Here is a 576,716-nt window from a genome sequence, read left to right on the forward strand (position 1 = left end):
AAGATAAAATTGTACCCGCCTCTACTATCACTTCTGCTGGCATGTTCCAGACACTCACCACCCTCTGTGTGAAAAAATTGCCCCTCTGGACACTTTCGTATCTCTCCCCTCTCACCTTAAACCTATGCCCTCTAGTTTTAGATTCCCCTACCTTTTGGAAAAGATATTGACTATCAAGCTGATCTGTACCCCTCATTATTTTATAGACCTCTATAAGATCACCCCTCAGCCTCCTACACTCCAGAGAAAGAAGTCCCAGTCTATCCAGTCTCTCCTTATAACGCAAACCATCAAGTCCTAGTAGCATCCTAGTAAATCTTTTCTACAGTCTTTTGAGTTTAAAAATATCCTTTCTATAATACGGTGACCAGAACTGTACATAGTTTTTCAAGTTTGGCCTCACCAATGTCTTGTACAACTTCAGCAAGATGTCCCAACTCCTGTATTCAGTGTTCTGACCGATGAAACCAAGCATGCCGAATGCCTTCTTCACCACTCTGTCCAACTGTGTCTCCACTTTCAAGGAGTTATGAACAGGTACCCCCTAGATCTCTTTGTTTTGTAACTCTCCCCACTGCCCTACCATTAACTGAGTAATTCCTGCCCTGGTTCAATCTACCAAAATGCATCACCTTGCATTTGTCTAAATTAAACTCCATCTGCCATTTGTCAGCCCACTGGCCCAATTGATCAAGATCCCATTGCAATTGGAAATGACTTTCTTGACTGTCCACTATGCCACCAATCTTGGTGTCATCTGCAAACTTACTAACCATGCCACCTATATTCTCATCCAAATCATGAATATAAATGACAAATAACAGTGGGCCCAGCACTGATCCCTGAGGCACACCGCTGGTCACAGGCCTCCAGTTTGAAAAACAACTCTCTACAACCACCCTGTAGCTTTTGTCAAGAAACCAATTTTGTATCCCTTTAGCTACCTCACCCTGGATCCCGTGAGATTTAACCTTATGCAAAAACCTACCATGCGGTACCTTGTCAAAGGCCTTGCTGAAGACCATGTAGACAACATCAACTGCACTGCCCTCATCTACCTTCTTGGTTACCCCTTCAAAAAACTCAATCAAATTTGTGAGACATGGTTTTCCATTCACAAAGCCTACTTTGACGTGCTTTAAGACTTCCAGCGCCTCCTTCTCTGTAATATGTACAATCCTCAAGGCACCACTATTTATTTCCTCAAGTTCTCTAACATCCATGCTTTTCTCAACAGTAAATACTGATGAGAAATATTCATTTAGGATCTCACCCATCCAAAGTGCTGGGACCTTTGCTGTTTGTAATACATATAAATGATTTTGAGGAAAATGAACTGGTTTGATTAGTAAGCTTGTGGATGACATAAAGATTGTGGATAGCGATGAGGACCTTCAGAGGATGCAGCAGGTTATAGATCAATTGGAGACTTGGGTGTAGCAATGGCAGATGGAGTTTAATCCGGACAAATGTGAGGTAATGCATTTTGAAAGATCTAATACAGATGGGAAATAGACAGTAAATGTTCTTAAGAGTATTGATAGGCAGAGGGATCTGGGTGTACAGGTACACAGGTCACTGAAAGTGGCAATGCAGGTGGAGAAGGTAGTCAAGAAGGCATACGGCATGCTTGCCTCAGCCGGGGCACTGAGTTTAAAAGTTGGCAAGTCATGTTGCAGCTTTATAGAACCTTAGTTAGGCCGCACTTAGAATGTCGTGTTGAATTCTGGTCATCACACTAGCAGAAAGGTGCAGGGGCTTTGGAAAATGCAGAAAACATTTACCAGTATGCAGCCTGATAGAGGGGGCCGTTAGCTATGAGGGGAGGCTGGAGAAACTTGATTTATTCTCACTGGAACAATGGAGGCTGAGGGGGCGACTTGATACAAATCTATTAAGATTATGAGGGGCATAGACAGAGTGGATAGTCAGAAGCTTTTTCCCAGTGCAGGAGAGTCAATTAATAGGGGCATAGGTTTAAGGTGAGAGTGGGAGAGCTTTACAGGAGATGTACGAGACAAGTTCCACACAGAGGGGGTGGGTGCCTGGAGCTTGCTGTCGGGGGAGGTAGTGGAAGCAAATACGATAGGGACTTCTAAGGGGCACCTTGACAAATACATGAATAGGATGGGAATAGAGGGATATGGTCCCCAGAAGGGGAAGAAGTTTTAGTTCAGTCAGTGGTCAGAAGGCCGAAGGGCCTGTTCCTGTGCTGTAATTTTCTTTATTCTTTGTTCTAGGCAGTCATCTGAGATGCAGCTGAACCTGATCCCCGGCACTGCGAGGTAACAGTGCTAACCCACTGTGCCATTGTGCTGCTGGGAATCGAACCCGGGTCCCTGGCACTGCGAGGTAACAGTGCTAACCCACCGTGCTGCTGGGAATCGAACCCGGGTCCCTGGCACTGTGAGGTAACAGTGCTAACCCACTGTGCCACCGTGCTGCTGGGAATCGAACCCGGGTCCCTGGCGCTGTGAGGTAACAGTGCTAACCCACTGTGCCATTGTGCTGCTGGGAATCGAACCCGGGTCCCTGGCACTGTGAGGTAACAGTGCTAACCCACTGTGCCATTGTGCTGCTGGGAATCGAACCCGGGTCCCTGGCGCTGTGAGGTAACAGTGCTAACCCACTGTGCCACTGTGCTGCTGGGAATCGAACCCGGGTCCCTGGCACTGTGAGGTAACAGTGCTAACCCACTGTGCCACTGTGCTGCTGGGAATCGAACCCGGGTCCCTGGCACTGTGAGGTAACAGTGCTAACCCACTGTGCCATTGTGCTGCTGGGAATCGAACCCGGGTCCCTGGCACTGTGAGGTAACAGTGCTAACCCACTGTGCCATTGTGCTGCTGGGAATCGAACCCGGGTCCCTGGCACTGTGAGGTAACAGTGCTAACCCACTGTGCCACCGTGCTGCTGGGAATCGAACCCGGGTCCCTGGCACTGCGAGGTAACAGTGCTAACCCACTGTGCCATTGTGCTGCTGGGAATCGAACCCGGGTCCCTGGCACTGCGAGGTAACAGTGCTAACCCACTGTGCCATTGTGCTGCTGGGAATCGAACCCGGGTCCCTGGCACTGCGAGGTAACAGTGCTAACCCACTGTGCCATTGTGCTGCTGGGAATCGAACCCGGGTCCCTGGCACTGCGAGGTAACAGTGCTAACCCACCGTGCTGCTGGGAATCGAACCCGGGTCCCTGGCACTGTGAGGTAACAGTGCTAACCCACTGTGCCACCGTGCTGCTGGGAATCGAACCCGGGTCCCTGGCACTGCGAGGTAACAGTGCTAACCCACTGTGCCACCGTGCTGCTGGGAATCGAACCCGGGTCCCTGGCACTGTGAGGTAACAGTGCTAACCCACTGTGCCATTGTGCTGCTGGGAATCGAGCCCGGGTCCCTGGCACTGTGAAGTAACAGTGCTAACCCACCGTGCTGCTGGGAATCGAACCCGGGTCCCTGGCACTGTGAGGTAACAGTGCTAACCCACCGTGCTGCTGGGAATCGAACCCGGGTCCCTGGCACTGTGAGGTAACAGTGCTAACCCACTGTGCCACCGTGCTGCTGGGAATCGAACCCGGGTCCCTGGCACTGTGAGGTAACAGTGCTAACCCACCGTGCTGCTGGGAATCGAACCCGGGTCCCTGGCACTGTGAGGTAACAGTGCTAACCCACCGTGCTGCTGGGAATCGAACCCGGGTCCCTGGCACTGCGAGGTAACAGTGCTAACCCACCGTGCTGCTGGGAATCGAACCCGGGTCCCTGGCACTGTGAGGTAACAGTGCTAACCCACTGTGCCATTGTGCTGCTGGGAATCGAACCCGGGTCCCTGGCACTGCGAGGTAACAGTGCTAACCCACTGTGCCACCGTGCTGCTGGGAATCGAACCCGGGTCCCTGGCACTGTGAGGTAACAGTGCTAACCCACCGTGCTGCTGGGAATCGAACCCGGGTCCCTGGCACTGTGAGGTAACAGTGCTAACCCACTGTGCTGCTGGGAATCGAACCCGGGTCCCTGGCACTGTGAGGTAACAGTGCTAACTCACTGTGCTACCGTGCTGCTGGGAATCGAACCCGGGTCCCTGGCACTGTGAGGTAACAGTGCTAACCCACTGTGCCACCATGCTGCTGGGAATCGAACCCCGGTCCCTGGCACTGTGAGGTAACAGTGCTAACTCACTGTGCTACCGTGCTGCTGGGAATCGAACCCGGGTCCCTGGCACTGTGAGGTAACAGTGCTAACCCACTGTGCCATTGTGCTGCACATGCAGAACAGCTTCAGGTTTGCATAAGAAGGAACAAAAGAATCAGGTCAGTACTTTCTGCAGTTATTGTACACAAGCTCTAATGATAAAATCCTCCAGACATTCAATCCATTTCCAATGTTTTTTAAAAAAGGTTATCATCAAACAAGCAAGATTTATTAAAAGGAAACAAAAGCTGGGTGAATGTATGAATTCATTCATAAATCACCTATAGCAGCTAGCAGTGAGTTGATATAGAATCCCTGCAGTGCAGGAGACCATTCGGCCCATCGAGTCTGCACCAACCACAATCCCACCCAGACTCTAATCCCATAACCCCATATATTTACCCTGCTAATCCCCCTAACACTAGGGTCAATTTAGCACAGCCAATCAATCTAACCTCCACATCTTTGGATTGTGGGAGGAAACCAGAGCACCCGGAGGAAACCCATGCAGACACAGGGAGAATGTGTAAACTCCACACAGACAGTGACCTGAGGCTGGAATTGAACCCGGGTCCCTGGGGCTGTGAGGCAGCAGTGCTAACCACTGTGCCACCGGGCCGCCCCATTGCAACTATGAAATTGTCTGAGATTTATTAATATGTGATTATATCATAGTTGGGGTCTTGGATGATACCCTGTCACTTCTCACAAAGGACAGAAGATTAAATTCTCACAAAGACTGTACAAATGGCATGAGAGGAAATTAAATAGAGCAGTTGTCTGTGGAGAAACTGATCTTCTTTGGAAAATTTTAATTGAAGCCAGTCAACATGTTGCAGTGAAATAAAAGCAGGTGGCATTATCAAAACACATGCTGATTGCCATCTTGAGCTGCTGTTGGCGTGGCAGGGAAACCCTGCACAAGCAGGAAGAGTGCACAGCGGGACGAGCAGAGTGCCACAACTGAAAAGGTAGGATAATTTAAAGTTGCTTGGAGTATGGATAGGGTGAATAGAAAGCAGCTGCACCCTCCCTCCCCAGTTGAGGGGTCACTCATGAGGGAGCACAGTTTTAAGGGAAGGGACAGAAGATTCAGAGGGGATTTGAGGGAAAAAAGTCACTTGGACGGTGATGGGAATTTGGAGTGTGACTTTAGTGGCAGTTATTGTCATGCAGACTCAATGGGCTGAAGGACCACTGTACAACTCTTGTGATTGTATAAACCGCCTGCCCCTCCATTGAACCCCTGTCTCCTCATGACTGACTGTTCATCTAAGGGGAAAAGCTGCTTCTAATCTGCTCTGTACGATCCCTCATAATCTTGTTCACCTCGGTGACAATGACTCTGATCTAAAATACAAGTAGCCCATTTCAAGAAAAAGAAAATAACCAATCCAAATCAGATCCAAGAGGTGGAAAAAAAAACATTCTTCAGAGAAGTTAATGAAACAGAAAATAATTACTGCAGCTTTAAATCAGAAGTTGATGGTCACCCCATAGAATTCAAGCCAGATATAGATGCAGGTGTTTCATTATTATCTAATGAAGTAGCTTAAACATATCACGTTACAGCCATCCTCCATTCAAGTTGCAAAGTCCAGGAAGAATTTCACTTAAAATAATAGGCCAACACTTGGCAAGATTAAAATACAAGGACAAGGACATCTTTGAACCACTATATATTAGCCAGAATCTCCAGGAGTCATCATCATTGCCCAGAAGAGCATGGTTGCGGTTGATGGAAGTGCTGGTGAGCGGTCCTGTGATGTTTTCAGAAAAAAATTCTATCGCTGTTATCGGGCTTAGGAAAGCTGAAGGTAACTCGAAGGCTGGATGTTAGCCTAGTGCACTGTTCACAGTGTGGAAGGTCCTTCACCCAATCTTACATAATATTAAAAGCCACACTGAACACATATTATAACAAGGGGCTGTCTGTCCAGTACCCACACTGACAAGACCATGTTCTAGAATTGTCTCTGTAGCAAAGCTTAATGATTAGAATCTACTCGGATCTGAATGGTCTTGGCTCAATTAAACAATTCAGCAGAGCGTGAGATTTACCCAATGGCATCAGTGATGAAAGTCTTGCCAAATTAGCAAAAGATATCCTCCTCACAAGTTAGATTCTAACAGCAGCTTTAGGCAATTGTTTTTGGACAAACAGCCCAGACCACTAACTACCAACCACTAACTACAGCCCAGACCACTAACTACTTTTAATGCCCCATTTGGCCATTACTGTTTTAATGGATTACCATTCAGAATTGCTTCTGTCCCTGAGATCTATCTCAGACCCTGGAAGGCACAATAGGAGCAATATGCCATCTGAACAGCATTTTCATACATGGTTCATAGCCTTCCTTTAAGTTACACAAGAGACAAAGATGATTGGAGAGTTTCCACAACCTAAAAAGTCAAAGATTCCTTGGGATGTTCAAACGAAGCAGGCAGATGTGAACGAGCCATCACGGCAGCTATGTGATCAACCGTGGTGCCGGAACATGGGCCAGCAAAATCCTCCTAATTTCACCAGAAAACCTAGCACACTACCATCTGGAGATGGCAATGATCCAGAGATGCCAACTATTGTAGCAGGGCCAACTTCCACAAGGACAACAGCAGAATGGCAAATGTGTCCAAATGAGAAAGTATTGCTACACGATGGCCAGAATATACTGCTAACAACTTAGTACTTCACCAATCCTGCTAGCAGAGAAAGCATCTCAAAATCATTGCTGATTTATTAGTTTTAAATGACAGGTTTGTCCACCCCACAAAACTTTGACTCGAAATTCTCCAGAAAATCCATCAAAATCACTTCATGATAGTGAAATGCTGAGCAAGAGCCCAGGCAGCATGATGACCAGAGATTAGTCATGTCATTGAAGTGTTAATCTTCAATTACCTTGTGTGTGCAATGATAGGGCAAACCACGGACAGCCTCCATACCTCCTTTGAGGCTATGGGAGTGCCTGGGATTGGATTTATTTGAGTTTTAAGGCAAAGGCTTCATTATAGTCATCGATTGCCACTCCAGGTAGATGAAGTAAATAGTTTGCAAAGCATCATGACCAATTATTACATCAATAAAAAGAATCTTTGTGATACATGGCATCCTAGATGTTGCACTGTTAGACAACAACCCTCAATTTGCTAATAATCTGTTCCACAATTTGCACAGGAATATGGTTTCCTGTGACTAATTTGCCTCAAACAGGAAAACAGAAGAGTAGTTCAAACAATTAAGGAATTGATGGAAGAATTGAATATTAACTTCACCCTTCTGAATTACAGAACTTATAGAACCACCAAACAAGTTCTCCAAACAATCAGAACTACCAAACAATCAGAGGGTTAGACAGGGTAAGAACATAAGAAATAGGAGCAGGAGTAGGCCATCTAGCCCTTCGAGCCTGCCCCGCCATTCAATAAGATCATGGCTGATCTGTCGCTGCTCAGTTGAGAGCCTTTTTCCTCGGATGGTGATGGCTAACACAAGGGGACATAGCTCTAAATTAAGGGGTGGTAATTATAGGACGGATGTCAGAGGTAGATTCTTTACTCAGAGGGTAGTAAGGGCGTGGAATGCCCTGCCTGCAGCAGTTGTGGACTCGCCAACTTTAAGGGTGTTCCAATGATCAGTGGATAGGCATATGGATAACATTGGAATAGTTTAGGTTAGAGGGTCATTAGATTGGTTCCACTGGTCGGTGCAACATCGAGGGCCGAAGGGCCTGTACTGCACTGTAATGTTCTATGTTCTCATCATCAGAATTACTGATGGGAAGATCTCTCAACTCTCTAACATTACACCAGATAATCATCAGGGAGTTGGACTGCATGAGAACCGTAGGGACTAAGAGCATGAGTAGGCCATTTAACCCATCAATTCTGCTCCACCATTCAAGGCGATTATGATTAGTGTTCCACTTCAATGCCTTTTTTCCCACATTATCCCCATATCCCATTACATGATTGGAATTTAGAAACCTGTCAATTTCTGTTTTAAACATATTGAGTCACTGAGCCTCCTCTGGGGTACAGAATTTCAAAGATTCACAACCCTCTGAGTAAAAACATTTTTCCTCATCGTGATCCAAAATGGCATTCCCCTCATTTCAAAATTGTGTCCCATGGTTCTAAATTCTCCGACTAGGAGAAACATCTGGGCTGCCTCTACACTGTTATGTATTCAATGAGATCACTTTTCATTCTTCAAAACGCTAGAGAATACAGGCCTAGGTTCCCCAATCACTCTTCATAGGACAGTCGGGCCATCCTGGGGGGTAGTTACAGGGATTGTAGTGTAGTGGGGGATATGGGAGGGTGTTCAAGGTAGGTGGGGAGTAGCATAGCTGAGGAGCACAGTTGAGATGGGTGGGGATAGTAGTCACGTCAATAGAGAGGGTAGTTACAAGAGGTGGGGAGAATAATCAGGGGACAGGGAGAGTATAGTGTGGGGTGAAGTAGGGTTATAGAAGTTGGTGGGGAGAGGCTGGTTGGGGTAGATGGGAGGTAGTCAGGAATTAGTAGTGGTTTTAATTCTCTAACATTTTGTGGGTAACTGTTACTGTAAGATAGATAGAACCATCCATAGTTTGGGATTTAAATCAAAATTTGGAATGGTTTCTATTACAGGGCAGTTATCCAGTAGAAGTTTGAATTTTCTGGGGAATTGCCATTTAATCGCTATCCTCACTCTGTAAGATCCCCTTTCACCATCGCCCCTTTCAGCACTCTTGGGATAATCCCACCATGTGCATCTTTTGGGGTACCTGTCCCCCTGCACATTTATGGGGTATTCCCCACCCATTTCCCCGCCCCGAATATTGTCGGGGTAACTGAGCGTCTTGGAAAATTGCTAAAGTAACATCTATATTCAAGAAAATAGGCAACTCTAGGCCAGTGAGTCTAACATCTGCCACAATAGCAAAAAATCTAGAGAATCATAATACAATCAGACAGAAGCAACATATCTTTGTGAAAGAGAAATCATGCTTAACAGATTTAACAGTTATTTGAGGAAGCAACAAGTTAGAGGAACCTGTAAGTGTGATGCAGTTGAATTTCTGAAAAGCATTCAGTAAGGAACAAAGTTTATTGTACCATGATGCAAGGGTTCATATTAGCATGGATGGAGGATTGGTTAGGTAACAGGAGGCAGAAGGTCTGATTTTATTATACTTTCTCCTAGTGTTTTGATGTAACTCAGTGATTTGTGGCAGCAGCATGAAGTCAGTCACATTACAGTGGGTCTTGAATCACATTTAGGGCGGAGCAGATAAAGGCAGCGGATTTCCTTGCCTAAAGGACATTAATGAACTGGATGGTCATTCCCGAGTCACGTTAATATTCCAGATTTATTTAAATAACATAATTGCCATAATGGGATTTGAATTCATGTCTCTGAAACATTAATTCCAGCTTCTGAATGACTCAGTCATTAACAATGCTACTGTAGCTTGGTGTATTATAGAAATATATAAACATATACATTAAATTACATTGAATAATAATTATAGAAGATTTTGACTACTCCAGTGTAAATTGTCAAGATGTCGGGGGGACAGGGGATAAAGTTTTAGTGTGTCAAAGGGTCATTTATAGCCCAGAGTGTAAGAAGATGACAGTAAAGGAACTACTCCAATATCAAAGAGCAGGAAATGAACCCGAGCAGATAAGAAAAGTAAAAGGAGAGGAACATCTAGATAATAACAAGTACAACTGTTAACAGTTTTAAGATAATGATTGAGAAAAGCACAAATAAGATAAAGATCAAATTAGTAGAATCATAAAATCCCTACAGAGTAGAAGGAGGCCATTCGGCCCATTGAGTCTGCATCGACTATAATCCCACCCTGGCCCTATTTTCATAACCCCACATATTTACCCTGCTAATCCCCTGATATTAGGATCAATTTATATGGCCAATCCACCTAACCCGCACATCTTTGGACTGTGGGAGGAAACCAGAGCACCCAGAGGAAACCCATGCAGAAACGGGAGAATGTGTAAACTCCACACAGACAGTCACCCAAGCCAAGAGTCAAATCCGGGTCCCTGGCACTGTGCCAACGGTTGAAAATAAATGATGAGCAGGGGCCATAAATATCATTCAATATAATAATAAATTCAACAATGTTATGTCTATGTTTTTTTCAAAAGGGTTTTGATTTTGTTAGCAAAATTGATGCCCATGGGATCAAATGGGAAGTAACAGCAAGGAAATAAAGTAGCGGTGACTAATTGCTGTTTGTGTGGGTAAGTTGCAAGAACGTATTCTGAGAAACAGGATGTATACGCATTTAGAGAGGCAAGGACTGATTAGGGACAGTCAGCATAGTGTGTGAGTGGAAAATATGTCTCATGATTTTGATTGAGTATTTTGTAGGAATAACAAAGAAGGTGATAAGGACAGTGCAGTATACGTTGTCTGCATGGACTTTAGCAAGGCCTTTGACAAGATACCGCATGGTAGCTTGTTCCATAAGGTTAAATTTCATGGGATCCAGGGTGAGGTAGCTAAATGGATACAAAATTGGCTTGATGGTTACAGTCGGTCGGTTTTCAAACTGGAGGCCTGTAACCAGCAGTGTGCCTCAGGGATGGGTGTTGTTCCATTGTTGTCATTTATATTAATGATTTGGATGAAAATTTAGGAGGCATGGTTAGTATGTTTGCAAGTGACATAGTGGACAGTGAAAATGATTATCTAGGATTTCAATGAGATCTTGATCAATTGGGCCAGTGGGTTAACGAATGGAAGATGGAGTTTAATTTAGATAAATGTAAGCTGATGCATTTGGTCGATCGAACCAGGGCAGGACTTACTCAGTTAATGGTAGGGCGTTGGGAAGAGTTACAAAACAAAGAGATCCAGAAGTACAGATTCATAGCTCCTTGAAATTGGAGTCACAGGTGGACAGAGTGGTGAAGAAGGCATTCGGCATGCTTCGTTTCATCGGTCAGAACATTGAATACAGGAGTTCGGACGTCTTGTTGAAGTTGTACAAGACATTGGTAAGGCCACACTTGGAATGCAGTGTACAATTCTAGTCACCCTATTATTGAAAGGAGATTATTAAACTAGAAAGAGTGCAGAAAAGATTTACTAGGATGCTACCGGGACTTGATGGTTTGAGTTATAAGGAGAGGCTGGAGAGACTGGGATATTTTTTGCTGGAGTGTAGGAGGCTGAGGGATGACCTTATAGAGGTCTGTAAAATAATGAGGGGCACAGATCAGCCAGATAGTCAATATCTTTTCCCAAAGGTAGGAGAGTCTAAAACTAGAGGGCACAGATTTAAAGTGAGAGGGGAGAGATGCAAAAGGGATTAGAGTTGCAGTTTTTTCACACACAAAGGGTGGTGAGTGTCTGGAGCAAGCTGTTCAGAGGTAGTAGCCGAGGCGGATACAATTTTGTCTTTTAAAAAATATTTGGACAGTACATGGCTAAGATTGGAATAGAGGCTTATTGGCCAAACACAGGCAGTAGGGACTAGCTTAGTGTAAAAACTGGGCAGCATGGACAAGTTGGGTTGAAGGGCGTGTTTCCATGCTGTAAACCTCTATGACTGTTTTATGTACTGGAGAGAGATTATACAGTAGACATCTTCAAGGGTGTCACTGGCCTACTGATGTTTCAATATACATTAATGACCTGGATATTGGGGTACAGGGCATAATTTCAAAATTTGCAAATGACAAGACTTGGAATCGTAGTGAGGATAGCAATCAGGAGGCGAAAGGGTGGAATTTTCCTTAAATATGGCAAATGCCAATAGCTGGCATGAAAAGTTCTCTATCATTTAATTCGGGACTTTGAAATAAAATAGCAAGGGTTGAGGGCTTCAGTTTTTCTTAGCAACTTAGTTTTTCGAAGATCAGGAAGACATTATTAAAGGATACCCAGTGCATAAAGGTTCATTTGGAACCTGCCCAATCCTAACGCAGCACCCTTCCCACCACCACACAACCTCATTCCCCACCACCCCCACCAACCTCCCACTGGCACTGCCCCTGGTGGTGACCTGGCACAACCCCCTACTCCTACCGATAACCTTTTACCCCCTTATTAAGAACTTATCTAGCTCTAAAAATATTTTAAAACGCTGCTTCCGTTGCCTTTTGAGGAAGAGAGTTCCAGAGACTCAGCATCCTCAGAGAAAAAAAATTCTCCTCATCTCTATTTTAAATGAGTGACCCCTTATTTTTAAATGTTCCAGATTCTCTCACAAGAGAAATCATCCTCTCCACATCCATCCTGTTAAGACCTTTCAGAATCTTAAAGGTTTTGATCAAGTCGCCTCTTACCCTTCTAAACTCTAGTGGATACAAACCTAACCTCTCCCAACCTTTCCTCACAAGACAACCCACCCATTCCTGCTATTAGTCTAGTAAATCTTTTCTGAACTGCTTCCAATATGGTAATATTTTTCCTTGGATAAGGAGACCAATACTGTACACAATATTCCAGATGTGGTCTCACTAATGTCTTGTGCGACTAAAGTCTAACTTTTGTACTCAATTCCCCCCACAATAAATGACAACTCTCTATTAGTTTTTCTAATTACTTGCTATACCTGCATTCTAGTCTTTTGCAATTCATGCACTGGGACACCCAGATCACCCTGCATATTAGAGTTCTGCAATCTTGCATACTTTGATAATAAGCCTCTTTCCTTTCCTTCCTGCCAAAATGAACTGTAATGACCTGATAGGACAATTTAAGCTCGTTACAGATAAAGAAATAGACAAGCTGCAAAAACAAAGTTTTGGATTGTGGGAGAGTGGATTTTAGTAAAATAAGGGATCTGGCCAAGGTAGTCTGGGAACAGGAATTAACAGGAAAATAGCAGTGAGCAGTGGGGGGGGGGGAGGCATTCAAAAAGGAAATGGGGAGGGTGCAAAGTCAGTATGTTCCCCCTAGGGTGTTGGGTAGGAACAACAAGCCCAGAGAACCAGGTGACCAGAGATATTCAGGATACAATGGGAAGAAAGGCTTTTAAAAGTACAAGGGGAGCAAATCAATGGTGGGGGGGGCGCTCTTTTGGGTCAAACCAAGTAGACAAACTCAAATTACGTTAGGACAAAGTAAAAAGGGCAGATCCCCAAAAGGAAGGGGAACGGCCCGAGGGAGCAAATCAGTGGAGGCATTAATGAGGTATAGAAGGTGCCGGGTGGAGCTTAAGAAAGCAATTAGGAAAGCAAAGAGGGAATATGTGAAAGCTCTGGCTGGTTAAAGTAGGGAAAATCCCAAGATATTTTGTAAGTATATCAATGAGAAGAGGATAACCAGGAAAAGAGTAGGAACCAAGGGGGCTGTGGGTGGAGCCAGGGGACATTGGTAGAGTGTTGAATGAATACTTCACACCCACCTTCACCCAAGGGAATGAGGACGATGGTGTGGAATTCAGGCAGAGAGACTGTGAGGTTGTTAAGCAAATTGACATAAAGGAAGGACAAAGTATTGGAGGTGATGGCAGTCTTAAAATTGAATCTCCAGGTCCGGATATTGTGTCCTAGGCTGCTGTGGGAGGCAAGGGAGAAGATTGCAGGTATCGTAGAGATAAACCATGGAAATACAGACCAATGAGTCTTATGTCACTGGTAGGGAAACTATTAGAGAAACTTCTGAAGGAGAGCATGTATCTTCATTTGGACAGGCAAAGCTTGATCAGGGATATTCAGCATGGCTTTGTCAGAGGGAGGTCATACCTAATAAATTTGATTGAATTTTTTGAGGTGACCAAGTGTGTAGACAAGGGTTGTGCAGTCAGTGTAGTTGATATGGATTTCAGCAAAGCCTTTGACAAGGTCTCACATGGGAGATTTGTAAAGAAGGTAAATTCACATGGGATAAAGGATAAGTTGATAACGTGGATTCAAAATTGGTTCAGTTGTAGGAGAAAGAGGGTGATGACAGAAGGTTGCTTTAGTGACTGGAAGCCCATGTCCAGTGGTGTACCACAGGGATCTGTGTTGGGCTCCCTATTATTCGTCATTTATATAAATGATATTGATGACTATATGGGGGCTGGGATTAGTAAATTTGCGATGACACAAAGATTGGATGGGTAGTTAAAAGTGGGGCGGATCTCTTGTGCTACTAAAAGATATAGATGCAATGGTCATGTCAGTAGAGTAATGAAAAATGGGACACTTGCCTTTTTAGCATCAGCTTCCACCTCACAACTCACCATCCCAGAGACTCTCACACCGGTGGGTCCAGTCAGTGATGAGGCTTCTGGGTCACTCTCTGGTGAGCACCACACATCTGAGAATGTATATCGGGTGGAGGAGGGAATGTCCGAGGCCTCTGGCATGTGGGGACCTGCCGGAGGCGAGGACACAGCTGGCCCCAGGCTCCACGCTGGGCCTCTGAGATCACTTCACCCTCAGCTGCTGGAGATGCAGCAACAGAGCCAGGGGATGCAGGATGGGCTGACGGCCATACTGGACCCACTGTGAGGCTGCTGGGAGGAGTCCCAAAGCTTTCAGGCAGATAAGCTATTGCCTGTCCTGCATGGTTCACAGACCAATGCTGTAAGGATGGCATCTGCAGTGGAAACCCTGGGGCAGGGAACCCTCACCATAGTGGCAGGTTCCAAGCGATGGCTGAGTCACAGCAGTGGGGTCTGACCAGGGTCCTATACAGCTGCAGCGTTATCTCCCGACCCCTAAACTCAATTCCTCGATTGATGAAGGCCAGTACACCATTCGCCTTCTTAACCATATCCTCCACCTGCGAGGCCAATTTGAGCGTCCTATGAACTCGGGTCCCAAGATCCTTCTGATCTTCCACACTGCTAAGAGTTCTACCATTAATATTATATTCTGCCATCCTATTTGACCTGCCAAAATGAACCACTTCACACTTATCTGCATTGAAGTCCATCTGCCACTTCTCCGCCCAGACTTGCATCCTATCTATGTCACACTGCAACTTCTGACATCCCTCCACACTATCCACCTCCAACCTTCGTGTCATCAGCAAACTTACCAACCCATCCCTCCACTTCCTCATTCAGGTCATTTATAAAAATTACAAAGAGTAAGGGTCCCGGAATAGATCCCTGGGGCACTCCACTGGTGACCGACCTCCATGCAGAATATGACCCATCGATAACCACTCTTTGCCTTCTGTGGGCAAGCCAGTTCTAGATCCACAAAGCAATGTCCCCTTGGCTCCCATGCCCCCTCACTTTCTCAATACGCCTTGCATGGAGCACCTTATCAAATGCCTTGCTGAAGTTCACATAAACCACATCCACCACTCTTCCTTCATCAATGTGTTTAGTCACATCTTCAAAAACTTCAATTTGAACTGGTGGGGGGGGTTAACCCTCTTCCCAGTCACCGGAGGGATGCTTCATGTTGATATCAGTTGGGGAGACCCCCTCGATGGTGTGACACTAAGGAAATGAGACCATTGGTTCCCAGAACCTATGAGCAATTCCCACCCGCCCCGGGGCCCTGTACGGGGGTTTCCGATCCCTTACCCACTACATAGACGTGGGCCCAGGTGCCAGCATGATGACACTCAGGTCGGAGTCAGACTAGTTTGTACCAGGGCATCATTTTTATGGTGCTTAGCAAGCTATTATCACCCTCCTGCTTACCATAGAAACTCGCCAACACAGCATACCAGATCCATCATTCTGCTATTAAAATGTTCCAGGAGATAGAAGGACTTTGGGAGGGGGGTGGGAGGAGAATGGAACCCATGTACACAAACACAGGCCCCTAGATGGTGAAGCACCAACTAGCCACCCTCGCGTGCCTCATTCTTGCTGCCAGTGACTGGGTGATGTTTTTTGGCATGGTCCTCCTCCTCTCCCCCCTCCTCCTGCTGGTCAGCGTCCACGTCCTCCTCCTCCTCCTCCTCCAAAAGATCCCCCCTCCTATGCCAGGTTGTGCAGGGCACAGCACACCCCCACAATGCAGGAAGCGATCAGAGCTCCACCCCCCCACCCAGGCACCACAATTGCATTTTCAGGACCCAATGCACCTCTCCACTATCGAGCAGTGGCAACATTATGCCTGGTCTTTGCCTCAGTCACAGGCCTCCCCACGGGTGTCATCAGCCATGTCCGAAGCAGGAACCTCATGTCACCCACGAGTCACCCCTGCAGCCTGGGCTCCTCCTCAAAGACCTCCAGTATGTCTGAGCTCCCCAGAATGAAGCTGTCATGCACACTGCTGGGTGTCTGGCACAGACGTGCATGATGTTCATCTTGTGGTCACAAACCAATTGGACAGTTAGGGAGTGGAACCCGTTAGAGTCATAGAGGTTTACAGCATGGAAACAGGCCATTCGGCCCAACCTGTCCATGCTGCCCCTTTCTTTTTTTAAACCCTGAATCTAATCCCAATTGCCCGCATTTGGCCCATATCCCTCTATACCCATCTTACCCATGTATCTGTCTAAATGCTTTTTAAAAGACAAAATTGTACCCGCCTCTGGCAGCTTGTTCCAGACACTCACTACCCGCTGTGTGAAAAAATTGCCCCTCTGGACACTTTTGTATCTCTCCCTGCTCACCTTAAACCTATGCCCTTTAGACTTCCCTACCTTTGGGAAAAGATATTGACTATCCACCTTGTCTGTGCCCCTCATTATTTTATAGCCCTCTATAAGATCACTCTTCAACTCTTATACTCCCCCACAGTATCCAAAACAGTATACTTATTTTGGAGGGAAACAACACAGGGGATCCCTGGACTGACTGCTTCCTCCATTCCCATCTCCTGACTGTCACCCAGCTAGCTTTGTTACCACTTTTCAATAACTGCTACCTATCACTCCCTCTGCCTCCCGAATAATCTGAAGTTCATCCAGTTTCAGCTCCAATTCCCGAAGGTGGTCTGTGAGGAGCAGGAGCTGGGTGCATCTCCCACAGGTGAAGTCAACAGGGTCACTAATGGTGAACCTTAGCTCCCACATCCTGCAAGAGTAGCACTGAACTGCCCTAAGTGCCATCCTCACCACCCAAACCCCCAACTGTCCCCGCTCTGTGTTCCCGCTCTTTAAACTGTCCCCGCTCTGTGTTCCCGCTATTTAAACTGTCCCCGCTCTGTGTTCCCGCTCTTTAAACTGTCCCCGCTCTGTGTTCCCGCTCTTTAAACTCTCCCCGCTCTGTGTTCCCGCTCTTTAAACTCCCCCCGCTCTGCGTTCCCGCTCTTTAAACTCCCCCCGCTCTGTGTTCCCGCTCTTTAAACTCTCCCCGCTCTGTGTTCCCGCTCTTTAAACTCTCCCCGTTCTGTGTTCCCGCTCTTTAAACTCTCCCCGCTCTGTGTTCCCGCTCTTTAAACTCTCCCCGCTTTGTGTTCCCGCTCTTTAAACTCTCTCCGCTCTGTGTTCCCGCTCTTTAAACTCTCCCCGCTCTGTGTTCCCGCTCTTTAAACTCTCCCCGCTTTGTGTTCCCGCTCTTTAAACTCTCTCCGCTCTGTGTTCCCGCTCTTTAAACTCTCCCCGCTCTGTGTTCCCGCTCTTTAAACTCTCCCCGCTCTGTGTTCCCGCTCTTTAAACTCTCTCCGCTCTGTGTTCCCGCTCTTTAAACTCTCCCTGCTCTGTGTTCCCACTCTTTAAACTCTCCCCGCTCTGTGTTCCCGCTCTTTAAACTCTCCCCGCTCTGTGTTCCCGCTCTTTAAACTCTCCCCGCTCTGTGTTCCCGCTCTTTAAACTCTCCCCGCTCTGTGTTCCCGCTCTTTAAACTCTCCCCGCTCTGTGTTCCCGCTCTTTAAACTCTCCCCGTTCTGTGTTCCCGCTCTTTAAACTCTCCCCGCTCTGTGTTCCCGCTCTTTAAACTCTCCCCGCTCTGTGTTCCCGCTCTTTAAACTCTCCCCGTTCTGTGTTCCCGCTCTTTAAACTCTCCCCGTTCTGTGTTCCCGCTCTTTAAACTCTCCCCGCTTTGTGTTCCCGCTCTTTAAACTCTCCCCGCTCTGTGTTCCCGCTCTTTAAACTCTCCCCGCTTTGTGTTCCCGCTCTTTAAACTCTCCCTGCTCTGTGTTCCCACTCTTTAAACTCTCCCCGCTCTGTGTTCCCGCTCTTTAAACTCTCCCCGCTCTGTGTTCCCGCTCTTTAAACTCTCCCCGCTTTGTGTTCCCGCTCTTTAAACTCTCTCCGCTCTGTGTTCCCGCTCTTTAAACTCTCTCCGCTCTGTGTTCCCGCTCTTTAAACTCTCCCCGCTTTGTGTTCCCGCTCTTTAAACTCTCCCCGCTCTGTGTTCCCGCTCTTTAAACTCTCCCTGCTCTGTGTTCCCACTCTTTAAACTCTCCCCGCTTTGTGTTCCCGCTCTTTAAACTCTCTCCGCTCTGTGTTCCCGCTCTTTAAACTGTCCCCGCTCTGTGTTCCCGCTCTTTAAACTCTCCCCGCTCTGTGTTCCCGCTATTTAAACTCTCCCCACTCCAAAGATGTGTGGGTTAGGTGGATTAGCCATGCTAAATTGACCCTTAGTGTCAGGAGGGTTAGCAGGATAAATATGAGGGGTTATGGAGATAGGGCTTGGGTGGGATTGTTAGTCAGTGCAGACTTGATAAGCTGAATGGATTCCTTCTGCACTGTAATTCTGAGTAGTGAGTGAATCAGAGGAATATCTTTCCCATTCAACATGTGCCTCGGATTTGGATAAGGTGGTGAAAACTTGACAATGTCCTCTAAACAGGAACTGGACAAATACATGAAGGAGAAAACACCCAGTGATATGAAGAATGTGTGGGGATTGGAATTAAATGGACAGATCTTAGAAAGATTTAATGAGTTTAACGACGTTTCCGAAGCTATTCAGGTGATATTTAGGCCAGTGTTGGTTTGTAGAACTCACCACAACAGAGAATAGTCGGGGGGGTCCATGAATCATTGCATTAAAGAGGAAATTAGAGAGAGAGAAAGAAATAGGAGAGAATGGGGGTGGGATGAGCAGCGCAGGACAGTAAATTCTAGGATGAAGCAGATGATTTGGAAAGCTTCTAATTCCCCAGAAATGACAGTGTTGCCGCTATCCTATGGGAGGTCATTTTCAGTACAACAGTACACATGATTTGTGAGGAAACATTGTGAAACATGAACATAATGAGAGTTGTGATAAACATTGTGTTCGAACCATATCCCGCCTGTTTAAGAAACTTATCAGCTATTTATGCTGAGTGCTATGACACGAATCTTTGCTTGGTGACTGGAATCTGCAATGAGAAGTTGGAAAGTATAAATAACCGACAACTAAAAACACAGCAGACCACAGGAAACTGTAGAAATACGAACAGCTTTTCCTGTAAGCTTACAACTTGTTGCTCACATTATCAGCAATAGAAATGAAATTTAAACTGTGAACTCTGGGAGGATTCCTGCAATGTTCACAATTAACATAAATTAGAAAGTTATTTTCAGCCTGTTGACAGGTTTTCTGTTCTAAGGAAAAGGCTGGATATCATTCAGCAATAATAATGCTCACTTATCAAAGTGTTACTTTAGTATTTAGCAAGGGGCTGAAGGTGTGCAGAAGTGGTTACGATATTCAGCACCATTTCTCTGCTGTTTCCCAGATATACTGGCAGCTTCAAACCACATCACCAGTAACAAAACACACAGAGAGGCATTAACAGCACTGGATAGAAACCCCGGGGTAACTGTAAACACTGGATAGAAACCCAGGGGTAACTGTAAACACTGGATAGAAACCCCGGGGTAACTGTAAACACTGGATAGAAACCCCGGGGTAACTGTAAACACTGGATAGAAACCCCGGGGTAACTGTAAACACTGGATAGAAACCCCGGGGTAACTGTAAACACTGGATAGAAACCCCCAGGTTACTGTAAACACTGGATAGAAACCCCGGGGTAACTGTAAACACTGGATAGAAACTCCGGGGTAACTGTAAACACTGGATAGAAACCCCGGGGTAACTGTAAACACTGGATAGAAACCCCGGGGTAACTGTAAACACTGGATAGAATCGGGATAACTGTCAGCACTGGTTACAGCCCTGGGCAGGGCAGGCTGGGGGGTATTATGTGAGAGGGAGGGGAGAAGGTTGGGATGGGCGGGAGGAGGGTGGGGTGTGAGGTGGGGGAGGGTGGGCACTGTAGGGTTTGGGGAAGGGTGGGAGGATGTGGTGGGGGAAGGAGGAAGGGAGGGTGTGGGTGGGCAGGGCCGTCTGAGGGGAGGGTGTGGGGTGTGGGGAGGTGGGAGGAGAATGTGAGGGTGGGTGGGGGAGGTGGTATCGTTGCCACTTAAGATGAATGAGGAGGACAGCAGTGTTGAAATCAACACATTCTGGGCCAATGTTTGTCAGCCATCTGGAACCACTTTCAACTGTTCCAGGTCTTACCTCTCCTGTCTAATTAGTTAACGTATATTAATTATTTATTAATTGCTTCATTGAATCATAGAATGATACAGCACAATTACCCTTCAGCCAATCGGCTCCGCACCGACACATTAGGAACACTTGATCTCCCATCCGTCAGCTCTTGGCCCATAGCCCTGAATGTTATGATGTGCCAAGTGCTCACCCAGATACTTTTTAAAGGATCTGAGGCAACCCGCCTCTACCGTCCTCCCAGGCAGCACATTCCCGACCACCACCACCCTCTGGGTGAAAAGGTTTTTCCTCACATCCCCCCAAATCTCCTGCCCCTCATTTTGAACTTGTGTCCCCTTGTGACTGACTCTTCAACGAAGGAGAACAGCTGCTCCTTATCCAATCTATCCATGTCTCTCATAATCTTGGCTGATTGGTGTTAACAAATTGTCCCTAAATTAGACCTCCCTTAATCTGGCACACATATAATTCTCTAAATTTGCACCCCTTTATTGTGGGGTCCCAGAGGTGTAGACAAAAGTTGTAGGTAGAAGGAGGGTTGGAATGAGGCACCCACTGAGTGTTAAAATGGACGGCGCGGGATTGTTGGGCCGAAGGGCCTGTTTCCTGTGCTGTGTTGTTCTTTGTTCTTGTATTTCTTGATCAGGTTGCCCCTCAGTCTTTTCTGCTTCAATGAAAACAACCCAAGCCTACCCAAGCCATAATTTAAATGTTCTATCCCAGGCAGCATCCTGGTGAATCTCCTCTGCACCCCCTCCAGTGTAATCATATCCTTCCAAAAATGTGGTGATCAGAACTGCACACAGTACACTAGCTGTGGCTTTATCAAAGTTTTATACAACTCCAACATGACTTTCCTGATTTTGTAATCGATGCCTCAATTGAGAAAGACAAGTGTCCCATTTGCCTTTTTCATTTTCACCACCCTACTAACATGCCCTTCAGTTTTCAGAGATCTGTCAACAAACAGGTCCCTTTGTTCCACAGAACTTCCTACCGTTCATTGAATACTTCCTTGTCAAATTACTCCTTCCAAAGTGTATCACTTCACACTTTTCAGGGTTAAATTCCATCTGCCACTTAACTGCTCATTTAACCATTCCATCTATATCCTCCTGTAGCCTCACTGTTAATCGCTCAGCCAATCTTTGTCTCATGCGCAAACTTCCTAATCCTATCCCCCACATTGTCATCTATATCAGTTATGTCTTCACAAATTTAATAAAAACCACCTTCAAAAAGGGATAATCAGGAAATTATAGATTGGTGACTCTTGTATTGGCGGTTGGGACGCCATTGGATTGGGTTTCCATGTATTTGAAAAGGCATGGCCTAATCAGGAAAAGTCAGCATGATTTTGTGCACAACAAGTCTTAGTTGCTTGATTTTTTTCAAGGAGGTGATGAAGGTGGTCAATGAGGGTAGAGCAGTGGATCTTGTCTACGACAAGGTCCCTCATGGTCAGCTCATCCAGAAGATTAAGATACATTGGATCCATAGTGACTTGACGACTTGGATTCAGGATTGGCTTGCCCATAGAAGTCAGAGAGTTGAGGTGGAAGGGTGTTTTCTGGCTGGAGATCCATGACTAGCGGTGTTCTGCAGGGATCTGTATTGCGACATCTGCTGTTTGTGAGATAGATTAATGACTTGGATGAAAATGTAGATGGGGAGGTTAGTAATATTGCAGATGACACAAAGATAGGCAAAGTTGTGGATAGTGGAGACTGTTGTCAAAGGATACAGTGGGATATGTAGACATAGATATGGATAGAGAAAGTGCAGATGGAGTTTAATCTGGGCAACTGTGAGGTACTGCATTTTGGGAGATCAAATGTTAAGGGTAAGTGTACAGTTAATGGCAGGACCCCGAAGAGCATTGATTACAGAGGGACCTTGGGGTTCAAGTCCATAGCTCCCTGAAAATGACCACCCAAGAAGATAGGGTGGCAAAGAAGGCAAATGGCATTCTTGCCTTATTGGTCAGAGCACTGAGTACAAGAATCAGGATGTCATGTTGCAGCTTTATAAAACTTTGGTTAGACTGCACTTAAAGAATATTGCAATCAGTTGCCACATATTTCAAACTGGGATTGGTGCTAGAATGTCTCACTGTCGTAGGCAGTGAAATGTGTACTCCATTTCAACTTTCTCAGCAAGCCAGCCTAAAAGGCAGCTTGTCCTAAAAATGCTAGTAGTTTTGCCAAAGAGTTTTACCAGAAACTCAGAAAAACTAAACATTAAAAACATGGGATTCTGGGTGGCTGGCTAGATGGATTGGTCATAGGAAACACAGGAGTGGTGGAAGGATATTTTTCAGAATGAAGACCCATAGCTCGTGGTGTTCCACAGGGATCAGTGCTGGGACCTCTGTGGTTTGTAGTAAGTATCTGCAGGAAAGTATGGGTGGTCTGATTAATAAGTTTGCGGATGACACAAAGATTGGCAGGGTTGCTGATAGTGCTGGGATTGTCAGAGGGTACAACAGAATAGAGAGAGACTGGAGTCTTGGGCACTGAAATAGCAGATGGAACTTAACCCAGACAAATGCGAGGTGATGCATTTTGGAGGATCAAATTTAGGTATTCGTTATATTGTAGATGGTAGAACCCTTAGGAACATTAACATACAGAGGGGTTTGGACATGCAAGTCCGCAGTTCCCTAAAAGAGGGCATATGGCATGCTTGCCTTCATCAGCTGGGGCACTGAGTACAAAAGTTGGGAAATCATGTTGCAGCTATGTAAAACTCTGTTTCAGTTGCATTTGGAGTATTGAACAAAGAACAAAGAACAACCCGGCACGGGAAACAGGCCCTGCGGCCCAACGAGCCCACGCCGCCATCTTAACAATGTATTTTTCCTACACCTCCCTTGACCCGTGTGTATGCTTATGGTACCCCCATTGGAAACCAGATTCAGGGGAGAATAATTTAGGGACAATTTGTTACACCAATCAGCCTAACAGCACATCTTTGGGGTGTGGGAAGAAACCGGAGCACCCGGAGGAAACCCACGCAACCACAGGGAGAATGCACGAACTCCCACAGACACAGGCCCAAATCCATGTATCTGCACAGCAAACAGTGATAGTCACTGAGCTGTTGTGGTGCCCGTCTGCTGGTCCAGTTTTAAGAACACACAACGACGCAAAGTACTAGGCCACTCTCGAAACATCCAAGAGCAGCCCACGCACAACCCACCGTGTGCACCGTTAGACAACAAGGTGGACCGACGCACCTGCAGAGTAAGAGACAAAACATCAACACATGTAGCATTTTCCAGGAACGTCCCGGGGCTCTGATCCTTATTTAAAACCGTCTCCTATAACCCTCCATCCCTGTTTCATTCATATGCCTATCTAAGTAAACCTTAAACAAGTCCAGCGTGCCTGCCTCCACCACCTTACTTGGTAGCGCATTCCATACCCCCACGACCCTCTGTGTGAAAAACCTCTAGCATCGAAATTATACTTCTCCCCCCTCACCCTAAGCTCGTGGCCCCTTGTGATATTTGTCTCCAATCTAGGAAAAAGCCTGCCACTGTTTACTCTATCTATACGCTTCATTATTTTATACGCCTCTATCAGATACCCCCTTAATCTCTGTCTTTCTAAGGAGAAGAGCCCCGGTTTACCCAATCTTTCCTCATAACCCAGTCCTTCCATACCAGGCAGCATCCTGGTAAACCTCCTCTGCACTCTCTCCAGGGTCTCCACATCCTTCTGGTAGTAAGGTGACCAGAACTGGACGCAGTACTCCAAATGCGGTCTAACCAACGTTCTGTACAACTGTAGCATTAGACGCCAGCTCTTATACTCTATACCCCTTCCTATAAAGGCTAGCATTCCGTAAGCTTTCTTTGCAACCTTCTCCACCTGGGTTGCCACCTTCAGAGACTTGTGCACTTGCACTCCCAGGTCCCTCTGAATTTCTATACTCTTAATTGGTCTACCCTTTATCATGTAACTCCTCCCTGCATTATTCCTTCCAAAATGCATCACCTTGCATTTGTCAGGATTAAATTCCATCTGCCATCTATCTGCCCAATATACCAACCTATCTATATCCTGCTGTGTCACCTGACAATCCTCCTCGCTATCCGCCAATCCTGCCATCTTGGCGTCATCTGGTGCTGATCACACCACGTACGCCCTCTTCCAAGTCATTTATATATATTACGAAGAGAAGAGGTCCCAGTACTGAGCCCTGTGGCACACCACTGGTGACAGACCTCCAGCTAGAAAAGGACCCTTCCACTACTACTCTCTGTCTCCTGTGGCCCAGCCAGTTTTCAATCCATCTAGATACCTGTCCCTGTATCCCATTGTGCCTTAACCTTTTCTACCAGCCTACCGTGAGGGACTTTGTCAAACGCCTTACTGAAATCCATATAGACGACATCATCGGCTTGTCCTTTGTCAACCGTTTTTGTCACCTCCTCAAAAAATTCTACCAGATTCGTAAGGCAAGACCTCCCCTGAACAAAGCCATGCTGTGTATCCCCAATCAGATCGCAATACTCCAAATGCTTATACATCCTATCCCTAAGAATTTTTTCCAACAACTTTCCTACCACCGACGTCAAACTCACTGGCCTATAATTACCAGGGTTATTGCGTGCAGTTCTGGTCACCACACTGCCAGAAGGATGTGGAGGCTTTGGAGAGAGTGCAAAGAAGGTTTGCCTGGTCTCAAGGGTGTTGGCCATGAGGAGAGGTTGAATAAACTAGGATTGTTTTCTCTGGAAAGACAAAAGCTGAGAGGAGACCTGCTAGAGATCTACAAAATTATGAGAGGCATAGACAGGGTGGATTGTCAGGGGCTTTTCCCCAGGGTGGAAGTGTCAATTACAAGGGGACACAGGTTCAAGGTGAGAGGGGGAAAGTTTAAGGGAGATGTGTGGGGGGAAATTTTTTACACAGAGAATGTTGGGTGCCTGGAAGGTGCTGCCGAAGGAGGTGGTGAAAGCAGGCACATAAGCAGCATTCAAGGAGCATCTGAATGAGTACATGAAAAGGGAAGGAGGAGAGGGATAAGGACTGAGTTAGGGCAGAAAGTTTTTTTACTTAGTTCAGTTCAGGCATCATGATTGGCACAGGGCTGAAGAGCCTATTCCTTTGATGTACACTTTGCTGAGAGGCTGGACAATCTAGGATTTCTCTGGAGCAGCAGAGGCTGAGGGGACATATGATCAAAGTCTGTATCATTATGAAGAGTATAGATAGGGTTGACAGTCAGAATCTTTTCCCCAAAGTTGAAGGGGGGCGATTTTCTCATGAGCGATTTGTGCATGTGTTACCGATGCACGCGCCTCTCTAATTGCCGAATATCCAGCGCAGTTGGGACCATGCTGTAAGTCAGCAGGAAGAGCAGGTAAGTCATTTTAATCTATTTTTAATCTTATTTAAATGTGATGATTGGAGCTGGGACTGAAGTCTCCAGGCATCTCCTACCCCGGCAGTGCAGTTTCACTTTGGCAGGGTTCAGGTTAGCCCCCCACTTTCAGGAACTAGCAGCCTAACCTTGCAATCAACGCCCTTCAGGAGGTTGGGTGGCAGGGGGTGTGGTGCACCCCCCAAGCATGGGCACCCTGGCAGTGCCAGCCTTTGCCCACTGGCAATGCCCAAGGGGCAAAGTGTCCAAGCCCAGGGGGCACCTTTGCACTTCCCATCAAACATGGAGCAAGGCCTAGGGGGCAGTGCCAAGGAGCGGGACATATGGGGTGAGGTCAGTGGGGGTGGGGCCTAGGGTGATCAGTGGGGGTGGGATATCCCGCTGTCACTCTGCATTGGGATCCATCAGGACTGGAGGTATTAAATATTATTAACTTGCCCCCTCTCCAGAAATTGACCCCTCGCTGTATATCACACTAATATGGCATCAACATCAACTTGTCATAGGGGTACAAGACTAGGTCCAGCCTCTGATGCAGAGGGACATGTTCTTTCATCACCTCTATCAGTGCCTAAAACACCCCCAATGCTCAGACATGCTACAATTATGTTGTAACATTGTACACTGTGAGGGCACAGAGCCACTCTGCCATCATGTCACACATGGGCAGGAGTCTGATAACATTGCTGGTGAGGAATGGAGAAGACCTGAAATTGCTGCCGGTGAGAACTGTCATTTCCAGACCTTGGCCCCCGCAGCATTCGCACTGCCGGAATTCACTCTGCCGGAATTCACTCTGTCGGAATTCACTCTGCTGGAATTCACTCTGCCGGAATTCACACTGCACGACTTCACTCTGCCGGAATTCGCGCTGCCGGAATTCACTCTGCCGGAATTCACACTGCACGACTTCACTCTGTCGGAATTCGCGCTGCCGGAATTCACACTGCACGACTTCACTCTGTCGGAATTCGCGCTGCCGGAATTCACTCTGCCGGAATTCACACTGCACGACTTCACTCTGTCGGAATTCGCGCTGCCGGAATTCACTCTGCCGGAATTCACACTGCACGACTTCACTCTGTCGGAATTCGCGCTGCCGGAATTCGCGCTGCCGGAATTCACACTGCACGACTTCACTCTGTCGGAATTCACTCTGCCGGAATTCACACTGCACGACTTCACTCTGTCGGAATTCGCGCTGCCGGAATTCACTCTGCCGGAATTCACACTGCACGACTTCACTCTGTCGGAATTCGCGCTGCCGGAATTCACTCTGCCGGAATTCACTCTGCCGGAATTCACTCTGCCGGAATTCACACTGCACGACTTCACTCTGCCGGAATTCACTCTGCCGGAATTCGCGCTGCCGGAATTCACACTGCACGACTTCACTCTGCCGGAATTCACTCTGCCGGAATTCACTCTGCCGGAATTCACACTGCACGACTTCACTCTGCCGGAATTCACTCTGCCGGAATTCGCGCTGCCGGAATTCACTCTGCCGGAATTCACTCTGCCGGACTTCACTCTGCCGGAATTCACTCTGCCGGACTTCACTCTGCCGGAATTCACTCTGCCGGAATTCACTCTGCCGGAATTCACTCTGCCGGACTTCACTCTGCCGGAATTCACTCTGCCGGAATTCGCGCTGCCGGAATTCGCGCTGCCGGAATTCGCGCTGCTGGAATTCACTCTGCCGGAATTCACTCTGCCGGAATTCACTCTGCCGGAATTCACTCTGCCGGAATTCACTCTGCCGGAATTCGCGCTGCCGGAATTCGCGCTGCCGGAATTCACGCTGCTGGAATTCACACTGCACGACTTCACTCTGTCGGAATTCGCACTGCCGGAATTCACTCTGCAGGAATTCACTCTGCCGGAATTCACTCTGCCGGAATTCACTCTGCCGGAATTCACTCTGTCGGAATTCGCGCTGCCGGAATTCACGCTGCTGGAATTCACTCTGCCGGAATTCACTCTGCCGGAATTCACTCTGCCGGAATTCACGCTGCCGGACTTCACTCTGCCGGAATTCACTCTGCCGGAATTCGCGCTGCCGGAATTCGCGCTGCCGGAATTCACACTGCACGACTTCACTCTGTCGGAATTCGCGCTGCCGGAATTCACACTGCACGACTTCACTCTGTCGGAATTCGCGCTGCCGGAATTCACTCTGCCGGAATTCACACTGCACGACTTCACTCTGTCGGAATTCGCGCTGCCGGAATTCACTCTGCCGGAATTCACACTGCTGGACTTCACTCTGTCGGAATTCACGCTGCCGGACTTCACTCTGCCGGAATTCACTCTGCCGGAATTCGCGCTGCCGGAATTCGCGCTGCTGGAATTCACTCTGCCGGAATTCACTCTGCCGGAATTCACTCTGCCGGAATTCACTCTGCCGGAATTCGCGCTGCCGGAATTCGCGCTGCCGGAATTCACGCTGCTGGAATTCACACTGCACGACTTCACTCTGTCGGAATTCGCACTGCCGGAATTCACTCTGCAGGAATTCACTCTGCCGGAATTCACTCTGCCGGAATTCACTCTGCCGGAATTCACTCTGTCGGAATTCGCGCTGCCGGAATTCACGCTGCCGGAATTCACTCTGCCGGAATTCACTCTGCCGGAATTCACTCTGCCGGAATTCACGCTGCCGGACTTCACTCTGCCGGAATTCACTCTGCCGGAATTCGCGCTGCCGGAATTCGCGCTGCCGGAATTCACACTGCACGACTTCACTCTGTCGGAATTCGCGCTGCCGGAATTCACACTGCACGACTTCACTCTGTCGGAATTCACTCTGCCGGAATTCACACTGCACGACTTCACTCTGTCGGAATTCACTCTGCCGGAATTCACACTGCACGACTTCACTCTGTCGGAATTCGCGCTGCCGGAATTCACACTGCACGACTTCACTCTGTCGGAATTCACTCTGCCGGAATTCACACTGCACGACTTCACTCTGTCGGAATTCGCGCTGCCGGAATTCACTCTGCCGGAATTCACACTGCACGACTTCACTCTGTCGGAATTCGCGCTGCCGGAATTCACACTGCACGACTTCACTCTGCCGGAATTCGCGCTGCCGGAATTCACTCTGCCGGAATTCACTCTGCCGGACTTCACTCTGCCGGAATTCACTCTGCCGGAATTCACTCTGCCGGAATTCACACTGCTGGACTTCACTCTGTCGGAATTCACGCTGCCGGACTTCACTCTGCCGGAATTCACTCTGCCGGAATTCGCGCTGCCGGAATTCGCGCTGCCGGAATTCACGCTGCTGGAATTCACTCTGCCGGAATTCACTCTGCCGGAATTCACTCTGCCGGAATTCACTCTGCCGGAATTCGCGCTGCCGGAATTCGCGCTGCCGGAATTCACGCTGCTGGAATTCACACTGCACGACTTCACTCTGTCGGAATTCGCACTGCCGGAATTCACTCTGCAGGAATTCACTCTGCCGGAATTCACTCTGCCGGAATTCACTCTGCCGGAATTCACGCTGCTGGAATTCACACTGCACGACTTCACTCTGTCGGAATTCACTCTGCAGGAATTCACTCTGCCGGAATTCACTCTGCCGGAATTCACTCTGCAGGAATTCACTCTGCCGGAATTCACTCTGCCGGAATTCACTCTGTCGGAATTCGCGCTGCTGGAATTCACTCTGCTGGAATTCACTCTGCCGGAATTCACGCTGCTGGAATTCACTCTGCCGGAATTCACTCTGCCGGAATTCACTCTGCCGGAATTCACGCTGCCGGACTTCACTCTGCCGGAATTCACTCTGCCGGAATTCACGCTGCCGGACTTCACTCTGCCGGAATTCGCTCTGCCAGAATTCACTCTGCCGGAATTCACTCTGCCGGAATTCGCGCTGCCGGAATTCGCGCTGCCGGAATTCACTCTGCCGGAATTCACTCTGCCGGAATTCACGCTGCCGGAATTCGCGCTGCCGGAATTCGCGCTGCCGGAATTCGCGCTGCCGGAATTCACTCTGCCGGAATTCACTCTGCCGGAATTCGCGCTGCCGGAATTCGCGCTGCCGGAATTCACTCTGCCGGAATTCGCGCTGCCGGAATTCGCGCTGCCGGAATTCGCGCTGCCGGAATTCACTCTGCCGGAATTCACTCTGTCGGAATTCGCGCTGCCGGAATTCGCGCTGCAGGAATTCACTCTGCCGGACTTCACTCTGCCGGAATTCGCGCTGCCGGAATTCGCGCTGCCGGACTTCGCGCTGCAGGAATTCACTCTGCCGGAATTCGCGCTGCCGGAATTCACTCTGCCGGAATTCGCTTTGCCATAATTCGCCCTGCCGGAATTCGCCCTGCCGGAATTCACTCTGCAAGAATTCGCGCTGCCGGAATTCGCGCAGCTGGAATTCGCACTGCCGGACTTCACTCTGCCGGAATTCGCGCTGCCAGAATTCGCACGGCCGGAATTCACTCTACTGGAATTCACGCTGCCGGAATTCACTCTGCCGGAATTCGCGCTGCCGGAATTCGCGCTGCCGGAATTTGCGCTGCCGGAATCGGCACTGCCGGAATTCACTCTACTGGAATTCATGTTGCTGGAATTCACTCTGCCGGAATTCGCGCTGCCGGAATTCGCGCTGCCGGAATTCACTCTGCCGGAATTCACTCTGCCGGAATTCACGCAGCCGGAATTCACTCTGCCGGAATTCGCGCTGCCGGAATTCACTCTGCTGGAATTCACGCAGCCGGAATTCACTCTGCCGGAATTCGCGCTGCCAGAATTCGCGCTGCCGGAATTCGCGCTGCCGGAATTCACTTTGCTGGAATTCGCGCTGCCGGAATTCGCGCTGCCGGAATTCACTCTGCCGGAATTCACTCTGCCGGAATTCACGCAGCCGGAATTCACTCTGCCGGAATTCGCGCTGCCAGAATTCGCGCTGCCGGAATTCGCGCTGCCGGAATTCACTCTGCTGGAATTCACTCTGCCGGAATTCACTCTGCTGGAATTCACTCTGCTGGACGTCGCGCTGCCGGAATTCACTCTGCCGGAATTCACTCTGCCGGAATTCGCGCTGCCGGAATTCGCGCTGCCGGAATTCACTCTGCCGGAATTCGCGCTGCCGGAATTCACTCTGCTGGAATTCGCGCTGCCAGAATTCACTCTGCCGGAATTCACTCTGCCGGAATTCACTCTGCCGGAATTCGCGCTGCCGGAATTCGCGCTGCCGGAATTCACTCTGCCGGAATTCGCGCTGCCGGAATTCGCGCTGCCGGAATTCACTCTGCCGGAATTCGCGCTGCCAGAATTCACTCTGCCGGAATTCACTCTGCCGGAATTCGCGCTGCCGGAATTCGCGCTGCCGGAATTCGCGCTGCCGGAATTCACTCTGCTGGACGTCGCGCTGCCGGAATTCACTCTGCCAGAATTCGCGCTGCCGGAATTCACTCTGCTGGACGTCGCGCTGCCGGAATTCGCGCTGCCGGAATTCACTCTGCCAGAATTCGCGCTGCCGGAATTCACTCTGCCAGAATTCGCGCTGCCGGAATTCACTCTGCTGGACGTCGCGCTGCCGGAATTCGCGCTGCCGGAATTTGCGCTGCCGGCATTCCAGGAAGCATGGAAAACATGCAGGCCTGCAGGTGAGAGAGAAACAACGCAGTCCCAAGGCCCCCCACCCCTCAGCTTACTGCTTGCAAATGTCCAATCTCTGGAAAACAAGCTAGGCGTACTTAGAGCCAGACTCACTTTCCAAAGGGAACTGACGGACTGCAACGTGCTCCGTTTCACGGAGATGTGGCTCAATCCTGCTTCACCGGACAGTGCCCTACAACCAAACGGCTTCTCAATCCATCAAATGGACTGTATAGCGACCTCAGGCAAGGCTGGGGAAGGTGGGGTCTGCTTCCTAATCGACACTTCGTGGTGCCTAGACATAACAATACTGGTGAGTTTCTGCTCCCCGGACCTAGAATACCCGATGCTATAGTGCTGCCCCTACTATCTGTTATCCTGATGGCAGTTTACATCCCCCCACCTCCCTACCCCAAGCAAATGTGGAGATTGCACTGGATGAAATATACACCATTACAAATAACCTTGAGACAAAACATCCTGAGGCCTTGTTCATCGTGGCCACGGACTTCAATTAGGCCAAGTTCAAGAGCGTACTACCAAGTTACCACCAATACGTCTCCTGTTCCACCAGAGGCCCAAAAGTCCTGGACAACTGCTGTATAAATATCCAACATGCGGAACCACTCTATAGCCCGCCTACACTTTGGCAAATGAGACCACAAGGCAGTGCTCCTACTCCCAGCTTACAAGCAAAAACTGAAACAGGAGAATCCATCAAAGAAAGTTGTGCAATGTTGTTCTGAGGAATTGGATGATCTCCTACAGGACTGCTTGGAGTCAGTGGACTGGTCAATATTTAAAAACTCTGTGACCAGCCTGAATGAGTACAGTTGCTGACTTCATCAGTAAATGTGTAGAAGACTGTGTACAAACGAAGCAAATCCGTGTGTTCCCCAACAGGAAACCATGGATGAACAGAGATATCCACTGCCTGCTGAGGTCTGAGGTGTTCAAGTCAGGCGACACTGACCTATACAAGAAAGCCAGATGTGACCTAAGGAGATCCATCAAAGATGCCAAAGGACAGTACCAGACCAAGCTGGAGTCCCAGGCTAGCCACACAGACTCCCGCCGACTATGGCAAGGTCTGCAAGACATAACAAGCTACAAGATGAAGTCATGTAAAATCACTGGCTCCAAAGCACCCCTCGCTGATGAGCTCAATGCATTCTATGCCCATTTTGAGCAAGAGGTCAGCGAGAGCACACCCTCCACCCTGGAAGCCCTGGATGAACCTGTATCTGGGGGTCACCATTGCAGATGTCAGAGCTGCTTTCTTGAAGGTCAACCCACGGAAAGCGATTGGCCCGGATGACGTACCTGGACATGCACTCAGATCCTGCGCAGATCAGCTGGCAGGGGTATTTACAGACATCTTCAACCTCTCTTTACAACAATCTGACATCCCCATCTACTTTATGAAGATGACCATCATCCGGTTACCTAAGAAAAGCCAAGCAGTGTGGCCTTAATGACTATCAGCTGGTGGCTCTGACATCCATCATTATGAAGTGCTTCGGAAGGCTAGGCACAGCACGAATCAATTCCAGCCTCCCGGACTACCTGGATCCACGACAGTTTGCCTACTGCCTCAACAGGTCCACAGCAGATACCATCTCCCTGGCCTTACGCTCAATCCTGGAACACCTGGACAACAAAGGCACCTATGTCAGACTCCTATTTGTTGACTATGCTCAGCCTTCTGCACCACTATTCCTACAAAACTCATCTCCAAACTCCGTGGCCTGGGGCTCAGCTCCTTGCTCTGTGACTGGATCCTGAATTTCCTAACTCACAGACTACAATTGTAAGGATAGGCAACACATCTCCTCCACAATCATCTTCAACACCAGTGCCCCAAAAGGCTGTGTTCTCAGCCCCCTACTATACTCCTTATGACTGCGTGGCCAAATTCCCCTCCAACTTGATTTTCAAGTTTGCTGACGACACCACCGTAGTGGGACAGATTTCAAACAATGATGAGACGAAGTATAGGAATGAGATAGAGAATCTGGTGAACTGGTGCGGCAACAATAATCTCTTCCTCAATGTCAACAAAATGAAGGAGATTGTCATCGACTTCAGGAAGCTTGGAGGAAAACATGCCCCTGTCTACGTCAACGGCAATGAAGTAGAAAGGTTCGAGAGCTTCAAGTTTTTAGATGTCCAGATCACCAACAACCTGTCCTGGTCCCCCCACACCGACACTATAGTTAAGAAAGCCCCACCAATGCCTCTACTTTCTCAGAAGACTAAGGAAATTTAGCATGTCAGCTACGACTCTCACCAACTTTTACAGATGCACCAGAGAAAGCATTCTTTCTGGTTGTATCACAGCTTGGTGTGGGCTCCTGCTCTGCCCAAGACTGCAAGGAATTACTAAAGGTCATGAATGTAGCCCAATCCATCACGCAAACCAGCTTCCCATCCACTGACTCTGGCTACACTTCCCGCTGCCTCGGCAAAGTAGCCGGCATAATTAAGGACCCCACACACACTGGACTTTCCCTCTTCCACCTTCTTCCATTGGGAAAAAGATACAAAAGTCTGAGGTCACGTACCAACTGACAGAAAACAGCTGATGAGCATGAGGCCAACTGAGCTGCACTGGGGGTATCTCTGACTGCACATCCCACCCCCATCCTCTACCTGTCTAATTTGGAAACCTCTCTTACCCAACTCCTGCCCCCTCACACCTCATCCCTCAGGCACCCAACCCCCTCACCCCATCCCCTCTCACCTCCTCAACCCACCCCACCCCCTCTCACCCCCCCCAAACCTACCCCCATCGCCTCTCACCCCCCCAACCCACCCCACCGCCTCTCACCCCCCCAACCTACCCCCATCGCCTCTCACCCCCCCAACATACCCCCATCGCCTCTCACCCCCCCAACATACCCCCATCGCCTCTCACCCCCCCAACCCAACCCACCCCCTCTCACCCCCCCAACCCACCCCACCCCCTCTCACCCCCCCCAACACACCCCACCCCCTCTCACCCCCCCCAACACACCCCCATCCCCTCTCACCTCCACCCCTCCACATTCCCTTCACCCCCACCCCCTAGACCTGCGCCCGTCTCACCCCCACCCCTTGTGACCCCCAAACCTCACCCAGCCCATCCCCCTCTCACCCCCACTGCGCTCTCCCCCCATCCCCTCACCTCCACAACCGCTCATTTTCTGCATAATTTAATTTCTAGACTAATGCGATCAAATTATTTTCACTTTCTGCTTCATTCAAGGTTGAGAAATTGATGAGATTGGAATCAGATTTTGAATGTAAACATTACCACCCACAGGACTTTCGAGTTTGTCAATGTTGCTGAATCAATGCTTTTTTATTCTATGTTTTGAATGAAAATGGCAATTTTGCAGAGTTTTATTTGCTACAGTGACGGCTGGGGCGGTTCACTCTCACTCAGACTCTTTCTGACCTTCTATTCTTGGAGTCCGCACTCATTTCCTCCTCCACCCAGCTCACTTTTTTAATCTTTCCTTGCACATTTTTTTTGAAAATGTGTTAAACTAAAAGCTGTTCTGGTCAAAAGAGCAGCTGGTCAAATTCCCAGAAACAGAATTAATATCCGTCATGCTGAGTGAATGCTGTCTGCAAACAGACTCCACTCAGCTCCCCCCACACTCCACTCGGCTCCCCCCACACTCCACTCAACTCCCCCCAAACTCCACTCGGCTCCCCCCACACTCCACTCGGCTCCCCCCTGCTGTTGCTAAGATTGTCCGACTGCTTACCTGACATTCAGGCCTGAACAAGGAGACATTCCCTTCAACTAAACAATGGGAAGACTAAAGCCAATCACTTATTGGAATTGTTGTCCTGTGAAATCGCTGACATTAAAGCACTTGTGTCAGTATGACAGCCCACACACTTTCAATCTGGTGCCCACCTTTTGGATCTGGCTGATTTCACAATTCCAGGCAGATGAACATAGAACATAGAACATAGAACATAGAACATTACAGCGCAGAACAGGCCCTTCGGCCCACGATGTTGCGCCGACCAGTTACAAAAACAATGACCCACTAGCCTATACCAATCCCTTTTCGTCCATAAACCTATCCAGAGATCTCTTAAACGCCCCCAAACTAGACGCATTTACAACTGCAGCAGGCAGGGCATTCCAATCCCTCACCACCCGCTGGGTAAAGAACCTACCCCTGACATCCGTCCTGTAGCTACCCCCCCTTAATTTAAAGCCATGCCCCCTCGTGCTAGCTTTCTCCATCCGAGGAAAAAGGCTATCACTATCCACCCTATCTAAACCTCTAATCATCTTATATGTTTCAATAAAATCCCCTCTTAGCCGCCTTCTTTCCAACGAAAACAACCCTAAATCCCTCAGTCTCTCCTCATAGGACCTCCCCACCATACCAGGCAACATCCTAGTAAACCTCCTCTGCACCCTCTCCAACGCCTCCACATCCTTCTTGTAATGCGGGGACCAGAACTGCACACAGTACTCCAAGTGCGGCCGCACTAGAGTAGTGTACAGTTGCAACATTACACTGCGACTCCTAAATTCAATCCCCCTACCAATAAACGCCAAGACACCGTACGCCTTCTTAACAACCTTATCTACTTGATTCCCAACTTTCAGGGATCTATGTACACACACACCTAGATCCCTCTGTTCATCCACACTATTCAAAGTCCTCCCGTTAGCCCTATACTCGACACATCTGTTGCTCCTACCAAAGTGAATTACCTCACACTTCTCCGCATTAAATTCCATCCGCCACCTCTCGGCCCATGGGAAGATCTGTCTCAATATCTAAGGACCTTTTTTGAGGATAACCTCTTGTTGGGTTCACTCACCACCACCTCTCTCTCCTGATAAGGATAAAGGGATATCCCCCTCACTAGAAGAACACAGTGCTCCTACACTGGCTGCATCTCATTCATCCTGCATTCCCAATCTGTTGCAGCAGAAGGCGCAAAACCTAAGCTCAGGTCACACATCTCTGGCTCCATCCCAGATCCCCCGAGCCAATGTTAGATGAGAATGACACATCTCCACTTCCTCACTTGCCCCCTTCCAGAAGTGCCAGATGGTTTGACCTCCCCCCATCTTATTGAAAACGATAATACCCTTTCGTTATGCAGCCAGCAGATGTGATGCCAATTGTGTAATAAGTGGGACAAGCAGATAAATATTTCCCGAGTGTGTGTCATTTCCTGCTAGATGATTAGCCTGGATTGGGACAGGCTGTTCTCTGGCAAGGATGTGATTGGTAAGTGGGAGGCCTTCAAAGGAGAAACTTTGAGAGTGCAGAGTTTGTGTGTTCCTGTCAGGATTAAAGGCAAAGTGAATAAGAATAAGGAACCTTGTTCTCGAGGGATATTGGAACTCTGATAAAGAAGAAGAGAGAGATGTATGACATGTATCGGCAACAGGGAGCAAATAAGATGCTTGAGGAGTATAAAAAGTGCAAGAAATTACTTAACAAGAAAATCAGGAGGGCTAAAAGAAGACATGAGGTTGCTTTGGCAGTCAAGGTGAAGGATAATCCTAAGAGCTTCTACAGGTATATTACGAGCAAAAGGACAGTAAGAGTGGTCGGCTTTGTATGGAACCAAAAGAAATGGGGGAGATATTAAATGGGTTTTTTCCATCCGTATTTAGAACATAGAACACAGCAAAACTACAGCACAAACAGGCCCTTGAGCCCACAAGTTGCGCCAATCATACCTCTACCTGCTGGGCTTATCTATAACCCTCAATCCTATTAAGTCCCATGTACTCATCCAGAAATCTCTTAAAAGACCTTATTGAATTTGCCTCCACCACCACTGCCAGCAGCCGATTCCACTCACCCACCACCCTCTGAGTGAAAAACTTACCCCTGACATCTCCTCTGTACCTACTCCCCAGCACCTTAAACCTGTGTCCTCTCGTAGCGACCATTTCAACCCTGGGAAAAAGCCTCTGAGAATCCACCCAATCAATACCTCTCAACATCTCAGGTTGCTTCTCATCCTTCGTCTCTCCAAGGAGAAAAGACTGAGCTCTCTTAACCTATCCTCATAAGGCATGCCACCCAATCCAGGCAGTATCCTTGTAAATCTCCTCTGCACCCTCTCAATAGCTTCCACGTCCCTCCTGTAGTGAGGCGACCAGAACTGCGCACAGTACTCCAAGTGGGGTCTGACAAGGGTCTTATAAAGCTACAGCATTACCTCCCGACTCCTAAACTCAATCCCTTGATTGATGAAGGCCAGTACACCATACGCCTTCTTAACCACATCCTCCACCTGCGAGGCTGATTTGAGAGTCCTATGGACCTGGACCACAAGGTCCTTCTGATCCACTACACTGCTAAGAGTCTTATCCTTGATATTGTATAGGAGGTCCTATAAGGAGAGACTGAGGGATTTGGGGTTGTTTTCGCTGGAAAGAAGGAGGCTAAGAGGGGATCTTATTGAAACATATAAGATGATTAGAGGTTTAGATAGGGTGGATAGTGATAGCCTTTTTCCTCGGATGGAGAAAGCTAGCACGAGGGGGCATGGCTTTAAATTAAAGGGGGGTAGTTATAGGACGGATGTCAGGGGTTGGTTCTTTACCCAGAGGGTGGTGAGGGACTGGAATGCCCTGCCTGCTGCAGTTGTAAATGCGCCTAGTTTGGGGGCGTTTAAGAGATCTGTGGATAGGTTTATGGACGAAAAGGGATTGGTTTAGATTAGTGGGTCAGTGTTTTTTTTTAAAAAAACTGGTCGTCGCAACATCGTGGGCCGAAGGGCCTGTTCTGCGCTGTAATGTTCTATGTTCTATGTTAGAACATAAGAACATAAGAAATAGGAGCAGGAGTAGGCCATCTAGCCCTTCGAGCCTGCCCCGCCATTCAATAAGATCATGGCTGATCTGTCGTGGCTCAGTTCCACTTTCCCGCCCTCTCCCCATAACCCTTAATCCCTTCTCTTATCAAAAACCCATCCGGACTTGTCCACAATCAGCCCCTCCAGTCTGTCGAGCACCACCTCTCTAGTAACAGTAATGTCATTAAGACCCTCCATTCCTACCACCTTTCCATCGCTAACACCCGGCAAATTATTCACGTCCTCCTCCGTGAAGACAGAAACAAAAAAGTTATTCAAGACCTTCGCCATATCCCCATCCCCTACCACTAGCTCCCCTTTCTCATCCTCTAAAGGACCAACGTTCACCCTAGCCAGCCTCTTCCTTTTTATATATTTATAAAAACTCTTGCTATCCTTTTTTATATTAAGTGCTAGCCCAGCCTCATAGCTTCTCCTACCCTCCTTTATCAACTTCTTTGTCAATCTTTGTTGACATTTAAACCTTTCCCAATCCTCTTCTCGCCCACTGCTCTTAGCTACTCTAAATTCCTCCGCTTTTAATTTAACACTTTCCTTCACCTCCTTCGTTATCCACGGCTTATTACCTCTCTTCCTACTGTCCTTTTTAACCATCGGAATAAATTTCTGCTGAGCACCAAGAAAGATCTCCTTAAAGATCCTCCACTGCTCCTCAGCAGACCTACCTTCCCACACATTCCCCCAGTCCACATTCGCCAATTCTTCTCTCATCCTACCATACTCCCCTCTGTTCAAACAAAGGACGCGCGTCCGGGAACCCACTTTCTCCTCCTCCATCTGCACCAGAAACTCCACCATACAATGATCACTCTCTCCAAGAGGATCCTTCACCGCAAGGTCCCTAATTCTACCCGCCTCATTACATAGCACCAGATCCAAGATAGCTTGCTCCCTCGTCGGCTCCAACACACACTGTTCAAGGAAATTATCCCGGCAGCATTCCAAGAACTCCTCCTCGAGCCCACCTCGTCCAACATGGGTCGACCAATCAATATGCAGATTGAAATCTCCCATAACTACTGCCGTCCCATTCCTGCACGCCGCACTTATTTGCGTGTTAACAGCCCGCCCCACCTCCAGATCATTATTCGGGGGCCTATAGACTTCATCCCATTGGACCTGCCAAAATGGACCACTACACATTTATCTGCATTGAAGTCCATCTGCCACTTCTCCACCCAGTCTTGCATCCTATCTATGTCACGCTGCAACTTCTGACATCCCTCCAAACTATCCACAACACCACCAACCTTTGTGTCATTGGCAAACTTATTAACCCATCCCTCCACTTCCTCATCCAGGTCATTTATGAAAATTACAAACAGTAAGGGTCCCAGAACAGATCCCTGGGGCACTCCACTGGTGACCGACCTCCATGCAGAATAAGACCCATCCACAACCACTCTCTGCCTTCTGCGGGCAAGCCAGCTCTGGATCCACAAGGCCAAAGCCTCTTGGATCCCATGCCCTCTCACCTTCTTGGAAACTGGCAATGGAGTCTATGGAAATAAGGCAAACAAGTAGGGGGTCATGGAACCTATACAGATTAAAGGGGAGGAGGTGTTGGCTGTCATGAGGCAAATCAGAGTAGATAAATCCCCAGGACCGGACAGGGTATTCTCTCGGACCTTGAAGGAGACGAGTGTTGAAATTGCAGGGGCCCTGGCAGATATATTTAAAATGTCGGTATCCACGGGTGAGGTGCCGGATGATTGGAGGATAGCTCATGTTGTTCCGTTGTTTAAAAAAGGCTCTAAAAGTATTTTGGGAAATTATAGGCCGGTAAGTTTGACGTCAGTAGTAAGTAAATTATTGGAAGGAGTACCAAGAGATAGGATTTACAAATATTTGGATAGACAGGGACTTATTAGGGAGAGTCAACATGGCTTTGTGCATGGTAGGTCATAATTAACCAATCTATTAGAGTTTTTCAAGGCGGTTACCAGGAAAGTGGATGAAGGGAAGGCGGTGGATGTTGTCCACATGGATTTCAGTAAGGCCTTTGACAAGGTCCCTCATGGGAGATTGGTTAGGAAGGTTCAGTTGCTAGGTATACATGGAGAGGTAGTAAATTGGATTAGACATTGGCTCAATGGAAGAAGCCAGTGAGTGGTAGTTGAGGATTGCTTCTCTGAGTGGAGGCCTGTGACTAGTGGTGTGCCACAGGGATCAGTGCTGGGTCCATTGTTGTTTGTCATCTATATCAATGATTTGGATGATAACGTGGTAAATTGGATCAGCAAATTTGGTGTAGTGGACAGTGAAGAAGGTTTTCAAAGCTTGCAGAGGGATTTGGACCAGCTAGAAAAATGGGCTGAAAAATGGCAGATGGAGTTTAACGCAGACAAGTGTGAGGTATTGCACTTTGGAAGGACAAACCAAGGTAGAACATACAAGGTAAATGGTAGGACACTGAAGAGTGCAGTAGAACAGAGGGATCTGGGAATACAGGTACAGAATTCCCTAAAAGTGGCGTCACAGGTAGATAGGGTCATAAAGAGTGCTTTTGGAACATTGGCCTTTATAAATCAAAGTATTGAGTATAAGAGTTGGAATGTTATGTTGAGGTTGTATAAGACATTGGTGAGGCCAAACTTAAGAGTATTGTGTGCAGTTTTGGTCACCTAATTACAGGAAGGATATTAATAAGGTTGAAAGAAGAGTATGTACCGTGTACCTGGTGTTCTCACGTGAGATGATGGCATCCATGTCAATGATCCGGCACGTCTTGTAGAAGTTGCTGTGGCAGGGTGGTGTGGTGTCGTGGTCACTGTTCTCCTGAAGGCTGGGTAGTTTGCTGCAAACAATGGTCTGTTTGAGGTTGTGCAATTGTTTGAAGGCAAGAAGTGGGGGCGTGGGGATGGTCTTGGCGAGATGTTCGTCTTCATCGCTGACATGTTGAAGGCTCCGCAGAAGATGTCGTAGCTTCTCTGCTCCACGAAAGTACTGGATGATGAAGGGTATTCTGTCTGCCGTGTTCTGTTTGTCTTCTGAAGAGGTCGGTGCAGTTTTTTGCTGTAGTGCATCAGAACTGTTGATCAATGAGTCAAGCGCCACATCCTATCCTGTCTGGAGACAGTGCACATCTCTTTGGCCTGTGCTTGGCGCTCTCTCCGCTCACATTGTCTGTATCTTTGGGACTTGATTGCCTGTGGAGACGTGGATTCCAACCATTGTTTTGTGGATTGAGTTTGTGACTTTGTATGTCCTGCTTGTGAGCGGAGCCCCCGCTCGCCTGATGAGGGGGCAGCGGGTGCTCCGGGGGCTGGTGGCTTTTGCTACCACATAGACTGTTGGACTTTAGCCTGGTGTTGTGAGACTTGTTAACGGCTTAGGACGGGGTTCAAGTTTGGAGTAAGCCTTCAGAAACTTTTAAATACATTTGGATTGCAAATCAGGCACAGTGGATCAAATGTCACTCTGCATCAGCAATCCTACTTAAAGAATATTAATCCCATTGCAGTTAGTTGCGGAACCTCATAAAGATACATAGGCTTCCAAAACTGAAACGGAGGAACTGAAGTCTAATTTGACAACCTAACTGGAGAAGCAAACAAAACAAGGCTAAATGTCAATTTTCATGTTTTAGAATTGAGTGCTATAATGAATAATCCAATGGTTGAAAATGTCAGGGGTCGTGGGTGGAGGGGGGAACTGGTGGTGTTGAGATGGCGGCGCGGGCTCGTTGGGCCAAAGGGCCTGTTTCCCAGGCTGATTTTGTTCTTTGAAAGAGTGCAGAGAAGGTTTGCAAGGATGTTGCCAGGACTTGAGAAACTGAGTTACAGAGAAAGGTTGAGTAGGTTAGGACTTTATTCCCTGGAGCGTAGAAGAATGAGGGGAGATTTGAAAGAGGTGTATAAGATTTTGATGGGTATAGATAGAGAGAATGCATGCAGGCTTTTTCCACTGAGGCTAAGAGAGAAAAAATCTTGAGGACATGGGTTAAAGTTGAAAGGAGAAAAGTTTAAACAGAAAATTAGGGGAGGCTTCTTCACACAGAGAGTGGTGGGTGTGTGGAATGAGCTGCCGGATAAAGTGGTAAATGCGGGGTCACTTTTAACATTTAAGAAAAACTTGGACAGGTTCATGGAGAGAGGGGTGTGGAGGGATATGGTCCAAGTGCAGGTCAGTGGGACTAGGCAGAAAAATGGTTTGGCACAGCCAAGGAGGGCCAAAAGGCCTGTTTCTGAGCTGTAGTGTTCTATGTTCTATGGTTCTACTTGTGACACTAATAAATAAACTTTAAAACTTTAAGGAGTTCCATAGCCTTTAGTGCAGGAGGTGGTGCTGCATTGCATGGCACCCCAGGCCAACATTACAAGGGTGGAGTCTGCAGTGGAAAGCCTGGGGTAGGATCTGGTTGTCATGGTTGCCAAGGTCCAAGGCATGGCCGAGTCACAGGGGACCATGACCAAGGGGCTCAAGAGCATTCCTTAAGACACAGCGGGCCAAGGCTGAGGGGCTGCATAGCATGGCCTAGTCTCAGAGGCACTTGCTGTGGGTATTGAGAGCTTGGCCCAGACTCAGAGAGCCATCGCTAAGGTCTTGAACACCGTCAGGTGAACGCTGTTGAGCCTCTAGGACTGGCAGGACCTGGTGGTGCCGGGGCTTCTGGAGCACAGTCCAGCTGCTTCGTTGTCCCATGGAGTGACCCAGGAGTTCATTGACGCCTTGAGGGAGGAGGAAGGGTTGGAACCTGTGCCAGGGCCTTCCACTGAGGAGACTCCCCTGTTTTTGACACTGATGCATCTCAAAGGCAGCTGGATGAACAGGGTGGCACCAATAATGTCCGCAATGCCAGAAAGCCAGCTGGTATCTTCCACGTCCCGATCCTCCAGAGGATGGCCTCCAAGGGCATCACAGGGTTCAGGATGAGGAACGCAACTGACCACCTCCATTCACTGATGTAGATCCTGGGGACACACATAGACGGAACAGTAGACTACAAAAGATTAAGAAGTTGTAGGGTCACCAAGAGGGCACGGGTGAAGGGCTGTGTGAGTTAGTCTGAGAGGAAATGGGCAGTCTTTAGGATCACACTCATGTGTTATATTATACTGTTAAATATCACCACTTCAAGTTATTGTACTGTTAGTTTCACCCACAGCCACAACTCATCTATCATTCAGCCACAGAGATGACCAGACCCAGACCAGACTCAGAGAGGGTTGGAGCTTTGTTCTGCAAGGAGATGCCTTTCGGCCCATTAAGTAACAGATCCCCATATCCCAGAGCTGGTGGCATTCCGAGCCCTCACAACAAACTGTACCAACAATAGCTGCCCTGTACGCTAGGCCCAGTGTGTTACACAATCTGGCATTGCATCCCAGGACCCTCCGGACCCTGGGACTGGGCATCCCTCACTATCCTGTGCCTATCACAGGATGGGTTCCCATTGAGGGCAGTGCTGTAGAGTCCATGTTGGGTAAGGAGCTGTGTTAACATCTGCAGAGCTCCCTTGCCTGGAGCAGCAGCTTGTTTGTGTTAGTGGGGTTCCTCGGATGGAATTCCAGCAAGCAGCCAGAGAGCCTGTGTAGCTGGCACATGGCAGGTTGCCATGGCGATATCACTGGGGGTGGTGCCCGCACTCAAAAGCAACCCTTTGGGGTTCACTCAGCAGCCAGGAGAATGCACATAACACCAAACCAAGCCAGCACCCACACCCGAGCTCTGCATCCCCAGACTGGCACGAGCCCCTGCCTCACCAAAACATGTACACAAGCCCACCCCATCTCACACTCGGTCTGTGTTTCAGACCCTCCCACCTCCTGCACTCTGGAGGCTGGTGGCCAAAGAGATTCATCTCCTCACTCCTGCTGCAGCTGCAGGTGTCTTCCTGGAGGGAACCGAGTGTAGGGTGTCGAAATTTGCTGATGACACCAAGATTGGGGGAAAGGCAAATTGTGCGGAGGGTGTGGAGAGTCTGCAGAAGGATCTAGATAGGCTGGGCGAATGGGCCAGGAAATGGCAAATGGAATTTAATGTTGGCAAGTGTGAGGTGGTCCACTTTGGTAGGAAGAATGGTAGGAAGGACTATTACTTACGTGGCGAAAAACTGCAGCAGGCGACGGTGCAGAGGGACCTCGGGGTCCTTGTGCATGAGTCGCAAAAACCCAGCCTGCAGGTGCAGCAGGTGGTCAGGAAGGCGAATGGGATGCTGGCCTTCATAGCGAGGGGGATTGAATATAAAAGTAGGGAGGTCTTGCTGCAGCTGTATAGGGCATTGGTGAGGCCGCAGCTGGAGTACTGTGTGCAGTTTTGGGTGCCGCACCTGCGCAAGGATATTTTGGCCTTGGAGGGAGTGCAGAGGAGGTTTACTAGGCTGATACCGGAGTTGAGGGGGTTGAGCTATGAGGAGAGGCTGAATAAACTAGGCTTGTACTCGTTAGAGTTTAGAAGAATGAGGGGAGATCTCATTGAGACATATAAGATGATGAATGGGATGGATAGGATAGAGGTGGAAAGACTCTTCCCGCTCAAAAAAGACAGTAGGACTAGGGAGCACAGCCTCAAGATAAAGGGGGGGCAGTTCAGAACGGAGTTGAGGAGGAACTTCTTCACTCAAAGGGTGGTGAATCTCTGGAATTCTCTGCCCGTTGAAGTGGTGGAGGCTGCCTCGCTAAATATTTTTAAGAAGCGGGTTGATGGGTTTTTGATAAGAGAGGGGATTAAGGGTTATGGGGAGAGGGCGGGAAAGTGGAACTGAGCCACGACAGATCAGCCATGATCTTATTGAATGGCGGGGCAGGCTCGAAGGGCCAGATGGCCTACTCCTGCTCCTATTTCTTATGTTCTTATGTTCTTATGTCTCGCCGATGAGCTTGTGTGAGCACTGTGTTAGTTATATTCCTAAGCATGCTTAGCAACCTTTTTTTTAACCTTTTTAGGTGCGGTCCTCGTGCCCAGAAAAAGAGTTGATTGGGATGGGAACCAGTGGGAAAACAAGCATGATTCCTGTTCTTTCCTTCTCAGGCGATTTCACAACCTCCCCACATCGATATACAGATAGAACAATGTCATTAGGTGATGCCAAACGAGCGAGAGTACGGGAGATTTTCACACTTGTTTTTTGGGCGAGTTTGAAATGGAATCTTCTGACACATTTCTGGACAGCAGTTTGGGGAAGGGAAGGGGTGGAACCTAAACTCACCGGGGCAGCCGGCTGCAGACAGCTTGGGACACAGTTGGACACTGGCTCCAATCTGCCAGTGAACTGGAAGATCTCCTGTTCCCCCACCCCCACCCCCCACCCCCCGCAGCTCCCCCGCCACCATGAACATCGCTCTCCCCCCACCATTATCAATGGCAGTTTAAACCCCCATAGCAACAAAGCGTACAGCCATCAGGGCATCGGGACCCTCCCGATGAGCCCCTCATCACGTCACCTTCCACAGCCCACACTGCATGACCCTCCAGTACTGCTCTCCCACCCCCCCGCCACACACTCCCCCTGCCAATCACCCCCCCCGCCAATCACCCCCCCCACACACTCCCCCTGCCAATCACCCCCGCCACACACTCCCCCTGCCAATCACCACCCCCCCGCACACTCCCCCTGCCAATCACCCACCCCCCTGCACACTCCCCCTGCCAATCACCACCCCCCCTGCACACTCCCCCTGCCAATCACCACCCCCCCTGCACACTCCCCCTGCCAATCACCCACCCCACCGCACACTCCCCCTGCCAATCACCCACCCTCGCACACTCCCCCTGCCAATCACCCACCCTCGCACACTCCCCCTGCCAATCACCCACCCCCCCTGCACACTCCCCCTGCCAATCACCCACCCCCTGCACACTCCCCCTGCCAATCACCCACCCCCTGCACACTCCCCCTGCCAATCACCCACCCCCCCCTGCACACTCCCCCTGCCAATCACCCACCCCCCCCTGCACACTCCCCCTGCCAATCACACCCCCCCGCATACTCCCCCTGCCAATCACCCCCTTCTACAGAGCTCTCTCCCATTGCAGAGCTCCCACCCCCACTTAGGCCCACTCCCTTGGCACTGCTCTTAGCACAGTAATGATACATACTGAGCAGTGCCAAGGTGCTAGATGGGCAGTGCCAGGCTGAAACTGTCCAATGGGTACTGCCCAACCTTGCTGCCGATGATCTTCCCCCGGTGGGGTCATCAGGTTTGGTTTCTGCTGGAGGAGACCAGCTGTGATTCTCACCGGTGAGAGGAGTGACCGGTGAGGGAGCGAAGGTCAGTGAGGCTGGACAATGCCATGTGGGATTCATTAATGACCTGTCACTCGCATGTTATTCAAATTTAAATCTGCTTTTCACCCAAAAGGGTGTGAACCAATCCCGCTGGTGAAACAGTGCAGATAAAGCTGCATGTGGGCATGGAAATGAGTTCTCATTTCCACACACAATCTTACCGCTCACCACACCCGACAGCACCAGTAAGATTCCACCCTTAGACATTTTTTGGTAAATGCTGCCCAGATGTGGTAAAATAAAATGGTAAGTGCACACACAAAATGCGGACAAGAGCTTTTGCAATATCCGCCTCTGATACAATAAACAAGGAACAGGGCAAAGACCACAATAAAAACCAGAGAGGTGGTTTTATCAGAATCCTGAATCCAAAGTCCAATGGTGAGTTCCTTCAGAGGGCAGCAGACTGACTGTTCCCCCAAGTGAGGACTTCCCCAGTGGGAGAGGAAATGTGGAGAAGATTTAGAGGGCGATCTTATGGGCTTATCCCATTGGTCAATTGACGAGACGAGCCAATAAGATCGGGCAAGAGGAGGAAGATAGGGCATCGCACCCGGTTTCTCGCCTCTTGTGATGCTCCAGCACTGATTGGCCAAGGAAATCGACTTTGTGCCTGTAAAGGGAATGGCATCAATTTCAATATCCACGGCATGTTTTTACTGAGTCCCGGACTCGATCATCCGGGTTCAATTGAATTTAACCCCTCACCGTTACCCCCCTCACCGTTACCCCCCTCACCGTTACCCCCTAACAGTTACCCCCTTACTGTTACCCCCTCACTGTTACCCCCCTCACCGTTACCCCCTAACCGTTACCCCCTAACCGTTTCCCCCTCACTGTTACCCCCCTCACTGTTACCCCCTCACTGTAGCCCCCTCACCGTTACCCCCAACCGTTACCCCCTCACCATTACCCCCAACCGTTACCCCCTCATTGTTACCTCACTGTAGTCCCCTCACCGTTACCCCTCGCTATTACCTCCTCACCCTTACCCCCTAACCATTATCCCCTCACGGTTACCCCCTCACCGTTACCCCCCCTCACCGTTACCCCCTAACCATTATCCCCTCACTGTTACCCCCTCACCATTACCCCCAACCGTTTCCCCCCTCGCTGTTACCCCCCTCACCGTTACCCCCCTCAATGTTACCCCCTAACCATTATTCCCTCACTGTTACCCCCTCACCATTACCCCCTAACCGTTTCCCCCTCACTGATACCCTCCTCACCGTTACCCCCTCACTGTTACCCCCCTCACCGTTACCCCCTCACCGTTACCCCCTCACTGTTACCCCCTCACTGTAGCCCCCTCACCGTTACCCCTCACTATTACCTTCTCACCCTTACCCCCTCATTGGTCAAGGTCCTCACTGGAGAGGATCCACAAATGGGGACCAGATGTCATGGCCTCATTGGTGAGACTGGAGGTCATTGAAGCCCCTGAGTGATTGAGGGGTGGGTTGGGCATTTCCCCCTGAAAAGTGCCCCTGGCAGAATCCATCAGGCAGTGCTAGGGCAGTACCACGAGAATGGGTTCTGAGGGGTTGGGCTTGAGGGAGGTGGGGAAGCTATGACGGAGGAGGAGGTGGGGGTGTGGAGGTTTACCGTTGAGGGGGGAGGGAAAGGGGAACTCTGTGAAGAGGGGGTGGTGTTTGGAGAGTATGGAGGCAATGCCTTGTGGATTGGTGGGGAGACCATCATAAGGACCCCAACATCCATGGGGGGTGCACAGGAGATTTCCCAGCACTCTGGGAGATCAGGACACCTGTACAATGGTGCCCCTGGAGCTCAGGCTTTGACCCACCCACTGTAGGTGGGAATTGCATCCTGGTACATTTTTTTGACTAAGTACCATGAAGTTGTTTTTTATAGGCTCTGACAAAAGAATCATCCACACGTTGGCTTTATTCTCTCTTCACAGATTCTGTAAGATCTGCTGAGATTTTCCAACATTTTTCTGTTTTATTTTTAGTCTGATGCCTTCCTGTTTTCTCACTCTTTCAGCACTTGGAATTTTTTTCAATAAATTCTGCATATCTTACAGACAGGATTTCAAAGTTCAGTAGTTCAGCGTCTCGATGAGGATCGGGCCTTTTATTGGATATGGTCTCTTTCTGCTATTCCCTATTAGATATAAAATGGTCAGCTGACTGAGGTCACATGGCAATGTCACATGTTCTAACAGTTTGGGGAGGTCATGTGACATACCTCCCACTGCCTCTCTGAGATAAAGGATGTATTTTCCCAGGTCTGGAATCGAGGAGTTTAGAGCAGTCAGGGTCCCTTATGTCCTCTGCAGACATTCTATGGCCAGGGCCTGAGGATCTGCCTTACAAATGTAAGCTGTGTTGGTGTATTTCTCCGATTTAAATTTCTCCAGTCACAGGAGCATTAGTGCTTCTTTAAAGATAACGTGGTCACTGCTGGTTTCTGAAGGTTAGAAATGCCACTGGGTTAAGTCGTGATCAGTCAGGCATATCAGGGTAAACCTCTGTCCATTTTAAAAATATCATGATCTTATTAGATTGATAGAGCAATTTAAAGGGGTGGTTAACTCTGTCCAGCCTCTTACAATGCTGCTTGATGGTTAGTGGGTATGGCACCCAGTCTAGTCGGTTTCCCTCAGCTGGCCTGTTGTGTGATAGGTTTGGTGTCTTTTAGTGCCTGCTGATGGATGATCAGCTCTCCACCAATTTAGGAACTTCTCTGCTGCACATTTGAATTTGTATAGTCAATGACGATTGACTGGAGCCTTTGGAGGAGACATTTTTTTAACAATACCATGTCCTCTGGAGTACCACTGCCCTTTGGTGGAACTGGAGCTCCAGTTATCCTCCTGGGTGGCTTTCCGACTGGGATAGGCATCTCCCTCCCTGTCTGCTTATTGGATTGGGAACTCCCGCTGTTTCTATTCCACTCCAGAAAGGGGGTTTCTTCCAGCCTCACTTCAGTCAAGTTCTTAACTGTTTCCTTTCTGGGATTTTGGAATTTGAGGAGTTAGAGGTTAAAAGTTGAACTTGAGATGAAAAGAAAATAACAAACAAGTTACAAGATTAGCAGCTTCCAGAGAAATTGAGGCACAAGCTGCCATATCAGAAACATTATTCACCAAAGGTAAGTGGAGATAACTCCTACAGGCAAGAAAGAAACTGGAGAGGTAGAGACAGCCTACCTACAGGGTAGGATACCACAGAGACTGAAGCAGGCTTCCCAGCCCACGGCTAGGATCTTTTGAGAAGGGGGCCCAGCAGCTCAGGATTGTAGCTTCAAGTTGGTCAACTTTCAAAAGTGGCTTTCTTCCCCTCTCATGACTGAGTCCTTTCCTCTTAAAGGCCCAGATCATTCCACTTTTTCCAGTAGGTCACAGCCTGGACATCGCTATGCCCACCTTTACCCCTGCTGATATACTCTGCCTTCCCCCCACCCCACCCTGTTCAGCCCCCTGTGCCCTTGGTCTCCCTTACCCTCCCCACCCCATTCGGGCCAGGGATGATGTGCATTCTCATCTCCAAATTTCACTTTAGACGTGAGGTCGCCAGGTTCCTGTTGTAAACTGAAGCAGAGAGATGTGATGACCATGTGGGAGGGAGTTACAATACACACACCCAAATTAGTGTGAATGATGTTGCTGATATTTCTGGGTGGGAACTTTATTCTGTCACTGGCCAAGCAAGTGGGGGAGGGGCAGCTGTCGCTCTGGAAAATCTTGCCAGTGGAAATCCTGTTCTTTTTTTGATTCCGGGGGTACTTTGCGATCTTGACACCATTTCTGCCCCTGACGAAATGCCAGGCACTGCCCAGGTTTTACCAAATGTTTATAAAGCTCTGGTTTGGTCTAAGTTAGAAAGTTGCATTACCACGAGGAAATCCTGGAGAATCCTGGAATGGTTCCAGGGATGAGCGAATTTTAGCTCCAAGGTTAAGGTGGAGAAGCTAAAGTTTCCTCCTTGGAGCAAGAGGGAGATTGTGGGCAGTTTGATAGAGATCGACAAGGTTCAGATAAGAAGAAAAGATTCTTCCCATTGATGGATTGCACAGAGTCAGTGGGACCAGGGGAGTGTGAGGAAAAATCATTTTTAAAAAGTGATGAACTGGGACTCGCTTGCCCACAATACAGGAAAAATAAAAAGAAATTGGGTCGACACTTGAACAATCTGCTGGGTTCTAAGGACATTTGGAGCAGGGGAACTGACTGGTTTGTTTCCCAGGGAACCAGAATGGTGTCACTGGGTTGAATGGTTGCTGCTATGCCTCAAGTGAATCTTTGCCCCGGAGGCTCCACATGTTTTTTCAAATATTATGGAGACCCTGGGTCTGGAAGCTCTTCCTTCATTTCCAACTGATCCTACTTTTGCCAGGAGGGGAGAGGGGGCCAGTTGTGGTTCAAGGTGGGGGGAACCCAAATCCAGCAGTTCTGAGATCAAAGAGATCCCATTTTCACAGAGTCAGGTGTTTTTCTGATCTTTTAGTGTAAATAAAAATGGTTACAAAAGTCAAATAATGTCTGTGGAATGAATGGTTGAGCTATGAAGTTATTTAAATATCTTTCCATTTGAATTTTGAAAAAAGAATACAGCCTATAGTCTCTGAGTTTAAAAAAAATCATGCTTCCACTTTCAATGTTAAGATAATGCTATGGGCGATCATTATGGCATTATTTCTGCTTGAGTTTTTCCATAACCTCTGATTATCACAGTGGGAGGCCTATAAGTTCACAATTTAATTGGCAGCTCAAAGAGTTAATTAAGGGTTTAACTGTCTTTGATGTGAGGCTATGATACAAATATTTGTTTTTATAAGAAATTTGATAACAATAACAATAATAATATGTATTGAATAGGCTATTATCTATCAGGGAGCCCTTGTGTAGCTTTCCTGCCTCTGAGCCAGAAGCTCTGGGTTTGAGTCACAGCACAGGACTTGATGGCCAAGGGAGGTACATTCTTCACAAAGCCAAAACAAGTTGAGTGTCAAACTTCAAACTCCTTCCAACATGCCAATGACAGGCAGTAAGAGCAAGAAAGACCCTGGTCAGCCAGACATGATGTGAAATGGCACCCCTAAAGCTATAAGCCTCCAGCAACAGGTGAGTGACCTGTTTCTGGGAGAACTAACTATGGAAACAGACAAGGGTCTGTCTTGCTGCATTTCTAGGTGTGGGAAGAGAATTGAAATTATCCATGGAAATAGACATTATTCCTACAAAACACATCTCCATTCTCTGTAGCCTGAGGCTCAGTTCCTCCCTCTGCCATTCTAGACTTCCTAACACACAGACCATAATCAGATAGTCATCAACTTTAAGAAGCGTAGTGTAGGACATGCCCCAGTCTACATCAATGGAGATGAAGTGCAAATGACTGAGAGCTTTGCATTTTTAGCTGTCCACCAACATCTCTACTTTCCCAGAAGACTAAGAAAATTTGGCATGTCCACTATGACTCTCACCAATCTTTATAGATGCACCCTAGAAAGCATTCTTTCTGGTTGGATCACAGCTTGGTACGGCTCCTGCTCTGTCTACATTTCCCGCTGTCCCAGAAAAGCAATCAGCATAATGAAGGTCTCCACACACCCTGGACATTCTCTCTTCCACCTTCTTCCATCAGGAAAAAGATACAAAGTCTGAGGCCATGTACCAACCAATTCAACTACAGCCTCTTCCCTGCTGCCATCTCATATTAAGTTGATCTTTCTCTACACCCTAGCTATGACTAGATTCTGCACCCTCTCCTTTTCTTCTCTATAAATGGTATACTTTGTATAGCATGCAAGAAATTATATTTTTCACTGTCTACTAATACATGTGACAATAATAAACAAAATACTTGAAACTTTATTTCATCTCAGCATTTCTCCGCCTATGGTGAATATTGGGTGAGTTGGCACGGAGGATGTAAGAGAAATGAATGGTGTGCATTAGGGGAATACATTAGAATGAGTTGGCACTGAGATGGCATAGGGGCCATAAAGGGCCATAGCCATGAGCCATAGGGGGCATGGGTTGGCATGGAGTGTATGTGGGCAGGGGGGTGATTGGGGTGGATGGATACATGGGTTGGCATGGCTGAGTTTTGAGGAGTAGATGGGGGAGTGAGAGGGTGGGAGAGGTAAGGGAGAGGGCCTAATATTCAACCAAACAACAAATTTCCAGATAATCAGCCTTTGAACCAATATGCCATGCCATTTGGCAGTCTCTGTTTCTGTCTCTGAGCTGTCTACAGTGGCAGGTCTGATTCTCTTATGCACCAATCAATTCACCACTACCCCAAAATGAAGATCACACAATTTGGGCAGCTTTTTCCCCAAGGTGGGTGCAACAATTTGGAAAATTCCCTAACCCTGCATACCTGTGTCAGTGGAGAAAATCCAGGCCAATGATTCTAGGAGGAGGAGGAGGGAGGAGAAAAAGGATGCCATCTCTCCTACCCTCCTCCTTCCCCTTCCTTTCCTCACTGACCCTATCTCCTCCTCTCCCAGCCCTTCCCCTCCCCTGATTGGTTGTTGGGCTGTGATGTCCGTGGTTGGTCATGATGTTGCTAAGGTGCTTTCTGACCTCAGAGTTTGGATTGTGAGGTCAGTTTGTTTCCTTCCTGACAGAGCCACTCCTTCACTATCAGCAGTTGTGTGACGACCTTTGGAAACATAACAAGGAGAATGATTGTCAGAACTGTTTGTGACAGCTTCCGCAGGCTTGTTAATCCCAAGTCTCGGAAAACCATCCAACCAGTTACATTTTCTCTTCCAATCAACTCTATTTTCTTTTATTTAAATTCTCGCTCAGTGCTGTTTGACAGTGATGATGAGGTAATAATGTTAGCTTTCGGAATTGTTTGCTGTGTGAGGTTGTCTGTGTGTTAGTGACCATGATGTTGTTATAGATCATGAGAGGCATGGATAGGGTGAATGCACTCAGTCCTTTTCCCAGGATTGGGGAATCAAGAACTAGAGGGCACAGGTTTAAATTAAAAGGGAAAAGAATTAATGGGAACCTGAGGAGCAACTTTTTTTTTTACATAGAGGGTGATACATACATGGAATGAGCTGCTGGAGGAAGAGGCAGGGACATTGACAACATTTAAAAAGCATTTGGGCAGATATATGGGTAGGAAATGTTTAGAGGGAGATGTGCCAAATTCAGGTTAGCTTAGATGGGCTTTTTGGTTAGCATAGACCAGTTTGGGCTGAAGGGCCTGTCTCTGTGCTGTCCATTCTCTGATAAACACTTTAGTCCTTTTTTGGGAATTGTGTGACCTGATTAACCTGTAGCATCTCATTGTCATACAGTCAACATGGTAAATTGGTGTTACCTGATTGATGGATGATATCTGGATCCTTGTGCTTTATCTGTCCCCGTACATCAATGGAAAGATGTTGGGAGGTTCCCAAATGCCTTGTTTCCACTAATCTCTTTACACTGTATGAAGGATGTGATTGCACTAGAGAGGGTGCAGAGGAAATTCACCAGGATGTGACCTGGGCCAGAATATTTTAGCTATTAAGAGAGGCTGGTTAGAGCAGAAAAAGCTGAGTGAGGATCTGACTGAGGGATACAAAATTATGAAGGACATAGATAGACAGGAAGAAACTTTGCTCCTTAGTAGAGAGAGGGTCAATAACCAGGAGACATTGATTTATGATAAAGGGCAGGAGATTTAACAAAGATATGTAGAGGGACAGGTAGTATTGTGGAAGCAGTGGAGGAGGGGGGGTGCTGCAGAAGGACTTGGACAGGTTAGGAGAGTGGGCAAAGTGGCAGATGGAATACAATGTAGAAAAGTGTGAGATCATACACTTTGGAAGGAGGATTGGAGGCATAGACTATTTTCTAAATGGGGAAATGAGAAGCACAAAGGGACTTGGGAGTCCTTGTTCAAGATTCTCTTAAGGTTAATGTGCAGGTTCAGTCGGCAGTTAGGAAGACAAGTGCAATCTTAGCATTCATATCGAGAGGGCTAGAATATAAGAGCAGGGATGTACTTCTGAGGCTGTATATGGCTCTGGTCAGACCCCATTTGGAATACTGTGAGCAGTTTTGTGCCCCGTATCTAAGGAAGGATGTGCTGGCCTTGGAAAGGGTCCCAAGGAGGTTCACAAGAATGATCTCTGGAATAAAGAGTTTGTTGTATGAGGAATGGTTGAGGATTCTGTGTCTGTACTCGTTGGAATTTAAAAGGATAAGGGGGATCTTATTGAAAGTTACAGGATACTGCGAGGTCTGGATATAGACATGGAGAAGATGTTTCCACTAGTAGGAAAAACTAGAACCAGAGGGCACAACCTCAGGCTAAAGGGACGATCCTTTAAAACAGAGATGAGGAGGAATTTCTTCAGCCAGAGAGTGGGGAATGTGTGGAACCCTTTGCCGCAGAGGAGGCTGTGGACCCCAGGTCTTTAAGGCAGAGATAGATAGGTTTTTAATTAATAAGGGATCAGGGGAAAAGGCAGAGAGTGGAGCTGAGAAAAACATCAGCTATGACTGAATGGTGGAGCAGACTCGATGGACCGAGTGGCCTAATTCTGCTCCTATGTTTTATGGTTATGGTCTTATTTAGAGGAAAATTGAGGAAAAACATCTTCACCCAGAGGGTGGCATGAATCAGGAACTCACTGCCTGACAGGGTGGTAGAGACAGAAACCCTGACAACATTTAAGAAGCATTTAGATAAACACTTCAAATGCCATATGTACAAGGCTACAGGTCAAGTGCTGGAAAATGAGATTAGGGTAGGTGCTTAATGGCCAGCACAGACACAGTGAGCTGAAGGGCCTCTTGCTGTGCTATATGAATTTATGATGCTATAAACACAACTTAAGTCCGTTTTTAATATTTCATGATGGCAGCAGTCTATAATCAGCTTGCATTTTTTATGCATCTGGATCATTCCAGGAATCAGTGGGGAATTTGGATGGAGTGTCTTAATCAGCTGTCCATAGCTGTGTCAATCATGTCATATTCAGACGGGTCCTCCCATTTATCCATTAGGGATTGACCACACAAAATAGATTTCACCTAAGGCTTTGCAGTGATTTCTGGATTCCCCTGAATCCAGGGTGCCATTGACTGCACCCATGTAGCCATCAAGGCTCCAACAGGTCAGCAAGCCCCATTCATCCTGTTGGGAAATTTTGGTCATGATGTGGAGATGCCAGCATTGGACTGGGGTAAACACAGTAAAAAGTCTGACAACACCAGGTTTAAGTCCAACCGATTTATTTGATAGTAAACTCACAAGCTTTCGGGTTTGTCCCTTCGTCAGGTGATAAATCTGTTGGACTTAAACCTGGTGTTGTCAGACTTTTTACTGGGAAATTTTGGGAACAGAGAATAGAGATCAACTCTGGAAGACTGGCCTGGTAGCCAAGTTGAAGGAGTTAGGATCAATGTCTCCCTGGTGTCCCTGCCTCCCTGAAGGTTGCCTCCTGGCTCGCACTCTCTGCCTGTCCTAGCTTCTCATCAGATCCATCTGCAGAGTCTGCTTCTGAGGTTTTGGACATTCAGTAAGGGAAACTTTTGGAAAAGTAACCAGAGAGGATTATATCAGTTTAGGTTAATGACTATGCTCATTGGAATTGGCTCATTTGCAGTTAGACAAAAACAGATCTGCCCCAACTAAATTTGATTTGAAGATTGGTAAATAAAATTGAGATGAAAGAATGGGTTACCTTCCAAAAGGTTTGGGTAGCATAGAGGGAAAGATCTGACAAAGATCAGAGCTCCTTAAATAACAAGAGAGATTAACTAGAAGGAGAAAGAGGGTATCTATCACAGATATCAGACCAATAACACAAGCAAGAACCAGGCTGAATATAAAACATTCTGAGCAAAAGTGAAAAGGAAATCAGAGAGACAAGGAGAGAGATTGAGAAGAGATTAGCAGCTAATTTCAAAGACAATCCAAACATCTTCCATAAGGACATAAATAATAAGTGGGCAGAAAGGTGAGGACTATCACCACTTGGGAGCCCACAAAGGGCAAAATATCAATGGCTGAAGAGCAGTAAGCCGGATTTTGGCCAAATTTCTGGACGAGAGTGGGATGGGCTGTGTGTGGAGAGAATTGGGGGTGTGGGCAGAGATCAGGAAGTATGAGAAACAAATTTGGGTAGAGTATATGTGGGGAGGGAGAGGGGTTTGTAGGGAAAGAGAGTGGGGACTTTGAGGGGGGGAAGGAATTTGAATATTATCAGTTGCACGGCCATGCAGGAGGTTTGTGTTGTCGGCATTGGGATGAGGAAATGGAGACTGCAGGAGCTTCGCTCCCTTCTGAAGACTGAGCAAAGTTGCCCTTTGACCTCAGTTATCCCTGAGCAAAGCACTGAGATATAAAGGGACTGGAAATGGCGACGAACAGGTATCACAAGTTATGATGAGAGGTAGTCATTATGTAAGAGGTTCTTGATGGAACTCCATCCCTTCCAGTTGTTTATCAATGAGATAGTACCCGGAGTTTAAAGGTTAATAGTGGTCTCCATGCTCCTCAATGGAATGCAAATAGAGAAGCGAGTTTGGAGATGACAAGAACCTTTCTCTGTTATGTGTTTGCTTACAGTATCAACCCTTGGACACTGGGCTATTTGGAAGTCTATTTATTGCTAAACCCCCCACTCCTGAGCCATACGGTGCCACCTGGTGGAAGCAGTTGATTGCAGGAGCAATGGCTGGAGCCGTTTCACGCACCTCGACTGCCCCTCTTGACAGACTCAAAATCTACATCCAGGTAAAACATGGAAAGTGGTGGGAACTAAAGGCCTTCCCACTGCCTGAAAAGTCAGTGCCAACAACTCCATTTCGATACTGGCTACCCTGTTGTATTAATGCTCCAAAAAGCTTTCATTGGCTGGACATGGAACTTTTGGCCCTCAGTGAGGTGGGAGTCGCGTTTCAGGGGGTTTGGGTCCCAGCAGCAGATAAAACTGCAATATCGAACAGGGTCTTGTTGCAGACCCCTGGGGTCTCAGTCTCAGAAGTATGGGACCACGTTCATGTGGAACCTGCAGGGCTGGGAGAGGAAGCCTGGGGTGTGGGAAGAGGGCATTTAGTGGACAGGGGGTCGGCGTGTGAGGAGTGGGGAAGGAAGGAGATCTTGTTGGGGCAGCAATGTTGAAAGGAGGCCAGTGATGGAGGTGCCTCCAGCCCCTCTGCTTCCTCCCTGAGGGTTAGGCTGAATCCTCTTTGGGCATTCCCCTTCCCTGAACTCCTCCTTGCTAGCTCATAATTGAGGCTGGGTGGAAAGGGCCTTTTGTTGGTCATTTATTGGTCAACTCAGGACCATAACCGGGGTAATGGTGAGATGACTTGCCTAGGCTCGCCTGCCCCACTGTAAAAATGTATTCAGATATGAGCAGGCGAAAGCTCAGTGGGAAATCCCTCCTTCCTTCCGTTGAACTTTACTCACCTACAAACCCACTGGGGAGAAGGGGGGGGGGGGGTTAAATTCTGCCCACAACTCACAGAAATAAACCTCCAGAGGCCAAGCAGCCTCTCTCAAGCAAGCTTTTGTGTTTCAGTGTAAGTGTCGCCACATTGGTGTCGGGGGAAATCCTGATGTGGGAGTTTATCCCACATAGAGGGAGGACCCACTATGGTATTCCAACTTTTCATGGAGGGAACCTGAGAATGTTATTGGTGGGGACGATCTCAATGGGAAATCCCACCATTTTAAAAGCTTTATTTGGACTCCTGTTGGATTCTCTGTCCCTTCACCGCACCCACCCCCCCAAATCAAGTTGTGTGTCTTGAAGACTGCCTTGGAGAACACTTACCCGAAGATCTGAGGTTGAATGCCCATGACCGCTGAAATGTTCCCCGACTGGAAGAGAACCCTCCTGCCTGGTGATTGTTGAGCAATGTTCATTTATCTGTTGTCGTAGCGTCTGCACGGTCTCCCCAATGTACCATGCCTCGGGACAACCTTTTCTGCAGCGTATGAGGTAGACAACATTGGCCGAGTCACAAGAGTATGTACTGTGTACCTGGTGGATGGTGTTCTCACGTGAGATGATGGCATCCACGTGAGAACATGGTAGCACAGTGGTTAGCACTGCTGCTTCACAGCTCCAGGGGCCCAGGTTCGAATCCCGGCTCGGGTCACTGTCTGTGTGGAGTTTGCACTTTCTTCCCGTGGGTTTCCTCCGGGTGCTCCGGTTTCCTCCCACAGCCCAAAGATAAAGAACAAAGAACAACACAGCACGGGAAACAGGCCCTTCGGCCCAATGAGCCCAAGCCACCATTTTAACAATGAGTGCCCTCCTCTACCCATGATCTTTGTCTACACCTACTGCGGAAGATTGAGGGGAGACTAATTTAGGGACAATTTGTTACACAAATCAGCCTAACTGCATGTTTTTTTGGGATGTGGGAGGAAACCGGAGCACCCGGAGAAAACCCACGCAATCACGGGGAGAATGCGCAAACTCCCGCAGACACCGTCCCAAATCCATGTATCTGCACAGCAAACAGTGATAGTCACTGAGCTGTCATGTTGCCCGTCAGATGGTCCAGTTTAAGCGCACACTAACGACGTGAAGCACTAGGCAACTCTCGAAGCAACATCCAAGAGCAGCCCTCACACAACCCACTGCGCGTATGCCCCTTGTTAGACAACAAGGCGGACCGATCACCTGTGAAGTAAAAGAAAAGACATCAATAAACATACACAACTTAGACAGACATTTACGGAATCCCCAGAGCGCAGAAATAAAGCAAGTGAGCCATGAAATATTTTGGAAGGTCCATAGGAATCAATTGATTCCCAGGGACATCCCAAAGCTCTTGATCTTTATTTAGAAAAGTCTCCTGTATCCCTCCATCTCCAGTCCGCTCATTGCCTGTCTAAGTAAACGTTAAACAACTCCAGCGTGCCTGCCTCCACCGCCCTACTTGGCAGTGCATTCCAGGCCCCCACCACCCTCTGTGTGAGAAACCTCCCTCTAACATTCGAATTATACCTCGCCCTCCTCACCCTAAGCCTGTGGCCCCTCGTAATTATTGTATCCAACCTAGGAAAAAGCTTACCACTGTTCACTTTATCTATACCCTTCATAATCTTATACACCTCTATTAGATCTCCCCTCATCCTCCACCTTTCTAAGGAGAACAGCCCCAATTTGCCCAATCTTTCCTCTTAGATGTGCGGGTTAGGTTGATTGGCCATGCTAAAATTGCCCCTTAATGTCCTGGGATGTGTAGGTTAAAGGGATTAGTGGGTAAAGTATGTAGGGATGGGGGTAGGGCCTGGGTGGGATTGTGGTCAGTGCAGACTCGATGGGCCAAAGGGCCTCTTTCTGCACTGTAGGGTTCTATAAAAATAAATCCATGTCGATGATCCGGCACGTCTTGCAGAGCTTGGTGTGGCAGGGTTGTGTGGTGTCGTGGCCTCCTGAAGGCTGGGTAGTTTGCTGTTTGTTTGTTTAGGGTTGTGCAGTTGTTTGAAGGCAAGAGGTGGGGTGTGGGGATGGCCTTGGCGAGATGTTCGTCTTCATCGATGACATCTTTTATCTGTGCTTGGTCCTCTCTCCACTCACACTGTCTGTACCTTTAAGACTTGACTACCTGTAAAGACTCACATTCCAATCATTATCTTGTAAATTAAGCTTGTGTCTGTATATGCCCTGTTTGTAAACACAACTCCTCACTCATCTGAAGAAGGAGCGAGACTCCAAAAGCTAGTGCTGCCAAATAAACCTGTTGGACTTTAACCTAATATTGTGAGACTTTGCACTGAGGTAGATGCTATTCAGGTTACACTACAATGAGGAAACTCTGGCATCAGAAGGCTCAAGGTTAATAAGGCAACAGGGTGGCATAGTGATTAGCACTGCTGCCTCACAGCGCCGGGGACCTGGGTTTGATTCCTGGCTTGGGTCACAATCTGTATGGGATTTGCACATTCTGTGTCTGTGTGGGTTTCCTCTGGGTGCTTTCCTCCCACAGTCCAAGGAAGCGCACGTTAGATGGATTGGCCATGCTAAATTGCCCCTTAGTGCCAGGGGACTAACTGGGGTAAATGCATGGGGCTTGGATGGGATTGTGGTCGGTGCAGACTAGATGCGCTGAATGGCCTCCTTCTGCACAATGTTGAATGGACGGTCGGTACTGAAATTTGACAAGACATCAGGACCAGATGAGATGCATCCATGGATATCGAAGGAAGAGAGAGTGGAAACACAGGGTCACTGGCCAGAATCTTCCAGTCTTGTCTAGACTCAGGGGAGCTGCCGAAGGCAGCTTGTTCAAACCATAGAATCCTTACAGTACAAACAGAGGCCACCATTGAGTCCACATTCACTCTCCAGAAGAGCATTTTGCCCATGTCCACTCCCCTGCCCGATCCCACAACCCTGTGCATTTACCATGGCTAATCCACCTAATTTACAAATCTTTGGACTGGGTCAATTTCAAAATTTGCACAGGACACAAAACTGGGAAGTATTATAAACTGAGAACAGTGTAGAACTTCAAAAGGACAAGTTGGTGGAATGGGCAGGCAGGTGGCAGATGAAGTTCAATGTGGAGAAGTGTGAGGTGATGAATTTTGGTTGGAAGAACGTGGAGAGACAATACAAAATAAGGGGTAGAATTCTGAAGGGATTCAAGAGCAGAGGGCCCTTGGTGTATATGGCTTAGATCATTGAAGGTGGAAGGACAGGTGGAGAGAACAATTAATAAAGTGTATAGTATCCTGGGTTTATTAATAGGGGCATATAGAGTACAATGGCAAGGCAGTTGTGCTGAATTTATCAGTTAGATCTCAGCTACAATATTTTGTAAGTCCTGGGTGCCACACTCTCGGAAGGATATGTGAACACATTGGAGAGAGAGCGCAGAAGAAGTTTATAAGAATGGTGCCAGGGATGAGAAACATCAGTTATGAGGACAGATTGGAGAGATTGGGACTGTTCTCCTGAGAGAGAGGAAGGCTAAGAAGACATTTGATAGAGATATTCAAAATCATGAGAGAGCTGGACAGGGTAGATAAGGAGAAACTGTTCCCACTCATTAAAGGATCAAGGACGAGAGAGCACAGATTTCAAATGATTCGGGTCTGGAATCACTACGGGGAAGTGTGAGGGAGGCAGGCTCAATCAACGTATTCAAGAGGTCATCTGATGATTATTTGAATAGAAACAATGTGCAAGGGTGCAGGGTGCTGGCACTAAATCATGATACTCATTTGGAGAGTCAGTGTAGACCTAATGGGCTGAATGGCCTCCTTCTGCACCATAACAATTTTACCCTGCATTACAACACCACAGCACATTACAATGCATTACAGCACCACTTCACATTGCCTTATAACATTTAATCCAGCATTACAACACTGTATACACAACACCACTTCAAACAGCTGCCTTCTTATACCAAAAGGTGCAAATTCAATGTCAAAGAGAATTAAATGACATGCAGGAGAGTCTTTGATGTAAAATATTCTGTTATTTTGTGCTTTAGGTGTATGCTGCAAAACAGCACCTGAGTTTGTTGGGCTGCTGGAGAGCAATGGTGGAAGAAGGTGGCTATCTCTCTCTCTGGAGAGGTAATGGAATGAATGTGGCAAAAATAGCACCAGAGACTGGCATCAAGTTTCTGGCTTATGAAAAGGTAATTGACCCTGTGAAATTTCAGCAATATTTCTTCTTGAAACTCTTCCCTGACCTCACTGCCTCCCTATCATAACAATGGATATTTGAATTTAGTGCATCCGTGTTTAAAGTTTATTTTCTTTGTGTTACAAGTAGGCTTTACATTAATACTGCAATGAAGTTATTGTGAAAATCTCCTAGTTGCCACACTCCAGCACCTGTGTGGGTACACTGAGGGAGAATTTAGCATGGCCAATGCATTTAGCATCATTCAGATTGTGGGAGGAAACTGGAGCACCCAGAGGAAACCCACGCAGACACCGGGAGAACGTGCAGACTCCACCCAGACAGTGACCCAAGCCAGAAATCAAGCCCAGGTCCCTGGCGTTGTGAGGTAGTTCCACATAAGCAACATTTCTCTTACAGACATACAATTGTTTGAGCCTCCCAGTTGCAGTTCAGTAAAGGAATCAAGAGTCCACCTTCTTCATAAACTACCTTTATTCCTGTGATCCAACTCCCCATACAATTCTCCTTCAACACCCAGTGCCACCTGAAACCCTTTGTAGTGACTTCTGCTGAATATTTGACATCAAATTAGGATTTAATTGGAAGGTCTGTTAACCCATTCCTAAATCTCCCGTTCCTTAAAGAAAAAAATATTTTGATGAAAACAGAAAACACAAAACATACTCTCCCTTTCTCTTTTTTTCACATTGAAAAAAAAATACATTCACAGATAGATTAAGAAGATCCCTTTCTTAATAATGTCCAAAAGTTTCTTCAAACTAGCCCTCACTGATGGCTACTATCGACCCATTTAATTGTTAATATTTCTTCTTTGTCCAGCATTTGCTTTAAGCTGGCTATGTTGATCCTCCATCTTCTCATTTCCACTTTTTGTGGAGTGTACATTCTCCCAAAGGGATTTATTGTCACTCAATGGGTATTTTACCTGAGTGCCCTAACCCTCAAAATTTCCATTAATAGCTGCGATATGAAGAAGGCCATATCCACTGCCTCTACAAGACTTTGTGTCTTAATGGCCAATATGCTTCTTACCACTCTCCTTATTTTCTTTGTTTCTCACACAAGGGGCAACATTTTCCATTTTCTCCCAAAAGAAATATAAAGCCTCCTGCACTTTGAAACCCCATCACACAAACTGGCATAGGATGCTGAGTTTCAAGTAGCTAAGATTACCCAAAAACGGGAACCTCAAAACATACTCCTGCATTTTTAGTTTGGCCAACGTTTTGGTGGCTCTCATTATGTCTTCCACCGTGGGGTCATTCATTTTTGTACTCAACTCTCAGATACCAAAAACTAATGTCCACTCTGTCTACCTAGCCAATTCGGTTGCCCAACCAAACTTCCGAGTTCCTCTTTTTCTGTCTTTGAAATCATTGCATCCTTTTGTGAAGCCAGACCACGACAAATTGTGATTGGGCTGATACTTTCCAAATAAGATTGCTGATGTAAAGTGAGACCAGACTCAGTCTGTCTGATTCCAGCCCAATCTATCTGAAAGCGCCTGAAGCCTGACTTCTAACCTTGAATTCCTTCCTCAGCCCAGAGATTACTGTAGCTTTGAAATCACAACTACCACCCACAAAAAAATCATCAACATGCATTATAAAGATACCAGAAAGTTTTCCTTCATAGAAGCAGTAAAACATTGCAGGATCTGCTTTCAACTGGTATCAGCCTAGTTTAAACAAAACCGACGTTACCAAAAAATACCAAACTCTTATCATTTAACTCTTATACACATTTATTTAACTTCCACAGTACCCCTTCCGTGTTAGCTGCCTGTTTGGGAGGATGGAGAAAAATGTCTGAAACTGATAATCCTGCAAAAAGGCAGCTTTAATGCCTACAGATTTGCATTCCCGAGCCTTTGTAGCCAACAGAGCCAAGATCTTTAAAATAACCTTTTCCAAGGTCTTTTCTCCTTGGAGAGACGAAGGATGAGAGGTGACCTGATGGAGATAAGATGATGATAGGTATTGATCAAGTGGCTTTTTTCCTAGGGCTGAAATGGTTGCCACAAGAGGACACAGGTTTAGGGTGCTGAGGGGCAGGTACAGAGGAGATGTCAGGGGTAAGTTTTTCACTCAGAGGGTGGTGGGTGCGTGGTGGTGGAGGCAGATTTGATAGGGTCTTTTAAGAGACTTTTGGATAAGTACATGGGACTTAGCAAGATAGACGGTTATAGCTAAGCCTCGTAGGTAGGGACATGTTTGGTGCAACTTATGGGCCGAAGGGCCTGTTTGTGCTGTAGTTTTTCTATCTTTTTATGTTTTTATGTGCTGTAGGTGAATCCACCCTTAAATCCTGGTCTTCTAAGTTTTCTTCAAATCTCCTCGCCACAAGCTTGACCTTTGCCTTATAAGTTCCATCAGGAAGCACCTTCTCCGTGCAAATCAATCTGTGAGATAGAGCTGTTTTGTCCCCTATCTGGTACTTCCATGTATACCCCAAATTCACTCCAGCAATGTAGTTCTTGCTGGTTGGCATCTTTTATAATTTATTCATCGAACTGATGGCCACTGAAGTAGTTCTTAAAGAGTTATTTATGATTGGCTGATCTGATCTGGGAGATAGCTGTTCCCCACCTGAAAAACTCCCAACTATTCATTTCCACTAGACAAAGCTGCTGTTTATACTAAGCACCAGAGTTGGGAAATCATGTTACAGCTATATAAAACCTTGGTTAGGTTGCATTTGGAGTACTGTGTGCAGTTCTGGTTAACACACAACCAGAAGAATGTGAAAGTTTTGGAGACTGTACAAAGAAGGTTCACTGGGATGTTGTCTGGTGTTGGCTCTGAGGAAAGGTTGAATAAACTAGGGTTGTTGTCACCGAAAAGACGGAGGCTGAGGGGAGACCTGATAGAGGTTTACAAAATTGTGAGAAGCATAGACGGTGAATAATCAGAGGCTTTTTCCTGGGATGAAATTGTCAAGTACTAGGGGGCACTAGTTGAAGGTGACAGCTGGAAAATTCAAGGGAGATGTGCGGGGGAAATTTTTCACACAGAATGGTGGGTGCTGGAATGCGCTGCCAGAGGAGGTGGTGGAAGCAGGCACATTAGCAAATTCAGGAGGTATCTAGATGGATACGTGAATAGGGAGGGAGTAGAGGGATATGGACCGAGTAAAGGCAAAAAGTTTATTTTAGTTTAGTTAGGCATCACGATCGTCTCAGGCCTCAAGGGCCGAAGGGCCTGTTCCTGTGCTGTACTTTGTTCTTTCTTTGATCGGAAGCCACCAAAACCTCACAAGCACGTAGGCTTCTACTCCAAGTAGCATTCATAGTCTTACTCATATTCCAAAACCTTGTCAAGCTACAACCCTCTATCCCACCTGATATCTCGTTCTGTAGAGGCAGCAGATGATTAAGAAGGCAAATGGACTTTTGTCTTTCGTTGCTAGAGGGATGGAGTTTATGTTGCAGCTGTATAAGGTGCTGGTGAGGCCACATCTGGAGTACTGTGGACAGTTTTGGTCTCCTTACTTGAGAAAGGATATACTGACACTGGAGGGGGTGCAGAGGAGATTCACTAGGTTGATTCCAGAGTTGAGAGAGCTGGCTTATGAGGAGAGACTGAGTAGACTGGGGCTATACTCATTGGAATTCAGAAGAATGAGGGGAGATCTTATAGAAACCTATAAGATTATGAAGGGAATAGATAAGATAGAAGCAGGGAAGTTGTTTCCACTGGTGGATGAAACTAGAACGAGGGGGCATAGCCTCAAAATAAAGGGAAGTAGATTTAGGACTGAGTTGAGGAGGAACTTCTTCACACAAAGGATTGTGAATCTGTGGAATTCCCTGCCCAGTGAAGCAGTTGAGGCTACCTCATTGAATGTTTTTAAGGCAAGGATAGATACATTTTTTGAACAGTAAAGGAATTAAGGGTTATGGTGAGTGGATGGGTAAGTGGAGCAGTCCACAAAAAGTTCAGCCATGATCTTACTGAATGGCGGAGCAGGCTCGAGGGGCCAGATGGCCTACTCCTGCTATTAGTTCTTATGTTCTTATATTCTTCCGAACAGCACTAGCAAATCTCCTCAGGATAATGGCTCCCCTCTGGTTCAGGTGCAGCCCATCCTTCTTGTATAGGTTCCATCTTCTCCAGAAGACATCCCAATGATCCATATATCTAAAGCTCTCCCTCCTACACCAGCTCTTTAGCCAAGTGTTCATTTGTACAATCTCCCTGTTCAAGCCTCACTAGCACATGGCATAGGGAGTAATCCTAAGATTACCGCCCTAGAGGAGGTCTTTTATCTCCCAACCTAACTCCCTGAATTATCTTCACAGGACCTCTTCCCTTTTCCCTCTTCCTGCCTGTGTCATTTGTGCCAATGTGAACAATGACACCTGAATGTTTACCCTCCTGTCTCAGGATGCCCTGTACCCAATCGGAGACATCCAGGACCCTGGCACCAGCGAGGCAACACGCCATCCTAGACATTTGCAGACATAGAAAAACCTGTCTGTGCCCCTGACTATTGTGTTTCTTGCTACTATTGCTTGCTTGGACTTTGCCCAACCCTGCTGTACAGCAGGGTCAGATGGGGTGCCACATCTGACTGCTGCTGCTGGTATTTTCCACTGAGGGTCTTTCCCACCCAACAGCATCCAAAATGTTATACCTGCCGGAGAGGGGAACAGCCACTCTTGCCTTACCTGCCTGCTTTTCCTGGCGCTCACCCATCTACTTGTTTGGCCCTATGGGGTGATCAGCTCCTTGAAGCTAGTGTCTATCACAGTGTCCGCCCTCTGTATGCCCCACAGTGTGTCCAGCTGCTGCTCCAACTGAACCTGTTGGAGTGTGTGAAGAGCTGCAGCTGGTCACACTTCCCACAGACATAGTCATCAGAGACACTAGAAAGCTCCCTGATCTCCCACATCTGGTAGGAAGAGCATATCGCTGCCATCTCTGCCCTTGCATACTTAAGAATAAGAATATAACTTTGCTTGTCTTTTTTTATCTTGGTTAGAGGAGGAGGGAGAGAGGGAAGCTTCATTGCTCCTTGACACCAGTTCCTCAATCATGGTGACGGAGCTGACTTCTCCCAGGATGCTCCTCTGCTGCCTCTGTCTCTATCGGTGCTCATTAACATTGTATTCTCTATTATTGTTTTTGTTACTGAGTTCACTAACATTGTGCCACCAGGCCAGCACGGTGGTGGGCACTGCTGCCTCACAATGCCAGGGTCCCGGGTTCAATTCTGGCCTTGGGTCACTGTCTGCGTGGAGTTTGCACACTCTCTCCGTGTCTCAATGGGTTTTCTCCGGGTGCTCTGGTTTCCTCCCACGGTCCAAAGATCCGGGTTAGGTGGATTGGCCCTGCTAAGTTGACTCTGGTGTCAGGGGATTAGCAGGGTAAATGCATGGGGTTAAGGGGATAGGGCCTGGGTGGGATTGTGGTTAGTGCAGACTTGATGGGCCGAATGGCCTCCTGCACTGAAGGGAATGTTATTATCCTATGCTTCGAGAACTTTCTCACATTTTCCTTCATGCTAACATTGTGTGTGTGGTTGTTGCTCTCCCCATTGACAGAAGTTGAAAAGCTGAAGTTAACACAGAACATAGAAAAACTACAGCACAAACAGGCCCTTCGGCCTACAAGTTGCGCTGAACATGTCCCTACCTACGAGGCTTACCTATAACCCTCTATCTTACTAAGTCCCATGTACTTATCCAAAAGTCTCTTAAAAGACCCTATCAAATCCGCCTCCACCATCACCGCCGGCAGCCGATTTCCACTCACCCACCACCCTCTGAGTGAAAAACTTACCCCTGACATCTCCTCTGTACCTGCTCCCCAGCACCTTAAACCTGTGTCCTCTTGTGGCAGCCATTTCAGCCCTGGGAAAAAGCCTGTGACTATCCCCTCAATCAATACCTCTCAACATCTTATACACCTCTATCAGGTCACCCCTCATCCTTCGTCTCTCTAAGGAGAAAAGACTGAGCCCTCTTAACCTATCCTCATAAGGCATGCCACCCAATCCAGGCAACATCCTTGTAAATCTCCTCTGCACCCTTTCAATGGCTTCCACATCCTTCCTGTAGTGAGGCGACCAGAACTGAGCACAGTACTCCGAGTGGGGTCTGACTAGGGTCTTATAAAACTGCAGCATTATCTCCCGACTCCTAAACTCAATCCTTCGAATAACAAAGGCTAGTACACCATACGCCTTCTTAACCACATCCTCTACCTGCAAAGCCGATTTGAGAGACCTATGAACCCGGACCCCAAGATCCTTCTGATCTTCCACACTGCTAAGAGTCTTACCCTTAACATTATATTCTGTCATCCTATTTGACCTACCAAAATGAATCACCACACACTTATCTGGGTTGAAGTCCATCTGCCACTTCTCTGCCCAGTCTTGCATCCTATCTGTGTCTTGTTGCAACTTCTGACATCCCTCCAGACTATCCACAACACCTCCAACCTTTGTGTCATTGGCAAACTTACCAACCCATCCCTCCACTTACTTCTCCATCACCCGTCTATCCTCCCTCTCACGCTGTTGACAATCTCTCTCTATTTGCGAGCTAACCTCCTCTCTCCCAGTCATTTCACTTTGATTCCCACCCCCCCCAACATAATTGTTCATTTAAGTAAAACCTGATGCAATGTTTTTGTTTTGCATGTCTTCTCTGCAGTACCGATCATTGGGGTGGCATGCCCCACTGCTGCCTCACAGCGCCAGGGACCCACGTTCAATTCCGGCCTCAGGTCACTGTTTGCATGTTGCCCCCGCACCTCTGGGTTTCCTCCAGGTGCTCCGGTTTCCTCCCACAGTTCAAAGATATGCGGGTTCGGTCGAGTGGCCATGCTGAATTGTCCCTTAGTGTCAGAGGAACTAGCCAGATGAAATGCATAGGGTTAGGCAATAAGGCCTGGGTGGGATTGTTGGCAGTGCAGACTCGATGGGCCAAATGGCCTCCTTCTGCACTGTAAGAATTCTATGATTCATTCCTTTTGTAGAATTTCTGTGATAATCTCTTCTGTGGTGTCTGGAGATGTTCCTTGACAATGAAGTGTCCTGACTGTTTGTTCCACCAGGGTCTGTGCTTTCCCCAGGCTGAGATTTCCCAGGGATACTGAGTACAGTTTTGTGCTCACTGCATTTCCCAGGAACTCAACAAAGACCATTCAACGTTGCTCAGTCTCACCCCATCATAGTTTGCAAATCCCTGGGAATATGTCAACTCTTTCTCTGTCCTCTTTACTGTTTTCGATAATAAGAACATAAGAAATAGGAGCAGGAGTAGGCCATCTAGCCCTTCGAGCCTGCCCCGCCATTCAATAAGATCATGGCTGATCTGAAGTGGCTCAGTTCCACTTTCCCGCTTTCTCCCCATAACCCTTAATTCCCCTGTCTATCAGAAACCTATCCACCCGTGACTTAAATATATTTAGCGAAGTAGCCTCCACCACTTCAACGGGCAGAGAATTCCAGAGATTCATCACCCTTTGCTCCTCAACTCCGATCTAAACTGCGCCGCCTCCCCCCCACCCCCCATCTTGAGGCTGTGCCCTCTAGTCCTGCTGTCCTTTCTGAGCGGGAAGAATCTCTCTACCTCTACCCTATCCATTCCCTTCATTATCTTATACGTCTCTATAAGATCCCCCCTCAGCCTTCTAAACTCCAACGAGTACAGACCCAGTCTATTTAGTTTCTCTTCATAGTCCAACCCCCTCATCTCCGGTATCAGCTAGTGAACCTCCTCTGCACTGCCTCCAAGGCCAAAATATCCTTGCGCAAGTGCGGCGACCAAAACTGCACACAATACTCCAGCTGCGGCCTCACCAGTGCCCTGTACAGTTACAGCAAGACCTCCCTGCTTTTATATTCTATCCCCCTCACTATAAAGGCCAACATTCCATTCGCCTTCTTGATCACCTGCTGCACCTGCAGACTGGGTTTTTGCGACTCATGCACAAGGACCCCCAGGTCCCTCTGCACCGTAGCATGCTGCAGCTTTTTGCCCTTTAAATAGTAATCCCTCCTACTATTATTTCTGCCAAAGTGGATAACCTCACGCTCGCTAACATTATACTCCATCTGCCAGGTCCTCGCCCACTCGCTCAGCCTATCTAGATCCCTCTGCAGACTTTCCATACCCTCCATGCAATTTGCTTTTCCACTCATCTTCGTGTCATCAGCAAATTTCGTCACCCTACACTCAGCCCCCTCCTCCAGATCATCTATATAAATGGTAAATAGCTGAGGCCCCAGCACCGATCCCTGCGGCACTCCACTAGTCACCAACCGCCAACCAGAATAGCACCCATTGATACCAACTCTCTGCCTCCTATTAGACAACCAATCCTCTATCCACACTAACACCTTACTCCCAACTCCATGCCCCCTAACCTTCTGAAGCAACCTTTTATGTGGCACCTTATCAAACGCCTTTTGAAAATCGAGAAACACCACACCCACCAGTTCCCCTCTGTCTACCGCACTAGTCACATCCTCATAGAAATCCAATAAATTTGTCAAACACGACTTCCCCTTAACGAATCCGTGCTGCGTCTGCTCTGTCAAACCATTCTTTTCTAGGTGCCTCACTATTTCTTCTTTGATGACAGATTCAAGCATTTTTCCAACTACAGACGTTAAACTAACCGGCCTATAATTCCCTGCCTTTTGCCTGCTACCTTTTTTAAACAGTGGCGTAACATTAGCCGTTTTCCAATCTTCCGGTACTTCCCCGGAATCCAGCGAATTTTGGTAAATAATTACTAAGGCATCCACTATCACCTCTGCCTTATCCTTCAGAACCCTGGGATGCATTCCATCTGGTCCTGGGGACTTGTCCACCATCAGTCCCATTAGTCTATCAAGCACTACCTCTCTAGTGACAGTAATCGCATTCAGGCCCTCAACTCCTACCATCCTTCTATCTTCAATATGCTAATAATTCGCCTAACTGACTATTATTGCAATTGACCTGAAGTTTATGCTCATCATTTATCCTGCAAAGCAGATGCATCGGTAATCCTCCTCATATTAACAGGAAACTATGATAAGTTACTAAATAAATTGAAATGTGATTGTAATGATTGAATTCTTTTGCTGTATATTTTGGAACAGTATAAGAAGTTTTTTGATGATGGCCACTCCAAGTTCCAACTCCATCAACGTTTTCTGGCAGGGTCTCTTGCTGGAATTACTGGCCAATCTATTGTTTACCCAATGGAGGTAAGATCCTTTGTGATTTGTCCAACTTCAAAAACTAAAACTAGGTATTCCTTAGGGTTTTGATTGGAGGATGTTTATAATCATGCCAGCTGAAGGTCAGAAGCAATCAGGTTCTCAATATTTGTTTACATTATTTTCATATTTTCAGTATCATTGTAGTCTAACAGTTTGAGTTTGTGTGGAGCGGATGGGGTTAGAGGGCTTGATGGATAAACATACGTCACCCTGTGTCAAAATGCTGTCACTAACAGCAGGAAGAATCATAGAAACTCTGTATGCAGAAGCAGGCCAATTGGCCCATCGAGTCCACACCGACTCTCTGAAAGAGCATCTTACCCAGACCCTACCCCCATAACCCCATATATTTACCCCACTAATACCTCCCCCCCCCATCTACATATCTTGGGACAGTAAAGAGCAACTTTAGCATGGCCAATCAAACTAACCTGTGCATCTTTGGAGCATGGGTAGAAACTGGAGCAGCTGGAGGAAACCCACACAGACACTTGGAGAATGTGCAAACTCCACACAGACAGTGACCCAGGGCCAGAATTGAACCCAGGTCACTGGTGCTGCATGCCGGATGTTGGGGATCTATGGAGTATGTTGGTCATTGATCTCTGAGTGTGATGCTGATATTGGAAATGGGTGAGGAAGGAGAGGCTTGTTTTAGTCCCTGTTTGATTATCCACAGATGCCAATGTGAGGGCAAGGTGAGAAAAGCCACAATTCCTGTCACTTTGTGAAATGTTTCCATTAATAGCATGTCCGCTACGACTTCCACCAACTTTTACAGATGCACCATAGAAAGCATTCTTTCTGGTTGTATCACAGCTTGGTATGGGCTCCTGCTCTGCCTAAGACCGCAAGAAACTACAAAAGGTCATGAATGTAGCTAATCCATCACACAAACCAGCCTCCCATCCATTGACTCTGTCTACACTTCCTGCTGCCTTGACAAAGCAACCAGTATAATTAAGGACCCCACGTACCCCGGACATTCTCTCTTCCACCTTCTTCCGTTGGGAAAAAGATACAAAAGTCTGAGGTCACGTACCAACTGACTCAAGAACAGCTTCTTCCCTGCTGCCATCAGACTTTTGAATGGACCTACCTTGCACCAAGTTGATCTTTCTCTGCACCCTAGCTATAACTGTAACGTTACATTCTGCACTCTCTCATTTCCTTCTCTTTGATCGGTATGCTTTGTCAGTATAGTGCGCAAGAAACAATACTTTTCACTGTATACTAATACATGTGATAATAAATCAAATATATCAAATCAAATCAAATTCAGCTTCAGTCCCATCAATTGTTTCCTTCAGTTTAACAACCATACAATACAAGGATCAAGTCTGGGAATATCTTCTCCTGGTCCAATGAAGATGCTTAAACTGCCTTTGTGAAAGTTTCTGCACTGCCTTGGCTCTAGGCCTTAGGTGCGGGCCTAGTCTCCAGGCTGTGAGTTGTGGACTGGTCTCAGGTTATTAGGTGTAAAGTGGCCAGCTTTGGTCAAGCTTGCTACAATTGTACCTTTTTCCTTTCTGATTCTTTATTCTGTATATTTGGCTGTTTGCACCTTTCAAATCCCTTGGCTCTAGAAAATAGCATGTGTATACCTCCACTGAGGTGTATAAGATTATCAGGTATATGGACAGATAGCAGAAAGCAGCTGTTCCCTTGGGTGAGGGGTCAATCACAAGGGGGCATTGTTTTAGGATAAGGAGATTTAAAGGGGTTTTAGAAAAATATTTTTCACTCAGACGGTGGTGGCAGTTTGGACTGACTGCCGGGGGAGGTAGTGGAAGCCTGAAATCTAACAGTCTTTGAAAAATATTTGGATGAGCATGAAACATTATAGCATTCAGTGATATGGGGCAGGAAAATGGGATTAGTGCACTTTTAGTGGTAGTTATTGTTAGTAGCTAGACTTGATGGGCCTAAGGGTCTTTTCTGTGACTCTATGACTGTTATCTCTATTATCTAGGTAAGCTGTTTCCTACTAAAAGTCAATTTAAATCTAGTTCCATCCAGAGGCCTCCAATCTCATTACTGGGAAAATCATATCTTTTGAATGCTTCCTACTGCTGTTACTAGACAGATTTCTACCTGTTGCTGGTCAGATCTCATCCTGTTATGCCTTGTTAAATTCTTCTTACTGCTGTTACTCAGCAAATCCACGTCACCTATTTCTGATTGTAAATGATTGATATTTGTCTTTTTCTCCTCACATATCTATAGAAGCTTTACAGTCAGTCTTATCTTCTCCACAAGTTTACTCACACATTCCGCCCCCTTCCGCGCTGAATTCTAAACTGTCCCCAACCCTCAGGTCTGTTGTTTTTTTTCTGGCCAATTTGTATAATTCTTTCTTGGAACTAATATAATCTCTAATTTCCCTTGCAAACCATGCTCACCATGTCCATTTTATTTTTGGTGTTACAATTCCAGTTGATGTTACCATAGAATCATAGAACCCAACAGTGCAGAAAGGACCCTTCGGCCCATTAAGTTTGCACTGACCACAATCCTACCCAAGCCCTACCCCCATATCCCTACATATTATACCCATTAATCCCTCTAACCTAGGCATCCCTGGACACTAAGGGGCAATTTCTTAGCATGACCAATCAACCTAACCCACACATCTTTGGACTGTGGGAGGAAACCGGAGCACCCGGAGGAAACCCATGCAGACACAAGGAGAACGTGCAAACTCCACACAGACAGTGTCCCGAGCTGGGAATTGAACATAGAACATAGAACACTACAGCACAAACAGGCCCTTCGGCCCACGAGTTGCACCGATCACATCAACACCTACCAATCCGTAGACCTATCTATAACCCCCAATCCCACTAAATCCCATATACTCATCCAGAAGTCTTTTAAAAGACCCCAGCGAGTTCGCCTCCCAGGACCCTGGAGCTGTGTAGCAGTGCTAACCACTGTGCTACCGTGCCATCCAATGTTATAATTGAATGTAAAGATTCCAGAATGGAATACTGGTTCAAACAACTGTAGAGTCACGGAGTTATACAACACAGCAAACCCCTTAGGCCCATCGAGTCTGCATCAACAATAACTACAACTGAATTTGCACTAATTCCATTTTCCAGCACTTGTCCCATATCCTTGAAAGTTGATATTTCAATAGCCATCTTCTTAAAGCTTGTAAGGCTTCTGGCCTCTGTCACCTTCCCAGGCAGTAAATTCCAGATTCTCACCACCCTCTAATTGAAATTTATTTCTCAGATTCCCTCTGGATCTCCTGTCTCTCACTCTAAAATTATGCTCCCCTTATAATTGACCTGCTAACCACGTGGAAGATCTGCTTCCTACTCTGCCTGTCCATATCCCTCATAATCTGATGCACCTCAATCATGTTCCCCCTTAGCTTTTTCTGCTCTAAAGAAAACAATCCAAGCCTATCCAGTCTCTCCTTGAAGATCAAATATTTCATTCTAGGCAACAGCTTGGTGATGGGATTGTATGGTGACATAGTGGTTAGAACCACTGCCTCAGAGCGCCAGGGACCTGGGTTCGATTCCAGCCTTGGGTAACTGTGTGCAACTCTCATGCAATCTTCATGGCTGCACTTCCATGTCCGATTTCCTCCGGGTGCTCCAGTTTCCTCTCACAGTCCAAAGATGTGCAAGTTAGATTGATTGGCCATGCTAAATTGCCTTCCATGTCCAAAGATGTGTAGATTAGAGGGTTTAACAGGGTAAATACATGGTGTTGCAGGATTTTGGGGTTGAGGCCTGGGTGGAATGCTCTGTTGGAGAATCAATATGTACTTCATGAACCAAATAGCCTCTTTCTGCACTGTTTGGATTCTATGAATCTCCTCTGTACCCCGCCCTAGTGCAATCACATCCTCCTGAGAGTGGGGTGACCAGACTGCACACACTACTCCAGCTGCGGACTAACAAACATTCTGTAGAGCTCCAATATAATATCTCTGCTCTAATACACTATGTCACAACTAATAGAGGCAAGTATCCATATGTCTTCATAACTACCTTATTAACCTGCTATGTTGCCTTCAGGGATCTGTCAAAAAGTATCCCAAGATACATTGGTTCTTTTGAGCTTCCTAGTGTGTGCCGTTCATTCAATACTCCCTTGTTCTGATACTACTTCTAAAGTGCACCACCTCACACTGTCCAGGGTTAAATACCACCTGCCACTGCTCTGCCTGTCTGACCAAATACACTCCTTACGACCCTATCCACCTGTGACGTCACTTTTAGGGAGTTCTGTACCTGGATTCCCAGATCCCTCTGTTCATCTGCACTCTTCAGAGTCCTACCATTTACCCTGTACGTTCTACTTTGGTTTGTCCTTCCAAAATGCAATACCTCACATTTGTCTGCGTTAAACTCCATTTGCCATTTTTCAGCCCATTTTTCTAGCTGGTCCAAATCCCTCTGCAACCTTTGAAAAGCTTCCTCACTGTCCACTACACCTCCAATCTTTGTATCATCAGCAAATTTGCTGATCCAATTTACCACATTATCATCCAGATCATTGATACAGATGACAAACAACAATGGACCCAACACCGATCTCTGCGGCACACCACTAGCCACAGGCCTCCACTCAGAGAAGCAATCCTCCACAACCACTCTCTGGCTTCTTCCATTGATGTGGAGATGCCGGTGTTGGACTGGGGTAAACACAGTAAGAAGTCTGACAACACCAGGTTTAAGTCCAACCGATTTATTTGGTAGCACACTCACTAGCTTTCGGGTTAGCCCCTTCGTCAGGTGAATGGGCCGAAGGGGCTAACCCGAAAGCTAGTGAGTTTACTATCAAATAAATCGGTTGGACTTAAACCTGGTGTTGTCAGACTTTTTACTGTGTTCTTCCATTGAGCCAGTGCCTAATCCAATTTACTACCTCCCCATGTATCCCTATCCACTGAACCTTCCTAACTAATCTCCCATGAGGGACCTTATCAAAGGCCTTACTGAAATCCAGGTAGACAACATCCACCGCCTTCCCTTCATCCACTTTCCTGGTAATCTCCTCAAAAAACTCTAATAGATTGGTTAAACATGACCTACCATGCACAAAGCCATGTTGACTCTCCCTAATAAGTCCCTGTCTATCTAAATATTTGTAGATCCTATCCCTTATCACACCTTCCAATAACTTGCCCACCACCGATGTCAAACTTACCGGCCTATAATTTTCCGGATTTCTTTTGGAACCTTTATTAAACAACGGAACAACATGAGCCACCCTCCAATCATCCGGCACCTCCCCCGTGAATACTGACATTTTAAATATGTCTGCCAGGGCCCTGCAAGTTCAAATGTTCCACTTTCCCTGACTGATTCTGAATTGTTCTCATCATTTCTTACTTTTCATTTGCAAACTTATCTTTCATACAAAAAAGTTAATTTTCTGTGCTAATCAGATTTTCCTTCGATTGTTTGTCATCTGCAATAAGAGTTTCATTTTTCTCCATAGTTGTTTCTAAAAGTTTAGGATGTTCTTTTTCAAACCACCTGTTGTAATACAATTGTCATGGCTGTAAATTGGGAGAGGGGAGTGGGCAGAGGGACCTGGGTGTCCTTGTGCACTAGTCACTGAAGGTAAGCACGCAGGTGCAACAGGCGGTAAAGAAGGCAAATGGCACGATGGCCTTCATTGCGAGAGATTTTGAGTACAGGAGCAGGGATGTGTTGTTGCAATTATAGAGGGCCTTGGTGAGGCCACACCTAGAGAATTGTGTGCAGTTTTGGTCTCCTTTTCTGAGGAAGGATGTCCTTGCTCTCGAGGGAGTTCAACAATGGTTTACCAGGCTGATTCTGGGCTTGACGGGACTGGATGTGTGAGGAGAAATTGACAAGATTAGGGTTGTTTTCACTGGAGTTCAGACAAATGAAGGGGGACCTCATAGAGATTTATAAAATTGTAATAAATCTAGATAGGGTAGATTCAGGGAGGATATTCCCAATGGTGGGGGAGTCCAGAACCGGGGAAACAGTCTGAAGATTTAGGGTAGGCCATTTAGGATGGAAGTGAGGAGACATTTCTTCACCTAAAGAGTAGTGAGCCTGTGGAATTCATTACCACAGGAAGTAGTTGATGCCAAAACATCAATGTATTCAAGAGGCGGCTGGATATAGCACTGGGGGTGAATGGGATCAAAGGTTATGGGGAGAAAGCAGGATTAGGCTATTGAGTTGGACAACCAGCCAATGATAGTTATGAATGACAGGGCAGGCTCGAACAGCCAAGTGACCTCCTCTTGTTCCTAGCGTCTATATGTCAAAACATCGCTGCCTTCACAGGCCACATCATTCCCTAGGATGTAACTAATTCCTCCAATAATTTAGGAATAATTCCCACCATAATAATTCAATTTACAAAATTACTTCTTAAATTAACTTTACATGAATTAACAGGTTCATTCTTCCCATTAATTCCTCTTACTAGTCTTTATTAACTCCCTTCATAAGACTTCTTAGAATATAATTTCTATTTCACTATAAATTGTCTCACTAACTTGATCAAGTTTTTTGAGGAAATGACAAAGATGATTGATGAGGGTAGGGCAGTTGATGTTGTCTATATGGACTTCAGTAAGGCCTTTGACAAGGTCCCTCATGGCAGACTGGTACAGAAGGTGAGGTTGCACGGGATCAAAGGTGAACATAGAACAGTACAGCACAGTACAGGCCCTTTGGACCTCAATGTTGTGCCGAACTATGTCCAATCCCAAGATCAAGCTATCCCACTCCCTATCATTTTGATGTGCTCCATGTGCCTATCCAATAACCGCTTGAAAGTTCCTAAAGTGTCCGACTCCACTATCACAGCAGGCAGTGCATTCCACACCCCAACCACTCTCCGAGTGAAGAATCTACCTCGGACATCCCTCCTATATCTCCCACCATGAACCTTATAGTTATGCCCCCTAGTAACAGCTACATCCACCCAAGGAAATAGTCTCTGCACGTCCACTCTATCAATCCCCCTCATCATCTTATAAACCTGTATTAAGTCGCCTCTCATCCTCCTCCACTCCAAAGAGAAAAGCCCCAGCTTCGTCAACCTTTCCTCATAAGACCTACCCTCCAAACCAGGCAGCATCCTGGTAAATCTCCAACTGCACTCTCTCCAACGCTTCCACATCCTTCTTATAGTGAGGTGACCAGAACTGAACACAATATTCCAAATGTGGTCTCACCAACATCTGGTGTAGTTGCAGCAAAACCCCACAGCTCTTAAACTCAAACCCCCTGTTAATAAACGCTAACACATTATAAGCCTTCTTCACGGCTCTATCCACTTGAGTGGCAACCTTCAGAGATCTATGGATTTGAACCCCAAGATCTCTCTGTTCCTCCACATTCCTCAGAACCCTGCCGTTGACTCTGTAATCTGCATTCAAGTTTGTCCTACCAAAATGAATCACCTCGTACTTATCAGGGTTAAACTCCATCTGCCACTTTTCAGCCCAGCTCTGCATCCTATCAATGTCTCTTTGCAGCCTTCAAGAGCCCTCCACCAATCTTGGTGTCATCAGCAAATTTACTGACCCACCCTTCAGCCCCTCTTCCAAATCATTGATAAAAATCACAAATAGCAGAGGACCCAGCACTGACCCTGTGGTACACTGCTGGTAACTGGCCTCCAGTCTGAATATTTTCCCTCCACCACCACCCTCTGTCTTCTCTGAGACAGCCAGTTACTTATCCAATCAGTCAAATTTCCTTCTATCCCACACCTCCTTACTTTCTTCATGAGCCTACCATGGGGAACCTTATCAATCACCTTACTAAAACCCATGTATACGACATCAATTGCTCTACCCTCATCCACACACTCAGTTACCTCCTCAAAGAATTCAATCAAATTTGTGAGTCAGGACTTACCCCTCACGAATCCACGCTGACTATCCCGGATTAAACTGCATCTTTCCAAATAGTCATAAATCCTATCTCTCAGGACCCTTTCCATTAACTTACCGACTACCGAAGTAAGACTAACTGGCCTATTATTACCAGGGTCATTCCTATTTCCTTTCTTGAAGAGAGGAACAACATGTGCCTGTTCTAACCATGTCTCCGTAATGGCCACAACATCATAGTCCCAAAGTTGGCAAGATGGATTCAAAACTGGTTCAGACAAAGAAGACAGAGGGCTGTGTTTCTGAATGGAGGGCTGTGACAAGTGGCATTCCTCAGGGATCAGTGCTGAGACCTTTGCTGTTTGTAATATATAGAAATGATTTGGAGGAAAATGTAATTGGTTTGATTAGTAAGTTTGTGAACGATACAAAGGTTGGTGGACAGTGATGAGGGCCATCAGTGGATACAGCAGGATATAGATCGGTTGGAGACTTGGGCAGAGAGATGGCAGATGGAGTTTAATCTGGACAAGTGTGAGGTAATGTATTTTGGAAGGCCTAATACAGATAGGAAATATACAGTAAATGGCAGAAACTTAAGAGTATTGATAAGCAGAGGGGTCTGGGCGTACAGGTATACAGGTCACTGAAAGTGGCAACATAGATGGAGAAGGTAGTCAGGAAGGCATACGGCATGCTTGCCTTCATTGGCCGGGGCATTGAGTTTAAAACTTGGCAAGCCATGTTGCAGCTTTATTAGGCCGCACTTGGAATATAGCGTTCAATTTTGGTTGCCACACTACCAGAGGGATGTGGAGACTTTGGAAAGAGTACAGAAAATAGGTTGAGAAACTCGGTTTGTTCTCACTGGAACCATAGAGGTTGAGAGGCGATCTGATAGAAATCTACAACATTATGAGGGGCATGGAAAATGTGGAAAGACAGAAGCTTTTTCCCGGGGTCGGGAAAAGTCAATTACTAGGGGACGTAGGTTTAAGGTGCGAGAGGCAAGATTTAAAGGAGATGTATGTGGCAAGAACAGAATATGGTGCTCAACTCATTGATCAACAGTTCCTACGTACCACAGCGAAAAACTGCACAGACAGCACGTTTTTTACACAGAGGATGGTGGGTGCCTGGAGCCCACTGCCAGGAGAGGTAGTGAAAGTGGATAGGATAGTGACTTTTAAGGAGCGTCTTGACAAACACATGAATAGGATGGGAATGGAGAGATATGGTCCCCGGAAGGGTAGGGGATTTTAGTTAAGTTGGGCAGCGTAGTCGGTGCAGGCTCGGAGGGCCAAAGGGTCTGTTCCTGTGCTGTAATTTTCTTTGTTCTTTGTATCGTTAGCTACTTTCAGTGATTGTCTCCTGTATCTCTTAACATTTTAATTTGTTTAATTATTTTGTTAGATGAATAAGGTCATACATCTCCCTTTTAATCAAATCTTCCAGAACCTCCAATAGCCTGATTAGTTGCACTGGTATTCAAATAATGCTTTGAAATATCTTGAGCTCTCGGCCACTTTCTCATTGATTCTGAAGAGGATCTTTCACCTGCACCACTGCTACACTTTCAACAGCTCTTTGTTTTCCAGATGTTTCACCTCCTATTACTGCAATTGACCTTCCATTTAATTTCCAGCAATCTGCCCTATATGTCCCACTTTGTTACAATGGAAACACCTAGGCCTCTGAATGTCACTTCCACGCTCACAACCTTCCTTTTTGATCTGATGTGAAATTTCCTGGCTCTTCCCAGCCATCCTACTACCTCTTTCCTGACTATTTGTTTTTTTTCCCCTTCCCCCACATCCTATGCTTTGCACGTTTAAAATAATTATAAAAAAAAAATTTGGTTCATTGGGCCGATTCATATACATCAGCCATCTCTGCTGCCTATCTAACAGTTTTAACTTTTTCTTCCTCAACATGTGTCCTGATAAGCAAAGGAGTTGAATCATTAAATTTTTCAAAGAGAAAGGCCTCTCTAAGGGCTTCATATGTTTTCTCTAACTTTAACGTCCACATGCAGTAGTCAGAAATACTTCCCTTCACCCTCTCAAATTCAATATGAGTTTGTTCTGGCTGTTTTCTTGCATTTTGAAATTTCTGCCTCAGGAACTAACTCATACACACTAAAGATGGCATTTATTACCACATCATAATCTACAAATACCTCCCCTGACAAGGATGGATAGATTTCACTAGATCTGCCTACCAATCTACTTAGTAGATTGTGGCCATTTCATCTGTTTAGTTAAAGAATGTTTCCACATCCTTTTCCCCAAATTTTGGAAGAGCTTCTACGCATTTAAACATTTTCCACTTTGGTCTTGCTAGAACTGTTCTCTTCCTCAATCAGCTCTGGTCTCTTTGTTCACACTGTCTGTACTTGAAGTTGAAATTCTTTCTCTTTCTCTCCTCTGCCATTGCTAACTTAAGCATTTCTAATTCTGTTTGAAAAGCTCTCTTTGTTCGTCTCTTTCTTTTTCCTGCATTTCAAGTTTTTTCATTTCTATTTCTTTCTCTTTTTCCTTCTCCTGCATTTCTAATTTCATCATCTTTATCTGCAACTGAATTCAATTTCCTTACTTTTTGAAGAATTGGGGCAACAGGCAACCCTTGCAATTTTAAATGTTTTGCTAGACTTTCAATAATCTCAGTTTTACTTACCCCTACATATAATCCTAATTCTAATTTATCTGCCAATTCAGTTAACTGATTCTTGAGGCAGAATCTTACAAGAAAGTGTCAATTCTGGCAAGAAGCTTTTCAGCTCCATTGGCTGGTTTTCTCTCCTGATCTTGCCCCTTTACTTGACTTCAGGAAGCATATTGGAGGACATGCCCCTGTTTACATCAATGATGGTGAAGTGAAAATGATCAAGAGCTTCCAGTTGCTAGGTGTTCAGATCACCTATCCTGGTCCTTCCATGCCAATGCCATGGTTAAGAAAGCACATCAACGCCTTTAGTTTCTCAGGGAGCAAAAGAAATTTGGCGTGACCACTATGATTCACCAAATTTTACAGATGCATCATAGAAAGTATCGTTTCAAGATGTATCACAACTTTGTATGGCTCCTGCTCTGACCAAGTCCACGAGAAACTACAAAGAGTTGTTACCATTGCCCAGTCCATCACGCAATCCATCTATTGATTCTGACTGCATTTCCCGCTGCCTCAGAAAAGCAGTCAGCATTATCATGGACCCCACGCACCCGGACATACTCTCTTGTACCTTCTTACTTTGGTAACAAGGTACAAAAGTCTGAGATCGCGTACCAACTGACTCAAGAACAGAGTTTCTTCCCTGCTACCACCAAACTTTTGAACGGACTTATTATATATTGAACTGATCTTTCTGTTCATCCTATCTGTGACTGTAACAGTACATTCTGCACCCTTTCCTTTCCTTCTACCCTATGTACTCTATGAATGGTGTGCTTTGTCTATATCATGCGCAAGTAATAATACTTTTCACTGCGTCCAATGCATGTGACAATAATAAATCAAATCAAATCAAAAAAAGAGTGGGTGTGGTTTGTGCTGTCACTCTGATAACTTGGGGACAGTTAAAACTGCAAACCAGCTCCACTGTGATCGGGGTGCCTTCACCACAAAGGTATCTGTGCCTTCGCCCTGAGCCCTCTCTGTGCCCCCAATCATCCCTGACTTCCCTCCTTCACCCCCCTCCCCCCATCACCTCCGGTATCCCCATCGCTCTCTATGACTGCTCCACCTCTGTTTGTGAGGCTTCCCCTAGGGGACCACTGCTGTCACTGGCATAGGTTGGAAATGCCAGGTCACCTGCCACGGGATATAAGAACATAACATAAGAAATAGGAGCAGGAGTAGGCCGTCTAGCCCTTCGAGCCTGTCCCGCCATTCAATAAGATCATGGCTGATCTGAAGTGGATCAGTTCTACTTTTCCGCTTTCTCCCCATAACCCTTAATTCCCTTGTCTATCAGAAATCTATCTACCCGTGACTTAAATATATTTAGCGAGGTAGCCTCCACCACTTCAATGGGCAGAGAATTCCAGAGATTCACCACCCTTTGAGTGAAGAAGTTCCTCTTCAACTCCATTCTAAACTGCCCCCTGCCCTTATTTTGAGGCTGTGCCCTCTAGTCCTGTTTTCCAATGATGTGCTAGTAGGCTGATTGGTGTAACAAATTGTCCCTAAATTATTCTCCCCCGAATCTGGTTTCCAATGGGGGTACCATAAGCATAGACACGGGTCAAGGGTGGTGTAGGAAAAATACATTGTTAAGATGGTGGCGCGGGCTCGTTGGGCCGAAGGGCCTGTTTCCCGTGCTGTGTTGTTCTTTGTTCTTTTTGTTCTTTGTTCTTCCTAAGCGGAAAGAATCTCTCCACCTCTACCCTATCTAGCCCCTTCATTATCTTGTAAGTCTCTATAAGATCCCCCCTCAGCCTTCTAAACTCTAACGAGTACAGACCCAATCTACTCAATCTCTAGGATAGTAACAGGGGACATAGTCAGGGCACTGCCTGGATAGGTCCCTCTCCCCCGGGGACTATACAGACTTCTGTGGCCCCAGGGGGCATCATCTCAAGAGGTTTACTTTGGGTTAATGTGTTGTGAGTCATGTTGGTGAGATATGAAAATCTCATGAAGGGGGAATATCTGGAGATGGGGGTGTTTAATTATATTTAAATTTATTAAAATGTATTGAAATCAGGTTTGCTGTCAGTGTGAAATTGATTACATCATCAGTGAAGGACGGAGAAAATCAGATTTGTTATCTCACTGGTAAGTTTCACAACTGAGCCCCCACCAGTGACCTCGCAGTTGGAGAGTGTAGGCTCAAATTTCTATCCTTAATTACTTTTTATAAACATATCAGAGATACATCTTTCACCTTTTGGAATATTTTAGCACTTTCCAACATTGTATTGGATTTTAACCTGTACAACCTGTTACTCCAATTCTTGTGCAATATCTCATTGCCCTACTTACTTTTTAAAGATTCACAGATCCTACCATTTAAAAAACAAATCAGGTTTTGCTATTCAGGAGCTTGTTTTCCATGTTTAAAAAATTCCCAACAAATTATCAGCATCCAATAATCTTTTCTCCGCGTTTTGAAATCCCGCAAGAACCCGCACTATTTTTACAACGGATGTTATAACTGGATGGGAAGAATCGAGAGTGGAGCCTCAGATCTACTTTATTTTAATCAAATTTTAATCATTAATCGCAAGATGCTCATTAGTTTTACCAATAAGGAAAAAAATATAAATTAAATACGAAAAGTTGATTACAAAACAATATTCAATGATCCAGCACAGTGGTTAGTGCTGCTGCCTCACAGCATCAGGGACCAAGACTCAATTCCATCCTCAGGTCACTATCTGTGTGGAGTTTGCACATTCTCCCCGTGTCTCCGTGGGTTTCCTCCAGGTGCTCCAATTTCCTCTCACACTCCAAAGATGTGCGAGTTATGTGGATTGGCCATGCTAAATTGACCCTAGTGTCAGGGAATTAATAGGGTAATGGAGGTTGAGAGAATGGGGCCTGGGTGAATTTGCAGTGGGTGTATTCTCAATGGGCTGAATAGCCTCATTCTGCGCTGTGGGTATTCTATGATTCTATGACTTCTCCTTCACCTTAACAATTGCACACAAGTTTTAAGATGAACACAGATGACAAAGTCCATTTGAAGCTGAATTGGTCTCACAGTACACAAAGTTAATGTTTGAGGATTTCTCCTCAGAATCCCCCCAGATGACTGTCATATGAGAGATTTTAAACTCTGCTTCCAAAATATGCTTTAAAATCTTTGCTCATAGTAAAATATTCATTTAGCAATCCGCATTCTAAAATCCAATTCCCATTTTCCAAACCAACCATGCGACCAGAGCTTTCACTCCAATTTTAGCAGTAACTGTCAGGATTTTCGATGTGGAGATGTTGGTGTTGGTCTGGGCATGGCACAGTAAGAAGTCTCACAACACCAGGTTAAAGTCCAATAGGTTTATCTGGTAGTACGAACTTTCAGAGTGCTGCTCCTTCATCAGGATTTTGGATTAACCTTTTTCAGCTTTTCAATGTTACACCAGTTCTGATATCTAGTCATACTTTTTAATTTGTTTAGAGATGATAGTAAGGCATTTCAATTTTTAGGATTACTTTTAGAAAACCTTTCTCGCTGATTGATTTCTTACCAGCTTTGGCCTGTCCCCCTAAACACAATCCTGTTCTATTTCCCAATTTCCTCTTAGTTATCTTTACCTCCAGACTTTCTGGAAACTTTCCTTCATTTCTCTAGCTTCTTAAATAGTTGCTCTTTAGATCTTTAGCACTAACTGCCTGAACCATTACCCCATTGTAAAGTTTTGCTTACATTGGAACATAGAAACTAGAAGCAGGAGTTTTTGTGCTTGTTCCACCATTCATTATGATCATGGCTGATCATCCAGCTCAATATCCTGATCCCCCCTCTCCCCCATATCCCTTGATTCCTTTAGCCTCAAGAGCTATATCTAATTTCTTCAAATCATATAATGATTTGGCGTCTACTTTCTGTGGTAGTGAATTCCACACATTCACCATCCTTTGGGTAAAGAAATTTCTCATCATCTCAGTTCTAAAAGATTTATCCCTTATCCTCAAACCATGAACTGGATTCCTCCAACATCAGGAGCATTTTTTCTGAATGTTGTTCTGGGCAGCACGGGGGCACAGTGGTTAATGCTGCTGGCTTCACAGCACCAGGGAACCAGGTTCAATTCCTGGCTAGGGTCACTGTGTGGAGTTTGCACATTCTCCCTGTGTCTTCCCACAGTCCAAAGATGTGCAGGTTAGGTTGATTGGCATTGCTAAATTGCCCCCTAGTGTCCCGGGATGCATAGGTTAGAGGGAGTAGCGGGGTAAATATGTGGGGTTATGGGGATAGACCTGTATTGGGCTGTTGTTGGTGAAGACTCGAGGGGCCGAATGGTTTCCTTCTGCACTGCAGGGATTCTAGGTTTCTATGAGAGTACCCCATCTAACCCTGTTAGAATTTTATAAGCTTCTATGAAATCCTCTGTCGCTCCTCTAAACGCCAATGAATACAATCCTATCCAACTCTCTTTCCTCTCTCTAAGGGTCTCCTCAAATGATAGACCTGCGAACCCAGGACTCAACCTGGTAAATCTTCATTGCACTCCTTTTATAGCAAGGACATCCTCCTTCAGATGGGCACCGAAGGTTACCAAAACTGCACACAATACTGCAGGTGGCCTCGCCAAAGCCCTGAACAATTGCAGTAAAACATTCCTATTCCTATACTCAAATCCTCTTTAACAATTTACAGGTTAAGTAGATTGGCCATGCCAAATTGTCTCTTAGTGTCAGGGTGATTAGCTAAGGTTATGGGATAGGGCCTGGGTGGTATTGTGGTCAGTGCAGACTCGAGGGGCTGAATGGCTTCCTTCTGTGTGATTCTATTCTATTCTAACACATAATTTTCTTTCTCTATTACCTGCTGTACCTGCGTGCTTACTTTCAGTAGCTGATGCATGAGAGCATCAAGGTCTCGTTGAGTGTTCACCTCTTCAATTTACACCCATTCAAGTCTTCCTATTATTGCTGCCAAAGTGGATACCTCACATTTATCCACATTACCCTGCATATGCTGTCTGTGTGGAGTTTGCACATTCTCCTCATGTCTGCATGGGTTTCCTCCGGGTACTCCGGTTTCCTCCCACAGTCCAAAGATGTGCGGGTTAGGCTGATTGGCCATGCTAAGAAATTGCCCCTTAGTGTCTTGGGTTGCATAGGTTAAAGGGATTAGTGGGTATAATGTGTAGGGATATGGGGGTAGGGCCTGAGTGGAATTGTGTTCAGTGCAGATTCAATGGGCTGAAGGGCCTCTTTCTGCACTCAAGGGTTCTATGATTCTGCTAGTGGCAGTGTGGCATCATGTCGCCAACATTTACAACTCTACATAACAATGAACCTGGCGCTGTCACTTCTGAGGGGGATATTGGAGGTGATGCTCAGGCAGCCATTACTTTCTGGACAGACCAAGGCTTAAGGAGATCCCACAAGAATACTGGAGACACGCACAAGTGCAGCTCAGGGCCCAGGTTGACAGTCACAGTCACTTTGGACAGAGGGAGAGTGTTGAATGGTGTGTGTGAGTCACTCAGAGGCCTTACTTTCCCTTCATAACAGGTTACCAGTTGCTCTGAGGGGTTCTGCTGGCTGCCAAGCAGGCATCGCTTCCCCGTTGTGGGAATGGGGGCAAGGTTCCCAGTTTAAATACATTTCCACGTTAAGATTGTCAACTTTCTTTTTTTTAATTGCCACAGTTGCTGTTTCTCTGTGCTTCTCCTTCCTGTTGGAGTTTTGATGGGAACCTACAGTTCCTCCTTTCTGGGACCCTTCTAAAACTGTTTAATCTCTGTCCAGCAGGTGGTAATCTTCTTCAACGATTTCTGCAGCTAGAAAACATCAGAAAGCTGCCTATTCTTTTTCTTGATGTACCATTTTTTTCTGTAGCAAATCTCTCCATCTATTTTATAGTAACTCCAGGAGTTGGCTGCAAGGGAACAGTGCTTTATGGCACAAATAAAGTAAAGCAAAACCACAAGCCTGTGGTGAACACAACCAGGTCCCAACAGAGACTACAACAATGGACCCACTTAGGGGTGCACTTTATACAGGGCTTAGTATACGACTTCCATCCAGTAAGGTAATTACCAATCCCAGGGAACTTGTACTCTTCATAGAGTACAAGTTCCTATAGGGAGGTCAATCAATGATTTCCCCATGCAAGTCCTGGGGGTTATCACATATTTCTTCTTTTAAAATCTGGAGCGCATCTATCTCCCTTCCAGTCTGGTATATCTTCTTGTTACTTCAAACACTCCCGTCCTTTTTACTTTAGGTCACGTATTATTTCTCTTGCTCTTGAAGGCTAATTTCTCTTAATTTTAATTTTCAACATCTTTCCCAATCTCTTGACTCATCGGCCACTCTGGGTTCATGACTTTGTCTGTCCCTCAGCATCTGGCACTACCTCAACCTCGGCCGAGAGCCGAAGGGCCTGTACTGCGCTGTAATGTTCAACAACTCTCTCTGAATTTATTTGGCCAAAAGAGGCACTCAGGTCAATATCCCTCCTTTCTAAACTTCAGTTCAACCGGATACTTTCTGGTAGGCTGTGTAGTTAAAGTTAATTCCACCTTCATCACTAATATGTTATATAGTGACTCTTCTGATGTTGTCAATATATTTCAGACTTTGTTCAGAACAAAAGGAGTGACTCACCTGATGAAGGAGCAGCACTGTGAAAGCTCGTGATTATAAATAAACCTGTTGGACTTTAACCTGTTGTTGTGAGACTTCTTACTGTGTCCCCATCCCTGTCCAATACTGGCATCTCCACATCATAGTTTAACCAATCTCCTTGGTCGTGTACTCTGTGCCTGAAATCTATACTGCCCAGGAACCAGAAGCCTGAAGGGGTGGGGCCTGGATGGAGAGAGCCTAAATGGGTGGGACATAAAGGGGTTGGGTTTACAGTGCTGGGGCCTGAAGGGTAGCCCAATTGGGGGAGAGGGGGAGCCAACTGCCACTCTGCAACAGGATTGGATTAGGGAGGAGTGGGGGCCTGACCAGCCTGGACAATGGGAGGAGGAGGTGGTGGCAGGGATTAGATGTCTGTGCATTGTGAGGCTTGCAATTGGCCATGGGCCTCCGCGATTGTGGGTTGGGGAGTTGGTTCAGGCTAGCTTCAGCAGGAGGGACCTGACAGCTTGCTCTCTCTGCAAGACCCCTGCTGCTGAAATTGTGTATATGCAGCATCAGAGGTCTGCACATGCGCAGTAGCTCCCTTTGCAGACTGGCTAATAAATTAAGCCCAGCCCACTGCCTGTAGCAGCTAGAAACAGTCTAGCCCATATTTCCAGTTACTACGTGCATAAGATTGAGTGTGAAAACTCACCCAAAATATGGATCAGGAACTCTCCTATTTTCATAATAGCTGATACTTAGCATCAACCTCCTAAAATTATACCTTTAATTCTGTTTTTCTCACCACAGAAGCTGCCAAATCTGCTGAGTTTTTTCAGCATTTTCTGTTTTTAATGCAGATTGCTATTCGCTCCTATCAACAATTGCCATTCACTCCATTCCCTGGGATATTTTCAATTGTTTCATGTGTTTGTACCAGTTATTTTGATAAAATCTCTGGAATTTAATGTTGTCTGTGAGATTTGGAAAAATTCCTCCAACCCAAAGCCAATGAAATTGAACATTACTACATCACTCACAAACTGATCAGGAATCCTTGCTGCTTTCAGGTACTGAAGACAAGATTGGCTCTGGGGAACACGGGACAGTACAAAGGCGTCAATGACTGTTTGAAGCTTCTCATCAAAAACGAAGGCATCTTTGCCCTCTATGTTGGATACATGCCAAATCTTTTGGGCATCATCCCTTATGCCGGGATTGAGCTTACTGTCTATGAAGTAAGTTTCAAAAATAAATACTGTGGATTTGTGACATTACTTTCCCAGATAAAATTAATCCTTTTAATTCCTGCAATTTGGATTTTTGGCCCAGCACCAGTTGGAACTGTGGACTTCTTGGTCCAGATGTGACTTGAAAATAATCTCACTGCCTCCTGACACTGCTATGTCATGGAATGTTCCTACTCATCTCTGACATGATTCAATCAAATTGCCCCTCACTCTTTTAAACTCCAGTGGAAACAAACCCAGTCTGTCCAATTTTCCCTTATAAGACAACCCTCTCATTCTCGGCATCAATCTTGTAAAACTTCTCTGAGCTGACCCCCAATGGCAAATGGATTGACACTCTTTAGGAAACAGAGTGCAAATAATTGACTCTTGAAAACATTGAAGTCACATTAAGAACGAAAAAAATTGCAGTGCTTTTCACATCCTTAGGACACCAGACGGAACAATTTACAACCAATAAAGTGTCATCAGCGTTGTAATGTAGGAAAGTGCAGCAGCCAATTTACGCCCAACAAATTCCTGCCAACAGCAATATGATAATAACCAGATAGTTTTAGTGATGTTGGTCGAAGGATAAATATTGGGCAGGCTATTGGGGAGAACTTCCTTGTTCTTCATAGTGCAGTGAAAGCTTTGACATCCATGTGAAAGACAACACTTTCACTTGTGCTTGCTTCAGTACTGCATTGTGAACGTCCACTACGTTCTCAAATTAATGCACAGGAATACCTAATTTTCTGACTCAGGTGAAATAATTTATCTTGAATTACAGACGAAACTTAAGACTGAGTAAAACAGTCATTAATAAAAATCTGCCTGAAATGACTTGAATAAAGTATTTATTTGGCCCTTTACACTTGGTTTAGTCAAATGAATCTTCTTAGAATCATAGAATCCCTACAGTGCAGAAGGAGGCCTTTTGATCCATCGAGTCTGCACTGACCACAATCCCACCCAGGCCCTATTCCCATAACCCCATGAATTTTCCCTAGCTAGTCCTCATGACACTAAGGGGCAACTTAGCATGGCCAATCCATCTATGCCACACATCTTTGGACAGTGGGAGGAAACTGGAGCACCCAGAGGAAACCCAGGCAGACACAGGGAGAGTGTGCAAACTCCTCACAGGTAGTGATCCAAGCTGGGAATCAAACCCGGGTCTCTGGCACTGTGAGGCAGCAGTGCTAACCACTGTGCCGCCCAATAAATGCTCTGAACCCTGGCAATTATTGATTTGAGCAGTGATTTAGAAATGATCTATGCCCAGTGTAAGAGTTGGAAATTGACAGCAGTATGATTGAGTCACTTCCGTGTCAATATAATATCAGATGTAAGCTTTCAATGTCTAGCCAGTCATCTGCATCAATGCAAAGGTCAATGACCTGGATGAGGAAGTGGAGGGATGGGTTAGTAAGTTTGCCGACGATACGAAGGTTGGTGGTGTTGTGGATGGTCTGGAGGGATGTCAGAAGTTGCAGCGTGACATAGATAGGATGCAAGACTGTGCGGAGAAGTGGCAGATGGACTTCAACGCAGATAAATGTGTAGTGGTCCATTTTGGCAGGTCCAATGGGATGAAGGAGTACAATATCAAGGGTAGGAGTCTCAGCAGTGTTGAGGAGCAGAAGGACCTTGGGGTCCGAGTCCATAGGACTCTTAAATCGGCCTCGCAGGTGGAGGATGTGGTTAAGAAGGCGTATGGCGTACTGGTCTTCATTAATCGAGGGATTGAGTTTCGGAGTCGGAAGGTAATGCTGCAGCTTTATAAGACTCTTGTCAGACCCCACTTGGAGAACTGTGCGCAGTTCTGGTCGCCTCACAACAGGAAGGATGTGGAAGCTATTGAGAGGGTGCAGAGGAGATTTACAAGGATACTGCCTGGATTGGGAGGCATGCCTTATGAAGATAGGTTGAGGGAGCTAGGGCTCTTCTCCCTGGAGAGACGAAGGTTGAGAGGTGACCTGATAGAGGTTTATAAAATGTTGAGAGGTATAGATAGAGTGGATTCTCAGAGGCTATTTCCCAGGGCTGAAATGGTCACTACGAGAGGACACAGGTTTAAGGTGCTGGGGAGCAGGTACAGAGGAGATGTCGGGGTAAGTTTTTCACTCAGAGGGTGGTGGGTGAGTGGAATCAGCTGCTGTTGGTGGTGGTAGAGGCAAACTCGCTGGGGTCTTTTAAAAGACTTCTGGATAAGTACATGGGATTTAACGGGATTGAGGGTTATAGATAGTTCTATGGCCTGGTAGGTAGGGATATGACCGGCGCAACCTGTGGGCCGAATGGCCTGTTTGTGCTGTAGTTTTCTATGTTCTATGTTTTATAAAGCCTGGGTGTGACAGCAGACTCTGTGTACTCAGAGTCTCTATCTATCATTGCTATCCTGTCAGTGAGTGGAAATGATCAAAATGTTATCCAATATGATACTCTTGTATACATCAACTATACTACAACTAGGTAAGATCCAAAATGAAAGAGCAAAATCTGATCTGTAACAGATGAATATTTTACAAACCCACCCTTCCAATCTTCCCAAACGCTAATGACAGCAAACACGATAGTACACACGCTAACACATCTGTCAATCATGTTAAATTTGAATACCTGCTCCTTCTCAGTTGTAATCAATGATTGTATATTTGTGTGTGTTATTCACATTCAATCAAGAGCGTGAAGAAAGCCTATTGTCAGAAATATGGCCTACACCCAACTGAGCTTGGCGTTTTTGTTTATCTCGGCTGTGGCACCATTTCCAGCACCTGTGGTCAGTTGGGCAGCTACCCCCTGGCACTTGTGAGGACCAAGATGCAAGCACACGGTGAGGGCTCTCACTTCTATTCAACTTTCAAACGCAATTTCCTTAATGAAGCACAGTGACTAATGGATGAATGCAGTGAGTCACTTATTGGGTACTGTGATGATACTGTGCCTTTAAGAAATGCACTTATATCATGTTTCTTGTGAGGGGTATATTTAAAATTCAGCTGTTTTACATGGTGCTGACTCCCCAACAAAGGAGAATGCTGAGAATGCAGGCTAATGATAGACGTTTGCTACTTTTGAGGGACTAAGGAGCAATTCAGCATGGCCAATCTCCCTAACCTACACATCTTTGCACTGTGGGAGGAAACTGGAGCACCCGAAGGAAACTTATGCAGACAGAAGAATGTGCAAACTCCACACAGATAGGCACCCAAGGCCAGAATTGAACTCAGGTCCCTGGAGCTGTGAGACAGCAGTGCTAACCAGTGTGCCATCGTGCTGCCCAATTAATGCCAAAAGAGCAAATAGTTGAGGTCTGGTCTAACTTCATAATATACCTTGGAGTTTCTAATTCCATACCCTAAGAATATTGGGGGCTCATCCAGGTTAAAAGCTATAAGCCAGTGAGTGTTGAGGGCCTGTTGTTCATTTTCAGGTGTTGCCTTCAAATTAGTTTGAATAGAGAGTGCCTTGTGGAAAAATGTCTCTTTCAGCAGCTAAAGTTTTCCAGGGTGTGGCGGTCACTTGGGGTGTTTTACAATGGGCAGCTGAAACAAAACTTGTGGAATTGGGAAATAAGCTGCAATTGACTTTCCCTGAAGGGGAGCTTGCCCCTCACACCTTAAACATATGCCCCCTAGGAATTGACTCTTCCACCTTAGGAAAAAGCTTCTGACTATCCACTCTGTCCATGCTCCTCATAATCTTGTAGATTTCTATCAGGTTGCCCCTCAACCTCCATCATTCCAACGAAAACAAGCTAAGTTTCTCTCATCTCTCCTCGTAGCTAATGCCCTCCATACCAGGGAACATCCTGGTAAATCTTTTCTATACCCTTTCCAAAGCCTCCACATCCTTCTGGTAGTGTGGCAACCAGAATTGAACACTATATTCCAAGTGTGCTCTAAGGTTCTATATAGTTTGCCAATGTTTTAAACTCAATGCCCCAGTCTTTAGGGCAGAAATTAGGAGAAATTTCTTTATGCAGAGTGTGATCAGCTTGTGGAATTCTTTAGCACAGAAAGCAGTCAAGGAAAAAACATTGTATGTTTTCAAGAAGGATTTAGATATTGTTCTTGGGGTTCAAAGGATATTGGGGGAAAGCAGGAACAGGTTACTGAGCCACATGATCAGCCATGATCATACTGAATGGCATAGCATGCTCCAGGGGCCAAATGGCTCCTCCTGCTCCTATTTCCCATGTTTCTTAACAGTTGGATACAAGTGAGTGGCTTGCTAGGCCATTTAAGATTCAATCACATTGCTGTGGGTCTGGAGTCACATATAGGCCAGACAAAGTAAGGACGGCAGATTTCCTTCTCTAAAAAACATTAATGAACAAAATGAGTTTTTACGACAATTGAAAGTGGTCTTTGTTGATGATAACTAAAACTGGCTTGTAATTCCATATTTGTCAACTGAATTGATAAATTTGGGGGCTCCGGTTTCCTCCCACGCCCCAAAAATGTGCTCTTAGGCTGATTGGTGTTAACAAATTGTCCCTAAATTAGGCGTCCCTCAATCTGGTTATAATTAGAACATAGAACATTACAGCGCAGTACAGGCCCTTCGGCCCTCAATGTTGCGCCGACCAGTGGAACCAATCTAAATGACCCTCTAACCTAAACTATTCCAATGTTATCCATATGCCTATCCACTGACCATTTCTTTATTCCTTTATTGTGGAGTCCAATAGGCGTAGACAAAGGTCATAGGTAGAAGAGGGCACAAAGAACAAAATCAGCCTGGGAAACAGGCCCTTCGGCCCAACGAGCCCGCGCCGCCATCTCAACACCACCAGTCCACCTCTCTACCCATGTTAAAATGGCAGTGCGGGCTTGTTGGGCCGAAGGGCATGTTTCCTGTGCTGTGTTGTTCTTTGAATTCAAATTCAACTAACTGTCATGTTGGGACTTGAACTTATGTCCACAAAGCACTAAATTAGGGTTCCCATGTGTATTTGTACCATCAGGTGGGGCTCATCTGTCACACCCTCCATGGTTTAATAATTTGGAGTTACTGTGTGTGATGAGAAGCTTCATCTTTGAAAGCAATACATTTGGGCAAGTGCTGCTTACAAATTCTCACCCATTAAACTGTCACACAAGCCTTGCACTTGTCACCTGGCATTGGCCCTTGTGGGATTGTACCTTAGTAACGTAGATCCAATAACCCTTATCACAGATTCAGGATGGGAAAGGAAAGAGAAAACTGGAGAATAGATCAAGTTTTTCTGTATTGTAATGCTCAGCAGCTTTTCTTTTCACAGCCATTGTCAAAGGCGGGCCCAGTCTGAGCATGCGTAGTCACTTTTACAACATCATCCAAGAAGAAGGTTTAATTGGTCTTTATCGAGGGTTCACACCGAACTGCATGAAAGTAGTCCCTGCTGTGAGCATCAGCTTTGTTGTTTATGAACAAATGAAAAATTTCTTCGGCCTTGCTTCAAATTAAGTTGAAAACGTTCATTTCATTTTTCCCCCTCCTTCTCATCAACCCTCATCCAGAAAAGCAGGACTGGATGAAATGGAGAGATTACAAGCAGATGCAATAAGCATTAAAAACATTGGAAATCTAGTGGCACTATCTCTTGCATCTGCAGCCAACTCACCTTCAGGCACATAGCAGGTCAATTATCAGAACATACCCAAATAATTGCCAGGAGATAAATAATTAGCCCATCCAGAGAGCAGCAATCAAACTACATTCCAGCAAAAGCCAGCTCACCTATTAGCCAATCAACGAGCCATCAATCAGCTCACCCACCGGTTAACTGACCAGAGACAAGTTTGCAAGCAAGGCAAATAATCTGAGGCCAATGATCCAAAGACATACCAACACAGAAAAACTTGCCTGAGAAACCTGGATGCCAGTTCACCAATCCACCAGAGTTAGTACAACCAACTAGCCAATCCAACAAAGACTAGATTGCATATGATCCAATCTAACAGAGGCCACTGAGATAACAGGCAATCCTCCAAAGACCAACCAACTAGCCAAACACAAGAAACAAATCATGTAACCAAAAAAACACCAGCTGAATTGGGGAACAGCTAGTCAAGTTGCACCACTATGACTTGTCAATTCATCAGAGAAGAGCTCACGAACTAGTCTGTCCACCAGAGACCACCAAGCCTATGAAATCCAACAGAGACCACTGAGCCACCAGAAACTACCAATCCCAGTAGCCAATACACCAGAGATCACCAAGCACAAAAGCTTGTCAATGAGCCAATTCAACAGGGACCCCAGAGAAAGCCAGCCAACCCAACCAGCCAAACTACATGATACCACTAAGCCAATTAACTAGAGAAAACTGAGCCAACTAATTAATCTAACAGTGACAATTGAAGCAATTTATAAACCATAGTCCACTGAACAAACATCAAAGACTACAGAGCCAAATAGCCATTTAACCAGAGACCACTGAGCTAGTCAATCCACCAGAGACCAACAAGACAACTGACCAGTCCACCAGAGATATCCAAGTCATCGACAACCAATAGAGATCACCAAAACAACCAGCCAATCCACGAGGAACTACGCAGCTCACTAATCCAAGCACCAAAGACCACCAAACCTAAAAACCAATCTACCAGATACTACCGAACCAATTAGCCAATCCATCAAAAACCGCCAACCAACCAGTCAAACTTCAAGATACTACTGAGCCAAGTAACCAATTCACAACAGATCACTAGGCCAACTGGCCAATACAAAAAGAAACTACTGAGGCAATTTACTACCCAGAGCCTAACAAGCAAACACCAGCGACTACGAAACCAACTGGCCAATCGACCAGAGACCACCGACCTAAATTGACTAGCAAATCCACCAGAGATTATCAAGACAACTAACTAGTCCACCAGAGACCACCAGGCCAATTAGCCAATATAAACAGAGATCACCAAGGCACTAACCTGTGCCCACTGAGCCAAATCCAGAAAACACGGAGTCAAATTGGCCAGTGACCAATGCACCTAATAGTCAACAACCTGAGATGACTGACCAACTAGCCAATCCAATGGAAACCATCCAATGGAAGCTAACCAATACAAACAGAGACAACCAAGACAACTTAGCAACCGGAGCCAACCAACCAAAGACCACCAAGACAATTAGCCAATCCCAAAACCGGCAAGCCAATTAACCAACACAGACCATCAAGCCAACAAAACAGAGACCACCAAACCAATTAGCCAATAGAGCAATTAAGCGAAATATCCAATCGAACGGAGACCACTGAGCCAACCAACTAATCAACCATTCACACTGTGCTGACAAGCTAAGTGACCAGAGATCACCAAACAAGCTAGTCAATACAGCAGAGACCAGCCACCAACAAGCGAATCTAGAGACTACCAAGCCAACAACCCATACAACAAAAACCTCAAGGCCCACTAGCCAATCCAAAAATGTCTAACAAACCAACTAGCTAATCCAACATAGACCGCCGAACCAACTAGCCAAATGAACAGAGGCCATGGAATCAATTCACCAGAGACCACTATGTCAACTAGTCAATTCGCCAGAGATCACTGAGCCTACAGGCCAATCCATCAGAGGCCACCAAACCAAGAAACCAATCGACAAGGGACCACCAAGCCCACTAGTCAATTCAGAGACCGGAGAAAAAAAGTAGTCAATCCACCAGACTGAGAAGAATTAAAAAAAACCAGAAAACACTGAACCACTGACCAATCTATCAGGAACAGCACAGTGGTTAGCACTGCTGCCTCACAGCATAGGATTCTTGGGTTCAATTCCTGGATTAGGTCATGGAGTTTGCACATTTTCCTTATGTCTGCGTGGGTTTCCTCCGAGTGCTCTGGTTTCCCCCCAAGGTCCAAAGGATGTGCGCGTAAGGTGGATTCACCATGTTAAATTGCCCCTTAAGTCAGGGGGACTAGCTTGGGTAAATGCATGGTGTTGTGAAAATAGGGCCTAATGGGATTATTGTCGGTGCAGACTCAATGGACCGAACGACCTCCTTCTGCACTGTAGGATTCTACCAGAGACTAGAGGGCCAAATAGCCAATCCAACAGAGACCAGCAACCAAATAGCTAATGAACCAGAGAGTATTGAGGCAGCTAGCCAATTGAACAGAGACCAGTAAATAACTAGCCGATCCAAAAATGTCCAACAAGCCAATCCAACAGAGACCAGTGAATGAGCTAAGCAATGTAACAGAGACCAATGAGCCAACTAGCCAATCAAACAGAGACCATGGAATCAACTAGCTAATCTAACAGAAACCACCGCCAGCCCAACAGCGATCACAGAACCTAACTGCAAGTCCAACAGAGACCACTGAGCCAATTAATCAATGTACCACTGACCACCAAACCAAGCAGCTAAATACCACATGCCACCAATACAATAAGGTACAGATCGCTGAGCCAACTATCCACAAGAGATCCACCAGAGATCACAGGGCCAAAATGTCAGTTCCAACAGTGACAACCAAACCAACCATTGAGCAAACATCAGAGACTGCAGACTACCAAGACAACTTGCCAGTCCACCAGAGAATTCCAAGCCAAAAATAAAACAGAGACCGCCATACCAACCAGTCAATACACTAGAAACTGCGCAGCTAACTAGCTCAGGCACCAGAGAATACTGAGCCAACTAACCAATCATATGAAGTCCACTGACCTAACTAGCCAAACCAGAGACTGCCAAGCCAAACAGCCATTTATACAGAGACTAGCACCCAGCTAGCTAATGGAGCAGAGAGTACCAAGCCAACTAGCCAATCCATGGACCCCAATCCCCCAGGCCAATCCACCAGAGACCACAGAGCCAACTAGCCAATCCAACAATGATCAATGAGCTAACTAAGCCAATCCAACAGAGACCATCAAGTCAACTACCCAATTGAACAGAGATCACCAATCTAAGAGAGACCACTAATTGCACTCGCCAATCCATCAGAGATCTCACAGCGAACTAGTCAAGTACTGGAGACCACTGAACCAACTGGCAAATTCAACAATATTCACCAAGCCAGTTAGCCAATCCAGGGACCTTAAGGTCCACTAGCCAATACAACAGAGAACACCAAGCCATCCAACCAAACCACTACAACCAAGCCAACCAAATAGAGACCACTGAGCCAACTAATCATACACCAGAGACCACAGGGCTAACTAGCTAGTACAATCAGAGGCAACTTACCAACCAGAGGCAACCGAGCAAACGTAGGGTACTACAGAGCCAATGGCCAACTGCCCAGAGACCTTCAAACGAACTAACAAATCCACCAGACACCACACGAGACAACGAGCCAATCAACCAGAGACCACCAAGCCAACTGACTAATCAGAGATCATGAAGTCAACTAATCAAACCACCACAGACCGGTGGTCAAATTAACCAATCTACAGGACACCAAACGAAACAACTAGCCAATACAACAGAGACCAAGCCAACCAGCCAAAGTACAAGATATGATCGAGCCAACTAACCGGAGACAGCTGAGCCAATTAACCAATCCACAAGGGACACCAAGTCAATTAGCTACTACAAACACAGACTGAGGCAACTTGGTAAACAGAGACCACTGAGGTAACTAAGCAACTGAGCAAACTAGCCAATTGAACAAAGAACAGCCCACCAACTAGTCAGTCTATAGGAGACCTGTTTGCCAACTAGACAATGTAACAATGCCACTGAGCCAACTCACCAATCCATCTCAGAGCAGCTGACCAGATAGTCAGACCACTAGGAACTAGCTGGTGGAGTTCCTAATCATTGAGCTGCTGTTGATTAGTTCGTTGGCTCAGCCATGTCTGGCTTGTTGGCAAGCTGATTTCTGGTCTGTTACCATAACCATCAAAAACCATCTCACTGACTAGCTAACTGTTGTAGGTAAAATAGTACCTCTGAGATTGTTAGAGAGTCAAAATACAATGGCTTTTATTTCAAAGCTCTGGTTTTTATTCCAGAGCTTTGGGAAAACTGGTTCCTCAGAATGGACTGCCAGACTTCCATGGGACACAAATACAAGTGGGTATTTAAACATCATGAGTCTTAGTAACAAACATGACATAAACTTCCAATTCCGGTCAAAATCTTTGATCTTCCTTCTTCGATTACAACACTTGCAACAGCTTCAGCATCTCTATCTTTGAAGTTACTTGTGTGATTAACATAAACAGGCAAGGCTTGCAGTGTCTGCAAAATAACACTCACACCTGACCATCTGTCTTTACATTCACATCTGACTATCTATATTCACATGTGACATTTGTCTTTACATTCTGGCCTGGCACTCTGCCTTTGGTTTTCCATTCTTCCTTCTTGGGTGTGGTTGCTCTCCAACTGCTGGTCATCGCTGGCGATGGTCACCATCGCTGTAACTCGTTCTTTTTTGAGTTTCACACCCTTTTTGGTCATTGCCAATCAATCAATCAGGACTTGATCCTCCGGATCGATAAGAGGCCAGTCAGGTGCTGCCACACTGATCTCTGGGTGTGTCCCCAGTGGCTATGTCTGTAGGTGCCAGAGGCACATAGCTCACACACCTTCCTTCGATCCTGAATGCGAAGTATGACAGACCACAAACTCAGGACCGGTGTCTGTCAGGAATCCCCCAGTCACTCAAGAGTCAAGCGAGGCCCAGACATTAGCATGCACAGTAATAATACATCCCCATAACATATTGATATTCCAGAAGCTGCAAGCAACAACATACTATAAATACAAATAATCACATATTCTAAACACCATTTTATGTTCAGAGTTATGCACAGGACAATAATAAATCATTGATACAAATGCAAAGGAAATAACATTCAAATTGGCATCCAAAAGTACTGAAGAGGTAGGTTTAACTCTCCAAAGTATTTGGCATTTAAAAATGATCCAAATTTGCATAATAAACACACTTTTGTCACAGCTAACATTTTAGATTTAAACTTCCACAGTCACAGCTTAAAATCTATCAACTTCTGGCATACACATGCTATATTCTTTTATGACCCAATTAACACAATGTAACCAAAGTACAAATTAAAAGTAATTCACATGTTTTCCATCAGTTTAACAAATTATAGAGGAAATGGATTGTCCCCCATCATTCTGTCCACTTTACCAATTTATGAATAACGTAACTTGCACAAATGGTTTATTTGTTTCCCTTTAATCATTTTAACTCCTGTAACCTCAAATAACTAAGTACTAGGAAAAATATCATCGTCTGTTGTAAAGTCATTGACACTCTCCAGAACCCTTAGCTTTTCAGAAGAATTAACTCCCAACGTATTAGTATTTACATACATCGAATCGACAAACTTTACATGTGAACAAGATTACCACAAATAACATTTACTCAGTATAGGAAAGTCACGAAATAAACAGATATTACTTTGCAATATTGTCTCACATTCAAATGGTTACACCATAAACGGAGAACATGTTTCAATACATCCCTCTTTGAAACATTAAACCCGTACAGATTTTATTTCCACTATCCTTTATTTGTCAAAATTAAACTTATTTACCTCTTTAGAATTCAGGCAACTTCCCATTTATAAGTTGGTTATTTTGTGCACTGAAATTATTCTATCAATTAAATGTCAGAAACTATAATACTTAAACAAAACCAATCTCTTTAATTTGAAAATTAACAATGAGAAAATCTGAATGAGCCAAACTCTCCAAGTCTCAATTATCACTAGGTTGTGATAAACAATCTTGAAGCTACTTGTTATTCACGAGCCATCTATCAGCGGTCCTGTGATTCTGAACATCCATGTCTTTAAACAAAAAATAAAATTTATGATCTGTTGAGCCAGATTCTTCTGGGACCTGACTATCCAGGAGCAAGATCGGTTGGGATTGTAACACATTATTGAAAAAGGACTAAACCTGGTCACAAGGATAACAAAATATAGAATGAAATATTTTTGCCCCATATGTTTAGATCTATGGCGACTAGCTTATTCAAATTACTGCCAACTGAAAGCTCACACATAGTAGGATATAGCAGTGCCCTCTACAAAATTTCATAATTAAAGAACAAAGAAAATTACAGCAGAACAGGCCCTTCAGCCCTCCAACCTTGCACTGACCATGCTGTCTGACTGAACTAAAACCCATAGCCTTCTGGGGATCATGTCCCCCTTTCCTATCCTATTCATGTATCTGTCAAGATGCTCCTCAAAAGTCACTAGCGTATCTGCTTCCACAACCTCCACCTGACAGCGACTTCCAGACACCTGTGTAAAAAACTTGCAGTAATGATGTGGAGATGCCGGCATTGTACTGGGGTAAACACAGTAAGAAGTCTCACAACACTAGGTTAAAGTTCAACTTGCCACATACATCTCCTTCAAACCTCGCCCCTGCACCTTAACAATATGGCCCCTAGTAATTGACTTTACCCGACCCTGACTATGCATTTTGTCCAAGCCCCTCACAATCTTGTAGATTTCTACCAGGTCACCACTCAACCTCCGTGGTTCCAGTGAGAACCAAGGTTCTCCAACCTCTTTTCTGTGCCCTCTCCAAAGCCTCTACATCCTTTTGGTAGTGTGGCGACTAGAATTGAACACTATATTCCAAGTACGGCCTAACTAAGGTTCTATAAAGCTGCAATTTGACTTGCCAATTTTTAAACTCAATGCCCCGGCCGATGAAGGCAAGCATGCCGTATGCCTTCGTGACTACCTTCTCCACCTGCATTGCCACTTTCAGTGACCTGTATATCTGTACACCTAGATCCCTTTGCCTATCAATACTCCCGAGGGTTCTGCTATTTACTGTGTATTTCCTATCTGTATTAAACATTCCTAAATGAATTACCTCACATTTGTCCGGATTAAATTAAATTAATTTAAATTAAGGGGTGGTAGTTATAGGACGGATGTCAGAGGTAGGTTCTTTACCCAGAGGGTGGTGAGGGATTGGAATGCCCTGCTTGCTGCAGTTGTAAACGCACCTAGTTTGGGGGCGTTTAAGAGATCCGTGGATAGGTTTATGGATGGAAAGGGATTGGTTTAGGTTAGAGGGTCATTGCTTTTTAATTGGTCGGCGCAACATCGTGGGCCGAAGGGCCTGTTCTGCGCTGTAATGTTCTATGTTCTATAAACTCCATCTGCCATCTCTCCGCCCAAGTCTCCAACTGATCTATTTCTTGCTGTATCCTCTGATGGTCCTTATCGCTATCTGCAAATCCACCAACCTTTGTGTCACCTGCAAACTTACTAATCAAACCACATATATTTTCCTCCAAATCATTTATATATATTACAAACAGCAAAGGTCCCAGCACTGATCCCTGAAGAACGCCACTTGTCATAGCTCTCTATTCAAAGAACAAAGAAAACAGAAAACTAGAGCACAGGAACAGGCCCTTTGGCCCTCCAAGCCTGCACCGACCATGCTGCTTGACTTAACTAAAACACCCTACCCTTCCAGGGACCATATCCCTCTATTCCCATCCCATGTATTTGTCAAGATGCCCCTTAAAAGCCACTGGTGTGTGTGCTTCCACTACCTCCCCTGGCAGTGAGTTCCAGGCACTCACCACCTTCTGTATAAAAACCTGCCTTGTAAATCTCCTTTGAATCTTGCCCCTCGCACCTTAAACCTGTGCCTCTAATAATTGACTTTTCCCCCCTGGAGAAAAGCTTCTGACTATCCACTCTGTCTATGCCGCTCATAATCTTGTAGACTTCTATCAGGTCACCCCTCAACCTCTGCCGTTCCAGTGAGAACAAACCAAGTATCTCTAACCTCTCCTCACAGCAAATGCCCTCCATTCCAGACAGCATCCTGGTAAATCTTTTCTGTACCCTCTCCAAAGCCTCCACATCTTTCTGGTAGTGTGATGACCAGAATTGAACACTATATTCCAAGTACAGAAATGCACCCTTCCACTGCTACCCTCTGTCTTCTTTGACTGAGCCAGTTTTGTACTCACCTTGTCAGCTCACCTCTGATCCCATGCGACTTCACCCTCTGCTCCAGTTTGCCATGAGGACTTTGTCAAAGGACTTACTGAAGTCCATGCAGATAACATCTACTGTCTTGCCCTCATCAATTATCTTTGTCACTTCCTCAAAAACTTGATCAAATTAGTGAAAAAGGTATCCGATGAAGGAACAGCTCTCCGAAAGCTAGTGGCTTTTGCTACCAAATAAACATAGAAACATAGAACATTACAGCACAGTACAGGCTCTTCAGCTCTCGATGCTGTGCCGACCTATGTCCAAACCCAAGATCAAGCTATCCCACTCCCTATCATTCTGGAGTGCTCCATGTGCCTATTCAATAACCGCTTGAAAGTTCCTAAAGTCTCCAACTCCACTATCACAGCAGGCAGTGCATTCCACACCCCAACCACTCTCTGAGTAAAGAATCTACCTCGGACATCCCTCCTGTATCTCCCACCGTGAACCTTATAGTTATGCCTCCGAGTAATAGCTACATCCGTCTGAGGAAATAGCCTCTGTACGTCCACTCTATCTATCCCCCTCATCATCTTATAAACCTCTATTAAGTTGCCTCTCATTCTCCTCTGCTCTAAAGAGAAAAGCCCCAGTTTCCTCAATCTTTTCCTTATAAGACCTACCCTCCAAATCAGGCAGCATCCTGCTAAATCTCCTCTGCACTCTCTCCAATTCTTCCATATCCTTCTTATAGTGAGGTGACCAGAACTGCATGCAATATTCCAAATGTTGTCTCACCAAGATCTGGTATAGTTGCAGCATAACCCCATGGCTCTTAAACCCCCTGTTAATAAATGCTAAGACACTATAAGCCTTCTTCACAGCTCTATACACTTGAATGGTAACCTTCAGAGATGTGTGGATATGAACCCCAAGATCTCTCCATTTCTCCACATTCCTCAGAATTCTGCTGTTGACCCTGTAATCTGCATTCAAGTTTGTCATAGAAACATAGAACATTACAGCACAGTACAGGTCCTTTGGCCCTCAATGTTGTGCCGAGCTATGTCCAATCCTAAGATCAAGCTAGTTGTCCTACCAAAATGAATCACCTCGCACTTATCAGGGTTAAACTCCACCTGCCACTTTTCGGCCCAGCTCTGCATCCTATCAATGTAACAAGTCTGACAACACCAGGTTTTAGTTTAGAGATAATCTCTAAACTGTCTGTGCTTTATATGCTCTGTCCGAGGCCAGAACTCTCCATTCACCTGACGAAGAGGGAGTCCCCTCGAAAGCTTGTGAGTTTACTATCAAATAAATCAGTTGGACTAAAACCTGGTGTTGTCAGACTTTTTACTGTGTTTATCCCAGTCCAACGCCGGCACATCCACATCATGACTCCTATCAATGTCTCTTTGCAGCCTGCAAGAGCCCTCCACCTCATCCACTACTGCACCAATCTTGGTATCATCAGCAAATTTACTAACCCACCCTTCAGCCCCCTCTTCCAAGTCATTGATAAAAATCACAAATAGCAGAGGACCCAGCACTGACCCTGTGGTACACTGCTGGTAACTGGCCTCCAGTCTGAAGATTTTCCCTCCACCACCACCCTCTGTCTTCTCTGAGACAGCCAGTTACTTATCCAATCAGTCAAATTTCCTTCTTTCCCACACCTCCTTACTTTCTTCATGAGCCTACCATGGGGAACCTTATCAAACGCCTTACTAAAATCCATGTATACGACACCAACTGCTCTACCTTCATCCACACATTCAGTTACCTCCTCAAAGAATTCAATCAAATTTGTGAGTCAGGACTTACCCCTCACGAATCCATGCTGACTATCGCGGGTTAAACTGCATCTTTCCAAATTGTCATAAATCCTATCTCTCAGGACCCTTTCCATTAACTTACCGACTACCGAAGTACGACTAACTGGCCTATAATTACCAGGGTCATAACTATTTCCTTTCTTGAAGAGAGGAACAACATTTGCACTCTCCAGTCCTCTGGCACTATCCCCATGGACGGTGTATGTGTGGACTGAGGGGGTCGGGTGGTGTGTGGGAGGGGTGGGTAGGGGGTATGTATGAGGGGGGTATGAGGGGGGTATGAGGGGGGGTGTGAGGGGGGGTGGGGGGTGTGAGGGGGGGTGGGGGGTGGGGGGGTGTGAGGGGAGGGGGGGGGGTGGGGAGGTGGGGGGTGGGGGGGTGGGGGAGGTTGGGGGTGGAGGGGGGGGTGAGGTGGGGGGGTGAGGTGGGGGGGTTGGGGGTGAGGTGGGGGGGTGGGGGGTGGAGGGGGGGTGAGGTGGGGGGATGGGGGGTGGAGGGGGGGTGAGGTGGGGGGTGAGGTGGGGGGGGTGGGGGGTGGAGGGGGGGTGAGGTGGGGGGAGGGGGGGTGAGGTGGGGGGTGGGGGGATGGGGGGTGGGGGGATGGGGGGTGGAGGGGGGGGTGGAGGGGGGGTGAGGTGGGGGGATGGGGGGTGGAGGGGGTGTGAGGGTGTGGGGTGTGAGGGTGTGGGGTGTGAGGGGGTGAGGTGGGGTGGGGGAGTGGAGGGGGTGTGAGGGTGTGGGGTGTGAGGGTGTGGGTGGGGGGTGAGTGAGGGTGTGGGTGTGGGTGGTGGGGGTGTGGGGGGATGAGGGGGGCGTGAGGGTGGGGGGATGAGGGGGGTGAGGGTGGGGGGATGAGGGTGGGGGAGGGGGGATGGGGGAGGGGGGATGAGGGTGGGGGGATGAGGGTGGGGGGATGAGGGTGGGGGAGGGGGAGGGGGGATGAGGGTGGGGGGATGAGGGTGGGGGGATGAGGGAGGGGGAGGGGGAGGGGGGATGAGGGAGGGGGAGGGGGGATGAGGGTGGGGGGATGAGGGTGGGGGAGGGGGAGGGGGGTGGGGGTGGGGGAGGGGGGTGGGGGGTGAGGGTGGGGGAGGGGGGGTGAGGGTGTGGGTGGGGGGGGTGGGTGTGGGGGTGAGGGGGTGGGGGGGGTGAGGGTGTGGGTGGGGGGGGTGAGGGTGTGGGTGGGGGGGGTGAGGGTGTGGGGAGGGTGGGTGGGGGGGGGTGAGGGTGTGGGGAGGGTGGGTGGGGGGGGTGAGGGGGTGGGGGGCGTGAGGGTGAAGGTGGGGGGTGAGGGTGAGGGTGTGGGGGGGTGAGGGGGGGGTTGGGGGGGGTGGGGGGGTGAGGGTGAGGGGGTGGGGTGAGGGGGGTGAGGGGGTGGGTGGGGGTGTGAGGGGGTGGGGAGGGGGAGGGGGTGGGTGGGGGGGCGTGTTGAGCTGACTCTCTCTCCCGGAGTGAGGCTCCGCCCTGTCGCCGCGGGAGAGAAAAATGGCGGCAGATTCAGTGCCTGAGAGAGAAAACCGTGAGTGAGAGAACCGGGAATGGCGGGATCGGGAATGGGGGCGGGGGGGATCGGGAATGGGGGCGGGGGGGATCGGGAATGGGGGCGGGGGGGATCGGGAATGGGGGCGGGGGGGATCGGGAATGGGGGCGGGGCGGGATCGGGAATGGGGGGGGGGGGATCGGGAATGGGGGGGGGGGGGGATCGGGAATGGGGGGGGGGGGGGATCGGGAATGGGGGGGCGGCGCAGGGGGCGAGACCGGGAATCGTGTGTGGGGGGGTGTGTGGGTGGAGGGAGGGATTGAGGGGGGGGGTGTGGGTGGGGGGAGGGATTGAGGGGGGGTGTGGGTGGGGGGAGGGATTAAGGGGGGGGTGTGGGTGGGGGGAGGGATTGAGGGGGGTGTGGGTGGGGGGAGGGATTGAGGGGGGGTGTGGGTGGGGGGAGGGATTGAGGGGGGGTGTGGGTGGGGGGAGGGATTGAGGGGGGGTGTGGGTGGGGGGAGGGATTAAGGGGGGGGTGTGGGTGGGGGGAGGGATTGAGGGGGTGTGGGTAGGGGGAGGGATTGAGGGGGGCGGGGGGGGGAACAGGTGAGCACCGGGATCACCCTCCCTGTGTCTGTCAGCTTTGGTCACTGCGGATTTGAAAAGCTGTTGGGGATAAGGAGCAGCTCCGCACTGAGGATCCATTTGTAGGAAAAGGGCTGAATTTCTCCTCGGTAAAAATAATTTCGAGTTATCCAATTCTCAAATCAAATTGATCAAAATTGAGTTGGAAGGAAAGATTAAGGAAATGAGCTCACTGGTTTGCTGCAGATATCTAGCATACAGTGGGCTGAATGGCCAGCTCAGCATTGGGTATTCATTCTGCTCTGGTTCCAGTCACACTCTGTGTCCTAACCGCAACACTTCCCATTCTTGTCACTTATAACGAAACATTTGTCAAGAGTTGGATTTTACAGGAGAAAGGTAGAGATGTAGAGAGTTTTTGGGAGACACAGCTAACAATATGGTGAAATGGGGGACACACACATACCCAAATTGCATTTAACAAGCTATTGCTCAAGTGATTTCTGTTTAAGATCAATGCCTCTTATGCTAATCACATATGTTGAGCTGAATTGGGAAGTAGCTGGAATGTCTTTAGAGACACAAGTAAGACTTACATTTAACACTGCAATGAAGTTACTGTAAAATTCTCCTGGTCGCCACACCCCAGCACCTGTTCAGCATATCAGACTGTGGGAAACCCACACAGGTGCAGGGAGAACGTGCAACTCCACACAAACAGTGATCCAAGCCCGGAACTGAATCTGGGTCCCTGGCACTCTGAGGCAGCAGTGCTAACCAGTGTGCTGCCATGGATTTCAGTTATCAATAGATTTGCATCTGCTTGGAACCACAGTAAGAAGCCTCACAACACCAGGTTAAAGTCCAACCAGTGGAGAGTGAGTGAACTCCCCACTCACCTGACAAAGGGGCAAACCCCAAAAGCTTGTAGGTTTACTATCAAATAAATTGGTTGGACTTTAACCTGGTGTTGTGAGACTTCTTATTGTGTTTACACCAGTCCAACGCCGGCATCTCCACATCATGACTGCTTGGAATCACTAGTGATGGCCTATAGGGACTGGACTCTACTATTTTTATTCATGACCTAAACTGTGCAGAGATTGGGCAAGGTACTGGCAGTAGAATCATTGATGAGCTGGTGTTTACTGAAAATGAGGATGGGAAGTTAAAGCTTACTTAGCAGTGTCACAGGTCAGCTTATATTAAGACCACAATGAAGTCATTGAAAATCCTGTAGTTGCCACACTCTGGCGTCTATTGAGATACACTTGGGGAGTTTGGCATGGCCAATGTACCTAACCAACACATCTTTCAGGTTGTGGGAGGAAACCTGAAGGAAACCCATTCAGACACGGGGAGAACATGCAGATCCCACACAGGCAGTGACCCAAGCTGGGAATCGAACCCAGATCCCTGGCATTGTGAGGCAGCAGTGCTAACCTCTGTGCCACCATGCCACCCATCGCTTAGGAGTGTGTTGGTATAGGTGTATTTTGAAGTGAAAATATATAAATGAGGATTTCAGCAGTTTCAAATGGGTTGAGGCACAGTCAAGAAGTTGTTGCAGATGTGAAAATAGACTCTTCATGATGGAGAGGCTATGTGGTTGAAAGCTCAGCGAGTGACAGATAGGATGTTGGTGTCGTGAGATGAGTGGAGAGTGCAATCAGTTTTGCAGGCAGGGTGTCTATGGCAATGGCCCAACAGAATGGGTAGATAATGGATCACAGAAAATAAAAGTAGAGCTTGGCAGGGTCAGTATGATTTAACACCCAGTCACTGGATTAGTTTGTTAAAGTACTGTGACCATATCTGATTGCAAAGGATAAAACTTGGAGTTGTGGAAAAGGGCACAAATTTAAGAAATGTTATGATTTTTCAAGGAATTTTCAGAGGAGTGGAATGTGGGAAATGGTGAGGTAGTTAGCCGAGTCAGATATGGCTAGGGTGGCTTGCGGAGGGTGCAAAGTACCTGGGCATGAGTGCTCTGGGTGTGTGGAATTCAGATAGCACCATCTTCACAAGTGAAATTAGAGATATGCAATAAAAATACTGGCCTAGCCAGCATCACAAGAATACAGTAAATAGAAGCAGGAGTAGGCCACCATATCCTTCAAGCCTGCCCAGCCATTTAATATAATCATGGCTGATTTATGCCGGCCTCAACTACTTCTCTGAGCCATTTTTTCATAACTTTCCATTCCTTTGTTGTCAAATAGTAATGCATCTCCACTTTAAATACTCTGATGATCCAGCTTCCACAACCCTTTGGGCAGTGTTGTGGGAAATTCTTTTAGGCGGCCTGATTAATTTAAAGACTAAATATTTTCATTAAACATTTCATTTTGCAAAAAAAGTTTATTCAGTTATTAAAACATTGAAATGTTAGATCAAAAACATTACAAATTAACAATATTCAGGCAAACATACAATTAGGACAAGACAAATCTCATTTTGGCCAAAGCGAGAGATGTATAAGACATTGGTGAGGCTGAATTTAGAGTATTGTGTGCAGTTTTGGTCACCTAAGGAAGGATGTAAATAAGGTTGAAAGAGTGCAGAGAAGGTTTACAAGGATGTTGCTGGGACTTGAGAAACTGAGTTACAGAGAAAGGTTGAATAGGTTAGGACTTTATTCCCTGGAGCGTAGAAGAATGAGGGGAGATTTGATAGAGGTGTATAAAATTATGATGGGTATAGGTAGAGTGAATGCAAGCAGGCTTTTTCCACAGAGGCTAGGGGAGAAAAAAACTAGAGGGCATGGGTCAAGGGTGAAGGGGGAAAAGTTTAAAGGGAAAATTAGGGGTGGGCTTCTTCGCACAGAGAGTCGTGGGAGTGTGAAATGAGCTGCCAGATGAAGTGGTAAATGCGGGGTCACTTTTAACATTTAAGAAAAACTTGGACGGGTTCATGGATGAGAGGGGTGTGGAGGAAATGGTCCAGGTGCACGTCAGTGGGACTAGGCAGAAAAATGGTTTGGCACAGACAAGAAGGGCCAAAAGGCCTGTTTCTGTGCTATAATGTCCTATGGTTCTATCAATGGTTCCACCTACACAGTTAATGCACTAGCAGCTTTCACAAAAGATCTCAGATTTCATGCCAAAATAGTAGATTAGTTATACTTCTTTTTAATAAGATTAATTTGCCCAGGACTTAATTAACAGCAATTTTATTCATTCACTGATCTGTCAATCTACTGATGACATGTCTTTCAATCAATACTTGTCTGACAGTTTCAAATATAATTCTGTTATTCGTCAGTCTGTTTTACGAAAGTTCTCTCTGAAAAAAATGGCTTCTTATGATTCAGCATTTTCTCTAACCAATTTAAACTGGTTCTATTGAAGAAACGTTTATCTATTTTCCCCAGCTTAGATATGCATTGGTAATTTACTTTATGTCTGACTTATTCCAATTTCTTTCATGAATACATCTTTCATTTTAATAGCATGTTAAAAACATTTCTTAGAGACATTAAGATGTTACTTACATATCTTGTATTATTCTCAAACCACATATTAAAACATTAGCTGCTAATTATCTTCATTTTGGATATTTAGAATTAATCAGAATTCTCAAATACAGGCAGAGAATTCCCTGAAAAAAATAATGTAGACTTTGTTAGGAGTAAGAGATTTGAGGATTTGTCTGTGTGTCTTGTGAAAGTGGGTGGGAAGTGAATAAGAAGTGGGATCAGACTTAACTAGTGGAATGAAGTTCCGAAGGAGAGTTTTGGCCAGAGTGAGCTGGTACACAAATCATCTAGAATCTCCAGCGCAGGAGCAAGCCAAGCCTTCATTCAGCCTGAAGATTCCAGCAGTTTCAAATGAGTTGAGGCACAGTCTCCTCCCATTACATTTGCCTCATCTCTCTCTAAGTGAAGACATTTCTCCTTATTTTCCTTCTGGATTGATTAACAGCCATCTTGTCTTGATGGCCCTAATTTAGGATTCTTCTGCAAGTAAAAATGTCCCATATTAACTCTGACCAACACCAATAACTTTCAACATGTTGATCAGGCCATCTTGGAATCGATTCTTTATATTCTATTCTCTCCATTCTTTCCTGATAGTGGTAGTATTCTGCTGAGCTGCTGTCAGATTCTGTCTCATGCTAGTATTTTATTGTTTTTTTTCCTGAAGTACTGCAGTCAGAGCAAGATTTTCATGATGCAGCAAAGAGGAATGACCTGACCCAAATGGAGCTGCTTTTGAAGAAGGGAGTGAATATCAATGTCAAAAACAATGTAAGTGGAGTATCTATATTTCCATAGCCAGTGATGTACCTGAATATCCAGGTTGAACAGCATTGAAAGAAGATACAGTGAGCATTTGCAATATTTCACATACGCAATTCTGGAAATTCTGCTGGAAGTACTCAGGACATCTGTGAGGAGAGAAAAACAGTTAATATTTTGGAATTTCATCAGAACTAGAAATAATTAGAGATTTTACAGTTTTTAAACAAGTACAGAATGCATGGTAGCTAAATTTGAAGGTAACACCAAAATAGAAAAATAAGTTGTCAAAGAGGAGATAAAGAGTCTTTCAAAGCAAGAAGAATGGGTTAAGTGGGTGGGAAAACATTGGAAGATTATAATGTGGGTAGTGTGGTGTGAACTTGTTCACTTTAGGCTGGAGGAATAGAAATGCAGTGCAATATTTAACTGGTGAGAAACTACAGAACTCTGATTCCGGGGGATCTCGGTGTCCTGGTTCAGGGATCATAAAAGGTTAGTATGCAGTTACAGTAAGTTCTTAATAAATTGTTGATGTTTATTGCAAGAAGAATAGAATATAAAAGAAGGAAAGCGAAACATCGAAACTAGAAGCAGGAGTAGGCCCTTAGAACCAGCTCTGCTATTCATTTTGATCATGACTGATCATCAAATTCAATATCCTGATGGGCCAAAAAGTGGCAGATAGAGTTTAACCCTGATAAGTGGAAGGTGATTCATTTTGGTAGGACAAACTTGAATGCAGATTACAGAGTCAACAGCAGGGTTCTGAGGAATGTGGAGGAACAGAGAGATCTTGGGGTTCATATTCATAGATCTCTGAAGTAAAGAAAGCTTATAGTGTGTTAACGTTTATTAGCGGGGGGTTTGAGTTTAAGAGCCGTGGGTTATGTTGCAACTATATTGGACCTTGGTGAGACCACATTTGGAATATTGTGTGCAGTTGTGGTCACCTCAGTATAAGAAGGATGTGGAAGCATTGGAGAAAGTGCAGAGGAGATTTACCAGGATACTGCTGGGTTTGGAGGGTAGGTCTTATGAGGAAAGGTTGAGGGAGCTGGGGCTTTTCTCTTTAGAGTGGAGGAGAATGAGAGAAGACTGAATAGAGGTTTATAAGATGCTGAGGGGATAGATAGCATAGACACGCAGAGACTATTTCCTCGGGTGGATGTAACTGTTACTAGGAGGCATAACTATAAGGTTCATGGTGGGAGATATAGGAGAGATGTCCAAGGTAGATTCTTCACTCAGAGAGTGGTTGGGGTGTGGAATGCGCTGCCTGCTGTGATATGGAGTCAGACACTTTAGGAACTTTCAAGTGGCTATTGGATAGGCACATGGAGCACACCAGAATGATAGGGAGTGGGATAGCTTGATCTTGGGCTTGGACATAGCTCAGCACAACATTGAGGGCTGAAGGGCTGTACTGTGCTGTGCTGTTCTATGTCCACAACTGCAGCTGTTGTGGACTCGCCAACTTTTAAGGGCATTCAAATGGTCGGTGGCTAGGCATATGGATAACATTGGAATAGTTTAGGTTAGAGGGTCATTAGATTGGTTCCACTGGTCGGTGCAACATCAAGGGCTGAAGGGCCTGTACTGCGCTGTAATGTTCTATGTTCTGATCCCACCTTCCCACAATAACCCTTGATCCCTTTAGCCCCTAGAGCCATATCAAATTTCTTAAAATCACGCAATGTTTTGGCCTCAATTACTTTTTGTGGTAGTGAATTTCACAGATTGACCACTATCTGGGTGAAGAAATCTTTCCTTACCTCAGTCCTGAAAAGTTCACCAATTATCCTCAAACTGTGACCCCCAGTTCTGGATTCCCCCCACCATCATAAAGATTCTTCCTGAATCAACCTTGTCCAATCCTTTTAGTATTTTATAAGTTTCTATGAGATCCCCTCTCATGCCTCTAAACTCCAAAGAATGTAGTTCTAACCGACTTAGTATCTCCTGATATGACAGATCTGCCATCCTAGGAATCAGCCTGGTAAACCTTTGCTGCACTCCCTCTTTAGCAAAGATGTCCTTCCTCAGATAAGGACACCAGAACTGCACACAATATCCAGCTGTGGCCTCACCAAAGTCTGTGCCTCAGCTAATAAAGGCAAGTATTCCATATGCTTTTTTAACCATATTATCTACCTGTTTGCTGCCTCCAGTGTTTTTTCATACCCCTTCTTTGGTCTCCTAATTTCTTTTTTAAGTAGTTCACTGCACTTTCTACACTCTTCTAGGGCACCCACAATTTTGAGTTCCCTGTAGCTGCCATAAACCTCCCGTTCTATGTTTCTGTGTTCTATGTTCTGTTTTTTCTGAACCAATCCGGTAAATCCCTTGATATCTAAGGTGCTCTGGACTTTTGGACCCACTCTTTACATTTATGAGAAAATGTTGGTCCTGTTTTGAATGACTTCCACTGCTCTGATATGGATTTTCCTACAAATAGCAGTCCACTTTGACCATATCCTGTCTTATCTTATTAAAATTGGCCGTCTCTCAATTCAAAACCTTTATTTCTGGTCCATCTTTGTCATTTTCCATAACTACTTTAAATCTTGCTGAGTTATAAAGAGCAAAGAATAGTGCAGCACATAACATGGCCCCTCGATTCAGTCAGGCGAGATTTTCCAGTTTCGGAGCAAGCATAGCTGGAAAATCTCATCCCTTGTGTCTACATGGTCTGTATCCCTCTATTAATGCATCTGTCAAGATGCTTATAAAGAACAAAGAAAAGTACAGCACAGGAACTGGCCCTTTGGTCCTCCAACCCTGTGCCAATCATGATGCCCTAACTAAATTAAAAAAAAAACTTCCTGCCCTTACTGGATCCTATCCCCCCTCTGTAACTTTCCTATTCATGTACCCGTCTAGATGCCTCTGGGTTCAGGGTAAACACATTCCTTTTAGAGTGAAGCTCTTTTAGCCCATATAACTTCTTATTTAAGGTCTTTCCTGCTTTCTTTACATTCTTCGAGGGATCTGTCTGTTTTCAGTTTCCTAGATCTTACGTTTGCCTCCTTTTTCTTTTTGACTAAGATCACAATTTCATCCTGTCATCCAAGGTTCCCGAATCTTGCCATCCTCATCCTTCATTTTCACAGGAACATGCTGGCCCTTTAAAAAATTCCCACACAACAAATGTGGATTTACCTTCAAACAGCTGACCCCAATCTACATTCCCCAGTTCCTGCCTAATATTGTTGTAGCTGGCTGTCCCCCAATTTATTACTTTCACCTGAGGACTATCCATAGGTAACTTAAAGCTTATGGAATTATAGTCACTGTTCCCGAAATGCACCTCATGGAAACTTAGATTATCTGGCCGGACTCATTCCCCATACCAGGAATAGTGTGGCCCCTTCCCTAGTTGGACTATTTACATATTGCTTCAAGAAAGCCTCCTGATTGCACCTAACAAATTTTTCCCCCATCCAAGCCCTTGGCAGTAAGGGAGTCCCAGTCAATATAGGGAAAGTTAAAATCACCCACTACAACAGCTCTGTTTTGTTTTGCATTTTTCCACAGTCTGTGCACATATCTTTTCGTCTGTCCCCTGCTGGCTGTTGAGAAGCCTGCAGTACAACTCAAATAAGTGATTGCGTCCTTCTTATTCCTGAGCTCTACCCGTGAACTCGCTGGATGAGTCCTCCAAGGTGTCCTCCCTCAGTAAAGCTCTGATATCTCAGCTCTGATAAACATCTAATTCCCGGTACATCAAGCTGCTAGTCTGGTCTTTCCCTCAACCAGTTCTCTGTAATAACTACAACATCATAGTCATATGTACTAATCTAAGCTCTAAGTTCATCTGCCCTAGCTGTCATACCCCTTGCGTCCTTGTGTTAAAACAAATACACTGCAGACTGCCAGTCCCACCATGTTCAGTAACCTCTCCCTGTCTGTTTATAGAATCCTTACAATGCAGAAGGTGGCCATTCAGCCCATTGAGCCTGCACCAACAATAATGCCACCCACAGCATAACCCTGTAGCCCCGTATATTTACCTTGCTAATCCCCCTGACACTAAGGGGTAATTTTCCATGGCCAATCCTGAATGACATTAATAAACCTCCCTGCCAGGATATTGGTGCCCCTCAGTTTAGGTGCATCTTGTCCTCTTGTACAGGTCCCACCTGCCCTGCAAGACGTCCTAATGATCCACATAACTGAAGCTTTTCCTCCTATACCAGCTCTTTAGCTTTGTATTAAACTGTATTATCTTCCTATTCCTAGCCTCACTGGCAGGTGGCACAGGGAGTAATCCCAAGATTACTAGAGATCTAGCTTTTCAGTTTATCAAATTCCTTGAGCTGCTTGTTAGGACCTTGCCACTGATCCTGCACCATATCTTCAGCCACGCATTTAACTGAACTATCCTCCTATTCCTATACTTAAATATAAAGACCAAAACTGAAAACAATGGTGTCCAGAAATCAAAGAAAACACAACAACAAAAAAATCTGAAGTTGTTGAACACAATTTTGAGTCTGGAAAGCTGTAACTCAAACACTGATGTTTAGTTTGAGGCATGTGGGCAGGTGCACCACTGCTCAGTTCTGCCACCCTGTGCAAACAGTAGGATTCTCCATTCTTTTCATTGACAACAGCTGCTTTCATTCATCAGAAACTGTTGGTTGTCTATAATCATCGCCTCACAGTAAGGTGATCAACATTGGGTGCAGTGGAGTTCTTGGTTGCTTGCGATAAAGTTTATCCCACAATCAATATCACTAAATATGGATTATCTGGTCATATTGTTTAATATTGTGTTGCTTCTTGTTGGAGTTTATTCTTTGCGGATTGGCTGTTGTATTTCCTACGTTACCACGGTGACTTAACTGCAATAGTGTTTCATTCATTTTACAGTACTTCTGGGTGCCCTGAATTCATAAAAAGCATGACAGAACTATTTGCAGATCTGAAAATAGTATTGATAAAACTGAATTTTGAGCGGATAGTCCTTGGGTGCAATATGGCAAAAACATCAATTTAATCATTGCTTTCCCATCATTGGTTTTTTTTTGTCCTTCAAGTACTGTTGAATAAAGTAGAATTTCAAAAGGAAAAAATATTGCACTACAAGGAAATTTTGTTTCAGCTGTACTTTTGGGAAAAAATGTTTACTTCATGATGAATGAATTTCTGGGAGCAGAAGAAAATAAATTAGGAATAAGTGGATGGAGACCCATTTACCACTATATTGGCCTAAACAATTGTGTTTGTGAAACCTTTACATTGATCTGGATATTGGCATCTCTACCTGGACCCTTTGTTTGCTTTTGGTCTCCACATTTAAGATATGGAGATGCCGGTGTTGGACTATGTGAGCACAGTAAAAAGTCTCACAACACCATGGCAGATGGAGTTTAATTTAGATACATGTGAGGTGATGCAGTTTGGTAGATTGAACCAGGGCAGATCTTACTCAGTTAATGATAGGGTGTGGAGGAGAGCTACAGAACAAAGAGATCTAGGGGTACATATGTATAGTTCCTTGAAAGTGGAGTCACAGGTGGACAGAGTGATGATCAGCATGTTTGGTTTCATTGGTCAGAACATTGAATACAGGAATTAGGATGTCTTGTTGAAGTTGTACAAGACATTGGTAAGGCCACACTTGGAATAGTGTGTACAGTTCTGGTCACCCTATTACAGACAGGATATTATTAAATGAGAAAGTGTGCAGAAAAGATTTACCAGGATGGTACTGGGACTTGATGGTTTGAGTTATAAGGAGAGACTGGATAGACTGGGACTTTCTTCTCTGTAGCGTAGAAGGCCGAGGGGTGATGTTAAAGAGCTCTGTAAAATAATGAGAGGCACAGATCAGCTAGGTAGTCAATATCTTTTCCCAAAGGTAGGGGAGTCTAAACCTAGAGGGCATAGGTTTAACGTGAGAGGGGAGAGATACAGAAGTGTCCAGAGGGGCAATTTTTTCACACAGCGGGTGGTGTCTAGAACAAGCTGCCAGACGTAGTCGTAGAGACGGGTACAATTTTGTCTTTTGAAAAGCGTTTAGACAGTTACATGGATAACATGGGTATAGAGGGATATGGGCCAAATGTGGGCAGTTGCATTTAACTTAGGGGTTTAAAAAAAGGGCAACATGAGCAAGTTGGGCCTGTTTCCATGCTGTAAACCTCTATGACTCTATGAACCACGTTGAAGTCCCACAGGTTTATTTGGAATCACAAGCTTTTGGAGCACTGCTCCTTCAGAGGTGATCACCTGATGAAGGAGCAGCGCTCCCAAAGCTCATGATTCCAAATAAACCTGTTGGACTTTAACTGGTGTTGTGAGACTCCACATCTAAGAAAGGATATACTTGCACTGGAGGTGGTACAGCAAAGGTTCTCTAGATTGGTCCCTTGGATGAGAAAGTTGTTGTATGATGTTAAGAGGCTGAGTAAATTCTATATTCTCTGGAATTTAGAAAAATGAGAGGCGGTCTCTTTGAAACATACATGGTTCTGAAGGGGTTGAGAGATTGTTTCCCCTTGCTATGGAATCTATTACATGGGGACAGAATTTCAGGATAAGAGACCTATCATTTAGGATTGAGATGAGAAGAATTATGAACCTTTAGCATTCTCTGCCTCAGAGAGTTGTGGTTGTGCAATATATATGTATATATTTTATTTATATATTATGAAATGAGTAGATTTTCAGTCTCTCTGGGATTCAAGGAATATGGTGAACAAGTGGAAAAGTTGTGTTCAAGCCATGATCATACTGAATGGGTTGATGGCTAAATGGGTTGGATGTTCTTATGATCTTTACACCAGACGTTGGGATCTCTGCCTCTTTACACTACCTTGGATATCTGTTTTCCCAGGACAGAGAAGTGTAATTATTGTAAATCAAATGTTTCAATGCTAATGAGGCAGCTTCCTTTCCAGTTCCGCTTTCAGGCCTTTGAGCTGGGAATTAAGGCATGTGAACGAGGAGCAGGAGTTTGGGTTGTGCATTTGGTGTTGTCAGATTGTGAGGTTGGTGTGTGTGCCGAGGAGTGGGCAGACTAACAGGCCAGAACTTTACCGTTCCGCCTGCCACAGGAAACAGAGTGGACGAGGTGCGGAGCATGAAAAGATCCATTTACCTCCGGTGGGATTTTCTGGTTTCCGGATGAGCGGGGCTGTAAAATCCTACTTGTAGTGTGGGCTTGGATATACTGGTGTTTGAAGAATGCTTGCGGGGGTGCGGTGGGAAGATGGTGGAGGAGTGAGGTGTTGGATGTGCCAGTCTCTAATCTGGTTTGTTTGATAAATGAGAGCTGCGTTGTATACAGCCAATCCTCTTGAAATGTTATTTTTCAGATAGATCGAACAGCACTGCACTGGGCAGCTGGGGCTGGACACGAACAAGCTGTGAAATTCCTTCTTGATCACAATGCCTCAGTGGATGATCAAGACAGCGTAAGTTATTTAAAGTTATATACTTTGCATACAACAGTTTTACAATTTCTGGACTGTTTAACTTACAATATTTACTCAGTGAAAATCAGCACAACTGCGCCAGATGTACAGTCACAAACACCGTAACTGGGTTAGGTGCAGCCCCAGTGTGACTGGATCAGATTACAGATGGAGCTTAGTTAACATAGCTGCTAACATAGAAAGTTTATAGCATTGAAAGGGGCCAGTTGGCCTATCATGCTTGAGTCTGACTAAGTCTAGTGGAGTTGGGATGACTGTTGAGACCTCAGCTATTTATATAAATTATTTCATTTTGACAGTAGGAGTACAAAAGCAGAATTTTTAAAAAAAATGCATGTAACTTCTAAATGTTGATATTTTGAAACACTTGGGTGAACTTGTAACAGGAACACAGAAAGCGTGCAGACAAAGCAATCAATTAGGAAGGCGAGTGGCACGTTGTGGGTTGAAAGATGGAGTACAAGAGTAAGGAGTTCTTTGCTACCATTGTACAGGGCTTTGGTGAGCGGAATTTTGAGCCAAAGCTTCTTTGAAGTGGCAATCAGTGTTGTTGGATTGCCACTCTGTCCTCACTGAGCTACATCCCTGCCTGTCAAGGCCAACTTGGGCCAGGCAAGGTCTAGGCATTGCAGCTGTCTCCAGTGTTCCAGTTCAGCAGAGTTGGATTAACGGAGTACACCCTCTTTTTTACAGCACCAATTGCTGTAAACAGGTAGGTTCAAAAGTTCAGTGAAAGAGACAGCCAGGGAGAAGGTAAATGCCAAAGGTAAGGGGATAGCATTTTGAGGGTGAGGGGATAGGAGCTCCAATAGGAGCGGGAACTGTCGGAGGTCGGAGGGGGGTGGTGTGAGCATCTCCTGGGGTGGGGTGGAGTCACATGTTTTGGGTGTTCTTGGGAGGGTCAGTCTGGGACTTTACAAGAATTAAAAATTAAGAGGTTTCAATTTTTCTAACATTTTCTTTGGTAACTATTGGTGTAACCCTGGTAGAACCATCTGAAATTTGCAATTTGTTTTATTCATTCATGGGACATGGGCATCGCTGGCTGGCCAGCATTTATTGTCCATCTCTAATTGCCCTTGAGAAGGTGGTGGTGTGGTGCCTTCTTGAATTGCTGCAGCCCATGGGCTGTGGGTTGACCACAATGTTGTAAGAGAGGGAATTCCAGCCTTTTGACCCAGCAACTGCAAAGGGACATCAATATATTTTCAATTCAGGATGGGAGTGACTTGGAGGGCAACTTGCAAATGGTGGTGTTCCATGTATCTGCTGCCGTTGTCCTTCTAGATGGAAGCGGTTGTAGGTTTGGAAGGTGCTGTCCAAGGATCTTTGGTGAATTGCTGCAGTGCATCTTGTAGATTGTACACACCGCTGCTATGGAGTGTCAGTGGTAGAGGATGTGCCAGTCAAGTGGGCTGCTTTGTACTGGATGGTGTCAAGTTTCTTCATCCATGCAGGCAAGTGGGGAGAATTCCATTATACTCCTGACTTGTTTTTTGTAGATGGTAGACAGGCACTGGGGAGTGAGGAGGGGAGTGAGGAGGTGAGTTACTCGCCACAGTATCCCCAGCCTTTGACCTGCTGTTGTAGCCACTGTGATTATGTGGAGAGTCTAGAATAATAGAGGTTTACAGCATGGAAACAGAGTGTTGGCCCAATTTGTCCATGCTGCCCTTTTTTTTAAACCCCTAAGCTAGTCCCAATTGCCTGCATTTGTCTCATATCCCTTTATACGCACCTTATCCATTATGTGTTGGACTGGGGTAGGCACAGTAAGTAGTCTCGTAATACCTGGTTAAAGTTCAACAGGTTTACTTGGTAGCACGAGCTTTTAGAGCAATTGCCCCTTCAGCAGGTGAGTGACCTGAATGATTTTCTCGTTTAATATTATCCTTTCTATAATAGGGTGACCAGAACTGTATGCAGCATTCTCATTGTGGCCTTACCAATGTCTTGTTCAACTTCAACAAGATGTCCTAACTCCTGTATTCAATGTTCTGACCAATGAAACCAAGCATGCTGAATGCCTTCTTCATCACTTTGTCTACCTGTGACTCCACTTTCAAGGAGCTATGGACATGTACCCCTAGATCTTGTTGTTCTGTAACTCCCCCCAGTGCCCTGCAATTAACTGAGTAAGTCCTGTCCTGGTTCAGTCTACCAGTGTATCGCCTCGCATCTATCTAAATTAAGCTTCATCTGTCACTCATCAGCCCACTGGCTCAATTGATAAGATCCCATCTCAATTGGAGATAACTTTTTTTGCTGTCCACTATGCCACCAATCTTGGTGTCACCTGCAAACTACTAACCATGCCTCCTATATTCTCATCCAAATCATTAATATAAATGACAAATAACAGTGGACCCAGCACCCTCCAACAGGTTTATTTGGCAGCACTAACTTTCAAAGTTTCAGGCTCCTTCATCAGGTGAGTGAAGAGCTGCATTCACAAAAAGTGTGTGACCAACAGTGTGCCTCAGGGATCGGTGCTGGGTCCACTGTTATTTGTTGTTTGTGTTAGTGATTTGGATGAGAATATGGGAGGCATGGTTAGTAGTTTGCAAATGACACCAAGATTAGTGGCATATACAGACACAAACTCAATTTACAAGGTAATGGTTGGAATGCGAGTCTTTACAGGTAACCAAGTCTGAAAGGTAGAAATAATATGAGTGGAGAGAGGGTTAAGCACAGGTTAAAGAGAATTGTATTGTCTCCAGCCAGGACAGTTAGTGAGATTTTGCAAGATATGAACCCAAGATCCCGGTTGAGGCCGTCCTCATATAGAACATAGAACACTACAGCACAAACAGGCCCTTTGGCCCACAAGTTGCGCCAATCACATCCATACCTACCAGGCCATAGAACTATCTGTAACTCCCAATCCCATTAAATCCAATAAAATGTGTGCGGAACTTGGCTATCAGTTTCTGCTCAGCGACTCTGTGTTGTCGTGTGTCGGAAGGCCGCCTTGGAGAACGCTTACCCAAAGATCAGAGGCCGAACGCCCGTGATTGCTGAAGTGTTCCCCGACTGGATGGGAACACTCCTGCCTGGTGATTGTCAAGCGGTGTTCATTCATCCGTTGTCATAGCGTCTGCATGGTCTCCCCAATGTACCATGCCTCGGGACATCCTTTCCTGCAGCGTATCAGGTAAACAACGTTGGCCGAGTCTCAAGAGTATGTACCGTGTACCTGGTGGATGTTGTTCTGATGTGACATGATGGCATCCGTGTCGATGATCTGGCACGTCCTGCAGAGATTGCTGTGGCAGGGTTGTGTGGTATCGTGGTCACTGTTCTGGCTGGAGACAATACTCACCTCTTTAACCTGTGCTTGGCCCTCTCTCCACTCACATTACCTTTAAGACTTGCATTCCAACTGTTATCTTGTCAATTGAGTTTGTGTCTGTATATGCTCTGTTTGTGAACACAGCTCTTCACTCACCTGATGAAGGAGCCTGAGACTCTGAAAGCTAGTGCTGCCAAATAAACTTGTTGGACATTAACCTAGTGTTGTGAGACTTTTACTGTGCTTACCTCAGTCCAACGCTGGCATCTCCACACTCTGTTATCAGGCCAGTTTTGTATCCATTTAGCTACCTCACCCTGGATCCCATGAGGTTTAACCTTATGCAATAACCTACTATGCGGTACCTTGTCAAAGGCCTTGCTAAAGTCCATGTAGACAACAGGAACTGTACTGCCCTCATCTATCTTCTTCGTTACGCCTTCAAAAAACTCAATCAAGTTTGCGAGACATGATTTTCGACTCACAAAGCCATGCTGACTGTCCCCAATCTGTCCTTGCATCTCTAAATGCCTGTAGATCCTGTGTCTCAAAATACCTTCCAACGATTTACCCACCATGGATGTGAGGCTCACAGGCCTGTAATTCCCAAGCTTTTCCCTGCAGCCCTTTTTAAACAAAGGCACAACATTTGCCACTCTCCTATCTTCAGGCATCTCACCTGTGACTATCGATGATTCAGATATTTCTGCTAGTTGAGTCTACTTGAGTTTCTGGCCAATGGTAACCTCAAGGATGTTGACAGCTGGTGATTCAGTGATGGTAACACCACTGACTGTCAAGGAGCAAGGGTTAGAGTGTCTCTTATTGGTGATGGCCATTGCCTGGCATTTGTGTGACATGAATGTTACTTGCCATTTGTCAGACCAAGCCTGGATATTGTCTAGATCTTGTTGCATTTGAACGTTGGCTGCTTCAGAATCTAAGGAGTCATGAATGGTGCTGAACATTGCGCAGTCATCAGCAAACATCCCCACTTCTGACCTTATGACATACCTTATGTCATTGATGAAACTGCTGAGGATGGTTAGGCCTAGGACACTACTCTGAGGGGCTCTTGCAGAAATGTCCTGGAGCTGAAATGACTGACCCTGCACAACCACAGCCATCTTCCTATGTGCCAGGTATGACTCCAACCAGTGGAGAGTTTGCCCTGTGATACCCGTTGATTGCAGTTTTGCTCCTTGATGCCACACTTGGTTGCGTGCGGCCTTGACATCAAGGGTCGTCAGCTTCACCTCACTTCTGGGATTCAGCTCTTTTGTCCGTGTTTGAATCAAGGTTGTAATGAGGTCAGGAGCTAAGTGACCCTAGCAAAACCCAAATTGGGCATCACTGAGGGTTATTGCTGAGCAGGTGCTGCTTGATAGCACTGTTGATCATCCCCTCCATCACTTTACAGATGATCAAGAGTAGACTGGGTGGTAATTGTCTGGGGTGGATTTGTCATGCTTTTTATACAGGACATAGCCAGGCAATTTTTCATATTGTCAAGTAGATGCCAGTGTTGTTACTGTACTAGAAGATATTGGCTAGGGGAGCGGCAAGTTATGGAGCACAAGTCTTCTGTACTATTGCCATTTTTGGGCACTCCCAGTGCAGGGCAATTGTCCGTAGAAAGTTTGCACTTGTGTCATGTGAACTTTTATCTATGAAGTTCCAAGAGGGATCCCTCACACATGTTTGGGGTTAAACCACCACCACCACCACACACACACACACACACACACACACACACACACACCACCACCACCACCACCCCCCCCCCCCCCCCCCAATCCAATGCAGGGAATATTGTGTAAGGGTTTGGTCAGCATTTCAAAGGAGGGAGATTCCTCAAATGCACACAGTGCAGTGAATGTTCACCAGATTTGTTCCCGTATTAGAGGGTTGATCGATGATGGGAGGCTGAATATATTGGGCCTATACATCTGGAATAGAAGAATGAAAGTGATTGCATTGAAACATACAAGATTCTGATAGGAATTTTCAAAGCGGACACTGAGAGGTAGCTTCCCCTGGCTGGGGAAGCTTGAACACGGACTACAGTGTGGAGTAAGGAGTCCATCATTTCGGATTGAGATGAAAAATTTCTTCATTCTGGTATGTGTGTGAATCTTTGATATTCTGTATTCCAGGGAATGTAGGTGGAGCCCAATGTAACTGGGTTAGTTTGCTGATGATCCCATTTGGTTGAGTTCTGTACATTTGCTCCTACAGTTTGGGATGAATGCTCTGCTGCTAACAGCCTGGTTTGGTCATCTCCACATTCTACGGATACTGGTCAACGTTGGAGCCAAGTTATCATGTGAAAACAAAGTAAGTGAATCCCTGGGCTGTAGGTCACTCTGTCTCGGATGGGTACGACCATCTGCTGGTGGTCATTTTGTCTTAGGGTGAAGTGGGAAGGAGGGTGTGAGGTGTAAATATCTCCCAGAACATCGGGATGGTGTGGCTTTGGTTTGGTGTCGCTATTTTTAATTGCCTCTTTATGTACTGCTTTGTAGTGTGCTTGTACATATCTTTCCCCATTTGTAATGAGAATTAGGATGTAACATAAAAAGAAAAAGCAAGATACACAAAGAATCGGGAGGGACAGATGGCACTGGAGTATAAAATACTAAGTTATTAAGTGGAGTTGGGTGAGAGGAAATGCAGTAAGATCTAAATTAGATTTATATAAGAACTCATGAGCCAAGATAAATAGATGGTGAGTTGCAGGTGCAGGAGGTTACTTGGAAATATGGTGTGATGGCAACAGTGGACTCCAAAAAGATTGGACTGGGTATTAAATATTTCTGGATATGAGGTGTCCAGAAGAGATAGGAAAGAAAAGTGGAATTGTGGCGGAACATAAGAAGTAGGAGCATGTGTGGGCCATTTAACCCATTGAGACTATTCAGCCACTCAGAAAATCACTGTTTATCTGACAGTAGCCTTAAATCAACTTTCTTGTCTGCCTCCCAAAACCCTTAGCTCCTTTGTCAATCAAGAATCTGCCTAACTCAGCCCTGAATATTTTCCATGACCCAACATCCACTGGTCACAGGGGAACAGAAATGCAAACACTAATGACCTTCTGGGAGAAGAAATTCCTCTTCATCTGTTTCTTAAATTTTGAAATTGTGTCCCCTAGTTCGAGATTCCTCCATAAGGTGACACATCATCTCAACATCTATTCTGTCAAGCTCCCTTAAAATCTTACTTGATTCATTATAATCACCTCTTGTTCTTGTAAACTCCAGTGAATTTGTACCTACAGAGCCTTCCCTAATAAGACAAATGCCTCATCGCAGGAATCAGCCTAGTGAACTTCCACTGAACTGCTTCCAATGCAAGTCTATCCCTCTTTAAGTAAGGTGCCCAAATCTTCATGTAGTAATTGAGGTGTGGTTTCACCTGTGCACAGTACAGTTACCACAGAAAAATTACAGCACATTAGAGGGCCATTTGGTCCAACTTGTCCATGCCAGGCCAAGGACAACTGACAACCTGCTCCCTTTTTTAATCCAATCTTCCTGCACCTGGCCAATACCCTGTAACTTATAGTATTTAAAGTGCAGATCCAGGTACTGTTTAAGTTTAGTGTCTGTGCCTCCACCATGAACTCGGACAGCAAATTCTAGACATTCAGTACCCTCTGCACAAAAAAAGTTCTTCCTGTATCTGCATACAGGCCCACGGTTACCTGAAAGTGGCAACACAAGTGGAAAAGGTGGTCAAGAAGGTATGTAACATGTTTGCCTTCATCAGTCAGGACATAGAGAATAAAAATTGGCAAGTCATTTTGTAGCTGTATAGAACTTCAGTTCAGCCGCATTTGGAATATTGCTTACAGTTCTGGTCGCCACACTACCAGAAGGATGTGGAGGCTTTGGAGAGGGCACAGAAAAGGTTTACCAAGATGTTGTCTGGTTGGAGGGTATCAGCTATGAGGAGAGATTGAACGAATCTCGTTTGTTTTCACTTGAACGTTGGAGGCCGCGGGACGACCTGATAGAAGTTTAGAAGTATGGATAGAATGGATAATTGGAGTCTTTTTCCCAGGGTAGAAATGTCAATGACTAGGGGTAATAGGTTTAAGATAAAAGGGGGTAAGTTTAAAGGAGATGAGAATCATATTTTTGTACAAAGGGTGGTAAGTGCCTGGAATGCGCTGCCAGAGGAGGTGGTAGAAGCAGATACAATAACACGTTTAAGAGGCATCTTAACATTACATAAATTGGCAGGGAATAGAGGAATATGGACTATGTAGAGACATAGAGTCATAGAGCAATACAGCATGGAAACAGGCCCAACTGGTCCATGCCATCCATAGTGCCTCCCCAGCTAGTTGCAGCTGCCTGTGTTGACCCATATCCCTCTAATCCTTACTCATCTGTGGACTTATCCAAATGCCCTTTAAATGTTGCTATTGTATCTGCCTCAACCACTTCCCCTGACAGCTCATTCCACATATGCACCACCCCCTGTGTGAAGAAGTTGCCTTTCAGATCTTTCCCCTCTAACCTTAAACCTATGCCCTCTAGTTTTCAATTCCCCTTCCCTGGGAAAAAGACTATCTATGCCCACATGATTTTATACACCTCAATAAGGTCACCTCTCATTCTCCTATATTCCAAGGAATAAAGTCCTAGCCTGGCCAACTGCTCCTTATAACTCAGGCCCAGTAGTCCTGGCAATATCCTCGTGAATCTTCTCCACGCTCTTTCCAGTTTATCAATGTCTTTCCTATGACATGGTAACCAGAACTGTGCACAATACTCCAACAGAGGCCTCACCAATGATTTACACAACTGTAACATCATGTCCCAATTCCTACATTCAGTCTCCTGACTGATGAAGGCCAGTGTGCTAAATGCCTTCTTCAACACCCTGTCTACCTGTGACGCCACTTTCAACAAACTATGTACTTGTACTCTTAGATCCCTCTATTCCTCAATACTCACTGTATAAGTCCTATTCTGGTTTGACTTTCCAAAATGCAACACGTCACACTTAGCTGTATTGGAACCATTTGCCAATTCTCAGCCCACTTTCCTAACTGATCAAAATCTCCCTGTAATTTTTGATAACCTTATTCGCTTTTAACGATACCTCCTAATTTAATATAATCCACAAACTTGCTAACCATGCCTTCATAGAATCCCTACAATGCAGAAGGAGGCGATTCAGCTCATTGAGTCTGCCCAACCACAATCCCCTACTTATGTACCCTATTAACCATCTGACACTATGGTCAATTTTGCATGGCCAATCCACCTAACCTGCACATCTTTGGACTGTGGGAGGAAACCAGAGCACCCAGAGGAACCCCACGCAGACACAGGGAGAATGTGCAAACTCCACACAGACAGTGACCTGAGCCAGGAATTGAACCTGGGTCCCTGGCGCTCTGAGTGCTAACCACTGTGCCGCCGTGCCACCCCAAGGATGCACTTGATCAGGTCCAGAGGATTTATCCACCTTAACGCACTTAAGGCTGCACATAACTCCTCCCTAGTAATATGCATGTGGCCCAAAAAATCGCCACTTGTTTCCTTTATTTTTTTAGCACCCATGATTTTCTCCACAGTAAATACCGAGGAAAAATATTCATTAAAAATCTCACTCATCTCCTGTGGCTCCACACACAGATGGCCATGCTGATCTTTAAGGAGACCTATTCTCTCCCTAGCCACCCTTTTACTCTTAATATAGTTTTAGAACTTCTTGGAATTTTTTTTTAACCTTACCTGCTGGATCCATCTCATACCGTCATTTTAAAGAACGAAGTACAACACAGCACGGGAAACAGGCCCTTCGGCCCAATGAGCCCGCGCCACCATTTTAACATTGAGTTCCCTCTTCCACCCATGACCTTTGTCTATGCTTATGGCACTCCACATTGGAAACCAGATTAAGGGGAAACTAATTTAGGAACAATTTGTTACATCAATCAGCCTAAGAGCACATCTTTGGGGTGTGGGAGGAAACCAGAAAACCCATGCAAGCATGGGGAGAATGAGCAAACTCCCACAGACACCGGCCCAAATCCATGTATCTGCGCAGCAGTCACTGAGCTGTCATGTTGCCCATCAGCTGGTCCAGTTTAAGCGTACACTAACAACGTGAAGCACTAGGCTACTCTCAAAATATCCAAGCGCAGCCCTCGCACGACTCACTGCATGTATGCCCCTTGTTGGACAACAAGGTGGACCAAAGCATCTGTGGATTAAAAGAGAAAAACATCAATAACATGCACATATTATGCAAACATGCAAGGGAGTCCCCAGAAGCTCAAAAGTAAAACAGGTGAGCCAGAAAATATGTTGGAAGGTCCATAGGAATCAGTTGATTCCCAGGGACATCCCAAGGCTCTTGATCCTTATTTAAAATAATCTCCTATATCCCTCCATCTCTATTCCGCTCATGTGCTTATCTAAGTATCCCTTAAACAACTCCAGTGTGCCTGCCTCCACCACCTTACTTGGCAGTGCATTCCATATCCCCACAACCCTCTGTGTGAAAAACCTCCGTCTAACATCCGAATTATACCTCGCCCCCCTCACCCTAAGCCCGTGGCCCCTCGTAATATTTGTTTCCAATCCAGGAAAAAGCTTACCACTGTTTACTCAATCTATACCCTTCATAATCTTATACACCTCTATTAGATCTCCCCTCATTCTCCGTCTTTCTAAGGAAAACAGCCCCAATTTGCCCAATCTTTCCTCATAACCCAGTCCATCCATACCAGGCAGCATCCTGGTAATCCTCCTCTGTACTCTCTCCGGGGTCTCCACGTCCTTCCGGTAGTAAGGCGACCAGAACTGGATGCAGTACTCCAAATGCGGTCTAACCAATGTCCTATACAACTGCAACATTAGACTCCAGCTCTTGTACTCTATACCCCTTCCTATAAAGGCTAGCATACCATAAGCTTTCTTCGCAATCTTCTCCACCTGTACTGCCACCTTCAAAGACTTGTGCACTTGCACCCCCAGGTCCCTCTGCATTTCTATACTCTTAATAGGTCTACCCTTTATCATACAACTCCCCCCTACATTATTTCTTCCAAAATGCATCACCTCACACTTACCATGATTAAATTCCATCTGCCATTTATCTGCCTAAGATACCAGCCTATCTATATCCTGTTGTATGGCCTGACACTGCTCCTCACTGTCTGCAAGTCCAGCCATCTTGTGTCATCTGCAAACTTGCTGATCACACCACGTACTCCCTCTTCCAAATCATTGATGTATATTACAAATAGAAGAGGTCCCAGTACTGAGCCCTGTGGTACACCACTAGTGACAGACCTCCAGCTAGAAAAAGACCCTTCTACTACTACTCTCTGTCTCCTATTACCAAGCCGGTTATCAATCCATCTAGATACCTGTCCTTGTATTCCATGAGCCTTTTGTCCTCCTGATTTCCCTCTTAAGTGTACTCATATAGTCATCAAGGGATTCACTTAGTCTGATTACCTGAACCCAATGTATGCTTTGTTCTTTTTCCTGACCAGAGCCTCAATCTCCCTTGTTAGCCAGGGGTTCCTAAACTTGCCAGCCTTTCCCTTCGCCCTAACAGGAACGTACTGCTCCTGTACTGTTGGTATCAGACTTTTAAAAGCCTCTCATTTGCCAGTCGTTCCTTTCCCTTCAAACAGAATCGCCCAGTCAACCTCCGCTAGATACAGCCTAATGCCTCCAAGATTGGTCCAGTTTAGGACCTTAACCTGTGGATCCATCCTATCCTTTTCCATAACTATTTTAAAACTAGTAGTGTTATGGTCACTGAACACAAAGTGTTCTCTGACTGATACTTCAGTTATTTGCTCTACCTCATTTCCTAAGAGGAGGTTGAGTGTTGCACCCTCCTCCCTATATATTGATTCAGGAAGCTTTCTTGGACACATTAAACAAATTCCACTACATCCAGGTCCTTTGCAAAGCACAAGTCTTTACTGCAGGGTAATAATATGTGATAAAAACATTTTGGAGAAAATTCCTTGTGGGTGGTGGAGAGGCTTTGAAGAATCAAGAGGCGAGTTACATGCCGCAGAATTCCTAGCCCCTGACCTGCTCTTGTAGCCACAGTATTTATATGGCTAGTCCAGTTCAGTTTCTGGTCAATGGTAACTCCCAGGATATTGATAATGGGGGATTCAGCGATGTTAATTTCATTCAGTGTCAAAGGGTGATAGTTGGAATCTCTCTTGTTGGAAATGGCCATTGTCAGGCATTTGTGTGGCATGAATGTTACCAAGTCTGGACATTGCCCTGGTCTTGCTGTATATGGGCATGCTTCAGTATCAGAAGAGTCATGAACAATGTTTGCTCAACATTGTGCAATCATCAGCAAACATCCCCACTTATGACCTTATGATAAAAGGAAGGTTATCAATGAAGCAGCTGAAGATGATTGGGCCTACGACACTATCCTGAGGAACTCCTGCAGTGATGTGCTGCTCTGAGATGATTGACTTCTAACCATCACAGCCATTTTCCTTTTAAGCCCATAACAGATAGGAGCAGAAGTAGGCCATTTGAGTCTGCTTTCCTAATCAATGAGACCATGACTGATCTAATGTGATAAACCTCAACCCCACTTTCCCATCTTATCCCCATAAACTTTGGTTACCTTACTGGTTAAAAATCTGTTAGTCTCATTCTTGAACATACTTAGTAACCCAGCCTCTACACCCCCCGGTGGTAAAGAATTCGCTTAATTTAGTACCTTCTGAGAGAAGAAATTTCTCTGTGTCCAGGTGTGATGATACTGTGCATTCAAGAAATTTATTTGTGTCATTTTTTTATGAGGTTATGGTGTTTGCAACCAGCAGCCAGAATGCTTAGCATGCAGAAGAATAATGACTCCTAATTATTGGAATGTTAATCTGAGTTAATGCAGTTTTGTTATATTTTTGGGTTTTCTCTGGGGTTTCAAAGTACGGTTTAATTAGGTTGATTGACAAGAGGGAGTCATGTGAATGTCTAAATTCATGGGCGTTCCATCTATGTTGCTGATGTGTCATAACACACACATGTCCAAAGCCCACATGTCCATCCTTGGCCTGCTGCAATGCTGCACTTTGTTTTAAAGCAAACATTGCTCACCCTCCACCACTGGGCCACCTGTCGCTTGTCCTTTAATTTTGCTTTCATTGAGCCCTGACCGTTGCTCTTTTATTAACACATTCTGCTATCTTTACCTTTATGTCACTATCTACATCTTCTTTAGTCCTTAATGCTACTATGAACACCATTTGTCTTGTGTGTACATCTTTGTCAATCTCTCCTTAGCTCTGACCTATTCTTGACCTTCTATTCTGCTCCACTTCTCTTGCCAACTTTCCAACTATGATCCACATTTCTCCCTGTTTTCAGCTCTGAAGAAGAGACATATAGGCTCAAAATATTAACTTTGTTTTTCAGTCCACAGATGTTTAAAATCTGCTGAGTTTATCTGGCACTTTCTGTCTTCATGTTTTATTGTGTTGTTATTGCCTAATGATAAATCACTGGGAAACTGGTCATTTTTGACTTTGAGGTTTTTTAACAGTCTTTGAACAATCCTGATTTTCTGCTGCAACACAGGATGTTTTTGTTCCACAAAATGTTATGGACTGAGGATTGATCTGGCCCATTTAAGTGAGTTATGTACACATTGCATTTCTGGTGGCCTGAGGTTGGTCTTTGTTCTCATGGTGCACGTGGTCTTGCGTATCTTTTTCAGAGTGGATTCCTTCTTTCATTCTCACACCAGTTTTTCACAACACTGAATTGGATTACTGCAGCAGTTATTTGATGAGCTGACAAATCTTATAACTTGTAGCTTGAAACTTCATTTCTTTTGCCGGAGGACCCATTTCCATTTGCCTTTCACCATGCTCTGTGTGGGCATGTCTTAAAAGGGTCTTTATAGGACCCTTGTCAGACCCCACTTGGAGCACTGTGCGCTGTCTGGTCGCCTCGTTATAGGAAGGATGTGGAGGCTATTGAGAGGGTGCAGAGGAGATTTACAAGTATGTTGCCTGGATTGGGAGGCATGCCTTATGAAGTTAGGTTGAGGGAGCTGGGACTCTTCTCCTTGGAGAGACGAAGGTTGAGAGGCGACCTGATAGAGGTTTATAAAATGTTGAGATGAATAGATAGGGTGGATTCTTGGAGGCTATTTCCCAGGGCTGAAATGGTTGCTATGAGAGGACACAGGTTTAAGGTGCAGGGAAGCAAGTACAGAGGAGATGTTAGGGGTAAGTTTTTCACTCAGAGGGTGGTGAGTGAGTGGAATCGGCTGCCGTCGGTGGTGGTAGAGGCGAACTCGCTGGGGTCTTTTAAAAGACTTCTGGATGAGTATATGGGATCTAATGGCATTGGAAGTTACAGATAGTTCTATGGCTTGGTAGGTATAGATGTGATCGGTGCAACTTGTGGGCCGAAAGGCCTATTTGTGTTGTAGTGTTCTATGTTCTATGTTCTAAACTCATAAGAACATAAGAAATAGGAGCAGGAATAGGGCATCTAGCCCCTCAAGCCTGCCCCGCCATTCAATAAGATCATGGCTGATCTGTCGTGGCTCAGTTCCACATTCCCGCCCTCTCCCCATAACCCTTAATCCCCTTGCCTATCAAAAACCTATCAACCCGCGTCTTAAAAATATTGAGCGAGGCAGCCTCCACCACTTCAATGGGCAGAGAATTCCAGAGATTCACCACCCTTTGAGTGAAGAAGTTCCCGTGTATCTTCTCGGCAACATGTCCTTTAGTGCCTCCTTGATCTCATGGCCTGACTTATCAGGCGATTAAAGTATGCATTTCTGAGGTTCAAAGTACAGGCTGACTCCTGTGTATGGGGGAGGGGGTGAATTCGACATATTTAGAGAGTAATGGCCCAAACATGATTTTTGGCATTGAAAATATGGCACAATTACAGATTCTTAATAGCCTCAACTTGGGTCCAAGGATATATAGCTTGTGTAGATTGCCCATGGTAAATGTGTGAGGTTATGAGGACGGGGTGGAGAGTGGACCTGGGTAAAATTCCCTTTCAGAGAGTTGGTGCAGACTTGATGGGCCACATGGCTTGTTTGTGCACTGTAGGGATTCTGTGTTCTAATTTGGGATTCAATGGTGTACAGTGCACAATTTTAAAATCTGCAAATGAAAATAAACATAGAAGTAATGTGAACTTCATGGACGAAGCTGATGAACTTCCAAGAGGACATAAGACAGGCTGGTAAAATGGACAAATTAAATTTAATGCATAAAACTAAAGTGATTCACTTAGGTAGTTAGAAGGAAGAGAGGCAGTATAAAATACAGGATACAATGTATGTCTAGGTGTATGCGGGCAGTGAAGGTGGCAGGGCAGGTGAATAAATGGTTAAAAATTCAGCTTTGACAAAGGGTCATTCACTCTAGAAACATTGGCTCTATTCTCTCTCGACAAAAGCTGTCGGACCTGCTGAGATTTTTCAGCATTTTCTGTTTTTGTTTCAAATTCCAGCATCTGCAGTATTTTGCCTTTACAGAAATCCTGGACTTGTCAACAGGGGCATAACAAAACAAGGAAGTTATGATAAACTTCTAGAGAACATGAGTTTTGCCTCAGCTGGAGTATTGTGTTCAGTTCTGGGCCCCACGCTTTGGAAAGGGTTTAAAATATCAGAAAGGGGCACAGAAAGATTCACTAGAATCATTCCCTGAATAAAGAACCTCAAATATATGGATAGTTAGAGAAGTTTTGTTCTCTTGAAGAGAAGATTGAGAAGAGATATCATAGATTTTCTCAGAATTATGAGGGGTTTTGGACAGAGTGGATAAAGTGAAAGCATTGTCATTGGCAGAAGAGTTGAGAACCAGAGGGCACTGATTTAAGGTGAAGGAACCAAAGGAGACATGAAGAAATATTTTTACACACAACGAATGATTAGAATCTAGAATGCTGGCCTGATTTTTATTAAAATAATAGCAACAAATTATAAATAAAAGTGCAATAGTGACAGTTCCCGCTTCTCATGTTACTGCTTCCTTTGGGAATGTCACCATCACCTTTTGCATCATCCCAAAGTCATAGATGGTATTCGTTCTTTTCCCAAGAAATCTTGGTCAGTTTCTAAATTATTCTTGTCAGTCCATTTAAGCTCCCTGTATCAGAATGACCTGGTTTCCTTCTTTTCAAAAGAAAGGACAAGCATGTTCACTATAGGATCGTGTTTTGTCAGGATTAATTTTTTCCATAGTCAGCTCCTCTTTGGATGGACAGTACATTACTGTCGGCAGCATCTTCCCTCTGTTTGGACACCAGTGTGGAGGCAGTAGAAATTGGATAGTTATCTGAAGAGACCATTTTCAGGACTATTGGGAAAGGGTGGGCCGATTGGACTAGTTGAGTTGGTCTTGCAAATACTGGCGTGGAATCAACAGGTCGAATGACCTCGTTTTGTGCTGTAACCATTCTATTCCATAATTCTACAACTGACTAATTTGGTTTAATCCCTTGTTCCTAATGGCTGAACTGTGTCCTGCAAAAAATGATCCTTATGTGATTCCAAGTGTGTGTAATAAATATCATTTTGTTAAGGCGTATGTTCTGAATATAGTTTAGTTTGAGTTTATGTTACAGTAGTAAAATTTAATTAGTTTATTCCCTTCTCTTGTATCAGAATGGCCTAAATTTACTGCTTTGTGCTGCTCAAAGAGGCCATACAAAGATTCTGGAGTTTATTCTGGAGGACCTAGAAGATGTATGGCTGGACAAACCTGACAATGTAAGTAATCTGTTCCATTTGAAGATTTGGAGGATATTTGGAATTCAGCATTGAGTAATGAAGAAACATGCACTTGAATTCCCAATACTCATTCATGATTTCTGTAATTTCAGATGTCTGAGTTTTTAACTTTTTAACTGGTCGGCGCAACATCGTGGGCCGAAGGGCCTGTTCTGCGCTGTAATGTTCTATGAGTCCAATTGCTAATACTCTTCTATGAATTCCTGATACCCCTGTAACCTCCTTCAGCTCCACAACATTAAGAACTATGTGTGGTCTCTTGTGCATAACTTCGGCTGTTTTGACCCTTAGCTCTGAAATGACTTCCCCAAAGCTTTTTGAATCTCCACATCTCTAAGAACAAAAGATACCTGGTTTGGAGGAGGGTTGTGGGGCTGGAGGTGTTTAAAGAGATAGCGAAGAATGAAATCATGGAGAAATTTGAACACGTGGATGAAAATTTTAAAATTGATATATTGGAGGACCAGGCGCCAGTGTGGCTTAGTGAGCACAACGGGTTATGATGTTAGGATACAGGGAGCAAAGTTTGGATGAACACTTCTTTAATGATATTGTGCCTTTAAGAAATGTAATTGTGTCATGTATCTTGTGCAGATTTTTAGCAGGCAATTCCAAGTATCAATGCCGTTTTGTCTGTATGCAGCAGTCTTGTTGTTACTGCAGCAGCATAATTGATCTTAATTGCGACAGTGTTTGTTTTAAACTGGACTACAGTGTTGTTATTTTAGTGTTTCAGAGTGGGGCTTAATAAGCTTGACAAGTAAGGTCATTTGACCGGGCAGCGTTAAGCTCTTAGAGAGAAACCCAGTTAAGTTTTTGTTTGGGAGCTGTGAAGAGCAGAAATAGCTCTGTGTCTCTCTCTAGAGATTGGAAACAAGGACCTGCAAAAAATAGGTCTCTCTCTTCTGCTGTTTAAAGTTAGCTTTTTCACTGGAAACTGCTTAGGGGAGTCGGAAGGCAGGTGTCTTTCTGTATTTGTCCAGAACAATTAAGAAGATGGAAAACTAGCATCCACGTGAGAAAATCTGCTTTTGGTGCTAATTTGTTCTGAAGAAAGGTTTGTGTCTATGGGGATATTGCTTAAATTGGAACTATAGAGATGGACAGCTGTTAAGAGTTTGTCATGTTTAATTATTTTAATTGGTAAAAGTTATGTAAATTCTTTTTACATTCTAACCGTGTTCCTGAATAAAGTTTGTTTTAATGAAAACTTCCTAGTAGGTCAGTTGAAATAAAGCACTTAATTCTCACCTGATGCCAAAATTAAAAAAAAATTGAGGAGCTAGGCTAACTTCAAAATATACCTTTGAGTTTCTGCTCTGGCTCCTAACAGGCTAAAGGTAGGAGAGCTGGTCAGAAGGTTGCAAGAATTGTCAAATCTGGAGGGAGCTGAAGGATGGGGGAGCATTCTTTTGTTATAAGAAATCTCCTACAACAGGCGAACATCCATATTTGTTTCATTGTTTAACCTGTAATGCATATTTCACTCAATCTTTGCTATTATATGACGAAAGCTATTTCCTTATAGATGCAACGAACAGCGTTACATCTCGCAGCAAGTTGTGGCAACCTGGAGGTGGTGGAATTCTTAATTGGCTCAGGCTGTGTCCATGGCTTGAAGGACAAGGTCAGAATGACAAAAGTTGAGCTCACTCAGTTCACAGTCAGTGTAAAGCTTTTATACTCCCCATTATCACAGGAATATCTTCAGCATGGAAAAATGTCCTGATACGCTTTACAGCATAATTGCACAAAAATAGAGTGGAGGACAGAGATATCAGGAAGGGTAACCAAAACATTGTTCAAAGACGTCGATTTTAGGAAGGGTCTTTAAATTGGGGAGAGAGGAGGAGAGACAGCAGGATTTGAGGAGAATATTCCAGTAGCTGAACCTTTCTGGGAATAGAGTGGGTCACAACCATGAACAGATTTATGCACAAGATGGTGCTGTCAATTTTGTCTAGAGGGAGAGGAAGGACAGTTCACATTATCACAGAAAATGTCAGCCTTGACTTTAATTTGGTTACGAATTTGCTTAGGTTGCAGGTGAAATGGGAAATGCCTGTCTGCAGGGATTCAAACGGCGAGAGATTTGGCACAAAAGTCTGATAAGACATTCAAAGACTTTGGAGAAGAAAGAGTAGATAGTCATAGCAGTTTACAACATGGAAACAGGCTCTTCGATCCAACTTGTCCATGCCGCCCCTTTCTTTAACCACTAAGCTACTTCCAATTGCCTGTGTTTGGCTCATATCCCTCTATACTCATCTTACCCATCTAACTGTCTAAATGCTTTTTAAAAAACAAAATTGTACCTGCCTCCACTGTTACCTCCTGTAGTTTGTTCCAGACACTCACCACCCTCTGAAAAAATTGCCCCTCTGGATCCTTTTGTATGTCTCCCCTCTCACCATAAACCTATGTCCTCTAGTTTTAGACTCCCCTACCTTTGGGAAAAGATATGTCTATCTAGCTGATCTATGCCCCTCATTATTTCATAGACCTCTATAAGATCACTCCTAATCTCCTATGCTCCAGAGAGAAAGTCCCACTCTATCCAGCCTCTCCTTATAATTTAAGTCCCGGTAGCATCCTAGTAAATCTTTTCTGCACTCTTTCTAGTTTAATATTATCCTTTCGATAATAGGGTGACCAGAACTGAACACAGTATTCTAAGTGTGGTCTTACCAATGTCTTGTACAACTTCAACAAGATGTCCCAACTCCTATATTCAATGTTCTGACCAATGAAACCAAGCATGCTGAATGTCTTCTTCACCAGTCTGTCCAACTGTGACTCCACTTTCAAGGAGCTATGAACCTGTACCCCTAGATCTCTTTGTTCTATAACTCTCCCAACACCCGACCATTAACTGAGTAAGTCCTGCCCTAGTTCAGTCTACCAAAATGCATCACCTCGCATTTATTGAAATTAAGTTACGTTTGCCATTTGTTAGCCCACTGGCCCAATTGATCAAGATCCCTTTGCAACCCTAGATAACCTTCTTCACAGTCCTCTATGCCACCAATCTTGGTGTCATCTGCAGACTTACTAATCATGACTCCTAAATTCTCATCCAAATCATTAATATAAATGACAAATAACAATGGACCCAGCACTGATCCCTGAGGCACACCACTGGTCACAGGCCCCCAGTTTGAAAAACAACTCTCTACAACCATCTTGTCTCTTCTACCATCAAGCCGATTTTGTATCCATTTGACTACTTAACTCTGGATTCCGTGAGAATTAACCTTAGCAACAACCTATCTTTTGGTACCTCATTAAAAGTCTTGCTAAAGTGCATGTAGACAACATCAACTGCATTGCTTCTTGCTTACCCCTTCAAAAAACTTAATCAAATTTGTGAAACATCAAACATCATGTTTCACAAGCCATGCTGACGATCCCTAATCAGATGTCCCAATAATAGAGGGAGTAGGGGGCGTGAGTATGGTTGGTGGTGTTACGGCGAATAGGGTCCAGGTGAAGGCTGGGCTGAAGGCACTTTACCTGAATGCACGAAGCATTCGGAATAAAGTGGATGAGCTGGTGGCGCAGGTCAGCACAAATGGATATGATCTGGTGGCCATTACAGAGACGTGGCTGCAAGGTGACAGGGACTGGGAGCTGAATGTCCAGGGATATCAAGTGTTTAGGAAGGATAGGCGGGAGGGAAAAGGGGGGGGTGTAGCTCTGCTGATTAAGGATAGCATCAGGGTGGTAGCAAGGAATGATATTGGAGCCAAGGAGCAGAAAGCGGAATCGTTGTGGGTAGAGATTAGGAACAGCAAAGGGAGGAAGACGCTGGTGGGTGTCGTCTATAGACCCCCGAATAATGATCTGGAGGTGGGGCGGGCTGTTAACGCGCAAATAAGTGCGGCGTGCAGGAATGGGACGGCCGTAGTTATGGGGGATTTCAATCTACATATAGATTGGTCGACCCATGTTGGACGCGGTGGGCTCAAGGAGGAGTTCTTGGAATGCTGCCGGGATAGTTTCCTGGAACAGTGTGTGTTGGAGCCGACGAGGGAGAGAGCTATCTTGGATCTGGTGCTATGTAATGAGGCGGGTAGAATTAGGGACCTTGCGGTGAAGGATCCTCTTGGGGAGAGTGATCATTGTATGGTGGAGTTTCTGGTGCAGATGGAGGAGGAGAAAGTGGGTCGCCGGACGCGCGTCCTTTGTTTGAACAGAGGGGAGTACGGTAGGATGAGAGAAGAATTGGCGAATGTGGACTGGGGGAGCGCGTTGGAGGGTAGGTCTGCTGAGGAGCAGTGGAGGATCTTTAAGGAGATCTTTCTTGGTGCTCAGCGGAAATTTATTTCGATGGTCAAAAAGGACAGTAGGAGGAGAGGTAATAAGCCGTGGATAACGAAGGAGGTGAAGGAAAGTGTTAAATTAAAAGCAGAGGCGTTTAGAGTAGCAAAAAGTAGTGGGCGAGAAGAGGATTGGGAGAGGTTTAAATGTCAACAAAGATTGACAAAGAAGATGATAAAGAAGGGTAGGAGAAACTATGAAGCTGGGCTTGTGCTTAATATAAAAAAGGATAGCAAGAGTTTTTATAAATATATAAAAAGGAAGAGGCTGGCTAGGGTGAACGTTGGGCCCTTAGAGGATGAGAAGGGGGACTTAGTGGTAGGGGATGGGGATATGGCTGAGGTCCTGAATAACTTTTTTGTTTCTGTCTTCACGGAGGAGGACGTGAATAATTTGCCGGGTGTTAGAGATGGAAAGGTGGTAGGACTGGAGGGTCTTAATGACATGACTGTTACTAGAGAGGCGGTCCTCGACAGACTGGAGGGGCTGATTGTGGACAAGTCGCCAGGACCGGATGGAATGCATCCGAGGGTTCTGAAAGAAATGGCAGAGGTGATAGTGGATGCCTTGGAGGTTATTTTCCAGACGTCGCTGGATTCCGGGGAAGTGCCGGAAGATTGGAAAGCGGCTAATGTTACGCCGTTGTTTAAGAAGGGTGCCAGGCAAAAGGCAGGGAATTATAGGCCGGTTAGTTTAACGTCGGTTGTAGGTAAAATGTTAGAATCCGTCATCAAGGAGGAAGTAGCGAGGCATCTTGAGAAAAGTGCTTGATAGAGCAGACGCAGCATGGTTTCGTTAAAGGGAAGTTGTGTCTGACAAATTTACTGGAGTTCTATGAGGATGTGTCTAGGGCGGTGGATAGAGGAGAGCCGGTGGATGTGGTCTTTCTTGATTTTCAGAAGGCGTTTGACAAGGTACCTCATAAGAGGTTATTGCAGAAGGTCGGGGGACATGGAGTTGGGGGTAGGGTGTTAGCGTGGATAGAGGATTGGTTGTCAAATAGGAGGCAGAGAGTGGGGGTCAATGGGTGCTATTCGGATTGGCGGATGGTGACTAGTGGAGTGCCCCAGGGGTCGGTGCTGGGGCCTCAGCTATTTACCATTTATATAGATGATCTGGAGGAGGGAACCGAGTGTATGGTGTCGAAATTTGCTGATGACGCCAAGATTGGTGGAACAGCAAATTGTGCGGAGGGTGTGGAGAGTCTACAGAAGGATCTAGATAGGCTGGGCGAATGGGCCAGGAAATGGCAAATGGAATTTAATGTTGGCAAGTGCGAGGTGGTCCACTTTGGTAGGAATAATGGTAGGAAGGACTATTACTTACGTGGCGAAAAACTGCAGCAGGCGACGGTGCAGAGGGACCTCGGGGTCCTTGTGCATGAGTTGCAAAAACCCAGCTTGCAGGTGCAGCAGGTGGTCAGGAAGGCGAATGGGATGCTGGCCTTCATAGCGAGGGGGATTGAATATAAAAGTAGGGAGGTCTTGCTGCGGCTGTATAGGGCATTGGTGAGGCCGCAGCTGGAGTACTGTGTGCAGTTTTGGTCGCCGTACTTACGCAAGGATATTTTAGCCTTGGAGGGAGTGCAGAGGAGGTTTACTAGGCTGATGCCGGAGTTGAGGGGGTTAAGCTATGAGGAGAGGCTGAATAAACTAGGCTTGTACTCGTTAGAGTTTAGAAGAATGAGGGGAGATCTCATTGAGACATATAAGATGATGAATGGGATGGATAGGATAGAGGTGGAGAGACTCTTCCCGCTCAGAAAGGACAGTAGGACTAGGGGGCACAGCCTCAAGATAAAGGGGGGGCGGTTTAGAATGGAGTTGAGGAGGAACTTCTTCACTCAAAGGGTGGTGAATTTCTGGAATTCTCTGCCCGTTGAAGTGGTGGAGGCTGCCTCGCTAAATATTTTTAAGACGCGGGTTGATGGGTTTTTGATAAGAGAGGGGATTAAGGGTTATGGGGAGAGGGCAGGAATGTGGAACTGAGCCATGACAGATCAGCCATGATCTTATTGAATGGCGGGGCAGGCTCGAAGGGCTAGATGGCCTACTCCTGCTCCTATTTCTTATGTTCTTATGTTCTTACCTCTCTAAATGCCTGTAGATCAAAATATCTTCTAACAATTTACCCGCTACAGATGTGAGGCTCATGGGCTTGTAGTTCCCAGTCTTTTCTCTACAGCCTTTTTTAAATAAAGGCATAATATTTGCCACCCTGCAGTCACCTCAGCAGAGTGTTCCATCTGCAGGTTACACTGCAGTGACTCACCAACTCCTCAAACCCGCAACTTCTACCCTTTGGGAGGATAAAGGCAGCAGATGTATGAGAACATCATCATCTGCAAGTTGCTTCCAAGCTCCACACTTGGAAGTTGTTACAGGTGTGTTTCTTGTAGTTAAAACTATCATTCCCTCAAGTGGTCAGAAATGATTTATTTAAGATATAGCTATAGGACTCCGACTTAGGTTGTCAAGGTCAGTGGAGTACAGAATTCAGAAATACAATTATAGTTTTAAATTCAATTGCAAATAACTTTCATCACCAGTCAAGGCATAGGAATTATCTTTCCACTCATGGTATTTGATAATGGTTACATTAAGGACAGCATGGTGGCACAGTGGTTAGCATTGCTGCCTCCCAACGCCAGAAACCCAGGTTCAATTCCCAGTTGGGTCATGTTTGTGCGGAGTCTACACATTCTACCTGTGTCAGTATGGGTTTGCTCTGGGTGCTCCGGTTTCCTCCCACAGTCTAAAAGACGTGCTTGTTAGGTGCATTGGCCATGCTAAATACTCAGTGTACCTGAACAGGCACCAGAGTGTAGTGACTAGGGGGTTTACAATATAACTTCGTTGCAGTGTTAATGTAAGCATACCTGTGACACTAATAATACATCATTTTTAAAGTACAGATATTAAAACCAATTACAATCATCTTACGCTAGTTTAATTGTAATATCCAATTGGCATTAGGTTTTTAATTACATCGGTAGGGTGTGCTTTAAACACTATAGCCATGTCTGAATGCTAGAAATCCTACAGTACAGAAAGAGGCCATTTGGCCCATCAAGTCTGCACCACCCACAATCCCACCCAGGCCCTACCCCTATATCTCTACATATTTATCCACTAATCCCTCTAACCTACACATCCCAAGACATTAAGGGCAATTTTTTTAGCATGGCCAATCAACCTAACCTGCACATCTTTGGACTGTGGGAGGAAACTGGAGCACCCGGAGGAAACCCACACAGACACGAGGAGAATGTGTAAACTCCACACAGACAGTGACCCAAGCCAGGAGTTGAACTCAGGTCCCTGGAGCTGTGAAGCAGCAGTGCTAACCACTGTGCTATCATGCTGCTGTTGATTTGTTAGATCTCAAATCGACCTTCCCTTTCCAACTGCCTTGTTAAATGACCTCTTACAACCTAAGACATGAACAATCCCACAGTATAGTATCTTTTAAGTTCAGATGTCAGGAACTAGCTGCTTATTATCCCGATGTGCATGTCTCTGTAGTTAAATTTTGTGCAGGCTTTTGTGATTTGTCACTTTTAACCCTTTCATTGGATGCAGTTATTAATATGGCTACTATTCTTTGTAATTATTAGTGTGGCTATTATTCTCCAACACGGTCGCTGGGTAAAAATCCTAGGACTCCCTTGCACATAGCGCATGGAGTATAGTGGTTCAAGAAGGCAGCTCAAATCAGCTCACCACCACTTTCTCAAGGGCAATTAGTGATGGAGGATAAATGCTGGGCTAGCCAGTGATGCCCACATAGAATCATAGAACCCTACAGAGCAGAAGGATCCCATTCGGCCCATCGAGTCTGCCCTGACCACAATCCCACCCAGACCCTATCTTCATAACCCCTTGCATTTATCTTAGCTAGTCCCCTGATACTAAGGGGCAACTTAGCATGCTTATCCACCTAACCCACATATCTTTGGACAGCGGAAGGAAACCGGAGCACCTAGAGGAAACCAGCGCAGACGCAGAGAGAATGTGCAAACTCCACACAGACCATGACCAAATCCAGGAATCGAACCCTGGCCCCTGGCGCTGTGAGGCAGCAGTGCCACCATGCCGCCCATGAACAAACTTCAAAAAGCCTGCTGATTGGAGGTGGTGCTTAGGTGATCGTTGGTAGTTGTGGCATCAATTTCACAATCTTAAGTTAGTTAAATTGACAGTATCTCATGCTGTTTTAGTTTTGTGTGTACTCTTCACCGTTCCTTCTTTGTTCTTTCTTTCTTTGTTCTTTCCATTGCTTTTTCTGCTTCAGTTTCATTGGTCTGCACATTTGGAAGGTCTGTAATTGGAAAAGTTACTTCATTGGTTGGTAAAACTTTTAAACTGGAAGTGGAGAATATCACTGATATTCTGAGGGAGTACTGAGGGAGGACAGCTTGGAAGACGCATCCAGCAAGGCTGTATAGGTAGAGCTCAGGAATAAGAAGGATGCAATCAGTTACTCAGGTTGTACTTGAGGCCTCTCAACAGCTAGCGGGGGATAGAGGAACGGAGAGGTTTATTGTGAGAAAATGTTAAAACAACAGAGTTGCTGTGGTAGGTGATTTTAACTTTCTCTATATTGACTGCGATTCGCTTACTGCCAGGGACTTGGATGGGAGGGGCATTTGTTAGGTGTGCCCAGGATAAATTCTTGAAGCAATATGTAAATAGTCCAGCTAGACAAGGGGCCATACCATTCCTGGTATTGGGGAATGAGTTCACCAGATGATTGAAGTTTCAGTGACTGTATTTTAAGTTACTTATGGATAAGGCTAAGAGAAGTCCTCAGGTGAAAGCAGTAAATTGGAGCGACAGCTAATCGTGACAATATCAGGCAGGAACTGGGGAATTTAGATTGAGGGCAGCCGTTTGAGGGTAAATCCACATTTGTTATGTGGGAATTTTTTTGAAGGCTACTTGATTAGAGTTCAGGACCAGTGTGTTCCTGTGAAAATGAAGGATGAGGATGGCAAGGTTTGGGAACTTTGGGTGACAGGATGAAATTGTGATTTTAGTCAGAAAGAAAAAGGAAGCAAACATAAGTTTTAGGAAAATGAAGACAGACAGATCCCTCGAAGAATGTAAAGAAAGCAAGAAAAAATTTAAACAAGGGATTAGGAGGGCTAAAGGCAGCCATGAGCTGTCCTTGGAAAATAGGATTAAGTAAGAATCAAAGGCATTCTACTCTTGGGGAGATCTTATAGAAACAGATAAGATTATGAAGGGAATAGATAAAATAGAAGCAGGAGGTTGTTTCCACTGGCGGGTGAAACTAGAACTAGGGGGGCATGGCCTCAAAATAAGGGGGAGCAGATTTAGGACTGAGTTGAGGAGGAACTTCTTCACCCAAAGGGTTGTGAATCTGTGGAATTCCCTGCCTGGTGGAGCAGTTGAGGCTACCTCATTGAATGTTTTTATAACAAAGATAGATACATTTTTGAACTGTAAAGGTATTATGGTGAGCGAGCGGGTAGATGGAGCTGAGTCCACAAAAAGATCAGCCATGATCTTACTGAATGGCAGAGCAGGCTCCAGGGGCCAGATGGCCGACTCCTGTTCCTAGTACTTGCTTTCTTATATAAGGACCAAGAAGGTAGCAAGGGAAAGGCCCATTCGAGGACAATGGAAGGAATTATGCATGGAGCCAGAGAAAATGGATGAAGTCCTGAACAAATCAGTATTCACAAAGGAGAAGGACATGGTGGATGGGACGTCTAGAGAGGGGAATTTTGATATACTTGGACATGCTGCTATAAAAAAGGAGGTGGCGTTGGGTGTTTTGATAAACATTAAGGTAGACAGTCCCCAGGACCTAATGGGATCTATCCCATAATACAGAGAGAGGTGACAGAGGAAATTGCTAGGGCCTTGTACGAAATCTTTGCATCCTGTTTAGACACAGGAGAGGTCCTTTGTTGTTCCTTTGTTTAAGAAAGGCAGCTGGGATAATCTGGGAAATTACAAGCCGGTGAGCCTAAAATCACTGGTAGGGAAATTATTGGAGAAGGTTCTTCAGGATAGATAGGATTTACTCACATTTTGAAAAATATGGATTTATAAACATTAGGCAGCATACCTTTGTGCCGAGGAGATTATGTCCCACAAACTTGATTGAGTTTTTTGAGGAAGTGGTGAAGATGATTGATGAGGCCAGGGCAGTGGATGTTGTCTACATGGACTTTGACAAGGTCCCTCGTGGCGAAATCCCATGGGATCTGTGATGAGCTGGTAAGATGGACACAGAACTGGCTTGGTTATAGAAGACAGAGAGTGACAGTGGGAGGGTGTTTTTATGACTGGAGATTTGTGACTAGTGGTGTTCTACAGGGTTCATTGCTGGAACCCCTGTTATTTGTAATCTATATATAAATGATTTGGAGGATTATGTAGGTGGTCTGATTCATAAGTTGGCAGAAGACATAAAGATTGGGGCAGCTGCTGATACCGAGGAGGATTGCCAGGATAGCCAAGTTCCTCACACATGAGGACGGTCTCAGCAGGGATCTTGGGTTCATGTCGCACTATCTGTAACCCCCGTGACTTGCCTGGGTTTGCAAAACCTCACTTACTGTACTGTCTGGAGACAATACACATCTCTTTAACCTGTGATCAGTGCTCCTTCCACACACATTGTCGGCCACTTTAAGACTTGAACAGCAGGTTAGGTGTAAAGATTTGCATTCTAATCAGTAATCTCTAAACTGTCTGTGCTTTATATGCTGTGTCTGAGGCCAGGACTCTCCATTCATCTGACGAAGGGGCTAACCCGAAAGCTAGTGAATTTACTATCAAATAAATCGGTTGGACTGAAACCTGGTGTTGTCAGACTTTTTACCGAGGAGGATTGTCAGAGAATAAAGTAGGAAATAGATAGGCTGAAGACTTGGACAGAAAAATGGCTGGTGAAATTTAATCTGGACAAATGCAAAATGATGCATTTTGGAAGGTCTAATGGAGGAGGGAAGTACACAGTAAATGGAAGACTTAGAAGTATTAACCTACAGGGGGATTTAGGCATACAGGTCCACACTTCCTGGAAGTGGCAACACAAATGGATAGGCTGGCCAAGAAAGTGTATGGCATGTTTGCCTTTATCACTCAGGGCATAAGAGTATAAAATTGGCTGGTCATGTTTCAGTTGGAGAGAACTTTAATTCAGCCACATTTGGAATATCGTGTACAGTTCCAGTCACCTGACTGATAAATGATGTTGAAATAATGTCCTGATTGCTACTCTTACATAGTTATGAATTCCGTAGGAGCAGAACACAGCCCTGCATTTGAGTGCGAAAAATGGACACGTTCAAGTCTTGCAGAGAATAATAGAAACTGCAGTGGATCTGGATGAAAAAAATCAGGTGAGGTTTTGAAATTTAAGTAAAATATCTCCTAGCAATAGTTGAACAAACACTGGAGTGAATTTCCAGCTGCATATCATGTGTTACAACGTTGGCCTTATATAAAACTACTGTTTGATATAAGCCTACTGTACTCAAGGGAGGTATGTGGCTTTGATGGAGAACTGGTGCTGGGTCCACTATTATTGGTCATTTAATGATTTGGATGAGAATATAGGAGACATGGTTAGTAAGTTTGCAGATGACACCAAGACTGGTGGCATAGTGGACAGTGAAGAAAGTTATCTCCGATTGCAAGGGATCTTGATCAAGTGGGCCAGTGGGCTGACAAATGGCAGATGGAGTTTAATTTAGACAACTGTGTGGTGATGCATTTTGGTGGATTGAACCAGGCCAGGACTTGCTTGGTTAATGGTAAGTCGTTGGGGAGAGTTACAGAACAACGAGATCTAGGGGTACAGATTCATAGCTCTTTAAAAGTGGAGGAACAGGTGGACAGAGTGATGAAGAAGGCATTCAGCATGCTTGGTTTCATTGGTCAGAACATTGAATACAGGAGTTGGGACATCTTGTTGAAGTTGTACAAGACATTGGTAAGACCACACTTGGAATACTGTGTACAGTTCTGGTCACCCTATTATAGAAATGATATTATTAAACTAGAAAGAGTGCAGAAAAGATTTACTAGGATGCTACTGGGACTCAGCAGTTTGAGTTATAAGGAGAGGCTGAATAGACTGGGACTTTTTTCTCTGGAGCATAGAAGGCTGAGGGGTGATCTTATAGAGGTCTATAAAATAATGAGGAGCGTTGATCAGCTAGATAGACATATCTTTTCCCAAAGGTAGGGGTGTCTAAGACTAGAGGGCATAGGTTTAAGGTGAGAGGGAAGAGTCCAGAGGGGCAATTTTATTATACAGAGGGGGTGAGTGTCTGGAACAAGCTGCCAGAAGTAGTAGTAGAGGCGAGTACAATTTTGTCTTTTAAAAAGCTTTAGACAATTACATGGGTAAGATGGGTGTAGAGGGATATAGGCCAAATGCAGGCAACTGGGACTAGCTTCAGCGTTTTAAAAAAAGGGGCAGCATGCACAAGTTGGGACGAAGGTCCTGTTTCCATTCTGTAAACCTCTACGACTCTATGACTCACAAAAATTATAAGGACATTAAACAGCAGCATGAAGGAACATGAACATGACCTTGTGATTAGTCTCCAAAAGGTGCTGGTAACCTACACCTGGAGCACTGGGTACAATCCTGGGAATCCAGGCCTTATCCCCATAACCATATGAATTTTACCCTAGCTAGACCCCTGACACTAAAGGACAACTTATCATGGCCAATCAACCTAACCTCCACATCTTTGGACTGATATTGATAGTCTAAATGAAAGAACATGACTGTCATGTAGAATTAACATTGACACCAATTCTTTGAAGTAAATAAACTCCTCCTGTGCAGTATTTTCAAAAAGATAAAGTTTAACATGGGGATGTGTAAAATCACCCACCTTGGACTGAAGAAAGGTGGCTCAGAGTCATTTCTGAATGGTGAGAAGCTAGGATGGTGGAAAGAAAATCAAAAAATTGTTACTGCCATCAAAACAAACTACAGGTCATTTGTTTTTAACTCAATGCAATTGGCAGGTTTGTATTTGTCACTGTTGAAAATATCATTATCCTGTCTGTTTACAGGAAGGTGAGACTGCATTGCATTTGGCAGCTGAAGGGGGACATTCCGATTGTGTGAAAGTTCTGTTGAATGGTGCCTGTGATGTAAACGCCCAAACAAATGTGAGTGAGATTTTGTGATTTATGGTTGACTCTGTGATTTAGCAGGAACAAAAAGAGATAAAACTGCAGAGAGAGAGAGCAGGAATTCACTCTGCATGTCAGTGAGAGCACAGAAGTATAAGAACGTGAAGGGAGAGAGCAGGAATTTACTGAGTTGATGAAAAGACCTAGTTCTGTGCTGAGGAGGGTTAGAGCTCAGATGAAGCTCTGGGAGCCATCTGGGAGTGATGCCTGCTGTGATTGAAAAGCCAATGGAAAACCAAGCCACTGAGGTATTGCATAGCCTGGGATTTTTCCCAACTATGTGGTAACAAGATCACAAAGTCACAGGTTGAGATAGGGGAAGGAGTAAAGATAAGGAGACTGAGTTTCAGTTATCAGATAGTTGACAAAAAACAAGAACAGTTAGAAGATGTAGTGGATATTTTTAGTTCAGGAAAATTGGCAGAATTACAACAGCTGTATTAGAAAAAATATACAGAAAGAGAATCTGAGTGTATACCAGAGTATTATTACCTTAGAAATAATGTCTTGATGAGGAAGTGGAGACCTTTACATATTCAGGTGGATGAAAAATGGGCAAACATTCATCAGGTTGGATTACCGGTGGGTTCTAGAAAGGAGGCTTTGTAGATAACGCGTGAGGTTCCAGTAGAAGGTCAAGGAGAAAGGAAAACTCCAGCAAAAATACAGAAAAACTGTTATTAGCATGGATTGAATAAGGATGTGGTTAAATTTGCCATACATATCAGGTAGTAGGAAAACCTCAAGCAACAATCAAACTAGCACCCTTAATACCCATTTGCGGAACTTTTTACTTGGGTCCTAATAGGACTTCTATTAGGACTTTTATGGGACTTCTCCATAAAATGAAAAGTGGGAATCAATATTATCAGTATTTGGTGACCATAATGTATATGACTACAATATTTCCGGAAACTGTTCCATTATGTAATGTTACAGTTAAGAGGGTTGTACAGGAGTTAATTAAATAGATACAGACTGTCCACAGAAATCCACTCAGATCAGGGATCCATTTTTATGTCAAGTTATTCAGGGAGGTTTTGGATAGCTTGGACGTAAAGCAATTTAAAGCAACTGCATATCATCTAGAATTGCAGGGAGTGTTGGAATGGTGGCATCATACTTTAAAAACCATGTTGCGGGCCAAGAGTTAGGATTATCCAGAGGATTGGGATAAAGCAATTCCATTTATACTTCTTGCAATGTGGGATGCACCTAATGAGTCAACTCAGTTCAGTCCCTTTGAATTGATTTGTCAAGAGGACCAGTTAAATTGTCCAAGGAGAAATTGGTCAGTCAGTGTTCTGAGACTACTTTGCACTATGTCCAGAATTTTACTGGCATGCCAGCCCCGATTCCGGGGGCGGGCTCGGCTCGGAGAACGGCATTCTCTGTTGGCCTCAGACGGGATGGTGCGAAACTTGGGAAGACGTGCCTGTAAAATTCCCCCCAATGTGTCAAAGTTTAGGGAGAAATTAACTAGGGCTGATGAATTGGCTACACAGCATTTGAGAGTGGAATAGCATGTGATGAAAAAAATAAGCAGATAAGAGATCAAAAATTTGTAGTTTCTCATAGTGGGGAGAAAGTATTAGTATTAATACCAGTGGTAGGTAAACTATTAAAAGCAAGGTTTAGCGGGCCCAAGGAAAGAAAATTGAGTGAAGTGAATTCTTTGATAAGAATGCCAGATTGAAGGAAAACTCAGTTTATCATGTAAAATTGCTAAAACTATGTTTTGATCGGGAAGGAAAGCAGAAATGGATGTGATAGTTGTTACAGTTCAGAGTGAAGAACCAAATCCTGATGATTCTAGAACATAGAACATTACAGCGCAGAACAGGCCCTTCAGCCCACGATGTTGCACCGACCAGTTAAAAAGCAATGACACTCTAACCTAAATCCATCCATAAACCTATCCACGGATCTCTTAAACGCTCCCAAACTAGGCGCATTTACAACTGCAGCAGGCAGGGCATTCCAATCCCTCATTCTGAATTTGACATTCCTCAAATTAGATTGGACAATGAGGAAGTAATCAGAAATTGGGATAAATTAGTGAGTTATCGCAGGGGAATTTCACAATAACTTCATCGCACTGTTAATGTAAAGCTACTTGTGACTAATAAATAAACTTTACTTTTACTTTACCTTCCGGAGGAAAATCAAAATGACCTAAAAATCACATGGAGCTATCTATGGAAGAAAACTAGGAAGTACAAGAGTAATTATGCAAGATGTAGATGTAGGAAATGCTATTCCAATTAAGCAAAATCCATGTAGACTCAATCCACTAAAGTTAGCACAGGTTGAAAAGGAAATTGAAAACATGCTTAAGAATGATATCATTGAAATGAGTTGCAGCCATTGGAGCTCACCAATCGTGATGGTAAAACAAAACCAAATTGCACACATTGGTTTTGTGTGGACTATAGAAAAGTCAATGCCAAAATCAGATTCATAAGTTATTTTTCATTTGGAAGACTGTATTGAAAAGGTGGAACAAGCAAATTTCATTTAATGATACTGGCAAGTACCTTTATCAGAAAGAGCTTTCGTGGCGCCAAAGTTCAGAATGAAGAATGTACCAGTTACATTCCAAAGACTAACCAGCAAGGCCGTTTCTGGACTAATTATTGTGCAGTTACATAGAAGATCTGGTCAGATGTGGAAGGAGCATTTGGAACATTGAAAGGAATTGTTACTTTGATTACAGGGCTTGGTGGTAAACTTGGTTAAAAGTGAATTCACAAATGCCTGAGTCATGTTCTTAGGCCATACAAATTGGACATGGACAGTTGGCCCCATGGAATGTGAAAACAATACAGTCAACGAGAAGAGTGATGCCAAGATTCCTGGGCATGAGTGTTTTCTGCAGGAAATTTGTACCAAAATCATAGCAGTGTGGTTGCTCCACTGAATGAATTGCTGAAAAAGTATACAAGATTTCAGTGGATGTCCAAATGTCAGGAGGCGTTTGACAATCTGAAAACTGTGCACACTGTGCCAGTTTTGGCGATACTGAAAGTGGCCATTGATGCAAGTGATACAAAGAATAAAGAAAAGTACAGCACAGGAACAGGCTCGTTAGCCCTCCAGGCCCATGCTAATCATAATACCCTATCTAAATATTTAAAAACTGCCATTATTCAGTCAGTATCCCTCTATTCCCTCCCTATTCATGTACTCATCAAGATGTTGCTAATGTGCCTGCTTCCACCACCTCCTCTGGCAATGTCTTCTCGGCACCTACCATTCTCTGTGTGAAAAACTTCTCCCACATATCTCCCTTGAATTTTTCTCTTCTCACCTTGAACTGTACCCCCTTGTAATTGACACTTCCAGCCTGGGAAAAAGCCTCTGACAATCTATCCTGTCTTTACCCCTCATAATTTTGTAGACCTCTATCAGATCTCCCCTCAGCCTGTCTTTCCAGTGAAAACAATCCTATTTATTCAACCTCTCCTCATAACCAATGCCCTTGAGACTAGGCAACATCCTGGTAAACCTCCTTTGCATTCAGTCCAAAGTTTCCACGTCCTTCTAGTAGTGAGATAACCAGATGTTGATGTTGGCGCTATACTGTTACAAGGAGACAATGAAAGAATAGAAATAGTGATTGGTTATTGTTCCAAAAAACTACATATTTAACAAAAGAAATATTTGGCCATAAAGAAAGGGACATCATTGAGTTTTAGATTGACATTGGAACATTTTACCATTTATGTTGTCAGCAATTCATCAGAGACAATTATTTATGATGACCATAATCCATTGAAATTTCAAGATAAAAGTGCAAGACTTTTTAGATGGAGCTTATTGTTACAGCCGTTTAATTTGAAGATTACACGTGGCAGGAAGAGAGAGCCTCATTGCAGATGCTTTATCACGACTATGTTACGTAAAAGGCTGGGATGTTCAACAGTGGAAAAGAAAGAATTGGACCATACTACTGTTAGATTTGAAAGCTTAAGTATAATAAGATTTATGCCTTATAATAGTGTAAAAAAACTAGAGGCTTTAGAAAAATGAAGCCATCTTTTAATATTAGTTCATTTTCTTTTAAAGGGGGTGTGATGATAGTGGTGCAATTGATATAGTTTTTATGTTTAAGGGGAATGTTTAGAAGTTAGTTTTATTGTACAGGCAGTCAGTGTGTTTGTTGGGAATGCAGCTCACATGCTGGGAAAGTAGGCTCATTTCTCATTTTAGCCATGTATTGTTTACTTAGAATAGAGCTAATTGTTTTTTGTTTATAGATGCAAATTTCCCCTGGGGATTTTGGTTGGGTTGATTGAAAGGGTCATGAGTTATCAGTCAGGTGCTGATGTGGTAATGGGAAGAGTTGGATCTGCAGCAGAAAGCAGTCTGTTTTAGCTGAGGTCTGGCTCAAGTCAGAGGCATGTGCAGGCTGTTCCTGTGAATTCTGTCCACAAAATCTCTCTGAATGCTTCAAGAGTGTTAACATAATTTATAGCAATTATGCCTGGGTTTGCAAACTGTATTTATTTAAAAGTGGTTTTGATCTATGCATGGATGGAATTGTGACAGTGAAAAGCTAGAAAGCAAAAGTTGTTTTCTTTTTTAAATATTATTTAACTGTTGATGGTTAAACTGATTCACTTGTTAGAGTTATATTTTAAACTGTTATTAAATAAATTTTGAAATCACTCCTTAAGAGAAATATCCTTTCCTCACATTTATACTTAAGAAGGAAACATGGGGTCCAGTCTGGTTTCCTAATGTAACTTGGGGGTTTTGCTCCAGGACCGTAACACTTCCTTGGTACTTGTCACTCCCAATCAAATTGACTCCATACCCTCAGAGCCGAGATTGTCCCTCAGAACTATACTTATTTCCTGTCTTATTAGCTGGGCTTTTCTTTCCCACCTGTACTTCCTAGGCATCAAATAATCCTAAATATTGATATCTCAATTTAGATTTCCTCACAACAATGTCTCAGTAATGGCTATACTACAGCTTTGAGTTTAGAGTTGTGGACTGGAAACAAACCTGGCTGTTCCAGCCTGGTTTGTAAGGTTTTTGGATATCTATGTCTGCAAGATGAGTTTTACGTAAGAACTAGGAGAAGGAGTAGGCAATTCAGTCCTGAGTTTACTTTGCCATGGATCAATACAATCATGGCTGATCTCATCTTGGCCTCACTCTCCCCACTCTTCTGCCTGCTCCCTTTAACCCTATATTTCACTACTAATTAAAAATCTATCTCCTCAAATTTGTTAAGTTCCAGCATTCACTGCACCCCAGGTAGAGAATGGCACAGATTTATGACCCTTGAGTGAATTAATTGCTCCTCATTTTGGTTTTAAATCTGCCACCCCTTAGCCTAAAACTATGACCATTCATTCTGTAATGTTCAACAAGGGAAACGTCTGCTTCACATCGATCCTGTCAATCCCCTTTAGTATCATCCATTCTCCTAAACCGCTCAATCTCTCTTCATAAGACAAGTCAGAAATAATTCCTCAGATGCCGTTGTCCCTTAACCAGATTCCCTTTATTTACAAACTCTATTCTCCTTCTCGAGTGCTTCAGGTACAAAGTCGGTATGAGGAGTGACAGTGGGCTTGACAGTCCAATAATTACATACAGGCGAGGCTCCGTGATTGGATATGCAGTTATGACTTTAATCTGAGCTCATACTCTGAGAGGCCAACCTCATGGGTCTGCCCCTCTTCCCCCGTCCCCCAAAGTCCGAGGAACCTTGATGGTTTGTGCGCATCGTGGGCCTGTTGCGACTTTTCAGCACTCGGTCTGGGTATTCCAACTTGGTGTCCAACGTAGGAGGGGTATCTCTAACAGATGCCCATCTGTTATAATGCAAGTGCAGAAGTTCTGGTTTGCTTCCTTCCTTGGGTAGCAGAGAAGTAGTCGTGGCTTCATCCATGGTGCCCATTTAGGACTCTGAGTTCCTAACTATGGACGATGGCATAGGCAAGGCTGGCCAGTCAGGGAGGACTCTTCTCAGTTCTTGATCCACTGGGCATGGTTGACACCTGGATGAACTGTGATTTTGAGGCCTGCACCTGATCCAGATGTTTTTTCAGAATGACCTTACCCACAGTTATTCTGTAGGATATAGGCCCCATCCTAGAGCCCACTGTTCTGGTAACAATGCGGGACCATTGGTGTAATTCTTTAGCTAAATTTTTTCACTAGCCTTAGATTGTCTCTTCCGGCTGCTATTATCATGGCCTTCGCATTGGGCTTCTTGTTGCTTTTTCACCATTTCCCCCCTCTTCCCCTATTCCACCATCCTTCCCCTCTCCCCTCCCTTTCTCCTCTCCCCCTCTCTCCCTTCCCCCTCTCCCCTTGCTTATAATGTATAAGGTATATATTTTTTGGTTTACACTTTTTAAGGGCTATGTTCTGTAGTAACAAGGACCAGAAAGAAGGACCCTGGGTTAATATGATATTTAATTAATATAAAGAAGTCAGTCGCGGCAGGACGGCTAAAGTCATAATGTGTCCTCCTACTCCATTTGGGAAACCAGGAACATGTCCAATGCCTGGAACCAGCATGTGTGCAGGAAATTCTCCAGCTGCAGCTCCTGGAAAACTGGGTTTCGGAGCTGGCAATATTTATAGGAAAGTCAATTGTAAGGGCAATAAATAGATATTTCTGTGGCTCCAAATTAGATTCCAGGACAGCATGTTATCTCCCTGGTGCTAGATTCAAGGATGTCTCAAAAGTGGCTACAGAACATTCTGGAGGGGGAGGGTGACTAGCTTATGGTCATGGTACATAGTGGTATAAACAAAACAGGATTACAACCAATGCCACGTGCTAGTCAGAGCAGAAATAACAGGGTGTATCAGATAAATATGTGGCTGAAGAGATGGCACGAGGCCAAGGATTTCAGATTCCTGGGACATTGGGACTGGTTCTGGGGATGTTGGGACCAGTACCCACCAGACAGGTTATGCCTGGCCAGGACCAGGACTATTTGGGAATGGGAATAAGAGAAGTGATACGCAAATAAATCAAGGGCCAGAATCAAACAGGGCTACATTGAAGAATAATGGGAATTGGACTTTAAGATATAGGAGCAGGATTAGGCCAGTTGGCCCATCGGGTCAGTTCCGCTATTCAATCATGGCTGATAAATTTCTCAACCCCATTGTCCTGCCTTTTCCCTGTAAACTTTGATTCTCTTACCAATCAAGAACCTATTCATCTCCGGATAAAAGCAAATTACTGTGGATGCTGGAGTCTGAAACTAAAAGAGAAAATGCTGGAAAATCTCAGCAGGTCCGGCAGCATCTGTAAGGAAAGAAAAGAGCTGATGTTTTGAGAAGAAGTGACCCTTTGTCAAAGCTAAAAGGCATAGGAAGTGAGAGATATTTATACTGTAGAGGGAGGGAATGAAAGATGAGTCATAGTCACAAAAACAAGGGGAAAGGCTAAGAGGTGCTAATAGCATTCCACAGAAAGAATAGGTCTGAATGGCTTTCTATCACCGCCCGCCCCCCCCCCCCCCCCCCCCCCGAACAAGGATATTAGTTCCCCTTGTTCTCACATTTCACCCAATCGCCTCCGCGTGTAAAACATAATCCTCTCTCATTTTCGCCAACTCCGGCGTGATGCCACCACTAAATGCATCTTCCCTTCACAGTGTTTCATAGCAACCATTCCCTCTGGGATAACCTAGCCCATTCCTCCATTATCCATGGCACCTTCCCATGCAATCCCATGCGACCCCTTTGTTTTCATTTTATTTAATTTTTAACTGTTCTCTACTTTTTATTTACTTATCGTCTTTCTTTATTTTCTTCCCTCCCCACTCTTCCTCCCTTTTCTCCCCATTTGCTTCCCTTTCCCCCTCTTTTCTCAATTTTGCCTCTCTTCCACCCATCTCCTCCCTCCCCCCACATCATCTGTCACAGTTCACCCTCTGATTTCAGCTTCTCTGCCGTTTGGCCATTCACACCTTCTATTCTGTCTATGGACTGCCAATAGCAGTCTTTCCCCTTGTTTCTGTGGTTATGACTCATCTTTATTCCCTTACCCTACAGTATAAATATCTCCCACTTTCTATGCCTTTCAGCTTTGACAAAGGGTCACCTGGACTTGTAATGCCAGCTCTTTTGCCTTCTGTGGCAATGAATTCCGCAGATTCACCACCTTGTGGCTGAAGAACTTCCTCCTCATCTCATTTCTAAAAGGTCATCCTCTTATGCGGATCCTAGTCTTGCCTACTATTGGAAACATCTTCCCACGTCCACTCTATCCAGGCCTTTCAGTATTCTGTAAGTTTCAATGAGATTCCCCCCCATCTTTCTAAACTTCATTGAGTACAGACCCAGAATACTCAAATGCTCCTCATATGTCAAGCTTTTAATTCTCAAGATCATTCTTGTGACCCTCCTCTGGACCCTCTCCAGGACCAGCACTTGCTTCCTTAGATGTGGGGCCCAAAATTGCTCATGATATTCCAAATGTAGTCTGACCAGAATCTTATAAAGCCTCCACAGTACATCCCTCCATTTGTATTCTAGCCCTCTTGAAATGAATGCAAACATTCCATTTGTCTTCCTAACTTATCTTGCAAGTTAATCTTAAAAGAACTAGTCCCTCTGCACTTCTGATTTCTGAGTTCTCTCCCCAATTAGAAAATAATCTACGACTGTCTTCTTCCTACCAAAGTGCATAACCTCACAGTTTCCCATGATGTATTCTATCCGCCACCTGTTTGCCCACTTTCCTAATTTGTCCAAGTCCTTCTACAACCCCCTCAATACTATGTGTCCCTCCACCTATCTTTGTATCATCTGAAAACTTAGCCACAGTGCCCTCAGTTCCTTCATCTACATTATTAAGCCTAGTTGAGTTCTTCGATAATGTGACTGAACACATTGACGAAGGAAGTGCCGTGGACGTGGTGTACATGGACTTCAGCAAGGCGTTTGATAAGGTCCCCCATGCAAGTGTTCTTGAGAAGGTGAGAGGGCATGGGATCCAAGGGCCTTTGGCCTTGTGGATCCAGAACTGGCTTGCCTGCAGAAGGCAGAGAGTGGTTGTGGATGGGTCTTTTTCTGAATGGAGGTCAGTCACCAGTGGAGTGCCCCAGGGATCTGTTCTAGGACCCTTGCTGTTTGTCATTTTCATAAATGACCTGGATGAGGAAGTGGAGGGATGGGTAAGTAAGTTCGCTGATGACACGAACGTCAGTGGTGTTGTGGATGGTCTGGAAGGATGTCAAAAGTTGCAGCAGGACATAAATAGGATGCAGGACTGGGCGGAGAAGTGGCAGATGGACTTCAACGCGGATAAATGCGTAGTCGTCCATTTTGGCAGAACCAACAGGATGAACGAGTACACTATCAAGGGCAGGAGTCTTAGTAGTGTTGAGGAGCAGAAGGATCTTGGGGTCCGGGTCCACAGGACTCTTAAATTGGCCTCGCAGGTGGAGGAGGTGGTCAAGAAGGCGTATGGTGTACTGGCCTTCATTAATCGAGGGATTGAGTTTAGGAGTCGGGAGGTAATGCTGCAACTTTATAAGACCCTTGTCAGGCCTCATTTGGAGTACTGTGCGCAGTTCTGGTCGCCTCACTATAGGAAAGACGTAGAAGCTATTGAAAGGGTACAGAGGAGATTTACAAGGATGTTGCCTGGACTGGGAGGCATGCCTTATGAAGTTAGGTTGAGGGAGCTGGGTCTCTTTTCCCTGGAGAGACGAAGGTTGAGAGGCGACCTGATAGAAGTTTATAAAATGTTGAGAGGAATAGATAGAGTGGATTCTCAGAGGCTATTTCCCCGGGTTGAAATGGTCGCTACGAGAGGACACAGATTTAAGGTGCGGGGAGGAAAGTACAGAAGTGCTGTTAGGGGTAAGCTTTTCACTCAGAGGGTGGTGAGTGAATGGAATCGGCTGCCATCAGTGGTGGTGGAGGCGAACTCGCTGGGGTCTTTTAAAAGACTTCTGGATGAGTATATGGGGTTTAATGGGATTGGGGGTTATAGATAGGTCTATTGATTGATAGGTGTTGATGTGATCGGCGCAACTTGTGGGCCGAAGGGCCTGTTTGTGCTGTAGTGTTCTATGTTCTATGTTCTGAAGTGAAAAGTTTCGGTCCTAAGGACCCCTGCTGAACTCCACTTATCATCGGCTGCCCTAAAAACAACCTCTTTATCCCCACTCTCTGCTTTCTGCCAATCAGCCAATCTTCTATCCATGCATCTTGCCTCTAACACCATAGGCTCTTACTTTACTCAACAGCCTCCCATGTGGCACCTTGTCAAAGGCTCTCTGAAAATCCAAGTAGATAACATCCTCTGGCTCTCCTTTGTCTAATCCTCAAATAATTTTAACAGATTTGTCAGGAATGACCTCCCCTTGATGAAACTTTTACCATGTGTTAAATCTCGTCCTCAGTACTGGACTCTAAAATCTTACCAACAACTGAGGTCAGGCTAACCAGCCTGTAATTTCCTGTCTTTTGCCTCCCCCCCTTCTTAAACAGGGGTGTTACATTAGCGATTTTCAGTCATCTGGGACTCTCTCTGACTCCAGTAATTCCTGAAAGATTGCCACTAATGCCTCCACTTTCGCCTTCAGAATTCTAGTATGTAGTCCATTTGGCCCAAAGGATATATCAGCTGGGCAGCACGATAGCACAGTGGTTAACACTGCTGCTTCATGGCTCCAGGGACCTGGGTTCGATTCCCAGCTTGGGTCACTGTCTGTGTGGAGACTGCACATTCTCCTCATGTCTGCATGGTCTTCCCCCAGGTGTTTTGGTTTCCTCCCACAGTCCAAAGATGTGCGGGTTAGGTTGATTCGCCATGCTAAAGTTGCCCCTTAGTGTCCTGAGATGTGTCGGTTAGAGGGCTTAGCGGGTTAAATATATCAGGATATGGCAGTAGGGCCTGGGTGGGATTGTGGTCAGTGCAGATTCGATGGGCCAAATGGCCTCTTTCTGCACTGTAGGGTTTCTATGATTCACCTTCAGACCTTTCAGCTTCCCTAGAACTTTCTCTTCAGTAATGGCCACCATACTCACTTCCTCCCTGGACTCTCTTGAATTTTTGGTATGTTACTGGTGTGTTCCATCATGAAGACTGATGCAAAGTCCCTATTCAGTTCCTCCACCATTTGTTTGTTCCCCATTACTACTTCTTCAGCATAATTTTCCAGCGGTCCACTGTCCATTCTTGTCTCTCTCTTACCCTTTATATATCTAAAAAATACTCATGCAATCTTCTTTTGTATGTGGGGTTAGCATACCCCTATATTTCGTCTTCTCCCTTCTTCTTTCTTTTTTATTTATCCTCTGTTGGTCTTTAAAGGCTTCCCAAACCCTTGGCTTCCCACTATTGTTCACCATATTGTATGTTTTTTCTTTTACTTTTATGCTGTCCCTGAGTTCCCTCGGCAGTTATATGGTTGCCTCATCCTCCCCCTTATTATGCTTCTTCTTCCTTGGGATGAAATTTTGCTATGTCTCCCAAATTACACCCAGAAACTCCTGCCATTGCTGTTCCACTATGTTTCCTGCTAGGCTTGTCTCCCAATCAGCTCTGGCCAGCTCCTCCCTCATGCCTCAGTAGTTGCCTTTACTCGACTGTAATACCATTACATCTGATTGCAGCTTCTTCCTCTCAAACTGCAGGGTGAATTCTATCATATTGTAGTTACTGCCTCTGAAGGGTTCCTTCACCTTAAGCTCCCTTATCAAGTCTGCCTCATTATACATCTCCAAATCCAGGATTGCCTATTCCCTACTGGGCTCTACCACAACTGCTCCAAAAAACCATCTTGTAGACATTCCTCAAATTTCTTTTCTTGGGATCCATTTGTTTTTCCCTGTCCATCGGCATATTGAAGTCCACCACCATCACTGTGTCCTTGCCTTTCTTACACACTTTTTTTACTTCCTGGTGTATCTTGCTCCCTACATCCTGACTACTGCTCGGAGGCCTGTGCATAACTCTCATCACTGTCTTTTTACATTTGCATCTCCTTGAGGGACAAGGAATGTTAAAAAGACAAGTCTGAAGTCTTGTCTTTTGTGCGGAGAGTGTGGAAAGTCTGCAGAGGGATCTAGATAGGCTGAGCGAGTGGGCGAGGACCTGGCAGGTGGAGTACAATGTTAGCAAGTGTGAGGTTATCCACTTTGGCAGGAATAATAGTAGGAGGGATTACTTTTTAAAGGGCAAAAAGCTGCAGCATGCAACGGTGCAGAGGGACCTGGGGGTCCTTGCGCACGAGTCGCAAAAACCCAGTCTGCAGGTGCAGCAGGTGATCAAGAAGGCGAATGGGATGCTGGCCTTTATAGCGAGGGGGATTGAATATAAAAGCAGGGAGGTCTTGCTGCAACTGTACAGGGCACTGATGAGGCCGCAGCTGGAGTATTGTGTGCAGTTTTGGTCGCCGCATTTGCGCAAGGATATTTTGGCCTTGGAGGGAGTGCAGAGGAGGTTCACGAGGCTGATACCGGAGATGAGGGGGTTGGACTATGAAGAGAGACTAAATAGACTGGGTCTGTACTCGTTGGAGTTTAGAAGGATGAGGGGGGGATCTTATAGAGATGTATAAGATAGTGAAGGGGATGGATAGGGTAGAGGTAGAGAGATTCTTCCCGCTCAAAGGACAGCAGGACTAGAGGGCACAGCTTCAAGATAAGGGGGGAGCAGTTTAGATCAGAGTTGAGGAGGAACTTCTTCACTCAAAGGGTGGTGAATCTCTGGAATTCTCTGCCCGTTGAAGTGGTGGAGGCTACTTCGCTAAATATATTTAAGTCACGCGTAGATAGGTTTTTGGTAGGCAAGGGAATTAAGGGTTATGGGGAGAAAGCGGGAAAGTGGAACTGATCCACTTCAGATCAGCCATGATCTTATTGAATGGTGGGGCAGGCTCGAAGGGCTAGATGGCCTACTCCTGTTCCTACTTCTTATGTTCTTATGTTTATGTTCTTATGTTCTTAAGACAGAGAGCATTTGCAATAAGGTAGAATAAATAAAATAAAATCACGAAAATAAGAGTAAACCGGTATGATATAGTTGGGATTACAGAGACATGACTGCACGGTGACCAGGGGTGGGAACTGAACATCCAAGGAGCTTTAGTAATTAGGAAGGGCAGCCATAAAGGAAAAGGTGACAGGTTTGCATTGCTGGTTAAAGAGAAAATTAACATAACAGTGAGGAAGTATATTAGCTCCGATGATGTGGAATCTATATAGGTAGAGCTGAGAAACGGGGAAAAAAGTGTTAGTGTGGGTCATATTTAGACCACAGTATGTGGTGATGTTAGGAATAGGATTGAACAGGGAATTAGGGATGCGTGCGATAAAGGAACATTTGTACAAATGGGTAACTTGAATCTGAATATAGATTGGGCAGATCAAATTAGTAACGATACCATAGAGGTGGAATTCCTGGAGTGGGTACAGGATGGTTTTCTGGAGCAATATGTTGAAGAACCAACTGCCAACTGGAGAGCAGGTCATTTTAGATTAGGTGTTGTGTAATGAGGAATGAATAATTGATAATTTATTTGTACAAGGCCACTTGTATAGAGCAACTATAATATGATAAAATTCATCATCAAGATGGGGAATGATGTAGTTGATTCTGAGACTAGGACCCTCCAAATAAAGGTAAATATGATGATATGAGGCACGAGTTGTCTGTGATGGAGAAGATTACTTAAAGGGATAACAGTGGATAGGCAATGGCAAACATTCAGTGTATGAACTGCAACAATTGATCATTCCTGTTTGGCGCAAAAATATAATGGGAAAGTTGCTGAAACCATGGCTTACAAGGGAAATTAGAGATACTATTAGATCCAAGGAAGAAGAATACAAATTGTCCAGTAAAAACAACAGACCTCAGGATTGGAATCTGTTTAGAATTCAGCAAAGGAGCACAAAGGGATTGATTTTGTGAAGAGGATAAATGGTATGTTGGCCTTCATAGTGAGAAAATTTGGGTACAGGAGCAGGGACATTTTGGTGGCGTTAGATAGGACCTTGGTTCGACCACACCTGGAATATTGTGTGCAGTTTAGTCTCCTTATCTGAGGAAGGATGTTCTTGTTATAGTGGGAGTGTAGCAGAGTTTTACCAGACTAATTCCTGGGATGGCAGGACTGATGTATGAGAAGAGATTGAGTTGGTTAGCAATATGTTTGCTGGAGTTTAGAACAATGAGGGGGTTCTGATAGAAACCTATAAAATTCTAACAGAACTATAAAGGATCGATGCAGGAAGGATGTTCTCAATGGTAGAGGAGTCCAGACCCAGGGGCTAGACTCTAAGGATATGACTCAGATGAGCAGGAATTTCTTCACCAGGAAGCAGTGAATCTGGGGAATTCTCTCCCCCAGGAAGCAGTTGAGGTCAAAACATTGTATGTTTTAAAGAAGCAGTTAGCTAGAACTCTTAGGGATAAAAGGATCAAAGGATATGGATGGAAAATGGGAACAGGTTACTGAGTTAATGGCAGAACAGGTTCAAAGGGCCAAATTACCTATTTCTGCTCTGATTTTCTATGTTTTCTATGTTTCATTGCTCCATTGTATGGTTTTTCTTCTAGCTGAGCTGGTGTGTTCATTCTCTAGCTTCTGAGCTACAACTGCTGTGAATTTGGTGAAACACAATCACAAGGGCGTTTTATGTAATGTGGCCCCTAATTGCCAAACAACATATCGTTCTTCCTCAAGCTTGTGTTTACTTTTCACATCTTAAACTTTCTAAGCACAATACTAACACAGTTTAAACTGAAACCAAAAACCTCGATACGTGCAAGCACCATTGTTTAACATGAATCTAACTAGAACTTCCTTACACAGAGACATTAAACTCACTTAAATTTATCCCTTATTTCTAATATCTGTCAATACAAACAGAGATTACTTAAAAATTACCTCTGCTTTCTGACAATCTGTCTGTGCCTACATCCCATAAAGGAGTAAAATAAGTCACAGAAAGTTGTCCCAATTCCATTGGTCACAAGGCCATCCTGCTCTTGTAGATACATCTAATGGTGCAGTCAGTTGGCCCAGCAGACAGCCACTGCAATATGATGAATCATGTGGGGCCTTGAATTATTTACTCTCCTACGTCTTATATCTGAGGGTACCAAAGAGAGTTCCTCTTTGATGACTTCCCCCACTGTTGTTTGTAGCAAACAGCATTTAGAATCATAGAACCCTACAGTGCAGAAAGAGGCCCTTCGGCCCATCGAGTCTGCACCGAACACAATCCCACCCAGGCCCTACTCCCATATCCCTACATATTATATCCACTAATCTCTCTAACCTACACATCCCTGTCTGCAAACAATACTGCACCATATATGAAAACAGTTTGTCAGCTTTTTGTGCTCTCTTTTCCCATTATTGAAGTTTGTCTTGGTTTATACATTCATAATGCATATGAAAATTTAGTTATTTTAAAATTAACAGTTGCTTGGGAAAAGGTGGGTCAAGGGAAGAAAACCAAGACTGATTTATTTAGGGAAAATCATATTTAACTAACTTGCTTGAATTTTTAAGTACAAAGAACAAAGAAAATTACAGCACAGGAACAGGCCTTTCGGCCCTCCAAACCTGCACCGACCATGCTGCCTGACTTAACTAAAACCCCTACTCTTCCAGAGACCATATCCCTCTATTCCCATCCTAATCATGTACTTGTCAAGTCACTGCCATATCTGCTTCCACTACCCACACAGGCAACAAGTTCCAGGCACCCACCACTCTCTGTGTAAAAAATCTGCCTTGTACATCTTTAAACCTTGCCCCTCACATCTTAAACCTATGCCCCCTAATAATTGAGTCTTCCAACTTTGGAAAAAGCTTCTGACTATCCACTTTGTCCATGCCTCTCATAATCTTGTAGACTTCTGTCAGGTCTCCCCTCAACCTCCGTTGCTCCAGTGAGAACAAACCAACTTCCTCCAATCTCTCCTCATAGCTAATACCCTCCATAACCAGGCAACACCCTGGTAAATATACCCTCTCCAAAGCCTCCTGGTAGTGTGATGACCAGAATTGAACACTATATTCCAAATGTGGCCTAACTAAGGTTTTATAAAACTGCAACATGATTTGCCAATTTTTAAACTCAGTACCCAGGCCAATGAAGGCAAGCATGCCGTATGCCTTCTTGACTACCTTCTCTACCTGCATTGCCACTTTCAGTGACCTGTGTACCTGTACACCCAGATCCCTCTGCCTATCAATACTCTCAAGAGTTCTGCCATTTACTGTATATTTCTTATCTGTGTTAGATCTTCCAAAATCCATTACCTCACATTTGTTCGGATTAAACTCCATCTGCCATCTCACTGGCCAAGTCTCCAATCGATCTATATCCTGCTGTATCCTCTGATGGTCCTCATCGCTTTTCGCAAATCCACCAACCTCTGTGTCGTCTGCAAACTTACTCATCAATCCAGTTATATTTTCCTCCAAATCATTTAGAAATATTACAACAGCAAAGGTCTCAGCACTGATCCCTGAGGAACACCGCTTGTCACAGCCCTCCATTCAGAAACGTACACTTCCATTGACCTAACCCTAACCCTCTGTCTTCTTTGACTGAGTTAGTTTTGTATCCACCTTGCCAGCTCACCTCTGATCCTGTGCGATTTCACCTTCTGCTTTGGTCTGCCATGAGGGTTCTTGTCAAAGGCCTTACTGAAGTCCATGTAGACAACATCCACTGCCCTACCTCACCAGTCATCTTCATCACTTCCTCGAAAAACTCAATCAAGTTCATGAGATAAGACCTCTCCTTCACATAACCATATTGCCTCTCACTAATACGTCCACTTATTTCCAAGTGGGAATAAATCCTGTCTTGAAGAATCCTCTCCAATAATTTCTCTACCACTGATGTAAGGCTCACCAACCTGTAATTACCTGGATTATCCTTGGTATCCTTCTTAAACAAAGGAACAACATTGGCTATTCTCCAATCCTCTGGGACCTCCCCTGCAGTCATGATGTGGATATGCCGGCATTGGACTGGGGTAAACACAGTAAAAAGTCTGACAACACCAGGTTTAAGTCCAACCGATTTATTTGATAGTAAACTCACTAGCTTTCGAGGTTTCCTTCTTCTTCAGGTGAATGGAGAGTTCTGGCCTCAGACAGACCATATAAAGCACAGACAGTTTACAGATTACTGATTAGAATGCGAATTAGAATGCGTACACAGCAGGTTAGGTGTAAAGATTCGCATTCTAATCAGTAATCTGTAAACTGTCTGTGCTTTATATGCTCTGTCTGAGGCCAGAACTCTCCATTCACCTGAAGAAGAGGGAAACCTCGAAAGCTAGTGAGTTTACTATCAAATAAATCGGTTGGACTTAAACCTGGTGTTGTCAGACTTTTTACGTGACCTCCCCTGTAGCCAGTGAGGATACAAAGATTTCTCTCAAGGCTCCAGCAATTTCCTCCCTTGCCTCTCTTAGTATTCTGGGGTATATCCCATCAGGCCCTGGGGACTTGTCAACCTAAATGTTTCTCAAGAACCCTAATACCTCCTTTTTGGTCTCAACATGATTCAAACTATCTGCACACCTTTCCTTTAGGTAGCAGAGACAGTAAATGAGGACAAGGCTGTTGATGTAGTGTATAGACTTCCAAAAGTTATTGCCATAAAACTTGTAAATAAATTTAGAGTTCATGGAATAAAAGGAACAGCAGCAACAAGATTTGCTGAGTGACAGGAAATAGAGAATAGTAATTAAGAGTACGGAATATTCTTAATACTCAGTAGTTAGTACTTAGTACTCAGACTACTAATGAGATAGAGAATCTGGCGAACTGGTGCAGTGACAATAATCTCTCCCTCAATGTCCACAAAACAAAGGAAATGGTCATCAACTTCAGGAAGCATAGAGGAGAACGTGCTGCTGTCTATATCAACAGGGAAATAGTGGAAAGGGCCGAGAGCTTCAAATTTTTAGGTGTCCAGATCACCATCAACTTGTTCTGGCCCGCCATGCTGACACTATAGTTCGGAAAACCTACCAACGCCTCTACTTTCTCAGAAGACTAAAGAAATTTGGCATGTCAGCTACGAATCTCACCGATTTTTACAGATGCACCATAAAAAGCATTCTTTCTGATTGTATTACTTCTTGGTGTGGCTCCTGCTCTGCCCAAAGCTACAAGAAATTACAAAAGGTCGTGAGTGTAGCCCAATCCGTCTCACAAACCAGCCTCCCATCCATTGACTTATGGGAGGTCGTGTCTTACGAATCTGGTAGAATTTTTTGAGGAGGTGACAAAAACAGTTGACAAAGGACGAGCCGTGGATGTCGTCTATATGGATTTCAGTAAGGCGTTTGACAAAGTCCCTCATGGTAGGTTGGTGAAAAAGGTTAAGGCTCATGGGATACAAGGACAGGTGGCTAGATGGATTGGGAACTGGCTTGGTAACAGGCGACAGAGGGTAGTAGTGGAAGGCTCTTTTTCTAACTGGAGGTCTGTGACTAGTGTGCCGCAGGGCTCAGTACTGGGACCTTTGCTATTTGTAATATACATAAATGACTTGCAAGAGGGAGTAACTGGTGTGATCAGCAAGTTTGCAAATGACACGAAGATGGCTGGACTTGCTGATAGTGATGAGCAGTGTCAGACAATACGGCAGGATATAGATAGGCTAGTAAATTGGGCAGAGAAATGGCAGGTGGAATTTAATCCAGATAAATGTGAGGTGATGCATTTTGGAAGAAATAAAGTAGGGGGGAGTTATACAATAAATGGTAGGACCATTAAGAATGTAGAAACACAGAGGGACCTAGGTGTGCAAGTACACAAGTCCTTGAAGGTGGCAGTACAGGTGGAGAAGGTGGCGAAGAAGGCTTATGGTATGCTTGCCTTTATAGGAAGGGGTATAGAGTATAAAAGCTGGCGTCTGATGTTGCAGTTGTATAGAACGTTGGTTAGACCGCATTTGGAGTACTGCGTCCAGTTCTGGTCGCCGTACTACCGGAAGGACATGGAGACCCTGGAGAGAGTGCAGAGCAGGTTTACCAGGATGCTGCCTGGTATGGAAGGTCTTAGCTACGAGGAGAGATTGGGCAAATTGGGGCAGGTTGGATACGAAAATCACGAGGGGCCATGGGCTTAGGGTGAGAGGGGTGAGGTATAACTCGGATGTTAGAGGAAGGTTTTTCACACAGAGGGTTGTGGGGGTATGGAATGCACTGCCAAGTAAGGTGGTGGAGGCAGGCACGCTAGAGTTGTTTAAGGCGTACTTAGATGAGCAGATTAGAGATGGGGCGATACAAAAGATTGTTTCAAATAACGATCAAGAGCCTCAGGACATTCCTGGGAATCAATAGATTCCTATGGGCCGTCCAACATATTTTATGGCTCACCTGCCTTACGTCTGAGCTTCTGGGGATTCCGTAAATGCCTAAGTTGTGCATGTTTATTGATGTCTTTTCTTTTACTTCACAGGTGATTCGGTCCGCCTTGTTGTCCAACAAGGGGCATACACGCGGTGGGTTGTGTGAGGGCTGCTCTTGGATGTTGCTTTGAGAGTTGCCGAGTTCTTCACGTCGTTAGTGTACGCTTAAACTGGACCATCTGATGGGCAACATGACAGCTCAGTGACTATCACTGTTTGCTGTGCAGATACATGGATTTGGGCCAGTGTCTGTGGGAGTTTGCACGTGCTTGCGTGGGTTTTCTCCGGGTGCTCCGGTTTCCTCCCACACCCCAAAAACGTGCTCTTAGGCTGATTGGTGTTAACAAATTGTCCCTAAATTAGGTGTTCCTCAATCTGGTTATGGTTCCTTTATTGTGGAGTCCAGTAGGCGTAGACAAAGGTCATAGGTAGAAGAGGGCACTCACAATGTTAAAATGGCGGTGCAGGCTTGTTGGGCCAAAGGGCCTGTTTCCTGTGCTGTGTTGTTCTTTGTTCTTTGCTAATACATGTGACAATAATGAATCAAATCAAATCAAATTGATGTTGTTCGGACTTGATAGTTTATAGCAGGGTCCCACAGAGTCATTGTTAGGTCCTCTGCCCTTCCCAATATTTAAAGTTTAAGTGGCACAATTCCAAAATGTGTTGATCACACCAAACCTTCAGCACATAATATCAGCAAGTTAATCTTTTGATTACCACTGTGATCTGAGTGACTGTTTTCAATAATTTTTTTGTATTCTTGTTGCTGGGAAAAGAGAGCACAAAAAGCTGACAAACTATTTTCATATGTGGTGCAGTATTGTTTGCAGACAAATGCTGTTTGCTACAAACAACAGTGGGATAAGTCGTCAAAGAGGAACTCTCTTTGGTACCCTCAGGTCTTAGATGTAGGAGAGTAAATAATTCAAGGCCCCACATGATTCATCATATTGCAGTGGCTGTCTGCTGGGCCAACTGACTGCATCATTAAATGTACCTACAAGGGTAGGATGACCTTGTGACCTGAGAGGTTGTGTATGTAAATGGTCTGCACTGACATCCTGAAGTTAAGAGCATTTGGAGTTGCATCTTTTCTATATTAGTGTTTAAAAACCATCTCCACAAATTTAATCATCACCTGCTGTTATGATTCCTGTTAGTGTTATAAATAGGTGGGAAGATCCCAGAATAAAACTCTGGATCAAAGGACTTTCACTTTTTTTAATCAAACATAGAGGAACAGAGTTACAGGACCACTAATTAGCTTTAACAACACCAAGAAAAAAAACATTTATACAACAAGAAAGAATGGATTATGATACAATACTCCTTTATTCCCCTTTAGTTTAACAATCACACATGTTTTAAGATTAACACAGATGACACAGTAGAATTGAAGTTACAATGGTTTCATCAGATAGACTATTAATCCAGAAACTCAGCTAAGAACAAAGAAAATGACAGCACAGGAACAGGCCCTTTGGCTCTCCAAACCTGCACCAACCATGCTGCCTGACTGAACTACTCTATTCTCATTCTATTCATGTATTTGTCAAGACGCCCTTTAAAAGTCACTATTGTATCTGCTTCCACTACCTCCACCAGCAGCAAGTTCCAGGCACCCACCACTCTCTGTGTAAAATAAAACTTGCCTCATACATCTCCTTTAAACCTTGCCCCTCGCAGCTTAAACCTATGCCCCCTAGTAATTGACTCTTCCACCCTGGGAAAAAGGGTGCTAATGTTCTGGGTACCCAGGTTTGAATCCTGCCACGGCAGATGGTGGAATTTGAATTCAATAAGAAAATCTGGAATTAAGAATCTACTGATGACCATGAAACAGTTGTCAGTAGTTGGATAAACCCATCTGGTTCACTAATGTTCTTTAGGGAAGGTAATCTGCTGTCCTTACCTAGTCTGGCTTAAATGTGACATAACAAAGAACAAAATCAGCCCGGGAAACAGGCCCTTCGGCCCAACGAGCCCGCGCCGCCATCTCAACACCACCAGTCCCCCCCTCCACCCACGACCCCTGTCTAATGTTTTATGGCCATCCAGATTGAGGGAATCTGATTTAGGGACAATTTATTCCTGCCAATCAGCCTAACAGCACATCTTTGGGGTGTGGGAGGAAACTGGAGCACCTGGAGAAAACCCACGCAAGCACCGGCCCAAATCCATGTGTCTGCACAGCAATCAGCAATAGTCACTGAGCTGTCGTCTTGCCCAGTATCTTGTCCAGTTTAGGCACACACTAACGACATGAAGCACTAGGCCAATCTCGAACAACCAAGAGCAGCCCCAGTACGACCCATTGCGTGTACGCCCCTCGTTGGACACGAGGTGGACCGACTTAAAACCTGTGAATGAAAAGAGAAAAAACATTATTATCATACCATATCCGTAACACCAGGTTAAAGTCCAATGGGTTTATTTGACAGCATAAGCTTTCAGAATCTCGCTTCTTCATCAGGTGAGGGAGGACTTGTGCTCACAAACAGGACATATACAGACACAAACCCAATAGGGTAAATCCCAGATGATTGTCACGTGAGAGCCTCCACTTCCAAAACATGTTTTAAAATCTTCTCAAAATAATGCTTTCACTTAGTGTTGCATTTCGAAATCCAGGCCAGGTTTTTCAATGACACTGCTTCTGCTAGACTTTTAACAGTGAATCCACTCCAAGATTTTACATCATCCTTTAGAATTTCTTGGTCTTGGGTGCTGCCCAAACTGATAACAATTGCATTAGCGCTCGAATCTGAGGCTTTTATTAAAATTACATCAAAATGTTTCATCTACCGCTGAAGGTCTGCTGTCCCACTTTACATCTGATTAGTGCAGTTATCTCTTTAACTCGGAGCACTTTTGTGTACTCTTCCTCAAGTTCTTCTGAACAATTCTTCTGGCAGAATTGAGAACTGCACACATCTTGGTGAGCTGTCTCAAACTGCCCTAATTTCCATTTAGACGAAGAACAAAGGAAACCACCTCCCTCTGGAGGCAAGCTCCTGGAACTAGAAACACAGTTGGAATTTAACCAAGCTCCACACATTTGTCCAGCATGAACCTAATCATAGGTCCCTTCCAGGTACAGAAATGCAAACCTAAATCCACCTAAAACTATACCTTATTTCTAATGTTTGCCACAAATATAAATCCTTTAAAATTACCTTTATTCTTCTGTCACTGCACCTGGTCTGTTGCCCTCTTGAATATTAAACATAAGCACAACCTTTCCCTTTGAAGATTTTAAGTCTGTTTTCTGTTTTTCCAACAGAAGAACATGAACAGTCTCCATTACGCAGCACTTCATGGTTGGGTAACGGTGTCAGAGCTGCTGATTGAAGCTGAAATAAAGTTGGATGCAGTAAACAATGTGAGTCCACAAAGTTGTGTTTGTAAGACATTGAGTTCCTTCAAAGGACAAAGTTCTGACTTAGTCAGTATTACATTATTACTGCAAATTTCAAAGTAGTCCACTAGCATGTTTCACCCCCACACTCTCCCCACCCATACACACATTTTCACCGCCGTATGGGGTCATATTCAGGGCCTTTCTCAGATACACCACTGTATCAATTATGTAATGAGGGTATTAAGGAGCACACAGTCATGGAATATAAATGGAGTTGAAGTATAGATCATTATTGATGTAATTGAATTGAGAAGCAGGCTCAAGGGGCTGAATGGCCTTCTTCTACAATGAGAAACAGGAGGAGACCCTGGAGCTCTGATCCAGGGATTAAACTAAGTTGTTGCAATCATGCACTCCACTGATCGCAGGACGGAACAAGGAGCTGGTAGACAGGTGCTTACCCATGCTGACTTCTAGCCTGTAGAAGGGACGCACCAGAGGCTGCAGGTCTCACTACTTCACCTCTACTAAAAAATTTCAACACTCCTTTTTCCATAATGTTAAATTTCATGCAGGCTGTTGATGTTACATAATGGAAGTGAAAAGAACATGGAACTTTATTTCAGTTCCTTCAGGAGCCAATTGAAAATGCTGTGATGGGGCCATAGGAATGCTTTAGGTCACAACTTCTGTTCTCTTTGTAAAGTTATGCCATCCCTGTGAAACAGAGCAATATGCATTGGTATCACCATTAAATCAGGGATCAATACAGTGTAAAGCTCTTTGGTAGACTACATCATCAAATACACCCAGGACCTTGGGCTCGTGCAAGGATCATCATACGGCACTGGCCAAAACTCCAGGTACTTATTTTGATATATTATTTTTAAGTTTTTTATTTTTTTACATGAAGGGAAGTCATATTGGAGTTGTATAGAACTTTGGTGAGACTACAGCCAGTGTAGAACATAGAACATAGAACACTACAGCACAAACAGGCCCTTCGGCCCACGAGTTGCGCCAATCACATCAACACCTATCTATAACCCCCAATCCCATAAAACCCCATATACTCATCCAGAAGTCTTTTAAAAGACCCCAGCGAGTTTGCCTCCACCACCACTGACGGCAGCCGATTCCATTCACTCACCACCCTCTGAGTGAAAAACTTACCCCTAACATCACTTCTGTACTTTCCTCCCCGCACCTTAAACCTGTGTCCTCTCGTAGCGACCATTTCAACCCGGGGAAATAGCCTCTGAGAATCCACCCTATCTATTCCTCTCAACATTTTATAAACCTCTATCAGGTCGCCTCTCAACCTACGTCTCTCCAGGGAAAAGAGACCCAGTTCCCTCAACCTAACTTCATAAGGCATGCCTCCCAGTCCAGGCAACATCCTTGTAAATCTCCTCTGTACCCTTTCAATAGCTTCTACGTCTTTCCTATAGTGAGGCGACCAGAACTGCGCACAGTACTCCAAATGAGGCCTGACAAGGGTCTTATAAAGTTGCAGCATTACCTCCCGACTCCTAAGCTCAATCCCTCGATTTATGAAGGCCAGTACACCATACGCCTTCTTGACCACCTCTTCCACCTGCGTGTACTGTGAGCAGTTCTGGTCGCCACGTTATAGGAAGGATGTGATTGCACTGGAGGGATTGCAGTGAAGATTCATCAGGGATGGAACGTTTTAAGTTATGAAGAGAGGTTGGATAGACTTGGGTTGTTTCGTTGGAGCAGAGAAGACTGAGAGGCAACCTGATCAAGATGTACAAGGTTATGAGGGGCATAGAAGGGGTGGACAGGAGATTGCTGTTCCTTTTAATTGAAGGGTCTGTCACAAGGGGACACACGTTTAAGGTGAGGGGCAGGAAGTTTAGCTGGGATGTGAGGAAAAACCTTTTTATCCAGAAGGTGCTGATGGTCTGGTGGAGAATGGTAGAGGCAAATTGCCTTACATCCTTTAAAAAGTACCTGGATGAGTACTTGACATATAACCATTCAAGGCTGTGGGCCAAGTGCTAGTAAGTGGCATTTGGTGAGAGGTCACATATTTCTCACGTGTTGGTGCAGACACGATGGGCTGAAGAACCTGTTCTGAACTGTTGGATTCTATGAAACATAATACACACTGTAGTCAGGATTTTCTGGATTTCATACAGAGTGCTGACTGAGATAAGAAATTATGTGGAGATACCTGCATTAGACTGGGGTGAGCACAGTAAGAAGTCTCACAACACCAGGTTAAAGTCCAACAGGTTTATTTGGAATCCGAAGCTTTTGGATCATTGCTCCTTCAAAGGGCCCTCACCTGATGAAGAGCAGCTCTCCGAAAGCTTGTGATTCCAAATAAACCTGTTGGACTTTAACCTGGTGTTGTGAGACTTCTCACTGAGGTAAGAAAAATAATGGGCAGCTCACCGTCTGTACAGTATGCTTTTCTTACCACATTGTGCAGCATGCTGTACAGAAAAAAATTTGCATTCGTGCTCCATGCTGTCACACTTATGGGGAGGGGTTGGCAAAAGCTTGCACCCCGAAAATCCCGGGATCAGGGCATCCTTTATAAAGGGTGCTCTGATCTCCAGTAAGAAACAAAGAATTCCCCATGTCCCTTCCTTCCTGTGTACACAGAGATCCCCTCCACACACACACACACACACACACTCATAAAAGGGGAAAACCCGTGGTGAATCACCTGCCCCTTACCCTAAAACTATGCCCCTTCATGACTGACCCCTCAACCAAGGAGGACAGCTGTTCCCTACCCACCATGTCCATACCCCTCATAATCTAATACACCTCAATCATGTCCCCCCTTAGCCTTCTCTGCTCTAAAGAAAACAATCCAAGCCAATCCAGTCTCTCCTTAATAGCTCAAATGCTCCATCCCAGCCATCATTCTGGTGAACCTCCTCTGTACCCCCTCTAGTGCTATCACACCCTTCCTTATAGTGAGGTGACCTGAATTGCGCACAGTTCCAGCTGTGGTCCAACCAACACTCTGTACATGTCCAACACTACCTCCTTGCTGTTCTACTGTATACCATGACTGATGAAAGCAAGTGTCCCATATGCCTTCTTAACTACGCTATTCACATGTTCTGCTGAATTTAGAGATCTATGAAAAATGACCCCAAAATCCTTCTGTTCCTCTGAGCTTCCCAATGTTCTGCCATTCATTAAATACTCCCTCATCTTGTTTCTTCTTCCAAAGTTCCACTGACCTGCCCATCTGACCAACCCATCTGTATCTTTCTGTAACGTACCACCGTCTTCTTCACTCTTAACCACTGTACTAATCTCGATATCATCTGCAAACTTGTTTTTTGTTCCTCCACATTTTCATCTCTATTGTTTATGTATATAACAAGGAAAGTTTATTTAATAGTCACAAGTAGGCTTACATTAACACTGCAGTGAAGTTACTGTGAAAGTCCCCCAGTCGCCACATTCTGGCACCTGTTCATGTACATTGAGGGAGAAGTTAGCATGGCCAATACGCCTAACCAGCATGACTTTCGGACTGTGGGAGGAAACTGGAGCACCCAGAGGAAACCCATGCAGACACGGGGAGAATGTGCAGACTCCGCACAGACAATATCCCAAGCAGGGAATCGAGTCTGGGTACCTGGCATTGCGAGGCAGCAGTGCTAACCACTGTGCCACCGTGCTGCCCTACAGACAGTAAGGGTTCCAGTACTGAACCTTGTGGTACACCACTGGACGCTGACATCCAATCACTCAACAACTTTCTACCATCACCCTTTGAGTTCTGTTATTAAACCACATCAACTGAACTTTTCTCATCCACAAACCTGGTCACATTTTTGAAAAATTCTAACAAATTTGTTAAGCATGATACCCCTGTGACAAAGCCATGCTGACTATTAGTAATTAACCCAAGCCTTTCCAAGCCGATATTAATCCTCGTCTTCAGAGTTTTCTCCAATAGTTTCCCTACCACTGACATGAGACTGTTCTGCAATTTCCTGGTGCATCACTACCATCTTTCTTGGCCCATCCTGCAGTCCTCTGGCACTTCCACTGTGGACAGAGAGGAATTAAACATTTGTGTCAGAGCCCCAGTAATTTCCTGGCTCTCACCTTCCACAGGATCCTGGGATGCAGTGCATCCAGGCTAGGGGATTTGCCATTTTTAAGTGTGTTGGAGCCTCCAATACCTCTCATTTGTGCACCACAACTGAAGGGCGTCTCCATGCACCTGACACAGGGGCAAACCCTGAAAGGTAGTGGGTTTACTATCAGATAAACTTGTTGGACTTTAACCTGGTGTTGTGAGACTTCTTACTGAGTTTCTGCTCCCCAGACCTAGAGTACCTGACACTGAAATGCCGCCCCATTACCTTTAGTGTGAGTTCACCTCTATTATCCTGAGAAGAGTTTAATCCCACCCCATGTGGACATGAAGACTGTGCTTGATGAAATATATACCACCACAAATAGCCTTGAGACAAAATATCCTGAGACCTTGTTCATCTGGAAAGGGGACTTCAACCAAGTGTCCTACCAAGATACTACCAACGTGTCTCCTGTCCCACCAGAGGCCCAAACATCCTCGACCACTGCTACACAAATATCAAACATGCCTCTCGGTCTATTGCCCTTCCAGACATTGGCAAATCAGACCACAAAGCTGTGCTTTGCTCCTGACTTACAAGCAAAACTGAAGCGGGAGAATCCGATAAGGAAAGTTGTGCAATGCTGGTCTGAAGCAACAGATGATTTATAGGACTGCTTTGAGTCAGTGGATTGGTCAATATTTAAGAACTCAGCGACCAATCTGAATAAGTACTCCACTACAGTAACAAACTTTGTCAATAAGTGCTAGAAGTCTGTGTGCCAAAGAAGCAAATCCATGTGTTTCCCAATCGGAAACCATGGATGAACAGTAATATCCACTGCTTTCTGAAGTCCAGATCCGAAGCATTCCAGTCACACAACCTTAACCTATACAAGAAATCCAGATATGACCTACAGAGAACCATCACAGGTGCCGAGAGAAAATACTGGATCAAGCTGGCAACCCAGGCTAGCCACGTGGACTCTTAGTGATTATGACAAGGTCTGGAAATCATAACAGGCTATAAGATGGACGCATGTAGCATTGCCAGCAACAATACACTGCACCCAAATGGGCTCAACACATTCTATGCCAATTTTGAGCAAGAGGTGATCGAGAGGATGCTTTCTGCCCGGGAAGCCTTTGCTGAATCAGTATCCGAGGTCATCATTGCAAACATCAGATTGGCCTTTCTGAAAGTCAACCCATGGAAAGCGACTGGCCAGGGTGGGGTATGCAGATGAGCACTCAGGTCCTACGCGGACAAGTTGGAGGGGGTATTGGCAGACATCTTTAACCTCTCCTTACACCGATCCGAGATCCCTACCTGCTTCAACAAGATGACCATCATCCCAGTACCAAAGAAAAGACAGGCAGCGTGCCTTATTGACTCCTTTGAAAAGTTAGCACAGATCAACTACGGCCTCCCAGATTGCTTGGATCCACTACAGTTCACCTATCACTGCAACAGGTTCATAGCTGATGCCGTCTCCTTGGCCTTACGCTCAACTTAGAACCCTGGATAACAAAGACACCTATGTCAAACTCCTATTTATTGACTACAGCTCAGCCTTCAACATCATTATTCCTACTAAATTCATCCCCAAACTCCATGGCCTAGGGCTCAGCGCCTCCCTCAATGACTGGATCCTAGACTTCTTAACCCAGACAGTCAGTAAGGACATCTCTTCCACGATTACCCTCAAAACTGGTGCGCCACAAGGCTGTGTTCTCAGCCCCTCCTATACTCCTTATACACTTATGACTGTGTGACCAAATTTTCTTCCAACTCGATTTTCAAGTTTGCTGTTGACACGACCGTAGTGGGTTGGATCTCAAGCGATGATGATACAAAAAAGAGATAGATTATCTGGTGAACTGGTGCTACAATAGTTTTTCCCTCAATGTCAGTAAAATGAAGAAGGTAGTCATCGACTTCAGGAAGCATTATGGAGGACATGCCCCTGTCTACATCAAGGAGGATGAAGTGGAAATGGTCGAGAGCTTCAGGTTCCTAAATGTCCAGATCACCAACAACCTGTCCTGATCCCTCCACACTGACGCTGTAGTTAAGAAAGCACATCAAAGCCTTTACTTTAATTCTCTTTTAAAAAGTCTTTTAAAAGTCAGTTGTTAACAATTCACAACAAGAATGTCCCTGTAAAAATGAAGGATAAAGATGGCAAGATTTGGGATCCCTGGATGACAAAAGAGATTCTGAGCTTAGTGAAAAAGAAGGAGGCATATATAAATTTCAGGACGTTGAAAATGATAAGGCTCTTGAGGAATACAAAGATAGCAGAAAAGAGCTTAAACAGGGACTTAGGACGGCAAAAGGGGCCATGAAATGTCCTTGGCAGGCAGGATTAAGGAGAATCATAAAGCCTTTTATGTATATCTAAGAAGGAAGAGGGTAGCTGAGAAAGGGTAGGTCCACTCAAGGACAGTGGAGGGAACTGGTGTGTGGAGCCAGATGAGGTGGGTGAGATACTTAATGAGTACTTTGCTTCAGTAATCACAAAGGAAAAGGATGTGCTGGATGGTGAGTCTAGAAAGGAAGATGTTGGCATTCTAGGACGTGTTGAGATAAAAAGGGAGGAGGTATTGGAAGTTTTGAAAAATGTTAAGCTGGACAGGTTCCCAGGGCCAGATAGGGTCTATCCCAGAATATTGAGAGAGGCAAGGGAAGAAATTGGTGAGTCTTGGACAATATCTTTGTATCCTCTTTAGCCACGGGTGAGGTACCAGAGGATTGGAGAGTAGCTAACATTGTTCCTATGTTAAAGAAGGACAGAACAGACGATCTGGAAAATGACAGGTCTGTGAACCTTACATCAGTGAAGGGGAAATCATTGGAAAAGATTCTCAGGGACAAGATGTACTTACACTTGGAAGAGAATAGAATTATTAGCGATAGGCAGCACGGTTTTGTGAAGGGGAGGCTCTGTTGCACAAACTTGATTGAGTTCTTTGAGGAAGTGACAAGGAAAATTGACCAGGGCAGAGCAGCTGATGTTGTATACATGGACTTCAGTAAAGCCATCGATAAGGTTCCTCATAGCAGGTTGATACAGAAAATGAAGTCATATGGGATCCAAGGTGAGCTGGTAGGATGGTTACAAAACTGACTTGGGCATAGAAAGCAGAGAGTAACAGTGGAAGGGTACTTTTCTAACTGGAGGTCTGTGACAAGCAGTGTTCCACAAGGATCAGTGCTGGGGCCTCTTCCGTCTATAACATATATAAATGATTTGGAGGAAAATGTAGGTAATCTGATAAGTAAATTTGCAGATGATAAAAATTGGGGGAATAGTGGATAGTGAGGAGGATTGTCAGAGGATACAGCAGGATATAAATCAGCTGGAGACCAGGGCCAAAAGATAGCAGATAGAATTTAACCTAGACAAGTGTGAAATGATGCAATTTGGAAGGTCTATAGCAGAAGGAAAGTATACAGTAAATGGTAGAACCCTTAGAAATATTAGCATACAGAGGGATTTATGCATGAAGATCCACAGTTCCCTGACGATGGCGACTCAGGGACAAGGTGGTCAAGAAGGTACATGGTGTCCTGGCCTTCATCAGTCAGGGCATTGAGTATAGGAATTGGAAAATCATGTTGCAGCTGTATGAGACTTTGGTTAGATCACATTTGGAGTATTGTGTACGAATCTGCTCTCCACATTACCGAAAGGATGTTGATGCATTGGAAAGGGTGCAGAAGAGAATTACCAGGATATTGCCTGGTTTGGAGGATATGGATGACGAAGAAAGGTTGACTAAATTTGAATTGTTTTAATTGGAGCATCGGAGGATGAACCTGATGGAGTTTACAGAATTATGACAGGCTTGGATAGAGTCGTTTTCCCAGGGTCGAAGGGTCAGTTAATGAGGAGCATAGGTTAAAATTGAAAGGGTAAAGTTTGAAAAGATGTAAGGGGCAAGTTTTTCACACAGAGAATGGTGAATGCCTGGAAAGCGCTGCTGGAAGAGGTGGTGGAAGCATATACTATAACAATGTTCAAGAGGCATCTGGATAGATACATGAATAGGCAGGGAATAGAGGTATATGGATCACATAGAGGCAAGAAAATATTAGATTAGTCGGCACAGACTTGGTGGGCTGAAGGGTCTGCTCTTGTGCTGTACTGTTCTTTGGTGTGTTGCCTCCCGGATGCCAGGATCAAGGATGTCCCTGAGCGGTTGCAGAACATTCTGAAGATGGAGAGTGAACAGCCAGAGGTTGTTGTACACATTGGTACAAACAACATAGGTAGAAAAAAGGATGAGGTCCTGCAGAATGAGTATAAGGAGTTACATAAATTAATAAGCAGGGCCTCAAGGGTAGTGATCACTGATAACTCCCAGTGCCACATGCCAATGGGAACAGATATAGATAGATACACTAGATGGATTTGTGGCTGAGGAGCTGGTGTGGGGGGCAGGGATTTAGGTTCTTGGATCTTTGAGATCTCTTTAGCAGTAGAGCTGACCTGGACAGGAGGAACTGGTTGCACTTGAACCGGAGGGGGTCCCATATTTTTGCAGGGAGATTTGCTAGTGCTACCCAGGAAGTTTAAACTATTTTGGCAGGAGGTGGGACTCTGAGCAGGGAGGGACCAATGAGAAGTCAAGACAAAATACAGTAGCCAATGAGAGCAAGTTTAGTCGTCATGATAGCCAGGGGCACAGAAAAGGGAGAGAAAATACTTCTGGTTTCAACTGGATTTATTTCAATGCACGAGGCTTATCAGGTAAGGTGGATGAGCTCAGAGCATGGATTGGCATTGAGGACTGGGATATTATCGCCATGACAGAAACATGACTGAGAGAAGGGCAGGACTGGCAGCTCAATGTTCCAGGATGGTACAGGCTGATGGAGGTACAGGTAAACGAGGAGGGGGAGTTGCATTTTTGATGAGGGAGAGCGTAACAACTGTCCTTAGGGAGGATATTCATGGGGACTCATCAAATGAGGTCGTATCGATAGAACTTAGAAACAAGAAAGGGACGGTCACTCCTTGGGGGAGGCAGTGGCAGAGTGGTATTGTCACTAGACTAATATTTCAGAGACCTAGGGTAATGCTCTGGGGACCCAGGTTTGAATTCCCACCATGGTATTTAGTGAAATTTGAATTGAATAAAAATCTGGAATTTAAAAAAAAGCCTGATGAAGACCATGAAACTATTGTTGATTGTCTTAAAAATCCATCTGGTTCATTAATGCCCTTTAGGGAAGAAAATCCGCTGTCTTTACCTTCCACTCTTAGATGAACACTTTGGCCCTGAACTCTCTCTATTTCACTTTTAAAAGACTCCCACTTTTCAAATGTAGATTTACCTGTAAGTAGGTGTTCCCGTTCTACTTTTCCAAGATCATGTCTAATGATATTGAAATCGGCTTTCACCCAGTTCAGACACTTGGAGGCGGGAGTGGACACCATTCCCCCTCAATCCCGAAATGGCCCCTCAAACTACGTGACCCTTCCCCACCTTCTTATCCCACCCCCTCCCCCCCCACACTCATCCCCAGCCTTTCTCATCCCACCCCCCCCTCGCACTCTCCCAACTTCTCTTATGCCCAGAAACACTAAAAACTTAATGGGCCTGGGCTGGGCAGTGAGTCTTGGCTGAACTCTGGAAGATGATGACCACTCGCTGTTGTGTACACTGGGATCTTACCCCTGGTGCTACTGAAGTCTGACTGCTACCTGTTCTCCAAATGCACACTCCCACCTTCGCCCACAGAGCTGTAAGGGTTGGGAACACAAGTTTGTGGGGCCAGTCGGGGGCATCAACGGGGGGAGAGAGAGGTGGGCAGGGGGTTCAGTTTCACTAAGGGCCTAGTGGATATCAGGGAAAGTAGGGCAGGCACTGTGTAACATGTGGCCGAGTCGCCTCAATAAATGAGAATGGGGAGAAATCAGCTCCGTAGGGGGAGAATTAGACACACATTAGTCACAACTGTGAATTGCGAATAAAAGTTTATTGTGCTCTTAACATTTAGCCCAAAGAAACCTTGATTACTGGTGACCTTCACCCGTGCCCTGTTAGTGAACCTACAATTTTCAGAGAATCTCAGGGCAAGTTTCTTGCCAGACACCTTTGTGGCGTTATTGGCTTTGTGTCCAATTTTGCAGCTTATATACACTCTGACTTGTTACGGGAGTGCAGATGCATTCAGTTTGAGCCAGTTATGGTAAAATTTCTTGTGAGAAATTTGAAGGGGATCAGGTTTCAGTTGAGGGTCAGCCATCTCTCGGGTGCTGATAGGCTCTCACTCAACAAGCTCCTATGTCCGGGGTTGTGCAATGCTCAAGGTTCTCATTCATCAGAAGGCATGCTCACAAGCAGGGGTTGTGTATGGCGGCACTGTGCGATTTCTGTGCAAGTTACCAGTGAGGTCAGTATGTTCACTTGGGGGTGGTGGGAGAGAGATATGGACTGATTGGTTGCGATATCCGGCTCAGTGGGAGGATGGGGACAGGAGCCAGTGATGTCTGTGTTGGGCAGGGAGATGGGAATCAGGTGACAGGCCAGTGATGTCCTTGAGGAGTGTTGAGATGAGAGAGAGGCCAGCGATGTTCTGTGTTTGCGGGAGGAGCATGACGACATTGTGGGAGGCTAGGGAGGAGAATGCAGGTCCCCTAGCTGAGATATTTGAATGATCGATAGTCACAAGTGAGGTGCCTGAAGATTGGAGGGTGGCAAATGTGCCTTTGTTTAAAAAGAGCTGCAAGGAAAACCCTGAGAACTACAGGCCAGTGAGCCTCACATCTGTGGTGGGTAAGTTGTTGGAAGGTATTTTGAGAGACAGGATCTACAGACATTTAGAGGCACAAGGATTGATTAGAGTCAGCATGGCTTTATGGGTGGAAAATCATGTCTCACAAATTTGATTGAGTTTTTTGAAGGGGTAACCAAGAAGGTCGATGAGGGCAGTGCAGTTGATGTTGTCTACATGGACTTTAACAAGGCCTTTAACAGCGTACTGCATAGTAGGTTATTGCATGAAGTTAAATCTCATGGGATCCAGGGTGAGGTAGCTAAATGGATACAAAATTGATCTGATGACAGAAGCCCGAGGGTGGTTGTAGAGGGTTGTTTTTCAATCTGGAGATCTGTGACCAGGGTGTGCCTCAGGGATCAGTGCTGTATTTGTCATTTATGTTAATGATTTCAACGAGAATATAGGAGGCATGATGAGTTTGCAGATGACATCAAGATTGGTGGCATAGTGGACAGTGAAGAAGGTTATCTTGGATTGCAACAGGATCTTGATCAATTGGGCCAGTGGGCTGACAAATGGCAGATAGAGTTTTATTTAGATAAATGTGAGGTGATGCATTTTGGTAGATTGAACCACAGCAGGACTTACTCAGTTAATGGTAGGTCGTTGGGAAGAGTTACATAACAAAGAGATCGAGGAATAAATGTTCATAGCTCTTTGAAAGTGGAGTCACAGGTGGAGGGTGTGGTAAAGAAGGCATTCAGCATGCTTGGTTTCATTGGTCAGAACATTGAATACAGGAGTTGGGATGTCTTGTTGAAGTTGTACAAGACATTGGTAAGGCCACACTTGGAATACTCCACAGTTCTGGTCACCCTATTATAGAAAGTATATGATTAAACTAGAAAGAGTGCAGAAAAGATTTACTCGGATGCTATCGGGACTTGATGGCTTGAGTTATGAGGAGGGGCTGGATAGAGTAATGTAGGAGGCTGAGCAGCCATCTTATAGAGGTTTATAAAATAATGAAGGGCATAGATCAGTTAGATAGTCAGTATCATTTCCCAAAGATGGGGAGTTAAAATTAGACGGCATAGGTTTAAGGCCAAGCTCAAGAGCGTACTACCAAATTACCACCAACACGTCTCCTCTTCCACCAGAAGCCCAAACATCCTAGATACTGCTACACAAATATCAAACATACCTACCGCTCTATAGCCCGCCTACACTTTGGCAAATGAGACCACAAGGCGGTGCTCCTACTCTCAGTTTACAAGCAAAAACTAAAGAGGGAAAATCCATCAAAGAAAGTCGTGCAATGTTGGTCTGAGGAATTGGATGATCTCCTACAGGACTGCTTGGAGTCAGTGGACTGGTCAATATTTAAAAACTCTGCGACCAGCCTGAATAAGTACGGCACTGCAATAACTGACTTCATTAGTAAGTGTGTAGAAGACTGTGTGCCAAAGAAGCAAGACTGTGTGTTATCCAACTGGAAACCATGGATGAACAGGAATATCCACTGCTTGCTCAAATCCAGGTCTGAGGCGTTCAAGTCAGGCCAACACTGACGTATACAAGAAAGCCAGATACCATCTAAGAAGATCCATCAAAGGTGCCAAAAGACAATACCAGACCAAGCTAGAGTCCCAGGCTATCCACACATTACCCCTGCTGACAATGGCAAGGTCCTCAGGACATAACACAAGATGAAGGCATGTAAAATCGCTGGCTCCCACGCTCCCCTCACTGATGAGTTCAATGCATTCTACACCTGTTTTGAGCAAGAGGTCAGTGAGAGCATGCCCCCCACAGTGGAAGCCCTGGATGAACCTGTATCTGGGGTAAATATTGCAGATGTCAGCAGCTTTCTTGAAGGTCAACCCACTGGAAGTGACTGGTCGGATAGGGGTACCCGAATGTGCACTCAGATCCTGTGCAGATCAGCTGACAAGAGTATTCACAGACATCTTCAACCTCTCTTTAGGTCAATCTGAGGTCCCTTTCTGCTTCAAGAAGACGACCATCATCCTGGTTCCGAAGAAAGACCAAGCAGGGTGCCTTAATGACTATTGGCTGGTAGCTCTGAACCCATCATTACGAAATGCTTCAAAAGGTTAGACATGGCATGAATCAGTTCCAGCCTCCTGGATTACCTGGATCCACTACAGTTTGCCTACCTCCACAACAGGTCCACAGCAGACATCATTTTCCTGGCCCTGCTCTCAACCCTGGAACATCTAGATAACAAGGACACTTATGTCAGATTCCTATTTATTGACTACACTCAGCCTTCAACACTAGTATTCCCATGAGATTCATCTCCAAATTCCATGGCCTGGGCTTGGCACCTCCCTTTGGATCATACCACCTGAGGCCGGAATTGAACCCAGGTCCCTGGTGCTGAGAGGCAGTAGTGTCACCATACCTCCTTAGACAGGACTATCTATGTATTGGCACATAAAGATCCCCTGGATGCAACTTAAAAATTCCACTCCATCTAATCCTTTCACACAGTAATAACTCCAGGAGTCAGCTGTGAAGGAGCTGCGCTTTCCCGCCCCCTCCAAGTTGAAGGCCTCTCCCTCGCTCTTTGGGCACCAGGGCTGCTTTGTCTTTTGGCTCTTGGCTTTTTTCCTATTTTGTACTCTGTTTGGTGAAGTGGTGTTTAGCATACTGGGGAGTGCTGCTTTCTTGACAATCAACAAATTATTATTGGAGGGTGGTTCTTCCTCACCAACTGCTTCTGACTGGGCTTCTGCTGTTTCAGTCTCCATTTCAGAGTCTGAGATCTTATAAGGCCTCCTGTTGGTAGAGGTGTTTGCCCCCTTTCCGTGTACTCGGGATCTCCGATGGCATACTCACCGAGTTGGCTGTTTCTGTTGACAGTTTTAGGTGGTCCGCAAGTTTTCCTTGGATTGTGTCTCCAACTTTTACCACATACAACGCTGCCCTACACGATTTCAGAGAGAATTGTTCCTGGTGTCTATGGGCTGCTGCTTCCAAAATTTTATACTAAGACCATGTCTCCCTCTGAAAAGACTCTATTTGCTTTTATTTTGTCTTGGCCCCTTTGTTGGACTTCTTGCTTCTTTTCCACTCTTCTATGTAGGTTTGGAAATATAACAGAGAACAAAGAAAATTACAGCACAGGAACAGGTCCTTCGGCCCTCCAAACCTGCACCAACCATGCTGCCCAACTTAACTAAAAAAACCCCTATCCTTCCGGGGACCATATCCCTCTATTCCATCTCATTCATGTACTTGTCAAGATGCCCCTTAAAAGTCACTACCATATCTGCTTCCAACACCTCCCCTGGCAACATGTTCCAGGTACCCACCACTCTCTGTATAAAAAATCTGCCTCTTACATCTCCTTTAAACCTTGCCCCTCACACCTTAAACCTATGCCCCTAGTATTGACTCTTCCACTCTGGGAAAAAGCTTCTGACTATCCACTCTGTCAATCCCTCTCATCAGGTCTCCCCTCAATCTCTATCGCTCCAGTGAGAACAAACCAAATTTCCCCATCTTCTCCTCATAGCTAATGCCCTCCATACCAGACAACATCCTCGTAAATCTTTTCTGTGCCCTCTCCAAAGTCTCCACATCCTTCTGGTAGTGTGGCGACCAGAATTGGACACTATATTCCAAGTATGGCCTAACTAAGGTTCTATAAAGCTGCAACATGACTTGCCAATTTTTAAACTCAATACCCCGGCCGATGAAGGCAAATATGCCATATGCCTTCTTGACTACCTTCTCCACCTGCATTGCCACTTTCAGTGACCTGTATACCTGTACACCCATCCCTTTGCCTATCAATACTTCTAAGGCTTCTGCCATTTACTGTATATTTCCTATCTGTATTAGACTTCCAAAATGCATTACCTCACTTTGAAGTCTCCAGCTGATCTATATCTTGCTGTATCCTCTGATGGTCCTCATTGCTATCCGCAAATCCACCAACGTTTGTGTCGTCTGCAAACTTACTAATCAATCCAGTTACATTTTCCTCCAAATCATTTATATTATTACAAACAGAAAAGGTCCCAGTACTGATCCCTGAGGAACACCACTTGTCACAGCCTTCCATTCAAAAAAACACTTTCCACTGCTATCCTCTGTCTTGTTTGACCGAGCCAGTTTTGTATCCACCTTGCCAGCTCACCTGATACCATACAACTTGACTTTCTCCACCAGTCTACCATGAGGGACCTTGTCAAAGGCCTTACTGAAGTCCATGTAGACAACATCCACTGCCCTACCCTCATCAATCATCTTCGTCACTTCCTTGAAAAACTCAATGAAGTTTGTGAGACACAATCTCCCCTTCGCAAAACCATATTGCCTGTCACTAATACATCCACTTATTTCCAAGTGGGAAATCCTGTCTCAAAGAATCCTCTCCAATAATTTCCCTACCATTGATATGAGGCTCACCGGCCTGTAATTACCTGAATTATTCTTGCTACCTTTCTTAAACAAAGGAACAACATTGGCTATTCTCCAATTGTCTGGGACCGCCCCTGTAAGCCAGTGAAGATACAAAGATTTCTCTCAAGGTTCCAGCAATTTCCTCCCTTGCCTCTCTCAGTATTCTGGGGTATATCCCATCAGGCCCTGGGGACTTGTCTTCCTTAATGTTTCTCAAGAACCCCAGTACCACCTTTTTAATCACAACATGACTCAAACTATCTCCACCTCTTTTCCCAGACTCATCATCGACCACGTCCTTCTCTTTGGTGAATACTGACGCAAACTACTCATTTATTACCTCTCCCATTTCCTCTGGCTCCATGCATTGATTCCCTCCTTTGTCCTTGAGTGAGCCAACCTTATTCCTGGCGACCCTCTTGCTTTTATATATGTATAAAAACCTTGGAATTTTCCTTAATCCTGCTGGCCAGTGCTTTTTCATTAGCCATTTTAGCCCTTCTTACTCCTTGTTTAAATTTCTTTCTACTTTCCTTGTGCTCCACACTTGCTTCGTGTGTTCCCAGTCTCCTAGCTGTGACAAATGCTTTCTTTTTCTCTTTGACTAGGTTCATATCCAAGGTTCCCAAAACTTGCCATAGTTATCCTTCATCCTTACAGGAACGTGCCGGTCCTGAATCCCTGTCAACTTACACTTGAAAGCCTCCCACGTACCAGATGTTGATTTGCCCTCAAACATCCACCCCCAATCTACATTCTTCAGTTCCTGCCTAATATTGTTGTAATTAGCCTTCCCCAATTTAGCACCTTGACTTGAGGACTACACTTATCTTTATCCATCAGTGCCTTAAAGCTTACTGAATTGTCGTCACTGTTCCCGAACTGTTCCCCTACTGAAACATCGACCACCTGGCCATTCCCCAATACCAGGTTCAGTATGGCCCCTTCCCTATTTACATATTGTTTCAAGAAGTCCTCCTGAATGCCCCTTACAAACTCTTACAAATGAGGCTTAGCCTGGTCCGTAGGTGCCTGCCCATTTAGTAGCACTGCTGGGGCTATATGTAGCGTCATTATATGTAGCGTCATTCTGTAATTGAAGAGAAAACATGCCAGAGTCTACTGAACCCCTGTCTGTTTTTTCATTCCCCTTTTAAAAATTTGGACAGCTGGTCTGTTTGATGATGGCTGGTAAGGGGCTGTGCGGACACATAATATTCCATTTGTTTCTGTCTTAAATCCCCATTTGACGAATGGTGTTCTGCTGTCCAGCACTAAAACTTCAGAGATTCCATGGGTACTTAAGATTTGTCATCGTTTCTCTGTCATGTTTTGCAATGTGGTGGATGTTATTCAGTGCACCTCCATCCATTTAGAATGGGTGTCAATTAACAACAAATACCAATATCACCATCCAGAAAAACAGCGATCACTGTCCTCAATAACAGCACACGTTCAAGCCGTGACCCGCCTGAAGTCAGTGCATGGTTAAAAAGGGATCAGAGCCCTGATAACAACATGTGGAAAATAAAGAGTGGACCCAACCCTAATGTCAACACATATTAAAACAGTTCCACCTGATAATCAACCCATGTTAAAATAGTGACTGGATCTAGTATTAAACCTGAAAAAACAATGACCAGATCTTGTTTCATCAGAATAACATGCTCCTTGCCCAAAGATTTGTTGTTTATTTGCTATTTATTACAGATTGCTACTGAGTATTGGAAGGAATCAAATAACCACTGTCAAAAAGATGTATAATTTTTAAGAGATGGTTGAATTCAGTGAACATTTGTGTTGATGATTAAGTAGCACTTTGTATCAGTAACTTTGCACAATGCTTGTCCTGATTGCTGTCAATTTCCTGCCTGTCTTATCCAGCAAGGGGGCAGTCCATTACATCTAGCAGTGCTGCACAATCATGACTCCATAGTCAAGCTGCTAATTGATGCAGAATGTGAGCTGGATATTGTGGATCAGGTAAGAATTTGTCCTCAGGCTTACTTGCTTGTGCTTGAATGTATTACGGAAATGCTTGGTGTCAAATTTCCTAATTTTAACAAATCTTCACCCAAGCAAATAATTTAATACGAACATGTGTAGCAGCATCAGCGTTATGGTAAGACATTTGGATGGCACTATGCTCTATTGTGAAACTGAATTCAATAATGTTGGTAATAGATGGGCTGGCACCAGGAAACTGACCAGAGAACCTGCTGGATTGATGTTCAAAAATCAACTGGTGTCCCTCATACAGGAATCCGCCACACCAACTTGGTTCCCTTTATAACAGGTGGCTCCAGTCCTACATTTCCTGGAGACTCTTAATGTCCTCAGAGTAACAAGGGGTGGACATTAGATACTGCTTGACCACTATGACCTAAATTCCAGAAACAAATTTGTAAAAACAGTAATGTTTCCTTCCCTTTTTGTCAGTTTTGAAGATCTAATGAGATTAATTTCGTTGGTCGCCTGAACTTCAGAAATATGAATTTAACCTTGTAAAGGTGATCACTATTGGATAATTCATCTCTTCCAAGATTTGGCTCTACGGTTTTTGTCCTACAATTAGATACAAGTTGACTAATTCACCTGAAGGTATCTGGATGGTGTCTTAATATTTGTAAATCAGGGTACAGAAATATTGGGGGCGATTCTCTCAGCTGTGCTAAATTGATGGTAAAGCTGTTCTAGATCATGACTGTTTTCTCAGTGCAGCTTCAGACCTGAATCTCCCCATTCTGTGCACTGCAGAGGTCACAATGGTGAATATCATTGACAGCTGTGGAACTCTGCACACGTGCAGTGGTCAGGATCTGTCAGTCTCCCTGTTTGCAGGCCAGCCCGATCACTAGCCAGCCTGTGACAGCCTGCCCTCCCCCCTCTGAACGCCTTGATACCCAGCCCAGCCCACAATCCCCTAGCAGTGGTGATTCCCTCCCCCCCACTCCGGCAGACCATACACTCTCTCAGCCCCCCCCCATTGCTGGCCTCCCTCCAGTCCATGCAGAGTGGCAGCGGGACCCCCAACCTCTCAGTCGCCCCTAGGCCCTGTCCCCTTGGCACTGCCCGATGCCCTGTGAGCAGTGCCAAGATCCCCTGGGGGGGGGGGGGGGGGCACAGGCTGACACTGCCAGGGTGCCCATACCCAGGGGCACCACCCTGCCACCCGACCCCCAGGGGGGCCCCGATTGCCCCCCTTCACTCCGGTGGGGTCTCCCACTCGTTCCCTGAACATGGGAAGCTACTCTAAACTCTGCCGGAATGAAGTTCCATGCCGGGCCCGATAATTAAAATATATGTCAAACCTATTCAAATGACTTACCTCACTTCACGCTGGACTTCTACATGTTCCGGCAGCGCCATTTTTTTCCCAGTTGGGTGATGTGCGTGGGTCGTAAAAGCTCGCGGGGAACCCGTGAAATGGCTGACACATGCATCTTCCAGCCCAACTCGCCAGAAAAGCTGCAGGTCATAATGGGAGAATCGGGCCCATTGTTTCTCATTATGCTGGTAAAACAACATTGATACATATTGTAAATCAAATAAAATGAAGGTGACGAATAAAATGATTACAGCACAGAAGAAAGCCATTCATGCTGACCAAAGCAATTTTCTTTTGAAAGCAACAACTGAAACTGCTTTCACCACACTCTGTGCAGTCCAGGTCCAAATCATTCACTGTATAAAACGCTTTTTCCTTGTTTCTCATTGCTTTTTTAGATCAGTGCCCTCTGGTTTGTGGTCCTTTCATGAGTTATAGAGTCATACAGCACAGAAAAGACTCTTTGGCCCATTGAGTCTGCACCTAGAATAGCTACCTCTAAAGGTTCACCAATCCCATTTTCCTGCACTTGTCCCATATCCCATATTTCCCATAGTGGTAGTGGAGGATTGCTTCTGAGTGGAGGCCTGTAATTAGTGGTGTGCCACAGAGATCAGTGCTGGGTCCATTGTTGTTTTGTCATCTATATCAATAATCTGGGTGATAATGTGGTAAATTGGATCAAGAAATTTGCTGATGATACAAAGATTGGAGGTGCAGTGGACAGTGAGGAAGGTTTTCAAAGCTTGCAGAGGGGCTGAAAAATGGCAGATGGAGTTTAACGCAGACAAGTGTGAGGTATTGCACTTTGAAAGGACAAACCAAGATAGAACATACAATGTAAATGGTAGGACACTGAAGAGTGCCGTAGAACAGAAGGATCTAGGAATACAGATACATAATTCCCTAAAGGTGGCGTCACAGGTAGATAGGGCCGTAAAGAGTGCTTCTGGTACATTGGCCTTTGTAAATCAAAGTATTGAGTATAAGAGTTGGAATGTTATGGTGAGGTTGTATAAGACATTGGTGAGATCAAATTTAGAGTATTGTGTGCAGTTTTGGTCACCTAATTACAGGAAGGATATTAATAAGGTTGAAAGAGTGCAGAGAAGGTTTACAAGGATGTTGCTGGGACTTGAGAAACTGAGTTACAGAGAAAGGTTGAATAGGTTAGGACTTTATTCCCTGGAGCGTAGAAGAATGAGGGGAGATTTTATAGAGGTGTATAAAATTATGATGGGTATAGATAGAGTGAATGCAAGCAGGCTTTTTCCATTGAGGCTAGGGGAGAAAAAAACTAGAAGACATGGGTTAAGGGTGAAGGGGGAAAAGTTTCAAGGGAAAATTAGGGGGGGTTTCTTCACACAGATAGTGGTGGGAGTGTAGAATGAGCTGCCAGATGAAGTGGTGAAAGCAGGCTCACTTTTAACATTTAAGAAAAACTTGGACAAGTTCATGGATGAGAGGGATGTGGAGGGATATGGTCCAGGTGCAGGTCAGTGGGACTAGGCAGAAAAATGGTTCGGCACAGCCAAGAAGGGCCAAAAGGCCTGTTTCTGTGCTGTTATGTCCTTTGGTTCTATATCCTTGAATGTGGGCGGCACGATGGCACAGTGGTTAACACTGCTGCCTCACGGCTCCAGGGACCCGGGTTTGATTCCCTGGCTTAGGTCACTGTCCATATGGAGTTTGCACATTCTCTTCATGTCTGTGTATGTTTTCTCTGGATGCTCCAGTTTCGTCTCTCAGTCCAAAGATGTGCAGAGTAAGTGGATTGGCCATGCTAAATTCTCCTTCAGTGTACCTGAAAAAGTACCGGAGTGTGGCGACATGGGGATTTCCACAGTAACTTCATTGCAGTGTTAATGTAAGCCTACTTGTGACACTAATAAATAAGCTTTACTTATTTCATCTGCTGTCCAAATAATTTTTAAAGGTTATAAGGTTTCCAGCTTCCACCGCCTTCCCAGGCAGTGTATTCCAGTTCTCACCACCCTCTGAGTGAAAACATATTTTCTCAAATCCCCTCTGAATCTCCTGCACCTCACCCTAAAACTATGCCCCTATGATTGACCCCTCAACCAAGGGGAACAACTGCTCTCTATTAATCCTGTCCATACCCTTCATAACCTTATATACCTCAATCATGTCCCCCCTCAGTCTTCTCTGCTCTAAAGAAAACAATCCAAGCTCATTTAGTCTTTCCTTTTAGCTCAAATGTTCCATCCAGACAACATCCTGATGAATCTCCTCTGTACCCCTTCTAGTACAATCACATCCTTCCGATAGTGAGGTGACCAGACTGCACAGTACTCCAGCTGTGGCCTAACCAAGGCTTTGTACAATTCCAACATTACCTCCTTGCTCTTATACCCTAGACCACAACTGGTCAAAGCAAGTGTCCCATATGGCTTCTTAACTGACCTATACACATGCTCTGCCAACTTCAGGGATTTGTGAATAAGTACTCAAAGATCCATCTGTTCCTCTGAGTTTCCCAGTCTCTTGTCATTCATTAAATACTGCCTTGTCTGTTTCTTCTTCCAAAGTGCATCACCTCGCACTGCCAGGGTTATATCATCTGCCACTGCTCTGCCCATCTGACCAATTCATCTTTTAAAAGTTTTAAGTTTAAAGTTTTAAGTTGAAGGTTTACTTATTAGTGTCACAAGCAGGCTCTGACTAACACTGTAATGAAGTTACTGTGAAAATTCCCTAGTTGCCACATTCAGGCACCTATTCGGGGATATTGAAGGAGAATTCAGCATGGCCAATGCACCTAACCAGCATGTCTTTTAGAGTGGGAGGAAATCCGAGTACTGGGATGAAACCCACACAGACATAGGGAAACTGTGCAGACTGTGCACAGACAGTGAACCAAGCCAGGAATCGAACCTGAGTCCCCAGCGCTGTGAGGCAGCAGTGCTAACCATTCATTGTACCACCCATCTATAACTTCCTGTAACCTATATCCTCCTTCTTCACTATTAACCACCCTACCGATCTTGGTGTTGCCTGCAAACCTGTTTAACGTTCTCCCTACATCAACTGAACTTCCCTCATCCACACATTTGATCACATTTTCAAAATATCCTAATAAATTTGTTAAGCATGATCTACCTTTGACAAAGCCATGCTGACTATTCTTAATTAACCCATGCCTTTTCAAGTGGATAATAATTCTTTCAGTATTTTTTCCAATAGTTCTATTTCTTAGTGTCACAAGTAGACTTACATTAACACTGCAATGAAGTTACTGTGTAAACAGTTTCTCCCTATACATTCCATCCTGTCTCCTCATCTTTATCAAATCTGTTTTTAGCCTTGTTCTCTCCAAATAGGATAGCTCCAGCTTCTCCAATCGATCCTTCATAACTGAACCATATCTAAGGAATCTTGTGAACCTTTTCAGCACCCTCTTTAGTGTCTTTAAATCCTTCCCAAAATGTGGTGCCTTGAACTAGGCACAATATGGCAGCTGAGGCCAAATAGTGTTTTATACTGGTTTAACGTAACTTCCAAAATGTTCATAAGAAGAGTCATATTGGACTCGAAATATTAATCCTGTTTCTCTTTCCAAAGATGCTGCAAGAGCTACTGAGTTTTTGCAGCATTTTCTGTTTTTATTTAACATGTTGCCCTTGATTTTGCAATTTGTACCACTCTGTTACAGCTCAGCAATCCTGTCTGTCTCATTAATTGCTTTCTTATCCTCCACTGCACCTTCAGTGATTTATATGACCCCCAGGTCCCTTTACTCCTGCATCCCATTTAGATTGTTCTCTTTGTCTTATAATGTCTTTCTGCATCGTTCTTATCAAAATAAATCCCTTCCTATTTCTCTGCATTAAATTTCATCTGCAACTTCTCCCTCATTCCATCAGCCTGCCTTGTCTTCTTTTGAAGTTTAACTTAATCTTCCATACAGTTCACAATTCTCCTCAGTGTCCTGTCATCCACCAATTTCAAAATTATATTCCAAACACCGAAATCTAGGTCATTAATATAGATCAAGAGAAACAGGGGCCCTAACACTGACCCTTGGAACCTCTACTACAAATCTTCAACCAACCTTAACGACAGTCTTCCATTATTAATCTGCTTTCCTGTCACTCAGCCAGTTTGTATTCATTCAGCCACCTTTCCTTTTATTCCATGGGCTTCACCTTTGCTGACAAGTCTATTAATAGACCCTTTACAGGATGATCAACTCTCTGTTAGCCTCATCAAAAACTCAATTAAGTTGTGTTTGATTAATTGGTGGGATCGCTGGCTCAGCATTTATTGCCCATTCCTACTTGCTCTTGGGAAAGTGGCTTCTAGGGCCTTTGCAGATCTTGAGGTATAGGTACACCCACGATGCTGTTAGGGAGGGAGCTCACCCCACCAGTGTGATGTTATGGGACACGCCTCCAGGATTTTTTTAAACTGAGTTTCAAAAAGATCTGTTGAGAAAAGCTGTCAGTGTAGTCAGTGGGCTACACACCACTTTTCCCACCTGAGTTGACACTCAGTTTAAAAAATAAGAAAGTTCCTCCTGTCTCTAATTCAGTATTAGTTTTCATGGGGATTTCCAGCGTGCTGACCTCTTCAACTGTAAATACAGGTACAAAACCTGTCCGTTTCCTTCTGCTCATTGACAGTATCACTGATATTGTCTCCAGTGGGCTCACAATTGTTCCTAACATAATTGTAAAAAATTGTTTGATTTTGATATCCATCACAGATTTATTTTATTGCCCTCTGTGACTCCCTACTATTTGTTTTGTCACCTTTTGTGGTCTTTGTATTTTTCCATTTACTAGGATTTTTTTTTACTTTTTGTACACTTTTGAAGTTTCATGTTGTCACTTAATCTTTTTAATCATCCATGGCTGTGCTTTTGCTGAGCAGAGTTCTTGCCTCTTAGGTTTATAAACTGGTTCTGTGTCATATTAAATTATTTTTTGATCTTCCACAGATCATCTGTTATTTTACCCATTGAAAGATGTGGTCTGGTTTACTCCGGCATCTCCACATCTAGTTTACCCTGGACATGGTAGTCTGGGTGACACCTCCTCCAATTTTGGAACAAGATGTTGCAAGGAGGATATTAGAGGGTTGACAGAAATGGATGTGTCTTTGTTGTTTCCGGTGTCTCGGTCAATACTGGATGGTCTATCCAGTTTCAGTCCTTATCAGCTTTTATCTAGCGGTTTGGTATAATGGATTGACTTGCTCGGCCATTTCTTAGAATCATACATTGCGGAAGAGGCTCCTCGGCCCATCAAGTCCACGCCAACACATTAGAAGTACCTGAACTCTCACTTAATCCCATCTGCCAGCACTCGGCTCATAGTCCGGAATGTTCTGGGGTGCCAATTGTTCATCCAGATACTTTTTAAAGGATGTGAGGCATCCTGGTTGGCACAGTGGTTAGCACTGCTGCTCACAGCACCAGGGAGCCGGGTTCAATTTCTGGCGTGGGTCACTGTCAATGTTAGTTTGCACATTCTCCCAGTGTCTGTGTGGGTTTCCTCCGGGTGCTCTGATTTCCTCCCACAGTCCAAAGATGTGTGGGTTAGGTGGATTAGCCATTACAAATTTAGTATAAGGGGGACTAGCTATGTTAAATGCATGGGACTCTGTGGTCGGTGCAGAGCTTAATAGCCTCCTGTACTGTAGGATTCTATGACTCTATGTGAGACAACTTGTCTCTCACCCACCAAGACAGCACATTCCAGGCTGTCACCACCCTCTGAACCCATAAGACCATAAGACACAAGAGCAGAATTAGGCCACTCGGCCCATGGATCATTCAATCATGGCTGATTTTTTCTCATTCCCATTCTCCTATCTTTTCCCCATAACCCCTGATCCCCTTATTAATCAAAAACCTCTCTACCTCTGTCTTAAAGACACTCAAGACCCGGCCTCCACAGCCTTCTGAGTTCCAAAGATCCACCACCCTCTGGCTGAAGAAATTCTTCCTCATCTGTTTTAAACGATCGTCCCTTTAGCCTGAGATTGTGCCCTTTGGTTCTAGTTTCTCTTATTAGTGGAAACATCCTCTCCACGTCCACTTTATCAAGGCCTTGCAGTATCCTGTAAGTTTCAATAAGATCCTCCCTCATCCTTTTAAACTCCAACAAATACAGACCCAGAGTCCTTAACTGTTCCTCATGTGACAAGCTCTTCATTCCAGGGATCATTCTTGTGAACCTCCTCTGGACCCTTTCCAAGGCTGGCACATCATTCCTTAGATATGGGGCCCAAAGCTGCTCACAGCATTCCAAATCGGGTCTGACCAGAGCCTTATATAGTATCAGAAGTACATTCCTGCTCTTGTTTTCTAGCCCTCTCGACATGAATGCTAACATTGTATTTGCCTTCCTAACTGCCGACTGAACCTGCACGTTAACCTTAAGAGAATCTTGAACAATGACTCCCAAATCCCTCTGTGTTTCTGATTTCCTAAGCATTTTCCCATTTAGAAAATAGTCTGTGCCTCCATTCCTTCTTCCAAAGTGCATAACCTCATATTTTTCCACATTTTATTCCATCTGCCACTTCTTTGCCCACTCTCCTAACCTGTCCAAGTACTTCTGCAGTTCCCCTGCATCTATCATCTGCAAACTTAGCAACTGTGCCTTCAAATCCTTCCTCCAAATCATTAATGTCTATTGTGAAAAGTTGTGGTCCCAGCACTGACCCTTGAGGCACACCACTAGTCACTGGCTGCCATCGTGGAAAAGACCCCTTTATCCTTACTCTCTGCCTTCTGCCAGTCAGCCAATCCTTTAGCAATGCCAGGATCTTACCCTTAACACCATGGGCACTTATTTAACAGTCTCCTACGTGACACCTTGTCAAAGGCCTTCTGGAAATCTAAATAAATCATTTACACTGGCTCTCCTTTATCGAAATTCCTTGTTACCTCCTCAAAGAACTCCAACAGATTTGTCAGACATGACCTCTCCTTGACAAAGCCGTGCTGACTCAGTCCTACTTTATCACGCACTTCCAAGTATTCTGCGATCTCATCTTTAATAATGGACTCTAAAATCTTGCCAATAACTGAAGTCAGGGCTAACTGGTTTATAATTTCTCCTCTGCTGCCTCCCTCCCTTCTTAAGGGGTTACATTTGCTACTTTCCAGCCCTCTGGGACCACAGAATCACAGAATACTACAGTGAGAAGAGGCCTTTCGGGCCATCGAGTCTGCGCCAACGCATGAAAGGCCCTGACCTGCCCACCTAATCTTACTTGCCAGCACTTGGCCCATAGCCTTCGATGTTATGGTGTGCCAAGTACTCATCCAGGTACTTTTTAAAATATGCGAGGCAGCCCGTCTCCATCACCCACACCGTCACCACTCTCTGGGTAAAAAAGTTTTTCCTCACATCATCCTTAAATCTCCTGCCCCTCGCATTCAACCTATGACTGACCCTTCGTAAGAACATAAGAAATAGGAGCAGGAGTAGGCCATCTAGCCCCTCAAGCCTGCCCCGCCATTCAATAAGATCATGGCTGATCTGATAGTGACACGCCTGCTCCCCATAACCCTTAATTCCCTTATCGGTCAGAAATCTATCTACCTGTGACTTAAACACATTTAACGAGGTAGCTTCCACTGCTTCAATGGGCAGAGAATTTCAAAGATTCACTACCCTCTGGGAGAAGAAGTTCCTCCTCAACTCTGTTCTAAATTGACTCCCCCTTACTTTGAGGCTGTGCCCTCTAGTTCTTGTTTCCTTTCTAAGTGGAAATAATCTCTCTGCTTCTACCCTGTCTAGCCCCTTCATTATCTTATATGTCTCTATACGATCTCCCCTCAGCCTTCTAAACTCCGACGAGTACAGGCTCAGTCTACTCAATCTCTCCTCATAAGCTAACCCTCTCATCTCAGGAATCAATCTGGTGAACCTTCTCTGCACTCCCTCCAAGGCCAATATATCTTTTCGCAAATAAGGGGACCAAAATTGCACACAGTACTCCAGTTGCAGCCTCATCAGTACCCTGTACAATTGCAGCAAGACCTCCCTGCTTTTATATTCTATCCCCCTCACTATAAAGGCCAACATTCCATTCACCTTCTTGATCACCTGCTGCACCTGCAAACTGAGTTTTTGCAATTCATGCACAAGGACCCCCAGGTCCCTCTGCACTGTAGCATGTTGTAATTTTTCACCATTTAAATAATAGCCCATTTTACTATTATTCCTTCCAAGGTGGATAACCTCACACTTGCCAACATTACATTTCATCTGCCAGATCCTCGCCCACTCACTTAGCCTATCCAAACCTCACTACAGACTTTCTGCGTCCTCCACGCAGTTCACTTTCCCACTCATCTTTCATCTCGTCTTTGTGTCATCTTTCAACTAAGGGGAACAGCTGCTCCTTATCCACTCTGTCCATGTCCCTCATAATCTTGTACATCTCAATCAAGTCACCTCTCAGTCTTCTCTGCTCCAACAAAAACAACCCAAGCCTATCCAGTCTCTTTTCATAACTTGAACGTTCCATCCTGGTCAATCTCCTTCGTAGTCCCTCCAGGGCAATGACATCATTCCTATAATGTGGCAACCAGCACTGCACACAGTACCCCAGCTGTAGCCTTACCAAAGTTCTATACAACTCCAACATGACTTTGCTGCTTTTGTAATCTGTGCCTTGATTGATAAAGGCAAGTGTCCCATATACCTTCTTCACCACCCTATTAATGTGCCCTTCTGCTTTCAGAGATCTATGCCTGGATCCCTTTGTTCCACAGAACTTCTTAGTGTCCTACCATTTATTGAGTACTTCCTTGTCAAATTACTCCTTCCAAAGTGTATCACTTCATACTTTTCATGGTTAAATTCCATCTGCCACTTATCTGCCCATTTAAGCATACTGTTATATCTTCTTGTAGCCCAGTGGGCATTTAAGAGTCAGCCACATTGCTGTGGGACTGGAGTCACATGTAACGAGATTTCATCCCTGAAGAGCATTTGTGAACCAGGTGGGATTTTATGATAAGCGGTTTCATGGAGGCTAGCCTTACATTCCAGATTTCCTTAATTAATTGAATTTAAATTCCAACAGCAGCCTCAGCATGAGCCTGGGCCTCTGGATTACAATTGTGGACATTAAACTATGCCCCTGTCTCCCACTGGTTCAGTGCTGGGTCCTCATTCCAATTTTGATTTTATTTGATTTTTCTTGCTAGGCTCTATCAGAGTCAAACACATTGGTGTGGACTTGGAGCCTAAGCAGGTAAGGACTTGTATTCTCTTCTCCTGGATGTTAGGGAACCTGTTGGTTTTATACAAAATCTGGCAGTTCATGAGGGTAGCAACTTATTCCAGATTTTTCATTCATTAATCCCCCAGCTGTCATGCTGGAATTAAACTCAAGCCTCTGGAGGATAATTCAAGGCTTCTGGATAGTCAGTCCTGTCAGCACTGTGTACTGACCCTGTTTCTGTTTTACCCAAATTCCTGTGTCAAAGATACTGGTTTGTGCCACCTTCAGTCCCAATGGCTTAAGGTGAAATTGTGATTTTGTTCTTTGTAAGGAACACTCTGCATAGGGAAAGTATTGCTGCTGTGTTTTCCATCATTTTAGTGCCTTGATCTGAGACCAGACTAAAGTCAAGTGGGGAGATAGTTTTGCTATAATCTGTATTAACAAGTTGTAAATGATTTCCCCACAGAGGCAACAAACAGCGCTTCACATCGCAGCAGAGAATGGAAGTCAAGTCATTGCTGACATGATCCTCATTGCAGGTGTAAATTTAAAACTAGCTGATAAGGTGACAGCATGTCTTATTTTCCTTAAGTATTTTCATTCTTGTCCACCTCAATATTTTCAATTTTGATTTAACACCTGTAATTTTACAGAAATATATTCATTGTTGATTTTCTGAATGCACTCAGGATTGTGCAAACAGTATGGGAAGGATTTTTCAAAAGGTGGAGTTTTTCACTTGCCACCTGATGAGTTGACCATATATCCTGGCTAATACCAGTTGCTCCATAGCCATTTGATGCTCCATAGAGCCTTAACTGGCTGGAGAATGGATTGATGCTCCATGTTGTGGAGAGTTAGTGAGTTGCTGGTCAACCTAACAAATCTGCTTCACAACTATCTCCCATCAAGTCCTCACAATGGGACTTGTAGACATTCCCATGTATGTCCTGATGATGGACACAAAAGAGGAAATGGGAGCTACTCACTCGATAAGATTACATCAGAGCAACTTTGGCTTGAGCCTACAGACTGCCATTAATGATGTCTCCAGGAATGTATGATTAATTCAGCAGGAGGTACAGCAGAGACCTTAACTCCCTGGAGAAATATCAGTAGTGATGCCTTTGCAAAGCCTTGTTCCAATATCAATGTCAATATCCCCAGTATCGAGGCACTTGGTATGGTTAATCAGCTATGTTGGTGCTGTTCGGGTTAGGGTTATATTAGGTTGGCAGCAGGATGGGAACCTGAGAATGGAGTGAGAAGAGAGAACTGAAAAGATGGACATGGAAGGCAGATAATCAGTAGTGCGTTTGGAAGACAGGAGAAGAAAGGCTAGGAAATATACAACAAGGAAGTTTGAGAGTGCTAACTGCTATATACTACAGTGCAAGAAGTGTAGGTAATGAGACAGATAGACAGAGCACTGATTTACACATAGAATACAATGTAGCTATCATTTTTATTCACTTATAGGATGTCAGCATTGTTGGCTATGTCAGCATTTATTGCCCATCCCTTGTAGCCCTTAAGAAAGTGGTGTTGAGTTGCTTTGAACCACGGCTATCCATGTTTTTTGAATTGATCCGATTTATTATTGTCTCATTATTAGTTTTGAGTGAAAAATATTGTTTCTTGCACACTATACAGGCAAAGCATACTGTACATTGAGAAGGGAAGGAGAGGGTTCAGAATGCGGTGTTGCAGTCATAGGTAGGGTATAGAGGAAGATAAACTTAATGTTTATCTTCAGAATTATCCATTCAGAAGTCTGGTGGCAGCAGGGGAAAAAACAGTTCTTGAATCGTTGATGTGTGACTTCAAACTTTTGTATCTTTTTTCTGATGGAAGAAAATGGAAGAGTGTGTCCAGGGCCCTTGATTATGCTGGCTGCTTTTCCAAGGCAGCGGGAAGTGTACATGGAGTCAATGAATGGAGGCTGGTTTGTGTGAGGACTGATCTATAATCAGAACTCTCCATTCACCTGGAGTTCTGAAAGCTTGTGGCATTTACTATCAAATAAACCTGTTGGACTTTAACCTGGTGTTGTGAGACTTCTTACTATATTCATGTGGCATAGGTACAGCCACATTGCTGTTAGGGAGAAAGTTCCAGGATTTTGACTCAGTGACAGTGAACAAGCAATGATTTATTTCCAAGTCAGGATGGTAAGTGACTTGGACAAGAACTTCCAGGTGGTGATTGATGTCCCCAGGTAACTGTTGCCCTTGTCCTTCTATTTGGTAGCGGTCATGGGTTTGAAAGATGCTGTCTAAGGAATCTTGATGAATTCATGCAGTGCAGCTTGTAGATGGTATACATGCTGCTGCTGTGTGTCAGGAGTGGGTGAGTGAATCTGGAAGCAATCATGGCTGAAAAGGGGGAAGGAATGATAGCTCAGGTTTGCAGAGGTTTCAGACAAGAAAGAGGATTTTAAAAAAACTTGTAATATTGGTTCAAGAAACAATTAAATGTGCTAGAAAGATGATGAAATGGAGCCATATGTGTTAAACTAAAGGAAAAGTGGTCGGCATACTATTGGGAAAGGCCCCAAATCTACCCAAGGGAAATGAGCAAATATCTAGGCAAATCTTTCACAAGTGCAAAAACAGTAGGACAGTGATAGTGCGGGAATTTAACTGCCGTAATTTTAACTGGGATACAGTTAGTGTGAAATTCACAGAGGGAGTAGAATTCTAAATTTGCATTCAGAAAAACATTTTTAGCCAATATGTAGCAAATCCAACAAGAAAGTTCAAGAGTTTTTTCAGGAAATGAAGTTGGACAAGTGGAAGAGGTATCAGTTTTGGAGCATTTTGGTTGAAGTGATAATAGTTCAAATCAACTTAGGGCAATTTTGAAAAAAGACAGACCAGGAATCAAAATTCTGAGCTCATTTTATGAAGCTGAGATGTGATTTAACTAAAGTGGACTGGAAACAGCTACATGCGAGTAAATAAGTGTCAAATCAGTGAAAGTCATTCAGGAAAGAGATCGTGAGCATGTTATGTTCTCTTAAAGAAAAAGGAAATTAATAATTTAATAACTGAAGAAAATTAATAAATTTCTAGCACCCTGGATGTCGAGAAGCTTAAATGAGGAGATCAAGCAAAATTACAAGACATAGAACAAAGATAAAAAGCCCAGTACAGCACAGGAACAGGCCCTTTTGCCCCCCATGCCTGCGCGATCATGATGTCTGCTTAAACTAAAACCATATGCACTTACGGAGTCCATATCCTTCCATTCCCATCTAGTCATGTATTCACTGTCGTACCTGCTCCCACCACCTTCCCGGGCAACGCGTTCCAGACATTCACCACCCTCTGTGTAAAAAAAACTTGCCTCGCTCATCTCCTCTAAACTTTTCTCCACACACCTTAAACTATGTCTCCTAGTACTTGACTTCCCTACCCTATGGAAGAGCATCTGACTATCCACTCTGTCCATTCCACTCATAATCTTGTAAACCTCTATCAGGTCACCCCTCAACCTCCGTCATTCCAGTGAGAACAAACTGACTTTATCCAACCTCTCCTCATAGTTAATACTCTCCAGACGAGGCAACATCCCGGTAAACTTTTTCTGTCCCCTCTCCATCCTTCTGGTAATGTGGTAAGCAGAATTGTTCATAGTATTCTAAATGAGGCCTAACCAAGGTTCTGTAACCTGCAGCATGACCTGTCAATTTTTATACTCAGTGCCCCGACGTATGAAGGCAAGCATGCCATATGCCTTCTTGGCTACCTTATCCACTTGCATTGCCACTTTCAGAGATCAGTGGACATATATGCCCAGATCTCTCTACCTTTCAATACTCCTAAGGGTTCTACTATTTGCTGTATAATTCCTACATGCATTGGACCTTCCTAAATGCATTACCTCGCACTTCTCCAGATTAAATTCCATCTGCCATTTCCCTGCCCACATCTCCAACCGGTCTGTCTTGCTGTATCCTCTGACAATCCCTTTCACTCTCTGCAACTCCACCAACTTTTGTGTCGTCGGCGAACTTACTATTCAGACCAAGTCCATTTTCCTCCAAATCATTTAAATATACTGTAAACAGGTCCCAGAACTGATCCCTGTGGAACACTGCAACTCACAGCCTTCCATTCAGAAAAAAAACCCCTCCACTTCTACCCTCTTGTCTTCTGTGGCCAAGTCAGTTCTTACATCCACCTTGTCAGCTCTCCACTGATCCCTTGCGACTTCACCTTTTGTACTAGTCTACCATGAGGTACCTTGTCAAAGGCTTTACTGAAGTTCATGTATACAACGTCCATTGCCTTTCTCGCATCTATCATCTTCATTCGTTCTGAAAAACTCAATCAAGTCAGTGAGGCACAACATCCCCTTCACAAAACCATGCTGTTTATCTCTAATAAGTCAATTTGTTTCCAAATGTGAGCAAATCCTGTCGCTAAGAATCTTTTCCAATAACTTTCCAACCACTGATGCAAGGTTCATCGGCCTATAATATCCTGGATTATCCCTGCTGCCCTTCTTAAACAATGGAACGACATTGGCAATCCTCCAATCCTCTGGAACGTCACCTGTAGCCAATGAGGATGCAAAGATTTCTGTCAAAGTCCCAGTAATTTCCACCCTTGCCTCCCTCAGCATTCTTGGGTAGATCCCATCAGGCCCTGGGGTCTTATCTACTTTAATGCTTTTTAAGACGCCCAACGCGTTCTCCTTTTTGATTCGACATGACCCAGAATATCTGCACACTATACCCGAGGCTCCATCAAGTCACTCTCTTTGATGAATACTGAGGCAAAGTATCCATTTAGCAATTTGCCCATTTTTTCATAGACGAAATAGATTCCCAATTCCCTTATGCTTCAATTCCTTTTACTATCCTTGAGTGGACTAACCCTTTCCCTGGCTACCCCCTTGCTCTTTCCATACATATAAAATGCCTTAGGATTTTCTTTAATCCTGTTTGCCAAGGACTTTTTATGACTTCCTGTAGCCCTCCTAACTCCTTCCCTAAGTTCCTTCCTACGTTCTTTATATTCTTCAAGGGCTTCATCTGCCCTAAGCCTTTTAGACCTTACGAATGCTTCCTTTCTCTTTTTGACAAGGTTCATAATATCCCTCATTATCCAGGGTTCCCAATACTTGCCACACTTTCCTTCATTCTTGCAGGTACATGCCAGTTCTGAATTCCAATCAATTGACATTTGAAAGATTCCCACATGTCCAATTTTGATTTACCCTCAAACAGCTTCCCCAATCTTCCCTTTCCAGACCCTGTGTAATATTGTTGTTGTTAATCTTCCCCCAATTTACCATCTTCGGCTGAGGCCACTCTTGTCTTTATCCACAAGGACCTTAAAACATACGGAATTATGATAATTATTCCCGAAATGCTCTCCTACTGAAATTTTGATCACCTGGCCGGACTCATTCCCCAATACCAGGTCTAATTTGGCTCTTCCTGAGTTGGGCTATTTACATACTGTTTCATGAAACCCTCCTGGATGCTGCTTACAAATTCCACCCCATCCAAGCAGTAAGTGAGTCCCAGTCAATATATGGAAAGATAAAATCATTCTCCACAACAACCCTGTTGTTTTTGCATCTTTCCAACATCTGTGCTCCTCTATCTCCCACTGGTTGTTGGGAGGCTTGTAATAAAGCCCCCAACATTGCGACTGCTCCCTTCCTGTTCCTGAACTCTACTCTTATTGCCTCGCTGCCTGAACTCTCTGAGGTGTCCTCTCTCAATACGGCTGTAATATTCTCCTTAACCGTAATGTCACTCCTCCACCTCTTTTACATCCCCCTCTATCCTGCCTGAAGCATCTAAATCTTGGAATATTTAGCTGCCAATCCTGTCCCTCTTTCAATGAAGAGACTGTAATAGCAACAATATCATAGTTCCAAATGCTAATCCAAGTTCTGAGTTCATCTATTTTACCTGTTATACTCCTCGCGTTGAAACGAATGCACTTCAGACCACCAGTCCTGCTGTGTTTGAAAACTGCTCCCTGCCTGCTCTTCCTCTTAATTTTTCTGGCCTTAGTCCGTAGCTCTCCCTCGGTTATTGCTTCTGCTGACCTATTGCACTGGTGCCCCACCACCCCACCATACTCGTTTAAACCCGCCTAAGTGACTCTAGCAAATCTACCCGCCAAGATATTGGTGCCCTACCAGTTTAGATGTAAGAAGGGCAGCAGGGATAATCCAGGATATTATAGGCTGATGAACCTTGCATCAGTGGTTGGAAAATTACTGGAAAAGATTCTTAGGGACAGGATTTGCTCACACTTGGAAACAAATTGACTTATTAGAGATAGACAGCATGGTTTTGTGAAGGGGAGGTCATGCCTCACTAGCTTGATTGAGTTTTTCGAAAGTAATGAAGATGATAGATGAGAGAAAGGCAGTGGATGTTGTACACATGGACTTCAGTATAGCCTTTGACAATGTATTTCATGGTAGACTGCTGCAAAAGGTGAAGTCACACGGGATCAGTGGAGAGTTGGCAAGGTGGATACAGAACTGACTTAGCCACCAAAGACAGAGGGTAGTAGTAGAGGGGTTTTTTTTCTGAATGGAAGGCTGTGACTAGCAGTGTTCCACAGGGATCAGTTCTGGGATGATCAAGATATCTGAACCCTCCCTCCTACACCAGCTCTTTAGCCATGTGTTTAGCTGCACTATCTTTTTATTCGTAGCCTCACTGGCACATGGCACAGAAAGTAATCCTGAGATTACAACCCTTGAGGTCCTCTTTTTTAACTTACTACCTCACTCTCTGAATTCCCCTTGCAGAATTTTGTCACTCTTCCTGCTTATGTCGTTAATACCAATGTATTATACCAATGTCACCATCCAGAACAAAGCAGCGCACTTGATCAACACCCCATCCAACACTTTAAACATTCACTTTTTTCACCACCAATGTACAGGAACAGCTGTGTGTAATACACACACTGTGGCAACTCACTAAACCTGCTGAGACACTACCTTCCAAACTTGTGACCTCTACCACCTGGAAGAGACAGGGCAGCGGATGCACTGGAACTCATCACCTGCAATTTCCCCACAAAGTCGTTCTGACTTGACACAATATCACTTTTTTACTGTCACTAAGTCAAAATCCTGGAAATCCCATGTAAGCAGCAATGCGGGTGTATCTACACACCAGGTAAATTGCCCAGATCATTGAAGTGGTTCACCACTACCTTAACAGGGGCTGTTAGGGATGAGCAACAAATGCTGGCCTTGCCTTCAGCACTCCATCTCATGGAAAAACTCCCAAGTGTTAAATTACAAAGAGATGTTGCACAAGCTCAGGTTGTATTCCCTGGAATTTTAAAGGTGTTAAATTTAGTTGGTGATTTAAGATGTTACGGGGAACAGATAGGATAGCTTGAGATAAACTATTTTTGATGGCTGGGTAGTCTTGAACTTAAGATTAGAGCCAGATCTTTCAGGAGCGAAATTAGAAACCGCTTGTATTCACAAAGGGTAGTAAATACTTGAACTCCCTTCCGTAAATGGCAATTGATGCTGGAGCAATTGTTCATTTTAAATCTGGAATTGGTGGAACTTTGATATTCAAACATGTTATGGGATGGGAAAATGCCATGTGGAGTTAGGCTGCTGAACAGCCATGATCTCATTGAATGATCGCACATATTGACACAGGCATCAAGTTTCTACAAAAATGCAAGAAAGCAGACAAGATACCGAAAGGACTACAGATCACAAACCCACTCAGGTCAATCTATAAAACAGACTACGCTGAGAGACTTTGCCATTCCTCTCACACTCCTCAGCCATCTCATACACCAGCTCTACAGCAAACGCCGCACCCTGGAAACCAAGATACAGTCCATATTCTCAACTTGCGCTCAGAACACAGACCAGCTGTGAAATACTGCCAAGCAGACGAGACAATGAAACAATGCCATCTACATGCTCACCAAGAACAGGAAACTTGAGAAACTCGGCATCACCACCAGGAGCAATCAAGCCTTCTCCGGTACTACAGTAGAAAGCAGTACCACTGTAGGGAAGTCCATTGTCAACTTGTTGGACTAAACACTTACCAGATGAAATCGAAATTCTCAGCCGAGGGCTCAATTTCTGCCCCACTATCAAAATGGACCCCATCAGTCTCACAGCGGACACAGAGGAATTGAACAGAATGGATTACTGCAAAGAAGTGCACTGAAAACTGAACAACAAGGAACACTACAGACAGCTACCTGCAGATCCGACCAAAGAATACATCCATCAAGTCAACAGATTGATCAAGGCCTTTGATCTGGACCTTCAGTGCACCCTCGGTAGTCTTATCCCACATACTCCCCGCATTGGAGATCTCTACTGCCTCCCAAAGATACACAAGGCCAACACAGCTGACCATCCCACCGTGTCAGGCAGTGGGACCCTGGGTGAGAAGCTCTCTGGCTACATTGAGGGCATCCTGAAACCCAGCTTCTGTTGTGACACTATGGACTTCCTAGAGAAACACAGCACACATGGAGCAGTTGAACTGAGCCGTCCTTGTCTCAATGGATGTCTTGGCATTCTACAGTAGCATGCCTCACAATGATGGCATTGCTGCAACTGCTTCAGTATTCAATGCTGACAACTGCCAATCTCCAGATGCAATTCTACTCCATCCTGGAACACAACATCCTCACCTTCAACAACCAAAGCAGAAGTTAAAGAGAGAACATTAATTAGTAAAGGCAGTGTCAGTAATCCTAGTACCAGACAGATCAGGCAAAAGCAAGGCAGAGAGCGAGGGAGGTCTGGATTAAACTGCATTTATTTCAATACAAGAGGCCTGACGGGAAAGGCAGATGAACTCAGGACATGGGACTGGGATATTAAAGCAATTACTGAAACATGGCTAAGGCAGGGACAGGACTGGCAGCTGAATGGTCCAGGGTACAGATGCTATCGGAAGGACAGAACAGGAGGTAAGAGAGGAGGGGGAGTTGCACTTTTGATTAGGGAAAGCATCACGGCCGTACTGAGAGGGGATGTATCCGAGGGTTCACCCACTGAGTCTATATGGATAGAACTGAGAAATAAGAAGGGGGAAATCACTTTGATAGGGTTGTACTATAGGCCCCCAAATAGTCAGCGGGAAATTGAAGAGCAAATATGTAAAGTGATTACAGATAGCTCCAAGAAAAAAAAAGGGTGGTAATAGAGATTTTAATTTTCCCAACATTGACTGGGACAGCCATAGTATTAGAGGGTTGGATGGACAGAAATTCGTTGAGTGTATTCAGGAGGAATTTCTCATTCAGTATGTGGATGGCCTGTCTAGAGAGGGGGCAAAACTTGACCTCCTCTTGGGAAATAAGGGCAGATGACAAAAGTGTTAGTGAGGGATCACTTTGGGACAGTGACCATAATTCTGCTAGTTTTAAGATAGCTATGGAGAATGATAGGTCTGGCCCAAAAGTTAAAATTCTAAATTGGGGCAAGGCCAATTTTGATGGTATCAGGCAGGAACTTTCAAAAGTTAATTGGGGGAGTCTGTGAGAAGGCAAAGAGATGTCTGGTAAGTGGGAGGCTTTCAAAAGTGTGTTAACCAGGGTTCAGGGTAAGCACACTCCTCTTAGAATGAAGGGCAAGGCTGGCAGAAGTAGGGAACCCTGGATGACTCGGGATATTGAGACCCTGGTCAAGAAGAAGAAAGAGGCATATGACATGCATAGGCAGCTGGGATCAAGTGAATCTCTGGGGGTGTAGGAGTAGAGTTAAGAGAGAAATCAGGAGGATAGAATGGGGACACAAAATCATTCTGACAGATAAGGCAGAGGAGAATCCAAATAGCTTCTACAAATACATAAAGGGCACAAGAGAGAGAGTAGGGCCTCTTAAGGATCAACAAGGTCATCTATGCACAGATCCACAAGAGGTGGGTGAGATCCTAAATGAATATTTCTCATCAGTATTTACTGTTGAGAAAAGGAATGATGTTAGGGAACTTGAGGAGTGTACATATTACAGAGAAGGAGGTGCTGGAAGTGTTAAAGCGCATCAAGGCAGCTAAATCTCTGGGACCTGATGAAATGTATCCCAGGACGTTGTGGGAGACTAGGTAGGAAATTGCGGGTCCCCTAGCAGAGATATTTGAATAATCGATAGTCACAGGTGAGGTGCCTGAAGATTGTAGAGTAGCAAAAAGACAGGATCTACAGTTATTTTAAGATGCAAGGACTGCTTAGGGACAGTCAGCATAGCTTTGTGAGTGGAAAATCATGTCTCACAAATTTAATTGAGTTTTTTGAAGGGGTAACCAAGAAGGTAGATGAGGGCAGTGCAGTTGATGTTGTCTACATAGACTTTAGCAAGGCCTTTGACAAGGTACCGCATGGTAGGTTGTTCCATAAGGTTAAATCCAGGGTGAGGTAGTTAAATGGATACAAAATTGGCTTCTTGACAGAAGCCAGAGGATGGTTATAGAGAGTTGTTTTTCAAACTGAAAGCCTGTGACCAGTGGTGTCCCTCAGGGATCAGTGCTGGGCCCACTGTTATTTGTCATTTATATAATGATTTGGATGAGAATACAGGAGGCAGTATAGTAAGTTTGCAGATGACAAGATTGGTGGCATAGTGGACAGTGAGGAAAGTTATCTCCAATTGCAACGGGATCTTGATCAATTGGGCCAGTGGGCTGACGAATGGCAGATGGAGTTTAATTTAGACAAATGCGAGGTGATGCATTTTGGTAGATTGAACCAGGGCAGGACTTACTCAGTTAATGGTAGGGATCTAGGGATACATGTGCATAGCTCCTTGAAAGTGGAATCACAGGTGGACAGAGTGGTGAAGAAAGCATTCGGCATGCTTGGTTTCATCGATCAGAACATTGAATATAGGATTTGGGACGTCTTGTTGAAGTTGTACAAGACATTGGTAAGGCCACCGTTGGAATACTGTGTGCAATTCTGGTCACCCTATTATAGAAAGGATATTATTAAACTAGAGAGAGTGCAGAAAGGATTTACTATGATGCTACCGGAACTTGATGGATTGAGTTATAAGGAGAGATTGAATAGACTGGGACTTTTTTCTCTGGAACATAGAAGGCTGAGGGGTGACCTTATAGAGGGCTATAAAATAATGAGGGCCATAGACAAAGTAGATAGTCAATATCTTTTCCCAAATGTAGGGGAGTCTAAAACTAGAGGGCATTGGTTTAACATGAGAGAGGAGAGATTCAAAAGTGTCCAGAGGGGCAGTTTTTTTCACACAGAGGGTAGTGGGTGTTTGAAACAAGCTGCCAGAGGTAGTAGTAGAGGCGGGTGCAATTTTATCTTTTAAAAGGCATTTAGACAGTTACATGGGTAAGATGGGTATAGAGGGATATGGGCCAAATGCGGCCAACTGGGATTAGCTTAGGGGTTTTGAAAAAAACGGGCGGCATGGACAAGTTTGGCTGAAGGGCCTGTTTCCATGCTGTAAACCTCTATGACTTTCTATGACTCTAACCAGTTCTTCTTCCAGACACATGGAAAAGCCATGGGGACCAAATTTGCACCTCAATATGCCAACATCTTCATGCATAGTTTGAACAAGATCTCTTCACCGCACAGGATCTTCAACTGACGCCATACACTGATACATTGATGACATTTTCTTCCTTTGAACTCATGACGAACAATCACTGAAATAACTATATGATGATGCCAACAAGTTCCATCCCACCATCAGACTACATGGACTACTGTTCAGAATTGGTTGCATTCTTGGACACACACATCTCCATCAAGGACAGTCACCTCAGCACTTCACTGTAATGCAAGCCCACAGATAACCTCACGATGCTCCACTCCTCCAGCTTCCACCCTAAACACAGTAAAGAAGCCATCCCCTACGGACAAGCCCTCCATACACACAGGATCTGCTCAAATGAGGAGGATCGCAACAGACACTGAAAGATGCCCTCATAAGAACAGGATATGGCGCTTGACTTATCAATTGACTGTCCCTATGTGCCACAGCGAGAAACCACACCAACCTTCTCAGAAGACAAACACAGGACACAGTGGACAGAGTACCCTTCGTTGTCCAGTACTTCCCCGGAGCGGAGAAGCTATGACATCTTCTCTGGAGTCTTCAGTATGTCATTGACGAAGACGAACATCTCGCTGGAGCCATCCCCACACCCCCACTTCTTGCCTTCAAACAACCGCACAACCTCAAACAGACCATTATCCGCAGCAAACTATCCAGCTTTCAGGAGAACAGTGACCACGACACCACACAACCCTGCCACAGCAACCTCTGCAAGACATGCCGGGATCATCGATGTGAGAATGCTGTCCACCAGGTACACAGCACATTCTCTTGTGATTCAGCCAACATTGTCTACTGAAATGCTGCAGGAAAGGATGTCCTGAGGCACGGTAATTGGCGAGACCATCCAGACGCTATGACAACGGATGAATGGACACTGCTTGACAATTACCAGGCAGGAGTGTTCCCTTCCTGTCAGGAAACACTTCAGCAGTCAAGGACATTCAGGCTCTGATCTTCAGGTAAGCATTCTCCAAGGCGACCTTCACACAACGCAGAATCACCAAGCAGAAACTGATAGCCAAGTTCCGCACACATGAGGACGGCCTCAACCGGGATCTTGGGTTCATGTCACACTATCTGTAACCCTTGTGACTTGCCTGGGCTTGCAAAATCTCACTAACTGCCCTGGCTTGGCCAATTTACGTCTCTTTAACCTGTACTTGACCCTCTCACCATTTGCATTGTCTGTATCTGTAGAAGCTTGATTACATTCCAACCACTATCTTGTGAATTGAGTTTGTGTCTGTATATGCCCTGTTTGTGAACCCAACTCTTAACTCACCTGATGAAGGTATGACTAAGTAAACCTGTTGGACTTTAACCTGGTGTTGTGAGACTTCTTACTGTACCTGCCCCAGTTCAACACCGTAAGAAGTCTGACAAACACCAGGTTTAAGTCCAACCGATTTATTTGATAGTAAACTCACAAGCTTCCGAGGTTCCCCTCTTCGTCAGGTGAATGAACTCTTCATTCATCTGAATCTCGAAAGCTTGTGAGGCAGGCAGACTTGTAACACAAGTCTGATTACTAATATTCAGTTCAGCTTGGATTGATTGAGAATTGTTTTACTGACCTATTGACTTTTTTTGCAACATTCAAACATTTTAAATGAGAAATGAATCTGATTTTTTTTTTACACTTTTGTTTTAGCATGGAAAAACATCTTTAGAGATAGCTGCCCGTGGGAACCATATCAATTTGGTTGATATGATTATCAAAGCAGACAGATTTTACAAATGGGAAAAGGTGAGTCATCTGCCACAAGGATAAAATTCAATGTTAGATATCATTTCCATTTGTATTCAGATTTATGTATTTTAGCTTTGTATCAGGGATTATGAGCTGAACTTTGCAATGGGCTGTTGGAAATAAGACCATGTACGGATCCTGAGATCTCATTTGCAAGACATCTGCTGGCATGACATGAATGGAGTTCCTAATTTTCAGCCCTGCATCTTCAGTGTAATGAAGGAAGGCAAATTAATTTCTGAGGTGGGAAGCCCCATGAGAGGCTTGCAGCACAAGCTGCCCAGCAGCCCCAGTGGAAAAGGTTGGGCACCACTGAGGCAAAAAGGCAAGTGTGAGGACACCTCAAAATGGAAGAATCCTTCAAACCTGCTCAAAATCTAGAATTTAACTCCCAACATGCAGCAATCTGAATTTCCATAAACCCTCATGCACTGCCCCCAAACTTTATCTGCTTCAATAGTAATAACCCCAGTTGGTATTATTACTGAACAGGAAGACCTCTACCCTAGCCACTATGGAGTCCTAATCCCCAATGTAGTGTTAATAGAGTTTTGTGGTCACACAGTGATATTGTGGAGGGATTGATAACCCAAAAACACTGAGTAATGCTCTGGAGAAATGTGTTCAAATCGCACCTCTGTAGATAGTGGATTTGAATTCAGTAAAAATCTTGAATTTAATAGCTTTAATGATGACCATGAAACCATTGTTGATTGTCATTAAAAAAAGCATTGGGTTTATTAATGTCCTTTAGGGAAGGAAATCTGCTGTCTTTACCTGGTTTGGATTACATATGACTCCAGGCCAACAGCACGGTGATTGACTCTTAAGTACCCTCTATTAAGTACCCTACCTAAGGTCCAACGGTCAAGAAGGCGGTCTCTGCAAGCGTCGTGAAACGCGCGAGCAGGACAAGATACAGAAAACATCCTGGTCATCCACTGCGCCAGCCCCATTTCCAACTGTCTTGTCACTGGATGTAGATGGGAATTGGGAAGAGAGAGTAAGGCTGACGCTGCACAACTCTCCTTCACTTTAATCCAAATCAAGCACTAGTCTCAACACCATCATCGTCATCATATCAGTGTCCTGTTCAACTTTTGAAGTCCTGTGGCGACGAAGCAGTAGGTGTGGATACACTGGGAGCTGTAGTCACGGACCTGCACACAGGCAGCTCAGGTCTAATGGTCGTTTTTCGCTGACCGAAGCAGCAACGAAACTCGGCGTCTACCTGGGCGACTGAGCAGTCCTCTTCAGGAATGCACTGCTCACCTCCATAGAATGAGGAAGGGGCTAGAAAAGGTGCCCTAAACATTGCCTGCTTCACCACACCCTGGCCAGTTTACTGCAGCTGGTGGGGATCCCATCTTGCGGTCAAACAAACAAAATAAAACACAAGGTGACACCTCTTACCATTGGCACTTGGAACGTGCGCACACTTTTGGACAACCCTACAGCAGACAGACCAGAGAGAGAAGAACAGCCTTAGTTGCCAGAGAGCTTGCAAGATACAACATTGACATTGCAGCCCTGAGAGAAACTCATCTTGCCAACGTAGGTTATTTGACTGAAACTGGAGGCGGATACACTTTTTTCTGGAGCGGTCGTGGCAGTGATGAGCATCATGATGCTGGAGTTGGATTCGCCATCAGGAGTCACCTTGTTCGGAAACTTGCTAGCCTATCCAAGGGTGTGAACGACCGGCTTATGACATTACAGCTTCTGCTACAGAACAGAAGTCAAGCCACCCTGATCAGCGCCTATGCCCCCACAGTGAACAACCTGGATGAGATGAAAGACGAGTTCTATGAAGAACTAGACCCCCTATTATCAGCAGTGAGCAGGACCGACAAGCTGATCTTGCTTAGCGATTTCAATGCAAGAGTAGGGTGTGACTCTGCAATCTGGCAGGGAGTCATTGGGAGGCATGGAGTGGGCAAGTGTAACAGTAACGGCCTACTCTTACTGAAGACCTGTGCAGCACACGGCCTCCTCGTCACCAACACAATCTTCCATCTGCCTACCTATAACAAGACCTCTTGGATGCACCCCCGCTGTAAGCATTGGCATCTTATCGACTATGTCACTGTCAGGAGAAAAGACAGGCAGGATGTCAGAGTGACCAAGGTCATGTGTGGTGCTGACTGCTGGACGGATCACAGGCTCATTGTCTCCAAAATGAGGCTCCGCATCAGACCCAAGAGGCGACCACAAGGAAGCAAGGTTATGAAAACAATCAATGCGGCCAAGCTAAAGAACCCCAGCATAGCTTCAGCACTGGCTGAAGACTTAGAAATCAAGCTTGCTGACCTACACCTCACAGACAGCACCGAGGACGACTGGGAACACTTCAGGGACGCTGTCCATACATCTGCGCTGAAGATGCTCGGGCCCTCCACCTGCAAACTGGTTCGATGAGAATGATGAGGATATACAGGCTGTACTTGTTGAAAAGCGCCATCTTCATCGGGCCTGTCAGAACGACCTATCTTCAGCTGCTAAGGAAAACGCTTTTACCAGGGCTCACAGGACAGTCTAGAATAACCTGTGTAAAATGCAGGATGCCTGGCTGAGCACCAAGGCAGATGAAATACAGGGCTATGCTGACAGAAATGACTTGAAATGGTTGTACGAAGCCCTCAACACTCTCTGGATCTCAATCTCTCGGGAGATACCCCCTTCCTGAGTACAGATGGTACAACTCTCATTACAGAGAAGGCTCAGATCCTGCAGATGGCTGAACACTTTGAAGCCGTCCTCAACCGACCGTCATCTATTAACGATGAGGCAATAGACAGGATTCCCCAGGTCGATATCAACAGTGCCATGGATGACCCACCGGTAGTAGCTGAAGTCACGAAAGCTGTCAGCCAGCTATCCAGTGGCAAAGCCCCAGGGGCAGATGCCATACCCGCAGAGATCTATAAAGCTGCTCGTCCTGCACTTATCCAGAAGCTCACTGAGTTGTTCCAGTCCTTTTGGAAGCAAGGATCCATTCCTCAGGAACTTAAAGATGCTTCCATCATACACCTCTACAAGAGGAAGGGCAATCGGCAAGTATACGACAATCACCGAGGAATCTCACTGCTCTCCATCACAGGAAAAACTCTCGTGAGAGTCCTGCTAAATCGTCTGGTCACTCATCTGGAGCTGGGCCTGCTTCCAGAGTCACAGTGTGGCTTCCACAAAGGTTGCGGGACTATTGACATGATTTTTGCTGTGCGCCAACTTCAGGAGAAGTGTCAGGAGCAGAATCGTGAGCTCTACACAACCCTTGACCTCACAAAAGCCTTCGACACTGTCAGCTGACAAGGCCTGTGGAGGATTATGTCAAAGTTCGGCTGCCCCCCAAATTCATTCAGATGGTTCGCCAGTTCCATGGTGGCATGATGGCCAGAGTACTGGGTGGTGGAGAATCCCAGTCACCAATGGCATCAAACAGGGCTGTGTGCTCGCACCCACACTGTTCAGCATGATGTTTACTGCCATGCTGAATCATGCCTTCCAGGACAGTGTTGCTGGAATCAGACCCAAGTACAGAGTGGATGGGAAGCTCTTCAACCTGAGGAGTCTTCAAGGTATTACCAAAGTGAAGGAGACTCTTCTGAGAGATTTCCTGTTTGCCGATGACTGCACCCTGTATGCTGGCTCAGAGCCAGAGATGCAAGTCAGTATGGACAAATTTTCCACTGCTTGTATCAACTCTGGACTCACCATCAACATTAAAAAGACCGAAGTCATGCACCAGCCTGCTCCGCATGCACCGTACACAGAACCCACCATCAAAGGGCAGAAACTTCAGGAAGTGGACCAGTTCACTTATCTTGGCAGCACCCTCTCCCAATCAGTGAGTATTGATACAGAAGTTAACTACAGAATAGCAAAGGCAAATTCTGCTTTTGGTAGACTGCGCTGCACTCTATGGGAACGTCGAGGAATCAGCCCAGCAACAAAACTGAAGGTCTACAGCACTGTGGTACTCACTCCCCTCCTGTATGCCTCCTGTACGTGGACTGTGTATCGAAGGCATGCAAGACAGCTCAATCATTTCCATATGGCTTGTCTTTGCAGAATATTATGCATCATATGGCAAGACAAAGTACCAGACACTGAAGTTCTCACTAGCACAAGTCTACCATCAGTCCACAAACTGCTGATGAGAACGCAGACCCGGTGGGCAGGTCATGTCATCTGTATGTCAGGTGTGCGCATACCCAAGCAGCTCCTTTTTGGGGAACTCTCTGCTGGAACACGCTCGCATGGAGGGCAGAAGAAACATTACAGAGACACACTCAAGGCCCCCCTGAAGCCACTTGACATTGACACAGCCACCTGGGAAATGCTGGCACAAAACCGCCCTACCTGGCGCTGCCTCATCCACAAGGGCTATCAAGCTCATGAAGCAAGGTGTATTGCTGACGCACAACTTCAGCACGATCTGTGCAAGTCCAGAGCCACCAGTGCAACAACTACAGTGTCTACACAAGTCTGTCCAATATGTGCCAGGACATTCCGTGCCCGAATTGGCCCTGATCAGTCATCTTCAGACACACCGCAACCAGCCTCAAAATGACTAATGGTTTCGAGGTCCTCATTGATGATGATGGATGAACAACAACAATCCTCCATCATAAGGTCAGAGGGGGGATTTTATCTGATGATTGCACAATGTTAAACACCATTCGCGACTTCTCAGATACTGAAGCGGCCCATGTTCAAACATAGCAATTCCTGGACAATATCCAGTTACTATCATTGAATTCCCTACTGTCAACATTGACCAGAAACTGAACAAGCTTCACCATTTAAGTACTGTGGCTACAAGTGCAGGTCAGAGGCTGGGAATCCTGTGATGAATAATTCACCTACTGACTCCCCAAAGTCTAGACAAAATCTGTAAGACACAAGTCAGGAATGTGATGGAATATTTTCCACATGCCTGGATGAGTGCAGCTCCAACAACATGCAAGAAGTTTGACACAATGTAGGACAAAACAGTGTGCTTGATTAGTACCCTTTCATAAACATTCTCTCCCTCTACCAATGACAGGCAGTGGCAGTGGCGTACACAAGATGCACTGCAGAAACTCAGCAAGACTTCTTAGACAGCACCTTCTAAACCTCTATTGCTACCATCTAGAAGGTGAAGTGCAGTAGAAAAGTGGGAACACCACCACTTGGACATTCACATGCAAGCCACCCACCATCCTGATTTGAAAATCTATCACCATTCCTTCTCTGCTGGGTCAAAGTCCTGGAATTCCCTCTCTAAGAATAAACCAACATCGTAGCAACTGCAGCATTTCAAAAAGACTTCTCGCAGCCACCTTTCCAATGACAGTCATTAACGGGCAATAAATACTGGCCTATCCAGCAATGCCCACCTCCCGTAAATGATTTTTTTAAAAAATTGCCCTGCTGTTACCTGCTCCAAAACACAATGGATTTCAGCTAGGGGCCTTGTTGGCTTGAAGCAAAAACTATAATCACCCTGTCACATGACAAGACTTGAACTGTTTGAACTCAAGGCATTAAGTAGAGCAGATAGACAAAACAGAAACTATTTCCATTGGCTGGGGAACACAATTATCCTCAACACCGATGCCCCTCTAGACTGTGTCCCCAGCCCTAGACTATACTCCTTATACACCTATGACTGTGTGGCCAAATTCCCCTTGATTTTAAAGTTTGCTGATGACACCACTGTAATGGGTTGGATCTCAAATAATGGTGAGTCGGAGTACAGAAATGAGATACAGAATCTGGTGAAGTGGTGCAATGACAATAATTTCTCCCTCAATGTCAGTAAAATGAAGAAAATAGTCATCAACTTCAAGAAGTGTAGAGGAGGACATGCCTCTGTCTGCATCAATGGGGACGAAGTGGAAATGGTGAAGAGCTTCAGGTTTCTAAGTGTCCAGATGACCAAAACTCTGTCCTGGTTCCTCCACAGTAAGAAGCCTCACAACACCAGGTTAAAGTCCAATAGGTTTATTTAGTAGTAAACTGCACTAGCTTCTGGAACGCTGTTCCTTCGTCAGGACCTGATGAAGGAACAGCGTTCCGAAAGCTAGTGGCGTTTACTACCAAATAAATCTGTTGGACTTCAACCTGATGTTGTGAGACTCCTTACTGTGTTTACCCCAGTCCAACGCCGGCATCTCCAGATCATGGTCCCTCCACACCAGTGGTTTAGTTAAGAAAGTCCACCAACACCTCTTTTTTCTCAGGAGATTAAGGAAATTTGGCATGTCGGCTACGACTCTCACCAGCTTTTACAAATGCACCATAGAAAGCATCCTTTCTGAATTTATCACAGCTTGGTATGGCTCCTGCTCTGACCACGACTGCAAGAAACTATAAAGGGTTATGAATGTAGCACAGTCCATCACGCAAACCAACCTCCCATCCATTGATTCCATCTATACTTCCCACTGCCTCAGAAAAGCAGCCAGCATAATCAAGGACCCATACACCATGGACATACTCTTTTCCACCTTCTTCCGTCGGCGAAAAGATACAAAAGTCTGAGGTCACATACCAACTGACTCAAAAAACAGCATCTTCCCTGCTGCCATCAGTCTTTTGAATGGAGCTACAATATATTAAGCTGATCTTTCTCTACACCCTAGCTATGACTGTAACACTACATTCTGCACCCTCTCCTTGCCTTCTCCCTAGTGTAGTCAATGAATGCTATGATTTGTCTGTACAGCGTACAAGAAACAATAATTTTCACTGTATCCCAAATCATGTGACAGTAAACCAAATCAAATTAAAACATTCCAGTGGGCATTATTTAAAAAATTAGAGCCAAAACTTTCAGGAGTAAACTTTGGAAGTGTTTCTTCTCTAAAATGGCTGTAGAAATTTGGACGCTTTCTCAAATGGTAATTGATATTAGAAGTTATTAATTTTAGAACTGATATTGACATGTTGCAAAGTTTTTGCACGGAGATGTGCCAAGACAGGTTTATGGACTTAGGTTATATAAAAGGCAGGATTTCATTAAATAGCAAAGTGGACATGGGTGGCCTATTCCTGTTCCTAAATCCCTATGCTTCTCTCTTTGTGATTTCAAAAATCTCATGACAGAAATAGCTTCACCTGTAGGTGTACAATTCAATAAATGCTTTGAGTCCAGAGATGAAAGTATTTTATTTAAAGATTTGTGGAAGTTAACTTGCAAAAAGGCACTCTAGTCTCTAACTGTTTCCAGCATTAACTTTAGGATCAGGATAAAAAAAAGATTAGAATTTAATTCCTAAATTTGTGCTCAGAATCTCAATCTTTCAGGAGTTGGAGAGAAACACAAAATTAAACAAAATTTTCCTTTTCAGGATCACCCAAACATTGATCTGGAATCCTGTGTTGGAATGCATGTGACCTTCAAACAAGACCACAGAACAGAAACTCAGCACATTCGCTCAGTCATATGGAGACTAGCAACAAAATACCTCAAACCAAATGAGTGGAAGAAACTTGCCTATTTCTGGAAGTTTACAGAAGCACATATAAAAGCCATTGAACAACAGTGGACAGGTAGGGATGATCAACAACTTTCTGTCAATGATGTATATATTTTTCATCTTTCCACTGGAATCTTTTCATGCTGCAGATTTTAACCTTCCCTGCTTATCTATATGTTTAAAAATGTGGGTCTGTCTGACATCATATTACCTGTATTGTAAGGACCCGTTTTCCATTTTTAATAAACGCTCTCCTTCAATCCTGGTTTTTTTTTGCACATCTAACTTCCTTTTATTCACAACGATGACTGTACTGTTAGCTGTCAAGGCCCAAAATCATTTGGAATTCCGTCCCTACTCTTATTGGCACTCCATCCACCACCTTAAGCATTTACTCCCTCCACCACTGACACACAGTAGCATAAGTGTGTACCATCTACAAAATGCATACAACAACTCACCAAGACTCCTTTGATAGCATCTTCCAAATTCAGGAACTCTACCACCTAGCAGAACAAGGGCAGTAGATACATTGGAACACCACCATCCATAAATTCCTCTCCAAACCATACATCATCCTGACTTGGATTTATATTGCCATTCCTTCACTGTTGTTGGGTAAAAATGTGGAACATCTTCCCTAACAGTACTGTGGGTCTACCTATACAGTGGTCCAAGAAGACAGCTCACTATCACCATCTCAGTGATAATTAGGAATGGACAATAAATGGTAGTCTAGCCTGAGACACCCAAATCCACAAAAGAATAAAGTTCTGGGCTGCCTCACCAGCTTTCTTTGCTCCTACCTACCTGTTTGACTGGATTTTGGTTCACTGATCCTCATCTTTCGATGTGACAAGGTATCAGAATATGATAATGGTCCTGGGAAGTATATAAATTAAAGTTGTTGTGGGCAGTCTTACCAAAAGGTTCTTAGTCCCAAATGAACGTGATAATGGGAAAAAATTGTGCATTCTTTTGGGTGGATTTGAAGTCAAATCTTACCTTAGTCAAAAACAATTGTGCCAAACTTGAAATCCGCCAGCAGGGGGAGTGGGCGAGACCTAAATCACCTGATAGCTGGCTGATAGCAGAAGGGGGCAACATTGCACATGTGCAGATTTCTCTGCTCTACTGAAACTCCCTGTTGTGGGAATCCACGGCAGGTCACCACTCCCCCGTCCCTCGCCCAGACTTAACGTAAAACAACGCCCCCCCCGGATTGAGAGAACCTCTATCAGTCTGGCCATGGAGGCCTCAAGTTTCCCCCCAAGCTATATATCACCATAATTTGAACTCTATTTCTATTCCTTTGCTGTCATTGTGTCAAAATCCCCTCCTTCCCAAAAGCAGGTTGAGTATTTCTAGACCATACGGACAGCATGATTCCTGAAGGCAGCTCACCACCACCTCCTCGAAGGCACTTAGGGATAATTCTGTCTCAGGCACACTTGTAATATTTAAATACTATTTTAAATAGCATTTAAATATTACAATCAGCCACACAACCTCTATCAGCATACGGCTGATCTCATTGGATATCCGGTGCCAGTAAGATCGCGATTGGCAAGAAATCGGGCACGCACTTGATTTCTCGGCTCTTTCACAATCTTACCGGCTTGCCCTGCCCATTGGCCAGCAGGGTGAAATGGTAAGTTTCTTCCTCCTTTTCCCCCCCACCCCCCCTCTCTCTCTCTTTGTATTGATGGATAAATACTCAGTGTCTGGTTGTTGCCATTTCAGGATCAGTTTTTTCAGATGAGGATTTTTTATTTAATTTATTCATTTATAGACTGTTAATGTTGCAGCCTAGATGAGCAATTTCCGTAATTGCCTTCGAGGAGGTGGTGGTGAGCTGCCTTCATGAACTACTGCAGTCCATGTGGTCTAGAAATACTCAAACTGCTTTTGGAAAGGGAGTTTCAGGATTTTGACCCAGCGAAGGAACAGAAATAGAGTTCAAAATTAAAATGATGCATGACTGGAAAGTGGTGGTATCCCCATGCATCTGTTGCTGTTGTTCTTTGTAGGTGATGCAGGCACCCCTTCCATAAACATTCACTTCCTCCACCACTAACAAACAGTGGCAGCAAGATGTACCATCTAAAGATGCAAGAACTCAGCAAAGCTCATTCCAAACCTACAACCCCTATCATCTAGAAGGATCTGATGTGGAGATGCTGGTATTGGACTGGGGTAAACACAGTAAGAAGTCTCACAACACCAGGTTAAAGTCCAACAGGTTTATTTGGTAGCCGAAGTGGCTTTTGCCAGCAAATAAACCTGTTGGACTTTAACCTGGTGTCGTGAGAATTCTTACTTAAAATATATCACCATTTCTTCACTATCAATGGATCAAAATCTAGGAACTTACTCCCTTCCAGCACTGTGAGTATATCTACTACACATAGAGTGCAATTGTTCAAGAAGGCAGCTCATTCCCATCTTCTCATGGACAATTAGGAATTGGTAATAAATGCCAGCCTGGTCAGTGAAGCCTACATCCATTGAATTTTTTTAAAACTTTGTTTATTTTCTGTGAACTTTTCCTATTGTTTTTTATTAATTACGGAATTACTGCAATGGAATATTAATGGCTGCTTAAAGACATTGAGATGAATCTCAATAAAGGAATCATGTTTGTCCATCTGTGATGGAAGGTGTATTGGAAAGTTAAGACCACAGGAGAGCAAAAAAGGAGAGATTGCTTTGGCAAATAAGGCAAAGGAGAATCCAAAGAGCTTCTACAAATATATGAAGGCCAAAAGAGTAACTAGTGAGAGAGTAGGGCCTCTTAAGGATCAACAAGATCATCTTTGTGCAGATCCACATGAGATGGGTGAGATCCTAAATGAATATTTCTCTTCAGTATTTACTGTTGAGAAAAACATGAAGGTTAGGGAACTTGGGGAAATAAATAGTGATGTCTTGAGGAGTGTACATGTTACAGAGAAGGAGGTGCTGGAAGTATTAAAGCGCATCAAGGTAGACAAATCCCCGGGACCTGATGAAGTGTATCCCAGGACACTGTGGGAGGCTAGGGAGGAAATTACAGGTCTCCTAGCAGAGATATTTGAATCATCGATAGTCACAGTTGAGGTGCCTGAAGAGTGGAGGGTGGCAAATGTTGTGCCTTTGTTTAAAAAGGGCTGCAGGGAAAAGCCTGGGAACTACAGGCCAGTGAGCTTCACATCTGTGTTGCGTAAGTTGTTGGAAGGTATTTTGAGAGACAGGATCTACAGGCATTTAGAGACACAAGAACTGATTAGGGACAGTCAGCATGGCTTTGTGAATGGAAAAGTCATGTCTCACAAATTTGATTGAGATTTTTGATGGGGTAATCAAGAAGGTAGATGAGGGCAGTGCAGTTGATATTGTCTACATGGACTTTTGCAAGGCCTTTGACACGGTATTGCATGGTAGGTTGTTGCATAAGGTTAAATATCATGGGATCCAGGGGTGAGGTAGCTAAAGGATACAAAATTGGCTTCTTGACAAAAGGTGGTTGCAGAGAGTTGTTTTTCAAACTGGAGAGCTGTGACTAGCGGTGTGCCTCAGGAATCTGTGCAGGGTCCCCTGTTATTTGACAAAGTACCTCACAAGAGGTTATTGCAGAAGGTCGAGGGACATGGAGTTGGGGGTAGGGTGTTAGCGTGGATAGAGGATTGGTTGTCAAATAAGAGGCAGAGAGTGGGGGTCAACGGGTGCTATCCGGATTGGCGGTTGGTGACTAGTGGAGTGCCCCAGGGGTCGGTTCTGGGGCCTCAGCTTTTTACCATTTATATAGATGATCTGGAGGAGGGAACCGAGTGTATGGTGTCGAAATTTGCTGATGACACCAAGATTGGGGGAACGGCAAATTGTGCGGAGGGTGTGGAGAGTCTGCAGAAGGATTTAGATAGGCTGGGCGAATGGGCCAGGAAATGGCAAATGGAATTTAATGTTGGCAAGTGCGAGGTGGTCCACTTTGGTAGGAATAATGGTAGGAAGGACTATTACTTACGGGGCGAAAAACTGCAGCAGGCGGCGGTGCAGAGGGACCTCGGGGTCCTTGTGCATGAGTCGCAAAAACCCAGCTTGCAGGTGCAGCAGGTGGTCAGGAAGGCAAATGGGATGCTGGCCTTCATAGCGAGGGGGATTGAATATAAAAGTAGGGAGGTCTTGCTGCAGCTGTATAGGGCATTGGTGAGGCCGCAGCTGGAGTACTGTGTGCAGTTTTGGGCGCCGCACCTGTGCAAAGATATTTTGGCCTTGGAGGGAGTGCAGAGGAGGTTTACTAGGCTGATGCCGGAGTTGAGGGGGTTGAGCTATGAGGAGAGGCTGAATAAACTAGGCTTGTACTCGTTAGAGTTTAGAAGAATGAGGGGAGATCTCATTGAGACGTATAAGATGATGAATGGGATGGATAGGATAGAGGTGGAAAGACTCTTCCCGCTCAAAAAAGACAGTAGGACTAGGGGGCACAGCCTCAAGATAAAGGGGGGGGGGGCGGTTTAGAACGGAGTTGAGGAGGAACTTCTTCACTCAAAGGGTGGTGAATCTCTGGAATTCTCTGCCCGTTGAAGTGGTGGAGGCTGCCTCGCTAAATATTTTTAAGACGCGGGTTGATGGGTTTTTGATAAGAGAGGGGATTAAGGGTTATGGGGAGAGGGCGGGAAGGTGCAACTGAGCTGCGACAGATCAGCCATGATCTTATTGAATGGCGGGGCAGGCTCGAAGGGCTAGATGGCCTACTCCTGCTCCTATTTCTTATGTTCTTATTTGTCATTCATATTAATGATATGGATGAGAATATAGGAGGCATGGTTTGTAAATTTGCAGATGACACCAAGATTGATGGCACAGTGGACAGTGAAGAAGGTTATCTCGGATTGCAACGGGATCTTTGATCAATTGGACCAGTGAGCTGATGAGTGGCAAATGGAGTTTAATTTAGATAAATGCAAAGTGATGCATTTTGGTAGATGGAACCAGGGCAGGACCTATTCAGTTAATGGTCAAACGTTGGGGAGAGATACAGCAGGTGATTCACCTGATGAAGGAATAGTGTTCCGAAAGCTAGTGGCTAGTGCTACCAAATAAGCCTGTTGGACTTTAACCTGGTGTTTTGAGACTTCTTACTGTGTTTATCCCAGTCCAACACTGGCATCTCCACATCATGCAATATAGGAAGTGCAGGAGGGAGGTTAAGAAAGAAATTAGAAGAGCAAAATTGGGGCATGAAAAAGGACTTGTAACAGAATTAGGAAGAATCATAAGGTATTTTCTAAACACATTAAGATGAAGAGGTTAACCAGGGAAAGAATAGGACCCATTAGAGACCAAGGGGGCAACCTTTGTGGGGAGCCGCAGGATATAGGAAGGGTATTAAATGAATACTTTCTTTCAGTCTTCCTTCAGGAAAAGGAATGCTAAAGCGCTCCCTATACTGCCTCATTGAACACTTGTCCGACTTTGTTTGCAGAATCAGACCCAGCACTCTGCACCCTTTATTGGGCATGCCACATGATGATATAAGAAACTTTCCTGGATATATTTCAGGAAATCCATCATCTCTAAACCTTAGCACTATGACTATAGCAATTTATGTTGGAAAATTGAAATCCTCAGTTATTACTCTTACACACCTCTGTGAACTGTCTACATATTTGCTTCTCTATTCATCACTGGCTTTTTTGGGCCCTATAATACACACCCAGTAATGTGCCCGCCCCCTTAACATTCCTATGTCCTACCCACAAAGCCCTCCAAGAAATCCGCCGGAATTCTACCTCCTCGCTTACCTCAGAATCAGCGCAGGCCAAGGGCAAACAACGGAAATATCTGTTGATCTCAGATGGGAATTTCCAATCTCGCTTGAGCGAAGCCATAAAATCCCACCCATAATCTCTCCTTATTGTAGTAATTGGATCCTTAATTAACACTGCTAAATCACCTCCCTTTTTACCCCCTCCTCTATCTCACTTAAAGATCCTATAGCCTGGAATGATGAGTTGCCAATCCTCCCCTTTCCTCGACTATTGTTTCTGTGATGGCAATAATATCACACTTCCATGTGTCAATCCACACTTTTAATTCATCAGTCTTACCCTATCACACTCCTAATATTAGAGTAAAGACCATCCAGCCTTGCCTTACTTACTCTCTGGACACTCAACATAGCTGAACTCTGACTGACTAACTGGCTTTATAGTTGCATGATGCGTCTCTATTTTACCAATGTTCTGTGGCCCCTCCCCATGTCAGAGTAGTCTAACTTCCTCCCAACAACACTAGCAAACCAACCTGCAAGGATGTTGGCCCTAATGTGGTTTAGGTGCAGACCATTCCATTTGTATATGCCCCACTTTCTCCAGAAACAGTCCCAGTGATCCATGAATCTAAAACCCTCCCTCCTGTGCCAAACCATGAGCCATGCGTTCATCTGGCCTATTTTTCTATTTCTTTACTTACTAGCATGTGGCACTGAGAGTAATCTAGACATTACAACCATTTTTCCTTTTTAATCTGCTGCCTCCCTGAATTCTTGATGCAAGACCTCATTCCTCCTCACTTTCAGATACTGTTGGTATTAATATGTACCACATCCTCTCACTCATCACCCTCCCCTTTCAGGATGCCCTGCAGCCATTCAGTGACCTCTCTGACCCTGGCATCAGGAGGCAACACATCACCCTGGAGTCTCATCTTCAGTTGTAAAAATGCCAGTCTGCTCCCCTGACTAATGAATCCCTTATCACTATTGCTCTTCCTTCCTTCTTCCTCCCACCCTGTATAGTCAAGCTCCTTATAGTGCCAGAAGCTTAGCTCTGACTGCACTCCTGACATACCAGTGCCCTCATTAACTTCCGGAATGCCAGTTAGCAAGTGGGACTTTAGGGTACTTTTACACTACTTGCCCGTTCTTTCTGGACTGTCTGGTGGTCACATATCTCCTCCTTTCCTCTAATCCCTTGAGCTGTGGTGTGAGCACCTCTCTAAACATGCTAGCCTCGTAACTCTCAGCCTCGCTGATGCACCACAGTATCTTCAGCTGCTGCTGAAGCTCCAAAACGCAAAGAAGCACTTCCTGCACACGTGGTCATCTCAGACATTTGTAGCGTCCGGGACTCCCCACCATCTTCAGCTGCTTCATCAATGACCTTCCTCTGTGATAAGGTCAGAAGTGGGAATGTTCGCTGATGTTAATGTTGAGCATCATTCACAACTCCTCAGATACTGAAACAGCCCATGTTCAACTGCAACAAGATTTGGACAATATCCAGGCTTGGGCTGACAATTGACAAGTAACATTCACACCACACAAATGCCAGGCAATGACCAAGAGACTCTGACCGCCTCTTGACTTTCAATGGTATTACCATCATTGAATCCCCCACTGTCAACATCCTTGGGGTTACTTACCATCGACTGGAAACTCAACTGGACTCACACATATACACAGACAAGAGCAGGTCAGAGACTAGGAATACTATGGCAAGTAATTCATTTCCTGACTGTCCAAAGCCTGCCACCATCTTTTTTTTCATTCATTCATGGGACATGGGTGTCACTGGCTGACCAGCATTTATTACCCATCACTAGTTGCCCTTGGAGGGCAGTTGAGAGTCAACCACATAGCTGTGGCTCTGGAGTCACATGACCAGACCAGGCAAGGAGGCAGATTTCCTTCCTTAAGGGACATTAGTGAATGAGATGGGTTTTTCCAACAATTGACAATTGTTTCATGGTCATCAGTAGATTCTTAATTCCAGAATTTTTTTCATTGAACTCAGCTGCCGTGGCGAAATTTGAACCAGGTCCCTTGAACATCGGCTGAGTTTCTGAATTAATAGTCCAGCAATAGTACCATTAAGCCATCTACCTCTCATCTACAGAGCACAAATCAGGAGAGTGATGGGATATTCCTCACTTCCCTGAATGAATGCAGCTGCAACAACGCTCAAAAAGCTTGACACCATCCAGGACAAAGACTTGATTGGCCCCATATCTATAAACATGCACTGCCTCCACCACCGATGCTCAGCTTTGTAAACCTCCTCTGTATTTTCTCTAATGCAATCATTTCTGTAATGGGATGACCAAAACTGCACACAATGCGCATGTTGTGGCCTAACTAATGTTTTAAGTAGTTCCAGCATAACCTCCCTACTCTCATATTCTATACATCAGCCAATAAATGAAAATATTCTGTATGCCTTTTTAACCAATTTACCAATCTGTCCTGCCACCTTCGGGGATCTGTGAACATTCACTCCAAGGCCTCTCACTTCCTCTACACCTCTTAATATCCTTCCATTAATTGTGTAATCCTTTGCCTTGTTTGACCTCCCCAAATGCATCACTTCACACTTCAGTGGGTTGAATTCCATTTGCCACTCTTTTCCCCACGTGACATTGGTACCTCTGTGCAGTCTTCATGCTATCTACCATGTAGACAACTCTTGCCTTGTCAGCAATCTCCTCCACCACCACACACAGGTTACCTTTTTGGTCTTTTCTGGGCCCTATTCTTTCCTTAGTTATCCTCTTATTGTGAATATATTGATAAAACATCTTTGCGTTCTCCTCAATTTTGCTAGCCAATATTCTTTCATGCCCAACAAATTGAAAATGCTGGAAAATCTCAGCAGGTCTGACATCATTTGTGGAGAGAGAATTGAGCCAACGTTTCAATTCAGGGTGAACCTTTGTCAGAGCTCCTTCTGTCTTGAAACATTTGCTTTATCCTCCACAGATGATATCAGACCTGGTGAGATTTTCCAGCATTTTCTGTTTTTGTTTCAGATTCCAATATCCGCAGTAATTTGCTTTAATTCTTTCATGCCCTCCTTTTGCTTTCCTAGTTTCCTTTTCTGGAGTGATCAGGATTATTTTACATTCCTTCCTCCCTTTTCCCCTTGATTTTCTACTATTCTTGGGATACGTTTTTGTCTTCTGCAGTGAAGACAGATACAAAATATTTATTCAAAGTCTCTGCCATTTTCTTGTTTTCCATTAATTCCTCATCATACCTTCTAAGGGACCAATATTCACTCTAGTTACCCTTTCCCTTCTGGTAACCATGCAGAAGTTAATGTATATTTCTTGCAATTTTCTCTTAAATTTGTGATTTCTCCCTCTTTGTTTATTTAAGTCATCCTTATTTCTAAACATTTCCCAATCGTCCGGTCTACTGCTAATTTTTGCTGCATTATACACCTTTTATTTCAATTTGATCCCATTCTTAACTTCCGTAGTGTATCCTTCTCATAGACCCATAGGATCATAGAAATGTTACAGCCTATCTTGTCCAAGATTACCCAGGTGACCTTTCTAATCCCAGCTTCCTGCATCCGACCCAAATCTTACAGCACTAAAGTTCTAGAGTTCTCCAGCAAGGGAAGCAATTTTATTCTGTCCACTCTTCCCCTCATAATTTTGTACACCTCAGTCAAGTCCCTTCTGAGGGGACATAGATTGAAGGTGAGGAGCAGGAGGTTTAGGGAAAAAGTGAAGATCAGACTTTTACTCAAAGGATGGTGATAATCTGGAATGTGCTGCTTGGGAGGATAATAGAGGCGGGTTACATCTCATTCTTTAAAAGACACCTGGTCATACCATTCAAGGATATGGGCAAAGTGCTGATTAATAGGATTAGAACATAGAACATTACAGCGCAGAACAGGCCCTTCGGCCCACGATGTTGCGCCGACCAGTTTTTTTAAAAAAAAACACTGACCCACAAATCTAAACCAATCCCTTTTCGTCCATAAACCTATCCATAGATCTCTTAAACGCCCCCAAACTAGGCGCATTTACAACCGCAGCAGGCAGGGCATTCCAATCCCTCACCACCCTCTGGGTAAAGAACCTACCCCTGACATCCGTCCTATAACTACCACCCCTTAATTTAAAGCCATGCTCCCTCGTGCTAGCATTCTCCCTCTGAGGAAAAAGGCTATCACTATCCACCCTATCTAAACCCCTAATCATCTTATATGTTTCAATAAGATCCCCTCTTAGCCTCCTTCTTTCCAGCGAAAACAACCCCAAATCCCTCAGTCTCTCCTCATATGACCTCCCCTCCATACCAGGCAACATCCTGGTAAACCTCCTCTGCACCCTCTCCAAAGCCTCAACGTCCTTCCTGTAATGTGGGGACCAGAACTGCACACAGTACTCCAAGTGCGGCCGCACCAGAGTTGTGTACAGTTGCAACATGACGCTGCGACTCCTAAATTCAATCCCCCTACCAATAAACGCCAAGACACCGTATGCCTTCTTAACTACCTTATCTACTTGATTCCCAACCTTCAGGGATCTATGTACACATACACCTAGATCCCTCTGCTCCTCCACACTATTCAAAGTCCTCCCGTTAGCCCTATACTGAACACATCTGTTACTCCTACCGAAATGAATTACCTCACACTTCTCCACATTAAACTCCATCCGCCACCTCGCGGCCCAGCTCTGCAACCTATCTAAGTCACCCTGCAAACTATGACACCCTTCCTCACAATCTACCACACCACCGACTTTGGTGTCATCAGCAAACTTACTAATCCACCCAACTATACCCTCATCCAGATCATTAATAAAAATTACAAACAGCAGTGGCCCCAAAAACAGATCCCTGAGGCACACCGCTCGTAACCGAAGTCCATGACGAATATTCACCATCAACCACCACCCTCTGTCTCCTATCTGCCAGCCAATTCCTGATCCAAGTACCTAGATTACCCCCAATCCCATACATGGTGTGGGAGGAATGGGTTCGAATTTATGGGGCATTGGCACCAGTATTGGGGTAGGTGGGACTTGTTCGGGCGGGATGGGGTGGGTCTGAACCGTGCTGGGACCAGAGTGTTGGCGAATCGAGTAAAGAGGACTGTAGACAGGGCTTTAAACTAATTAGGGGGGGGGAGGGTGCGAGGGTAGGTGACGCTACGAGGTCTAAAGTTAAGGATAGGGTACAGGTAAGGGAAGAGGCCGAGGATGTCCCAATTGGTGGCGTTACGGCAAATAGGGTCCAGGTGAAGGCTGGGATGAAAGCGCTTTATCTGAATGCACGAAGCATTCGGAATAAAGTGGATGAGCTGGTGGCGCAGATCGACACAAATGGATACGATCTGGTGGCCATTACAGAGACGTGGCTGCAAGGTGACAGGGACTGGGAGATGAATGTACAGGGCTATCAAGTGTTTAGGAAGGATAGGCAGGAGGAAAGAGGGGGTGGCGTAGCTCTGCTGATTAAGGATAGTATCAAGGTGGTAGCAAGGGATGATATCGGAGCCAAAGAGCAGAAAGTGGAATCGTTGTGGGTGGAGATTAGGAACAGCAAAGGGAGGAAGACGCTGGTGGGTGTCGTCTATAGGCCCCCAAATAATGATCTGGAGGTGGGGCGGGCTGTTAACGCGCAAATAAGTGCGGCGTGCAGGAATGGGACAGCAGTAGTTATGGGAGATTTCAATCTGCATATTGATTGGTCGACCCATGTTGGACGAGGTGGGCTCGAGGAGGAGTTCTTGGAATGCTGCCGGGATAATTTCCTTGAACAGTGTGTGTTGGAGCCGACGAGGGAGCGAGCTATCTTGGATCTGGTGCTATGTAATGAGGCGGGTAGAATTAGGGACCTTGCGGTGAAGGATCCTCTTGGAGAGAGTGATCATTGCATGGTGGAGTTTCTGTTGCAGATGGAGGAGGAGAAAGTGGGTTCCCGGACACGCGTCCTTTGTTTGAATAGAGGGGAGTATGGTAGGATGAGAGAAGAATTGGCGAATGTGGACTGGGGGAGTGCGTTGGAAGGTAGGTCTGCTGAGGAGCAGTGGAGGATCTTTAAGGAGATCTTTCTTGGTGCTCAGCAGAAATTTATTCCGATGGTCAAAAAGGACAGTAGGAGGAGAGGTAATAAGCCGTGGATAACAAAGGAGGTGAAGGAAAGTGTTAAATTAAAAGTGGAGGAATTTAGAGTAGCTAAGAGCAGTGGGCGAGAAGAGGATTGGGAAAGGTTTAAATGTCAACAAAGATTGACAAAGAAGTTGATAAAGGAGGGTAGGAGAAGCTATGAAGCTGGGCTAGCGCTTAATATAAAAAAGGATAGCAAGAGTTTTTATAAATATATAAAAAGGAAGAGGCTGGCTAGGGTGAACGTTGGTCCTTTAGAGGATGAGAAAGGGGAGCTAGTGGTAGGGGATGGGGATATGGCTAAGGTATTGAATAACTTTTTTGTTTCTGTCTTCACGGAGGAGGACGTGAATAATTTGCCGGGTGTTAGCGATGGAAAGGTGGTAGGACTGGAGGGTCTTAATGACATTACTGTTACTAGAGAGGTGGTGCTCGACAGACTGGAGGGGCTGATTGTGGACAAGTCCCCAGGACCGGATGGAATGCATCCGAGGGTTCTGAAAGAAATGGCGGAGGTTATAGTGGATGCCTTGGTGGTTATTTTCCAGACGTCGCTGGATTCCGGGGAAGTGCCGGAAGATTGGAAAACGGCTAATGTTACGCCGTTGTTTAAGAAGGGTGCCAGGCAAAAGGCAGGGAATTATAGGCCGGTTAGTTTAACGTCTGTGGTAGGTAAAATGTTGGAATCCGTCATTAAGGAGGAAATTGCGAGGCATCTTGAAGGGAATTGCTTGATAGGGCAGACGCAACACGGTTTCATTAAAGGGAAGTCGTGTCTGACAAATTTACTGGAGTTCTATGAGGATGTGTCTAGGGCAGTGGATAGAGGAGAGCCGGTGGATGTGGTCTTTCTGGATTTTCAGAAGGCGTTTGACAAGGTACCTCACAAGAGGTTATTGCAGAAGGTCAGGGGACATGGAGTTGGGGGTAGGGTGTTAGCGTGGATAGAGGATTGGTTGTCAAATAGGAGGCAGAGAGTGGGGGTCAATGGGTGCTATTCGGATTGGCGGTTGGTGACTAGTGGGGTGCCCCAGGGGTCGGTGCTGGGGCCTCAGCTATTTACCATTTATATAGATGATCTGGAGGAGGGAACCGAGTGCAGGGTGTCGAAATTTGCTGATGACACCAAGATTGGGGGAAAGGCAAATTGTGCGGAGGGTGTGGAGAGTCTGCAGAAGGATCTAGATAGGCTGGGCGAATGGGCCAGGAAATGGCAAATGGAATTTAATGTTGGCAAGTGTGAGGTGGTCCACTTTGGTAGGAAGAATGGTAGGAAGGACTATTACTTACGTGGCGAAAAACTGCAGCAGGCGACGGTGCAGAGGGACCTCAGGGTCCTTGTGCATGAGTCGCAAAAACCCAGCTTGCAGGTGCAGCAGGTGGTCAGGAAGGCGAATGGGATGCTGGCCTTCATAGCGAGGGGGATTGAATATAAAAGTAGGGAGGTCTTGCTGCAGCTGTATAGGGCATTGGTGAGGCCGCAGCTGGAGTACTGTGTGCAGTTTTGGGCACCGCACCTGCGCAAGGATATTTTGGCCTTGGAGGGAGTGCAGAGGAGGTTTACTAGGCTGATACCGGAGTTGAGGGGATTGAGCTATGAGGAGAGGCTGAATAAACTAGGCTTGTACTCGTTAGAGTTTAGAAGAATGAGGGGAGATCTCATTGAGACGTATAAGATGATGAATGGGATGGATAGGATAGAGGTGGAGAGACTCTTCCCGCTCAAAAAAGACAGTAGGACTAGGGGGCACAGCCTCAAGATAAAGGGGAGGCGGTTTAGAACGGAGTTGAGGAGGAACTTCTTCACTCAAAGGGTGGTGAATCTCTGGAATTCTCTGCCCGTTGAAGTGGTGGAGGCTGCCTCGCTAAATATTTTTAAGAAGCAGGTTGATGGGTTCTTGATAAGAGAGGGGATTAAGGGTTATGGGGAGAGGGCGGGAAAGTGGAACTGAGCCACGACAGATCAGCCATGATCTTATTGAATGGCGGGGCAGGCTCGAAGGGCTAGATGGCCTACTCCTGCTCCTATTTCTTATGTTCTTATTATGTTCTTATCTGCATTTTCTGCAGAAGCCCACCATGGTGAACCTTATCAAACGCCTTACTAAAATCCATATATACCACGTCAACTGCCTTACCCCTATCCACCTCTTTGGTCACTTTCTCAAAGAACTCAATAAGGTTAGTAAGGCACGACCTACCTGCTACAAAACCATGCTGACTGTCTCTAATCAATTCATTACTCTCCAGATAACTATAAATCCTATCCCTAATAATTCTTTCTAAAACCTTGCCCACAACAGAAGTAAGATTAGGTGGGAGGTCAGGTGTTCCTCGCATGTTGGTGCAGTCTCGATGGGCTGAAGGGCCTCTTCTGCATTGACTGCATAATTCTCAACCTTCTATATTCTAAGGAAACCCAACCAATAAACCCAACTTGTCCTATTGCTCCTTGTAGCTACACTTTTCTAGCCCTGGTGTAACATTCTTGTAAACCTCCTTTGCATTCTCTCCAAAGCAATTACATCCTTCCTGTAATGTGGTAACCAGAACTGTACAAGATACTCCGGTTGTGGCCTCACCAGTGTTTTATACAATTCCAACATAATATTTTTACTTCTACATTCTATACCTCTGCATTCCATATGCCTTTTTTATATACAACCTCGTCAACTTGACCTGCTGGAGTGGAAAACGGCCAATGTTGTTCCTTTGTTTAAGAAGGGAAACAGAGATAATTCAGGTAATTGCAGGCCAGTAAGCTTGACGTCAGAGATGGGGAAGCTGTTGGAGAAGATTCTGAGAGACAGGGCTTATTTGCATTTGGAAGTGAATGGATTTATTAGTGATAGGCATGGTTTTGTGTGGGGAAGGTCACGTCTCACCAACGTGATTGCATTTTTTGAAATGGTGACAAGAATGATTGATGAGGGAAAGGCGATGGATGTTGTCTATATGGACTTTATTATGGCATTTGCCAAGGTCCCTCATGGCAGGCTAATACAAAAGGTAAAGTCTCATGGGATCCAGCGTGTGCTGGATAAATGGATACAGAACTGACTTGGTCATAGGCATTCAGCCTCTGATCTTCGGGTAAGCGTTCTCCAAGGCGGCCTTCACGAAACACGACAGTGCAGAGTTGCTGAGCAGAGACTGATAGCCAAGTTCCGCACACATGAGGACGGCCTCAACCAGGATCTTGGGTTCATGTCACACTATCTGTAACCTCCATGACTTGCTTGGGCTTGCAACATCTCACTTACTGTCCTGTTTGGAGACAATTCACATCTCTTTAACCTATGCTTAATGCTATCTCCACTCACACTGTCTGCATCTTTAAGACTTGAATAGCAAATTTGCCGTGGGGACTCACAAACTAATCAGTATTTTGTAAACTGTGTGTGCCTTTATACGCCCTTCTCTGATCAGAACTTTCCACACACCTGACGAAGGAACAGCATTTCCGAAAGCTTGTGGGTTTAGAATCATAGAAACCCTACAGTGCAGAAAGAGGCCATTCAGCCCATCGAGTCTGCACCAACCACAATCACCCAGGTCCTACCCCCATATCCCTACATATTTACTCACTAATCCCCCTGACCTACGCATCTCACGACACTAAGGGGCAATTTTAGCATGGCCAATCAACCCAACCTGCGCATCTTTGGATTGTGGAAGGAAACCGGAACACCTGGATGAAACCCACACAGACACAAGGAGAATGTGCAAACTCCACACAGGCAGTGACCCAAGCCGGGAATTGAACCCAGGTCCCTGGAGCTGTGAAGCAGTAGTGCTAACCACTGTGCTACCGTGCCGCCCCTATCAAATAAACTTGTTGGACTTTAACCTGGTGTTGTGAGACTTCTTATTTAGTCATAGAAGACAGAGTAGCGATAGAATGGGCCTTTTCGGAATGGAGATCAGTAACTGCTGGTATTCCACAAGGATCAGTGCTGGGACCTCTGTTGTTTATATGTATTAATGGTTTGGAAGAAAATGTAAGTGGTCTGATTAGTAAATTGATGGATGAGAAGTAGCAGATAGAGTTTAATCCAAACAAATGTGAGGTGATGCATTTTTGGAGATTAAATTCAGGTAGGAATTATACAGTAAATGGCAGAACTCTTCGTACAAAGGGATCCAGACATAGAGGTCCACGGATCCCTGTAAGTGGCAACACGGGAGGCATACAGCATGCTTGCCTTCATCAACTGGAGCATTGAGTATAAAAGTTGGCAAGTTGTCTTACAGCTGTATAAAACTTTAGTTAAGTCATATTTAGAATATTGCGGGCTGTTCTGGTTGCCACACTACTAGAAGGACATGGATGCTTTGGAGAGGGTGCAAAGAAGGTTTACCAGGATCTTACCTGGCCTGGAGGGTTTAGGTATGAGAAGAGGTTGGAGAAATTCGATTTGTTTTCACTGGAAAGACGGGGCTGAGTGGGGAAATGATTGAAGTCTACAAGATTATGAGAGGCATTGATAGGGTGAATAGTCAGAGGTTTATTCCCAGGGTGAAAGGATAGATTACAAGAGGGCACAGGTTTAAGGCGAGAGGTAGTTAGTTTGGGGAGACGTGAGGGGAAAATTTCTTGGTCAGTGGGTAGTGGATGCCTGGAGCGCACTGCCAGTGGAGGTGGTGGAAGCAGGCACATTAACAAGTTCAAGATGTATCTTGATAGACACATGAAGGGCAAACAGAGGGATAGAAACCACATTTTGGTGCAGGGTTGGTGAGCTGAAGAGCCTGTTCCTGTGCTGTATTGTTCTTTGTTCTTTGCTGCTCTTATGGACCTGTATACTTGTATGCTAAGATCTTTCACTTCATCTGCCCTCTTAATATATTCCCATTTATTGTACACTCCTTACAAGTGTTTGACCTACCTAAACCTTACACTTCTCTGTATTAAAATCCATCTGCAATTTCCCGCCCGCTCCATCAATCCATCTATATCATTTTGGAGATTGTAGCTATACTCTATACTATCCACAGCTCAGCCAATCTTTGTGTCATCTGCAAATTTCCCAGCTGTGTCCCCCACATTCACATCCAAATCGTTAATATATAACACAGACAGTGAGGGTCCCAATGCTAAGCCCTCTGGAACACACTTGCAACTTGAAACAACTTTCCATTGGCAAGGACATCCACTGACCACCCACTTTGTGTTCTGTTACAAAGCCAAGTTTTTATCCACCACATTCCCCTTTTACCTATTTGACCAATCTGCTATATGGGACCTTGTGAAGTGCCTTGTTAAAATCCATATACACAACACTCACTGCACCACCTTCATCAGCCCTTCTCATCACTTCCTCAAAGAATTCAATGAAATTTGTGAGTCTGGATGCTCCTTTAACAAATCCATGTTAACTACCGCTGACTAGTCCATGCCTTTCTATGTGACAGTTAATCCTACCTCTTAGGATTGATTCGACTAATCTGCCCACCACTGATGTAAGACTAACTGGCCCATAATTGTTTGGCATTTCCTACAATTCCTTTCTGAACAATGCAACTGTATTTGCATTTCTCCAGTCCTCCAGTACCTCCCCTGTATCTAGTGAGGATTGGAAAATCATCCTCAGAGCATCTGCTATCTCTCTTCCCTGAACGCCTTCAGCAGCCTCAGAAACAATCCAGCTGGCCCTGGCAACTTACCAGCTTTCAAGGATTCCAATTCTATAAGTACTTCCTCTCTCTTTACGATTATCCTATTTAAATCTCACACTGTTCCTCCTGGACTATGATATCTGCATAATCTGTTTCCTTTGTAAACACAAGGCAAAATATTCATTTTAAACCCTTCCCACAGCCTCTACATCCCCACACAAGTTCCCTTCTTCATCTCTGATAGGTCCCACTTGTTCCTTAATTAACCTTTTACCATTAATGAACTTGCTAATCTTTATCATGCCCTATCTTTGATTTATTTCCTTTTATACTCTGTCCCTGCATTTCCCTGCATCTGGGCTGCCTGCAATGAGTAGTTCTTTGTGCCTATCGTACACTTTCTTTTTCTGTTTGATCTTCCCTTTATTCCTCTATACAGCCAGGAGAGTCTAGATTTGGCAGTACCATTCTTATTTTTATCTGCTTTATACATTTAGGATTTTTAGTGCTTCCCATTGGTTTTCCACTGATGTATCTTCTAGCAGTGTTGTCCAGTCCACTTCAGGCATGTCCCTTCTTATTCCTGCAAAATTTGCCTTCCCCCACCCCCCCCAGTTCAAAACGTTTGCTCCTGCTTTATCTACTTCCTTTTCTATGGTAAGAACAAAGAACAACACAGCACGAGAAACAGGCCCTTCGGCCCAACGAGCCCATGCCGCCATTTTAACATTGTGAGTTCCTTCTTCCACCCATGACCCTTGTCTACGCTTATGGCACCCACATTGGAAACCAGATTGAGGGGAGAATAATTTAGGGACAATTTGTTACATCAATCAGCCTAAGAGCACATCTTTGGAGTGTGGGAGGAAACCCACGCAAGCATGGAGAGAATGCGCAAACTCCCACAGACACTGGCCCAAATCCATGTGTCTGCACAGCAAACAGTGATAGTCACTGAGCTGTCGTGGTGCCTGTCTGCTGGTCCAGTTTGAGCGTACACAAACGACGCAAAGTACTAGGCACTCTCGAAACATCCAAGAACAGCCCACGCACGACCCACCATGTGCATGCCGTTCGTTAGACAACAAGGTGGACCGACGCACCTGTGGAGTAAAAGAGAAAAACATCAACACATGTAACAGTTGATTTCCAGGAATGTCCCGAGGCTCTGATCCTTATTTTAAACAGTCTCCTATACCCCTCCATCCCTATTTCGCTCATGTGTCTACCTAAGTACACCTTGAACAAGTCCAGCGTGCCTGCCTCCACCATCTTACTTGACAGTGCATTCCATACTCCCCACAACCCTCTATGCGAAAAACCTCCCTCTAGCATCCAAATTATACCCCGCTCCCCTCACCCTAAGCCCATGGCCCCTCGTGCTATTTGTCTCCAATCTAGGAAAAAGCCTGCCACTGTTTACTCTATCTATACCCTTCATTATCTTACACCTCTATTAGATCCCCCCTCAATCTCCGTCTTTCTAAGGAAAACAGCCCCAATTTACCCAATCTTTCCTCATAACCCAGTCCTTCCATACCAGGCAGCATCCTGGTGAACCTCATCTGCACTCTCTCCAGGGTCTCCACGTCCTTCTGGTAGTAAGGTGACCAGAACTGGACACAGTACTCTAAATGCGGTCTAACCAACGTTCTATATAACTGCAGCATTAGACGCCAGCTCCATACGCCTTCCTATAAAGGCAAGCATTCCATAAGCTTTCTTCGCAACCTTCTCCACCTGTGTTGCCACCTTCAAAGACTTCTGCACTTGCACTCCCAGGTCTCTGCATTTCTATACTCTTAATAGGTCTACCCTTTATCATATTCCCCTCTACATTATTCCTTCCAAAATGCATCACCTCGCATATATCAGGATTAAATTCCATCTGCCATTTATCCGCCCAATATACCAGCCTATCAATATCCTGCTGTATTGCCAGATACTGCTCCTCACTGCCCGCCAATCCAGCCATCTTTGTGTCATCTGCAGACTTGCTGATCACACCACGTACGCCCTCTTCCAAGTTGTTTATGTATATTACAAATAGAAGAGGTCCCAGTACTGAGCCCTGCGGCACACCACTGGTAACAGACCTCCAGCTAGAAAAGGACCCTTCCACTACTACTCTCTGTCTCCTGTTACCTAGCCAGTTCTCAATCCATCTAGATACCTGTCCTTGTATCCCATGAGCCTTAACCTTTTCAACCAACCTACCATGAGGGACTTTGTCAAACGCCTTACTGAAATCCATATAGATGACATCAATGACTCATCCTTCGTCAACCGTTTTTGTCACCTCCTCAAAAAATTCTACCAGATTCGTAAGGCAAGACTTCCCCTTAACAAAGCCATGCTGTGTATCCCTAATCAGGTCGCAATGCTCAAACATCCTATACATCCTATCCCTAAGAATTTTTTCCAATAACTTTCCTACCACTGACGTCAAACTGACTGGCCTGTAATTACCAGGGTTATCCCTACTACCCTTTTTAAACAGCGTACCACATTCGCTATCTGGGACCTCACCTGTGTCCAAAGAAGAGACAAAGATTTGCGTCAGAGGCCCAGCAATTTCATCTCTCACCTCCCTAAGCAGCCTGAGATAAATGCCATCAGGCCCCAGAGATTTATCACTTTTTATGCTGCCTAAAAACCCTAACACTTCCTCCCTCGTAATGGATATTTCTTTCAACTGGTCTACAGCTCCCTCCAAGACAGTACAAGACATCAAGCCCCTCTCCTTTGTGAATACCGACGCAAAGTATTCATTCAGGATCTCCCCCATTCATAGAACATAGAACATAGAACACTACAGCACAAACAGGCCCTTCGGCCCACAAGTTGCGCCGATCACATCACCTACCAACCTACAGACCTATCTATAACCCTCAATCTCATTAAACCCCATATACTCATCCAGAAGTCTTTTAAAAGACCCCAGCGAGTTCGCCTCCACCACCACTGACGGCAGCCGATTCCATTCACTCACCACCCTCTGAGTGAAAAACTTACCCCTAACATCACTTCTGAACCTCCCTCCCCGCACCTTAAATCTGTGTCCTCTCGTAGCGACCATTTCAAACCGGGGAAATAGCCTCTGAGAGTCCACCCTATCTATTCCTCTCAACATTTTGTAAACTTCTATCAGGTCGCCTCTCAACCTTCGTCTCTCCAGGGAAAAGAGTCCCAGCTCCCTCAACCTAACTTCATAAGGCATGCCTCCCAGTCCAGGCAACATCCTTGTAAATCTCCTCTGCACCCTTTCAATAGCTTCTACATCTTTCCTATAGTGAGGCGACCAGAACTGCGCACAATACTCCAAATGAGGCCTGACAAGGGTCTTATAAAGTTCCAGCATTACCTCCCGACTCCTAAACTCAATCCCTCGATTAATGAAGGCCAGTACACCATACGCCTTCTTGACCACCTCCTCCACCTGCGAGGCCGATTTAAGAGTCCTGTGGACCCGGACCCCAAGATCCTTCTGCTCCTCAACACTACTCAGACTTCTGCCCTTGATAGTGTACTCGTTCATCCCGTTGGTTCTGCCAAAATGGACGACTACACATTTATCCGCGTTGAAGTCCATCTGCCACTTCTCCGCCCAGTCCTGCATCCTATCTATGTCCTGCTGCAACTTTTGCCATCCTTCCAGATCATCCACAACACCACCGACCTTCGTGTCATCAGCGAACTTACTTACCCATCCCTCCACTTCCTCATCCAGGTCATTTATGAAAATGACAAACAACAAGGGTCCCAGAACAGATCCTTGAGGCACTCCGCTGGTGACTGACCTCCATTCAGAAAAAGACCCATCCACAACATTCCCTCAGACTCTAAGCACAGTTCCCCTCCTCCGCCCCTAAGAGGACCAATTTTCCCTCTAACCACCCTTTTGTTCTTAACATAAGAGTAAAATGCCTTTGGATTTTCCTTAATCCTATCCGCCAAAGCCATTTCATGCCCCCTTTTCGCCCTTCTAACTCCCCTTTTGAGCTCCTTCCTACTCTCTATATTCCTCCAGTGCTCTCTCTGTTCCCAGTTGCTTAGACCTAACACATGCCTCTCTCTTCTTCCTGACCAAGTCCTCAATATCCCCTGTAATCCACAGCTCTCTAATCCTACTTTTCCCATCCTTCCTCTGAACCAGCACATGCCTTCCCTGCAACCTTTTCAGTTTTCCCTTGAAAGCCTCCCACTTGCCGAACGTGGACTTACCCGCAAACAACCTCTCCCGATCAGTATCTATCAGCTCATGCCATACCGGCTATAGCTTGCCTTCCCCCAGTTCAGCACCCTCCCCTTCGGACAGCACTCATCTTTTTCCATTATTATCCTAAAGTAGACAGAATTGTGGTCACTGTTAGCCACATGTTCACCTACTGCAACCTCAACCACCTGACCTGGCTCATTACCCAGAACTAAATCCAGTATAGCCCCCTCCCTAATCAGGCTAGTTACATACTGATCCAAGGACCCTTCCAGCACACTTTTTACAAATTCCTCCCCATCCAAACCCCCAGCTCTAAGCACCTTCCAATCCACTCCAGGAAGATTAAAATCTCCCACTACAACAACCCTATTCTTTCTGCACCTATCCAAAATGTCTTTACATATGCCTTCTTCCACTGCCCGTGGGCTGTTGGTAATGTCTTCCAAGTCCGTCACTGTATCTTCTACACTGCTAGCTAATGTTCTGCCTCGATTTCCTGACCTATCTGATCCTACTCCTGGGATCCCATTCCCTGTCACACTACTTTAAGTAGTCCTCAATAGAATTAGCAGAAACCCATCAAGGATATTAGTCCCAGCTCTGCCTGGGTGCAGTCTGTCCAGGTTGTACAAGTCTCACCATCCCTAGAACTGGTCCCAGTGCTTCAAGAATCTGAATATCTCGTGGCTACACCATTTCTCCAGCTATATATTCATTTGGCCTATCCTCTTGTTCCTGCTCTCTCTAGCATGTGGGACTGGGAGTAATCCTAAGATTGCTACATTTGAGATCCTGCATTTTAATTTATCTAACTTCCTGTACTCAGCTTGTAGGTCCTCATCCCTTCTGTCATTGGTACCAATGTGTACCAAGCCCACTGACTGTTCACCTTCCCTCTCATAAGAACATAAGAAATAGGAGCAGGAGTAGGCCATCTAGCCCTTCGAGCCTGCCCCGCTATTCAGTAAGATCATGGCTGATCTGAAGTGAATCAGTTCCACTTTCCCGCTTTCTCCCCATAACCCTTAATTCCCTTACCTGTCAGAAACCTATCTACCCGTGACATAAATATATTCAGCAAGGTAGCCTCCACCACTTCAACGGGCAGAGAATTCCAGAGATTCACCACCCTTTGAAGAAGTTCCTCCTCAACTCTGATCTAAACTGCACCCCCCTCTTATCTTGAGGCTATGCCCTCTAGTCCTGCTATCCTTTCTAAGCAGGAAGAATCTCTCTACCTCTGCCTTATCTATCCCCTTCATTATCTTATACGTCTCTATAAGATCCCCCCTCAGCCTTCTAAACTCCAACGAGTACAGGCCCAGTCTATTCAATCTCTCTTCATAGGCTAACCCCCTCATCTCCGGTATCAGCCAAGTGAACCTTCTCTGCACTTCTTCCAAGGCCAAGAGTGCTCTCTCCAGAATGCTTTGCCCCCGCTCCAATACATCCTGGACCCTGGCACCAAACATACCATCCTTGATTCATGTTTGCAGCCATAGAAGCATCTGTCTACGCCGTAACTATCAAATCCCCTAGCACTTCAGCCTGCTACCCATTTTCCTCCTGCCCCTCTGAACAGCAGAGCCATCCATGGTGGCTACTTTCATAGAATCTCTGTTTCTCAATGGAATATATCTTTGTTCTGAGTTATAAAAATCTCCTTAAGTGTCCTTCATTGCTATTCCTCTTTTAATTTATTTTCCCAACCTATTGTAGCCAATCTTACACTCACAAATGCGTTGTAAAATTCCATCTTGTTCATCATTCCCAAAAAGATCCTTTACTGTAATGTCATTAATTAACCTTGTCTCATTACACATTTCCAGCTCTAAATTAAGCTTGTTCCTTGGTTGGTTTTACAACATTTATTGTTCTGAGAATCTGTCCCAGATATACTCAATTTATGCTCCAGATTACCTCTACCAAACTGACTCATCCAAGATCATTTGTCATCATTGTACTGATCGCATCCTTTATCAACAGAGTTTCGATTTCCTTTTATCCTTTCCTTCCAAAGTATGAAACACTGTTTGGGTCCCAACCATGATCACTTTGCAACCACATTCCTGTAATGGCTGCCATATCATAGTCATCTGTGCTATCAATTCATCTACATTGTTAAGAATACAGCGTTCATGCAGCTAAAGAGCCTTCAATTCTTTTTGTTTATGACTTTCCCCTACACTGACCCTGATACACTCTTATGTTTGAACACACTCATTCTCCCTAGTGCACTCACTAACCTACATTATTGCCTTGCTGTTTCTCTTTAAATTTCCAAATCTCCCCTCGTGTGACTCCTGCTCCCCACCTATTTAGTTTAAAGCTGTCTCTACAGCCCTAGTTATAAAATTCACCTGTACAATGTTCTCAACACAATAGAAGTCCATAAGTTGAAATCCATTTGTCCAACACCAACCTTTGAGTCATGCATTCAACTCTGATCTTATTTACCTGGCACCAATTTGCTCATGGCTCAGAGATTGTAGCTTTTGTGGTTCTGCTTTTTAATTTATTCCATAATACTGATACTCCCTCAGCAGAACCTCTTTCTAGTCCTACCAATGTCGTTGGAACTCACATGGATCAAAACAGCTGTAATCTACCACTCCCATTTCAACTTCTTCCCTAGTCCTGAGGAGATGTCCTCAACCCAGGTCAGACTTCAGGACTCAAGTTTTCAACTGTACTGAACAGTATCTATTCCCCTATCGGTACTGCCGCTATTATAAACAGCTATGTTCCTTTTTACTCCCCCAGAAGAATGGACCCCTGCACCACAGTGCTGTGCTCAGTTTGCTCATCCTTTCTTCAGTCCCTGCTCCCATCCACACAAACTACAAGAACATTGAACCTGTTAGATACCCAGACCTTCAGTAAGTTTTGTGTATGAGCAGCAGGGTGAGACACAACCAGAGTGTTTGTGGTTATCTGAGAATTTGGAGCACTGTGGGAATTCAATGTAGCGGAGAAGAGGTGATTTTTGCCTTCTTTGACTTTCTAACTTTTTAATCTTCAGAGAGTGGTCCTGCCCTACTGCAAGAGTAGAGGCTAAAAGGGAGAGAGCTGATTGGTGTGTAGTGGGTAAGATTGGGTAAGTATTTGCTACTTCCATCACAGATAATTTGTAAGGTCTTTTTGTGCTTTATAGTTTGAATTCTGAAGTATCCTGAGGATCAGGGAAGAAAGACTTGAGGGTAATTTATATATAGTTGATATTAAGCTTCCAAAAGGTTTCACTTTAAAGGGTAAGCCATGGCTGGAAAGCTCAAAACCGTGGAATGCGCCTCCTGTTCAATGTGGGACATGAGGAAGTTTTCCAGTGTCAGGGGTCAGCATGTGTGCAGGAAGTGTCTCCAGCTGCAGCCCCAGGAAGTCCAGGTTTTGAAACTAGAATGGCAGCTGGGGATGGTGTGGAGCCTTCATGAGGTGCAGAGTATGGTGGATAGCACATATTGAGAGATCGTCACAGGCTCGACTCCACAGGGATGAAGGGAATGGATAACTGCCAGACAGAGCAAGAGGACTAAGCAGGCAGTGCTAGCTGTCCTATGGCCATTTCCATGTAAACACAGTAAGAAGTCCAACCTGGACTCTAACCTGGTGTTGTGAGACTTCTTATTGTGTTTACCCCAGTCCATCTCTACATCATTCCCATGTAAAACAGACATACCACTTTAGATACTGTTGGGGGGAAATGGCCTCTCGAGCATAGCCAATCAACCTCACCCACACATCTTTGGACCGTGGGAGAAAACGGAGCACCCAGAGGAAACCCATGCAGAAAAGGGGAGAATGCGCAAACTCCACACACAGTCACCCAAGGGTGGAATTGAACCCAGGTTCCAGGTGCTGAGAGGCAGCAGTGTTAACTACTGTGCCACCAATATATCAGATGAATTTGTGGCTGAAGAGATGATGTGAGGGGTAGGGTTTCAAATTCCTGGGGCATTTGGACTGGTTCTGGGGGTGATGGGACCAGGACAAATTGGATGGGTTACATCTTGCCAGGACTAGGACTGATGTCCTTGGGGGAGTATTTGCTCGAGTGGTTGAGGAGGGCTTAAACTAAAATGACATGAGATGGGAATCTTTGCAAGAAGTCCGAGGAGAGGGAATCAAGAACAGCAGACATTAAGGTGAATAAAAGAGTGATAGGCAGAAGGATGATAGGATGCAGAGCTGAGCAGAAAAGTGGCAGATGGAGTTTAATTCTGATAAATACGAGGTGATTCATTTTGGTAGGACAAACTTGAATGCAGATTACAGGGTCAACGGCAGGATTCTGAGGATCTCTGGAGGAACAGAGAGATCTTGGGGTTCATATCCACAGATCTCTGATGGTTGCCACTCAAGTGGATAGATCCGTGAAGAAGGCTTATAGTGTGTTAGTGTCTGTTAACAGAAGGTTTGAGTTTAAGAGCTGTGGGATTATGCTGCAACTATACCGGACCTTGTTGAGACCACATTTGGAATATTGTGTGCAGTTCTGGTCACCTCAGTATGAGAAGGATGTTGAAGCATTGAAGAGAGTGCAGAGGAGATTTACCAGGATGCTGCCTGGTTTGGAGGGTAGGTCTTATGAGGAAAGGTTGAGGGAGCTGGGACTTTTCTTTTTAGAGTGGAGGAGGATGCGAAGTGACTTAATAGAGGTTTATAAGATGATGAGGGGGATTGTTAGAGTGGACGTGCAGAGACTATTTCTCGGGTGGATGTAGCTGTTACTAGTGGTCACATGGTGGGAGATATAGGAGGGACGTCCGAGGTAGATTCTTTACTCAGAGTGTTTGGGGTGTGGAATGCACTGCCTGCTGTGATAGTGGAATTGGACACTTTAGGAACTTTCAAGCGGTTATTGGATAGGCACTTGGAGCACTCCAGAATGATAAGGAGTGGGATAGCTTGATCTTGGGTTTGGACATGGCTTGGCACAACATTGAGGGCCGAAGGGCCTGTACTGTGCTGTACTGTTCCACGTTCTAAGAATCAAGGGCCAGAATCAAACAGAGCCACAGTGAAAAATAGGACAAGTAGTGTCAAAACGTCAAGCCTTAACACATGGAGCATTCACAATAAAGTGGGTGTAAATGGGTATGGCGTAGTCAGGATCATGGAAACATACCTGCAGGGCATGTTTCCAGGGACCAGGGATGGGAATTGAACATCCAGGGGATACTCAATATTTAGACAGCACAGACAAAAAAAAAGATGGTGTAATTGCATCACTGGTTAAAGAAGGAATTAACAATTGTGATGAAAGATGTTGGCTAGGATGCTCCCAAAAATATTCCAAGTCCTCAATCCACATGAAAACTGGAGTAACGCCTGCTGAATTTTTTAGCATGATTTTCAGAATGAATCTCGCACACTCTGAGCACTGCAATGTGCCCTAGCAGGATTCACTCTAAAACCAATGAGCAGGACCTACTGCTACTGACAAAGGGTCATCCAGACTCGAAGTATTGGCTCTCTTCTCTCTTCACGCAAGCAGTAAACTAGTTTTACAACTCCTGCCACATTGTTTGCACACCCGCCCTGCCATTAAACCCTCTGAGGGAAAAGCTCACCCATAATGTGGTTGATACTTAACTGTCCTCTGAAATGGCCGAGCAACCATTTAGGCTGTAAGAAAAGGACAAAAAATGTTGGCCTTGCTGTCAGACCTGATGAGATTTTCCAGCATTTTCTGTTTTTGAGATAGTGATTTTCCTCCTTCCACAGTAATCCCTGCGCCTTGGGTGTGGTAATACTTTCCCAGGTGTGATTGTCCTCCTCCTCAATTTTGCATATTGAGAATTAACTCCTCCCTGTCACTGACAGTGTGACCAACTCTTCTGAAGGAACACTTGAATTACGAGGCTGTCATGAGATGGGGGATGATCATAACTCTCCCAGTGGCTGATGGCTGCATGTTCACAAAAAGCAACTGAGGCAAAGGCACCAGGAGACTCGCAAAGCTCAACCTTTTCTGTTCCTTCACAACATGTGAGCACGACTGGCAAGGCCAACATTTTTTGTCCTTACAGCCTAAATGGTTGCTCGGCCATTTCAGAGTACAGTTAAGAATCAACCACATTATGGGTGGGCTTTTCCCTCAGAGAGTTTAATGGCAGAGCGGGTGTGCAGACAATGTGGCAGGAGTTGTAAAACTAGTTTACCGCTTGCATAAAATCTCAGTGAACGTGCACTGTCACCCAGCATCCCTAATCCATCCAGTTGTGATTCACCTCTTCCCCCATCCCCAGGGAGTTATTCCCTCTTCCTTCAGCAACAGATACAATTGGACAACAAAAGGAGTAGACCAGCACACTGTCCTCACTAGGGCTTTGGAACAGATGAATGTGTGAAGAGTACAGGTTCAGGGTGCATGGGAGATTTCTTGCACATGGCTCACAAGAGCCCTGGCAAATCCCTATGTTACCCTGCATATGCGTGATTCTGGGATACATAGACCCAGCCTGGGGTATCCCTTTGAAGATGATGGGGAGGGGAACTATCAATCACACATAAGCTACACTGAATCTCATTCAAATACAAGAATGGTCTATTTACAAAAGTGTCATAATGTTAACATGTGGACATTGGAAATGTATTATCTGAATACATTGCATCGTCTTCACTCAGGAAAAGGGGAACTTAGGTACACAGTTCAGGAAAAAGGACTGTGAGGAACTTGCACTATTTGACGTAGGAAATGATGAGCTATGGGAGGCAGGAAATTACAGGAGCTCTGACACAAATTTTTAATTCCTCTTTGGCAACAGGGCAAGTACCAGAGGATGGTTACTGTAGTTTCACTTTCCAAGAAGGCTGGTGGAGGTCAACCAGGAAATTACAGACGAGTGAGTCTGTCACGTCAGTGATAGAGAAACTATTGCAGCAAATTCTGAAGAAGAAAATTATTCTCCACTTGAAAAGCATGGGTTAATTAGTCAGCATGGCTTTGTCAGAGGGAGATCATGCGTTACAAATTTGATTGGATTTTTTGAAAATGTGATTGAGTGCACAATCACATTTGGAAGATTAAGGGAAGTTGATGTACTCTATATGGATGTTTGCAAAGCTTTTGACAAGATCCTAGAATGGAGAGTCATTGAGAAGGTTGAAATTTATGGAATTCATTGATGAGTTGGAGCTGAAACAAGCTTAATAATAGGACACAATGGTATACAGAGGAGATTCACCAGGATGGAATGGAGCATTTGAGGTAGAAGAAGAGACTAGATAGGCTTGGATTTTTCTCTTTAGAGCAGAGAAGGCTGAGGGGGACATGATTGAGGTGTATAAGATTATGAGGGATATGGCCAGGGTGAATAGGAAGCAACTGTTCTCCTTGGTTGAGAGGTCAATCGTGAGGAGCATAGTGTTAGGTAAGGGGCAGGAGTTTCGGAGGGGATTTGAGAAAATCTTCTTTTCACTCAGAGGGTGGTGGGAATCTGGAATGCACTGTCTGGGAAGGTAGTGAAGGCTGGAAACTCAACAATGTTTAAAAAGTATTTGGATGAGCACTTGAAACATCATAGCATTCAGTGATGTAAGACAAATGTTGGAAAATGGGATTAGTGCAACTTTAGTGGCAGTTAAAGGCCAAAGGGCCTTTACTGCGCTGTACGACGCTATGACTATGACTCTATTGAGATGGAGATGCCAGCATTGGATTGAGGTGGACACAGTAAGAAGTCTCACAACACCAGGTTAAAGTCCAGCAGGTTTATTTGGAATCACAAGCTTTCGGAGTGCTGCTCCTTCATCAGATGAAAGGTCAGTCACAAGGGGACATAGGTTCAAGGTGAGGGCAGGAGGTTTAGGGGGATATGAAGAAAATCTTTTTTACCCAGAGGGTGATGAAGGTCTGGAATGCGTTTCTTGAAGAGTGATAGAGGCAAGTTGCCTCAGAATCCTTTAAAAAGTACCTGAATGAACACTTGACACACCACAACATTCAAGGCTTTGTGCCAGTTGGTAGTAAATGGTATTAGGTGGGAGGTCAGGTGTTCCTCGCATGTTGTTGCAGACTCAACAAGCTGAATGGCTTCTTTACACTGTATGATTCTGCAATTCTAACCTAACTTTAAGCCTCTGAGTGAAAACAAATACTACCCGCTTGGCCAAGCTTACCCTCCGGTTTGAATCTTCCTCATGGTTTCTTTGTCTTTCTCCGAAGATGTCTTCAGGACACACGTTGCAGTGGCGTTTCTCGCGTTTCCGTTGAGGTCAAAGACTCAAGGCACATCCTTTATCCTAAAACTTCCCAGAAAGTTCTCTGGCACTCAGCCAGTGATACCACCAGAAACTGATTGCAATGTTTGATTATAGCCAATGGAGTTCCTCGTAAAGAACTCCCAAATGTTAATAGCAAACGTCATGTTAATCATGTAGCCTCAGCATATTTGGAATAGGATGGGAAAAATCGGCGCCAGGAAGTCTGGCACTAGTCCAAACAACCATCCTTATTTGATCAACACAGGAAGTGTTAGGTCACATCTCACTGGGCAAGTCATGACTTGTTTCAGCCTTCTCTGACCTGCGCATGTGTGTAACACAAGTTGACCAAAATTCCCAAAATGCTTGATTCACATTGTCACTGTTGCTGTTGGCTATCCAGCCACATCATTCTCTCTTTGAGCAGGTCCTTTCACTCTTTCTTTCCCTAAATTAGTTTCAAGGTCACTGCATCTGTGAGGCATTGGAGATTTGTCAAATATTCCATAATCCATAGAATCCCTAGAATGCAGAAGAAGGCCATTCAGCCCATCAATTCTATACCGACTTTCCAAAGAGTATCATGTCCAGGCTCACCCCTGTCCTATTCCCGTAACCCTGCACATTTAGCATGACTAACCCACCTAACCCTCACATTTTGGACACTAAGAGGCAATTTAGCATGGCCAATCCACCTAACTTACACCACTTTAGACTGTGGGAGGAAACCGGAGTATCCAGAGTAAATCTAAGCTGACCCGGGGAGAATATATGTAAAATCCACACAGACAGTCACCCAAGGCCAGATTGGAACCCAGGTCCCTGGCAATGTGAGGTAGCAGTGCTAACCTCTGTACCACTATGCCACAGAGTGGTTTGAAATAATTCAGCAGTTTTAATCATTATGTGATCACATTGACTGTGCATAATATTTAAAGATGTTTGCATTTCTCTTATCAACAGGTTCTAAAAGTTACAAGGAGCACGGACACAGAATGCTACTGATTTGGCTGTCCGGTGTGATCACATCTGGAGAAAATCCAATTAAAGGGCTGTATGAAGGCCTAGTGGAAATAGGCAGGAGAGACCTGGCTGGTAATTCAAGCAGTTGATCCTTTATCAAAAGAATAGGTTTGGAGTGGCATTGTGTTGGAGACTGAAATGAATATAATCATTTGTCAGACTGTTTACTGACTTTATCACTGTTACATTATGATTGAAAATTGACAATCACAGCTACACTGATCAGCAGCTGGTCTGATGAAAAGCGTTGAGTATAGGATATGTAAGAATTCAAAAGCACTTCATGCGGGATGTGTGAGCAGAATTTTCCCATCCAGTCTGCATTGGCTTCTGTATCAGGCATGACTGGAAAACTTTGAGTAAGGATATTGGAAATATCAGCCATCAGGAAAACAGTTTGGAATTTTCTGCTGATAATTTTCAATGCAGGCAGATGGCAGGTTGGGTATCCTGCTGAGCCAGGGCAGCCATCTCATTTGCATTTATTACCTACTCATTAAAAATAATTAAAAATGCTGGAATCACATAGACCAATTCTGTGCAGTATCACCGGGAAATGAGACTAGTCTGCCACATGTTTGGATATATGTAGTATGCTGCTGACAGCCCTCACTTTGCTCATGATTTTCATGTGAATGCAAATTTTGGAGCCTCTACAGGTTCTCAACAATGCCAGTGAGACACTACACTGGTGCGGGTGTGGTATTACTCCCCTTGCTGATTTTTTCCACTGTTCAGGAGGATGTTCACTATGGCTTCAAGCTGTGCTGGAACCCAGACAGAGAGCAGCATTGCGACCGGGGTAGGGAATGAGGGAGTCTGGAGAATGCGAGCTGAATGTACTGCCAGGGGAGGTGGTGGGGACAGGTACAATAGCAGCATTTAAGAGGCAGCTAGCTGAATGCATGAATAGGGTGGGAATAGAAGGACACAACTGTAAGTGCATACAGTTTTAGTTTAGGCAGTCTTGGAGAGCCAAAGGGCCTGTTCCTGTGGTGTACTTTTCTTTGATGTTTGAGTAAAGATGACCCAGAATAGAATAGTTAAAATTAGGGATGGGAGAGGGGGAAAGATTAAGATGACACAGGGTAGAATAGGCTCAGGTGAGGTTGGAAAGAGAAACAATGTCAGGGAGAGGGGAGGGAGTGAGGCAGGCAGAGGGGGAGACCAAGGGTGGGACGCTGGAATATGCAGGCACAGTAGAGTGTGAATGGGAACAGAACTGTACAGTTTGGAGGGGATGCAGAAATACGAGACAGGGTTGTGTTCGTTTGACATTGGAGGGAAAGACTTACACAAAGAATGGAAGTGAGGTAAAGGAAAGATGGCACATTATTAGAGGTTGCACAGAGACTCAAGTAAGGGGCTGGGGAAAGAGACGCACAGTATTGGTGCAGGCAGGAAGGAATAGGCAATCAAAGAGAAAGACCATCATAGTTCCTGCTCTGAGACAACTAGTTAGAATGAAGACTGTCCTGGGACTAGTGCACTGCATAGTCAGTGGATGTTTTGCAATTATGCATTCATTCGTAAAATATCTGAAAGAGTATTATAAATATCTCAGTCATATGGTGCAATCTTACCAAAAAATCGGAAATGCCAATTGAGCGAGAATACAGGAGAGTTTCAAACCATTTTGGGCGAGTTTGAAAGTGCAATCTTATGACACTCTTGTCACTTTTTTGGACAGATAGTGAGCTGACAGATAGTGACCTATAGTGAGGTGACCAGAACTGCACTCCAGCTGTTTCCTAACCAACATTCTGTACATTACCTCCTTGCTCTTGTACTCTATTCCACAACTGATAAAAGCAAGTGTCCCATATGACTTCTTAACTCTCCTATTAACCTGCCCTGCCACCTTCAGGAATCTGTGAATAAATATCCCAAGATGCATCTGTTGCTCTGAGCTTCCATACCATTCATTAAGTACTTGTTACATCTCCCAAACTGCATCACCTCACACTTATCATGGTTAAATTCCATTTGCCACTGCTCTGCCCATCTGACCAACCCATCTATATCTTCCTGTCACCTACAGCCATCTTCTTTACTATTAACCACCCTACTACGTAGAACGTTACAGCGCAGTACAGGCCCTTCGGACTTCGATGTTGTGGCGACCTGTGAAACCAATCTAAAGCATGAACATGAACCCAAGATCCCTGTTGAGACCGTCCTCATGTGTGCGGATCTTGGGTTCATGTCGCACTATCTGTAACCCCTGTGACTTGCCTGGGTTTGCAAAACCTCACTTACTGTACTGTCTGGAGACAATACACATCTCTTTAACCTGTGATCAGTGCTCCTTCCACACACATTGTCAGCCACTTCAGGACTTGAACAGCAGGTTAGGTGTAAAGATTCGCATTCTAATCAGTAATCTCTAAACTGTCTGTGCTTTATATGCTCTGTCTGAGGCCAGAACTCTCCATTCACCTGACGAAGGGACTAACCCGAAAGCTTGTGAGTTTACTATCAAATAAGTCAGTTGGACTAAAACCTGGTGTTGTCAGACTTTTTACTGTGTTTACCCCAGTCCAACGCCGGCATATCCACATCACGATTTTTAAGAGGACATATTCTCTCCCTAGCCATCTTTTCACTCTTAACATAGCGCTATAACCTCTTGAAATTTTCTTTAACTTTACCTGCCAAATTCATCTCATAACCTATTTTTGTCCTCCTGACTTCCTTCATCAGTGTACTCTAACACCTTTTATAGTCATCGAGGGATTCACTTGTCTCCAATTGCCTAAATGCACGCTTTCGTTTTTCTCCTGACCAGTGCCTCAATCTCCCTCATCAGTCGGGGGCCCCCAAACTTGTCAGCCTTTCCCTTTACCCTAACAGGAAGATACTGCCCCTAGATTCTTGATATCGGACTTTTAAAAGCCTCCCATTTGCCAGTTGTTTTGTTCTCTTCAAACAACCTCTCACCCAATCAACCTCTGCTAGATCCTGCATAAAGCCCCCAAAATTGGCTGTGCTCCAGTTTAGGACCTTAACCTGTGGACCTGTCCTGTCTTTTCACTATTTTTAAACTAGTAATGTTATGGTCACTGAACCCAAAGTGTGCCCTGACTGATACCTAAGTCACTTGCTCCACCTCATTTCCTAAGAGGAGGTCCAGTATTGCATCTTCCTCTCTATATATTGATACTTTGAACAAATTCCGCTCCGTCCAGGCCCTAAATCTCCCACGAATACTACCCTATTATTCTAACAACTATCTCCAATTTCTCTACACATTTGCTCCTCTGGTTCCTGCTGGCTATTGGGGAGGTCTATAATACAGTCCAGACCTCCCCGCTACTGCCTCACAATGCCGGGGATCCCGGTTCAATACCCAGCTTGGGTCACTGTCTGTATGGAGTTTGCACATTCTCTCCATGTCTGCGTGGGTTTCCTCCGGGTGCTTCAATTTCCTCCCACAGTCCAAAGATGTGCAGGTTAGATTGATTTGCCATGCTAAATTGCCCCTGAGTGTCAGGCGGACTAGCAAGGATAAATATATGGGGTTATGGGGATAGGGTCTGGGTGGGATTGTGGTCGGTGCGGACTCAAAGGGCCAATCCTTCTGTACTGCAGAGATTCTATAATCAGAGTGACCATCCCTTGTTTCTAAACTCTACCCATATGATCTCATTCACTCCCAAGAACATCCTTTCTAAGGACTGTTATTGTACCTAACCTCTTTTAGCAAAACCCCTCCCCAATTACCTGTCACCCCTGTAGCATCCATATCCCGGAACATTGAGCTGCCAGTCCTGCCCTTCTTTCAGCCATGTTTCATTATGGTGATAATATCTCAGTCCCCAGAGCCAAACCATGCTCTGAGCTCATCTGCCTTACCTGTTAAACCCTTGAGAGTTGAAATAAATGGAATTTGATTTAATTTATTATTGTCACATGTTTTGGAGCACAGTGAAAAGTATTGATTTGTTTGCATTATGCAGCCAAAGTATACCGTTCATAGAGAAGGAGAAGAGAGGACGCAGAGTGTAGATTACATTCTTAGCTAGGGTGCAAAGAAAGATCAACTTAATATGAGGTAGGTCTATTCAAAATCTGATGACAGCAGAGAAGAAGCTGTTCTTGAGTCGGTTGGTACATGACCTCAGACTTTTGTATCTTTTTCCTGACAGAAGAAGGTGGAAGAAAGTATGTCTGGGGTGTGTGGGGTCCTTGATTATGCTGGTTGCTTTTCTGAGACAGGCAAGTGGCTAAGTTGTGTGATGGACTGGGCTGCATTTATAACCTTTTGTAGTTTTTTTGTGGTCTTGGACAGAGCAGGGTCCATACCAAGCTGTATACACCGAGGAACGATACCTTCTGTGATGCATCTGTAAAAGTTGGTGAGAGTCATAGCAGACATGCCAAATTTCCTTAGCCTCCTGAGAAATTAGAGGCTTTCTTAACTGTAATGTGCAGAGACAAGTTGTTAGTGATCTGAACACCAAGAAACTTGAAGCTCTCGATGATCTCCACTTCATCCTTTTTGATGTATCCAGGAGATCCATCAAAGATGCCAAAAGACAGTACCGGACCGAGCTAGACTCCCAGGCAAGCCACACAGACCCCTGCCATCTGTGGCAAGGTCTGCAAGACATAACAGGCTACAAGATGAAGGCATATGAAATTGCTGGCTCCAACACACCTCTCCCTGATGAGCTCAATGCATTCCATGCCTGTTTTAAGCAAGAAGTCAGCAAGAGCATGCCCTCCGCCCTGGAAGGCCTGGATGAACCTGTATCTGAGGTGACCACTGTGTTGTCAGAAAAGCTTTCTCGAAGGTCAACCCACGGAAAGTGGGATACTCAGACAAGCACTCAGATCCTGCGAGGATCAGCTGGTGGGGGTATTCACAGACATCTTCAACCTCTCTTGACAACAATCTGAGGTCCTTATCTGCTTCAAGAAGACTACCATCATCCCAGTACCAAAGTAAAACCAGGCATCATGCCTTAATGACCATGGTCCACTGACTCTGACATCGTCATTACGAAGCGCTTCAAAAGGCTAGTTATGGCATGAATCAGTTCCAGCCTCCTGGACTGCCTGGATCCACTACAGTTCGCCTATCACTGCAACAGGTCCACTGCAGGCGCCATCTGCCTGGCCCTGCACTCAATCCTGGAGTATCTAGATAACAAAGGCACCTATGTCAGATTTATTTATTGACTACAGCTCAGCCTTCTATACCACTATTCCTACGAAACACATCTCCAAACTCCATGGCCTGGGCCTCAGCTTCTCCCTCTGTGATTGGACCCTGAACTTCCTAACCCACAGACCACAATCAGTAAGGATAGGCAACAACACCTCCTCCACGATCATCCTCAACACCGGTGCCCCACAAGGCTGTGTTCTCAGCCCCCTACTCTACTCCTTACGCACCTATGACTGTGTGGCCAAATTCCTCTCCAACGTGATTTTCAAGTTTGCTGATGACACCACCATCGTAGGTCGGATCTCAAACAATGACAAGATAGAGTACAGGAGTGAGATAGAGAATCTGGTGCAGCGACAGTAATCTCTCCCTCAGTGTCAACAAAACAAAGGAGATTGTCATCTACTTCAGGAAGCATAAAAGAAAACATGCCCCTGTCTACACCAACGGTGATGAAGTAGAAAGGGCCAAGAGCTTCAAGTTTTTAGGTTTCCAGATCACCAACAACCTGTCCTGGTCCCCCCATGCCGACGCTATAGTTAAGAAAGCCCTACCAATGCCTCTACTTTCTCTGAAGACTAAGGAAATTTGGCATGTCCGCTACGACTCTCACCAACTTTTACAGATGCCCCATAGAAAGCATTCTTTCTGGTTATATCACAGCTTGGTATGGCTCCTGTTCTGCCCAAGACTGCAAGGAACTAAAAAGGGTCACAAATGCAACCCAATCCATCCAGCAAACCAGCCTCCCATCCATTGGCTCTGTCTATGCTGCCTTGGCGAAGCAGCCAGTATAATTAAGGACCCCATGCATCCCTGACATTGTCGCTTCCATCGGGAAAATGATACAAAAATCTGAGGTCACGTACCAACAGACTCAAGAACAGCTTCTTCCCTGCTGCCATCCGACTTCTGAATGGACCTACCTTGCATTAAGTTGACCTTTCTCAATACCCTAACTATGGCTATAACACTACATTCTGCACTCTCTCATTTCCTTCTGTTTGAATGGTATGCTTTGTCTGTATTATGCACAAGAAACAATATTTTTCACTGTATGCTAATATGTGTGATAATAGATCAAATCAAATCAAACCAAACCAAATGTAGACTCGGGCATGTCCTCCATTACAGTTCCTCAGGTCAATGACTATTTCCTTCATTTTACTGACATTAAAGGAGAGATTATTGCCTTTGCACCAATTCACCAGATTCTCTATTTTAGTTTAAACCAGAAGTCTTTTCTCTCCTTTTACTGGGTCTTTGGCTATCCTGACTACTGAACTTGCTCTTGTTGGCTGCTGTATTTTCTCCTGAATTCTCATTGGTTCCTCTCTTACTCAGAATTCCTGATTTTCCACCAAACTAATTTAACCGCCCTCCCGTCCCGTCCCGGTAGCACCAACAAATCTCCCCGCAAGGATATTGGACCCCCTCCTGTTCAAGTGCAAGCTGACCCTCTTATACCGGCCACCTCTTCCGCAGAAGAACTTTGCTTCTGCCTTTACCAAGTTAGAAGATGGTGACAACAGCCCCGTTAAAAATATGGGTGTTTGAGCAATACAGTGTTAGATAAAGAGGTGCTAAAAACCTGGCAGCACTGCAAAGAGAGAAGTCGCCAAGCCCAATGGGATGCATCCAAATTACTGAGAGACGTAAGGAAGCAAATTGCGGAGCTGTTGACAGAAATTTTCCAGGTCTCTCTGAACACTGGATTGGTCGGGGGACTGGAAGATTGCAAATATGACACCATTGTTCAAGAAAGGGGCAAAGGAATACCCAGGAACGTACAGACCTGTCAGCTTGACATCAATAGTGGGAAAACTAATAGAGGCCATAATTTGAGATAAGGTAAATATACACTTTGAGAAAAATAAGTTAATACTAGACAATCAACATGGCTTTGTCAAGGGCAGGCTGTGACTGAAAAATTTAATAGAGCCTTTGACGAGGTGACACAGGCAGTGGATGAGGGTAGTTCTGTGGATGTTGCATATTTAGACTTTCAGAAAACATTTGAAACGGTGCCACATTGCAAATTGGTTAGTAAATTCGAAATGTTTGGGATTGATGGGTCCTTAGAAGTTGGCTAAGAGATAGTAAACAGAAGGTAGGTATAGATGGGCATTACTCAGACTGGAGATGAGTTGAAAGTGGTATTCCCCGGGGATCAGTTAAAGAGTCATAGAGGTTTACAGCATGGAAACAGCCCCTTTGGCCCAACTTGTCCATGCCACCCTTTTTTTTTAAACCCTCAGTTAATCCCAGTTGCCTGCATTTGGCCATATCCCTTTGTATCCATCATACCCATGTAACTATGTAAATGTTTTTTAAAAGACGACATTGTACCCGCCTCTACTACTATCTCTGGCAGCTTGTTCCAGACACTCACCACCCTCTGTGTGAAAAAATTGCCCCTCTGGACACTTTTGTATCTCTCCCTTCTCACCTTAAACCTATGCCCTCTAAATCTATGATTTATAAATGGGTGTTGAGGGCAAAAATTCTAAATTTGCAGATGATACTAAGCTAGGGAGAATAGTGAATTGTGAGGACGAAGCTCAGTTAGGGAAATAGTGAATTGTGGGGATGATGTGAAGTGATTTCAGAGGAACAGTGACAGGTTGGCCAAATGAGCAGACACATGGCAGATGAATTTCAATGCTGCAAAATATAAGGTAATTTTGATGGAAGAGACATGGGGAGACAATGCAGGCTCAATGGAAACTTTGAGGGGGATACAGGAGCAGAGGGACCTTGGGGTTCAAGTGCATAACTCTCTAAAGGGGACCAGAAAAGTTGAAACACTTGTTAAGAAAGCGTATAGGATTTCTGGGTTTATAAATAGACGCATAGACTATAAAAGCAAGGGAGTGATGCTGCACCTCTACATCATTGATCAGGCCACAATTGGAATATTGTGTTCAGTTCTGGGCACCTTACTTAAGGAAGGATGTTAAAGCCCTCCAGCGAGTGAAAAGAAGATTTATTGGAATGATACTAGGATTGAGGAAATTTAGGTATAAGGAAATATTAGAGAAATTGGGCTTATTCTCCTTGGAGCAGCGAAGATTAAGAGGTGATGAAATTGAGGTGTTGAAAATTATGAATAATTTTGACAGGGTAACGAAGGATATTCTGTTTCCACTAATTGGTATATCAGTGACTTGGGGTTACAATTTCAAGATGGTCAGCAAGATAGGCGTGAGATGAGCAGAAACTTCTTCATTCACAGAGTCATTGGGATTTGGAATGCGCTGCTAGGATGTTGGGTGGAGATGGATTCCACAGGAGGTTTCAAGAGAGAGCTGGATTCATATTTGAAAGTGATGAATTTAGAGGGCTATGATGACAGGGCTGGAGAATGGAATTAGTTGGGTAGCTCTTTCAGGAGCCAGAGCAAACATGATGGGCCAAATGACCTCCTTCTGTGTTGTAAAATTCTATGATTTTATGAATTTGTTCCTCTTTTGTCTCTATAAAGTGCAGGAATCCGTCACCTTTTTAACAGCTTTTAACAGCTCTGTTTGTCCTGCCACCTTCAAAAACTTAAAAGAATTTATCTTGGGCTTCCTTCCTTTACTTTGTCTATAGGCTGCCCCTTGGGAGTAGATTTGAAAACACAATGTTAGTCTCCATTTCCTTTGCCTTCAGTCCCACTACAAACACTGCTCCTTTGACTCAAACACAGAAAATAAAAGCAGCAGTAGGCCATTCGGCCCTTTGAGTCTGTTCCACCATTACAATCATTGCTAACTAACAAATTCAATCTCATGATCTTCAATCTTATGATAATAGTAGGAGGGATTATTATTTAAAGGGTGAAAAGCTGCAGCATGCTACAGTGCAGAGGGACCTGGGGGTCCTTGTGCACGAGTCGCAAAAACCCAGTCTGCAGGTGCAGCAGGTGATCAAGAAGGCGAATGGGATGTTGGCCTTTATAGCGAGGGGGATTGAATATAAAAGCAGGGAGGTCTTGCTGCAACTGTACAGGGCACTGGTGAGTCCGCAGCTGGAGCACTGTGTGCAGTTTTGGTTGCCGCACTTGCGGAAGGATATATTGACCTTGGAGTGAGTGCAGAGGAGGTTCACTAGGCAGATACCAGAGATGAGGGGGTTGGCCTGTGAAGAGAGACTAAATAGACTGGGTCTGTACTCATTGGGGTTTAGAAGGCTATGGGGGGATCTTATAGAGACGTATAAGATAATGAAGGGGATGGATAGGGTCGAGGTAGAGAGATTCTTCCCACTTAGAAAGGATAGCAGGACTAGAGGGCACAGCCTCAAGAGGAGCAGTTTAGATCAGAGTTGAGGAGGAACTTCTTCACGCAAAGGGTGGTGAATCTCTGGAATTCTCTGCCCGTTGAAGTGGTGGAGGCTACCTCGCTAAATATATTTAAGTCACGGGTAGATAGGTTTCTGATAGACAAGGGAATTAAGGATTTGGGGAGAAAGCAGGAAAGTGGAACTGATCCACTTCAGATCAGCCATGATCTTATTGAATGGCGGGGCAGGCTCGAAGGGCTAGATGGCCTACTCCTGCTCCTATTTCTTATGTTCTTATCCCACCTTTCCTCCCACATCCCTTGATCCCTTTAGCCCCAAAGACCTATATCTAATTTCTCCTTCAAATCAGACGTTTTGGCCTCAATACATTTTGTGGTAGTGAATTCCACACATTCACCGCTCTCTGGGTGAAGAAATTTTTCCTCGCCTCAGTCCTAAAAGGTTTACCCTTTATCTTCAAACTATGACCCCTAGTTCTAGATTTCTCCACCATTGGGAACATACTTTCTGAATCTATCCTATCTAACCCTGACAGAATTGTATATGTTTCTATGAGATCCCCTCTCACTCTATTAAACTCCAGTGAATATAATTCTAACCGACTTAGTTTTTCCTCATTTGACAGACCTGCCATCCCAGGAATCAGCCTGGCAAACCTTCTCTGTACTCCCTTTATAGCAAGGACATCCTTCCTCAGATAAGGACACCAAAACTGCACACAATACTCCAGATGTGGCCTCCAAACGCCCTATACAATTGTAGTAAAACATCCCTATTCTTACACTCAAATCCTCTCGCTATGAAGGCCAACTTAGCATTTGCCTTCTTTACTGCCTGCTGTATCTGCGCAGTTTCAGCGATTGATGCACAAGACAACCAAGGTTTTGCTGAATACCCACCTCTCTCAATTTACACTCATTCAAATAATAATCTGCCTTCCAATTTTTGCTACTGAAGTGGATAACCTCACATTTATCCACATTATATTGCATCTGCCATGCAAATGCCTACACACTCAGCCTGACTAAATCATGCTGACAGATCTCTGCATCTTCCTCACAGCTCACCCTCCCATCTAACATTACGTCATCTGCATGTTTGGAGATAAGAAAGTTAGTTCCCACGTCCTAATCATTAACATATAATGTGAACAGTTGAGGTTCTAGCACAGATCCCTGCTGAACCCCACTAGACACTGCCTGCCAATTGAAAAAAGAACCATTTATTCCAACTCTTTGCTTCCTATCTGCTGGTTAGCTTTCTATCCATCTCAAGACATTACCCACAATCCCAGCAATTTTAATTTTACACATGAGTCTGTTATGTGAGACCTTGTCAAAAGCCTTCTGAAATTCTAAATAAACCACTTGTACCAGTTCTCCCTGGTCAATTCTACGAGTTACTTTCCTAAAGAATTCCAGTAGATTTGACAAGCATGATTTTCCCTTTGTAAATCCATGCTGCCTTTGTCTGATTATGCCACTGCCTTCTAAGTGCTAAGCTATGAAATTCTTGATAATTGACTACCAGCATTAGGCTCACTGATCCAAAGTTCCATGATTCTGGTCTCCTGAGGATCTCACATTTTAATTGCATCACCATTGGTGGCTCTGCCTTCAGCTGCCTGAGCCCTCAGCTCTGGCTTTCCCTTCCCAAACCCCTCTGACTCTCCATTTCTCTTTCTTCCTGTAAGGCACTCTTTCTAACCTGCCTCTTTACGAAGATGTTGGGCATCTGCTCTACTACCTTCTTATGTGGCTTGGTATTAACTTTTTACTTTATAGTTGTTGCTGTGAAGCAGCTTGGAACTTTTATTGCATTGAAGATATTGTATAAATACAATTTGTTGCTGACATATCAGTGTGTAAAAAGCACTTACCACAGGATATTGGTGGAAAATAAATCTAATTATTTCTCATGCTGGTTATGTTTTTCGTATTCATTTTCAGAAAGTATCCGACGAAAAGCAAATGCTGACTGCAGTTCTGCCAGGAAGTGCACAGTGATGTGATGTTGAGGAACCGAATCCTAAAGAGTTGGAGAATTCAGTTCCCATGAGCAGGAGACAGAGAGTCAATGCAGTCCCAAATGCTGAATCATTAGAAAGGATCAGCATTGTACCAAGTGTTGTATCAGTGTGTGGGGTCACCTTGGTTTTACAATAAACTACTTGATCTCAACATATCAATTGGGTAAAGATCATCAAAGTGCTAAGTTATGTTATCAGTGATAATCGCACATTCACAATCCGGCAAGCAGATAGCAGATCATTATTGGTCTATTAAAGTACTAAAAATATTGAAATAATAAAGAAGTCAAAATGACTTCTATAGAACATAGAACATTACAGCGCAGAACAGGCCCTTCGGCCCACGATGTTGCGCCGACCAGTTTCAAAAACAATGACCCACTAGCCTATACCAATCCCTTTTCGTCCATAAACCTATCCAGAGATCTCTTAAACGCCCCCAAACTAGACGCATTTACAACTGCAGCAGGCAGGGCATTCCAATCCCTCACCACCCGCTGGGTAAAGAACCTACCCCTGACATCCGTCCTGTAGCTACCCCCCCTTAATTTAAAGCCATGCCCCCTCGTGCTAGCTTTCTCCATCCGAGGAAAAAGGCTATCACTATCCACCCTATCTAAACCTCTAATCATCTTATATGTTTCAATAAGATCCCCTCTTAGCCGCCTTCTTTCCAACGAAAACAACCCCAAATCCCTCAGTCTCTCCTCATAGGACCTCCCCACCATACCAGGCAACATCCTAGTAAACCTCCTCTGCACCCTCTCCAACGCCTCCACATCCTTCTTGTAATGCGGGGACCAGAACTGCACACAGTACTCCAAGTGCGGCCGCACTAGAGTAGTGTACAGTTGCAACATTACAAGGATACCACAATTCGGTTACGTTTACCTTAGTGGTGGAAAGGGATAGGCATATACCGAAGGGCAGAAGTTATAGCTGGGGAAAGGTAATTATGAGGCTATTAGGCAAGATTTAGGATACATAGGGTGAAGTAGGAGATTTCAGGGGCTGGGAACATCTGAAATGTGGAGCTTATTCAAGGAGCAGCTACTGCGAGTCCTTGATAAATATGTACCTGTCAGGCAGGGAGGAAGTGGTCGAGCGAGGGAACCGTGGACCTTGAACATTGGACCCTTAGAGGATGAGAGGGGGGACTTAGTGGTAGGGGATGGGGAAATGGCTGAGGCCTTGAATAACTTTTTTGTTTCTGTCTTCACAGAGGAGGATGTGAATAGTTTGCCGGGTGTTAGCGATGGAAAGATGGTAGGAGTGGAGGGCCTGAATGACATTACTGTTACTAGAGAGGCAGTGCTCGACAAACTGGAGGGACTGATTGTGGACAAGTCCCCAGGACCGGATGGAATGCATCCAAGGGTTCTGAAAGAAATGGTGGAGGTGATAGTGGATGCCTTGGTGATTATTTTCCAAACATCGCTGGATTCCGGGGAAGTGCCAGAAGATTGGAAAACGGCTAATGTTACGCCGTTGTTTAACAAGGGTGGCAGGCAAAAGGCAGGGAATTATAGGCCGGTTAGTTCAACGTCTGTTGTAGGTAAAATGTTAGAATCCGTGATCAAGGAGAAAATAGCGAGGCATCTTGAGGAGAATTGTTTGATAGAGCAGAGGCAGCACAGTTTTGTTAAGGGGAAGTCGTGTCTGACGAATTTATTGGAGTTGTATGAGGATGTGTCTAGGGCGGTGGATAGAGGAGAGCCGGTGGATGTGGTGTTTCTTGATTTTCAGAAGGCGTTTGATAAGGTGCCGCACAAGAGGTTATTACAGAAGGTTAGGGGGCATGGAGTTGGGGGTAGGGTGTTAGCATGGATAGAGGATTGGCTGTCAAATAGGAGGCAGAGAGTGGGGGTCAATGGGTGCTATTCGGATTGGCGGTTGGTGACTAGTGGAGTGCCCCAGGGCTCAGTGCTGGGGCCTTAGCTATTTACCATTTATATAGATGATCTGGAGGAGGGAACCGAGTGTATGGTGTCGAAATTTGCTGATGACACCAAGATTGGTGGAACGGCAAATTGCGCAGAGGGTGTGGAGAGTCTGCAGAAGGATCTAGATAGGCTGGGCGAATGGGCCAGGAACTGGCAAATGGAATTTAATGTTGGCAAGTGTGAAGTTGTCCACTCTGGTAGGAATAATGGTAGGAAGGACTATTACTTACATGGCGAAAAACTGCAGCATGCGACGGTGCAGAGGGACCTCGGGGTCCTTGTGCATGAGTCGCAAAAACCCAGCCTGCAGGTGCAGCAGGTGGTCAGGAAGGCAAATGGGATGCTGGCCTTCATAGCGAGGGGGATTGAATATAAAAGTAGGGAGGTCTTGCTGCAACTGTACAGGGCACTGATGAGGCCGCAGCTGGAGTACTGTGTGCAGTTTTGGTCGCCGCACTTAACGCAAGGATATTTTGGCCTTGGAGGGAGTGCAGAGGAGGTTTACTAGGCTGATGCCGGAGTTGAGGGGGTTGAACTATGAGGAGAGGCTGAATAAACTAGGCTTGTACTCGTTAAGAGTTTAGAAGAATGAGGGGAGATCTCACTGAGACATATAAGATGATGAATGGGATGGATAGGATAGAGGTGGAGAGGCTCTTCCCGCTCAGAAAGGACAGTAGGACTAGAGGGCACAGCCTCAAGATAAAGGGGGGGGTGGTTTAGAATGGAGTTGAGGAGGAACTTCTTCACTCAAAGGGTGGTGAATCTCTGGAATTCTCTGCCCAGTTGAAGTGGTGGAGGCTGCCTCACTAAATATATTTAAGATGCGGGTTGATAGGTTTTTGACAGGCAAGGGGATTAAGGGTTATGGGGAGAGGGCGGGAAAGTGGAACTGAGCCATGACAGATCAGCCATGATCTTATTGAATGGCAGGGCAGGCTCGAAGGGCTAGATGGCCTACTCCTGCTCCTATTTCTTATGTTCTTATGTGGTGTACTAAGGAAGTTGACTCTCTGGTGAAGAGGAAGAAGGAGGCTTATGTAAAGATGAGATGTGAAGGCTCAGTTAGGGCACTGGAGAGTTATAAATTAGCCAGGAAGGAGCTAAAGAGAGAGTTGAGAAGAGCTAGAAGAGGACATGAGAAGACTTTGGCGGATAGGATCAAGGAAAATCCTAAAGCTTTCTACAGGTATGTCAAGAATAAAAGATTGGTTAGGGCAAGATTAGGGCCAGTCAGATACAGCAGTGGGAAGTTGTGCGTGGAGCCTGAAGAGATAGGAGAGGCACTGAATGAGTACTTTTCGTCAGTATTCACGCAGGAAAAAGTCAGTGTAGTCGAGGAGAATACTGCGATACCAGGTAGTAGAGTAGACGGGATTGAGGTACATAAGAAGGAGGTGTTGGCAATTCTTAAGAGTGTGAAAATAGATAAGTCCCCTGGGCCGGATGGGGTTTACTCTAGGATTCTCTGGGAGGCTAGGGAGGAGATTGCAGAGCCTTTGGCTTTTGATCTTCATGTCGTCATTGGCTTCAGGTATAGTGCTGGAAGACTGGAGAATAGCAAATGTTGTCCCCTTGTTCATTAAGGGGAGTACATAAGAACATAAGAACATAAGAAATAGGAGCAGGAGTAGGCCATCTGGCCCTTCGAGCCTGCCCCGCCATTCAATAAGATCATGGCTGATCTGTCGTGGCTCAGTTCCACTTTCCCGCCCTCTCCCCATAACCCTTAATCCCCTCTCTTATCAAAAACCCATCAACCCGCTTCTTAAAAATATTTAGCGAGGCAGCCTCCACCACTTCAACGGGCAGAGAATTCCAGAGATTCACCACCCTTTGAGTGAAGAAGTTCCTCCTCAACTCCGTTCTGAACCGCCCCCCCCTTTATCTTGAGGCTGTGCCCCCTAGTCCTACTGTCTTTTTTGAGCGGGAAGAGTCTTTCCACCTCTATCCTATCCATCCCATTCATCATCTTATACGTTTCAATGAGATCTCCCCTCATTCTTCTAAACTCTAACGAGTACAAGCCTAGTTTATTCAGCCTCTCCTCATAGCTCAACCCCCTCAACTCCGGTATCAGCCTAGTAAACCTCCTCTGCACTCCCTCCAGGGCCAAAATATCCTTGCGCAGGTGCGGCGCCCAAAACTGCACACAGTACTCCAGCTGCGGCCTCACCAATGCCCTATACAGCTGCAGCAAGACCTCCCTACTTTTATATTCAATCCCCCTCGCTATGAAGGCCAGCATCCCATTCGCCTTCCTGACCACCTGCTGCACTTGCAGGCTGGGTTTTTGCGACTCATGCACAAGGACCCCGAGGTCCCTCTGCACCGTCGCCTGCTGCAGTTTTTCGCCACGTAAGTAATAGTCCTTCCTACCATTCTTCCTACCAAAGTGGACCACCTCACACTTGCCAACATTAAATTCCATTTGCCATTTCCTGGCCCATTCGCCCAGCCTATCTAGATCCTTCTGCAGACTCTCCACACCCTCCGCACAATTTGCCTTTCCCCCAATCTTGGTGTCATCAGCAAATTTCGACACCATACACTCGGTTCCCTCCTCCAGATCATCTATATAAATGGTAAATAGCTGAGGCCCCAGCACCGACCCCTGGGGCACCCCACTAGTCACCAACCGCCAATCTGAATAGGACCCATTGACCCCCACTCTCTGCCTCCTATTTGACAACCAATCCTCTATCCACGCTAACACCCTACCCCCAACTCCATGTCCTCTGACCTTCTGCAGTAACCTCTTGTGAGGTACCTTATCAAACGCCTTCTGAAAATCCAGAAAGACCACATCCACCGGCTCTCCTCTATCCACCGCCCTAGACACATCCTCATAGAACTCCAGTAAATTTGTCAGACACGACTTCCCTTTAATGAAACCGTGTTGCGTCTGCCCTATCAAGCAATTCCCTTCAAGATGCCTCGCAATTTCCTCCTTAATGACGGATTCTAACATTTTACCTACCACAGACGTTAAACTAACCGGCCTGTAATTCCCCGCCTTTTGCCTGGCACCCTTCTTAAACAACGGCGTAACATTAGCCGTTTTCCAATCCTCCGGCACTTCCCCGTAGAGACCATCCTGGGAATTATAGACCAGTGAGCCTTACTTCTGTTGTGGGCAAAGTTTTGGAAAGAATTATAAGGGATAGAATTTATAATCATCTAGAGGGAAATAAATTGATTAGGGATAGTCAACACGGTTTTGTGAAAGGTAGGTCGTGCCTCACAAACCTTATTGAGTTTTTTGAAAAGGTGACCAAAGAGGTGGATAAGGGTAAGGCAGTTGACGTGGTGTATATGGATTTTAGCAAAGCGTTTGATAAGGGTCCCCATGGTAGGCTATTGCAGAAAATGCAGATGCATGGGATTGAGGGTGATTTAGCAGTTTGGATCAGGAATTGGCTAGCTGATAGAAGACAGAGGGTGGTAGTTGATGGGAAATATTCAACCTGGAGTGCAGTTACAAGTGGTGTACCTCAAGGATCTGTTTTGGGGCCACTGCTGTTTGTCATTTTTATAAATGACCTAGATGAGGGTGTAGAAGGATGGATTAGTAAATTTGCTGACGACACCAAAGTCGGAGGAGTTGTAGACAGTGAGGATGGATGTTACAGTTTGCAGAGGGACATAGATAAGCTGCAGAGCTGGGCTGAGAGGTGGCAGATGGAGTTTAATACGGAAAAGTGTGAGGTGATTCACTTTGGTAAGAATAACAGGAGTACAGAATATAGGGCTAATGGAAGGACTCTTAGTAGTGTTGACAAGCAGAGAGATCTCAGGGTACATGTACATAGATCCCTGAAAGTTGGCACCCAGGTTGATAAGGCTGTTAAGAAGGCATACGGTGTGTTAGCTTTTATTGGTAGAGGGATTGAATTTCGGAACCGTGAGGTCATGTTACAACTGTTCAAAACTCTGGTGCGGCTGCACTTGGAGTATTGCGTACAGTTCTGGTCGCCGCATTATAAGAAAGATGTGGAGGCATTGGAAAGGGTGCAGAGGAGGTTTACCAGGATGTTGCCTGGTATGGTGGGAAGGTCTTATGAGGAAAGGCTGAGGGACTTGAGGTTATTTTCTTTGGAGAGAAGGTGGTCATGAGGTGACCTAATTGAGGCACACAAGATGATCAAAGGATTGGATAGGGTAGACAGTGAGAGCCTTTTACCTCGAATGGTGATGGCTAACACAAGGAGACATAGCTTTAAATTGAGGGGTGGTAATTATAGGACGGATGTCAGAGGTAGGTTCTTTACTCAGAGGGTAGTAAGGTCGTGGAATGCCCTGCCTGCAGCAGTTGTGGACTCGCCAACTTTAAGGGCGTTCAAATGGTCAGTGGATAGGCATATGGATAATATTGGAATAGTTTAGGTTAGAGGGTCATTAGATTGGTTCCACTGGTCGGCACAACATCGAGGGCCGAAGGGCCTGTACTGCGCTGTAATGTTCTATGTTCCAAGGATGGGAAATGAGCATCCGGGGTACTCATTATTTAGGAAGGATAAACAAAAATCGAACGGAGATGGGAGTAGCATTGTTAATAAAGGAGGATATCAATGCAATCATGACGAAGAATATTGGCTCGGAAAATCATGATGTGGAATCGGTATGGATGAAGATAAGGAACATCAAGGGGCAGAAAATGTTGGGGATTGTCTAATAGGCCTCCAGACAGTTGCAGAGATATAAGGGAAATTTTTTAAACAAGAAAACGGTGATCTATGCAATTATCATGGGTGATGATGTCACCAAAATGTAATCGTGGATGACTAATTTACACATAGATTAGACAACCCAAACTGCCAGTGGTATAGTGGAGGAAGAATTCCTGCAGTGTGTACACAATGGTGTTTTTTTGATTTAATTTATTATCAGATGTATTAGTATGCAGTGAAAAGTATTGTTTCTTGCGCACTATACAGGCAAAGCACACCATTCATAGAGAAGGAAATGAGAGAGTGCAGAATGTAGTGTTGCAGTCTAGGGTGTAGAGAAAGATCAATTTGATGCAAGGTAGGGCCATTCAAAAGTCTGATGACAGCAGGGAAGAAGCTGCCCTTGAGTTGGTTGTTACATGACGTCAGACTTTTGAATCCTTTCCCCAATGGAAGAAGGTGGAAGAGAGAATGTCTGGAGTCCATGGGATCCTTATTTATGCTGACTACTTTGCTGAGGCAGCAGGAAGTGTAGACAGAGACAATGGATGGGAGGCTAGTTTGTGTGATGGATTGGACTACATTCACAACCCTTTGTCGTTTCTTGCAATTCTGGCCTTGGTTTTTAGACCAATAAATTGTGGAACCAACCAGAGAATAGACTATTCTAGACTAGATATTGTGCAATGAGAAAGATGAATTACAATCTTTCTTTTGGGAAGATAACATACATAATATTATTGTACATAATATGTACAATTCTGCATTAATATGGAGAGTGAAGTAGTCAAATCATAGAATCATCTGAATTATAGAACCCCTACAGTGCAGAAGGGGCCATTTGGCTCATCAAGTCTTCACCAACTCTCTGACAGAGTATTTACCCAGGCCCTCTCCCCCACCCTAACCTCTTACCCCACATATTTACCATGACTAATCCACCTAACCTACACATCTTTGGACACTCAGGAAACTATGAGGTTGAATTGACAAGGAAAGATTGGGGAACATTACTAAAGGGTTGACAGTGGATTGGGAATGGTTCCTATTTAAAAAACATGCGCATGAATTACAACATTTTACGTTTTTCTATGGTTCCAAAATAAGAGGAAAGATGGCTCAACAATGGCTTGCAAAAGAAATTAGGGATAACATTAAATCAAAGCAGGAGACATAAAATTGCCAGAAAAAGTATCAAGCCTGAGGATTGGAAACATTTGAGAATTCAACAAAAGAGGACAACAAGTCTGTTCAAGAGGGAGAAAATAGAGTAAAATTACTGGGAACATGAAAACTGACCTTAAAAGCTTCTGTGAATATGTGAACCAAAAAAGATCAGTAAAAAACACATGTTTGTCCCTTACCATCAGAAGCTGGGGAAATTATAATGGGGAACAAAGAAATGGTGGAAAAATTGAGCACACACCTTGGTTCTAACTTCACAAAAGAGGGTAAATAACAAGGGACAGTTAGGCATAGGAACAGGCCCTTTGCCCACCAAGCTTCCTGAATTAAAGATCTTTTGACTCTACGCAGTCTTTATCTCTCTATTCCCTGCCTATTCACGTATCTGTTAAGATGCCTCTTAAATGTTACTACTATATCTGCTTCTACCACCTCCTCTGCCAGCACATTTCAGGCACTTACCACTTTCTGCATAAAAACTGGCCACTCACATCTTTAATCTATTCCTCATTTTATCTTAAACTCATGCCCCTAGCAATTGACATTTCTACCCTGGGAAAATGATTCCCCCTATCCATTCTATCCATGTCTCTCATAATTTTATAAACTGCTATTAAGTCGCTTCTCAGCTTCCGAGGTTCAAGTGAGAACAAGCCAAGTTTCTCGAACCTCTCCTCATAGCTAATACCCTCCAAACCAGGCGACATCCTGGTAAACTATTTCTGTGTCCTCTCCAGAAATTTCACATCCTTTTGATAGTATAGCAACCAGAACTGTACACAATATTCCAAATTTGGCCAAACTAAAGTTCTATACAACTGCAAAATGACTAGCCCACTTTTATACTCTATGCCCCAACTAACGAAGGCAAGCATATGCTTTCTTGACCACATTATCCATTTGTGTTGCCACTTTCAGGAACTGTGGATCTGTATGTCTAGATCCCTTTGTATGTCAACACTTCTAAAGTGTCTGTAATTTACTGTATACTTCTGTCCTGCATTAGATATTCCAAAATGCATCACCTCGCATTTGTCCGGATTAAATTCCATCTGCCGTTTCTCTACCAGAATCTCCAACCTATCGATATTCACCTGTATCCATTGGCAATTCTCCCCGCTATCCTCAGCACCCCCAATCTTTGCGTTCCGGAATTGTTAGAGAACCAAAGGTCTAGTGAAAGGACAAAATTGAAGGAGCTCAGTATTGGCAAGAAAATGGTGCTGAGGAAATTAATGGGGTTAAAGGCTGAAAATCAGCAGGACCTGATAATCTACATCCCAAAGTTTTAAAGGGAGTGACCCCTGAAAATATTTGATGCATTGGTGGTCATCCTCCAAAATTCTGAAGACTCTGGAGCAGTTCCTGCAGAGGGAGGGTGACAATTGTAACCCCATTGTTTAAAAAGGGAAGGAGAGAAGATATAATAGCAACATTTAAGAGGCATCTTAACAGACCTGTTAGCCTGACATCAGTAGTAGGGAAGATGTTAGAGTCTATTATGAAAGACAATATTTGGGAAAACATTAATCAAATTGGACAAAGCCAGTACGTGTTTATGAAATACAAATCATGCTTAACAAATCTACTGGAGATTTTTTTTCTCTGATACATAAGGGAAAACCAGTGGATATGATGTATTTGCACTTCAAGGAGGCTTTTAATAAGGTCTCTTGTAAGAGATTAGTTAGGCAAAATTGAAGCACATGGCATGGGGGCAGGGGGTAACATATTGTCATGGATTGGTTGACAGACAGGAAACAGATTTCAATAAATCAAAGTTTATTCTCTGGTCACAACCATGTTGCTTTGTTTCAATATCCTTGCACAGCGGAAAGTGACAAGTCAGCAAGAACTTCCATTAGTGCCAGTTTCAGATATACCAACCTTCAGGTAGAAAAAGCGCCAAAACATCACACAAGAGAAAGAGGACAAGTGCAAGAAATGCACAAATAAACACTAAAGAAATTGATGGATAGATTTCTGATTTCCAGATTTTGTGACATTTTGACTTTGTACATAGGCAGTACCTCCGAAAACTCAGTAATCTAACTGTTGGAAAATCTGACAGTACTCTTAATCTTACTTCTCAGAAAATTGCAGCATTCAATATATTGCATTGTAGGCAGCTTGAAATTTCCGACAGCTGTTAAAGTTCTGCATTTATATAGAACCTCTCACTAACACTGGATATATCCCAAAGAATAGGTAACTGAACTAAATAAAAAAGAAACCGGAGGACATAAAGTTAGAGGCAGGAGATTAAGAGGGGATTTGAGGAAAATCTTTTTCACTTGGAGGGCTGTAGGAATCTGGAACTCATTGCCTGAAAAGGTGGTAGGGGCTGGAAGCCTCAACATAAGAAGTTGGACCACATGCTGGAAAATGTGATGAGAATAGATGGGTGCTTGATGGCTGGTGTAGACACTATAGGCTGAAGGCCTTCTTTCTGTGCTGTGTACGTGGGGTCATGAGCCTGCACTCTCTGTAGGAATGGCACAGTAAAAAATCTCACAACACCAAATTAAAGTCCAACAGGTTTATTTGGTAGCACAAGCCAAAGGTAAATAAACCCGTTGGACTTTAACCTGGTGTTGTGAGACTTTGTACTGTGCCCAGGCCAGTCCAACACCAGCATCTCCACATATAGGAATGGCGGCAGGGGCTGAGGATCTGGGAAACATGGAAATCGCAAATCTCGCCAGCGAGAATGGGATTTCTGATTTCCACTGCCCCTTGCCAGTAATGTAATCAGTATTACATCCATAGCCTTTTTCCTCGGATGGAGAAAGCTAGCACGAGGGGGCATGGCTTTAAATTAAGGGGTGGCAGTTATAGGACGGATGTCAGGGGTAGGTTCTTTACCCAGAGGGTGGTGAGGGATTGGAATGCCCTGCCTGCTGCAGTTGTAAATGCGCCTAGTTTGGGGGCGTTTAAGAGATCCGTGGATAGGTTTATGGATGGAAAGGGATTGGTTTAGGTTAGAGGGTCATTGTTTTTTAACTGGTCGGCGCAACATCGTGGGCCGAAGGGCCTGTTCTGCGCTGTAATGTTCTATGTTCTATGTTCTATAGTGGGTGTGAATCTGATTTTAAACAATTTAAATATAATTAAAGACCTGCCTGCCATATACGCATCATGCCAGAGAGGTTTACAACAGGTGAACCTGTTCAACCATGAACCTGTGGGAACTTGGCACTAAGCCAACCTGGCAGTGCCAGGGGTAGGCCCTAGTGAGAGTCTCATGGGGCAGGAATCATTTATTTGTGATGGTGAAGGGGAGAGAACCTGGGAGTTGTCGGGATGTTGGCAATGGCTGTTTTGGGATGGAGGGTCCGATGCCGGCAATGTTTGGGATGGGGAGCCTGCATTGATTGTTTGGGAGGAGTGAGTGGGGGGAAGGGGTCTATTTTTCTAAATAATAGCATTGGGCTATTCTAGATCCATCTAAGAAGGCAGACAAGATTTAATTTATCATGCCACTTAACCTGCAGGAGCTCCACCAATACAGTACATCAGCCTAGAATTATGGGTGGCATGGTGGCGCAATGGTTATCACTGATGCCTCATAGTACCAGGGACCAAGGTTTGATTCCAGTCTTGGGTCACTGTGTAGATTTTGCATGTTCTCCCGATATCTGCATGGGTTTCCTCTGGGTGCTCTAGTTTCCTCCCACACTTCAGAGATGTGCGGGTTAGGTGGATTGGCCATGGTAAATTGTCTCTTAATCTCAGGGGAACTAGCTAGGGTAAATATGTGGAGTTACGGAATTAGGGCCTGGGAGGGATGATTGTCGGTGCAGGTTCAATGGTTCTTTCTGCACTGTAGGTTTTCTATGATTCAAAGTCCTGAAGCAAGATTAAATCCATAACCTTCAATTCAGAGTTGAGAATGCTGCCCAGTGGACCACTGATGCACTAAGTAACCCGAATGCCATCATTTGATGAGTAAGTGGCAGGATGCAAGACTGGGTGGAGAAGTGGCAGATGGACTTCAACGCAGATAAATGTGTAGTGGTCCATTTTGGCAGGACCAACAGGATGCAGGAATACAATATCAAGGGTAGGAGTCTTAGCTGTGTTGAAGAGCAGAAGGATCTTGGGGTCCGGGTCCACAGGACTTTTCAATCGGCCTCGCAGGTGGAGGATGTGGTCAAGAAGGCGTATGGTGTACTGGCCTTCATTAATCGAGGGATTGAGTTTAGGAGTCGGGAGGTAATGCTGCAACTTTATAAGACCCTTGTCAGACCCCACTCGGAGTACTGTGCACAGTTCTGGTCGCCTCACTACAGGAAGGATGTGGAAGCTATTGAGAGGGTGCAGAGGAGATTTACAAGGATGTTGTCTGGATTGGGAGGCATGCCTTATGAAGTTAGGTTGAGGGAGCTGGGACTCTTCTCCCTAGAGAGACGAAGGTTGAGAGGCGACCTGATAGAGGTTTATAAAATGTTGAGAGGAATAGATAGGGTGGATTCTCGAAGGCTATTTCCCCGGGTTGAAATGGTCGCTACGAGAGGACTCAGGTTTAAGGTGCTGGGAAGCAAGTACAGAGGAGATGTTAGGGGTAAGTTTTTCACTCAGAGGGTGGTGAGTGAATGGAATCGGCTGCCGTCGGTGGTGGTGGAGGCGAACTCGCTGGGGTCTTTTAAAAGACTTCTGGATGAGTACATGGGATCTAATGGGATTGGGGGTTACAGATAGTTCTATGGCTTGGTAGGTATAGATGTGATTGGAGCAACCTGTGGGCCGAAAGGCCTGTTTGTGCTGTAGTGTTCTGTGTTCTATGTTCTATGTTCTAATAGTTAGGAGACAGTGTTCATTGTATCATAAGATTTGGATGATGATTAAAAGATCTGTAAAATAATGAAAGGCGCAGATCAGCTAGATAGTCAATACCTTATCCCAAAGGTAGGGGAGTCTAAAACTAGAGGGCGTAGGTTTAAGGTGAGAGGGGAGAGACACAAGAAGGTCCAGAAGGGTAATTTTCACACAGAGGGTGATGAGTGGAACAAGCTAGCAGAGGTAGTAGTAGAGGCGGGTACAATTTTGTCTTTTAAATAGTGTTTAGATGGTCACATGACTAAGATGGTTATTGAGGGATATGGGCCAAACGCAGGCAATTGAGACTGGCTTAATCGTTAAAAAAAGGGTGGCATGGACAAGTTGGACCAAAGGACCTGTTTCCATGCTGTAAACCTCTACAACTGAGATCTGGGTAGGCTGAGCGAGTGGGCGGGGACCTGGCAGATGGAGTATGATGTTAGCAAGTGTGAGGTTATCCACTTTGGCAGGAATAATAGTAGGAGGGATTATTATTTAAAAAGGTGAAAAGCTGCAGCATGTTACGGTGCAGAGGGACCTGGGGGTCCTTGTGCACGAATCGCAAAAACCCAGTCTGCAGGTGCAGCAGGTGATCAAGAAGGCGAATGGGATGTTGGCCTTTATAGCAAGGGGGATAGAATATAAAAGCAGGGAGGTCTTGCTGCAACTGTACAGGGCTCTGGTGAGGCCGCAGCTGGAGTACTGTGTGCAGTTTTGGTCGCCGCACTTGAGGAAGAATATATTGGCCTTGGAGGGAGTGCAGAGGAGGTTCACTAGGCTGATACCGGAGATGAGTCTAGTTTGGGGGCGTTTAAGAGATCTCTGGATAGGTTTATGGACGAAAAGGGATTGGTATAGGCTAGTGGGTCATTGTTTTTGTAACTGGTCGGCGCAACATCGTGGGCCGAAGGGCCTGTTCTGCGCTGTAATGTTCTATGTTCTATGTTCTATGAGGGGGTTGGACTATGAAGAGAGACTAAATAGACTGGGTCTGTACTCGTTGGAGTTTAGAAGGCTGAGGGGGGATCTTATAGAGACACATAAGATAATGAAAGGGATGGATAGGGTAGAGGTAGAGAGATTCTTCCCGCTTAGAAAGGATAGCAGGACTAGGGGGCACAGCCTCAAGATAAGCGGGGGGGACAGTTTAGATCAGAGTTGAGGAGGAACTTCTTCACTCAAAGGGTGGTGAATCTCTGGAATTCTCTGCCTGTTGAAGTGGTGGAGGCTACTTCGCTAAATATATTTAAGACTCGGGTACATAGGTTTCTGACATACAAGGGAATTAAGGGTTATGGGGAGAAAGCGGGAAAATGGAACTGATCCACTTCAGATCAGCCATGATCTTATTGAATGGCGGGGCAGGCTCGAAGGGCTAGATGGCCTACTCCTGCTCCTATTTCTTATGTTCTTATGTTCTTATAACTCTAAAAGGAGAATGAGTAATCCAGAATAATTACTAATAATTATCTGGGGAAGAGCCAATTTCAGTGGGGCAAGAACAGAGCTGAGCTGGAGCTGATAGACTGGAAGGAAAGGTTAATGGGAAAAGCTGTAGCAGAACAATGACCAATCTTCAAAAACAAATGGGTCTTTGAGGGAGTTATAATCCTTCAAAAGGCAAAAACAAACAAATCCAGAGCCTCTGGAGGGAAAAGGAGATAAAGATTAAGATAAGAAAGAAGAATGTGCTGATTACAGTTGTTAGTTAGACAATACAATTGAAAATCAAGTGGAATACAGAGGGAATATTCGGGGAGCAAAGATGGATTAAGAGAAAAGAGTAGCTCCAACATAAAAGCAATTCTAAAGAGTCTCCAGGCATATAAATAGTAAATGTGATAAAAGGAGTGGAGCCGATAGGGACCTCAAAGGGAATTTACCCATGGAAGCAGAGGGCATGGCTGAATTATTAACTGAATACTGTGCATCATTTACCAAGGAGGTAGATGCTACATAGGCTATGGTGACAAACAAGGAAACTCTGTCACCAGAAAGGTTCAAGATTGATAAGGAAGACGTGTTGAATAAATCATAGAATCATAGACACCCTACAGTACAGAAAGAGGCCCTTTGGCCCATCGAGTCTGCACCAACCACAATCCCACCCAGGTCCTACCCCCATATCCCTACATATTTACCCGCTAATCCCTCTAATCTACGCATCTCAGGACACTAAGGGGCAATTTTTAGCATGGCCAATCAACCCAACCCACACATCTTTGGATTGTGGGAGGAAACTGGAGCACCCGGAGAAAACCCATGCAGACATGAGGAGAATGTGCAAACTCCACACAGACAGTGGCCTGAGCCGGGAATTGAACCCATTTGGAGCTGTGAAGCAGCAGTGCTAACCACTGTGCTACCGTGACACCCTGACAGTCTGTACTGAAAGTTGAGGAAGCATTGGAACCAGATGAAATGATCCACAGATGTTGAAGTGAGAATGGAAATTACTGGCCATAACCTTTCAATCTTCTTTAGAGTCTGAGGAAGTCCTCGAGAATGGAAAACATGACACCAGTCAGTTTAACTTCAGTCATAGGCAAGCTTTGAGAAACTTGGGATAGAATTCATGGTCACTAGGAAAATCTGGGCTGATTAGGAAGATGTAGACAAGCTGGCGTGGGACTGGGGTAAACACAGTAAGAAGTCTCACACCAGGTTAAAGTCCAACCAGTTTATTTGATAGTAAACCCACAAGCTTTCAGAAACACTGTTCCTTCGTCAGGTGTGTGCAAGGTTCTGATCAGAAACAGGGCATATAAAAGGCACACACAGTTTACTGATTAGAATGTGAGTCTTTACAGCTAACCTCCTATTCATAAGAACATAATAACATAAGAACATAAGAAATAGGAGCAGAAGTAGGCCATCTAGCCCTTCGAGCCTGCCCCGCCATTCAATAAGATCATGGTTGATCTGTCGTGGCTCAGTTCCACTTTCCCGCCCTCTCCCCGTGACCCTTAATCCCCTCTCTCATCAAAAACCCATCAACCCGCGTCTTAAAAATATTTAGCGAGGGAGCCTCCACCAACTCAACGGGCAGAGAATTCCAGAGATTCACCACACTTTGAGTGAAGAAGTTCCTCCTCAACTCTGTTCTAAACTGCCCCCCCTTTATCTTGAGGCTGTGCCCCCTAGTCCTACTGTCCTTTCTGAGCGGGAAGAGTCTCTCCACCTCTATCCTATCCATCCCATTCATCATCTTATACGTCTCAATGAGATCTCCCCTCATTCTTCTAAACTCTAACGAGTACAAGCCTAATCTATTCAGCCTCTCCTCATAGCTCAACCCCCTCAACTCCGGCATCAGCCTAGTAAACCTCCTCTGCACTCCCTCCAAGGCCAAAACATCCTTGCATAAGTACGGCGCCCAAAACTGCACACAGTACTCCAGCTGCGGCCTCACCAGTGCCCTATACAGCCGCAGCAAGACCTCCCTACTTTTATATTCAATCCCCCTCGCTATGAAGGCCAGCATCCCATTCGCCTTCCTGACCACCTGCTGCACCTGCAAGCTGGGTTTTTGCGACTCATGCACAAGGACCCCGAGGTCCCTCTGCGCCGTCGCCTGCTGCAGTTTTTCTCCACATAAGTAATAATCCTTCCTACCATTATTCCTACCAAAGTGGACCACCTCGCACTTGCCAACATTAAATTCCATTTGCCAGTTCCTGGCCCATTCGCCCAGCCTATCTAGATCCTTCTGTAGACTCTCCCCACCCTCCGCACAATTTGCCGTTCCCCCAATCTTGGTGTCATCAGCAAATTTCAACACCATACACTCGGTTCCCTCCTCCAGATCATCTATATAAATGGTAAAAAGCTGAGGCCCCAGCGCCGACCCCTGGGGCACTCCACTAGTCACCAACCGCCAATCCGAATAGCACCCATTGACCCCCACTCTCTGCCTCCTATTTGACAACCAGTCCTCTATCCACGCTAACACCCTACCCCCAACTCCATGCCCCCTGACCTTCTGCAATAACCTCTTGTGAGGTATCTTGTCAAACGCCTTCTGAAAATCAAGAAACACCACATCCACCGGCTCTCCTCTATCCACCGCCCTAGACACATCCTCATAGAACTCCAGTAAATTTGTCAGACACGACTTCCCCTTAACGAAACCGTGCTGCGTCTGCCCTATCAAGCAATTCCCTTCAAGATGCCTCGCAATTTCCTCCTTGATGACGGATTCTAACATTTTACCTACAACAGACGTTAAACTAACCAGCCTATAATTCCCCACCTTTTGCCTGGCACCCTTCTTAAACAACGGCGTAACATTAGCCGTTTTCCAATCTTCCGGCACTTCCCCGGAATCCAGCGACGTCTGGAAAATAACCACCAAGGCGTCCACTATCATCTCCGCCATTTCTTTCAGGACCCTCGGATGCATTCCGTCCGGTCCTGGGGACTTGTCCACAATCAGCCCCTCCAGTCTGTCGAGCACCACCTCTCTAGTAACAGTAATGTCATCGAGACCCTCCAGTCCTACCACCTTTCCATCGCTAACACCCGGCAAATTATTCACGTCCTCCTCCGTGAAGACCGAAACAAAAAAGTTATTCAAGACCTCAGCCATATCCCCATCCCCTACTGCTAAGTCCCCCCTCTCATCCTCTAAGGGACCAACGTTCACCCTAGCCAGCCTCTTCCTTTTTATATATTTCAAGTCGTAAAGATGCAGACAATGTGAGTGGAGATAGCATCAGGCACAGGCTAAAGAGATGTGTATTATAGAACATAGAACATAGAACATTACAGCGCAGAACAGGCCCTTTGGCCCACGATGTTGCGCCGACCAGTTACAAAAACAATGACCCACTAGCCTATACCAATCCCTTTTCGTCCATAAACCTATCCAGAGATCTCTTAAACGCCCCCAAACTAGACGCATTTACAACTGCAGCAGGCAGGGCATTCCAATCCCTCACCACCCGCTGGGTAAAGAACCTACCCCTGACATCCGTCCTGTAGCTACCCCCCCCTTAATTTAAAGCCATGCCCCCTCGTGCTAGCTTTCTCCATCCGAGGAAAAAGGCTATCACTATCCACCCTATCTAAACCTCTAATCATCTTATATGTTTCAATAAGATCCCCTCTTAGCCGCCTTCTTTCCAACGAAAACAACCCTAAATCCCTCAGTCTCTCCTCATAGGACCTCCCCACCATACCAGGCAACATCCTAGTAAACCTCCTCTGCACCCTCTCCAACGCCTCCACATCCTTCTTGTAATGCGGGGACCAGAACTGCACACAGTACTCCAAGTGCGGCCGCACTAGAGTAGTGTACAGTTGCAACATTACACTGCGACTCCTAAATTCAATCCCCCTACCAATAAACGCCAAGACACCGTACGCCTTCTTAACAACCTTATCTACTTGATTCCCAACTTTCAGGGAGCTATGTACACACACACCTAGATCCCTCTGTTCATCCACACTATTCAAAGTCCTCCCGTTAGCCCTATACTCGACACATCTGTTGCTCCTACCAAAGTGAATTACCTCACACTTCTCCGCATTAAATTCCATCCGCCACAAGTTCAGACAAGTCACGGGGGTTGCAGATAGTGCGACATGAACCCAAGATCCCTGTTGAGGCCGTCCTCAAGTCTGCTCAGCGACTCTGCACTGTCGTGTGTCGTACGCTACAACAACGGATGAATAAACATTGCTCGACAATCACCAGGCAGGACTGTTCCCTCCCTGTTGGCGAACACGTCAGTGGTCACGGGCATTCGGTCTCTGACCTTCAGGTAAGTGTTCTCCAAGGAGGCCTTCACGACACACGACAGCGCAGAGTCACTGAGCAGAGACTGACAGCCAAGTTCTGCTCAAAAGTAGTTAGCACAGCTTTGTCAAAGGCAGGTCGTGCCTTACGAGCCTGGTTGAGCTCTTTGAAAGTGTGACTAAACACATTGATGAAGGAAGAGCGGTGGTTGTGGTTTACATGGACTTCAGCAAGGCTTTCGATAAGGTCCCCCATGCAAGACTTTTTGAGGAAGTGAGAGGGCATGGGACCCAAGAGGCTTTGGCCTTGTGGATCCAGAGCTGGCTTGCCCGCAGAAGGCAGAGAGTGGTTGTGGATGGGTCTTATTCTGCATGGAGGCCGGTCACCAGTGGAGTGCCCCAGGGATCTGTTCTAGGACCCTTGCTGTTTGTCATTTTCATAAATGACCTGGATGAGGAAGTGGAGGGATGGCTTGGTAAGTTTGCTGATGACACAAATGTTGGTGGTGTTGTGGATCATCTGGAGGGATGTCAGAAGTTGCAGCAGGACGTAGATAGGATGCAAGACTGGGTGGAGAAGTGGCAGATGGATTTCAACACGGATAAATGTGTAGTGGTCCATTTTGGCAGGTCCAATGGGATGAAGGAGTATAATATCAAGGGTAGGAGTCTTAGCAGTGTAGTGGATCAGAAGGACCTTGGGGTCCAGGTCCATAGGACTCTTAAATTGGCCTCGCAGGTGGAGGATGTGGTTAAGAAGGCGTATGGTGTACTGGCCGTCATTAATCGAGGGATTGAGTTTAGGAGTCGGGAGGTAATGCTGTAGCTTTATAAGACCCTTGTCAGACCCCACTTGGAGTACTGTGCGCAGTTCTGGTCGCCTCACTACAGAAGGGATGTGGAAGCTATTGAGAGGGTGCAGAGGAGATTTACAAGGATACTGCCTGGATTGGGAGGCATGCCTTATGAGGATAGGTTAAGAGAGCTCGGTCTTTTCTCCTTGGAGAGACGAAGGGTGAGAGGCAACCTGAGATGTTGAGAGGTATTGATTGGGTGGATTCTCAGAGGCTTTTTCCCAGGGTTGAAATGGTCGCTACGAGAGGACACAGGTTTAAGGTGCTGGGGAGTAGGTACAGAGGAGATGTCAGGGGTAAGTTTTTCACTCAGAGGGTGGTGGGTGAGTGGAATCGGCTGCCGTCGGTGGTGGTAGAGGCAAATTCGATAGGGTCTTTTAAGAGACTTCTGGATGAGTATATGGGACTTAATAGGATTGAGGGTTATAGGTAAGCCCAGTAGGTAGAGATATGATCGGCGCAACTTGCGGACCGAAGGGCCTGTTTGTGCTGTAGTTTTTCTATGTTCTATGAGACGCGGGTTGATGGGTTTTTGATAAGAGAGGGGATTAAGGGTTATGGGGAGAGGGCAGGAATGTGGAACTGAGCCACGACAGATCAGCCATGATCTTATTGAATGGCGGGGCAGGCTTGAGGGGCCAGATGGCCTACTCCTGCTCCTATTTCTTAGTTTCTTATGTTCTTATGAACAAAGCCTTATTGCCAATAATAAGAATAATGTACAGAACAAGGTCAGACTGAGTTACACTGCGACTGAACAATATGTAGGTAGCCCAACGAGAGAGGGGGCTATACTGGATCTAGAACTGGGAAATGAGCCCGTCAAAGTTTCAATAGGGGAACATGTGGCAAATAGTGACCACAATTCTGTTAACTTTAGGACAGTAATGGACAAGGATGAGTGTTGTCCTACGGGTAGGGTGCTAAATTGGGGGAAGGCTAACTATAGCCGGATTAAACAAAGAACAAAGAACAACACAGCACGGGAAACAAGCCCTTCGGCCCAACGAGCCCACGCCGCCATCTTAACAAAGCATTTTCCTACACCTACCTTGCCCCGTGTGTATGCGAATGGTACCCCCATTGGAAACCAGATTCAGGGGAGAATAGTGTAGGGTCAATTTGTTACGCCAATCAGCCTAAGAGCACATCTTTGGGGTGTGGGAGGAAACCGGAGCGCCCGGAGGAAACCCACGCAACCACAGGGAGAATGCGCAAACTCCTACAGACACAGGCCCAAATCCATGTATCTGCACAGCTAGCAGTGATAGTCACTGAGCTGTTGTGATGCCCATCTGTTGGTCCAGTTTTAAGTATACACAAACGACGCAAAGTACTAGGCCACTCTCGAAACATCCAAAGCAGCCCACACACGACCCACCGTGTGCACGCCCCTCATTAGACAACAAGGTGGACCAACACACCTGCGGATTAAAAGATACAAGACATTAACATGTAGTATTACATTTCCAGTATCATCCCAAGGCTCTGATCCTTTTTAAAACCGTCTCCTATAACCCTCCATCCCTGTTTCGCTCTGTGCCTATCTAAGTAAACCTTAAACAAGTCCAGAGTGCCTGCCTCCACCACCTTACTTAGTAGTGCATTCCATACCCCCACGACCCTCTGTGTGAAAAACCTCCCTCTAGCATCCAAATTATACTTCTCCCCCCTCACCCTTAGCTCGTGACCCCGTGTGCTATTTGTCTCCAATCTAGGAAAAAGCCTGCCACTGTTTACTCTATCTATACGCTTCATTATTTTATACACCTCTATCAGATCCCCCATTAATCTCCGTCTTTCTAAGGAAAAGAGCCCCAGTTTACCCAATCTTTCCTCATAACCCAGTACTTCCATACCAGGCAGCATCCTGGTAAACCTCCTCTGCACTCTCTCCAGGGTCTCCAATGTTCTGTACAATTGTATCATTAGACGCCAGCTCTTATACTCTATACCCCTTCCTATAAAGGCTAGCATTCCATAAGTTTTCTTCGCAACCTTCTCCACCTGGGTTGCTACCTTCAGAGACTTGTGCACTTGCACTCCCAGGTCCCTCTGCATTTCTATACTCTTAATTGGTCTACCTTTTATCATGTAACTCCTCCCTGCATTATTCCTTCCAAAATGCATCACCTCGCATTTGTCAGGATTAAATTCCATCTGCCATTTATCTGCCCAATATACCAGCCTATCTATATCCTGCTGTGTCACCTGACAATTTTCCTCAGTATCCGCCAATCCTGCCATCTTGGTGTCATCTGCAAACTTGCTGATCACACCATGTACGCCCTCTTCCAAGTCATTTATATATATTACGAATAGAAGAGGTCCCAGTACGAGCCCTGTGGCACACCACTGGTGACAGACCTCCAGCTAGAAAAGGACCCTTCCACTACTACTCTCTGTCTCCTGTTACCTAGCCAGTTTTCATTCCATCTAGATACCTGTCCCTGTATCCCATGATCCTTAATCTTTTCTACCAGCCTACCGTGAGGGACTTTGTCAAACGCCTTACTGAAATCCATATAGATGACATCAACGGCTCTCTCAACGTCAACCATTTTTGTCACCTCCTCAAAAAATTCTACCAGATTCGTAAGGCAAGACCTCCCCTTAACAAAGCCATGCTGTGTATCCCCAATCAGATCGCAATACTCCAAATGCTTATACATCCTATCCCTAAGAATTTTTTTTAACAATTTTCCTACCACCGATGTCAAACTCACTGGCCTATAATTACCAGGGTTATCCCTACTACCCTTTTTAAACAGCGGTACCACATTTGCTACCCTCCAGTCCTCTGGGACCTCACCTGTGTCCAAAGAAGAGACAAAGATTTGCGTCAGAGGCCCAGCAATTTCATCTCTCACCTCCCTAAGCAGCCTGGGATAAATGCCATCAGGCCCCGAAGCTTTATCAGATTTTATGCTGCCTAAAAACCCTAACACTTCCTCCCTCGTAATGGATATTTCCTTCAACTGGTCTACAGCTCCCTCCAAGACATTACAAGACACCAAGCTCCTCTCCTTCGTGAATACCGACGCAAAGTGTTCATTCAGGATCTCCCCCATTCCCTCAGACTCAATGCATAGTTCCCCTCCTTTGTCCCTAAGAGGACCGATTTTCCCTCTAATCACCCTCTTGTTCCTAATATAAGAGTAAAATGCCTTTGGATTTTCCTTAATCCTATCAGCCAGAGCAATTTCATGCCCCCTTTTCGCTCTTCTAACTCCCCTTTTGAGCTCCCTCCTGCTCTCTCTATATTCCTTCAGTGCTCTTTCTGTTCCCAGTTGCTTAGACCTAACGTACGCCTCTCTCTTCTTCCTGACCAAGTCCTCAATATATCCTGTAATCCACAGCTCTCTAATCCTGCCTTTCCCATCCTTTCTCTTTACCGGCACATGTCTTAGGCAGGATTTGGTGGCCGTTGATCGGGAGAGGCTGTTCAAGGGTAAATACACGCCTGGCATGTGGGAGTCTTTTAAGGAGCAGTTGATGGGGCTGCAGGACAGGCATGTGCCTGTAAAAAGGAAGGATAGGAAAGGTAGGATTCGAGAGCTGTGGATAACCAGGGAAATTGAGGATCTGATCAAAAAGAAGAGAGAGGCGTACGTTAGGTCCAGGCAACTGAAAACAGACGGAGCGCTGGAGAAATACAGAGAAAGTAGGAAAGAACTCAAACGGGGAGTTAGAAGGGCAAAAAGAGGTCACAAAATGTTCTTGGCAGACAGGATTAAGGAGAATCCTAAGGCATTTTATTCATACTTTAGGAACAAAAGAGCTGCCAGAGAAAAAAATCGGACCTCTCAGGGACAAAGGAGGGGAATTATGCTTAGAACCCAGGGGAATAGGGGAGATCCTAAATGAATACTTTACATCAGTATTCACAAAGGACAGGGACGTGTTGACTGGGAGTTTCTCAGAGGGAGGTGTTGACCCGTTAGAGAGAATCTCCATTACAAGGGAGAAAGTGTTAGGTTTTTTAGGGAACATTAAAACTGACAAATCCCCAGGGCCTGATGGCATCTATCCTAGACTGCTCAGGGAGACAAGAGATGAAATTGCTGGGCCTCTGACCGAAATCATTGTCTCTTCATTGGACACAGGTGAGGTCCCTGAGGATTGGAGGATAGTGAATGTGGTCCCGTTATTTAAGAAGAGTAGCAGGGATAACCCGGGTAATTATAGGCCGGTGAGCTCGCTGTCTGTGGTAGGGAAGTTGTTGGAGAGGATTCTTAGAGATAGGATGTGTGCACATTTAGAACGGAACAATCTCATTCGTGACAGACAGCATGGTTTTGTAAGAGGGAGGTCGTGCCTTACAAATTTGGTGGAGTTTTTTGAGGACGTGACAAAGACGGTTAACGAAGGAAGGGCCCTGGATGTTGTCTATATGGATTTCAGTAAGGCATTTGACAAAGTCCCTCATGGCAGGTTGGTGAAGAAGGTTAAGGCTCATGGGATATAAGGAGAGGTGGCAGGATGGGTAGAGAACTGGCTTGGCCACAGGAGACAGAGGGTAGCAGTCGAAGGGTCTTGTTCCAGCTGGAGGTCTGTGACTAGTGATGTTCCGCAGGGTGCTGTACTGGGACCTCTGCTATTTGTGATATAAATAAATGATTTGGAAGAAGGTGTAACTGGTGTGATCAGTAAGTTTGCGGATGACACGAAGATTGCTGGACTTGCTGATAGCGATGAACGTTGTCAGAGAATACAGCAGGATATAGATAGGCTGGAAAATTGGGCAGAGAAATGGCAGATGGAATTTAATCCAGATAAATGCGAAGTGATGCATTTTGGTAGAATTAATTTAGTGGGGGAGCTACACAATAAATGGCAGAACCATCAGGAGTATAGACACACAGAGAGACCTAGGTGTGCAAGTCCACAAGCCCTTGAAGGTGGTAGCACAGGTGGAGAGGGTGATGAAGAAGGCATATGGTATACTTGCCTTTATTAGACGGGGTATAGAGTATAAAAGCTGGAGTCTGATGTTGCAGTTGTATAGAACGCTGGTTAGGCCACATTTGGAATACAGCGTCCAGTTCTGATTGCCACACTACCAGAAAAACGTAGAGGCTTTGGAGAGAGTGCAGAGGAGGTTTACCAGGATGTTGCCCTGGTATGGAGGGTCTTAGCTATGAGGAGAGATTGGGTAAATTGGGGTGGTTCTCCCTGGAAAGACGGAGAATGAGGGGAGACCTAATAGAGGTGTATAAAATTATGAAGGGTATCGATAGAGTGAACAGTGGGAAGCTTTTCCCCAGGTCGGAGGTGACGATCATGAGGGGTCACAGGTTCAAGGTGAGAGGGGTGAGGTGTAACTCAGATATCAGAGGGATGTTTTTTACACAGAGGGTGGTGGGGGCCTGGAATGCACTGCCAGGCAGGGTGCTGGAGCCGTCACGCTGGGATCGTTTAAGACTTACCTGGATAGTCACATGAGCAGACTGGGAATGGAGGGATACAAACCAATGGTCTAGTTGGACCAATGGGCTTGGAGGGCCGAAGGGCCTGTTTCCTGTGCTGTACAGTTCTTTGTTCTTTGTTCTTGTTCAACTGGCTCCAATTGCGAGCCCCTCCTCTCCCTGAACCCATCGGCTCAGTTTTCTGCCGGGATGATCCATATGATCCTCGCTGTAGTCAAAAGTAGATTTACATTAACACTTTGATGAAGTTACTGTGAAAATCCCCTAGTCACCACTCTTTGGTATCTATTCAGGTACACTGAGGGAGAATTTAGCATGGCCTATACACCCAACCAGCACATCATTTGGATCATGTGAGGAAATCTGAGCACCCAGAGGAAACTCAAACAGTTATGGGGAGAACTTGCAGACTCCATGCAGACAATGACCCAAGTCCGTAGGTCTGTGAGGCAGCAGTGCTAACTATTATGATTATGCTCGGTGCTTTCTCGAGGCAATGGAAATGTAGATGGTGTCAATGGATGGAAGCTGGTTTGTATGGGACTGGGCTACTAGATTGAGCAAATCAAATTAGCCACAATGCTGTAGAGGATTCGTGGAGAGTATATGGGATGGTTTTTTTGACCAATATGTGGTGGAATCAACTAGAGAGTCGGCCATCTTAGATTGGGTACTGTGCTGAGAAGGGAATTATTTCCAACCTAGCTGTACAAGACCCTTTGGGGATGACCAACCATAACATGATTGAATTTTTTATCAAAATGGACAGTGGAGTCGTTGATTCAGAGACCAGGATCTTAATAACTATGAGGATATGAGGCATGAGTTGGCTTGATAGACTGGGGAGAGTTACTTAAAGGGATGGACAGACAACGGCAAACATTCAAGAAACGCATGGGGGAACTGCAGCAACTGTTTATTCCTGTCTGGCACAAAAACAAAATGGGTAATTCGTGTCTTACAAAGGAAATTAGAGAGAGTATCCAGTTGAAGGAAGAAGCATATTGGCCAAGAAAAATACTAGGTCTGAGGATTGGGAGCAGTTTAGAATTTGACAAAGAAGGACTAAAGGATTGATTAAGAAGTGGAAAATGCAGGACAAAAATAAGCTTGCAGGGAACATAAAGACTGACACCAAGAGTTTCTATTGATACATAAACAGAAAGAAGTTGTTGAAGACAAATGTGTGTCCCCTACAGACAAAAATAGGGGAATGTGTAATAGAGGACAAAGAAATGGCTGAGCAACTGAATATTTACTTTGGTTCTGTCTTCACAAAAGAGGATACAAATCAGATGCCAGAAATGTTGGAGAATGCAAGATTTAGTCAGAGGGAAGAACTGAGGGACACCAATATTAGTAGAGAAATAGTGCTGGGAAAGTTGATGGAATTAAAGGTGGATAAATCCCCAGGCCTGATAATCTACATCCCAGAGTACTTAAGGAAATGGCTCTAGAAATAGTGGATGCATTTGTGGTCATCTTCCAGGATTCTATAAACTCTGGAACAATCCCTGCAGATTGTGGGGTAGCTAATGTCACTCTAATATTCAAAAAGAAAGATAGAGAGAAAACGGAGAATTGTAGACCAGTAAACTTAACATCGGTAGAGCGGAAAATTCTTGAATCCTCAAATTCTCAGGGTTTGTTAGTGTTACACAAGAGGATTTAAACTAGTTTCTGGGAACCAGAGAATAGGGCTAGTAAGACTCAGAGAAACAGCAGGCAGTGTGTGATTGCTAATCAAAGAGGTCTGGTGGACTGAAGTGCATTTGTTTCAATGCGAGAAGTGTAGCAGATAAGGCAGATGAACTTAGAGAATAAACAAAGAACAAAGAACAGTACAGCACAGGAACAGGCCCTTCGGCCCTCCAAGCCTGCGCTGTTCATGCGCCCAACTAGACCATTCGTTTGTATCCCTCAATTCCCAGTCTGTTCATGTGGCTATCTAGATACGTCTTAAATGATCCCAGCATGTCCGCCTCAACCACCTTGCTTGGCAGTGCATTCCAGGCCCCACCACCCTCTGTGTAAAATACGTCCCCCTGACGTCTGTGTTGAACCTCGCCCCCTTCAACTTCAACATGTGACTCCTTGTGTTTGTCACCTCCAACCCGGGAAAAAGCTTCCCATTGTTCACCCTATCTATACCCTTCATTATCTTATACACCTCTATTAGGTCACCTCTCATCCTCCTTCTTTCCAGTGAGAACAACCCCAGTTTACCCAATCTTTCCTCATAGCTAAGACCCTCCATACCAGGCAACATCCTGGTAAACCTTTTCTGCACTCTCTCCAAAGCCTCCACGTCCTTCTGGTAGTGTGGCAACCAGAACTGGACACAGTATTCCAAATGTGGCCTAACCAGCGTTCTATATAACTGCAACATCATATGCCAACTTTTATACTCTATGCCCCGTCCAATAAAGGCAAGCATACCATTTGCCTTCTTCACCATCCTCTCCACCTGTGCTGCCACCTTTATGGATCTGTGGACTTGCACACCCAGGTCCCTCTGTGTGTCTATACTCCTGATGGTTCTGCCATTCACTGTATAGCTCCCCCCTATGTTAGATCTACCAAAATGCATCACTTTGCATTTATCTGGGTTAAATTCCATCTGCCATTTCTTTGCCCAATTTTCCAGCCTATCTATATCCTGCTGGATTAGTGCTTGGAACTATGATGCTGTTGCTGTTACAGAGACTTGGTTAAGAGAAGGACAGGATTGGCAGCTTAACATTCCAGGATACAGATGTTTCAGGCAGAAGAGAGGGGGATGAGAAAGGGGTGAAGGAGATGCACTACTGGTTAAGGAGAAGGTCACAGCTGAACTGCGGGAGGACAACTCGGAGGGCTCATACAGTGAGGCATTATGAGTAGAGCTCAGGAATAGAAAAAGTGCAGTCACAATGTTGGGGGGTTTACTATTGGTCACCCAACTACCAGTGGGAGATGGAGGAACAGATATGTAGACAGATTTTGACACTGTGTAAAAGTAACAGGGTTGTTGTGGTGGCAGATTTTAATTTCCCCGATATTGCCTGGAACTCATTTAGTGCTAGGGGCGTGGATAGGGCAGAATTTGTAAGGAGCATCCAGGAGGGCTTCCTGAAACAGAATGTAAATAGTCCAACTAGGGAAGGGACCGTACTGGACCTGGTGTTGGGCAATGAGTCTGGCCGGGTGGTCGATGTTTCAGTAGGGGAGCAGTTCGGGAACAGTGACCACAATTCAGTAAACTTTAAGGTACTGATGGATAAAGATAAGTGTAGTTCTCAAGTTAAGCTCCTAAATTGGAGCAAGGCTAATTACAACAATATTAGGCAGGAACTGAGGAACGTAGGTTGGGGCAGCTGTTTGAGGGCAAATCAACATCTGGCATGTGGGAGATTTTCAAGTTGATAGGGATTCAAGGCTGGCACATTTCAATAAGAATGAAGGATAAGTATGGCAAGTTTTGGGAACCTTGGATAATGAGAGACATTGTGAGCCTAGTCAAAGAGATAAAAGAAGCATTTATCAAAGCGAGGAGGCTGGGAACACATGAAGCAAGTGTGGACAACAAGGAAAGTAGAAAGAAACTTAAGCAAGGAGCAAGGAGGGCTAAAAGGGGTCATGACAATCATTGACCAGCAGGATTAAGGAAAATCCCACATATACAAAGAGCAAGAGGGTAGCCAGAGAGAGGGCTGGCCCACTCAAGGACAAGGGAGGGAATCTATGCATGAAGCCAGAGGAAATTTACTTTGTGCGTTGTACTTTGTACTTTGCATCAGTATTCACAAAAGAGAAGGACTTGGTGGATGATGAGTCTCGGGAAGGATGTGTAATCCAAAGGATTTGGGGCTTTTTGAGAAACAGTAAGGTAGACAAGTCCCCAGGGCCTGGTGGGATATACCCCAGAATACTGAGAGAGGCAAGGGAGGAAATTGCTAGGGCCTTGAGGGAAATCTTTGTATCCTCACTGGCTACATGGGAAGTCCCTGAGGATTGGAGAATAGCCAATGTTGAATCTTTGTTTAAGAAGGGTAGCAAGAATAATCCAGGTAATTACAGGCTGGTGAGCCTTACATCAATGGTAGAGAAATTATTGGAGAGGATTCTTTGAGACAGGATTTACTCCCACGTGGAAATAAGTGGACACATTAACAAGAAGCAACATGGTTTTGTGAAAGGGAGGTCATATCTCGCTAAATTGATCAAGATTTTTTGAGGGAATAACGAAGGTGATTGATGAGGGTAGGACAGTTGATGTTGTCTACAAAGCCTTTGACAAGGTCCCTCATGGCAGACTGGTGCAGAAGGTGAAGTCGCATGGGATCAGAAGTGAACTGGCAAGGTGAGTACAGAACTAGCTCAGTCATAGAAGTCATGATGTGGAGATGCCGGTGTTAGACTGGGGTAAACACAACAAGAAGTCTCACAACACCAGGTTAAAGTCCAACAAGTTTATTTCATAGTAAACACCACAAGCTTTCGGAACGCTGTTCCTTCGTCAGGTGAGTGAAGAGTTCTGATTAGAAACAGGCCATATAAAGGCACAAACAATTTACAGAATACTGATTAGAATGTGAGTCTTTACAGCTAACCTGCTATTCAAACCTTAAAGGTGCAGACAACGTGAGTGGAGGTAGCATTAAGCATAGGTTAAAGAAATGTGTATTGTCTCCAGACAGGACAGTAAGTGAGATGTTGCAAGTTTAGGCAAGTCATGGGGGTTACAGATAGTGCGACATGAACTCATGATCCCGGTTGAGGCCGTCCTCTTGTGTGCGGAACTGGGCTATCAGTTTCTGCTCAGCAACTCTGCGCTGTCGTACGTAATGAAGGCCACTTTGAAGAACGTTTACCCAAAGATCAGAGGCTGAATGCCCGTGACTGCTGAAGTGTTTGCCAACGGGAAGGGAACAGTCTTGTCTGGTGATTGTTGAGCGATGTTCATTCATCTGTTGTTGTAGCGTCTGCGTGGTCTCCCCAATGTACCATGCTCCGGGATATCCTTTCCTGCAGGGTATTAGGTAGACAATGTTGGCTGAGTTGCAAGAATATGTATCGTGTACCTGGTGGATGGTGTTCTCACGTGTGATGATGTCATCCATGTCGATGATCCGGCATGTCTTGCAGAGGTTGCTGTGGCAGGGTTGTATGGTATTGTGGTCACTGTTCTCCTGAAGGCTGGGTAGTTTGCTGCGAACAATGGTCTGTTTGAGGTTGTGCGGTTGTTTGAAGGCAAGAAGTGGGAGTGTGGGTAAGATGTTTGTCTTCATCAATGATATGTTGAAGACTCCAGAGAAGATGTCGTAGCTTCTCTGCTCCCGGGAAGTACTGGACGACAAAGGGTGCTCTGTCCACTGTGTGTCGTGTTTGTCTTCTGAGGAGGTTGATGCGGTTTGTCGCTGTGGCGCGTCGGAACTGTTCACTGATGAGTTGAGCGCCATATCCTGTTCTTATGAGGGCATCTTTCAGCGTCTGGAGGTGTCTGTTGCGATCCTCCTCATCTGAACAGATCCTGTGTGTACGGAGGGCTTGTCCGTAGGGGATGGCTTCTTCAACATATTTAGGGGGGAAGCTGGAGAAGTGGAGCATTGTGAGGTTATCTGTGGGCTTGCGGTACAGTGAGGTGCTGAGGTGACCGTCCTTGATGGAGATGTGTGTGTCCAAGAATGCAACTGATTCCGGAGAATAGTCCATGGTGAGTCTGATGGTGAGATGGAACTTGTTGACATCATCGTATCGTTGTTTCAGTGATTGTTCACCATGAGTCCAAAGGAAGAAAATGCCAGCCTTCAGGAGAACGGTGACCACAACACCACACAACCCAGCCACAGCAACCTCTGCAAGATATGCTGGATCATCGACATGGATACCATCATCTCACAAGAACACCATCCACCAAGTACACAGCACATACTCTTGCAACTTGGCCAATGTTGTCTACCTAATACGCTGTGGGAAAGTATATCCCGAGGCTTGGTACATTGGGGAGACCATGCAGACGCTACAACGGATGAATGAACATCGCTCAACAATCACCAGGCAAGACTGTTCCCTTCCTGTTGGTGAACACTTCAGTGGTCACGGGCATTCGGCCTCTGATCTTCAGGTAAATGTTCTCCAAGGTAGCCTTCACGACATATGACAGCGCAGAGTTGTTGAGCAGAAACTGATAGCCAAGTTCCGCACACATGAGGATAGCCTCAACAGGAATCTTGGGTTCATGTCACACTATGTAACCCCCATGACTTGTCTGAACTTGCAACATCTCACTTACTGTCCTTTCTGGAGACAATACACATCTCTTTAACCAATGCTTAATGCTACCTCCAGTCACATCATCTGCACCTTTAAGACTTGAATAGCAGATTAGCTGTAAAGACTCACATTCTAATCAGTATTCTGTAAACTGTGAGTGCCTTTATATGCCCTGTTTCTGATCAGAACCTGACAAAGGAATAGTGTTCCGAAAGCTTGTGGTGTTTACTATCAAATACATTTGTTGGACTTTAACTTGGTGTTGTGAGACTTCTTAATCAGTCACAAAAGACAAGGTGCCTTTCTGAGTGGAGGGCTGTAACAAGTGGCATTCCTCAGGGATCAGTGCTGGGACCTTTGCTGTTTGTAATATATATAAATGATTTGGAGGAAGATGTAACTGGTTTGATTAGTAAGTTTGGTGGATTTGTGGATAGCAATGAGGACCATCAGAGGATACAGCAGGATATAGATCGGTTGAAGACTTGGGCAGAGAGATGGCAGATGGAATTTAGAACATAGAACATAACAGCGCAGTACAGGCCCTTTGGTCCTCGATGTTGCACTGACCAGTGGAATGAATCTAATGACCCTCTAACCTAAACTATTCCAATATTATCCATATGCCTATCCAATGACCATTTGAACGCCCTTAAAGTTGGAATTTGTCCAGCTTAAAGTTTAGTCTGGACAAAAGTGAGGTAATGTGTTTTGGAAGGTCTAATACAGATGGGAAATATACAGTAAATGGCAGAACCTTAAAAGTATTGATAGGCAGAGGGATCTGGGTGTACAAGTACAGGCCACTGAAAGTGGCAAATCATGTTGCAGCTTTATAAAACCTTAGTTTGTCTGCACTTGGAATATAGTGTTCAATTCTGGTTGCCACACTACCAGAAGAATGTGGTGGCTTTGGAGAGGGTACAGAAAAGATTTACCAGAATGTTGCCTGATATGGGGGACATTAGGTATGAGGAGGGGTTTGTTCTCACTGGAGTGATGGAGGTTGAGGAGTGATCTGATAGAAGTCAACAAGATTATGAGAGGCATGGACAGAGTGGATAGTCAGAACCTATTTTCCAGGGTGGAAGAGTCAATTACTAGGGAGCATATGTTTAAGGTGTGAGGGGCAAAGTTTAAAGGAGATGTATGAGGCAAGTTTTTTACACAGAGGGTGGTGGGTGCCTGGAATTTGCTGCCAGAGGAGGTAGTGGAAGCAGACACCATAGTGACTTTTAAGGGGCATCTTGACAAATAAATGAATAGGATGGGAATGGAAGGATATGGTCCCCGGAAGGGTAGGGTGTTTAGTTCAGTTGGGCAGCATGTTTGATGCAAGCTCGGAGGGCCGAAGGGCCTGTTCCTGTGCTGTAATGTTCTTTATTCTTTGTTCATTATCAAAAACTTTATAGCAGAGCATTTAGAAAGCAGTGGCAGGATCAGATAGAGTCAGCATGGATTTATGAAGGGGAAATCATGCTTGACAAATCTGTTGGAATTCTTCGAAGATGGAACTAATAGAGTTGACAAGGAAGAACGAGTCGATGTGGTATATTTGGACTTGCAGAAAGTGTTTGACAAAGTCCGGCAGAAGGGAAATCGTGCAAGATTAAAGTGCATGGGCTTGGAGGAAGTGTATTGAAATGGATAGAAATCTGATTGGCAGCAAGGAAACAAAGAGTAGAAATTAATGTGTGCTTCTTGCTGGGAGCCTGGCTGTTCACAATATATATTATATTCACAATATATATCAATGATTCGGATGAAGGAACAAAATGTAACATCTTAAAATTTGCGGTTGATACCAAGTTGGGTGGGAGGGTGAACTGTGACAAGGATGTAGAGATCTGGACAGACCTGGACAGGTTGGTTGAATGGGCTAATCAATGGCAGATGCAGTATAATTTGCATAAATGTGAGGTTATTCATTTTGGAAGCAAAAACAAGAAGGCAGATTACTACCTGAATGGCTGTAAATTGGGAGAGGGGAGTGTTCAGTGGGGCCTAGGTATCCTCGTGCACAGTCACTGAAGGTAAACATGCAGGTACAGCAGGCAGTAAAAAAGGCAAATGGCATAATATTGCGAGAGTTTTTGAATACAGGAGCAGGGATGTGTTGTTGCAACTATACAGGGCCTTGGTGAGGCCACACCTAGAGTGTTGTGCACAATTTTGGTCTCCTTTTCTGAGGAAGGATGCTCTTGCTCTCAAGGGAGTGCAGCGAAGGTTTACCAGGCTGATTCCAGGGATAGCGGGACTGATGTATGAGGAGAGATTGACTAGGTTAGGATTGTTATCACTTGAGCTGTGATGAATCATAGAATCATAGAAACTCTACAGTACAGAAAGAGGCCATTTGGCCCATTGAATCTGCTCCGACCACAATCCCACCTAGGCCCTATCCCCATATCGCGACATATTTACCCACTAATCCCTCTAACCTACTCATCTCAGGAATTTTAGCATGGCCAATCAACCTAGCCTGCACATCTTTGGATTGTGGAAGGAAACCAGAGCACCCGGAGGAAACCCATGCAGGCACGAGGAGAATGTGCAAACTCCACACAGACAGTGACCCAAACCGGGAATTGAACTGGAGCTGTGAAGCAGCAGTGCTAACCTCAGTGCTACTATGTCACCCATGATCTCATGAAGACTTATAAAATTCTAACAGGTCTAGACAGGGTAGATGCAGGGAGGATATTCCCAGAGGTCACAGGCTGAGGATTCAGAGTAGACCATTTTTAGGATGGAGGTGAGGAAATGTTTCTTCACCCAAAGAGTGGTGAGCCTGTGGAATTCATTACCACAGGAAGTAGTTGATGCCAAAACATTGAAGAGATGGCTGGATATCACACTTGGGGCACATGGGTCCAAAGGTTATAAGGAAAAAGCAGAATTAGGTTATTGAGTTAGATGATCAGCCATGATCGTAATGAATGGCGGAGAAGGCCCGAAGGGCTTAGTGGCCTTCTCTTGTTCCTATCTTTTATGTTTCTATGTTTCGCAACCCTTTGTAGCTTCTTGTGCTCTTAGTCAAAGCAGAAGCCATACCAAGCTGTGATACGGAAAGGATGATTTCTATGGTACATGTGTAAACATTGTTGAGACATGCCAAATTTCCTAAGTTCCCTAAGAAAGTCGAGGCATTGGTGGACTTTTTTAACTCTAGCATCAGTGTAGATGGACTAGGACAGGCTATGGTGATCTGGACACCTAGAAACCTGAAGCTATTGACCATTTCCGCTTTATCCCCATTCAAGGAGACAGGGGGATGTCCCCCACTATGCTTCCTAAAGTTGACGACAACCTCCTTAGTTTTACTGACATTGAGGGAGAACTTATTGTTGTCACATCAATTCATCAGATGCTCTATCCCTTTCCTGTACTCCATCTCATCATTTGAAGCTCTCAACCATTTCCACTTCACCATGGATGTAGATGGGTGGTTTTCATTGTAAAAAATCTGACAATACTAGGTTTAAGTCCAACCGATTTATTTGATAGTAAACTCACTAGCTTTTGAGGTTACCCTCTTCGTCAGGTGACTTAAACCTGGTGTTGTCAGACTTTTTACTGTGTTTACCCCAGTCCAACGCCGGCATCTCCACATCATGGTTTTCATTGGAGCAGAGAAGGCTGAGGGGTGACCTGATAGAGGTGTACAAGATTGAGGAGCATGGACAGGCTGGAGAGGTGCAGAAGAGATTTACAAGGACTCAAGGGACAGAGTTATAGGGAAAGATTGGACAGGCTGGGACTTTTATCTTTGGAGCGTAGGAGACTGAGGTATGATCGTATAGAGATATTTACGATCATGAGAGTCATGGATATAGTGAATGCACTCAGTCTTTTTTCCAGGATTAGAGAATCGAGAGCTAGAGGGCACAGGTTTAAGTTAAAAGGGGAAAAAAATAAATGGGATCCTGAGGGGCAACTTTTACACAGAGGCTGCTATGTATGTGGAATGAGCTGCTGGAGGAAGTGGTTGAGGCAGGGACATTGATAACATTTAAAAGGCATTTGGACAGATACATGGATAGGAAAAGTTTAAAGGGGCATAGGCCAACTGCAGGCAAATGAGGTTAGCCGAGATGGGCTTTTTGGTCGGCATCCACCAGTTTGGGCCAAAGGGCCTATCTCTGGGCCAGTCTCTGGGACATTAGATAAGGGTCGTGGGTGGAGGGGGGGACTGGTGTTAAGATGGCGGCACGGGCTCGTTGGGCCGAAGGGCCTGCTTCCCAGGCTGTTTTTTGCTCTTTGTTCTTTGCTGTTCTTTGTTCTTTGATGCTATGATTCTGTAAAGATTAATTCATGGTTCATGGCTGAAGGGGTTATGTGGAAAGTGTATTAGGATAAAGGATCAACCATGATCACACTAATATCATAGAACCCCTACTCTGCAGAAGGAGGAATTTCAGCCTGTTAAGCTTGTACTGACAACAAACAAAGCCAGGCTATATCCAGGCTATAACCGCACGTATTTACCCTAGTCCCCCTGAAACAAAGGGACAATTTAGCATGGCCAATCAACCTAACCTGCAAATTTTTGGGCTGTGGGAGTGAACTAGAGGACGCAGAGGAAACCCACACAAACACGGAAAACATATGAACGCCACACAGACAGTGGGCCAAGGCTGGAATTGAACCTTGGTCCCTGGCATTATGAGACAGCAGTGCAGGCGTGAATGATTTACTCCTGCTGCTATTTTCTATTTTCATGTTGCAGAAATGAAGGATCTATTATTGATACATGAAGAATGGTTTGCGTTTGCAAAGCGTTTTTCAAGGGCAGCTCAAAAAGCTGTCAGCAAATGAAGGCTCGCAGGCAAAAGACGTAAAAAGAGTGACATACAAATTATTTCAACACTCATTTTAATTTAGTTTCTTCAGGAACACCTGATTATTCAGAAAGCTGATTATGCAGCACTTGAATATTAGCGAACAGAAACCGTGGGCATCAGAAACGGAGCAGCAATGAGAGGTCCGATATCCCATAACTCCCTGCGCAAAGGAAAGGCCAGCATCAATGAGAGATCGGCGCAGGCGCAGATAGACAAGCCAGACAGGAAAGCACGCATGCGCAGATGGCTCTGCTGTGAGTGGCCGCCATTTTCAGGTAAGGAGGCGGCGGGAGAGAGAATGTCCCCAATAACCGGAGAGAGAATCTCCCCAATAACCGGAGAGAGAATGTCCCCAATAACCAGAGAGAGAATGTCCCCAATAACCGGAGAGAATGTCCCCAATAACCGGAGAGAATGTCCCCAATAATCGGAGAGAGAATCTCCCCAATAACCTGAGAGAGAATGTCCCCAATAACCGGAGAGAGAATCTCCGGAATAACCGGAGAGAGAATGTCCCCAATAATCGGAGAGAGAATCTCCCCAATAACCTGAGAGAGAATCTCCCGAATAACCGGAGAGAGAATGTCCCCAATAACCGGAGAGAGAATCTCCGGAATAACCGGAGAGAGAATGTCCCCAATAACCGGAGAGAGAATGTCCCCAATAACCGGAGAGAGAATCTCCCCAATAACCGGAGAGAGAATGTCCCCAATAACCGGAGAGAGAATCTCCCCAATAACCGGAGAGAGAATCTCCCCAATAACCTGAGAGAGAATGTCCCCAATAACCGGAGAGAGAATCTCCGGAATAACTGGAGAGAGAATCTCCCCAATAACCGGAGAGAGAATGTCCCCAATAACCGGAGAGAGAATCTCCCCAATAACCGGAGAGAGAATCTCCCCAATAACCCGAGAGAGAATCTCCCCAATAACCGGAGAGAGAATCTCCCCAATAACCGGAGAGAGAATGTCCCCAATAACCGGAGAGAGAATCTCCGGAATAACCGGAGAGAGAATGTCCCCAATAACCGGAGAGAGAATGTCCCCAATAACCGGAGAGAGAATCTCCGGAATAACCGGAGAGAGAATGTCCCCAATAACCGGAGAGAATGTCCCCAATAATCGGAGAGAGAATCTCCCCAATAACCTGAGAGAGAATGTCCCCAATAACCGGAGAGAGAATCTCCCGAATAACCGGAGATAGAATGTCCCCAATAACCGGAGAGAGAATCTCCCCAATAACCGGAGAGAGAATCTCCGGAATAACCGGAGAGAGAATGTCCCCAATAACCGGAGAGAGAATCTCCCCAATAACCGGAGAGAGAATGTCCCCAATAACCGGAGAGAGAATCTCCGGAATAACCGGAGAGAGAATCTCCCCAATAACCGGAGAGAGAATCTCCCCAATAACCAGAGAGAGAATGTCCCCAATAACCGGAGAGAGAATCTCCCCAATAACCGGAGAGAGAGAAAATCTCCTCAATAACCGGAGGGAGAGAGAATCTCCTCAATAACCAGAGAGAGAGAGAATTTCCCCAATAACCAGAGAGAGAGAAAATCTCCTCAATAACCAGAGAGAGAGAATGTCCCCAGTAACCGGAGAGAGAGAGAGAGAATCTCCTCAATAACCGGAGAGAGAGAGAAAATCTCCCCAGTACCCGGAGAGGGAGCGAGAATGAGAATCTCCCCAAAACTCAGAGAGAGAGAGAATCTTCCCAATACCCGGGTTGGGAGAGAGAGAACCTCCCCTATACCTGGAGTGAGAGATAGAAATTATCCCAAATACTGGAGAGAGGGGGAACCTGCTCAATTCCCAGAGAGCGAGGGAATCTGCTCAATTCACAGACAGATAGAGAAAAAAATCCCTACTACCCAGCATGTTTGATAGTGGGGTTATCTAAACCAGGGGTCACAGTTTGATGATACAGGATAGTCTATTTAGGACAGAGTTACGGGCACGTTTCTTCACCCACGGTGTTCGCTACCCCAGAAAGCAGTTGAAGCCAAAACATTGAATAACATTGAACATATTTCAGTAAGCAATTAGATTTCGCACTTGAAGCAAAGAGGAACAAAGGTTATGGGGTAGATGGAATTAGGCTTTTGATTTGGATGATCAGCCATGATTATACTTAATGGTTGTTCGTCCATCGTCATCGATGAGGACCTTGACACCATTCGTCATTTTGAGGCTGGATGCAGTGTGTCCGAAGATGACTGATCAGGCCAATTCAGGCATGGAATCTCCTGGCACATATTGGACAGACTTGTAGTTGTTGCACTAGTGGCTCTGGACTCGTGCAGCTCACGCTTAAGTTGTTTTTCAGCAACATACCTTGCTTCGTGAGCTTGACAGCCTTTGTGGATGAGGCAGTGTCAGGTAGGGCGGTTTTGTGCCAGCGTTTCCCAGGTGGTCGTGTCAATGTCAAGCAACTTCAGGGAGGCCTTGAGTGTGTCTTTGAAAAGTTTCTTCTGCCCTCCATGCGAGCGCCTTCCAGCAGGGAGTTCCCCAAAGAGGAGCTGCTTGGGTATGCCCTCGTCTGACATACAATGACATGACCTGCTCACCGGGTCTGCACTCTCATCAGCAGTGTGTGGACTGATGGTAGACTTGCTCTAGAGAGAACTTCAATGTCTGGTACTTTGTCTTGCCATCGGATGCGTAATATTCTGTGAAGACAAGTCATATGGAAATGGTTGAGCTGTCTTGCATGCCATCGATACACAGTCCATGTTTCACAGGCATACAGGAGCGTAGTGAGTACTGTGGTGCTGTAGACCTTCAATTTTGTTGCTGGGCTGATTCCTCAACGTTCCCGTACAGTGGAGCGCAGACTACTGAAAACAGAACTTGCCTTTGCTATTCTGCAGTTAACTTCGATTGGTTCGATTCCCAGCTTGGGTCACTGTCTGTGTGGAGTTTGCATGTTCTCCTTGTGACTGCGTGGGTTTCCTCCAGGTGCACCGGTTTCCTCCCGCAGTCCAAAGATGTGCGGGTTAGGTTGATTGGCCATGCTAAAATTGCCCCTTAGTGTACTAGGATGCTTAGGTTAGAGGGATTAGTGGTTAAAATATGTAGGGATATAGGGGTAGGGCCTGGGTGGGATTGTGGTTGGTGCAGACTCGATGGGCCAAAGGGCCTCTTTCTGCACTTTAGGGTTCTATGATTCTAAGTCTTCTGTATCAATAGTCACTTCTTGGGAGAGGGTGCTGCCAAGATAAGTGAACTGGTCCACTGCCTGTAGTTTCTGCCCTTTGATTGTGATTATGGGTTCTGTGTATGGTGCATGAGGAGCAGGCTGGTGCATGACTTCGGTCTTTTTAATGTTGATGGTGAGTTCAAAGTTGTCACAAGCCATGGAAAATTTGTCCATACTGACTTGCATCACTGGCTCTGAGCCAGTATACAGGAGGCAGTCATCGGCAAAGAGGAAATCTCTCAGAACAATCTCTTTCACTTTGGTAATACATAAGAACATAAGAAATAGGAGCAGGAGTAGGCCAACTAGCCCTTCGAGCCTGCCCCGCCATTCAATAAGATCATAGCTGATCTGTCGTGGCTCAGTTCCACATTCCCGCCCTCTCCCCATAACCCTTAATCCCCTCGCTTATCAAAAACCCATCAACCCACGTCTTAAAAATATTTAGCGAGGTAGCCTCCACCACTTCAACGGGCAGAGAATTACAGAGATTGACCACCCTTTGAGTGAAGAAGTTCCTCCTCAACTCCATTCTAAACCGCCCCCCCCCTTTATCTTGAGGCTGTGCCCCCTAGTCCTACTATCCTTTCTGAGCGGGAAGAGTCTCTCCACCTCTATCCTATCCATCCCATTCAACATCTTATATGTCTCAATGAGATCTCCCCTCATTCTTCTAAACTCTAACGAGTACAAGCCTAATTTATTCAGCCTCTCCTCATAGCTCAACCCCCTCAACTCCGGCATCAGCCTAGTAAACCTCCTCTGCACTCCCTCCAAGGCCAAAATATCCTTGCGTAAGTACAGCGCCCAAAACTTCACACAGTACTCCAGCTGTGGCCTCACCAATGCCCTATACAGCCGCAGCAAGACCTCCCTACTTTTATATTCAGTCCCCCTCGCATGAAGACTCCTCAGGTTGAAGAGCTTCCCATCCACTCTGTACTTGGGTCTGATTCCAGCAACACTGTCCTGGAAGGCATCATTCAGCATGGTAGTAAACATCATGCTGAACAGTGTGGGTGCGAGCACACAGCCCTGTTTGACACAATTGGTGACTGGAAATGCCTCAGGATTCTCCGCCCTGCAGTACTCTGGCCATCATGGAACTGGCGTACCATCTGAATGAATTTGAGGGGGCAGCCAAACTTTGATATGATCCTCCACAGGCCTTGTCGGCTTACAGTATCGAAGGCTTTGTGAGGTTAAGGGTTGTGTAGAGCTTGCGATTCTGCTCCTGACACTTCTGAAGTTGGCGGCAGCAAAAATCATGTCAGTAGTCCCACGACCTTGTGGAAGCCACACTGTGACTCTGGAAGCAGGCCCAGCTCCAGATGAGTGACCAGACGATTTAGCAGGACTCTCGCGAGGGTTTTTCCTATGACGGAGAGCTGCGAGATTCCTCGGTGGTTGTCGTATACTTGCTGATTGCCCTTCCTTTTGTAGAGATGTATGGTGGAAGCATCTTTAAGTTCCTGAGGAATGGATCCTTGCTTCCAAAAGGACTGGAACAACTCAGTGAGCTTCTGGATGAGTGCAGGACCAGCAGATTTATAGATCTCTGTGGGTATGGCATCTGCCCCTGGGGCTTTGCCACTGGATAGCTGGCTGACAGCTTTCGTGACTTTGGCTACTACCGGTGAGTCATCCATGGAGCTGTTGATATCAACCTGAGGAATCCTATCTATTGCCTCATCGTCAATAGATGACAGTCGGTTGAGGACAGCTTCAAAGTGTTCAGCCCATCTCTGCAGGATCTGAGCTGTCTCTGTAATGATAGTTGTACCATCTGTACTCAGGAGGGGGGTATCTCCCGAGAGATTGAGGTCCGTAGAAAGTGTTGAGGGCTTCATAGAACCATTTCAAGTCATTTCTGTCAGCGTAGCCCTGTATTTCATCTGTCTAGCCGCTCAGCCAGGCATCCTGCATTTTACGCAGTTTATTCTGGACTGTCCTGCAAGCACTGGTAAAAGCGTTTTTCTTGGCAGCTGAAGATGGGTTGTTCTGACAGGCCCGATGAAGATGGTGCTTTTCAACAAGTAGAGCCTGTATCTCCTCATCGTTCTCATCGAACCAATCATGCTGCTTGCAGGTGGAGGGCCCGAGCGTCTTCAGCGCAGACGTATGGACAGCATCCCTGAAGCGTTCCCAGTCGTCCTCGGTGCTGTCTGTGAGGTGTAGGTCAGCAAGCTTGATTTCTAAATCTTCAGCCAGTGCTGAAGCTATGCTGGGGTTCTTTAGTTTGGTAAAGCTAATGGTAGAGCAGGGCTGAATGGCCTTCTATTTTCTATGTTTCTGTCATTTGCAAGTCCATATGCTCATCAACCGCACTGCCCTCATCAATGCTCTGTTATCTGAACAATAAAAACTCAAATTATTTTAATTAAACATAATTTTCCTCCGCAGATCTGTGCTATGTTTCTGTTTATTAAAGTGGCTGTTCATTTTTTTGGGTAATTCTTTCCAAAAGAACACCAATTTTTGAATTTAAATTGATTGTTAATTTCCACGGTGGTACAGTTTTTAGCACTGCTGCCTCAGTGCCAGGGACCTGGGCTCAATTCCCTTCTTGGGTCCCTGTCTGTGCGGAGTTTGCAAGTTCTCCCCTTGCCTGCATGGATTTTCTCCGAGTGTTTGGATTTCCTGCTCCAATCTGAAAGACATGCTGGTTAGGTGCATTGGCCATGCTAAATTCTCCCTCACTGAACCCGAACAGGTACTGGAGTGTGGAGACTAGGGTATTTTCATAGTAACTTCATTGCAGTGTGAATGTAAGTCTACTTGTGCCACTAATAAATAAACTTAAAACAAAACGTTTTTAAAGGGAAAACAAAACAAATGGTGTGAATTCAAGCAACTTCTAGGTTTCCTTGCAAGCAGTGAGAATAAAGACAAGTATGGACACTGAAACTTTTAAATCCATATTCAATGTATTCCCACACTTACACTTGTCAAAAGCCAATTCTGAATAGTGTGTTATGCAAGACTGTTAAAACTGGGTATGTTATGCTGACTTGAACCAAGCCACACATTTAGAAGTTAATTGTATACAAGTAGTATTTAAGCATGAAATACTGGAAATTCAATTGATAAAACTAACAGTACATTTTTCAATGTGTTCAAAATCAATAAAACTTTACTTTTCTTCATGCTGGTTTGATTTCATAATTCAATGAAACATCTGTGACCTTGATTACAGCTGTATTACCAGAGGAAATTTCAAGTTGCTCAGCCTTCCTCATTTAGCAAACTCAATTTCATTATTTCTGTTACTCATCACTTTTCAGATAAATATTTGCATTTTTTTCTTCACTTTGTGATAACACTTGCTCCCAAATATGACAGCAAGTTTTTAAAAGTACATCAGATCCAATCAATTGCCCAATTTCACTTTTAAAACCCAGTTTTCAGAATATAGTACACTTAGGAGTCAGGTCCTGCTCTGTCAGTGTGCCTTGATGTGTAGCTAGTAAGAGGAAAATGTTTCAGCTTGGTTTGAGTTCCCTCGTGGCAGCCTCAATTAAGAGTTCATCAGCAAGTCTGGTCACCTCACTATAAGAAAGATGTGGAAGCATTGGAGAGAGTGCAAAGGAGATTTACCAGGATGCTGCCTGGTTTGGAGGGTAGGTCTTGTGAGGAAAGGTTGAGGCTCTTCAGAGCGGAGGAGGATGAGAGGTTTATAAAATGATGAGGGGGATAGATAGAGTGGACGTGCAGAGACTATTTCCTTGGGTGGATGTAGCTGTTACTAGGGGGCATAACTATAAGGTTCACGGTGGAAGATATAGGAGGGATCTCCGAGGTAGATTCTTTACTCAGAGTTGTTGAATGCCCTGCCTGCTGTGATAGTGGAGTCAGACACTTTAGGAACTTTCAAGCGGTTATTGGATAGGCACATGGAGCACAGCAGAATTGTAGGGAGTGGGATAGCTTGATCTTGGGTTTGGACATAGCTCAGTGCAATATCAAGGGCTGAAGGGCCTGTACTGTGCTGTACTGTTCTATGTTTATCCCGCTCCCTGTTTTTAAACAAGGATATAATGCTTGTAGATATAAGGAGAACTGGAAGATTATGGTCAGCTTTTCTGCGATTTCCACCCTAAGCTATGTTTTCCCAGCCAGAGCAGGTGATTAACACTTTGTGCACCTTTTTATCTATATTTATCTCATCCAATATTCAGATGCATTTAATGTGGCAGACAGCTCTACTAACTGTGTGAAATGTTTCTGTTTCTTTAGGTCTGAGAGACAGAAGGCACGTAGCCACTGGTTATGGAAATGCTGAAAGAATCTGAAATATTAATTGATGAACAACCTGCATTGTCTGGCATGTCTGGGCCCAGCCAACTTCCCTTGGGAATCCCTGGGGGTCATGCTTTTTGGTGCATGACTTGTGGGAAGGGGTTCAGGTGGCGTTGTCTTCTGGATGTTCACCTGCGTGTCCATACAGGGGAGAAACCTTTTGAGTGCCTCTTGTGCATGAAGCGCTTCAGCAAGTCTAATGAGCTCCGGGTTCACCAACGCATCCACACTGGTGAGAAGCCCTTTGAGTGCATTGTGTGTAAGAAGCGCTTTTACCGTTCCAGTCACCTGAACAGGCATCAGCAATTCCACACAGGGGAGAAGAAGTTTGAGTGCCAAGTCTGTACAAAGCGCTTTTTCACCTCCAGCCACCTGACCCGGCACCAGCGCATCCACACTGGCGAAAAGCCCTTCGAATGTCCTGAGTGTAGCAAGCGGTTCAACAGCCCCAGTGAACTAACGGTGCATCAGCGGGTTCACACTGGTGAGAAACCGTATGAGTGCGTAGACTGCAAGAAACGTTTCAACCGACCTGGTGATCTGACAGTGCACCGAAGGATCCATACAGGCGAGAAGCGGGTGGAGTGCCCAGAGTGCAAGAAACAGTTTAGTCGGTCCAGTGAGTTGATTGTCCACCAGCGGGTTCACACTGGGGAAAAGCCCTTTGAGTGTGCTGTGTGCAAGAAACGGTTTTACACATCTAGTCACTTGATTCAGCACCAGGGAATTCATACTGGTGAGAAACCCTTTGAATGTCCCTTGTGCAAAAAACGCTTCTACAGATCCAGTAACCTGACAAGGCACCAGCGAGGAGAAGGGCATGATGAAAAAGGTAAAGCGCTGTCGGATCATCCTGCACTGGTAATTAGAAACATTCACCAACGCAGATGTGTTTGCGTCACACTTACTTTTACTCCATGTATTTTCCCTCCTAATCCCCCTGAGACTAAGGGGCAATTTAGTTTGGCCAATCCACCTAACCTGCAAAACTTTGGATTGTAGGGGGAAGACAGAGCATCTGGAGGAACAACACTGGCTGCTTGACCCCTGGCTTTAAATTCTACCTTTAATTTATTAATTACCTTCTTTTCAAATTCTTCTTTGCCATCCCATAGGAAGTCATCGACATGTATCACTCCAGCCAGTTTTCCTTCAGGCTTCCAACGGAACGTTGCAGGATCTGCTTTTAATTGGACACAGCCAGTTTTCAACGACACAGATTGTACAGAAAAATACCAAATCCTTGATGTGTCTATCGCTCAATCCATATAAGCGTTTGTTCAGTTTCCACAACTGTCCCTCTTTGGGTGGCTTCAAAAAATGTTTTGGCCTGCAGAAATGCTGCTTTGGTATTTATCAACTTACATTCCCAATCATTTGAGGCTTGGATGGCAAAGAAAATTTTCAGTATCACTCTCTCTCTTGTGGATGAATCAACCCTAATGTCTCTCCCCTCCAAGTGTTCCTCATATCCAGAGGCTACTAATCTGGCCTTTGCTTTGCAAGTCCCATTATGCAAAGCCTTCTCTGTTCAAACCCCTGATGGGTCAGAACAGACTGTCCTTTGTCTGCCTCTTATTTCAAGAATCTCCATTCTATAGGCAGCCACCAAAACTTTCCTATCTTAGGGGCTTCTATTCCTAATATCCCTACCATGGTTTGATTCCTAGCTTTCCTTGTTAAACTCCGGTCTCTGCTGCCATGTCTGTCCCTGTCAGGGCTACTGCACTCAGGCCTCTGTTTTCTATCAACGTGATGTGGAGATGCTGGTATTGGACTGGGGTGGACGAGATGAGTGGTCACGCGACACCAGGTTATAGTCCAACAAGTTTATTTAAAATCACAAGCTTTTGCAGTGCCGCTGTCTCCTGATGAAGGAGCACTGCTCTGAAACCTTGTGATTTCAAGGTTTCAACGTAACTTCGGTCACAGATTCATGACCCTTTCCTGGGTTTATGAGTGGACGCTGACTCATCCTCAGAACTTAAATCTTGCTTTTTTTGGCTTCCACCCCATTTTCCCTTGCTTTTTTGCTCTTGGATATTGAGCCAGTGTTTATGTTTTCCCACTCTTCTGACTATCCTTGCATCCTTCCACTCACTTGACCCTTTGGTGTTATATATGATACCACTTGTGCCCACTTTGGGTAATTGAACCTTTGAAGTAACAGTTTCAAATCCTGCCTCACTGTAATGTAGTAGATCATCAGATTCCCTTTTATCTATAGTTGTCTGATCATCATAGTTGCTCAAGGTATGTGTATGTGAGGTACAAGGTATTGGTATTGGTCTGACATTTGGTCAGATGCTCCAAATTCAATCAATTCCCACTATTCTTAAAGAGTGGGCTCATACTGTCTGGTTACTGTGTTGTAGTATAACTACCATGCCATCTGTCCCTATCACTTTACCTGGCCCTTTTATAGTACACCATATCCTTTTTCCCCGACATTGTTATGTGATGCCTTAGGGCTCATTGTAGTTGCTCTGAAACCTTGACAATAATGAAGGCCATTCTCCCTTCATGCACGCATTCAGATGCGTGGGAAAAAATGGAGTTAATGCTTGTCCCTTCTAATGCTGGAGGAGAAGCCATCAATACTGATGGTAATTTTGGGTTCCTCCCAAATACCAACTGGCACGGATTATAACCCCCCACCATTTGTAATGAATTTTTCACACGTACCACCCAAGCTAATGCAATCTGCGATTTACAGCCTGGTTGATTGGCCAAAACCTTAAACAGCATATCATTTATTACTGCATGATTCCGTTCACAGAGACTGACTTTCTGCTGGAGTGTGCATCACCACAAAATTCAAACTTCCACACGCATATTGGAACTCATCATTCCCAAGTTTACCCCTCTGTCCATCAAAACTTTAAATGGCCCCAACCCAGTTCCAATCCAGTAAGTCATAATTTTGCCCGTAATAGTCTTTTTGTCTTTGTCATACATTACTGCCTTTGTCCCAAATCTTCAAATCCATCACCACTGCATCGTTGAAATCCTGAGCCAATGGTAGACGCACGACTGGACACGGAGGCGTCCTTCTATATTTTGTACTGGACTTAGATATATAGACTGGGCTTGTACTCGTTAGAGTTTAGAAGGATGAGGGGGGATCTCATTGAGACGTATAAGATGATGAAAGGGATGGATAGGGTCGAGGTGGAGAGGTTCTTCCCGCTCAGAAAGAACAGCAGGACTAGAGGGCACAGCCTCAAGATAAGTAGGGGGGGCAGTTTAGAACAGAGTTGAGGAGGAACTTCTTCACTCAGAGGGTGGTGAATCTCTGGAATTGTCTACCCGTTGAAGTGGTGGAGGCTACCTCGCTAAATATATTTAAGATGCGGGTAGTTAGGTTTTTGGTAGGCAAGGGGATTAAGGGTTATGGGGAGAAAGCGGGAAAGTGGAACTGAGCCACTTCAGATCAGCCATGATCTTATTGAATGGCGGGGCAGGCTCGAAGGGCTAGATGGCCTAATCCTGCTCCTATTTCTTATGTTCTTATGTACAAATCTCACGTTGGGCTGATATTTGCTCTAAGGTCATTGTAGCCATTATCCAGCACACCTGCATCCTGAAGCAGAGCTTTTACTCTGTGGTGTTGGATGAACAAACTGCTCATGAAATTTCAAAATAATCTTTGTTTTGTCCATCAAGCTGTTGTCTGTAATTGACACTAATCTGTCATGAATCCTCTGGTTAGACATTTTCGGCTTACTTAAGGGAATGCAATAATGATTGACCTCGTAAAACATAGATCTATGCATCTACCAAATGCAACCGCATTGTCATGCTTCAAATCAATAGTCTTTTTTTCTGGTAAACCTGCTTAATAACAAAGGTATGTCACTTGAAACAACATCCGTACTTGTAAACAAACTGATTCCTACAATTCTACAATGGACATTCCATCTGTCCACCACTACAGATTATGGCATTACCGATGGGATGCAATTAAATAGCTATTGTCTCGGGCCTACCTGTTTGTATCTTACCTGTATGCGTGACTAGAAAAATTACCTGTATTAGAAGTTGTATGCAACACCCTATAAAAAAGGCTGACTATATACAATTGACCAGAGCAGACTGAAGAAGCCTCAGGAATTCTTCAGTTCTTCTCTCCTTATCAATAAGAGGGCAATAAAGGATTCATCACTTGCAAATGCTGTGTCCAAGTATCTTTCTAGCTTCGACAATACACCCGGAGCTAAAAAGATATTCAGACAGAGTATTTGTAAGCGATGAATCCTTTATTGCCTTCTTATCGATAAGGAGAGGAGAACTGAAGAATTCTTGAGGCTTCTGCAATCTGCTGTGCTCAGTTATATACCATCAGCCTTTTTATAGGGCATTTCTTACAACTTCTAGTAAGATAATTTTTCTAGTCACACACACTGATAAGTTATTTATGTAAGATACATAGAGGTAGGCCTGAGACAATAACTGTTGAACCGCATCCCATCAGTAGTGCCATAATCTTTAGTGGTGGACAGATGGAATGCCCGTTCAGATGATGGTCACGTAATTATGTCTTAATTATAGTTTCGGTGCTGTTAGCAAGGACATTCAGCTGTGTCCTGTTGATAGATATAGTAAAACATCCATCTTTTCTCTGTGCTGTCTGTTTCATGTATATGCAGAGACAGCCAGTCTACAGTGAGGGTAGTGTTAATTTTCTTGGCCCCCTAGCCGACCCTCTGCTGAGCTCAGTTCCCTTCTCATGTATTTCTCCCTTTTGTCCTCCAAGGACAGCACCCTTTGATATACATATATGTTATTCTTCATAGATGCTAATTTTCATCAAAGCATTGGACTTTAGGACCTTGGAGCATTCTGCTTGCAAAAGAGGCAACACAGGCAAGTTGCTTTGATTAGGGGAAACTGGAGGTGTCAGACTGGCATGCATGGCTCTGCAGCAGCAGAGTGCCAACTAAATACCACCAGTCAAAAGAATTTTCCTTTGGTTCAAGACCTGCAATTGATCGTCTGATTTTAACATCTGTGTCTATGCATCTGTTTTGCCTATGATTGAAACAAAAAGACTCATTATTGGCCGTGCACATGTCTCCCTGGGCTGTTAGGAGAAAGTCCAAAGCCATATGGTTATGTATGACCACCTTAGACAGGGGGCTGAACCTCAAGTTGCAGAGCTTGGATAGCGTCCACTGTGTTATTTTCTATCCTTTCCATAATGGCTGAGGTATTGATGATAGCGCTCTCTAACAGGGCTACACCCAGACCAGGAAAGAGGGCCCTCAAAAACTGGGTAACCCAGCACCCCTAATGACGAGAAGGTGTGAGACATCACGTTTGTGGTGTCTCCCACCAAAAGGGATGTGATTATGAATTGAGTCAGCATAGATGCAATCCATGCCATAAGTTTCGGGGGCTATATACCCTATAGTGCATGTTCAAGCCCAGTCTAAAGGGAATAGGCATTGGGGCCGCTAAGCCAAAAGAATCCTGGAAGTGCAAGAGTAGGGTACTAGCAGGTGTGGTTTTGACAAAAGGTCATCCATTCGGAGGCTAATGAGGAATTGAATTGATGCCATTTAATTCTACAGGTTCATCCGAGCCTCAGTGCCTGGTGGGCAGCAAGGTTCCAATACTTGATCTGGTCCCCCAACCACAAACAGTGGAGTTGATCCTGCTAAACCCGGTGTTAGATGACCGCAGTACCACTATAGGTGAGATTGTAGGCCCATTGGTAGCTGCAGATACCATTTTTGTAACTGGGGACTGACTTTCCCATGGGAAAGATGCCTGACAGGCGGATTCTGTTGCCCGACATTCCCAAATGCTGGTGATCTTAGTAGCAGGGCTTGAGAGCCAGAATCGTGCCTCATTGGCATTATAGTCAGCAAGATACTGGCAATGACTAAGTTCTGTACTTCCTACTCTAATATTCCCTTGGTGAAATTCCTGTTCCTCCTTTTGGCACTAAAACCACCCTGTCCTCACAGAAATCTCATTCTTTACCATCATACTCTCCTCACTTAATCACACTCTTTGCAATCACACTCCTCACTGAAATCTCGCTCGTTAAAACCACGCCATCCTCACTGAAATCTTGTTCTTTACAATCACACTCTCCTCATTTAAATTTCTTTCTTTGCAATCACACTCCTCACTGATATCTCGCTCGATAAAATCACACTCTCCTCAGTGAAATCTTGCTCTTAACAATCACGCTGCCCTCACTGAAATCTCGCTCAATAAAACGCGCTCTCTTCACTGATATCTCTCATTTTACAGTCATACTCCTCACTGAAATCCCACTGTTTACAAATGGCTCTCCTCACTGAAATCTCACTCAATAAAACCACACACCTCAGTGAAATCTCCCTCGATAAAAACACGCTCTGCTCAGAGAAATTTCACTCCTTACAATCATGCTCTCCTCACTGAAATCTCGCTCTTTATAATCATACGCTCCTCACTGAAATCTCTCTTTACATTCACGCTCTCCTCACTGAAATCTCAATTAATAAAACCATGCTGTCCTCACTGAAATCTCGCTCTTTACAATCACCCTCCTCATTGAAATCTCACTCTTTATAATCACACTCTCCTCACTGAAATCTCGCTCAACAAAACAACGTTGTCCACACTGAAGTCTCATTCTTTACAATCACACTGTCTTCACTGAAATATCGCACTTTACAATCACGCTCTTTACTGATATCTTGCTCTTTACGATCACGCTCTCCTCATGAAATCTCGCTCGATAAAACCACGCTGTTCTCACTGAAATCTCGCTCTTTACAATCATGCTCTTCACAATCACACTGTTCTAACTGAAATCTCGCTCTTTTCTATCACGTCTCGTCACTGAAATCTAGCTCTTTGCACTCGCGCTCTCCTCATGAAATCTCGTTCGATAAAACCACATTCTCCTCACTGAAATCTCACTCTTTACGATCATGCTTCTCACTGAAATCTTGCTCGATAAAACCACACTCTCCTCACTGAAATCTCATTCTTTACAATCACACTTTCGTCAATTGTATCTCTCACTTTACAATCACGCTCTCCTCGTGAAATCTCGCTCGATGTCTCACTGAAACCTTGCTCTTTACAATCACGCAGTTCTAACTGAAATCTCGTTCTTTACAATCACACTCTCCTCCCTGATATATCTCACTTTACAATCATACTCTCACTGAAGTCTTGGTCTTTACAATCACGGTCTTCACTGAAATCTCGCTCTTTACAAGCACGCTCCTCACAGAAATCTCCTTCTTTACAATCACGCTTTCCTCACTGAAATCTCGCTCGAAGAAACCACACTCTCCTCACATGTATCTATGCTGTAAGCCTCTGTGACTCTTTTCAGCTCCCCTCCCTGAAATCTTGCTCTCTCTCTCTTTCATTCTTCCCTTGTGGCTTGTTCCTTTTCATTTTTGAACTTACTCTCCCTTTTCTCTTGTTTCCACTTCCCTTTTCATACTCCTCTTTTTCCCTATCTTTTTCCTGCATCACTAGCTTCTCAATTTCAATGTCTCTTAGTAATTGAACCTTAGCTAATCCAATTACTTCATTTAATGAAATATTATTCTGGCTATTCCCTCTGATACATTTAAATGCATTGCTATGCTTTCCATTATCTCGGCCTTCTTAGCTCCTGTAGGTCATGAAACATGATGAAGCTACATGAGAGGGTGTCCCAACTTGAAAAACCAGTTGTGGTGCTGTGTAGATTTTTGGGAATATCATGAGGAGTCATGTGCAACCCCAGTGAGGAGCTAGTTCATTCATTATATTACAATTATTAAAGACTATTTATTAACTTTAAAAAACTATACATGAAAAGGACTACATAGCTCTAAAATACTTAAGCATCAATAATTAAGCAAATACAGTTTATGTAGAAATTGCCCCTTGTTCCATAGAGTATACAAAATGGCAAGTCATCTTTCAGCACTATAGAACTTAACTATGCCACAGTTGGGGTGCTGTACACACTACCAGAAGGACATAGAGGCTTTGGCGAGGGTACAGAAAAGATTAACCAGGATGTTTCCTGGAGGGTATTAGCTATGGGAAGAGATTGGACAAATTTGGTTTGCTTTCACTTGAAAGTAGAAAGCTGAGGGGTGACCTGATACAGATTTATAAAATTGAGAGGCATGGATAGAGTGGATAGTTGGAGTCTCTTTCCCAGGTTAGAAATGTCAATAACAGGGGACCTAGATTTAAGGTAAAAAGGGGAATGTTTAAAGGAGATGTGATAGGTACGTTTTTTGTACAGAGGGTGGTAAGTGCCTGGAATGCGCTGCCAGAGGAGATGGTAGAAGTAGATACAATAACAACATTTCAGAGGCATCTTAACAAGGAATAGAGGGATACAGACTGCGAAAATGCAAAAGGCCTTTAGTTTAGAAAGATATCATGTGATGGTGCAGGCTTGGTGAGTCTGTGCTGTACTGTTCTATTTTCCAAAATATATCTGTGATCCTTGAGCTCTCTTTCCCCAAATAAATAAATCTATAAGTCAAATCCAGCTTATAGTTAGCACACAATACAGGGCTGCCTGGGAAACGTATTTTACTGGTCCAGTGAATATATTTAAACTGCCGTTACAATGGTCTTCCTGCAGTGCCTTGGCTCTGAGACTTAGATGCAACACTATAGCATTTCTGAGGAGTAAAAGATGTTACAGGACCCATGACTGTAAAATGGGTCTTTACTGTGAGCACCAGCATCTTGACAGGGAATAGAGGGATACTGACTGACTCTGGCTGTGGGACCTGAACAGGCCTGTCTGCTTCTGAGGAGGTTATACTGTTTTCCCATTTGTTATTTCAAACTTGAAAGTCAGATGCCTACATGTCTCAAATTTGTGGACCTTACCATTTCTATAGCCCTGAAATCATTTTATGTAAACTATTCCTGCTTGGGGAACTTAACATTTTAATCACAGTCATCTAGGTAACCTGTTGTACTCTTAGAGTAATTCGCATCTTTAGATGCTCTCATGCCTTTGGAATGCCCTGATCTCTTTTTGAGGCTTGCCTGGAAATGCTAGCTTTTGCTGAGAAGACCTTTCAGGTCTTTTTAAATTCTTGTTACCATTGCTAGGCCGGTTTTCTACCCTACAGGCCCTTTTAACTCCTGTTACCATTGCTGCCAGGAAAATCCTTGTAATTATTAGTTTTAAAAAAAGGTGGAAGTTAATGGAACTGAAAGCCGATAAAATTCCAAGGGTCTAATAACCCATATCCCAGGGTACTGTGAGAAACACAGCTCACAGTTAAACAATTTAGTCAAGTCAAGTTCTGAAGGAGCAAGATTTTATTTGTCGTTCTTGCAAGACCGGGTGTCTAGTCAAAATAGGCACACCTTACATAGATTTGCAGCACATTTTATACTGTTTTTCAAACATTGTGATGGCTTGTATTGTGTTATTCCCCCTTATTTGGCTGTTAACCTTGTTAACTTTAAACACTGTAAATGGCTTGTATTGTGTCATTCCTTCAATTAACACTCTCTCAACTCCCATTTTGCGCTTAATCTCATCACTGCGGTTATCTGTTTCGTGTAACCTAGTTAACTGTCTGTCATGTGCCTCCCCCTTTCTGTATGCTGCTGAACTCGTCCATCACTGCTGATTGTACTGTTAGCTCTTGCAGCCTTAAAAATTACACTACTTCTCACAATCCCCCCTTTTCTTTTTACTGTCTGTAATTTTTCACTAGCATCCCTTTTTCCAGGTTTAGTCCAGATATGCGCGAGTAGGTTGTTCCAGTTTGGCTAACATACTATTCACTTGCTCGTCCCAATCTTATATAATTTATCCAATCTACGTTCTTATTTATTGTTACCCACCAAAACAAGGATTCAAACCCAGCTGTAATCTGATTTCGAGCTTTAAATTCATCTGGAACTCCCCGAGGCACTCCTATGGGATCTAGATATATCTTTTCATCAAAAGAAATTCCTATCACTGATCTCTTGTTTTTCCTGATCCTTTTGATTTTTCAAATGCCAGGGTAAATGGTATAGCCAATTGGACAATTGCACATGTACCTTTCCACTGAGGGGGTAGAGTTGGCCTCAGTACCCTTCCTCCACAATACCACCATATATCTGCTCTGGGGATTTTCAATGATGAATAGATCCCTCCCATTTCGTTCTCTGTAATGCTCCTGACCTCTGAGCATGATTCTAACTCCCCCATATTATGAGTTAACTCTGCCCTTTGTCGGTTCACACATGAAGTGTGATTCACAACGGCAGTGAGAAACTGAGGGGGAGTTTTTAAGTTCTTTGCTTCCACAGGAGGGAACATCAGGGATAGGGATGTGCAGTTCGGGTTGCCCCATGCTTCCTTTTCTTGATACAGGGCTAACATGCACTCCATACCTCTTCTGTCGCGTTTCCATCCCAGAGGGAAGGGTACTATTTGGGCCACTGGCTTCCCAGACGCACAGGCATAGCAATTGCTTTTATTTAAGCTTTTTACAGTGTATTTGACCCATTCTACCCAGGCATTAGTCTCCTCATACCCAGTCTCTATTTCAAGGATTTGTTTTAGGTTGTTTACTTCGACCACTCTTACTGCCCTTGGGTCGTTTTGGGGAACCTTATCATTCTAGTCAGGTGTTTTCAAATTTTTATCTACATAGATTCGGAAACAATATTTCAATTTGCTATCTTTTCCTCCCTCCTTTACCCTAATTCCAAATACTGCCTGGTGCAATTGTTGGTCCCTGGTCCAGTTACCTGTAAAGAAGGGCCCACCAGCTATGGAGTACCGGGAGAGGTTCTTAGGATCTAAGACTGGACTGCTTATTTTTTTTTTTCAGTCCATTTGGTCCCTATAAGATTGTATTCCTTATCTAGGCATTCTGATCTTGGCTGCATATGTTTCTGATGAAGGGATATTATGGAAGGGAGTTTACCCCAAGGATACTTTCCGTCGGCATAAAATTGGAAGGATTGTACCGAATATTTTTGCTGGCTCACCAGATCCCCACATATTACCAAAGAACACAGGTCTGTCTCTACTACCTGTGTTGTAGTGAGATCCAGAACCGTAACTGAGCTCATAGTGTTTCCCTTGTCCTCTTCTAACTTATCTGAATTATATCCCATACTTGTAAGTACTCTCTTGGACAAGAGGAAGGAAAGCATTATCCAGGTTACCCCTTCCATTCTATCCCTTTCTCGTTACCTTTTAGGAGAGAACTTAATTCAAAACAGTTCCTTTCCCGTGCTCACGCCGCAACTAAAAATTGATTATTTAGAGTCTTTTAAATTTCAGCTTCAAAGGTTCTTCAGTCAGTTTGACCATCCACGTGTTGGAATTATCTGGAGGTTTTACCAGTCCCTTGATTATAGTATGATGTGTCCACCCCTTTTCAGCAGTCCTGATTACTGTCTCAGTTGTTAGGAGTGCTTGATATGGTTCCTCCCATTCCGGTTGCAGCTTAGTTTCTTTCCATGACTTTACCAGGACCCAATCTCCTGGTTGAATTGTATGTACCGTGAAGTCGAGGGCTGGAGTCTGCGACAATAATCCTTGTTTCCTAAGGGAAGATATCGAGGAGGACAGGCCCAGTATATATTTCTTTACAAATTGATCATTCATTTCAGGAACCGGTAACTCCCCGACTGCCCCCATATAAGGCAGTCCAAATAGCATTTCATAGGGGGATAAACCCAAATCCTTTCAAGGAGGTGTACAAATATGCAAAAGTGCTATTGGTAAGCACTTAGTCCAAGGGAGTTTCGTTTCTATTATCAGCTTAGATCCTCTGTCCACTTTAAAACATTAGGTTCTTCTTCTAACAGTTTCAAATATAGTTGTTTAGTTTTCTGTGCGTACCCTTTGATCCACAATCTACAGTATCCTACTAATCCCAAGAACCTCCTAAGTTCCTTTTTAGTCCGTAGTATATTTAGATCTAGGATTCCTTGTATTCTTTCTGGATCTATTCTTCTCCTTCCCTCACTGATTAGGTGTCCAAGGTATTTAACTTCCTTCTCTACGTACTGCAGCTTTTTCTTTGACACCCTTAATCCCTGTTGTCCCAGAAAATTCAATAAGCTATTTGTAGCTTCTATTACCTTTTCCTTTCCTCCTCCTGTTACTAGTAGGTCATCTACATATTGTAGTAACGTGATTTCATCAGGCTTTTTAAATCTTTCTAACACCTGCTCTAAGACTTGACCAAAAAGATTTGGTGACTCTGTGAACCCCTGTGGGAGCACTGTCCACCTGAACTGCTGTTTTCGTCCTGTGATAGGATTTTCCCACTCAAAAGCAAATAAGTCTCGACTTTCTTCCACCAGTGGGCATGTCCAAAATGCATCTTTTAGGTCCACTACACTGAACCATCCGTGATCAGGAGGAATCTTGCTTAATAAAGTATAAGGATTAGGGACAATGGGGTGTCGCGTCCGCACTATCTGGTTCAGGGCCCTTAGGTCCTGTACCAGGCGGTACGTTCCATCAGGCTTCTTTACAGGCAATATAGGGGTATTATAAGGGGACATGCAGGGTTCTAGCAGTCCATCTCTAACCAATCCTTCAATTACTGGCTGTAATCCTTTTTTTCCTTGCAAAGGTATAGGGTATTGCTTAACACACACCGTCTCTCCTTTTTTTTAAATTTATTTGCAGAGGAGGAACGTTTAATCCCCCTCGGTTTCCCTCCCCTGCCCAGACTATCGGGTCTATTTGCTGTTCCTGTTCGTCTGTTAATACTGCCATGGTTACTGTTAATTGGTTCTTTTCTACTCCAATTGCCAAACCCAATTTAATTATTAAGTCTCTGCCTAATAAATTACTGCCAACTTCTGGTATGTATAAGAGTTGACCCTCTATCCGCTCAGTCTGATATTTAAGCATAATCGGTTCAAACATGGGGACTGTGCTTATCGTCTACTATAAAGAAAAACTTATCCTGTGAGTTCAAGTTCAAAGCTATATCTAATACTATAAATACTTCCTGGGACAATGATAATACCAAAATTTGGCCTTTGAACTCCAGGGCTGGAGTTTTCCCAGTGACACTAGGATCTGATGTCTTTCCCTGGTGTGAAGGATTTAAATTGGTCAATGGATTATTCACTGTTCCTCTCCTCGTTACCGGAGCAAGGTTAAAGACCTTCTCCTCAGTATTAAAGTCACCCCCAGGCGCTGTGAGTTTCATGGTCATACTGCCGGGGTAGGGAGGTGATGTCCCCCTGCAGTAGTCTCCTAACACTTGGTTTTGTTTCTCCAGTTCCCTTACTCTGAATTCTAATTCCTTAATCTTTTTTATCCCCACTCCACTTCTTAGTGGAAGTGACTACTTGTTCAATTAGTCCAACTAACTGATGTATTAACAACACTGCTATTTTCTTTGTTTGGTTTCTCTTTTCTAACTCTCTAATCTGTGATTCTGACGTTTTAATTCTCTCCTTGTCGTCAGCCCAATTTTTTTTTACCCAAGACTGAGATGTGTTCAATTAATCTGGTTTAAACCTGTTTAATTAATTCAAACTAAGAGAATTCCAATTATCTTAGTTCTGTCTTTTTTTCCAATCATTTCCATTGTTGATCTAGTGGGTGAAATGGATCCCACCCCTAGGTCGCTCTTATCACAGTCCGGTGATACCTATCAGGGGTGATCAGTGCCCTTCGTACCACCGCTTACACTCGTGGGCTTACACCCTTAAGCTCACACTATTAAGCCGGCTTTCCCTTCTACTCCGGCGATCTCTCATACAGATTCTTTCTTACTCTCATCTGAACATCACATCCCAGGCATCCTTTTCTAGCCTTTACACTCACTTCAAACTTCTGAGCTTCGCGTAGGGGGCTACCCCTCTTAACAACTGGTCTAAGGCTAGGTGTAAAGACAGACGCCTCCTTATCTGCACGTGCTCAGCTCAGACCTCTCACACACTCTCACACTCTTTCATCACAGATGTGCACCTACTGTACTTTGATTCACTCCCTTAAATTCGGTAATCTATTCCGGAGCTCCGGTTGTGGCCATTCAACCGGACCCGTAAACAGATCCCAGGTTTCAGCACCAATTCTTGTAGGTAAAGATACCTCTGAGACTAATTGTGAGTCAAAGTACAGTAGTTTAATTAACTAAAACCTGATTCAGAAAATCCAAAATAAGATTTATTTGTATCACCATTAAGTATCCTCACTAAATCAAGACCCTTGCACCTTCGTACAATTCTGGTACAATGAAACAAAACATCACTTGGAGCACAGATGCACGAAGAAATACTGAAAGCATTCTAATGTGCAATCTACATGTTTAATTATTTCTACAGCTCTACCTTTGTAACCAACACAGGCAAGTACAAAATCAAATCTACTGTGTGCCTAAATGGTTAACTCTCCTCACAATTTTAAGATGCAATGTAATGCCACCTTTCCCACTTGGCAGAATTCAAATCTCTGTCCGATCCCTACATAATTTAGTAAACTTAAAGCAATTCGCTTTGATTGGCTATACCTATTACATCACATGAGGGTCTCAATTACGCAGTTACACCCTCTCTCTCTCTCTCTCTCTCTCTGTACCATACAGAGTCAGCCTGCTTGTCTCTTTTTAACCCTTTACTGGTGGGAGCTCACTGGCCTCTAATAAATTTGACCTGTTTGATTTGGGTGTCTCATGTCGTGACAAATCCCCTTCTCTCTCAAACAGTCATATAGTCATGCACAATTCCAAATACATAACTGCTATTAGCATTCACCCCGCACCTCAGTAAAAGCTTATGTCAGGGTTCCCAGTTCCACTGACATACTTCTCTCTACTCTTTCTGCTCCCTCATCACATAACCTCCCCCGCAGCCCCTAAATTAACATTATCCAGCAACTTGCATAGTCAATTCCTTTCTGGGACACCGGCTGCTTCTATCTCACATATTTATTAAGAATCTGACAAACCCAATCCTCAACCGAACCGTACTTTGGCCAGAAGACGGACGGACTCCTGATTGGTTCCTTCACCCAAACAAAACAACAATATTTCCTCATTGTCGTCTTGTTTTTATCCCTAGTACAAGTACTAGTGCTCCAACCTTCCAACATCCTTCCCAACGGACTTTCTGGAGGGATGTTCCCTGGGGCCCCACCCTTCTTCCAACATCCGTCCCAAAGGACTTTCTGGAGGGATGTTCCCTGGGGCCCCACCCTTTCTCCGCGGATTCCCAGCACCTTTCCCGGGGGACTTTGTCCTACTACCCCCACTTCCCATGGTTTACCTACCACGACCCGGTCGCCAAGGCAATACTTAAAAGTCACTTTTCTTACCTTGGTCCGCAGCGTTGCCCGACCACACGACGGTGCCTATCGTTTCCCACTTACTCGTTCAGAACAACTTTCCTAGGATTCTCAACAGTCAGTGGCAGAGAAGTCCACCGATGAACACCTGGGACCATTCAATTTGGAACGGGACGCGTCTTCCCAGTTGTCACCGGCAACCTCCCTACCAGGGATGTTAGGATCCCGGACGAGCCCCCAATTGTGAGAAACACAGCTCACAGTTAAACAATTTAGTCAAGTCAAGTTCTGAAGGAGCAAGATTTTATTTGTCGTTCTTGCAAGACCGGGTGTCTAGTCAAAATAGGCACATCTTACATAGATTTGCAGCACATTTTATACTGTTTTTCAAACATTGTGATGGCTTGTATTGTGTTATTCCCCCTTATTTGGCTGTTAACCTTGTTAACTTTAAACACTGTAAATGGCTTGTATTGTGTCATTCCTTCAATTAACACTCTCTCAACTCCCATTTTGCGCTTAATCTCATCACTGCGGTTATCTGTTTCGTGTAACCTAGTTAACTGTCTGTCATGTGCCTCCCCCTTTCTGTATGCTGCTGAACTCGTCCATCACTGCTGATTGTACTGTTAGCTCTTGCAGCCTTAAAAATTACACTACTTCTCACAGTACTAACGAAGGTCATGGAAATAGTGGATCAATTAGCTGTCATCTTTCAATTAGAGTGTAGTAAATGTAACCCCACTATTTTAAAAAAGGACAGAGCAAACAGGGACTTGCATAGTGGTTAGCCTAACATCAGTAGTACGAAAAATGTTAGTGTATTATGAAGGATGTGTTAACAGGACACCTTAGGAAATATCAACATGATTAGGCAAAGTCAACATGAGTTAATGAAAAGGAAATCATGTTTGACAAACCCACTGAAGTTTTTTGAGGATGTAATTAGTAGATAAGGGTGAAACAGTGGATGTGATGTATTTATATTTTCAGAAGTTAGTGTGCAAAATTAAAACACATGGGATTGGGAGTAATATATTGATATGATTGAGAATTGGTTAGCAGACAGGAATAGGAATAAATGGATACTTTTTGGAGTGGAAGGCAGTGACTAGTGGGGTACACAGGGATCATTGCTTTGGACACAGCTATTCATAATATATATCAATGATTTGGATGAGGGAATCAAATGTAATATTTCCAAGTTTGCTAATGAATTTGTGAGTGGTGAGGGGGAAGTAGAAGTCAGGGCAATTTAGACAAATTGAGTGGACAGATGCATTATAACTTGGGTAAATGTGAAGTTATCCACCTTGGATGAAGTAACAATGGCAGACTATTATTTAATAGATTGGGAAATGTTGATATACAAAGGGACCTGGGTGTTAGAGTACACGAGTCACTGAAAGCAAGCATGCAGTTAGGAAGGTAAATGGTAGTTTGGCCTTCATTGCAGAGGATTTGAATATAGGAGCAAAGGTGGCTTCCTGCAGCTGTACCAGGGCTTGGTGAGACCAGGGAATATTATGTGCTGTTTCAGCTGCTCCCTACCATAGGTGTCAAGGGCATGGGGAGAGCATGGGAGAATGACTTTGAGATAGAAAATCAGCCATGATCAAGTTGAATTGCAGACAGACTCAAAGGGCTGAATGGTCTATGACTACTTTCTATGTTTCTCAAGAAGGACAGGACTGGATGTTAAATATTATAGATGCTATATTATAGATGCTACAGTACAGATGCTATTGGACAGCACAGATAGTACAAAAAGTACAGATGCTATAGGCGGTAAGAGAGGAGGGGGAATTGCACTTTTGATTAGGGAAAACATCACAGTAGTACTGAGAGGGGATGTATCCAAGGGTTCAGCCACTGAGTCTATATGGGTAGAACTGAGAAATAAGAAGGAGGAAATCATTTTGATAAGGTTGTACTATAGGGCCCCAAATAGTTAGTGGGAAATTGAGGAGCAAATATGCAAGGAGATGCACAGATAAATGTGTAGTGGTCCATTTTGGCAGGACCAATGGGATGCAGGAGTACAATATCAAGGGTAGGAGTCTTAGCTGTGTTGAAGAGCAGAAGGATCTTGGGGTCCGGGTCCATAGGACTCTTAAATCGGCCTCGCAGGTGGAGGTTGTGGTCAAGAAAGCGTATGGTGTACTGGCCTTCATTAATCAAGGGATTGAGTTTAGGAGCCAGGAGGAAATGCTGCAACTTTATAAGACCCTTGTCAGACCCCAGTTGGAGGACTGTGCGCAGTTCTGGTCGCCTGACTACAGGAAGGATGTGGAAGCTATTGAGAGGGTGCAGAGGAGACTTACAAGGATGTTGCCTGGATTGGGAGGCATGCCTTATGAAGATAGGTTGAGGGAGCTAGGTCTCTTCTCCCTGGAGAGACGAAGGTTGAGAGGCGACCTGATAGAGGTTTATAAGATGTTGAGAGGAATAGATAGGGTGGATTCTCGGAGGCTATTTCCCAGGGCTGAGATGGTCGCTATGAGAGGACTCAGGTTTAGAACATAAGAACATAAGAAATAGGAGCAGGAGTAGGCCATCCAGCCCTTCGAGCCTGCCCCGCCATTCAATAAGATCATGGCTGATCTGTCGCTGCTCAGTTCCACTTTCCCGCCCTCTCCCCATAATCCTTAATCCCCTCTCCTATCAAAAACCCATCAACCCGCGTCTTAAAAATATTTAGCGAGGCAGCCTCCACCACTTCGACGGGCAGAGAATTCCAGAGATTCACCACCCTTTGAGTGAAGAAGTTCCTCCTCAACTCCGTTCTAAACCGACCCCCTTTTATCTTGAGGCTGTGCCCCCTAGTCCTATTGTCTTTTTTGAGCGGGAAGAGTCTTTCCACCTCTATCCTATCCATCCCATTCATCATCTTATACGTCTCAATGAGATCTCCTCTCATTCTTTTAAACTCTAACGAGTACAAGCCCAGTTTATTCAGCCTCTCCTCATAGCTCAACCCCCTCAACTCCGGTATCAGCCTAGTAAACCTCCTCTGCACTCCCTCCAAGGCCAAAATATCTTTGCGCAGGTGCGGCGCCCAAAAATGCGCACAGTACTCCAGTTGCGGCCTCACCAATGCCCTATACAGCTGCAGCAAGACCTCCCTACTTTTATATTCAATCCCCCTCGCTATGAAGGCCAGCATCCCATTCACCTTCCTGACCACCTGCTGCACCTGCAAGCTGGGTTTTTGCGACTCATGCACAAGGACCCCGAGGTCCCTCTGCACCGTCGCCTGCTGCAGTTTTTCGCCCCGTAAGTAATAGTCCTTCCTACCATTCTTCCTACCAAAGTGGACCACCTCACACTTGCCAACATTAAATTCCATTTGCCATTTCCTGGCCCATTCGCCCAGCCTATCTAGATCCTTCTGCAGACTCTCCACACCCTCCGCACAATTTGCCGTTCCCCCAATCTTGGTGTCATCAGCAAATTTCGACACTCTACACTCGGTTCCCTCCTCCAGATCATCTATATAAATGGTAAAAAGCTGAGGCCCCAGCACCGACCCCTGGGGCACTCCACTAAGGTGCTGGGAAGCAAGTACAGAGGAGATGTTAGGGGTAAGTTTTTCACTCAGAGGGTGGGTGAGTGAGTGGAATCGGCTGCTGTCGGTGGCGGTAGAGGTGAACTCGCTGGGGTCTTTTAAAAGGCTTCTGGATGAGTACATGGGATCTAATGGGTTTGGGAGTTACAGATAGTTCTATGGCTCGGTAGGTACAGATGTGATCGGCGCAACTTGTGGACCAAAGGGCCTGTTTGTGCTGTAGTGTTCTATGTTCTATGAGATTACAGATAGCTCCAAGAAAAATAGGGCGGTAATGGTATGAGATTTTAACTTTTCCAACATTGATGGGGCAGCCATAGTATTAGAGGCTTGAATGGAGGGAAATTTCTTGTGTATTCAGAGGAATTTCTCATTCAGTATGAGGATGGCCTGATTAGACAGGGGGCAAAACTTGGTCTCCTCTTGGGAAATAAAGAAGGGCAGGTGACAGAAGTGTTAGTGAGGGATCAATTTGGGACCAGTGACCATAATTCTATTAGTTTTAAGATAGCTATAGAGAATTGACAGGCCTGGATCAAAAGTTAAAATTCTACATTGGGGCAAGGCCAATTTTAATGGTGTCAGACAGGAACTTTCAAAAGTTAATTGGGAGAGTCTGTGGGAAGGCGAAGGGGTGTCTAGTAAGTGGGAGGCTTTCAAAAATGTGTTAACCAGGGTTCAAGGTAAGCACATTCCTCTTAGAGTGAAGGGCAAGGCTGGTAGAAGTGGGGAACCCTAAGTAAGTTGTCGGGTGAGTTGTTGTCGGTATATTGACTCGAGATAATGAGGCCCTGGTCAAGATGTGTCATAGAATCCCTACAGTACAGAAGGAGGCGATTTGGCCCATTGAGTCTGTACCGACCACAATCCCATCTAGGCCCTATTCCCGCAACCCCGCGCATTTACACTGCTAATCCCTCTGACACTGTGGGCAATTTAGCTTGGCCAATCTACCTAACCCACACATCTTTGGAGGAAACCCATGCAGACATGGGTAGAATGTGCAAACTCCACACAGATGGTGACCCAAGCTGGGAATCGAACCTGGGTCCTTGGTGCTGTGAGGCAGCAGCGCTAACTACTGGCCCATTGTGCCGCCCAGAAGAAGGAGGCACATAGCATGCATAAGCAGCTGGGATCAAGTTTGCAAATCCCTTGAAGAGTATAGATGTAAGAGTAGAATTAAAAGAGAAATCAGAAGGACAAAAAGAGATTGCTTTGGCAGATAAGGCAAAGGAGAATCCAAAGAACTTCTACAAATACATAAAGAGCAAAAGATTAATTCGGGAGCTAGTAGGGCCTCTTAAGGATCAACAGGGTCATCTATGTGCAGATCCACAAAAGATGGGTGAGATCCTAAATGACTTTCTCATCAGTGTTTACTGTTGAGAAAAGCATGGATATTAGGGAACTTGGAGAAATAAGTAGCGACATCTTGAGTGCATATTACAGAGAAGGAGGTGCTGGAAGTATTAAAGTATTCAAGGTTGATAAATTCCTGGGACCTGATGAAGTGTATCCCAGCTCATTGTGGGAGGCTAGGGAAGAAATTGCGGGTCCCCTAGCAGAGATATTTAAATCATCGATAGTCATAGTTGAGGTGCCTGAAGATTGGAGAGCGGCAAATGTTGTGCCCTTGTTTAAAAAGGACTGCAGGGAAAAGCCTGGGAACTACAGGCCAGTGAGCCTCACGTCTGTGGTGGCTAAATTGTTGGAAGGTATTTTGAGAGACTGGATCTACAGGCATTTAGAGGTGCAGCGACTGATTAGGGACAGTAAGCACGCTTAGTGAGTGGAAAATCATGTCTGTCAAATTTCTTGAAGAGGTAAGCAAGAAGATAGATGAGGGCAGTGTTGTCTGCGTGGACTTTAGAAGGACTTTTGACAGGGTACCGCATGATAGGTTGTTGCATAAGGTTAAATCTCACAGGATTCAGGGTAAGGTGGCTGAATTAATACATAAGAACATAAGTAATAGGAGCAGGAGTAGGCCATCTAGCCCTTCAAGCCTGCCCCGCCATTCAATAAGATCATGGCTGATCTGAAGTGGATCAGTTCCACTTTTCCACTTTATAGGTTTCCTATAACCCTTAATTCCCTTGTCTGTCGGATGGAGAAAGCTAGCACGAGGGGGCATGGCTTTAAATTAAGGGGGGGTAGTTATAGGACGGATGTCAGGGGTTGGTTCTTTACCCAGAAGGTGGTGAGGGACTGGAATGCCCTGCCTGCTGCAGTTGTAAATGCGCCTAGTTTGGGGGCGTTTAAGAGATCTGTGGATAGGTTTATGGACGAAAAGGGATTGGTTTAGATTAGTGGGTCAGTGTTTTTTTTTAAAAAAACTGGTCGGCGCAACATCGTGGGCCGAAGGGCCTGTTCTGCGCTGTTATGTTCTATGTCAGAAATCTATCTACCCATGACTTAAATATATTCAACGAGGTAGCCTCCACCACTTCAATGGGCAGAGAATTCCAGAGATTCACCACCCTTTGAGTGAAGAAGTTCCTCCTCACTCGGTTCTAAACTGCGCCCCACCCCCCCCCCTTATTTTGAGGCTGTGCCCTCTAGTTCTGTTTTCCCTTCTAAGCGGGAAGAATCTCTCTACCTCTACCCTATCTACCCCTTCATTGTCTTGTAGGTCTCTATAAGATCCCCCCTCAGCCTTCTAAACTCTAATTAGTACAGGCCCAGTCGATTCAATCTCTCTTCATAGGCTAACCTCCTCATCTCCGGTATCAGCCTGGTGAACCTCCTCTGCACTCCCTCCAAGGCCAATATATCCTTTTGCAAATAAGGGGACCAAAACTGCACACAGTACTCCAGTTGCGGCCTCACCATTGCCCTGTACAGTTGCAGCAAGACCTCCCTGCTTTTATATTCAATCCCCCTCGCTATAAAGGCCAACATTCCATTCGTCTTCTTGATCACCTGCTGCACCTGCAGACTCAGTTTTGCAATTCGTGCACAAGGACCCCCAGGTCCCTCTGCACAATAGCATGCTGCAGCTTTTCACCTTTTAAATAACAATCCCTCCTACTATTATTTCTACCAAAGTAGATAATACGAAGTTGGCTTGATGACAGAATGTGGAGATGCCGACGTTGGACTGGAGTAAACACAGTAAGAAGTCTGCCACAACACCAGGTTAAAGTCTAACAGGTTTATTTGGTAGCAAAAGCCACTAGCTTTCGGAGCCCTTGCTGCTCACCTGATGAAGGAGCAGCAAGCGCTCTGAAAGCTAGTGGCTTTTGCTACCAAATAAACATGTTGGACTTTAACCTGGTGTTCTGAGACTTCTTACTTTCTTACTTTGATGACAGAAGCCAGAGGGTGGTTGTAGAGAGTTGTTTTTCAAACTGCAGGCCTGTGACCAATGGTGTGCCTCAGGGATCAGTGTTGGGTTCACTGTTATTTGTCATTTATATTAATGATTTGGATGGGAATATAGGGGGCATGTTTAGTAAGTTTGCCAATGACACCAAGATTGGTGGCGTGGTGGACAGTGTAGGGATTCTATGATTAAATATATTTCTAAGTTTTCAGATGACATAAAACTAGATGGAAGTGTGAATTGTGAGGGGAATAAAAAAGGGGCCTCGAAGGGAATTGATGAGGCTAAGTGAGTGGGCAGAAAATTGCCAGTTGGAATATATTGTGGAAAAATGTGAGGTTATCCACTTTGAAGTTCAACACTGTCTTCCTTCTCACCATTTAAGAAATAGCATTTGTTTTTCCTACCAAAGGGTTTTAGGCGTCTTGCTCATGAGTCACTAAAAACTAACACACAAAAACAGCAAGCAACTAAGAAGAAAAGTAGCATGTTGACTTTTATTGACTTTTATTACAAGAAGATTAAAGAAGCCTAACTGCAATTATATAGAGCCCTGGTGAGATCACACAAAAGAACAAACAGCCCGGGAAACAGGCCCTTCGGCCCAACGAGCCCGTGCCGCCATTTTAACATTACCAGTCCCCCCTCCACCCATGACCCTTATCTATTGTTTATGGCATTCCACATTGAGGAAACTAATTTAGGGACAATTTATTACCTCCGGTCAGCCTAATAGCACATCTTGGGGTGTGAGAGGAAACCGGAGCACCCGGACAAAACCCATGCAAGCATGGGGAGAATGCGCAAACTCCCACAGACACTGGCCCAAATCCATGTGTCTGCACAGCAAACAGTATCACATGGAATATTTTGTGTAGTTCAGCTTATTTCGCCTAAGGAGATATATTCTTGCCATAGAGTTAATGTGATGAAGTTTCACTAAATTTCTAGGATGGAGGATTGTCGTAGAAGGAAAGATCAGGTATTTTGTTCTCTGGTGTTTAGAAGAATAAGAGGCAATCTCATTCAAACGCACACAGTTCTCAGAGGTCTCAACAGAGTAGATGCAGGAATGATGTTGCCCTTGGTTGAGGGTTCCAGAACCAGGGACAGTCTCCACCTAAGGGGAAGGCCATTTAGGACTGAGAGGAGGATGAGTTTCTTCAGTAAGAGGGAGAATAAAGAAAAGGGCCTGGGTAGGTTACTCTGTCAGAGAGTCGGTGCAGATTCAAAGGGCCGAATGGCCTCTTCTGCACTGGGAATTCTATGAAATAACAAGAAGCAGAGGGTAATAAATCATTGGAATTCTCCCCGTGTCAGAGTGGATTTCTTCCGGGTGCTCCGGTTTCCTCCCACAGTCCAAAGATGTAAGGCGGATTGGTCATGCTAAATTGCTTCTTACTGTCCGGGGGACTAGTAGGGTAAATGGATGAGGTTTTTGGGGATAGGGCCTGAGTGAGATTGTGATCGGTGCAATGGGCCAAATGGCCTTCTGCACGGTAGGATTCTATGAATCCTCGATCGTCACGTATGTTCAAGATAGAAGTTGATAGAGATCTATGTTTTAAAACTTCAAAGGATATGGGGATAGTACAGGAAAACTATGTTCAGTAGAAGTTCAGTCATGATCTCATTGAATGGCAGAGTGGGCTGCAGGGGCTGAATGGCCTGCACTCTAGGGGACATGATTAAGAAATTTACAGATGATGCAAAGATCAGTCATGTGGTTACACAAGCACATAAGAAAGTGGAGCAATAGTCCACTCACCCTGTAAGCAAGGGATCTACTAATGAGCAATGTGCAACCCCTATGGAAACAGCCTTTCAGAAACAAAAACCGCCAATTGGCCATTACCTTTTGGTTCTTGCCATTGGGCTAATTTTGGATTCAAGAAGCTCTTCAATCTCATGGGCCAGTCTTCCAAATGAAACCTTGACATTCATCCGTTTAATGCAATTGAAATCCCCACTATTCTTACCCTCTTGTTTCTGCTTTTGTTCACAATTTGCCTAAATATTTACTCCTCTGTCTCCTGCTTACTGTAGTTCTCTAATATGCCTTTATTTTTACTTCCTCAGGTAAATCCAAAAGACTTCATTGGCTGCCCTTGTAGCATCTCATCCCTCATAATTGTTTCTTAAGCAATGATTCACCCTCCCATGTCATTTGAAAATCCTGTATCGAGGTATGTAGAGTTTTTTTTAATTCAATCATAGGCGTCGCTGGCTGGCCAGCATGTAGTGCCCATCCCTATTTGCCCTTGAGAAGTTGGTGGTGAGCTGCCTTCTTGAAATGCTGCAGTCTACGTGCTGTGGGATTACTCAGAATGCCATTAGAGAGGTAATTCCAGGATTTTGACCCAGTGACTGCGAAGGAGCAGGAGTATATTTCCAAGTCAGGATGGTGAGTGGCTTGGAGGGGAACTTGCAGGTGGTGGTGTCCCCTTGTATCTGCTGCCTTCGACTTTCTAGATGGAACTGGTCGTGGATTTGGAAAGTGCTGCCTAAGGATTTTAGGTGGATTTCTGCAGCACATCTTGTAGATAGAACACACTGCTCCTACTGAGCGTCAATGATGGAGGAAGTAAATGTTTGTAGATGTGGGGCCAATCAAACAGGCTGCTTGGATGGTGCCAAGTTTCTTGTGTTGTTGGAACTACACACACCCAGGTAAGTGGGGAATATTCCATCACACTCCTGACTTGTGCCTTGTAGATGGTAGGCAGGCTTTGGGAGTCAGGCGGTGAGTTACTCACCTTAGATTCCTAGCCTTTGCCCTGCTCTTGTAGCCACTGTGTTTTTGTGGTGAGTCCAGTTGAATTTCTGATCAGTGGTAGCCCCAAGGATGTTGGCAGTGGGGATTCAGTGATGGTAACACATGGAAGGTTAAGAAGCGGTAATTAGATTGTTTCTTACTGGTGATGGTCACTGCCTGGAATTTGTGTGGCGTGAAAGTAACTTGCCATTGGTCAGCCCAAGCCTAGATGTTGTGCAGATTTTGTTGCCATTTTTCTATCCTTTCAGCCAGGCTTAGCCAACCTCTTCTGGTGCAGAGTCAACATTTCAACTTTATTTCTCACTCAGAGGGCTGATGATCAAATTTGGGTAAGATAACCTTTCATATCATAAAACCATAGAATTCCTACAGTGAAGAAGGAGGCCATTCAGCCCATCAGATCTACACTGGCTCTCTGACTTACCAAGGCCCAACACCTGCCCTATCCTGGCAACTGCACATTTACCACGGATAATTCACCTAACCTACACATCTTTGAACACTAAGGGACAAATTAGCATGACCAACTTCCCCTAACCTGCATATCTTTGGACTATGGAAGGAAAGCAGAGCATCCGGAGGAAGCCCACGGACAAGGGAAAATGTGTAAACTTCACAGTCATCCTGGAGCTGGGGGGGTTGGGGGGGGAGGGGGGGGAGTTGGAGGGGCAGCACTATGGGTGTCCTGAGTAATTGTGCTGGCCAGCAAATGGGAGGCTGACAGTTTGGGCCTGCTGGCTTCAGCCTCCTGGGCAGAAATAGACCTTGCCCCCTGAAATCTAATGATATTCACGCTGGTGATCTCTCCATTACACATTGTGTGGGAGATTCTAGTGTGAATTCGCACTGAAAATAACAGGTTGAGTTACTCCAGTTTTCCGACAAATTCAACACTTAAGAATTTTTTGGGGAAGATTACACTCGATGACTTTGTTCCACTGAGGATTGCCTGTCTATCGTTTTGCACGCTGAACAAATTGAACCCAGAAACTTGCCAGTCTTTTCTTTCCATAGGTTCTGATTGACATAGCAGGAGTAGGCCATTCGGCCCATCAAGCCTGCTCTGCCATTCATTATGATCATTAGAATTAATGTCCTGATTCTCCTCCCATCCCCATATCCCTTGATCCCTTTCGCCCCAAGAGCTATATCGAATTTCTTCTTGAAATCACACAATGTTTTGGCCTCAACTATATAACTGAATACTACATATTCACCACTCTCTGGGTGAAGAAATTTCTCCTCACCTCACTCATAAAAGGTTTACCCCTTATCCTCAAACTACGATCCCTAGTTCTGGACTTCTTCACCGTAGGGGAACATTCTTTCTGAATCTATTCTGTCTGACCCTGTTAGAATTTTCTAAGTTTCAATGAGATCCCCTCTCATTTGTCTAAACTCCAGTGACTATAATCCTAACCGACTTGGTCTCTCCTCATATGACAGACCTGCCATCCCAGGAATCAGCCTGGTAAACCTTCGCTGTACTCCTTCTATAGCAAGGACATCCTTCCTCAGATAAGGACACCAAAATGCACACAGTACTCCAGGTGTGGCCTCACCAACGCCCTGTACAACTGCAGTAAAATGTCCCTATTCTTATATTCTCTTGCTATAAAGGTTTGTATAATGGACTCTAGCAATTTCCCCAGTACCAATGTTAGGCTCACTGGTCTATAATTCCCTATTTTCTCTCAACTTCCCTCTTTGAATAGCGTGTTTACATTAGTATGCTTCATTCTATAGGAACCAGTTCAGAGTCCAAAGAATTTTGGAAAATGACCACCAGTGAATCTACGATTTCCAGTGTATTTGCAGCTGAAGTTTATATGCTAATCAACTGATTTTCTTTGTTCAGGTCAGCTGGATGGGAAATGTGCAAATAAGGTAAAGCGAAGAACCAGGAAGGAAAAAGTGAAAGAATGTGAATCCTCTGAGGCACCAAAATCTCCCGCCAGCCAGTGTGTATCAGGTATCAATGATGGGAAAGGGTTCCACTGTTCTGTGTGCGGCAAGATATTTCGCTGGCCCAGTCTCCTGGATACACATCTGCGTGTTCACACTGGAGAGAAACCATTTGAATGCACCTTTTGTACAAAGTGTTTCTGTACCTCCAATGGGCTGCGGATGCATCAGCGAACCCACAATGAGTAGGAGGTAGTTGATGAAACAACATTTAAAAGGAATTGATCCCACTGACTGTTGATACTTCTTGCATGCAGTTGTATCCTTATCTAAACAAAGATTCCTTGCTATAGATGGAGTACAGTGAAGGTTTACAAGGCTGATTCCTGGGATGGCAGGTCTCTCATATGAGGAGAAACTAAGTCGGTTAGGATGATATTCATTGGAGTTTAGAAGAGTGTGAAGGGATCTCATAGAAACTTACAAAATTCTAACAGGTTTGGATAAGGTAGATTCAGAAACAATGTTCCCAATGGTTGTGTATCCAGAACTATGAGTCATAGTTTGAGGATAAGAGATAAGTTTGGGGGCGTTTAAGAGATCCGTGGATAGGTTTATGGACGAAAAGGGATTGGTTTAGGTTAGTGGGTCATTGTTTTTTAACTGGTCGGCGCAACATCGTGGGCCGAAGGGCCTGTTCTGCGCTGTAATGTTCTATGTTCTATAAACCTTTTAAAACTAAACTGAGAGAAATTTCTTCACCCACAGGGTGGTGAATGTGTGGAATTCACTGCCACAGTAGCAAGAGCGTGGAATGCCCTGCCTGCAACAGTAGTGGATTCGCCAACATTAAGGGCATTTAAATGGTCATTGGATAAACATATGGATGATATTGGAATAGTGTAGGTTAGATGGGCTTTAGATTGGATTCACAGGTTGGCGCAACATCGAGGGCCAAAGTGCCTGTACTGTGCTGTAATGTTCTATGTTCACAGAATGTAGTTCAAGCCAAAACATTATTTGATTTCAAGAAGAAATTAGATATAGCTCTTGCGGCGAAAGGGATCAAGGGATATGGGGGGAAGGGGGCATCAGGATATTGAATTCAATAATCAGCCATGATCAAAATGAATGGCAGAGCAGGCTCAAAGGGCCGAATGGCCTGCTCCTCTTTCTAGTTTCTACGTATCATTGGTAGTACAGAACTTGAGTATTTCTGGAAACAGACATGCTATTGAAGCTTTTCATCTTGTACTCATCAGAACAGATGCAAGAATGCCAAATATCAAAGGGAACAGCAATCTATACTGCATATTAAAAGGAGTGCTGATTGGTTGGTAAGTTGGCTTTGATTGGTCAAGATATTATGATGGTGAATAGAACATAGAACATTACAGCGCAGAACAGGCCCTTCGGCCCACGATGTTGCGCCGACCAGCTTTTAAAAAAAAACAACACTAACCCACTAATCTAAACCAATCCCATTTCGTCCATAAACCTATCCACAGATCTCTTAAACGCCCCCAAACTAGGCGCATTTACAACTGCAGCTCGCAGGGCATTCCAGTCCCTCACCACCCTCTGGGTAAAGAACCTACCCCTGACATCAGTCCTATAACTACCCCCCCTTAATTTAAAGCCGTGCCCCCTCGTGCTAGCTTTCTCCATCCTAGGAAAAAGGCTATCACTATCCACCCTGTCTAAACCTCTAATCATCTTATATGTTTCAATAAGGTCCCCTCTTAGCCGCCTTCTTTCCAGCGAAAACAACCCCAAATCTCTCAGTCTCTCCTCATAGGATCTCCCCTCCATACCAGGCAACATCCTGGTAAACCTCCTCTGCACCCTCTCCAAAGCCTCTACATCCTGTAATGCACCTGTAAGTTCTTTTTCCCCATGATTTAGTTTATTCAAAAAGAATGCAATGTTTAGAAATATTCCTTTTGCTTGCAGAGTACAGGTCCCTGCATATAAATATACAAAGCTTCAAGCAAGCAAGCTATATTGCGAGCCCAGCTGAATCTTAAATTTGTTGTTAGTGTCATTCAGTAGCAAATTCTGGATTGTTCAGCAAGTGATGCTGAACCGCAGAATCACATTTAATGTTAGACACTGTTAGTTTTGCGAGCACGGGCTGGTTGAGCATGGTGAATGGCTGAAGGGATGTGCTGCTGGCACTGAAATGCATATACCACATTTCCCTCTGTGGTAGGAAGGATCATGTTTTTGATTTGGCAGCATTGTCTTAACGGAAAATGCCACTTATATAATAGCAGGACGAAATGACTTTACTCATGCTCCAAATGTTCGGGTAACTTCTCGTTCCAGGGTAATTGAGATAGCCTAAGCACTTTTCAAATTCAAAAATGATGTCCTTAGTCCCATGTGTGAGTGTGCACAATACATAATGAGCAATAATCGATTGGGGTAGCTCGATGTGCCCAATTTTGGCACCGAGCAAATAACTGTGACCATATTGGTAGGGCTAGGGAACCGTGGTGCACAAAAAAAGTTGATTTGTTGGTTAGGAAGAAGAAGGAGGCTTATGTTCGGATGAGGCTTGAGGGCTCAGGTAGTGCAGTAGAAGGCTTTAGATTGGCTAGGAGGGAGTTGAAGAGGGAGTTAAGAAGGGCTAGAAGAGGGCATGAGATGACTTTGGCTGATAGGATTAAGGAGAATCCTAAGGCGTTCTATAGGTATGTCAAGAATAGAAGGTTGGTCAGGGCAAGATTAGGGCCAGTTACAGACAGTAGGGGGAAGTTGTGTGTGGAACCGGAAGAGATTGGAGAGGCATTGAAACATTATTTCTCTTCGGTGTTCACGCAGGACGATATGAATGTAGCTGAGGAGGTCACTGGGGTGAAGGGGTGTAAAATAGAAAGTATTGTAGTTGATACTGAGGATGTGTTGGATATTCTAGATGGGTTGAAAATAGATAAGTCCCCTGGTCCTGACGGGATTTACCCTAGGATTCTATGGGAGGCAAGAGAGGTGATTGCAGAGCCACTGGCTCTGATCTTCAGGTCGTCGTTGGTCTCTGGTATAGTACCGGAAGATTGGAGGACAGCGAATGTTGTCCCATTGTTTAAGAAGGGGAGCAGAGACTTCCCTGGGAATTATAGACCAGTGAGTCTTACTTCTGTAGTGGGCAAGGTTTTAGAAAGAATTATTAGGGATAGGATTTATAGTTATTTGGAGAGTAATGAATTGATTAGAGATAGTCAGCATGTTTTTGTAGCAGGAAGGTCGTGCCTTACTAACCTTATTGAGTTCTTTGAGAAGGTGACCAAAGAGGTGGATAGGGGTAAGGCAGTAGATGTGGTATATATGGATTTTAGTAAGGCGTTTGATAAGGTTCACCATGGTATGCTTCTGCAGAAAATGCAGATGTATGGGATTGGTGGTAATTTAAGTACTTGGATCAGGAATTGGTTAGCAGATAGGAGACAGAGGGTGGTGGTTGATGGTAATTATTCATCATGGAGTTCGGTTACGAGTGGTGTGCCTCAGGGATCTGTTTTGGGGCCACTGCTGTTCGTAATCTTTATTAATGATCTGGATGAGGGTATAGTTGGGTGGATTAGTAAGTTTGCTGATGACACCAAAGTCGGAGGTGTGGTAGATTGTGAGGAAGGGTGTCGAAGTTTGCAGGGTGACTTGGACAGGTTGCAGAGCTGGGCCGCGAGGTGGCGGATGGAGTTTAATGCGGAGAAGTGTGAGGTAATCCATTTCGGTAGGAATAACAGATGTATTGAGTATAGGGCTAATGGGAGGACTTTGAATAGAGTGGAGGAGCAGAGGGATCTAGGTGTATGTGTACATAGATCCCTGAAAGTTGGGAATCAAGTAGATAAGGTTGTTAAGAAGGCGTACGGTGTCTTGGCGTTTATTGGTAGGGGGATTGAATTTAGGAGTCGCAGCGTCATGTTGCAACTGTACACAACTCTGGTGCGGCCGCACTTGGAGTACTGTGTGCAGTTCTGGTCCCCACATTACAGGAAGGATGTGGAGGCTTTGGAGAGGGTGCAGAGGAGGTTTACCAGGATGTTGCCTGGTATGCAGGGGAGGTCCTATGAGGAGAGACTGAGGGATTTGGGGTTGTTTTCACTGGAAAGAAGGCGGCTAAGAGGGGATCTTATAGAAACATATAAGATGATTAGAGGTTTAGATAGGGTGGATGGTGATAGCCTGTTTCCTCGGATGGAGAAATCTAGCACGAGGGGGCATGGCTTTAAATTAAGGGGGGGTAGTTATAGGACGGATGTCAGGGGCAGGTTCTTTACCCAGAGGGTGGTGAGGGACTGGAATGCCCTGCCTGCTGCAGTTGTAAATGCGCCTAGTTTGGGGGCGTTTAAGAGATTGGTGGATAGGTTTATGGACGAAAAGGGATTGGTTTAGATTAGTGGGTCAATGTTTTTTTTAAAAAATAAAACTGGTCGGCGCAACATTGTGGGCCGAAGGGCCTGTTCCGCGCTGTAATGTTCTATGTTCTATGTTCTATATTTACGAGATTGTTGATAAAGCCAATCTTTTGATTGTGGAGCTATGGGAATCCCAAAACGTTGGTTGATGAATGTCAGCTTGTGGTAGACTGTAGTCCAGAACCCATTCGCGGATTTTTCACCTGGAATGTCGAAGAAAGGAGACTTGTTAGAATGTTTCACTTCAAAGTTGAATTTGAGTGCAATGGAGCTCATTAAGTTGTGTAAGGAAATTTTTATATGCAGCTGCAGATTCAAATATAACCCAACATATTTATGCATTGGAAATATGCAAAGGGAAGTAGGTTAGGAGTCATTCCATCAAGGGTGGATTTCTCATGGAAACTGACAAAAACATTAATGTGAACTGGCCCTTGAGGGGAACCCAAAGCACCACAATCTATTTGGGCAGATGTGGGGTTATTAAAGCTGAATTCAATTGTATGAGTTGCTAAGTTCACTGAATACAGATTTAGACAATGGTGGCAGGTCTGAATTGTCATGGCTCTCAAGACATTGTGCAAATGTTTATGGCTTGCTTGAGTGGTACTTTAATAAATTGGTTTACAATGTCAAAACAGTTCATAGACAGCATTGCTATTGATATGCAGGACATGTATAATAATAATAAAGAACAAAATCAGCCTGGGAAATAGGCCCTTCGGCCCAACGAGCCCGCGCCGCCATCTCAACACCACCAGTCCACCTCTCTACCCATGACCCCTATCTAATGATTGTGAAGGAATTCATCAAGATGTATGTGGAATACTCACTGAGAACTGGTTGTAATAACTCAACCATTTGGCCAAATCATATTGTGCCAAACCAGTCATAGATAAGATAGGATGTGATCGGACATCATTTCTGTGTGTCTCAGGCATCACCTGCTAAACAATCTGGAATTTGCTATTGAATGACACCTGCAACCAATTTCAGACTGAGTTGGGCTCGCAATATAGCTTGTTTGCTTGAAGCTACATCTATTTATATGCAGGGACCTATACTCTGCAGGCAAAAGGAATATGTCCAGATGTTGCACCCTTTCTGAATAAACTAAATCATGGTGGAAAATAACTTCCAGGTGCATTCACCGTAACAATGTCTTGCCCAATCATAGCCAACTTACCAACCAATCAGCACCCCTGTTAATATGCAGTATAGATTGCTGTTCCCTTTGATATTTGACATTCTTGCATCTGTCCTGATGAGAACAAAATGAAAAGCTTCAACAGCATTTCTCTGTTTCCAGCAATACTCAAATTCTGTACTACCAATGATACAACTGCATGCAAGAAGTATTAGCAGTCAGTGGGATCAATTCATGGTTGATAGCATGTCTGCTTTTCAGCAATTTTGTTTCTTTCTTGTGCCTTGTTTTGAAAAGATCATGATAGGTGAAGAAAGCTATTCAGCTCATAATTTATCCATCTGGAATGATCCTACTGTCCTCTCCCACCCCATCTTGTTAATTAACACTTAAGTGATCCCAAGCTGTTTGGTACTTCAACTTTTAATTCAGTGAATTTTGATGAGGGGTTTATTACCAACATAGGGCGGCATGGTGGCACAGTGGTTAACACTGCTGCATCACAGCATCAGAGACCCAGGTTCAATTCCAGCCGTCGGTCACTGTCTTTGTGGAGTTTGCATGTTCTCCCCATGTCTGTGTGGGTTTCCACCGGGTGCTCTGGTTTCCTCCCATAGTCCAAAGATGTGCGGGTGAGTTGGATTGGCCATGCTAAATTACCCCTTAGTTTCAGGGGGCTTAGTAGGGTAAATGAGGGTTGTGGGAATAGGGTCTGGGTGGGATTGTGGTTGGTACAAACTTGATGGGCTGAATGGCCTCCTTCTGTACGTTAGGGATTCAATGATCTATTCAAAAGTGGACATGGTCCCACGTAACAAAATGTAATTTTATACTGCAGTTTAAAAGTAATATTTCACATTTGTTTTTTAATTACCTTCAATTTCCATACAATCACCTTTCACGTGTTCAGTTCAGGCTACAAAGTTTGTCTCAGAGCTCTGGTGTTAATCTTAGTTATGAGTTTCTTTGCTCTGCTTCCAGCAGTTATAACTGCTTTGTATTTTTACTGTTTTAATTGTATCATTTAATATTTTCTTGGTTAGGTTTCCCTATAAATTTGAATGATGCAGAGTGAAATGGAATAGAAATTAATGATTTGATAAAATTGATGGAATGTAATTGATGTGGAATGCCTCTATGATGGATTAAAATAATTCATGTGACATAGGAACAAGTGTATGCTATTTAATCCCTTAAGCCTGTTAGGTTAAATCATGTCTGTAGTTTATGAAGTGGGATTGAATGTTGGAATGCTTTGAGTGAAATTAACAATATAATTAAATGTGTACTGAAATGTTTTCATTCTTGGATTATGATACCGCATCCCACATTTTCACGCTACAACCTCCATCTTTGCTCCCTCAAGTCCAACCAGCGTATAACTATGCAGCAGGTTCAGACATTCATTGCCAGATCTAGCTGAACTATTTCAAGAACCATCAGATCATGCTCGCGACCAGAGGTATCCTACAATGACACCAGTTTATTTTTCACAACTAACTGTATCCTTAAACCCTTAAATCTTTTGCAGTCCTCTCCTGCCTCACTTTCAGTAAGTCCAGGAGCCCATGGACTTGATTGTTACCAAGATTGAGGTCATCCATACAGCTGTTTCATCACTTACCTTTCAACCCTGGTTTAGCAAGCCAAGCCCTTGCCCTGAACTCACATTTTTCTCAAGTTCTTCATTTATCTTTATGTCCTCTCATCCTCTTATGAATGAGAGTCATCTCTGATATCCTCAACACTCATTTTCATTAACCTGCTAACCACCCAGTTCCTCCTCTTTGTCTTGATGCTGGCATTTGCTATAATCTGTCCTCTCCCTTTGAAATCTGCTAATATTGCCAGGAAAACCTTTAACCTGAAAGATTGGTTTTGGAGGAATGGGTTTTGATTCATGGAGCACAGCACATGTATGGGCAATGAAGAAGCTATAGCTTTGTGACAATTTTAACTTGAGCTGTGCTTAAACCAGTGAATTAAGTAACTAGGACTGTAGAGAGACCATCTATACTAAATATTTGGGGAGGGTTCATGTGAGGGGAGATTTGGAAAGTTAAAAAAGGACAAGCACTTACATAGGGCAGTGATGTGGCTAATGAAAAGGAAGGGAAAGAGTTGTGCAAATGTGAGAGTGCACCAGCAAATGATGTCAGAGCAGGGAAACATTATTTAAAAAGACACAATTAAAGGCTTTTTATCTGAATCAAGCAGCATTTCTAGCAAGATGGAAGAATTGATAGCACAAATACAAGCAAACGATAACTATATCAGTTGCAGAATGTTGTGGTACAAAGATGTGTGTGTGTCCTTGTACACAAATCACAAAAAATCACATTGCAGGTTGGTGCAGCAAGTAGTTAAGAAACCAAATAGAATGGTGATCTTTATTGCAAAGGGAAATGAAGTATAAAAGTGCTTTTTTGCTAAAATTTTGCTACAATTTTACAGGGCATTGGTGAAACCGTTAAATATTTAGATTCTTTTAGTTGTGGCCACTTTACAAACATGTTTCTGTAATCCCTATATCATAATGATTCATATCTACTTGTGCAATGAATAATCCATCTTGCTACAAAAACTGCATGCAGTAAGAGCTTTGAGTTCTGTCTTTTTACTGGTTTTCCCTGCTTTGAACTTCTTTGTTGGTGTACTCAGAATTGTACATTTGTCCGTTCCTATTAGGGCAGAGGTACGCTCTTCCTACCAGATGTGGTAAATTAGGGAGCAACCTAGTCTCCCTGACAACTTTGTCTGAAGAGATGTGTCCAGCTGCAACTCCTCAATGACGGCACTGTTTGGTTGGAGTGGTAGATGAACACACTGCGGAGCATAAAGGGGCAGAGTGTGTGTAAGACATTAGTTACAGGGAGGTTGTCACACCACAGGTTTACTCATGTAGATGGGTGACTACAGAAGAGGCAGGCAGATAATTCAGGTGTCTCCTGTGGCTATTCCCCTTTCAAACAGGCATACCATTTTGGATACTGTTGAGGGGAATGATCTCTCGGGAAAATACTAGCAACAGCAACGCTTGTAGCACCATGCCTGGTTCTGCTGTAGAGCAGAGTTGAACAAAGAGCAAGTGAGCAGTAATAATAGGAGACTCACTAGTTAGAGACACAGACAGGCGTTTCTGTGGCCAGGATTGAGACCAGCATGGTGCCAAGATCAAGAATGTCTCTGGTTGCAGGACATTCTTGGGTGGGGTGGCGGGGGGGGGGGGGGGGGGGGTGGGGGGGAGCGGGAGCAGCCATAGGTCATTGTATACATTGGCACCAAAGATATAGGTAGGAAAAGGGATGAGGTCCCAAGTGTGATTATAGAGAGTTATGCAGAAGGCTAAATGCAGGACCTTGAGGGTAGTATTTTCTACATTACTGTCAGTGTCACGTGTTAGTGAAAGTAGGAATAGAAAGATTAGGCAGGTGAATGTGTGGCTTGAGAGCTGGGGCAGGGATTTAGATTTGTGGATCATTGGGATCTCTTGTGGGGAAGAGGTGACCTGTTCAAAAGGGATAGGTTACACCTGAACTAGGGGTGGGGGGAGGGGATTTGCTAGAGCCACTAGGGAGGCTTTAAACTAGTTTGGCAGGGGGGGCAGGGGGATGGGACCCAAAGAAGTAGGGAGACAGAAGAGAAGGTTGAGTACAGCATGGAAGTTAAAAAGAGCACATTAAGTAGTAAAGACTCAGTAATCCTAGTACTAGACAGATCAGGCAAAAGCAGGGCAGAGAGCAAGGGAAGTCCAGATTAAACTGCATTTATTTCAATCAGAGGTCTGTCGAGCAAGGCAGATGAACTCAGGGCATGGATGGGACTGGGATATTATAGCAATTTCTGAAACATGGCTAAAAGAGGCACAGGACTGGCCGCTCAGTGTTCCAGGATACAGATGCTATAGGAAAGATAGAACCAGAATAAGAGAGGAGGGGGAGTTTCACTTTGGATTAAAGAAAACATCACAGCTGTACTGAGAAGGGATATATCGGAGGGTTTGGCCATTGAGTCTATATGGGTAGAACTGAGAAATAAGAAGGGGGAAACCACTTTGATAGAATTGTGCTATATACTTCCAAATAGCAGCAAATTGAGGAGCAAATATGTAAGGAGATTACAGATAGCTTCAAGAAAAATAGGCTGGTAATAGTGGGGAACTTTAACTTTCCCAACATTGACTGGGACAGCTATAGTTTTGGGCTTGGATGGAGAGAAAGTTGCTGAATGTATTCAGGAGGAATTTCTCATTCAGTATGTGGATGGCCTGACTAGAAAGGGGGCACAGTAGCACAGTGGTTAGCACTGCTGCTTTACAGCTCCAGGGACCTGGGTTCGATTCCTGGCTCAGGTCACTGTCTGTGTGGAGTTTGCACATTCTCCTCGTGTCTGCGTGGGTTTCCTCTGGGTACTTCGGTTTCCTCCCACAGTCCAAAGATGTGCGGGTTAGGTTGATTGGCCATGCTAAAATTGCCCCTTAGTGTCATGGGATGTGTAGGTTAGAGGGATTAGCAGATAAATGTGTAGGGATATGGGGATAGGGCCTGGGTGGGATTGTGGTTAGTGCAGACTTCATCGGCCAGAGGGCCTGTTTCTGCACCGTAGGGTTCTATGTTCTGTGTTCTAAAACTTGACCTCCTCTTGGGAAATAAGGAAGGGCAGGTGACAGAAGTGTTAATGAGGGATCACTTTGGGACCAGTGACCATAATTCCATTAGGTTTAAGATAGCTATAGAGAATGATAAGTCTGGCCCAAAAATTAAAATTCTAAGTTGGGACAAAGCCAATTTTGACGATATTAGAATTTTCAAAAGTTGAGCGGGGGAAATCTGTTGGCAGGCAAAGGGACGTCTAGTACGTGGGAGGCTTTCAAAAGAGTGTTAACTGGGATTCAGGCTAAGCACATTCCTTTTAGAGTAAAGGGCAAGGCTGGCAGAAGTAGGGAACTCTGGATGACTCGGGATATTGGCCTTGGTCAAAAAGGAGGCACACAACATGCATAGACAGCTGGGATCAAGTACAGAGGGCTTTGAAGTACGGAATGAAATCAGGAGGGCAAAACGGAGACGTGAGATTGCTTTGGCAGATAAGGCAAAGAGATTCTACAAATACAAAAAGGGCAAAAGAGTAGCGAGAGAGTAGGGCCTCTTAAGGAACAACAAGGAACAAAGAACAAAAACAGCCCGGGAAACAGGTCCTTCGGCCCAACGAGCCCGCGCCGCCATTTTAACATCACCAGTCCCCCCTCCACCCATGACCCTTATCTATGCTTATGGCATTCCACATTGAGGGAAAACTAATTTAGGGACAATTTATTACCTCCAATCAGCCTAATAGCACATCTTTGGGGTGTGGGAGGAAACTGGAGCACCCGGAGAAAACCCACACAAGCACGGGGAGAATGCGCAAACTCCCACAGACACCGGCCCAAATCCATGTGTCTGCACAGCAATCAGTGATAGTCACTGAGCTGTCGTGTTGCCCAGCATCTGGTCCAGTTTAAGCACACACTAACGACATGAAGCACTAGGCTATTCTCGAACATCCAAGAGCAGCCCTTGTACGACCCATCGCGTGTATGCCTCTCGTTGGACAACAAGGTGGAACGGCTTAAAATCTGTGAATTAAAAGAGAAAAACATTAGTCTCATTCCACATCCTTATACATTACCAGGGTTGTCCCAATGCTAATGAACCTTATTTAAAACAGTCTCCTATATCCTCCCATCTCCAACCCACTCATGTGCCTGTCTAAACAACTCCAGCTTGCCTGCCTCCACCACCTTGCTTGGCAGAGCATTCCATACCCCGACTACCCTCTGTGTGAAAAACCTCCTCTAATATCCTCTCTCCCCTCACCCTAAGCTCGTGGCCCCTCGTACTGTGTGTTTCTAACATAGGAAATAGCTTACCACTATTTATCTATACCCTTCATAATCTTATATACCTCTATTAGATCCCCCCTCAGTCGCCGTCTTTCTAAGGAAAACAGCCCCAATTTGCTCAATCTTTCCTCATAACCCAGTCCTTCCATACCAGGCAACATCCTGGTGAACCTCCTCTGCAGTCTCTCCAGGGTCTCCACGTCCTTCTGGTAGTAAGGTGACCAGAACTGGACGCAGTGCTCCAAATGCGGCCTAACCAGCGTTCTATACAACTGCAACATTAGACTCCAGCTCTTATACTCTCTACCCCTTCCTATAAAGGCTAACATACCATAAGCTTTCTTCACAACCTTCTCCACTTGTACTGCCACCTTGAAAGACTTGTGCACTTGCACCCCCAGGTCCCGCTGCGGTTCTATACACTTTATAGGCTTACCCTTTATCATATAACTCCCCCCTACATTATTCCGGCCAAAATGCATCACCTCAGATTTATCCAGATTAAACTCCATTTGCCATATATCTGCCCAATATACCAGCCTATTTATATCCCGTTGTATTGCCAGACACTGCTCCTCACTGCCCGCCAATCCAGCCATTTTAGTGTCATCTGCAAATTTGCTGATCACACCACTTACTCCCTCTTCCAAGTCATTTATATATACTACAAAAAGAAGAGGTCCTAGTACTGAGCCCTGCGGCACACCACTAGTGACAGACCTCCAGCTAGAAAAGGACCCTTCCATTACTACTCTCTGTCTCCTCTTAGCAACAGTGAAAAGTCTGACAACACCAGGTTTTAGTCCAACCTATTTATTTCATAATATACTCACAAGCTTTCGGGGTTAGCCCCTTCGTCAGGTGGATGTCACAGTACTGTCTGTGCTTTATATGCTCTGTCTGAGGCCAGAACTCTCCATTCACCTGACGAAGGGGCTAACCCCGAAAGCTTGTGAGTATATTATCAAATAAATAGGTTGGACTAAAACCTGGTGTTGTCAGACTTTTCACTGTGTTTACGCCAGTCCAACGCCGGCATACCCACATCATGACTACGATCCTCTTAGCAAGCCAGTTTTCAACCCATCTAGATACCTGGCCTTGTATCCCATGAGCCTTTATCTTTTCAACCAACCTACCATGAGGGACTTTGTCAAACGCCTTACTGAAATTCATATAGATGACATCAACGGCTCGTCATTTTAGATAGGTGCAGAAAGAATAGGGTGACTTTAATCTTCCTGGAGTGGATTGGAAGGTGCTTAGAGCTGGGGGTTCGGATGGGGAGGAATTTGTAAAATATGTGCTGGAAGGGTCCTTGGAGCAGTACGTAACTAGCCCGACTAGGGAGGGGGCTATACTGGATTTAGTTTTGGGTAATGAGCCGGGTCAGGTGGTTGAGGTTGCAGTAGGTGAACATGTGGCTAACAGTGACCACAAGTCTGTCTACTTTAGGATAAAAATGGAAAAGGATGAGTGCTGTCCAAAGGGGAGAGTGCTGAACTGGGGGAAGGCAAGTTACAGCCGGATTAGGAAGGAGCTGATGGACACTGATTGGGAGAGGTTGTTAGCAGGTATGCCCACGGTTGGCAAGTGGGACACTGATTGGGAGAGGTTGTTAGCGGGTATGTCCACGGTTGGCAAGTAAGAGGCTTTCAAGGGAAAACTGATAAAGTTGCAGGAAAGACACGTGCCGGTAAAGAGGAAGGATGGGAAAGGCAGGATTAGAGAGCCGTGGATTACAGGGGATATTGAGGACGTGGTCAGGAAGAAGAGAGAGGCGTATGTTAGGTCTAAGCAACTGGGAACAGAAAGAGCACTGGAGGAATATAGAGAGAGCAGGACGGAGCTCAAAAGGGGAGTTAGAAGAGCGAAAAGGGGGCATGAAATTGCTCTGGCTGATAGGATTAAGGAAAATCCAAAGGCATTTTACTCTTATATTAGGAACAAAAGGGTGATTAGAGGGAAAATCGGACCTCTTAGGGACAAAGGAGGTGAACTGTGCATAGAGTCTGAGGGAATGGGGGAGATCCTGAATGAACACTTTGCGTCGGTATTCACGAAGGAGAGGGGCTTGGTGTCTTGTAATGTCTTGGAGGGAGCAGTAGACCAGTTGAAGGAAATATCCATTACAAGGGAGGAAGTGTTAGGGTTTTTAGGCAGCATAAAAACTGATAAAGCTTCGGGGCCTGATGGCATTTATCCCAGGCTGCTTAGGGAGGTGAGAGATGAAATTGCTGGGCCTCTGACGCAAATCTTTGTCTCTTCTTTGGACACAGGTGAGGTCCCAGAGGACAGGAGGATAGCTAATGTGGTACCGCTGTTTAAAAAGGGCAGTAGGGATAACCCTGGTAATTATAGGCCGGTGAGTTTGACGTCAGTGGTAGGAAAGTTGTTGGAAAAAATTCTTAGGGATAGGATGTATAAGAATTTGGAGCATTGCGATCTGATTAGGGATACGCAGCATGGCTTTGTTCATAGAACATAGAACATTACAGCGCAGAACAGGCCCTTCGGCCCACGATGTTGCGCCGACCAGTTACAAAAACAATGACCCACTAGCCTATACCAAGGGGAGGTCTTGCCTTACGAATCTGGTAGAATTTTTTGAGGAGGTGACAAAAATGTTGACGAAGGACAAGCCGTTGATGTCGTCTATATGGATTTCAGTAAGGCGTTTGACAAAGTCCCTCACGGTATGCTGGTAGAAAAGGTTAAGGCACATGGGATACAGGGACAGGTATCTAGATGGATTGAAAACTGGCTAGGTAACAGGAGACAGAAAGTAGTAGTGGAAGGGTCCTTTTCTAGCTGGAGGTCTGTCACCAGTGGTGTGCCACAGGGCTCAGTACTGGGACCTCTTCTATTCGTAATATATATAAATGACTTGGAAGAGGGCGTACATGGTGTGATCAGCAAGTTTGCAGATGACACCAAGATGGCAGGATTGGCAGATAGGGAGGAAGGAGTGTCAGGTGATACAGCAGGATATAGATAGGCTGGTATACTGGGCAGATAAATGGCAGATGGAATTTAATCCTGATAAATGCGAGGTGATGCATTTTGGAAGGAATAATGCAGGGAGGAGTTACATGATAAAGGGTAGACCTATTAAGACTATAGAAATGCAGAGACACCTGGGAGTGCAAGTGCACAAGTCTCTGAAGATGGCAACTCAGGTGGAGAAGGTTGCGAAGAAAGCTTACAGTATGCTAGCCTTTATACGAAGGGGTGTAGAGTATAAGAGCTGGCGTCTAATGATACAATTGTACAGAACATTGGTTAGATCGCATTTGGAGTACTGCGTCCAGTTCTGGTCACCTTACTACCGGAAGGACGTGGAGACCCTGGAGAGAGTGCAGAGGAGGTTTACCAGGATGCTGCCTGGTATGGAAGTACTGGGTTATGAGGAAAGATTGGGTAAACTGGGGCTCTTTTCCTTAGAAAGACGGAGATTAATGGGGGATCTGATAGAGGTGTATAAAATAATGAAGGGTATAGAGTAAACAATGGCAGGCTTTTTCCTAGATTGGAGACAAATATCACAAGGGGCCACGAGCTTAGGGTGAGGGGGGAGAAGTATAATTTGGATGCTAGAGGGAGGTTTTTCACACAGAGGGTCGTGGGGGTATGGAATGCACTACTAAGTAAGGTGATGGAGGCAGGCACTCTGGACTTGTTTAAGGTTTACTTAGATAGGCACAGAGCGAAACAGGGATGGAGGGTTATAGGAGACAGTTTTAAATAAGGGTCAGAGCCCCGGGACGTTCCTGGAAAATGCTACGTGTTGATGTTTTGTCTCTTTTACTCCGAAGGTGCGTCGGTCCACCTTGTTGTCTAACGGTGCACACGGTGGGTCGTGCGTGGGCTGTTCTTGGATGTTTCGAGAGTGGCCTAGTACTTTGCGTCGTTTGTGTATGCTTAAAACTGGACCAGCAGATGGGCACCACAACAGCTCAGTGACTATCACTGCTAGCTGTGTAGATACATGGATTTGGGCCAGTGTCTGTGGGAGTTTGCGCATTCTCCCTGTGGTTGCGTGGGTTTCCTCCGGGTGCTCCGGTTTCCTCCCACACCCCAAAGATGTGCTCTTAGGCTGATTGGTGTAACAAATTGTCCCTAAATTATTCTCCCCTGAATCTGGTTTCCAATGGGGGTACCATAAGCATGGACACGGGTCAAGGGAGGTGTAGGAAAAATACATTGTTAAGATGGCGGCGCGGGCTCGTTGGGCCGAAGGGCCTGTTTCCCGTGCTGTGTTGTTCTTTGTTCGTCCTTCGTCGACCGTTTTTGTCACCTCCTCAAAAAATTCTACCAGATTTGTAAGGCAAGACTTTCCCTTTACAAAGCCATGCTGCGTATCCCTAATCAGATCACAACGCTCTAAGTGCTCATACATCCTATCCCTAAGAATCCTCTCCATCAACTTGCCTACCACTGATGTCAAACTCACCAGCCTATAGTTACCAGGGTTATCCCTCCTACCCTTTTTAAACAATGGTACCACATTCGCTATCCTCCAGTCCTCTGGGACCTCACCTGTGTCCAAAGAAGAGACAAAGATTTGCGTCAGAGGCCCAGCCATTTCATCTCTCGCTTCCCTAAGCAGCCTGGGATAAATGCCATCGGGCCCTGGAGACTTATCAGTTTTAATGCTACCTAAAAGCCCTAACACTTCCTCCCTCGTAATGGATAGTTCCTTCAACTGGTCTATAGCTCCCTCGAAGACCGTACCAGACATCAAGCCCCTCTCCTTCATGAATACAGACGCAAAGTATTCGTTCAGGATCTCCCCCATTCCCTCAGACTCTAAGCAAAATTCCTCTCCTCTGTCCCTGAGAGGACCGATTTTTCCCCTAGCCGCCCTTTTGTTCCTAACATAGGAGTAAAACGCCTTTGGATTTTCCTTAATCCTACCTGTCAAAGCTATTTCATGCCCGCTTTTTGCCCTCCTAACTCCCCTTTTGAGATCCCTCCTACTCTCTCTGTACTCCTCCACCGCTCTCTCCGTTCCCAGTTGCTTAGACCTAACATATGCCTCTCGTTTCTTCCTGACCAAGTCCTCAATATCTCTAGTAATCCACGGCTCTCTAATCCTACCTTTCCCATCCTTCCTCTAAACCGGCACATGCCTTTCCTGCAACCATTTCAGTTTTCCCTTGAAAGACTCCCACATGCCTAACGTGGACTTGCCCTCCAACAGCCTATCCCAGTCTGTATCCCTAAGCTCCTGCCTAATCTGGCTGTATCTAGCCTTCCCCCAATTTAGCACCCTCCCCTTAGGACAGCACTCGTCCTTTTCCATTAGTATCCTAAAGTAGACAGAGTTGTGGTCACTATTAGCCACGTGTTCACCTACTGCAACCTCAATCACCTGACCCGGCTCATTGCCCAGAACTAAATCCAGTATAGCCCCCTCTCTAGTCGGGCTATCTACATACTGCTCCAAGCACCCTTCTAATACACACCTTACAAATTCCTCCCTGTCCGAACCCCCAGCTCTGGGCACCTTCCAATCCACCCCAGGGAAATTGAAATCTCCCACTATAACAACCCTGTTCTTCCTACACTTATCCAAAATGTCTCTACATATACCCTCTTCCACTGCCTGGGGGCTGTCGGGCGGTCTGTAGTACACCCTAGCATAGTAATCGCTCCCTTCCTATTCCTCAACTCCACCCACAGAGACTCAATTCCTAACCCTCCGCACCGCTGTGATCTGCTCCCTAACTAACAGCGCCACTCCCCCTCCTCTTTTCGACCCTCCCCTGTTGTGCCTAAAACACTAATACACAGGAATATTTAGCTGCCAGTCCTGCCCTTCCTTTAACCATGTCTCCGTCACTGCCACCACATCTAAATTCCTCGCGAACATTAAAGCCCTAAGTTCATCCGTCTTACCCGTCACACTCCTCGCATTAAAACAGATGCACTGAAGACCTACAGGTCCACTCGGATCCTCCTTCTCCTGGGAGATTTTCCTCTCACCTAGACTTACCCTGTCACCCAACTCACTCCCAATCCCAGTGCCTACTGAGCTATCTGTCTCCTCCCCACCCCCCCTCCATATTAGTTTAAACCCTCCGAAACACTCCAGCTAACCTCCCAGCTAAAATATTTGTCCCCTTCCCATTTAAATGTTCCCCATCCCACTTGTACAGGTGCCCTTCCCTCACAAAGACTTCCCAATGGTCTACAAAACTAAAACCCTCTGTCCTGCACCAATCCCTCAGCCACACATTCAGCTGCAGGATCTCATTATTTTTATCCCTGCTATTACTGGGCACTGGCAGCAGCCCAGAGATCACCACCCTGGAGGCCCTGCACTTCAGCCTGGCCCCCAACTCCCTGAACTGCCTACGTATATCCCCCCTGCTCTTCCTTCCTACGTTCTTCTCTCCTATGTGTATAATTACATCAGCCTGGGTCCCTTGGCCCTTCAAAATTCCCTCTACCCTCTCCGACACATCCTGTACCCCTGCTCCAGGGAGGCAGACTACCGTCCTGGAGTCCCGCTTTTGCCCACAGAACCACCTATCAATTCCTTTAACCCTCCCATCCCCCACCACTATCTCACATCTAGCCCCCTTCCTTCCCTCTGAGGCATTCTGGTCTTCCTCTCTTGCCCTTTCTACTCCAGTTGTTGCCTTATCCCTGATATTTTGGGAGACTACCTCTGGGGTAGTCTTAGTACCATGACTCTTCTTTTTCCCCTTCCTAACAGTAACCCACCCATCCCCCCACCCCAGGCTCTGGGATCTCCATGTGACCGTGGTTCCTATTCATTATTGCCTCATTCTCCCTGACTAAAAATAAATCTTCCAGACGCAGCTCTAATTGCCTAACTCGGGCCCTCAAACGCTGCAACTCCAGACATTTGGTGCAGATGTGGACTTTCGGGAGACGCGTTGTCGCCAGGAACTCCGACATATTGCACCTAACGCAGCTGACGCGTCTCCCCAAGGACCCTGCCATTTATTTGACCACCCTTAGAGTAATGGACACAGAAATGGAAAACAGGGAAAAATGGACCAGTAACTCACCTTGCCTAAGCCTGCTCTCGCCTAAGCCCTGTGAGCCAAAGCCCTTACAGCACTCACTCTGCACCCATCTCACTCCGCTGCCCGCTGTCTACTGCAACCTTCTTTTTGTACTCCCGTGCTCCCTTCCCGACTGCCCCCATGCCTAGCTCCCGCTATGGAAAGCCAAAACAACCAAAAACCCCGCAAAGTGGCAATAGGGAGAAGAAAAAAACTAAATCGCAAATTCAAAGACTCACCAGCCACCAAGTATACTTCTCCGGAGAACAATGAATAATAATAATAGTAATAACAATAAGAACAATAGGTCACCTATGTGCGGATCTACAAGAGATGGGTGAGATCCTAAATGAATATTTCTCATCAGTATTTACTGTTGAGAAAAGCATGGATGTTAGGGAACTTGGGGAAATAAATAGTGATGTCTTGAGGAATATACATATTACAGAGCAGGAGGTGCTGGAAGTTTTAAACTGCATCAAGGTAGATAAATCCCTGGGACCTGATAAAGTATACCAGGACGTTATCAGAGGCTAGAGAGGAAATTGTGGGTCTCCTAGCAGAGGTATTTGAATCATCAACAGCCACAGGTGAGGTGCCTGATTGGAGGGTGGTAAATGTTGTGCCTTTGTTTAAGAAGGGCTGCAGGGAAAAGATTGGGAACTACAGTCCAGTGATCCTCACATCTGTGTGGATAAGTTGAGAGACAGGATCGACAAGCATTGCGAGAGGCAAAGACTGATTAGGGACAGTCAGCACGACTGAGTGGAAAATCATATTGCTCGAAATTTGGTTGAGGTTTTTGAAGGGGTAACAAAGAAGATAGATAAGAGCAGTGGGTTCATATTGTCTACATGGACTTTAGCAAGGTACTACATGATAGGTTGTTGCACAAGGTTAAATCTCAGGGAATCTAGGGTGAGGTAGCTAAATGAATACAAAATTGGCTTGATGACAGAAACAGAAGGTGGTTGTAGAGGGTTGTTTTTCAAACTGGAGGCTTGTGACCAGTGGTGTGTCTCAGGGGTCAGTGCTGAGTCCACTTGTCATTTATATTAATGAGAATTTAGGAGGCATGGTTAGTAAGTTTGCAGGTGATTCTAAGATTGGTGACATAGTGGACAGTGAAGAAGGTTATCTAGGATTGCAACAGGATCTTGATCAATTGGGCCAGTGGGCTGATGAATGGCAGATAGAGTTTAATTTAGATAAATGCAAGGTGATGCATTTTGGTAGATTAAGTCCTGGCCTGATTCACTCAGTTAATGGTAGGGCGTTGAGGAAAGTTACAGAACAAAGAGATCTAAGGGTATATGTTCATAGCTCCTTGAAAGTGGAGTCACAGGTGGACAAGGTCATGAAGGCATTCAGCATGCTTGGTTTCATTGGTCAGATTATTGAAGGTGGGAGTTGGGATGTCTTGTTGAAGTTGTACAAGACATTGATAAGGCCACACTTGGAATATTGTGTACACTTCTGGTCGCCCTATTATAGAAAGGATATTATTAAACTAGAAAGAATGCAGAAAAGATTTACTAGGATGCTACCAGGACTTGATGGTTTGAGTTATAAGGAGAGGCTGGATAGACAGCCTTTTTTCTTTGAAGCATGGAAGGCTGAGGAGTGATCTTATAGAGGTCTATAAAATAATGAGGGCCATAGATCAGCTAGATAGTCAACGTTTTTTCCCAAAGATAGGAGTCTAAAATTAGAGGGCATAGGTTTAAGGTGAGAGGGGAGAGATACAAAAGTGTCTAGAGGGGCAATTTTTTCACACAGAGAGTGGTGAGTGTCTGGAACAAGCTGCCAGAGATAGTAATAGAGGCGGGTACAATTTTGTCCTTTAAAAAGCATTTAGATAGTTACATGGATAGGTTGGGTATAGAGAGATATAGGCCAAATGCAGGCAGTTGGGACTAGCTTCAAGTTTAAAAAAGGGTGGCATGGACGAGTTGGGCCAAAGGATGGCTTTGGAGGAGGTACAGAAAAGATTTACCAGGATGTTGCCTGGTATGGAGGGCATTAGCTACGAGGACAGGTTGGAGAAACTTGGTTTGTTCTCACTGGAAAGATGGAGGTTGCGAGGTCACCTGATAAAGTTCACAAGATTATGTGGGGCATGGACAGGGTGGATAGTCAGAAGCTTTTTCCCAGGGTAAAAGAGTCAATAACTAGGGGGCACAGGTTTAAGGTGCGAGGGGCAAGGTTTAAAGGAGATGTACGAGGCAAGTTTTTTTTTACAGAGGGTGGTTGGTGCCTGGAACTCGCTGCTGGGGGAGGTAGTGAAAGCAGATACGATAGTAACTTTTAAAGAGCATCTTTAACAATACATGAACCGGATGCGAATAGAGGGATATGGCCCTGGAAGAATAGGGGTTTTAGTTCAGTTGGGCAGTATGCAGACCTGGAGGGCAGCATGGTCGGTGCAGGCTTGAAGGCCGAAGGGCCTGTTTCTATGCTGTAATTTTCTTTGTTCTTTGTTCTAGCACATAAAAGGCCCTTCAGCCAATCAAGTCTGCACTGACAATACCCACCACTAAAGTCACACAAATACTATTTTCCAGCACTTGTCCCATATCTTTTGATGTTGATATTTCAAATGGTAATCAGAATACTTTTGAAAGGTTGTGAGGTTTCCAGCCTCGATTACCTTTCAGGCAGTGCATTGCAGATTCTCACCCAGATCTCAATTGCCAAGTTCTCCATCAATATTTTAAATCTGACATATTGCCATTTAATAATATTAACAAAACAAAGAACAAAGAACAAAGAACAACCCAGCACGGGAAACAGGCCCTTCAGCCCAACGAGCCTGCGCCGCCGCATCACCCTACACCTATTCTACCCTGCATGTCTACAAATGGGACCCTACTCAGTCAGATTCAGGGAAGAAATAGTGTCAATTTGGTAGAAACCGATTAGCCTAAGAGCACATCTTTGGGGTGTGGGAGGAAACCGGAGCGCCCGGAGGAAACCCACGCAACCACAGGGAGAATGCGCAAACTCCCACAGACACAGGCCCAAATCCATGTATCTGCACAGCTAGCAGTGCTAGTCACTGAGCTGTTGCGGCGCCCGTCTATCGGTCCAGGATCAAGCACACACACCGACATGAAGTACTAGGCCACTCCTGGACTTCCAAGAGCAGCCCACGCACGACCCGCCGTGTGCATGCCCCTCGCTTGACACGAGGTGGACCTCCACCTTTGGAATAAAGACAAAAAATATTAATCATACAGCCTGCCCTTCTGGTGTCTCCCGAGGTTTAACCCTATTTAATAGCCCCTACCATATCCCTCCATTCTCGTTTCACTCATGTGCCTATCTAACTGCATCTTAAACGAGTCCAACGTTCCTGCCTCCACCACCCTACTCGGTAGCGCATTCCAGACCCCCACAACTCTCTGCGTAAAGAAACTTCTTCTTACCTCCAAATTATACCTCCCCCCCCTCACCCTTAAGTGATGACCTCTCGTGTTCGTACCCAGTCTAGGGAGCAGTCTCTCACTATTAACTCTATCTATTCCCTTCAGTATCTTATATACCTCTATCATGTCCCCTCTCAATCTCCGTCTTTCCAAGGAGAATAGCCCCAGTCTCTTCAATCTCTCCTCGTAACCCAGTCCCCCCATGCCAGGCAACATCCTGGTAAACCTCCTCTGCACCCTTTCCAGAGACTCCACGTCCTTCCGGTAGTAAGGTGACCAGAACTGGACGCAGTACTCCAAATGCGGTCTAACCAATGTTCTGTATAACTGAAGCATTAGACGGCAGCTTTTATACTCTAAGCCCCTTCCTATAAAGGCTAACATCCCATAAGCCTTCCTAACAACGTTCTCCACTTGTGACGCAACCTTCATGGATTTTAGAACCTGCACTCCCAGGTCCCTCTGTACGTCTATACTCCTAATCGGCCTACCTTTTATCACATAGCTCCTCTCTGCATTATTCCGTCCAAAATGCATCACCTCGCATTTGTCAGGATTAAATGCCATCTGCCACCTATCTGCCCACTGCACCAACCTATCTATATCCTGTTGTATCACCTGACAATCCAGTTCCGTACCCGCCAACCCTGCCATCTTGGTGTCATCAGCAAACTTGCTGATCACACCACCTACGCCCTCTTCCAAGTCATTTATGTAGACTACAAAGAGGAGAGGTCCCAGTACTGAGCCCTGCGGCACACCACTGGTCACTGGCCTCCAGCCCGACAAGGTACCCTCCACAACTACCCTCTGTCTCCTATTTCCCAGCCAGTTCTCAATCCACCTAGCTACCTGGCCTCGTATCCCATGCGCCTTAACCTTTTCTACCAGCCTACCGTGAGGGACTTTGTCAAACGCCTTACTGAAATCCATATAGATGACATCAACGGCTCTCCCATTGTCAACCGTTTTTGTCACCTCCTCAAAGAATTCCACCAGATTCGTAAGGCAAGACCTCCCTCTAACAAAGCCATGTTGCGTATCCCTAATCAGATCGCAACGCTCCAAATGCTCATACATCCTACCCCTAAGTATTTTTTCCATTAACTTCCCTACCACCGACGTCAAACTCACCGGCCTATAATTCCCAGGGTTATCCCTACTACCTTTTTTGAACAACGGGACCACATTTGCTACCCTCCAGTCTTCTGGGACCTCACCTGTGTCCAACGAAGAGACAAAGATGTGCGCCAGAGGCCCAGCAATTTCATCTTTCGCCTCCCTAAGCAGCCTGGGATAAATACCATCAGGCCCCGGAGCTTTATCCGTCCTTACGCTACCTAAAAGCCCTAGCACTTCCTCTCTCGTAATAACTATATCCTGCAACTGAACCTCCGCTCCCTCCAAGAGACCGCACGATTCCGAACCCCGCTCCTTCGTGAATACTGACGCAAAGTATTCATTCAGGAGCTCCCCCGTTCCCTCCGACTCAATACACAACTCTCCACTCTTGTCCCTAAGAGGACCAATTTTCCCTCTAACTACTCTCTTGCCTCTAATATAGGAATAAAATGCCTTAGGATTTTCCTTAATCCTACCAGCCAAAGCCATCTCATGCCCTCTCTTCGCCCTTCTAATTCCCCTTTTTAGCTCCCTCCTACTCTCTCTATATTCCTCCAGCGCACACTCCGTACCCATTTGTTTTGACCTAACATACGCCTCCCTCTTCTTCCTGACCAAGTCTTCAATATCCCCCGTAATCCACGGCTCTCTAATCCTACCTTTCCCATCCTTTCGCTTAACCGGAACATACCTCCCCTGCAACCATTTCATTTTGTCCCTAAAAGCCTCCCACTTGCCAACCGTGGACTTGCCAGCTAACAGTCCCTCCCAGTCAGTTTGCTGCAGCTCCCTCCTAATCCTGCCATAGCTCGCCTTTCCCCAGTTCAGCACACTCCCGTTTGGACGGCACTCGTCCCTTTCCATTTTTATCCTAAAGTAGACGGACTTGTGGTCACTGTTCGCCACATGTTCGCCTACCTCTACCTCACCCACCTGCCCTGGCTCGTTTCCCAACACTAAATCCAGTATAGCCCCTCCCCTAGTCGGGCTAGTTACATACTGTTCTAGCGACCCTTCCATAACACATTTCACAAACTCCTCTCCCTCCGTACCCCCAGCTCTAGGCCCCCTCCAATTCACTCCGGGAAAATTAAAATCACCCACTACAATCACTCTATTCTTCCTGCACCTGTCCAAAATGCCCCTGCAAATGCCTTCCTCCACTGACTTTGGGCTGTTGGGTAGCCTATAGTACACCCCTAGCAATGTGATCTCTCCCTTTTTATTCCTCAACTCCACCCACAGCGACTCAATCCCTATCTCTTCCATATCGCCCTCCCTCTGCACTACTGTGATGTTTTCCTTGACTAACAGTGCCACCCCTCCACCTCTCTTCAACCCTCCTCTGTCACACCTAAAACACCTGTACCCAGAAACATTCATATTAACATATTACAATATTCAAGCAAGATTCAACTAAATTAGCAATGAGTTAAAAATTCATCTCACCCCCAAGTATGGAAAATGATGAAAACACATATGACTCTGAAGATCTAATATCTTAAGATCTTCAGGTCTCTTCACATGTTACAATGGATTAAAAATATAAGAAACTGAAAATTAAACTTTTTCAAAAACAGAATTAAAGTACATTTAACTCTCCTGATTAATCCACATCATCCATAATGGGATAATTTGTTCCTTCACATGGTGCAAAGTGAATAAAAAATACTTTATAAACTCTAGTTAAACCAACACAGGAAAATGACTTAAGTATTTGGTGTGTTGGGATAGGCTATGCATTTGGTAAGATATAAACCTATCATTGAAATTACTATTTGAAACTGACAAAATCTAGACACAAGTACAATTTGCAAATTTCCAGACTGAGAAATAGAGTTCTTTGTTTCATTAAAAATTTCATCTCAAAACAGGACCCCTTTTCAACTTTCTTTCCATGCACTGAGAGCCTGGGAAAATCAGTTTTGATTAAAAGATGATTCAAGACACAAGATTTTCCTAAATGTTATCTGTTCTCTTTCATGTTATTAAAGAAACCTGCACCTCAATTGCCTGCTCAGATCTGGCAGAGATTTCACACATTGCTACATTCAACTTGGTTCTCTTGCATTTGCAGTACAGAGTTGTTTGTGATGTAAACAAGTTTTTCCATGCTTATATTAATGGAAATATTTAAACTTTGATACCAAATTCTTAAAAAAGTATGTGTCTGTGTGAAGGGGAGCAGGTTTTGTGAGGGAGGGGATGGTGGTGATCATCTGGACATTAATAATGTGAACAAAGTATTTTGTTAAGATAGTGCTGCAATTAGTTGCTTGAGATAAGCATAGTTAAAAGTCTTATCAATGAAACATTCAGTGGAATGTAAACAACAAAAGCAGTATTCAGACTAATATTCAATTATCAAATTATTTGACTCACCTAATTTGAAAGTTAAAATCCTTTTAAAGCCTTATAAATAAAAGTGTTAAATGTGTTTCTTACTACTTATGGAGAGGCAATGGTCGAATGGTATTGTTGCTAGACTATTAATCCAGAAAGCTGGTCTGGGGATCTGGGTTCAAATCCCATCATAGCAGATGATACAATTTGAATTCAATAAAAAAATTTTGGAATTAAGAATTTACTGATGACCATGAAACCATCATTGATTATCAGAAAAACCATCAGGTTCACTATCATTTAGGGAAGGAAATCTGCTGTCCTTACTCAGCCTGGCCTACATGTGACTCTAGAGCTGCAGCAATGTGGCTGACTCTCAATTGCCCGACAAAGGCAACTAGGAATGGACAATAAATGCTGGCTAGCCAACGACACCTACATCCCACGAGTGAAAAAAGTCTCGCTTTGCATAATTCTAAAAATATTGTTAACATGCAGCAATATATCTCTCAATCCACACTGGTATCTGGCTTTTATTCTTATTTAATCTGACTGATATCACTTCTATCCCTAATTACTGCTCGTTTCCTTTCAGTGCTTCAGCCCCCTGTTCACCTTTCCTACACAAAAATTCCCAGAAATGAAAATTATGTAAATCAGTGAACCAAATAAATAAAAAGATTTTTTTCAAATCACTGGAATTACCAAAAGAGACACTGGAAAAATGCAGCCATTTGTACAGGAAGGTCCTGCAAATAGCTCTGAAATAAATAACCAGGTATTCTTAAAATGACCAAATAGTCTTAGTTATGAGATTGTACTATAATGTCAAATAATGCTCTGGGATCCATTGGATGCTTCCACTGTCAGTGCAGCTTGAAGACTTGACTTAGAAGTATCAACAAACCAGCAATAGTTTTGATTGTAAATTGGGTACCATTTGGAATATTCTAGAAATCCTGATTATTTGTCATTACTCAAATTTTTAATTTCTGTTGAAAGAGATAGTAATGTGCCTATTATTTTAGCTAAAGAACCACCTTTAAATTGTGAACACTGGTGCAGAATTGTGTGCATTGATGTAAAAATATAATTTCCAGGCAGCAGATACAGGGCCAGGCCATAGTCCCGTGTCTCACAGGGTGCCCTCACATTGTTACCCAGGAAGTCAGCAGTCGAAAATTGAAGGGAATTCTGCTCCAGCCCCTCTGATTCGTGTCTGCAAACGTCTTAACAGTAGGTGCAACTTAAAGATCAGAAAATCATCTCAACTTCCAATGTTCTAAGAATTAACAAGTTTATCAACAAAAAATAATTAAAATTTATCATTAAAATGTTCAAACATAGTGTCCTAAGATATGAAGGACAGCATGGTCATTATCGAGAAGCCAAAGATAATGCCTAGGAGCTTCAACAGTCGCTCATCAGTGGAATTTAATTCGTGAGGCAAAACTTCTAAAAAGGTGATGTAAATAAATGTTCCAACAGTGATCCCTTCAAGGAGACTCTGTGCCAGGGCAGTGCTGGCTGACTTGACTTGTGTGATTGTAATGCCAATGACAATCCCAAAAGGGGACATTATTGTAAAGATTATAATGTATAACATCACATGGCTTTGTGGCAGATTGCTCTCTACAAGCTTCAGAGCCAAGCTGAAAACAATTATACTTTTATGAATTAAAATAGCAATAAAGGTCTGCAAAACCTTTGACTCAGTTTCTTGTAGACCAATGGGCAATCCTTCAAATAGAGAGTGTAAGGATAGGGAAAGGAAAAGAATAAAAGAACGGAAGGCAGAATGGGGATTGACATCAATGTGAGCATGGTAATCTGTGGCTTCCACATTGCTGCAGTTTATCTGCACACAGTGGTTAATGTTGTCACCAGTGCAGTGAGTTGTTGCTTGAGTACGGTGCACAGTAAGAGGGCTGGTCTCACTCAAACTGCTGCTGTGGCACTCCAGAATTATTCGTTCAATGGTAAGAACCAGGAAAAAGCCAACGGCGATGACAAATTCTGGAAGTGGACAGATTGTCTGCAAATATATAAACATAAATTAATTTTAAGGGCAATTAATAGTAGCCCCAAAACTAAGTGAATTTTTTTTGTAGTGTGGGCTCAATTTCCACAATGGAAAATTTCAAAAATTGATGACATGGTGAAGAAATTTCCCTCATTATTTAAGTCCTAAATGGCCAACTCCTTTATTCTTAGGCTTATGGACCCTAGTTTGCAATTCTCCACCAGGGAGACAGCCTTTCAACATGAAACCTTAAACCTTCATTTCAATGACATCATCTCTCAATATTATAAACTCTAGAGAAATACAGGCCCATTCCATGTAATCTTCATGCGACAGCCCTCAACCCAGGAATAAAGCTAGTGAACCTTTAAGCATGGATCACAGAATTCCTACAGTGCAAAAGGAGACTATTGGCCCATTGAGTGCACCAATAACAATCCCAACCAAGTCCCGTCCCCATAACCTCTCATATTTATGCTGCTAATCCTCCCTGACATTAAGGGACAATTTAGCATAGCCAATTAACCTTACCCTCACACCTTTTAGACCGTGAAAGGAAACTGGAACACCTGGAGGAAACCCACACAGACACAGGGAGAGTGTGCAAACTCCACACAGTCACCTGAGGCTGGAATTGAACCTAGGTGCCTGCTGCTGTGAGAACATAAGAACTAAGAGACGTCAGGGGTAGGTTCTTTACCCAGCGGGTGGTGAGGGATTGGAATGCCCTGCCTGCTGCAGTTGTAAATGCGCCTAGTTTGGGGGCGTTTAAGAGATCTGTGGATAGGTTTATGGACGAAAAGGGATTGGTATAGGCTAGTGGGTCATTGTTTTTGTAACTGGTCGGCGCAACATCGTGGGCCGAAGGGCCTGTTCTGCGCTGTAATGTTCTATGTTCTATTAAGAGCAGGAGTAGGCCATCTGGCCCCTCAAGCCTGCTCCGCCATTCAATAAGATCATGGCTGATCTTTTTGTGGACTCAGCTCCACTTACCCGCCCACTCACCATAACCCTTAATTCCTTTACTGTTCAAAAATTTATCTATCCTTGCCTTAAAAACATTCAATGAGGGAGCCTCAACTGCTTCACTGGGCAGGGAATTCTACAGATTCACAACCCTTTGTGTGAAAAGTTCCTCCTCAACTCAGTCCTAAATCTGCTTCCCCTTATTTTGAGGCTATGCCCCCTAGTTCTAGTTTCACTCACCAGTGGAAACAACTTCCCTGCTTCTATCTTATCTAGTCCCTTCATCATCTTATGTGTTTCTGTAAGATCTCCCCTCATTCTTCAGAATTCCAATGAGTATATCCCCAGCCTACTCAGTCTCTCCTCATAAGCCAACTCTCTCAACTCCAGAATTAACCTAGTGAATCTCCTCTGCACCCCCTCCAGTGCCAGTATATCCTTTCTCAAGTAAGGAGACCAAAACTGTACACAGTACTCCAGGTGTGGCCTCACCAGCACCTTATACAGCTGCAACATAACCTCACTGTTTTTAAACTCCATCCTCTAGCAATGAAGGTTAAAATTCCATTTGCCACCTTAATTACCTGCTGCACCTGCAAGCCAACTCCTTGTGATTCCTGCACAAGGACACCCAGGTCCCTCTGCGCAGCAGCATCTGCAATTTTTTACCATTTAAATAATGGTCCATTTTGCTGTTATTCCTACCAAAATGGATGACTTCACATTTACCAATATTGTACTCCATCTGCCAGAGCCTCACCCACTCACTTAGATTATCTATATCCCTTTGCAGACTACCCACTGTGCATCTTTGAGCCAAATATATTTTTCCATAAGCAAGAAGATAAAAAAAGTATACAGTACCCCAGGTACAGTATCATGAAAGCCCCTACACACAATTACAGAAATATTTTCTCACTCATACTCCAATTCCCTTGCAATGAAGAATATTTCAATTCTGTTCCAATTCTCTTCCACACCTAATGGTGCACTGAGGCAGACTTTCATCTGTCCATTGCTAGCTATTCCTGAACAGGTCGCTAGTCTGTCACCAAAGGCTTATAGTTTGAGGGAAGCTACTCTACATCAAAGCGTGGCTGACCAGGAGTCTCTCCCACATTTAATGCCAGCCATTGATGTATTTGAAAGGATTTCCAGGTTGACACTCAACCTGATGATGGTATTATAGATGCACCTTCCTTGGCCCTGAGGAGGGACTTGAACTCAAGAGCTTCTGGCTCAGAGACAGGGATGCTAACCTCTGTACCACAAGACCTAATAAAGAATATACTATTTTTCTGATTGCTTACTGTTGCTACCTTTGTGATCTAGCCATCCAAATCCCTTTATCAAAATTTCCTAGTCTCTCCATTAAAAGAAACTGCTTTTCTCATCTTTCTAACAACTTGGATAACCTCACATTCCCCACACAATGCTACAACTGGATGGATGTCTGATTTGTGATGTGGACTGATGCCAATAGCACAGATTCCATTCCCGTACTGGCTGAGGTTATTCATGAAGTTCCTGCTTTCTCAACCTTGCCCCTTGCCTGATGTGGTGATCCTCATATTAAATCACCATTGGTCTATGATCATCTGGGACAATGACGACTCTACCTTTTTAAGACAACTGGCATCTTTTTGTACAACAACCTAACAAGCCCATATCCGTTTGCAGATGTTTTGAAACATCAACAAATTTGGTTATACTGCACTCCTCCCATCCCGCTCATCTAAGCCAATGGTATAGATTGTAAATAGCTCTGATATTTTGGCAGCATCTTTTCCCTCCAGTTAGAATCTGCTGATATGAAAATATTTATTCTTGCAGCATGTTTTCTGTCTAAGACCATAAAACATGAAGTCTTAAGAAGTAGGTCATGTGGCCCACCAAATCTGCTCTGCTATTCAATGAGAACATTACTGATCTGAAATGATAATCCTCAGTTCCACTTCCTGCTTATTCCCATAACCCTTGATTCCCTTACTTATTAAAAATAAGTCTAACTCAGCTTTGAATATACTTAGCAATCCAGTTTAACTCTAACCCCCGAGAACCAATCTTCAAATGCTGTTAATATATTCTTAATCCCATTAACTCTAATCCTGCATAACAAACTTGTGTGAATTTTTCAAATGTCTTTTGGAAATTCAAATATCCACTGATCACCCCCTTACCACCCTTAGTACACCCTCAAAATACTCTTAACAGATTTGTCAAACATTATCCCCTTACAAATACCAGGATGGTTCTGCCTAATCATATCATGATTTGCTAAGTGTCCTGTTAGCACTTACCCAACAATAAATTTGAACATTTTCCTTACTATTGAAGCCAGGCTAACTGAAGTATAGTTCTCTAAATCCTTCCCCATCCTCAGGCTTCCTACTTTAGCAAGATTTTTACAATCTAACACAACCCTCAACTTTTCTACAGTCATAATCGGATCTCTTTATCTGTGAAATATTTCTTCCTCAAAGGAATATATGCTCATTGCCAATTATTATTTTCTCAATGTTTATCTACTGTATCATGTCCTTTAATCTAATTTCACAATTTATTTCAACCAACTTACTCCTTGAATCTTTATTTAAATTTGAATTAACTACGTAACATTAACAACCTTCATCGGCAGGGGCATTGAGTTTAAAAATTGGCAAGTCATGTTGCAGCTTCAAAAAACCTTAGTTAGGACACATTTGGAATATAGTGTTCAATTCTGGTCACCACACGACCGGAAGGATGTGGAAGCTTTGGAGAAGATACAGAAAAGATTTACCAGGATGTTGCCTGGTATGGAGGGCATTAGCTATGAGGAGAGGTTGGAGACTCACTAGAATGACAGCGGTTGAGGGGTGACCTGATAGATGTCTACAAGATTATGAGTACGGACAGAGTGGATAGTAGTAGAAACTTTTTCCCAGGGTGGAAAAGTCAATTATTAGCGGGCATAGATTTAAGCTGTGAGGGGCAAGGTTTAAGAGAAATGTACGAGGCAAGTTTTTTCACTCAGAGAGTGGTGGGTGCCTGGGACTCACTGCCAGGGAAGGGTGTGGAAGCAGATATGAGTTTTAAGGGACGTCTTAGCAAATACATGAATGGGATGGGATCCCCGGAAGGGTAGGGGGTTTTAATTCAGACAGGCACCATGGTTGGTGCAGGCTTGGAGGGCCGAACGGCCTCTTCTTGTGCTGTAATTTTCTTTGTTCATTATTCTATGTTCAAGGGAGGGAAAGGAATCTTAGATGCAGTTGCCTGCATCCCAGACTCCTCCCCCTCCCTTGCAATTAATCTTGTGTCTTGTGTTACAGGAAGAGGTCTGGACGCCCTGGGCCCATCTTGCACCATGGCCCCCGGCGCTGCTCCCACCCATCCTGCCCAATATCTCTGATGACTCCTTGGAGGAAGCAGGTGAAGGTACCTCCAAGGGTGGCACCTTTCTGGCATCAGCTTCCACCTCACAACTCACCATCGAGTTAGTGGTGATGCATCTAGGTCACTCTCTGGTAAGTACGACACATCTGATGATGTACATCGGGTGGAGGAGGGAACGTCCAAGGCCTCTGGCACATGGGGGCCTACCGGATGCAAGGACTTAGTTGGCCCCAGGGTACTTGCTGGGCCTCTGAGATCACTTCTCCCTCAGCTGTTGGAGATGCAGAGCCAGGGAATGCGGGAGGGGCTGATGGCCACACTGGACCTACTGTGAGGCTGTTGGGAAAAGTCCCAAAGCTTTCAGGTGGATAGCTATTGCCTGTCTTGCATGGTTCCCAGGAAAACACTGCAAGGGTGGCGTCCATGGTGGAAAGCTTGAGGCAGGAATCCTCGCCATGAGTGGCAGGCTCCAAGTGATGGCTGAGTCATAGCAGGCCAAAGCAGAGTGCCAGAGGACTGCAGCTGAGAGACTCAACAGGCTTCTCGAGATTCTGTGGCCCATGGATGAGAGGTTTGAGAGCTTGCAGGAGACCCAGTGGGAGAGCATTAAGACACAGCAAGCTACCACAGCAGCTCTTGAGAATGTGGCCCAGTCACAGAGGGCCTGGCTGAGGGGCTGCAGAGCATGGCCCAGTCTCAGATAGCACTTGTTGATGCCACTGAAGGTGGTGCCTGACTCAGAAGGCCATCATAGAGGACTTGACCACCATGGCTAGAATGCAGGTGGTCCTCCAAGACTGTCAGGGCCAGGTGATGCTGAAGCTCACTGCAGAAGCACCACCATCCCATGGAGTGACCCAGAGGCCCACAGGAACCATGAGGGAGGAGGAGGGGCTCAAGCCCATACCATGGCTTTCCAGACAGGAGATTGTGGCTATGGCTACACCTTCCTGACACTGGGGCATCTCAGGGGCAGTGGGATGAAGAGAGTGTCATGGATACATCCCAAGCTCCTGGAAGCCGGCCAGAGCCCTCAAGGTCCAGGCCCTCCAGAGGACACTTGCCAAGGGCATCACAGACCACGGGGCGTGGTAGGCAGCTGGCCCCCACCACCTCTGATGTACACCGAGATATAGTTGTAGGCCATGTAAAGTTAAGAAGTCGTAGTTGCACTAAGATGGCACGGGTAAAGGACAGCATCAGTTGGGTAGATATTTAAACACTTTAACATTCCCTATTCACATGTTTTTATGTTAGCACTTATCATTAAGGCACTTACATTGGCACCAATAAATGTTTTTTCACCACCCATCTGTGATTAATTTGTCTTAGATTTGCCTCTAACAGGCCCCTCAATGGTGTGTCACTGACAAAATAGAGGCATTGGTTCCCCAGAACCCAAGAGAGATTCCCTCCCCTCCCCCACCCACTACACAGATGTGGGCCCAGGTGCCAGCATGCATGTGGAGCTCAGGTAGGAGACTAATTTGCACCTGGGCATCATCATAATGGTGCTTAGCGAGTTGTCACCGCCCTCCTGCCTGCGCAAAAACTCGCTAACACAGAGTACCCAGGCCCATCACTCTGGTGCTACAATGATGCAGGAGATTGTAGGACTTTGGGATGAGGGCGGGGGGGGGGAATTGAATCCACATGCAGCAACACAGGCCCCTAGTGCACAAAGTGCCTGGTAATCAAGGCCTCCCTCACTGTGCTCACATGCCGGATCCTTGCTGCCAGCCCTTCAGCACATGGGTGATATTCCTTGGTGTTGTCCTCTTCCTCCTCCTCTTCCTCCTGCTGGGGTGGCCTCCTCCCCAGCGATGCCCAGGTGGTCAGCCTCCACATCCTTCTCCAAAAGGTCTCCTTGCTGCTGTGCCAGGTCGTGAAGAGCACGGGAAGAAATCAGAGGGCTATATTGGAGGGCCCAGCCAGAGTAGGCCACGCACCTGAATCGCATTTTGAGGAGCTCTATCCATGTCTCCACTATTGAAGGGATGGCAACATGGACCTCATTATTCTGGTACCACAGCAGTCTCAGGTCTCCACACAGGCATGATCAGCCATGTCCGAAATGGGTACACCATGAGCCATCCCTGGGCTCCTCTTCAAAGACCTCTGGAACATCTCAGCTCAATATGAAGCTGTCATGCACATTGCCAGGGTGTCTGGCGCAGATGTGCATGATGTGCTTGTTATGATCACACACTAATTGTAGGGAATGGAAGCCTTTTTCTGTTGATGAATCATCATGATTCTAAAGCAGGGCCTTGAGGGTGACATGGATGCAATGTACAGTCCCATGCATATTTGGCATCCCTGCAATGGCCATGAATCCTGCAGCCCGAGCTTCCTGCTGGGCCTGCTCCAGGTCAAATTTAAGATACTGGCCTAGTCCGGGCATCTGTGACCTTCCTCACACAGTTGTGGACAGCTGACTGCGAAATACTACATACATCTCCACTGGGGTTCTGAAAGACCCAGTGGCATAGAAATTTAAAGCTGCTGTCAATTTGACAGCACCGAGAGTGTGTGTTCCGCGCCCCCCCCTCCCCCCAGCCCCCAGCCCCATCCTGAGGTGCTGGGTCCTGCAACAATTGCATAGGTGTGGCACTATCTCCTGTCAGAGCTGAGGCTGTTGGCGGCACACAGTATCCGACATATGTTCAAAGGACATTTGTGTACGGAACTGTTGGGGTCTTCGCTCCCTCCATTCTCCTGCGCCACTCCTCTGGGCGAATGGTGACCGTCTCTCTGTACTCCTGTGAGTGGTAAGTCCTGGGCCTCCTCTGCCCATAATTCATCCTCTTGCTCCTCCTCCTCAGCTCCTACAGCAACCAAAAGAACAGCAACATCAGTCAGTTGCATCACAAAAGCCATCTTGTTAATCTGAAGCGGTGTGGGGGGGCAGGGAAGAATTTGGAGAAGGGGTGAGATAGATGATGAAGTTAAGGAACTCTGCAGTCTGGCCCAGAAACACACTGCCCATACCCCCCCACAACCCCTCAGGAACATCCACTCCCCATTCCCACAAATCCCCCAGCAACACAGCCACCCCATTCCTCCCCCCCAAGGCCTCCCAGCAACATAGCCTCCATCTTCCCCTCCCACAAGCCTCCCCAGCAACACAGACTCCCCATCCTCCCACCCCCCCCCCCCCCCCCCCCAGTATCACACACCCAGAACCAATGCAGTAGTGTGCACAGACATTGCTGCTTGAAAAGTCCTGAGGCTGCAGCACTGCCACTTCAAAGGGTTTCCAGCACATCCCTCACCTGGAATAGTGCTGCATGCACTAGGACCCAGCAGCATCCCCAACACCTGAGGTCAGTGCTGAGCCCCAGGTCATCAGACATTGGACACAAGCCCACACACACTCACAGATCCTTCCCGACCTGAAATGCTGCCATGAAACAACCCCCTGTGAGCAGCACGGAGCCATCTGATGGTAGGCACTTACCTCCTCACTGTCCTCACTGAATGAGTGCCAGAAGCCGACTTTTAAAGAGGAGGTGTTTTCCAGACTGATCCGGATTGGGCGAATGCAGTGGTAAAAGCAGGTGTGCTGGTAAATTGTGGCGTGCAGCTCGTTAATTGCATTGAGATGAATGCAAAAATATTAAATTGATGTTGCATCTGTTTTGGGCAGGCTCCCGATCGCATCAATTCTTTTCCCTTGATAAAGTGGGAACTGGTGTGAAAACGGGCGCAGATTGTGCTAATTGCCTCACACCCAAAAATGGGTGCAATGTGATGGTAAAATTCCATCCTTAAGCTCTCCTGTGGATCCTTTATAATAAGATTACCTGTCTCACAATCAATACTAGATCCAAAATAGTTTGTTTCCTCATTGGAGGGAGAGGGTGCAGAGAAGATTCACCCGAATATTGCTTGGACTGGAGCATTTCAGTTATGTAGAGAGGCTGATTAGGTTGGGGTTATTTTCCTTAGAGCAGAGAGGGCTAAGAGACTATTTGATTATGGTGTATGATATTATGAGGGACTAGGGGAGATAGGAAGGAACTTTTCCCTTCAGTAGTGGGATCAATAACCAGGGGCATGGATTTAAATTTCTCATGGTTAGAGGAAAAAATGCCTAATTAACCGATAAGGCACCATCTCCCAAACCTTACTATTAAGGATGCTCGATGGACAATTTCACTGTACTTGTGGTTTTTTTTTAAAGCATTGTCAGCTGGTCTTGAAGAAAAATTTTTGGTCATTTTAAATTTATTTGTAAGCATATTGCATATAACCCATTTTGGACAATTGGACCTTTTTTAAATTTAAGTTTATTTATTCGTGTCATAAATAGGCTTACATTACCACTGCAATGAAGTTACTGTGAAAATCCCATAGTCGCCAAACTGCAGTGCCTGTTCAGGTACACTGAGGGAGAAATTAGCATAGCCAATGCTCCTAACCAGTTCGTCTTTCCAGACTGTGGGAGGAAACCAGAACACTCAGAGGAAACCCATGCAGACATGGGAAGAACATGTAGACTCTGCAGAGACAGTGATCCAAGGCTGGAATCAAACCAAGGTCCCTGGCATTGTGAAGCAGCAATGCTAACCATTGTGCCACTATGCCACCCACTTATAAGTTGCAGGAAAAGGCCTTCTGGCTATCATTTTTGTTTGGTTAAGTTCAATTTCAGATTTTTGCCTGATTGCTGTATCCCTCCATCCCTTACTCTTTCTCAGCTAAATTATCGATTTACATAAATAATGGGTTGGAATTCATGCTCTTTAATGGACTTCCCATGCAAATTATTTCTGCCTCGTTTTTGAAACCTTTGTCACTGTGCATTTGTCAGGATGAACATCATAATTTCTTCTGGAATGTTGACAAGTTGTATAAATGTTTTAACATTTTGCGTTATCATTTTGCAATGTGCATAAACAAAAATATCCTTATCTAATCTTAAATCACCCCAAATTTCACGCTCTCCTGTAGTGGAATTTCTCCAGGCATCTGGAAGTCAACCTGATGTCTGGGACACAGGTTAAAATCCCAAAAATGGCAGCTGGTGGAATTTAAATTTAATTAAGAACATAATTCTGGAGTAACGCTATTTATTCTTAGTAATGGTGACCATTATTGATTTTTCTAAATACATATCCAAAAAAACTACGCAACATTGACCACAGGATAAAAATTAAGTCATACATTAACTTGCAGTTTATCCAGCTCCTCATCAATGTGAGAAAGATAATCTGGTAGGACGTCCAATAGGCAAGCAGCAAGAAAAACTCCTCCAGCAAAACAATTGCACAAGCTTAGCAATAATCGATGACTTGCTGCAACAGTGAATTCAAGGTGCAACTATTAGTTCACTGATACAACAAAAGATCTACGCAGTTACTGAATAAACTGAGCAACACAAGAAATCAGCATTTAAAACAATTCTTTCATGTGATATGAAATTCTAGGGCACATTAATATAAAAAGTTGTTGGGTGTTTTGTAGAGCATTAAGATAGACAAATCCCCAGGACCTGATGTATCCTCCTTATATCCTCTTTGTATCCTCCTTAGTCATAGGAGAGGTCCTGGAAGACTGAAGGCTTGCCAATATTGTTCCTTTGTTTAAGAAGGGTAACAGGAATAATCCAGGAAATTACAGGTCAGTGAGCCTCAAGTCAGCAGTAGGGAAATTATTGGAAAAGGTTTTAAGGCACAGGAAAAATATAGACTTATTAGTGATTGGCAGCAAGGCAGGAGGTTGTGTCTCACAAACTTGATTGAGTTTTTTTAAGGAAGTGACAAAGATGATTGACTGGGGCGAGGGTGGTGGATATTGTCCACATGGAGCTTAGCAAGGGCTTTGACAAGAGCCATCATGGCAAACTGATACAGAAGGTGAAATCACACGGGATCTATGATGAGCTGGTAAGATGGATACAAGAACTGGCTAGGTTGTAGATAACAGAGTATTGGTCAAAGGGTGTTTTTCTGACTGATGATCAGTGGTGTCCTGCAGGGATCAGTGCTGGGAACCCTGTTGTTTGTAATATATATATATATAAATGATTTATAGGAGAACGTAGGTGGTCTGATTCGTCAGTTTTCAGAAGACACATAGATTGGGGGAGCTGCAGGTAGTGGGGAAGATTGCCAGAGCATACAGCAGGATATAGATAGGTTGGAGATTTGGGCGAAGAAACGGTAGATGGAATTTAATCCGAACAAATTGGAGGTGATGCATTGTGAAAGATCTAATGCAGGAACGAAGTATACTGCAAATTGCAGAACCCTTAGAAGATTAACATACAGAGGGATCTATGTGCACAAGTCCACAGTTCCCTGAAAGTGGAAACACAGTTGGATAAGATGGTCAAGAAGGTATATGGCATGCTTGCCTTCATCAGTCAAGGTACAGAGTATAAAAATTGGCAAGTCATGTTCCACCTGTATAGAACTTTAGTTATGCCACATTTGAAATATTGCATCCAGTTCTGGTCACCACACTACCAGAAGAATATGGAGACTTTGGAAAGGGTACAGAAAAGATTTACCAGGAGGTTTCCTTGTTTTGGAACTATGAGGAGAGGGTGGACAAACTTGGTTTGTTTTCATGTGAAAGTCGGAGGCTGAGGGGGCAACCTGATAGACGTTTACAAAATTAAAGTTAAAAGTAAAGTTTATTTATTAATCACAAGTAGGCTTACATTAACACAGTAATAAAGTTACTGTGAAAATCCCCTCGTTGCCACCCTCTGGTGCCTGTTCACTGAGGTACACAGAGAGAATTTAGCATGGCCAATGCACCTAACCTGGACATCTTTGGACTGTGGGAGGAAACCAGAGCACCTGGAGAAAACCCACGCAGATACAGGGAGAATGTGAGACTCCATACAGGCAGTAACCCAAGCCAGGAATCAAACCCAGGTCCCTGGCGCTGTGAGGCAGCAGTGCTAACCACTGTGCCACCCAATTACAAGAGCTATCGACAGAATGGATGCTCGGAGTCTTTTTCCCAGGGCAGAAATTCAATTACTAAGGGTAATAGGTTTAAGGTAAAAGGAGGAAAGTTTAAAGGAGATGTGAGAGGTATGTTTTTTACACAGAGGGTGGTAAGTAGGTGGAATGCGCTGCCAAAGGAAAGTGGTAGAAGCAGATACAATAGCAATATTTAAGAGACATCTTGACAGATACATGAATCAGCAGGAATAGAGGGAAAAAGACTGTGTAGAGACAAAAGGTCTAGTTTAGAAAGGCGTCATGTGTCAGCGCAGGTTTGGTAGGTCAAAGGGCCTGCTCCTGTGATGTAGTCCTCTTTGTTCTTCTTCGATGTGGCTAGGCCAACATTTGTTGTCATCGCAAACTTCCCTTGGACTAAATGGCTTACAAAGACACTAGGGAATCGGATAGGCTTTTATAATAATCAATGTTAATTTCAATCACCGATAATAAGACGAGCTTTAATTTCCAGATTTTATTCATTTTAAATTATACCTGCCGCCATGGTGGGATTTGAACTTTGGTTCCTGGAGCCTATGCCTCTGGATTACTGGATTATCAACAACATTACCATTGCACTACCATCTCCTCATTAATTAGCTCACTTCAGATTTGTGAGGTGTCTGGATGGGCAAAACATGATGCCAGGAAGTATCTGGATAGGAGACTAAAAAGTTTACTTGTCACAAGTAGGCTTTCATTAACACTTTGCAATGAAGTTACGGAATCACTATCTGATTCCCTAGTGAAATCTCCTTGTTGCCACGCTCCAGTGCCTGTTTGGGTACACTGAGGGAGAATTTAGCATAGTCAATTCATCTAACCAGCATGTCTTTTGGACTAGGGTGAGAAAATGGGGTGCAGAAACAGTCTATTTGGTATATCCTACTATGCAGACTGGAATAGCCCAGAGGAGATTTTCACAACAGCTCAAGTTGCAAGGTGAAGGTCCCCAAGGGAGCTTTCAGGGCAAATGTCACCAATGAGACATTCTGCTGACGGGTAAGATGGACAGAATCACTCCTGGACACACCAAGTGGAGTCAAAGTCAAGAATAACTTTAAGTGTTTCGATGACAGGACTTGGTGCTGGATTTGAGGTATATGTGCCAACACTGCTGTGCTGTCCAACTTGGCTAGCTCTCCTTGAACAATTTGAACCTGAGGGTACTGTGCAGTGACTTTTTGGAGAAATAGACTGAGATTTTCAGCTTGAAATGATTACATTGGGCAGATCTGCTGGAATACAGGCAGCATCTGTAAAGTGGCACAATTGCCCCCATGTACAGTAGCATAGCAGTAATGTTAATAAACTCATAATTCAGAAGCCTTAACTAATGATCCAGAAACATGAATTCAAATCTCACCACGATACTAGTAGAATTTAAACTGAAATCAATAAATCTGCAATAGGAAGCTAGTTTCAGTAACGGTAGGAGATTTTGACGGTTTATGTATTAAGACAGAAGTCATAAACCTGATGTATTTCCCTTCAGGGAAAAAAACCCTTCATTCAGATCAGTCTGGCCAGACTCGGAGAAATGTGGTTAACTATTAACTACCGTGAAATGGCCTAGTAAGCTAGTCAGTTGAAATCAATTATTTTATTCAATCTGTTTATTAAATTTCAATGATCCTTGAGCTTGCCCAGCTACTCTCTAAATCTGCCTCCTTTCACTTTTGGCCAGACCTTGCATCCTCTTCACTTTTGGTCTCTGATCTGTTGGATCTCTTACCTGGGCAGTTCTGATGTCATCTTTTATTTAAAGAACAAAGAAAGAACAAAATCAGCCCGGGAAACAGGCCCTTCGGCCCAACGAGCCCGCGCCACCATCTCAACACCACCAGTCCACCTCTCTACCCATGACCCCTATCTAATGTTTTATGGCCATCCAGATTGAGGGAAACTGATTTAGGGACAATTTATTCCTGCCAATCAGCCTAACAGCACATCTTTGGGGTGTGGGAGGAAACCCGGAGAAAACCCACGCAAGCACGGGGAGAATGCGCAAACTCCCACAGACACCGGCCCAAATCCATGTGTCTGCACAGCAATCAGCGATAGTCACTGAGCTGTCGTCTTGCCCAGTATCTTGTCCAGTTTAGGCACACAATAACAACATGAAGCACTAGGCCAATCTCAAACAACCAAGAGCAGCCCCAGTACGACCCATCGCCTGTATGCCCCTCGTTGGACACGAGGTGGACCGACTTAAAACCTATGAATGAAAGAGAAAAAAAAAATTATTATCATACTATACCCATTTACATTACCAGGGACACCCCAATGCTAATGACCCTTATTTAAAAGGTTCTCCTATATCCACCCATCTCCAACTCAGTCATGTGCCTGTCTAAGTTACTCTTAAAGGACTCTAGCGTGTTTGCCTCCACCACCTTACTTGGCAGAGCATTCCATACCCCCACTACCCTCTGTGTGAAAAACCTCCCTCTAACATCTGTGTTGTACCGCTCCCCCCTCACCTTAAGTCCATGGCCCCTTGTCCTACGTGTCTCCATTGTAGGAAATAGCTTACCTCTGTTTACTCTATCTATACCCTTCATAATCTTATATACCTCTATTAGATCCCCCCTCAGTCGACGTCTTTCAAGGGAAAAGAGCCCCAATTTCTTCAATCTTTCCTCATACCCTAGTCCTTCCATACCAGGCAACATCCTGGTAAACCTCCTCTGCACTCTCTCTAGAGTCTCCACGTCCTTCCGGTAGTAAGGCGACCAGAACTGTACGCAGTACTCCAAATGCGGCCGAACCAACGTTCTGTACAACTGCAACATTAGACTCCAGCTCTTATATTCTATACCCCTTCCTATAAAGGCTAACATACCATAGGCTTTCTTCACTATACTCTCCACTTGCACTGCCACCTTCAAAGACTTGTGCACTTGCACCCCCAGGTCTCGCTGCGACTCTATACTCCTTACGGGCTTGCCCTTTATCATATAACTTCCCCCTACATTATTCCAGCCAAAATGCATCACCTCACATTTATCCGGATTAAACTCCATTTGCCACGTATCTGCCCAATCAACCAGCCTATCAATATCCTGCTGTATTGCCAGACACTGCTCCTCACTGCCCGCCAATCCAGCCATCTTGGTGTCATCAGCAAATTTGCTGATCACACCACCTACTCCCTCTTCCAAATCATTTATATACACTACAAAGAGAAGAGGTCCCAGTACTGAGCCCTCCAGCACACCACTAGTGACAGACCTCCAGCTAGAAAAAGACCCCTCCACAACTACTCTCTGACTCCTCTTTGCAAGCCAGTTCTCTACCCATCTAGATACCTGACCACATATCCCATGAGTTTTAATCTTCTGTACCAACCTACCATGAGGGACTTTGTCAAACGCCTTACTGAAATCCATATAGACAACATCAACGGCTCGTCCTTCGTCAACCGTTTTTGTCACCTCCTCAAAGAATTCAACCAGATTCGTAAGGCAAGACTTCCCCTTGACAAAGCCATGCTGCGTATCCTTAATCAGATCGCAACGCTCCAAGTGCGCAGACATCCTATCCCTAAGAATCCTCTCCATCAACTTACCTACCACTGACGTTAAGCTCACCGGCCTATAGTTACCCAGGCTATCCCTCCTACCCTTTTTAAACAACGGTACCACGTTCGCTATCCTCCAGTTCTCTGGGACCTCACCTGTGTCCAAAGAAGAGACAAAGATTTGCGTCAGAGGCCCAGCAATCTCATCCCTCGCCTCTCTAAGCAGCCTAGGATAAATGCAATCAGGCCCCGGAGATTTATCGGTTTTAATGCCCTCTAAGAGCCCAAACACTTCTTCCCTCGTAATCAATAGATCTTTCAATCGGTCTACCACTCCCTCAATGACCGTACTAGACATCAAGCCCCTCTCCTTCGTGAATGCCGACGCAAAGTATTCATTCAGGATCTCCCCCATTCCCTCTGCCTCTAAGCACAATTCCCCACGTCTGTCCCTGAGAGGACCGATTTTACCCCTAGCCACCCTTTTGTTCTTAAGATAGGAGTAAAACGCCTTTGGATTCCCCTTAACCCTACCCGCCAAAGCCATCTCATACCCCCTCTTTGCTCTCCTAACTCCCCGTTTGAGATCCCTCCAACGCTCTCTCCATTCCCAGCTGCTTAGACCTGACATACGCCTCTCGTTTCTTCCTAACCAGGTCTTCTATATCTCTTGTAATCCACGGTTCCCTAATCCTACCTTTCCCATCCTTTCTCCTAACCGGCACATGCCTTTCCTGCACCTTTTGCAGTTTTCCCATGAAAGACTCCCACATGCCTAACGTGGTCTTGCCTTCCAACAGCCTATCCCAGTCTGTATCCCTAAGCTTCTGCCTAATCCGGCTGTATCTAGCCTTCCCCCAATTTCGCATCCTCCCCTTAGGACAGCTCTCATCTTTTTCCATTCGTATCCTAAAGTAGACGGAGTTGTGGTCACTATTAGCCACATGTTCGCCTACTGCAACCTCAACCACCTGACCCGGCTCATTTCCCAGAACTAAATCCAGTATCGCCCCCTCTCTAGTCGGGCTATCTACATACTGTTGCAAGGATCCTTCCAATATACATCTTACGAATTCCTCCCCGTCAGACACCTTCTCTAGGCACCTTCCACTCCACTCCAGGGAGATTAAAATCTCCCACTACAACAACCCTATTCTTCCTACACTTATCCAAAATGGCCCTACCCTGCCCGCGGGCTATCGGGCGGCCTATAGTACACTCCTAGCATAGTAATGGCTCCCTTTCTATTCCTCAACTCCACCCACAAAGACTCAATTTCCAACCCCTCTATGTTATCCTCCTTCTGCACCGCTGTGATCTGCTCCCTAACTAAGAGTGCCACTCCCCCTCCTCTTTTCAACCCTCCTCTATCACGCCTAAAACACTTATACCCTGGAACATTTAGCTGCCAGTCCTGCCCCTCCTTTAACCACGTCTCTGTCACTGCCACGACATCTAAATTCCTCGCGAAATTTGAAACTGTTGAAAATGACCTTGGCCAAATTATTGCCCCTACTCACAAGTCAGCATTCTAGCAACAGTGACCTCTCACTGACACCCCTCCTGGCTCCCCTTGCATATCTCCCCTGACCCCCAGAGAGGCCTATTCCAGCCCTGCTGCACACTCCCAATTTCCACCTGCATGTTTGCTGCCACTGTGCCCAAATTTTTAGCCGGAATATACACTCACTCCCATGTCTTATAATAAATTTGCCATGACAAATATCACCCTTCAACAGACTTATCTAGCTGTTTTATCCCATACGTTCCGATCCCACCTACCATTTACCCAGCAAAACAATAAACCTAGATATTCCCATTGATACTTTGTTATTCATAAATCACTAGAATCTCATTCGTAAACACTGCCAATCTTAAAGTAAATATACAATACGATAGGATCTGTTGCCAGGGATTGGTTGTGGTGATATGATTAACAACCAAAGGCCGTGAGGTCAAGGCCAGCAGTTACTTTGTCTTTGCTGTGCTCCTACAGTGGCATGCGAGGTCTCAGTGCATTGAGAGATGACCAATCAGCTTTTGATTACTCAAGGCAACCGGAAGCTCAATGATTTTAGCTTCTTAGTGTTCACCCCAATTCAAAATAGTTATTCTTCGTTGTGGCAATCACGCTAATCTTTCCATTAGTGAAATTCATTTGCAGTCTTGCTCCGAGTAAATTAACTGCAACGTAATCTTATGCAATTCAATTAGATTTAACAGTTCAATTTTATAATGGATAAATTGACGAAGTTTTTAAACATCTAATCTGAATTTCTCTTACTGTCCAGCTCAGATCTTTGGGATTTTGATGCTCCTCTCAATGATAATCCTAGGTTCACTTTACTCCCAACCCTTTCACCCACAATCTACCCCATCTAATCCCAACCCTTTCACACACATTGTACCCCATCTAATCCCAACCCTTTCTCACACATTGTACCCCTTTCATCCCCGATTCTTTTGCACACATTGTGCCCCATCTAATCCCAATACATTTCAAACACCTTGTACCCCATCTAATCCCAACACATTTCACATACAAATCCCAAACCTTTCACACACATAATAACAAGAACATAAGAAATAGGAGCAGGAGTAGGCCATCTAGCCCCTCGAGCCTGCCCCGCCATTCAATAAGATCATGGCTGATCTGAAGTACATCGTACCTCCACTGATCTGGGTACATTGTACCCCGACTAATCCCCGATCCTTTTGCACACATTGTACCCCACCTAATCCCAACCCTTTCACACGCACTGTACTCCACCTAATCCCAGATCTTTCACACATATTGTATCCCATCTAATCCCAACCCTTTTGCACACATTGTAGCCCATCTAACCCCACTCAGCCCTTTCACACACGTTGTACCCCCTCTAACAGACATATAAGATGATGAATGGGATGGATAGGATAGAGGTGGAGAGACTCTTCCCACCAGAAAGGACAGTAGGACTAGGGGGCACAGCCTCAAGATAAAGGGGGGGGGGGCGGTTTAGAACGGAGTTGAGGAGGAACTTCTTCACTCAAAGGGTGGTGAATCTCTGGAATTCTCTGCCCGTTGAAGTGGTGGAGGCTGCCTCGCTAAATATTTTTAAGACGCGGGTTGATAGGTTTTTGATAAGCGAGGGGATTAACGGTTATGGGGAGAGGGCAGGAATGTGGAACTGAGCCACGACAGATCAGCCATAATCTTATTGAATGGCGGGGGAGGCTCGAAGGGCTAGATGGCCTACTCCTGCTCCTATTTCTTATGTTCTTAATCCTCGATTGTTTTGCACACATTGTACCCCATCTAATCCCAATCCTTTCAAACACATTATACCCCATCTAATCCCCGATTCTTTTGCACATATTGTATTCCATCTAATCCCAACACATTTTACACACGCTGTACCCCATCTAACCCCAACCCTTTCACACAAATTGTACCCCCTGTAATCCCCGATTGTTTTGCACACATTGTACCCCATCTAATCCCAACACATTTCACACACATTGTTCCCCATCAAATCCAACCCTTTCACATTGTACCCCATCTAACCTCTGATCCTTTCACACATGTTGAACCCCATCGAATCCCTGATCCTTTCACTGACATTGTACCCCATTTAACCCCGTCTAATCCCAAGACTTCCATACAAATTGTACCTCATCTAATCCCGATCCTTTAACATAGAACATAGAACACTACAGCACAAACAGGCCCTTCGGCCCACAAGTTGCGCCGACCACATCACCTACCAACCTACAGACCTATCTATAACCCTCAATCTCATTAAACCCCATATACTCATCCAGAAGTCTTTTAAAAGACCCCAGCGAGTTCGCCTCCACCACCACTGACGGCAGCCGATTCCATTCACTCACCACCCTCTGAGTGAAAAACTTACCCCTAACATCACTTCTGAACCTCCCTCCCCGCACCTTAAATCTGTGTCCTCTCGTAGCGACCATTTCAACCCGGGGAAATAGCCTCTGAGAGTCCACCCTATCTATTCCTCTCAACATTTTGTAAACTTCTATCAGGTCGCCTCTCAACCTTCGTCTCTCCAGGGAAAAGAGTCCCAGCTCCCTCAACCTAACTTCATAAGGCATGCCTCCCAGTCCAGGCAACATCCTTGTAAATCTCCTCTGCACCCTTTCAATAGCTTCTACATCTTTCCTATAGTGAGGCGACCAGAACTGCGCACAATACTCCAAATGAGGCCTGACAAGGGTCTTATAAAGTTCCAGCATTACCTCCCGACTCCTAAACTCAATCCCTCGATTAATGAAGGCCAGTACACCATACGCCTTCTTGACCACCTCCTCCACCTGCGAGGCCGATTTAAGAGTCCTGTGGACCCGGACCCCAAGATCCTTCTGCTCCTCAACACTACTCAGACTTCTGCCCTTAATAGTGTACTCGTTCATCCCGTTGGTTCTGCCAAAATGGACGACAACACATTTATCCGCGTTGAAGTCCATCTGCCACTTCTCCGCCCAGTCCTGCATCCTATCTATGTCCTGCTGCAACTTTTGCCATCCTTCCAGATCATCCACAACACCACCGACCTTCGTGTCATCAGCGAACTTACTTACCCATCCCTCCACTTCCTCATCCAGGTCATTTATGAAAATGACAAACAACAAGGGTCCCAGAACAGATCCTTGAGGCACTCCGCTGGTGACTGACCTCCATTCAGAAAAAGCCCCATCCACAACCACTCTCTGCCTTCTGCAGGCAAGCCAGTTCTTTCATACACATTTATCTCTCCACTCTTTCACACAGTCCATACATCAACTCTCTTAGTTTTTGCCTGGCACTGTGAAATGGAGCAGTGGAGGGTACTAAGATGCAAGGTGGGCTAATCAACTCTTGGTGGCCTTCAGTTGTGAAGGCAAATAATTCCCTACACAATTAAAAAGGAGAAAGAGAGAAAGTCAGCCCAGGTTAATGGAGACTCGCATTCCGCTGCCGGCCACTGACCTGTTGCTGCCGCCAGCCAGGAACGGCCAAAAACTGGGATGAGTCCACAAACCGCGGGCAGCAGCAGCAGGGCGGCTAGACAGGACATCCGGATCACCAGCAACTCCATTCCAGAAGGACAGGCTGAAACTGACCCTTCCACTCTAACCATCCTACTCTGACCCTCCCACTAACCCTCCTACATTGAAATATATGGGATTCTGAAGGAAGTGACAGAGTTGCTGCTGACAGGATGTTTCCCTCATGGGCGAGTCTAGGAGCAGTGGGCAGAATCTCAAAATAAAGGGGCGTCAATTTAAGACTGAGATGAGGAGTTTCTTCTCCCAGAGGTTGAAAATCTTTGTCACTCTTTGCAGCAGTGAGCTGTGGGGCAGAGTCCCTGTGAATATTTATGGCTGGGATAAATTCTTGTTCAGTAAGGGAATTAAGGATTTACAGGGAAAGAGCAGGAATGTGGGACAAATCACGGTCCAGTGCGGAGCGACCTCGACGGCCTCAACGAGCAACCCCGGTTGCTATGTCCCCATTCCACCTCACATCCGGGACCTCAGCCTCACTCCAGCCCCACCCCCTACCGCCACCCGGATGTACGGAGCGCGACCCGGTCACGGGACAGTCACTTCCGGCCCGATCCGAACCGAACCGGTGAATCCCCGGGGTAAGTGAGGGGGAGGTAGGGAGGAGAGGGGGAGACAGAGACAGGTACGGAGGTGAGGTGAAGGAAAGGAGAGGGGAGGGGAGGGGAGGGGAGAGCGGGGGGCGAGGAAGAGAGGAGGGGTGGGGGAGTGAGGGCGGGGGGGGAGGGGGAGGGTGAGGCGGGAGGGGGAGGGGGAGGGGGAGGGGGGAGGGGGGGGTGAGGCGGGAGGGGGAGGGGGAGGGGGGGGTGAGGCGGGAGGCGGGAGGCGGGAGGGGGAGGGGGAGGGGGAGGGGGGGGTGAGGCGGGAGGGGGAGGGGGAGGGGGGGGTGAGGCGGGAGGGGGAGGGGGAGGGGGGGGTGAGGCGGGAGGGGGAGGGGGAGGGGGGGGTGAGGCGGGAGGGGGAGGGGGAGGGGGGGGTGAGGCGGGAGGGGGAGGGGGAGGGGGGGGTGAGGCGGGAGGGGGAGGGGGAGGGGGGGGTGAGGCGGGAGGGGGAGGGGGAGGGGGGGGTGAGGCGGGAGGGGGAGGGGGAGGGGGGGGTGAGGCGGGAGGGGGAGGGGGAGGGGGGGGTGAGGCGGGAGGGGGAGGGGGAGGGGGGGGTGAGGCGGGAGGGGGAGGGGGAGGGGGGGGTGAGGCGGGAGGGGGAGGGGGAGGGGGGGGTGAGGCGGGAGGGGGAGGGGGAGGGGGGGGTGAGGCGGGAGGGGGAGGGGGAGGGGGGGGTGAGGCGGGAGGGGGAGGGGGAGGGGGGGGTGAGGCGGGAGGGGGAGGGGGAGGGGGGGGTGAGGCGGGAGGGGGAGGGGGAGGGGGGGGTGAGGCGGGAGGGGGAGGGGGAGGGGGGGGTGAGGCGGGAGGGGGAGGGGGAGGGGGGGGTGAGGCGGGAGGGGGAGGGGGAGGGGGGAGGGGGAGGGGGCGGGGGGGTGGAGGGGGAGGGGGCGGGGGGGGTGAGGCGGGGCGTGGGGGGGAGGGGGAGGGGGCGGGGGGGTGGAGGGGGAGGGGGCGGGGGGGGTGAGGCGGGGCGTGGAGGGGAGGGGGGCTGGAGGGGGGGGTGAGGCGGGGAGGGGAGGGGGGGTGAGGCAGGGGGGGGAGGGGGGGGTGAGGGGGGAGGGGGGGTGAGGCGGGGGGGGAGGGGGGGTGAGGAGGGGAGGGGTGGAGGGGAGGGGAGGGGGGATGAGGCGGGGGGGGTGGAGGGGAGGGAGGGGTGGAGGGGAGGGGGGTGAGGCGGGGGGGTGGAGGGGAGGAGGGGGGGGGTGAGGCGGAGGGGGGGCGGGGAAGAGAGGAGGGGCGGGGGGGAAGAGAGGAGGGGCAGGGGAGTGAGGCGGGGGTGGAGGGGGGGGTGAGGCGGGGGTGGAGGGGGGGTGAGGCGGGGTGGAGGGGGGGTGAGGCGGGGTGGAGGGGGGGTGAGGCGGGGTGGAGGGGGGGTGAGACGGGGTGGAGGGGGGGTGAGGCGGGGGGAGGGGGGGTGAGGCGGGGTGGGGGGGAGGGGGGGTTGAGGGGGGGTGAGGCGGGAGGGGGGGTTGTGGGGGGGTGAGGGGGGGGTGGGGAGGGGGGTGGGGAGGGGGGTGAGGCGGGGGAGGGGGGGTGGGGAGGGGGGGGGTGAGGCGGGGGGGGGGTGGGGATGGGGGGGGGGTGGGGAGGGGGGGGGTGAGGCGGGGGGGGGGTGGGGATGGGGGTGGGGTGGGGAGGGGGGTGAGGCGGGGAGGAGGGGAGGGGGGGTGAGGCGGGGGGGGTGGAGGGGAGGGGAGGGGGGGTGAGGCGGGGGGGGTGGAGGGGAGGGGAGGGGGGGTGAGGCGGGGGGGGTGGAGGGGAGGGGAGGGGGGGTGAGGCGGGGGGGTGGAGGGGAGGGGAGGGGGGTGAGGCGGGGGGGGGTGGAGGGGAGGGGGGGTGGAGGGGAGGGGGGGGGTGAGGCGGAGGGGGGGGCGGGGAAGAGAGGAGGGGCGGGGGGGGAAGAGAGGAGGGGCAGGGGAGTGAGGGCGGGGGGGTGAGGCGGGGGTGGAGGGGGGGTGAGGCGGGGGTGGAGGGGGGGGTGAGGCGGGGGTGGAGGGGGGGGGTGAGGCGGGAGGGGGAGGGGGGGGTGAGGCGGGAGGGGGAGGGGGGGGTGAGGCGGGAGGGGGAGGGGGGGGTGGCGGGGGGGGTGGGGGGGAGGGGGGGGTGAGGCGGGAGGGGGGGTTGTGGGGGGGTGAGTGAGGCGGGGGGGTGGGGAGGGGGGTGAGGCGGGGGGGTGGGGTGGGGACGGGGGTGAGGCGGGGGGGTGGGGAGGGGGGTGAGGCGGGGGGGTGGGGTGGGGACGGGGGTGAGGCGGGGGGGTGGGGAGGGGGGTGAGGCGGGGGGGTGGGGTGGGGACGGGGGTGAGGCGGTGGGGTGGGGAGGGGGGTGAGGCGGGGGGGTGGGGTAGGGGGAGTGAGGAGGGGAGGGGGGTGAGGCGGGGGGGGGAGGGGAGGGGGGTGGGGTAGGGGGGGTGAGGAGGGGGGTGGGGTAGGGGGGGTGAGGAGGGGGGGTGGGGTAGGGGGGGTGAGGGGGGGTGGGGTAGGGGGGGTGAGGAGGGGGGGTGGGGAGGGGTGAGGGGTTGAGGCGGGGGGGAGGGGGGAAGGTGGGAGGGGGAGGAGTGGCGGGGGAGGTGGGAGGGGGAGGAGTGGCGGGGGAGGTGGGAGGGGGAGGAGTGGCGGGGGAGGGGGGAAGGTGGGAGGGGGAGGAGTGGCGGGGGAGGGGGAAGGTGGGAGGGGGAGGAGTGGCGGGGGAGGAGTGGCGGGGGAGGGGGAGGAGTGGCGGGGGAGGGGGAGGAGTGGCGGGGGAGGGGGAGGAGTGGCGGGGGAAGGTGGGAGGGGGAGGAGTGGCGGGGGAGGGGGGAAGGTGGGAGGGGGAGGAGTGGCGGGGGAGGGGGAAGGTGGGAGGGGGAGGAGTGGCGGGGGAGGAGTGGCGGGGGAGGGGGAGGAGTGGCGGGGGAGGGGGAGGAGTGGCGGGGGAAGGTGGGAGGGGGAGGAGTGGCGGGGGAGGGGGGAAGGTGGGAGGGGGAGGAGTGGCGGGGGAGAGGGGTAGGAGGGAGGGGGAGGAGTGGCGGGGGAGGGGGGAAGGTGGGAGGGGGAGGAGTGGCGGGGGAGAGGGGTAGGAGGGAGGGGGAGGAGTGGCGGGGAGAGGGGAAGGAGGGAGGGGGGAAGGGAGAGGGGTGGGGGGGAGAAGGGAGGGTGGACTGGGGAGGGAAGGGGGATGGTGGGCTGGGAAGGGGGGGCAGAGGAGGGGGTGTTTGGGGTGGGGGAGGAGGGAGTAGTAGTGGAGGTGGGGGAGGTAGTGGGGTTTTGGAAGTGGCAGTGGAGGTGGTGGGGACAGCGAGGGGGGACAGCAATGGAAGGGAGGTGGCGGAGGATGAGGAGAGGAACGAGGCGGCAAAGGGCGGGGAGACAAATGATCCACATGAGCCGATGGCGTACGTTTATTTTATCCTCTATAGTAAATGGTCTTCTACCATTTCAAGTAGATTTCAATGACATTTTGTCGTGTGGGGGAGAGAAGAATCATACTGGGGGGCAGTGTGCCAGGTGTGGGGGTTGGCTGGCATGTGGCTGGATTTGCGAGCATGGCAGATGCGGGCATGTGGAGGGGTTGGGGGGTAGATGAGGGTGGTGGGGGGATGTGGCCATTGGGCGTGCAGGTGCAGAGGGGGCACAGGCAGGGGTTGGTGCGGGCATGGGGAAGCTCTGGGGACGAGATGGTAGTGTTAGCGCAAGCGGGCGAAACGACCACTACGGACTCGGTGAAGTTCAATAACGGCACAGCTTTATTTTCTTTTACGTCGACGGAGAAGCGCAGTCAGGACATACAATCGGACTGTCCCGAAAGCGCTGTCAGGACATACAATCGGACTGTCCCGAAAGCGCTGTCAGGACATACAATCGGACTGTCCCGAAAGCGCTTAACGGTCCCTCGCAGTGGGCTATAGTTATACCTGAACTTCGGTGCAGTATGCAATTCAAATGCTAATACTTTATTTACAGTATTCAACCTTACCATCCTGTCTTGATGTTTTCAAGTGTTGGGGAAATTGTTTTAGGTGTGCGTTAATCGTTTGGTCTGATTGGTTATTTAATAGTCTAGAATCTCTGGGGTTTGAACCATAGGCATGTCATTGATCTCAAGAGGTTTTGAGGGGCCAGGAATGTTTCCTTAACAATGCTAATTTTAGGTGTCTCCATAGGTTATTTGACTGTTTTAGAAGTGCTGATTTTGATGGGGTGGGGATGTGTTTTTTAATTTAGTCCCTGTAGGTGCCATCCTGTCCAGCTTCCCTTATGTGCTAGCCCTCATTTGCATTCTAAAAGCGTGCTCTTGCCTGCTAATCTGTGTCTGTTGCTTTGTAAATTTTAGTGGAGAGGCACTGAGTGTAATTTTAGTCTACTTCCATATTGTGTGCCCAATTTCGTAAAATTTGTTGTCCGATAACAGTTCCCCCTGTCAGTCAGGAGCGGACTTGTTCCGCCTCCCTCAGACTGATTTTCTTAACAGATTTTATGCCCGGTGCTCCCTGCATTTGCACGCTGCAGTCATACAGTTTAGGGGAGCCCTGGGTTTGTCAAACTAGGTGTATGCGGAAGAAGTCTTCCCGATTTGTTAATTGTCCCATATTGCCACTCATTCTGATTAGTTCCCTCCTAGTTTTGGTTTTCTTGCACTGGCTGTATGTATAACACATTATGACCCCCAGGATATTGCCGGTATGAATTGGATGGCAACGAGTATGTGCGAGATTATAAGAACATAAGAAATAGGAGCAGGAGTAGGCCATCTAGCCCTTCGAGCCTGCCCCGCCATTCAATAAGATCATGGCTGATCTGTCGTGGCTCAGTTCCACTTATCCGGATCCAGGGGTGAATGTCTGTATTTCGGCCCCAGTCCCACACCCTCTGAACCCATGTCTGGCTCTGTAAGGCTGACTCTGTGTCATGCTCTAGGGTTTTGATATGTGATTGTAACTGGTACCATTGAACAGTGTCCCACTTTGAGACGGAGCTCTCTCAGTACTTCTGCTAAGTGTGAGATGGGAGCCTGTTCTGGCTCTCGGTAATATTTGAGGTCATCTCTCAATGGGTCCGTGGCATTAAGTGTCAGGGTCTGTCTACTTCAGATGTTGGTGATGTGGACCTGGCCAATACTGACCGGTCGGCAAGGGGTGAAGCAGAAGTTTGGGCTGGGGATCGGGCGTGTCAGCCCGTTGTTTACGAAGGATGTCCTCGTTGTGGCTACACAATACCTGCCTCGTCCTCCATATCCTGCCCGGGCAAAGTGTGGATCTGTGGGTGTAATTTCTAGGGTACAGCCCTGCGTTTTATTAAACCCTCATTCAGCTGCCTCTCCTTGTCTCAATGGGTGAAGGCAAATGGTTATCTCTCTCCTTTGTTTGCATCCCGAGAGGGAGGTACTGAACATCACGCCATGCCTTGAGATGGCTGTGACTTTGGTTAGGTGGTAGCGGAGGGAGGTATTGCCTCTAACAACACCGATGTTTTCAATCTGGAAGATAGGGAACGGTCCCGAGTCTGGTGTAATTATCGGAGTCAATAGGACCATCCCTACTCCCGCACTCTCGCTAACCTCGCAGTCGGGGATCACTGGATATACCCGTGTCATTCCTTTCAAGGTTTGGTTATCCAGCACCCCCTTCTGATCTGCAAGTTGTGCTAGCTGGGTGCTGTCAATTCAATCAGGCACCTCCCCCCTGTGTACCGGGTCCAAATTATGTCTTAATTGACCTATCATCCACTGACCCTACGTGTGGCACAGCTGTCCCTGTTGTACCCGGGCAGTGTTATCTCTCTCCCTATGTATGAGGCGGTTAATGGTACGGGCGTGTGTTTCTAATATCGTAACTCCATCTAGTTGGGTATGGGCACCCCTCTCCCCTAAAAGAGCATGCTTGGCTTGTTGAGCTAGTGACCGTTGCAGGATATCTTTCATCACTCCCTTTAACTGTTCTATCTTATTATTGAGGCCCTGGATGTCAATTGAGTTAACCACGCTGGATCCGATGTTTATTCCTGTGAGGATATCATTGACTATACCCCTTCTCCTTCTGTCTGTGTGTTGTCTCTGTAGCGTGTAGGAGAGATCACGCTGTTGGGAGTTTTTTATAGGCCTCTAAAAAGTTCCAGAAATGTAGAGGAAAGGATTGCAAAGATGATCCTGGATAGGTGCGAAAGTAACAGGGTAGTTGTTATGGGGGACTTTAACTTTACTAATATCGATTGGAAAAGCTATAGTTCAAGCACGTTAGAGGGGTCAGTTTTTGTCCAATGTGTGCAGGAAGGTTTCATGACACAGTATGTAGATAGGCCAACAAGAGGTGAGGCTACATTGGATTTGGCACTGGGTAATGAACCAGACCAGGTGTTAGACTTGAAGGTAGGTGAGCACTTTGGTGATAGTGACCACAATTCGGTTACGTTTGCCTTAGTGATGGAAAGGGATAGGCATATACCGAAGGGCAGAAGTTATAGCTGGGGGAAGGTAATTGTGAGGCTATTAGGCCAGATTTAGGATACATAGGGTGGAGTAGGAAATTGCAGGGGCTGGGAACATCTGAAACGTGGAGCTTATTCAAGGAGCAGCTACTGCGAGTCCTTGATAAATATGTACCTGTCAGGCAGGGAGGAAGTGGTCGAGCGAGGGAACCGTGGTGTACTAAGGAAGTTGAATCTCTGGTGAAGAGGAAGAAGGAGGCTTATGTAAAGATGAGATGTGAAGGCTCAGTTAGGGCACTGGAGAGTTATAAATTAGCCAGGAAGGAGCTAAAGAGAGAGTTGAGAAGAGCTAGAAGAGGACATGAGAAGACTTTGGCGGATAGGATCAAGGAAAATCCTAAAGCTTTCTACAGGTATGTCAAGAATAAAAGATTGGTTAGGGCAAGATTAGGGCCAGTCAGATACAGCAGTGGGAAGTTGTGCGTGGAGCCTGAAGAGATAGGAGAGGCACTAAATGAGTATTTTTCGACAGTATTCACGCATGAAAATGTCAGTGTAGTCGAGGAGAATACTGCGATACCAGGTAGTAGACTAGACGGGATTGAGGTACATAAGGAGGAGGTGTTGGCAATTCTTAAGAGTGTGAAAATAGGTAAGTCCCCTGGGCCGGATGGGATTTACCCTAGGATTCTCTGGGAGGCTAGGGAGGAGATTGCAGAGCCTTTGGCTTTGATCTTCATGTCGTCATTGGCTTCAGGTATAGTGCCAGAAGACTGGAGGATAGCAAATGTTGTCCCCTTGTTCATTAAGGGGAGTAGAAACCATCCTGGGAATTATAGACCAGTGAGCCTTACTTCTGTTGTGGGCAAAGTTTTGGAAAGAATTATAAGGGATAGAATTTATAATCATCTAGCGGGAAATAAATTGATTAGGGATAGTCAACACGGTTTTGTGAAGGGTACGTTGTGCCTCACAAACTTTATCGAGTTTTTTGAAAAGGTGACCAAAGAGGTGGATAAGGGTAAGGCAGTTGACGTGGTGTATATGGATTTTAGCAAAGCGTTTGATAAGGGTCCCCATGGTAGGCTATTGCAGAAAATGCAGATGCATGGGATTGAGGGTGATTTAGCAGTTTGGATCAGGAATTGGCTAGCTGATAGAAGACAGAGGGTGGTAGTTGATGGGAAATATTCAACCTGGAGTGCAGTTACAAGTGGTGTACCTCAAGGATCTGTTTTGGGGCCACTGCTGTTTGTCATTTTTATAAATGACCTAGATGAGGGTGTAGAAGGATGGATTAGTAAATTTGCTGACGACACCAAAGTCGGAAGAGTTGTAGACAGTGAGGATGGATGTTACAGTTTGCAGAGGGACATAGATAAGCTGCAGAGCTGGGCTGAGAGGTGGCAGATGGAGTTTAATATGGAAAAGTGTGAGGTGATTCACTTTGGTAAGATTAACAGGAGTACAGAATATAGGGCTAATGGAAGGACTCTTAGTAGTGTTGACGAGCAGAGAGATCTCGGGGTACATGTGCATAGCTCCCTGAAAGTTGGCACCCAGGTTGATAAGGTTGTTAAGAAGGTGTGCGGTGTGTTCGCTTTTATTGGTAGAGGGATTGAATTTCGGAGCCGTGAGGTCATGTTACAACTGTACAAAACTCTGGTGCGGCCACACTTGGAGTATTGCATACAGTTCTGGTCGCCGCATTATAAGAAAGATGTGGAGGCATTGGAAAGGGTGCAGAGGAGGTTTACCAGGATGTTGCCTGGTATGGTGGGAAGGTCTTATGAGGAGAGGCTGAGGGACTTGAGGTTATTTTCATTGGAGAGAAGGTGGTCACGAGGTGACCTGATTGAGGCATACAAGATGATCAAAGGATTGGATAGGGTGGACAGTGAGAGCCTTTTACCTTGGATGGTGATGGCTAACACAAGGGGGCATAGCTTTAAATTAAGGGGTGGTAATTATAGGACGGATGTCAGAGGGTAGTAAGGTTGTGGAATGCCCTGCCTGCAGCAGTTGTGGACTCGCCAACTTTAAGGGCGTTCAAATGGTCAGTAGATAGGCATATGGATTACATTGGAATAGTTTAGGTTAGAGGGTCATTAGATTGGTTTCACTGGTCGGCGCAACATCGAGGGCCGAAGGGCCTGTACTGCGCTGTAATGTTCTATGTTCTATAATATCCACAAATGTCGATGTCCGATTTCAAAATCTCTCTTTGTGGCGGTGTTCGTGGGCCTTCGGGAAGGGCGCAGATTGTTCCGAAGGTGCAGCTGGAGTCGCTCAGCGAGTCTGGCCGTTGGATACACATTCGGATCTTATCCATGTGCAAGTGAAGCAGATCACATTGTGACCCAGGTGGACTTGTAGCCATGCATTGGAATACATTCTGTTGTTCGCGGAGTATGGTGCGGCCGGCACACACAACGCCTTGAATGTATTGAATATTATTCCGTGGGTTTGTTGGTAGGTGGTGTGCCCCTGGATGGCGAACCTTGACAAGAAGATGATGGATAGGGCCATCCTCAAAGTGGTTAACATTATCCTGGAGAGGGGTAGGAAGGGTACACAAAGCCTGGTGGCCGCTGGGTATTAGAATCTTAGTATTAACTAATTTCTATAAACTAATCTACTTAGGCATGCCTCTACATCTATATACACATATTAGAGCCATGGCTGATGTGTGGCTCTCCTCCGTCCTAGAAATGAAGGTTGTTAATTCGATCTCCGCTGTGTGGATAGAGGCGGTTAGTTATGGGTCGATACGTGGCCCATATATGTCGATGGACTATTCTTTTTTTGCAGTCAGTCTGTCCTGTCTCTCTCTCTCGCTCTCTTACACACACACACACCACCCCCCCCCCGCCCCAGTTTGATCAGGGGCAACTTGGATCAACACTTTGTCCCCTACCTGGGGGAGTGTTGGGGTATGGCAGATGTCATGTTCCCTAACCTGTTGGTCTCTGGCTGCGTGGTGTAGCTCTCTGAGTTGGTGGTCTAAGATATGTTCTACATATCTTTTCATTTTATCCCGGAGGGGTGCCATTTCTTCTCCTCCTACCGCTGTGTTTTCTGGGATTCTCATTGCCTTCCCCGCCATTAATTCAAATGGTGTAAGTCCTATGGTGCGACCTGGGGTGGCTCGTAGGCGCATTAAAATACAGGGAAGGACATCTACCCACCCCGACCTGTCTCGGTGATTGACTTGGCAGTCGCGTTTTTAAGTGTGCAGTTCATTCACTCGACCATCCCAGAATTCTGAGGGTGGTATGGATATGGAATCGCTGTCGGATTCCCAGGGTTTTGCAAGCCTGTTTCATTATCTTGCCTGTGAAGTGGATTCCTTGGTGGGAGTCTCGTTGTAGTGGGACTCCCCCTCGGGATGATTTCGTATGCTAGGATGCGGGCTACGGTCGTGGCTTCACAATCCCGAGTTGGGAATGCTTCCACTCAGCGGGTGAATTGATCGATTAAGACTAAACAATATTTCTTCCCTCGGCTAGTGGGTAGGGGGCCTATGAAGTCAATCTGCAGGTTTTCCCAGGGTCCCTTTGGTTGGGGTTGGTGGGCCAGTTTGACTCTCAGGAGTCAGCCGGGGTTGTGCTGGGCACATGTGATACAGCGCTGGCAGTGTTTGACTACATCCCGTCCCATCCTGGCCACCACCAATCAGCTGATAGTCGGGCCAGGGTCCCATCCCGGCCGGAGTGGTCCAGCTCGTGGTGGAGTCGAAGTCATTTGGTGTGTGTAAATGAGGGGGTGGCTACTTGGTGCCCTCTGTGCCACACTCCATCTTTGTCCCTGGACGTCCCTGCCTGTTCCCACTGTGCCACCTCGTGGAAAATATGCTCAACACTGGTTGTAGCAGCTCACCCCAACTATTGGGCCAATTCATGTTGTATAGCACTGGTCATTGACAACGTAAGGTGTAAATGCACTTCACCTTTGTGTGTCTTGGACAGCCCATAGGCCCATGTACAAAGAGAGCTGTGAGGACAAATCTTATCATATGTATCACCTGGCAACTTGTTGCTCTTGCATAAGTCCAAGCATTTTTAGCTTGCTTCCAAAACAAAACTGTCTGATCATGTTGAGTGGCAGGTCCAATGAATATAAATTTGTAGCAGTCTTAATGATGGTATACATTTTATTGAGATAGTTGCACTTGTTAAGGATGACTATTCCACCCCTTTGTTGGGTTACTGTTATGCATTTGGGTTGCAAATGTGACTTTGCATTGCTGTCAGACATTTGCGTTGGTTGTGAAAATCAGCCAAGTCATGCAGAAACCCACAAGATTTCCTAACATGTTTCTGGGATCAGAGCTTCAGTTTTGTGGTGGTGTCTGAACAGCTGCGGTTCTCTTTAGGAGTAGAGAAGGTAAAGAGAAAGATACAAAGATTCGCATTTATATATTGTGTCTTTTTCAGTCTGAGAGGTGAACATAACATAAGAAATAGGAGCAGGAGTAGGCCAACTAGCCCTTCGAGCCTGCCCCGCTATTCAATAAGATCATGGCTGATCTGTCGTGGCTCAGTTCCACATTCCCGTCCTCTCCCCATAACCCTTAATCCCCTCTCTCATCAAAAACCCATCAACCCGCGTCTTAAAAATATTTAGCGAGGCAGCCTCCACCACTTCAACGGGCAGAGAATTCCAGAGATTCACCACCCTTTGAGTGAAGAAGTTCCTCCTCAACTCTGTTCTAAACCGCCCCCCCCCCCCCTTTATCTTGAAGCTATGCCCCCTAGTCCTGCTATCCTTTCTGAGTGGGAAGAGTCTCTCCACCTCTATCCTATCCATCCCATTCATCATCTTATACGTCTCAATGAGATCTCCCCTCATTCTTCTAAACTCTAACGAGTACAAGCCTAATCTATGCAGCCTCTCCTCATAGCTCAACCCTCTCAACTCCGGCATCAGCCTAGTAAACCTCCTCTGCACTCCCTCCAAGGCTAAAATATCCTTGCGCAAGTACGGCGCCCAAAACTGCACACAGTACTCCAGCTGCGGCCTCACCAATGCTCTATACAGCCGCAGCAAGACCTCCCTACTTTTATATTCAATCCCCCTCGCGATGAAGGCCAGCATTCCATTCGCCTTCCTGACCACCTGCTGCACCTGCAAGCTGGGTTTTTGCGACTCATGCACAAGGACCCCGAGGTCCCTCTGCACCGTCGCCTGCTGCAGTTTTTCTCCACGTAAGTATTAATCCTTCCTACCATTATTCCTACCAAAGTGGACCACCTCGCACTTGCCAACATTAAATTCCATTTGCCATTTCCTGGCCCATTCGCCCAGCCTATCTAGATCCTTCTGTAGACTCTCCCCACCCTCTGCACAATTTGCCTTTCCACCAATTTTGGTGTCATCAGCAAATTTCAACACCCTACACTCGGTTCCCTCCTCCAGATCATCTATATAAATGGTAAATAGCTGAGGCCCCAGCACGGACCCCTGGGGCACTCTACTAGTCACCATCCGCCAATCCGAATAGCACCCATTGACCCCCACTCTCTGCCTCCTATCTGACATGATGTGGGTATGCCGGCGTTGGACTGGCGTAAACACAGTAAAAAGTCTGACAACACCAGGTTTTAGTCCAACCTATTTATTTGATAATATACTCACAAGCTTTCGAGGGGACTGCCTCTTCGTCAGGTGAATGGAGAGTTCTGGCCTCAGAGCATATAAAGCACAGACAGTTTAGAGATTACTGATTAATCAGTAATTTTAATCAGTAATCTCTAAACTGTCTGTGCTTTATATGCTCTGTCTGAGGCCAGAACTCTCCATTCACCTGACGAAGAGGCAGTCCCCTCGAAAGCTTGTGAGTATATTATCAAATAAATAGGTTGGACTAAAACCTGGTGTTGTCAGACTTTATCCTATTTGACAACCAGTCCTCTATCCACGCTAACACCCTACCCCCAACTCCATGCCCCCGACCTTCTGTAATAACCTCTTGTGAGGTATCTTGTCAAACGCCTTCTGAAAATCCAGAAAGACCACATCCACCGGCTCTCCTCTATCCACCGCCCTAGACACATCCTCATAGAACTCCAGTAAATTTGTCAGACACGACTTCCCTTTAAGGAAACCGTGCTGCATCTGCTCTATCAAGCAGTTCCCCTCAAGATGCCTCAATATTTCCTCCTTGATGACGGATTCTAACATTTTACTTACAACAGATGTTAAACTAACAGGCCTATAATTCCCCGCCTTTCGCCTGGCACCCTTCTTAAACAACGGCGTAACATTAGCCGTTTTCCAATCTTCTGGCACTTCCCCGGAATCCAGCGACGTCTGCAAAATAACCACCAAGGCATCCACTATCACCTCCGCCATTTCTTTCAGGACCCTCGGATGCATTCCATCCGGTCCTGGGGACTTGTCCACAATCAGCCCCTCCAGTCTGTTGAGCACCACCTCTCTAGTAACAGTAATGCCATCGAGACCCTCCAGTCCTACCACCTTTCCATCTCTAACATCCGGCAAATTATTCACGTCCTCCTCCGTGAAGACCGAAACAAAAAAGTTATTCAAGACCTCTGCCATATCCCCATCCCCTACCACTAAGTCCCCCTTCTCATCCTCTGAGGGTCCAACGTTCACCCTAGCCAGCCTCTTCCTTTTTATATATTTATAAAAACTGCTGCTATCCTTTTTTATATTAAGTGCTAGCCCAGCTTCATAGTTTCTCCTACCCTTCTTTATCAACTTCTTTGTCAATCTTTGTTGACATTTAAACCTCTCCCAATCCTCTTCTCGCCCACTACTCTTAGCTACTCTAAACGCCTCCGCTTTTAATTTAACACTTTCCTTCACCTCCTTCGTTATCCACGGCTTATTACCTCTCCTCCTACGGTCCTTTTTGACCATCGGAATAAATTTCCGCTGAGCACCAAGAAAGATCTCCTTAAAGATCCTCCACTGCTCCTCAGCAGACCTACCTTTCAACGCGCTCCCCCAGTCCACATTCCCCAATTCTTCTCTCATCCTACGGTACTCCCCTCTGTTCAAACAAAGGACGCGTGTCCGGGAACCCACTTTCTCCTCCTCCATCTGCACCAGAAACTCCACCATACAATGATCACTCTCCCCAAGAGGATCCTTCACCGCAAGTTCCCTAATTCTACCCGCCTCATAACATAGCACCAGATCCAAGATAGCTCGCTCCCTCGTCGGCTCCAACACACACTGTTCCAGGAAACTATCCCGGCAGCATTCCAAGAACAACAACTCGAGCCCACCGCGTCCAACATGGGTCGACCAATCAATATGCAGATTGAAATCCCCCATAACTACGGCCGTCCCATTCCTGCACGCCGCACTTATTTGCGCGTTAACAGCCCGCCGCATATGTCAGAGGTGGAGGGGAGAGGACGTCGGAAAATGCTTTGCAAACAATGAATCATAGCTATTGTCATAATGTGGGAAATGCAGTCAGTATCTTTGTGTAGCAAGCCCACCAACAGCAGGTAGTTTGTTCAGCTGAGATTTAATAGAGATGTTCAAAATAATAAATTTTCATAAAAACATTCCTGTGGCGTGTGGCTCATTTAAACCAAAGACAATTGGCAAAATTACTGGGGGATTGGGAATTTTCTTTAATGAGTTATCTGGAATGCACTGCCTGAAAGGGTGACAGATCCAATTTGTAAACTTTTAAAAAGAATAAACATTTGAAAATAAACTTCCAAAGGGGAGCGTAGCACCTGGGCTGAATAGCTGCGCACTCTATTATCTAATCCTACAATTTGCTGGAAATGCAAATGGTTTGCATAATCTAATAAAGCGGGCAATTTTTTTATTTTCATTGAAAAAGGTAGCAATGTTTGATATTGATGTGATATTTTGATTTTAAGTGAGGAACCAGTATATTCAGATCGTTTCCTTTGCAAGTAACAATTCAATATCACAAGCTTTGTTTTATTGTTCTCCAGAGCACCGTTCCCAGTATGCTCAGAGAGCATACTTACTGCTGTGGATAAATTAAACTACAGTTGGGAGAAAAACTCCAGCTGGAATTTTCTGGTTAGTATGTCTTTTTAAAAGCGTTTTTTAAAGTACATCACGTGACTTAATGCTCTTTGTGTAATTAACCATGATGTGTTGTTTTTGCTGATATCTCAGTTTCAAGGGATGGCATATATCTGTCCTGCTGTCACATCATCGGTTTCTTTGTTAGGAGCTCTTCATCTTTTTTAAGGGTCAAGAATATCTCAGAGTGAATACAGGACAGTCGGGTGGGTGAACGTGCAGTGGTTGTGGTACACATTGGTACAAACGACATAGGTTAAAAAAGAAGAATGAGCTCCTAAAAACAGATTACAGGGAGCTAGAAAGAAAGTTAAGAAATTGGACTTCCAAAGGTAGTGGTCTCAGGATTACTACCGGTGTCACGTGCTAGTCAGAGTAGAAATGACAGGATATATCAGGTAAATACATGGCTGAAGAAATGGTTTTGGGGGAAGGTTTTAGATTCCTGGGGCATTGGGACCGGTTCCGGGGGAGGAACCGTACAAATTGGACAGGTAACACATAGGCAGGACTGGGACTGTTTACTAGAGTGGTTGGGGTGGGTTTAAACTAATATGCCAGCGGGGTGGGAACCTTTGTCAGGAGTTAGAGAAGGAGAGAGCAAGGACAAAAACAAAAAGTAGAAAAGGGAATAAGAAAAGTGAAAAGCAGAGAAACCAAGGACAAAGTTCAAACAGGGCTACAGAGAAAAAGATTGGGAGTGGAGCAAAGAAAGTTAAAAAGACAAGCTTAAAGGTTTGAGCCTTAATGCATGGAGCATTTGCAATAAAGTGGATGAATTAATTGCGCAGATTGATGTAAATGGGTACGATATGATTGGGATTGCGGAGATATGGCTGCAGGGTGACCGGGGTGGTAATTGAATGTCCCAGGGTAATCAATATTTAGAAAGGACAGGCATAAAGGAAAAGATGGTGGAGCGGCACTGCTGGTTAAAGAGGAAATTAACACAAACATGAGAAAGGATATTAGCTCTGACAATGTGGAGCCTGCGTGGGTAGAGTTGAGAAATACCAAGTGGCAAAAAGCATTAGTGGGTGTCATATATAGATCCCACACTGCAGTAGTGATGTGGGAAATGGCATTAAACACAAAATTAGAGATGCACGTGATAAGGGAATATCGACGATCATGGGTGATTTTAATCTGCACGTAGATTGGGCAAATCAAATTAGCCACAATGCCATAAAGAAGGAATTGCTGGAGTATATACGGGATGGTTTTCTTGACTAATATGTAGAGAACCAACTAAAGAGCAGGCCATCTTAGACTGAGTATTATGTAATGAGAAGGGAATTATTGCTAATCTAGCTGTACGAGACCCCTTGGGAAATAAGCGACCATAACATGACACAATTTTTTATCAAGATGGAGCATGTAGTAGTTGATTTGGAGACTAGAGTGCTGAATCTTAATAAAGGAATCTATGAGGATGTGAGGTGTGAGTTGGCTTGATAGATTGGGGAGAGTTACTTAAAGGGATGACAGTGGATAGGCAATGGCATACATTCAAGGAACGCATGGGGGAACTGCAACAACTGTTTATTCCTGTCTGGCACAAAAACAAAATGGGTGATTCGTGTCTTACAAAGGAAATTAGAGAGTATCCAATCTACGGAAGAAGCATATTGGCCAAGAAAAATACTAGGTCTGAGGATTGGGAGCAGTTTAGAATTCGGCAAAGAAGGACTAAAGGATTGATTAAGAAGTTGAAAATACAGTACAAAAGTAAGCTTGCGGAGAACATAAAGACTGACACCAAGAGTTTCTAGAGATATGTGAAGAGAAAGAGGTTAGTGAAGACAAATGTAGGCCCCCAAAGACTGAAACAGGGGAGCGCATATTGTGGGACAAATGGCTGAGCGGTTGACTACTTTGGTTCTGCCTTCACAAAAGATGATACAAATCAGATGCCAAAAATGTTGGAGAATGCAAGATTTAGTCAGAGGGAAGAACTGAGGGATATCAGTATTAGTAGAGAAATGGTGCTGGGAGAGTTGATGGGATGGATGGATAAATCCCCACGGCCTGAAAATCTGCATTCCAGAGTACTTAAGGAAGTGGCTCTAGAAATAGTGAATGTTATGGTGGTCATCTTCCCGGATTCTATAGACTCTGGAATAGTCCCTGCAGATTGGAGGGTGGCTAATGCCACTCCAATATTCAAAAAGGGAGATAGAGAGAAAGCAGGGAATTTTAGACCAGTAAGTTGTAAGGAAAATTCTTGAATCCATTATCAAGGACTTTATAGGAGTTCAGATGAATAAGGGAGGGGAATATCATAGAGGCTTATAAAATTCAAACAGGATGAGACAGGGTAGATGCAGGAAGGATATTCTGAATGGTGGGGAAGTCCAGAACCATGGGTCACAGTCTGAGGATTCCAGGTAGACCATTCAGGATGGAGGCAAGGAGACATTTCTTTCCCCAAAGAGTGTGAGCCTGTGAAATTCATTACAAAGAACAACACAGCCCAGGAAACAGGCCCTTCGACCCCATGGGCCTGCGCTGCCTATTTTAACACTCAGTGAGTGCCTCATTCCAACCCTCTTTCTACCCATGACTTCTGCCGACATCTCAGGGACTCCACAATAAAGGGCACAAATTTAGGTAATTATATGTGCGTCAGATTAAGGGAAATCCACTTTAGGGACAATTTATTAACACCAGTCAGCCTAAAAGCGCGTTTTTTGGGGTGTGGGGTGAAACCGGAGCACCCAGAGAAAACCCACGTAAGCACAGGGAGAACGTGCAAACTCCCACAGACACCGACCCAGGTCCATGTAACTGCACAGCAACAGTGATAGTCACTGAGCTGCTGTGTTGCCCGTCAATTGGTCCAGTTTAAGCCTACACTAACGACGTGAAGCACTAGGCAACTCTCGAAGCAACATCCGAGAGCAGCCCTCGCGTGACCCACCGCACGTATGCCCCTTGTTGGCCAACAAGGCAGACTGAATCGCCTGTGGATACAAAAAAGAGACATCAATAAACATACAACAGACTACAGACATTCATGGAAGATTCCCAGTAGCTCCAACGTAAGAGACAGGTGAGCCATAAACTATGTTGGACGGCCCATAGGAATCTATTGAATCCCAGGAACGTCCTGAGGCTCTTGATCCTTAACTAGAACATTTTTTTGTATCCCTCCATCTCTAGTCTGCTCATGTGCCTATCTAGGTAAGCCTTAAACAACTCTAGCGTGCCTGCCTCCACCACCCTACTTGGCAGTGCATTCCAGGCCTCCACAACCCTTTGTGTGAAAAACCTCCCTCTAACATTTGAATTATACCTCACCCCTCTCACCTTAAGCCCATGACCCCTCGTGATTTTCGCCCCTACCCTGGGAAAAAGTTTCCCACTGTTCACTCTATCTACCCTTCATAATCTTATACACCTCTATTAGGCCTCCCCTCATTCTCTGTCGTTCCAGGGAGAACGACCCCAATTTGCCCAACCTCTCCTCATAGCTAAGACCCTCCATATCAGGCAGCATCCTGGTAAACCACCTCTGCATTCTCTCCAAGGCCTCCACATCCTTCCAGTAGTACGGTGACCAGAACTGGACACAGTACTCCAAATGTGGTCTAACCAACGTTCTGTACAACTGCAACATTAGACGCCAGCTTTTATACTCTATACCCCTTCCTATAAAGGCACGCATACCACATGCTGCCTTCACCACCTTCTCCACCTGTACTGCCACCTTCAAGGACTTGTGAACTTGCACACCTAGGTCCTTCTGTGTTTCTATACTCTTAATGGTCCTACCATTTATTGTATAACTCCCCCCTACGTTATTCCTTCCATTCCATTCTCCTTTACATTACATTCCCGCTCAAAAAAGACAGTAGGACTAGGGGGCACAGCCTCAGGATAGAGGGGAGGCGGTTTGGAACGGAGTTGAGGAGGAACTTCTTCACTCAAAGGGTGGTGAATCTCTGGAATTCTCTGCCCGTTGAAGTGGTGGAGGCTGCCTCGCTAAATATTTTTAAGAAGCTGGTTGATGGGTTCTTGATAAGAGAGGGGATTAAGGGTTATGGGGAGAGGGCGGGAAAGTGGAACTGAGCCACAACAGATCAGCCATGATCTTATTGAATGGCGGGGCAGGCTCGAAGGGCTAGATGGCCTACTCCTGCTCCTATTTCTTATGTTCTTATGTTCTTATGTTCTTATGTTCTTATTATTACAATGGGAAGTAGTTGATGCCAGAACATTAAATGCGTTCAACAGGCGGCTGCATATAGTACTTGGGGCGAATGGGATCTAAGGTTATGAGAAAAAGCAGGATTAGACTATTGAGTTGAATGATCAGCCATGATTGTAATGAATAGCAGAGCAGGCTCAAAGGGTCAAATGGCCTCCTCCTGCTTCTATCTTCTATGTTTCTCATTCCCATCCTAATTGATTGCTGAAAGAGATTTGATATGTTTTGCTGCTAATTCATTCATGCAATTGCTGTTCTACTAAATCCAATACCAAGTCAATTACTCACCTCTGAACCCCTGGATCTGTGTCTGGTTACCCTTCATACAGTGCTAAAGGAGGCCATTCGGCCCATTGAGCCTGCACTGACAACAATCCCACCCAGGTCCTATCCCCATGATTCTATGTGTTTACCCTGTTGATACCCCTGACACTGAAAGGCAATTTATCATGGCCAATCTACCTAACCTGCACATCTTTGGACTGTGGGAGGAAACAGGGAGAATGTGTTAACTCCATACAGACAGTGACCTGAGGCTGGTATCAAACCTGGGTCTCTGGAGCTCTGAGGCAGCAGTGCTAACCACTGTGCCACTCTTGGTTGAATCTTTACGCATTCCTAGCAATCTGAGTGCCTTATTAATGCTTTCCTTGTATAGGATTCATTCACTCCTCACCCTTGAACTACCTTTGAAACTGCACATTTATTGTTCCAAATGTAAGTACAAGTCAGTTTCATTCCACCTGGGAAGTTCTGACTGTCTTTCGACTCATGGTGTCTTTCTTCTTGGTTTACAAATACTTACCTTAATTCTTGGCATGCCTGTGTTCATTTGCATTGTATTTTGGCAGCCACTTAGAATCTGAGCCCACTACCTCTATGTTCCGTTTTCCTTTCTGTTTTCTCTACAGTGCGCTCTTTGCTTTGTATCCAGTAATATGGTCATGTCTTCCCTTTTGAGTACTTGGCTCAAATTTGAACAATAACTTACAAAACTAAAAAGAAAAAATTTACTAGGATGCTACTGGGTCTTGATGGTTTGAGTTATAAGGAGAGGCTGGATAGACTGGGACTTTTTTTCTGTGGAGCGTAGAAGGTTGAGGGGTGATCTCACAGAGGCCTATAAAATGATGAGAGGCACAGATCAGCTAGATAGTCAACATCTTTTCCCAAAGGTAGGGGAGTCTAAAACTAGAGGGCGTAGATTTAGGGTGAGAGGGTAGAAATACAAGTGTCCAGAAGGACAGTTTTTTCACACAGGGTCATGAGTGTCTGGAACCAGCTGCCAGAGGTAGTAGTGGTGACGGGTACAATTTTGTCTTTTAAAAAGTATTTAGACAGTTACATGGGTAAGATGGGTTTTAGAGGGATATGGGCCAAATGCGAGCAATTGGGATTAGCTTAGGAGTTTAAAAAAAGGGTGGCATTGACAAGTTGGGCTGAAGGGCCTGTTTCCATGCTGTAAACCTCTGACTCTATAACTTTTCTGTGCACTTTGACTTTCCTACTTGCTGCTGTCGCAGGCTTGACACCCTCTTACATAAACCTACAGCTGTCTCTCTGCCTCTTGTGGCAACCCCTGAAGGGCCTTCTGAGGCACATATCACTACTTCCTTATAGTCAGGTACCCTAACTTTATAGAATCACGGAATCGCCACAGTTTAGAGGGAGGCTATCCGGTCCATTGAGCCTGCACTGACAATAGGCCCTAACCCCGTGAGAGGGCGGGGATGTGGAACTGAGACACAACAGATCAGCCATGATCTTATTGAATGGCGGGGTAGGCTCGAGGGGCTAGAAGGCCTACTCCTGCTCCTATTTCTTATGTTCTTATAGTCGCTGTGACACTAAGGGGCAACTTAGCATGGCCAATCAACCTACATGCACGTGTTTAGATTGTGGAAGGAAATTGGAACACCTGGAGGAAACCAACCCAGACATATGCAAACTCTACAATGACAGTGACCTAAGGCCTTCTCCATCATATTTGTTTTCTGACCTTCCTGCCCAGTCTCTCCCTGGTTTCTTTACTGTCCTTTTCACTACTGACCCTGTGGATTGTACTGTTGGATCAACTTTGACTGCATCTCCCTTCCTTCATGAAAAAATGTCCAGGGACTAAAGCGCCTGCTCCATTTCTATGTTCCACATGTTCATTCATAACTTAATGAAGAGAATCATAGAATGCCATGACTTTAATGGAAACCTAGCTGGCAAGTGGACACTGAAGATGCAGGAGTGGACTAAAGAGACATAATCCCTGTGCATTCACTCAGCAAAAGAGGGATAAAAAAAAAGTTTTACAGGGCAAAAACAACAGAGACCATGGAGAAAAAAATTGTAGTTTAATGTGTGTCCAGAATCAAAATGAGATTTTCTTTCTTGCAGGTAGGTAGACTACAAACCGATGCTGTATAGTTCACTCTTCCAGTAGAGTTGATTTCACATTGAGATAGACAAGTATATGCGATTGTATTTTATTGTGCTTTTCAACATTCAGTAATTACCTAATAGTGTTTAGTGTTTGCTTTTCTTGATAATTTGAAAAAATAATTTGTTTTAAACAGTGTGAAATCTTGTGACTTTGTTCTTTCAGTAAATAACTGGGCATCCAGTTAATTATCAATGGTCTGTAGGGAGATTGTAACTCCACCTGACTATTTTGACAGTCTGTAGCACACTATCAACTAGCAATGTTGATACTTTTTTGCTCTTGGGTTCAACCCATGTGGCCTGATTTTAATTGCTTCTAGTATATCACACTTCTGCAGAGCTTTAATTGTCTTTTAAGCAATATTCCTACCTTCACTTCCTTTATCTGCTTTCTATCCCACCATGTATTTGGAATATCGAGGATGGTATGTAGCATAGACAGAAACTTGTAGGCGGTGGTGTTCCTATCCATCTGCTGCCTTTTTCCTTTTTATATTGCAGGTTTGGCAGGTGTCATTGAAGGAGCCTTGGTGAGTCGCTGCAGTGTATCTTGTATATAATGCTGCTGCCCTTGTGTGTCAGTGATAGTGGGAGTTCATATTTAAGGTGATGGGGGCGGGGGGGGGGGGGGGGGGGGTGTTAATCAAGCGGGCTGCTTTATCCTGGATGGTATTGAGCTTTTTGAGTGTTGTTGAGCAGAGGGAGATAGTTAGATTCCCTGTTGTCTGCAATGGTCATTGCCTGACACTATTGTGATGTGGATGTTACTTGGCACTTATTAGAGACAGCTTGAATGTTTTTCTGCACGTGAACTCGGACTCTTTCATTATCTGCGAAGTTGCAAATGATACTGAACATTGCAGTCATCTGTGATAACTCATGGCTGTCTATCCCATCAGATCAATTAATAAATATAGTGAACAATTGAGATTCCAACATGGATCCATGTGAGAAAACACTAATTCAAATACCTGCCTGTTATCTAAAATCTCTCTCCTACTCAACCAATTTCCAAACCTCTTTCCTCATGCCAAGGTATGGAGCAGTCTGAGAGTGCAGTTGAGTAGAACAAATGAGAAATGAGCCTTGTGTGTACCAAGGCAAACAGGTGCTTGTGGAGGCTGTCACTTGCTCCTCTTTTTTCAAATACTCAGAATCATGAAATTGTCCAGCCGAGAGGCCATTCAGCTTTTCAAGCCTGTGTCAGCTCTTTGAAACAGCTCACCAATTTCCAGTCCAGCCTTTTCTCATTAGAGATGTAGATTTGTTCCCTTTCAAACTGATTCCACCATCCTTTCAGGGTACAGCATTCCAGATCTTAAATATCCATATGAAAAAAATTTTCCGCTAGATCTTGATAGTTATATTAAATCTACTACAGTGTTCCTGAAGAGAGTGCCGAACGAGGTTTACAAGAATGTTGTCAGGGCTAGAAAAACGTAGCTATGAGGTAAGATTGGATATATTGGGATTATTTTCCTTGGAACAAAGAGGGTTGAAGTTTGATTTAATAGAGGTGTACAGAACTATGAGGGGAAGAAATAGTGGACAGGATAAAATTGTTTTCCTTGGAGAATTCTGAAACCATGGGACTTGGATTCAAGATAAGTCAGTAGGTGTAGAGGGGACATGAGGAACAATTTTACACAAAGGGTAGTAAGTCTGGAATTTGCTGCCTGAGGTGGAGATGCTAAACTCTTAATAAGTACCTGGATTTGCTGCTTAAGTGCTGTCAGCTACAGGGTCAAGGGCTGGGTGCAGGAAGGTGGGAAGGACATCTGAGTGTCCTGGCGTGGACAAGATTGACCGAGTGGCCTTCTGTGCTGTCACTTCTTATGGTTCTTGGATTAAAAACCAGCTTGCAAGAGGAAACAGTTTCTCATTATTTGTTTTATCATAATTTTGAATCCCTCGATTAAATTTCTCCTCAACCTCTGCTCTAAGGAGAACAGCTTCTCAAGTATCCCCACATAAATGAATTTCCTCATTTCATTTATGGTTTTAGTACACCACCAAGACATAACATCTTTCCTAAAGTATTGTATGCAGAACTTCAGCTGAGTCCTAACCAAAGATTTGTAAAGGTTTAGCGTGGCTTTATTGTTTCCTTTATTCAGCATTCTTGTTTACAATCTATTTGCAAAGCATCTGACCCAAATTCATAAAGTGGTTACAGTAAAGAAGGAGGCCATCCAGCTCATGTCCTTGCTGATTTTCTGCAAGAGCAACTGTTTTCTTCACTTATCTAATTCTCTTTTGGAAGTTGGTATTTAATCTGCCTCTACCACAGTCTGAGGCAGTGCATTCTAGATCCTAACCACTGGCATAAAAAGAATTTCCTCATGTCGCCATTATTGCTTTTGCAACTCTACTTCAGTTGGTATCCTGTTGCTTGAATCTTCTGCCAATGGGAGTACTTTCTCCGTATACGTTCTGCCTAGCTCCCTCATGATTTCTATCAACTCTTCTTGGGAGAAAAACCCCAGCATTGACAACCCCTGAAGTCCCTCATCTCTAGAGCTATTCTTTCCTGCACTCTTTCTAAAACCTTCACATCCTTCATAAATTATCGTGTCCAGAATTGGACACAATACTCCACTTGAGACCAAAGTAGTGTTTATGTAGGTTTACCATAACTTCTTTGCTTTTGTACTCTTTCCAACTGTGTCTGCTTAACGTCTATCACTATCTTCCTTGCACTTCACAGTAGTTTTATTTATTTTAATGTCACAGGTAGGCTTATATTAACACTGCAATGAAGGTACTGTGAAAATCCCTCTATGACCAAGTTTGTGTCATCTGCAAATTTTGAAGTTGTGCCCTGAGAATCTAAATCTAGATCATGAATCTGTATCCAAAAAAGGAGAGTCATAGTACAAACACATGGGATCCCCACTGTATACAGTCATCCTGTCTGAAAAACAATCTGTGACTAAGCAAAAATCTTGTGACTTGCGTTTGTTCCAAAGAGCAAACAAAATTACAGCACAGGGACAGGCCCTTTGGTGCTCCAAGCCTGCACTGATCGTGCTCCCCGTGTGAACTAAAACCCCCTACCTTTCCGGGGATCATATCCCTCTATTCCCATCCTATTCATGTATTTGTCCAGATGACCCTTAAAAGTCACTGTCGTATCTGCTTCCACTACCTCACCTGGCAGCGAGTTCCAGGCACCCACTACCCTTTGTGTAAAAAGAACTTGCCTCGTACATCTCCTCTAAATCTTGCTCCTTGCACCTTAAACATATGCCCCTCTAGTAATTGACTCTTCCATCTGGGAATAAGCCTCTGACAATCCAGTCTGCCCATGCCCCTCAAAATCTTGTAGACTTCTATCAGGTTGCCCCTCAGTGCCCTTGCAGTGAAAATAAACCAAGTTTCTCCAACCTCTCCCCATATCTAATGCCCTCCATACCAGGCAACATCCTGGTAAATCTCTTCTGTACCCTCTTCAAAGCCTCTACGTCCTTCTGATAGTGTGGTGACCAGAATTGAATACTATTTTCCAAGTGTGGCCTAACTAAGGTTCTATTTGGTGCAACATGAGTTGCCAATTTTTAAACTCAGTGGTCTGGCAGATGAAGGTAAGCATGTTGTATGCTTTCTTGACGACCTTCTACATCTGCGTTGCCACTTCCAGTGACCTGTGTACCTGTACACTCAAATCCCTTTGCCTATCATTATTCTGAAGAGTTCTGCCGTTCACTGTATATTTCCGATCTGTAGAAGACCTTCCAAAATGCATTTGTCTGGATTAACCTCCATCTGCCATCTTTCCGCCCAAGTCTCCAACCGATCTATATCCAGCTGTACCTCCAGCGGTCTTCATCGCTATCTGTAATTCCGCCAACCTTTGTGTCGTCCGCAAACTTACTAATTAAAGCAGTTACATTTTCCTCCAAATCATTTATATTATAAACAGCAAAGGTCACAGCACTGATCCCTGAGGGATGTCACTAGCCACAGCCCTCTATTTAGAAATGCGCCCTTCCATTGCTACCCTGTCTTCTATGACCGAGCCAGTTCTGTATCCATCTGGCCAGCTCACCTCTGACCCCATGCGACTTCACCTTCTGTACCAGACTTCCATGAGGGGCCTTGTTAAAAGCTTTACTGAAGTCCATGTGGACAATTGTCTTCATCACTTCCCTGAAAAACTTGGTCAAATCAGTGAGACATGACCTCCCCTTCACAACTATGTTGCCTCTCGCTAGTATGTCCACTTCTTTCCATGTGGGAGTAAGTCCTGTCTCTAAGGATCCTCTCCAATAATTACCCGACCACTGGCGTAAGGCTCACCAGCCTGTAATTATCTGGATTATCCTTGCGACCCTTAAAGGAAGAAGATTGGCTATTTTCCAATCCTCTGGGACCTCCCCTGTAGTCATGATGTGGAGATGCCAGCGTTGGACTGGGGTAAACACAGTAAGAAGTCTCACAACACCAGGTTAAAGTCCAACCAGTTTATTTGATAGTAAACCCACAAGCTTTCGGGGTTTACCCCTTCGTCAGGTGAGTGGAGAGTTCTGGTCTCAGACAGAGCATATAACAGCGCACACAGTTTACAGATTACTGATTAGAATGCGAGTCTTTACAGCTAACCTGCTATTCAAGTCTTAAAGATGCAGACAATGTGAGTGGAGAGAGCATTAGGCATGGGTTAAAGAGATACTCAAAGATACTCTGAGTATCTCTAACGTATGCCTAATGTTGTGAGACTTCTTACTGTGTGTACCTCCCCTGTAGCCAGTGAGGATACAAAGGTTTCTCTCAAGGTTCCAGAAATTTCCTCCCTTGCCCCTCTCAGTATTCTGGGATATATTCTGGGCTACAGAAGTGCATGGAGTTGGGGGTAAGATGTTAGCGTGGATAGAGGATTGGCTGTCTAATAGGAAGCAGAGAGTTGGTGTCAATGGATGCTATTCTGGTTGGCAGTTGGTGACTAGTGGAGTGCTGGGGCCTCAACTGTTTACCATTTATGTAGATGATCTGGAGGAGGGGGCTGAGTGTAGGGTGACGAAATTTGCTGATAACACGAAGATGAGTGGAAAAGCAAATTACGTGGAGGGTGTGGAAAGTCTGCAGAGAGACCTGGGTAGGCTGAGCAAGTGGGCGAGGACCTGGCAGATGGAGTATGATGTTAGCAAGTGTGAGGTTATCCACTTTGGCAGAAATAATAGTAGGAGGGATTATTATTTAAAAGGTGAAAAGCTGCAGCATGTTACGATGCAGAGGGATCTGGGGGTCCTTGTGCATGAGTCGCAAAAACCCAGTATGCAGGTGCAGCAGGTGATCAAGAAGGCGAATGGTATGTTGGCCTTTATAGCGAGGGGGATAGAATATAAAAGTAGGGAGGTCTTGCTGCAACTGTACAGGGTACAGGTGAGGCTGCAGCTGGAGTACTGTGTGCAGTTTTGGTCGCCGCACTTGCGGAAGGATATATTAACCTTGGAGAGAGTGCAGAGGAGGTTCACTAGGCTGATACCGGAGATGAGGGGGTTGACCTATGAAGGGAGACTAAATAGACTGGGTCTGTACTCATTGGAGTTTAGAAGGATGAGGTAGGATCTTATAGAGACGTATAAAGTAATGAAGGGGATGGATAGGCTAGAGGTAGAGAGATTCTTCCCGCTTAGAAAGGATAGTAGGACTAGAGGACACAGCCTCAAGATAAGGGGGAGCGCAGTTTAGATCAGAGTTGAGGAGGAACTTCTTCACTCAAAGGGTGGTGAATCTCTGGAATTCTCTGCCCGTTGAAGTGGTGGAGGCTACCTTGCTAAATATATTTAAGTCACGGGTAGATAGGTTTCTGATAGACAGGGGAATTAAGGCTTATGGGGAGAGAGCGGGAAAGTGGAACTGATCCACTTCAGATCAGCCATGATCTTATTGAATGGCAGGGCAGGCTTGAAGGGCTGGTTGGCCTACTCCTCCTATTTCTTATGTTCTTATGTATATGCCATCAGGCCCTGGGACTTGTCTACCTTTAATGTTTTTCAAGTACCCCAATACCACCACCTTTTTAATCTCAATATGACCCAAACTATGTGCACACCCTTCCCCAGACTCATCATTCACCTGTTATGTAGCACTTTATAAAATGCCTTTTGGAAGTCTATGTACACCACTTTAAATTGTATTTCCTCTCATTAGCTCTCTCTACAAGCTCAGCAAAAATAAAGTTAGTTAAATGTGATTTACCTTGAACAAATTTGTGCTGGCTTTCCTTAAATAGCCCATGTTTGTCCAAATGGCTATTAATTTTGTTCTGGATATGCTTTCTTAACTGCTTTATGTTGTCATCCCACATTAAAGAATTCGCGAATATGCTTTTACGTTTTCTCTGTATGAGCAAACAACTGCACAGTAACTTGCATTTTGTCATGCTTTAAACAGACTTCCTGCAACATTAGATGTCCCAGTCACTATGTGTGAGATAAAAGTCTCCCCTGATTATAACTGGTTCCGGAGTACAGTCCCACTGAAAAAGGCAAGTACTGCATTTTTGCCCTCATGTTGACTGTTAGATTCCAAAGATATGAACTTTCCTCACTATGTATCAAGTGTGATTAATTTATTATTTTCTGCACTTGTTTTGCGTGTAAACTGATAAGTGTGAGTATTTGTGATGACTACTCCAAGTTTTGTAGGATACCAGTGTCCAGTTTGTATCTAGTGAGAATGCTGTGCTCCGGGTGTGGGGGGCGCTGAGCTCCAGGCATGGTGGGGTGTGTGTCCTTGGTGTGGGATTGCAGTGCTCCAGGTGCGGAGTACTCTCATCCTTTGCAGACTCAGCCTGTGGGATTTGTGCGTCTGTACCTGTGACTGAATCGCATGTGGTCCCATTCATTTTGCTTCCTGCTTCTGTTCAATGTATCTATTCTTTCAGTGACTAGTCAACCTGAGCTCCCTATGTCCCCCCCTCTCATGTCCATTACTGAAGGTGCAGTCAAGGAAGCCTGTGGGTTTGTAGTGAATATTGGTTGATGGGCTGTCTCCAGAAACAGTCAGAGAGTTTGTGGAAAAGAGGAGTCAGATATGCACAAAGTGCATGTGAGGAAAGGGTAGAGATTGGAAACAAAGTGAATACATTTCTCCAGTTCGTGAGGAAGTGATGCTGATACAGTCAACAGTGTACCCAAAGAAATGTTGAGGGACTTCTTGCCTTGTTTGGCCTTCCAAATGCATTAGCTCTCACTTCTCCGAGTTTAGAAACATAGAAAATAGGTGCAGGTGTAGGGCATTCAGCCCTTCAAGCCTGCACCACCATTCAATATGATCAAGGCTGATCGTGCACTTTCAGTATCCCACTCCTGCTTTGTCTCCCTACCCCTCGATCCCTTTAGCTCCCTCCTGAACATATCTAACCAACTGGCCCCAACGGCTTTCTGTGGTAGAGAATTCCACAGGCTCACAATCAGTTGAAGAAGAAGTTCTTCCTCATCTCAGTCCTGAGTGGCTTACCCTTTATTCTTAGATTGTGACCCCTAGTTCTGCACCCTCCTCAACATTGGGAACATTCTTACTGCATTTAGCCTGTCCGGTCCCCTCAGGATTTTGTATATTTCTTTGAGATGCCCTCTCATTCATCTAAATTCCAGTGAGTGCAAGCCCAATTGATCCAGTCTGCCTTCATATATCATTCCTGCCATTTCAGAAATCTGTCTGGTGAACCTTTGCTGAACTCCCTCAATAGCAAAAATGTCTTTCCTCAGTTTGAAAGAAAGAAGCAAAAGAAAGACTTCATAGAATCCCTACAGTGTAGAAGAGGCCATTTGGCCCATTGAGTCTGTGCCAGCTCTCTGACAGTATTTTACCCAGGCCCCCTCCCTCATCCTATCCCTGTAGCCCCCCCCTACATTTACCATGGCTAATCCATCTAACCGACACGTTTTGGGACACTGAGGGGCAATTTAGCATGGCCACTCCACCTAGCCTGCACATCTATGGACTGTGACCATAAGATATAGGAGCGGAATTAGGCCATTCGGCCCATCAAATTTGCACTCAGTCAAATTTGTTAGTCATGACCTCTGACAAAACCAATGCTATCCCTGATCAAACCTTGCCTCTCCAAATGGAAGTTAATTCTCCAGTAGTTTCACAACCATAGACATGAGACTCACTGGTCTATAGTTCACTAACTTGTCTCTACAACCCTTCTTAAATAGTAGAACAACATTAGCTGTTCTCCAGTCCTCTAACACATCCCCAATGGTCAGGGAGGAATTAAAAATTTGGGCCAGAGCCCCTGCAATTTCCTCCCTTGCCTCCCACAAGAGCTTGGGACACACTTCATCCGGACATGGAGATTTGTCCACTTTTAAGCCTGCCGTTGTCTGCAATATCTTGTCACTTCCTATGATTTTCTCTACAACCTCAGTCTCTCTTCCCAAGTTCCTTAACTAACTCATTCTCATGGGTGAAATATTCATTTAACACCCTACCAATGTCCTCTGTGTCTACCCACAAAATGCCCCCTTGGTCCTGAATGGACCCTACTCTTTCTCTGGTTATCATAGAACACAGAAAACTACAGCACAAACAGGCCCTTCAGCCCACAAGTTGCGCTGATCATATCCCTACCTACTAGGCCTACCTATAACCCCCAATCCCATTAAATCCCATGTACTCATCCAGAACTCTCTTAAAAGGCCCCAGTGAGTTCGCCTCCACTACCACCAGCAGCTGATTCCACTCACCCACCACCCTCTGAGTGAAAAACTTACCCCTGACATCTCCTCTCTACCTACTCCCCAGTACCTTAAACCTGTGTCGCCTCGTAGCGACCATTTCAGCCCTGAGAAATAGCCTCTGAGAATCCACCCAATCTATACCTCTCGACATCTATAAACCTCTTATCAGGTCACCTCTCATCCTTCGTCTCTCCAGGGAGAAAAGACTTAGCTCCCGCAACCTATCCTTAAGGCATGCCTCCCAATCCAGGCAACATCCTTGTAAATCTCTTCTGCACCCTTTCAATAGCTTCCACATCTTTCTTGTAATGAGGCGACCAGAACTGCGCACAGTTCTCCAAGTGAGGTCTGACTAGGGTCCTATAAAGCTGCAGCATTATCTCCTGACTCCTAAACTCAGTCCCACAATTAATGAAGGCTAGTACACCATACGCCTTCTTGACCACATCCTCCATCTGCGAGGCCAGTTTAAGAGTTTTATGGGCCCGGACCCCAAGGTCCTTCTGACCCTTTATGCTGCTAAGAGTCTTACCCTTGATATTATACTCCTTCATCCCATTGGACCTGCCAAAATGGATCACTACACATTTATCCTCTTCCCATTGATATATTTATATTTATAGAGTATCTTAGGATTTTCCCTAATTTTACCAGCCGGAGTTTTCTCACATCTCCTGCATTTCTAATTGATTTCTTAAATTCCACCCTGCGCTTCCTATATTCCGCTAATGCCTCCACAGACTTATGGGGTGGCACGGTGGCATAGTGATTCGCACTGCTGCCTCTCAGCGCCAGGGACCTGGGTTCGATTCCCGACTTGGGTCACCTGTGTTTGTGGAGTCTGCACGCTCTCCCCGTGTCTGTGTGGGTTTCCTCCCATGGTCTGAAAGACATGGTTAGGTGCACTGACCCAAACAGATGGTGGAGTGTGGCGACTAGGGAAATTTCACAGTAACTTCATTGCAGTATTGATGTAAACCTTACTCGTTGCTAATAGACTAACTTAATTAACTTTACTGTTCTTATACCTGTTAAAAGCCTCCCTTTTCCTTTTCATTGTATCCTGAATGTCTCTAGTCATCTATGGTTCTCTGAGTTTGATACATCTTCCTATTAACCGAGAGGGGACATGTTGGGCCTGTACCCTCCCCACTTCACCTTTGAACACCCCCACTGTCCTTCCATAGATTTCCCCACAAATAACTCGTTCCAGTCTACCTTGGCCAGATCCTGCCTAATTTTATTAAAGCTTCTTCCTCATCCAGCGTTCTCTGAACTTATTGCTCCTACACTTGCCCCTAAAGGTTACGTATTAGAACATAGATCATTACAGTGCAGTACAGGCCCTTTGGCCCTCGATGTTGCGCCAACCAGTGGAATGAATCTAATGGCCCTCTAACCTAAACTAATCCAATGTTATCCATATGCCTATCCACTGATCATTTGAATGCCCTTAAAGTTGGCGAGTCCACAACTGCTGCAGGCAGGGCATTCCATGCCCTTACTACCCTCTGAGTAAAGATTGGGTCTGTACCCTCCCCAGTCCCTTTTTGAATGACGTCCCCACTGATCCATTGTATACTTGCTCACAAAGAGCTGCTCTCAGTCAACTTTGGTCAGATCCTGCCTTATTTTAATAAAATCTGTCTTCCCCCAATCGAAAGCCATCTTTTGCAGGTCATCTTTCTCCTTGTCCACAACAATTTTGAGCTGTACTATGTGGTGGTCACTATCGCCAAAATGCTCCCCACTGCCACATTGAACACTTGTCCAATTCCATTCTCCAGACCCACATCCAACTCTGCGCTATCCCTTGTTGGGCCTACTACATATTGATAAGAAAAACTCCTTTGGATACACTTCAAGAAATCTGTCCCCTCGAAACCGTTTATGCTATGACTGTCCCAAATTATGTATGGAAATTTGAAATCCCTGATTATTACTTTTACCAATTCTGTCTACATATTTGCTCCTTTATTTACCACTCTTTGGGAGCCTATAACACACTCCCACTAATGTGGCTGCCCCTAGGTTCTAACCACAAAGCCTCATTTGAAGATCCTTTCAAGATATCATCTCTCCTTATTGCAGTAATTTACTCTTTAATTAATAGTACTACACCATCTGCCTTTTTATCCCGTCTCGCTTAAAAATCCCATACCCCAGAATGTTGAGTTGTCAGTCCTACTTTCCCCTTAACCATGTTTTTGTGATGGCAACAATATCACACTTGCACAGGACAGACCCTCGGGATGGTTGTACCAACTGGCCATGCTAGTTGATCAGCATAGCAAGCCTGTAAGATTGGATAAGAGGTGAAAAAATCAGACTCGTGCCTGTTTTCTTGCATCTCGCAATGATACTGGCCTATGAGGTTGATTTAAGTATTCATTTATTAATTTTAATGTAATTAATGAGTTCCAGATGCTATCGCCCAAGCTCACTTGTCCTTGCTGCTCACTGGTGAAGGTCCTCACTGTTGAGGATCACAGTGTGCCCACCAATGGGGATCTGAAATGGTGGCCTTCCTGGATGGACTGGAGGCACTTGAGATACCAGGGATGGACAGTGCCCCTTGGACAATACCAGTCTGGCACACTTATAGTGCCCACTGGGAATCTTGGTGCTGGCCACTAGGCAGTGCCAAAGGGGTAGGGCTTAAGAGGAAGGGTGTTGCAGGGCCTGAAGAGGGTGGGCCCATGATGGTGAGGTGATGAGGGGTGCTCTGTAGGGAGTGGGTACTCTGCATCAGGAATTTGCTGATGAGGTGATTGGCTTGGGGCAAGCCATTGGCCAGGGTGGCGATCGGGTGGAAGGTTGACAGATCAGTGCATTGAGAGATCAGAGTGCCTCTGCAATGGTGCCTAGAGCTCAACAGCTGGCTTCGTAGTGTAAATAGACTCTGACTACTCCCTGCCCCCCTCAATGGTCAGAATCACGTTTTGCCTCTTTTGTTAAGTACCGTATGATTTCGTCTGGGATCTCAACCAAAAAATGGACACGATTCTGTTCTCACACTCGTTTGGCACTTAGAATTTTTTGGTAAGATCACCTCTTATTGTTTTTTATACACATCAATGATATAGATGAAAATGTGGGGGGAACATTAAGCAAGTTTGTAGTTGACCCCAAGATTGGTAGAGTATTTAATAATGAAGAAGATGGTTGTAAATTACAGGAAGATGTATATTTCTTTTATTCATTTGTGGGATATGGGTATCACTAGCTGGCCAGCATTTATTGCCCATCCCTAGTTGCCCTTGGAAGGCAATTGAGAGTCAGCCACATTGCTGTGGCTCTGAAGTCGCATGTAGGCTAGGCCAGACCAGGTAAAGACAGCAGATTTCTTTTCCTCAAGGACACTATAGATGGGTTGGTCAGATGGGCCGCTTGGTGGCAGATGATATTTAACCTTGAGACGTGTGATATGATGTACTTTGGATGAGGAAACAAGACAAGGGAGTATTGAATGAATGGCAGGACACTGGAAGCTCGGACAAACAGATGAATTTTGGCTTCTTATTCACATCCATGAAGCTAGTAGATTACATGAATAGGATAATTAAGAAGACAAATGGAACACTGGCTCTAATCAGTCGTGGCATACAGTATAAGAGCAACAAAGTAATGTTAGAACATAGAACATTACAGCGCAGAACAGGCCCTTCGGCCCACGATGTTGCGCCGACCAGTTACAAAAACAATGACCCACTAGCCTATACCAATCCCTTTTCGTCCATAAACCTATCCAGAGATCTCTTAAACGCCCCCAAACTAGACGCATTTACAACTGCAGCAGGCAGGGCATTCCAATCCCTCACCACCCGCTGGGTAAAGAACCTACCCCTGACATCCATCCTGTAGCTACCCCCCCTTAATTTAAAGCCATGCCCCCTCGTGCTAGCTTTCTCCATCCGAGGAAAAAGGCTATCACTATCCACCCTATCTAAACCTCTAATCATCTTATAAGTTTCAATAAGATCCCCTCTTAGCCGCCTTCTTTCCAACGAAAACAACCCTAAATCCCTCAGTCTCTCCTCATAGGACCTCCCCACCATACCAGGCAACATCCTAGTAAACCTCCTCTGCACCCTCTCCAACGCCTCCACATCCTTCTTGTAATGCGGGGACCAGAACTGCACAGTACTCCAAGTGCGGCCGCACTAGAGTAGTGTACAGTTGCAACATTACACTGCGACTCCTAAATTCAATCCCCCTACCAATAAACGCCAAGACACCGTATGCCTTCTTAACAACCTTATCTACTTGATTCCCAACTTTCAGGGATCTATGTGCACACACACCTAGATCCCTCTGTTCATCCACACTATTCAAAGTCCTCCCGTTAGCCCTATACTCGACACATCTGTTGCTCCTACCAAAGTGAATTACCTCACACTTCTCCGCATTAAATTCCATCCGCCACCTCTCGGCCCAGCTCTGCAACCTATCTAAGTCTCCCTGCAGACTATGACACCCTTCCTCACAATCTACCACACCTCCAACTTTGGTGTCATCAGCAAATTTACTAATCCACCCAACTATACCCTCATCCAGATCATTAATAAAAATTACAAACAACAGTGGCCCCAAAACAGATCCCTGAGGCACACCACTCGTAACTGTACTCCATGATGAATATTTACCATCCACCACCACCCTCTGTCTCCTATCTGATAGCCAATTCCTGATCCAACTTCCTAGATTACCCACAATCCCATACATCTGCATTTTCTGCAGAAGCCTACCATGGTGAACCTTATCGAACGCCTTACTAAAATCCATGTATACCACGTCAACTGCCTTGCCCCCATCCACCTCTTTGGTCACCTTCTCAAAAAACTCAATAAGGTTAGTAAGGCACGACCTACCCGCTACAAAACCATGCTGACTATTTCTAATCAATTCATTACATTCCAAATAACTATAAATCCTATCCCTAATAATTTTTTCTAAAACCTTGCCCACAACAGAAGTAAGACTCACCGGTCTATAATTCCCGGCAAAGTCTCTGTTCCCCTTCTTAAACAATGGGACAACATTCGCTATCCTCCAATCCTCCGGAACTACACCAGAGACCAATGACGACCTGAAGATCTGAGCCAGAGGCTCTGCAATCAGCTCTCTAGCCTCCCAGAGAATCCTAGGGTAGATCCCATCCGGACCAGGGGACTTATCTATTTTCAGCCCCTCAAGAATTTCCAGCACATCCTCTTTATCAACCGTAATACTGTCTATTTTACACCCCTGCAACCCAATGTCCTCCTCAGCTATATTCATGTCCCCCTGCGTGAACACTGAAGAGAAATATTGGTTCAATACTTCTCCAATCTCCTCCGGTTCCACACACAACTTCCCCCTGCTGTCTGTAACTGGCCCTAATCTTGCCCTGACCAACCTTCTGTTCTTGACATACCTATAGAACGCCTTAGGATTCTCCTTAATCCTATCAGCCAAAGTCTTCTCATGTCCTCTTTTAGCCCTTCTCAACTCACTCTTCAACTCCCTCCTAGCCAATCTAAAGCTTTCTAGTGCACTATCTGAGCCCTCCAATCTCATCCGAACATAAGCCTCCTTTTTCTTTTTAACCATCGACTCAACTCTTTTAGTGCACCACGGTTCCCTAGATCTACCAAATCCACCATGCCTGACAGGGCATACCTATCAAGGACTCGCAGTAGCTGCTCCTTGAAAAAACTCCACATTTCAGACGTTCCCAGTCCCTGTAATCCCCTAATCCAATCCATGCTTCCTAATTCACTCCTGATAGCCTCATAATCGCCCTTACCCCAGCTAAAATTGCTGACCCGAGATTCATGCCTATCTCTTCCCATCACTAAGGTGAACGTAACCGAATTGTGGTCACTATCACCAAAATGCACACCAACTTCCAAGTCTAGCACCTGGTCTGGCTCATTTCCCAGCACCAAATCCAATATAGCCTCACCTCTAGTTGGCCTGTCTACATACTGAGACAAAAAACCTTCCTGCACGCTTTGTACAAACACTGACCCCTCTAGCGAGCTAGAACTATAGCAACTCCAATCAATATTCGTAAAGTTAAAGTCCCCCATAACAATTACCCTATTACTTTCACTCCTAACCAGGATTGTCTCCGCAATCCTTTCCTCAACCTCTCTAGAACTTTTAGGAGGTCTATAAAAGACTCCCAACAGGGTGACCTCTCCTCTCCTATTTCTAATCTCCGCCCATACTACCTCAACTGACAAGTCCTCATCAAACTTTCTCTCCGACACTGTGATACAGTCCTTGACTAGCAATGCTACCCCACCCCCCCTTCTACCTTCTTCTCTACTCCGACTAAAGCATTTGTACCCCGGAACCTGCAACATCCATTCCTGACCCTGCTCTATCCATGTCTCAGAAATGGCCACAACATCAAAGTCCCAGGTACTGATCCACGCTGCAAGTTCATCCACTTTATTGCGAGTACTCCTCGCATTAAAGTACACGCATTTCAAACCCTGCTCCGCCCCACCCCCACTATGCCGTGCCTTGCATTCCCCAACTATGCCCCCCTCACTTTCACCCCCTTTCCTCACTATCCCTCCCCCCCTCCGAATCAGTTTAAACCTTCCTGCATCGCTTTTGCAAATTTACCCCCCAGGATATTGATTCCCCTCTGGTTCAGGTGTAGACCATCCCTCTTATAGAGGTCCCACCTTCCCCAGAATGAGCCCCAATTGCTCAAGTACCTGAACCCCTCCCTCCTGCACCATCCCCTCAGCCACGAGTTCAAACTTTCCCTCTCCCTATTCCTCTCTAAACTATCCCGTGGCACAGGCAAGAGTCCAGATATAACTACTCTTTCTGACTTCGCCTTTAGTTTCCACCCCAACTCCATAAATCTTTGCTTAATATCCCCTTCCCTTAATCTCCCTATGTCATGTGTCCCCACATGAACTATAACTTGGGGTTGATCTCCCTCTCCCCTAAGAGTCCTGAATACTCTGTCCGATACATCCTGGACCCCAGCCCCTGGTAGGCAACACACCAGCCCAGAATCCCTACCCTTACCTCCAACTCTCCTATCCGTCCCCATAACTGTGGAGTCCCCAATCACGAGGCCCAATCTCTTACCCCTAACCACCTGAGGCTTGCCAATAGGCTCACCCCCAGAGACCTGCTCCCTTTGGCTATCCCCAGTTGATTTCTCCTCAACTGTAGCCTCCAGGACCGAAAACCTATTTTGGAGGGGAACAGCCCCAGGGGATTGTCCCCCCAATTGCTTTTTGCCCCTCTTCCTGGCAGTGACCCAAGACTTATTCCTAGGAGTGACTATCTCCTTATAACTCCTTTCTATGTCCTCCTCCACTTCCTGAATTATACGGAGCTCCTCTAATTCCCCTTCCATCTCCTTTACACGCTCCTCCAGAAACTGCAATCTAACACACTTCCCACAAGTAAAATCACCTGAAACACTGTGGGAGTCCCTCACTACATACATCCCACAGGAGATGCAGCTTACAGCCTGAACTGCCATCCCTGACTCAATTACCAGCAGAAAAGTAAAAATATATAAAAAAAAACTTCCCTCACACTTATAATTAGGTTAGAGGAGGTGGAAGGGTGGGATTCTCTACCAGTGTAGAGAATCGGGAATCCTCTCTGCACTAATTTATAGTGTTAGGGGCACGAGAAAAAAAAACTACAACTACCGGTAAGCGTCCTAGTGACGACTTCCGGTTTCTAACTAATTTTAAAAAAAACCGCCGAAACTCGTGACTTAGCACTAAAACTAAAAAGTTAAACGGAATAAACAGAAAAATATACCTTGTTTTTGCCTCCTCGCACGCCCAAAAATCGCTGCCTCTCGACTCTGCTCCACAGGAACAATGTTGGAATTATACAGAGCATTGATTTGGTCACGACTAATACTTATGCAGTTACACCTCACTATAGGAAGGATGTGATAGCACAAGAGTTGGTGCAGAGGAGATTCTCCAGGATCTTGCTTGGAATGGAGCATTTGAGCTATAAGGAGAGACTAGCTAGGCTTGGAATAGTTTCTTTAGAGCAGAGAAGGGTGGGGGCATGGGTGGAAGTGACCTGATTGAAGGTTATGGACAGGGCTAGTAGGATGCAGCTGTTCCCTTTAGTTGAGGGGTCTATCACAAAGGGCGTAATTTGCAGGTAAGAGGTGGGATATTCAGACGGGATTTAAGGAAAAAAAATTCACTGAGGATGGCGGAAATCTGGAGTGCACTGCCTAAGAAGGTAGTGGAGACTGGAAATCTTAAACCTTTGAAAAATAGTTGGAATAGCACTTGAAATATCATAACGTTCAAGGATACGGGACAAATGCAGGAAATAGGATTGGCGCGCCTTTAATGGTAGTTATTGTTGGTGCAGACTTGAAGGCTGAAGGGCCTTTTCTGCACTGTGTGACTATTGATTTCTGTTTTGAAGATACTCAATGCCTGAGTCTCAGCAGCCTGCTGAGGCTGAGACTCCAAAGATTTTACTAGCTTGAGTGAAGATATTCACATTCCTAAATGGCTTTCCCTTTGTTTTGAGGCTGTATTCCTTTGTCTAGAACCCCCACTCCCTACCTCCCACCTCCAATTCAGGGAAACATCCTTCTTGCATCTACCCTCTCGAGCCCTGTGAGAATTTTGTATGTTTGAATGAGATCTCACCTCATTCTTCTAAACTCCAGAGAATAAAGGCTCAGCCTTTGATCTTTCCTCCAAGAACCACCCTCTATCACAAGAATTAAATTGGTGAATCTTTGTTGAACTTTCTCTGGCAAGTTTTCCTTTAGTAAAGAGATGAAATCTGCACATAGGTGTGGTTTCACCAAGATTCTATATAATTGTAGTTAGACATATTTAGTCCTGTGCTGAAGTCCTCTTTCAGTAAAGACCAATGTGCCATTTGCTTTGTTATATGCTTGCTGTACCTGCAAAGACACCCAAGTCTCTCTGAAGTTCAACACTTCCCAGTCTTTCACCATTTGAGAAATGCTCTGCATTCCTATTTTTCCCATCAAAGTGGATAACCTGATTGCAACTGCCAAATTTTTGTCCACTCACTTAGCCTTTAGCCTTTCCAAATCCCATTGAAGCATCTTTGTGTCCTCCTCACAACTCGCATTTCGATCATCAGAACATAAGAACATAAGAAATAAGAGCAGGAGTAGGCCATCTAGCCCTTCGAGCCTGCCCCGCCATTCAATAAGATCATGGCTGATCTGTCGTGGCTCAGTTCCACATTCCCGCCCTCTCCCCATAACCCTTAATCCCCTCGCTTATCAAAAACCCATCAACCCGCGTCTTAAAAATATTTAGCGAGGTAGCCTCCACCACTTCAACGGGCAGAGAATTCCAGAGATTCACCACCCTTTGAGTGAAGAAGTTCCTCCTCAACTCTGTTCTAAACCGCCCCCCCCCTTTATCTTGAGGCTGTGCCCCCTAGTCCTACTGTCCTTTCTGAGCGGGAAGAGTCTCTCCACCTCTATCCTATCCATCCCATTCATCATCTTATATGTCTCAATGAGATCTCCCCTCATTCTTCTAAACTCTAACGAGTACAAGCCTAGTTTATTCAGCCTCTCCTCATAGCTCAACACCCTCAACTCCGGCATCAGCCTAGTAAACCTCCTCTGCACTCCCTCCAAGGCCAAAATATCCTTGCATAAGTACGGCGCCCAAAACTGCACACAGTACTCCAGCTGCGGCCTCACCAATGCCCTATACAGCCGCAGCAAGACCTCCCTACTTTTATATTCAATCCCCCTCGCTATGAAGGCCAGCATCCCATTCGCCTTCCTGACCACCTGCTGCACCTGCAAGCTGGGTTTTTGCGACTCATGCACAAGGACCCCGAGGTCCCTCTGCACCGTCGCCTGCTGCAGTTTTTTGCCTCTTAAGTAATAGTCCTTCCTACCATTATTCCTACCAAAGTGGACCACCTCGCACTTGCCAACATTAAATTCCATTTGCCATTTCCTGGCCCATTCACCCAGCCTATCTAGATCCTTCTGCAGACTCTCCACACCCTCCGCACAATTTGCCGTTCCCCCAATCTTGGTGTCATCAGCAAATTTCGACACCCTACACTCGGTTCCCTCCTCCAGATCATCTATATAAATGTTAAATAGCTGAGGCCCCAGCACCGACCCCTGGGGCACTCCATTAGTCACCATCCGTCAATCTGAATAGCACCCATTGACCCCCACTCTCTGCCTCCTATTTGACAACCAATCCTCTATCCACGCTAACACCCTATCCCCAACTCCATGTCCCCTGACCTTCTGCAATAACCTCTTGTGAGGTACCTTGTCAAACGCCTTCTGAAAATCAAGAAAGACCACATCCACCGGCTCTCCTCTATCCAGCGCCCTAGACACATCCTCATAGAACTCCAGTAAATTTGTCAGACACGACTTCCCTTTAATGAAACCGTGCTGCGTCTGCTCTATCAAGCACTTTTCTCAAGATGCCTCGCTATTTCCTCCTTGATGACGGATTCTAACATTTTACCTACAACCGACGTTAAACTAACCGGCCTATAATTCCCTGCCTTTTGCCTGGCACCCTTCTTAAACAACGGCGTAACATTAGCCGCTTTCCAATCTTCCGGCACTTCCCCGGAATCCAGCGACGTCTGGAAAATAACCTCCAAGGCATCCACTATCACCTCTGCCATTTCTTTCAGAACCCTCGGATGCATTCCATCCGGTCCTGGCGACTTGTCCACAATCAGCCCCTCCAGTCTGTCGAGGACCGCCTCTCTAGTAATAGTCATGTCATTAAGACCCTCCAGTCCTACCACTTTTCCATCTCTAACACCTGGCAAATTATTCACGTCCTCCTCCGTGAAGACAGAAACAAAAAAGTTATTTAAGACCTCAGCCATATCCCTATCCCCTACCACTAAGTCCCCCTTCTCATCCTCTAAGGGACCAACGTTCACCCTAGCCAGCCTCTTCCTTTTTATATATTTATAAAAACTCTTGCTATCCTTTTTTATATTAAGCGCTAGCCCAGCTTCATAGTTTCTCCTACCCTTCTTTATCAACTTCTTTGTCAATCTTTGTTGACATTTAAACCTCTCCCAATCCTCTTCTCGCCCACTACTCTTAGCTACTCTACACGCCTCCGCTTTTAATTTAACACTTTCCTTCACCTCCTTCGTTATCCACGGCTTATTACCCCTCCTCCTACGGTCCTTTTTGACCATCGGAATAAATTTCTACTGAGCACCAAGAAAGATCTCCTTAAAGATCCTCCACTGCTCCTCAGCAGACCTACCTTTCAACGCGCTCCCCCAGTCCACATTCGCCAATTCTTCTCTCATCCTACCGTACTCCCCTGTGTTCCAACAAAGGACGTGCATCCGGGAACCCGCTTTCTCCTCCTCCATCTGCACCAGAAACTCCACCATACAATGATCACTCTCCCCAAGAGGATCCTTCACCGCAAGTTCCCTAATTCTACCCGCCTCATTACATAACACCAGATCCAAGATAGCTCGCTCCCTCGTCGGCTCCAACACACTGTTCCAGGAAACTATCCCGGCAGCATTCCAAGAACTCCTCCTCGAGCCCACCGCGTCCAACATGGGTCGACCAATCAATATGTAGATTGAAATCTCCCATAACTACGGCCGTTCCATTCCTGCACGCCGCACTTGTTTGCGCGTTAACAGCCCGCCCCACCTCCAGATCATTATTCGGGGGCCTATAGACAACACCCACCAGCGTCTTCCTCCCTTTGCTGTTCCTAATCTCAACCCACAACGATTCCACTTTCTGCTCCTTGGCTCCAATATCATCCCTTGCTACCACCCTGATGCTATCCTTAATCAGCAGAGCTATGCCCCCCCCCCCACTTTTCCTCCCGCCTATCCTTCCTAAACACTTGATATCCCTGGACATTCAGCTCCCAGTCCCTGTCACCTTGCAGCCACGTCTCTGTAAGGCCACCAGATCATATCCATTTGTGCCGATCTGCGCCACCAGCTCATCCACTTTATTCCGAATGCTTCGTGCATTCAGATAAAGTGCCTTCACCCCAGCCTTCACCTGGACCCTATTTGCCGTAACGCCACCAACCATGCTCACGCCCCCTACTCCTATTATTGGGACATTCTCGGCCTCTTCCCTTACCTGTACCCTCTCCTTAACTTTCGACCCCGTAATGTCACCTACCCTCGCACCCTCCCCCCCACTAATTAGTTTAAAGCCCTGTCTACAGTCCTCTTTACTCTATTCGCCAGCACTCTGGTCCCAGCACAATTCAGACCCAACCCATCCCGCCTGAACAGGTCCCACCTACCCCAATACTGATGCCAATGCCCCATAAATGCAAACCCATTCCTCCCACACCAATCCCTGAGCCACCCATTCACTTCCTTAATCCTATCAACCCTACGCCCGTCTGCACTCGGTTCAGACAGTAGTCCAGAGATAACCACCTTGTTGGTTCTACTTTTTAATTCCATTCCCAGCTTCTCACACTCCCTCCCCAGATCTTCAGTTCGCAGATCTCTTATCCTTCTGAACTCCTGTGAATACGGGCCCCATCAAGTCCATCTCTTCCCATAGGACAGTCCCGCCAACTCCACTATCAGCCGTGAATTTCTGCTGCTCTCCCCCTATGGCCTTAAAGGAACTTTGTTCCTTCTATTTACGTTCCGAACACCAAAGGCAATCCAAAAGGAGATTATCATGCCTGTGAGACACATTATTGTATCCCACATCCTCGTTTCCACACATATAGCATTGTATCAGTCATAAACTCACCAGCTCCCTTTTGAATATTTGTAATGAATTCACATTATTGTGTGAACTGGCAATTTGTTCCAGGAGTTATTGGCCCTTTGTGCAAAACCTCAAAATGATTTCTAACAGATATCTGTGTTAGAACCATAGAAATCATAGAAAATTACAGCCCAGAAACAGGCCTTTTGGCCCTTCTTCTCTGTGCCAAACCATTTTTTGCATAGTATCACCAACCTGCACTTGGACCATATCCCTCCACACCCCTCTCATCCATGTGTTGTCACAATTAGCATCATATTAACAGAGATTTTAAACTCGGTATCAATCAATGATCTTGCAATTAATGATCTTTAGCAGGGACCAAAATTGAACATCATATTCTAGATTTGACCTGATCAAGGATGCTCGTGTTATTTATTTTATATTGGATTGTCCCAGCAATCTATTACAGTAATTTGTTGGCCTCAGTACTGATCGTGAACCTTTTTGGACTTGTACATTATAATACCAGGCCTGTTTCACTGTTAGCAGACTGAGAGCCTTGAGATGTAAGTTATGGGAAAAGGCCCTTTGGCCTGATGCACCTGCGCCAGACAAAGACAAACCACCTAACAATTCTAATCCCATTTCCCAGCACTTTGGCCTGTAGTCTTGCAGCCTTGGCATCACAAGTGCACATCTGAGCACTTCTTAAATAGAACATAGCATACTACAGCACAAACAGGCCCTTCGGCCCACAAGTTGCACCGATCACATCTATACCTATCAAGCCATAGAACTATCTGTAACTCCCAATCCCATTAGATCCCATATACTCATCCAGAAGTCTTTTAAAAGACCCCAGCGAGTTCGCCTCTACCACCACTGACGGCAGCCGATTCCATTCTCTCTCCACCCACTGAGTGAAAAACTTACCCCTAACTCTGTACTTGCTTCCCAGCACCTTAAACCATCTAGCCCTTTGAGCCTGCTTCGATCCAGTTCTGGATCCACAAGCCAAAGCCCCTTGGACCCCATGCCCTCTCACCTTCTGAAGAAGTCTTGCATGGGGGACCTTATCAAACGCCTTGCTGAAGTCCATGTAAACCACGCCCACCGCTCTTCCTTCATCAATGTGTTCAGTCACATTTTCAAAGAACTCAACTAGGCACGACCTGCCCTTGACAAAGCCGTGCTGACTATTTCTGATCATTCTAAACTTCTCTAAATGCTCATAAATCCTGTCCCTCAGAATCCTCTCCATCAACTTACCAACCACTGAGATCAGACTCACCGGTCGGTAGTTACATGAGCTATCCCTGTTCCCTCTCTTGAAAATAGGAACCACATCCGCAATCCTCCGGAACCTCTCCCGTCTCCATCGACGATGCAAAGATCATCGCCAGGGGCTCTGCAATCACTTCCCTCACCTCCCACAGTAACCTGGGGTAGGTCCCATCTGGTCCCGGCAACTTATCTATCTTGATAGAATTTAAAAGTTCCACCACATCCTCTTTCTTAACATCCACATACTCAATCTTTTCAGTCTGCCTCCCAGATCACTTTCCACCGTGAATACCGAGGCAAAGTACTCATTAAAGACCTACAAAGAACAAAATCAGCCTGGGAAACAGGCCCAACGAGCACACGCTGCCATCTCAACACCACCTCTCTACCCATGACCCCTATCTAATGTTTTATGGCCATCCAGATTGAGGGAAAACTGATTTAGGGACAATTTATTCCTGCCAATCAGCCTAACAGCACATCTTTGGGGTGTGGGAGGAAACCGGAGCACCCGGAGAAAACCCACGCAAGCACGGGGAGAATGCGCAAACTCCCACAGACACTGGCCCAAATCCATGTGTCTGCACAGCAATCGGCGATAGTCACTGAGCTGTCGTCTTGCCCAGTACCTTGTCCAGTTTAGGCACACACTAACGACATGAAGCACTAGGCCAATCTCAAACAACCAAGAGCAGTCCCAGTACGACCCATCGCGTGTATGCCCCTCGTTGGACACAAGGTGGACCGACTTAAAACCTGTGAATGAAAAGAGAAAAACATTATTATCATACTATACCCATTTACATTTCTAGGGACACCCCAATGCTAATGACCCTTATTTAAAGGTTCTCCTATGTCCACCCATCTCCAACTCAGTCATGTGCCTGTCTAAGTTACTCTTAAAGGACTCTAGCGTGTTTGCCTCCACCACCTTACTTGGCGGAGCATTCCATACCTCTGTCATTTCTTCCGGTTCCACGCAGACTTCTCCCCCTTCACCTTTTATAGGTCCTATCCCTTCTCTTCTCATCCTTTTACTCTTCACATATTTGTAGAACGCCTTGGGATTCTCCTTAATCTTACCCGCCAAGGCCTTCTCATGACCTCTTCTGGCTCTCCTAATTTCCTTTTTAAGCTCCTTTCCACAAGCCTTATACTCCTCTAGATCCTTACCATCTCCTAGCTCTCTGAACCTTTTATACGCCTTTCTTTTCTTCCTTACTAGGTTCACCACAACCTTTGTGCACCACGGTTCCCGCAACAAACCTCCTTGTCTCATCGGAACGTTGTTGTGCAGAGCTCCAGTAAAACATTCCTTGAGAATCCTCCACCTTCCTTCAATACTTTTCCCCAAGAACACCACCTTCCAGTTTACTCATCCAATTATCTGCCTGATGTCTTCATATTTCCCCTTACTCCAAACAAACAACTTTCTAGCCTGCCTGATCCTATCTTTTTCCAATGCTATCGTGTTAATCTTATAGAAATGTTATGGAAATCTCTGTTTCCACCACCCTTTCAGGCAGGGTGAAAAAGTTTATCCTCTCATCCCCTCTAAACCTCCTGCTCCTTACCTTAAATCAATCACCTTAGTCATTGATTCTTCTATTAATGGGAAATGTTTCTTCCTCATAATTTTATACATTTTAATTATGTCCCCCCCTCAATCTGCTCTGCTCCGCGGAAAACAACCTCAGTTTATCCAATCTCTCTTCCTAACCTATACACTGCAGACCAGGCAACATTCTGGTAAATCTCCTCTGCACCCATTCCAGTGCTATCATTATCCCTCCTATAAAGTGAACACTTCAGCTTTGAGTTTTGAAAGCTTGGCTTTAGCCCTACCCAATCATCTAAGAATACTTTCATTTGTGGGACATGGGCACCACTGGCTGCCCAGCATTTATTGCCCATCCCTAGTTGCCTTAGAGAAAGTGGCTGTGAGCTATCTTCTCGACTCATTGCAATCCATGTGCTGTGGGTTGACCAACAATGCCATTAGGGAATTCCAGGATTTTGACCCAGCGACGATGAAGGAATGGTGATACATTTCCACGTCAGGAGGGGAACTTGCAGGTAGTAGTGTTTCCATGTTTCTGCTGCCCTTTTCTTGGGAGTGGTCTTGGGTTTGGAAGGTGCTGTTTAAGGATCTTTGGTGAATTGCTGCAGTGCATCTTGTAGATAATACACACTGCTGCTGCTGCTGCTACTGAGGTTTGGTGGTGGAAAGATTGAATGTTTGTAGATCTGGTGCCAATCAAGCGGCTGCTTTATCCTGGATGGTGTCAAGATTCTTGAGTGTTCTTGGAGCTCCTCCCAACCAGGAAAGTTGGAAGTATTCCATCACACTCCTGTTTTGTGCCTTGTAGATGAAGGATAGGCTTTGGGGAATCAGGAGGTGAATTACTCGCTGCAGTATTCCTAGTCTCTGACCTGCTCTTATAGCTACTGTGGTTGAGTTTTTGGTCAATGGCAACCCCAAGGATGTTAACAGTGGGGGATTCAGTGATGGTAACACCACTGAATGTCGAGCAGCAGTGGTTAGAATGTCTTATTGGTTATAGAAATCGTAGAAAGTTACAGCTCAGAAACAGACCTTTTGGCCCTTCTTGTCTGTGCCAAACCATTTTTTGCCTAGTCCCACTGACCTGCACTTGGACCATATCCCTCTGCACCCCTCTCATCCATGAACCTGTCCAAGTTTTTCTTAAATGTTAAAAGTGACCCCGCATTTACCACTTTATCCGGGAGCTCATTCCACACTCCCACCGCTCTCTGCAAGAAGCAGCCCCCTCTAATATTCCCTTTAAACTTTTCTCCTTTCATTCTTAACCCATGCCCTCTGGTTTTTTTCTCCCCTAGCCTCAGTGGAAAAAGCCTGCATGCATTCACTCTATCTATACCCATCAAAATCTTATACACCTCTATCAAATCTCCCCTCACTCTTCTACGCTTCAGGGAATAAAGTCCTAACCTATTCAACTTTTCTCTGTAACTCAGCTTCTCAAGTCCCAGCAACATCCTTGTGAAACTTCATTGCACTCTTTCAACCTTATTTACATCCTTCCTGTAACTAGGTGACCAAAACTGTACAAAATACTCTAAATTCGGCCTCACCAATGCCTTATATAACCTTACCATAACGTCCAACTTTTATACTCGATACTCTGATTTATAAAGGCCAGTGTACCAAAAGCACTCTTTATGACCCTATCCACCTATGACGTCACTTTTAGGGAATTCTGTACCTGTATTCCCAGATCCCTCTGTTCTACTGCACTCTTCAGAGTTCTACCATTTACCCTGTATGTTCTACTTTGGTTTGTCCTTCCAAAGTGCAATACCTCACATTTGTCTGTGTTAAATTCCATTTGCCATTTTTCAGCCCATTTTTCTAGTTGGTCCAAATCCCTCTGCAAGCTTTGAAAACCTTCCTCACTGTCCACTACACCTCCAATCTTTGTATTATCAGCAAATTTGCTGATCCAATTTACCACATTATCATCCAGATCATTGATATAGATGACAAACAGCAACGGACCCAACACTGATCCCTGTGGCACACCACTAGTCACAGGCCTCCACTCAGAGAAGCAATTATAATCATCTAGAGAGAAATAAATTGATTAGGGATAGCCAACATGGTTTTGTGAAGGGTAGGTCGTGCCTCACAAACCTTATCGAGTTTTTTGAAAAGGTGACCAAAGAGGTGGATAAGGGTAAGGCAGTTGATGTGTATATGGATTTTAGCAAAGCGTTTGATAAGGTTCCCCATGGTAGGCTACTGCAGAAAATGCAGATGCATGGGATTGTGAGTGATTTAGCAGTTTGGATCAGGAACTGGCTAGCTGATAGAAGACAGAGGGTGGTAGTTGATGGGAAATATTCAACCTGGAGTTCAGTTACAAGTGGTGTACCTCAAGGATCTGTTTTGGGGCCACTGCTGTTTGTCATTTTTATAAATGACCTAGATGAGAACAAAGAACAACCCAGCACGGGAAACAGACCCTTCGGCCCAACGAGCCTGCGCCGCCATTTCGACAAAGCATTTTCCTACACCTACCCTGCCCCGTGTGTATGTGAATGGTACCCCTAATGTAGCCAGATTCAGGGGAGAATAGTGTAGGGTCAATTTGGTACACCAATCAGCCTAGGAGCACATCTTTGGGGTGTGGGAGGAAACCGGAGCACCCGGAGGAAACCCACGCAACCACAGGGAGAATGCGCAAACTCCTACAGACACTGGCCCAAATCCATGTATCTGCACAGCTAGCAGTGACAGTCACTGAGCTGTTGTGGTGCCCGTCTGCTGGTGCAAGATTAAGCACACACAGCGACACGAAGTACTAGGCCACTCTCAACCTCCAAGAGCAGCCCACGCACGACCCACCGTGTGCATGCCCCTCGTTTGACAACAAGTTGGACCAACACCTGTGGATTAAAAGAGACAAAAACATTAACACGTAATACTACATTTCCAATGTCGTCCTGAGGCTCTGACCCTTTTTAATACTGTCTGCTATAACCCTCCATCCCTGTTTCGCTCATGTGTCTATCTAAGTAAACCTTAAACAAGTCTAACGTGCCTGCCTCCACCACCTTACTTGGTAGCACGTTCCATATCCCCACGACCCTTTGCGTGAAAAACCTTCCTCTAGTATCCAAATTATATTTCTCCCCCCTCACCCTTAGATTGTGACCTCTCATAATAGTTGTCCTCAATCTAGGGAAAAGCCTACCACTGTTGACTCTATCTACTCCCTTCATTATTTTATACACCTCTATCAGATCCCCCCTTAATCTCCGTCTTCCTAAGGAGAAGAGCCCCAGTTTTTCCAACCTTTCCTCGTAACTCAGTCCTTCCATGCCATAAGGGTGTAGAAATATGGGTTACTAAATTCGCTGACGACACCAAAGTCGGAGGAGTTGTAGACAGTGAAGATGGATGTTACAGTTTGCAGAGGGACATAGATAAGCTGCAGAGCTGGGCTGAGAGGTGGCAAATGGAGTTTAATGCGGAAAAGTGTGAGGTGATTCACTTTGGTAAGAGTAACAGGAGTACAGAATATAGGGCTAATGGAAGGACTCTTGGTAGTGTCGACGAGCAGAGAGATCTCGGTGTACATGTGCATAGATCCTTGAAAGTTGGCACCCAGGCTGATGAGGTTGTTAAGAAGGCGTACGGTGTGTTTTTATTGGTAGAGGGATTGAATTTTGGAGCCATGAGGTCATGTTGCAACTGTACACAACTCTGGTGTGGCCGCACTTGGAGTATTGCGTACAGTTCTGGTCGTCGCATCATAAGAAAGATGTGGAGGCATTGGAAGGGGTGCAGAGGAGGTTTACCAGGATGTTGCCTGGTATGGTGGGAAGGTCTTATGAGGAAAGGCAGAGGGACTTGAGGTTATTTTCGTTAGAGAGAAGCAGGTTAAGAGGTGACCTGATTGAGGCATACAAGATGATCAGAGGATTAGATAGGGTGGACAGTGAGAGCCTTTTTCCTCGGATGGTGATGGCTAACATGAGGGGACATAGCTTTAAATTGAGGGGTGGTAATTATAGGACAGATGTCAGAGGTAGGCTCTTCACTCAGAGGTAGTAAGGGCATGGAATGCCCTGCCTGCAGCAGTTATGGACTCGCCAACTTTAAGGGTGTTCACATGGTCAGTGGATAGGCATATGGATAATATTGGAATAGTTTAGGTTAGAGGGCCATTAGATTGGTTCCACTGGTCGGCGCAACATCGAGGGCCGAAGAGCCTGTACTGCGCTGTAATGTTCTATCCTCCACAACCACACTCTGGCTTCTTCCATTGAGCCAGTGTCTAATCCAATTTACTACCTCCCCGTGTATAGCTAGCGACTGAACCTTCCTAACCAACCTCCCATGAGGGACCTTGTCAGAGGCCTTGCTGAAATCCAGGTAGACAACATCCACTTCCCTTCCCTTCATCCACTTTCCTGGTAAACACCTCAAACTCTAATAGATTGGTCAAACATGACTTACCATGCTCAAAGCCATGTTGACTCTCCCTAATAAGTCCCTGTCTATCCAAATATTTATAGATCCTATCCCTTATCGCACCTTCCAATAACTTGCCCGCCACTGACGTCAAACTTACTGACCTATAATTTCCCAGATTTCTTTTGGAACCTTTTTTAAATAACGGAACAACATGAGCCACCCTCCAGTCGTCCGGCACTTCCCCCGTGAATACTGGTTATGTTCATTGCCTGGCATTTGTGAGGCACGAATGTTACCCGCCACTTGTCAGCACAAACCTGGATATTTTCCAGACCTTGTTGCATTTGAACATGGATTGCTTCAGTATCTGAGGAGTTGCAAATGGTGCTGAACATTGTACAATCATTGACAAACATCCCCACGTCTGACCTTATGATGGAGGGAAGGTCATTGATGAAGATTGTTGGGCCTAGGACACTACCCTGAGGAACTTCTGCAGTGATGTCCTGGAGCTGGGATGACTGACCCTCCACAGCTGCAACCATCTTTCTATGTACTAGATATGACTCCAACCAGTGGAGTGTTTGCCCCTGATGCCCATTGATTCCACTTTGGCTAGGGTTCCCTGATGCCACACTCAGTCAGATGTGGCCTTGATGCCAAGTGCTATCACTCTTGCAGCACCTCTGGACTTCAGCTCTTTCGTCCGTGTTTGAGCCAAGGCCCTGGCAACTCAAACTGGGCGTCACTAAGCAGATTATTAACCTGTGTTAAATGTCATTGATTGGATGTGGGCCCATTGCAACTAAATCTGATTTTGCTCGTTCAAGTTTCTATTGCAGTCATAGGGTCTTCGTCATTTATGGTCTTGCAGTTAGTTCCCCCACTGCAGAGCAAAGTGCTGTTTTTGATTATTTGGAACCTGTATTTAGTTCAGATTTTGATTAACTTTTAATTTTATTCCACATTACAGATAATAGTGGATGATGATGATAGTAAAGTCTGGTCCCTTTATGATGCAGGACCTAGAAACATAAGATGTCCAGTTATATTTCTTCCCCCTGTCAGTGGGACGGCAGATGTGTTTTTTCAGCAGATTTTGGCTCTAACTGGATGGGGTTACAGAGTTATTTCTGTAAGTATGAACAAAACATTGTTATGTTTTACTTTGACTTAAAAAGACTGCTTTTTAGCATCTAGCAGTCATAACATGGTTACACGTCTCTCTTCAGCATTCCTGAACAGTCTGGCGCCATCTCTTGGATGACTATATTCTGGAGCATGATCCAGAAACACTACCTCTGCGGTGGCCAGTTGCCCCTTGAGCACAGAGACCTCTCATTTCAGGGACTCAAAACTCCAGTTATTATACTTTCTTTAATGTAAAGATGATTAGGATTTGAAATAGACTGCTTGATAAGGCGGTTAAACAGAAGTTATCTTTGAAAGGCAATTTGATAAATCTATGAGGGAAAAAATGCATAGATATAGGGAAAGAACCATGGAGTGGTTCTCACTGTTCTTTGAAAGAGTGAAATGCACTGTGGATCTGGCTCCCATACCACTACAAGAGATTCCTATACCGTTTCTCTGCTTAACTTCCAAATGAGACCATGTTAATGCGAGTTCTCATCAATTATTTCTCAATGGAATCAAATCCCACTTGATCACTTCACACATTATATATAAAAAAGAAATGCCCAGCTGAATTCCTGCCAAGCTGGAACTGCACAGCTTTATTGTCTCTCTCTCACTCCACTGTTCTCATGCAGCTTTGGTCACGTAGTTAGTTAACCAGGACCAACTCAAACCACCCATAGATGGATTATAAACTTGTTAAAACTGGTCTTGATAAACAGCTAAAGTGAAATAAATCAACTCAAGTTGCATCAAATAAATTAATTTTTTGGTATTTGTACCCCAGTAGTCATTAGCATATTTACCACAAAGGGCCACAAGGCACAAGTTGAGATTATGTTGGAAAATTGGCTGAGAGTTTGAAAATAAGTACAAGAAGATGCAGAAAAATATGAATTAGAATGCTTCAGTTGAGGAGCTAGCACCAGCATGTGAAATGGGCCAAATGGCTTCAAGCTATACTGTAAATTCTGTGGTGCATGTTTTTTGAACGTTACACAAGTCCTATTTATTATTTCAAATATCTCACAGCTACAGTATCCTGTATACTGGGACCTCCTTGAATTTTGCGATGGATTCAGAAAACTTTTAGACCATCTACAGCTGGATAAGGTCAGTACAAACAGGCTGCTGTCAACATGATGAAATTACAAAGTACATTGGATACATTCACGATTTAGACTCTGGAATCAGAAGTACATTTCTAAATTTACCGATGCCATCAAATTGAATGGAAACATAGCAAGTGAAGAGGAGTAGGCTATTTGGCCCTTCAAGCCTGCTCCACTATCATTCATTATGATTATGCCTGATCATCCGACTCAGTTAACTATTTCTGCTTTCTCACTATATCCTTTAATCCCATTAGGCTCAAGAGCTATAGCTAATTCCTTCTTGAAAACATAGTGTTTTGATCACAAGTGCTTTCAGTGGTAGAGCATTCCACAGGCTCACCACTCTTTGGGTGAAGAAACTTCTCCTGTTAGTCATATCATGCAGAAAAGGCCCTTCAGTCCATTGACAATAAAGTTTCACTAATCCCATTTTCCAGCACTTGTCCCATATCGTTGAAGATTATAATGTTTCAGGTGCCCAGAAATTTTTTTAAATGTTGTAAGATACCCAGTCGCTGCTATCTTCCCTGGCAGTGCGTTCTAGATTCCTGCCACCCTCTGAGTGATTTTTTTTTCTCTAATCCCTTCTGAATCTCCTGCCCCTTACCCTAAAATTATGCCTCCTTGGGATTGACCCCTCAAGCAAGGGGAACAGCTGCTTCCTATTCACCCTGCCCATACCCCTCATAATCTTATACACCTCAATCGTGCACCTCGCTCAGCTTGCTCTAAAGAAAACAATCTAAGGTGATCCAGTCTCTCCTAATAGTTCAAATGCTTCATCCCAGGCAAAATCCTAGTGAACCTCCTCTGTACCCACTCTCATGCTATCACATCCATCTTTTGGTGAGGTGACCAGTTCTGAATACAGTACTCCAGCTGTGTCCTAACCATCATTCTGTACAGCTCCAACATCACCTCCTTACTCTTATACCCGAGGGGACAACTGATAAAAGTGAGTGTCCCATGTGCCTTCTAAACTGTACTGTTCACATGCTCTGCTGACTTCAGGGATCTGTGACTAAGTACCCCAAGGTCCGTCTGTTCCTGAGTTTCCTTCTGTCCTTCCATTCATTAAATAGTCGCTTGTTTTATCAGGGTAAAATGCTATCTGCCACTGTTCCTCTACACTGGTAGAGAATCCCACCCTCCCACCTCCTCTAACCTAATTATAAGTGTGGGGGAAGTTTTTTTTATTATATTTTTTATTTTTCTGCTGGTAATTGCTTCAGGGATGGCAGTTCAGGCAGTGTGCTGCATCTCCTGTGGGATGTATGTGGTGAGGGAATCTAGTAGTGTTTCAGGTGATTTTACTTGTAGGAAGTGTGTTAGATTGCGGCTTCTGGAGGAGCGTGTAAAGGAGCTGGAGGTGGAGTTAGAGGAACTCCGCATAATTCGGGAGGCAGAGGTGGAGTTATAAGGAGATAGTCACTCCTAGAAACCAGTCTTGGGTCACTGCCATGAGGAGGGGAAAGAAGAATGTGGTGGGACAATCCCCTGGGGCTGTTCCCCTCCAAAATAGGTTTTCGGTCCTGGAGGCTACAGTTGAGGATGATTCAACTGGGGATAGCCAAAGGGAGCAGGTCTCTGGGGATGAGCCTATTGTAAAAGCTCAGGTGGTTAGGGGTTGCAAAAGATTGGGACTTGTGATTGGGGACTCCACCGTTAAAGGGACGGATAGGAGAGTCGGTAGCAATGATAGGGACTCAGGGCTGGTGTGTTGCCTACCAGGGGCTGGGGTCCAGGATGTATCAGAGAGAATATTCAAGACTCTCAGGGGAGAGGGAGATCAACCCCAAGTTATAATTCATGTGGGGACGCATGATATAGGGAGGCTAAGGGAAGGGGATATTAAGCAGAGATTCATGGAGTTGGGGTGGAAGCTAAAGGCCAAGACAGACAGAGTGGTTATCTCTGGACTCTTGCCTGTGCCACGGGATAGTTTAGAGAGGAATAGAGAGAGGGAAAGTTTGAACTCGTGGCTGAGGGGATGGTGCAGGAGGGAGGGGTTCAAGTACTTGAGCAATTGGGGCTCATTCTGGGGAAGGTGGGACCTCTATAAGAGGGATGGGCTACACCTGAACCAGAGGGGAACAAATATCCTGGGGGGGTAAATTTGTGAAGGTTATGCGGAGTGGTTTAAACTGATTCAGAGGGGGGGTGGGATCCTGAGTAGAGGGGGTGAAAGTGAGGGGGGCATAGATGGGGACTGCAATGCACGGCATTGTGGGGGTGGGGCGGAGCAGGGTTTGAAATGCGTATACTTTAATGCGAGGAGTATTCGCAATAAAGTGGATGAACTTGCAGCGTGGACCAGTACCTGGGACTTTGATGTTGTGGCCATTTCAGAGACTTGGATAGAGCAGGGTCAGGAATGGATGTTGCAGGTCCCGGGGTACAAATGCTTTAGTCGGAGTAGAGAACATAGAACATAGAACATTACAGCGCGGAACAGGCCCTTCGGCCCACAATGTTGCGCCGACCAGTCTTATTTTTAAAAAAAAACATTGACCCACTAATCTAAACCAATCCCTTTTCGTCCATAAACCTATCCACCAATCTCTTAAACGCCCCCAAACTAGGCGCATTTACAACTGCAGCAGGCAGGGCATTCCAGTCCCTCACCACCCTCTGGGTAAAGAACCTGCCCCTGACATCCGTCCTATAACTACCCCCCCTTAATTTAAAGCCATGCCCCCTCGTGCTAGCTTTCTCCATCCGAGGAAACAGGCTATCACCATCCACCCTATCTAAACCTCTAATCATCTTATATGTTTCTATAAGATCCCCTCTTAGCCGCCTTCTTTCCAGTGAAAACAACCCCAAATCCCTCAGTCTCTCCTCATAGGACCTCCCCTGCATACCAGGCAACATCCTGGTAAACCTCCTCTGCACCCTCTCCAAAGCCTCCACATCCTTCCTGTAATGTGGGGACCAGAACTGCACACAGTACTCCAAGTGCGGCCGCACCAGAGTTGTGTACAGTTGCAACATGACGCTGCGACTCCTAAATTCAATCCCCCTACCAATAAATACCAAGACACCGTACGCCTTCTTAACAACCTTATCTACTTGATTCCCAACTTTCAGGGATCTATGTACACATACACCTAGATCCCTCTGCTCCTCCACTCTATTCAAAGTCCTCCCATTAGCCCTATACTCAACACATCTGTTATTCCTACCAAAATGGATTACCTCACACTTCTCCGCATTAAACTCCATCCGCCACCTTGCGGCCCAGCTCTACAACCTGTCCAAGTCACCCTGCAAACTTCGACACCCTTCCTCACAATCTACCACACCTCCGACTTTGGTGTCATCAGCAAACTTACTAATCCACCCAACTATACCCTCATCCAGATCATTAATAAAGATTACAAACAGCAGTGGCCCCAAAACAGATCCCTGAGGCACACCACTCGTAACCGAACTCCATGATGAATAATTACCATCAACCACCACCCTCTGTCTCCTATCCGCTAACCAATTCCTAATCCAAGTACCTAAATTACCACCAATCCCATACATCTGCATTTTCTGCAGAAGCATACCATGGTGAACCTTATCAAACGCCTTACTAAAATCCATATATACCACGTCTACTGCCTTACCCCTATCCACTTCTTTGGTCACCTTCTCAAAGAACTCAATAAGGTTAGTAAGGCACGACCTTCCCGCTACAAAACCATGCTGGCTATCTCTAATCAATTCATTACTCTCCAAATAACTATAAATCCTATCCCTAATAATTCTTCCTAAAACCTTGCCCACTACAGAAGTAAGACTCACTGGTCTATAATTCCCAGGGAAGTCTCTGTTCCCCTTCTTAAACAATGGGACAACATTCGCTGTCCTCCAATCTTCCGGTACTATACCAGAGACCAACGACGACCTGAAGATCAGAGCCAGTGGCTCTGCAATCACCTCTCTTGCCTCCCATAGAATCCTAGGGTAAATCCCGTCTGGACCAGGGGACTTATCTATTTTCAACCCTTCTAGAATATCCAACACATCCTCTGTATCAACTGCAATACTTTCTATTTTACACCCCTTCACCCCAGTGACCTCCTCAGCTACATTCATATCGTCCTGCGTGAACACCAAAGAGAAATAATGGTTCAATGCCTCTCCAATCTCTTCCGGTTCCACACACAACTTCCCCCTACTGTCTGTAACTGGCCCTAATCTTGCCCTAACCAACCTTCTGTTCTTGACATACCTATAGAACGCCTTAGGATTCTCCTTAATCCTATCAGCCAAAGTCATCTCATGCCCTCTTCTAGCCCTTCTTAACTCCCTCTTCAACTCCCTCCTAGCCAATCTAAAGCTTTCTACTGCACTACCCGAGCCCTCAAGCCTCATCCGAACATAAGCCTCCTTCTTCTTCCTAACCAACAAATCAACTTTTTTTGTGCACCACGGTTCCCTAGCCCTACCAATTCCTCCTTGCCTGACAGGGACATACCTATCACAGACCCGCAGTAGCTGCTCCTTGAAAAAACTCCACATTTCAGACGTTCCTCGTCCCTGTAATCTCCTAGTCCAACCAATGCTTCCTAATTCTCTCCTAATGGCCTCATAATTACCCTTCCCCCAGCTAAAACTACTGACCCGAGGTTCATGCCTATCCCTTTCCATCACTAAGGTGAACGTAACCGAATTGTGGTCACTATCACCAAAAAGCACACCAACTTCCAAGTCTAGCACCTGGTCTGGCTCATTTCCCAGCACCAAGTCCAATATAGCCTCACCTCTAGTTGGCCTACCTACATATTGAGTCAAAAAACCTTCCTGCACACTTTGAACAAAAACTGACCCCTCTAACGAGCTAGAGCTATAGCAATTCCAATCAATGTTAGTAAAGTTAAAATCCCCCATAACAATTACCCTATTACTTTCACTCCTAACCAGGATCGTCTCTGCAATCCTTTCCTCAACCTCTCTAGAACTTTTTGGAGGTCTATAAAAGACTCCCAACAGGGTGACCTCTCCTCTCCTATTTCTAATTTCTGCCCATACTACCTCAACAGACAAGTCCTCATTAAACTTACTCTCTGAGAAGGAGGTAGAAGGGGGGGTGGGGTAGCATTATTGGTCAAGGACTGTATCACAGTGTCAGAGAGGAACTTTAATGAGGACTTGTCTGTTGAGGTAGTATGGGCGGAGATTAGAAATAGGAAAGGAGAGGTCACCCTGTTGGGAGTCTTTTATAGACCTCCAAAAAGTTCTAGAGAGGTTGAGGAAAGGATTGCGGAGACGATCCTTGTTAGGAGTGAAAGTAATAGGGTAATTGTTATGGGGGACTTTAACTTTACTCATGTTGATTGGAATTGCTATAGCTCTAGCTCGTTAGAGGGGTCAGTTTTTGTTCAAAGTGTGCAGGAAGGTTTTTTGACTCAGTATGTAGATAGGCCGACTAGAGGTGAGGCTATATTGGATTTGGTGCTGGGTAATGAGCCAGACCAGGTGCTAGACTTGGAAGTTGGTGTGCATTTTGGGGAAAGTGACCACAATTCGATTATGTTCACCTTAGTGATGGAAAGGGATAGGCATGAACCTCGGGTCAGTAGTTTCAGCTGGGGGAAGGGTAATTATGAGGCTATTAGGAGAGAATTAGGAAGCATTGGTTGGACTAGGAGATTACAGGGACTGGGAACGTCCGAGATGTGGAGATTTTTCAAGGAACAGCTACTGCGGGTCTGTGATAGGTATATCCCTGTCAGGCAAGGAGGATTTGGTAGGCCCAGGGAACCGTGGTGCACTAAAAAAGTTGATTCGTTGGTTAGGAAGAAAAAGGAGGCTTATGTTCGGATGAGGCTTGAGGGCTCAGGTAGTGCATTAGAAAGTTTTAGATTGGCTAGGAGGGAGTTGAAGAGGGAGTTAAGAAGGGCTAAAAGAGGACATGAGATGACTTTGGCTGATAGGATTAAGGAGAACCCTAAGGCGTTTTACAGGTATGTCAAGAACAGAAGGTTGGTTAGGGCAAGATTAGGGCCAGTTACAGACAGTAGAGGGAAGTTGTGTGTGGAACCGGAGGAGATTGGAGAGGCGTTGAACCAATATTTCTCTTCGGTGTAGCTGAGGAGGACACTGGGGTGCAGGGGTGTAAAATAGATAGTATTACAGTTGATACGGGGGATGTGCTGGATATTTTAGAGGGTTTGAAAATAGATAAGTCCCCTGGTCCGGATGGGATTTACCCTAGGATTCTCTGGGAGGCAAGAGAGGTGATTGCGGAGCCTCTGGCTCTGATCTTCAGGTCGTCGTTGGTCTCTGGTATAGTACCGGAAGATTGGAGGACAGCAAATGTTGTCCCATTGTTTAAGAAGGGGAGAAGAGACTTCCCTGGGAATTATAGACCGGTGAGTCTTACTTCTGTGGTGGGTAAGGTTTTGGAAAGGATTATTAGAGACAGGATTTATAGTTATTTGGAGAGTAATGAATTGATTAGAGACAGTCAGCATGGTTTTGTAGCGGGTAGGTCGTGCCTTACTAACCTTATCGAGTTCTTTGAGAAAGTGACCAAAGAGGTGGATAGGGGTAAGGCAGTTGACGTGGTGTATATGGATTTTAGTAAGGTGTTTGATAAGGTTCACCATGGTAGGCTTCTGCAGAAAATGCAGATGTATGGGATTGGGGGTGATCTAGGTAATTGGATCAGGAATTGGCTAGCAGATAGGAGACAGAGGGTGGTGGTTGATGGTAAATATTCGTCATGGAGTTCAGTTACGAGTGGTGTGCCTCAGGGATCTGTTTTGGGGCCACTGCTGTTTGTAATTTTTATTAATGATCTGGATGAGGGTATAGTTGGGTGGATTAGTAAGTTTGCTGATGACACCAAAGTCGGAGGTGTGGTAGATTGTGAGGAAGGGTGTCATAGTTTGCAGGGTGACTTAGAAAGGTTGCAGAGCTGGGCCGCGAGGTGGCGGATGGAGTTTAATGTGGAGAAGTGTGAGGTAATTCATTTCGGTAGGAATAACAGATGTGTTGAGTATAGGGCTAACGGGAGGACTTTGAATAGTGTGGAGGAGCAGAGGGATCTAGGTGTATGTGTGCATAGATCCCTGAAAGTTGGGAATCAAGTAGATAAGGTTGTTAAGAAGGCATACGGTGTCTTGGCGTTCATTGGTAGGGGGATTGAATTTGGGAGTCGCAGCGTCATGATGCAACTGTACACAACTCTGGTGCGGCCGCACTTGGAGTATTGTGTGCAGTTCTGGTCCCCACATTACAGGAAGGATGTAGAGGCTTTGGAGAGGGTGCAGAGGAGGTTTACCAGGATGTTGCCTGGTATGGAGGGGAGATCCTATGAGGAGAGACTGAGAGATTTGGGGTTGTTTTCGCTGGAAAGAAGGCGGCTAAGAGGGGACCTTATTGAAACATATAAGATGATTAGAGGTTTAGACAGGGTGGATAGTGATAGCCTTTTTCCTAGGATGGAGAAAGCTAGCACGAGGGGGCACGGCTTTAAATTAAGGGGGGGGGTAGTTATAGGACTGATGTCAGGGGTAGGTTCTTTACCCAGAGGGTGGTGAGGGACTGGAATGCCCTGCCAGCTGCAGTTGTAAATGCACCTAGTTTGGGGGCGTTTAAGAGATCTGTGGATAGGTTTATGGACGAAATGGGATTGGTTTAGATTAGTGGGTTAGTGTTGTTTTTTTTTAAAAAGCTGGTCGGCGCAACATCGTGGGTCGAAGGGCCTGTTCTGCGCTGTAATGTTCTATGTTCTATGTTCTGTCCATCTGGTCAACCCATCGATGTATGGGATTGAACATTTAATTTATGAAGAGAGGTTAGATAGACTTGGATTGTTTTTGTTGGAGCAGAGAAGACTAAGGGAACAACCTGGTTGAGGTGTGCAAGATTATGATCAGCATGGACAGATTAGCTAAGGAGCAGCTGTTCTCCTTAGTTGAAGGGTCAGTCGTGAGGGAACGTAGGCTGAATGTGAGGGGCAAGAGGTTTAGCGGGGGTGTGAGGAAAAACTTTTTACACAGAGAGGGGTGACGGTCTGGAATGTGCTGCCTTGGAGGGTGGTAGAGGTGGATTACCTTGCATTTAAAAGTGAGCACCTGGTATGTCATAATGTTCAGGGCTATGAACCAAGTGTTGGGATTAGGTGGGAATCAGGTGTTTCTCATATTGGTGTGGACTCGATGGGCGGAAGGGCCTCTTCAGCACTGTAGGATTCTGTTATCTTCTTGTTACCTACGACCTTCTTCATTCTTAAATCTTGGTGTTATCTGCAGACTAGCTTATCATTCCTGCCCCTGCATTATCATCTATATCATTCATGTTTATAACAAAGTGTAAGGGTCCCTGCACTGATCCTTGTGGTATGTTTCTGGACACCGGCCTCCAGTCACTACCTTCTACCACCACCCTTTGTATCCTATCGCTAAGCCAGTTTTGGATCCATCTCACCAATGTGCTTCAGCCTTCTCAGTCAGTCTCTCGTGTGGGACCTTGTCAAATGCTTTGCTAAAATCTATATATACTACATTAATTGCCTTTCCCCTATCCATGCATTTGACCACATTTTCAAAAATTTCTATCAAATTTATTAGGCATGACCTCCATCTGACAAGACCATGCTGACTATCCTTAATTAACCATGCCTTTCCAAGTGGAGATTAATCCTTTCCTTCAGAATTTTCTCCAGTAGTTTCCCTAGCACTGATGTGAGACTCACCAGTGTGTAATTTCCTGGTTCATCTCTACCACATTTCTTGAAAAAGGGAACCACATTAGCCATTCTCCGGCCCTTTGCCACCTAACCCGCAACCAGAGAGGAATTAAAAGTTTGTGTCAGAGCCCTTACAATTTCCTGTCTAGCCTCGCAGCAGCCATTCATCTGGGCCTCCAATACCTTTTTATTTACTATATCAAACTGCAAGTTCCTGAACTTTGTACCTACATTCTCCTTTTCCTGGGTGAAGACCAATGAGAAGTATTCACTTAACATCCTTCCAATCTCCTATGGCTTCACACACAGATTGCCCTTTGGTCTCTAATGGGCCCTACTGTTTTTCTGGTTAATCTCTTTCCTTAATATTTATGAAATATCTTGGGATTCTCCCTAATTTAGTTCACAAGTTCTTTTTCACGTGTTCTTTTTCTTCTAATTACTTTCTTAAATTCCCTCTTGCACTTCCCATATTCCCCTTTGCAAATCCATTCTAACTTTGATTATACCACTGCTTTCCAAAAGCTGAGTTGTGAAAGCCTTAATAATGGACCCTAGCAAGTTCCCCAATGCTGATGGTAAGCTCACTGGTCTATAGTTCCCTGTTCTCTCTCTATTTCCCTTACACAGTCCTGAAGTGTCCTAGACATCCAGGGTTCCCTAAATATTTCTCTTACATTTCTTCCTGTAAGGAACATGTTGTATCTGTGCTCTCCCCAGTCCCTTTTTGAATGCCCCCCACTGCTCTACTGTAGACTTTCCCACAAGGAGCTGTTGCCAGTCAACTTTGGTCAGATCCTGCCTTTTTTAAAATAAAATCTACCTTCCCCCAACCCAAAGCCATCTTTTGTAGGCCATCTTTTCCCTTGTCCATAACAAATTCAAACCATACTGTGTTGTCGCTATCGCTAAACTGCTCCCCACTGCCTCATTGAACGCTTCTCTAGTTTCATTCCCCAGATCCAGACCACGCCACCCTTTGTTAGGCCTCTACATGTTGATACAAAAAAAACTTCCCTGATTACATTTCAGGAAATCCACTCTGTCTAAACTATGACTATCCCAATTTATATTAGGGAAGTTGAAATCTCCTAATAATCTGATTATTATTCTTACACGCCACAATGAAGTGTCTGCTGCTCTGTTTCCTGTTGACATCCAATAATGTGGCTGCCCCCTTAACATTCCTAAGTTCTACCCACAATACGTCGTTTGAAGACGTTCCAAGACATCGTGTCTCCTTTATTGCAGTAGTTAACTCCTTAATTAATAAAGCTACACCATCTCTCTTTTTACCCCTCTTCTATCATGCCTCAAGATCCTATACCCTGGAATGTTGAATTGCCAGTCAACATTTGAGGGAATTGCGCATGGCAACAATATCACACTTTCATGTGTCAATCCGCACCCTTACTTCATTTCAGTCCTAAATGGTGTATCCCGATCCCTCAGTCTGTGGTCCACGGTTCTAGACTCCTTATTCTTCTTAACTCCAGTGAATAAAATCCTAATAAAATCAAGATAGATAAGTCGTTGGGACCGGATGGGATGTACCCCAGGTTACTGTGGGAGGTGAGGGAAGTGATTGCAGAGCCCCTGGCAATGATCTTTGCATCGTCGATGGAGACAGGAGAGGTTGCAGAGGATTGGAGGATTGCAGATGTGGTTCCTATTTTCAAGAAAGGGAACAGGGATAGCCTGGGAAATTACCGACTGGTGAGTCTGATCTCAGTGGTTGGTAAGTTGATGGAGAGGATTCTGAGGGACAAGATTTATGAGCATTTAGAGAAGTTTAGAATGATCAGGAATAGTCAGTACGGTTTTGTCAAGGGCAGGTCGTGCCTTACAAGCCTAGTTGAGTTCTTTGAAAATGTGACTGAACACATTGACGAAGGAAGAGCAGTGGATGTGGTTTACATGGACTTCAGCAAGGCGTTTGATAAGGTCCCCCATGCAAGACTTCTTGAGAAGGTGACAGTACATGGGATCCAAGGGGCTTTTTCCTTGTGGATCCAGAACTGGCTTGCCTGCAGGAGGCAGAGGGTGGTTGTGGATGGGTCTTTTTCTGCATGGAGGTCGGTCACCAGTGAAGTGCCCCAGGGACCCTTGCTGTTTGTCATTTTCATAAATGACCTGGATGAGGAAGTGGAGGGATGGGTTAGTAAGTTCGCTGACGATACGAAGGTTGGTGGTGTTGTGGATAGTTTGGAGGGATGTCAGAAGTTGCAGCATGACATAGATAGGATGCAAGACTGGGCGGAGAAGTGGCAGATGGACTTCAACGCGGATAAATGTGTAGTGGTCCATTTTGGCAGGACCAACAGGATGCAGGAGTACAATATTGAGGGTAGGAGTCTTAGCTGAGTTGAAGAGCAGAAGGATCTTGGGGTCCAGGTCCATAAGACTGTTAAATCGGCCTCGCAGGTGGAGGATGTGGTCAAGAAGGCGTATGGTGTACTGGCCTTCGTTAATCGAGGGATTGAGTTTAGGAGTTGGGAGGTAATGCTGCAACTTTATAAGACCCTTGTCAGACCCCACTTGGAGTACTGTGCGCAGTACTCCAATATAAAAGTAGGGAGGTCTTGCTGCAGCTGTATAGGGCACTGGTGAGGCCGCAGCTGGAGTACTGTGTGCAGTTTTGGTCGCCGCACTTACGCAAGGATTTGGCCTTGGAGGGAGTGCAGAGGAGGTTTACGAGGCTGATGCTGGAGTTGAGGGGGTTGAGCTATGAGGAGAGGCTGAATAAACTAGGCTTGTACTCGGAGTTTAGAAGAATGAGGGGAGATCTCATTGAGACATATAAGATGATGAATGGGATGGATAGGATAGAGGTGGAGAGACTCTTCCCGCTCAGAAAGGACAGTAGGACTAGGGGGCACAGCCTCAAGATAAAGGGGGGGCGGTTTAGAACGGAATTGAGGAGGAACTTCTTCACTCAAAGGGTGGTGAATCTCTGGAATTCTCTGCCTGTTGAAGTGGTGAAGGCTGCCTCGCTAAATATTTTTAAGACGCGGGTTGATGGGTTTTTGATAAACGAGGGGATTAAGGGTTATGGGGAGAGGGCGGGAATGTGGAACTGAGCCACGACAGATCAGCCATGATCTTATTGAATGGCGGGGCAGGCTCGAAGGGCTAGATGGCCTACTCCTGCTCCTATTTCTTATGTTCTTATGTAGTTCTGGTCGCCTCACTACAGGAAGGATGTGGAAGATATTGAGAGAGTGCAGAGGAGATTTACAAGGATGTTGCCTGGATTGGGAGGCATGCCTTATGAAGATAAGTTGAAGGAGCTAGGTCTCTTCTCCCTGGAGAGACAAAGGTTGAGAGTCGACCTGATAGAGGCTTATAAAATGTTGAGAGGAATAGATAGGGTGGATTCTCAGAGGCTATTTCCCAGGGCTGAAATGGTTGCTATGAGAGGACACAGGTTTAAGGTCCTGGGAAGCAAGTACAGAGGAGATGTTAAGGGAAAGTTTTTCACTCAGAGGGTGGTGAGTGAGTGGAATCGGCTGCCGTCGGTGGTGGTAGAGGCGAACTCGCTGGGGTCTTCTGAAAGACTTCTGGATGAGTATATGGGATCTGATGGCATTGGGAATTAGTGATCGGCGCAACTTGTGGGCCGAAGGGCCTGTTTGTGCTGTAGTGTTCCAAGTTCTATTAAAACTCAATCTCTTTTCGTACATCAGTCCTATTATCCCACGAATCACTTTGGCAAATCTTTGCCGCATTCCCTCTGTAGCAAGTACCTCCTCTCTCAGATAAGGAGACCAAAACTGCACACAACATTCCAGGTGTCGTTTCACCAAGGCTCTGTATAACTGCACAAAACATCCCTGTTCCTGTACTTGAATCCTCTTGCTATGAAAGCCAACGTACCATTTACTTCACCTCCTACTGCACTTGCATGCTTACATTCAGTGACTGATGTACAAGGACACCTTGGTCTCATTGCATGTTCCCCTCTTAATTTATAGCCTTTTCGATAATCATCTTTCCAATTTTTGCTACCAAAGTGGATAACCTCACATTTATACTGCATCAGCCATGTATTTGCCCACTTATTTGTCCAAATCACACTGAAGTATCTCTGCAGTTTCCTCACAGCTCACCCTTCCACTCAGCTTTGTGTCATTTGCAAATTTGGAAACATTATATTTAGTTTGCTTATCTAAATCATTGGACATTGTGAATAGCTGGGGGCCCAGCACTGATTCCTGTGATCCCCCACTAGTCGCTGCCTGTCTCTTAGAAAAAAGCCCGTTTATTCCTACTCATTTTTTCCTGTCTGCCAACCAGTTTTCAATCCATCTCAATACACTATCCTGATCCCATCTACTTTAATTTTACATTGCCTCTTATTAGGGACCTTGTGATCGCCTTTTGAAACCAAATAAACCACATCCACTGGCTCCCCCACATCAACTCTTCTAGTTATATCCTTGAAGAATTACAATAGATTTGTCAAGCACGATTTACTGGACATCAGGCAGATGGGTCCATAATTCCCTGTTTCCTCTCTGCATCCCTTTTTAAATGAGCAGCGCGGTAACACAGTGGTTAGCACTGCTGCTTCACAGCTGCAGGGACCTGGGTTCGATTCCTGACTTGTCACAGTCTGTGTGGAGTTTGCACATTCGCTTCATGTCTACGTGGGTTTCCTCCGGGTACTCAGATTTCCTCCCACAGTCCAAAGATGTGTGGGTTAGGTTGATTGGCCACGCTAAAATTGCCCCTTAGTGTCCTGAGATGCGTAGATTAGAGGGATTAGTGGATAAATATGTAGGGCTATGGGGGTAGGGTCTGGGTGGGATTGTGGTTGGCACAGACTCGATGGGCCAACTGGCCTCTTTCTGCACTGAAGGGTTTCTATGCTTTCTGTGATTTTAAATAGTAGGGTTATGTTGGCTACCCTCCAATATGTAGGAACTGTTCCAGAGTCTATAGAACCTTGGAAGATGACCATCAATATACCCACTATTTCGAGGGCCACTTCTTTCAACACTCTGGGATGTGTAGTTAGAACAGAAGAAAAATGGAACAAAATAGGGGACACTCAAACCCTTGACTGGGCACACAATGTGAAGTGACACTGTTTGTCAAGAATAAGGACATGATATACTCCTTGGATAACAACCAAGTTACCCCTGGATGACTCACTGGGGGTAAGCCATGGGGTACAGGTCTCTGTCACAGAGTCTGCCCCTGTTGCTCAGAAGGAAAGGAGGGAGAGGAGTAAAGCAATAGTCATTAGGGACTCCATAGTTAGGGGGACAAATAGGAATCGCAGTTGGTGTATTGCCTCCCAGGTGCCAGGGTCCGTCATGTCTCAGATCATATTTTCGGGATCCTTAAGTGGGAGGGGGACCAGCCCCAAGTCATGGTCCACTTAGGCATCAAAGACATAGGTAGGAAAAGGGATGGGGATGTAAGGCAGAAATTCAGGGAGTTAGGGTGGAAGCTTAGAGCTAGAACAAACAAGAGTTTCTGGTTTGTTACCTGTGCCATGTGACAGCGAGGAGAGGAATAGGGAGAGAGAGTAGTTGAACACGTGGCTACAGGGATGGCGCAGAAGGGAGGGATTCCGATCCTTGGATAATTGGGGGTCATTCTGGGGTAGGTGGGACCTCTACAAATGGGTTGATCTACAACTGAACCAGAGGGGTACCAATATCTGGGGGGGGGGATTTGCCAATGCTCTTTGGGAGGGTTTAAACTAATTCAGCAGGAGGATGGGAGCCTGAATTGTAGCTCCAGTGTACAGGAGGTTGAGAGTGGTAAGGTCATGAATAAGGCTTCAAGGTCGCAGGAGTGTACCAGCAGGCAGGAATTTGGTTTGAAGTGTGTCTACAAAGCCAGGAGCATCCGGAATAAGGTGGGTGAACTTGCAGCATGGGTTGGTACCTGGGACTTCGATGTTATGGCCATTTCGGAGACATGGATAGAGCAGAGACAGGAATGGTTGTTGTGGATACCAGGGTTTAGATGTTTCAGTAAGATCAGAGAAGATGGTAAAAGGGGGGAGGTGTGGCATTGTTAGTCAGGGACAGTATTACAGTGGCAGAAAGGACGTTTGATGAGTACTGATCTACTGAGGTTGTATGGGCTGAGGTTAGAAACAGGAAAGGAGAGGTCATCCTGTTGGGGGTTTTCTATAGGCCTCAGAAAAGTTCCAGCGATGTAGGGAAAGGATTGCAAAGATGATTCTGCATAGGAGCGAAAGTAACAGGGTAGTTGTTATGGGGGACTTTAACTTTACAAATATTGACTGGAAAAGCTATAGTTCAAGTACTTTAGATGGGTCAGTTTTTGTCCAATGTGTGCAGGAGGGTCTCCTGACACAGTAGATAGGCCAACAAGAGGCCGCATTGCATTTGGTACTGGGCAGTGAACCAGGCCAGATGTTAGATTTGGAGGTAGGTGGACACTTTGGTGATAGTGACTACAATTCGGTTACTTTTACATTAGCAATGGAAAGGGATGGGTATATACTGCAGGGCAAGAGTTATAGCTGGGGGAAAGGAAATTATGATGCGATTAGGCAAGATTTAGGATGCATAAGATGTGGAAGGAAACTGCAGGGGATGGGCACAATTGAAATGTGGAGCTCGTTCAAGGAACAGCTACTGCGTGTCCCTGATAAGTATGTACCTGGCAGGCGGGAAGTGGTCAAGCAAGGGAACCATGGTTTACTATAGTTGAATCACTTGTGAAGAGGAAGAAGGAGACTTATGTCAAGATGAGACGTGCAGGCTCAGTTAGGGCGCTTGAAAGTTACAAGTTAGCCAGGAAGGACCTAAAGAGAGAGCTTTTTCCTGTGTTCACACAGGAAAAAGACAACATTGTCAAGGAGAATAATGAGATACAGGCTACTGGACTAGACGGGATTGAGGTTCATAAAGAGGAGGTGTTAGCAATTCTGGAAAGTATGAAAATAGATAAGTCCCCTGGGCCGAATGGGATTTATCCTAGGATTCTCTAGGAGGCTAGGGAGCAGATTGCAGAGTCTTTGGCTTTGATCTTGAGGTCATTATTGTCTACAGGAATAGTGCCTGAAGACTGGAGGATAGCAAATGTTATTCAAGAAGTGGAATAGAGACAACCCTGGTAATTATAGACCTGTGAGCCTTACTTCTGTGGTGGGCAAAGTTTTGGAAAGGATTATAAGAGATAGGATTTATAATCATCTAGAAAGGAATAATTTAATTAGGGATCGTCAACACGGTTTTGTAAAGGGTAACTCATGCCTCAGAAACCTTACTGAGTTCTTTGAGAAGGTGAACAAAGAGGTGGATAAGGGTAAAGCAGTTGATGTGGTGTACATCGATTTCAGTAAGGAGTTTGATAAGGTTCCCCACGGTAAGCTATTGCAGAAGATACGGAGGCGTGGGATTGAGGGTGATTGAGCGGTTTGGATCAGAAATTGCCTAGCTGCAAGAAGATAGAGGGTGATGGTTGGTGGGAAACGTTCATCCTGGTGTTCAGTTACTAGTGGTGTACCACAAGGATCTGTTTTGAGGCCACTGCTGTTTGCCATTTTTATAAATGACCTGGATGAGGGCGTAGAAGGATGAGTTAGTAGATTTGCAGATGGCATTAAAGTTGGTGGAGTTGTGGACAGTGCGGAAGGATGTTGCAGGTTACAGAGGGACATAGATACGCTGTAGAGCTGGGCTAAAAGATGGCAAATGGAGTTTAATGTGGATAAGTGTGAAGTGATTCACTTTGGAAGGAGTAACAGGAATACAGAGTACTGGGCTAATGGTAAGTTACTTGGTAGCGTGGATGAGCAGAGAGATCTCGGTGTCCATGTGCCTAGATCCCTGAAAGTTGGCCCCTAGGTTGATAGGGTTGTTAAGAAGGCGTATGGTGTGTTAGCTTTTATTGGTAGAGGGATTGAGTTTAGGAGCCATGAGGTCATGTTGTGGCTGTACAAAACTCTGGTGCGGCCGCAGTTGGAATATTGCGTATAGTTCTGGTCGCTATAAGAAGGATGTGGAAGCATTGGAAAAGATGCAGAGGAGGTTTACCAGGATGTTGCCTGGTATGGTGGGAAAGTCTAATGAGAAAAGGCTGAGGGACTTGAGGCTGTTTTCGTTAGAGAGAAGAAGGTTAAGAGGTGATTTAATAGAGGCATATAAGATGATCAGAGGATTAGATAGGGTGGACAGTGAGAGCCTTTTTCCTTGGGTGGTGATGGCTAGCACGAGGGGACATGGCTTTAAATTGAGGGGTGATAGATATAGGACAGATGTTAGAGGTAGGTTCTTTACTTAGAGTAGTAAGAGCATGGAATGCCCTGCCTGCAACAGTAGTGGATTCGCCAACATTAGGGGCATTTAAATGGCCATTGGATAAACCTCATCTAATTGAGGTAGAGGAGCAGAAGAGTGTAGGGATGAGAATCACAAATCATTTAAAGTACTGATGAAAGTTAATAACTCTGTTTTAAAAAAAACAAACCAAGTTCCATGGTTCATTTATAAAGTGGTAGAACTGAAAAGCAGAGAAGTTAGTTAAATTGGCGTAGAATTATCATTGGAAGATACTTGGTGTGTTTTGCACAGTTCTGGTTCCTATTATAAAAAGGATATGGAGCATTGCAAAAGGTGCAAAAAAGATTCCTGAGGATGAAACAGGAAATCCGAGGTGGTCACTATCACAAAAGATTGAACTGGTTAGCATTACTTTTTCTAGAAAAAGAAAACAAAGATTTGATCAGATAAAAGGCCTTTAGAAATGAAATGAAGATAGCCACTGGTATTCAGAAGGATTTTTTTTCCTCAAAGAATAATAAAAATGTGTAAAGCACATACCACAGGAAGTTAAGTAAGCAGAAGAGAGAAAGAAATAGAAGGAAATGGTTGTTGAAGGAAGTTAAGGTGTGGTGGGAGCTGGTGGGAACCTTCCTCGCACACAAATGCTGTTTGGGCTGAGTGAACTGTTTCTAGAGTGCTGGAGATTTTATGAAATCTTTGACAAAAATTATCAGATAATATGGAATTTATCTGCAAGGGTAAATTGTGGAAATTCACTTGAACTTCAGTATCAAAATAGGCATTATAACCTAATACCAGCCCAATCTGACTTGCACAGGTTCACATTTTTGGTGCTTCCTTGGGAGGATTTTTGGCACAGAAGTTTGCAGAATATGCTCATAAATCACCCAGAGTTCATTCTCTTATCTTATGTAACTCATTCAGCGACACATCGATCTTCAACCAGTCTTGGACTGCTAGCAGGTGAGAAACGAATGTATTAAAAATTTATCTTGTAAAATAATCATTTACATCTAATCATCTTGGAACCCATTTAGATAAAGTGGTATTGTAGAATCTGCATTCCTTCCTGTGTTTCCTGGGTATTTTGCCCTCTAGTTGTGAAACTCTGCCTTCTTGATCAAGGGTGTATTGCCCTCCAATCATTTTATGTATAAAGCTCCAACAATAATTACATTTTGAAGGAATGAGACTTGCACAAGGTAATTTTCAGTGCAAGAGGTTGTTCCACTGTAGTTAAGATTTATTATATCCTTAATATACTTAAATTACATTTAACTTTTCAGATGAGATTAGAGCCTAGGCATCTTGTACAACTTGCATGGGGGGATCATAGAAACAAAATCCCTACAGTGCAGAACAGGCTATTCAGCCCATTGTGTCTGCACCAATTCTCTGACGAAGAATCTTACCTGGGCTCTTCCTTTCTCCCTCTCCCGTACCCCTGTAACCCCACACTTCACCTAACCTGCATACCTTTAGACTGTGGGGGAGAAAGCCAGAGCACCTGGAGGAAATCCGTGCAGACACAGGAACCTGTGCAAATGCCACACAAGGCTGAATTGAACCTTGGTCACTGAAAGTGGCTCTTTGACCCATTTTGTTTGTGCCAGCTATTGAGCCCCCATCTATTCTGATCTCATTTTCCAGCACTTGGTCAGTAGGTTTGTATACCATGGCATTTCAAGTGCTCAACTAAATGCCTTTTAAATGTTGTTAGGGTTCCCACCTCTACTAATCTTTCAGACAGAGCCTTCCAGATTGCCACCAGCTTCTGGGTGAAAAAGTATTTCCACAAATCCCCTCTAAATCTCCTGCCCCTTAAATCAATGCCCCTGGTTATTTACCCCACCACTAAGGGGAGAAAGTTTTTCCTATTGCTGTCTCTCAAAATTTTGTACATCTCAATAAGATCCCCCCTCAACTTCTTTGCTCTAAGGAAAACAACCCCAACCTAACCAGCCTCCCTTTTCATAGCTGAATCACTCCAGCCCAGGTCACATCCTGGTGAATCTCTGCACCCTTCCTAGTGCAATGACATCCTCCCTGTAGTGTGGTGAGACAGTGCTCTAGCTGTGGCCCAACTAGTGTTTTATGGAGCTCCATCATAACCTCCTTGCTTTTATATTCTGTGCCCTAGCTGATAAAGGCAAGTATCCCACATGTCTTCTTGTGTTTGCTGGCATCTGATTCTAAGCTCTTTGCCTCATCCTGTACTGCAACTCTTAATATCCCATCCTCTTCAGGTCCTTTTCTTCTTGCATCCACTTTATAATTGTAAATTTAGTGTGTATGACAGTGCATAGCCATTATGGCACAGTTGGAGGTCATTCAGCTTATCAAGTTATTGCCAGTTGTGCCTAGTCCCCTGCTCTATTCCTCTAGCCCTGAAAATGTATTTCCCTCAGGGGTCCTTTAGATGCTGTTGATCATTTCACCTTCCATCGCTCTGAATTTCAGGCTGTTACCTCACAGGCAAGAAAGTTTGTTCTCCCCTGTTTCTTTCGCCTGAAACTTTAAATATACGAGCCCTAATCCTTGTACCATTAGCTTTGGGAACAGCTTTCCTTTGTCTACCTGACTTAAATTTGCCATTAACTTTACACCTTGAACAAATTTCCCTTCAGCCCCCTTTTCTCATAAATAATCCTGGTCTTCATAGAATCTTCAGTGCAGGAGGCCATTTGGCCCATAGAGCTTGCACCAACAATAATCCCATCCAGGTTCTGTCCTACCCCTGTAACTACTCTCCTAACCCCCTGACATCAAGGGGCAATTTATCATGCCAAACAACCCACATATATTTGGACTGTGGGAGGAAACCAGAGCACCTAGAGGAAACTCCACATAGACAGTGCCCCAAGGCCCGGGCCCCTGGTGCTGTGAGGCCGCAGTGCTAGCCATATACCACTGTGCTGTCTTTTGTAATGTAGCTTTGGTTGCTCATCCTTGGCTGAACACCCTTTAAGAACTGTCACTTTCCTAAAGTGCAGTGGCCAGAACTGGCTGCAATACCAAAGTTTAGGTTCTACATTCAAATATTTACTGAGCTCTAAATTGTATATGTTTTGCTAACTAGTCTGCCAATATGATAGTGATGGTTGGAGATTGTGCGAGAGAATCTCTGTGCGCCTACCTTTCTCTGCGTCTTCATGCGCCTCTGCATGCTTGTCTCTGTGTGTGGGTGTCCTTGTGTGTGTCTTTGCAGTTGTTACCCAGACGTTGAAAGAGATTTTAATTCTTCTAACTATTTCTCACTAACTATTACAATCATAGAATCCCTACAGTGCAGAAAAGGCCATTTGGCCCATTGAGTTTGCGCCAACCCTCTGACAGAGCATCTTAGCCAGGTCTCCTCCCCCGCCCTTTCCCTGAAACCTTTCGCATTCCCCATGGCTAATCCATCTAACATGCACATCTTTGGAGCTAAGGGGCAATTTAGCATGATTGATCCACATAACCACAATTCGGTTACGTTCACCTTAGTGATGGAAAGGGATAGGCATGAACCTCGGGTCAGTAGTTTTAGCTGGGGGAAGGGTAATTATGAGGCTATTAGGAGAGAATTAGGAAGCATTGATTGGACTAGGAGATTACAGGGACTAGGAACGTCTGAAATGTGGAGTTTTTTCAAGGAGCAGCTACTGCGGGTCTGTGATAGGTATGTCCCTGTCAGGCAAGGAGGAATTGGTAGGGCTAGGGAACCGTGGTGCACAAAAAAAGTTGATTTGTTGGTTAGGAAGAAGAAGGAGGCTTATGTTCGGATGAGGCTTGAGGGCTCGGGTAGTGCAGTAGAAAGCTTTAGATTGGCTAGGAGGGAGTTGAAGAGGGAGTTAAGAAGGGCTAGAAGAGGGCATGAGATGACTTTGGCTGATAGGATTAAGGAGAATCCTAAGGCGTTCTATAGGTATGTCAAGAACAGAAGGTTGGTTAGGGCAAGATTAGGGCCAGTTACAGACAGTAGGGGGAAGTTGTGTGTGGAACCGGAAGAGATTGGAGAGGCATTGAACCATTATTTCTCTTTGGTGTTCACGCAGGACGATATGAATGTAGCTGAGGAGGTCACTGGGGTGAAGGGGTGTAAAATAGAAAGTATTGCAGTTGATACAGAGGATGTGTTGGATATTCTAGAAGGGTTGAAAATAGATAAGTCCCCTGGTCCAGACGGGATTTACCCTAGGATTCTATGGGAGGCAAGAGAGGTGATTGCAGAGCCACTGGCTCTGATCTTCAGGTCGTCGTTGGTCTCTGGTATAGTACCGGAAGATTGGAGGACAGCGAATGTTGTCCCATTGTTTAAGAAGGGGAACAGAGACTTCCCTGGGAATTATAGACCAGTGAGTCTTACTTCTGTAGTGGGCAAGGTTTTAGAAAGAATTATTAGGGATAGGATTTATAGTTATTTGGAGAGTAATGAATTGATTAGAGATAGCCAGCATGGTTTTGTAGCGGGAAGGTCGTGCCTTACTAACCTTATTGAGTTCTTTGAGAAGGTGACCAAAGAGGTGGATAGGGGTAAGGCAGTAGACGTGGTATATATGGATTTTAGTAAGGCGTTTGATAAGGTTCACCATGGTATGCTTCTGCAGAAAATGCAGATGTATGGGATTGGTGGTAATTTAGGTACTTGGATCATTAATTGGTTAGCAGATAGGAGACAGAGGGTGGTGGTTGATGGTAATTATTCATCATGGAGTTCGGTTACGAGTGGTGTGCCTCAGGGATCTGTTTTGGGGCCACTGCTGTTTGTAATCTTTATTAATGATCTGGATGAGGGTATAGTTGGGTGGATTAGTAAGTTTGCTGATGACACCAAAGTCGGAGGTGTGGTAGATTGTGAGGAAGGGTGTCGAAGTTTGCAGGGTGACTTGGACAGGTTGCAGAGCTGGGCCGCGAGGTGGCGGATGGAGTTTAATGCAGAGAAGTGTGAGGTAATCCATTTCGGTAGGAATAACAGATGTGTTGAGTATAGGGCTAACGGGAGGACTTTGAATAGAGTGGAGGAGCAGAGGGATCTAGGTGTATGTGTACATAGATCCCTGAAAGTTGGGAATCAAGTAGATAAGGTTGTTAAGAAGGCGTACGGTGTCTTGGCGTTTATTGGTAGGGGGATTGAATTTAGGAGTCGCAGCGTCATGTTGCAACTGTACACAACTCTGGTGCGGCTGCACTTGGAGTACTGTGTGCAGTTCTGGTCCCCACATTACAGGAAGGATGTGGAGGCTTTGGAGAGGGTGCAGAGGAGGTTTACCAGGATGTTGCCTGGTATGCAGGGGAGGTCCTATGAGGAGAGACTGAGGGATTTGGGGTTGTTTTCACTGGAAAGAAGGCGGCTAAGAGGGGATCTTATAGAAACATATAAGATGATTAGAGGTTTAGATAGGGTGGATGGTGATAGCCTGTTTCCTCGGATGGAGAAAGCTAGCACGAGGGGGCATGGCTTTAAATTAAGGGGGGGTAGTTATAGGACGGATGTCAGGGGCAGGTTCTTTACCCAGAGGGTGGTGAGGGACTGGAATGCCCTGCCTGCTGCAGTTGTAAATGCGCCTAGTTTGGGGGCGTTTAAGAGATTGGTGGATAGGTTTATGGACGAAAAGGGATTGGTTTAGATTAGTGGGTCAATGTTTTTTTTAAAAATAAGACTGGTCGGCGCAACATTGTGGGCCGAAGGGCCTGTTCCGCGCTGTAATGTTCTATGTTCTATGTTCTAACCTGCACAACTTTGGACTGTGGGAGGAAAGTGGAGCACCTGGAGAAAATGTGCAAACTCCACACAGATAGTGACCCAAACTGGGAATCGAACCCAGGTCCCTGGTCCTCTGAGGAAGCAGTGTTAACCACTGTACCATTCCCTATTGTTGTAATCCTGTTAGAACCATTCAAAGTTTGCTTATTAAATTGGATATCTCCCAACGCTGTGCAATTGCCTGGAAGAAGTTTGCACATTTAGGCAATTTTTGTGAGACCCCTTACTTGCAAAGTCCCAAGAGGGATTCACCAGCATATCCCTGTAGTCCGACGCTGGGGAACTTGGAAGTAACATTCTAGTTGTTCAAAACAAAATTATATATTTTTTAGCAATGATCTTCACATTGTCGTAAGACCAACTACTATTAGATCCCACATTCTCCCTCCTTTAAACAATTAATTTCTTTGCTTTGTAAGTATTAACAGAGTAATCAGAGAAAATGTAGGTCTTCCTTATTTTCATTATAACACAAGGTGTACCTGTTTCAGCATGTGTAATGACTTCTTGGATAAGAACACTTACTAAAACAATCTGGCTGTTTGCATTAGCTTATTTTATGTTGAAAATTTCTCCTCTTTCCAACACTTTGTTTCTGCAAACAAAGTTAATTTTCAAACTTTTTTCAGTGACATCCTTTATCAAATGAATATCGTCTCAAAGAAAATAGTTATTCACAGCGTTCAATCGGTAAACTTTTCTCAGATTGCACCCAGTGTTGGTTTTCCCCTAGTATATTGAGCACGGAAACATCCTTTGGTCGCCATATTATCAGAAGGACGTGGATGCTTTGGCGAGGGTACAGAAGAGGTTTACCAAGGTGTTGCCTGACCTGGAAGGTATTAGCTATGAGGAGGGGTTGGATAAACTCGGTTTGTTCTCACTGGAATGATGGAGGTTGAGGGGTGACCTGATAGAGGTTTATAAGATTGAGAGACGTGGACAGAGTGGATAGTCAGATGCTCTTTCACAGGGTAGAAAAGTCAAGTACTTTGGGCAGAGGTTTAAGGTGCATGAGGAAAACTTGAGAGGAGATATGTGAGGCACGCTCCTTTACATAGGATGGTGAATGCCTGGAGTACACTGCCCATGGAGGTGGTGGAAGCAGGTACGAAAGCGGCATTTAAGGGACAACTAGATGAATACGTGAATAGAATGGAAATGGAAGGATATGGTCTTCACAAGTGCATACGGTTTTAGCTTAGGTAGGCACCATGATTGGCGTAGGCTCGGAGGGCTGAAGGGCCTGTCCTGTACTTTGTTGTTGTTTTGAAAAAGCAGGCATATGTAAGCTTTAGGAAACTGAAGACAGACAGACCCTTTGAAGAATGTAAAGAAAGCAGGAAAGAACTTAAATGAGGAGTTAGGCGAGCTGAAAGGGGCTATAAAATGGCCTCAGCAAACAGAATTAGGGAATATCCCAAGGCATTTTATACGGATATAAGGAGGACGAGGGTAGTTAGAGAAGAGTTGGTCTGTTCAAGGACAAAGTAGGGAATTTGTGTGTAGCTGGAAAAAGTGGGATGAGGTTCTTAATTAATACTCTGCATTAGTATTCACAAAGGAGAAAGACATGGTGGTTGGTGAGTCTAGTGAGGGGTATGTTGATATTCTCTGGCATGTCAATATAAAAAAGTATCGGATGTTTTGAAAAGGTAGACAAATCCCCGGGATCTATCCCAGAATACTAAGGAAGGCGAGGGAGGAAATTGATGGGGCCTAAAAATCTTTATATTCTCTTTAGTCAGGAGACTAAAGAAGAGATCTCAGAGGACTGGAAATTGGCCAGTGTGGATAGGGTAGCAAAGAAGGCATAGTTGTTTTTATTTTTCGGCGCATTGAGTGCATGTTATGTTGCAGCTTTATAAAACTTTGGTTAGATGGCACTTAAACAGTTCTGGATGCCACATTACAGGAAGGCTTTGGAGAGGGTGCACGAGAGGCTTAACAGGATGCTGCCTGAATTAGAGGGTATAAAGTACAAGGAGAAGCTGGCCAATCTACACTTTTTTTCTCTGGAGCGGTGGAGGCTGAGGGGAGACCTGACAGTTAAAATTATGAGAGGCATAGAGGATTGACAGTCAGAATCTTTTTCCCAGAGTTGAAATGTCTAATACTTAAGAGGGAGAAAGTTCAAAGATATGAGGGGCAAGTTTTTTTCACACAGAGCGGTGTGTGTCTGGAATGTGCTGTCATGGTGGTGGTGAATACAATAGGGGCATTTAAGGGGCTTTTAGGTAAGGACATGAGTATGCAAGGGTTAGAGGGATATTGACCAAGGGCAGGTTTAGTTTAATTTGGCGTCATGTCCAGCGTTGAGGGCTGAAGAGCCTGTCCCTGTGCTTGGGGTCGTATTCTGTGTAATGCTCTTCCCTTGTTTAAGAAGATCAATAGGGATAATCTGGGAAGTTACAGGCTGGTGAGCCTTATGTCAATGACAGGGAAATTATTGGCAGAAGACTCTTAGGGACAGGATTTCTTCACATATGGAAAAATATGTACTTGTTAACGCTTTGTGTGGGGTGTTTATGTCTCACAAACCTGATTTGAGTTTTTTGAGGAAGTGACAAAGATGATTGACAAGGGCAGGGTGGTGAATATTATCTACATGGACTTCAGCAAAACCTTTGACAAGGTTTTTCATGGCAAGCTGATGCAGAAGTTGAACTCACATGGGATCCAAGGTGAGCTGGTAATATGGACTGGTTTGGTTATAAAAGATGGGGAGTAGCAGTGGAAGGGTGTTTTTCTGACTGGAGACCTGTGACCAGTGGTATTTTGCAGGGATCAATGCTGGGACCCCTGTCATCTGTAACATATGTAAATGATTTGGAAAATGTAGGTGGTCTGATTAGTAAGTTTTTGGATGACACAAAGAACAAAATCAGCCTGGGAAACAGGCCCTTCGGCCCAACGAGCCCGCACCGCCATCTCAACACCACCAGTCCCCCTCTCCACCCACGACCCTTGTCTAATGTTTTATGGCTATCCACATTGAGGGAAACTGATTTAGGGACAATTTATTACTGCCAATCAGCCTAACAGCACATCTTTGGGGTGTGGGACGAAACCGGAGCACCCAGAGAAAACCCATGCAAGCACGGGGAGAATGCGCAAACTCCCACAGACACCAGCCCAAATCCATGTGTCTGCACAGCAATCAATGATAGTCACTGAGCTGTCGTCTTGCCCAGTATCTGGTCCAGTTTAGGCACACACTAACGACATGAAGCACTAGGCCAATCTCGAACAACCAAGTACGACCCATCGCGTGTATGCCCCTCGTTGGACACAAGGCGGACCGACTTAAAACCTGTGAATGAAGAGGAAAAAATAACATTATTGTAGAGAGTGGGGGTCAATGGGTGCTATTCGGATTGGCGGTTGGTGACTAGTGGAGTGCCTCAGGGGTCGGTGCTGGGGCCTCAGCTATTTAACATTTATATAGATGATCTGGAGGAGGGAACCGAGTGTATGGTGTCGAAATTTGCTGATCACACCAAGATTGGTGGAAAGGCAAATTGTGCGGAGGGTGTGGAGAGTCTGCAGAAGGATCTAGATAGGCTGGGCGAATGGGCCAGGAACTGGCAAATGGAATTTAATGTTGGCAAGTGCGAGGTGGTCCACTTTGGTAGGAATAATGGTAGGAAGGACTATTACTTACGTGGAGAAAAACTGCAGCAGCCGGCGGTGCAGAGGGACCTCGGGGTCCTTGTGCATGAGTCGCAGAAACCCAGCTTGCAGTTGCAGCAGGTGGTCAGGAAGGCGAATGGGATGCTGGCCTTCATAGCAAGGGGGATTGAATATAAAAGTAGGGAGGTCTTGCTGCAGCTGTATAGGGCATTGGTGAGGCCGCAGCTGGAGTACTGTGTGCAGTTTTGGGCGCCGTACTTACGCAAGGATGTTTTGGCCTTGGAGGGAGTGCAGAGGAGGTTTACCAGGCTGATGCCGGAGTTGAGGGTGTTGAACTATGAGGAGAGGCTGAATAAACTAGGCTTGTACTTGTTAAGAGTTTAGAAGAATGAGGGGAGATCTCATTAAGACGTATAAGATGATGAATGGGATGGATAGGATAGAGGTGGAGAGACTCTTCCCGCTCAGAAAGGACAGTAGGACTAGGGGGCACAGCCTCAAGATAAAGGGGGGGCGGTTTAGAACAGAGTTGAGGAGGAACTTCTTCACTCAAAGGGTGGTGAATCTCTGGAATTCTCTGCCTGTTGAAGTGGTGGAGGCTACCTCGCTAAATATTTTTAAGAAGAGGGTTGATGGGTTTTTGATAAGAGAGGGGATTAAGGGTTATGGGGAGAGGGTGGGAATGTGGAACTGAGCCACGACAGATCAGCCATGATCTTGTTGAATGGCGGGGCAGGCTCGAAGGGCCAGATGGCCTACTCCTGCTCCTATTTCTTATGTTCTTATATCCATTTACCTTACCAGGGACGCCCCAATTCTAATGACCCTTATTTAAAACAATCTCCTATATCCACCCATCTCCAACCCACTCATGTGCCTGTCTAAGTTACTCTTAAATGACTCTAGCGTGTTTGCCTCCACCACCTTACTTGGCAGAGCATTCCATACCCCCACTACCCTCTGTGTGAAAAACCTCCCTCTAATATGTGTTATACCTCTCCCCCCTCACCTTAAGTCCATGGTCCCTTGTCCCATGTGTCTCTATCATAGGAAATAGCTTACCTCTGTTTACTTTATCTATACCCTTCATAATCTTATATATCGCTATTAGATCCCCCCTCAGACGCTGTCTTTCAAGGGAAAAGAGCCCCAATTTCTTCAATCTTTCCTCATACCCCAGTCCTTCCATACCAGGCAACATCCTGGTAAACCTCCTCTGCAGTCTCTCCAGAGTCTCCACGTCCTTCCAGTAGTAAGGCGACCAGAACTGGACGCAGTACTCTAAATGCGGCCTAACCAATGTTCTGTACAACTGCAACATTATATAGGGGGTGCTGTGGACAGAGAGGACTATATGACTCTAACACTGCATTCTGCACTCTCTTGTTTCCTTCTCTATGAATGGTATGTTTTGTCTGTGTAGAGTGCAAGAAACAATACTTTTCACTGTATGTTAATACATGTGACAATAAAACAAATCAAGAATTGCCAGAAGATACGTCAGTTTATAGCATTTATTGGCCATCCCTAATTGCTCATTCTAAGGTGGATGTGAATTGCTGCAGTCCATGTGGTGTAGGTACATCAACAGTGTTATTAGAGAGAAAATTGTACGGTTCTCACCCAGCGTCAATGAAGGAATGGCAATATATTTCAAAGTCAGGATGGTATGTGGTTTGGAGTGGAACTTCCGGATGGCAGTGCTCTCGGGCATCTGTAGCCGTTGTCCTTCTGAATGGTAGTGTCATGGATTTGGAAGGTGCTGTCTATGGAGTCTTGCTGAGTCCCTACTGTGCATCTTATAGTTGGTACACACTGTTACAGTGAATCGGTGAGGGAGGAAGTGAACTTTTTGTGGAAGGGCTGCCAATCAAGCAAGCCCTTGTGTAGTGTTGAGATTCTTGAGTGTTGTTGGAGTTGCACTAATCCAAGTAAATAATATGGACACAGAGTATTAATATGGAGTAAGTAATATGGATGCAGAGTACAGAGTATTTAGAGTATTCCATCATACTCCTGACTTGTGCTTAGCACAAGCTTTGAGGGAGTCAAAGTGATTTACCCGCTGCAGGATTCTTAGCCTCTGACCTGCTCTTGTAGCCACAGTATTTGTATGGCTAGTTAGCTCAGTTGATAGGAGAGTTGTTTCAAAATGTGGAGCAACGCCAACAGCACAGGTTCAATTTCCATAATGGTTCTATTCCATCTGAGGTTATCCAACCTTCCCTCTGGCCTGAGGTGTGGTGACCCTCAGGTTAAATTGCCAGCAGTCAGCTCTGCCCCCTCAAAGTGGAGAACTTGACCTTCTATCCACCACAGGGTCTGAAGTTTGCTGATGATTGCACAATATTCAGCAACATGGTCCTCCAGGATGATGCCAACTTTCACAGCTATTTCAGTTTCTGGTCAGTGGTAACCCCTAGGCTGATGATGTTAATGCACATCAAGGGGTGATGTTTACATACTCATTTGTTGAAGATGTCATAGCCCAGCACTTGTGCAGCACAGATTTACTTGCTGCTTGTCAGCTGAAACTTGGATATTATACAGGTGTTGCTGCATTTGGACATTGACTGCTTCAGTATCGAAGGATTTGTGAATGTTGCTGAATATTGTGCAATCATTAGCAAACTTCAGACCTTGTGGTGGATAGAAGGTCATTGACAAGGAGTTGAAGGTAGTTGCGCCTCAGGCACTATCCTGATGACCACCTGCACTAATGTCCTGCAACTGAAATGATGAACCTCCAGTAACCACAACCATCTTCCTTCATGCCAGGTATGACTCCAACTAGCGGAGAGTTTTTCCCATTGATTCCCATTAACTCCAGTTTTATAAGGCATCCGCATGTGTTGAACAAGACTTGGTGGAAGCACTGAGGGTGGCAAAATCTACTCTGGGTGGAGGATTTCAGTGTCTACTATCAAGAGTGACTGGGCATCAGCATTACTGAACGAACTGGTTGGGTCCTAAAAGATATAACTGCTAGACTGGGCCTGCAGAGGTGGTGAAGGAACCAACAAGAGGAAAAACATACTTGATCTCATCTGTCCATGACAGTATCAGTAAGAGTGACCACTGCACATTCCTTGTGGAGACAAAGTCCTGTCTTCACATTGAGAATAACCTCCATAATGTTGTGTGGCACCATCACTGTGCTAAATGGGACAAACTTCAAACCCATCTAGCTATTTAAGTCTGACAACCATTAGGTGCTTGGGCCATCAACAGCAGCAGAACTGTACTCCAGCACAATTGCACCTTCATGTCGGGAAACATAGAACATTACAGCGCAGAACAGGCCCTTCGGCCCACGATGTTGCGCCAACCAGTTAAAAAACAGTGAACCTCTAACCTAAACCAATCCCTTTCCATCCATAAACCTATCCACGGATCTCTTAAACGCCCCCAAACTAGGCGCATTTACAACTACAGCAGGCAGGGCATTCCAATCCCTCACCACCCTCTGGGTAAAGAACCTACCCCTGACATCCGTCCTATAACTACCCCCCCTTAATTTAAAGCCATGCCCCCTCGTGCTAGCTTTCTCCATCCGAGGAAAAAGGCTATCACTATCCACCCTATCTAAACCTCTAATCATCTTATATGTTTCAATAAGATCCCCTCTTAGCCGCCTTCTTTCTAAAGAAAACAACCCCAAATCCCTCAGTCTCTCCTCATAGGAACTCCCCTCCATACCAGGCAACATCCTGGTAAACCTCCTCTGCACCCTCTCCAAAGCCTCCACATCCTTCCTATAATGTGGGGACCAGAACTGCACACAATACTCCAAGTGCGGCCGCACCAGAGTTGTGTACAGTTGCAACATGACGCTGCGACTCCTAAATTCAATCCCCCTACCAATAAACAATAAACAGTTGGAGGCACTGGATACCACAAAAGCGATGGGCTCTGATAACATTCTGACAATAGTACTGAAGATCTGTGCTCCAGAACTTGCCGCTCCCCTAGCCTAGCTCTTCCAGTACAGTTGCAACACTAACATCTGTGCAACAGTATGAAAAATTGCCCAGGTTTATCCTGTGCACACAGAGCAGGACAAATTCCAGGACCAGGACAAAAAGCGGGATGATGCACTGCTGCCTCAGAGTGCAGGGATCTGGGTTCAATTCCGGCTTCCGGTCACTGTCAGTGTGGAGTTTGTCATGATGTGGAGATGCCGGCGTTGGACTGGGGTGTAAACAGTAAAAAGTCTGACAACACCAGGTTTTAGTCCAACCGATTTATTTGATAGTAAACTCACTGGCTTTCGAGGGATCCCCTCGAAAGCCAGTGAGTTTACTATCAAATAAATCGGTTGGACTAAAACCTGGTCTTGTCAGACTTTTTACAGTGTGGAGTTTGCACATTCTCTGTGTGTCTGCTTGGGCTTCCTCTGGGTGCTCGGGTTTCCTCCCATAGACCAAAGATGCGCGGGTTAGGTTGATTAGCCGTAATAAACTGACCCTAGTGTCAGGGAATAAACAGGGTAAATATAAGGAATTATGGAAATAAGGCCTAGGTGGGATTGTGGTCAGTGCAGGCCCTGGGCCAAATGGCCTCCTGCACAGTAGGGGTTCTATGATGCTATGATATCCAGCCCAGTCTATTCTTGATCATCATCAGTAAAGTGATGAAAGGGGTCATCAGCAATGCTATCACACAGCACCTACTCGGCAATAACCTGCTCAGTGATGCCCAGTTTGGGTTTTGCCATGGTAACTCAGCTCCAGGCCTCATTAAAGCCTTGGTTCAAAAATGGGCGAAAGAGCTGAATTTCAGAGCTAAGGTGAGAGTGACAGCCCTTGACATCAAGGGTGCATTCAACTGAGTGTGGCATCAAGGAGTTCTAGTGAAACTGGAATCAGTAGGTGTCAGAGAGCAAACACTCCCATGTTGGAGTCATACTTGGCACGTAGGAAGATAGTTGTGGAGGGTCAGTCATCCCAGCTCCAGGACATCTCTGCAGGAGCCCCTCAGAGTAGTGTCCTAGGCCCAACAATCTTCAGCTGCTTCATCAATGACCTTCCCTCCATCATAAGGTCAGAAGTGGGGATGTTCGCCAATGTTCAGCACCATTTGTGACTCCTCAGATACTGAAGCAGTCAATGTTCGAATGCAACAAGATCTGGACTATAGCCCAGGCTTGGGCTGACAAGTGGCAGGTAACATTCACGCCACATAAATGCCAGGCAATGGCCATCACCAGAAAGAGACACTCTAACCCCTGCCGCTTGACATGCAATGGCGTTACCATCATCGAATCCCCCGCTGTCAATATTCTTGGCGTTACTGTTGACCAGAAACTCAACTGGATTCACAGCATAAACACAGTGGCTACAGAGCAGATCAGAGGCTAGAAATACTACAGCAAGTAACTCACCTCCTGACTCCCCAGCGCCTATCCACCATCTATAAGGCACAAGTCAGGAGTGTGATGGAATACGTGCCTGGGTGGGCGCAGCTCCAACAATGCTCGAAGCTCGGCACTATCCAATTCAAAGCAGCCTGCTTGATTGGCACCACACATCTTGTGGGCTTGATGACCATCGCAGACATGATGAACAAAGGGCCTCTTTCTGTGCTGTCAAACTCTGTGGGCGGAATTTTCCCAAAAAATGACTGTCATTCTGGGCAAGAAAACTGATGTGATCTGTGTCAGTATGTCCAACTTGTATCAAGTCACAATTATCCCATATTTAGTCCACTGAAAGAATCCCCACGTGAAACACTCTGGTATGGAGTCCCCAGGTGTGTGACTTGTCTGAACTGGCTGGCAGCTGTACACTGTTAACTGGGAGACTGTATTTAAATGCTCTCTGTGCACTCTCAAGCCAAGAGAATGGCAGTGCAGAGAACAACTCCATGCTTCACAGAGGCAGATCTTGGATGGCCTCTGGATGCATTGGAGGAGAGATGGGTCACTCTGTACCCTCAAGTGACCCAGAAACAGGGAAGTGATTAGTATGGTTAGTAAGTTTGCAGATGACACCAAGATGGATGGCATAGTGAACAGTGAAGAAGGTTAAAAAGATTGCAACAGGATCTTGATCAATTGGGCCAGTGGGCTGATGAATGGCAGATGGAGTTTAATTTAGTTAAATGTGAGATGATGCATTTTGATAGATCAAACCAGGGCTGGACTGATGCAGTTAATGGTAGGGCACTGGGGAGAGTTACAGAGCAAAGAGACTTAGGGGTACTGGTTCATAGCTCCTTGAAAGTGGAGTCACAGGTGGACAGAGTGGTGAAGAAGGCATTTAGCATGCTTGGTTTCATTGGCCAGAACATTGAAATATAGGAGTTGGGATGTCTTGTGAAGTTGTACAAGACATTGGTAGGACTACACTTGGAACACTGTGTACAGTTCTGGTCACCCTGTTATAGAAAGTATATTATTAAACTAGAAAAAGTGCAGGAGAGATTTACTTGGATGCAAATGGGACTTGATGGTTTGAGTTATAAGAAGAGACTGGATAGATTGGGACTTTTTTCTCTGTACATAAAAGGCTGAGGAGTGATCTTTAGCAGTCTATAAAATAATAGGGGCAGAGATCAGCTAGCTAATCAATATCTTTTCCCAAACGTAGGGGAGTCTAAAACTAAAGGGCATAGGTTTAAGTTGAGAGGGGAAGAGATACAAAAGTGTCCAGAAGGGCAAGTTTTTCACACAAAATGGTGAGTGTCTGAAACGAGCTGCAAAGATAGTAGTAGAGGTGGGTACAATTTTGTCTTTTAAAAAGCATTTAGACAGTTACATGGGTAAGATGGGTATAGAGAGATATGAATCAAATGTGGGCAATTGGGGCTAGCTTAGGGATTTAAAAAAAGGGGGGGCAGCATGGACAAAGGGCCTGTTTCCATGCTGTAAACCTCTACAATTCTATGACTCTTAAGTAAATATGACCTGGGATATTGCGGTTGCAGCAGTTAGTGACGCTAAGAATGCCATCTAATGCCACAAGTAATGAATGATCTAATTTGAAGTTGGATTGGTAGATGGAAAAATGCTAGAATCCATCGTCAAAGAAGAAATAGCGAGGTTTGATCAAGCAGACGCAGCATGGATTTGTTAAGGGGAAGTCGTGTTTAACGAATTTATTAGATTTCTGAGGATGTGACTAGTGCAGTAGACAGAGGGGAACGGGTGGATGTGGTGTTTTTAGATTTCCAAAAGGCGTTTGATAAGGTGCCTCACAAAAGGTTAGGGTGCACGGAGTTGGGGGTAAGGTGTTAGCGTGGATTGAGGATTGGTGGTCTAACAGGAAGCAGAGAGTTGGAATCAGTGGGTGCTATTCTGGTTGGCAGTTGGTGACTAGTGGAGTGCCACAGGGATCGGTGCTGGGGCCTCAACTGTTTACCATTTACATAGATGATCTGGAGGAGGGGGCTGAGTGTAGGGTAACGAAATTTGCTGATGACATGAAGATGAGTGGAAAAGTGAATTGCGTGGAGGGTGTGGAAAGTCTGCAGAGGGATCTGGATAGGCTGAGTGAGTGGGCGAGGACCTGGCAGAAGGAATATAATGTTAGCAATTGTGAGGTTATCCACTTTGGCAGAAATAATAGTAGGAGGGATTATTATTTAAAAGGCGAAAAGCTGCAGCATGCTACTGTGCAGAGGGACCTGGGGGTCCTTGTGCACGAATCGCAAAAACCCAGTCTGCAGGTGCAGCAGGTGATCAAGAAGGCGAATGGGATGCTGGCCTTTATCGCAAGGGGGATAGAATATAAAAGCAGGGAGGTCTTGCTGCAACTGTACAGGGTACTGGTGAGGCTGCAGCTGGAGTACTGTGTGCAGTTTTGGTCGCCGCACTTGAGGAAGGATATGTTGGCCTTGGAGGGAGTGCAGAGGAGGTTCGCTAGGCTGATACCGGAGATGAGGGGGTTAGCCTATGAAGAGAGATTGAATAGACTGGGTCTGTACTCCCAGTAAGGAGGAGGAGGAGTCTGTAATCCTAGTAAGGAGGAAAAGAAAGGTGTACAAAAGATTCAGGGAACTAGGAGATGTTAAGGATCTTGAGGAGTATAAGGATTGTAGAAGGGAGCTTAAAAGGGAAATTAAGAGAGCCAGAAGGGGTCATGAGAAGGCCTTGGCGGGTAAGGAGAATCCCAAGGCCTTCTATAAATATGTGAAAAGTAAAAGGATGAGAAGAGAAGGGATAGGACCTATAAAAGGTGAAGGGGGAAAGGTCTGTGTGGAACCAGAGGAAATGGCAGAGGTGCTTAATGAGTACTTTGCCTCAGTATTCACAGTGGAAACTGATCTGGGAGATTTTGCTACGGTTTTGCAGCAGATGGAGAAGATTGAGTATGTGGATATTAAGGAGGAGGATGTGTTAGAACTTTTGATAGATAAGTCGCCAGGACCAGATGGGATGTACCCCAGGATACTGTGGGAGGCGAGGGAAGTGATTGCAGAGCCCCGGCGATGATCTTTGCGTCGTCAGTGGAGACGGGAGAGGTTCCGGAAGATTGGAGGATTGCGGATGTAGTTCCTATTTTCAAGAAAGGGAACAGAGATAGCCCGGGAAATTACCGACCGGTGAGTCTGACCTCAGTGGTTGGTAAGCTGATGGAGAGGCTTCTGAGGGACAAGATTTACGAGCATTTGGAGAGGTCTGACATGATCAGAAATAGTCAGCATGGTTTTGTCAAGGGCAGGTCGTGCCTTACGAGCCTGGTTGAGTTCTTCGAAAATGTGACTGAACACATTGACGAAGGAAGTGCCGTGGACGTGGTGTACATGGACTTCAGCAAGGCGTTTGATAAGGTCCCCCATGCAAGACTTCTTGCGAAGGTGAGAGGGCATGGGATCCAAGGGCCTTTGGCCTTGTGGATCCAGAACTGGCTTGCCTGCAGAAGGCAGATAGTGGTTGTGGATGGGTCTTTTTTGGCATGGAGGTCAGTCCCCAGTGGAGTGCCCCAGGGATCTGTTCTAGGACCCTTGATGTTTGTCATTTTCATAAATGACCTAGATGAGGAAGTGGAGGGATGGGTAAGTAAGTTCGGTGGTGTTGTGGATGGTCTGGAAGGATGTCAAAAGTTGCAGCAGGACATAAATAGGATGCAGGACTGGGCAGAGAAGTGGGATGGACTTCAACACAGATAAATGTGTAGTCGTCCATTTTGGCAGAACCAATGGGATGAACGAGTACACTATCAAGGGCAGGAGTCTTAGTAGTGTTGAAGAGCAGAAGGATCTTGGGGTCCGGGTCCACAGGACTCTTAAATCGGCCTCGCAGGTGGAGGATGTGGTCAAGAAGGCGTATGGTGTACTGGCCTTCATTAATCGAGGGATTGAGTTTAGGAATCGGGAGGTAATGCTGCAACTTTATAAGACCCTTGTCAGGCCTCATTTGGAGTACTGTGCACAGTTCTGGTCGCCTCACTATAGGAAGGACGAAGAAGCTATTGAAAGGGTACAGAGGAGATTTACAAGGATGTTGCCTGGACTGGGAGGCATGCCTTATGAAGTTAGGTTGAGGGAGCTGGGACTCTTTTCCCTGGAGAGACGAAGGTTGAGAGGCGACCTGATAGAAGTTTATAAAATGTTGAGTGGAATAGATAGGATGGATTCTCAGAGGCTATTTCCCTGGGTTGAAATGGTTGCTACGAGAGGACACAGATTGAAGGTGCGGGGAGGCAAGTACAGAAGTGATGTTAGGGGTAAGTTTTTCACTCAGAGGGTGGTGAGTGAATGGAATCGGCTGCCGTCAGTGGTGGTGGAGGCGAACTTGCTGGGGTCTTTTAAAAGACTTCTGGATGAGTATATGGAATTTAATGGGGTTGGGGGTTATAGATAGGTCTATAGATTGGTAGGTGTTGATGTGATCGGCGCAACTCGTGGGCCGAAGGGCCTGTTTGTGCTGTAGTGTTCTATGTACTCGTTGGGGTTTAGAAGGCTGAGGGGGATCTTATAGAGATGTATAAGATAATGAAAGGGATGGATAGGGTAGAGGTCGAGAGATTCTTCCCACTTAGAAAGGATAGCAGGACTAGAGGGCACAGCCTCAAGATAAGGAGGGGGGTGCAATTTAGATCGGAGTTGAGGAGGAACTCCTTCACTCAAAGGGTGGTGAATCTCTGGAATTCTCTGCCCGTTGAAGTGGTGGAGGCTACCTCGCTGAATATTTTTAAGTCACGGGTAGATAGGTTTCTGAGACAAGGGAATTAAGGGTTATGGGGAGAAAGTGGAACTGATCCACTTCAGATCAGCCACGATCTTATTGAATGGCGGGGCAGGCTCGAAAGGCTAGATGGCCTACTCCTCCTATTTCTTACGTTTCTTATGTTTGAGCTGTAAGGGTAAGTCACATCTATCATATCCTGGCATCAGTCCTATCTGTCACACCTGGAATGTCCACATCATAAAGTCATAGAATCCCTACAGTACAGAGGAGGCTGTTCAGCCCATTGGGTCCATACTGACCACCATCCCACCCAGACCCTATTCCCACAATTCCACACACTGACCCTGCTAATCCCCCTGACACTAGGGTCAATTTTAGAATGGCCAGTCAACCTAATCTGCACACCTTTAGACTGTGGGAGGAAACCCACCCACATGGGAAGAATGTGCAGATTCCACACACAGTGACCTTGGCCGCCATATAACTTGGGTCCCTGGTGCTGAGATTGACCACTGTGCCACCGTGGTGCCCCATCAATTCACTCCGAGACCCTGCGGCCTTGGGAAGATAGCTCAGAGTAAACGAAAGAGGGAGAAGACTGGTGAAGGACTTCAAGTTGCACCTCTTCGCAGCCTATGAGGAGAGAGCAATAGAGATTCTGGGAGCCACATGAGAGAGCTGCGAATTCATGTGAGGTTGGCCACAGAAGTGAGGTTCCAGATGACCTGTTTCAAATGAGCTCCAGGCTATGAAAAAATTGCCCCTCTAGACACTTTTGTATCTCTTGTCTCTCACCTTAAACCTATGCCCTTTAGTTTTAGACTCCCCTACCTTTGGGAAAAGAGAGTGACTATCTAGGTAATCTATGCCCCTCATTATTTTATAGACCGCTAAAGATCACCCCTTTTCTGTTCCTGGCACTGAACCATGTTTCTTGTCTGCAAAATCAACACCTGATGAGGCCAGGCTATCAGGAGTTGGCAACCCCTGCCAATATCATAAGAACATAAGAACATAAGAAATAGGAGCAGGAGTAGGCCATCTGGCCCTTCGAGCCTGCCCCGCCATTCAATAAGATCATGGCTGATCTGTCGTGGCTGATCTGTCGTGGCTCAGTTCCACTTTCCCGCCCTCTCCCCATAACCCTTAATCCCCTCTCTTATCAAAAACCCATCAACCCACTTCTTAAAAATATTTAGCGAGGCAGCCTCCACCACTTCAACGGGCAGAGAATTCCAGAGATTCACCACCCTTTGAGTGAAGAAGTTCCTCCTCAACTCCGTTCTGAACCGCCCCCCCTTTATCTTGAGGCTGTGCCCCCTAGTCCTACTGTCTTTTTTGAGCGGGAAGAGTCTTTCCACCTCTATCCTATCCATCCCATTCATCATCTTATACGTCTCAATGAGATCTCCCCTCATTCTTCTAAACTCTAACGAGTACAAGCCTAGTTTATTCAGCCTCTCCTCATAGCTCAACCCCCTCAACTCCGGTATCAGCCTAGTAAACCTCCTCTGCACTCCCTCCAAGGCCAAAATATCCTTGCGCAGGTGCGGCGCCCAAAACTGCACACAGTACTCCAGCTGCGGCCTCACCAATGCCCTATACAGCTGCAGCAAGACCTCCCTACTTTTATATTCAATCCCCCTCGCTATGAAGGCCAGCATCCCATTCGCCTTCCTGACCACCTGCTGCACCTGCAGGCTGGGTTTTTGCGACTCATGCACAAGGACCCCGAGGTCCCTCTGCACCGTCGCCTGCTGCAGTTTTTCGCCACGTAAGTAATAGTCCTTCCTACCATTCTTCCTACCAAAGTGGACCACCTCACACTTGCCAACATTAAATTCCATTTGCCATTTCCTGGCCCATTCGCCCAGCCTATCTAGATCCTTCTGCAGACTCTCCACACCCTCCGCACAATTTGCCTTTCCCCCAATCTTGGTGTCATCAGCAAATTTCGACACCCTACACTCGGTTCCCTCCTCCAGATCATCTATATAAATGGTAAATAGCTGAGGCCCCAGCACCGACCCCTGGGGCACCCCACTAGTCACCAACCGCCAATCCGAATAGCACCCATTGACCCCCACTCTCTGCCTCCTATTTGACAACCAATCCTCTATCCACGCTAACACCCTACCCCCAACTCCATGTCCTCTGACCTTCTGCAGTAACCTCTTGTGAGGTACCTTATCAAACGCCTTCTGAAAATCCAGAAAGACCACATCCACCGGCTCTCCTCTATCCACCGCCCTAGACACATCCTCATAGAACTCCAGTAAATTTGTCAGACACGACTTCCCTTTAATGAAACCGTGTTGCGTCTGCCCTATCAAGCAATTCCCTTCAAGATGCCTCGCAATTTCCTCCTTAATGACGGATTCTAACATTTTACCTACCACAGACGTTAAACTAACCGGCCTGTAATTCCCCGCCTTTTGCCTGGCACCCTTCTTAAACAACGGCGTAACATTAGCCGTTTTCCAATCCTCCGGCACTTCCCCGGAATCCAGCGACGTCTGGAAAATAACCACCAAGGCATCCACTATCACCTCCGCCATTTCTTTCAGAACCCTTATCTCGGCGGAAAGCACCAAGGGAAGGACTCGTTAGGCACCACCGACACCATTCATCAGTGCAAAGACACACCTTGGGTGGAATTTGCAGACAGGCTTCAAGGTCACTATCTGAGCACCACATAGCTGCTGATGCACGTCAGGAGGAGGTGGGAATGTCCACAGTATTGGACAGGCAGTGGTCTGCTGAATCCCAGGAATCAGCTGGCTCTCCATCCAGATGTTGATCTGTTGGAAAAAATTTCTGCCAAAACTGCTGGCAGAGCCAGGAACTGCAGGAGGAGGGGTATCAGCAGCATTCCAGCAACTGCTTGGGGGAATCCCAAAGTTTTCAGATGCAGGAGATGGTGCTGGCATTGTGTGGCACCCAGCACTGCAAGGGTAGTGACCGCAGAGAAAAGCCTGAGGTAAGAAATTGTAGCCTTGGGTAGCAGAGTCCAAGGCATGGTTGAGTCTCCGAGGACCATGGCTTTGGGCCTCGCGAGCATGCTCCAGTCACGAAGTCATGGCTGTGAGCTTTGAGAGCATGGCCCAATCATGGCAATTGCCAAGGGGCTTCAGATCTTGATCCAGATGCAAAGGTCCATTGTTTACACCATGGTGTAAGAGGCCTCAGCAATGTTGGGCCTCCAGGTCTGGCAGTGCCAGGTTACACAGACATCAGGAGCTCATTCCAACTGCCTTTCCATTCCATGGAGTGTCCTGGCCCCTGAGCACCCAGAGGGATGCGGAAGTGCTGGAGGCCATCCCAGGCCTTAATGCCCAGGAGAGTTCTGGCAGTCTCCAGACCTTCTGAATCCCCCTTCCTTCTAAAGGGCAATGGGCTGAACAGGGTGGCATGCTACATTAGTGACAGTCAACCAGGACTTTCCAAGTCCCAGTCCTTCAGAGGATGCCCACCTAAGGCATTACAGAGTATAGAAGACAGCAGACCGTCTTCACCTCTGATGTGTATCCCGGAAAGTCATCTAGATGTTGCGCTAGGCCATGCAAGATTAATAAGACTTAGGAGCACCGAGAAGGCACAGGTGAAAGCTGACAGCATAGTTAAGAATATTACACCTCAAACCCAATTCCTCCTCCTTTGTCCCATTTTCTACAGGAAGTGTATCTGCAGATCAGTATTTAGAATTTCCTACTGGCCCCACAAGCAATCCCAATAGTGAGAGCCATGAAGGCCCATGGTGACAGTCATCCTGGAATGACAGCCTCATCAGACACAGACAGGCACCCAAGGCTGGAATTGAGCCCAGGTCCCTGGCATTGTGAGACAGCCGTGCTAAACACTGTGTCGCCCTAGAGGCAGCACTAAAGCAGCATCACAGTTTGCCTCACAGCGAGTTGACATCAAGCTCCTGACTTGAGAAGTCAACTCGCTGACACAGCCAACCCATGATCATCACTGCAGTGTAATGTCAAGGAGACTCGAAGGGGGAAGCACTATTCTGGTGGGGGGGCGGAGGGGGGGGGGGAGATAGTGGACATTGACCATAAAACACAAGAATAGAATTAGGCCATTGGGCCCATCAAGTCAGCTCTGCCATTCGATCATAGTTGATCTTTTTCTCGACCCATTCTGCCTTTTCCTCGTAATTTTTAATCCCCTCACCAATCAAGAACCTATTTATCTCTGTCTTAAATACACTCAAGGCCAAGTCATTATGTGGCAATGAATTCCACAGATTTACTACCCTGAGGCTGAAGAAATTCCTCCTCACTTCTAAAGGGTCATCTCTCTACTCTGAGGCTGTGCCCTCAGATCCTAGTCTCTCCTACTAATGGAAGGATCTCCCCCATGTCCACTCTATCCAAGACTTTCAATATTCTGTAAGTTTCTGTGAGATGGTGAGGTGGCTAGAGTGCGGGACACCAAACCTCCTAATTGAAACACCTAGAGCGTAGAACATTACAGTGCAGTACAGGCCCTTCGGCCCTCGATGTTGCGCCGACCAGTGGAATGAATCTAATGACCCTCTAACCTAAACTATTCCAATGTTATCCATATGCCTATCCGTTGACCATTTGAATGCCCTTAAAGTTGGCGAGTCCACAACTGCTGCAGGCAGGGCATTCCATGCCCTTACTATCCTCTGAGTAAAGAACCTACCTCTGACATCCATCCTACATTTATCACCCCTCAATTTAAAGCTATGTCCCCTCGTGTTAGCCATCACCATCCGAGGAAAAAGGCGCTCACTATCTAATCCTCTGATCATCTTGTATGCCTCAGTTAGGTCACCTCTTAACCTTCTCTCTAACAAAAATAACCTCAAGTCCCTCAGACCTTCCCACCATACCAGGCAACATCCTGGTAAACCTCCTCTGCACCCTTTCCAATGCCTCCACATCTTTCTTATGATGCAGCGACCAGAACTGTATGCAACACTCCAAGTGCGGCCGCACCAGAGTTTTATACGGTTACAACATGATCTCACGGCTCTGAAATTCAATCCCTCTACCAATAAAAGCTAACACACTGTACGCCTTCTCAACAACCTTATCAACCTGGGTGCCAACTTGCAAGAATTTATGCACATTTACACTGAGATCTCTCTGCTCGTCGACACTACCAAGAGTCCTTCCATTAGCCCTATGTTCGGTACTCCTATTACTCTTTCCAAAGTGAATCACCTCATGTTTTTCCGCATTAAACTCCATTTGCCACCTCTCAGCCCAGCTATGCAGCTTATCTATGTCCCTTTGCAAACTGTAACATCCATCCTCACTGTCTACAACTCTTCCGACTTTGTCGTCAGCAAATTTAGTAACCCATCCTTCTACACCCTCATCTAGGTCATATATAAAAATGACAAAGAGCAGTGGCCCCAAAACAGATCCTTGAGGTACACCACTTGTAACTGAACTCCAGGTTGAATGTTTCCCATCAACCACCACCCTCTGTCTTCTATCAGCGAGCCAATTCCTGATCCAAACTGCTAAATCACCCTCAATCCCATGCATCTGCATTTTCTGCAATAGCCTACCATGGGGAACCTTATCAAATGCTTTGCTAAAATCCATACACACCACGTCAACTGCCTTACCCTTATCCACCTCTTTGGTCACCTTTTCAAAAAACTCGATATGGTTTGTGAGGCACGACCTTCACAAAAACGTAACATAAGAACATAAGAAATAGGAGCAGGCCATCTAGCCCTTCGAGCCTGCCCCGCCATTCAATAAGATCATGGCTGATCTGTCGTGGCTCAGTTCCACATTCCCGCCCTCTCCCCATAACCCTTAATCCCCTCGCTTATCAAAAACCCATCAACCCGCGTCTTAAAAATATTTAGCGAGGTAGCCTCCACCACTTCAACGGGCAGAGAATTCCAGAGATTCACCACCCTTTGAGTGAATAAGTTCCTCCTCAACTCCGTTCTAAACCGCCCCCCCCTTTATCTTGAGGCTGTGCCCCCTAGTCCTACTATCCTTTCTGAGCGGGAAGAGTGTCTCCACCTCTATCCTATCCATCCCATTCATCATCTTATACGTCTCAATGAGATCTCCCCTCATTCTTCTAAACTCTAACGAGTACAAGCATAGTTTATTCAGCCTCTCCTCATAGTTCAACCCCCTCAACTCCAGCATCAGCCTAGTAAACCTCCTCTGCACTCCCTCCAAGGCCAAAATATCCTTGCGTAAGTACGGCGCCCAAAACTGCACACAGTACTCCAGCTGTGGCCTCACCAATGCCCTATACAGCCGCAGCAAGACCTCCCTACTTTTATATTCAATCCCCCTAGCTATGAAGGCCAGCATCCCATTCGCCTTCCTGACCACCTGCTGCACCTGCAAGCTGGGTTTTTGAGACTCATGCACAAGGACCCGGAGGTCCCCCTGCACCGTCGCCTGCTGCAGTTTTTCACCACATAAGTAATAATCCTTCCTACCATTATTCCTACCAAAGTGGACCACCTCGCACTTGCCAACATTAAATTCCATTTGCCAGTTCCTGGCCCATTCGCCCAGCCTATCTAGATCCTTCTGTAGACTCTCCACACCCTCCGCACAATTTGCCGTTCCACCAATCTTGGTGTCATCAGCAAATTTCGACACCATACACTCGGTTCCCTCCTCCAGATCATCTATATAAATGGTAAATAGCTGAGGCCCCAGCACGGACCCCTGGGGCACTCCACTAGTCACCATCCGCCAATCCGAATAGCACCCATTGACCCCCACTCTCTGCCTCCTATTTGACAACCAATCCTCTATCCACGCTAACACCCTACCCCCAACTCCATGTCCCCTGACCTTCTGCAATAACCTCTTGTGAGGTACCTTGTCAAACGCCTTCTGAAAATCCAGAAAGACCACATCCACCGTGTTGAGTATCCCTAATCAATTTATTTCTCTCTAGATAATAAAAAATCCTATCTCTTATAATCATTTCCAAAGCTTTGCCCACAGTGGAAGTAAGGCTCACCGGTCTATAATTCCCAGGATGGTCTCTACTCCCCTTCTTGAACAAGGGGACAACATTTGCTATCCTCCAGTCTTCTGGCACTCTACCTGTAGCCAATGACGACGTGAAGATCAAAGCCAAAGGCTCTGCAATCTCCTCCCTATCCTCCCAGAGAATCCTAGGGTAAATCCCATCCGGCCCAAGGGACTTATCTATTTTCACACTCTCAAGAATTGCCAACACCACCTCCTTATGTACCTCAATCCCATCTAGTCTACGACCTGGTATCGCAGTATTCTCCTCGACTACACTGACTTTTTCCTGCGTGAATACTGACGAAAAATATTCATTTAGTGCCTCTCCTATCTCTTCAGGCTCCACGCACAACTTCCCACTGCTGTCTCTGACTGGCCCTAACCAATCTTTTATACTTGACATACCTATAGAAAGCTTTAGGGTTCTCCTCGACTCTACCTGCCAAAGTCTTCTCACGTCCTTTTCTAGCTCTTCGTAACTCTCTCTTTAGCTCCTTCCTGGCTAATTTGTAACTCTCCAGTGCCCTAACTGAGCCTTCACATCTCATCTTTACATAAGCCTCCTTCCTCCTCTTCACCAGAGATTCAACTTCCTTAGTACACCAGTTCCCTCGCTCGACCACTTCCTCCCTGCCTGACAGGTACATATTTATCAAGGACTGGCAGTATCTGCTCCTTGTACAAGCTCCACATTTCAGTTGTTCCCAGCCCCTGCAGTTTCGTACTCCAACCTATATATCCTAAATCTCGCCTAATCGCCTCACAATTACCTTTCCCCCAGCTATAACTTCTGCCTTTCAGTATGTACCTATCCCTTTCCATCATAAGGTAAACGTAACCGAATTGTGGTCACTATCACCAAAGTGCTCACCTACCTCCAAGTCTAACACCTGGCCTGGCTCGTTACCCAGTGCCAAATCCAATGTGGCCTCACCCCTTGTTGGCCTTTCTAAATACTGTGTCAGGAAACCTTGCTGCACACATTGGACAAAAACTGACTCCTCTAACGTACTTGAACTATAGCTTTTCCAATCGATATTTGTATAAAGTCCCCCGTAACAACTACCTGTTACTTTCGCTTCTATCCAGGATCATCTTTGCAATCCTTTCCTCCACATCTCTGGAACTTTTTGGAGGCCTATAAAAAAAACTCCCAGCAGGGTAACCTCTCCTTTCCTGTTTCTAATCTCAGCCCATACTACCTCAATAAACAAGTCCACATCAAACGTCCTTTCTGCCACCATAATACTGTCCTTGACTAACAATGCCATGCCTCCCCCTCTTCCACCACCTTCTCTGCTCTGACTGAAACATCTGAACCCCGGAACCTGCAACAACCATTCCTGTGCCTGCTCTATCCATGTCTCTGAAATGGCCACAACATTGAAGTCCCAGGCACCAATCCAGGCTGCAAGTTCATCCACCTTATTGCATATGCTCCTCGCATTAAAGTATACACACTTCAAACCACCCTCCCACCTGCCAATACACTGCTGTGACCGAGAAACCTTATCCATGACCTCCCTATTCTCAACCTCCTGTACATTGGAGCTACCATTCAGGTTCCCATCCCCCTTCTGAATCAGTTTAACCCCCCCCCCCACCCCCCCCGAATAGCATTGGCAAATTTTCCCCCCAAGATATTAGTACCCCTCTGGCTCAGGTGCAGACCATCCCTTTTGTAGAGGTCCCACCTATCCCAGAATGAGTCCCAATTGTCCACGTATCTGAAACCCTCCCTCCTGCACCATACCTTTAGCCACGAGTTCAAATGTTCTCTCTCTCTATTCTTCTCCACGCTATCCCATGGCACGGGTAACAAACCAGAGATAACAACTCTGTTTGTTTTAGCCCTAACTTCCGCCCCATCCCTTTTCCTACCTATGTCATGGGTGCCTACATGAACCACGACTTGGGGCTGGTTCCCCTCCCCCTTAAGGATCTCGAACACTTGATCAGAGACGTCACAGACCCTGGCACCTGGGAGGCAACATACTAACCATGAGTCTCACTCGTTCTCACAGACTCTCCTGTCTGTCCCCTTAACTATGGAATCCCCAATCACTAATCCTGTTCTCTTCTCCCTTGCCACCTGAGCATCAAGGACAGGCTCTGCTCCCGAGACCAGTACCCCATGGCTTACCCCCGTTGAGGGTGTGGAAAGTCTGCAGAGGGACCTGGATAGGCTGAGCGAGTGGGCAAGGACCTGGCAGATGGAGTATAATGTTAGCAAGTGTGAGGTTATCCACTTTTGCAGAAATAATAGTAGGAGGGATTACTATTTAAAGGGCAAAAAGCTGCAGCATGCTATGGTGCAGAGGGACCTGGGGCTCCTTGTGCTTGAATTGCAAAAACCCAGTCTGCAGGTGATCAAGAAGGCGAATGGGATGCTGGCCTTTATAGCGAGGGGGATAGAATATAAAAGCAAGGAGGTCTTGCTGCAACTGTACAGGGCACTGGTAAGGCCGCAGCTGGAGTACTGTGTGCAGTTTTGGTCGCCTCACTTACGCAAGGATATATTGGCCTTGGAGGGAGTGCAGAGGAGGTTTACTAGGCTGATACCGGAGATGAGGGGGTTGGACTATGAAGAGAGACTAAATAGACTGGGTCTGTACTCGTTGGAGTTTAGAAGGCTGAGGGGGGATCTTATAGAGACGTATAAGATAATGAAAGGGATGGATAGGGTAGAGGTAGAGAGATTCTTCCCACTTAGAAAGGATAGCAGGACTAGAGGGCACAGCCTCAAGATAAGGAGGGGGCAGTTTAGATCGGAGTTGAGGAGGAACTTCTTCACTCAAAGGGTGTTGAATCTCTGGAATTCTCTGCCCGTTGAAGTGGTGGAGGCTACCTCGCTAAATATATTTAAGTCACGGGTAAATAGGTTTCTGATAGACAAGGGAATTAAGGGTAATGGGGGGAAAGTGGAACTGATCCACTTCAGATCAGCCATGATCTTATTGAATGGCGGGGCAGGCTCGAAGGGCTAGATGGCCTACTCCTGCTCCTATTTCTTATGTTCTTATGATCCTTATTTAAAACAGTCTCCTATAACCCTCCATCCCTATTTTGCTCATGTGTCTATCTAAGTAAACCTTAAACAAGTCCAGCGTGCATGCCTGCCTCCACCATCTTACTTGGCAGTGCACTCCTCTCACAAATCGTTCCCTCTCTGCTGTGCTCCCAAGGACCAATGAGGTCGATTTCTCTAAGGTGAGTAACTTTTAAAGGGAGAGAAAAAAAACACCTACCCAGGCCTCCCTGCTGCTCCTTCTGGTTTCTGGTTTAAAATTTTTTAAAAAACTAAAAAAAGTTAGTTTAAAAAAATCAACCTGGTGGTAATCAGGGTCTTCCTGGCCCTCCTGGCATGCTCAAGCCTTGATATAGCCTGTCCTCCATCTTTGGGTCTTGCTCGGGCTCTTTCTTCACTCCTTCCTGGTCCACCTCCTCTCCAGAGGAATATGCATGGTGCCCCTCCTCCAGAACATTGCCTTGCTGTTGTGCAAGATTCTGGAGGGCAAAGCAGTCACCAACAATGTGGAGGAGACCTTTTGAGGATTTTACTAAAGAGCATCGCCAGAGCGATCCAGCTCACAGAACCACATCTTGAGCGTGTCAGTGCACCACTCAATAACAGATTTGGTGGCAACGTTGGCTTCATTGTAGCAGGTATCTGCCTCAGTCTCAGGCCTCTGCACTGCTGTCTTCAGCCAGAGGGAGCTGTTGTCCCACATGAGCCATCCCATCAGCTCTAATTGAGGAACTTGTATGATTTGTGAGTGTACCCATCTGGACCTGGTGCAAACTAACCTCTAGGAACGGCATGCAGTTCAGACAGAAGAACCCTCCTAATCTCCATACAGTTAGGGTGGATAGTGATAGCCTTTTTCCTCGGATGGAGAAAGCTAGCACGAGGGGGCATGGCTTTAAATTAAGGGGGGGTAGCTACAGGACGGATGTCAGGGGTAGGTTCTTTACCCAGCGGGTGGTGAGGGATTGGAATGCCCTGCCTGCTGCAGTTGTAAATGCGTCTAGTTTGGGGGCGTTTAAGAGATCTCTGGATAGGTTTATGGACGAAAAGGGATTGGTATAGGCTAGTGGGTCATTGTTTTTGTAACTGGTCGGCGCAACATCGTGGGCCGAAGGGCCTGTTCTGCGCTGTAATGTTCTATGTTCTATGTTCTATGTTCTATTAAGCTCCTTTGATTGAGGCAACAGCTGCCAGATCAGATGCTAGTAATTATCAGTAAGGCCTGGGATGGAATGTCAAAAATAAACTACAGAGCCTTTCAAGCACATGGAGAGCCGTGTAGTTGGTGCAACATTAGAGAGCTTTGCAGTTGGCATCATAGGCAGTCCCGCAAGGGGCCCTCAGCAGTCAATGAAAATACTCAGCACACGAGTCCCAATGCAGTGGTGGGTCTTGACCTACAGAACTCCAACTGCGTCAAGCCCCTGCACCATTTAAGGCCCCCCCCACCCCTCTCTGCAGCATGGCAGCAGCTGACTTGCCCTTTTGCACCCTGAAGGTTAGTGCTAAGCAGTGCTCACCACCTCACTTGCCCTCACAATCCATGGCACCTGGTCTACACTTCAGGAGACCAGTAGTGATTTGTGCCCATATGACTTCCTGCTGCGGGGTGGGAACATTCTGGGAGGGGGGGATTATTGCGTGCCAAACTTGCTAATGAGACTGAAATCAAGTCGATCTTGTGCTGATCAGCCTTGTGTCCTTTCTGGGCGAGGTGTGATTTGCGCCAAGCTGTTTGGTGCCAGATGCAAAACCTGCCTGTGGGGCTGCACGCAATTTTCCTGGATTAGTGTGATCTGCGCCAAGTGCAATGTGGCTGGAAAATCACGGCCTATGACTTTAGTTGTACTGCTAGCCAGCTGAGAGCTGATAGAAAGTGACAAGCAGACTAATCACTGCCCACGAACAGCAATACAAATTAATCGTGTCAGCTTTATCATGTTTGTTGTTTTTTACAGCTGAAATCTGTTTAAAAAAAATTAAATCCTAATTTTTTTGCCCATCACATCTGGGGACCAATTTCCTGAGTTTGTTTCTTCATGTTGATATTCCCATCTGCACACTATCTGAAAAGGAATTCACATGAATGCAAAGAAATTAAGTCGCCACCAGTGGAGGTTGGTCACCAGTGGCGTGCCCCAGGGATCTGTTCTAGGACCCTTGCTGTTTGTCATTTTCATAAATGACCTGGATGAGGAAGTGGCGGGATGGGTTAGTAAATTCGCTGACTATACGCAGGTTGGTGGTGTTGTGGATAGTCTGGAGGGATGTCAGAAGTTGCAGCGTGACATAGATAAGATGCAAGACTGGGTGGAGAAGTGGCAGATGGACTTCAACGCGGATAAATGTGTAGTGGTCCATTTTGGCAGGACCAGCAGGATGCAGGAGTACAATATCGAGGGTAGGAGTCTTAGCTGGGTTGAAGAGCAGAAGGATCTTGGGGTCCGGGTCCACAGGACTCTTAAATCGGCCTCGCAGGTGGAGGATGTGGTCAAGAAGGCGTGCTAGCCTTCGTTAAGGGGGGCACAGTTTAGATCGGAATTGAGGAGGAACTTCTTCACTCAAAGGGTGGTGAATCTCTGGAATTCTCTGCCCGTTGAAGTGGTGGAGGCTACCTTGCTAAATATATTTAAGACACAGGTAGATAGGTTTCTGATAGGGGAATTAAGGGTTATGGGAAGAAAGCGGGAAAGTGGAACTGATCCACTTCAGATCAGTAAAAAGTCTGACAACACCAGGTTTCAGTCCAACCGATTTATTTGATAGTAAACTCACTAGCTTTCAGGTTAGCCCCTTCGTCAGGTAATTTCACCTGACGGAGGGGCTAACCCGAAAGCTAGTGAATTTACTATCAAATATTTCGGTTGGACTGAAACCTGGTGTTGTCAGACTTTTTACTGTGTTTACCCCAGTCCAACGCTGGCATATCCACATCACCACTTCAGATCAGCCGTGATCTTATTGAATGACGGGGCAGACCCGAAGGGCTAGATAGCCTACTCCTCCTAATTCTTATGTTCTTAATTGAGGGATTTAGTTTAGGAGTCAGGAGGTAATGCCGCAACTTTATAAGACCCTTGTCAGACCCCACTTGGAGTACTGTGCGCAGTTCTGGTCGCCTCACTACAAGAAGGATGTGGAAGCTATTGAGAGGGTGCAGAGGAGATTTACAAGGATGTTACCTGGATTGGGAGGCATGCCTTATGAAGATAGGTTGAGGGAGCTAGGTCTCTTCTCCCTGGAGAGATGAAGATTGAGCGGCGACCTGATAGAGGTTTATAAAATGTTGAGAGGTATGGATAGGGTGGATTCTCGGAGGCTATTTCCCAGGGCTGAAATGGTCGCTACGAGAGGACACAGGTTTAAGGTGCTGGGGAGCAGGTACAGAGGAGATGTTAGGGGTAAGTTTTTCACTCAGAGGGTGGTGAGTGAGTGGAATCGGCTGCTGTCGGTGGTGGTAGAGGCGAACTCGCTGGGGTCTTTTAAGAGACTTCTGAATGAGTACGTGGGATTTAATGGGATTGAGAGTTAGAGATAAGCCTGGTAGGTAGGGATATGATTGGCGCAACTTGTGGGCCGAAGGGCTCATTTGTGCTGTAGTGTTCTATGTTCTATTAATAGGAAACATAATTGCGTTGATTTTCTTCAGTGTTCTTTATCAGTGCAACTCAGTCACATTTCTGATTTTTTTTTTCTTTTAGCTTTTGGCTGATGCCTGGATTTATGTTGAAGAAGATTGTTCTTGGAAACTTTACAACTGGTCCTGTGGATGCAAAAATGGCAGATGCAATCGATTTCATGGTTGACCGGGTAAGTCAAATAACTGAGCAAAGCTTATTGTCTACCATACTGGCATACCCGACCTAGAACATGAATTATTTAAGCACCGAACTCTGCATGTACTAATCCACAGAGCTTGAAAACAAACACGGAGGGGAGAAGATCAAGAATAACGTTGACACCAGTTGTCATATCCTAGGAAACATCACTATTTCTGACATCTCAGAACATTTGAGCAAATGACAATTCAAACCCAAAAGGCCCAACAACTCCCCACACCAAAAGATCTATGTCCAAAGTCAATCACTGCATAGGAATCTTGTACCTATGCATTAACAATAACAATAGACCATTCAGTCCCTTGAGCCTTTTCTGGCACTGAAAGGGCATGGTTTGCTCCACATACTTTTGATAGCAATAATCTGTCGATCTCAGATGAAACTTAAAATGACTGCTTTTTGTGGGAGGGAGCTGAGCACTTCTTTTAGCCTTTGCTTGAAAAGTGTTTCCTAACTTTTCTCCTGAATAGCCTGATCAAATTTTTTAAATGTTAATCTCCTTATCCTTAAAAGCCTCAGCACCAGAAAAACTTTTTTTCTTATCTGATCAAATTCTTTTTGAAAATCCTTTTATGAATTTTGTGTACCTACAACATAATGGCTATTCCAGTCATAGAATCTTAAATTAGTGCATCTTGGCCTTTTGAAAGAACATTTCTGCTTAGTCCCATGCCCTGCTTTTTGCTGGTGCTCCAAATTACTCATCTTCAAGTACCTATCAAACAACTCTTTCAAAATTATTTATGGATCTGATAACTAGATAAAATACTCTCTACTTATCCCTCCTCTGAATCCTTGGTTTTGTTTATTCTTTCATGGGTGTGAGCATTTGTTGCCCTCCCTATTTTCTCTTGAAACAAATTTCAAAGGGTAGATAAGAGTCAACACATTGCTCTGGGTCTGGAGTCACATGTAGGCTAGGCTAGGTAAGGCTGGCAGATTTCCTTCCCTAAAGGACATTTGTAAACCAAATGGGTTTTTTACAACAGTTCATAGTTTCATGGCCACCATTACTGAGATGAGTTTTAAATTCTAGATTTATTAATTGATTTTAAATTCCACCAACTGCCAGGGGTGGAATTTCAGTCCGTGTTCATTAGCCAGACCCTTGGGTGACTATTCCTAATGATTTTTAAATCTATGACACATCATGGGGCGCATTTTCCTAATATTACTCGATCAGAGATGATGGGATCATGGGTAGCCCTTGTTTTTTTGCCTTTCTACTTTAGTTGCTAAATCTGCTCATTATTTGCCAGGATTTCTTCAACTTTTTCTTTCATTTAAAGTTTGTCTTTGTACTTATGATTTCCAACATTCAATGTGAGTGTGGTCGGTAAAAATCAATTTCAGAAAGCTTGTTAAGAGAATTGTTAGAATCTGATAGTCAAATTGTGTCATCAACGACAAATGTTTGCTTGACAAACCCTCAGTTACGTAGAAACTTGAAGCAGGAGTAGGCCATTCAGCCTTCAAGGCATTCTACCCTTTCAGAGACAAACAGGAAAAGGTCATCCAGCGGAAACACTAACATAATGTTTTGGGTTTAACTGCTCCTTGGCACCAGTTCTTCCTCTACCCACTAGAGTTTGTAATGATTGAAGTTAATGCAAAACCCAGTGCATTGCCAACACACTATGGAAGTGCTGTACCTCCTTTCCCATGTAAATTGATTTGATGAATAAAAACTGATGGTGTTACAGGTTACATGGGTTGTGTACATGCACTTCTTACATGCATGTTGTAGTCTGGAGCTTCATTATTCTTTCCATCACATGGCTTAACCAGAATTGTAGATCACTACTTAACCAAATTGGCACTTTCCTTGTAGGACTCAAACCTGGAGCTCTGGCTCAGCGGTAGAAACACTTCCCCCTATGTCACCATACCTTCCCTTGACTTATGGAGTCATTCTAAGTGAGTGACTTTGGTAATATCTTGTGCATTGTAACATTATTTTATAACATGGCGGCAATCAACTGGGGCTAAAGTGCTTTAGCCTCAATTTATGTTGTTATCTCATGAGCTCTTCTGATATCTCTCTTTTCTGTGGTAAAACAGCTGGAGAGTTTAGGACAGGGTGAGTTGGCCTCTCGTCTCACTCTTAACTGCCAGAATTCCTATGTAGAGCCTCACAAGATCAAAGATGTTCCTGTAACCATAATGGATGTAAGTATATGTTTGTTTGATTTTCTATGTCCAAGAGACTGAGATTCCCTCAACTATGGAAGTTGCACATTTGTGGTAAAGTTTGATGAGTGAAACTTGTCTTTGTCTTTCATGGTTTACTTTCCCAGTCTCAAATAATGGGATTTTATACTTGCAAACTTGCCAGGCTTAAATTTGTTTGCATCCTCCACATAAAATCTGTACCTTGTTTACATTTCCTGTAATGCTTTAAGTTTATGCATTCAATTATATAGCACAGAAGGGAACCATTCAGCCTATTGTACGTATACCAGCTATTTGAAAGCGATATTCACTTAATCCTATTCTCCATTTTTTCCCCCTCAGCTCCATGGCTCTGAAAATGTCTTCTTTCAAATATTTATTATATTCCCATTTTTGCTGTTGAATTTGCTTCCACCACCTCATCAGGCACAATTGCTTGTAACGTGTATCCCAATCAAATAATCCAGCAGCAAGTTTTGAGTTTAAAATGAAGGTTATTTATTTTCTTACACTCCAAAGTAATGCAACATTACTCACATGGGGTCTCTTACACATGCAGTCACATGTAGGTAGTGTACTTTCACAGACGATAGTTAATTTAATCCCTGAATGTGATTTCTGGATTCCTGCGATTTCTTGAATGATTTTATGATTTAAAGTAGAAATAAGTTCACAGTAGGTAGACATTTCTTGTAGCTGAATAGCTGAGGTTGATTTTTGGGTGAACATTGAAACTGAAACAGGTTAAGTATTTTAGTTGCTTGATGTCTTGCAGCTGGTTTGAGTCTGATTCTCAGATGGCTGATGGTTCTGAAGAATCTGCTGGGTACTGAAGTAATAAAGGGTGCAGTCCCTGAAACCCATTTTGTCACATGACCACTGGGTTAGAGCTTCTAAGCCTAACCAGTCTGGTTTGGATAGCATGTTTGGTGACACCGTGTAAAATGGCTACTGTGTTTCAATCTTCCCTTTTGTCCAGTATCAAACATGGAGCCAGTTTGTCTGGAAAACCAACAGTCTTTAGGTGTTACTGTATCCTTAAACAAGGAGATAGGTGAATTTCACAACTGGTTGTGAGATGCCCTTACCTGTGTCCATCTTTAATTAGATATTCTTAGGAGCCTTGATACTATGTTGATGGAAAGTTTATAACATGACATGCCTATACTGGATTTGACATATCTCCCTTGTGAAGCACGAGAAAAAAACATGCAAACATATAGTTTTCCCTATTAGTTGCATTCCCTTTTCAGTATATATTCTGATGAGTACCTTAACAATTACATTATTCTTTTCAGCAATGTGTGCAATCTTTAAGAGGCTGTAAACTCTGTCAGAAAAATCTGGTGTTGGTCACTTTGAATTTTGCGAGAAAACTTTGAAGGATTAGAGCCTGTGTATATTAGGATCCTTCATGCTTATTGCTAACATTGTCCCCTGAATGTTGGCGAGCTAACAAAAGACCTAATACTTCATTCTCAACTACAAAATACTTTTTCTGACGCCTGTTTAGCTTCTTTGAGAAATAACCAAGCAAACTTGCAATTCCAGAGTCATTTTCCTGGAGTAGAACTGTGTCTATCCCTTAATGCTTGTGTCAATAACTTCTCTAATAGACTTACTAAAGTTTGTGATGGGTTCATTTGTTAGGGTGCCTTTTAATTTGTCAAAAGATTTTTGACAAGCCTAACCATACTACATTGGTGGTTTTCGTTGGTAAATTCACTGGTGGGGTTGTCTGGATGCCAAGATTTGAGACAATCATTTGCTCGAACTGGCACGTTTGTTTTGGGAATGAGTAAGTTGATCAGGGTGTGTATTTTTTGCTTCCCGAGGGAGCACTCCACTTTGTTCCAAGGTGTTCCCATGGTGCATTACATTTACCATCAAAAATTCACTCTTAGCTAATTCACAACAATGATAACTCTGGAATGCTGGCTGCAGGTAGTCTTAATGAGTCCTTCCAGATATCATTGTACAAAGAATAAAGAAAAGTACAGTACAGGAGCAGGCCCTTCGGCCCTCTAAGCATGCACCGATCATGATGGAGGCTTAAACTAAAACCATATGCACTTACGGAGTCTGTATCCTTCCATTCCCATCCTCTCTATCTAGTTGCTGTTATCCTTAAATGCTGTTATCATACCTGCTCCCACCACCTCCCTAGTCAGCGCGTTCCAGACATTCATCGTCCTCTGTGTTTTTAAAAAAAAACTTGTCTCGCACAAGTTTTCCTCTGCACCTTAAACCTATGTCTCCTAGTACTTGACTTTTCTATCTTATGAAAGAGCATCTGGTTATCCACTCTGTCCACGCCACTCATAATCTTGTAACCTCAATCAGGTCACTCCGCAACCTCCATTATTCCAGTGAAACAAACCAAGTTTATCCAACCTCTCCTTATAGCTAATACCCTCCAGACCAGGCAAGTATCTTGGTAAACCTCTTCTTTACCCTCTCCAAAGCATCCATATCCTTCTGGTAGTGTGGCAACCAGAATTGTGCACAATATTCTGAATGAGGCCTAATTAAGTTTCCGTACAGCTGCAGCATGACCTGCCAATTTTTATAGTCAATGCCCCAGCCGATGAAGGCAAGCATGCCATACGCTTTCTTGGCTATCTTATCCACCTGCGCTGCCACTTTCAGTGACCAGTGAATATGTACGCCCAGATCTCTCTGCCTGTCGATACTCCTAAGGTCCTACCGTTTACTGTATAATTCCTACGTGCATTGGACCTTCCAAAATGCATTATCTCACACGTGTCTGGATTAAAGTCCATCTGCTCTTTCTCTGCCCAAGTCTCCAAGAGGTCTATATCTTGCTGTAACCTCTGACAACCCTCTTCACTATCTGCGACTCCACCAATTTTTGTGTAATGTGCGAACTTATTAATCAGACAAGCTACATTTTCCTCCCAATTATTTATATATACTACAAACAACAAAGGTCCCAAGTCTCTGTGGAACACCGCTAGTTATAGCCTTCCATTCAGAAAAGAATCCCTCTACTGCTACCCACTGTGTTCTATAGCCAGCTTTGTAGTGGGATAAGCCAGTAAGAAGTCTCACAACACTAGGTTAAAGTCCAAAAGGTGTATTTGGTCGCACAAGTCTTTGTGGTATCGCTGTTCCTTCAGGTGAGTGAAGACTTGTGTTAACAAACAGGACATACATAGACACAGACTCAATTTACAAGATAGTGGTTGGATGCGAGTCTTTACAGGTAATCAAGTCTTTACAGGTGCAGACAATGTGAGTGGAGAGAGGGTTAAGCGCAGGTTAAAAAGGTGTGAATTGTCTTCAGCCAGGACAGTTAATGAGATTTTGCGAGGCCGGGCAAGTTGTTGGGGTTACAGATAGTGTGACATGAACCCAAGATCCTGGTTGAGGCCATCCTCGTGTGCGGAACTTGGCTATCAGTCTTCACTCGGTGATTCTGCGTTGTGTGTCGTGAAGACCGCCTTCTAGAGCACTTGCTTGAAGATCAAAGGCTGAATGCCCGTGACGGCCAACGTTGTTTATCTGATATGCTGCAGGAAAGGATGTCCAAGGCATGGTACATTGGCGAGACCATGCAGATGCTACGACAATGGATAAATGAACACCGCTCGACAATCACCAGGCAGGAGCATTCTCTTTCTGTTGGGAACACTTCAGCAGTCACAGGTATTCATCAAGACGCCCCTTAAAAGTCACTCTCATTCCTGCTTCCGCTACCTTCTAAATTAAACTCCGTCCGCCATTCATTAGCCCACTGGCCCAATTGCTCAAGATCCATTGCAATCCTAGATAACCTTCTTCACTGTCCACTATGCCACCAATACTGATGTCATCTGTAGACTTACTAACCATGCCTCCTAAATTCTCATCCAAATCAATAATATAAATGACAAATAACAGTGGACTAGCACCGATCCCTGAAGCACATCGCTGGTCACAGGCCTCCAGTTTGAAAGACAACCCTCTACAACCATCCCCTGGCTTCTGTCATCAAGTCAATTTTGTATCCATTTGTTACCTCACCCTGGATCCCATGAGATCTAACCTTGTGCAGCAACCTACAATGCGGTACTTTGTCAAAGGCCTTGCTAAAGTTCATGTAGACAACACCAACTACACTGCCCTCATCTTCCTCCTTGTTTATCCCTTCAAAAAATTCAGTCAAATTTGTGAGACATGATTTTCCATTCAAAGCCATGCTGACTGTCCCTAATCATAAGAACATAAGAAATAGGAGCAGGAGTAGGCCATCTAGCCCTTCGAGCCTGCCCCGCCATTCAATAAGATCATGGCTGATCTGTCGTGGCTCAGTTCCACTTTCCCGCCCTCTCCCCATAACCCTTAATCCCCTCTCTTATCAAGAACCCATCAACCCGCTTCTTAAAAATATTTAGCGAGGCAGCCTCCACCACTTCAACGGGCAGAGAATTCCAGAGATTCACCACCCTTTGAGTGAAGAAGTTCCTCCTCAACTCCGTTCTAAACCGCCTCCCCTTTATCTTGAGGCTGTGCCCCCTAGTCCTACTGTCTTTTTTGAGCGGGAAGAGTGTCTCCACCTCTATCCTATCCATCCCATTCATCATCTTATACGTCTCAATGAGATCTCCCCTCATTCTTCTAAACTCTAACGAGTACAAGCCTAGTTTATTCAGCCTCTCCTCATAGCTCAATCCCCTCAACTCCGGTATCAGCCTAGTAAACCTCCTCTGCACTCCCTCCAGGGCCAAAATATCCTTGCGCAGGTGCGGCGCCCAAAACTGCACACAGTACTCCAGCTGCGGCCTCACCAATGCCCTATACAGCTGCAGCAAGACCTCCCTACTTTTATATTCAATCCCCCTCGCTATGAAGGCCAGCATCCCATTCGCCTTCCTGACCACCTGCTGCACCTGCAAGCTGGGTTTTTGCGACTCATGCACAAGGACCCCGAGGTCCCTCTGCACCGTCGCCTGCTGCAGTTTTTCGCCACGTAAGTAATAGTCCTTCCTACCATTCTTCCTACCAAAGTGGACCACCTCACACTTGCCAACATTAAATTCCATTTGCCATTTCCTGGCCCATTCGCCCAGCCTATCTAGATCCTTCTGCAGACTCTCCACACCCTCCGCACAATTTGCCTTTCCCCCAATCTTGGTGTCATCAGCAAATTTCGACACCCTGCACTCGGTTCCCTCCTCCAGACCATCTATATAAATGGTAAATCAGTCTTTGCGTCTCCAAATGCCTGTAGGTGCTATGTCTCAAGATGCCTTCTAACAACTTGCCCACAACAGATGTGAGGCTCAGGCTTTTCCTTGCAGCCGTTCTTAAAGAAAGGCACAACATTTGCCACCCTCCAATCTTCAGGCACCTCACCTGTGACTGTTGATGATTGAAGTATCTCTGTTAGGAGACCTGCAATTTCCTCACTAGCCTCCCACAATGTCCTGGGATTCATTTCATCAGGTCCCAGGAACTTATCTACCTTGATTTCCAGCACTTCCTTCTCTGTTACAAGTACACGCCTCAAGGCATCACTGCTTCTTCCCCCAAGTTCCCTAATATTCATGCTTTTCTCAACAGTAAATACTGATGAGAAGTATTAATTTAGCATCTCACCAATGTCTTGTGGATCCACACATAGACGACCAGTTCTGACTATTCATTCTGTCCGTGCCGCTCATAATTCATTTGGAAGGATGTAGCTTAATCTGGGATAATCAACATGGATTCATGAGGGGTAAGTCTTGCCTCTCAAATTTGATTGAATTCTTTGAGGAGGTCACTAAGTGTGTAGATGAAGGTAGAGCAGTTGATATCATATACATGGATTTTAGTAAGGCGTTTGATAAGGTTCCCCCATGGTAGGCTCATGAAGACGGTAAGGAGGTGTGGGAAACAGGGAAATTTGGCCAATTGGAGAAGAAACTGGCTGGTTCATAGGAGACAGAGGGTGGTGATGGAGGGAAAATTTTCAGACTGGAGGCCAGTTACCAGCGGTGTACCACAGGGATCAGTGCTGGGTCCTCTGCTATTTGTGATTTTTATCAATGACTTGGAGGAGGGGACTGAAGGGTGGGTTAGTAAATTTGCTGTTGACACAAAACTCAGCAGGACAGTAAATTGCAATGAGGAAATAAGAACCTTACAAATGGATAGCAATAGGTTAAGAGAGGAACAAAATGTGGCAGATGGAGTTTAACATGGATAAGTGTGAGGTCATGCAATTCTGTCAGAAAAATGGGAAGGGGACTTATTATGTAAATGGGGAGAAACTTTGGAGTGTTCTAGTGCATCCAGTGCAAAAGGATCTGGGTGTCCTCATTCAGGAGTCACGGAAAACTAACACGGAGGTTCAGTAAAGAAAGCGAATGGAATGTTGGCATTTATAGCTAAAGGAATAGAATATAAAGGCAAGTATTGTTGCAATTACACAAGGCATTGGTGAGACCGCACCTGCAGTATTATGCACAGCTTCGGTTCCCTTATTCTGTTGCATGCAAGAGGTGGCTGGATATAGTACTCGGGGCAAGTCGGACCAAAGGTTATGGGGAATAGCAGGATTGGGCTATTGAGTTGGATGATCAGCCATGATCTGAATGAATAGTGGACCAGGCATGAAGGGCCAAATGGCCTCCTCTGCTCCTATCTTCTATGCTCCTATGTAAAAGATGTAGTGGTTTTGGAGGCAGTTCAGAGGAGGTTCACTAGATTAATTCCAGAGATGAAGGGTTTGTCGTATGAAGAGAGATTGAACAGTTTAGGCCCATAGTCTCTGGAATTTAGAAGAGTGAGGGGAGGTCAAATTGAGCATTATAAAATGATAAAAGGTAAGGATAAAGTAGACATAGAACAGACGCTTCCTCTTATGAGGCATTCTAGGACAAGAGATTTTTGGATAAGGGATAGCAAATTTAAAACAGAGTTGACCCCTACTTCCTAGGGTTCTACGTCCCCCAGAGGATTGTGAATCTCTGGAATTCACTACCCCAAAGTGCAGTTGATGCTGGAGCAGTGAGGAAATTTAACAAGTTGGACAGAGTTTTAATTGGTAATGGGTTGAATGGGTTATGGGGAGAAGGCAGGAAAATGGAGACGAGGAGCATATCAGCCATGATCGAATGTCGCAGCAGACTCAGTGGGCCGAATGGCCTAATTCTGCTCCTATATCTTATGAACTTATGATTTCTCTTGCTATGAGGGTCATGGGGACTTGTTATATCCTTCTGCTGCTCTTCTGGTAGTTTGCTTAATAGAGTATTTAGATTTTTTAGAATTCCTGTGTTTGCCAGTCAAACAGTTGGGGGTTCAACCTGGAAGCAGGCAGCACAGTGGTTAGCATTGCTACCTCATAGTGCCAGGGACCCATGTTCAATTCCCGGCTTGGGCCACTGTGCGGAGCCTGCGTGCTCTCTGGGTGGTCCGGTTTCCACCCACAGTCTGAAAGACGTGCTGGTTAGGTGCATTGGCCATGCTAAATTCTCCCTCAGTGTACCGGAACAGGTGCCGGAGTATGGTGACTAGGGGATTTTCACAGTAATTTCATTGCAGTGTTAATGTAGGTCTACTTGTGATGATAAATAAACTTAAGCTTTGAGCCACCCATTGTCACCTAATTCTCCCCAGCTGTCTTCTGCTATATTTAACCTCTGGCAAATGCTGATTGGTTCCTCGATTCTTGGCTTGATGTTTGACATACTAAGCTGGCATAACCAACATCTCTTTTGGCAGAACTGGCCAATCTCTCGATCACCACTTTGGCTGTGATCATCTTGAAGGGATTTGGATGGCCATATCCATCATTTTAAAGAGATACTGATAACCTCTCCTGGTTTTAGGGTAGTGGCCCTATACAGTTTACCAAATACTAGTATGGGTTTGGAGGAACAGGTGTAATGTTTTCCTGAAACTAGTAAAGTTTGGCAGGGTTTGCAATCTGTGGCCATATTGGACTATAGCTGAGGCTACAGAAAGTGTCTGTTTATGCGGGCTGAGTTTTGTAGGGACCTACGTATTCAGCCATTGTATAACATGGCCAATTCATAACATTTTCTTAAATATTCTGAGGAGACACTGTCAAGTAGAGTACTGTGCAGTCCTTGTCTGCAGGTCTTCGTTGAAGTCTCCACTTCAGCTTTGCTACTTAATCTCTTAAGTAAGAGTACGCAGGGACCTGCCTCAGAGGAGGCAGTCTGTGCTATGTGCTTTTATTTGGAATCTGCCTACCAGGCCTTAATTAAAGAGGCCTGGTTGAGTGACCCCTCTTCTTTAGTCTGGTTTCCAAACAAGGTTTCAGCTACCAGATCTCCGGCTCATCCAGTTGAGATGCTGGCTCCCTTTCATTTAAATTTGTTCGTGTAACTTGGGGTTGGGTCACAATTCAATCAAGGAATTTCCATAACTGCTGAGGCTTCCTTTTCTCACTTGGCTGGTCTAGGATTATGGAAGATGCTGCCACCTTACTACCAGCTGAGTCATTCCCAAGCAAGAAATAAATCTCTGCCACCAGCCAGTAATGACAATCTCTACAGTAACTGAATCCGAACTAGGTCACTGTCAGTGGACCCAATGGAAAGGAATGAACATGCATCTTCCAATTCCATTGACCAACACCTTGAACTCACCAAGTCATAGTTTTACAGTGCAGAAAGAGACCCATCGTGTCTGCACTGGCCATCAAGCAACTGTCTCTTCTGATCCCATTCTCCAGCATAGGTCTGTAGACTTGGATGTTATGGTGTTTCACATGCTCATTTAAATGACTCTTAAATGTTCTTGCATGTAACAAACTTTTCCTATGTTTTCTAGAACTTTGTGCACTACTGACATTACATTCAGTGACACGCAGTTTCTGGATTTATCTCTGTGATAACCCCCCAGGACTTAGGTGAGGAATTCCTATTGGCCCCGTGGGACTCTCAGAATATAAGTTCCTGTAGGATAGGCAATTGCCTAACCAGGTCAAACTCCTATCCTGAGCCCTTGATAAGGCGGACCCCTGAGAGGGATCAGTATTCTAGCTTTCCGGATGGGACTCGTACATGTACCACGGAGTTATGGTTTAACTTTTGCTTCGATAAATAAAATGTTATTCCTTTCCAGTGGCTTCCTGAGTTATTACATTGGTGATGAGGTCCAAGGAATGTGTCTGGGAACCTTACTGCTCTCGTACATTCGTATGAATTTTTGGAGACAGCACTTCATGGACCCCAGGCACCGAACCACTGTCATACACTAAGAACTGGAGCTAAGATAGATAACATTGACCACCTCTGCTATCAGGATCTTTTGACAGAAGCAGTGACTACATTGAACATGCCATCTTTGGCACCGTGCACACCCAAGGGCAGTGAAGGAACTTTACCCTAGATAGGCTTAAAAAGAGCCAATGAGGATTCCAAAAAAGTGACACTTTGGCATTCATCAAGAACAAGACATTCGCCGACTTGTATACCCTGTCTGACCAGGTGGAGTACATAACGGAAAGAAGGCCACAGGCCAGAAGAAGATTTGTTTTCTCCGTCAAAATAATTAAAACAAATGATTTAAATCATTATGTTGATATTTGTTGGAACGTTGTGTCTGCAAATTGATTGCCTTGTTTAAGAAAGAAAACATCTGTATTTGCGTTGCACCTTTCGCGTTGTCCCTTGGCCATGAAAGATACTTGACACGTGCAAGTTTTTTGATAATTTAGTGTTGTAATTTCTTGTTCTGTTGTGATCTGTTTCAGGTCTTTGACCACAGTGCACTTTCTCAAGAAGCCAAAGAAGAAATGTATAAATTATATCCAAATGCAAGACGGGCACATCTTAAAACTGGTGGCAACTTTCCCTATTTATGTCGCAGTGCTGAGGTTAACCTTTATGCGCAGGTGAAGTACCAGAGATTTTCTTCTCATGTACATGATTCAAGGGCTGGCACTTTTTATTATTCTTTCTTGGTATGTGGGCATCGCTGGCAGGCCAGTTATTGCATAACTTTAATTTCCTTTGAGATGTTGGTAAGCTGTTGCCTGAATACTGTGGGAGAGCAGCAGTAGTAGTTTCAGGAATTTGACCTGACGGTAATGAAGTAGCAGCAATATCATTCCAAGTCAGTATGATGCGCGAATTGTGGAGCTGGGAGATTGGAAATGTTCCCATATGCCAGTTTTTCTTGTCCTTCTAGGCGTTAGAGGTTATGGATTTTGAAGTGCTGCCGAATGAGGTATAGAAGGTAAAGACAAATTTTTTCTGGCTGCGTCAATCTGGTTTTTGTTCTTTTGTACTTGACAAGTTGTTGCAGTGCATATAGATGGTGCACATGGTAACCACTAGGCAGGTGGAGATAGCATATATTAAAGGTGATGAATGGGGTGCCAGTCAAATGGACTCCTTTGTCCTGGATGGTGTCAAGCTTCTGGGGTGTTGTTGAACTGTGTTCAGATAGGCAATCTGGGAATATTCCATCATATTTCTGGCTTGTGAAAAGGCATTGAAGAGCTAAGTGATTGTCATGGAATTTCCAGCCTCTGACGTCTATCAATAGTATTTATGTGGCTAGTCCAGTTAATGCTTTATGTTCAAGACTGACTGGTGGGATATTGATGGGCAATTTGGTGATGTTAATCATAGAAAGTTTATGGCCCAGAGGCTTTCTATGTCTGTGCCTCCGAGAAACGGACCACACAGCATTTACCCACTTTCCAGTAATTGATTTATAGCCCTGCCAGTAATGGCATTTGAGGCGCATATCCAGACATCTTTGAAATCAGTTGAAGGTTTCTGCCTTTATACCCTTTTGAGCAATGAGTTACTAACCCCCACAATTCTCTGGATGAAAAAACATTTTCCTATCTCCCCTTTAATCCCCCCCCAATTAGCTTAATCCTCTGCCCCACCGTCACTGACCCCTTTCCTCTCTGCTGAAGTAAACAGAGTCAGTAAGAAGTCTCACAACACCAGGTTAAAGTCCAACAGGGTTATTTGGTAGCATAAGCTTTCGGAGCATTGCTCCTTCATCTCTCCAATGCCTTCATATCCTTCCTGAAGTGTGGACCCAGAGCTTGATATAGCATTCCAGATGAAACCTGACAAGTATCATATACAAGTTCAACATGACATCCTTACCCTTAAAACAAAGAACAGTACAGCACAGGAACAGGCCTTTCAGCCCATAATGTTCTGCTGAACATGACGCCAAATGAAGCTAATCCCTTCTGTTTGCCGTTGATTCACATCTCTGTATTCCTTGCATATTCATGAACTTATCTAAAAACCCCTTATATTGTAACTACCTCTTCTGCACCCCTGGCTGTGCATTCCAGACACCTACCGCTCTGTGTAAAACCTGCCCCTCACATTTCCTTTGAACTTTACTCCTCTCACCTTAAATACATGTCCCCTAGTGTTAGACATTTCAACTCTGGGAAAAAGGTTCTGACTGTCAACTCTTTCTATGCCTCTCATATCATAGAATCATAGGATCCCTACAGTGCAGGACGCCATTTGACCCACTGACAACAATCCCACCCAGGTCCTATCCTTGTAACCCCACATAATCCTATGGTGCAATCCCACCCAGACCTGTTCCCCATAACCCCAAGTATTTACCCTGCTAATTCCCCTAACCTAGAACTTGGGGACACAAAGGGGCAATTTAGCATGGTCAATCCACCTAACCTGCGCATCTTTGAAGTGTGGGAGGAAACCAGAGTACCAGAGGAAACCCATGCAGACACTGGGAGAATGTGCAAATGCCACACATTTACCTGAGGCCGGAATTGAATCCGGGTCCCTGGCTGTGAGAGGCAGCAGTGTTAACCACTGTGCCACCGTACCACTGTGCCGCTGTCCTGACACAATTTTATAGACTTCTGTTAGGTTTTCCCTCAGCCATTGCAGAAAATACAACCCTAGTTTGTCCAGCCTTTCCTCATAGCTCTTAAGCCCTGGCAGCATCCTGGTAAACCTCTTCTGCTTCCTCTCCAAAGCCTCCAAATCCTTCCTGTAATGTGGCAACCAGAATTGAATGCAATACTCTAAATGCAGTCTAACCAAAGTTTTATAAAGATGCAGCATGACACCCTGACTCTTGTACTCAATGTCCTGATCAATAAAGGCAAGCATGCTGTATGCTGCTTTTGCCACCCTGTCTACTTGTGTGGTTACTTTCAGGGAGCTTTGACCCTTCCACAGGGCCTGGTGGATTGAAGCACATTTGTTTCAATGCGAGAAGTATAATAAGTAAGGTAGATGAATTTAGAGCTTGGATTAGTACTTGGAACTATGATGTTGTTGCCATAACAGAGACTTGATTAAAGGAAGGACAGGATTGTCCTGGTTAGACTGGGACTTTTTTCTGTGGAGCTTGGGAGGCTAAGGGGTGATCTTATAGAGGTCTATAAAATAACGAGGGGCAGAGATCAGCTAGATAGTCATGTCAGCTAGATAGTCTTTTCCCAAAGTTGGGAAGTCTAAAACTAGAGGGCATAGGTTTAAGTTGAGAGAGGAGAAACACAAAAGTGTCCAGAGGGGCAATTTTTCACTCAGAGGGTGGTGTCTGGAATAAGCTGCCAGAGGTAGTAGTTGAGGTAGGTACAATTTTTTCTTTTAAAAGCATTTAGATAGTTCCATGGGCAAGTTGGGTATAGCGGGATATGGGCCAAATATGGGCAATTGGGATTAGCTTTAGGGTTTAAAAAATAAGGGTGTCATGGACAAGTTGGGCCGAAGGGCCTGTTTCCATGCTGTAAATCACTATGGCTCTATTGGCAGCTTAATGTTCCAGGATATAGATGTTTCATGTGGGATGGGGGTGGGGGGGGGGGGGTTGCGGGTTGCTGTAAAAGGAGTGGGGAAGTTGCACTACTGGTTAAGGAGAATATCACTGCTATACTGCAGGAGGATACCTCAGAGGGCTCATACAGAAGGCAGTATGGGTAGAGCTCAAGAATAGGAAGGGTGTAGTCACAATGTTGGCAGTCTTTATATGGGCCTCCCAGCAGCCAGTGGGAGATAGAGGAACAGATAGGTAGGCAGATTTTAACTAGGTGTAAAAGTAACAGGGTGATTTTAATTTCCCCTATATTGACTGGACTCGCTCGTTGCTAGGACCATGGGTGGGGCAGAATTTATAAGGCGCATCCGGGAGGGCTTCTTGAAACAGTATGTAGATTGTCCAACTTGGGAATACTGGACCTGGTACTGGGGAATGAATATTTCAGCTAGGGAGCAGCTTGGGAATAGTGACCACAATTCAGTAAGCTTTAAGATACTGATGGATAAAGATAAGTGTAGCCCTCAGTTGAAGGTGCTAAATTGGAGCAAGGTTAATTACATCAATATTAGGCAGGAACTGAAGAATGTAGATTGGAGGCAGATGTTTGCGAGCAAATCGACATTTGGCACATGGGAGGCATTCAAAGTGTAAGTTGATCGGCATTCAGGACCGGCACGTTCCTATAAGGATGAAGGATAAATATGGCAAGTTTTGGGAACTTTGGATAACGAGAGATATTGTGAGCCTAGTCAAAAAGAAAATGGAAGCATTTGTCAAGGCTAGGAGGCTAGGAACATATGAAGCAAGTGTAGAATACAAGGAAAGTAGAAAGAAACTTAACCAAGGAGTCTGGAGGGCTAAAAGGGTCACAAAAAATAATTGGCCAACAGGATTAAGGAAAATCCCAAAGTTTTTTTTTACAGCAAGAGGGTAGTCAGAGGATTGACCCACTCAGGAACAGGGGAGGCAATCACTGGTGCAGCCAGAGGAAATGGATGAGGTATTAAATGAATGCTTTATGTCAGTATTCACCAAAAACAAGGACTTGATGGATGAGTCCGGGAAAGGGTGTGTGGATAGTTTGGGTCAGGTTGAGATCAAAAAGGAGATATTGGGGGTCTTGAAAAACATTAAAGTAGATAAGTCCCCAGGGCCTGATGGGATATATCCCAGAATATTGAGAGAGGCAAGGGAGGAAATTGCTGGGCCTTGAGAGAAATCTTTGTATCACCACTGGTTACAGGGGAGGTCCCAGGAGATTGGAGAATACCCAATGTTGTTCCTTTGTTTAAGAAGGGTAGCAAGGATAATCCACGTAATTACAGGCCAGTGAGCCTGACATCAGTAGTTAAAAAAAATTATTGGAGAGGGTTCACTGAGACGGGCGCACGGTAGCACAGTGGTTAGCACTGCTGCTTCACAGCTCCAGGGACCTGAGTACAATTCCTGACTTGGGTCACTGTCTGTGTGGAGTTTGCACATTCTCTTCGTGTCTATGTAGGTTTGCTCCGGATGCTCTGGTTTCCTACCACAGTTCAAAGATGTGCGGGTTAGGTTGATTGGCCATGCTAAAATTGCCCCTTAGTGTCCTGAGGTGCATAGGTTTGAGGGATTAGTGGGTAAATATGTAAGGATATGGAGGCAGGGCCTGGGTGGGATTGTGGTCGGTGCAGACTCGATGGACCAAATGACCTATAGGGTTTCTATGGTTCAGTGGAGACAGGATTTACTCCCGCTTGGAAATAAGCAGAGAGGCAACATGATGTTGTGAAGGGGAGGTCATGTCTCAGTAACTTGATCGAGTATTTTGAGGGATGACGACGATGATTGATGAGGGTAGAGCATTGGATGTTGTCTACGTGGACTTTAGTAAGGCATTTGGCAAGGTGCCTTAGGGCAGACTGGTAAAGTCGCATGGGATCAGAGATGAGCTGGCATGATGGATACAGAACCGACTCAGTCATAGAAGACAGAGATAGCAGTGGAAGGGTGCATTTCTGACTGGAGGGTGTGATTAGTGGCGTTTCTCAAAGTGCTGGGACCTTCACTGTTTGTAATATGTGTAAATGATTTGAAGGAAAACGCAAGTAGTTTGATAAGTTTAAGGATGACACAAAGGTTGGTGGAATTGCGGATAGCGATGAGGACCATCAGAGGATACAGCAGAATATAGATCGGTTGGAGATGTGGGCAAAGAGTTGGCAGACGGAGTTTAATCTGGACAAATCTGAGATGATGCATTTTGAAAAGCCAAATACAGATGGGAAATACACAAGAAATGGCAGAACCTTTAAAAGTATTGATAGGCAAAGGGATCTGGGTGTACACAGGTCACAAAGTGGCAACAGGTGGAGAAGGTTGTCAAGAAGGCATACGGCATGCTTACCTTCTTCAGCTGGGGCACTGAGTTTTAAAAATTGGCAAGTCATGTTGCAGCTTTATAGAACCTTGGTTAGGCCGCACAGTGTTCAATTCTGGTCGCCACACTACCAGAAGGATATGGAGGCTTTGGAAAGGGTACAGAAAAGATTTACCAGGATGCTGCCTGTATGGAGGGCATTAACTATGAGGAGAGGTTGGAGAAACTTGGTTTATTCTCACTGGCGACCTGATAGAAATCTATTACATTATGAGGGCATGGACAGAGTGGATAGTCAGAAGTTTTCCCAGGGTGGAAGAGTTAATTACGAGGGGGCATAATTTTAAAATGCAAGGGACAAGGTTTAACAGAGCTGTAGAACATTACAGTGCAGAACAGGCCCTTCGGCCCACGATGTTGCGCCGACCAGTTAAAAAGCAATGACCCTCTAACCTAAACCAAACCCTTTCCATCCATAAACCTATCCACGGATCTCTTAAACGCCCCCAAACTAGGCGCATTTACAACTGCAGCAGGCAGGGCATTCCAATCCCTCACCACCCTCTGGGTAAAGAACCCACCCCTGACACCCGTCCTATAACTACCACCCCTTAACTTAAAGCTATGCCCCCTCGTGCTAGCTTTCTCCAAGAAAGGCAAGTTTGCTCACACAAAGTGGTGGGTGCCTGGAACTCACTGTAGGGGAACGTCGTGGAAGCAGATGCAATAGTTTCTTTTAAGGGGTGCCTGGGTAAGTACACGAATAGGATGGGAATAGAGGGATGTGGCCCTCAGAAGTGTATGGGGTTTATAGCTCAGAGAGGCAGCATGGTCGGTGCAGGCTTGGAGGGCCAAAGGGCCTGTTCCTGTGCTGTAATTTTCTTCTTTGTTCTTTGAAATTCAGCTCCTTTTTCCATCTCTGAATCAATGCAGTAGTGATATCTGGACCTGGGTGGCCTTTCTGGAACCTAAATGAAGATCAGTGAGCAAGTAGGTGCTGTTTGACAGCATTGTCAACATCAACGATCTGTCATTTTACAGATAGTACTGATGTGTCAGTAATTGGCCAGATTCAGTTTATCCTGCTTATTGTTGACAGGATGTACCTGAGCAAATTTCCACATTGTTAGCTATATGCCAGGAGCTGTACTGGAATGGGTAAAGAGGGTTTTGGGGCATCAGTCTTCAAAACTTTGGCCACAATGTTATCAAGGTCCATAGCCTTTACTGTATCTTGTGAGCTGAACACTTAGTGTTGCATTCAATTCTGGTCGCGAAATTACGCAAAGAATGGAGAGGATGCAGAAGAGGATGTTGCCTAGATTAGAGGGTACAAGCTATAAGGAAAGGCTGGGAATAGTCCAGATAGAAGTCTATAAAATTGAGGGGCATAGATAGTATTGACAGAGCATAAGAAATAAGAGCAGGAGTAGGCCATCCAACCCCTTGAGCCCACCCTGCCATTCAATAAGATCATGGCTGATCTGAAGTGGATCAGTTCCACTTACCCACCTGCTCCCCATAACCCTTAATTCCCTTATCGATCAGAAATCTATCTACCAGTGACTTAAACATATTCAACAAGGTAGCCTCCACTACTTCAATGGGCAGAGAATTCCAGAGATTCACTACCCTCTGAGAAGAAGTTCCTCCTCAACTCTGTTCTAATCTGACCCCCCACTTATTTTGAGGCTGTGCCCTCTAGTTCTGGTTTCGTTTCTAAGTGGAAAAAATCTCTCTACCTCTACCCTATCTAGCCCCTTCATTATCTTATATGTCTCTGTAAGATCATCCCTCAGCCTTCTAAACTCTGTGTACAGACCCAGTCTATTCAGTCTCTCTTCATAGTCCAACTCCCTTATCTCCAGTGTCAGCCTGGTGAACCTTCTCTGTACTCCCTCCAAGGCCAATACGTCTTTTCACAAATAAGGGGACCACAATTGCACACAGTACTTCAGTTGCGGCCTCATCAGTACCCTGTACCGTTGCAGCAAGACCTTTTATATTCTATCCCCCTCGCTATAAAGGCCAACATTCCATTCGCTATCTTGATCACCTGCTGCACCTGCAGACTGGGTTTTTGCAATTCATGCACAAGGACCCCAGGTCCCTCTGCACCGTCGGAATCTTTTTCCCAGAGTTGAAATGTCTAATACTAGGGAGCATTCACTTAAGGTGAGGGGCTGAAAGTTCAAAGGAAATGTTAAGGGGCAAATGTTTTACAAAGTGGTAGGTGTCTGAAACCCACTGCCAGGGGTGGTAACATAGGCAGATATGATAGGGGCATTTAAGGGGCTTTTGGATAAGCACATCAATATGCAAGGAATAGAGGGATATGGACCAAGGGCAGGCAGAAGGAATTCATTTAATTTGGTGTCATGTTCATGTGGGCCGAAGAGCCTGTTCTTGTGCTGTACTATGTTCATATCACATGGAGTGCATCAAATTGGCAGATTTGCTGCAGTGGTGCTGGGACCTCGGGAAAGGCTTAGATGGATGACAGTCCACTTGACACTTCTGACTGACGGTTGCAAACTTTTCAGTCCATAACTACTTTTGATTCTTGATAAGTAATGTGCACACCACACAATTGCTAAGCAATGACCATTTCCATCAACAGAGGCTAGCCATTTGCCAGTGGCATTAAATGCCATTGCCATTGCTGATTTTCCCACCAACCTCTTATGGAGGTTACCATTGACAGAAACTTTTAACTGGACTAGCTAATCATCTGGCTGCAAGAGACTTTGTTATCTGTGGCATCTGAATCATGTTCTGCCACCCCAAAGCCCACCATCTACGAGGTGTAAGTGAAGAGTGAGATGAGTGCATCTCATGAAGCTCAACACTATCCAGAATGAAGTTGTTTGGCATACCATCCACCAGTTTAAACATTCACTAAATGTTTAACAAGAATGATACACCACGATTACCGTGTGTGCCAGTGTTCCCTCTGATTTGTTTTTACTTTTGCTATCCAATGCTTAATCTGCTGGAGTCCTGCAACATTGTGTTTGTCAAATTGGTAACCCTGTATCCCCATTTCCTCAAAAAATGAATTATCACGAAAGCCTGTCAGCTACTTATAAAGCACAAGTCAGGAGTGTGATTCATTTCTCTCCATTTGCCTGGATGAGTGTAGCTTCAACAACTTCTAACAATCTGCCATGGTCTTCTACTGCACCTGCTGTCCACTATTCCACATCCAATAATAAAGGTTGCCTGTTTTCATGTTTTCTTGTTCAAATCAAATCAATATCAGAATTTGTAACTGTTTACACAGGGAACCTGCAGTCTTGTTTCAAATCATATTTAATGTTGTAACTTTTTGCTTATTATTTTGTTGAATGCTGCAGCAGCTTGGGTCAGAAAAGACACAATTCATCAAAAGGTTTAAACCTTCTGCCTGCCTTTTCAGATCCATCTGCGACAGTTCCATGGTACACGATACGCTGCAATTGACCCAGCCATGGTGAGTGCTGAAGAGCTTGAGGTACACAAAATCAGGGTTGAAAATGGAAACGAGGAAGAGCTGTGACTTTCTCCCTTGAAGACTGGAGTCAATTTCCACATGAAGGCACTGAACTGTGAACTCGGCTGTTTTTTTTTTGAAGTGTGTCAGCAGTGCCTTTATTAAAAACAATACTTGCAGCAGAAAAGTCTGACTTTTGTCCTCAGAACCTCTGTCTAAAACTGTTCATGACCTGCTGGCTAATTAGAGCTATGGAACCAAAGCCATAGGCAAATAACTGAATCTGTAAGTACAATGTCACCTTACATAAATCCCTTATTTTTTGTTCTAGCCCATTGTATTTTAATTCATTGTCAGTTAAGCATTTCAGATCCATCTTGCCTGTATGGTTCCTTGACCGTGAACTATATTTTTGTTGGATACCTAAATGGTAATATTGGGCCTTCATTTTGTACTTGTGTCCCATTTAATGTACTGCAAATATTTTAGTTGTTGAAACAGTTGCCATAATTTTTGAAGTTAGTTTTAATAATCTATTAAAATAAATGCACACACATCGTAAGGCTATTAATTTGTGATTTTAATTGATCAGTGATTCTATAATTGCTGCACATGAAGTCGCATTTGAAAATTTTGCTGTGTTTAACTTTGGTTACTTACTGAGTTATGGTTTAAAATGTAAATACTCTGTTGTGTAAACATATTGTTGAATATATTTAGCTGAAAGTGGCAGTCTGTGCCAAATATTTCATTGGGAGACAGTAACTTGCTCAAATCAAGTAAGGAGTTGTCGAGATTCTACTCTAACATATGCCATTGATGTGTTATCTGCATTCTGTGAATGAAGTGCATATCTAACCTGCAGTGAATAGGATTCAAAACCTCTTTTAAAAATGTCTTTGGGGGCTGAGCCCTATTATTAGAGGTTTTTGCATTATGCTGGCTAATAAATTACTTTGATTGTTTAAACACAATGTTGTACTATGTTCATGATAAAACAGTATCATTTGATAGCACCCAATTAGTCTTCTCTCCACGCATGTTGACCTGACCAACATTTTGTGTTTTTACTTAATTTAAATAAGATTGATAATATTTCAAGATTTTGGACTACTTTCCATTCTTAACTGAATGGAGAGACTGGGGTATACTACAGGCCTTCCAACAGCTCATGGGAAGTTGAAGAACGGATATGTAAGGAGATTCTGGATAGGAGTAGAAAAAATAGGGTTGTTGTAGTGGGAGACTTTAATTTCCCTCATATAGACTGGAAATCCCTTAAGGCTGGGTGTCCAGACAGGGATGAATTTGTAAAGTTCGTCCAGGAAGGTTCTTTGGTACAATATGTTGATAGCCCAACTAGAGAGGGAGCTTTACTGGACCTAGTACTGGGGAATGAGCCTGGTCAGGTCATCAAAGTTTCAGTGGGGGAACATGTGGCGAACAGTGCGCGTTGTACATCACGGCCCAGTTTCTCGCTCTACTGATTCGGACTTAGGACATAAGAACTAGGAGTAGGACTAGGCCATCTAGCCCCTTGAGCCTGCTCCACCATTCTATAAGATCTTTTGTGGACTCCACTTATCCACCTGCTCACCATAACCCTCAATTCTTTTACTGTTCAAAAAAATGTATCTATCCTTGCCTTAAAAACATTCAACTGCTTCACTGGGCAGGGAATGCCACAGATTCATAACCCTTTGTGTGAAGAAGTTCCTCCTCAACTCAGTTCTAAATCTGCTTTCCCTTATTTTAAAGGCCATGTCCCCTAGTTCGAGTTTCACCTGCCAGTGGAAACAATTTCCCTGCTTCTGTCTTTTCCCTTCATAATCTTGTATGTTTCTATAAGATTTCCCCTCTTTCTTCTGAATTCGAATGAGTATATCCCAGTCTACTCAGGCTCTCCTCATAAGCCAACCCTCTCAACTCCGGAATCAACCTAGTAAATCTCCTCTGCACCCCCTCCAGTGCCAGTATATTTTTTCTCAAGTAAGGAGACCAAAACTGTACAGAGTACTCCAGGTGTGGCCTCACCATCACCTTTATACAGCTGCATCGTAACCTTGCTGTTTTTAAACTCCATCTCTCTAGCAGTGATGGACAAAATTCCATTTGCCTTCTTAATTACCTGCTGCCCCTGCAAACCATCTACTTGTGATTCTGAGTATTGGCAGCTGAATATTCCGGGATATGAGTGTTTTAGGCGAGATAGAGAAGGGGCTAGAAGAGGTGGGGGAAGGCCTTCCAACAGCCCACGGGAAGTTGAAGAACAGGTATGTAAGGAGATTCTGGATAGATGTAGAAAAAATAGGGTTGTTCTGCTGGGAGATTTTAATTTCCCTCAGACTGGAAATCCCTTAGGGCTGGGAGTCCAGATGGGGATGAATTTGTAAAGTGTGTCCAGGAAGGTCAATGTTCTATACTGGACCTAGTACTGGGGAATGAGCCTGGTCAGATCATCAGAGTTTCAGTAGGGGAACATGTGGCGAACAATGACCACAATTCTGTAAACTTTCGAATAGTAATGGAAAAAAATGAGTGTTATCCTATGGGTAAGGTGCTGAATTGGGGGAAGGATAACTACAGCTGGATTAGGTAGGAGTTGGTGGCTGTTGATTGGGAGAAGCTGTTCGAGAGTAAACCCACATCTGGCATGTGGGAGTCTTTTAAGGAGCAGTTGATGGGGCTGCAGGACAGGCATATGCCTGTAAAAAGGAAGGATAGGAAAGGTAGGATTCGAGAGCCGTGGATAACCAGAGAAATTGTGGGTCTAATCAAAAAGGAAAAAAGAGGCATACATGAAGTCCAGGCAGCTAAAAACAGATGAAGCACTGGAGGAATACAGAGAGAGTAGAAACAGGGATTTAGAAGGGCAAAAAGGGGTCATGAAATGTCCTTGGAAGACAGGATTAAGGAAAATCCTAAGGCATTTTATACATACGTTAGAAACAAGAGGGCTGTCAGAGAAGGTCAGATCTCTCAAAATCAAAGGAGGGGAATTATGCTTAGAACCCAAGGAAGTGGGTGAAATCCTAAATGAATTCTTTGCAATCGTATTCACGAAGGAGAGGAACATGTTGATCGGTAGTGTCTCAGAAGGATATGTAGACCCATTAGAGCAAATTGTAATTACAAAGGAGGAAATGTTAGATGTTTTAGGAAGCATTAAGGTAGACAAATTCCTAGGGCCAGATGGCATCTGTCCTAGATTACTGAGAGAGACGAGATGAAATTGCTGGGCCTCTAACAGAAATCTTTGTTCCTTCACTGGACACAGGTGAGGTCCCAGAGGATTGGAGGACAGCAAATGTGGTCCCGTTATTTAAGAAGGGTGGCAAGGATAACCCAGTAATTATAGGCTGGTGAGCTTGACGTCTGTGGTAGGGAAATTGTTGGAGAAGATTCTTAGAGATAGGATCTATACACATTTAGAATTGAACAGTCTCATTAGCCTTAGCAAATGGTATTATACAAGGGAGGTCATACCTCACAAATTCAGTTGAGTTTTTGAGGAGGTGACAAAAATGATTGATGAGGGAAGGGGCGTGAATGTCATCTACATGGATTTTATTAAAGCACTTGATAAGGTCCCTCAGGCTGGTGCAAAAGGTTAAATCTCACGGGATCAAAGGTGAACTAGCTAGATGGGTACAGAACTGGCTTGGCCATAGAAGACAAAGGGTAGCAGTGGAAGGGTCTTTTTCTGATTGGAGGTCTGTGACTAGTGATGTTCCACAGGGCTGTGTACTGGGACCTCTGCTGTTTGTGATATATATAAATGATTTGGAAGAAGATGTAGCTGGTCTGATTAGTAAGTTTGCGGATGAAACAAAGATTGCTGGAGTTGCGGATAGTGATGAACGTTGTCAGAGAATACAGCAGGATATAGATAGGCTGGAAAATTGGGTGGAGAAATGGCAGATGGAATTTAATCCAGATAAATGTGAACATAGAACACTGCAGCACAAACAGACCCTTCGGCCCACAGGTTGCGCTGATCATATCTCTACCTACCAGGCCTATCTATAACCCTCAATTCCATTAAATGCCATGTACTCATCCAGAAGTCTCTCAAAAGACCCCAACAAGTTTGCCTCCACCACCACCGACAGCAGCTGATTCCACTCACCCACCACTCTGAGTGAAAAACTTACCTCCTCTGTAGTGAAGGAGTGAAGTGATGCATTTTGGTAGATCTAATGCAGGGGAGAGCTATACAATAAATGATAGAACCATCAAGAGTATAGAGGGATCTGGGTATGCAAGTCCACAGAACGTTAAGGGTGGCAACACAGGTGGAATAGAAGGCATATGGCATGCTTGCCTTTATTGGATGGGGCATAGAGTATAAAAGTTGGCATGTGATATTACAGTAATATATAACGTTGGTTAGGCCACATTTGGAATACTTCGTCCAGTTCTGGTCACCAAACTACCAGAAGAACGTGGACCCTTTGGAGAGAGTGCAGGAAAGGTTTACCAGGATGTTGCCTGGTATGGAGGGTCTTAGCCATAAAGTGAGATTGAGTAAACCAGGGTCGTTCTCCCTGGAAAGACAGTGGTTGAGAGGCAACCTAAAAAAAGTTTATAAAATTATGAAGGGCATAGACAGGGTGAACAGTTGGAAGCTTTTTCCCAAGTCAGAAATGACAAATACAAGGGGGTAAGGTTCAATACAGATATGCAGGGGACGTATTTTACGTGGTGAGGGTAGTGGGGGCCTGGAGTGCACTGCCAAGCAAGGTGGTCGAGGCAGGATCATTTAAGACGTATCTCAATAGCCACATGAACAGACTGGGAATAGAGGGATACAAACGGATGGTCTAATTAGGAACACATGATCGGTGCAGGCTTAGCGGGCCAAAGGGCCTGTTCCTGTGCTATATTGTTCTTTGTTCTTGCACAAGGGCATCCAGGTCCCTCTGCACAGCGGTATGCTGCAATTTTTTATCATTTAAAAAATGACTTAGAAAGTATGTCAAAATTAGCAACCCAAATGCCAGGGAACATCTGTAAATGGTGGCTCCAACGTGAATTTAGTTTTGGTTTGAGCAAGAAAAAAATAAGTGACAAACCAATGTTTCTGGACGCTGGATCCAGGAAGGATATATTGGCTTTCAATGGGTGCAGTGCTGTTTTACCACAATGATGTTTGGGCTACGTGGCTTAAATTGTGGGGATAAGACACAGGAAATTACGAGGGGACCTTATTGAAACATATAAGATGATTAGAGGTTTAGATAGGGTGGACAGTGATAGCCTTTTTCCTCGGATGGAGAAAGCTAGCACGAGGGGGCATAGCTTTAAATTAAGGGGTGGTAGTTATAGGACGGATGTCAGGGGTAGGTTCTTTACCCAGAGGGTGGTGAGGGATTGGAATGCCCTGGCTGCTGCAGTTGTAAATGCGCCTAGTTTGGGGGCGTTTAGGAGATCCGTGGATAGGTTTATGGATGGAAAGGGTTTGGTTTAGGTTAGAGGGTCATTGCTTTTTAACTGGTCGGTGCAATATGTTCTATGTATTCTCTGATGTTAGGGTTGAAAGGTGACATAATCAAGGTGTTCAAAAAGATTTTTTTAATTTGGATATAATGATGACCATGAAACCATTGTTATTGTCATAAAAATTCATCTGGTTCTCTTGTGTCTTTTAGGGAAGGAAATCTGCTGTCCTTAGCTAGGCTGGTTTAAATATGACTCTAGATCCTCAGTAGTGTGGTTGACTCTTAATTGCTCTTGAAGTGAGGACATTTATGGATGATCAATAAATTCTGGCCCAGCCCAGGAATGAAGTTTAAAGAAGGATTCAGTACAGTCGATAAATATTTCTCTCCTCATATTTAGCTTTATGTCAATGTAATATCCTTGCTGGTAATTGGAGTATGACATTTGCTATCTTAAATGACATTAAACGATATCACTATTTATCAGATCATCTTTTGCTATGACATGACATGAGAACATAAGAAATAGGAGCAGGAGTAGGCCATCTAGCCCTTCGAGCCTGCCCTGCCATTCAATAAGATCATGGCTGATCTGAAGTGGATCAGTTCCACTTTCCCGCTCTCTCCCCATAATCCTTAATTCATAGTTTCTCCTACCCTTCTTTATCAACTTCTTTTTGTCAATCTTTGTTGACATTTAAACCTCTCCCAATCCTCTTCTCGCCCACTACTCTTAGCTATTCTAAACGCCTCCGCTTTTAATTTAACACTTTCCTTCACCACCTTCGTTATCCACGGCTTATTACCTCTCCTCCTTCAGTCCTTTTTAACCATCAGAATAAATTTCTGCTGAGCACCAAGAAAGATCTCCTTGAAGATCCTCCACTGCTCCTCAGCAGACCTACCTTCCAACGCACTCCCCCAGTCAACATTCGCCAATTCTTCTCTCATCCTACCGTACTCCCCTCTGTTCAAACAAAGGACGCGTGTCTGGGAACCCACTTTCTCCTCCTCCATCTGCACCAGAAACTCCACCATACAATGATCACTCTCCCCAAGAGGATCCTTCTCCACAAGGTCCCTAATTCTACCTGCCTCACTACATAACACCAGATCCAAGATAGCTCACTCCCTCGTCGGCTCCAACACACACTGTTCAAGGAAACTATCCCGGCAGCATTCCAAGAACTCCTCCTCGAGCCCACCGCGTCCAACATGGGTCGACCAATCAATATGTAGATTGAAATCCCCCATAATTATTGCCGTTCCATTCCTGCACGTCGCACTTATTTGCGCGTTAACAGCCCGCCCCACCTCCAGATCATTATTCGGGGGCCTATAGACGACAAGGATAGCAAGAGGTTTTATAAATATATAAAAAGGAAGAGGCTGGCTAGGGTGAACGTTGGACCCTTAGAGGATGAGAGGGGGGACTTAGTGGTAGGGGATGGGGAAATGGCTGAGGTCTTGAATAACTTTTTTGTTTTGGTCTTCACGGAGGAGGGCGTGAATAATTTGCCGGGTGTTAGCGATGGAAAGGTGGTAGGACTGGAGGGTCTCAATGACGTTGTTACTAGAGAGACGGTGCTCGACAGACTGGAGGGGCTGATTGTGGACAAGTCGCCAGGACCGGATGGAATGTATCTGAGGGTTCTGAAAGAAATGGCAGAGGTTATAGTAGATGCCTTGGTGGTTATTTTCCAAACGTCGCTGGATTCCGGGGAAGTGCCGGAAGATTGGAAAACAGCTAATGTTACGCCGTTGTTTAAGAAGGGTGGCAGGCAAAAGGCAGGGAATTATAGGCCGGTTAGTTTAACGTCTGTTGTAGGTAAAATGTTAGAATCCGTCAACAAGGAGGAAATAGCGAGGCATCTTGAGGGGAATTGCTTGATAGAGCAGACGCAGCACGGCTTCGTTAAGGGGAAGTCGTGTCTGACAAATTTATTGGAGTTCTATGAGGATGTGTCTAGGGCGGTGGATAGAGGAGAGCTGGTGGATGTGGTCTGTCTTGATTTTCAGAAGGCGTTTGACAAGGTACCTCACAAGAGGTTATTGCAGAAAGTAAGGGGGCATGGAGTTGGGGGTAGGGTGTTAGCGTGGATAGAGGATTGGTTGTCAAATAGGAGGCAGAGAGTGGGGGTCAATGGGTGCTATTCGGATTGGCGGTTGGTGACTAGTGGAGTGCCTCAGGGGTCGGTTCTGGGGCCTCAGCTATTTACCATTTATATAGATGATCTGGAGGAGGGAACCGAGTGTATGGTGTCAAAATTTGCTGATGACACCAAGATTGGTGGAACGGCAAATTGCGCGGAGGGTGTGGAGAGTCTGCAGAAGGATCTAGATAGGCTGGGCGAATGGGCCAGGAACTGGCAAATGGAATTTAATGTTGGCAAGTGCGAGGTGGTCCACTTTGGTAGGAATAGTGGTAGGAAGGACTATTACTTACATGGCGAAAAACTGCAGCAGGCGACGGTGCAGAGGGACCTCGGGGTCCTTGTGCATGAGTCACAAAAATCCAGCCTGCAGGTGCAGCAGGTGGTCAGGAAGGCGAATGGGATGCTGGCCTTCATAGCGAGGGGGATTGAATATAAAAGTAGGGAAGTCTTATAGGGCACTGGTGAGGCCGCAGCTGGAGTACTCTGTGTAGTTTTGGTTGCCGCACTTACGCAAGGATATTTTGGCCTTGGAGGGAGTGCAGAGGAGGTTTACTAGGCTGATACCGGAGTTGAGGGGGTTGAGCTATGAGGAGAGGCTGAATAAACTAGGCTTGTATTCGTTAGAGTTTAGAAGAATATGGGGAGATCTCATTGAGACATATAAGATGATGAATGGGCTGGATAGGATAGAGGTGGAGAGACTCTTCCCGCTCAGAAAGGACAGTAGGACTAGGGGGCACAGCCTCAAGATAAAGGGGGTACGGTTTAGAACGGAGTTGAGGAGGAACTTCTTCACTCAAAGGATGGTGAATCTCTGGAATTCTCTGCCCGTTGAAGTGTTGGAGGCTGCCTCGCTAAATATTTTTAAGACGTGGGTTGATGGGTTTTTGATAAGCGAGGGGATTAAGGGTTATGGGGAGAGGGCGGGAATGTGGAACTGAGCCACGACAGATCAGCCATGATCTTATTGAATGGCGGGGCAGGCTCGAAGGGCTAGATGGCCTACTCCTGCTCCTATTTCTTATGTTCTTATGTTAATTCCCTTGTCTATCAAAAACCTATCCACCTGTGACTTAAATATATTTAGTGAGGTAGCCTCCACCACTTCAATGGGCAGAGAATTCCAGAGATTCACCACCCTTTGAGTGAAGAAGTTCCTCCTCAACTCTGATCTAAACCCTGCCTCATCTTGAGGCTGTGCCCTCTAGTCCTGCTATCCTTTCTAAGCGGGAAGAATCTGTCTACCTGTACCCTATCCATCCCCTTCATTATCTTATATGTCTCTCTAAGATTCCCCCCTCATCCTTCTAAACTCCAACGAGTACAGACCCAGCCATTTAGTCTCTCTTCATAGTCCAACCCCCTCATCTCCGGTATCAGCCTAGTGAACCTCCTCTGCACTCCCTCCAAGGCCTATATTTTAGAATTAAATTCCAATATTTTAAATTTGCTGAACGCTTTTACTTGTTTTTTTTTCCACCCCCCCCTCCAATCCCGAAGCAGAAATCAAGGACATTTAATGTGGCCCCTTTCGTGAGATGTTTTTTCTTGTTATGGCAAGTTGTTGGTACATTTAGTTTTATTTCTGCACTGATCTCTTTGACTTGCCAGAGTCTGAGTCACTTCCATGTTTTCTTTTTAAAAAGGCTTTAAAACACTTTAAATAACTGGCTTAACACATGGAACCTTGTAGGCTGATTGGATGGAAAGCATGGGCATTCCCTCCTGCCTCTGATCCAAATGGTTAATGAGATTTCCCAGTCGGGAAAGGAGTCAGAGAAAAAAAACATTTGACCAACTGGAGTTTCCATCTCCTTTTAAAAAAAAGGAAAGTTCAATGTACTTTATGTCTGGAACGCGAGTTGCAAGATGCCAAGTCTCTGTGATTAAAGCCACACCATTCCAATCCAAGTGCAGTGCCAAGGAATTAAATCTTGGGGATTTCTCAATGGATATTCCCTGCAAAAGGCTGTGAAACTCCAACAGTGTGGCTGAGCCCAAGGCCTGGCATCAATCGACAGGGTCAGCAGCACTGGGGCAGAGTCCTGACATCCTCACATAAAAGGTAAAAGAGGCTGCGTTCCCTGTTAGAGATCTTAGAGAAAATGTGCTGCATAGACAAGAGGCTGCCAACTTGCTGCTACTTTCCTAATGCAGTGAATGATGCCAGAAAAAAAGCCAGAAGGCACTTGCAATAAACCAGTGTGACTCACTAATTTGGCCACTTTTTGTAACTAATAAATGAAACTGCAATCATAGAATAATAGAATCCTACAGTGCAGAAGGAGGCCAGTCAGCCCATTGTGTCTGCACCAACCACAACCCCACTCAGACCCTATCTCCATAATCCATTTACCCTCGTTAGTCCATCTGACACTAAAGAGCAATTTAATATGGCCAATCCACCTAAACCGCACATCTTTTGACTATGGGGGGAGATGGGAGCACCCGGAAGAAACCCACACAGACATGTGAATGTGCACACTCCACACAACAGTGACCTAAACCAGGAATCGAACCTGATTCCTTGGCACTGTGAGGCAGCAGTGTTAACCATTGCACTATTCAAAATCTTGTAAGAGTTTTACTGAAAAGCATACTGTTCCTCTAAATTCAACTGACAGATTAGCTTGTGGGGAACAAGTTTGCTGAAATCACTTCCTGACCAACATGAATTTCAGCAGTTTTCTTTTAAAATATTGGACAACAAATTTTATGAAATTGGGTACACAAATGGAAGCAGACTAAAATTACACTCAGTGCCTCGCCACTAAAAATCACAAAGTAACAGATACCGATCAGTAGGCACTTTTAGAATGCAAATGAGGGCTAGCACATAAGGGAAGCTGGACAGGATGGCACCGACAGGAACTAAATCTCCACTCCATCAAAATCAGCACTTTTAAAACAGTGAAACAACCTATGGAGACACCTAAAATTAGCATTGTTAAGGAAAGATTCCTGGCCCCTCAAAACCTCTCGAGATCAATGACATGCCTATGGTTCAAACCCCAGAGATTCTAGACTATTAAATAACCAATCAGACCAAAGGATTAACGCACACCTAAAACAATTTCCCCAACACTTGAAAACATCAAGACAGGATGGTAAGGTTGAATACTGTAAATAAAGTATTAGCATTTGAATTGCATACTGCACCGAAGTTCAGGTATAACGATAGCCCACTGCGAGGGACCGTTACAGCGCTTTCGGGACAGTCCGATTGTATGTCCTGACTGCGCTTCTCCGTCGACGTAAAAGAAAATAAAGCTGTGCCGTTATTGAACTTCACCCTGAGTCTGTAGTGGTCGTTTCGCCCACTCGGGCTAACAACTGGGGGCTCGTCCGGGATCACAACCATTACTGGAACGCCATCTCCGGACACTGGGTGAGTATCTTTACTCACTTCATCGAACCCGCGGAATATTAGTGTCCCAGTGTCAGAGCGGTGTTTCACTGCTGCCGCGATCTGAACTTGTGAACAGGGTCCGTTCAGTAGCTGCACGGCGGTAACGTGGGTTTAAGTTTCTTTCTGGGTGGGCGGCTGGGATCGCGAACTGTGATTCATTGTGTTATTTTTACATTCCGCTGACCCCTGACAAGCCCGACAACAGACTGACTGCCCACTAGGGGACCCGACAGAACAGGTGTTACAGAATAGGGATATTACTCTGGGATTTAAGGTTCAGGGACAGCACCCTGGGATTTAAGGTTAAGGAGGACATCCAAGGTTTCGGGCCACTGGGACTGGACTCTCGGAGTTCGGTACACATCCGGGCGCTGCAAGTCGGTGAGGACTTCTGCAGGCGCGAGAGATCTGGCCACTGGGAGCAAAATCCGCGAGGAATTTGCTACATGTCCGAGCGCTGCTAAGTCTGGAGCCTCTGTGAGTGCCTCGACCACTACAAGCAGGAGACCTCTGGTAGCGTGAAAAAACGACTACACGCTGGGGGACTCGGACCCGCGGTCGACTACATGCCAGTCCGCACCCAGGCCCAGGTGACTCCTTAGGAGATAGGGAAACGGCTGCCCTCTGAGAGTCGATTTAGCGATAGGAGTTTGGGTAGGAGCTAGTGGCCCCAGTCACTGTAGTCGATAGTCTTTCCGTACCCTGCGGAGAGACTGTACAGAGCTCACCTGCCTCTGAGAGCGGCAATCTCCCCGCTACACGCAGGTCGGGCTCTGCGGGTTGTCACTGAATGTACAAACATACTAACAGTGGGAACACGAGACCGTAACCCAAGTATCTGTGAAAGCATTAGAGCCAGGGTTGGTACACTACTGACCCTAGTAAAGGAAACTAACATGGATAGCAACAGTACCATCTTTGAATGGGGGCCTGAAGGGTCCCCCACCCGCGATCTGGCAGAGAAAAACAAGAATCTAATTAAACGCATGATGAAGGCAGGGTGGAAGCCCCATGACCCTCTCGAAACCCAACGGGAATGATGGGTGAAAGAGAAAAGGAGCAAGGATGACAAGGCTTGGATACTAATATTAAAGGCTCATGTCACCCTTGCAGGACCAGTTCATAAATATGTACAAGACAAGCAGGAACAAGCTGCACAGCGACAACACGCCGCTGTGATGGCCGCTAACCCTGTGCTGCCAGCACTGTCCGACTTCTCACACGAACCTCCGAGTGAGGAGTGTCCCGACTGGGAATGTTTAGTGGTTGAAACGGGTCCACTATGCCCAACAGGGGGGAGCATTCCATCTACCACTGACCCCCCCCAATCCCAGAGCTTAATGGCAGCCCCCGCTAAAATTGAGTGTGTCCCCGGGGGGCAAGGGGGAGACGGGCGAGGGCGATCTGCCCAGGCTCGGATAAAGATGACATGTATACCTGACCCCGGGGGACACCATGAAACTGCTGGACAAACTCCCGACCCTCCAGCCCAGACACAGTAACGCAATCTTCTGGCAAAATCTTAAGGAGATGCAAATGTGTCGCAATTTACATAATCGGGATATGGCAGGGCTCGTAAGAGCCAAAATGCCGGAGAGTTATTGGGCCCGGCTTCAGGTAGAGCACCAGAACGAGACCTGGTGCGTGAACCTGAACGAGAGCCGCCGAGAGCAAGACCGAGCTCTGACGGATTTTAAAGATGATTTTACCCAAACCATGGGGCGAGTCCCCGTGAGCTGGAACACAATCGTAAGGGTAGTGCAGGGGAAGGAGGAAGGAGCCCAGGAATATGGGCGACGGAAATTTGACGCCTTTTCGGCCCATGGGGGAATGCCCGATGCCGACAGACAGAACCCCACATTCCTCCAGCTATATAAGGACGGGCTGGGCCCAGTGCACCCAGCAATCCTAAAGACCGGGTTGGTAAACTTTAACACCTTTGATGAGCTAGAGAACTGGGCTATTACTGTAGACAACCAACAGAGAAAGGTCCAAAGCGCTAGGGCAGGGGTATCTTCCCTGGGAACTGACGGAGGGGGCTGCTACAGGTGTAGGAAACCTGGTCTTTATAGAAAGGACTGCCGAGTCCCAACCCTCCCATATGTGCCACAATTGCAGCAGGACTGGACATAACGAGTCAGCTTGCTGTAGCAGGAGGTTCCCGAGGAGAGAGAGAGCCCCCCAGCTACGACCAAACCCTGGCAAGCGCCCCTGACCGGCAAGAGAACAAAGTCATTCCCGATGCTGCCTCAGCCTCAGCCACCAGCAGCTGCTGGATATTATACAGACTCTGGCAGTGCAAAAGACCGCGTGAATTGTATCAGCCCCCACCCCGGGAGCCAACCCCCCAATCTGGTTTAATGCATCGTTAGGGGGCCGGCGATGCAAAATATTAATAGATACGGGGGCCGTGATATCCCTCACCAACATGGCACTTGTCGTGGTTCCCCAAGACGACAACTTATTTAACCCGATTGAAACAGAGAGTCTGAGTTGTAATCCTCCAAGCAGTAGACTTTATTTTCCAGTACAAGAGAATAAAGCCGGGAGGTCCGGAACACTCCACAGAGCCCTCGGCTTACAGTCTTTTTACGCACATTTCAGCTCCATATCTCAAGATTCTTATCTTGTCTTTACAATGTGACCTCGTTTAGCCACCATTGTTACGTCTCTTTTCCTCTCGAAACCATGGTAGTTACATCCTTTGCCCTTATCTTTACGACTCTGCTTGTACAACAATAGTGGTTTAGCTGACTTAGGCCGAATGTGAAGAAAAACATGCTCACTTTATTCTTTCCTGCTTGTTACGATCATATATTAAGCTGGACAGCTGTATAGTACCCATTGTCTCCCCAAGTGACTGCTGTTTGCATTTGCTAATAAGTAACTGCTATACTACTTCTCTGGGTCTCCTGCTCTGATCACATTTGCTACACTTGATTATATTAGGTTACAAATCAGCTATACTTGATTACCCATCCCAATTCTACTTACCCATCCTAATTCTACTTCAAGGAAGACATTCTAATACTATCCGTGATTCCGTATTTCATACCCAGTTTAGGTACAATTATTCAGTACAAATTCTCTAAGTACTAACATGCTTACATATTGAGTACAAATTTCCTTACATATCCCCCCTTTGAGACTATCCCCTAGTCTCATCCCAATTACCAAGGCCAGCTCAGATAGTCCCCCTTGTTTGACCCTGTTCACATGCACATATTTAATCACACTTGTAGGCAACGTGGGGGAGCCAAGTACTTTGGTCAGGGATCAATGTCCCCATTCTAGTCTTATCATGGCTTGTCTAGCAAAAGTCCTGATTTTTAGGTTGCTCCCCCAGATTGCCTGCCCCTAACAGTCATCAGCCAAAAACCTTCCCACCCTTGTCTAGGGAAGGGAAAAAGACTGATTCCTGTGTACAGACTAAGTCTCTTGGTCTCCGTAGGCATCGGTGAGGTTGTAGAACAATCCTCCACTAGTGCAGCTATTTCGCAAACTGACAGGTTTCAATTTCGACCAGGGTCATTGTGAATTCATCCAGCGGGGGCAGTTCAATGTTTCCCCATTCCTTAGTTGTCCCTCCCAAACGTGGGTTGCCTGTTACTTGTGTCACCATTTGTCGCACTGCCAATCTGGCAAGGAGAGATCTCAGGACAGGTAAAAAACAGCAAAATATTAATCCCAGGATGGTTATTGTCATGGCTGTCACAACTCCAGCTTTAGCAAACCAGACCCCCCATCTTCCTAACATATTGTCCAGCCAATTCCATACCCCATGCCCGAACCCAGCATTCTCCTTCACCTCTCTCCTGAGATTTTTCAGCTTATTCATGGCCTGTGTGAATGACCCCTCTGGGTCAGTGTTATTAGGGATAAATGTGCAACACTGGTCCCCAAACATAACACACACCCCTCCTACTCTAACCCCAATTATGGGTTCCTGATCTGCTGTATCTGTTATTTGTACGTACTGTCCTGCCATTTCAGGGTTCTCTGGGCCCCCCTATAGGGAGCTCTGAAAATTCACAGGTCCCTGCAGCACGGGAGTGTTATTCAACGGCATTTGCGCCATTTGCTGGCCTATCTGCTGCTGGTTTTCTCCCTGCCTGTGAGAGTTCTGTGGGCAATTTCTTTTTATATGTCCTGCTTCCCCGCACCCCCAGCATACGCCTGGAGGGCCAGGCGGCGGTCCCTGCCTTAGAAGCTGCTGATTTCCCTGCCCCTGTCCTCTCTGATTCTGATAGGGTGGCCTGCCACTTCCTTGTCCTTTCCCATTTCTATTCCAATCAGTCTGATTTTGTGGGGTATAAGGGTTTTGATAATTTAAGCCATAGCCTCCTGGGTTCATGGACAGCGGGAAGGCAGAAATGTTGTAGGTTATGATGGGCTGGCCTCCATCTCCGTTCCTCCCTAGCATCGGTGCAGGTATTTCCTCTGTCTTTTGGTTCACCACCATCGGTGCTATTTTCTTGGGTGTGGGGTCTTCTTTCACTTTCAGCTTTTCCTTACTTTTAATTTCTTCCAGCTGGGCTTGCAGGAGTTTGCGTTGTATCTCCTTCAACTGTTTGTCTGCATTTTTTTCCTCCCTGCGGTGTCTCTCCACTGCATGGGCAACATAATCCACAAATTCTCGGTAGTTTTTTCGAATCCAGGCCCACCACTTCTTCCAGTCTTGCCTTAGCTGAAGTCGGCAGGCCTTCTAGGATTGCGGCTCGGAACAGGGAGTTGGTTAGTGGATCTGTTAGAATGTCCCTCTCCGTGTCCCTTCTCCACCTTCTTAATTGGTTTTCTATGTACACGGCCGCATTCTCTTCCTCACCCAACGGTTCCCCTCTCAGAGTTTTTATATCCATCCGATTGGGGTACATATCCCGTAGTGCTTGCCAAATGTCGTGGCGGTATGGGTCCATTAGTGTCCCATCCACATCCGGGTCATAGGCTGCAGTCGGGATGGCTGCACGTCTCATCACCTCAGCCATTTGGTCCATTCCCAGCACCTTTGTCAAGAGGGCTTTGATGTCACCCAGCGCCATCCTCTTTCCCATCATTCCAGCCTCCAGCTGTCCAATCCACCTCCCGGCTCCGTCCAAAATATTGGGTAATTCGTTAATTAAATTAGGCAAATCCTGACCTGACCAAGGGATATATTGCAGTCTGCCACCCTTCAGAATCACCGGGAACACCCCTTTCTCTCTTTGATCCACTGCTGGATATTTTACAGGTTGGTGTCTTTTCCGCATTGATTTTCTTCGTCCCCCTAACACTGACTGTCTCTCCTCCTCTTCACTACTTTCTTCTGTCCCTCCTTCCATCCCTTCCTCTATTCTTTCTCTCTCTGGGTGCTTCCATGTCCATGCTCTCCCAAACTTTCGTCTGTCACCCCCTCTTTGTACTTCCCAGCATTTTTCCTCTGTGTTTCTTTCTTTCTCTTTTTCCTCTTTCCTCACTCCGACTCTCTTTCCTTCTATCTTTTCTTGTGATATCTCACTTTCACATTCGTGGAGATCCTCTCCCATTTTCTGCTCGCATTCTTTTCTGGCCCCAGTCCCTTCTCTTTCGTGCCTCTTGTCTCCTTCTCCTTCTATTACCTTTTTTGCCCATTCAAAAAGATCTACCACGTTTATTTCTGCCTCTAACTGCCTCCTCCTTTGAATTAACCCATCCAGGTTTTCTTCCATCCTCTTAGTCTCTTCCTCAATACCTTGTCTCCTTTCTTCCTCCTTCTGTGCCCACTGTTCCTTTGTCATTTGCTTCACGTCAAACTCTCCCTCAAAATTCATTGTACCTGATATAACTGGGTACAGTCCTACGGGATTTGACCCTTCCAGGTATGGGGGTGGGGCTACGTTTGGGTCTTCCAGCTCCTTCTTCTCCTGAGCTTGGACTGGCATTAGCATCCTACCCCCCCCCCATGCTCTTCTTCTCTCTCTCCCCTCTTCTTCGAATAACGCTAATATCTCTAACTCTTTTTCTCGCTTCTCCCTTCTTTTGCTCGATCTATCCTTGATTTTATAGATCTTTATCATTCCCTTCTGATCCTCACACCTCTCTATGCACCATGTGCCTTCCTCCGGCCACTGTGTGTTTGTCTTACTGGTTCTTTTAGCCCACTTCTTAGAGATGTGTTCTATATCCCCTCTGAGGGCTGGGAACTTGTCCCCTAATATTTCCACTGGTGTTTTAGCTTTGCTTGCCATTATCTGTCTTCTCGGATCGCTCCTGTAATTCTTATCGTTTAATTTGTCAGAGTTTGGTATCACAGTGACTATCACCCGATGTATTGCCTTTCCGTGGTCAGTCCCCTGTTCACTTTTCCCCTGTGATTCCCCTGCCAGTATTTGTAACTCTAACCGGGGTTCCGATATCCACCTCCCCGTGGCCCCCTTCCCTGGCACTATTTTTCTTTCCCTGGCTAGCGGGTAGTAGGACTTCACCTGCTCGTCTATGTGTATGAAAATCCTATACCGGCCAGTTCCCTTCGCTAAGGTTTCTAACTTTATCTTGTTTATCCAATTTCTATTTGCTATTCCTTCCCAGTTTACATACGGCCACTCATTTTTAACCTCTTCTAAGTTAGTTATATGTGTGATCTTTTCCCAATCCAGTGTCGCTTCCGTTTTTGTTTTTTCCCTTTCAGTCCCCTGACTGGCCTTCCCTTTTAACTGAATGTACCGACTTCGCCACTAGGTGGTTTTGTCAGCGTAGTTTCTCCAAGTTGTTAGTTATCACCCTAATTGTGTTCCGAGTCTCCCTTTTATCTCTATTCTCCACACTGCTGTCTCAAATCTATCTGTCTTTCACTCCCTTTACTCCAATCGCTCGCCTTCTCCCCTTAGTTTTAACTACCGTATTAGGTAAGAGAGCAATCTCTCACAGATCTCTCTCCCTCTCGGTTGACGTCTTTTCCCCGAGGTCCTGGGTAGGTTCGGACTGGCAGGCCTTCCTACACTTACTCTCCTTGGGCAAGTCGTAACCTGAAATCCCGCTCCAAACCGCTTGACTTAACCTAGTTGCATCAATTAGCGTTCGGTTCTTTTTGCGTCGCGCTTTTTACCCACTCACAGACAACACAGTATTCGCAGCGCGCTTTGCATGCAAAACTCTACCCTTCAGATCAGACTCAGTCTCTCAAAGTGTTTTTCCCAATTTAGTTTTACCTATGCAGGATGTTCTTTGGGTTGGGGAGATCCAGGACCAGCAGAGAGCCGGGTGCGCTGGGCCTCGAGATCCCTTTTTCCGACAACAAGGATTTACATGCAATATAAGTCTGCTCACCTTGCTGTCAGAATGCCGGCTTTGGGATGTCCAGCCCCAGTCGGACCACCGTCTCCGCTACTCCTTCCAGATGCTATTTTCTGGGCGATTTCCCACAACACCCTGCTCGCAGCACCAATTTTGTCGTGGTTCCCCAAGACGACAACTTATTTAACCCGATTGAAACAGAGAGTCTGAGTTGTAATCCTCCAAGCAGTAGACTTTATTTTCCAGTACAAGAGAATAAAGCCGGGAGGTCCGGAACACTCCACAGAGCCCTCGGCTTACAGTCTTTTTACGCACATTTCAGCTCCATATCTCAAGATTCTTATCTTGTCTTTACAATGTGACCTCGTTTAGCCACCATTGTTACGTCTCTTTTCCTCTCGAAACCATGGTAGTTACATCCTTTGCCCTTATCTTTACGACTCTGCTTGTACAACAATAGTGGTTTAGCTGACTTAGGCCGAATGTGAAGAAAAACATGCTCACTTTATTCTTTCCTGCTTGTTACGATCATATATTAAGCTGGACAGCTGTATAGTACCCATTGTCTCCCCAAGTGACTGCTGTTTGCATTTGCTAATAAGTAACTGCTATACTACTTCTCTGGGTCTCCTGCTCTGATCACATTTGCTACACTTGATTATATTAGGTTACAAATCAGCTATACTTGATTACCCATCCCAATTCTACTTACCCATCCTAATTCTACTTCAAGGAAGACATTCTAATACTATCCGTGATTCCGTATTTCATACCCAGTTTAGGTACAATTATTCAGTACAAATTCTCTAAGTACTAACATGCTTACATATTGAGTACAAATTTCCTTACACACTTCCTACAACCCACCGGTCCATCGTAGTAGTGGGGGTGGGGGGAATAGAACTACAGCTTACCAGAGCCAGGCAGTCCTACTAGAGATTGAGGATATCTTACTCCCAGTACACTTCTGGGTATGCCCGAATCAGGAGGGAACAATCTTGGCAATAGACCTCCTGGGGGAGTTAGGGGCGGTGGTGAATGCCTTTAACAAGCGCCTGCTGTGGACTGCGAGGAAGGAACACAAAAGTGGGATTCAGGGATACCGGGTCCTAAACAAAAACGTGGCTGCAGTCCGGGGAGGAGACCACTCAGCCCGAGACTGGATAGGAAGGGCTTCGATGCCAATCGTTACTCCAAGTCTGGGCAGCAGGGAAACAAGACTGCGGCCTGGTAAAAATCCCTCCCCTACACACACACACGGGCTGATCCACACCCCCCACAAACAATACCCTATAAAGCCCGAGGCGCTACAGGCCACTGACAAAATCATCCAGGCTCTGGTTGCCCAGGGTATTTTAAGACCTACAGTGTCTAACACCAACTCCCCGATATGGCCAGTCCGTAAGCCAGACGGAAGTTACCGACTGACCATAGACTGCACTGCCCTCAACAAAGTAACCCCGAAAGAACACCCCATAGTCGCGAGTCCATCCACTGTTTTTAACGGACTCCGACCTGAACATGGTATTTTCTCTGTGTTAGACGTAGCAAACGGATTCTGGTCCATCCTGCTTCACACGGACTCCCAGGAAAGGTTGGCCTTTACCTGTGGAGGGAAACAGTACACACGGACACACCTCCCCCAAGGGTTCCACAACAGCCCCAACATTTTCCACCCAGTTATGAGTGAGGCCCTTGAGGACTGCGATCTGTCCCCATATGGAACTACCTTCCTCCAATATGTGGATGACATCCTTATTGCCTCTACCAACCTCACAGGGCATATAGGAGCCCTGTCCACAATCTTACGTGCCTTGCAGGCTATGGGGTTTAAAATCAACCCAACAAAGGCACAGATTGTACAACAGGAGGTCCGGTATTTAGGACACAGCATAAGTCAAGGAAAGAGAGCCCTCCCCTCCGATCGGAAGACCGCAATTATAAATATTCCCCGTCCAAACCCAGTTAAAGGGGTGCACAGAGTTATGGGACTCTTTAACTCCGGCCGGAATTTCATTGACCAGTTCTCATCCCTGGCTGAACCAATTCAAAGGGGGAAAGCCAGGAGCAGGAACGATCGAGTGGGGACCCGATCAGGAGGTAGCACACACCCACCTAAAATCAGAACTACTAGCAGCTCCAGCCCTACACCTGCCTAACATAACCAAACCCTTCCACCTCTTCTATGACTCAGAGGAGGGATTTTATAGCTCCGTGGTAACCCAAGAATACGGGGGTACCATGCGACCGGTGGCATATTATTCCACCCGACAATCCCCGGTAGCCCAGGGACAAGTGTGTGGCAGCTCTAGACAGCCTGGGCAGTCAGGGTATGCGAACCGATCACTATGTCAGGACAAGTAATGTGATGTACTGAACACACCATTGCTGAGATCCTGAATACAGGCCGACTCCGGACTGTTTCGGACGCCCGAAGGGCCAATTGGGAAGCGGTACTCCTCCCCCGAGACCGGCCCATCCAGATAGTGCGGGACACTGGGAAGAACCCCGCTGAGGGACTCCTATCAGAGGGAAGTCCACACTACTGACCGATTAACCCAGACACTGAAGAGGAGGGAGGGATTAGTGACCAACCCCTAGATAACCCTGACCTCATACTGAATGTAGACGGGTCCCGAAGACAAGTAAAGGGACAATATCGCACAGGCTGGGCAGTAGTAGACCAAAAAGGGACACTGGTAGCAAAAGACACGATGAGTGGGGAGACCTCAGCCCAAGTGGCCGAACTCATAGCCCCCATGGAAGCCCTCAAGGCAGGAAGGGAAAAGCGAGTAAATGTGTATACTGACAGCCGGTACGTGTTTGGGGTGATCCACGATTACATGATGGCCTGGAAAAGGCACGGGTTTATCACCACGGGAGGGCCGCATAAAGCATGAAAATATAATCCGAGACTTGGTAGCTGCAGCCAGGCTGCCCTCAGAAGCAGCCGTAATTAAGATAAAAGCCCACCAAAGAGTAAAAACAGCAGAACAGCAGAAGAACTAGCAGACGCTGCAGCCAAGGCTGCAGCTGGGGAAGGCCTCCCGCACATAGCCGCCACCGCAACAGCACCCTTGGAGGAAGTGGATATTTATAAGCTGCAGGGTAATACCAGCCCAGATGAGGTGGCACAGTGGGAACAGGCAGGGACGTCCAGGGACAAAGATGGAGTGTGGCACAGAGGGCACCAAGTAGCCACCCCCTCATTTACACACACCAAATGACTTCGACTCCACCACGAGCTGGACCACTCCGGCCGGGATGGGACCCTGGCCCGACTATCAGCTGATTGGTGGTGGCCAGGATGGGACGGGATGTAGTCAAACACTGCCAGCGCTGTATCACATGTGCCCAGCACAACCCCGGCTGACTCCTGAGAGTCAAACTGGCCCACCAACCCCGACCAAAGGGACCCTGGGAAAACCTGCAGATTGACTTCATAGGCCCCCTACCCACTAGCCGAGGGAAGAAATATTGTTTAGTCTTAATCGATCAATTCACCCGCTGAGTGGAAGCATTCCCAACTCGGGATTGTGAAGCCACGACCGTAGCCCACATCCTAGCATACGAAATCATCCCGAGGGGGAGTCCCACTACAACGAGACTCCCACCAAGGAATCCACTTCACAGGCAAGATAATGAAACAGGCTTGCAAAACCCTGGGAATCCGACAGCGATTCCATATCCATACCACCCTCAGAATTCTGGGATGGTCGAGTGAATGAACTGCACACTTAAAAACGCGACTGCCAAGTCAATCACCGAGACAGGTCGGGGTGGGTAGATGTCCTTCCCTGTATTTTAATGCGCCTACGAGCCACCCCAGGTCGCACCATAGGACTTACACCATTTGAATCCACGCAGCGGAGATCGAATTAACAACCTTCATTTCTAGGACGGAGGAGAGCCACACATCAGCCATGGCTCTAATATGTGTATATAGATGTAGAGGCATGCCTAAGTAGATTAGTTTATAGAAATTAGTTAATACTAAGATTCTAATACCCAGCGGCCACCAGGCTTTGTGTACCCTTCCTACCCCTCTCCAGGATAATGTTAACCACTTTGAGGATGGCCCTATCCATCATCTTCTTGTCAAGGTTCGCCATCCAGGGGCACACCACCTACCAACAAACCCACGGAATAATATTCAATACATTCAAGGCGTTGTGTGTGCCGGCCGCACCATACTCCGCGAACAACAGAATGTATTCCAATGCATGGCTACAAGTCCACCTGGGTCACAATGTGATCTGCTTCACTTGCACATGGATAAGATCCGAATGTGTATCCAACGGCCAGACTCGCTGAGCGACTCCAGCTGCACCTTCGGAACAATCTGCGCCCTTCCCGAAGGCCCACGAACACCGCCACAAAGAGAGATTTTGAAATCGGACATCGACATTTGTGGATATTATAGACTAGTTGAGGCTCCAGTAGTCTCACTATATGTATGTTTTGCACTTCCTACAACGCATGCCCCCACGACCACGACACCCGAAATCTTACCCTGCCCCTTGCTGAGCGGGGGGGGGCCGGAGGGAGGACTGGTGTTGTAGAACGAGGGACAAATTGTATATGACAATGTGAAACACAAAATCGTGCCTGTTCTGATCGATATCTCAGGGATCCAGGTGCCGGGATACTGTTCAGAACAGACACGGGACATGTACCAAATGCTGGGCAGGGAAACTATAAAGCGGGCTATCGATGCAATGGGAGCAACACACGACAGAGACAACACACACAGACAGAAGGAGAAGGGGTATAGTCAATGACATCCTCACAGGAATAAACACCGGATCCAGCGTGGTTAACTCAATTGACATCCAGGGCCTCAATAATAAGATAGAACAGTTAAAGGAAGTGATGAAAGCTATCCTGCAACGGTCACTAGCTCAACAAGCCAAGCATGCTCTTTTAGGGGAGAGGGGTGCCCATACCCAACTAGATGGAGTTACGATATTAGAAACACACGCCCGTACCATTAACCGCCTCATACATAGGGAGAGAGATAACACTGCCCGGGTACAACAGGGACAGCTGTGCCACACGTAGGGTCAGTGGATGATAGGTCAATTAAGACATAATTTGGACCCGGTACACAGGGGGGAGGTGCCTGATTGAATTGACAGCACCCAGCTAGCACAACTTGCAGATCAGAAGGGGGTGCTGGATAACCAAACCTTGAAAGGAATGACACGGGTATATCCAGTGATCCCCGACTGCGAGGTTAGCGAGAGTGCGGGAGTAGGGATGGTCCTATTGACTCCGATAATTACACCAGACTCGGGACCGTTCCCTATCTTCCAGATTGAAAACATCGGTGTTGTTAGAGGCAATACCTCCCTCCGCTACCACCTAACCAAAGTCACAGCCATCTCAAGGCATGGCGTGATGTTCAGTACCTCCCTCTCGGGATGCAAACAAAGGAGAGAGATAACCATTTGCCTTCACCCATTGAGACAAGGAGAGGCAGCTGAATGAGGGTTTAATAAAACGCAGGGCTGCACCCTAGAAATTACACCCACATATCCACACTTTGCCCGGGCAGGATATGGAGGACGAGACAGGTATTGTGTAGCCACAACGAGGACATCCTTCGTAAACAACGGGCTGACACGCCCGATCCCCAGCCCAAACTTCTGCTTCACCCCTTGCCGACCGGTCAGTATTGGCCAGGTCCACATCACCAACATCTGAAGTAGACAGACCCTGACACTTAATGCCACGGACCCATTGAGAGATGACCTCAAATATTACCGAGAGCCAGAACAGGCTCCCATCTCACACTTAGCAGAAGTACTGAGAGAGCTCCGTCTCAAAGTGGGACACTGTTCAATGGTACCAGTTACAATCACATATCAAAACCCTAGAGCATGACACAGAGTCAGCCTTACAGAGCCAGACATGGGTTCAGAGGGTGTGGGACTGGGGCCGAAATACAGACATTCACCCCTGGATCCGGATAATCGCGCACATACTGGTTGCCATCCAATTCATACCGGCAATATCCTGGGGGTCATAATGTGTTATACATACAGCCAGTGCAAGAAAACCAAAACTAGGAGGGAACTAATCAGAATGATTGGCAATATGGGACAATTAACAAATCGGGAAGACTTCTTCCGCATACACCTAGTTTGACAAACCCGGGGCTCCCCTAAACTGTATGACTGCAGCGTGCAAATGCAGGGAGCACCGGGCATAAAATCTGTTAAGAAAATCAGTCTGAGGGAGGCGGAACAAGTCCGCTCCTGACTGACAGGGGGAACTGTTATCGGACAACAAATTTTACGAAATTGGGCACACAATATGGAAGTAGACTAAAATTACACTCAGTGCCTCTCCACTAAAATTTACAAAGCAACAGACACAGATTAGCAGGCAAGAGCACGCTTTTAGAATGCAAATGAGGGCTAGCACATAAGGGAAGCTGGACAGGATGGCACCTACAGGAACTAAATTAAAAAACACATCCCCACCCCATCAAAATCAGCACTTCTAAAACAGTCAAATAACCTATGGAGACACCTAAAATTAGCATTGTTAAGGAAACATTCCTGGCCCCTCAAAACCTCTTGAGATCAATGACATGCCTATGGTTCAAACCCCAGAGATTCTAGACTATTAAATAACCAATCAGACCAAACGATTAACACACACCTAAAACAATTTCCCCAACACTTGAAAACATCGAGACAGGATGGTAAGGTTGAATACTGTAAATAAAGTATTAGCATTTGAATTGCATACTGCACCGAAGTTCAGGTATAACTATAGCCCACTGCGAGGGACCGTTACAGCGCTTTCGGGACAGTCCGATTGTATGTCCTGACAGCGCTTTCGGGACAGTCCGATTGTATGTCCTGACTGTGCTTCTCCGTCGACGTAAAAGAAAATAAAGCTGTGCCGTTATTGAACTTCACCCTGAGTCCGTAGTGGTCGTTTCGCCCACTCACGCTAACAATATCATTTAACCGAACAGGTCAGGTAAATTTGCAAATCTTCTCTCTCAGTTTTGAATGCAACACATCTTATCGATGTTCATGTTTGCAAAGATATTTGTAATATTTCTTTTCCCTCCGAACGTAGCCTTGTTTAATTCAATTATTTTTCATTTAACACAGGCATTTAAGATATATAAATAAGTATATAATTCAAGATATCTTGCTCGCTATTTCTAAATTTTTCTTTTCGAATGGCCTGAAATAGCAGAACCCACAAAAAATGTATGAAGCACCAATGCTCCATCTCCATAGAGGCAGCACACCAGGTGATTGTGCCTGTTGCATATGATAGCCACTGTTCTCTATGTTGTTTATGAGCAATTAATTCTGCTGAAAGAAGTGGTTATACCGTTGAATTGTTTGTCTCATTGAATGTGAAATATTCTTAAAAGGTTGGGAATCATTGTTCAATGTTGCTCTACCTGCCCTACCTCTCTTAAAAAGTATAGAATGCACCAACACCTCTACTTTCTGTGAAGACTAAGGAAATTTGTCATGTCCGCTATGACTCTCACCAACTTTTATAGATGCACCATAGAAAGCATTCTTTCAAATTGTATCGCAGCCAAATATGGCTCCTGCTCTGCCCAAGACCACAAGAAACTACAAAAGATCGCAAATGTTTAAAGTTTATTTATCAGTCACAAGTAAGTCTCGCATTAACAATGCAATGAAGTTACTGTGAAATTCCCCTAGTTGCCGCACTCTGGCACCTGTTCGGGCAGCCCAATCCATCACAAACCAACCTTCTATCCACTGACTCTGTCTACACTTCCAGCTGCCTTGGCAAAGCAGCCAGCATTATTAAGGACCCCACATGTTCCGTACATTCTCTCTTTCACCTTCTGTCAGGAAAAAAATACAGAAGTCTGGGGTCATGTAAGTCTTTTTCGCCAACTACCTGATATTGAGGTAAACTGTGGAACCCGGTGAGTTAAGCAATTTGACTCAATCCACAATCCTTTCCAAAGCTTCACTCTGTGCCATTTGAGACGTTTTCACCAACAAATGTGTTACTGAGGCCAAGTGATTACCCCGCTCGCAATTTGAGTAAATCCACGTTAGCTTCCAATGTTTCTCTCTGAGCAATTGAACTTTCTTCGCCATTGAAGTTTCCCATTAATCTCTCAAAGTCATGGTGTGCTTTCAGCCAAATTATTGATATTATGGTGAAATCCAAATTTCAGTTTGTGAGGCATATTGAATAAAGCAACACTCGTCTCCAAAGTTTCGGTCTGTGCATTTCGATATGTTTTCACCCACAAAGGTGATATTGAGACCAAGTGCCTACCATGTTCAGTTAAGCATTTCAAGTAAATGCACATTGGATTCCGAAGTTCCTCTCAAAGAAATTGAATCTTTTTTGCCAAACAGCTGATATTGCAGCAAAGTGCTTATCCCGGTGAGTTAAGCATTTTGACTCAATCCATAATCGATTCCAAAGCTTCACTCTGCGCCATTCGAGATGTTTTCGCAACACTTGTGACAGGCTATGGTCCTGCCATGTTGAGTTAAGCACTTTGACCGATCCAAATTCGATTCCCAAAGTTCTGCCCAAAGAAATTGTGTTCATTTCAACAATTCGCTGATATTCCGACAAAGTGCTTCTCCTGGTCAGTTCAGCATTTTGACTCAATCCACAATCGTTTCCAAAGTTTCACTCGATGCCATTCAAGATTCTTTTCACTGTTCAAGATGAGTTGCGGCCAAGAGCCAACGCCGTTGAAGTAAGCATTTTGTGTGAATCCACATTAGCTTCCAATCTTTCTCTGATGGGAATTCAACATCTGTGACCGCTGAACTGAAATGCGGCAAATTGCTTGTATCGATGAGTTCAGTCACTTGTGGAACTCGCCATCAGTTTGCAATGATTCTTTCAATATCATTGAGAGATTTCCACTTAGTTATTGATATTTTGTGGCGATATCCTCATTTCACATAGTTCAGCTTTTAATCGATATCCCCAGTGAGTTCCAAAGTTTCTCTCCATGCCATTCAGCATTCTTTCTTCCAATCAAGGTGATCTTGCGGCCAAGTGCTTATCCCGTTGACTTACGCATTTTGAGTAAGGTCACAAACGTTACCAAAGCTTCATTCTGTGCCATTCAAGATGGTTTTGCTAACAAATGTGATATTGAGGCCAATGCCTACCATGCTCAATTAAGCATTTGAAGAAGGTCCACATTGCATTCCCAAACTTCTGCCGAAAAGAAATTGTGTCGTTTTTGCCAATTCCCTGATATTTCTGCAAAGTGCTTATCCAGGTGGGATAAGCATTTTCAGTAAAACGACTATAGTAATTGAACACATGTGGCCTCTGAACTGAAATGTGACAAATTGCTTGTCTCGATGAGTTCAGCAACATGTTTAAGCCTCAATCAGTTTGCAATGATTCTCTCAATGTCACCGAGACTTTTCTGGTAACATTGATATTTGGTGGCGAAGCCCTCATCTCGCATTGTTAAGCATTTCAACTGTATCCCTACTCGTTTCCAAAGTTTCTCTCCATGCCATTCAACATTCTTTCTTGTGTCGTTTTTGCCAATTGTGTCATTTTTGCCAATTCCCTGATATTTCTGCAAGGTGCTTATCCCGGTGGGGTAAGCATTTTCAGTAAAACCACTATCGTTTCCAAAGTTTCTCTCCCTGCCAATCAAGATTCTTTTCGCCACTCGAGCTGATATTGCGGCGAAATGCCTATCCCGTTGAATTAAGCATTTTGTGTAAGTCCACGTTCACTTCCAATGTTTCCCTCATAGTAATTGAAGACATGTGGCCTCTGAACTGAAATGTGACAAATTGCTTGTGTCGATGAGTTCAGCAACTTGTGGAACCCTCAATCAGTTTGCAATGATTCTCTTAATGTCACCGAGACTTTTCTGGCAACTTATTGATATTTGGTGGCGAAGCCATCATCTCGTATTGTTAAGCATTTCAACTATATCCCCACTGATTTCCAAAGGTTCTCTCCATGCCATTCAAGATTCTTTCTTTCAATCAAGTTGATCTTGCGGCCAAGTGCTAATCCCGTTGACTTAAGCATGTTGACTAAATCCAGGTTAGTTTCCAATGTTTCTCTCTTAGCAATAAAACATTCTTTGCCGCTGAAGTGAGATGCCGCCATAATGCTTATCAGGATGAGTTCACCAAGTTGCGTATATCTCCACTAGTTTCCAATTGTTGTCTCAAAGTCATGGGGAGTTTTCTGCCAAGTTATTGATATTATGGTGAAATCCTCATCTCGAGTTGTGACGCACCTTCATGAAATCCACAATGGTTTCCACAGTTCCACTCTGCGCCATTCTAGATGTTTTCACCAACAAAGATGATAGTGATGCCAAGTGCCTACCTTGTTCAGTTACACATTTTAAGAAGATCCACATAGGTTTCCAAATTTCCGCCGAAAGTTTGAGTCTTTTTCGCCAAATATTGCATTTGATATTGCAGCAAAGTGATTACCCGGGTGAATGAAGCATTTTGACTCTATTCACAATCGGTTCCAAAGTTTCACTCGATGCCATTCAAGATTCTTTTCACGATTGAAGATGTGTTGCGGCCATGAGCCAATGCCGTTGAAGTAAGCATTTGGTGTGAATCCACATTAGCTTCCAATCTTTCTCTGAAGGGAATTCAACATTTGCGGCGGCTGAACTGAAATGCGGCAAAATGCTTGCCTCGATGAGTTCAACCACTTGTGGAACTCGCCGTCAGTTTGCAATGATTCGTTCAATATCATTGAGAGATTTCCGCATAGTTATTGATATTTTGTGGGAAAGTCCTCATTTCACACAGATCACGATATCCCCAGTGAGTTCCAAATTTCCATGCCATTCAGCATTCTTTCTTCCAATCAAGGTGACCTTGCGGCCAAGTGCTTATCCCATTGACTTATGCATTTTGAGTAAGGCCACAAACGTTACCAAAGCTTCATTCCGTGCCATTCAAGATGGTTTTACTAACAAATGTGATATTGAGGCCAATGCCTACCATGTTCCATTAATAATTTGAAGAAGGTCCACATTGGATTTCCAGACTTCTGCCGAAAAGAAATTGTGTCGTTTTTGCCAAATGCCTGATATTTCGGCAAAGTGTTTATCCCGCTGGGGTAAGCATTTTCAGTAAAACCACTATCGTTTCCAAAGTTTCTCTCCCTGCCAATCAAGATTCTTTTCGCCACTCCAGCTGATATTGCGGCGAAATGCCTATCCCGTTGAATTAAGCATTTTGAGCAAGGCCACATTCACTTCCAATGTTTCCCCGATAGTAATTGAAGACATGTGGCCGCTGAACTGGAATGTGACAAATTGCTTGTCTCAATGAGTTCAGCAACTTGTGGAACCCTCAATCAGTTTGCAATGATTCTCTCAATGTCACTGAGACTTTTCTGGCAACTTATTGATATTTGGTGGCGAAGCCCTCATCTCATTTTGTTAAGCATTTCAACTGTATCCCTACTGATTCCCAAAGTTTCTCTCCATGCCATTCAACATTCCTTCTTCCAATCAAGTTCATCTTGCTTATCCCATTGACTTAAGCATGTTGACTAAATCCAGGTTAGCTTCCAATGTTTCTTCTCTGAGCAATTGAACATTCATTGCTGCTGAAGTGAGGTGCCGCCATAATGTTTATCAGGATGAGTTCACCAAGTTGCGCATATCTCCGCTAGTTTCCAATCGTTGTCTCAAAGTCGTGGGGAGCTTTCTGCCAAGTTATTGATATTATGGCGGAAGCCTCATCTCCATTTGTGATGCACTATCGTGAAACCCTCAATGGCTTCCAAGTTCCACCATTTGAGATGTTTTCGCCAACAAAAATGATACTGATGCCAACGGCTTACATTGAACTCCCAAATTTCCACCGAAAGATTGAGTCTGTTTCGCCAAAAAGCTGATATTGCAGCAAAGTGCTTATCCCAGTGAGTGAAGCATTTTGAGAAAATCCACAATCATTTCCAAAGTTTCACTCCATGCCATTCACGATTCTTTTCACCGTTCAAGGTGAGTTCGGCCATGAGCCAACGCCGTTGAAGTAAGCATTTTGTGTGAATCCACATTAGCTTCCGATCTTTCTCTGATAAGAATTCAACATTTGTGGCCGCTGAACTGATATGCGGCAAATTGGGTGCCTCGATGAGTTGAGCCACTTGTGGAACTCTCCATCAGTTTGCAATGATTGTCTCAATGCCATTGAGAGATTTCCGCATAGTTATTGATATTTTGTGGGAAAGTCCTCATTTCACACAGTTCACGATATCCCTAGAGAGTACCAAAGTTCCATGCCATTCAGCATTCTTTCTTCCAATCAAGGTGATCTTGCGGCCAAGTGCTTATCCCGTTGACTTAAGCATTTTGAGTAAGGCCACAAACGTTCCCAAAGCTTCATTCTGTGCCATTCAAGATGGTTTTGCTAACAAATGTGATATTGAGGCCAATGCCTACCATGCTCCATTAATAATTTGAAGAAGGTCCTCATTGGATTTCCAAACTTCTGCCGAAAAGAAATTGTGTCGTTTTTGCCAATTCCCTGATATCTCGGCAAAGTGTTTATCCCGGTGGGGTAAGCATTTTCAGTAAAACCACTATCGTTTCCAAAGGTTCTCTCCATGCCAATCAAGATTCTTTTTGCCACTCAAGCTGATATTGCGGCGAGATGCCTATCCCGTTGAAGTAAGCATTTTGTGTAAGTCCACATTCACTTCCAATGTTTCCCCGATAGTAATTGAAGACTTGTAGCCTCTGAACTGAAATGTAACAAATTGCTTGTGTCGATGAGTTCAGCAACTTGTGGAATCCTCAATCAGTTTGCAATGATTCCCTCAATGTCACCGAGACTTTTCTGGCAACTTATTGATCTCTGGTGGCGAAGCCCTCATCTCATTTTGTTAAGCATTTCAACTGTATCCCCACTCATTTCCAAAGTTTCTCTCCATGCCATTCAAGATTCTTTCTTTCAATCAAGTTGATCTTGCGGCCAAGTGCTAATCCCGTTGACTTAAGCATGTTGACTAAATCCAGGTTAGCTTCCAATGTTTCTCTCTGAGCAATTGAACATTCATTGCCGCTGAAGCGAGATGCCGCCATAATGCTTGTCAGGATGAGTTCACCAAGTTGCGTATATCTCCGTTAGTTTCCAATTTTTGTCTAAAAGTCATGGGGAGTTTTCTGCCAAGTTATTGATATGATGGCGGAAGCCTCATCTCCATTTGTGGTGCACTTTCATGAAACCCTCAAAATGGCTTCCAAGATGCACTCTGTACCATTGGAGATGTTTTCGCCCACAAAAGTGATACTGATGCCAACTGCTTACCATACTCAGTTAAGCATTTTAAGAAGATCCACATTGAACTCCCAAATTTCTGCCAAAAGATATTGAGTCACTTTCATCAAAAAGCTGATATTGCAGCAAAGTGCTTATCCCGGTGAGTAAAGCATTGAGAAAATCCACAATCGTTTCCAAAGTTTCATTCCATGCCATTCACGATTCTTTTCACCGTTCAAGGTGAGTTCCGGCCATGAGCCAATGCCGTTGAATTTTGTGTGAATCCACATTAGCTTCCAATCTTTCTCTGATGGGAATTCAACATTTGTGGCCGCTGAACTGAAATGTGGCAAATTGCTTGCCTCGATGAGTTCAACCACTTGTGGAACTCGCCATCACTTTGCAATGATTCTTTCAATATCATTGAGAGTTTTCTGCATAGTTAGTGATATTTTGTGGCGGTGCCCTCGTTTCACATAGTTCAGCTTTTCAACGATATCCCCAATGAGTTCCAAAGTTTCTCAACATGCCATTCAACATTCTTTCTTCCAATCAAGGTGATCTTGCTGCCAAGTGCTTATCCCGTTGGCTTAAGCATTTTGAGTTAATCCACGTTAGCTTCCAATGTTTCTCTCTGAGCAATTGCACATTCTTTGCCGCTGAAGTGAGATGTCACCATAATGCTTATCAGGATGAGTTCACGTACATCTCCATTAGTTTCCAAATATTGACTCAAAGTCATGGTGGGTCTTCTGCCAAGTTATTGATATGATGGCGAAATCCTCATCTCGAGTTGTGACGAACCGTCATGAAATCTACAATGGTTTCCAAAGTTTCACTCTGCGCCATTCGAGATGTTTTCGCCAACAAAGGTGATAGTGATGCCAAGTGCCTACCTTGTTCAATTACACATTTTAAGAAGATCCACATGGGATTCCCATTTTCCGTCGAAAGATTGAGTCTTTTTCGCCAAAAAGCTGATATTGCAGCCAAGTGTTTATCCCGGTGAGTGAAGCATTTTGAGAAAATCCACAATCGTTTCCAAAGTTTCACTCCATGCCATTCACGATTCTTTTCACCGTTCAAGGTGAGTTCTGGCCATGAGCCAATGATGTTCAAGTGAGCAATTTGTGTGAATCCACATCAGCTTCCGATCTTTCTCTGATAGGAATTCAACATTTGTGGCCGCTGAACTGAAATGCGGCAAAATGCTAGCCTCGATGAGTTGACCACATGTGGAACTCTCCATCACTTTGCAATGATTCTGTCAATGTCATTGAGAGATTTCCGCATAGTTATTGATATTTTGTGGGAAAGTCCTCATTTCACACAGTTCACGATATCCCCAGTGAGTTCCAAAGTTCCATGCCATTCAACATTCTTTCTTCCAGTCAAGGTGATCTTGCGGCCAAGTGCTTATCCCGTTGACTTAAGCATTTTGAGTAAGGCCACAAACGTTCCCAAAGCTTCATTCCGTGCCATTCAAGATCGTTTTGCTAACAACTGTGAAATGGATCTTCTTAAAATGCTTAACTGAGTATGGTAGGCAGTTGGCATCAGTATCACTTTTGAGGGCGAAAACATCTCCAATGGTACAGAGTGAAAATTGGAAGCCATTGAGGGTTTCATGAAAAGTGCACCACAAATGGAGATGAGGCTTCCGCCATCATATCAATAACTTGGCAGAAAACTCCCCATGACTTTGAGACAACAATTGGAAACTAGTGGAGATGTACGCAACTTGGTGAACTCATCCTGATAAGCATTATGGCGGCATCTCGCTTCAGCGGCAATGATTATTCAGTTGCTCTGACAGTAACATTGGAAGCAAACCTGGATTAACTCACAATGCTTAAGCCAACGGGATAAGCACTTGGACGCAAGATCACCATGATTGGAAGGAAGAATGTTGAATGGCATGGAGAGAAACTTTGGAAATGAGTGGGGATACAGTTGAAATGCTTAACAAAATGAGATGAGGGCTTCGCCACCAGATATCAATAAGTTGCCAGAAAAGTCTTGGTGACATTGAGGGAATCATTGCAAACTGATTGAGGATTCCACCAGTTGCTGAACTCATCGACACAAGCAATTTGTCACATTTCAGTTCAGAGGCTACAAGTCTTCAATTACTATCGGGGAAACATTGGAAGTGAATGTGGACTTACACAAAATGCTTAATTCAACGGGATAGGCATCTCGCCGCAATATTAGCTTGAGTGGCAAAAAGAATCTTGATTGCCAGGGAGAGAACCTTTGGAAACGATAGTGGTTTTACTGAAAATGCTTGCCCCACCGGGATAAACACTTTGCCGAGATATCAGGGAATTGGCAAAAACGACACAATTTCTTTTCAGCAGAAGTTTGGAAATCCAATGTGGACCTTCTTCAAATTATTAATGGGGCATGGTAGGCATTGGCCTCAATATCACATTTGTTAGCAAAACCATCTTGAATGGCACGGAATGAAGCTTTGGGAACGTTTGTGGCCTTTCTCAAAATGCTTAAGTCAACGGGATAAGCACTTGGCCACAAGATCACCTTGATTGGAAGAAAGAATGCTGAATGGCATGGAAATTTGGAACTCACTGGGGATATCGTGAACTGTGTGAAATGAGGACTTTCCCACAAAATATCAATAACTATGCGGAAATCTCTCAATGACATTGAGAGAATCATTGCAAAGTGATGGAGAGTTCCACAAGTGGCTCAACTCATCGAGGCACCCAATTTGCCGCATTTCAGTTCAGCGGCCACAAATGTTGAATTCCTATCAGAGAAAGATTGGAAGCAAATATGGATTCACCCAAAATGCTTACTTGAACGTCATTCGCTCTTGGCCGGAACTCACCTTGAACGGTGAAAAGTATCGTGAATGGCGTGGAGTGAAACGTTGGAAACGATTGTGGATTTTCTCAAAATGCTTCACTCACCGGGATAATCACTTTGCTGCAATATCAGCTTTTTGGCGAAAAAGACTCAATCTTTCGGCGGAAATTTGGGAATCCCATGTGGATCTTCTTAAAAAGTGTAATTGAACAAGGTAGGCACTTGGCATCACTATCACCTTTGTTGGCGAAAACATCTCGAATGGCGCAGAGTGAAACTTTGGAAACCATTGTGGATTTCATGACGGTTCGTCACAACTCGAGATGAGGATTTCGCCATCATATCAATAACTTGGCAGAAGACCCACCATGACTTTGAGACAATATTTGGAAACTCATGGAGATGTACGTGAACTCATCCTGATAAGCATTATGGTGACATCTCACTTCAGTGGCAAAGAATGTTCAATTGCTCAGAGAGAAACATTGGAAGCTAACGTGGATTAACTCAAAATGCTTAAGCCAACGGGATAAGCACTTGGCCGCAAGATCACCTTGATTGGAAGAAAGAATGTTGAATGGCATGTTGAGAAACTTTGGAACTCATTGGGGATATCGTTGAAAAGCTGAACTATGTGAAATGAGGGCACAGCCACAAAATATCAATAACTATGCAGAAAACTCTCAATGACATTGAAAGAATCATTGCAAAGTGATGGCGAGTTCCACAAGTGATTGAACTCATCGAGGCAAGCAATTTGCCACATTTCAGTTCAGCGGCCACAAATGTTGAATTCCCATCAGAGAAAGATGGATTCACAGAAAATGATTACTTCAACGGCATTGGCTCATGGCCGGAACTCACCTTGAACAGTGAAAAGAATCGTGAATGGCATGGAGTGAAACTTTGGAAACGATTGTGGGTTTTCTCAAAATGCTTTACTCACCGGGATAAGCCCTTTGCTGCAACATCAGCTTTTTGATGAAAGTGACTCAATATCTTTTGGCAGAAATTTGGGAGTTTAATGTGGATCTTCTTAAAATGCTTAACTGAGTATGGTAGGCAGTTGGCATCAGCATCACTTTTGAGGGCGAAAACATCTCCAATGGTACAGAGTGAAAATTGGAAGCCATTGAGGGTTTCATGAAAGTGCACCACAAATGGAGATGAGGCTTCCGCCATCATATCAATAACTTGGCAGAAAACTCCCCATGACTTCTAGACAACAATTGGAAACTAACGGAGATATACGCAACTTGGTAAACTCATCCCGACAAGCATTATGGTGGCATCTCGCTTCAGCGGCAATGAATGTTCAATTGCTCAGAGAGAAACATTGGAAGCTAACCTGTAATTAGTCACATGCTTAAGTCAACGGGATTAGCACTTGGCCGCAAGATCAACTTGATTGGAAGAAAGAATCTTGAATGGCATGGAGAGAAACTTTGGAAATGAGTGGGGATACAGTTGAAATGCTTAACAAAGGAAGATGAGGGCTTCACCACCAAATATCAATAAGTTGCCAGAAAAGTCTCGGTGACATTGAGGGAATCATTGCAAACTGATTGAGGGTTCCACAAGTTGCTGAACTCATTGTCACAAGCAATTTGTCAAATTCCAGTTCAGAGGCCAAATGTCTTCAATTACTATCGGGGAAACATTGGAAGTGAATGTGGCCTTACTCAAAATGCTTACTTCAACAGGATAAGCATTTCGCCGCAATATCAGCTTGAGTGGCAAAAAGAATCTTGATTGGCAGGGAGAGAAAATTTGGAAATGATAGTGGTTTTACTGAAAATGCTTACTCTACCTGGATAAGCACTTTGCGAGATATCAGGGAATTGGCAAAAACGACACAATTTCTTTTCGGCAGAAGTTTGGAAATCCAATGTGGACCTTCTTCAAATTATTAATGGAGCATGGTAGGCATTGGCCTCAATATCACATTTGTTAGTAAAACCATCTTGAATGGCACAGAATGAAGCTTTGGGAACGTTTGTGGCCTTACTCAAAATGCTTAAGTCAACGGGATAAGCACTTGGCCGCAAGATCAGCTTGATTGGAAGAAAGAATGCTGAATGGCATGGAACTTTGGAACTCACTGGGGATATCGTGAACTGTGTGAAATGAGGACTTTCCCACAAAATATCAATAACTATGCGGAAATCTCTCAATGACATTGAGAGAATCATTGCAAAGTGATGGAGAGTTCCACAGGTGGCTCAACTCATCGAGGCAAGCATTTTGCCACATTTCAGTTCAGCGGCCACAAATGTTGAATCCCCATCAGAGAAAGATTGGAAGCTAATGTGGATTCACCCAAATTGCTTACTTCAACGTCATTGGCTCATGGCCGGAACACACCTTGAACGGTGAAAATAATCGTGAATGCCTTGGATCAGTTGTTGGCCTGCTTGCTGCTGGTTTTCTCCCTGTCTAGGGGGGTTCTGTGGGCAATTCCTCTTTATGTGTCCTGCCTCTCCGCATCCCCAACACACACCTGAAGGGCCAGGCGATGGTCCCTGTCTCGGAGTCTGATGATTACCCTGTCCCTGTCCTCTCTGATTCTGATAGGGTGGCCTACCACCTCCTTGTCCTTTCCCATTTCTATTCCAGTCAGTCTGATTTTGTGGAGCATAAGGGTTTTGATAATTTAAGCCATAGCCTCCTGGGTTCATGGACAGCGGGAAGGCAGAAATGTTGTAGGTTATGATGGGCTGGCCTCCATCTCCGTTCCTCCCTAGCATCGGCGCAGGTATTTCCTCTGGCTTTTGGTCCACCACCATCGGTGCTATTTTCTTGGGTGCGAGATCTTCTTTTGCTTTTAGCTTTTCCTTACTTTTGATCTCTTCCAGTTGTGCTTGAAGGAGTTTACGTTGTATCTCCTTCAGCTGTTTATCTGCATTTTTTTCATCGCTGCGATGTCTCTCTACTGCATGGGCAACATAATCCACAAATTCTCGGTAGTTTTTTGAGTCCAAGCCCACCACTTCCTCCAGCCTTGCCTTAGCTGAAGCTGGCAAGCCTTCTAGGATTGCAGCCCGAAACATGGAGTTGGTTAGTGGGTCTGTTAGAATGTCTCTCTCCGTGTCCCTTCTCCACCTTTTCAACTGATTTTCCACATACATAGCTGCATTCTCCTCCTCTCCCAATGGCTCTCCCCTTAGAGTTTTTACATCCATTCGATTGGGGTATATATCCCGTAACGCCTGCCAAATGTCGTGGCGATACGGGTCCATTAGTGTTCCATCCACATCTGGGTCATATGCTGCAGTCGGGATGCCTGCACGTCTCATCACCTCAGCCATTTGGTCCATTCCCAGCACCTTTGTCAGGAGGGCTTTGATGTCACCCAGCGCCATCCTTTTTCCCACCATTCCCGCCTCCAGCTGTCCAATCCACCTTCCGGCTCCATCCAAAATGTTGGGTAATTCGTTAATCAAGTTAGGCAAATCCTGACCTGACCAAGGGATATACTGCAATCTGCCACCCTTCAGAATCACCGGGAACACCCCTTTCTCTCTTTGATCCACTGCTGGATATTTTACAGGTTGGTGTCTTTTCCGCATTGATTTTCTTCGTCCCCCTAACACTGACTGTCTCTCCTCCTCTTCACTACTTTCTTCTGTCTCTCCTTCCATCCCTTCCTCTATTCTTTCTCTCTCTGGGTGCTTCCATGTCCATGCTCTCCCAAACTTTCGTCTGTCACCCCCTCTTTGTACTTCCCAGCATTTTTCCTGTGTTTCTTTCTTTCTCTTTTTCCTCTTTCTTCACTCCGACTCTTTCCTTCTATCTTTTCTTGTGATATCTCACTTTCACATTCGTGGAGATCCTCTCCCATTTTCTGCTCGCATTCTTTTCTGGCCCCAGTCCCTTCTCTTTCGTGCCTCCTGTCTCTTTCTCCTTCTATTATCTTTTTTGCCCATTCAAAAAGATCTACCACGTTTACTTCTGCCTCTAACTGCCTCCTCCTTTGAATTAACCCATCCAGGTTTTCTTCCATCCTCTTAGTCTCTTCCTCAATACCTTGTCTCCTTTCTTCCTCCTTCTGTGCCCACTGTTCCTTTGTCATTTGCTTCACGTCAAACTCTCCCTCAAAATTCATTGTGCCTGATATAACTGGGTACAGTCCTACGGGATTTGACCCTTCCAGGTATGGGGGTGGGGCTACGTTTGGGTCTTCCAGCTCCTTCTTCTCCTGAGTCTGGACTGGCATTAGCATCCTACCCCCCCCCCCGGGCTCTTCTCTCCCCTCTTCTTCGAATAACGCTAATATCTCTAACTCTTTTTCTCGCCTCTCCCTTCTTTTGCTTGATCTATCCTTGATTTTATAGTTCTTTATCATTCCCTTCTGATCCTCACACCTCTCTATGCACCATGTGCCTTCCTCCGGCCACTGTGTATTTGTCTTGCTTGTTCTTTTGGCCCACTTCTTAGAGATGTGTTCTATATCCCCCCTGAGGGCTGGGAACTTATCCCCTAACATCTCCACTGGTGTTTTAACTTTGTTTGCCATTATTCGTCTTTTCGGATTGGTATCGCAATTCTTATCACTTAATTTGTCAGAGTTAGGTATCACAGTGATTATTACCCGCTGTATTGTTTTTCCGTGCTTAGTCCCCTGTTCACTTTTCCTTTGTGTTTCCCCTGCCAGTATCTGTAATTCTAACCGGGGTCCCGATATCCACTTCCCCGTAGCCCCCTGCCCCGGCACTATCTTCCTCTCCCGGGCTAGAGGGTAGTAGGCTTTCACTTGCTCGTCTATATGTATGAATACCCTGTATCGGTCAGATCCCTTTATCAATGTCCCTAAAGTTTCGAATTTTATTTTGTCTATCCAATTCCTGTCTGCTATTCCTTCCCAGTTTACATATGGCCACTCATTTTTTACCTCATCCAAATTAGTTATATGTGTAATCTTTTTCCAATCCAGTGTTGCTTCCGTTTTTGTTGTTGTCCTTTTTAATCCCCTGACTAGCCTTCCTTTTCAACTGAGTGTACCAATCTCGCCACTAGGCGGTTTCGTCAGTGTAGTTTTTCCAAGCTGTTAGTTATTACCCTGAATGTGTTCCGAATCTCCCTTTTATTTCTACCCTCCACACCGCTACCTCAGACCAGTCTGTTCAGATTGGTCTTTTACTTCCTCTATTCTAGCTGCTAATCCCCTTCACTTGGCTTAGATTCCACTCCTGTGCTTTTTGACTACCGTATTAGGTTAGAGAGCAATCTCTCACAGATCTCTCTCCCTCTCGGTTGACGTCCCTTACCCGAGGTCCTGGGTAGGTTCGGACTGGCAGGCCTTCCTACACTTAGTCTCCTTGGGCAAGTCGTAACCTGGAATCCCGCTCCAAACCGCTTGACTTAACCTAGTTGCATCAATTAGCGTTCGGTTCTTTTCCCGTCTCACTTTTTACCCATTCACAGACAATACAGTATTCGCAGCGCGCTTTGCATGCAAAACTCTACCCTTCAGATCAGACTCAGTCTCTCAAAGTGTTTTACACAATTTAGTTTACCTATGCAGGATGTCTTTTGGGTTGGGGAGATCCAGGACCAGCAGAGAGCCGGGTGCGCCGGGCCTCGAGATCCCTTTTTCCGACAACAAGGATTTACATGCAATATAAGTCTGCTTACCTTGCTGTCAGAATGCCGGCTTTGGGATGTCCAGCCCCAGTCGGACCACCGTCTCCGCTGCTCCTTCCAGATGCTATTTTCTGGGCGATTTCCCACAACACCCTGCTCGCAGCGCCAATTTTGTCGTGGTTCCCCAAGACGACAACTTATTTAACCCGATTGAAACAGAGAGTCTGAGTTGTAATCTTCCAAGCAGTAGACTTTATTTTCCAGCACAAGAGAATAAAGCCGGGATGTCCGGAACACTCCAATGAATCATTCTGCTCAGTCTTTTTATGCACATTACAGCTCCATATCTCAGAACTCTTATCTTACCCTTAGATTTCCTTGTTTTAGCCATCATTATTTCTGGGCTAGCCCTTTATCTACCCTGCTTGAGATTGGTCCCTCATTAATACATCTCTTTGTCCTTGAAACCATGGTAGTTCCAGTCTCTGCCCTTATCCAAACTATTCTGTTTATACAGTAATCGTGGTTTAGCTGACTTAGGCCGAATGTGAAAAAAACATGCTCACTTTATTCTCTCTTTTTTATTACAATTAAATATTAAGTTGAACCACTGGGCAGTGTTCATTGTTCTCCCAAGTGACTACTGTTTGCATTCGTTAATAAGTAACTGCTGTACTACTTCATTGGGTCTCCTGTTTTGATCACATCAACTATACTTGATTACATTAGGTCAGCTATGCTTGATTACATTAGGTTACATACTTATCCCATTACCCATCTAAATCTACTTTAAGAAAACATTTCACTAATATCTATGATTCCGAATTCCATACCCAGCTCAGGTATAATATTCAGTACAGATTTCTCTTACACTTGCTGAACTCATCGAGATAAGCACTTTACCACTTTCTCATTTTATTGAGATACGCACATTGGCAGAAAATCAGCCAAATGGCATTCACCGCTCGAAGGTATTCGGAGAAAGTTTGCAACATATTGTGGATTTCGTCCAATTTGCTCAGCTGATCGAGATAAGTACTTCACCACTTTCTCGTTCCAGTGAGATATGCACATTGGCAGAAAATCAGCCAAATGGCATTCACCGCTCGAAGGTTTTCAGAGAAACTTTGCAACATATGGTGGATTTCTTCCATTATGCTGAACTCATCGAGCTAAGCACTTTGCTACTTTCTCTTTTCTTTGAGATACACTCATTGCCAGAATATGAGCCAAATGGCATTCAGTGCTCGACGGTATTCAGAGAAACATTGGAACCGATTGCGGATTTCTTCCAACTTGGTGAACTCATCGAGATAAGCACTTTACCACTTTCTCATTTCATTGAGATACACACATTGGCAGAATATCAGCCAAATGGCATTCACTACTCGAAGGAGTTCAGAGAAACTTTGGGACCTATTGTGGTCTTCTTCCAACTTGCTGAACTCATCGAGATAAGCACTTTAGCTCTCCTCACTTCATTGAGATACACACATTGGCAGAATATGAGCCAAATGGCATTCACTGCTCGATTGTATTCAGAGAAACTTTGCAACATATTTTGGATCTCTTCCAACTTACTGAACTCATCGAGATAAGCACTTTACCACTTTCGCATTTCAATGAGATACAAACATTGGTAGAATATCAGACAATCGGCATTCACTGCTCGATGGTATTCAGAGAAACTTTGGAAACGATTTTGGATTTCTTCCAACTTGCTCAGCTCATCGAGATAAACACTTTACCACTTTCTCATTTCGTTGAAATACACACATTGGCAGAATATCAGCCAAATGGCATTCACTACTCCAAGGAATTCAGAGAAACTTTGGGACCTATTGTGGAATTCTTCCAACTTGCCAAACTCATCAAGATTACCACGTTTCCACTTTCTCATTTCATTGAGATACACACATTGGCAGAATATCAGCCAAATGGCATTTACTGCTCGAAGGTATTCAGAGAAACTTTGCAACGTATGGTGGATTACTTCCAACTTGCTGAACTCATTGAGATAAGCACTTTACCAATTTCTCATTTTATTGAGATACACACATTGGCAGAAAATCAGCCAAATGGCATTCACTGCTCAAAGGTATTCGGAGAAAGTTTGGAACCTATTGTGGATTTCCTCCATTTTCCTGAACTCATCGAGATAAGCACTTTGCTACTTTCTCATTTCTTTGAGATACACACATTGGTAGAAGATCAGCCAAGTGGCATTCAGTGCCACAAAGTATTCAGCGAAAGTTTGGAACATTTTGTGGATTTCCTCCAACTTGTTCAACTCATGGAGATAAGCACGTTACCACTTTCTCCTTTCATTGAGATACATACGTTGGCAGAATATCAGCCAAATTGCAATCACTGTTCGAGCGTATTCAGAGAAACATTGGAACCTTTTGTAGATTTCCTACAACTTGCTGAACTCATCGAGATAAGGACTTTACCACTTTCTCATTTCCTTGAGATACACACATTTGCAGTATATCAGCCAAAATGGCATTGACTAACCGAAGGAATTCACTGAAAGTTTGGGACCTATTGTGGATTTCTACCAACTTGCTCAACTCATCGAGATAAGCACGTTACCACTTTCTCATTTCATTGAGATACACACATTGGCAGAATATCAGCCAAATGGCATTCACTACTCGAAGGTATTCAGAGAAAGTTTGGAACCTATTGTGGATTTCTTCCAACTTGCTGAACTCATCGAGATAAGGACGTTATCCATTTCTCATTTCATTGAGATACACCGATTGGCAGAATATCAGCCAAATGGCATTCCCTGCTCCATGGTATTCAGAGAAACTTTGGGACCTATTGTGGAATTCTTCCAATTTGCTCAACTGATCGAAATAAGCACTTTACCACTTTCTCATTTCATTGAGATACACACATTGGCAGAATATCAGCCAAACGGCATTCACTCAGACCCAGCTCATCACCAATGGAGGGAATCACACAGACCGAGCTCGTCACCAAAGGGGGAATCACACAGACCCAGCTCATCACCAATGGGGGGAATCACACAGACCCAGCTCATCACCAATTTGTGAAACACAGACCCAGCTCATCACCAACAGGCGAATCACACAGACCCAGCTCATCACCAATGGTGGGAATCACACAGACCCAGCTCATCACCAATGGGGAATCACACAGACCCAGCTCATCACCAATGGGGGGAATCACAAAGACCCAGCTCATCGCCAATGGGGGGAAATCACACAGACCCAGCTCATCGCCAATGGGGGGAATCACACAGACCCAGCTCATCACCAATGGGGGGAAATCACACAGACCCAGCTCATCGCCAATGGGGGAAATAACACAGACCCAGCTCATCGCCAATGGGGGAATCACACAGACCCAGCTCATCGCCAATGGGGGAAATCAGACAGACCCAGCTCATCACCAATGGGGAATCACACAGACCCAGCTCATCACCAATGGGGAATCACAAAGACCCAGCTCATCGCCAATGGGGGGAATCACACAGACCCAGCTCATCACCAATGGGGGAATCACACAGACCCAGCTCATCACCAACAGGGGAATCACACAGACCCAGCTCACCACCAATGTGGGGAATCTCACAGACCCAGCTCATCACCAATGGGGGAATCACAGACCCAGCTCATCACCAATTGGGTAATCAAACAGACCCAGCTGATCACCAATGGGGGAATCACACAGACCCAGCTCATCACCAATTGGGTAATCAGACTTACCCAGCTCATCACCAATGGTTGAATCACACAGACCCAGCACATCACCAATGGGGGGAATCACACAGACCCAGCACATCACCAATGGGGGGAATCACACAGACCCAGCTCATGGCCAATGGGGGGAATCACACACACCCAGCTCATCACCAATGGGGGGGAATCACACAGACCCAGCTCATCACCAATGGAGGGAATCACACAGACCCAGCTCATCACCAATGCGTGAATCACACAGACCCAGCTCATTATCAATGCGTGAATCTCACAGACCCAGCTTACCACCAATGGGGGGAATCACACAGACCCAGCTCATCACCAATGGGGGAATCACACAGACACAGCTCATCACCAATGGGGGAATCACACAGACCCAGCTCATCACCAATGGGGGAATCACACAGACCCAGCTCATCACCAATGGGGGAATCAAGAAGGCACAGCTCATCACCAATGGGGGAATCACACAGACCCAGCTCATCACCAACGGGGGGAATCACTCAGACCCAGCTCATCACCAATGGGGAAATCACACAGACCCAGCTCATCACCAACGGGGGGAATCACTCAGACCCAGCTCATCACCAATGGGGAAATCACACAGACCCAGCTCATCACCAACGGGGGGAATCACTCAGACCCAGCTCATCACCAATGGGGAAATCACACAGACCCAGCTCATCACCAATGGGGGAATCACACAGACCCAGCTCATCACCAACGGGGGGAATCACTCAGACCCAGCTCATCACCAATGGGGGAATCACACAGACCCAGCTCATCACCAACGGGGGGAATCACTCAGACCCAGCTCATCACCAATGGGGAAATCACACAGACCCAGCTCATCACCAATGGGGGAATCACACAGACCCAGCTCATCACCAACGGGGGGAATCACTCAGACCCAGCTCATCACCAACGGGGGGAATCACTCAGACCCAGCTCATCACCAATGGGGGGAATCACACAGACCCAGCTCATCATCAATGGGGGGAATCACACAGGCCCAGCTCAGCACCAATGTGGGGAATCACACAGACCCAGCTCATCACCAATGGGGGAATCACACAGACCCAGCTCATCACCAATGGGGGAATCACACAGACCCAGCTCATCGCCAAAGGGGGAATTCCACAGACCCAGCTCATCACCAATGGGGGGGAATCACAAAGACCCAGCTCATCACCAATGGGGGAATCACACAGACCCAGCTCATCACCAATGGGTGAATCACATAGACCCAGCTCATCATCAATGGGGGGAATGACTCAGAACCTGCTCAACACCAATGGGGGAATCACACAGACCCAGCTCATCACCTATGGGGGAATCAAGACCCAGCGCATCAACAATGGGGGGAATCACAGACCCAGCACATCACCAATGGGGGAATCACAATGACCCAGCACATCACCAATGGAGGAATCAAGACCCAGCTCATCAACAATGGGGGGAATCTCACAGACCCAGCTCATCACCAATGGGAGAATCAAGACGACCCAGCTCATCAACAATGGGGGGAATGACACAGACCCAACTCACCACCAATGGGAGAATCACACAGAAACAGCTCATCACCAATGGGGGGAATCACACAGACCCAGCTCATCACCAATGGGGGGAATCACAGAGGCCCAGCTCATCACCAATGGGGGAAAATCACACAGACCCAGCTCATCAGCAAGGGAGAATCACACAGACCCAGCTCATCACCAATGTGTGAATCACACAGACCCAGCTCATCACCAATGACGGAATCACACAGACCCAGCTCATCACCAATGACGGAATCACACAGACCCAGTTCATCACCAAAGGGGGGAATCAGAGGCCCAGCTGATCACCAATGGGGGAATCACACAGACCCAGCTCATCACCAATGGGGGAATCAGACAGACCCAGCTCATCCCCAAAGGGGGGAATCAGAGGCCCAGCTGATCACCAATGGGGGAATCACACAAACCCAGCTCATCACCAATGTGGGGAATCACACAGGCCAAGCTCATCACCAATGACGGAATCACACAGACCCAGTTCATCACCAATGGGGGGGAAATCACAAAGACCCAGCTCATCGCCAATGGGGGGAATCACACAGACCCAGCTCATCGCCAATGGGGGGAATCACACAGACCCAGCTCATCACCAATGTGTGAATCTCACAGACCCAGCTCATCACCAATGTGTGAATCACACAGACCCAGCTCATCACCAATGTGTGAATCACACAGACCCAGCTCATCACCAATGTGTGAATCACACAGACCCAGCTCATCACCAATGTGTGAATCACACAGACCCAGCTCATCACCAATGTGTGAATCACACAGACCCAGCTCATCACCAATGTGTGAATCACACAGACCCAGCTCATCACCAATGTGTGAATCACACAGACCCAGCTCATCACCAATGTGTGAATCACACAGACCCAGCTCATCACCAATGCGTGAATCACACAGACCCAGCTCATCAACAATGGGGGAATCACACTGACCCAGCTCATCAACAATGGGGTGAATCACACAGACCCAGCTCATCACCAATGGGGGGGGAATCACACAGACGCAGCTCATCACCAACGGGGGGAATCACACAGACCCAGCTCATCACAAATGGGGGGAATCAAGACCCAGCGCATCAACAATGGGGGGGAATCACACAGACCCAGCTCATCACCAATGGGGGAATCAAGACGACCCAGCTCATCAAGAATGGGGGGAATGACACAGACCCAACTCACCACCAATGGGAGAATCACACAGACCCAGCTCATCACCAATGGGGGAGTCACACAGCCCAAGCTCATCACCATATGGGGGCATCACACAGACCCAGCTCATCACCAATGGGGGAAATCACACAGACCCAGCTCATCACCAATGGGGGAATTCCCCAGACCCAGCTCATCACCAATGGGGGAATCACACAGACCCAGCTCATCGCTAATGGGGGAATCACACAGACCCAGCTCATCACCAATGGGGGAATCACACAGACCCAGCTCATCACCAATGGGGAATCACACAGACCCAGCTCATCACCAATGGGGAATCACACAGACCCAGCTCATCACCAATGGGGGAATCACACAGACCCAGCTCATCACCAATGGGGGAATTCCCCAGACCCAGCTCATCACCAATGGGGGAATCACACAGACCCAGCTCATCACCAATGGGGGAATTCCCCAGACCCAGCTCATCACCAATGGGGGAATCAGACAGACCCAGCTCACCACCAATGGGGGGAATCACACAGGCCAAGCTCATCACCAATGGGGGGGAATCACACAGACCCAGCTCATCACCAATGTGTGAATCACACAGACCCAGCTCATCACCAATGGGGGGGAATCACACAGACCCAGCTCATCACCAATGTGTGAATCACACAGACCCAGCTCATCACCAATGCGTGAATCACACAGACCCAGCTCATCACCAATGGGGGAATCACACAGACCCAGCTCATCACCAATGGGGGAATCACACTGACCCAGCTCATCACCAATGGGGGAATCACACTGACCCAGCTCATCACCAATGGGGGAATCACACTGACCCAGCTCATCACCAGCTCATCACCAATGAGGGGAATCACACAGACCCAGCTCATCACCAATGGGGGAATCACACTGACCCAGCTCATCACCAATGGGGGAATCACACTGACCCAGCTCATCACCAATGGGGGAATCACACTGACCCAGCTCATCACCAGCTCATCACCAATGAGGGGAATCACACTGACCCAGCTCATCACCAATGAGGGGAATCTCACAGACCCAGCACATCACCAATCGGGGAATCAAGACCCAGTTCATAAACAATGGGGGGAAATCACATAGAACCAGCTCATCGCGAATGGGGTGCGTCAGACAGACCCAGCTTATCACGAGTCGGGGGAATCACACAGACCCAGCTCATCACCAATGCGTGAATCACACAGACCCAGCTCATCACCAATGCGTGAATCACACAGACCCAGCTCATCACCATATGGGGGCATCACACAGACCCAGCTCATCTCCAATGGGACGGAATCACACAGACCCAGCTCATCTCCAATGGGACGGAATCACACAGACCCAGCTCATCTCCAATGGGACGGAATCACACAGACCCAGCTCATCTCCAATGGGACGGAATCACACAGACCCAGCTCATCTCCAATGGGACGGAATCACACAGACCCAGCTCATCTCCAATGGGACGGAATCACACAGACCCAGCTCATCTCCAATGGGACGGAATCACACAGACCCAGCTCATCTCCAATGGGACGGAATCACACAGACCCAGCTCATCTCCAATGGGACGGAATCACACAGACCCAGCTCATCTCCAATGGGACGGAATCACACAGACCCAGCTCATCTCCAATGCGTGAATCACACAGACCCAGCTCATCACAAATGGGGGAGTCACAAAGACCCAGCTCATCGCCAATGCATGAATCACACAGACCCAGCTCATCGCCAATGGGGGAATCACAAAGACCTGTCTCATCACAAATGGGGGAATCACAAAGACCTGTCTCATCACAAATGGGGGAATCACAAAGACCCGGCTCATCACAAATGGGGGAATCACACAGACCCAGCTCATCACAAATGGGGGAATCACACAGACCCAGCTCATAGAACATTACAGCGCAGAACAGGCCCTTCGGCCCACGAGGTTGCGCCGACCAGTTACAAAAACAATGACCCACTAGCCTATACCAATCCCTTTTCGTCCATAAACCTATCCAGAGATCTCTTAAACGCCCCCAAACTAGACACATTTACAACTGCAGCAGGCAGGGCATTCCAATCCCTCACCACCCGCTGGGTAAAGAACCTACCCCTGACATCCGTCCAGTAGCTACCCCCCCTTAATTTAAAGCCATCACCAATGGGGGAAATCACACAGACCCAGCTCATCACCAATGGGGGAAATCACACAGACCCAGCTCATCACCAATGGGGGAAATCACACAGACCCAGCTCATCACCAATGGGGGAAATCACACAGACCCAGCTCATCACCAATGGGGGAAATCACACAGACCCAGCTCATCACCAATGGGGGAAATCACACAGACCCAGCTCATCACCAATGGGGGAAATCACACAGACCCAGCTCATCACCAATGGGGGGAAATCACACAGACCCAGCACCCATGCTGGAACTTTATAAGACCCTTGTCAGGCCTCATTTGGAGTATTGTGCGCAGTTCTGGTCGCCTCACTATAGGAAAGATGTAGAAGCTATTGAAAGGGTGCAGAGGAGATTTACAAGGATGTTGCCTGGACTGGGAGGCATGCCTTATGAAGTTAGGTTGAGGGAGCTGGGACTCTTTTCCCTGGAGAGACGAAGGTTGAGAGGCGACCTGATAGAAGTTTACAAAATGTTGAGAGGAATAGATAGGGTGGACTCTCAGAGGCTATTTCCCCGGTTTGAAATGGTCGCTACGAGAGGACACAGATTTAAGGTGCGGGGAGGGAGGTTCAGAAGTGATGTTAGGGGTAAGTTTTTCACTCAGAGGGTGGTGAGTGAATGGAATCGGCTGCCGTCAGTGGCGGTGGAGGCGAACTCGCTGGGGTCTTTTAAAAGACTTCTGGATGAGTATATGGGGTTTAATGAGATTGAGGGTTATAGATAGGTCTGTAGGTTGGTAGGTGATGTGGTCGGCGCAACTTGTGGGCCGAAGGGCCTGTTTGTGCTGTAGTGTTCTATGTTCTATGTTCTATGTCTCCAATGGGGGGAATCACACAGACCCAGCTCATCACCAATGTGGGGAATTACACAGACCCAGGTTACCACCAATGGGGGGAATCACACAGACCCAGCTCATCACCAATGCGGGGAATCACACAGACCCAGCTCATCACCAATCGGGGAATCACACAGACCCAGCTCATCACCAATGGGGGAATCACACAGACCCAGCTCATCACCAATGCGGGGAATCACACAGACCCAGCTCATCACCAATGCGTGAATCACACAGACCCAGCTCATCACCAATGGGGGAATCACACAGACCCAGCTCATCACCAATGGGGGAATCACACAGACCCAGCTCATCACCAATGGGGGAAATCACACAGACCCAGCTCATCACCAATGGGGGAAATCACACAGACCCAGCTCATCACCAATGGGGGAAATCACACAGACCCAGCTCATCACCAATGGGGGGAATCACACAGACCCAGCTCATCACCAATGGGGGGAATCACACAGACCCAGCTCATCACCAATGGGGGAAATCACACAGACCCAGCTCATCACCAATGGGGGAAATCACACAGACCCAGCTCATCACCAATGGGGGAAATCACACAGACCCAGCTCATCACCAATGGGGGGAATCACACAGACCCAGCTTATCACCAATGGGAGAATCACACAGACCCAGCTCATCACCAATGCGGGGAATCACACAGGCCCAGCTCATCACCAATGGGAGAAGCACACAGACCCAGATCATCATATAGCTGAGGAGGACATTGGGTTGCAGGGGTGTAAAATAGACGGTATTACGGTTGATAAAGGGGATGTGCTGGAAATTCTTGAGGGGCTGAAAATAGATAAGTCCCCTGGTCCGGATGGGATCTACCCTAGGATTCTCTGGGAGGCTAGAGAGGTGATTGCAGAGCCTCTGGCTCAGATCTTCAGGTCGTCACTGGTCTCTGGTGTAGTCCCGGAGGATTGGAGGATAGCGAATGTTGTCCCATTGTTTAAGAAGGGGAACAGAGACTTTGCCGGGAATTATAGACCGGTGAGTCTTACTTCTGTTGTGGGCAAGGTTTTAGAAAAAATTATTAGGGATAGGATTTATAGTTATTTGGAGTGTAATGAATTGATTAGAAATAGTCAGCATGGTTTTGTAGCGGGTAGGTCGTGCCTTACTAACCTCATTGAGTTTTTTGAGAAGGTGACCAAAGAGGTGGATGGGGGCAAGGTAGTTGACGTGGTATACATGGATTTTAGTAAGGCGTTCGATAAGGTTCACCATGGTAGGCTTCTGCAGAAAATGCAGATGTATGGGATTGTGGGTAATCTAGGAAGTTGGATCAGGAATTGGCTATCAGATAGGAGACAGAGGGTGGTTGATGGTAAATATTCATCATGGAGTACAGTTACGAGTGGTGTGCCTCAGGGATCTGTTTTGGGGCCACTGTTGTTTGTAATTTTTATTAATGATCTGGATGAGGGTATAGTTGGGTGGATTAGTAAATTTGCTGATGACACCAAAGTTGGAGGTGTGGTAGATTGTGAGGAAGGGTGTCATAGTCTGCAGGGAGACTTAGATAGGTTGCAGAGCTGGGCCGAGAGGTGGCGGATGGAATTTAATGCGGAGAAGTGTGAGGTAATTCACTTTGGTAGGAGCAACAGATGTGTCGAGTATAGGGCTAACGGGAGGACTTTGAATAGTGTGGATGAACAGAGGGATCTAGGTGTGTGTGTACATAGATCCCTGAAAGTTGGGAATCAAGTAGATAAGGTTGTTAAGAAGGCGTACGGTGTCTTGGCGTTTATTGGTAGGGGGATTGAATTTAGGAGTCGCAGTGTAATGTTGCAACTGTACACTACTCTAGTGCGGCCGCACTTGGAGTACTGTGTGCAGTTCTGGTCCCCGCATTACAAGAAGGATGTGGAGGCGTTGGAGAGGGTGCAGAGGAGGTTTACTAGGATGTTGCCTGGTATGGTGGGGAGGTCCTATGAGGAGAGACTGAGGGATTTAGGGTTGTTTTCGTTGGAAAGAAGGCGGCTAAGAGGGGATCTTATTGAAACATATATGATTAGAGGTTTAGATAGGGTGGATAGTGATAGCCTTTTTCCTTGGATGGAGAAAGCTAGCACGAGGGGGCATGGCTTTAAATTAAGGGGGGGTAGCTACAGGACAGATGTCAGGGGTAGGTTCTTTACCCAGTGGGTGGTGAGGGATTGGAATGCCCTGCCTGCTGCAGTTGTAAATGCGTCTAGTTTGGGGGCGTTTAAGAGATCTCTGGATAGGTTTATGGACGAAAAGGGATTGGTATAGGCTAGTGGGTCATTGTTTTTGTAACTGGTCGGCGCAACATCGTGGGCCGAAGGGCCTGTTCTGCGCTGTAATGTTCTATGTTCTATGTTCTATGACCAATGGGGGGGAAATCACACAGACCCTGTTCTATCACCAATGGGGGGGAAATCACACAGACCCTGTTCTATCACCAATGGGGGGGGAAATCACACAGACCCTGTTCTATCACCAATGGGGGGGGAAAATCACACAGACCCTGTTCTATCACCAATGGGGGGGGAAAATCACACAGACCCTGTTCTATCACCAATGGGGGGGAAAACACACAGACCCAGCTCATCACCAATGGGGGGAAAACACACAGACCCAGCTCATCACCAATGGGGGAAAACACACAGACCCAGCTCATCACCAATGGGGGAAAACACACAGACCCAGCTCATCACCAATGGGGGAAAACACACAGACCCAGCTCATCACCAAAAAAAAAATCCATGTTATTTTAAAATCAGTGTAATTGTCCTGGGCAGGAATTGGATCAGGATTTAAAGCAATCAAGTAGTTCAAAATAATGAAATCAGCTACAGAATTACAGAGACAAAATTTTATTTCCTCATGCAGAAAAGCTGAAATTTCCATTCAAATCCCAGTCAGTTGAGGGTGAGCCTGTCAAACAGGTACTCTCCCATACCATTCTCAGGGGCTCCCAGTCTCTTCAGGTTAGTGATGTGATCTCCAAGCTTCTTGATCATCTTCACTTGTCCATCCAAGTGGCGAGTCTCCAGGAAGTCACACAGCTGGAAACAGGAAAGACAGAAATTAGTGAAGTTATTGGCAATGATCTTTCCTGGATGAGAATCTTTGGCACTGGGGAGGATGACAAAGTTCTGTATCTGGGTCGGTCTTTCGGGTCAAACCAAGTAAACTAACTTAAATTATGTTCAGACAAAGAAAAGGGGGGCAGCTCCCCAAAGGAGGGGGGAAAATGACCTGAACAGAAACAAAAGGTACAAAAGGAAACTCAAGACACATCAAATCAAAATGTGATTAATCAGGGTCTATAAGGCACCTCAGCCCCTGCGGTGCCCAACAGGCACAGAAGGGGGGGTAATTCTGGCTCAGTGCACAGAGAGCACAAATCAATTCCATTAAACTGGGAGAGAACAAGTGCCTCAGGAACAGAGGTCTCAAGATCCAGATGTCATGGACACAGTTCAGTAATCCAGGTCTACGATGTTCCTATTTAAAGCAAAAGCCCATCTACAGTCTGCCGATGGGAAACCCTAAGGACAGATCCCAATATCAACATCCAACTTACATGAGGGTCCGTGTTCCCAGAGGAGAGTTTGTGCAGATCCAGCAGACTCTGGTTCACATTCTGCTCCATCTGCAGAGCTCTCTGCATCACCTCCAGACCATTGCCCCACTCATCCTGCTCTGCCTTCTGGAAAGGGGACAGAATAGATCGTTAATGTCATGGGATGTTACCTTGACAACCATTACATCAGTTGATCAACTGAAGGAGAGAAGAATCAAAGCCCATCCTCTAATTTAATTGATAGAAAGCACTTTCTCTGCAGCATTTAAACTCTTACAGCCCAGAAACCACTTCCTGAGCTCCACATTTATTGATACTTTATCCACTTGCTCAGGGTGATCTGAAGGTCAAATCCACACCAACTCATCATCATGGACCTGTTCTCAGGTCAACGCTAGGCAGTTTTAATTACAGCAGACAGTAGGAACCCAGGAATGCTGTGGGAGAATAAGCCAAACAATGAGAAAAGAAAGATGGTGTGAAGGTGACAGAATCCAACCTTGACATCCTCCAGGATGACTCTGCCTCCACGTTTATTCTGGAATTCCATCAGTTTCTCAGTGTGTTCCCATTCCTCATGGAAGTGCTCCTTGAAGAACTCAGCAAAGTGACTCAGGGCAACATCATCCCGGTCAAAGTAACAGAACTGTGGGTAGAGTCAGAGTGGAGATTATCCAGGGGACACTTGGAAGTCAGAACAATCACTCACCACAAGCTATTCCTTTACTCAAAAAGATCACAAGATCTAGGAGCAGAATTAGGCCATTCAGCCCATTGAATGTTGGGAGCCAATCACAACTGATCATGTCTCAAACCCATTCTCCCACCTTTCCCCCTAAGGAATCAAGAACCCTTGTCTTAAATACATTCAGATGACCTGGTGTCCACAGCCTGTTGTAGCAGTGAAATCCAGATTCAGCATCCTTTGACAGATGAAATTCCTCCTTGTCTTGGTTCTAAATGATTGTCCCTTTACTGAGGCTGTGCCCTCAGATCCTAATCTCTTCAACTAATGGAAACATCTTCCTGCAGGTTCCCTCTATCCAGGCCTTTCAATGGACAAGGGGCTGATGTTTTACTACATTCAGCCCATGTTTAAATACATGACATTCTTCACCTTCTCCCTCCAGAGATATTTAAAAACTGCCAATGCTTAAGGGAGTGGGATAGTTTGACCTTGGTTTTAGACATAGCTCAGCACAACACTGACTGCCAAAGGGCTGTACTGTTCTGTATTCTACAGTGGAAAATAAATTTCTACTATTCAGTGCATTGAAGTGATTTCATCTTGGGGAAAGAAAGTTCAGGACAACAGCTTTTACCCATTCAGAATGGTAGAGGAAGAAAACACTCAATTGAGTACAAAGTGATTCAATTAAATTTAATTACTTCCATCCAAGTTGGATAATTTGACCAGGTTCATGCATCTCATGATGCCTCTAGTCCCCAATAAAGGAGGGATCATTGGCTTTGTGACATTATATTAATCCTCTATCAGAAGTTTCACAGAGCCTGTTTCAGATAGAAACTCTCCAGAATCAGGTCAATTTATTACAGACAGGGAGCAGTCTGCTAACAAGATCCTGTCCCTCAGTAACATTTATCAACAACAACTATCATTTAAAACCAAATTCATTGGTACAGATATTGAACCTGCTCAGAGCACAACCAGACCATTATTTCAAATTTGAACCCCAATATCACAAAAGTCTCACCATGGAGAGGTAAACATAGGAGGAATAGAGCTCCAGGTTGATCAGCTTATTCACAGCATCCTCACAGTCCTTGTGATAGTTCTGACACATTTGGGAGGCCATTATCACAATCTATCACCTAGAAAGTTCTAAACATGTCTCCTCCTAACACAAGCTCCTGAATTTATACATCCTGCCCCAAACCAGGGAATGACAGCCCAAGGCTGATTGGTCCCTGGATTCATCTGACAGCCAATGAGGGAGAGGGGGTGGAGTGTGTGATACCCAGAGCCAATCAGAGCTCTGGAATGGTGGCAGGTTTGGTTGATTACTCTATGATGAGAATAGAGGAAGAGGAGGAGGCCATTCAGCCCCTCCATCCTGTTCCACCATTCAATTACATTATGGCTAATGAGCTTCTTATTCATCCACGTTGGTTCCAGATGCCTTCATCCCCTTCCCGAACAAAAACCTCAGCTTTGAAATGTTTAGTTCTTCCCAATGTTTTAGGGAGGGATTGTCTAGATTTCCACTTTCCGGTTTGTGAAGAAATGCTTCTTAGTGTCAGTGTTAAATGGCCAAGATTGAATAAGATTATAGCGACTGTCACAAAGGAAATAGTTTCTCTCTCTCTACTTTGTTCAAACCTCAATTATAATAAATTCTTATTTTTTACATTTTGAGGACTGTACAACTCATTTCCATAAACTGTCCTCATGATTTAACCCCTTCAGCCCTGGCATCATTCTGGTCAATTTGAGCTGTCTCTCCATAGCCGATACATCAGAACGGAATGTTCTAGATGTTCTCTGACTCACAACTGGAGCAGAGCCTTCACTCCTTGATATTCCTTGAGATGAAGACTAAAATTCTGTTCGTCCATGTATCAGAGAATCCCTACAGTGCAGAAGGATGCCATTCAGCCCATCGAGTGTGAACCGACCATAATCCCACCCAGGCCATATTTCCATAATCCCACACATTTACCCTGCTCATTCCCTTCAAACTAGTGTCAATTTAGCGTGCCACTGTGTCACCGTGTCCCTGTGAGACAGCAGTGCTAACCACTGTGTCACCGTGATACTGTGAGACAGCAGTGCAAACCACCGTGTCACCGTGTCCCTTTGAGACAGCAGGACTAACCACTGTGCCACCGTGTCCCTGTGAGACAGCAGTGCTAACCACTGTGTTACTGTGTCCCTGTGAGACAGCAGTGCTAACCACTGTGTCACCATGTCCCTGTGAGACAGCAGTGCTAACCACTGTGTCACCGTGTCCCTGTGAGACAGCAGTGCTAACCACTGTGTCACCGTGTCCCTGTGAGACAGCAGTGCTAACTACTGTGTCACCGTGTCCCTGTGAGACAGCAGTACTAACCACTGTGTCACCGTGTCCCTGTGAGACAGCAGTGCTAACCAATCTGTCACCGTGTCCCAGTGAGACAGCAGTGCTAACCACTGTGTCACCGTGTCCCTGTGAGACAGCAGTGCTAACCACTGTGTCACCGTGTCCCTGTGAGACAGCAGTACTAACCACTGTGTCACCGTGTCCCTGTGAGACAGAAGTGCTAACCACTGTGTCACCGTGTCCCTGTGAGACAGAAGTGCTAACCACTGTGTCACCGTGTCCCTCTGAGACAGCAGTGCTAACCACTGTGTCACCGTGTCCCTGTGAGACAGCAGTGCTAACCACTGTGTCACCGTGATACTGTGAGACAGCAGTGCTAACCACTGTATCACCGTGTCCCTGTGAGACAGCAGTGCTAACCACTGTGTCACCGTGATACTGTGAGACAGCAGTGCGAACCACTGGATCACCGTGTCCCTGTGAGACAGCAGTGCTAACCACTGTGTCACCGTGTCCCTGTGAGACAGCAGTACTAACCACTGTGTCACCATGTCCCTGTGAGACAGCAGTGCTAACCACTGTGTCACCGTGTCCCTGTGAGACAGCAGTGCTAACCACTGTGTCACCGTGTCCCTGTGAGACAGCAGTGCTAACCACTGTGTCACCGTGATACTGTGAGACAGCAGTGCTAACCACTTTATCTCCGTGTCCCTGTGAGACAGCAGTGCTAACCACTGTGTCACCGTGTCCCTGTGAGACAGCAGTACTAACCACTGTGTCACCGTGTCCCTGTGAGACAGCAGTGCTAACCACTGTGTCACCGTGATACTGTGAGACAGCAGTGCTAACCACTGTATCACCGTGTCCCTGTGAGACAGCAGTGCGAACCAGTGTGTCACCGTGTCCCTGTGAGACAGCAGTGCTAACCACGGTGTAACAGTGTCCCTGTGAGACAGAAGTGCTAACCACTGTGTCACCGTGTCCCTGTGAGACAGCAGTGCTAACCACTGTGTCACCGTGATACTGTGAGACAGCAGTGCTTCCCACTGTATCACCGTGTTCCTGTGAGACAGCAGTACTAACCACTGTGTCACCGTGTCCCTGTGAGACAGCAGTGCTAACCACTGTGTGACCGTGTACCTGGGAGACATCAGTGCTAACCACTGTGTCACCGTGTCCCTGTGAGACAGCAGTGCTAACCACTGTGTCACCATGTCCCTGTGAGACAGCAGTGCTAACCACTGTGTCACCGTGTCCCTGTGAGACAGCAGTGCTAACCACTGTGTCACCGTGTCCCTGTGAGACAGCAGTGCTAACCACTGTGTCACCGTGATACTGTGAGACAGCAGTGCTAACCACTTTATCTCCGTGTCCCTGTGAGACAGCAGTGCTAACCACTGTGTCACCGTGTCCCTGTGAGACAGCAGTACTAACCACTGTGTCACCGTGTCCCTGTGAGACAGCAGTGCTAACCACTGTGTCACCGTGATACTGTGAGACAGCAGTGCTAACCACTGTATCACCGTGTCCCTGTGAGACAGCAGTGCGAACCAGTGTGTCACCGTGTCCCTGTGAGACAGCAGTGCTAACCACGGTGTAACAGTGTCCCTGTGAGACAGAAGTGCTAACCACTGTGTCACCGTGTCCCTGTGAGACAGCAGTGCTAACCACTGTGTCACCGTGATACTGTGAGACAGCAGTGCTTCCCACTGTATCACCGTGTTCCTGTGAGACAGCAGTACTAACCACTGTGTCACCGTGTCCCTGTGAGACAGCAGTGCTAACCACTGTGTGACCGTGTACCTGGGAGACATCAGTGCTAACCACTGTGTCACCGTGTCCCTGTGAGACAGCAGTGCTAACCACTGTGTCACCGTGTCCCTGTGAGACAGCAGTAGTAACCACTGTATCACCGTGTCCCTGTGAGGCAGCAGTGCGAACCACTGTGTCACCGTGTCCCTGTGAGACAGCAGTGCTAACCACTGTGTCACCGTGTCCCTGTGAGACAGCAGTAGTAACCACTGTGTAACCGTGTCCCTGTGAGACAGCAGTGCTAACCACTGTGTCACCGTGTCCCTGTGAGACAGCAGTAGTAACCACTGTATCACCGTGTCCCTGTGAGGCAGCAGTGCTAACCACTGTGTCACCGTGTCCCTGTGAGACAGCAGTAGTAACCACTGTATCACCATGTCCCTGTGAGGCAGCAGTGCTAACCACTGTGTCACCATGTCCCTGTGAGACAGCAGTGCTAACCACTGTGTGACCGTTTGCCTGTGAGACAGCAGAGCTAACCACTGTGTCACCGTGTACCTGTGAGACAGCAGAGCTAACCACTGTGTCACCATGTCCCTGTGAGACAGCAGAGCTAACCACTGTGTCACCGTTTGCCTGTGAGACAGCAGAGCTAACCACTGTGTCACCGTGTCAGTGTGAGACAGCAGTGCTAACCACTGTGTCACCGTGTCCCTGTGAGACAGCAGTGCTAACCACTGTGCCACCGTGTCCCTGCGAGACAGCAGTTCGAACCACAGTGTCACCGTGATACTGTGAGACAGCAGTGCTAACCACTGTGTCACGGTGTCCCTGTGAGACAGCAGTGCTAACCACTGTGTCACCGTGTCCCTGTGAGACAGCAGTGCTAACCACTGTGTCACCATGTCCCTGTGAGACAGCAGTGCTAACCACTGTGTCATCGTGTCCCTGTGAGACAGCAGAGCTAACCACTGTGTCACCGTGTACCTGTGAGACAGCAGAGCTAACCACTGTGTCACCATGTCCCTGTGAGACAGCAGAGCTAACCACTGTGTCACCGTTTGCCTGTGAGACAGCAGTGCTAACCAGTGTGCCTCCGTGTCCCTGTGAGACAGCAGTGCTAACCACGGTGTCACCGTGCCCCTGTGAGACAGCAGTGCTAACCACTGTGCCACCGTGTCCCTGTGAGACAGCAGTGCTAACCATTGTGTCACCGAGTCCCTGTGAGACAGCAGTGCTAACCACTGTGTCACCGTGTCCCTGTGAGACAGCAGTGCTAACCATGGTGTCACCGTATCCCTGTGAGACAGCAGTGCTAACCACTGTGTCACCGTGTCCCTGTGAGACAGCAGAACTAACCACTGTGTCACCGTGTCCCCGTGAGACAGCAGTGCTAACCACTGTGTCACCGTGTCCCTGTGAGACAGCAGTGCTAACCACTGTGTCACCGTGATACTGTGAGACAGCAGTGCTAACCACTGTATCACCGTGTCCCTGTGAGACAGCAGTGCTAACTACTGTGTCACCGTGATACTGTGAGACAGCAGTGCGAACCACTGTATCACCGTGTCCCTGTGAGACAGCAGTGCTAACCACTGTGTCACCGTGTCCCTGTGAGACAGCAGTACTAACCACTGTGTCACCGTGTCCCTGTGAGACAGCAGTGCTAACCACTGTGTCACCGTGTCCCTGTGAGACAGCAGTGCTAACCAGTGTGCCACCGTGTCCCTGTGAGACAGCAGTACTAACCACTGTGTCACCGTGTCCCTGTGAGACAGCAGTACTAACCACTGTGTCACCGTGTCCCTGTGAGACAGCAGTACTAACCACTGTGTCACCGTGTCCCTCTGAGACAGCAGTGCTAACCACTGTGTCACCGGATCCCTGTGAGACAGCATTGCTAACCAATGTATCACCATGTCCCTGTGAGACAGCAGTGCTAACCACTGTGTCACCGTGTCCCTGTGAGACAGCAGTGATAACCACTGTGTCACCGTGTCCCTGTGAGACAGCAGTACTAACCACTGTGTCACCGTGTCCCTGTGAGACAGCAGTACTAACCACTGTGTCACCGTGTCCCTGTGAGACAGCAGTGCTAACCACTGTGTCACCTTGTCCCTGTGAGACAGCAGTACTAACCACTGTGTCACCGTGTCCCTGTGAGACAGCAGTGCTAACCACTGTGTCACCGTGTCCCTGTGAGACAGCAGTGCTAACCACTGTGTCACCGTGTCCCTGTGAGACAGCAGTGCTAACCACTGTATCACCGTGTTCCTGTGAGACAGCAGTGCTAACCACTGTGTCACCGTGTCCCTGTGAGACAGCAGTGCTAACCACTGTGTCACCGTGTCCCTGTGAGACAGCAGTGCTAACCACTGTATCACCGTGTTCCTGTGAGACAGCAGTGCTAACCACTGTGTCACCGTGTCCCTGTGAGACAGCAGTGCTAACCACTGTGTCACCGTGTCCGTTTGAGACAGCTGTGCTAACCACTGTGTCACCGTGTCCCTGTGAGACAGCCGTGCTACCCACTGTGTCACCGTGTCCCTGTGAGACAGCAGTGCTAACCACTGTATCACCATGTCCCTGTGAGACAGCAGTGCGAACCACTGTGTCACCGTGTCCCTGTGAGACAGCAGTGCTAACCACTGTGTCACCGTGTCCCTGTGAGACAGCAGTGCTAACCACTGTGTCACCGTGTCCCTGTGAGACAGCAGTGCTAACCATTGTGTCACCGTGTCCCTGTGAGACAGCAGTGCTAACCACTGTGTCACCGTGTCCCTGTGAGACAGCAGTGCTAACCACTGTGTCACCGTGTCCCTGTGAGACAGCAGTGCTCACCACTGTGTCACCATGTCCCTGTGAGACAGCAGTGCTAACCACTGTGTCACCGTGCCCCTGTGAGACATCAGTGCAAACCACCGTGTCACCGTGTCCCTTTGAGACAGCAGTACTAACCACTGTGCCACCGTGTCCCTGTGAGTCACCAGAGCTAACCACTGTGCCACCGTGTCACTGTGAGACACCAGTGCTAACCACCGTGTCACCGTGTCCCTGTGAGACAGCAGTGCTAACCAGTGTGCCACCGTTGCCCTGTGAGACAGCAGTGCTAACCACTGTGTCACCGTGTCCCTGTGAGACAGCAGTGCTAACCACTGTGTCACCGTGTCCCTGTGAGACAGCAGTGCTAACCACTGTGTCACCGTGTCCCTGTGAGACAGCAGTGCTAACCACTTTGTCACCGTGTCCCTGTGAGACAGCAGTGCTAACCACTGTGTTACTGTGTCCCTGTGAGACAGCAGTGCTAACCACTGTGTCACCATGTCCCTGTGAGACAGCAGTGCTAACCACTGTGTCACCGTGTCCCTGTGAGACAGCAGTGCTAACCACTGTGTCACCATGTCCCTGTGAGACAGCAGTGCTAACCACTGTGTCACCGTGTCCCTGTGAGACAGCAGTGCAAACCACTGTGTCACCGTGTCCCTGTGAGACAGCAGTGCTAACCACTGTGTCACCGTGTCCCTGTGAGACAGCAGTACAAACCACTGTGTCACCGTGTCCCTGTGAGACATCAGTGCTAACCACTGTGTCACCGTGTCCCTGTGAGACTGCAGTGCTAAGTACTGTGTCACCGTGTCCCTGTGAGACAGCAGTGCTAACCACTGTGTCACCGTGTCCCTGTGAGACAGCAGTGCTAACCACTGTGTCACCATGTCCCTGTGAGACAGCAGTACTAACCACTGTGTCACCGTGTCCCTCTGAGACAGCAGTGCTAACCACTGTGTCACCGTGTCCCTGTGAGACAGCATTGCTAACCAATGTATCACCATGTCCCTGTGAGATAGCAGTGCTAACCACTGTGTCACGGTGTCCCTGTGAGACAGCAGTATTAACCACTGTGTCACCGTGTCCCTCTGAGACAGCAGTGCTAACCACTGTGTCACCGTGTCCCTGTGAGACAGCATTGCTAACCAATGTATCACCATGTCCCTGTGAGACAGCAGTGCTAACCACTGTGTCACCGTGTCCCTGTGAGACAGCAGTGCTAACCACTGTGTCACCGTGTCCCTGTGAGACAGCAGTGCTAACCAATCTGTGACCGTGTCCCTGTGAGACAGCAGTGCTAACCACTGTGTCACCGTGTCCCTGTGAGACAGCATTGCTAACCAATGTATCACCATGTCCCTGTGAGACAGCAGTGCTAACCACTGTGTCACCGTGTCCCTGTGAGACAGCAGTGCTAACCACTGTGTCACCGTGTCCCTGTGAGACAGCAGAGCTAACCACAGTGTCACCGTGTACCTGTGAGACAGCAGTGCTAACCACTGTGTCACCGTGTGCCTGTGAAACAGCAGTGCTAACCACTGTGCCACCGTGTCCCTGCGAGACAGCAGTTCGAACCACTGTGTCATCGTGATACTGTGAGACAGCAGTGCTAACCACTGTGTCACCGTGTCCCTGTGAGACAGCAGTGTGAACCACTGTGTCACCGTGTCCCTGTGAGACAGCAGTGCTAACCACTGTGTCACCGTGTCCCTGTGAGACAGCAGTGCAAACCACTGCGTCATCGTGTCCCTGTGAGACAGCAGTAGAAACCACTGTGTCACCGTGTCCCTTTGAGACAGCCGTGCTAACAACTGTGTCACCAAGTCCCTGTGAGACAGCAGTGCTAACCACGGTGTCACCGTATCCCGGTGAGACAGCAGTGCTAACCACTGTGTCACCGTGTCCCTGTGAGACAGCAGTGCGAACCACTGTGTCACCGTGTCCCTGTGAGACAGCATTGCTAACCAATGTATCACCATGTCCCTGTGAGACAGCAGTGCTAACCACTGTGTGACCGTGTCCCTGTGAGACAGCAGTGTGAACCACTGTGTCACCGTGTCCTTGTGAGACAGCAGTGCTAACCACTGTGTCACCGTGTCCCTGTGAGACAGCAGTGCTAACCACTGTGTCACCGTGTCCCTGTGAGACAGCGTGCAAACCACTGTGTCATCGTGTCCCTGTGAGACAGCAGTACAAACCACTGTGTCACCGTGTCCCTGTGAGACACCCGTGCTAACCACTGTGTCACCGAGTCCCTGTGAGACAGCAGTGCAAACCACCGTGTCACCGTGTCCCTGTGAGACAGCAGTACTAACCACTGTATCACCGTGTCCCCGTGAGACAGCAGTGCTAACCACTGTGCCACCGTGTCCCTGTGAGACACCAGTGCTAACCACTGTGTCACCGTGTCCCTGTGACACAGCAGTGCAAACCACTGTGTGACCGTGTCACTGTGACCAAGCAGTGCTAACCAGTGTGCCACCGTGTCCCTGTGAGACAGCAGTGCTAACCTCTGTGCCACCGTTGCCCTGTGAGACAGCAGTGGTAACCACTGTGTTACTGTGTCCCTGTGAGACAGCAGTGCTAACCACTGTGTCACCATGTCCCTGTGAGACAGCAGTGCTAACCACTGTGTCACCGTGTCCCTGTGAGACAGCAGTGCTAACCACTGTGTCACCGTGTCCCTGTGAGACAGCAGTGCTAACTACTGTGTCACCGTGTCCCTGTGAGACAGCAGTGCTAACCACTGTGTCACCGTGTCCCTGTGAGACAGCAGTGCTAACCACTGTGTGACCGTGTCCCTGTGAGACAGCAGTGCTAACCAATCTGTGACCGTTTCCCTGTGCGACAGCAGTGCTAACCACTGTGTGACCATGTCCATGTGAGACAGCAGAGCTAACCACTGTGTCACCGTGTACCTGTGAGACAGCAGAGCTAACCACTGTGTCACCATGTCCCTGTGAGACAGCAGAGCTAACCACTGTGTCACCGTGTGCCTGTGAGACAGCAGTGCTAACCACTGTGTCACCGTGTCAGTGTGAGACAGCAGTGCTAACCACTGTGTCACCGTGTCCCTGTGAGACAGCAGTGCTAACCACTGTGCCACCGTGTCCCTGCGAGACAGCAGTTCGAACCACTGTGTCACCGTGATACTGTGAGACAGCAGTGCTAACCACTGTGTCACGGTGTCCCTGTGAGACAGCAGTGCTTACCACTGTGTCACCGTGTCCCTGTGAGACAGCAGTGCTAACCACTGTGTCACCGTGTCCCTGTGAGACAGCAGTGCAAACCACTGTGTCATCGTGTCCCTGTGAGACAGCAGTACAAACCACTGTGTCACCGTGTCCCTGTGAGACAGCCGTGCTAACCACTGTGTCACCGAGTCCCTGTGAGACAGCAGTGCTAACCACTGTGTCACCGTGTCCCTGTGAGACTGCAGTGCTAACCACGGTGTCACCGTATCCCTGTGAGACAGCAGTGCTAACCACTGTGTCACCGTGTCCCTGTGAGACAGCAGTGCTAACCAGTGTGCCTCCGTGTCCCTGTGAGACAGCAGTGCTAACCACTGTGTCACCGTGTCCCTGTGAGACAGCAGTGCTAACCACTGTGCCACCGTGTCCCTGTGAGACAGCAGTGCTAACCACTGTGTCACCGTGTCCCTGTGAGACAGCAGTGCTAACCATGGTGTCACCGTATCCCTGTGAGACAGCAGTGCTAACCACTGTGTCACCGTGTCCCTGTGAGACAGCAGTGCTAACCACTGTGCCACCGTGTACCTCTGAGACAGCAGAACTAACCACTGTGTCACCGTGTCCCCGTGAGACAGCAGTGCTAACCACTGTGTCACCGTGTCCCTGTGAGACAGCAGTGCTAACCACTGTGTCACCGTGATACTGTGAGACAGCAGTGCTAACCACTGTATCACCGTGTCCCTGTGAGACAGCAGTGCAAACTACTGTGTCACCGTGATACTGTGAGACAGCAGTGCGAACCACTGTATCACCGTGTCCCTGTGAGACAGCAGTGCTAACCACTGTGTCACCGTGTCCCTGTGAGACAGCAGTACTAACCACTGTGTCACCGTGTCCCTGTGAGACAGCAGTGCTAACCACTGTGTCACCGTGTCCCTGTGAGACAGCAGTGCTAACCAGTGTGCCACCGTGTCCCTGTGAGACAGCAGTACTAACCACTGTGTCACCGTGTCCCTGTGAGACAGCAGTACTAACCACTGTGTCACCGTGTCCCTGTGAGACAGCAGTACTAACCACTGTGTCACCGTGTCCCTCTGAGACAGCAGTGCTAACCACTGTGTCACCGGGTCCCTGTGAGACAGCACTGCTAACCAATGTATCACCATGACCCTGTGAGACAGCAGTGCTAACCACTGTGTCACCGTGTCCCTGTGAGACAGCAGTGCTAACCACTGTGTCACCGTGTCCCTGTGAGACAGCAGTACTAACCACTGTGTCACCGTGTCCCTGTGAGACAGCAGTACTAACCACTGTGTCACCGTGTCCCTGTGAGACAGCAGTGCTAACCACTGTGTCACCTTGTCCCTGTGAGACAGCAGTACTAACCACTGTGTCACCGTGTCCCTGTGAGACAGCAGTGCTAACCACTGTGTCACCGTGTCCCTGTGAGACAGCAGTGCTAACCACTGTGTCACCGTGTCCCTGTGAGACAGCAGTGCTAACCACTGTGTCACCGTGTTCCTGTGAGACAGCAGTGCAAACTACTGTGTCACCGTGATACTGTGAGACAGCAGTGCGAACCACTGTATCACCGTGTCCCTGTGAGACAGCAGTGCTAACCACTGTGTCACCGTGTCCCTGTGAGACAGCAGTACTAACCACTGTGTCACCGTGTCCCTGTGAGACAGCAGTGCTAACCACTGTGTCACCGTGTCCCTGTGAGACAGCAGTGCTAACCAGTGTGCCACCGTGTCCCTGTGAGACAGCAGTACTAACCACTGTGTCACCGTGTCCCTGTGAGACAGCAGTACTAACCACTGTGTCACCGTGTCCCTGTGAGACAGCAGTACTAACCACTGTGTCACCGTGTCCCTCTGAGACAGCAGTGCTAACCACTGTGACACCGGGTCCCTGTGAGACAGCACTGCTAACCAATGTATCACCATGTCCCTGTGAGACAGCAGTGCTAACCACTGTGTCACCGTGTCCCTGTGAGACAGCAGTGCTAACCACTGTGTCACCGTGTCCCTGTGAGACAGCAGTACTAACCACTGTGTCACCGTGTCCCTGTGAGACAGCAGTACTAACCACTGTGTCACCGTGTCCCTGTGAGACAGCAGTGCTAACCACTGTGTCACCTTGTCCCTGTGAGACAGCAGTACTAACCACTGTGTCACCGTGTCCCTGTGAGACAGCAGTGCTAACCACTGTGTCACCGTGTCCCTGTGAGACAGCAGTGCTAACCACTGTGTCACCGTGTCCCTGTGAGACAGCAGTGCTAACCACTGTGTCACCTTGTCCCTGTGAGACAGCAGTGCTAACCACTGTGTCACCGTGTCCCTGTGAGACAGCAGTGCTAACCACTGTGTCACCGTGTCCCTGTGAGACAGCAGTGCTCACCACTGTGTCACCATGTCCCTGTGAGACAGCAGTGCTAACCACTGTGTCACCGTGCCCCTGTGAGACAGCAGTGCAAACCACCGTGTCATCGTGTCCCTTTGAGACAGCAGTACTAACCACTGTGCCACCGTGTCCCTGTGAGTCACCAGAGCTAACCACTGTGCCACCGTGTCACTGTGAGACACCAGTGCTAACCACCGTGTCACCGTGTCCCTGTGAGACAGCAGTGCTAACCAGTGTGCCACCGTTGCCCTGTGAGACAGCAGTGCTAACCACTGTGTCACCATGTCCCTGTGAGACAGCAGTGCTAACCACTGTGTCACCGTGTCCCTGTGAGACAGCAGTGCTAACCACTGTGTCACCGTGTCCCTGTGAGACAGCAGTGCTAACCACTTTGTCACCGTGTCCCTGTGAGACAGCAGTGCTAACCACTGTGTTACTGTGTCCCTGTGAGACAGCAGTGCTAACCACTGTGTCACCATGTCCCTGTGAGACAGCAGTGCTAACCACTGTGTCACCGTGTCCCTGTGAGACAGCAGTGCTAACCACTGTGTCACCATGTCCCTGTGAGACAGCAGTGCTAACCACTGTGTCACCGTGTCCCTGTGAGACAGCAGTGCAAACCACTGTGTCACCGTGTCCCTGTGAGACAGCAGTGCTAACCACTGTGTCACCGTGTCCCTGTGAGACAGCAGTACTAACCACTGTGTCACCGTGTCCCTGTGAGACATCAGTGCTAACCACTGTGTCACCGTGTACCTGTGAGACTGCAGTGCTAAGTACTGCGTCACCGTGTCCCTGTGAGACAGCATTGCTAACCAATGTATCACCATGTCCCTGTGAGACAGCAGTGCTAACCACTGTGTCACCGTGTCCCTGTGAGACAGCAGTGCTAACCACTGTGTCACCGTGTCCCTGTGAGACAGCAGTGCTAACCAATCTGTGACCGTGTCCCTGTGAGACAGCAGTGCTAACCACTGTGTCACCGTGTCCCTGTGAGACAGCATTGCTAACCAATGTATCACCATGTCCCTGTGAGACAGCAGTGCTAACCACTGTGTCACCGTGTCCCTGTGAGACAGCAGTGCTAACCACTGTGTCACCGTGTCCCTGTGAGACTGCAGTGCTAACCACGGTGTCACCGTATCCCTGTGAGACAGCAGTGCTAACCACTGTGTCACCGTGTCCCTGTGAGACAGCAGTGCTAACCAGTGTGCCTCCGTGTCCCTGTGAGACAGCAGTGCTAACCACTGTGTCACCGTGTCCCTGTGAGACAGCAGTGCTAACCACTGTGTCACCGTGTCCCTGTGAGACAGCAGTGCTAACCACTGTGTCACCGTGTCCCTGTGAGACTGCAGTGCTAACCATGGTGTCACCGTATCCCTGTGAGACAGCAGTGCTAACCACTGTGTCACCGTGTCCCTGTGAGACAGCAGTGCTAACCACTGTGCCACCGTGTACCTCTGAGACAGCAGAACTAACCACTGTGTCACCGTGTCCCCGTGAGACAGCAGTGCTAACCACTGTGTCACCGTGTCCCTGTGAGACAGCAGTGCTAACCACTGTGTCACCGTGATACTGTGAGACAGCAGTGCTAACCACTGTATCACCGTGTCCCTGTGAGACAGCAGTGCAAACTACTGTGTCACCGTGATACTGTGAGACAGCAGTGCGAACCACTGTATCACCGTGTCCCTGTGAGACAGCAGTGCTAACCACTGTGTCACCGTGTCCCTGTGAGACAGCAGTACTAACCACTGTGTCACCGTGTCCCTGTGAGACAGCAGTGCTAACCACTGTGTCACCGTGTCCCTGTGAGACAGCAGTGCTAACCAGTGTGCCACCGTGTCCCTGTGAGACAGCAGTACTAACCACTGTGTCACTGTGTCCCTGTGAGACAGCAGTACTAACCACTGTGTCACCGTGTCCCTGTGAGACAGCAGTACTAACCACTGTGTCACCGTGTCCCTCTGAGACAGCAGTGCTAACCACTGTGTCACCGGGTCCCTGTGAGACAGCATTGCTAACCAATGTATCACCATGTCCCTGTGAGACAGCAGTGCTAACCACTGTGTCACCGTGTCCCTGTGAGACAGCAGTGCTAACCACTGTGTCACCGTGTCCCTGTGAGACAGCAGTACTAACCACTGTGTCACCGTGTCCCTGTGAGACAGCAGTACTAACCACTGTGTCACCGTGTCCCTGTGAGACAGCAGTGCTAACCACTGTGTCACCTTGTCCCTGTGAGACAGCAGTACTAACCACTGTGTCACCGTGTCCCTGTGAGACAGCAGTGCTAACCACTGTGTCACCGTGTCCCTGTGAGACAGCAGTGCTAACCACTGTGTCACCGTGTCCCTGTGAGACAGCAGTGCTAACCACTGTGTCACCTTGTCCCTGTGAGACAGCAGTGCTAACCACTGTGTCACCGTGTCCCTGTGAGACAGCAGTGCTAACCACTGTGTCACCGTGTCCCTGTGAGACAGCAGTGCTCACCACTGTGTCACCATGTCCCTGTGAGACAGCAGTGCTAACCACTGTGTCACCGTGCCCCTGTGAGACAGCAGTGCAAACCACCGTGTCATCGTGTCCCTTTGAGACAGCAGTACTAACCACTGTGCCACCGTGTCCCTGTGAGTCACCAGAGCTAACCACTGTGCCACCGTGTCACTGTGAGACACCAGTGCTAACCACCGTGTCACCGTGTCCCTGTGAGACAGCAGTGCTAACCAGTGTGCCACCGTTGCCCTGTGAGACAGCAGTGCTAACCACTGTGTCACCATGTCCCTGTGAGACAGCAGTGCTAACCACTGTGTCACCGTGTCCCTGTGAGACAGCAGTGCTAACCACTGTGTCACCGTGTCCCTGTGAGACAGCAGTGCTAACCACTTTGTCACCGTGTCCCTGTGAGACAGCAGTGCTAACCACTGTGTTACTGTGTCCCTGTGAGACAGCAGTGCTAACCACTGTGTCACCATGTCCCTGTGAGACAGCAGTGCTAACCACTGTGTCACCGTGTCCCTGTGAGACAGCAGTGCTAACCACTGTGTCACCATGTCCCTGTGAGACAGCAGTGCAAACCACTGTGTCACCGTGTCCCTGTGAGACAGCAGTGCTAACCACTGTGTCACCGTGTCCCTGTGAGACAGCAGTACTAACCACTGTGTCACCGTGTCCCTGTGAGACATCAGTGCTAACCACTGTGTCACCGTGTCCCTGTGAGACTGCAGTGCTAAGTACTGTGTCACCGTGTCCCTGTGAGACAGCAGTGCTAACCACTGTGTCACCGTGTCCCTGTGAGACAGCAGTGCTAACCACTGTGTCACCATGTCCCTGTGAGACAGCAGTACTAACCACTGTGTCACCGTGTCCCTCTGAGACAGCAGTGCTAACCACTGTGTCACCGGGTCCCTGTGAGACAGCATTGCTAACCAATGTATCACCATGTCCCTGTGAGACAGCAGTGCTAACCACTGTGTCACCGTGTCCCTCTGAGACAGCAGTGCTAACCACTGTGTCACCGTGTCCCTGTGAGACAACATTGCTAACCAATGTATCACCATGTCCCTGTGAGACAGCAGTGCTAACCACTGTGTCACGGTGTCCCTGTGAGACAGCAGTATTAACCACTGTGTCACCGTGTCCCTCTGAGACAGCAGTGCTAACCACTGCGTCACCGTGTCCCTGTGAGACAGCATTGCTAACCAATGTATCACCATGTCCCTGTGAGACAGCAGTGCTAACCACTGAGTCACCGTGTCCCTGTGAGACAGCAGTGCTAACCACTGTGTCACCGTGTCCCTGTGAGACAGCAGTGCTAAGTACTCCGTCACCGTGTCCCTGTGAGACAGCAGTGCTAACCACTGTGTGACCGTGTCGCTGTGAGACAGCAGTGCTAACCACTGTGTGACCATGTCCATGTGAGACAGCAGAGCTAACCACTGTGTCACCGTGTACCTGTGAGACAGCAGCGCTAACCACTGTGTCACCATGTCCCTGTGAGACAGCAGAGCTAACCACTGTGTCACCGTGTGCTTGTGAGACAGCAGAGCTAACCACTGTGTCACCGTGTCAGTGTGAGACAGCAGTGCTAACCACTGTGTCACCGTGTCCCTGTGAGACAGCAGTGCTAAACACTGTGTCACCGTGTCCCTGTGAGACAGCAGTGCTAACCACTGTGTCACCGTGTCCCTGTGAGAGAGCAGTGCAAACCACTGTGCCACCGTGTCCCTGCGAGACAGCAGTTCGAACCACTGTGTCACCGTGATACTGTGAGACAGCAGTGCTAACCACTGTGTCACGGTGTCCCTGTGAGACAGCAGTGCTAACCACTGTGTCACCGTGTCCCTGTGAGACAGCAGTGCTAACCACTGTGTCACCGTGTCCCTGTGAGAGAGCAGTGCAAACCACTGTGTCATCGTGTCCCTGTGAGACAGCAGTACAAACCACTGTGTCACCGTGTCCCTGTGAGACAGCAGTGCTAACCACTGTGTCACCGTGTCCCTGTGAGACTGCAGTGCTAACCACGGTGTCACCGTATCCCTGTGAGACAGCAGTGCTAACCACTGTGTCACCGAGTCCCTGTGAGACAGAAGTGCTAACCACTGTGTCACCGTGTCCCTGTGAGACAGCAGTGCTAACCACGGTGTCACCGTATCCCTGTGAGACAGCAGTGCTAACCACTGTGTCACCGTGTCCCTGTGAGACAGCAGTGCTAACCACTGTGTCACCGTGTCCCTGTGAGACAGCAGTGCTAACCACTGTGCCACCGTGTCCCTGTGAGACAGCAGTGCTAACCACTGTGTCACCGAGTCCCTGTGAGACAGCAGTGCTAACCACTGTGTCACCGTGTCCCTGTGAGACAGCAGTGCTAACCATGGTGTCACCATATCCCTGTGAGACAGCAGTGCTAACCACTGTGTCACCGTGTCCCTGTGAGACAGCAGTGCTAACCACTGTGCCACCGTGTACCTCTGAGACAGCAGAACTAACCACTGTGTCACCGTGTCCCCGTGAGACAGCAGTGCTAACCACTGTGTCACCGTGTCCCTGTGAGACAGCAGTGCTAACCACTGTGTCACCGTGATACTGTGAGACAGCAGTGCTATCCACTGTGTCATCGTGATACTGTGAGACAGCAGTGCTAACCACTGTGTCACCGTGTCCCTGTGAGACAGCAGTGTGAACCACTGTGTCACCGTGTCCCTGTGAGACAGCAGTGCTAACCACTGTGTCACCGTGTCCCTGTGAGACAGCAGTGGAAACCACTGCGTCATCGTGTCCCTGTGAGACAGCAGTAGAAACCACTGTGTCACCGTGTCCCTGTGAGACAGCAGTGCTAACCACGGTGTCACCGTATCCCGGTGAGACAGCAGTGCTAACCACTGTGTCACCGTGTCCCTGTGAGACAGCAGTGCGAACCACTGTGTCACCGTGTCCCTGTGAGACAGCATTGCTAACCAATGTATCACCATGTCCCTGTGAGACAGCAGTGCTAACCACTGTGTGACCGTGTCCCTGTGAGACAGCAGTGCTAACCACTGTGTCACCGTGTCCTTGTGAGACAGCAGTGCTAACCACTGTGTCACCGTGTCCCTGTGAGACAGCAGTGCTAACCACTGTGTCACCGTGTCCCTGTGAGACAGCGTGCAAACCACTGTGTCATCGTGTCCCTGTGAGACAGCAGTACAAATCACTGTGTCACCGTGTCCCTGTGAGACACCCGTGCTAACCACTGTGTCACCGAGTCCCTGTGAGACAGCAGTGCAAACCACCGTGTCACCGTGTCCCTGTGAGACAGCAGTGCTAACCACTGTGCCACCGTGTCCCTGTGAGACACCAGTGCTAACCACTGTGTCACCGTGTCCCTGTGACACAGCAGTGCAAACCACTGTGTGACCGTGTCACTGTGAGACAGCAGTGCTAACCAGGGTGCCACCGTGTCCCTGTGAGACAGCAGTGCTAACCTCTGTGCCACCGTTGCCCTGTGAGACAGCAGTGGTAACCACTGTGTTACTGTGTCCCTGTGAGACAGCAGTGCTAACCACTGTGTCACCGTGTCCCTGTGAGACAGCAGTGCTAACCACTGTGTCACCATGTCCCTGTGAGACAGCAGTGCTAACCACTGTGTCACCGTGTCCCTGTGAGACAGCAGTGCTAACCACTGTGTCACCGTGTCCCTGTGAGACAGCAGTGCTAACTACTGTGTCACCGTGTCCCTGTGAGACAGCAGTGCTAACCACTGTGTCACCGTGTCCCTGTGAGACAGCAGTGCTAACCACTGTGTCACCGTGTCCCTGTGAGACAGCAGTGCTAACCACTGTGTCACCATGTCCCTGTGAGACAGCAGTGCTAACCACTGTGTGACCGTGTCCCTGTGAGACAGCAGTGCTAACCACTGTGTGAGCATGTCCATGTGAGACAGCAGAGCTAACCACTGTGTCACCGTGTACCTGTGAGACAGCAGCGCTAACCACTGTGTCACCATGTCCCTGTGAGACAGCAGAGCTAACCACTGTGTCACCGTGTGCCTGTGAGACAGCAGAGCTAACCACTGTGTCACCGTGTCAGTGTGAGACAGCAGTGCTAACCACTGTGTCACCGTGTCCCTGTGAGACAGCAGTGCTAAACACTGTGCCACCGTGTCCCTGCGAGACAGCAGTTCGAACCACTGTGTCACCGTGATACTGTGAGACAGCAGTGCTAACCACTGTGTCACGGTGTCCCTGTGAGACAGCAGTGCTAAC

The 576,716-nt window shown here is 45.7% G+C and overlaps 6 protein-coding genes across 12 annotated transcripts; 4 read left to right on the forward strand and 2 right to left on the reverse strand.

Moving 5' to 3' along the window:
- Window positions 1-31,681: 31,681 nt before the first annotated feature.
- Window positions 31,682-95,239, forward strand: LOC145359441 (calcium-independent mitochondrial carrier protein SCaMC-3L-like). The gene is made up of 9 exons (XM_080213989.1): window positions 31,682-31,834; window positions 42,964-43,194; window positions 45,270-45,425; window positions 57,166-57,333; window positions 62,064-62,213; window positions 71,327-71,434; window positions 89,624-89,791; window positions 92,471-92,621; window positions 95,055-95,239. Exons 1-9 carry the CDS (start codon window positions 31,682-31,684, stop codon window positions 95,237-95,239), a joined length of 1,470 nt encoding a protein of 489 aa, XP_080070115.1.
- An 11,755-nt stretch (window positions 95,240-106,994) lies between these two features.
- On the forward strand, window positions 106,995-262,939 carry ankdd1a (ankyrin repeat and death domain containing 1A). 3 transcript variants are annotated; one of them, XM_080214097.1, is made up of 15 exons: window positions 106,995-107,041; window positions 111,733-111,836; window positions 119,153-119,251; window positions 124,806-124,904; window positions 135,234-135,338; window positions 136,888-136,986; window positions 146,962-147,060; window positions 148,754-148,852; window positions 171,561-171,659; window positions 188,777-188,875; window positions 199,900-199,998; window positions 212,659-212,754; window positions 220,098-220,299; window positions 251,122-251,253; window positions 262,591-262,939. In XM_080214097.1, the coding sequence occupies exons 1-15, from the start codon at window positions 107,008-107,010 to the stop codon at window positions 262,650-262,652; spliced, it is 1,527 nt and encodes a 508-aa protein (XP_080070223.1). In that variant the 5' UTR covers window positions 106,995-107,007; the 3' UTR covers window positions 262,653-262,939. The 3 variants fall into 3 exon arrangements, with proteins under 3 accessions (XP_080070223.1, XP_080070225.1, XP_080070224.1); XM_080214099.1 differs by lacking the exon at window positions 262,591-262,939 and adding an exon at window positions 244,976-245,050 and having other exon boundaries at window positions 251,122-251,208; XM_080214098.1 differs by lacking the exon at window positions 106,995-107,041 and adding an exon at window positions 107,630-107,736.
- A 35,715-nt stretch (window positions 262,940-298,654) lies between these two features.
- On the forward strand, window positions 298,655-333,378 carry LOC145359532 (uncharacterized). Of its 4 annotated transcripts, none has more exons than XR_013889597.1 (4): window positions 298,655-298,685; window positions 305,846-306,740; window positions 330,134-330,240; window positions 332,689-332,791. XR_013889597.1 is itself a non-coding variant. In XM_080214167.1 (4 exons), the coding sequence occupies exons 2-4, from the start codon at window positions 305,879-305,881 to the stop codon at window positions 330,166-330,168; spliced, it is 1,020 nt and encodes a 339-aa protein (XP_080070293.1). In that variant the 5' UTR covers window positions 298,655-298,685; window positions 305,846-305,878; the 3' UTR covers window positions 330,169-331,453. The 4 variants fall into 4 exon arrangements, 3 of the variants coding, with proteins under 3 accessions (XP_080070293.1, XP_080070291.1, XP_080070292.1); XM_080214167.1 differs by lacking the exon at window positions 332,689-332,791 and adding an exon at window positions 311,482-311,604 and having other exon boundaries at window positions 330,134-331,453; XM_080214165.1 differs by lacking the exon at window positions 330,134-330,240 and having other exon boundaries at window positions 332,689-333,378.
- Window positions 333,379-357,218: 23,840 nt separating this feature from the next.
- Window positions 357,219-402,586, reverse strand: LOC145359442 (zinc transporter ZIP1-like). The gene is made up of 3 exons (XM_080213990.1): window positions 402,488-402,586; window positions 379,948-380,022; window positions 357,219-360,155 (listed from the first exon to the last, which is right to left on the reverse strand). The coding sequence occupies exons 1-3, from the start codon at window positions 402,584-402,586 to the stop codon at window positions 359,472-359,474; spliced, it is 858 nt and encodes a 285-aa protein (XP_080070116.1). The 3' UTR covers window positions 357,219-359,471.
- Window positions 380,587-504,721, forward strand: spg21 (SPG21 abhydrolase domain containing, maspardin). Of its 2 annotated transcripts, none has more exons than XM_080214035.1 (10): window positions 380,587-380,605; window positions 394,980-395,070; window positions 408,116-408,209; window positions 431,368-431,529; window positions 432,564-432,644; window positions 450,429-450,574; window positions 482,865-482,973; window positions 485,064-485,171; window positions 494,890-495,030; window positions 503,696-504,721. In XM_080214035.1, the coding sequence occupies exons 3-10, from the start codon at window positions 408,147-408,149 to the stop codon at window positions 503,813-503,815; spliced, it is 930 nt and encodes a 309-aa protein (XP_080070161.1). In that variant the 5' UTR covers window positions 380,587-380,605; window positions 394,980-395,070; window positions 408,116-408,146; the 3' UTR covers window positions 503,816-504,721. The 2 variants fall into 2 exon arrangements, with proteins under 2 accessions (XP_080070161.1, XP_080070162.1); XM_080214036.1 differs by lacking the exon at window positions 380,587-380,605 and adding an exon at window positions 402,221-402,249.
- A 51,371-nt stretch (window positions 504,722-556,092) lies between these two features.
- LOC145359563 (ferritin, middle subunit-like) lies at window positions 556,093-558,577 on the reverse strand. The gene is made up of 4 exons (XM_080214224.1): window positions 558,476-558,577; window positions 557,260-557,406; window positions 556,761-556,886; window positions 556,093-556,239 (listed from the first exon to the last, which is right to left on the reverse strand). Exons 1-4 carry the CDS (start codon window positions 558,575-558,577, stop codon window positions 556,093-556,095), a joined length of 522 nt encoding a protein of 173 aa, XP_080070350.1.
- Window positions 558,578-576,716: the final 18,139 nt, after the last annotated feature.

The sequence above is a fragment of the Carcharhinus amblyrhynchos genome, chromosome 28 (assembly GCF_965287045.1).
Source record: "Carcharhinus amblyrhynchos chromosome 28, sCarAmb.v2.hapA, whole genome shotgun sequence".
Taxonomy (NCBI): Eukaryota; Metazoa; Chordata; class Chondrichthyes; order Carcharhiniformes; family Carcharhinidae; genus Carcharhinus; species Carcharhinus amblyrhynchos.

What these genes read in the sequence shown, in the direction of transcription:
- LOC145359441 (XM_080213989.1), top strand. Translation starts at nt 31,682, where the DNA reads ATGTGGCTCAATCCTGCTTCACCGGACAGTGCCCTACAACCAAACGGC. An exon ending in CAATGCCAGAAAGCCAGCTG is followed by an intron (nt 43,195 to 45,269) that starts GTATCTTCCACG and finishes TAACCTTTTTAG; the next exon opens with GTGCGGTCCTCGTGCCCAGA. An exon ending in GTGATGCCAAACGAGCGAGA is followed by an intron (nt 45,426 to 57,165) that starts GTACGGGAGATT and finishes GTTTGCTTACAG; the next exon opens with TATCAACCCTTGGACACTGG.
- ankdd1a (XM_080214097.1), top strand. Translation starts at nt 107,008, where the DNA reads ATGGCGGCAGATTCAGTGCCTGAGAGAGAAAACC. An exon ending in GATTTTACAAATGGGAAAAG is followed by an intron (nt 212,755 to 220,097) that starts GTGAGTCATCTG and finishes TTTCCTTTTCAG; the next exon opens with GATCACCCAAACATTGATCT. An exon ending in CATTGAACAACAGTGGACAG is followed by an intron (nt 220,300 to 251,121) that starts GTAGGGATGATC and finishes TCTTATCAACAG; the next exon opens with GTTCTAAAAGTTACAAGGAG.
- LOC145359532 (XM_080214165.1), top strand. Translation starts at nt 305,879, where the DNA reads ATGGAAATGCTGAAAGAATCTGAAATATTAATTGATGAACAACCTGCA. An exon ending in AGAAGGGCATGATGAAAAAG is followed by an intron (nt 306,741 to 332,688) that starts GTAAAGCGCTGT and finishes TTCTTTGTTCAG; the next exon opens with GTCAGCTGGATGGGAAATGT.
- LOC145359442 (XM_080213990.1), bottom strand. Translation starts at nt 402,586, where the DNA reads ATGACTGCAATGTTCAGTATCATTTGCAACTTCGCAGATAATGAAAGA. An exon ending in CTGTCTCTAATAAGTGCCAA is followed by an intron (nt 380,023 to 402,487) that starts GTAACATCCACA and finishes TGTCCTGTCTAG; the next exon opens with CCGCCCTGCTGCTGCTGCCC. An exon ending in CTGGCTGGCGGCAGCAACAG is followed by an intron (nt 360,156 to 379,947) that starts GTCAGTGGCCGG and finishes ATATATTTGCAG; the next exon opens with ACAATCTGTCCACTTCCAGA.
- spg21 (XM_080214035.1), top strand. Translation starts at nt 408,147, where the DNA reads ATGTGTGAGATAAAAGTCTCCCCTGATTATAACTGGTTCCGGAGTACA. An exon ending in TCGATTTCATGGTTGACCGG is followed by an intron (nt 482,974 to 485,063) that starts GTAAGTCAAATA and finishes GTGGTAAAACAG; the next exon opens with CTGGAGAGTTTAGGACAGGG. An exon ending in AGGTTAACCTTTATGCGCAG is followed by an intron (nt 495,031 to 503,695) that starts GTGAAGTACCAG and finishes CTGCCTTTTCAG; the next exon opens with ATCCATCTGCGACAGTTCCA.
- LOC145359563 (XM_080214224.1), bottom strand. Translation starts at nt 558,577, where the DNA reads ATGGCCTCCCAAATGTGTCAGAACTATCACAAGGACTGTGAGGATGCT. An exon ending in CCTATGTTTACCTCTCCATG is followed by an intron (nt 557,407 to 558,475) that starts GTGAGACTTTTG and finishes CTCTACCCACAG; the next exon opens with TTCTGTTACTTTGACCGGGA. An exon ending in CTGGGAACACGGACCCTCAT is followed by an intron (nt 556,240 to 556,760) that starts GTAAGTTGGATG and finishes TCCTGTTTCCAG; the next exon opens with CTGTGTGACTTCCTGGAGAC.